Source organism: Nipponia nippon, unplaced genomic scaffold, assembly GCF_047370975.1.
Source record: "Nipponia nippon isolate SJK-2023a ecotype South Korea unplaced genomic scaffold, ASM4737097v1 scaffold_10, whole genome shotgun sequence".
Lineage (NCBI taxonomy): Eukaryota > Metazoa > Chordata > Aves > Pelecaniformes > Threskiornithidae > Nipponia > Nipponia nippon.
The window spans coordinates 31945365-32522080 of record NW_028262291.1 but is presented as its reverse complement, the minus strand read 5'-3'; the positions used below and the strand labels follow the sequence as shown (position 1 = coordinate 32522080).

General features: G+C 41.0%; 4 protein-coding genes and 2 long non-coding RNA genes across 41 annotated transcripts in view; 5 read left to right on the top strand and 1 right to left on the bottom strand.

Moving 5' to 3' along the window:
- Positions 1-23209: 23209 nt before the first annotated feature.
- On the bottom strand, positions 23210-85648 carry MAP3K9 (mitogen-activated protein kinase kinase kinase 9). 3 transcript variants are annotated; one of them, XM_087746445.1, is made up of 11 exons: positions 85283-85648; positions 79204-79617; positions 57993-58173; positions 50371-50519; positions 46646-46821; positions 43928-44168; positions 42631-42753; positions 41729-41882; positions 36779-36891; positions 35298-36113; positions 23210-34013 (listed from the first exon to the last, which is right to left on the bottom strand). In XM_087746445.1, the coding sequence occupies exons 1-11, from the start codon at positions 85527-85529 to the stop codon at positions 33532-33534; spliced, it is 3096 nt and encodes a 1031-aa protein (XP_087602571.1). In that variant the 5' UTR covers positions 85530-85648; the 3' UTR covers positions 23210-33531. The 3 variants fall into 3 exon arrangements, with proteins under 3 accessions (XP_087602571.1, XP_087602570.1, XP_087602572.1); XM_087746444.1 differs by having other exon boundaries at positions 85213-85571; XM_087746446.1 differs by lacking the exons at positions 57993-58173; positions 79204-79617 and having other exon boundaries at positions 85213-85648.
- Positions 85649-86256: 608 nt separating this feature from the next.
- Positions 86257-92752, top strand: LOC148057145 (uncharacterized). The gene is made up of 2 exons (XR_015701986.1): positions 86257-87043; positions 88623-92752. It is a non-coding gene; the product is annotated as an uncharacterized LOC148057145 (long non-coding RNA).
- A 12872-nt stretch (positions 92753-105624) lies between these two features.
- On the top strand, positions 105625-198676 carry PCNX1 (pecanex 1). 19 transcript variants are annotated; one of them, XR_015701981.1, is made up of 39 exons: positions 105626-106017; positions 114637-114845; positions 120921-121026; positions 124081-124126; positions 125027-125116; positions 126761-128461; positions 140278-140410; positions 145090-145274; positions 152478-152568; positions 154284-154341; positions 156588-156805; positions 157924-158077; positions 158831-158863; positions 159951-160122; positions 163790-163900; positions 164387-164478; positions 165761-165870; positions 167580-167685; positions 169415-169507; positions 171092-171242; positions 172762-172903; positions 174336-174513; positions 174924-175032; positions 175640-175769; positions 176400-176458; positions 177192-177407; positions 177831-178084; positions 179123-179353; positions 180775-180875; positions 182152-182302; positions 184101-184331; positions 184746-185020; positions 186745-186986; positions 188083-188519; positions 189409-189474; positions 189963-190103; positions 193655-193948; positions 196391-196442; positions 196715-198676. XR_015701981.1 is itself a non-coding variant. In XM_087746439.1 (38 exons), exons 3-38 carry the CDS (start codon positions 114652-114654, stop codon positions 193793-193795), a joined length of 6948 nt encoding a protein of 2315 aa, XP_087602565.1. In that variant the 5' UTR covers positions 105902-106017; positions 112416-112592; positions 114637-114651; the 3' UTR covers positions 193796-198676. The 19 variants fall into 19 exon arrangements, 9 of the variants coding, with proteins under 9 accessions (XP_087602562.1, XP_087602563.1, XP_087602561.1 ...); XR_015701977.1 differs by having other exon boundaries at positions 193655-195558; XR_015701982.1 differs by lacking the exon at positions 196391-196442.
- Positions 198677-201196: 2520 nt separating this feature from the next.
- LOC148057144 (uncharacterized) lies at positions 201197-210719 on the top strand. The gene is made up of 4 exons (XR_015702071.1): positions 201197-202932; positions 203184-203305; positions 204284-204445; positions 210431-210719. It is a non-coding gene; the product is annotated as an uncharacterized LOC148057144 (long non-coding RNA).
- Positions 210720-279799: 69080 nt separating this feature from the next.
- SIPA1L1 (signal induced proliferation associated 1 like 1) lies at positions 279800-511985 on the top strand. Of its 11 annotated transcripts, XM_087746429.1 has the most exons (26): positions 279800-279945; positions 280387-280461; positions 302421-302523; positions 357242-357338; positions 376515-376591; positions 431243-431344; positions 433642-435462; positions 445612-445742; positions 446390-446578; positions 453123-453297; positions 460730-460833; positions 462062-462219; positions 465858-466434; positions 467556-467830; positions 471243-471521; positions 480880-481029; positions 486035-486159; positions 488944-489062; positions 491544-491983; positions 498019-498258; positions 499335-499500; positions 502866-503109; positions 505800-505946; positions 508415-508529; positions 509025-509106; positions 509877-511985. In XM_087746429.1, exons 7-26 carry the CDS (start codon positions 433965-433967, stop codon positions 510018-510020), a joined length of 5358 nt encoding a protein of 1785 aa, XP_087602555.1. In that variant the 5' UTR covers positions 279800-279945; positions 280387-280461; positions 302421-302523; positions 357242-357338; positions 376515-376591; positions 431243-431344; positions 433642-433964; the 3' UTR covers positions 510021-511985. The 11 variants fall into 11 exon arrangements, with proteins under 11 accessions (XP_087602555.1, XP_087602560.1, XP_087602550.1 ...); XM_087746434.1 differs by lacking the exon at positions 431243-431344 and having other exon boundaries at positions 502887-503109; XM_087746424.1 differs by lacking the exon at positions 431243-431344.
- Positions 511986-563735: 51750 nt separating this feature from the next.
- RGS6 (regulator of G protein signaling 6) overlaps positions 563736-576716 on the top strand; it is a 288240-nt gene continuing 275259 nt past the window's right edge. For 3 of the 6 annotated variants that reach the window (XM_087746412.1, XM_087746408.1, XM_087746418.1), the window contains exon 1: positions 566856-567123. The gene's annotated coding sequence lies outside the window, so the exon portion shown is untranslated. Of the gene's footprint in view, positions 563941-563965; positions 564132-566855; positions 567124-568059; positions 568172-576716 lie in introns of those variants that run through there. The other 3 variants (XM_087746410.1, XM_087746409.1, XM_087746411.1) reach the window with 3 other exon arrangements.

The following is a 576716-nucleotide window of genomic DNA, read 5'->3' as shown; positions in this document are numbered from 1 at the left end:
GAGGATGAGTGAGACTGATATCTTCCTGAGGACACAAGGAGGGGGCCTCAGGCAGCGGCTGTCTGATGGACCTTTAAATGCTGATCCCTTTCTTTTGCCTTTATATTGCTTTCCATATGGTGAACCAAGAGACAGACCAACTGCCTTGCCTTAATGCATTTTTCAACACAGGACAGCAGCATCAGATCGGGGGGGGACGCAGATGACATGCATAAGCTCATCATTTTAAGACCTGTATTAGCTGGAATTGGTAACCCACCTTCATTATGTGTTTTGGGGACAGAGTTATTTTGAGACCTGAAACAAAGCAAATGAGAGATTTTTTCCAAGGCTGATAAAGGAGTTTCATTTTCTTGATGACTTCAGATTCCAGCCCTTCTGTCAAAGTTGTCCATAAAGCAGGCTGCTCTTCCAGTTTGGTGGGGGGAGATTTTTGCTGTCAATGCCTCTGCTTCAGCAACAATCCAAACTCAGATGCAGTCACACCATGTTTCTCCTACAGCAGCATCTTAAACTCTTGTTCTAGACAGAAACTGTTGCTGAGCATGCGACACTACAATTAAAATGTGTTTTAATGGCCGCTAGGGAAAAAAGTACAGTATTCAGATTACCCAGAATGAAACAGATGGACTAACTGTTTCTCTGATTTTGCTTAGCAAAGACAGCTGGGGGATTTACAGTTGGGAACACAAGGATTTTCACTTTCTTAACCAACAATGGATGCTTTTCAGCCAGTCTGACTGTCAGTGTTATTCTCATTTCGTGATGGCAGCCCAAAGAAAGCAGCTTAGTATGGCCTGGAACAGCCTCAGGGGAAAGTCACGTGCTGGATGGACTGTGGTATCAGCTCCCTGAAACGGGCTGGTGGCAGAGCTGCAGACTTCCTCCACTTCACACAGCAGCAATACTGGGTTACAGCAAAGCTTTTGGCATCAGATAAAATCCAGCTGTTTCATTATTGCCTCCTACAAACTTCTGGTTAGGAAAATGGCCACACGCAAATGGCATATTCCTTCACTCAGAGCTGGTCTCCTGCATCTCTCTGGGGCTGAATTAGATCCAACCAACAGCTTGCTGAGTGCAGTAGGTTATCTCTGAGGCTTGGCTGCCTGTTGGCAAGCTCTGAGCTTTGACTCGGGGAGAGCACATAAGCCCATTCCCTGAAATAAGCTTAGCAAGCCAAGACGCAAGCCCTGTCATGGGGTCCTTTAGATGGCCTCTGGCTGAGCGAGATATGGGGGCTGAGCCAGGATGCTCACAAAAAGCCAGGCCTTGGCATCAGCCGGGCAGAACAGATGTGTGACCCATTTGTGGTCCAGGGGCCAACCTCTGATATCAGCTCTGAAAGCTGCGGGGGTGGCTCATGAAGCCAGGGCTGACCTCTGACTGGCATATCCCCATTGCTAACAACTCTCACGGTTTTTGACTCTCCCAGTCTTTGGCGCTGGGACTGCACTGTCATCCTGAGGTAGAGGTAGGTCCCTGTTTCTAAAAGCCCTTTAAAACCTGCATAGTAAGGACTCCAAACATGAACAGGCAAACTGTAAAAATCCCTGAGTTTTTTTAAGCTCTCATGATTCAGAGGGGCTCAGCTCATCACTTCTTAATGTTTGTGGCAGGCAATGCTGCCTGCTGATGTATCACACAGGCCTGGGCTTTTGTATAAGCACAGAAAAATAGTTACCGAGTCAGTGGCCCAGCAAAATGGAAGGGCTGAGCAAGAGAAAAGCCTGCTTTGAACATCACCAAACCAACATGTCACAGCAGCATCCCAAACTTAATTTTTCACCTCAACCTGGCAAGCTCAAGTTACTCTTCAGCAGACTTAAGGCTGTCAGTCTGCGAGATTTGATTGACTTCTGGAAAATTATTTCCATATGAGAGAAGAAGATGAAAAGCTGTACACAGGAATAGGGTCTGAATCTACAGATTACAGGTAACTGCACAGCTTGACTCTCAGATCAGTGGTTGGGAATACAATACTGTCAGTTAGGAAAACCCTATAATTTATAGCATACACAGTCAGAATTCAAATCAACAGAAAAATGAGGAACCCCACAGCATCATTAGTACATGTTCCCATTATAAAATGAGCTCCATTTTTCTTCTCAAGCAATGTATCTTCTTCTAAGACACATGCTGTTGTTGAGAGACATCTCTCATTTTCAGTGTTGTGGGACAGCCATTTCCCACTCCACCTGTTATTAGTCTAGAGACTGATGTGGAGTTCTAGAGATCCCAAATGTTTACATCTCTGTGATGCAATGTCAGCTAGACTCAATTAACTAATGAAAGATGGCTGTCTAATGAAAGATGAGATCTCTCCTTTTCACTCATTACCAGGATAAATACAGATTCCCTGCAGGGACTTCACAGCTCTGTTCATGATGAGCAAGCCAAGCCACGTCATCTCACACCATAAATCTAAGGAAGTACCAAGTCTGAAAATAGGACTGGAAAAGATCCTCAAGAGAGCATCTACATCACCCCATTGCCTTAAGGCAATTAGGTCAGATAAAGTTAAACTGCTCCTGAGAGATGTTTATCTAACCTGTTTTTAAAAGCCTCCCATGACAGAATACCACTGCCTTCATAGATGGAAAGTTAAGAGACTTTTTACTGAAGCTTAAACTAAGTCTCCTTTGCAGTGATTTAAGGCAATTACTTCTTATTTCAGCTACAGTAGATAGGACCAAAAAATTATTCTCTTGCTTTGCAGCAATTCCTGATCTTTGTGAAAGGCTCTTCTCTAGGACTATGCTCTTTCAGCTTCCATCAACGTTTCTGCAACTCAGCAAGTTTTCTGGCTCCTTACTTGTTCTCCTCACTCTCCTCTGGATTTCTTCCAGGTGGTTTACATCATTATTGCAGTGCAGTGCTGAAAGCAGGACAGTTCTCCAGGTGTGGCCTTCCAGTGCAAGATAGAGCAGAAGCATTATTTCAGAAGTTCTATATGCGATAGGCCTACTTATATATTCTTTGCACTAGCAAGACATCGTTGACTCATGTTCAAGTCTCGCCCCAGACTGTTTTGACTCATCCTAGTTTTTCTTCTGCTGTGTCGTCATCAGATGCTTTTGTATCTGTGCAGCCAAGACTCCTTACTGGGTTGCATCGTATTTGATTGAGAAACGATTAAATTCCAGGAAATCAGAAATCACAATTCTTTTTCCACAGAAAGAACAGATCTGCATCTCTCTGCTTTTTAAAGGGTACATGTGGTCAAATTTTAAGACAAAGCAAAAATAAGACTTGGTATAAAGTACCAACTTGGGGGGATGGGGGGCAGCGGAAATCAATATACCTGTTCCACTTTTATAGTATTGCTAACAAGTTCTACAGCTGCCCAAGCTCTGCAGTGCTTTAGCAGCTAAGAAAAACACTACTTGACAGTTGAGAGTCACAATCTGATGGGAACATCACTCATGCTTTTATTTCACCAGGCAAAGAAACTCCTTCTGCTCTTTTAGGTTACCTTGCAGAGTCAGGCACATTCCAGTCATCCAAAACAAGTAGGATTAATAATGCCTGAGCAAGATGGGAGCGTTCAAGAACAATGGCACAAATATCAAGAGCTAGTGTGTTGTTCACCACACCCTGCAAGTTTTTTCCCCAGCATCCCCCACTCAGACAGAAGATGGATGTTTCTTTCAAAACCTTCTAGGCAGAGGTCACAGGCAATGCAACCCATAGATCTGAATCCCCAGCTCTTCTGGGTGTCTTGTTTTTTTAGCAGCTCACACACCTGACCTTGAAGAGAAAACCAGAAGATGCTCAACAAATTAAAAAAAAGGAAACTGTTAATCTATGTCCGGATTCCAGTGAAGATTATGCTTTGGATACTCTTCTTTTCTTCATAGATTTTTATCTTGTACTCACAGGTAGTGAGTAGCTCAGTATCACCCAGAAAGATATTTTCTTGCTGTTTGCTCTTTCCCAACAGTAGAAAGCATGCGCAACAGAGGACTTGGTTCAGTAGGTCATGGAGTTTGAATGCATTCATTCCAGTGTTTTCTTCTTTAATGAACACTGAAGAAACATGTCCTACACAAGTCACAAGTAGTACGAAGTTTCTGAAGGCATTGAAGTGATGTTAGTGATCTCCTGTCACTGAACGTCTAATTCCAGGCCAAAGCCAGCTTTGAATTGGATCTGATACTCTATGGGAGAGCTGTGGCAAGAGCAGAGTCAAATCTGTAGCTGCTTGGTTACGTTGAACCAGGCTGTAGATGCTGCTAGAACTCCCTACCCATTGCGGGCTCCATGCCCAAGTTCATGTTAAAAGGTGTTAATTGCTGAGACCAGATCATTGCTTGCAGAGTAGGTCGGTCCCTCACTCTCCAAGACTACCAGTGGCTGCATAAAGCCTGTTACATATGCTGCTATGTGAGACCTTCAGGCAAGCATGGGCTCCAAGTGTACCTTTGAAGTGCAGGTGAAGTGGCCAGGCACAAACATGCGGCATCCACCTTCATTGAATAGTGTGTTGCACATACAAACTCAGCCTGTCCTCGTAACCCAACTTGGTGGGGTTCAGCTTCTGCCCAGAGAGGAAATAATCCAAATACTCACCACTCTTGATGGCAGCAGTGAGCTAAAGACATTTAAAAAAATATTAAGTATCCATGGGAAATCCATGAGAATTTAGCCTGAAGATGTGGGCTGGATCCAGACAAATGTTGGCATCTCCCCAAGGCATTGAAGGAAATAATGCTGATTAAAGTAGCTGAGGATCTGACACATGGCTACATTGCTGAAAAGTAGCTCAGAGGGGAAGAAAAGTTGCGTAGAGCCGTAGAAGCTGGACTTCTCTCCTAGTTCTACAGCTCCCTCTTTTACTTGGCCCATGTCAGAGAGCTGTGCTGAGCCTCATTTCTCACTGCATTGAACTAGCCCCATCTTCTATTGCTGGGTATGGAAGAACTCAGCAAATAATGTTTCCAGCACACTTTTGAAGGGACTCTATGAGCATGAAGTATTGTTGCTGCTGTTGTTAGAAACAAGAACACAGTCTGCTGCTGAATAATTAATTTGATGTGAAAAACAGCCAGCAAGTTGTTGAACAAAAATGCTGTACAATGAGACATAATTACAGAGCGGTTACAGGGAGCAGGATACAGATGGAGCTCTCAGGTTGGCTGGCGGTGACGTCAGGCCACAGACAAGCACGGATGTGTGTCGGGTTGCATACTTCATTTTCTGAATTATTATAACACTTTGCCTTTAACCTTTGAGATATCAAAGGACTATCTGATTTGCAGGCACCACCTCTGGTGGAGAAAGGGGATTCAATATCCCCAGCTTTTTTGGTACGTGACCTTTCTGGTAAGAGTGTAGAAGCAGTAACTAGTGCTGACTGGGAGGTAATGAGCTGTCACAGCAATACTGTTCTTCTTGACAGGAGGAATGGGGAGAGCTGCTCATTCCCAACAAACGTGCCATGTTGTGGACACCAAAGCTTTCTGTGGCAGTTTTTTAAAATGCCAAGGAGATCCCCTACCTCAGAGAGCCGTTTGAAAAAAGAGACCAGGAAGCGCAGAGCCCAGCCTGCGGTGTGGGAGCTCTAGAGCCAAGTCTCCGTTCCTCATCAAATCACACAGAAAACCTCCCTCTGCTCTGGCTTGGGAAGAAAACCCATTCCTTTCCCTAAGGTTATAGCTTTTCCTCACACATGGTCAATCATTGGCTTGAAAATGGATATGAGACCTCAAAAACTTCTGCAAAACTGTATTGTCACTTCTGTGCACAGAACTGCGGTGCCCTGATTCTCGTCCAGGGACTGTGAAAGCTTTCAGTGTACCAGCAAAGAACAGACACTAAACCAAAAACTAAACAGAAACTGAGACCTACTTCAGCTTACTTGTCATCAGAGCAAACAAAACCCAGAACTTCCAGATACTACTGACAGATTGAAGCCTGGCTTAAGACACTGAAAGACAAAAGTCCTGCCTGCATCCCAGGTCTCTGGCAAATTCTGGCCTGTAAGCCAGATTTGAGAGATCGGGATTCTGGAAGATATGGGTGGCTTGGAGCCAGGGAGAGAAAGTGGAACATGAGAAGAGGCTTTATCGTGCATTTTCTTTATAATAGCCAAAATACCCTTCTGTTCTTTCTCGTATATCCTACAGAGAGCACAACTGAAGTGTGAAGAACCGTTTAATGGATTTAGTAATAGTATTGATCTTCTGTCATTTAAAAAGGGACTCGGAGCTTAATCAGATCTGTAGAAGTGTCTCATTATTTACTTTGCCAAAGGAAAGGATTAGATATCAGAGAAAGAAAAGGCCCTTCAGCAGGCATGGGTTTGCTCTGCAGGATGGAAATCCATCCATTTACTCTTACCCATATATGTATTTAAATGGGAAAGAATCCAAACAACTCGCTATGAGATTCTGCCTGGAGGAGTTAATACAGCAGCAATAAACAGAGGTAGACGCAGCAATGCAGTAAACCAGCTCTTAGCTTTTCAACGCCCTGATTTAGCTCCGTAATCTGGTCACCTAAGCATTAACAGTAGAAATCGTATTGCTGGTAACAGTCAGAGTCAGACTGAACAAGCTTTCACCTTCTGAGGTGCCTTCCTGCTATTGAGATACAAAGCAATGTTTACTTGCAAGCTGAACACATCTGACCGGGAAGCGACACTGAGAAAGAATGAACCAGAAACCCTCTGATGCCATTTTTACAGTCACCTTTGAGACAACAGAAAATTGGCTCATCACACCGTTGCCTGCAATGCCCCCTCAGGAAACACTGAGAGAGTTTTGTTTCCCTGACTCTTGAAGCCATAACTCCCCGATCTGTCTTTCAGGGTGGCTGCAGATGAGACGGCCGGTTTGTGTATCTGTGTTGTGGCACTACTGAAGCCGTGCTGAGATGGTGTAGAGGCCAGAGCATTGGCTAGTCAACATGAGCTGGTTCTACCAGAAGTGAGCAAAATATTTCAGGTTGATCATAAACAGTGACTTTGCAGTGAGAATTTTTTTATTAACGTCTCAGAAATTCTCAGTATATTCTGGGATAGGCACACACACATATACACTTGCAGGATAGCTACAGTGAATAATCTGCTTTGATTTGGCTTGCAGGAGATACCTTAAACAGCTAATCCAATTCCATGCAAACTCTACACCAGTTTCTACCGCTGAATCCCACAAACAATAGAGGGAATTCAAGAACCTCTGTATTTCCCATCACTAGAAACATTTCTCCTTAGCTTTCTTTCATGTACTGCTTTTTGGAGACTTTTACTTAAAACACCTCACTATTTAATACAGGAAGCTTGCAGGTGGCTTGGTTTCTTGGAGCAGTATTGATCGACCTTGATCAGCACTGCCATTGTACTTGTTCATCCTGATCCACGCTTGCACTTAGTCGTGGGTTTGCCATTGCCCTGACAGGTTTGCAGAGAAGATAATGGAACGTTATTTGGGACCTGGAGGTTTTGAACATCTCCTGTCTCCCAAACACATGTGAGGAAAGCAAGGTGCAGAAAACCAAATGACCAAGAAGGGGTTAATCCTTTCATTTTCTAACAGTAAGGAACCTTCTTCCAGGGGAGAGGTGGGTTAGCAGGTGAGCAGGGTATCTGCTTGGAACAGCGCAGACAGGCAATGCCAATGTGGCCTTCAAAGCACGGGAACATCTCTGTCTGAATCAGAGGCAACTTCAGTGTGGCAGAAAGCGCCACTGCCAAATTTTAAGAGAAGCCTGAAAGCGGCTATCATCAAGCCCGCAGCCTGTGCCAAAGCGGCGGCGAGCAGCGTTGGGTGCACCGCTCTGCCACGGGGAGCTCTGGCGTTTGAGAGGTGTCCCCCCGGGCTGGCTCCCAGGGCCAACGGGCAAGCTGGCAGTGGCTGCCGAGGAGGCGGAGGGCGAGGAGGAAGGGATGGTGGGAGTGTAAATTCTCACTCCTTGTACAACCAGTGGATTTCACCCAGCAGTCACTGACGGATGATAAATTTAGCAGAAAAGGAACACCATTTTTTTTTACTGTTCCTATTAAGAAGGTGACAGCGTTGGAAAGGTGCTATTTATTATTTACCTATACTGCAGCATGTTACATACATTAGTCTGACATTGGAGTCCAGTACCTCAGAGACATTTTAAGAAGCCTGTACCTTTGAAATTCTGATGTAGATCCAAAAATCTCGCAGAGGCAGGAGTATCCGGCAGCTACAAATACATTTTCTGATTACAGGAGTCCCAAGTGAAGAGCAGCTTTATCTAAAAAGAGAACCTTCCCCTTATGCTCAACCATCTATTTCATACAATAATTGAATGTCTGCTCAAAAACTGTCTTGTCGTCTGTTGCAATAAAAAGAATATGTTTGATCATAGCTCGGCTGTGCTAACTGAAGTGCTGCAGCCCTCAGCCTCGAGGGCAGAAAGCATGACAACTTCCTTCTCAGAGCACCCCCTGTTCATACAGAAATGTTTTGGTCCCCTTGCAGGTTTTTCCCACAGTGCCAGAGCCCTTCCCTTCCTAAGGCAAAAAGTCTTCAAGCTCTGCTTGAAGCTCTGCTTCCACTTGTCAGAGTATTTATTACAGGGGTACCTTGGGCTTTCTATCAGGTTTGAAACCTCCCCCCCAGATTTCATGCTCTGTATTATATCCACAATCGATTACAGAAATAGATGGCATTTTTTACTTCCAGAGTTCAGTCTGAACCCTACTGACTTAGCAGGAGTGGGGGAGATGTGAATTCATCTTAGCTTGTATCGTCTCTGCACTGCACATTTTCAGCTGTAGGAGGACCCGCCATTTTATGAAAGCAAACCACTGCAGCATGATCCAGAAAACAGCTAAATGCTTTATTTCTGATTTTTCATTTGTCATCGCATTTAATCTAAATGAAGTCTTACAGCCTGAAAACAGATATTCCCTAGAAGTGTAGAAGAATCAGCAGAAGTAAACTGCCTTTTTTAGAACTGTATTCTGTAATGAGCAAGTGTTACTAGGAGTGTTAATATCATTAGGAGTGAGGAGAGAATTTTGTTTTGGTTTTAATTCACAATTCCGTGATGCTGAGAAGCGTACCACCGTCGCTCTGGGTTGTTCTCTAGTGGCTGCTGAGACACCAGCTGTGTCTCCCTCTTGGAAACTGTAAAGAATGGATGTGCTGTTCTGAGCTGGGTGCGGATGCCTCCCCAACACACACGTGCTTGGGTGCACGTGTGGGAAAGAACGTGAATGCTGAGGCACACGCACACACTTTAGAGGTATTTTATATTTCCCTCAACCTTACCCCATCTGCAAAAGGAGACTGTTGAATCTTGGCCTCTGAAGCTCAGTGTATAGCTATTCCAGACTTTCCTTGGCTATTTTCTCCCTCACTTAAACTTATTTTAGTTCTACATCAGCCTTCCCCTCACATAGATTAAGTTAATCAATTTTTGCCTTGACCTGGGGGACTCAACAACACCAACAGATCCCTGGTCTTTTGCACAGCCCCTGCTCTCCACCTCAGAGAAGCATGTCTCTCCTCAGCCATTTCTCATCAGCTCAGCTATTCCACTCTGCCCTCAGCCTTACCCCTAGGCAATGTGACTGGATGCCAAACCTTTTACATTTTGTTGTTCTTTGGTATGAGCCCGAGGTTGTTTATTGGAGTGATGCCCAGAATATCATCTGTCTTTGTTGAACGCACATAGGTAAGAGAGGGAAAGGGCATAGGGAGAGAAGGACGTGCCCAGGAAAATATGGGATCTCTTCCTGCCCTTGCCATTCAAGGCCAGATGCTTCTCTCCTCTCCTTTAGTTTAAAGTTGTGCCAAGGTCTTGACTTGCCTCTCTCTTTCCTGTCTACAGGTGCAGTTAGAAGAGAGGATGTTATCTAGCACGCCAACAATCTATCCGTTAGGGGAGGTCAGAAATTATTTTCCTCTCCTTGTCCCCAGCTAGAGCTAGAACAGAAAAAAGACTGGGTACAAGAAGGATGTATTCACCCCATAATGCCAATCAGAGGGGCGTTAAATGGAAGCAAGACTTAGAAATCAGCACCAAGTAGCAGTTACAAAACGCCTGGTACTTCACAAAGTGAAGCCCATCTCCAAGATGAAGAGCGTCAAAGACCAGCTTCCAGGGTAAGGGCCGTTGCAGGATATACTATGCACAAAGGCAAAAGCACCTTTAGTTCCCTGCGCTCCTGTCCCCTCACTCATTTCCCCTTCAGTGGAGGACACTAACTTACAATGACAGCTCGTGACTTAAGTGCATCTCTCCTGTACCATTCACCTCCTTTAGCTGCTATGCTGGGCCCTAAGTGGTGTTGAGCAGCAGAGCAGGACTTTTCCTCCCCAGGTTATAAAGAAGAGCCCTGCCCCTTTCTCCACCAAAAGGTATTTTCCCATTTTCCCTTTTATGTTAGCATTCGTTGTTAATCCACGGGCAACTCTATTTCCTTTTCTGAGGTTCTGCTTCTCAACCAGCATTTCCCTGCTCCTTTCATGTCTGTAAAGCTTATTCCTTTCCTTTGAATCAATACAGCTCTATTTAGGATGGCATCTTTCATAGAAACTGCATCCTCAAGTGCCTGTGAGTAACTCCAGATCATGGCCTGTATCTGGGGCAAATTACTGCGAGCAGTAAATATTGTATGGAGTGAAAACATTAAATCACACTATATTTGTTTCACTAAACCTCATGTTATTGATTCCTTACCTTTTCTGCAGCTCATAGATTTCATATCTGCATACTTCTCCTCTCCCCTCACACACTGATATTACCCAGCTTTGTCCTTTATGCAGGTCTGATTACAGCCACATGAAGTCCTGAGGAAGGAAGATGCTCTCAGTTAAAATATTCACAACGGGCATTTGAGATGTCCAGCTAGATAGCTCTCTACTTCCCAGTATATCCAATCTCATTAGTTCCACCTAATTTATCTAAAATATTGCTTATTCAGAAGAGGGTCTGAGCATTGACCGCAGGATATCAGCACTGGTGTGTAACATGCTGCTGAAAGAAGTACCAGTATCAGACACTGAAGGACTAGTACCTGCCCCGAAAAGGACACTTGTCTAGTCTTCCCAGGTCAGTAACATCAGGCAAATGGCCAAAGTGTAGTAGGAAGAGGATGAAAGGCATATAGGTGGCCTCCTGGAGAGCACTAAAAGGAAAAATGATGGTTCTTCCCCAGCAAAGCTTCAGACCTATCTATATCCTCTCCCTATACATCCTATGGGAACCTCCCAGCCACCGCCTCCCTGTCTCCACACACACTGATGCAGAGGTATCAATACCGACTTTTCCAGCGGCACCTCCTGTATGCTGAGGATTGTCCCCTGGAAATGTGAGCAAAATAGAGGGCAAAATGGGAAGAAGAGCCTCTGGCATTAAGATTTGGTTGGTTTTATATGACCAGAGTGTGTGAGAACAAGGATTAAAAAGTATTAGCACGTGCAGTGAAAACTAGGAGAAGCAAAGACCCCACGTACTCTGATCCCACAATAATTTGGGTCCCCTTGGGGCTCACCGGTGTTAAGGAGAGGTCGCTCACCCTGCCCACCAGATTGCGTGGCAGATAACCACCATCTGCCACAGATTACCAGCACTCGGCTGAATCCCCGGGTCTGGTGGGCTCAGGAGGCCCAATGCACTTCTCCGAAGGGCCGGGATACCCTGCCACCCCTAACACAGGGGGGACAGTAAACACGGCACAGAGATCATCTCTGGTGGTGTGCATAAGGGAACCCGTGGCTCGGATTATGTGGGCTCAGCACTCTGGTTCAGAGATGCTACGTGTAACATACAGCACTGCTGAGGGATGCTGACACTCGCTGGATATTTTAAGCTTTGACCAAGAGAAATGCTTTATCATTCTGTACTCACACACCTGTCAGTAGCTTCCCTTTTATTAGCTAAAGCCCACAAAACTCGCAACAAAACGTTTGACTGATGCTCTGGGTAGAATGCAACATTTGCTTAGGAAACAATTATCGAAAACCAAAAATAGCCTCAACTTCTATATGTTATTTTTCTTCTTAATGAGCCATTAAAAGGCTGGTTCTTGTGCTACATTACTCAGTACGTAGCTATAGCGTTCATCACTTTCCTGGTAGAGCTGCTCTTACCAAAGCATCCTGTGCTTCCCTGCAGACCTCTAGAGATACCCAGCCATTTTGTTTTAATGTCATTATCTTTGCTAACAACTGAATGTAATTGTCCAAGAGAGCAAGCTAATGTATACCTCAAGCGAAAAACGCTTGTAGAAAATTGAAGAAGAGAGCTGTGGCCAGAAAAGGGAATCAAGAAGCAGGACTCCCAGGCTCTGCTTTCAGTCTTGCTTAGAGCTTGCACCTTGGGAAAGATTTTTTAACCTCCTTTTTCCTCAGTTTCTGAACTGTAGAATGACCCATGGCAGAGGCTTGTTTGGAATACTAAACATTGTTTGCAAAGATTCTGGAGTTAAGGTGCTAAGCAAACAGACAAAAAAGTCAGTCTGCACTTCCTATGCCCCTTAATCGCAACACTTTCATCCCAAAATGGCAATTCTACCCATTTTCTCCACCCCACCCCCCCCATTTTTCATCTTGTGAGTTTTTCCTTCTTTTTGGTTCTTATGTGCACTCATTTAAATTGCAGCCAGAGGCATGTGTAGTGGATGTTAGGAAAGCAATTCTAATAGGAAATATAGCGAGGTGATGATCATTTTCCCCAGGAAACAAGCACGTAGAAATGCCTGCTCCACAATGACTCTGTGTAGTTGCCAAATATTCCTGATCCTCAGGCCACACGGCTGGAAAGGAGGTCACAGCAGTGCACTGCCATGGTTTCATGTCCTTACTGTCAGAGTTGCTTCACTGCCGTCTCTCAGCCTTCCTGCCTGCAGCATATGCCAGTTATCTCTCGTCCTTCAGCACGTGGCTTTGCTTTGCCTCCACCAGCTCAAGCACCCGAGGCCAGGAACGACGACGTGCTGCATGGCCTTGCTGAGTCAGAGACACCACCCTCATATAGATGTGAGCGTGCAGTTCCCTTCCTTGGAGGAACGCAACTTGCTTCAGCAATCTGCACTTTTCTGGCGCTCTCCTTGAGTCTAGAGAGAACAAAAGTTCCTGGTTTTGAGATGTTATGGCTTTAACCACCTCAAAGATGTGTAAGGGTAGCCAAAACACAATTCACAGCTCACCAAGGTAATTTAGCCAGTGAACAACTTACAGAAACCAGAAGGGCCAGGAAGACATTTTGAGGAGCTGGAAGCACACAATCTGCACATAATTTTGTATTTATTTGAATCCTGATGCTCACTGCCAGAGGAGACAGCACAAGCCTTAGCCTGTGCCTGGGACAAAACTGACAAAAGGCTGAGCCTTGATAGAGAGAAACAGAAGAAAAAAAATCAGACAGGAAAAGCCATTACAGAATCAAACGTAAGCAGCTGCAAGAACAAAGCCCGGTTCTGCGACGGTCATATGCTTACCTTGGTTATTATTTTGTACCTAGTTACCAGTCTGTGATTGGTGCCTATAAATACAGAAAGTCAGCTCAGCTGGAAATAGATGTGATCTACACCGATTAGTATTTCATCCACTAGAAAATACAGAAAAAGGCACAGCCACATAAGCTGCACAACTGAGCGCTGGCAGATGAGGTTCTGGAAACGCATCCGAGAAGTTTGGGTGGGAATCAGGAAACTGAATAGATACATATGGAAGCAAGAGGAGGACAGGAAGGGTATATAGTGAACAGGGAACACCAAAAGCCTGGTGGCACCTGAGAAAGCTGGCATTTTGCAGCTTTTGAAGGCAGTAGGTGCATGCTGGCGAGTCACCGAATGACTCCTGTAAAATTCAAGCCCTGGGTGAAATGCAATTTCTGCGCAAGCTGCATGCCGGGTGACAAGAGGGCAGCAAGGTGCAGGCACTGAGCGCACACCCGCTCCCTGCCGACCCTCAGCTCCCCACGCTGCCCGGGTGACACAGGCCAGAGCCCAGCCGATTCCTCCCCAGGATCCTTTGTAGCATCGTCTCTTCTCTGTGGAGCCCCGCTCCAGTGCGGTTCAGAGTGCAGAACCTAGATGGTGCTCTGGATGTTTTCCTTTCCATCCACAGAAGCCCTTTTATCTTTCAGCTGCCAAAGAGGCATGTGGAGCCTGACAGGCAAACAATCAGCAAGTCTCTCTATCAGCCAGAGACATCAGGGACGCAGGCATGTTTAAGCCTCACTCCTGTTCCCAGCCCTTATCTGCCCATATGCAGCTGTGTGACCCCCAGAAGAGCCCGAGCTGCTCCCTCACCCCGTGCTACGCCCAAGGTTGGGATCGGCAAACTGCCCAGATGGGCTGCGGGACTGCTGTCTGGCATAACACCCTGGGAACAGTCCTGCCCTTTCGCCAACCGTCTCAGACAAGTGACAAGGGGTGTTAAACAGAAAGGGAGTTGTGACACCCATGGGGCCCCTCGTGACGTGTCACCTGCTCTTCCCACTTCCCCTCCATCTGCACTGAACTGGCACCAAGTGAGCCGCATCAGAGACTGCTTCTTGGCTAATAATCATGGAAGAAACCCTTCATCTATTTTTAAATAAAGACTGAGTACTCTGAAAGGGACTGGGGCAAGGAATATAACTGAAAACATGAAACGGGAAAGAAAATACACACGTTCCCAGGGTCTTCCAATACAAGCCCCAGAAAGGTTATGCAAGATGGGCACATCCACTTTCTGGTGATGTTCAGAGCTGCTGCACAGTCCTGAAGATAAGGAGCTTTCAGCCCTGGGATAGTTGCATCAAAAGAAGTGTGGCCAGCAGGTCGAGGGAGGTGATTCTGCTCCTCTACTCCACTCTGGTGAGACCCCACCTGGAGCACTGCGTCCAGCTCTGGAGTCCTCAGCACAGGAAAGACATGGACCTGTTGGAGAGGGTCCAGAGGAGGGCCACAAAGGAAAGGGAAAGGCTGAGAGAGTTGGGGTTATTCAGCCTGGAGAAGAGAAGGCTTTGGGGAGACCTTATAGCAGCGTTTCAGTACTTAAAGGGGGCTTATAAGAAAGATGGGGACAGACTTTTTAGCAGGGCCTGTTGCGACAGGACAAGGGGTAATGGTTTTAAACTAGAAGAGGGTAGATTTAGGTAGATATAAGGAAGAAATTTTTTACGATGGGGGTGGTGAAACACTGGAACAGGTTGCCCAGAGAGGTGGTAGATACCCCATCCCTGGAAACGTCCAAGGTCAGGCTGGATGGGGCTCTGAGCAACCTGATCTAGTTGAAGATGTCCCTGCTCATTGCAGGGAGGTTGGACTAGATGACCTTTAATGGTCCCTTCCAACCCAAACTATTCTATGATTCTATAGATGCCTTCAGCCTGTCTGGGCAGTGTCCTTCAGTTCTGCCCAGGAGCGAGGCAACTAGCAGTAAAAAGAGCATGTAATCAGCTGTAATTACAACGCACCGCCGCCATCACACCTACCAGCAAAGGGAAAGGCTTCAGAGACAAGATGTCCCCTGCTCCCACAGACAAGTCTTTATCCTCACAAGCCTGCTGAGAGGGGCCAGGAGCCCTTTGCTTGCAGGGAGGAAAACGGAGGGTCATGCGCATTAACAAAAGGTTACCAAGCAATTGCGAGGCTGGGCTGGGAGCAGGGCTGTGCAATGCCCCCTTTGTAATGCCCAGACAAAACATCCTTCAGGTGTACAACAGGTCATGAATGGGGGGTGGCTTCTGCCTTGTGACTGACTAGGGGAACCAAAATCTCTATAGCACAGAGCCACCCAGTGCTTGGTGACCAAGAGCGGCTGCTGGTTGCCACACGACCCGAAGCGAATTAAACCCAATAGCCTGTCTCAGCAAGGCTTCTTTTCCATGTTGTCTAATGCCCGTGCAGTAAAGGAAGAGTTTTATTTTCAGTCTACCACTGACACAGCATAGCACTGAGATGTAGATGTGGTAAATTTTCTTGGGCATTAAAGTGACGAAATGAAACAGTCATTGCAGCAAATTTTGTCCTTCAGGTTCTTAAGCAGGACACACAGCATCACAGCCTGAGTCATCCAGCCTCACAGCAGCACAAACTTGCTGTCTATACCCTGGGTTGCCTTTTTACAGAAAATCCACCTCCTTACCAGCCTGTCATGGCACAAAACTTAGCAATTAATAGTATTTCTGCACCGGTAGGAACATCCCCTACAGTTTGAGGATGTAAACACTTTCTTCCTGGCAATCCACAGTGCAGCTGCCAGAGGCTACCAATCTGAGCCGGAGCCTTGGTGTTATTTTAAGCCCTGTTCGCAGCTGCAGCAGCACTGTGTTCGCCAAAACCCTTCCTTCTAGAAAGGAAGGGTGACTTTCAGGGAGATCAAGTATTGACTCTTTCCCAGCGTGTCATGAGGATAAAATTAATCCACACTTTAGCACAACTGGTGAAGAATCCTATACACCGTGCACGTTCAAATCCACGTATTTTGCCTGTCCCTTTAACTCTAAATTCAAGACACATCCCTCAAACTCCAGCCTGATGCCAGGACCTATCACAGAACAAATACGTAGCACAGTCACTGAGCTGTATTAAAAGCCAAAGGTAGGGACATACCTGTGAGGATGAATGAGGTCTCCGAGGGATAGGAGGTCGGTGTCAGACACAAGAGCAGAATGCCAAGAAGAATTTGTGCATTTCTGATTCACCTGTGGCTAGGTAGCCAGCCCCACTGCACACCTGCACAGGCCCAGGTGTGGGCCACAGAGTGATTTCCCAGTTTATTGTTTTCCTGATTAGAATTGAGGTTGGGGTGGAGAGCTCCAGACACACAAAGGGAGCATTGATGCTATGGGGTCAAGCTGTGGCTAACAGTGACACCCCGGGAGTACAGCCCACGCAGCAAGAGCGCCATATGCACACGTGTGTTATCCCACACATAGGCAAGAGCAAGCAAAGGAAACACACAGGTGTGCTGCACTTACTGAGGCTCGGTGCTGCTTGCAAGCTGGGTGATGTGCACACATACCTGAGAAGAGTGATTAAGTCAAGGGCTCTGCTTCAGGGTCACCAAGTGCCTCTGGCCAGGTCCTGCTGCTTTTCTGCTCCCCTGCCTGTGTTGAAAAGCTTAGACACGTCCACCAGGGACCTCAGTATAATGGTGACAGGTACCAGGCAAATGCCCTTGAACGACAAGAGAAGCAGTGCCCTCCGCACTCCCACCCATGGCTCTGCCTGGCGGCACGGCACGGCCTGCCCGGGGGACACCCGCGGCTCTCGGGGGGAGCTGCAGGGCCCGAGCAGCTTAACCCACTGGCCCGTCAAAGCCTTGGGCGGGATGCGAACAGACCCACCCGCGGGTGGCAGACAGCACCTGCAAAACCTGTCGGGATGCCAGCAGAGAGGCTTGCCTCCCCATAGGCACAGTCATCAAGGACACAAACCCAAACAGCTTCTGTTTTAACCACCCATCAAGAGAAACACTCAACTATCGTCTCAGTCAATTTAGCAAAGGGTCACTTTAGATAAAACAAAACTGAATAAAGGTAAGCGTCTTGTATAATCTAAATCACATTTACTCCCCCGCACAGAGTAAATAAAAAATATCTGGTATACTGTGCACCACGGTCTACTGAGAAGTATGTGTATAATAAACATCCCTGTCCTAAAAGCAGTTAAAGGAGGGGTGTAATGAGCCATGTAGGAAAAACATCAGGAAGATGCACCCAAGCGCTTGGCCAGTTCTAAGGTCTCCCAGCTTCATCCTGCTCTGCTATGGTGGATCTTGGCAGTCAATACTAGCAAACTGAAGCAGAGCTGTTGGCAAAGAAAATGGCTGTATGAGCTACAGGACTAGGTGATGGCACTTAAAGTGACGGTTTGCTTAGTGCGTCAGTCACAGAAGAGAGGCTGATGGGGATGCTGCTGACCAGCATGCCTTGCTCTCAGCTGGTTTTGTTTAGAATATATACAGGCAACGTCCTGATGCGCACCAAAACCTTTGGAGAAGAATAAGTTTACAAAGGGTCTGCCACAAGGTTAAGACTGCCAGTCTGAGATGGAGCCGAAAGTGGTAAGAACTGTGTCAAAATGAGGCGGTTTGGATGTGTCATGAAGCCCTGAGAGGAATTTTCTACTGGATGAAAAAAAGCAGGAGTTGCACAGAGCTGGTCAAGTCCTCAGCTTTCCTTAGCCACGTGGTCTCAAAGCTCTGCCCTTGTTCCAGAAAGCTTGTGTGGAAGCTTGCCAACTGTTACCCAACCACTGCACGGTTTAGATAAGGAAAGGAAAACCTTTTCCAATGCCCTTACTGGTTACTTACACAATACTTAACATTATTGATGCTCAAAGGCTCTCATAGCAGATTCTGCCTTGGCCTTTCCTAGTCCTGAAAGCCCTGTTGCTCTGGAGATATATTAGATAGCACTTACCTCCTGAAGACTGTGTAGATACAAGTCCAGAAAGGACTTGCAAAGTAGCAGGTTGTTACAGCAAATTCCTAGGCTCTCCAGACACTTTCAGTTTTGCACTGTCCAACAACATTTTTTAAAAAAATCTATTCCATGTTTAGTTGGATGGGAAAGAATTTGTGACAAAGAAGTAGGCAACAGTTTTTATGGCAGCTGTTTAAGCTGAAGACTAAGTTACTGTGATGCCATTTCAGAATTAAGAATGGACAATGTTGATACCTCATCCATGTCTGTAGGCAGGAGGGGAATGATGGACATCGCTTGAAATAGCACCGCTTGAAGGTATGTGTATAATCAGGGAGAAAAAAAAGTGGCTGCCCTACCTTGCATGTAATTTATGAAGGGAAAAATACTTCAGGCTAACCCAGAAGAGCTGACACATGGCTGCAAGAACAGCATGGTCCTAATGTCAGAATTGCACACAGGTGAGAAATCAGTTGGCAAACACAGTTATAACAGACTGCTCCAGAGAAAGCCTTCTGATTCCAGAAAAGGAGCTTGGATTATAAAGATGGAAAATTGCACAGAGGAGGAGAAAGAGAGCAGAGAAGGGTTTTTAATCTCAGCTGTTTGTATGGGAGACACTAAGCACTGGGGGTGCAGGAGCTGCTTCTTCCACCAGTCTCGACAAAAGCTGAGGTTCTGAAACCCCCAGCAGTAGTGAAAGCTCCCGGGTCCTGGCCCTCCTCTCTCCCTCTAACTGCATGTGATTACAATGATGAACTACAGAACTAGACAAACACAAACCAAGATAATTATGAACTATAATGGATTTGCCATTGGACAGGTGTCTGCCCCTCTGAGTACCCAACGGCCTCTGTAACTTCTTTTCCCCCTTCAACACGTTTGGCTGCTTGGGCTCAAGGACAGCCCAGAGAGATGCAACTTAATTAAGGAAACCAACATGTTACAGATATAACCTTGATACCACCTTGATTGCACCAGCAGCAATAGCATAGACAGGCTCTTCAGAAAACCTTCACGTGCTGTGTGGCTACATGGATGGTTTTACTAGATGAGTAGAATAAAGTTTTTAAATTAATAAAGCTATGTATGTATACCTGGAAGTTTTGCTCATGAGTTAGCAACATTACTGGTGCACTATCTCCTTAGGAGGGAATTTGTTTTTGCCTTGAGTGGATCTGAACTTAAAATCCTTTCAGTGTTGGCTTGAGATAGCCCTGAAACTGCCCCAGAAATAGCAAATGCAAAAGCAGCAGAATTACAGCTGTGCTACAGAGCCTGCCTGAAAGGCTCTTCCTGCCCAGAGACACCACTGACATTTGCTTGTTTGGAAGAAGACGCAGTGAGATAACTGGGCCTATAGAGACACGGGTCTCACTCAGTTTGGCAGGGGCTGAGACCTGAAGCTGATGATGGGGCATTTCTCTCTGCTGCCATACCTGCTTCTTGTCACTTACCCTGCTCTTTTTACCCTGAAATACAGACAGATGCAAATTCTACCTCTCTTTCACACCAGACAGGGCGTGAAAACCTTAGGTTTGGTCTTTCTTGGAAACCTCCTTTCTCTGGCTTCAAAAATCACCCTAAGCAGAGCAGTATTTCAGGGCTGGCTTGCTTTTCTACTCCAGCAGAGCAGGAACTGGACTCTCGTCCACTGATGCTGCAACGCATTAACGTGGGAGTGGTTACCCATGGAGAGAGGATGGCACAGCAGCAGAGGCAAGTACAGAGACTTTAAGGCAATGGACCTCGAAGGCTTGTTTAGGAGGGCTCTGGGAGCAGCAGCTTTGGACAGGGTGGAAGATAGAAAACTGGAAAAGGGCAGAGAAGCACCCCCTGTAAAGAGTGAGGGCTGTCTTAGGATAAAGAGGAAACTTGAGACTGTGCTGAATGTGGAGGTCTTTGGGACAAGAGCAATTGGAAGTTAGGACCCCAAGTTCTGTTTTGCTGGTGGAAACCAGCTGCATGATCAGATATCAGCCAGGGTATTTCCTCTTCTGTAGCAATTATGCTGGTTTCTCCTTAGTTCCTGTAGCATCCCAGCAAAGCTCTGAGTCACATTCTCCTCGGTGTTGATTCCTGTTCCTCCCATCCCTTCTCTTCTGTGGGCAGACAAACATAAAGAAAACATCTCCCACCTTTCCCCTCCTCCACCCCCCCAGCTCAGAACTCTTCCTCTGCCCCAGTTTCTCCAGTCACAAGTCATCACCACAAGCCATATCAAGAACAATTCTCCTTTAGAATGCACACCAGCTTAGAAGACCCTCTTGCCTCTAACTGAGCCCTGCACCATCTGGTCATAGAGATGGGGATATCTGTAGAAAAAACTAGAGCACCAGATACAACTGCAGGGAGATCACCAAATATGCCAGACTACCGCAAAAATAGCAAGCTCTTTGTACAACCATCAGTTCTCCAACTACTGACTCAGGGTTCCGTTGGAGAACACGATGGCATAAGGCACCCACATCCATCAGAGCTGGTTCTTTTAATATTGTCTGCAATCTGTGACAGATAACCCCATTCATGCTTTTTTGAATATTCAAACCCATGTTTTATCATTAAAGTTATGATGCTAGAGCATGATTTCGGTAGAAAGGAATAAACTTCAGAGCAAATTTTGCAGGCATGAAGTCTACGGGCTTTGGTTATATTTAGTAACATAATTATGGTTTTGTTCTACTTTGGGTTGGAGTGCTATCAGTTGATCCTGCCTCTTTTCATTCCACTTGGATTTGTTCTTTGTTAAATTAAGGAGGACTTAACAGAAAGTAAATCACATGCCATTTAATGAGGTTTCAGATTAAGTAGTAAAAGAGCCAAAAATCATTTTGAAGTCCACTTGAAAGCCCCACAGCTTTGCTCATCCTTAGTCACAATTGTTTCCCAAGCAAACTGTACTGTCAGTTGTGTCCAAGCATGAAGACAAAGCTTGTTAACCCTTGTTAAGATATTCCAATGTTTGCTGTTGCCATGTTGACTCCAGCATTTTTTCCAAGGCCTAGTCTCCTGGAGCCTCATATCAATTTGCCTGCAAATCTCTTGTTACAATTAATTACATTCTTACAAAGCCTAGCTTTAGAGGGACAGCCTCTCCCTTTTCTTCCATGTAAGAAGGGCCTAGCATGTCTAAATTTCACTAGGAACAACCAATTAATTTATCATCATGTGAGCTGCAACTGCATCATATAGGAAAGCCTGGGCTCTTTCCCCTTAACGTGCTTACCTTGGAAGGCTATCAGAAGTTTTATCAAGGTATGCAGTGGGCTTTCAGAGCACCTCTTACATGTACTATTCCAGCACGTGCCATCTGAGGAACGTGATAATGTAACACACGACGATTTCCTCACTTGAGTGTATCTACAGCTGAAGCCCTATGCAAGATTTGTGCTGTAGAATTTGTATACCCAACCCTTGCCTACACATCAACAACTGAAAAACTACTCAGCTTAAAACATCTGCTGGTGTGTTTTTTCTGTTTTTTTCTGCTGACCCTGGCAGCTTTCATTCAGGATCCTCCCCCTCTGCTAGAAGTGGTTAGATTCCCCTGCTTAGAAAACTTCTAGTTTTATTTATTTTTATGTCCAGCCCCGGTGCCTTGTGTTCGTGCCATTTTCTACACAGACTGCATTCGCCAGCAGAAATTTATCTGCCATGATGCATCTAGATTTTTGCTCCTGATGAAGCCAGCTTGAACATTATCGTAACCTTATGGTTGTGACAGGTGAGTAATTGACCTGGAAAGTCTGATTCTTTTAGAACAGAATCCTACTCTGCAAAACATTACAGAAGGTAGAAATAAAATATTTGCTTTAGTTTGAGGCATTCAGGATTTGGGGGGAGGTAGGAGAAAGAGTTTGAAAGACAATCCATTGCAAGACACCTTTTGTTAAAACAAGTGAAAAGGTGATTCATTTTGCATGCCATTATTTCTAACTAAACTTAATTGACTGCCTGTCCACTCTCCTTCCAGCCTCTCACAAAAAACCCATCACTACAGCAGTTTGAATGGAATATATGACTAATGATACTCTACCTATGCATCGTTCAGTCTCCATATCTGCTGGAAGGGCGTAGGATTTCTTGCGCGTAACCACATTAGAGAAAAATTTATTTTCAATGGCAATTATGAAACTTTTAGTTTCTAGTTCTTTTAGTGCATAGTCCTTCATCAGTGCAGCTGCATTTCTTAAAGCAGAGAAATGTGAAATGACGGCTTGGTGGCAGAGAAGAGCAGAGAGGCACAACCTAGGAATCAAACACACAGCCACACAGCCTAGGAATCAAAACCATGTTGTTCTGGCTTTCACACCGACAGCAGATGAAAGACAGCTTGGAAATATCCTTGTTCAAGCAACTGTGTCTCACTGAATGATGTGGCAGGGACAAAGGCACAGCATCAGAAGTGAATCTAAACCATCTGTTAAATGTCATCATGCACAAAACGTGTTACTGCATTAGCTCCAGACCCAGGCATTCAGATTCACATTCTGGTTGGGATACTAAATAAAGAGTAGAAAAATCTTAAGCTAACAGAACAGAAATATTAACCTTAATAAAAATGGTATGCAATTAATTACTCTGTTCAGAGAAAAGCCAGAAGGGAGTTAGCAGACAGGTACTGTGTGCCAAGACTGATACTAAGCTGTCTGGGGTTTTGCAAAAACAGACTTCAAAAACCCTATGGAGCGCCCAGAGCTGGAATAGCTGACCAGGACCGAGTTGCCTAGCAATGAAAAACATTCTTCTTGTGGCACTGGGAAAACTTCTGAATTCCTCAGACCAAGGTAATGCCACTGCTATTCTAAATACCAGCTCAAAATTATTTGAAGCACAAAACCAAGAACTCAAGGCCTAAAGACAATCACTTTTGTAACAGTTTTATTCAAGTCTGTGTGCTCTAGTGTTGAGACAAGGCCTAGATCAGCATTACACTGTAATACAATAATTTTAGCCATTGAACCAAGCCTGCTTGGCATCCTTGGTTTACAATTTACAGTACATCCAAAAAAAGAGCAAAGAGAAAAGAAATCCCAAAACGCCAACAACTTTCATTAGCTCTTTGCTTCGCTTAAATATTGTTCTATAACATAAAATAATTTAATACAAAAAAGAACTGTAATCCAAATACACATAATACATTGACACAGAACAGAGGAAAGATACAGTAGATTATGCACAAGAGTATTCAATTGATGTGTTACCTACAGTGAAACAAACTGGACATTAATATAATTTAGCTATTTAAGCCCAAGAGGGTCAGAGGCAACAAGTCCGGGGCACAAATAAAGCTTTTTAAAAAATAATGCAATCTTCTTTTCCTCTAAACTTACTGCTGTACAGAAGTTAAAGGAAGGCTCCAACAAATCACTTAATTTGACAACATTTCATCACACAAACAAGAAAAACTTGGTGGCCTCCGTTATTTTACTCAACTCTGGGGTACATTACCATTTGCTAATGTAACTGCTTCATTGCAGGTTCTTCGGGCAAAACATACCTTCAGGTGCTACTTCCATAGCAACAGACTTTTGAACACCATGAACAGAAGAGAAGACATACAGAGGTCTCCAAAACCAGACTGAAATACTTAAGTTGTAAGATGAATCCCAGTCCTGCAGAGCTATCAACACCTTCCACACAGTGATTTCAACACAAGCAGGAACTATCCCATATCTCAAAAGAGCAGACATGGGGACATGATCTTACACTAGAGTAATCTACTCACCTGGTTCTTCAGATTTACAACATTGTACCTAGGAAAGTCAGGTCACTGATTTTTGCATCTGGCTTTAAATAGAAGCAGGAGCAGATCCACAATTAATAAGGCAAAAGAAAGAAGTAGCTTATAAAAAGAGGGAGGAAATACATTCTCTGGCTGAGAAATTTTTGGACTTTCAAAGCCACAGAAGAGACATTGTTAAAAGCACAGGTATTTTCCCTGATTTCTCCACCACTGTTGCCCTGCCCACTCCATGTAAGCCTCTCAACTTAAGTCAGGCAAAATATCTCAGATATTTCCAGCTTGTCCTGAATTTATGACAAAGAAATCATATATACCAGCACAAAGTGCTGCAGCAACAGCTGACAAACAAGAACCAAAGAACTCTAGTAACAGTAGTGGATGTTGATCACTGCTAAACCTGTCACGTCTGTCCACCAGCCTGGAGGGATGCATTTTTGAAATGAGAAAAAACACCTGAGAAAAGGCCTCAGGTTAAACTGACGTTTGCACATACAACTTCCACGCACCACTTACTGCCCCTTTACAGCCAGCAATCTGCTAATGCAGAAGTCGTTGCTCTTTCCTCCTGTGTCAGAAAACATTCTCAAAGCTTACCCTGTTTATGGTAAGAATTAGCAGTCAAATAGGCATGGCATGTGCAGTCATGGAAAGGCCACAAGAGTCTGCAGTCAAATCAGCATTTACCCAGAGGCTTGTGAAGGAACGCTTTCCTCAGGTAAACTGACTCTTTCCTCTGACAGAGTACGGACCCTGGTCCTTCACCATTAATCTCTACAGGACAATCCCCCAATTTAGATTAAAAGAGCTTTGCTGAATTGGGAGTCTTGTGCATTTTGACTCACAGATACATTCCACTGACTTCAGTGATGTTTAAGGATGTGAAGAAGAGCATTCTTGAATTGAGGCCTCTTCTCTTTGAAGTTAAAAGTTAATTACCCTAAATATGAACTTTTACTACTAGATGTTCTTGGCTTCACATGGTTTCTTATTATAACTGCCAAATATGAGGCGCACTCGTGCCCACTGACTAAGTGGATCTAGGCATATTCTCCACTTCGAATTTAGCCATCCTTCAAAGAGACCTATGTTGCACAAGAATGGATTTTACTCTCTGCAACAAGCACCGGCCAAACTCAACCGTTCAACTGGCAAACGCTCATATGCTTTCTTTTTCTTCCTTTTTTTTTTTTTTTTTCGCTTTGGCTTTATTCTTTACAGTCTAGGATTTCTGGATGTTATGGTTGTCAAGAAAACCTTGAAAACAGAGCAATGGCAGAAGTGATGCAGTAACATCTGCTTGAGATGCACTGTGAAAAGTCAGCTCAAAGGTATTAGCTGCCCTATTCAGATACAAATGCTAACCCTGTTGACATTGTAAGAGCTACTCACTAAAGCATGCAAGACAGAAGAACAAGCCTACTATGAATATCTGGACAACCAGTCTAGGGTGACAACTCATTTTATGGCACAGACTGGGCCTGGGAAAAAAACATATTACCCAAGTTGAGAAGTGGTCACATCCACAAATTCCAGAAGATCCCAAGGAAGAAGCTCGGTTCTCCTTCAGCTGTAGTTAAACTCAAGAAACTCAGTGTGCAACTGAGCTATGCCAAACAGTAATCAGAGGCCAGGTTTGTTCTGAAACTCAATGAGGAGAAACCAAGTACAAGGGTTCCCAAAGAACTTGTTCATTTATATACTGAAATCTGCTGTTAGCAGAATTCTTACCAATGAAGCCTGGAAAAGCACCAGCATGTCTTCCAGCTCCATTATAACCTCTACTGCTAAGACAGCAAGAGACAAAAGCATCAAGACATGGCTAGAACAATGTTTCTTCTTTCTCAGACCCACATGTCCCTCTTCAAGACAAGGAGGTTAGCTTGATCCAACCTCAACATCTGTTCTCGAGAAAATGTTAAATTGGAACATTCAAGGTAGAACAGGGAGACAGTGTCAATCACTCTGAAATAGCATAGATACAATGCATTATTCTGGTCTTGTGTTGGGGTTTCAGCCAACAACTTTTGAACAGACGTAGGTTCTCACTAGTTATCCTGGAAGCTAAAATTTGAGCATGGACAAGATCCTAGAAAAGTATTTCTGAATAATGAAGGGCCTTTTTTCCCCCCAACATGATTATTTTTCAAATAATATATTTTAAGCAAATAAAACTTTGGCATTCCTCCTGCAGATTTGTTCTAAGCCCCCTTTTGCTAGCTGTACATCCATTTGACCCATCAGCTACAGGCCTAACAGTAGCCCACTTGAAGCTGAGCTTATAAATCCACTACACTGCACACTAAAAATGCATCATGGTTTCTTAATATTAGCTATATTGGGCTGTCTGCACATTATTAGCATTCAAACACAATAAGGATTGTATTAGGATCTGATACGTTAGGAAGGGAATACTGCAAATACAGAGAAACAATCAGGATTGCGTGTAGGTCCACTTTAAGAGCACACGAGATTATTTTAAAAAAAAATCTGTTTTCAAAAAACAGACCTTCACTTTTAAAAGCAGTAGTGACCAACATGGAATCACTACCTTTTGGTCTGTGGACAATCAGCTCTTCCACAGGTCGGAAACCATCAAGAAAAATGCCCTGCCTTATCATTTATTGTTTATTTTGGAGACATACATAGTAAAAGCAAGTATAATCTTAACTTATAAAACTGAATTGCTGGTTTTATTTTTCCATCAGGAATTTGCATGTCAAAGAGCCAAATACAAGTGTTTGCCTCTGTCCTCCCATCATTCCAGCCTCAACAGCCTACCTAGAGCAATTCTTACCAAAACTTATGCTTTCTTCCCACTCCATCTCCACAAATGAGGTAGCTCAGGGTGAAATAAAACAAACCAACCAGAAATTAACTAACTACACATTCCTCAAATTCTTCTTTAGGACCCAATTTACCTATGATTCCAAGAGATTACCAAGCAGCTAGTATCCCTTTGTCCTCTGACTGCTTATTACATTAAGAAGGATAATTTCACTCTTTTATTTGCTATTTCCTGCCAACCTCTGCTTTCACTTCTCCCAGTGGAGTCTTATCCTTCTAGCTTAGAAACATTTTAGGTCAAAGCACACCTAAAACATGTACTGGTTTCTGTCTTAGGCCCCCAAGTACTATGGTAACAAGAATTAACCAATACAGATGGGATAGGGGCCGAATTCTAATAAAGAGATAAGGACAGCCAGTGATAGCACACTTCCTTCCACAAGGGTGTACACACATCAGTAAATGAGAGGACATGAAATGTTTGCTGGTATTTGGCGTGATGCGTGATGAAGAACACTACAGTACTGAAAGCTACAACCAGGAGTTCCCTCCAAAAAACAACCTCAGGTCCTAGCAAGGAGGCATGTGAGACAGAAGGCACCTAGGAATACAGGATGCACCTAACACATATGTATTTCACAGGCTTATAAAAATCCACCCCAAACAGTCCAAGAAGCCATTCTCAGTAGGAAAATTATGCTCCTGGTCATTTAAAACTGAAGAAAAAAAAAAAAAAAAGATTTTTTCACTCATGTACAGAAGGAGGTGAAATGTGTTTCTATACAAACATTGATGAAATGCTGAAGACTTTCCAGTTGGAAAAAAGGGAGATTCTTGTTAGAGAGGAACAATAATAATTCTGGCAGCTACATCGGACCCACCACCCAGTCACCAGTGGGAGATTACCTTTTAAGCAAGCACACACCTCTCAGCCTGGGAATGACTATTTTTAACATACAAAAATAAAGCTGATGTAGGTCATTTCAGAAGCTGTATTCATCTCTGACCAATGGCAAAGCTGCTTAAAAAAGCTGAGCATGAGAAAAAACAAAAGCAAATGCACATTTTAACTGCAGCGTGTGACTTTCTACTAGCACATTCAATAGAGGGAGCAGCAGAATAAGCCATAAATGCATTTCTATACCGCCTCGCGAAACTGTGAAAGTAGGGCTGAGGAAACAAACAGAAGTTCTTCTTAAGACTCCCTTGTTTGTTAAACACACAAAAAAAGGAAAATCTAAACCACAAACTGGATTGGAAAGAGAAAAAAAGATACAAATTTGGTTAAAGATCCTTTCTGTCCAGCTAGATACAATACAACTGGCTGTGCAAACCACCATATTCTAATCTTACAATAGGAAACTTAACAGAAAAACATAGGAAGGCATTCTTTCCTAAAGACACCTTAAATATATGATCAACGAAAGGTTTATGACGTCTGAAAGTTATCCTCCGTGACAGCATAAGTATGTTTTGGCTCTCTTAGCACATACGTGCTGTATTTATTGCTTGTTTGCAAATATGTTTTAACACATGCATATCTCCTCACTCTTAATGTCCAGTTTTACCCAGATTATAGCCTTAAGTGAGTTATAAATATGGAAGCTAAGAAACTGTTCTGCAGCAACAGGATAAGGATCAGAAATCTTCATTTCCAAATCTAGCCATCCTTGTTTCATACTGAAAAAACTGAAGCCAAAAGGAGGACCTGTATCACTGTGGAAGATATAAGCCTCCTTATTTGCCACAGAGTTGTTAAGAGTTCTTGAGAATATTTCCAACACGCATGGAAAAGGTTAGAAAGCAATAAGCACTTTTTCCAAGAAGAAAGGTTTCAAAAAACCCAAAGAAACAAACCCATTAATATTAGCTTAAAATTACTTACAAAAGTAACAGGCTACCATTGAATTTTGGGATACAGTATTAGGTTTGGTTCCATACATCTAATGGGACTCCAGCTCCCATATTGATCCCACAGAGGTGAATTAAGTTTCAAATAAAAGTTAAGCTCAAGATAGAAAGGTGACTCAAGATGGGAGGTTTCCTGTCATTTTCTATTTAAGAGAACGCTCCAGATGGCAAAGACCTTTCTTTCCTTAACCATGACTGCCTCACCTTCAACAGAATGAGAGGTATCCGGTTTCATGACAAATCGAAGTAACACCTCTACGCAGTATTGTCCATAAAGTCTTAAGATAACAGCATGCTATGAAGAGGAAGGCAACTACTCCCATTCCTAGAGGTACAGAAAAATACTTCATCATAAAAGCATGCTAAATCAGAACAGGTCTTTCCACATGAATAACGAAAAATTCACTTTGAAAATACTCATTTTGTTAGAAAACCATTACAAAAAGAATATTTTCACTGAGGTTCCCTGCCCTGTACTGAATATCAACCCATTGCAATAATAATCTAAAGGAAAATAATACCTATAAAAAGTTACATTTGCACCTCTGAAAAGGACTGAAAGGATGTAAGACCTACTTGCTGGCAAAACAGAGCATTGTGCAGTCCATAGGAAGCAACAGTATTAGAAAAAAATCCATAACTATTATCACATTAGTTTTGACACAAAAGCTTTCTTCTCTCTACCTGTCCCACACTCAATTTCTGTGAAACCAGTAGAAATTTAACAAAAAAATTTTCACTTTTTGCACTGGTTGCTATGTCTGTGCTTTCCCCCCAGTTTTACAGGAAAAACAAACAGGCTACAAGGATAGCATATTTTGAAGAGCTGGCAAACTTTTTTCTATTTCCTAAATCAGCACATCAGTTACATAAATTAGTGATACATACTGCCAGCTGACTATTTAAAAGAAAATACATATATATTTCCAGACCAGAAAAATTTCTCTCAGCAACAACTCACTACTATTACTATCAGTTAAAAAATTTGTCACTTCCTCTTGTGAACCCTGTAATTACTTCAACACATTTTACCCCATTCTTTTGTCATTATGTTTTAGACTGCTCAGTGATTTTGTGCTCTCATGTTATCTTTTTCTCATTTTCTCAGGAAAAAAAAAAAAAGTGCAACTCATTCAGATATTTAGGAAACAATACATTTATTAGAAGTTTTTATAGCAAGATTTTCACCATCTTCCTCAAGAACACTGCTAGAAAGGTATGTCAATCAACAATATTCTGAAACTTTTGTCTCCCTGACAAATAGGAATACTAGTAACCAGTAGAAAAAAAGATTTGTGAGCTGACGGGCTCATATCTTCTCAGTATCTAGTGGACTACAGTGAAGCACTCCTTTGGCGATTTGGAGCACCTCAGCTCCCACAAGCGGGAAGGAAAAAACCCAACAGATTAAGAAAGGAGAGAAATCAAGCCAGGATGGGATAGATGGACATAGGGAGAGGTTACAAGCTAGCTTAAACATGCACATAGCCTCTGGGCCTCAGGACACCAGCTGTAACAGCTTTTCGGATGCATAAGGTAAAACGCCTGACAACTCCTTGCCTTGAAAGCCCCCTCTGCCTGTCAGAGAATACCCCACCACCTGCTAAAGCCAACAGCTTTGTTTCTAGAACAGACTCCTCTTGCCTGATTTCCTCAGACTAGTCACAGGGCTCCCAACTGGAAGAAAGTTATGGTTTGATGCTCAAAGTCTACCTCATTTTATTTCATATACTAGATTCAATGAAGATAAATGCATCCAAGGAGTGTTTAAAAAAAAAACAACAAAAAAACCACCAAACATAATGCTTCTACCTAGTCTTTCTGGCAGCTTTGTAATAGAGAATATCTAGGTTGGAAACCCTGATCTGGATATCCTTGACTCCTAGTCATCTGTCCTACGCAGTTCCTTTGATGTGACAATGTCCATTTGGTGTTAGGGAAGATGCTTTTCGGAGCAAAATAAATACTTCTAATAGGTCAACTACACGCCACTTCCACCAAGTGATTATCTAAAAGGAAGAGAGGGGCAAGGCGTTTTGATACTTCATCCTTAACTTTCCTAAGCCAGAGGTGACAGAATGACTTGGCCTTACAGCTGTCTTGCCTGCTGGGAACTTGACAGAACCCTTACGGTTCACTTGGCGAAAGGAACTAGCCAACTATCAGAAAGTTTAGTGGGCTGTGACCTAGAAAGGTAACCTCCCATTCCACGCAAGTAAATGGATTTTAAAGATTTCTGTTCAAATGGAGCTATTCCAGGCGATGTCTTTGCAGAGCAGATGATGCTTCCATTGTAATGGAATTCCATTACATTTGTAATGATACTTTTTGGATAGAAAACATTACATTTCAGAACAGCTGACCCAGTTTTGTTTCAGACTTTTTAAAATGGCAAGGGAGACTATGGAAAATAGACAGTTTTAATCTCCTGCTTTTAAGTCCCTCTGACACAGCCTCTGACTGGGCCTTCCTTGAGTTTCTTTCTATAGCACAATTGAAATTAACCATCTGTTTGGGTGCGGTTTGCCTTTTTTTTTTTTCAGTCTCTGGATCACAAACTGAGTTTTCAGAAATGGAAAGCAAAAGGATGAATGCTTAAGAAATCAATAATGCTAAAGGTCTACATTTAACAAAAGTGTCAGAAATGTAAGTTTTCTTTTTAAAGTATCTTAGCCTCACATCAGAATACAGTCAACAGTCCATCCAGCTTCAGCAGCTAGTGTAGCATCATTAAGGCTAGCTCTGGAGCATTCAATGGGGAAGGCAGCATAAAGTAATTCTGCCATTAAACACATTTCATGGAATGTGATAAACAAGAAATGTGTGACCTTTCTACACGAAAACATACTGTAATTGCTTGAAAAAAGGGTGCATGTGACTAATGGGAACATGTTGGTTTTAGCCCTCAAACAGAATTAAAAAACCTTAAGTACAGTACTTCCCCGCACATGCTGGTTTTTAACATCAGATTACAAACATCTAAACACACAGGTTCTCTGTGCTGACAGCTGCCAAGAAAGTATTCGGCTACACTGCCTTCACAACAGGACTGGACTGCCCTAACAGGTTGAGCACTGCATTGGCAGCACTATCAAATCAGTTATTTGCACACAAACGGTCAGTAGATTAGCAAAATGAGCACAGATCTCTACAAAAGGAGTGAACGGATATGCTGTACCCTGCAATAAAGCAGACTACCCTACCACACTCATATAAAGGCCACATCCCTTATTTATAATGCCAAAACTGGGGAAGAGTGAAGCTCTCATTAAAGCCAATAAGATATACGTGCAGAGGCACAGACACACTTGCAGTCTCTGTACAGAAAACTGTGAGCATAGGCACCCCCTCTTTGTTGACTTCCCCCCCTTTTTTGACTTTCTCCTTCAAGACAGGACTCTGTTCTTGCTCCAGGGTTAGGAGTTTTTACATATTTGAACAAGAATAAAGTTTTACATGTCTATAGTGCCTTTCACTCAAAGATCTCAAAGGACTTTATACCTATTACATATGTCCCAACCCCTCCCCCTGTGAGGTAGGTATTATTCCTATTATTTACAGATGGGGAAATTCAGGCACAGAGGTTACATTATTTGCCCAAGGTCACACAGTGAGTCAGTGACAAAATAAAACAGAATCCAGATGTTCTGATTCCTGTTTGCACAATCCAGCTACTAACAAGCCTCAATTTTAAAAGAGCCTTACACAAGTACTAGTGCGCATAAGAACAATCTTAGGTTTCAAGGGCCAGTCCTAAAAAGTGTAAGAAGGGAAGAAAAGAAAAAAACAAAACAAAACAGAGTGAGGGGACACGTAACTTACTTCGGCAAGCCAACACAGCTTTACAGAAAGAGTTCCTGCTAATCCCCTTCCCAAAGCTGAGGCAGCTTGACTATGAGCCTGGGATACAGGGGGTGGGAAAAGGAGGCTGATGGAACCAAAGTTTGAAACAAAAAAGCAAGCTAGAGTAAACAGCCGTACCATAAGCCTTCATCTTTTTGAAAGCACAGGGACATAGAAAAATAGGGCTGAGAGGGACCTCAAGAGATCATTGAAGTCCATCCAACCTGCCTTGAAGCCAGAATCAACTACACCTACTCGTTCCCAACAGTCTAGTTAGTCTGTTCTCAAAGACCTCCATCAGTGGAGATGCCATGCCCTTCCTCTGCAATCTGTTCCACCTTGCACTATTCACATGAGCAAAAGAGGACAAGCGAGTCTAAGATAGCTACTTCTGCTCCTTCAGTGGGGGTACCATTATTCCCAGGGCTACCTAATGATCTGAATACCTTTCAGAGAAGGTAGTCTCCAGATATTTACTTGTTTCTGTCCTGGATTCCTTGGGAAAACATCAAACACTGGTGTCTGCTGTAGTGTAATATTTGAGTTTTGAAAATACTGATTAATACCAGGATAGATATCAATATACTTACTGCAAGTGCCAAATCCTACAAGGTCAGTAACAGACTTTGATATGATAATTTTAGCTCATTGCAGATTCAAACTGCAATATGAGGGCAGGGAAGACTACAGAAAAACCCCACAGCAAAAGTCAGCAGCTCAGAGTTGCCAAGTTTCATCCAACTGCAGACAAAAATCAGGCAGTTGAACAACACATCTTCAGCAGAGGCAGCACCATATGATCTCTGTAGCATCCCTCCATCTCATCTGTCTTCAAAGTGCATTCTCAGTGCAAAAAGTAGGATTGAATTTAGAGGGGCTCACTGTCCCCAGCGGATTTCATACTAAGACCAGAATTCTTGCTTGAGTTCATATGCTGCAGCTTTGTGTGTGTTAAGTTCACTTCTGCATAGCGGAATGGTGCTGTCCTGGCTCTGCCCCTCAGCGTCTATGTCCAACAGTGTCCGCTCCTCTACCGGAAGACCCACCTGGAAAGGAAGCAGTGCAGGCAGTCCAGGTCTCTCTTCTACAGTGCTGCTGCTACTAGCAAAACAAGAGTCCAGATTGCTTGGAGTATCAGTACTTGAACTGTTGGCAGAAGATTCACCCTTGGCATTACTGGGTGACACAAACCACCAGGGATCAAGCCGCTGCCGACTGGCTGCAGGACGTGGCCGGGGCAGGAACTCCAATGTCTTGGGTCTTTCCAGTGTGGGGTCCTGCTGTGCATTCCATCGTCTCGGGGTTGGAGGAAAAACAAGGTTGGGGTCTGGCAGGCGAGGGACCTCATTGGGATCTCTACTTGGACTAGGTGTTTTTAATACACCTATCCAAAACAGAGAATGTAAGAGAAGAGGGAAACATGTTAGATGTCACTGCTAAATGGTTCCAACAGATCTTAGTTTATTGTATGTACACTGTGAAAACATTTTCAAGCAGAAAGCCTCCATTCAGAATCTACAAACTCCGTATCTTCAAGATTACACCAATCTGAAGTGAATAACTGGCTTCTTTATCCCTACGCTGTTCTCAGCACATTGCAAGACACCTGTTTCACTGACCTAGCACAAGCAGCAAGTTTCGTTCATTCTCTCATCTGCTTTCTTCAGTTTTCAGACTGGAGAGCACGGATTTGACCTCCTACCAGAGGTGAGGACTCTCCAAATCCTTCAGAGGGCACCTTACCCATTAAGAGCTTGAATGGATCAGGGAGACACTTGCACAGCAGAGTATGTGACAGCTGTTTGCAGCGAGCAGGACCAGCTTCCTGGAAGAGCCATTTACCACTGCCTACTGTGGATGCTTCCTGGTTTGTTTTCCTTTAGGGGTGGGGGGTGGTGTTTGGCTTTTTGTTTTGTTTGGGGTTTTTTTGGGTTTTATAAACACAACGTAACTTCTCAATTTTCATGAATACCATTTTAATGAGTATTCTCAGCTGCATTAACCCACATTTTACTGCAGACTGCCATTCAACAGACAACTTCACATTTTGTTTTACCATTGGGAAAAGTCTAATTAAACCAGATTTTAATTTATTACTCTAGACTTTTTTTGTTCTCTCTGAATTACTAGGGCAAGAAAGCAGGAAAGCATTTTTTAAGTTATCAAGTCACAGCCGCTCCTAAAGACTGCAACAGTGAGAACACTACCTACCCAGGAAGATCCCTCTTGCTTGCAAAGGAGTAAGAGCAACAGTGGCACAGCCCCAAACTGCTTTAGAGATCCAGTTTTCACTGCCTTAAAGATCAGAATTTACTTTGAAATTGTAACAGCAATACAAACAAGTGTATAAAGGAAATGCAATCCTGAGGAACCACTAAAAATGCGCAATATTTGTACTTTGGTACCATCTTTGTCTAAGAAACAATACTACGCTCTGCCTCACAGCACAGGGGAGCAGAGAGGGTTCCTTAGCGCAGAGATGCTGGAACAGAAGCCATTACTGCATTATTCTGTTCATTATTTGTGTAAAGATAGCATCCATAAGCTCTTCTTGTGGGCTGGCCATCACAATGGATGCTGTATAAGCAACATGTTTACTTCCTAACAAGTAATTATACTGTTTGGGTCTTTATTCTGAAGAGGAAAAGGAAGATGGCTGAAAACCTACCTGCTCCCAGTGCTCCAGTTAAACAGCTACTGGAAGGGCATCCACTGGTTGGGCACCCATTGACAACTAGTCCACTCCCTTTGATGGCCCCATCAGAAGGTGTGCGCCTGTGCCCGCTCTGATGGGTGTGGGAAGAGACCGTCACATGTGTGGGAGTCAGGGACTGGTTGGGGTCTTGTTTGAACCTCTCGATCTGGACATTGACTAGTGGGTTGGTAATGGCTGGCAAGGGAGCCTTGACTGTCACTGGGCTGACAGGCATTTCATACACCACAATCTCATCGCTGTCTGAGCGCAGCAGGGACCGGGTGGAATTACATTCGGAAATGGAAGACAGGGAAAGAAGGGTGAGGGATGTGGATGGCTCGCCTAGCAACAACATGGGATCCTCTTTCTTGAAGATCTTTCGGGAAGGTGGACTAGTGCTCCTGCGTGGGCGTCCAGCTCGCTGGAAAATGCTGTCACGCTTCTTCTTCTCTTCCTTGGGTGCCTCTGGCTCCTCCTCAATCAGCAGCTGACACTTCCCTGCTTCTAACAGATCAAAACCCAGGCCTGCAGCAGCGAGCACTGCTCCACAGCCAAGCAACGCAACCTCACATCGCTTGTGGTGGGAGCCACTACGTTTGAGGCTGTTGGTGGGCGTCAGCTGTGGGGTGCTAGTAGCAGAGTTCACCGGGGTGGACTCCTCGTTGGCATCACTAGAAGGGCCATCCCAGTCTTCATTCTTCTGAAATGGGATGCAGAGGTATGACTGATTGTGCCCAGGTGAAGGGTGCACTTTGCCCTCCCCATTAAGACATTCGCTGTCTTCATCATCTGGAAAGCAAATTAAAACAGACTTTGCATGGATATAACATTTTCACTGGCAAATTTCACTGTCTTACAAATATACATGAAAATAAGCTTCTCCTCAGACGATGCAACTCTCCTTATCGCAAGCTTTATTCACCAACTGCCAAATACTCACAGGCTGTTGTCTCCAAAGCAGATAGGCTGAGACAAGTTAACTGGAAACACCATCAAAGTGGAAGAAATTAGTGACATGTTAATCTATTTGGGAACAACTGCAGAACAGCATTTCAGAAGCAATCTACACCTCAGTTACTTCTAGAGTAAATTTATATGTTTGGGAGTGAGGAGCAAAAGGTAGGAAAATTATAAGGATCTCTTCTTGCAAGTGAAGATGTAACCATGCTGTACATCTAAATATCGTTAACAGGAAAGGAGCTGAGAGATAGCATTGAGCTAGACGGGAATTAAGAGAAGCTTGTTAGCTTGACAGATAAGAAGCACAGAGAGGTGAACAAAAAGAAAATCCAGAGGGAGAAAGTAGTTACTTCAACAAAGAATAAAAGAAAAACGGGTACCACCAAAATGAAAACATTGCTGTAAGCTACCAGGTGAAGGTCAGGAAAGAAGACGTTCATTCAAACGTGAATGGAAGTGGGGATGAGAATATAAAGTCCAGGGAATTCCTTTACCCATCTCTGCTAAGCTGGTGAATCCTGGAAAAGCAGGTGCAGTTCTCTGGATCTTCCCAAGGTTCGGTGCACTGGATGACCACTGTTTGTATCCTTCTACCAGAGCTTTCAGACTGAAACAGTAGAAAGATGAGAGAAAATGTACCATGGTCACAACCGATTTTCATTCTCCCCTTCTATATTCTCTATTGCTCTACTTAGAGCATGCACGTATTCTTAATTACATAGATTTGAAGTTGTCCCATAGCAAGACATTTTGCAACATCTTTACAGCACCTTCAAATACAAGAAAAGTCAAAAAGTCCCTCCCTCATTTGTTATACCGCGCCAGTCAAAAGACCTCTGCTGATAACCAACAGCTATGAATGCAGAATACCAGAAAGCACCACTGCAAAAATCAGACGAAACATTTTCTTTTTAAACCAAAGCAAGCCTACCATGGCAGGTAAAAAAATAAAGTGCTCAGCAGGAGGAGGGAAAAAATATCCCCAAAAACTTTTCCATGCGAAATAAAAATGAACAGTGAAAGTCAAAGATCACTCACTGGGACAATAATATGCTAAAGTCATTGTAACAGCAAAGTCATGCCTCTACATTATAAACCCCAATATTTCTCCTCTAAAGAAAACACTGCATTCAAGTACAGACAATTAAAAGCGTAAGTTCTAGATTACGGAAAAACAGGTAACTAAAATCATAAATCATGTCACTGTTTCTTTTACTTACAGACAAAAAACCCCAAAACCCACAAAAACAAACTAGTGAAAAACCCAAAGCCAAATCCCCTACTTCGACATCACCTGCATTTAAAGGTATGTCACCAGCTGCCTGAGCTTATTAGTAGTCCCCATTCGTAGGTATTCATCACCATCATCCTATTTGTTCCCTGCAGTACTTTCATGACATCAGAAACAACTTTAGTAAGCAGCACAACTTTCTGGCATATGAACACTCAGCAAAGTTTTATTGTACAGTTATCAATATAGTCTGAACTGGGAGATTTCCGGTGCCTTTCTCCAAACTCCAACATGAAACACGTCGCAGTGTTGGTGAAAAGTTAACATATACTTAGGATAGACAGGAATTGAATGAAAGGAGCAAAAAGATCTGTGGATAGTTTGAATGATCTCAGCTGGACACACAAGAGCATCGACCTGTTATTGAAAGAACAGAAAACTTAGGAGATGAGACCTCTTCCAGCTCCATTACTAACTCGCATTGTTCTTTGATAAGACACATAATTCATTACAATCCTTCCCATACAGAAAAAGGATATAAGCATATAAAAATTATCTCTCATATGCTTATATCCTTTCTCTGTATGGGAAGGATTGTGTTTCTTATTTTCCACCAGAATCATTCTGCATTTCTGAGATGGCTTCCACTGCAGGATTTCCAAGTTTTATTATATCAGGTTTTTTGCCTTGGTATATATTTTTCCTCTATTCTCTACCTAACTGGGATGCCCTACTTGTCACCAAACTATATTGCTATAGCAAGGTCACAAGGACTAAACTTGATTCAGCACATGTTCAGTTGGTTGATGACTGTGCTATAGGCATTATGTTAAAAGTATCCTGTGCAGTTCTCAACTGTCTTGAAAGTCCATCGTTTTCCCCCCATTAACCATTCTGGCACATGCCATGAACTTCAGTCACAGCACAGCGACAGCACAGTGCTGAACCCTGTTTGTCAAGACAGACAACCACATGGTTTTACAACAGAGATGCAATTCCGTGTGTGGGTCTGTTCTGATTTACTCCCTCCATACTACACTCAGCTATGTAACACAACCCACCAAATAATGTATGTTGTATCTAAATTATCCATGTGTACAACATGCATAGTTAAGATAAATACTATAAATAGAGCAGCATATTAAGGGAAAGCTGGTGAGTGAAAAGGAACCATGTTAGCAGTGTGATCACCTCCAACAGTAAATGTCAAAGCTTTTACAATATGGGTAGGCAACTATTGAGGAAGGGGAGATTTCCATGGAGCTGGGAAAACACACACTCTGTTCTCTATACGCAGAGATAGCAAAGTTGTAAGTGATAGGCATCAGTAATCTTCAGTTTAGCCTTCCCTTTAGAGTCATAGTTATCTAAAGGGTCTTGGGAATTGCCCTTTATTGTACAGCAGGACCCATCAACTTAGTTTGCTTCCTCATGACTTCTCAGAGCCATCTTCTCTTGCAAACAACAGACTGAAGATTTGTTGTAACTGACAAAGCACAGCTCAATCTGAACAGAAAGATAAATAGCTACCAGAATAATTTCAAGGCCTGCTACGTTTGCCTCAAGGTTATAAAATCTTCATCCTTCCCTTTTATTTTTCACTCCTCTCTTCCTCTCCCCCAAATTACAAGCAGACCCTGAAGACCTGTGCAGAGGATAGCTGCACATCCTCTTAATTAGACGGTAGCATGCATTTGAAAACAATTTAAAACATGCTGACTTAAGAGTACATTCCTGCTACAGCAGTATTATCTGTTACTGCTCCAAGAAAAGAGCAACCGGAATGATTTGAAAGCACTAGCAGCAAAACTATCTATTTCAGTCACCAGCATGACAATTCAGAAACCTAAAGACTTCTTACCTGTGATCTATTTAGATTAAACAACAGGAACGTTATTACTCTGTTGTATTATGGTTGAGTTACTTCTCTGTTGCTTTTTTCTATTGGGAAGTCAAAAGCACCTCTCTTTAGGAGTGATAAGGTGACAAGGCTTATTTGCTCAGCAAATTGCACAAAACTTCCCTACAACTGTAAGACGGCATCTCCAGTGTCTTAATACCATTCTGTAACAACATGTTGAGGCATTAATACAATACTGGCATGAATAAAAAGTGTCTGTTCCCAGGCTTACCCCTATTTAGTTTGCAAGATATTTATGAGATAACTGCTAAAGGACTATGACTACCCGACATTCAGTGCCACCTTCTATGGAATCAGTAACCCCACCAGCATGAAAACTTAAACAGGGTAAAGTAACAATCTGAGACTGATCAATGCCAAGTTTAAAGACAATTAAGACTTCACCATATATCCTTCAGAATATACCATAAGATCACAACTGAACTGTCACAACACTAGTCCAACATAAAGCTTCATCCAGTCTCTGCAATTCAGCACAGCAAGCTTCTGCTGCTGTGCATATTCCTTATGCTCAAAGATAAATGCAGGAGGGTGAATTATCACTGTATAATCTTTTCATGACTGCCTTTACTTGATGTTAATTATAGGTCAGTTTACTCATGCTAGAGAATTTCACTGCAATTCCCACAATGTAATTCTTGCATAAATTTGGAATTACCTCCTGTGAAGAACACATGGAAAGTGACAAAAAAGATGAAGATTCAAGTTCCCTTGATCACAGAGTCATGTAAGCAGCTGGAATAGCAGCACTGCTGCTACCAGAACATTGTCATGGAGAAGACTTGAACTGGACTTTTCTATCCTAAGGTTAGCTCTTCACTTTACCCCAATTTTTATCCTCCTACCCTCTAAAATTAGAATTAAAAAATACTAAAAATAGCAAGCACTCTATCTTTACAGTCACTAACGTTTACTGCAACTCTGCTCCCTTTAAATTAAAGTCTGCAGTCTGGCATGATCTCAGCAAGAAGCAGTAGTTCACTGTATGTTAACTGTACTGCCCTCTCAGCAACACTATCATGTTTCAGATACTCTGCAAAATGCCACAGCTGTATTGAGTCTCCCTGGAAAAGGTGATGAATACTATAGAAAATCTCAGTTGTAGAGAGAACAGGATAGTTTTAGACGGTTAGCATGCAACTCCTTTCCATCTGTCTGTGCCCAAAAGCAATTCAGTGCTTCAGACTGTACAGTAATGAACAGAAACCTGAAGAGCTTTACTCCCAGAATTCTAAGAACATGATTTCAAGGTAGAAGTGTTTTTCTACCAGCTTCAGTGATCTCCTGCCCTTTTATATAATTAATGATTGTAAAGTGTGACATCTCTTAATTCTGTAGAATGCTATGCTTCATCTACAGAATAGGTAAGGCATAGGCAGCAGTCAAAGAAGCTTCCTCCACATTGCCCTGTTAACATGTCAAGAGTACCTTTGAGGGAGAACATATTTTAATGTCATTAGAACACTTAGATCCAGGCCCTCTTACAGAGGACCGCAATAGTGACGCATTATGTAAACATCTATTTTCCACGAATTTCACACTTGAGCACATAATATTAAAGATAAATTATAACCAGTTATTTTATTTTCCCTGCTAAAAAATATGGCAATCAATTTAGCAGGGGAAAAAGCTTCAAACTCCACTAAAAAAAAAATCACAAGACATTCAAACCTCTTAGAAGATCAAAATACTCCTATGTTTAAAGCAGCATTTCAGCAATCATCCATTGGTGTCTTGGTATAAATAATTCACACACACACACACAAAAAAGCCACAGAAGAAGAATCTGTAGAAATAGACATACAACCTATTTCTGCAAAAATCACTTTAGGATGTATTCACTCAAGGTAAGTGTCCTTTTCAAAAGCATGAAGAGAAGATATTTGCCTGGCCCTACCAGATACTTTTTAAATAATAGCATTTAAGACAAGAAAAAGCATAGCTGAGAATTGTAAAAGAGAAGTAGTTTCAGATATGATAAGAAAGTTGAGCCCCAAAATAAAGAAAAGCTACTAGAGAAACAGTTTTGCACAGCTAAGAAGTTCTACTGCTTACAAATACACATAACAAGGTAATAGCAGACAGTGAAAGCATCAGTCAGTGCTGAAACTCTAGCAAGGGATTGAATGCAATGCAATTTCGTAATCTGCTTTGAATCTCTAACATCCCTGGTACAGCAAATAAGTTTGAAAGCAGAAAAGTGTTTGCAAAAGGATAGGCAAACCTCCTGCGAGCCAGCTCATAACCAGTTTTAGAACCTGGAAACCAGTCTGGTTCCAGGCCCTCTCTTACCCATCTTCTCCTGCACCCAGCTCCTTGTGACAAAGTGAGCTTGGTCCCCAAGTGCGTCCCTTTTTCTTCTGGCCTCTCTTCTCTTCTTCCTCTCCTTCCTCCTTTGGAAGGACTGAGCTTCGTCCCCACGTTTTACTGCTTTCAGCAGGAGTCACTTCAGAAGTGGGAAGAACAGTGGAAAATGGGAAAGGAAAAGAGATACACAAATTAAAAAACTGGTTCCACAGCAACATAAAGAATAAAACATAGGCCGGAACAGGAATAGTAATGAAAACATCCATTCAGCCTTCTTTCCCATAATTCTGACCAATTATCAACACAGATCTAACAACCACATTCCCTCAAAAATAGTACAGATAGGCTTTACAGCTTTATTCCATCACTGGTTTCTCTTTTAGAACCACCAGTTTGATACCAGACACAAAAGTGTCATGATATCCAATACAAACACTACACATGTGTAGTACTACTACATTCATACTTCTAATACACGCTTGTCTGCCTAGTTCTGTTTTATTATGGGGACACTATTTTCATGACAGGTGCCCTTGTTCTTCTTCCAACAGTAACTTAATCCACTTCAATAATGTTTCAGTGATCTATTCTGCAAATTAGTATTTTTAAAAACTAACCTGTACACCTAAGGAATGTATTTCCTATACAATCAAAGAGCAATATTTCAAGAACTTGGGTAATTAAGGTTTGGACTCCAAAGAAGGCGATACTCCTCCCCATCATCAACACACTCAATTTTTTTCTCCAAATGCATACATGCAGGGCACAAGGCAAACATTTTAGAAACATCTTTTTCTACAGTCCTGTCCTAGATATGGAATCTTGGCATCTTACCACGGTGACAGACTGCACATTTCCCAAATTCAATACTACATTGAGCTCCTTACACTGTATGGCCCTGAGTCTGGGAATAATGGTAGGACTTGCAGGAGGGCTGGAGCAGCTACTGATCAAGCTTTTCCTTTTATCCATCGTTGGAGAAGCCTGCACAGTGAATTTATGCTGGAAATCTGTTTACCAAAAGAAAAAGAAAAAAATCAAAACAAAAGCAGAAAGACACAGTTAAAATTCATTTTTAATATAAGAAAAAAGAAATAATATTTTATGGTAACTTTCAAAGAGCACAATTTACCGGATCTCTGTAGAAATGAAGTTTTACAGCTAATTGCTATCCCCCCATCCTACATGCAGTTACTTCAGGACAAACGTGCGCTCACACTCATGAAGATGTATCTTCTTAGTGTAAGTGTGAGATACATACACACGCACACATAGATCCCCATGTGTTGACTGTCATTTACGCCAAAGTATGTCGCTGTATAAATTCTTTTCACCTTATCTCTCAGTTTCTTAAGCTAAGCAAAACCACCAGCATTAGGTGTTTACAGACCTAAAGAAAGGCATAGTTAACATGCACATTTTATCATCATTGCTCTTCTGAACAGCCAGTCTCTCTCAGAAAACAAAGAATTTAGTGTAAGCCGTCATCCTTGAGGTAATGATGAGCCTTAGGTGATTTACGAAACCCACACTTTGTTGTTTTACAAATTTGAATCTCCATACAGAATCCGCAGCAGAAATGCTAAGGATTCGATATTTCTGAAAATCGCCATCTTCATTCTTAAGTGACTTCCCTGACACCTCACCAATATTTAACATTTCTTCCAGAAGGGTAATATTAGAGGTCACTTGTCTGTTAATATGAGTTTACATATGAACTAGCAATGTAGGGCTGTAGTCTCACAGCTATCAACGTATTTTTGATAATTTTTAGATTCCCACACCAAAAAATCCAGTAGATTATGGTTTCTGCTGCAGCATTATGTAAAATATTCCCAGAGCAAGAACCTCCACCATTTTTAATGTACATCCTTTATTAAACTGATCATTTTGAGTATTAACATGTTAAACTGCAACGCCAACATTTTTACCATGAACCATATACAGCCATTGACTAACAAAAATGTAACATCTCAAATTTACTTCTGACCTTCATACTTGGAACTTTGGGGAATGCTAGCCACAAGAGCATCAAATTTAGTTTCTTGATCCCAAAGAGGCATGTTTTTCCCAAAGTACATCAAACACTTTCTAATGTGTAAGTATCAGTACAAAGGAGCTACCGAAGCTACAGGTTCACCTGTTCCTCCCAATTCACCTGACACAGCCTAACATGTCACCAACCTGAAGGCAGGCTGATATGATTGCCATCTTTTAACTTGAGCCGGTTCCTCTTGAACTTCCCCATGCGTTTCTTCACCCGAGGCTTCTCCTGACAGAGCTGGTGGATGATGATGTTGAGCTCCCTTTCCAGGATGTCAATCTCGCGTTCTGCCAGCTCCTGTTCCCGCCTTCGCAGCAACTCCTCATGGTTCTTCTGTTCAACAGCTGCACGAGTCAGCTCTTCTTCCCATGTGCGCAGCTCCTGGGGGGAGATAAGAAAGGAGAAATTAAAAGCTCCCTTGTGTCCTGCGGGTTAAGACTAATGTTACCTATTCCGAAGGTACAGCAGCAATGACTTGTGCTCACAGCACTGCTAGCGCCACTGTTTAAAGGCTCAGCTGAAAGCCAAAAACCCCAAACAATCCTCAAGAACTTCTGTGCTTGCCAATTAAGGGCCTTCATATCAGTACTAAAATTTGGACGTCGGCACTTGTGAGGCCACACCTGGAATCCTGTGTGCAGTTCTGGACTCTCCAGTACAAGAAAGACATGGACGTACTCGAGGGAGTCCAACGAAGGGCCATGAAGCTGATTAAGAGACTGGAGCATTTCTCCTATGAGGAAGGGTTGAGAGAGATGGGACTGTTTATCCTAGCAAAGAGAAGGCTTGGGTGGGGGGAAGGAGGATCTTATCAGTGTATATTAAAAACCTGAAGGAAGGGTGCAAAGAAGAGAGCCAGGCTCTTTTCAGCAGTGTCCAGGGACAGGACGAGGCAATGGGCACACACTGAAACACAGGAGATTCCGTCTGAACACTTTTTTCCTGTGAGCGTTACTGAGCACTGGCACAGGTTGCCCAGAAAGGCTGTGGAATCTCCCTCCTTGGAGATATTCAAAAGCCATCTGGATATGGTCCTGGGCAACTGGCTCTAGGTGGCCCTGACTGAGTAGGGGAGTTGGACCACATGACCTCCAGAGGTCCCTCCAACTTCAACCATTCTGATTCTGTGAAAAGGCACTGAATCCTAAATTCAGTGTCATGAGAAAATACGCTGCATATCTAACATGAGCATGTTTACAAGAGCCATTGGAGAGTACCGTGCATACAGGAACCCATTTTGGAAGATTTATTCATAACATTGAAAAGAATCCTTGCTTTCCTGTTCAGTAAGCACCTATGCTAACTTCAGTATTGACTTAAAACTGTTTAAAAATAACCTTGTCATCTCATGCATCATAAGATAGCAAAAACCACAGCTCTAACATAAAAATGAATGAAGAAATCATCAGGAGGTCATTCCCATCATTTGCCACCAAGCATGGCTGCTCGTTAGGCATAAAGATGCATAAGGCAAACTTTTCAATCTTTTCCTTGTTGACAAAATGAATCAACTGAAATTGTCCTTGAGATCTCAAAAAGTCTTCTCACTGCACTCCTCTTGCCACAAGGACAAAAGAATTCAGCGCTCAGAATAATTATCTCCAGCTGGCTAATTCCACTGCAGAAGGTAAAAACTGAAGAATTCAAGTTAAACTTCAGATAGATTATCAGATAGATTTTAGTTTAGATTATTAATTTTTTTTTCAATAACGTCATCATTACCTGTCCCATCACCACGGCGGTTTGGTACATTTTACTCATGAGGTGAATAGGATATAAAATCCTCTTTCCTCATTGCTACGAACTAATACAGTACTCAAAACCTGAGGCCAGTCTAGCTACTACTGTTTGGTCTTCTGTTTGTCTGTTGAAGTTTCTGGTTTTCAAAACATGTTCCAACACAGTTACGCCATGGGACAACAGCAGCAGGGAAATGACTATTAGCTATTTTATTTTTCCCAAAAGCTACTATAATATGTGAATAGAAATGTTTTAAGTATTGTTGCAGGACTTCTCTCCCCTGCACCAAGGTCTCCTTTTCTTTCTCTCTGCTTCCTAAACCCAACTTCTGAGCCCAAATCAAGTTGGCTGCTTATTACAAATTTATTTTTAGGCAAGAGACGGTGAACTTAGAAAATATTATTACTTTAGTGATTCCACTGCAGTATTTCACACCAACAACTGTAAAGACAGTCTCTGTGAGGACCTTAACATAGATGTAAGCAAGCTGTGCTTTCTGCAAGTATGCTCGAAGAAAACTTCAGCTTTTTTACCTCTACTCTTTGAGGCTAATGATCACAATTTCTTTTATTCCTGCTAGCACTTTGTTTCCTGCTATTTACCCAGATGGACTTCAATTATAACAGTTATTGGACCATTCCCTTGGTAGCACTCATGTTTATTATAGTCTATCCACTTTGGCTGTGCTCAAAGCCTGGAAAACTGACAGAACCAAAGCTGCAATGTTTGTCAGAGTATATATGATGAAACTACCCCTCCTACTTTTACTGTTAACAGTTATCATTGGGCTTCTCAATTAAGATGCTAACAGTGAAATAATTATCAGATGCATTAAACAATGAAGCCAACTCATCATAGCAGTTTGCACAGTGTATAATGGAAGCTCACTACAATATTAGAAAGAGTAGCAGCTCAGGATGCAGGTATTTATTTTACTCATGATTCTGCCCTTGTGTGCTTTATAACCTGCCATTGATTCAGGAACTTATTACAAGCTCCAGTAAAGCACATACAAAATTAACTCTGGAATGCACTAAACAATGATCCCTGTTTGAATTATGAAATGGGGAAAATTATAATCCAGAGAGCACAAGCACGGAGTGTTTTTCTCTACTTACCTTTTCTTTGGCTCTGAGCTGATCAAACATCTCTTGGATCTCTTGTTTCCAGTCTTCCTGCAGGGAGTGGAAGGAATCTTTGGGCATTTCAAAGAAACCAGACTCTTCTATGGCGGTGAGATGGTCTAAGATAGTGGCAAAGGAAGGTCGTGAGTGTGGGTCAGGGTTCCAACAATCTAGAATAGGACAAAGACAAGCAGCTGTTAAGCATCTCTTAGTATGGAGGTTTGAGAGGATGAATAGTACTTTACTGATCCCCAGTGGCTAAGAGTGGCATGCACACTGTCTCTGTTACCCCATCTTTCCCATTTCCCACTTGCATTGACTACTGTCCAATCATAACACAAATATGGAATTCATGCTTTCATGCTTATACAATATCCCACATCACTTAAGATCTTGAACTACCTGGTCTCTAGATTCTATTGCAATACTGTGCCAAGTAAAAGAGAGGTTGACTAACTTTACAGAAAGTTACATTCTCAATCATATACTAAAAAATCATAAATAATTTCCTTAAATATTTTGCTTTAAGTTGCATGTGCTCACAGAGATGAGATACTATGCAAGACTCTTGCCAACAGTTCTTTTATCACACTTACACTGTAGAGTTAACAGCCCTACTGCAGAAGGATATCTATCAGAGTTCTTTCTAATGCCAAACTCTAATACTAAGCTGAGTCATTATGAATCTCTTCCACAGAACTGAGAATCAATCCTGCAAAGCAGACTGGGCATAGCTTGAGTGAAAATAGGAAATTCAAGTAAATAATTACATCAAATAGTGCATTTGGAGTTTTCTTATTTTTAAGGGTTCCTTTTTATTATTTGAGAGAAAATCACTGATCAGGCTTTTTTCTTTTGCTTTTAAGAGAAACCACAGATAAACAAGCTTTTTCATTTACAGTCTAACGCAATGACTTACCCAATTACAATTCTGCTCTAAAAACGCAGAATTTAAGGTATGTATCTTAGACATGAGACAACTCAACTAGCAATAATATAAAAAGGTATTCGTTTTACAATGATGGGAATTGAACATTGAAAACAGAAGTGGAAATAGAAAATGGTATGAAGCGACATATCAAGCTATGAAATCATTAAGAACTTGTTTTTAAAAAGCCATTAAGTCAAAATGTTTGACTTTTAACAACACTTTTGAATAGGAAATTCTTACTCATTCAGTCCCCCCCTCTTACTTCACCCTTATTTCTACTTCTGCAGAAAACATCACTTTCTCATTCTATACTGTCCTGTACTGGCACTTACACAGGTTCTTGTTCAACAAGTATCCTTATTGTCTTTAGTACTGCTAGACGCCTGCATGCCATAATTTGAGAAGAACCAAACAGAAAAACTTAGCATTCAAGTATATTTCTAGGGAATACAGCTTTTGTGCATGAATGGAAGAAACTAACACGTGGGTCTCTCTCAATATATTCATATTATCATTGCTCTAAATAGTCACTGGATTTAAAGACACATTACTGCAGCACAAGGCGAGTGTTATAAAAATGTTCTAAAGTTTCCTAGACCTCACAGTTGGAAAAAAGGAAACATTCTTAAAAAAAATTTTGGTGATGTCCTAAAAGACATTTATTCATCAGTTTTGTGGATTGAAATACATCAAGGACCAGCTGTAATTAAAAATAAACAACACCTCACAAAATCTGTGCAACTGCTGAGGCTTGGTTTTACAGGTCTTTTTGTTGATTTTAGCGTTACTAAGATTTTGCATTTGGGAGCTTTGGTTTCAAAACTGCTGGTATCAAGATGCTGGTATTTAAGCATCTGATCAGGTTCCAGGAGGCATAAGCTGCAACACATTTGTGTTTATGGATTTCAAATTGCTTCTCTTATCAAAACAGAGAACTGAGGATGTTAAAGAGTGCTATGAAGGTCCCCTGCTGCTGACCAATTAGTAGCAATGGGCGATACAGCTGGACTGTCAGTACCATAATCTCTGCCTCTTTACCCCAGTTTTAAGCATGGCAAAGCAAACATGACCCAAAGTAAAACAAAATGCTGCAGCCAGCCAAAGGCATGAATGAGTGAACAGGATAACTACGCAGGTGGCCCGTGGCTTTTATTTCCCCAGGCCTAGATCTGCCATTATTTGCACTAATGAGGACAGTTGTAACATACAAGTCTTTTCTGTGAAGAGGGAAAGTTCAGCTTTGTTGTCTCAGTGAAGACCACCAGGGCAGTAATTCAAAAGTAAAAGCAGCATTAGGGGAACAAGAGTTCACCCGAGCCGAGACGGGAAACAGCCTGTTTGAAAAACAGTTTTGGTGAAGAGGCAGAAAGTAATTTTTTTCTTGTTCTCTTCTTCCCCTTGCACACGGAGAAGCCAAGCGTTGCAAAGCCGTGTGGGTACTGACCCCTGTGCTGCTGGGTTCAAGCGCAGGCCAGATGCCTCTACCTGACTTTCCCAATAGAGGGCATTATTTTTAACCCCAGCAGCAGATACCTCACTTATATTTAAGAAATCCAGGGTCCCTGTTTTAGGGAACCATATCAAAATAAACTGTCCTGGCACAATACTGAGCTGGTAGTTCCATTAGCTCTTTCAGATGCAGCTTCTTGCTTTACATCGCTTCCACGCTACTGTACCTGCAACTCTGCTGCTGTTTGCTATCCAGTAGAATATTTCTTTTCTAAAACAACAGTACGTGAAATTTTCTATTTTAACTTAATTGAAGCCTGTAACCTACAGAAAAGACCAGGGAAATGCAAAAGTATTCTAAAAGCAGAGAAATCAATCAGAAACATTTTCTTGCATAAATCAAATTCCTTTCTTGGGGCTAAAAACACCACCAGAGGCCACAGAATATCAGTTCTATGTTCAGACTCATTCTTTGCTCACTAAGACTATAAAACATGTTTGATTTCTCTTTACCTCCGTTTTAATTTCTGCCAGATAGGTATAAAAATGTTTATTAGGTATAAACACCTGGAAATCCTTGGGAAGAGGGGCACTGAAAAAAACACTAAAGGTACTGCTGTGAGAGAGGGAGGGAAGGAAGAAGGGACGGAAGAACAACCAAAGCTCGGGAGATATGTAAGTAGTTGCAATAGCCAGTAGGGCAGGTCACAGAGGTACACCCCAAAAACTACCTCACAGAATCCTTTTTAAATAACTACAGCAGCTCTGATGACAAACTCCTGTATTTCTTTCATTCATATGTAGCCCACCTTGGGCACGAACTATCTCCACACGCAAAGCAGAAAAATCACATCATTCTGATTGAAAATTTGGGTTGTTTTCAAATGTCAAAGCCACATTTAAACCCTCTCCCTGAAATGTCAGTAGGATAAAGTTTCATTCCAAATCAATCTGACACTGCCCAGCAAGATGTTCAAGCTATGAATTTCAAAACAAGTTGAAGACTTCAAACTAGACCAAAATATGTGAAATTTTGGTCTTGGTGAGTCTTCACTACTAGAAAACAACAAGCTAGATGATGACAGCAATAGCCCCCCATTTTCCTATAAAGCCAGTTGATAAAAAAATGGCAGGGAAATGTCTTTCACATACTACTCTTGTACTAGAGTAACTGTCAAAGCACACTAACAGCCAAGCCTAGCTCCCATAAGAACTTGCACCATTGAATAAAGCCATTCAAGAAATCTGTGCTCTTAAGTATCAAAACCAACACAAGGAGGCAATGCTCAACAGCACTCTAGAAACGGCACAAACCATACTCACACAACAGCTAGCTTACCTTCCATGAGTTTGGCAAAAGGCTCTGGACACGTGGAAGGGATTGGAAGGGCAAGTTTATTCATGGCAACACCGTATGCTACTGCAAGACCATCAATTCCTCGGAATGGTACTTCTCCTGTTAGCAGTTCCCAAAGCAGCACACCGTAACTACGAGGAAGAAAACAGAAAAGAGAATAGGTGTTTGACTAACACATTCTTTGTTGAGCAACAAGAAAGTACCTGAACCTATCAGGGTAAGTCTGGCACGCTGAAGAAATTGCTGGTTTCTGGACAAGCTTATCATGGCTGCCAAGCTGGTCAAGTGCCTTATCTTACCTGCTTTTTTAATAAGACTGAATAAGATGCCATTTTCGCCTTTTAGGCAAAAATAATTTTCTCTGGAAACTGGGAACAATCTGAAAAACATTAACATAAATCTTCTAACTAATTTAGCAAATTTCAAACCAGACCCAGTGAAACTCTCAAAAACGTGAAGGAGGGTTGTTTGGTGGGTTGCGATTTTTAAATATAAGTGAAAAGTACTTCTTCAGAATTAAGTTGTTCTTAAGATGTTCTATGAAATATTAATTATGAAGTTATGGAAATAGTTCCAGGACTGTTCCCCCCCGCCCCCAGGTACACGACAAACAACACATCCCCAGAATATTCTCTCTGCTTCTAGGAAACCTGAGCCAGAGACGGCTTCTTCATACTTAGTGACCTGACCGTTTTTTCTTCTCTCTTCTGAACGCCATTTACTGTTCACTATGTTCTGTGGTAGTGAGTTCCACAAATTTAACGATGCATTGCCAAAAAAATACTTCCGTGTGTTTGTTTTGAGCTTGTCATTTGGTAATTTCATTTGTTTCTCTGTAGTTCTTTCAATACAAAGAAGAATGAACATATGTTCCCTATTAGCTCCTTCCATGCCATCCATGATTTCACAGGCTTCCACTACATCCTGCCTAAATCATCTTTTTTCCAGCCCCCCAAAATCCTAATCCAGCTAAATTCTAATCTAGTTACTCTCCTGAACAGAAGCCATTTAATATCTTTCATTGACCTTGACATCTTCTGTACCATCTCATTCCATTTAAGCCTTTTATGTTGGAATGACCAAAATCACAAAGTTTTAAAGATATGGGGAGAGGCACAGTATTTCCTGTTTTCTTCTTTATTTCTCTCCTACTAAATTTTAATTTGCCACTTGCCTTTCTGACTCCTTACGAAATGAGATCGGTTACCCACAGTAACTCCAATATCTTTTTACTGAATCATAATAGTAAAATTTAGAGCCCATCATTGTACATGTGAAATTCTCCCATGGGTACTACTTTGTATTCATTACTGTTTCATCTATTTTATCATTCAGTATAGTGAAACTTTTCCTCAGCTCTCTGCTGTAGATTAATTTTTCTTATCCTGAATAACTTGGTATCATCAACAATTATTACCTAACCATTTATTGCTTTTTCAAATCACTTATGATTATGTTGAACACAGAATTCCCCACCAAGAAAACTGACTTATTCCTTTAGTAATTAAGAATTGACTAAATGATGGGAAACAGACTTCCCCTCTTTTCCCACATCAATTTACTTTCTTTAAAACCTTTTGATGAAAGATTTTGTTGAAAGTTTTTATAAATCCAAATATGGACAAGCAATCTTACCACTTGGCCACATACTCAGTAAGTCCTTCAAGAATTTTCATTTTACACAAGATATTATTCCCTTCTACAAAAGCTGACTCTTCCCCAGAGATGCTCATATGTCCACCAGCTTCCTGCTCTTTAGTGTTGTTTCCACCATTTAGTAGAACTAAAAATCAGGTTTGCTCCTCCTTAGGAAGCTCTTTTAAGACCTGTCATCATGTTTGCTGCCTTCCATTTCTCTGGTATTAAGGCAGCTTTAAGCAACAGATTACACAGCACAGCTATTAACTCAGCTGGCTCTCTCATGTTCCTGCAGAAATCTTGGGTGTTACTGTAAATCCCAGCAACTTGTTACTGTTCATTTTATCAGTCAGTTTTAACACCTCAGTGGACTGTATTTCAATATGAGATGTCCTGCAGCTCAGTTCCCTTAAAGAGAAATTTTCAGCTTAAAAAGCCTCTCATTGCTCCATTCTAGCAGACACAAGTCACTTACGAAGTTTTTTCTGCTATAGTCTTATCTTCTTTGCATTCTTACATCTTGGTCACCTCTGGGCTGTATGTTCTCCTGCAGGGTCCTCACCTGTGCTGCATTTGAAAGCAATTTATTTGTTTTTATGCTTTTTGCAAGACTCTCCTCAAAACCTTTTTAATCTTCTTGAGTGTTTTACATTCAACTTGCTAGCACTTACATCCATGCCTAATTTTCCTCATTTGGATACAGGTTCAACTTTTTGAAGGATGCCTTCCAGTAGTCTCTTCTACATCATCATCTTCATTCATTTAAGGACTTTCCTATGCATTTGCTCTGAGCTTTAACTTCGTGTCCTTAAGAGATATCCATGTTGCGCATTCCCATTTTGCTGTTTTTACACAAAATTCTCAATGTTGTCATTAATCTCCTTGAGAGTAAACACTACTGTAATGGACTAATTTTTCTTAATTGTTCTTGCAAAGATATTGAATCTAAGTATACATATATTTTGATCATGATCATATTGTACAATTTTGAAGGCTTCCTAAGCACGCCTGAAGACCAAATGAAGAACTGCTTCTCCTCCTAAAAGCTTCCTGAATAGCTGCTCCATGAAACAGTCATTTCTGAAGCTAAAAGATTAATCTCTTCTAGTTTCAAAGCAACAATTGCCCTGTCCATTTGGGACTAATCAAAATTTTCATTATCACAGCCTGTACTCTTGCAACCTCCCCTCCACTCCACCAAGTCTTTAACATTCATTGTAACTGCTGTCACCTTAGTTGGACAGCCTTAATACTACTTTTACTATTTAGATATGGAATTTCAGTCACTAGATATTCCACCTTTGCTGCTAACACAGTTTACTTTATTAAGCAAAATATTGGGGTTTTTTTCACCTATACAATCTTTTGCATTTTTCCTATGTAATTCATATTCCTGATATTATAATGATAATTATAACTGATTATTGCTTTCCATCAAGGTTCTCAATTTCTTATTGTCTCAAGAGCCTCACTTGAAAAAAATAAAGAGGACTTTAAGGATTTCCCATTTTCTTTTTGGCCTTCTAGGATTCATAAGACACTCAAAGAAAATGAATACTGGACTGAATATATATTTGGCCTGTCTAAATCTGATTGATCGTTCATGTTACTCTTCAGTTTGGATGCAAGTGTTGATATCAAAAGGTAGGAAAGACTCCTGAAGAGTTGTGTTATTACTTTACCACTAGTGCTGGATAAAACACGTATTACATATTTCTCTTAATGGAATAGTTAGGAAAGCACTGTTTATGTGCTCAAAGCATTTCTTCTGCAGGGTAATTTTGAAAAGACAAAGGAATGGGACAGACTGATGTTTCTTCTAGCGTGACACTAGACGTATATATTGCAGGAAAGGTCACTTTGTTTCTGACAAAACTGAATGCCACCTCTTCCTCACGTACTGAGAGCTCATTGCTGAGAATACTGCTTCCACCGAACTAGGGAAACACTGTTTTGTGGCATTTGAACAACAATCATCCCAAGTGATTAAACAGCAAGAGAGGTGCTGAACAGAGTGTTTTCCATTAACTCTCAAGCAGGTGATTGGGAATTACAAAGGAAAAAGCCAGAGACAGAAGAGATTTATACAAAAAAGGCATAGGAAGAAAGAATCAAGGGCCTCTCCTCATTCGCAACAGGGAGGAAGAAAAACTGATCAAGCTCACTTACTTTTCCAGCATCCAGCAGTAATTTTTGGACTTTAATTACGAAATGAACCATGTGATGCAGACCATGCGTCCAAGTCAACTGACACTTGTATGAATAATTAACCATCTCCCAGTGATCCAGTAATCCCTTAAGCCATTTAACATCACGTTCAATCCTACACACTGGATTTTCAGGGAGAGGGAGGCTTGAGGTCTGCGGGATTTCACATGTGATTTTGCCACCTCCCTTGTAAGTCTGAACTGAGAAAAAAAACAGTAATTTCTTCTCACTGTTATTGTTCAACGGCATTTGTACCACAGGTTCCTCTTCTCCACCACCCAAGGTTCAGCACTTTCTATGAGAAAGGAACTATCAGCCCAACAAGAAGATTCCAGCAACAACAGAAACTAGAACATTACTTTTGTTAAGAAAAAACTTCATTACATTTTAACGGCTATTAACAGTTAGTATTTTGCACGTTATCAGACTGGCAGTTCAAGAGATGATATTTCCTGCTTATTTCACAACAGTCAGTTGCATACACTTCTCCCACGTGAGCTTCTACCAATATTGCTAGTCGACACTTATCAGCCAGGTACTGAAGTCTTGCCAGTGCTTCATTACACACAGAAGACTACAGAAGCCTGCAAGCAGTCAGTTGTGGATGGAAGTGCTTGCCAACACTTGATTCAAATGAAATATTCTAATGACTGGAGTTCTATACCCACCACTGAATGCCTGAAACATCCTGATCTGCTAATCAGATGGTTTTAGGTAGTTCTGGTATTCCATTCCTAAATGAAAATTAAATTCCTAATTATTTCACTGGTCTCAGAGTAGATACATCTTAAAGCATCTAAATTGAGGAACATAGGGAACTCAGATGAAGGTTGCATGGTGGCTTTATATTCTGCATACCAATCATATTGACAACATGATTGTCTTTTAAGCAGCACAAGTCAAAAACGAAGTGTGCAGCAAACAAGAAATACATTTAAGCAGTTAAAATGACAGGGAAATTTGAATTATATGCCTACTAACATTAGCATGCCACACAGTACTTGATAAGCTGCAATATCTGTGCTTCAACTTTACCCCTGTAAATCCAAAGCAAATATGTAACTCTCCTCTCAAACATATAAATAGATTTACAGGAACTGACATATTTAAATAAAACCATAGCTTCTTTGTCCTCTGTGCAATATAAGCACAAGGTTTCTGCTGCGTATCTAAAGTTGTGAGGATGCAGCACAGCAAAATTCACAGCAACAAATTTTCACTAGCAAGATGTACTACGTACTCTTATTATCAACAAGCTTCACAGTGGCCCGGACCCTGGTGATAGACACCAGTGTGTGGGAGCATTCCTCAGCCTTGTAAGTTCTTTGCCAACCCTCCCTTAGAGTGGGACAAAATAAAAAACCAAAAACCAAAACAGATGATTGAGTTTAAGTGGAGCTTGATACATGTTTTGAAAGTAATTGCATGAAGCAGTTATTTATGATGAGATAAGACTGACTCAGGAAATTTCAGTCCTGGCAAGCATCTTCTTCAGCATCTTCTTCACCTGTTCATGCAGCGAGAACACAAGCAGAACACGATTCTTGTTAAAAGGCTGGGCAATAATTCAGCCAGCAGTATTATTCTAATAAGCTTTAAAGAAAAGGCATTGAAATAAAAGGGTTTGTGACTGTTAGAGACAGAGACACCCAATTTTGTTGATGCCGCACAGATTAACTGGAAGGTTGTCAGGCAAAAAACTCCCTCGACTCCAGTGATTAATCAAGAGGTTGAAGTGGACAAGTGGAGGGGCGAGTCTAATACGATAAAAAAGTTCATCCTGTTAAGAATTTCAAGTTCCATCCTTTGGTGGGGACAGGATTTATTACACATGTCCATGACTGCTTTTGTAAAATCCAGTGCTTACCATCGTTGACACACTAGTAGTGACCGCACTGGCAAGTATTTGTCTTCTGCGTACATGCCTCAAACACCATGTTCTTTTCAGCTTATTTAACTATGACTCAAGGTTTTGGCCACCAGTGAGAGAAGGCTTATTCAGAGACAGTATAACAGCTCTCTTAATGGTGATGACCCTCTGTTTAAGGAAGAGCACTGAGAGGAACTCAACCTGTTTTCAAGGGAAGACTGGTAACTATAAAAAGAGAAAGTAATGAAGGAATCTTAAAAATAGAAATACAGTATTCTGAAAAACTAACAAATAATTTAAGTTATTTACAATCTTTAAGTCCTGAAGTGATTCACAGTCCTTAAGTCAATGACCAAACCCATATTTTTGCACAGGTAGTTGAGCTACCTTCACAAAAATCACCAACTGACCTATTAAGTCTTATCTTTTTTAAAATGAGGTCATACCGGTACAGAACATCTACTGATCTGTTCACAGCATGCCTGGATTAGTAAAGTTACAATCACAGGGAAATGGTTTCTCTCTTCCCTTCTCCCTCTCCCCCAGGTTACCCTTAAAGGCCATTCCTGGCACTGTTTCAGAGAAGAGCAAATTGAGGTTTGAGCTTGACAAGCTGTGCACAAACCAGTACTGTCATCATGTGCACAGAAAAGGTGCGCAGCCTTGAGGTTTTAACTTCTGCCAGACTTCACTCAGAATACAAGCCTGGTTCTTGCTCAATTCGTCTCAGATTAACTACAAAGGCTACCACATTTAATTAGAGTCAGAATTTTATCCACACCATTAGTGTGCAAATACAAGTTCACAGACTTATCACAAGGCAATGCATTATCTATTCAGCAAAACTGCATAAGGAAAATGAAAATCCCCACACCAAATCTCTGCCATAACAGAGAGACAATCCTGTCAGCTGGGATATTTTTTTATCCTGACAGATTTCACAGCATGCACACAGTTGTGTGGGAGCATTACCGGCCAGCGACAGAATCTTATTGCTCTAAAGATGAAGTCACCCTGACATTTCAAAACCTCTCTCCCCACAGGAAAAACTAAATTCCATCTACTTCACCTGTTTCAGATGCTCAGTACTAATTCTGTGTCACACAGCATCCAGAAAAGTCACTGCCCTAGAGCTATTTACTGAATATTTACTCAATTTCTGGAAGCCTACGGGCTGACCCTTACACTCCTTCCCACCAAAGTAGCTCCTATTCTCAAAGATCCGGGTGCATAAATGGAAAAGACAACATATACGTGCAAATCACTACTTACGGATTACATACTCAGATGGACATAGAGAAGAGATTTATTATTTTATGTGAAAGACTAGAAGGGTGGAAGTAATTCATAAAATTATTACGAAAGTGAAAAACATTGTATTCAGGCTGAAACTGCACAGGGAATTCAATTAGATACAGCATGTTTGTGTACATATACATCAGTAACAGATTACTACCAAAACATAAAATGATCTCACTGTTGGTAAAACAGTAAAGAATTAGTGATTTTAAGTACTTCACAGATGGGTTTATGGCCTTTTATTATGTCAGCCAATATCCAAATAAGCACAAAAAGTTTGTTTTAGATATAGGAAAGGGAATTGGGATTATGAATCCTAGGATAATCTGAATGTAACTTTATAGAACAACAAAAATTTAGAGGCATGCAGGAGCTGATTCACCACTTTCTACAGTAAAAAAAAAAAAAATGTTTACAATTAATACAAAGTAGTCTGAGAGTCTGATAGATGGAAAGCTGATGGATAAAGTTTTCTTAAGACCTGAATTTTAATATTTGATTCACCATTACTCATTCTTAAACATAAAAGAGGTTTCCTGGCAGGTCTAGTTACTCTTTAGTATCCGATCACTTAATGCCAAATCAATACCTCCACACATCGCTGCCTTTGGAGAACATGGAGGAGCGGATGACCTCAGGAGCCATCCAGGCATATGTCCCAGCTGCGCTCATTTTGGTAGTTTTATGCCATTCCCTGGCCAAGCCGAAATCCGTGATCTTCAATATCTTGTTGCTCAGATCTCCATTTTCCACCTTTTCGAGTATCAGTACTGGAGAAAAGGGAGGGGGGGGAAATAAAAGGTATGCAGAGTAAAGCTAGTATTTAGCAAAAGCAAAAAAGATCCTCCTGGACATCTCCCAGATTTCAAGATTCCCCCTGACTTTTAGTTATTCAAACGTACCACACTCCATTACAAGTTACTTCAAGCTGATCTCTTCATCTGACAAGTGAACAGCTGTCAAGCAAGTAACTTCAAATTTAACTGAAATATGAAGCCCCAGAGAACAAATAGATAATAACATAATTATTTAATATAGTGCCTAGTGTCATTCTGTATAATAATTCTCTGCTAAGAGGAAGTGAACCACTGTAACTTCTAGAAATCCAGATAAGGGAAGACATTTCCTAATTAATCCTCTCTCAGCAAGCCAGTAATAGCATCTTTTTCTTGAACTGCTTAGACGACTTTTTTTTTAAATCCAGATACACACGCAGGCTGGATATACCCTTCATGTAAATGTATTAGGAGTGGAAGCTCTACACACACAGATTTTTTTTTTTTAAATCACAATTAAAGACAAAGACTCATGATCAGTAATAACATGCCCAATTCAAGACTTCATATATGCCACCATGTTATAGATTCCTTCCCCCATCATTATGAAACTATTTTTTTAGTTAAGCTGCCGAAGTTTCTACCATGTTTCAGTAGCAAAGCAGTCTATACCCAAGAACTTTAACAAAACCTTGAGGCAGAACTCAAGAATGTTTTGGTATAAAGCACATATTCCGCTTTACCCAGAAAGCTGTACTGTCACACCACTGTGAAATGAGTGTAAACCAGAGGCCAGAAGTACCCACTCTGCTTTAGCAGCACCTCATTATCCTCTTTCTTTATCTTAACATAAAGTGACCACACAAGTTGCGCCAGCAATGTAACGTCAAGCAAGAGACTATAACAGGCCACTGAACTTCCATAACTAATGTAGCCATAAGCCCATGAAATGATTTTCAGCCACTTCGTAAAGCGCCACAAAGAAAAAATACTTCTATTACCATTAGTCCAATGACTTCACAGCAGAAGACGTCAAGCCACTAATATACCATCATTATGCAGCTACTCTGTTTTTAATGTCATTACAGACACAGGTTCTTAGAAAACAAGAGGGTTTTTTTCCCTTTTATATATGTGTGTGTGAATTGCAAAAGAAGAAAAAAAAAACAAAAAAAAAACCCCACACACACGCCACACAGTCAAACAATCGTGGATTGAAACCTATAAAAGGCAAAAGCATTGCAGAAATTACAGTACATATAAAAATCACCTTCAGGACCATTTTTAGCAGTCCATGAAAAGACTCAAATATCAGTCTCAAGCTAATACAGCTTTTTGCAGGGAGGGCCGGAAATCTTAATTCATTCTCATACTTCCCTCCAATAATCAAAATGGGATTTCCCATGAAATAAAAGCCAAAAGTGTTATTTGAACCCTTCCGCATAATAACACACATCTAAATGTTAAAATACTGCATTTACTTTTATTATAGTTAAACAAACTGTCTGTTCTCTGAAAATTAAAGAAAATCAGCTACCCTTTCTACAAGTCTTCAGAATTCACAAAATACTACTTCATTAAAGATTTTTGTGGGCCAACTCAAGTTGTGAATGAGCTACTTATGGTTAAGCTCTTGCTTCTTGCTTCTTTTGCAAAATTCCTTTCTAATATTCCTGAATGCTCCATTTTCTTAATTGCAGAGGAAGGAGGAGTTTGAGGCCTAGAGTTACTATTCTCCTCATTTGGGCAAAAGCATATGTATTTTTAGAGCCACACTTCAGTGTAGAACAGAACCACCACAAGAAACAAAGCAGGCTTCCTTTGTGCCTCTTCTAGTAAGCCTAACTTTTTTCCTTCTTTCTAGCAGATGAAGAACTGCTAAGAGAAATTGCTAACAAGTTGCTCATTGATTGCAAGAGTGAAAAGCTTCCTAGAATATACGTACTAAGTTTCTTCTTCCAGCATGTACCCACTCTGCCTAAAGAGCCGGCACAATAATAAAATCTAATTTTAAATTTAAATGCAGTAATATATAGATATACAGTGAAGCTGTAAAGGTAAAACTTTGAAACAAAAAAACATGGCTTTGGGATTTTTTTGCTTCCCTCCATAAGCACAACGAGCAACAAGCAAAATTGTTGTTCACAAGGTAGATCATATTCTGTCTGAATGAGCTCAGTAGCAGGACAGAGAGCCAGATAGCACAGTTGGGTTGTACATACCTTCCTGGCAAGAGGTTATTTAAATCTAATTAACTTGATTTGTATTAAGTTCTAACAAAATAATTAGTACTTACACAGATCTTTTGTATCCATGAACTTGTTCTTTTGTCAGATGCAGGCAAAGTAAGACAAATTACCATGACAAAAGACCACAGAGAAGGACAATGAAAGAGCTGGATTTATTGCAAGTCCTTGATTCCTTAGTTACATCCTTGGCTCCCCTCCTATTTCCTTGTAAAAACTGCTTGAGATAATAAGCCTGCAACCCAAAATTGTAGAAATTAATTTTAAGAATCGTATCTCTCTCCAGCATCTGTTTCAGTTCTCCTTATCTTGGTCCGTATCAACAGGTTCACTTGTAACTGCTAGGAGTCTCCCTAGCCCATCTGTCAGATTTTCAAACCGAAAACCTTGACTCCCCCTCTTGCATTTGCTTGGATTTCAATCAAGAATCTTGTAAATAGGTGAAATATGAATTCCTTTCAGTTTCCTCCTCAAAAGTCTCTTTTATGGAGAACACAAGCCAGGTTGCTAGGACACTGCAAATGCCTTTTACTCATGCTAATCAACATGGTCTCATTTGCTTGTGAGCTTTATCTACAACCAGTTATTGTCTCTTGTTTAATACTTTGAGCACAAGTTCTCTTCTGCAAGTGCTCTCTCTTCTGCACTCAGTCTACCACAATAGGAACACAAATAAGCAATATACTTCCTACACTTACAGAGTTAACATACCTTTCCATCTTTGAATAGATTTGATCACTCAGGACAGAGCTAACAGTGGCCAGATGATCAGCCTAACAAAAAAAAAAAAAAAAAAATCCAGACACAAATATAGACCAGCTACACCAAAAATGCAGCTAATCTACCAAGGCAGTAAATCTTCTCATTCTGGTCTGTTGATTTAAAAGATCTGCATGAGATAAATAGGTTTTAAAAAAAGGTAGAAAATTGAATTTGAAATTTTCCACATTCCCAGCCTTAAAAACAGAAATTGTTTGGCAGCAAAGATACTGGGCCTAGTTTTCAGGCAACCAGGGAAGAACGAGAGCCGAATCAGCAGGAACATGCAGAATGTGTGTCAGCTTGTTAGTGGTGGATCACCGTTTCCCCATTCCAGCAGGGCCCATGCAAGAAATCTCCTCCTGTGTGCATGCACAGAGCCAGCCAAGTTGTAGATCAAGGTGTGCTATGTACTACTGCTCCTAACAACTCAAAACCATCTTTTTCCTCTGTAGCACAGGCTAAAAGCTGATCTTAAGTTGCATGGGTAGGAGCCAACTGGCAGCGTGCAAAAGGGACCGGTGAAGCAAACTGGGTGTTACAAGCACATTCAGACAGCTTTGAGGATCCAACTGCTACAGCAAAACAACTTAATATAGCAAATCACCAATACCGTGTTCTTTGCATACTGCAAGTGCAAAGCAAAGCATGGTGGCTTAAACTAGCATTAAAAATTGTTAGCAACTTTAGGTGAAGGGTATCATGAACATGTGTGCTTACAGGAGTAATAATCCAGAAGTGCTCACATACATTTTCATATATTCCTGAAAGACTTGGAACTGTCCTCCAGAAAATAAGCATTTGACAATGAGAAAATAGTTACAGCTCAGATGAATTCTGTCCAGCAAGACAGCTCTTCCATACCTCAAGGTGTCCCAGCTGAGACAACAAGAAAGGAATATGATCCAAATAGGCCTTGGTATCTCCTAGCAAGACCTTCCCTGGATCAGGCGGTCATCCAGATACAGGTACATATGATTTAGATGTGTAATTTCAACTACTAAGAATTTATTAAGAACTTTATTACCACAAGTACTCTCAAGATGATTACTGGTAATGATTTGACCCGACTGTTTAATTTCCTGAGAGCCAGGCAGACTGCAAGTACTGAAAGACAACAGCCAATCAAGACACGTTAGGTCCAAGCTTAGAGAGATACAAAGGCAGAAATTAAACACTGGGCCTCCTCTTATCTAGGTTATGATGAAAACGAGTCTTTTTTCTTTGAAATGAAAATGTCTGTTGAGGTTCCTTCATATTCTTTGAGAACATCTTTAGTGCCTTACAAGCAGCATCAAGGATATTTTCCAATCAGACTCCTGCGAGAAAGCTTCCTGAAGTACAGAGAAAGAAGTAGGCACCATATAAGCAAAGCAGTGGGTTAGGTAACCAAAGGCAATAAGCCAGCCCTTACTGGTTTGATGATGAGACAGACTAACTAGCAGAGTAGTATAAGGCAGAATTCAAAGATCATTTGACAAGACTCAGTCTGGTGCAGTCCTTAGTCATACCGTCTGACATTACAGCAAGTCAATGAACAACTGTGTGTTGCTAGAGATGAGAAAACTTCTCATCATCACATTTTCAGTACTTTTGAACACAGGTTTCCATGTATGTCACGCTTTGGCTTCTGCTCAGGATAAAACAAGTTGCAGTAACAAAGAGGAAAGGCAGCACTGTGTGGCTTGCTTTCATCACTAACTTTACAGCATTTTCAGTTGTCTCTGAGTAGTTCAAAGCTATAGGTGGCAGTTGGTAGCCTACTCTGAAGATTTAGGATACTCTATGCTTGGGACTTGAATACTTCATGGACAATTACTATCATGCTCACACAGTACTAACTGCAACACCCAGTCCTGTAAGACCATCCCAGCTATTAAACAGCCTTTCTTAATTGTGTTCTTTAATTTGTCTTTGCTACCATGAGTGAAGTCAGCAATTAAGATCCGTATTATCAGAGAATCATCCTTAGTCAACAAGTCTTGGCATTTACCCCTTCCGAATCACAGTCATGTGGAAGAGTATAATTTTCATAAGACAAGTCCAGTTGCTTAAGACATGGTTCAATTTAGTTGTTTTGACTATTGAAGCAGTAGTGAAGAGACCAGAGTCAAAGCAGACTGATGAAGTTTACAAAGAGCATCTTCAATACATGCTGCAGATCATTGAATGCTGGCCATTAACCAGACCTTTCACTAGATCTAATACTCTTTAGTTTGTAGGCAACACCAGGTGCTGAAACAGAAGTGTCATTAGAGACTTTCCTGATACAACTGGATTTTCTCATTCCAGTCTCAATGTACACAAAGAGTGATGGGGAGTTAACTCATCCGATGCTGGTACTATTTAAAGATGATGTCTTAGTTAGCAAGGGGGGGAAAGAACTGATGATGTATCTAAGATCCTCTTATCCTTATCCTTTTTTGTGATTTGAGCTAGCAGCTTTTCTAGCAGAGTTGGAAGTGATGGAAATCAACTTCTTGAGGTCAGGTGAAGCCAGTTTACCTTCTCCAGTTTAAGTATCATTCTGTATGTGTAAAAATAGCTAGCAGGCTTTTGACAGAATCCAATGTCAGTCTTACTGAAAGTAATCAAGTCTTTAGAAGTACACAGATCCCAGTGATAACAGATCCCAAAGGGGATGATTCTCAGTTTCATGAGTTGCAGTTGTGTATCAGTGACATCAAGAAGAATGAAGTTTTTTTTCTAGAGCCAGGGCCAACTCAGATGCTTTTGTTGTTTAAACAAAGATTTGTACTGAAAACAGACCTCACAGAAACAGACCCACTGAAGTATGACAGACATAATGGTATCTGACACTGAGTCAGCTCTTCCTCCTGCTCCACCCCATTCCACATTATTATGCTTTACTATAAAGACAAAAACATCTGCCTTAGTATTCAAAGCAATACAAAAAGCAACTTGATTAAGACTTCTAAGATAGCACTATAGCATTATATCCTTCAGCCTTCACATAGTTGCTACTACTGGATCTTCAGTTCTGTCTTGCCATCACAAGTCATTATGGAGATGCCTGCTCTGTGGGGCACTAGACAGTGCAGGATTATTTAATAGAAGGATAGAGTTAAGGCTGCTGTTGGTCTAATGAGACATTTAAGGATGGTTCCAAAGGTGGAGCTTCGTGTTAGAACATTGAACTTTCACTAGCAACTCGTGAACTTGCACTAGCACGTTTAGGATTGGGACTGCATATATCTAGCACTATTCTATGTCCTTTCAGAAGGAGAAATCACTGCAGTGAAAACACTGAAACCTGCAGCTTTAAAATTTTGTTACTGAAGACATCCTGTACTAGTACCCAAAACCACTGGTTAGTTCTAAGTAGGCAAAACAGAGATCAAATTAATTCTGAAGGAATACAGACTGGAGTTAAAAAAAATTAACAGATTAAATGCTAGCCAAGTTTCAACTCCGCCATAAACAATAAGATAAAACTACAAAAGGGCTGCCCTGGAGGCAAGTGATAAACATTTTTATAGAGATGAAATTATGTCTTGCATGCATGAAATAGATGCACACCTACCACAGCCTCACATATTCAAAAAGGTGAATTTCCTCCCCTTCCTCCATCCTCATGGATCATTACAGTGAAAGCTGGCTTGGATGAAACAAACAGCATCTCAGAAGGCAGTCTTACTGGGCTCCAAACATAGAAAAGACAAAGCCTCTCCAGAAGGGGATTCCAAGCATGTCTAATATACATGCTCTGAATTACTCTCTACAGGAGCCTCTCTTGACTAGAGGCACATCTGTGCTAAGCGCCCACACTCAAACCACATGAATCTCTGTGGTCTGGTATAAGTAAGCAATTTCAATTAGAGAAGCTCCCCAACACACCAGATGTTAGAGAGCCATCTGGGGAAAACCAATTTACTCATAGTTGCAAGATTATCTCAGCGTTCTGAACTTTTTTTTAAATTAAATTTTCAGAAATATATTGTTCTATTAGTAGGACAGCTAATGTAAGTCTAACTGGTACTACTGTTAAATCAGTCTTAAATAAAACTGTCCCTTGGCCTGCAAAGGCAGTTGGAGATCATAATTCATTGCATCTTGCACCACTCACCTTAACGATCACTGAATCAATTGAAAAGTCAATGGTGAACATCTTTGTCGAACACACAAAGCCTTACTGCAAGGAGGACCTCGTTTCCAGGTATTAAACAGCTGTACTTTCACTTCTCATGCATCTACCAGAAACACATGAGAGCAGATATACAAATACACCATGACAAGGTAAAGATAGGGATATAAAGCTGTATATCCTTTGATCTACTTGTACCTACATTTTAATAAACCCTAAGATGGCTGAGTAAACCACATCTAGTATGTCAGTATCGCTCCTGCTTCTTAGCCATTGCAGTAAGAAGTTTAAAACTGCTGAGCAAACTTTGTTTTGGGAATATTCTCAACTTTATTATAGTGTTCCAATGCAAATAACTGCATTGTTGATATATTTTTCATTCTGCTTAACCCAACTTATTTCTATTACAACATGGTTTTTCCTCTTTCCAATTATGCTAGAAGCACGAATTGGTCTGGATCTCTTTCCTTCTGCCAGAATATATGCATTTCTATCCCTTTCCTTTAATTTTCTTCTTCTCAAACCCATCTACTCTTCTTCCAAGCACACTCCTCTACCCTACATAAACAGATAAACTATCTGCACTGAATCTTTCAATCTGATCACTAAAACAAACATGATAAACCTTTACTTAGGTTCTAAGTTGGTCACTTTATAAAACCTCAGTAATACACCTCTTATTTTTCATCCAGCACCATACTACCCCCAGTATGCATGAAAAGATAGTTCAAAGTAGTAGATTACTTTCATGGGAGGAAAGTTTTCACAAGGGAAATTAAGAAAATTTTTGTTGGCAGCAAAATTAACAGCTGCTGTTTTAATCCTCTCTTCTGCTCATATTACACCAGCAGAGCCAGAAAACATGTTATAACCTCCTCTCACAAACACAAACTTCCCCTGGAAGGCAGTAACACTGTCAGATTTTTTGCTTGTATCTTTTGGGAAGGTTATTTTAATTTTCAGCTACACTTCTGGATAGCATTCTTACTCTTCAGTAGGCCAAAGTAGTCGGAAAGAGTAAATAGGGAAAAATAAACACTTTTACCCATGTTGATCCAGTTGCTGGTAACATCAAAGAACTGGTAGGAAGTGGCTCCTTATTTCATCTTATTGTCAAAATTAAGTGACAAGGCAGCAAAATATGGTCATATAACTGCCTTTTCCTGGTTTCTCAGCCTAGAGAAAGGATTAGGTTTACCTGTGTAGTGTAATGCTGAACAGAATGGTGCTTTGCTTTGCTTGTGCTAAAAGCTGACTCATCACTTCAGAGGCAGAACAACATTCAGGAAGGAACTACTACAGCGTGATCACCCACAGCAAAAATAGCCCTTTTTTATACATGAAGGTAGAGGAAAGGGCCTGCTGTCTACTGCACAAAATAGGATGAACAGCCAGGCATACCAAAGTTTTCCGGTTGTACTGGCTTCAGCTTCTTCAACTACTCTGCTGTTGTATTCCCAATTTGTTTAGCACACAGCACACCAAGAAAATAAAGAACTTCCTGACTTAAGAGGCAAAAATTGATAACAACAGAATACCAAGGAAAGCAAGATTACCTTGCAATACCACCACAACGGTTAACCACCAAACTACCCATTGCCCCCATATTTCATGACAACTGCTGTATCAGCAACTTCATGCTCCCTTTCCCAGTCCAGAGTGTGTGTGTGTGTGTGTGTGTGTGTGTATTAAGAAACACGAAAGAAATTGCAAAAAAATCCAAGACAGTCTCTTGTACAGTCCAGCTTACAGTTCATGCCAAGTCATTTACCTGTGCATGATGTTATTTGGTAAGCCTGGCACACAAGAACAGAAATTTATTAGCTAATGAACATCAAGCCTGATGGAAATGGTTACAGCCATTAAGTGAAGGGAGAAATAAAAAAGAAATAAGAGAGGGACTAAGTACAATGAGAACTGAAAGCATACAGGAAGAAATATGGAAGGGAGCATGCTAGGAGTCAAGGATCCCTACTGCAGGGGAAAAAAGCCGGATTTGTCATCTGTGGTACACCAGGATATATCTCTGACTTGATGGATGATTGCTGGCTTCACATTTAACTTCCATATAACTCATCCCCAACTGAGACAATACAGTCAGTGTTTTAGTGCCAGAATACCTGCCATTCTTTTATTTAAATACCACAGTTCTAGGCAGACCATGAAACAACAGGGCTACTACCTAGCGATAAAGCAACACTAACTCACGTATTCTATTGTTATATTTTGAAGCTTTATCAATTCTTCATAGAGACACCTACCATTAACAGTGTTTCTAGCATGCTAGGGTGGATAGTGGTGCTCTGAAACAGGTTGGAAGCAATCTGAAGAAAGTGTCAGAAGCTCGTTTGCCAGAAACATATGAAAATCTGATTACGAAGGTACTTCAAGTTAGCCCGAGCTTAAAGGGAGCTCCTGCACCTAGAGACAGAGGGGATGGTGGAGGTCCCAGGTGAGGCCCTGACTGTGAACTACCAAACAGACACAGCAACTTGATGATGTGGAGTTGAGAAGGCATGAAAAACCCAAAGGTGGTGGAAATCTCTGAATACCTGTTAAGCGTCAGTGCACTTCAGTAGTTCTGTTTCAGTCTTCAATGTTAGCACAGCTGTGTCGAATGCTTTGCCATCCAAGATTCCAGGAATGAGGAAAGCAGCCATATCAAGGCATGAGGATAACCTCCAGCAAAAGGATTTAGCCTGCAAGCACATCCCACTCGCACCCATTCCCAAGAGCCCCTACTCATTATTTTGTGCTACACTCTGCCTCCTTAGAGCCACATCAGCTGGTTACACAGTCCAAGAGCTAGATGGCAGCAACAGAGATGGGTGGGTGAGAGTGACAAGAGGAAGGACTATAAATATGATAAATATGTCATCTTTGTTATTTTGTTTGGCGTAGAAACATTTAATTCTGGTATTTAAATCATCCAACTACCTGCACAGACTTAGTGAAGTTTCTTCCCCATAGTCTTATCTGGACTCTCAGCTAGATTTCTCCTTTAGTTCCAGTGCTTCACCATATCTATTCTTATTTTGTTAGATTGAAGAGAAGGGAGAAGACCACTACTCAAGACCTCAAAGGCTGAAAAACGGCAAAGGAACTCAAACTCACACAGAATGACACTACCTAACTTTTCTTTCCCAGAATAATACCATGCATTTTTGCTGCAGTTGGGTGTTTTTGCAGATCACTCCAGAGCAACTCAACCACCTATAGATACAACAGTCTAGTACCAGCTTTGTTTTCCCATAGGCCTTTGCTCATCTGTTACTGTACAATCACTGTTTTCAACAGCAGAAAGGTCAACAGGCAGCTACAAAAAGGGGTACTAATGCTTACCCTGACACAGCCAGAGTATGAAAGACAACTGCTGCAGTTGAGTACTCACTGTGGGTGGGAATATTGGATACATTTTATTTCTTCCTCCACCCTGCAAGCAGAACAGCTTACTGTGGCTTCACTTACCAAAATGCAAAATGGCAAAAGTTTTACCAGATAGTGGATAAGCATCAGCCCATCCACTTCCTCCATTTAGATAATTCAAGTACTGTAAGGACATGTATCAGATACCTAGTCCATCAAATCCCAGGTGCAAGAGCTTTACAGAAAGAAAAGAACAGAGTGAAACCTTTATGGAAACCAGTGCTTTTTCACTCTGAGATCCTTAAATGCAAAACACGAGCAGGGTTTCAGTTCTAAAAGCTGCAAGTCTTTTCTATGGTAGGATTTAAGAGCAATCCAGACCTGTATGAGGAGGTACTACCATTAAACTTCTCCCTGCCAGCAATACAGCAGAAGTCTCAAGTGCAAGAGTTGAAGGAAACAGAATACTCCCATTTCCAAAAAATTCCAAATTTATCAAAAATTGCTTTACACAAGTTTCAGAAGTTAGTTAAAGGCTTACTGAAGCTGAAGGTATGCCAGAGAGGAAAGAAGTCTGATTAATATCACAGGATCCAGCCTCTCCCACCCACCCATGGCAGAATGTGTCCAAAACCGAGCCAATCTGTTACAGGAAACCATGTCTTGAACAAAGAATCTCCTCACTCAACCCTGTATATTTTCTAAGGGTTTGTTTTTCAGACCACAGAATAAAGTTATCCAAGCTAGAACAGCTCTGAAGGCACCTTCTGAGAACTTCTACTCCTAGACACTAAATTGAACACTACAATATTAATATTGTACTTAAATTTGAATTTCTTCCCTGACACACAAATCTTGGAATTTCACAATTGGGACAGCCAATTTCAGTTTACAGTATTTTTTTGTACTCATCTCCCCACAATCTAGGTATAATCTTTGCTTTGTCCAAATCCCTTTGACTGCCTTCTAGATCTATTTCCAGTCCAAACACTTTCAACTTCGGGGAGGCTTTGAAATTCATGCAAATGTGGATTTATTTTAAGTGGAGACTAATTCAGAAAAATGAGATAAGCATCTTTCGCCTCTTGCATGGGCCAATTTCTACTTTTTATACTTGCTTTTATCTGAAAAGTGAATAAAAACTTGCACTGTACTCTGAAGAAACACAATGCCTTCTGAAATCTTCAGGATTCTTATTTAAAAGGTACTATAGTAATAGCAAATATTAACCACAGTCCTATAGTTTTTGAACAGTCCTTATTTGAAGAAGAGTATCCATAGATCAAACAAAAATGCTCTTGCATAGAAGATGGCTTCACTGAACTTACTGTGATTGTTCCGGTCCCATCTTCCCCTCCCATGAATAAGCAAAACTCCCCAAGATGCACTTCACCTCAGGTGGTGGGAAATACTGGATGTTACATAAAAAGATAGCCTTAATATATTGCTTCATGCTGCTGCATTGTCCAAGAGTCATGGTCTCAGAAGCTAGCTAGTAAGTCTGCAGTTTGCCTAACAAGTCAAAAAAAGCAGCGTTATTGCAAAGGGGACAAGGGACTGAGCTTGCCAGGTGTTCCTTTTTTTAATTATTAAGTCCTACTGGCAGTACACTGGCATACTGCCTTGAGGACAGAACTAAGCTTTTGGGAAAGGATTTCAAAAACTCACTCCAAAATGAGACCTCATATTGTAGCGGTTTGCCAAAACCTAATTTGCAATTTTAGCTCTACCTTCCAGAGTCAGCCTGCATAGCTTTGCTTCACAAGTATCCAGATAATGAGCAATCTGCTCTTGATCCTGCATTCAAAGTACTTAAAGTGATTAACAGATCTTGCACGTGGACTGAGTCCGGGCTTTCCGCATGCAGCCTTTAACTACCTTCTGTTGGGTACTCTGCCATTCATTTCAGTAGGACTGCATCTTTATTCTAATATTTGTTTCTGGTGCAGAAGGCTAAGTGTTGCGCAAGATCCTGTAAAGTACAGAATTTAAGACTCACTCAAAATTTCACATCTTGGAAAGAAAAACAAAGAATACAAATACTGTCTCTAGTAATAAGCAAATGTTTTCTCTCTTTTATTACTAACCATGCAGCAACAACACATTTAAAACAATATATACCTTGGAAGCAAAAGCTTTTTAATTATTGGGTACACGTGAGGGTTCAGCAAATCCATAAAGCTGGCCAACTGTCCTCTTCTATCAACCTAGAGGAGGTGATGGATGTGACAGCACAGCAGTTCTTGGATTTTAAGCCGTGCAGTACAGTAACTCTAAAGAGCTAATGCACAATGGGGGAGGGGATAGGAAAGGCCTCCAGAGCCACGATATATTTAGAATCGATTCTTTCACCTAGCCAAGCTTGAAAAAAGTCTTATCACTTTAGTGATCTGGTACAAAACACTTTGAATGCTCCTGGAGAACACTCAGGTGAGTTTCCTGGAAAAATGGAACTGTTCGGCTCCGGTTTCAGACTAAATCCTACCATACTGCTTACATTGGAACAACCTCCTAGCTCAGGCATGGATTATTGTACTCTTCATAATTAGTTAAATGCTCCAAGGAAAAAATATAATTACATCTGTACCCAACACAGTGCTTCACCAAATCCTATCAGTTTGAAAGCTTGCAACAAATCAAGAACTGTATTAGGCAACAACAAAAAAGGGGAAGAGTAGAATCACGTGCATGACATTCATTAATTGTTGCTCAAGAGACTGTCTGAAAAGAGATTTAATAATAATGCTGGTTCAGTGGGAGCCATTTCCAGGCAAATAGAAACATGAAATTCATGATGAAAAAAGTAGCGCAGAATTGTTTGCTTCAATTAAGACGTCTCTATGAAACAGTCAACAACAGCAAGCACTATTCATTCCTGGAATAGGCTGGTACTCCATGATTTAGAAGGTAAGGAAGACACAAAAACTTCACAGGCAGCAGCACAAACAACACCAGAAGCTGTTGGTTTTGGTGGTTGGTTTGTGTTTTGGTTTTTTTTTTTATTAGATTTAATTAAAAAACCTAAGAAAAGGTGTATTCCCATTCATCAGAACAAACGCTAAAAGGCTCCAAGATGCGCCATCAACACCAAGCTACAGCTGACAACAGTGAAATTCAGACTTTCTTGAACGCTGCAGAGTTTTACCTTAAGCTGAGCAGAACAAGTTGCCAGCTGCTGAGAAAGGGCAGTCCTGCAGTGTTGCACATGAAAGTCCATGCAAGATAACAGCTCATGCAGTAAAGCTATCAGAAAGCTGTTCATTTTTTGATGTGTTAGATTTCTGTTAGTTTTCTGACCCAGCTTACTCTGTGATCAAAGATTATGTGAGTGAGTCCTCTTCTCCCTGGTCTTAAGAAACACTGATGAAACCAAACAACATAATTATAAATCCTTACACATTGCAATAGTTTCTCTTCTCTTCATGCATGATGTTCTGTTACTATCTTTTTTTTCATATCTGGAAAAAGTTCAGGTCTGAAGAAGGCTGAATTTACCTTTCCATTAACAGTCAGACAATTAAGAAGCGATTACCAGACATGCCAGTCAACTTTGGCAACCTTTTGGAAATCAAAGTCACACCAATCTAACCGAAGCTATCCTAGAATCAGAAAGTAAACATGTACCAAAAAGCGGCTTCTTAAAATCAAGTGCTATATCCTGTGTTCTTTCCAACAGCTTAAGGCTTTTCTTGTCTTGTCATAAGGGAGTATGATCCATCTTCAAAATGGGATATTACTTAAAATTAAGGAATCATCTTGAGTGATGAATCATCACTTCAAAGAGCAAGACTGTGCTTAATTTCTAACGCTCCAAGAGTGAGTTTGTTTGCTTGGGATATGTTGAAATTCTGAAAGGAATTGTTTGATGAGAAAAGCAAAAGTGAACCTGCTGACAGAAATCTCTCAAAATTCAGATTAAGTTTACTGACATGGGAGCAACACCAAAAAAAAAAAAAAACCAAAAACCAAAAAGTGGAGCTGAAAGTTATTCTAACTTCCTGGAAATGCCATAACAAGGCTGTTCTCACGCTTGACTTGCTACTTCAAAATTTCAGAAAAAAATACAGATTTATACAGATTTATCCCAGCTCTGTCACAGATGGTCAGACAGTGAATTCATGGGAGCGGCACACAGATGCCTAAGTACATCTCCTGCATGATGGTGCTCAGGTCTGCTTATATCTGTTCTATGGTTCCATATGCACAATTTGGAGAAAGTGCTTAGTGTTGTAACTCTTGGTTATTTTTTTTCTTAGAAGCAGAAAGAATCCTGCAGAAAAATATATGCAGTAGCACAAAGACATGAAAAGGATATTAGCTAGGTTTTTAAAAGTAAATAGGCCCAATTTCACTTCTTAGAAATGGAAGGAACTCTTTCCATTCTTGTCTACAAAGATAAGGGATTCCATTTGTGAAATTGCCTTTTTGCTACTTGGTGTGGGCAGGAGAATACCTAAGTGTTCTTGTGGACATCAAACTTATTCCATAAAGTCTTTCTATTTTTGACTTGTAATTAACAGTGAAGACATCAATTCATATTCAACTAAACCAAACTATTTACAGGAGATGTATTTTCGTTTTGGAACTCTCAGAAATCTACTAAAACGTACTGAAAATAAGACTGCAACATGAAAGCATCTGTCAAACCTCTCAGAGAGGAAAGCAGTTGCACTAATTTAGACAAGCTAAGAAAAGAAAAAGCACTCCAAGGTAAACTGTCACCCTACTTCTGTGAATTCCCGGTCTCTCGACAGCTTAAAAATTTACATCACTTTCAGGTATGATTTACATCTTCTGAACCAATAACACATGAAATTAATTTTTTTCATTCTGTTGAACAAAAAATTGTAGTATTACCGGCATGAATTTCATCATATTACCACATACAAAATTTATAGTTGTTTGGAATTTTTTTTAACCACAATACAAGTACCAGGATATCAGCACAAAGGCTAATACTCTGGGGAGACAGAGAAACAAGCAGAGTAACCCGTACTAGCAGTTCTGCACCATTAGCAATATCATATAGCATGTCCATAGAATTAGATAATTGCTTAAGGGCAGAACCTGAAAAGTCACATTTAATCACCTTTAGGAGCATATTCAGGCTATGTGAAAGGCTTGATTTCTACTGTACACACTTTTTAAATTAAAAAAAAAAACCAAAACAACAACAAAAACATTTACTGATTTTTGCTCCCTGAACTGAACCAGAAAACATCTACATAAAATTAATCTCCCAGCTGTTGTCATCCCCCCCTGCCCCCAATCTCACATTTTTATCACTTTCCTCTTACAGGGCAAAGGACCACCCAACTAAGGGCAGATCAATTATTCACCCAGTGTAAAGCATTCAGATGCCATTGAAATAGTTTCACTATACTTTACGTGAAGCATTACTCACACTCATTTAATTGCACTGACAAAGGAAATCCATTCTGATAGAAGGTACAACATTGGAGAGTTAGTCAGCAAATTACACTGAAGTACCAGAAGCAGCAATAATAATACAGACTTCCAAACTGCTCTGCCAACATACTTTAAGCAGACCCTGGAAGAGCTCTCCCCTACAGCACTGCCAGGCAGAGGGAGAGGTTTACATTAAGTACTTTTCCTTCTCTGAAAAGACCAACAGAAGAGGGTCAATTATGAATGCACCGGGATATGAATACTGCAGCAAGGAATGAGATAACTAAACACATGTTATCAAGACTGATAGGTAACATTCAAGTCCTGTTGTCCTTGGGTTGGATTTGAAGTAGTCACAAGGAATCTCTGCTTCCAAATTCTGCCCGTACTTTAAAAAAAAAATAAAGGACAAGGAATATTCTGAAGTCCTAGGAACAACTATCCAGAGACCATGTGAAAGTCAGCTCTATTAGCATCTTTATGAACAGAAAAAGGCTTAACAATTGCGTAAAATAGTCAAAGCTAAGGCAGAGTTTGGAATTCTTTAGAAAGCTAGAGCTTTGAATCTCAGGATACCACAAGCTTACCTTGGTGATCCAAAAAGTAGGAGAGGTGAACACCTTCAAAGAACTAGAAGGGAAGAACTACTGACTTGACTGAATCAGAACTGTTGGGGTTTATTTTGAGCTCTGTCCTTACCTCTTTCTTTGACCTTGGCCATGTCACTGTGCTGCTAATCTTCTGTGCCACTTTGTGGAATACAAACATGGTGACTTTTATAAAGCACTTTGCTAACTGGCATGAACACCCTCAGCAAAATCTTTCAACGTAGTGCAAATAACAAATGTATTTTGCTGAGCCAGTCAAAAAAAAGAGCAAATATGCTTTTTCTAGTTCTCTGCAGCATTAGTTAACTGGCATTATTCCTATAGCAATGCTGGCATATCTAACATTGACAGACAAATAGAAACAAACAGGACCAGCTTCATTATTTACAATACTTCACTAAAACCAGTGGGATTGCCCTTTTTGATCATAAGCATTACATGCCATGCACCTTTCTCTGGCCAGAAATGAGACTCAAATCACAGATAAGAGAAAGGGAAACTCTATGAGCTGTGCTGAACACAGTGATAGTGATGACATTCAGTGGGCATTCCTAGTTGCTTTTTTTCTGTAGCTCAGCATTTAGATTATTTAGGAGCCTTCACATTGGGAGAGGCCTACTACCAATTCTGTAACATACGTTCAGTGGAGCACCAACATGCACCTGAAGAGGGAAAGGTTAGCAATATCACCAGATGAAGAGAAGAAAAAGAAGCCGGAGAGGATTCTCACGGATTAATAAGATTAATTTTCCTATGGAATAAATTAAATCTCTTGAATCAAATGCCAAAAAAGAGAAATACTTATCTCCCCACACAGCAGAACAAAATCACTTTCCTGGGTTATCTTCTTTCTCTTGTGGTTATACAACTCCTATGCGAGTTGGTAATGCCACTGGAACACTCACCTACCAGACTCACTGACTGAACTGACTGACTGACTCTGACACTCATCAGAAGAATTTCAGGGTGTCTAAAAATAGATCACAGGTGTGTGATTTGCTCTGTAAAGATCTTGATGTACTCATTTCCTGATAGCATCCCCAAAGCAATGAAACATGGAGCCCTCAGAACCTCCAAGATTTACAAAAAAAATCTGCCTTTTAAGTACCAACACGGTACTTAAAATGTACAAGGCACTTTTCCTACACTCTAAATCTATTAGCATTAAATGTAAAGTTATGATAATGAAAAGGAGAAAAAATGAAGAAAAATGATGGAACAGAAAAACTGTACACATTTTTCGTTAAAAGAAGGCAAACAGAAAATTGGTTTGAGAGCGCTTTTTCACAAGGAGAATCTCAAGAAACAGACACCTCCGGGAATCTTCAAATAATCCCCTGAAGTTCAGTCCCTATACAAGGTGAAGTTACCTCCCAAAGCAATCAAAACCTTATGTTCTTTACTGTGCCATCAGAAATGTTGAGAACTATTCTGAGCATTATTTTGGTATCTACTACTTGAGTCCACAAAGCTGCAATAGTTTAGATTAAAAAGGATTTTTTTTTCAAATCCTTATGCATATATAATGGGGTAATTTCTCAGACTTGTATTAAGGTGCTCACTTGACTTATTTTACTGTTCAAAACGTAACGTGACCTTCTTAAAAGGTCCATCATGAAGTACTGTCCTTATGCATTCTGTATCTGCCTAAATATAGGCAGACATCTGAAAGCAAGGCACTCTCTGATTTTCTTCTATTCTAGTAGAAAATTTGATTTTAAATAAGGTAACTCTGTTCTTTCCCACTCCCCCATCTTGTTCCCTAACTCCCAAACTAACTCATCCTGCAGCTTCAGATGGATAGAGCAGGTCCCAGCTGGTGCTTGAAGGCAAGATGAGATGTATGAGAATCACTACCTATTACTAAACGTAGGCAGTACCGATCAGTAGATCAATACAGCTGATGCTCCCCTGACTGCTCTACAGTACTTGTAGATGTTTAGTACCTGAAAGAAATGTGTCTGCAAGAATCTTTTCCAAGTTCTTGCAAGCAGAAGCTGTTCCTTCTCCAGAGACACATTACTGTCTCTCAGTTGGTGGGCGGTAACTTGTGCAAAGAAAATGCTACAAGCTTGTAATTCTACAGGCACAAAACTAACAACATAACCTGTTCTCGATTATCCACAGTAACTGAAACAACCAAGTACATCAGAAAAACACAGAAAACACAAACCATATATAAATCAGGATGCAATAACATACTTTGTCCACTAATCTTTACAAAACTCGTAAAAAGCTTTCCATAGAAAACAGAGCAGAGGAATTTTCAGGATGCTTATTACATATAATGGACAAGGGATTTCAGCAGTGCAGTGACAGAGTATTCAGGAAAGACATGACTTGGGCAGTCCGGAGTTGTCTACCCTACAGGTAACCATGAGTTAAGTCTACCTGCATAGGTAATATACAGTAGCAGCTCCTACATTTATTTAACTTCCCAAATGTAATACTGCTTTCTGCAGACTTAGCTGGGCTAGAATTTTCCTATACCCATTGTTTCTGTACTAGATCTGACGGTATCTTTGGTCAAGACCACCATGTAAATTCTCTACCTCTCCCCTCCAAACATAGGACGTCTTTGCATCCTTCCACTGGCATTCCCACTCATTCTTCCTCTTCCTTTACTCTTGCTTCCTCCCAAATGAGGAAAATTCTGGTACTATATGTAGCAAAACCCTCCACTTCTCACTGACAATTTACAGTGCAGCACAATTATGTACTGCTGATTCACTCTGACAAGAGACATTTACTCTTGCTGCTGACAGCACAGATGTTTTCTACCATCCATATCTGTGTTTGGTTGGTGACACTGGGCACTAGTGTCCCTCCAGTTGGGCTGGTTCTCTGGTTGGTACACTTCCCTTTTACAACTAGCAGTCTCTAAACCGATATATTATTTCACTGATAAAACAGTGAAATACCAGGAGATAACAGCTTTTTATCTTAGAAATTATTTTCATTCTAAACCTCAAAAATGTTCAGATAGCATTAAGCAATAAAGTCTTAATGGCCTGTTAGCAAAATAAGCAAGTAAATATTCTCTTCAGCAAGGAGGAAAGGCCCAAGACAAGGCAACTATTTCTTATTCACAGATGCAGCCAGTCATCCATTAACCAAGCCAATCAATCTTTCATTTTACAGCATTTATCAATATGCCCACATATACTGCTATCTGTAAGGGAAGGGTTTAGGTATTAGGAAATCTTTATAGACATTAAAATTGCCTTACTAACAAAAAGGAAAACTTTAATAGTATAAGAATAATTTTATAGAAACTAATTTGAAAGCTCTCATAGTTCCTATTTTCAAACTCACTAACAATTCACTACCACGAGATTTGAGGACAAAAAACCACAGGAAGATTCTGCAAGGCCTGGAAATTTACAGCATTGTAATGGTTAATGCTAGCTCTAGTGAATCTATTTAAGATATTAAAATTCCCATCTGTCAGACCTCTTTGCTAGATGTTACTGCCCTCAAAACAAAAGAGAAGATGTGCCTGCATCCCAGCCACCCAGTTCATAGCGCTTCTTATTAACTCAAGCCATAAAGGAAAATGCGTTCATACTAACACACCTATCTAAACCACTGCAGCCAACATGCAGGTACGTGTTTGCTCTTGCCATCTGGATGCAGACAAGCAGAGAGAAAGGCTGAACAGCTGCATGCAGGCATCAGGAAAGGAGATTATGATCTCTAAACCACTGCAGCAGTTTGCTCCCACACTCATAAATAATGTCCTATGCATGCGTTTGACTTCAAGGCAATTTTAAGTTGGGGAAAACAGAAACGCTACAAAAACAATACCCAAGTGGCAGACAATAATGCTATTACACAGTAGCTATTCACCATGATTTCCAGAATTGTAACTACCAAAGTTCAGTCCCCATGCTCCAACGGGTCAGCTGCATCTCATGTAAAGCACCACAAACATCAACTGAAGTCCTGGGTGTACAAGGGAACCCACTGGGACATTTCATTTACCTGAGTTAATGTTTCTGTCAACACCAGCTCTATGGGGGATAGAGAGACGATCCAATTCAGCAGGGATGGGTTAAATCTCCCATAAGAAAAACAGGCTTGCATCTCATCTATAGAGCAAAATCTAGCAAGCAAAATGAAAGCTTGGGAGCATTTATCTTTCCAAAAGAGCATTTATCCTTCCAAAAAGTGGAAGGAGAATACACATTTTAAGTTCAACCAGACCTTCCAACATACAGGAGCCTGCTGAAATGGCAATAAAACTGAGACACTGTATATATGTACATGAACTACTGGAGAAGCATGCTCCATTTACAGTTGCTTTTGCATCCAATCATTTAAGTTACTTCTACAAAGTGAAAGCATTTACATGTTTCCTGTGGTCTGTAGCACCATACTGTAAATAATAAACCCCTCTGGGATTGAATTAGAGGATACAGTGGTTCACAAGAAAGGATTGCTAAGTTAACATTACGCCCCTCTTTTCTTTGTACAATTTCTTTCCAAAACCCTGTCCCAGCACCCTGGCTGTTCACTGTGTAGCACTTACTGTTGCTGGACTTCAGGTCACGGTGAATTATGGGAACAATTGCTTCCTCGTGCAGGTAGTTCATTCCCCTCGCAATCTGTACTGCCCAGTTCACTAGTATGTCAGGAGGTATCCTTTTACCAGACAACACTCTATTCAGCGATCCTCCACGGGCAAACTCCATGATCAAGCAAAGATTAGGTTCCTTCAAACACACGCCCCTGAGGGCAATGATGTTGGGATGCTTTAACATTGCAAAGAGCTTGGCCTCTTGGCGGACATTCTCAATGGTCTGGCTGATGTCCTCATCAGGGTCATAGCGAGCTGCCTTGACAGCAACCTCGTCTCCTATCCATACAGCTCGATACACTTTTCCGAAGCCCCCTATGCCAATTATTTCCTCCAGAACAAGCTCTGAAAAGTCGATCTCCAGGACTAGGGAAAGAGGAAAAAAAAAAAAAAAAAAGATGTAAACATTTAGCACTACGCAGCCTGTACATCAGCTGAAGGTCCATGTTGCCCAACCTCACCCATGCCCTTGGAGAAATGACCAATTTTCACTCCAAAACAATGCAAATGAAAGCAATAGTCCCTTCTGACTATCTTTCATGGCCAAATGAAAGTAGTAAAACAGATCTTGCGGTACCATAAAACCTGTACGAAGTACTTACTGTGAACGATGATGAATTTGACTTAATGGTGGTGAATGACACACTTAGTAAAATAGCCTCCTCTTAACACACTTAAACCCTTATAACACTGACACCCCCTTAAGGATAAACCCTTATTTCCTGCCCTCAATCACAGTACCAGATTCCAAAAAAGAAAAACACACCCACAGGCTAATCTTCCCTGACTTCACTACACTGCTTATTGTGACATAGCTAAAATTCGACAAAAAATGCATCTGTTCCTGCATTTGTCCCTTATTTGAATGTCTCATTCAACTGCCACTAACAATCTCTTAGTCCTTCCCAAATCATGCTTTTTCTTCCACATCTCTACAAGCTTTGCAGATTCGTTCCCCATGAGATCTGCTAACCAATTCTGACACTACTGACGACAGTGTGACAAACAGATGGATCAGACCACATACTGAGTATGCAGAGCTACCAATAGGAAAAACATTTTTTGATTAATACATACTGCATTTTTATTACAGAAATTATATGAAATAACAGAATCATCATTTTCCATTCCCATGCACTCACAGCTATACTTCACAGGCTGCCACAGTAACTGGTGGCTACTTGGCATTATATAATAAAAATCTGCAGATGCAGATGTCTTAATTCAGCATATAAATTGCATCTGGAGCAAAAGATGTGAGAAAATGTATCCTGTACAACTGTACACTAAACATAGTTTATGCTCACAGATGGCCAAAAGAAGCCATCCAATACTGACTAATGTAGAATGGAAAACCCACAGACTGACATGGCTGAATTTCCAGCAGTCGTAGGCCACTGGTGAAATACCATTGATGCTAGTCTGTCTGATATTTTGGTTGTTACCAATTACAGACAAAGAAATTTTTAAAAGTTTTAAAGGAAAAGATACCATAATGCAAGGATTTAAGCAGAAAGTCACCAAGACTTATAATATTTTCCTGTATTTGAAATGCCAAATCTGACACAGTTCCCCTGCTTTGTCTGGGAGAAAGAAAGTTAAGCCTGTAACGGACTTACTTGATGTAGGTATTAATTAAGAGTACTGTACTATATTACTGAGTATTGTAGATATCAATTGTATATATAAACCTCTGTGCTGTTTTTAAAAGAAATTACCTTGTCATATAAGGCAAGGGAGCAGGTTAGATTCTGCTTAAGTAAAATATTTTAGTTATTCCAATCAAATGTCTTTCCCAAGTATAAGCCTATAGTACAAGAGGTTGTCACAAAACTGTATGGAGTTAATACAAACTCTGCTGTCCACAATTGCAGACTTTTTTTTTTTTTTTTTTTTTGACTGAGCTGTGTCTTCCATGAACATGATTTTAAAAAGTCTGGCTTACTCTTGTAAGTCAGCCAAACCTATGAGCTAGGAGTGGACTACCTATAGGGATTATATCATCAACCTTCCTACGCAGTACAGCCAATACATCTGAATCCTTAGCTAGTGTAATAAGGATGCCCGTGTTCTTTTTTTCTAGTGTTCCATGAACAAAAGATTAATGGGAAACAAGATAGAAAACTGACCAGGATAAAGTCTTCCAAAAGGAGGAAAGGCCCGTTCTGGTCCAGAATACAAGAAGAATTTATTTGTCTGTGAACGTGAGTACATCTTCTGGGTAACGCTCTGAACTTCAAGGATTTACACAACAAAGAAGGTTTCACTCCTACAGCAGCAGCCTTGGTGTTCAAATGCTCATGAGCTACAGATTACTAGAAAAGATGAAGGAGTAGATTCTGACCAGCAACACTGAAATTTTAGAACGCGACTGTAATGACAATAACTCCAGATACGAGACTACCTCGTCACTGAGAACATGCAAAAGGAGCTGCTCTGGTATTTCTCAGTGATCAAATAGCTGAAGAAATCGGATGCCGAGTCCTATCACCTTCAGTCAGTAGAATTTCAGCACCAGTAGAACGCTCACTTAACTCGCTCCCAGGGACAGGGTCAATTAAAAGCCGGAAAACAAAGGAGCGCCTAAGCCACAAAGCAAGCTCGACGGACCGTCCCCCGAGCTCCCGACCCCCAGCCTTCCGGCGGGGTTCACAGCCAGCCTTTTTCCTCGGGCGTTTCACGCACGCAGCAGGCGTTACGGACAGGCCGAGCCAGCGCTCCCCGCCGCTGGGCCGGCGGCTCCGGCGGTGCTGAAGGGACAGCTCCGGCGGCCCCGGCTCCCGCGGCCCCGGCGGCCCCGGGCAGCGCCCCCCCGGGCAGCGCCCCCCCGGGCAGCGCCCCCCGCCCGTCCAAGCTTCCCCCGGCCGCTGGTGCAGAAAAGAAGTGCGAGAGGAAGGCGGCAGGCAGGAGGAGGGGACGGGCAAAGGAAAACCGAAGACGCGGAAGGCAAAACTCGTTCTGCACGCCGTCACCCGTGTTACTGCGGCAAACAAAAAAAAAAAACCCACAGCTTTGCCGGATGCACAAATGAACTGGAACAACTCTGGGACGTAAAACGGTGAGATTTATGCTTCCAGCTGAAATTTAATGTGTTACACTGCAAGTTACGTTGCAAAGAAACTTTTCTCTTATTTGCAAGTACGACCTTAGCTTTACTTTGAAAATGCACGTTTCTTTAAGGCAGACTGGCCAGCTCACCCTCATGGGTAGCTTAATCAGAAAAAAAAAAAAAAACAAAACCCTCATCTTTAGAGAAGTTCTGTTTGTTTTTAAAGGTATTTTGTGTTGAATTAGTTTCTTTGTTTTCACAGACTTAGTTATACAGCTACATTAGTGCACAAAATACTTGTTTTTCTTCACCTTTCTAAACACACTAGCTCCTTTTCTAAACTCCAGTTTAATTTGGCAGGCATGCTGTACTGGACTGTAAGGGCAACGGGAATGTTTAACACGCATTTTTTGCCTTAGAATTTAAGACCTGAAGTGCTATCATTCCCCCGGGGGCCGATAAGGAATTACAGAGCCTCTACAGCATGAACCAGTGGCCACGTTGACAACTGCAAAGTAGCTGCTGTTTAATCAGCATTTATTATGCCGTATGATTGAGCTACTTAATTCAGTGTGTAAGAAAGACCCCACAGCGCAGATGAGGGTCCTTCAAGCTGGCCCGCTGCTGACAGCCTCAACAGGCTACTTTTATCACTCATGGTACCCCCACAGAGGTGAGATTCGAGCACACTATGTGGATGGCATGCAATTACTAGCTATACTACCACAGCTCTCGGTGTTGAAGGCCTTGAGATTCTGCTTCCACTTTCATCAAATATGAAGATAAACTTCAGGAAAGCAACTAAAAGTAGCTTCTGCACTGAGGGGCACACGTCTGGAATGACACCTTGCATTACTCCTGCAAAACTTTAATACTTGGCAGTCCAATAAACAAGGTAACAGTAGACTGTTATTCCAAACAGCTATGAAGCCAACATCACCAGCTCTAAAAGTGGGTATCTCTCCTTGCAAAGGGATTTCTAACATTAAACTTGAAAATCCAATTCAACAGCAACCAACTTTACCTCCCTGTCCAAACTGCACTGTTTCTTTAAAAAAGGAAACATACTCCTTTAGCATATTAAAAAACTTATTGGAGGGCAATAAATTCTACCCTGTCATGAACATACGGTTGATGACTTGAGAGAACAGAAGTAGTGTAGTCCTGTTGTGGCACTAGAAGGGTAAGACAAGGATAAAGGGGGAAGGTGCAACTCCACAACTGTTCCTGCACTATCAAACCACAGAAAGTGCAATGAGGCAGGAGAAGCCATAGTTACAAAGCCTGTACTTGAACAGTCAAAACAGGAGGGGAGCTGCGGCTTCAAGAAGTTCTGTAGAAATGGTTCTCTTAACTATCTCAAAGGCAAAACCTAATCAGCATTCAGTGTTTTCTGCATGTGAGGAAAAAAAGAAATAATTTATCTATACTGTTCCAGCATGAAAGAAAGCACCACCATTGCCCAACCTAGTCCCTTCACAATCCCAAGGGCAATATTACGAATTACTGAGTTTTTACCTAAATGCTTTCAAGCAGAACATAGAATAAGAAAAAAGCTAGTAGTCGTATTCCTTGGAGATACGTCCTAGATAGGATAAAGCATCTTTTTACTCCTTTTACTTTCTAGAAGAGCCTACTAGTCTGAAGACTTTTCTCTGCCCCTCCAAAAAAAGCTTTATCCTTGCCTGAATTGTCACTAGTGATAGACAAGCAGGATCTAGAAACAGTCGTTCCACACTGTTTCTCTCTCCACAATTGTACAGAGTGGCTAAAAAAAAAAAAGATGTGGAGATGAAATGGCCCTATTCTCTGGCTCCAACAAAGGCTTCAAAACTGCACCGAAGTTCACAGAAACAAACCGATCCCTTCGTGCCTTCAGCATCACGACTTAGTCACGCAACCCTCAGCTGGGCCCAGATAGCCAAACTTGGATAAAACTCATTCACAGGTATTTTAGAACAGAATTTGTAAGAAAGCAAAGGGCTAAGGAGGAACCTGGTAACACAAGTCAACTTGTTTAAGTCAGAAGTAATAAGCTTTTGGTTAGGAGAAAGGAAGATACCGAACATGTATTAGCAGTGAATCGACACTGCAGAAAGCAACTGCTTCCTATCCAGCAACCTCTCCTTAAGGATATTCTTAAAGGGAGAGCCCCCAGTGACCCCACCACTGCCCAGCCACCAAACTTCAGCCGTTTGCCGAAAACTGATCAGCCCCTGGAAACACCGGACTTCAGAATGGGGAACAGCCCCCGGCGCCGAGGAAGCGCTAGCACACCGGAGCGCTAGCACACCGAGCCGGGCTGGGCCTCCCCGGAGAGGAGCGCTGGCCCGGAAGGCAGAAGGGCACTGGAGCAGCAGGAATGCGGCTGCGGGTGGGGAAGCCACCCGGACCGGAGAGCAGGGCCGGGGCGGCCCTGGCCCAGCCGAGCGGGGCCGCCGGCCCGGGGCAGACCCAGGGCGTGAGGGGCCGGGCCGCCGCAGCCCCCTCCGCTCCCCCGCCGAGGGCCGTCGCGGGGCCCGCTCGCCCCTGCCCCCTCCGCCGCCGGTCCGGCCCCGCGGCCTCCCACAGCCGCTGCCCACCGGGCTGGGCCTCGCCCCGCCGCGGCGGTCCCGGCTCCCGCCAGGGCCGGACCAGGCCTCCCTCCGCGCCGGCGGCGGTCCCGCCTCCCCTCGGGAGGGCCGGGCCGGGGCTCCCCCCAACACCATCCCGGCAGTGCCGGCTCCCGCCGGTCCGGTTCTCCCCGCCACCGCCGGCGGCCCCAGCCCCGCCCCCGGGCCCAGAGGAGGGCCAGGGCCAGGGCCGGGGCCGGGCCCGGGCCCGGGCCTTCCCCCCCCCTCCCCGCCTCCCTCCCGCCGGGGGGCGGCGAGAGGCCGCGCCGAGTCCCCCGCCCCGGGCCCGGGCCGCCTTACGCTGTATGGCGGGGGGCGGCGGGTAGCGGGCCCGCAGCTCCGGGCCGCCCCCCTGCACGCCGCTGCTCACGTAGTTGCTGGGGAAGATGCCGACGCGCTGGTCGATCTTGCCCGTCCACCAGCCCTCGTCGCCGGACACGTGCGAGTCCCGGGACAGCACCTGCACCACGTCCCCCGGCCGCAGGCTCAGCTCGTCCTCGCCGCACGCCTCGTACTCGAAGACGGCAGTCCAGAGCGGCCCGCCGCCCGGCGGCTCCCCGCCGCCCGCGCCCTCCTGGCTGAGCTCTGTGAGGGGCTCCATGGCGAGGCTGCTCCATAGGGGGAGGCGCCCGCGGCAACCGGGCGCTGCGGGGGGCGGCGGGGCCGGTACCGCCGCCTATTGTTCATGCGGCCCGGCGCCCGCCGGCAGCAGGTGCCGCCGCCGCCGGGGGGGGGCCCGGCGCGCGGCCGCCTCAGCCCAGCGCGGGAAGAGGCGAGGGCAGGCAGCGCGGGCCGCCGAGCCGCCGCCGCATCCCCCCCCTCCTCCTCCTCGCCCGCCTCCGCCTGCCGCCGCCGCCGCCGCGCATCCCGGAGCCACCTGACTCTCTGGCAGCTTCGGCGGCGGGAGGGGAGGGGAGGCTCCGCCTCCTCGCCGCCATTGGCCGCCGCTACCGCCCGTCAACACCGCCCTCACCTGATTGAGGGCCCTCGCCCGCTTGGCCGCGCCTCCTCCCCGCCCAGTCCCTCGCCCCGGAGGCTCGCACTCACCGGTGTCCCCCCCGATTGGCCCCCGTCTCGCCAGCTTTCGCTTCCCATTGGACCTCGCGGCGCCTGTCAGTTAAGCGCTCCAAGCTCCGCTTTCCCCGCCGCTTCTCATTGGCTGGGGAAAGGGGCATGACACGGGACAGGGCCGAGGGCGGGGCGACCGGGTGGGCGGGGCGACCTTCGCCCGCCCGTGGCCGGAGGGCTGGGCCGTGCGGGGCGCCGCTGCGCTGGGGCGGCGCACCTGGGGGCGGGCCGGGCCGGGGCGGGCCTGCCCTGCCCTGCCCTGCCACCGCGGAGCGGCTCAGCGCTCCCAGGGGGCCGCCGCTCCGCCGCCTCTCGGTGTCCTCCCCCCGCTCCCGGGCGCCGGCGTCCCGCCCGGGCCTCCCGAGGGGCGCTGAGCCAGGCCGGGTCTCCCGTGGGCGCAGGCGGGTGGGATTTAGGGTGATGGCCGTGCGTCGGCAGCGCTGCCTGTCCTGGCGCGCTTTCCGCTCTTCCTGGGCCACCGGCGCGGCCCGCGGCCCCGCTGTCCCCCCTGCACCCTGAGGGACGCTCAGAGCTCCGCTGTGGTCGCCTGGAACAGGGGCTGAGGCCGGCAAGCAAACCGCAGCGGGAGCCAGGGAAGCCGTTGTTCTCAGTTACTGCGTCCCGTCGGCCTGCGCTTCAGCACAGGCGTTGCCTGGATTTTGTACGAGGTCAACGTGGATGCATCCCTGCTGAAGGCCTGCGTTAAAAATTAAACAACAGAATTTATTTCTCGCTGTTGTAATCGGTGTACGCCTTCTTGGTTCTGAAAATACAGATTCCTTCTTCCTGCAACCAACGTTTTCACAGCTTGAGAAGACACCAGGCCTTGTCAACAGAATCTGTTTGTACTTACTGATATAAAAGGGAGATTTTCTTTCACTCCAGTTTTATTTAAGACGCTAATTTGATTTTCAGTGGTAAAACTGGAAATGAAAATTCTCTGCTCAAGCTTCATCATAACAAGGCCGGCTGATGCCGAACGAGAGTCCCAGGTACCCTGACCACGCATGACGTCTTCCCGCTTACATAAGATCTTCGGCTTAGTCTTTTTCTTTAGTGCTTTGTAAGTGGAGTTACACAATTCTTCTCTGCAAGACGAAATTTTTAAAAATTCGCCATTCCCTAGTGAGGCATTTGTTTTGGTTTATGTACAAAGTAACTGCTAACAGTTCTTAAATTTTGTGCAGTGGGGTTTTGTCTATCTATTTATCTATCCCTCTGTTAGCACTATGCTGCTGCCCTTAGGAAGCACCAGGGTTTCGGCTTTAAAAAGAATGATGAAGATCTTAAGAATAGTGTGCTCTGAGTTAAAGAGGTCATTCAAAATCCTTATTGTTGTTTGTGAAATACTTGAATTTGCCTGTCTACTTTCTGGGAAAACACCACCACCCAACTGAAACTTAGTAACAAGTATTGCGGAGAACCCTGCAGGGAACTAAAATTGTTCTAGTTCCTTTCTTTTTTCACAAACTTCACAGCCTTTATTTCTGACAGAAACCAAAAACATCTTGCCTAGAAAGAACTGTCATATTAATATCATTATTTTACAAATAAATTAAAGAGCAAAATATATATAGTTGAGGTCAGAACTAACATTTCAATGTGACATATGCAAGATTTGGGCACGGTGCAGAGCTAGTTTTCAGATTGAACTTGTCTAGCAAATGAGCTTGATTTTCTCCTGTGTCTCCATCTCCTCCTGCCAGTGAGGATGGAGCTGAGGATGCATCCTCTCCACTATTCTTTTGTTACTTAAGGGTGTGTTTTCACAATTAGCGTAAGCTTATCCAAAATTACTCTGTTGCTGAAAGGGACTTTCCTGCCCCTTGCCACATGCTTGACCCGCTTGCCTAATTGCAGCAGTGGTGACTGCATGGCTGTAGAGTCATTTCAGCTCATTTATCTAATTGAAAGCTAAGCTGCCAAGTAAAAGCGGCTAGTTTTCAATCAGCTTTTTAGATTGATCCGACTTGCATTAGGACTGCACGCACAGTCATTAAAGCCACCACAACGTACGGAAGCAGGACAGGGCGGGTGAAAGGGACAGCAGACCTGGCCCTTTCAGCAACAGCCCAGAGTTAGGTTACCTTGTCTTGATCATGAAGCTGAGGGGGAACAAATAGCAGCATTCATAATTTTTGGAGTTCACATAATAGATGATTGAGATGGAATCTGAATGACTGATGTTAATGCCCCTAGTTAAAACAGCCTCAGTTGCATGCAATACTTTTCTGGCCCATTTTATTTAGGGAAAAAATGATTTCTTTAATTCACACAGTGAGGAATTATTATGCTTTATGTGAATATAATGCTTTAAAAATAGTAATATGAAAATTTTAGTGAGATAAAAAAAGAGGTCTCCTATCTTTCAGCTGTTTGACACTTACTTTGACCACTGCTATGGAACTCTGAAATATTTAAAGTGCAGAGTTATATTATCGATAGTGAAAACTATGATGGGAGAAAAATGTCTTGTGCAGAGGCTCAAGTCGCCTGCTGTAGTGACCTGCCAAGACAGAACCCTGCCATCTTGTGGAACGCCTTGATATTGAAGCACAGAGTCAGCTTTGCTTCTCAAAGACATCTTGTTCTTTTTTTTTTTCTCCCCTTTTTTTTCACCAATGATGTGTTTGTTTCTACAGAGACGGTGTGACTGGCTCAGGAAGCTCAGAGCAGCCAGTGCCTGGAGCTGGGAGAGCATCCAGGGAAATGAAGAGCCATGATAGGATTTTCCCATTCTCACAGACTTCTCTTGGCATCTTTTACCAGCCATGTCAGAGACCGGTTTCTGAATGAAAAGATTTGGCCAGATGGGAAGGCTGTTGTTAAGATCAAGGTAAACAGAAGAATCACTAAATGTTAAGTTCATATTTCAGTAACTGGCAAAAAGCATAAGAAAAGAACATTAAAGACTGTCTGCACGCAGTCTGTGAAAAATGACATTTTAGCATTTGCAAGATACAGGAAGATTTTTGAAACGGTGCATGCCTTTCTGGTGAACGTATAGCCTAAATGCTACACCAGGGGTTTTTTCTTATGCATTTTCTAATAAGACTGTATATGCTCCCATTATTATTCAGCAGATCTGAATAATGGGAGTTAGATTCTAGATATAACAGATCCAGTTCTCAAAGTCTGTGTCTGAATACACACTCAGTGCTTCCCAAAGTTTGGATATAGATTTTGTTATAATGTGTTTAAAAAGGGGAGTCTAATCTGCAGAATGCATATGATACCCTGAATGTAGTTCAAACTTCCTCCAAACTGGGAAATTTGGAGCACGGATTTAAATTCAGGCTCATTTTTGCACCTACATTTAAAAAACCCAACAAATTATTAGAGGATAAACAAGAAGTCCAGCCTATCCCCAGCCCTTGTTTTAAGAAGCTATGGAAAGTACTCTGCTTATTCGATTCCATTATTCATATAAATTTAGGATGATCCTCTTTGCTTTTGCCCTGTCTTTTCTAGATGTTTGTGCAGATTACTAAACTAGTACTCTCTCTTTCAATGGATGCCTTTCCTCTCTCTTCACTGGACTTAGCAGCTCTATAACAACATGTTACCACTATGCCAGTCCATAGTTATAAATCTGCACTGGATATCAAAATGTTGGCACTCTAGGCTCCTAGTCGCTGTGCTCTGTGAGGCGAAAAAACTGAAATGCTACAAAAAAAAAAAAGGAAGAGGAACGTCCAGAAAGAAGAAAAGTACCGGCACAGTCCAACTACACCGCAGTACTAGAAAACCACTGTACTTCAACTATAGCTACAATGAAAGCACATCTCTATCAGCACAGTAAGAAAGTATAAAAGATTAAGGAGATGCTCCTTGGCACATCTGCTTAGTGCAGCTCACTTCTTTTACATCCCGTGGTAATTTATGTTGCATCTTAAATTAACCCAGCACTAATGCTCTCCTTTGGCTTTTATGCATTTCAGAAGATATATCTCAGCTGTGTTCCATGGTTATATCCACAGATATAACCATATACACCACTCTGGAGATGTATCTCATGCCAGTAGACAGATTTGTTTGACCAATTGCTGATAATCTGTCCTCAAACAATGTAAGCTTTACTGACAAATGGGTTCTTCTGTCATTATAAATTGCCTCTCTGCATGGCTGTAAAGCCGGACTGTGTTTTTTTCCCCACTTTAGAACAGTGCTGCCTTGCCACCATCACTTTAGTGTAGGTTTGTTCTTCATGCAGGGGAGAGAGGTAAGCCATTGGCAACAGAAGCTTTATGAACTGTGCTGTGCTTGCTAGGAGGCAGGCTGTGAATCTGGGTCTTTAGCATCTGAGTCAGTAAAAGAGGGAGCTCTACTCTGCTTCATAAAATATATATGCTAATCTCCCAGATGGCTGTATCTTCTTTCTCCATAGAACAGATGACCTGGAAAATAAAAGAAGACTAAAAACACTGGAGAGTGGAAATTCTGGGCCAAAATCTGGGAGCTTCCAGTAGATTTCACAGACAGACTTGGTTTTTAAATTTAGCTTGAATTTGTTTTGATAATAAAAAATAGCAATGATTACATGGCTATTATTACAGGTCACAGCATAATTTCACATGTCACATGAAGCATTCGTACATTTCTCAGCATGTCTATAAGAAAAATAAACCCAAGGAAGACTCTCAAATGACATTTCTGCCTGCACTAAAAGATATACAGCTAACAGGAATAATGTTTAACTTTGGCTTAGTAACAACTACCATTTGCATACTATGTATTATCTCAATCCAAGCCACATTTATAGCTCTTGTTTAATTTGTCATTGGTTGAGTTGCTGCTCCTGTAGAGGAACACCAGAACCACACTGCCAGACCAGCAACATTGTGCCACAGTTTTGCAAGTGTGTGGAACAAGAATTTAACTTATTTGAATAGAGGAACTGAGATTAGTGCAATGCAAATGCTCCCACCGGAGTGCAGCAGAGATACTACAGCAAACCTTTCGGGTTCCTGAAATCTTTATAGGTGCTGGTGGCCTCTATCTTCCTTTTTATGTTTTGTGTGAAAAAAGAAGCAGCAGCACAGTACCCTTCGGTGCCACAGCCAGCATATGGTGCAGCGCTCGCTCAGTGTGTTCTGCGCTGCCTGCGCCACCTCCGCTCCCATTCGAGGCCTGCTGCTCAAGGAATGACCAAGTCTCCCTTGTTTGTGAGGGCAACAAGGTTTTGTTTGGAAATAACAAAAACAAGATGGAAAACAAGATACTAGCTAGTCCGTGGTTTTCTTTAGGCTTTAAGATTGTCAAACAAAGCATTTGGGCCAGTGTTCACGTTGCTGAGGCCACCCTTGAATACCTTTAGAAACACAACACAAAAATGAAGAATCTTGTATCTGAACTCCAACCATAGGAGATGCATGCAAACTTTACTCCGAATTCTAAAGGCGCATTAGAATTACAGCATGCAGAGACATACAACATCCATTAGATACCAGCATTCATATCCAAATCATAGCTTTATACCCAAATCATAACTCTACTAAATCTCCTGTCATTACAAAGTTATGGACATAAAATAGATAGCCTTTTCATTTGGAGTAAAATAATCCTTTTGCTGATTGAGGCTGATGTCTTCTTTCTCTAATTTGTATTCAGTAAGTTAACTTCCTATTCAGAGTAATAAACCTCAATCTAAAATAAGACCAACTAGGTCAGTGCAGCAGTAATTGTTTTCCATGTTGTCTTGAGGGAATAGGCAACATTTGCCTGCTGTCTCATTTTATTTGCAATCACAGTTTAAATCCTTAGCAGAATTAGTTAGAGGAGCCTCTTTCAAAAAATGTGTGACTCTTCACTGGGAAATTTTCTGTCTTGATTTTCCTGTATAGCATCTACTCTTTGCCTGGTGACTAAGCTCAAATATGACACTGTATTCATTTGATATTTCGTAAGGCAACTGGAAGGGGATATCCTTGTACTTACATGGAAATGGACCTAGTTCTGTTTTGATATTTCAGTTAAGTGTGGGCAGAGAGACACATCATGTTTTTATTGTAATGCCATCTCTCGGTGCTGGCAGCACCAGATCCATAGACAGCCAGAGTCATCAACCCATTGAGCAGGGATTTCATGTTACACTGTTGCAGCCATCTCAAGGAGTGTGCCGTTACACTCCAGGATTAATTTGCATTATCTATTTACTTTTTTTTTTTCCTCCCCTAATTGGCAGTCTTAATTGGTGGGCTCTGGTTATGCACACCATCGAGGCACTGTACAGTTCACTGTGCAGCTGAAGCTTTTGTAGAATGAGAGAAGCATGATTCATGGAGTTAGCCTACACAGATCAGTCCCAGACTGCAGACTGTTGAGTGTCTTTGACTCTAATTGGTACCTGAGTAATTTTCAAAAGATAACATTAAACATAATTAACTTCTGAAGGATATATGCCTCCTTCTTTCTCATAGTGTGGTATTTTCCCTCCAAATTATGTCGCTGAAAGGGCCTGTAAGAGTAAGAATCGTTAATGGATGAATGACTGGCTTTCTGCACATATATATTGGTTAAGCATAAGTCTTCCTGCTCCACTGCTGGTAGAATCTGAAGTTTCGTATCACTGGGAAGCAGAGAGGCTCAGCTTTGATCCCAAAAGATCTCAGGTAAGACCCTACCTACAATGTTTATGGACAGACAAGTAATAATCAATCAGACCTTTCTTGAAGTCAGCTTTGACCCTTGTATTCAAAACAAGTAAGACACTTGGCTTTATAGGAAGAGGGGATTTGAAAAAGTGACAATAAAAGGTTTTGCAATTCTCAGATTTTTTTATATCTCTTTTTCTGTAACTTGTGTCAAGCTAACAGGGAACAGGGTAACGATGAACCAGCACTCAATAGAATGAGCTACATAATTCACTCACAGCTTTAATGCTCCTTAAGCGTTCACCTCAAATTCATGCCAGCAGAGCCCTTCCATTGCTCCACAACAGTATCTACTCTTCTTAGACTCCACGGTGCTCCTATGGGAGTCTAAAAGACCTGAAGCCTAGAACACAAGCAAGCACCTCCCTGGGACTGCAGAGGGGTACCTGGTGGGATTGAAACACTGAAGGGAACCCACCATTTTCTAATAAGCTTTAGGAAAACCTAGCATGCTATTTGCCTATATTATTTTGAATGCATATGTAAAATATGTTACAGTGAAACTATTTTGATGGCTACAAAAAGTTCATTTCCCCATTTTCACACAGTTATCTCATCCTTTCTAGTATAACAGCTGCTTTGCTACCAGCAAAGAAAAATGCTTCCTTTCTCTCCATTTTTAGTGTATGAATTGTTTTGCCTGCTTAACCCTAGTAGAAGGTATCCGTCTTTAAATTGTCAATACTATGCCAGAATTTCTTTACATGGATAATAAAAAGGAAAGGTTAACAACTCCAGAGCTGCCTGGGGAGGAGGATCTCTAATGAGGCTGGTCTCCTTACAAGTGTGCCAGGGGAATGCCACCCATGCTGAGGAGCTGCAGTGCCAGCCCTTGGGCAGTCTTTCTTCTCCTCAGACCCTCTCCAGAGGTACAAGACATAACACGACATTTACAGTGCCCTTCCAGCACTTATTTTTGGTCATTCTTACTGGTGAAGGGGAATCGAGATCACCTCACCAGCAGGAGCCGTAACTAATTGGCACTGATACTCTCACCGGTCTCAATTAACACAGCAGAAGGATGAAACCTCTGACTTCAGGAGCGTAAAGATCCCTGCCTGGCCTGCCCGCCTACTGGCACTACCTAGCCTCCACACGCTGCTGGCTCTCTCTCCACAGCACTGCAGACGCCCGTCCAGCCCCTCACCGCCAGCGCTGCCTTGTAGAGACAGCTTATTTTTCCATTCTGCGGTTAACAATGAAGAAATTCTCGCCCAGGCTATTTTTGGTCCTGCTGGAGCCGCACTCTCTTTCCTCAGGGCTCAAAGCTCATTGTTTTTATTCACTTAGATGGAACAATTGTAGTCTACATAGGACATATTTGTTTTCCAGTTCCTCAAACCATTATTACCTTTTCCTGTTCCCCTTGAGAAAATGGACCTTTGATACCCTGCCAGGTTGCATTATTGAATTCCCTGCTCATTTCAGGGTGAAATCATGACAAAGGCAGGCGCTTCTACTGAAAGGAAAAAAAAAATCACAGAAAGAATGTGGAAGAAAACCTTACTCTGGAAAAAAAGCAAGTTGCGTAATAGTGAAGGAATGAGGTAGTGTGAGTCATCTCCCTCATGAGCACTTCATCTGGTCGAGTTCTCACCCATCCAGGAGGGAGTTTGCCAGGCCTCGTTTACACCCCACAGCCAGTAAGCCCAGCCAGGGGTATAGCACCGAAAATAAAACTGTATAGTCATCTCCTAGCATATACAAGAAACGATCTCATGGTTGCCCTCGGTAGAAGCATAAACTCTCTTTACTTGCATTTTAGTATGAATGACACCACTGAACCCAGCCTCATCTAGGTCCGCAAGGAAGTTTAGGGTCCACAGGCTCCCCTAAACACCCAGTGCCTCCTTGGAAGACCCCTTCTCGTGGTCCATGCTTCCTACTGCTCTTACCACACTTTTCGTCTAGCTTCCCCCTCAGAACAACTCCTTTTATCCTCTGAAACTGGGGTTGATTTCAGTTCTTTCCTGTTTGCCCTCCAGTTTGCCCTTTTTAATCTTCTTTGGGACTTATGTGTGCCATTACAAATCCTGAGGGTGCTGTAAGAGTGAGAATAAAGAAACACATGCTTTTGGGATGTAATCTTGTTTCTTTTTCTTAACAACTGTGCAGTAGGTGGAGGCAGGTTAATTAATTTTCACTTAAATTAATCTTAATTCAAATGTAACTGTACATGCACATCTAGGACTCCTGGCTTCTTCCTCAGCTCTGCTACCGACCGATCCGAGAACATGACAGTTTCCAGGTTTGTATCCACTGAGACTGACTAACTCTCACCACACTTCTACCCTTATTTTGGGTAGAGGGTGTGAGAAAGACAGACGGATCACAAAGACAATGGGTGTTGCTATCTATCTTATTGGTGGGAAGAAGATGAGGTGTTACTGTAAAGGATAAGCTTTCAATAATGCAATCTCTCTTTTTTCTGTAGACGACACAAGGCCACACACACTGCCTGTGCAGCCACCTCCTACTGAATTTGCTTGAAGGTCACTCTAGCTAACTGAATTTGATGGATTTTCTGGAGACATCAGTCCCACTCCTACTAAACGCTTCAAGCCTGGAGCTGATGTTCTTCCATTACTCCATTAAATTCAGTCCCTTGTAATTTCTCTGTTGTATTTATGAGCAAATCTGACAATTTCTTAAAGTTTATGAGATGATGAGGTTCATAGAACCGGGAGATGCAATTAGCTAGTGAGAATAGCATCTGACAGAAGTTCCTACCAGGCGTACCAATCACATAGAAGTGTTTTTGAGAAAGCATGTGTTGTTTAGATCTGTTGTAAGGAGTAAGGCAGAAGGGAGGCTAGTGAAAAATTGGATTATTATAAGCTCTGAACTGTCTACTTGTAAGACCCAGGTCCTACAGACTTTCTGCATTAAGAGAGTCAAGTCGTGTGCAGTTTTCCTGATGTCAGTAGAAGTAATAGTTGTGAATAAAGATGCTTTTCAATATATAGCTTGCAAAATTATGCCTGAAGCTTTGACTTATACTTCTTTTTTAAATTTTAAAATGTTTTGCTTGTTTTCCATCATATGCCATTTGAAGATTTACAAGAAAACATTTAGTTGCATTGCTACCAACATAACTGCAAAGCAGCAGTGTGTACCAGAAATTCAAAATTCATTCCAAGAGTCAAAATACTTTAGCCACCTGTGCTTAATTCTGCTGTTACCACAGTGAGACTGTTTTTCATAAGATTTGTGTAACACTCAGTATTGAATTAAATCTTGGAAGTACATTTTCTACTGCAAAATAGCTTTTTGTGGTTAAAATACTGTTTGCAACAAAACCTCCTCTTTTCATGTCATGTCACATGCTGAAACAATGGCAAAAAGATAAATCACTCCAAATCTAATTTTAACTGCTGCAGATTTTGTAATAGGTTCACTAATTTCTATGACACTGTATAGAAACTGTAGAACACTGTGTATAACAGCTATAGGCTATAGCTGTATATAACAGCTATAGGCATATAGCTTACAGATTTCTGATCCAGGCTTCACTGGCATTTCTGGGTTCTATAAGCAACACGAAGCAGAGTATAAATCTCTCCAAAAGGGTTGCTTACTCCACCCTTCCTTTGTTTCGAAGTCGTTTCTGATTTTTTTGCCCTTAGGGTTATTTTTAATGTCAGATGATTTCCATTGTTTATCTCCAGAAAAGTGTTTCCAGGCCATTTTGCAGTCATCACTGTTCTGGGAAGGCCTATGAAAAGGTGAAGGTTAAATGTTTCTCCGGCAGATGTGGTCAGAAATATATGACTGTCATCAGCATCATACACCTACATCTAATTCCTTTGCTCTCTAACAGTTTTCTCCCTGTTCATTTTCATTGCTTAATCCATCAAAGATTTCCCAAGCGGCTGAATATGTCTTTCCATGCTGCAGACCGATAAAGAATGCACCAATGAAATAAATAGACTAATGCTATTAATATGGACAGTGCTCTGGAGCCAAACCTGGAGCCAAGAACCTAGCAGCTGCACAAGGCATCTGTGCAAGTGGCCTTGGGAAACACAGATGCCTCTGGATGCCTGAAGATCCCCAAGAATCTGCCATGAGGGATTTACAGGCTGCTCCACGATGGGCAAAATCCCTCACTCCTGAGCAAAAGATCAGGGGGAAACTCTGCAAAGGGTTGCTCATGGTTGCACCCTCTCAGAGCATCTCCTGTGGGTTTTTCCACAGAAGTGATGGATCAACAAGCAGTGTTTATAGGAAAACCTTCAGGCTGGCTGAGAGTTGGAATGAATCTGCCTGCAGTTCTCTGATCTGTGAACTCCACTGCTACTGTGCTGTTCAGTATCTGCTCTTGATATGAAGTGGGGAACAATCATCTCATGTGATAGATAAATATAGAGGAACGAATAGCCTTTGTTTCATCCCACTGCCTTGTCTCTGAACCAAGAAAAAGCTCACTTGTCTAGTACTGACTCTGCAGAAGCTGTGAGAGTTTGTATGGATGCTCTTTATGTTAAACATCACTCTGATTAATGGATCAGGACCTGGGAGATCTGGGTGCTGGCTTTGTCAATGGTTTACATCATGAACCAGAGTAAATCACTCGATTTGCAACAGTTTTAACACCTGTACAAAGGAATTAAGGATACCTCCTTTGCAAGTTGCTTTCATCCACAGATAAAAAAACTATATCCAACACATGCATTGGTATCAGTGCCACTTAACAGATAACACGGAGTTGCAAAAAGTGAATCTATTTTTAAGTCCACTTTTCTTGGCTGCGCATGGTTCCCTACTCAATATGGTGCCACTGTGCTTCTGCTGTTGATGAGGATCATCAGGCCTTACCTGTACAGATGAGGGCAAAGAATTCTGATGACAAACCTCATGGATACAAGGATAAATGTAAAAAATGAAACACAATCTGGTGTAAAAACAGACTGAAGACTATCAGCTAATGCAGCTGAAAGAATATTTCAATGAAAAATTATGCTATTTCAGAACCTGTGGTATATCTATATATGTACATGAACGCATGGGTCTATATACATGCATATGCGTGCTCTGTGTTCACAGGGACTGTCTTACCGGGTTATAGCAAAGAGGTAGCTGAAAGTAGGGGCTTCAAGGAGAGGCCGAGTTGAGTGTATGTGTGTTTCTGTATAGCTGTGGATTTCTTTTACAGTAAGAGCTTCCTCCTAACTCAGCTTAACATGAAATACTGTTTATGGAGGGTAGGTTAAAACCAGTTGCTCATTGAATGGCTGCAACAAATCTATTCAGCCAGCAGGGGAGGAAGAAGATCTTTGTAGCTGCTGTTGTTTTCCTGATGAATAATATGCCACCTCCAGCTGGCTGCCAAAGACCCTTTCTTTAAAAGCCATATGTCCTCTCTAATAAAGCTCTCATCACACCTCCTTCAGGCTTCCCTCATTCTGCTGTACTTATGCCTGATTTCATTTGGTTCATGCAGTGGTACGGCTGTAGGATGACGGCTTCTTTAAGCTAGCGCTTAGAGAAAACATGGCCTAGAGAAAAAGGAAAGATTGTCTGGGACAGCCTGGGTCTGTGCCTCTGTGATTCCTGGAATGTTACTCACTGGGTAGCTCATACGGGTTTTCTTTTTGAATAACTCTTTAAAAGGTTGCTGGAATTCAAGTTACTTTAGATCTGCCATAGAGTGGCAGTGTTTCAGGGCACTCCCCCCAGATTAATCATTTTCACATTCTGAAATCTGTCAACTGTACCTTCAGGCACTGCCAAATCAAGCAAATACAGAAATAGTAGTCACAACACCTCAGGGCATGATTTCATCAGATCTTCTACACTAAGCAGGTCTGACCTGCTGAATATTTATCTGGGAGACCTCCAGAGAACAGAAAGAAGAATACAGGAAGGGGCAGATCTTCTGAGGCAGCCGAGGTTTCTTGCCAGTGTAAATCATACAACATCTCTGGGAATTTAAACCTTGGTTGTTTAAAAAATAGCACTGCTTCTGCTGCGACTGACCTATATTGGTGCTGAAGCAGCGTGTGACTAGAGATGCTACCTTCCAAAAGGGATTTAAAACTGAGATTCTGCAGTTCTTTTCTCAAATTCAGGTTGTTAACTATGGCCACATTCCATCTCAAGGCAATGAATTACATACTGTTTCCAATAGTCTTGAATGTCAAAATTATTCTTCACACCTCCTACTAAAGCACACAGTCACTGCCATATTCCACTTCAGACAAGGCTGTATTCAGCGAGGAGTCTTACATACACAGTTAGCAAAGGAGTTGAAATCAGACAGAAATATAAAGTTAGTCTTCTGTTTATTCAGAATGAAGCTGAAATCCAGAAAAGATCTCGGGAAACCGCCAAGGCCTGCAGGGCCTCTCAGCTAATCTGCCCGAGTGGACCCGTGTACTCATATGAAATCCAATCGCATGAAATTGTGACTTATGTCCCCTAAAACATTGTTGCCTTGCAATGCCACTAGTTATTCCACGGATTTCCACAGTCCCTGCGTAGGCACGTTACTCTCAGCTTCTTCCCAGGCCCTCACCACAATATCATAACTTCCTCAGTTCCCCACAATAATTGCCCTATGTTCCCTCTCTACACATTTTTGGCCTGCTAACTGTGCAAGACATGGTCCATACCGTGAATAATACGAAATTACATGCCTGTTGATAAGCCAGCCAGTTTAAGACTATTCTCCAGATTCTGCTGACATTTCCTCTTTGGGGATCCTAATGTTGGCCTCTTCTCACTGCCCTGAAATTGAGAGGCATTTAATATTTTTTTTAATTCTGCCTCTGACAATGTACTTGAAACTGAAACCTTCTCCTAGACAAGGACTGACCAATTCAAAAGGCTTAACTTTCTTAGAAAAATGGCTAAAGAGAGCCATAAGAGAGAGGAAATCCTTTAAAATGGAGAAGATGGTCTTGAAGACTCATTCGCATGCTATGGGAGCTTTGTGCTTCAGACAGAGAGTTTTAACTGTGAACAAAGATCTTAAATAGGAATTTATCCCAGTAGCATCATGAATCATTGTTTGGTAGAAATTTCTTACAATGAGGCACCACTGTGCTGTACTTTAAAGAATGTGGTATAAATGCTGCTAAAATACCGTCAGCTCCGTGTTTGGATATTCTAATTTTAGCCTTGTTTATTATGTTTCATCTCCATGGTGTTTTTAGGCAATTCTTGTACCAGCAATGCTAGCAAATTCCTCTTTTTCAGAGAGACCTTGTGGTCACTGGGACACTGATGATGCTTCTCTGTGTGATTTCTGTATGGACACGTTCACACAATTAGGTCCTGTAATGTGAAAGTGGATAATGCCATTGCAATTTTCTTGCAAGAAACGCTACCAGAACCATCTCTAGGAGGAAAGCTCGTCTTAAAACTGCACTCTGTCTCTAGCAATGGGAGCATTAAGCCATTCCAATTGATTTTTCAGCCATGCTGAAGCAGCTGCAAGAGGTTAGGATAGTGAGACTGGGGCCCACGTAGCTGATAAAAATGTACGGCAGAAAGCTGTATAGAGACAATTTCTAGACAACAAAGAAAAGGAGTGGAGTTGAAGATGCTGTTGTTCTAGTGGCAACTTACAGAAGGTTGCTCTCACCAAGTTGGTAAGAATTCTTTTTTCTTAGCTGTCATGGGACTTCCTTGTCTGTGTGAATCTATTTTAAACGGTTTTCCCCTTTCAGCACTCCCTGATAATAAGAAACTTATGTAAGTGCTCTTCTTTGGGGAGAATCTCGCTTTGGTCTACTTATTTTGTCTTGAGAAAACCACAGGGCTCAGAGAGTATATGAAAAGAGCTTACATACTCAAAACGTGCAGCAGGCAGCTGAGACAAACTGCAAGGGCAGGATTAATGGGACTGTGAGCTTCATGGTTCAGCTGTTTGCAGATCAGTAATTAGCATCCTCCACCCAGTGCATTGATCTCTGCCTAAGTAGCACTGTGAAGTACTATGGAGAGGTATATTAGTCATACGGATCGTTGAAAAAAAGAAAAAAAAAAAACACAACCCCCAAACATTTCTTCCCCTTTCTTGGTTTGTGAGGGCAAGAACTATATTCTCCCATGCTTGAGAGAGAGGGAATGTTTGGGGATGCTGGGCAGGGTGTATCCTGAAAGGGCAGGTGGATCTGGGAGTGTGTTTAGTGCTGTGGCAGTGATAAAGGTGAGTGTGGGTTGTATCCTGATACACAGCTGGGTCTGCATCATGTGCTGTAAGCAGTGAGCCTGCCAGCACAGCAGGGAGAGGAGATCCCCTGCCAGGTAACCTTCCTGCTGGTAAATCTGTGCCTGGTCTGTACTGAAACACTAGAGAATAGGCTTGTTTTTCTCACTGTCTCTAAAGGCTGTATTCCAGTTGGGAGCAGGGGTAATATACAGGACTAAGTTTCAAAGAGTAATTTCATGGTACTCTTAGTGTGCGAGGCTGAATGTGGTGTGACTTTTCTCTCCTAGAAAGGGAGTGCGGTCTGTGAAAGGGTTTGGCTCTTGTTTAGAAGTTTGTTTAAAAGCTGTGCAAATAGCAGATAAGCTACCATCAGATGCTAACGTGATGGCAACATCACATTCAGTAGAGTCCTGCAGTTGTCAAAAACCACTGTACTGTAATTAAAAGCAAATCTAGAACAACCTCCTGAAAGGTTTTATAAGAAAATTAACTATCTTTTACAGTGAAACCAGGCTAGCAAATATTATTGTAGAATGACTTTTTGCTTTCTATTGCCCTTGTAAATAAGCATACTTCTTAATTCTGAGATAATGAGAGAATAAAACACACTTATCACCATTTATGACAATGTTCTGAATTCAGATAAACCCTTTTTTAACCAGGTTGCAATTGTAGGGAAATGGTGGTGGTGGTGGGGAAAAGTCAAGACTTAAAATTATGCAAAGACTCTTAATGCCCAAGTAGCAAGTATATATTTTAACTATTGCTTCTTCAGAAAATCAAAAGGTAGGTGCGCTTCTCTCCTAGGCTGATCAATTATAAAGAAAATGGACTTCTGTCTTTTTCTTTCTTTCTTTTTGGAGTCAAAGTTGCTGCTTTGGATACTGTATCCAATCCACAGTAAGCAGTATATGTCAGCAGGATCCAAAAATTGGGGTTGAAATGCTGCTGTCTAAATGTAGAACCTGAGAAGGAATCAATAGGAAGAAGTAAATAAAAGTTGGTAGTGAGCCACCAAGGCCTAGTTTGTCAATCTTCATCTGAAAAAAAAAAAAAAAGCTGTATCCAGCATGGAGAGAGAAGTGCTAACCCTCATAATTGTAAAGTGAGTAAATCAGTGTTGTTGTTACTTTCTGCTGATTGTTTTATTAGCTACTTACAGCCTGGTATCACACTGTGATAGCTACTGTAATGAAAAATTACAAGGAAGTGACAATCATAAGCTTGTTTCTGGACATAATAAGTTTTACCCAATTTAGGCAAAATATTCTTTTTGGCTTTCTGTTTCACCTCTTGTCCTAATTATCTAAGTTATGTTCTCATAAAACTTAGGAATTCTCTTGATAACTAATTTAAAAATTATAATTTTGGGTATCCCACAAAAGATGTCTGGGGGGCAAGTGTAGAACTTCATTCCCTTGAATGAGAAGGTAAGAAAGGCCAAAGGACTGCTAATGGTGCAAAGCATGCTGCAATGTTACTCTTAGAAATGGCAACATGTTGAAACATTTTTGTGGCAGGTTTCAGTGTTTTGCTACTATTTTGATTAACTTCCTGTTCTTGTAATATCATGTATTAGAAAAAGTGTGCTCATAAGGCTAGTCAAGAAACTGTGATTAGTTTATCCATCTGAGTATTTAGTATAACCTACATTCTGCTGTGTACCACATACAGCATTGCCCTGATTTTCCAAATGCTCTTTCAACCCCGTGTAGTGTGGCATGAAGTAAAGAAAAAAGCTGCTGTATATGATTACAAGACCATTATTCCTTGGCCAAGTCCAAGTCAAAACTGCCTTATCTTTAATATGATGGCATACCTAAGAGAGCCCATAATATTAATTTGCTACAGAAGTTTCCTCAATAGCCTTCAGTTATAAGGAGAGCGCTTGACTGTGTACATATATAAAGAATGTGAGGAAAAATGGAATTGAAGTATTGTCTGGCCAAAATAACAGTTACAGTTTCAAGTTGTTCTCCTCATGTGTAATGCTGACTTATGTGGCAAATTACTTCTTTGCCTTAGTCTTGGCATACTGAATTACAAGAGAAATGCTGGAGAAAAATAGGTTGATCTCCAATAACTTTATTTAATGTCCCCTCTCTTAAATATTTTATCTAATACGTTGTTTACTCATCACTGATGTCATGCTCTATTTTTCCTAGAGCACACTTTTTTCATGTACAGAGAGTAATACTCATCCTTAAGAAGTACTGTAAGGCTAAAGTATAGTGCAGAAGATAAGCTAGTTATTTGTTGGATTGCAGAGATTCAACGCATAGATTCAGTCTGCTGCTGTTACTTTCTATCCAGATGTGGATTGTTTGTTTGTTTCTCTTTAACAATGAGGGTTTTTTTTTCTTGCTTTGTTAATGATGCCTACAACTGGGCTTGTTATCAATTTTACCTTCCCATCTTGTGTCTTAATGTCTTCAGCCTGTTTGCATTTAAATAGCTAAACAAGGAAATTTAATTGTCCTCTCAAGTACATGATATTCTCTTGTTTATTTTACTGGACGCAGACTAGATCATCCTATGATGAAGTGCTCTTGAACAGGGCTGTCTGTGCTAAACTAGGTTATGGTGTTTGGGATCAGGGTTAAGGCTGTAATATCCATGCTTTTCCTCTGTTTGGTGTGGTGGTTTGTTTTGTTTTGTTGTTTGGTTTTGGCTGGTTGGTTTGTTTGTTTTTTAACACTACCCACCCCACCCCCCAAGCCTCTACAAGCCTCTAGCACTCCACGGCTGGCCCAACTAATTCTGGGAGCAGGGCTGGGGAAGCAGCCATAAACTTCCACAGCATCCAGTCTCTTACACAGGGGCACTGTTTAACATGAATCATTACTATGAGGCTGAGGCTAATCTGTCCAGATTTAATCAATGGCTCCTAAACAGAAGCATAAAGGTCATTAAAGCATTTACTATGGCCTTCAGACATGTTATTAATGAATGTTATCCCTCTCTCCTCCTTTTTGTGGAGAAGGTGAACAGCTTTTATGTAACATTCATAAAACTGCTGCTGGAAGAACTAATGCTTCATAATCCTAAGTGTCACAGTATCATAGTACATCTATGGATAACACATTCTAAAAACTTCAACTTCTAACAGCTGTATTTGTAATTTTAGTTTGTAATGGTATTTTGGCAAATGATGTAGTTGAAACAGGCTTCATAGTTTTTGTTTTTTCTGGGCCTACTGTAACTGGTGAGGCTTGTCATGCTTGGCTTTATCCCAAAAGGATAAAGGGAATTTCCCCCCTCCCCATCCATGATAATCCTCTCCAGGCTTTCTCTGTTGGTTTCCTCCCTCCCCTCCCCCTTCTCCTCCTCCCCTGCATCCTTTTTTCCTTTCATATCTCAATCCTGTTTGACAGAGTGAAAAAAATGCTCCTTTGCAAAATACTGCTAGCGGTCTTACATTTGAAAATGCACCATCTGAGACAATAAAGTTAAAAATGGTTTATTTGTTTATACTGGGGGGAGAGAGCCATCATGGTTGGGGTTTTGTGTCCATCCCTTCTCCCCACTTTCCCACTGGGGAAACAAAAAAAGATCATCTACATCTGCTTTGAGTCAGTCACTTCTGTCTTTTGGTTTTCCAAGAATAGCCAAATGCTGCCATTGGTTCACTGTCAGGGAGAAAAACGCTGTGGAGACTGTGGCATTCACGCGGCCTCTTGAAAACGCCAGCCCAAATGCGTGCTCATCATGAGTCATGACTGAGTGCTCAGGTTATTTCATTCCTGCAACTCCTCTGCAGCAGAGACCCCAGAAGGTGCTGTTCCCCTGTCTTGTATACGCTGGAGTGGGACAGTAATTTGGTTTCAGGACAGAACCTATGTGGGATACTTCTGCCACCACAGCGACAGTATCATACATGCCCTCAAAGCTATGTTTTCCTAAATATGACTGGAGAGTCAGGTAATTTAAGGATGGATCCTAAGCATTATTCATTCATAGGGTTTGGAGGAAGAGACCTCTTTCCCCTGCTCGACAGCACTCACAACTCCTTCCCTAATCTGCTCCTTTTGTATCTGACGCGTGACTTTTGGGGTGTGCTTGTCTAAGGGGAAAGCTTGAAAAGCCGGGACTTGATGAGAACGAGTGACCTTCTGTAAAAATCTGTGAATGGGGAAGTTGAGTCTTTAATCTGTGAGAGACTTGTGGTGTACCCATGGCCTGCTGTGTTGTGCTCTCCTTGCTAATAAATCCAAGTGATTCTGGCTTTGTATGTGTTGAGAGCAACAACAAAGCAAACCCTGTGGCGGGGATGGGTATGCAAGGGTTTTGGTAAAATCATGTCTTGACAGTAAATAAAGGGCTCCAAAATCACCGAGGTAATTATCTTGCTTTAATTTTAAAGAATTAGAGTGTACGATGGGACAGTGTCCCCCTGCCCTGCCACAAGAAGAGGACAGCGTGCCCCGCCAGGAGCAAGGCCCTGAGAGAGAGGAAGGAAGAGCCCTTTGCGACGGTTGTGTCTCCCTCCATTTTCTAGGAGCATCCCGACACGGCATGGGCCACCCTGGCCAGGCCGCAGGCGTGAGCGCGCCTCGGTGACCGGGAGACAGGTCTCCCCCCGGTGCTCCGGGCAGGCCCCGGCTGCCGCCGCCTGCCAGGTGGGGCTGGGGCCCCGGAGGGGGATGAGGGCCGCCGGCGGCCGCTCGCCCGCCCATCGCCGAGCGGCCCTCAGCCGGCCCGTGCCGCCCCGCCCTCCTCCGCGCCGCCAGGGGGCGCTGGCGGCGGCTCTGCCCGCCTCGGCGGAGGGGGGCGGCGGTGGCGAGGCGGAGGCGCGCAGGCGCAGTAGCGGGCGCCCCCGCCCCCGCGGCGTTGTCCCTCCCCGGCGACAGAGCGCGGGGCGGGCGTCCCCTGCCGCAAGGGCTGCCGGTCTGTCGGCGGCGCGGGGGCGGGCGGCCGGCCCGGGGCCCGGACATAAGATGGCGGCGGCGTTGCTGGGGAGGCGGCGGCGGCGGTTGCGGCCGTGCGGGCTGTCGCGGAGCGCGGGCGGCGCGCGGCTCTGCCCGGGCTCGCAGGGCGGATAGAGCGGGGCCGGCTCGGCGGAGCGGGGCCGCCATGGGCTCCCAGGTGCTGCAGATCCTGCGCCAGGGCGTGTGGGCGGCGCTGAGCGGCGGCTGGTACCAGGACCCGCACCAGGGCGCTGGGGTCAACGCGCTGCACCTCTACCTGTGGCTCTTCTTGCTCGGCTTCCCCTTCACCCTCTACATGGTGAGCGCAGGCCGCCGCCGCCGCGCCCGGGGGAAGGGTGCCGGCCTGGGCCTCGGGGCGGGCGGGCCTTGCGGGGGGCCGCCCGCCTCAGCGGCGGCGGGGAGGCCCCGCGGGGGGGGGCGGGGGCGGGAAGGGCCGCGGGGCCGGGGCCGTCGCACGCGCGCCCCCTGCCCGCGGCGCTGCCGGGCCGCCCCCGGGCCCGCCTGCCCGCGGCTCGTCCCGCTCGGCGCCCGCCGCTGTGAGCGGCGGCCCGCGGCGGGCCCGGCAGCCGCGATCGAGGCGGGCCGGAACACGCCTGCGGCTGCGGCCTTTCGGAAGCAGGGACCTGTTACCGGGAGGATGTGGGTGGGCGCTGGCGGGGCGCGTCGGGCGCGGCAGGGCTTCGGCCGCTGGCGCTTCGCCTTCGTTTCTCTGCTTGCTTTCCTTCAAAATTGGGCATAACTCCGCTAGCTTCCACTGCGGTTCTACTGGTAGTCCAGGAAAAAGCAGGGTTTCCGTAGAAGCTGTCAGATCTCGCCGGTATTTCTTGCTGGGAGCTCTATCGCTTTCTCTTCTGACTTTTGAGACTGGGGGAAGGACGTGCTTCAGGGTCCATAACCTAGAAGTTTATTTGGCTCTGGTGTAGTGTACTGTGTGCTGGCTGGCAGTGTCTCTGGACCGTGTGTTACTGACAAGAAGTTACTTTGGCTTTTTTTGCTTGTGTGCAGACTTTAGTATACTTGGTTTGGGAGAGTTCCCGTTGAGTATATCTTTGTATCTGATGCTTCAATCAAAGCTGTTAAAATACTAACCTTTAAACCTAGAAACTTTCTCGACATTTGGACTTGGAAACAAACATAGGAGAGGTATGATCAGTTATGAGATAAGGGGGTAGTTTTCTGCTGGCCAGTGCTTTTGTCTGTGATTTATGAAATGCTAATATTTCACTTCAGATTTCTTAGTAGAAAGGTGTGATCATACTAGGTGTGCCGTGACCAGTTTTTAGCATATGAGGTAGAATGTAATTTGCAAGTCTGATGGGTCCAGATGCTGTGACAACTTAGAGTAGGAAAATGCCTTGTGAAAAAAATGAGAGTTAGTAAATGAAACCTTGGAGGAAAAACTCTATGTGAGTGCAGGTGCAGAGATTGAGAGTTGTGGGTCAGGCATTTGCTTTGTTAAAAAGCAATTTGTAAGATTGTAGTATGAGACACTTCATACTAAGAAATAGCTAATGTGGAAGAGGAGGTTACAGCCTTGTACGGTTAGTTTTTAATTCATATTACCATGTCTTGGAAAAGGTAGCTCCAAGGCTTTTTGTTTGAAAACTCTAGACTGCTGGCAAGGAAACCACAGGCTGAGACAAACTGCTTTTAAAACCAAAGTTAATGTGACAACAGCTAGCTAAAGCTTTCAACCAAGTAGATCCTCTCTGTAAAACCTGTGAATCTGTATCTGTTCAAATGTAGCTTGTTTTTCGTTGTTGTTGTTTATAAGTACTGCTCTTCTGCTTTGACAGTCTGTTTAATTAGTACTGCCTTGCTGAGAAAGCTGTTCATAAAGGTGTGGTGAGGTATATCCTGCATCTGCAGGATAGACTTTTCAAGGGGGTCTGATCTATATTGTACATAGGTCTTCTGACAACTGATAAATCTGGACCAGCATTTGAGTCTCCTGCTGCTCTTAAAGCAGCAGTTAAGCTTCGGTTGCCCATACTATGGGGTAAACTTCAGTGTTCCTTAAAGTTTTTCTGTTTTCCTGTGCAAAGGGAAAAGACAGGCAAAAGCAAGCTGCTTTGGCTTTTGTTGAGGTCAGAGAAATTCTTTTGCTTCATAGCTCTGAACAAGTTAAAGATGCAACAACAAGTGCCAACTTCCCTGAGAATAAGTAGGGAGATTAGTCACAAGTTAAAGCAGATTGAATCATATTTGGCTGTTTTCCCTCTTTCCACCCTCTGCAGTTTGTGTTGTCTAGACATAAACTAAACAGGCAGAACCGTGATGGTCATCTTAGCTTTTTAGCATCTCTTAAGCTCTTTTTCAGAATAAAAAGCGGTAAATGTTGCATTGCATGTACGACATACATAAATATGCAGAACTTGCTTAAAAAGTCTTAGGTAATCGTAATCTGAATTCTGAGCATGGCTCACTGGTGTGTAGGAGGGAGTTTCTAAGCTAGCTTCAAATGACTTGTTGCTGGCAGACAACCCTGTGTGTTTAAAAAACAAGGTATATAGAAAGACTTGGAATGCTGGCAGGTTTTATATTACTTGTAAAACTTCCACACATAAGGAATTCCAAGATCATAGTGTTGCTTTGATGCACTGGGGCAGCAATAACTGTAGCTATTCCCAAGTTGTTTCATAGCAACAAAGGCAAAGGGATCCCCTAAGAGCTTTGCTTGTAGCTGGCTCTCAAGGCTGAATGCATTTTACAGTAAGTTAATCACTTCTTTCAAATGTTATTTAACCCCCAACAGGAATGGAACACTTAATCTCTTTTGGATATGGTAATTTAGATGCACTTATTGCTTAAAGATTTGGTTTATTGCACCCAATGTTGCTAATCTTTTGTCTGCGCATTCCTTCTATTGATCCTGTATTTTCAGAATGGGATCTGGTAATGGTTGTGGTCAGTAAGTAATACCACAAATCTGCGCGTTTCTTTGCACGTGTATGCCAGTGCTGTTAGGGTTGATGAGTTTAATGTATGGTGCAAACCAACTGAAGAAATTAGCAGTAGAATTCACGTAGCCTTTCTTCCTTAGTCCCTCATCTGCCTTCTGAGCTAAAGCACATGAAAGTGAGGTCTGTACCCTGTGTGAAGGAGAAGAGACAGATGTATACATAAATGTATTTATATTACAGATCTGTATACTTTTCTTTCTCTCATGTGTATTTATACACTTAACCTGTCCTTGTTGGTAGTGTGGCAAAAAGAAAATTGTAGATAATGAAGGAATTGGGGTGTAAAGGAAGAGAAATGTCTGCTTGAGTAAAGCTGCTTGAGTCTGTACTCTTGGATCTGTGGCTTGGCAGCATGCATACAAAAATAACTGCTTTCTAGACTAGTTAAATCTATCCTGTTTGGATATTTGTATTCAGTAACAGACTCAACTGTGCTCGTTGATCTGCATATCTGTCGCACGAGCTGATCCCTGTTTTTACTCTAATCCAAAACTCAAGTTGGGAGAAGAAAATATGCTACAATATGGGGGAACTGTGCAACTAGGTTGTAAAATACAGTGGTAGAGTTGGAAAAAATACCCTAAATGCAGAGGCCAATGTTATGCCTCAGTGTTGCAAGGGGGAGGGGAAGAGAGGAGGCTGCCAAAGCGCTTCCCCGGGTCGGAATGCTGTTTCAGCCCCACCACGTGCGCAGGAGGGGGTGAAGCCTTGGCTCCGGCACTCGGGGAGCTTTGCCAGTGACTGAAGAGGAGCCAGGACTGTACCTTGCTTGGGGTGATAGGCTCCTGTGCACCTACAGAACTTGTCTGTCAAAGTCAAGCTCATTTAGACAACAGTTCACTTAATAGGCACTTGATTTCCTGACTTGTGTACATAGTTACAGAAGTAGGTCATACAAACGTAGCTTCATGTGAAAGTCTTCCTTCAAGTGAAGTTTCTGAAAGTTTCTGTTTCTCAAACTAAGAGTTTAAGTACTTGAAGTTGGTTGTATGATGAGGATCCCTGGTGTCCCATGTTGTTGTAAGCCACATTTAGTTTCTTGGCTACTCAAGTTTCATTTGTACACATTAAGGTTTCAGTCAAACACTAGATAACTTGTAACTGAACATGCTTCCTGATAACAGCAGTTCTTAAGGGCTCTGGCTGTTCATAAACAAAGAATGGTGACAAAACTACATCTGCTGTTTTGGGATCTTTCCTGTTCTCCAGTATGAATCTTTCTCTAAAATACTGGCCTCAAAATGCTTGAACTTGAAAGCATTTTACAAGACAACTGTTACTGCTTAGTGAACGTTTGATTGATATCACTTTTACATAAGGACTTGCAATCTGATTAGGGTCGGGAGACTTTCCTATGAATGTTCTCAACAGGTAACACCTACACATCTCTTTGAAAAGAATCTGGAAACTTCATTGCGTCTGTAGTGTCTAGCTAAAGCTAGATGCGATTAGGTAAGATCCATATAGTCTTTGTTTCTTCATAAGTATGCAGCACAGCCTGTGATCAATGAAATTCCCTGTGGTTCCTGGCACTTATGTATTTGAAATGTTGAATCAAGATGCAGTGACCTTTTGTAATTCAAATGGGAGTATTTTAGTCCTGTAACTAGTGGTCTGAGGTTTCTTTACTGTTCTAGGTTGAACACTAGAATCTAGGAGTGCTTAAAGCTTTTTCTACCCACACTTTCACAAAAGGTGTGCTGTGATACAACTGAGCTGACCTAACAGCCAGCAGCTTCCAGAACAGACAGTCCCACTCCTCACCTGTGCATTCTTGCATCTTGTATCTGTGCACGTGTATAGTGTGGATTTCATAAGTTGCCGTGAAAGGTTTAAATTTGGAAAGTAACTCCTGAGGGAAAGATGGTAGGAAATCAGTGTCCTTCCCCCGCCCCCCCTTTGAGAGTACTGCTTAACTTCCCTTTAAGATTTAGGGAAATACTTTCAGCTGGGAGTTTATCTAATGATTGGGTTTGTTCAGCCATTAGATGACTGAGGTTTTCAACAGAATGTAATTAAAGCAGGCAGTTTTTGTATGGTCATGTCTAGCTCTTCTGTCTCCTACAGTGTGTTTTCTTTTGGTGCTAATGGAAGTGACTGGAGATGTGCAGTAAAATGGGATGTTCTCTGAAATGCTCTTGCAGCTACAGGCTTGTAGCCAGCTGGTGTCTGCTAACAAGCTCTAACCTGAGGTTTTTAGTGTGTTGTGCCCAATAAAAATGCTTTAATACTTGTGAAAACAACTGAAATGAGATCTAGCTGCAAATTTGCAGGATTTATATTTGTATTCCCGTCTTGAAGATGGTATGGTATCCTGGGCTGCATCAAAACAAGTGTGGCCAGCAGATCGAGGGAGGTGATTCTGCCCCTCTACTCTGCTCTGGTGAGACCCCACCTGCAGTACTGTGTCCAGCTCTGGAGCCCTCAGCACAGGAAGGACATGGACCTGTTGGAGCAGGACCAGAGGAGGGCCACAAAAATGATCAGAGGGATGGAACACCTCTGCTATGAGGAAAGGCTGAAAGAGCTGGGGTTGTTCAGCCTGGAGAAGGCTGCAGGGAGATCTTTTCAATACTTAAAGCGGGCCTACAAGAAAGGTGGGGATAGTCTTTTTTAGCAAGGCCTGCTGCGACAGGACGAGGGGCAATGGTTTTAAACTGAAGGAGGGTAGATTTAGACTAAACACAAGGAAAAAATTTTTTACAGTGAGGGTGGTGAAACACTGGAATGGGTTGCCCAGAGAGGTGGTAGATGCCCCATCCCTGGAAACATCCAAGGTCAGGCTGGATGGGGCTCTGAGCAACCTGATGTAGTTCAAGATGTCCCTGCTCATTGCAGGGGGGTTGGACTAGATGACCTTTAAAGGTCCCTTCCATCCCAAAGCATTCTATGATTGTATAGGATGCTCAGTTATGCTGGTGAGAGAACTGTCTCTCGTCAAATGTGGTGAAATGTCAAGCACTGTTTAAAACACGAATCTCACTTTAACTCGCCTTGGCTTGTGGAGAGAAGACCCCAAATGGAAGTTGAATGCTTCTAAGTTTGGCAAAGAAAAGTAGAGAAGGCACCAGTGATTTAGGTTATGTTGCAGTAACTCTTCCTCTTGAGACTGGAATGCAGGCGAGTTACTGGTACCGTGGGTAGCACTGCTGTACCGCAGCGTGAGACTTAATATGAAGTATGATCAGACAGCAGAGTATGCCAGACATGCTAAAATTTCTTCTCTTTCCAGAGCATATACTCTATCCAGAGAGGAGTAACTACTAATGAATACGAAGAATGAGAAGTAGTGAGTTAACTTATTTTAGCTTTCTGCAATCTTGTGGAAATAGAGTGCGAAGAAAAAGCACCCTTTAATTCTTTTTGCTGCAAGTTACATGAGGGGTTTTGCCGCCTTCCCCACTTGTTCTCAAAGCTTTCCTTTGCAGAACAGGATGTGTAGATTTTTGCATTCCACAGGGTGAACTGGATACGCTGTGTGACCTCGCCGCTCACTGAGCGGAGGGGAGAAATTGAAGAGCTCTCCAGATAGAAAAGTATAGGCATGTCTTTTACAGACTAACTCTAGCTGTTGTCCTCTAGCGTTAAACTGATTCTTCTGGCTTCTGAACACTAGGTACTTGTAACGGAGAGGATAGTTGAAGTTGTGCTTGTGATTGGGTAGCAGGCTGCTTAGCAAGTACAGGAAGCTCATGTGTTTTGCCAAAGTTAATGGGCTTGCCCTTGCCTGCAGGGAGCTAGCAGCCTCTGAAGTTCTTGGAAGCGGAAGCACGCATTTCTTGAGGAAACCCTTGTAGCATTGCTTCAGGGGTTGTATGGATGCCATTAGCATCGTTGTGTCTCCTGGATGCTTACTGATGCTGTTTTCAAATAGCTTTGTTTCCTCTTTCTCCTCCTGAGGTGGTGCTTGGTAAGTGAATCTCCCTATCCATCAGGGTCTTGCCCAGCTCAGCATGCGAAGTCTAAGTTAGCGTACCTCAGCTTAGTTTGCCTGTCCTACTTCGAATGTTGTATTAGGTTTTAACTTGTTTTGGAGGAAAAGGTAGGTTAAACTTGATCTCTTTAAGAAAAGAATCCTAATAAGTAACCTGCCTCTTGATTGATTCCAGACTCAATTATTTATACTTGTTTGGCTTGAGAAATGTTATATTGATTATTTGTTTTTGCTTACTGCCAGGACGTGAGCAACCAGATTAAGGATTGGTTTTCTTCTGAAGTCAACAGTCAATACAATATTTAGAAATGTTTGTTCTTTTATCCCCTATATTAGTACAATATTTTGTATTTGGAGATCTCTTCAAACAGTGTTTTTGCTAAACTCATGATGAGCACTGCTAGTTCTTCTAGGACTAATAGTCTTGAATATGTAGAAATATTAATGTTGTAATCAGATCTCTTTTAAATGACTGAAAACTAGCTTTGTGTGCAGAATAGAGAGGGCGCTCTCTCTTATTCTCCAGCCATGTTTCTTTCTGATTCTGCAAGGTGTGCATGGGGCTTTGATCACCCTAAAGACTCTTCTCTTGCAATGGGCTGTATAGGGAGGGAGACTAGGTGTATGAAACAAGCTGGAATTCTCCTTAGGCTAGGAGGTCTAAAAAGACAATTCATTTGTTCTTCTCATCTACTAAATTAATGTTTGTGCTGAGTAACAAATGCTGTTTAATTCTGATTGTCGTATGTCTGTGTGTGTGTGTATATATATATATATATATTTATGGCTGTTAGAATTTTATATCAAACTACACCATCAGTGGGGTAAAGGGTAGTGATGCAGCAAAATATTTGAGAACACAGACTCTTGTTGCTTTTGTAAGGAAAGTGGTCTGTTTATGGATGAAGACTAAGAGTTAATATCTCATTTTGTTTAGTGACTGTCTAGGGAAATAGCAAAATTATAAATATGAATAAAAGGTGAATTAGAAGGGTGGAATCCTTGAAGCGAAATCTGAAGTTTAACTAGTACTCTGAATGCTTCTTTTAAACAGCTATTAGGTCACACTGAATCAATATCTGTTGCTGAAGTGATTGATCTATGAAACCCTTATGGGCCTCAGCAAAAGTTGCATGAGAAGTCTTAACTGAGTGGAATTTCAAAAGTTGAATTCAGGACTGAGGTTTTTCATGTGGCTTCTGGCCACCTTTGACACAGCTGAAAAATTCTCTTCAAAACGTCTACGTTGGCTGCCTCTCCGTAGGCATGTAGTGGTCTAGCACAAATGATCTTTGCAGCGTTTGATCTTACGCAGTAGTCCACAATAATGTGCAAATGTGTGAGCCGCAAATGTAAACAGCCTTTTTTTTGTATGCAGGTACGGAATAGTTTGGCTTTTGTGACTTATCAGTGTCTTGTCATGCAAGAGTAGCTCTTGGAAGCTGACAAGCTAAGTCAAAACATCTATGTTGGGTAGTTGAGCAGGTTTTCTCCCATCCACCATGCTGTCAAACTCGCATCAGTTTTTCCAAAGTGGACTTGGTGCTGTGTACTAGCCCTGAAATAAGGTCATACCCTTTGCTTGGTTTAGTTTTCAAGTTGCTTAAAATCTTCCCATCTTTTTTTTAACTAATGATAACTAATCAAGAATAGTGGGTATGACACAAAAATCATGCTAGCTCTCTAGGTTTCCTAGTCTAGGTCTTACATTCCAATAGCCTGGAAAAAGAGAACAAGAGTTGAATTTGATTCTCAGGATCCAGTGATAGGTCTACTTAGCATGCTGCTGTGGTGCTTTGGTACCCTTGTAGTCCAACTGTTCCTTTTGTCTATGCTGTTAGACTTCTAACAGTCTCCACATAAAGTTTGACTGTAGGGGTATGTGTTTTAAACCTTCCTTTTCAGTATGATCAATATTTTTCTCCATATGAAAGGAACTGTTAAACTCTACATAGCTTTATGTATTCTTATGGACATTTGACCTTGTGTTCATTAACCCTTTCTTACTCTCTTTTGAAAGGCCCTTCCTTCTTCCATGATGATAGTAGCTGTCTACTGCCCGGTGATAGCAGCTCTCTTTATCGTTTTGAAGATGGTGAATTACCGTTTGCACAGGGCACTGGATGAGGGAGAAATTGTGGAGAGGAACGCCAGTGAGCATATGGACAGAGGTGCAAAAACAGAACAAAGCAATGTTTCAGCCAAGAGGAAAGACAGCAATGGGCCCAGGTAAGGTGTCTGCTGATGTTTGTGTACTGCTTCAAATGATAAACCATCCTGTCTTTGTCAGATGTGTAACTGGAATGGTGGTTGAAATAAACACTGAGGATTATAGATGAAGAGCTCCGTAGTTCTGAAAGACTGTTTAAGTCTGGTCTTTAAAAGCAGACTTATTTATGTATTAGGTTTGAAATGATGGATTCATGTTAATTTCCTGGTTCCTCCCCCAAAGGAGTTCCAGAACAATATTGAAAATGCTGGAAGCACAGAAACAATAGCATGGAAAATGTGTGCTGATTAGGTCACTAAATACTTAATGAACGCAACCAGTACAAGTAATCTTATTTCAGCAGTAGACTTAATTTTAAAAATCTGTCAGAGACCACATACTATATGCTGTCTTTTATCACCAAGAGGAATGTCTGATCGGGTTTCAGTTTGCTTAGTTTTGCAAAAGCAGGAGTCAGATACAATGCTTGACTTGACTCATAATCTTACTTCAGGAGAATACGGTCTTGTGAATTTGGAAATTCTGGAATTGCTCAGCTCAGTAATGAAAATGATGACTCTGAAGTACTGTCAATAGGAGGTGGTTCCTTTCCACAGATCTTTGCTGTTGCCAGCATCAAAAAACCCAGAGGTTTTCCTCCTCTGACCAGACTATTTGGAGAAAGAAGAGCAAAAGATGACTCATCAACAAGGCCAGCCTAACCAGTCTGATCAGACTGTGGAAGTGTTACGAGCTCTATTATCAAAGCCTCTGCCTAGCTCCAGATAATTGAGGCCATCTTAAGAGTTACCCTGCATGAAATAAATCAGCCTTGAATTGTTAGCTTTTAAAGAAGACCTTTCTCTTGTCTGTGAGTTTCTGGTACTAGTAGCCATGAATAGTTTTCAAAGTGAGGCAATTAGTGTGCTATCCTGACTCTTAAAAGGTTGTGTGTGTTTTACTAAAAACAAATAAACAAAAAAACCCCCTGAAACTTTTACATGGAGACAAGTGCTATAAGGAAATGTAGTTGAAAGAAGCCTCTTAAGTCTGTTTATCAGGATGCTTAAAAAAAGGAAGTGTTAAAGTGATGCTCTTTAAAATGCTCAGCCTAGAATTAAAAGGACTTCATTGTGCATATGGGGTAGCTTCTCATGAGATGGGTCTTAATTTCTTCTGCATCTGCTCTCAGCTTAGGGAGTGTATTGTTAGCAAAAATTGTTAGTGTCTTGGATTCCTTTAAAGTTGATATACAGTAACTTCTTGTATCAATCTTTTATAACCTGACCCTTTTTCCATGTTGTGTTTGGTAACTAAATCTGCTGATTTTAATTGTGACTCCATTTAGATCACCATATACCTTACTAAAACTGTATTGAGCTATTTTGGCAGAATGCTTGCCTAAATGTATATTAATGCTTATTCTGCTTAATAAAATTCATGAAAGTAAACTAATGGTCTGTTCTGTTTCAATGCAACCTTGCTAATGCATGTTTTAGTTGTGATGCTTAGATGTTTCTTCTTTTTTAAGCCGTATAGCTTTTGCTTCCAAAACAGTAGCCAAGACTTGGCAAGGGACTTCTTTCTGCTAGTATTCTGAGTTACTTCTGGGTATTTCAGAAGTTCTGTTTTGTCTAAGGAGCAGTTGACATGGGACAAGTAACTACATTATAAGCATTTGTGAGCTCAGAAGTAGAGGTTAGTTTGATGCTGTGTGTCCTGCTTGCCAACTGAAGTTTCATTAACTTTTATATGATCCTTGTTCCCACTTTCAGGTCTCTTAACTAGAACTGGGAACAAGGTCAATGCAGAAATTACGGAGTTACTTTTTGGTAAGTGGGATGTACAGTATATACTAATCTGTGCCTGGTAGCTTACAAGAACTCTGGGATAACATTCGAACCAGTACAGGGGATGTAGTGTGAGTGTTTAATATTGAGCTGTCATCTTCTTAGTAAGTTAAATCAGAACACTAATAAAAAAAACTGTATCGGAAGAAAGTGTGTATGTAGGGTTTTCTTTTTTTTAAACTCTGATCCCCTGGCATAAGGTGGATATAGGGGAGATCTAAGCCAACATACTACCTTAAATATTTGCATAATCAGAATATTAGTGTTGATAGCTTAGGCTACAGCATGTGATACCAAATATATATAGAGAGAATATAGTGTGCAAAGCTGTCCTAGAGTTTTCATCCCCCCCCCTTTAGATATGAATATTAGTATTTTTGAAGGATTAAGCAATAGTTTGGTTTCCATTCAAAAGTTATGTTCAGGATTCCATTTAGCTTCTAAGAACTGTTCTTTCTTTCTGAAGATGTTTATTTGCAAAGTGGTGCTTTCGGGTATCTGACAAAAACTATGTGCTGTCATTTGTAGGTTTACTTGAACTGCTCATTTATCTTCAGTTCACATCGGTTTGTGAACAGGATCAAACTCTGAGGGTGTTTGATCTTTTCATAAAACTTTGGCATGCTTAAGCAAAGAACAACTTACTGTTCCCTAAGAAATGCCTTCTTTATTTTTTTTCCTCATCCTCTTTATGAAAGTGAAATTCTCTAGTTAATATTTTTGAAAGAAATTAGTCTTCATTAGAGATAGGAATGTGAGTTGTGTTCTGTAGCTTCTAGTGCAGTTGTTGCTTTCGTACTTAAGGGAGTGGTGTTAGTAATGCTTCTGTGAGGTATCATGGAAACAGGTAATGGGGAAACAGGCTCCTAATCTCACATAAAAGGTAGAAGGAACAGTGCAAGCATAATCTTTGAGTATCAGTGGACCCACATATATACCTTAGAACCCTTAAGTCAGTCTTGCTTCTGGGGATATGAATATGGCTTCTTTCTTGTGTCAATGACTGCTATGGTTCAAAGTATCATAAAGCATTAACCTGGTGACACTGCTACTGCCAATCTGCATCAGCATGGGGGAGCTGTAATCATGATACTACATGAATTTCACATGTACTTCCACAGGTGGAGAATAGTTTCCTAATTTGTTGCGTCTTTGAGTTATGTACAATCTACTTAAAGAAGTATGAGCAAGAGAAATCGGGGGGGGGAGGGGGATAATCTGTACAACTCTTGCCCTGCCTTTGCTCTTTCTTCTCCTTGCAGTTTTCTGTGGCCGGCAGACCTTTTCTTGAGCTTGGAGTTGTTTTGCATTTTTCACTGTATCAGTGATTCAAGCTTTTAAAAAAACTTCTCTTAATACTTGTAACTGTTGTGGTCTAGCATTTGCAGTACATGCCCTGGTCTTTCTGTGTTTTGAGAGCAGCCTCCTGACTAGTTATCCTGCTGTTTTAGTTGGAAATTAAGGACAGAAGGTGATGTTCAAAAGTAAAGTAAAGAATAAACTCTTCCTCTGCTTTGTCCTGAAATCAAAATTGCTCATTCCAAATCCTCTCTGGAAGAATATCAGATTTCTTTAGTCAATCAGCCTAAGTCAGATTGTAAACTTCTGAATTCATGTAGACTTACAGCCTCTTCAGACTTCTGGTTAGTCTCTGACACACAAATGTAATATAGCTGCAGATAGTAATTTTAGGTAGGACAGTTACTAATAATTAGAAACACTAGTTTTAATTTGTTTTGCACAATCTCTTGATGCCTCTTCCACAGCAATTTCCATTGCAGGCAGCTGGACATAATTTATTCAGACTTCTCAATTTGTGTAGTAATGTTACTTCAGGGTTTTTTTGCTTGCAAACAGAAAAGCGTAGCACTTGCTCTAAGGTATGAAGTCAGCAACCCGTAAGAAACTGATTGTAGAACTTAATAGCAGAAAGGAATGGCCACAACACTAGCAGAAAATAGCTCAAAAAGGATTCTACATGCTGTTGTAGTCCAGATCCTTATGCATGCAATGATTAATCCTAGACATCTGTACTTCCTGCTTGTTCCTGCAGACTATATTTGTTGTTGTTTGTTACTAGCTTTTGTTCATCCATTAATTTGTGTGTGCTGTCACAGAATATAGCAGCTGTGAGTAGAGTGGTAGCGTTGGGTTTTATTGTTGCTTATGCTGATATCTGTTGGTTCACATTTAAACAAAATCACCTCCTTCTCCCACCCTGGCTAACTACCCAGTTCTATGCATGGAGCTTATTCACATTGACTTATTTTTCTACTTCATTAGGACATACTTTAATCGTATGCAGTGTTTCTGAATGAATTATTCAAACAGGAAAGGAATTTCATCTTTTTGTGAAAGGCGTTCTTTGTTAGATCTTCAGTTGTCATCATAATGTATGCTGAACTTAAACATGAAATGAGAATTTTTTCAGTTTAGTCTTTAACTTCATGTTTTGTCCTTATGTGTTCTTAATATCTTATGTAAGGAAGGCTTCGTTTGGCTAAAGCTGGTTGAAGTTATTGAAGCTGAACTCTGTATTATTTTTTTTTCTTGCCTGGTTCTGCCTTAGCATAATTGATAATATCAGGTCAGAAAGGGCTCTGTAAACAGCCATCCGTAAGAGCATACTTGTGTCTCACTGCTGAGCTGTACCAAAATGGTGGTTTTTCACATCTGTCTTCAATTTTCTGGAGTCCGACCGTAATTGTTCTGCTGACTCATGGCTGGTTGTCTTTTAAGTTAGCGTATTTTTACTGAAATAATATATTCTTAACTTCAAACTGTCTTTTTTGTCATCTCTTTGATGTAGGAAGGTTCAGGGGCCTCTTATATGATCTAGAATGGTTCCCAAGGTTGTACCTTTATGCCTCTCTGAGATGACAACAGCTTGAAATGTCGTGCTGCAGAATGAATGATGTTTCAGGTCCTTTAGTCTACAGACAGTTTGTTTATAATATCCTAGATTGATGTCCATATATTATAAAAATTATTAGGTGTTGGTCTTATTTCCTGAGACTTTTCTATGAGACTAGCTGTCTATTAAGTAAGCCCTGCAGTGCTTCTGTCCACTTTTGTCCCCTTCTCCAGAGCGGCTTCATCTTTAGTTTCTTTACTCCAGCTGGAGGGTTGTGGATATGTTCCTTCTCCAGCAAAATGTTGGAGTGGACTTGCCAAGGGTTTGAATCATTGATTGTTGGGAGGCCGTTGTTGATCTTTGGGGAGGAGCAGAGAGTGTCACTGTCAAATTACACTGCAGTTACTTCTGCTCGGAAGTCTCCTGGATCAAGATGGTTGAGGAGAACTGTATTGGGAGAGGAAAAGGGATGCCTTAACTTCTCCCTCTTTGCAATTAACAAACAGTGCTAGGTTGGATCCCCAACTCATTTAACACCCCATTGTCCTAATGAACAGGCCCAACTTGCTTTTGTTTCGTAAATATCTGCCTTTGACAAGCTGAATTATGTTGATTTACAGTTTGGTGATGTTGATCTAGAAAATATTTTCAAACCAATACTTATTAATCCTGAAAGGGTGAAATCACCAGGATGTAAGAATATATATTTTGTATCTGAAACTATTTCTTGGTAGGGCCTATAAATTATCTGAAGGGAAGTTATTGTCTGGTAGAAAGAAGTGGTTTGCATCCCTGGGAGAGATACCATGTCCCTGTATGTCTCTGTCTTTCTAGTAACTTTTACTGACAGTGTGTGGCTTTCTTGGTTAACCCATCCTTACTTTTGCTCCTAGATCCACTCTAAGGAAAAGATCTGGATAATGACAAGTGCCTTCAACCTGAGTCCTTTCCCTGCTCTTTGAAAGAGTTCTATTTAGTACTTTTTCTATTGATTGATTTCTGGGTATTGTAGTTGAACAGATGATACGGAAGTTACATGTGTGTATGTATAGACAGAATTTCAGATGTCAGCATTTCAAAATGCCTTGTAGTTCCTAAGTCTTAACGGTTTGTGTTGGCTGGTGACCATGGACTTTACAAGGCAGCAGCTTCTGTGACAGTATATGGGGTGCTCCAGCTCTGACTGAGCTTCCTGTGTCAAATGGGCAGTATTCATCTGAGATGCTGGGATATATTTGAGCCCCTGATATTTGAAAAGGGGAAAAATCGTTTTGAATCTGCACTCAGCATAGACAGACAAACTTCTGTTTGACTGGTAGGTTAATGTTTGTTTGTTTGTTTTTTTCTTTTTCTTTTTTCTTTTCTCCTCTCTTCTTTTATGTTTCTCTCAGTGACCCTGGTGGAGGGATTGAGATGTCAGAGTTCATACGAGAAGCAACTCCCCCTGTTGGCTGTAGTTCACGCAATTCTTATGCTGGGGTAGATCCAAACAGCCAGGTAAGGATTAAAGCTACTGCAGTTGTTGCTTTAGTACTGCTGGCTTTGTAATCTGTAGAGTAATCTTTGCTGATTTTTTTCCTATTATTTTACTTTTTTATGTAATTGTATTAGGATAAACAGCTTAACTTTCTGTATTTCTTAACTGCTTTATTAGGGTGGCATTGCACTCTCCCAGCTGCATAGCTCTTGCTCATCCCATCTTGTGTTCATTTGGGGAATGGCTGGATTTTATAAGGCAACCTACTGTCCCATCAGAAAGTATTCCCTTTTGCTTAGGTAGCTTTCTTCTGAATTAATAAATGAAAATGTCTCAGAGCATCATCAGATAAGTACCAAGACCCACCGTGATGGGCTTCCCTCTTCCTTTTGGTATCAGTGAGCCGTTAGATAGCTCAAGCTGTAACTTCATCCTTATGTTCTAACTTTGTTTTCCTCCCTTACTTTTGTTTGATCTGTCATTTAGATGCTTAATTGGCAAACTACAGTTGTGCTGAATTTGAGGAGGCTTCTGTTAAGTCTTCTTAGAACATACCACTGCTGATTATCTCTTGCAATGCTAAATGGCTTTCTGAAAGTTATTATTCCTGACAGTTCAGACTCTGGAGTCAAAAATGTTAATTTGCTAAAGTACAAAGCAAGATAAACTGGTACAAATGGAAAGACTAAAACTTTTATTTTTGGATGACCTCTGCAAAGTCTTCACTATTTTGACACTTCAACAGGGGTGGGAAGAAAGCAATAAATAGGGGCTGCTGCGCACCAGGTGGAAGTGCTGAAGAACTTGGCTTTATTAGATTTTAATGCAACTTCATTATGCTCTAATTGCACTGGGGAAGTTGTTCTGTTTCCTTATTATGTCTGCTAGATTTAGGCATTCAACTTCCATAGCGCTGCATGTGCTGTTCCTTCTGTTTGGCTCGTGACGTTTAGCCAGCTGTGGCATCTTTTCTTTTACCAACTCTTCATGACAAATAGATTGACTGGCCAGACTGTAAGGTTATGTTGGCAGTGAGCAATGCAGCATCAAATTAAAGATACAGAAGCTATTTTTGAATGAAGTGGAAATCCTTGGTGTGGTATTACAATATCAAGTCCTTCTAATTAGCTTTCTGAGCAAGCAGTATATAATGTAGTGCAGTGTTATGCTAATGTTGGTATTTTATCTGAATAATGCTCAATTATGCAGCATAGATACTCTTAGAGATTTTCTCCTTTGAAGAGAGCAGGTATTCTGTAGTGTTCAAAGGAACAGGAAGCAATGGTCCATGTAGGAAGACAGGATCATGTTTCTTTGATTGGTCTTTCGAAAAAAAACTATTCCAAACATACTCCTAACAGTTGTAATGTTAAAGCATGTGAAGAAGCTCTGTGTTCTTTCCTGTGTGCTTTAATGCTGACAATATAACACAGTTAAAGGAAGTATAGTGTTTAAAATGTGTTTATGCTGACAAAATTAGTGCTCAGTAGTCCCCTGTGATTGAATTTGCAGCTTTAAAAGGGTATGTGAACAGTAAGCACCTGAGTTCTGTTCAGTTTTTTGTGTGAAATAGCTTTCCCATGCTGATGCATTTGCATTCAGCTACAGCATTCAGCAAGGCATGTTACCGAAGGGGAAAAAAGTTGAAACATGGCAAAATGACTAACTAAAAGTATGCATGAGAGTGTAGTAAAGAAAATCCATTAAACAAGCTCTTTCTGCTTTTTTGCATTACACATAGCAAAGCCATTGTTCTTCTGTAGTATGGCTGAATAAAATCTGCATACACCTTCAGATTACCTTAACTTTGTTGTGCTTACAGAGAAGAACTAGTAGAATTATGCTCTCTTTTCCCCAGAGTCATTTGAACTAGGGATTTCTTAAAAACAGCATCGCAATAAGTATACAGTAAAGTCAAACTGCTATAATTTTTATGTATCTTGGGTTCAGATTTTGCCTTTGAGATTTTGCCTTTTGCCTATCTTATTTCTGAGTGGTTTAATTATTTGACACATACATTTTTGTGTGCTATTCGGAGTTCTTTTAGAGAGGTAGTATTGGAAATATTATTGAAGGAAAGACTTAAGTTCTCTTTAGCACCTCTGCAAAATAATCCACTACAGACTACAGGATGTATGTGGAAAGGCAGACTGCAAAACTAAATGGCTAGCTAGTTCTCATATGAAGAGGTATATGCCTGCTGGTTGGCCATTGAACATGGCTGAAAAGCAGATACTATAACTTTGAAGTGTGATAGTAACTAATATCCAAGAATAGATCGAGGAATACTGTCTTTCAGTAACCAGTTTGCTTGCTTTGAGGTAACTGTAATCTGTGTGCTTGGAAACTGTCTTCAAAAGAAAAATTGCATTTGCAGGAATGAGGGGGAGGAAAAAGATACAGTAAAATGGCTAGGTTAAATTGATTTCAGTTTATTCAGCTGCTAGCAAGAATCATCCTGCGATATCCCCTGTTCATGCTGCTGCTACTTTCCACGTACCAACACATAGGTTCTTGTTGTTTACGTGGTCATTAGATCAACTGCCAGACCTGAAAACTAACCCTGGTAAAAATATGTATCTTTTCCAACGGGAGCAGTTTCTGAGTTTAGCTTGTTGTTTACTACGTTGAACAGATAAGTTTTATATTAACATAGCATTTTCTTTAAGCATTTTAGGCAACCGTGATGACTGCATTAAACATTCAGCTTTACAACAGCAGTTATTAGTGCACCACCACACTAGCAGTTTGTTTCTACATTAAGTATTTTCAAAGAATTCCTAGATTAGAAACTGTTTTTAAAATCAGCACAGTAAAATCTCCAAGTACATTGGCTATAAAGCAGAATAATGCAGTGATATAGTTGGATGCATAATTAAATGCCTTGTCATCTCTGTTTGCAGTGGAAACATTCTGAGTCAGAAAGGGTTTTACAGCACTGTGCTGTTGGAGGCTTTTGTGCCTTTGAAAATCTCTCCTAGGTGTACAGGCAAATGCATGCATTGCAATAGTAGGAAACAGCAGTTGGGTGATTCCTGAAAGTTTACAGCTTTTTACATAATCCCTGTTTCTAGGTTGGATCTGGGTTATCTCGTCTGGGAACAGCAGCAACCATCAAAGGTGAGATTTTTGGCTACTTCTTAAAATTACCTTGCAGTAGCACTTCAAATGACTATTGTTTACTATGTTGTTTCCAAATACTGTCTATCTTGTTCATCTTCAAAACTTTTATGTGAGCTAAGTACAGCATTTACTAATGGGAAGAAATCTTCCTTGGAGTTGCAAATTATGTGCCTAAAACACGGAGAGAAAATCCTGGAATCCATGCTCTGTTTTCCATGTAACAACAGGTTTTTCTTTTGCTTGTAAATGCAGAGCCAAGGGTTTGGTTTGAGTGGACTTTTCTCTACTGTTTTGAGTTCTGTGCAACCAGTCTCCCTTCTGGTATTGTATTTCAATGACTTGATGATTTCTGGTTGCTTGGCAACTAGCAAAAGTATTGTCCAGGACAACCCTTCTGAACTGCTCTGAGACAAAAAGATAAATTATTTGTAATATGCAAAGTTGCTATCTTGTAAATTTAAGCCAGTAATAAAACAAAAGAAAATGAGATGTGAATTTTTGCCACCTTCCTGATTTTTTCCTTACCTTTTTATCTTTACAAGTATTTTGTTACAGTCTACCCCTCATTTTTATTGTCAACCATGCAAAAAGGAATATTCAAATAGGTATAATCTTTATTTCCCTTGAGTTCTGTGTAAGATACTTTTCCAGTTCTTCATGGAAGATTTGTGTAGTTGAATGAAAACTTTTATATACAAAATAAAAGAAATAGAATAGACAATACTTATCTCTAAAAGACAAGAGAAATCTTGTGTTACTTGTAGTTATTGTTATTTACCTGCAAATGAAGAAATAAAAGCAAGAGTCTTTTTATGACAGGTGAGAAATCTGCAGTGTATGTAGATGTATGTGTTAATACTTTGAGCACTAGTACTGTCTTCTTCTTAAAATTCACAGGAGATACTGACACTGCCAAGACCTCTGATGATATCAGTTTAAGTCTTGGCCAGAGTTCTAGCCTATGTAAAGAAGGGAGTGAAGAACAAGGTAAAATTTCTTCTTCTTGCATATTAAACATGGTATTTTGTTACCAAAGACCCTTTGCTTAACATGCTAAATAAATGCATGCAATTTGTTGATAAGACTCTAAGAAAGGGTATCTTAAAGTAATTAAGAAAGGAAACAGAGAGCTTCAAGTTCCTGGGATGCACAGCTCGAATACTTTTAACTTTGGCTACATGTTTCTTGTTCTGGCATCTTCCAGCAGGTAATAAATATTTACTGTGTTCTCTGTCTCCTCGCTGCTGAAAGATGGCTAGCTTACGTGTCTCTAGACAATCTCTCTCATACAGCAAGTGGCCTGGGATTCATGGACTTAATTGTAGAATAACTTGCTTTGCTTTCCAGTACAGCCAAATTAATGTTTTTTAAATTGGGCTTGCTTTTCTGTAAAGTAAATAATCCTGCACAGAGTTCTGTGTTTCTGAAGCTATAGATTGCTTCCAATATGCAAGCTATCCGAGTTTTGTAATTGTTTTTTCCCAGTATGGAAGGAAACTGCTAGCTTGTATTCTTCAGTTGTCCAGTTTTGTTTCAGATCTCATTTTTCATTTAGCTTTATTGCCAGGAAAAAATCTGCTCAGACTAAAACAGAGCATAAAACTGTAGGGAAATCTTTTGTTTGCCGATTTTAAAATACCTGGCGATTAGCACGAAGTTAACTCTCGGAATGCTATAGTTCATTTCGGCCAATCTAACCAGACTGATGGGTTCCTTTTGGTCGTTACTGTGTGATTCAGTGTAGAAAGTATGTTTAAAAGAGAGGATTGCAGGTGGTTTTGCAGTTGTAGTAGGCAGCAGGGTTCTACTACTTTCAGCTGAGTAACAGAACTGTTTGTGAAGTTACACATGTGCAAATACGCTCTACAAAAATGTAGCAATTGTAGTAACTTAACTTGGCTTCCCGATCTTCTACTTTTAGTAGCTTTCCAAAATGGAAAGTAGCCTGACGTGCAGTACTACCTGCAGGTGGACACTTTTACAGGAGATGGCTTGTGACGGATGACAGAAACAATTGTTCTGAGCAAGAGCTGACAGCAAATCCTCATGATTTGCTTTAATAGCACCAGTTTTAGAGGTAGTAAAACTCAATAACTTTGTAGGGAGCTTCATTATAGTACTAATGGACCTGTGCCAGTGCCTGCATCCTTGCTAACTGTGAGCTTACTTGGTATCTGGTAGGAAAGGTGATTTTTGTTGGGTTTTTTGTGACTTCAAAGTTAATGGGGTTTACTCTGTTTTCTTTAATAATTTTAAAGTTTATGTGAAACAAACAGTGTACTGCATGTAGGAAATAAAACAAAAGGCAGGGTACCCTTTTATGATTAAGAAACTTTGGGATACATAAAAACATTGTCTGAGACACACGAGCAATAGAGGAGTGTGGGGAGTTGTCAGAATTGTGTTGTCTTTTACTAGCTGCTAAGAATAAGCTGGTGTTGATGGTTTCGTTTTTATTTTAAAAAAAAAAGTCTGTCAGGTTTGCCCAGATGCTTACCTTTTAAATGGTAATGTGATGCATAGTACTTGCAAATGGATTTGTCAGTTTATTTACTTTATCTAATACAAACAAGCAGTTGTAAAGCAGATTGTATAACTTACACGAATATTTTTAAATATGTACTTAAACAGATTTGGCAACTGATCGGAAGCTTTTTCGTCTGGTGTCAAATGACTCGTTTGTCTCCATCCAACCTTCGTTATCCTCTGGACAGGATTTGCCAAGAGACAACAGTGACAAAGTGTGCCTCTCGAACAACCAGCTTGCGGACCAGTCTAAAACCAGTGCATGTGACACAGAAGTAGCTTCGCTTGTAACTCTGCATTCTCACTCCTATAGGAAGGATCATAGACCACGAGGTGTACCAAGGACTTCTAGCTCTGCTGTTGCTTTTCCAGATGCTTCACTAAATGACTTCCCTCTCTATCAACAAAGACGAGGACTAGATCCTGTCAGTGAGTTAGAAGCTTCCAAGCCCCCTTCTGGATCCAGAGAGTCCTTGGCTGAGAACTCTTGCATTTCAGGAGTTTTTCAATTAGATGACATTCTGAAAAGTAGCAGCCCTCAACCATTGGCTAAGAGTGGGAAGAGCAAATCCTTGAAAGCAGACAAAAGTGTGGACAGTCTGAGAAGCCTGAGTACTAGAAGCAGTGGTTCAACAGAAAGCTACTGCAGTGGGACTGACCGTGACACTAACAGTACCATCAGTAGCTATAAAAGTGAACACACTAGCTCAACACATATAGAAAGTGTGTTGTCAGAGCACGAGGAGGAGTCTCCTAAAGAAGAGAAACAGGATGGTAAGAAAAAGGACTGTGGTGTTGACTCGGAGGATGACAGTAGTTCTACTACTGACAAAAGGACTAGTAGCGAAAGGACTGCTGTGGAAGTGAGCAGTAACAGTGGTGTTCAAGAGGTAAAGGGTTCTAATGCCTCTGATGAGATGCACAGTCAGAAAGGTCTTGGTGCCTCTGCTTCGGAAGAGGCCAATAAGAACCCACATGCCAATGAATTGACCACACAAGCTGACAGGCCGCCTGGGAAGGCTGCTGAACAAAGAGATGAGCAGAGTGAGAAACTAGCTGTGTTAGTAGATTCAAGAGCTTCTAAAGAAACGAGTGGAAAACAAAAAGAAGGAGATGTTCGACCAAAATCTTCTAGTTTAATACATCGAACAGCCTCTACCCACAAGTCCAGCCGGAGAAGGACAGGAAAAAAGCGGGCTAGTAGTTTTGATTCAAGTCGGCACAGGGAATATGTTTCCTTCCGAGGTGTATCTGGTACTAAACCTCACAGTGCTGTGTTTTGTCACGATGAGGACTCCAGTGATCAAAGTGACTTGAGCAGGACATCAAGTATGCAGTCAGCTCACCAGTTCAGCAGCGATAGCTCTTCCAGCACCACCTCCCATTCATGCCAGTCTCCTGAGGGAAAGTACAGTGCTCTAAAGACCAAATACGTTTCTAAAGAACGTGGGGGCACAGACCCTGAAAATGCTCACAAAACCCATGTAAGCTCTGAAGGAATTAGCAAAAAACGATCTACACGCCGGACTTCTAGCACAAACAGTGCCAAGAATCGTGCCAGAGTATTAAGCCTGGACAGTGGTACTGTAGCTTGTTTAAATGACCCAAATAGTTTAATGGCACCAGGTAATATAAAACAGTTAACCACTTCAAAATCTGATTTGGAAGCCAAAGAAGGAGAGGTGCTAGATGAGCTATCTCTGTTGGGAAGGGCTTCGCACTTAGAGTCAGTCACTCGATCTAGGAATAGCTTACCAAGCCAGGCTACGTTTCCTGAAGGGGAAGAGCAAGAATCAGCAAGTGGAGGTAAGTAAATGACCTGTCAGAAGTATCTTGCCATATTTTGTTAACGAGTCTGGTATCTATGAGTGAAGTTACAACTATACTTAAGCATCTTCCTGTTTCTTTGTTCTGAGTAGTAAAACTGACAAAGCATTTCCTTCATAATCTCTTGGAAGATCTACAGAAATGGGAGTTGAATTCAAACAAATGTTATGAAATCTATAGGTGGAGGTATTACGGGTTTGTAACTGACAGTCTTTGCTAACCAGATCTATATCTTAAAAGTATTATTTGATTGAATCAGACCTGCTCCATTGTATTACTCAAACTTCAAATTATGTGTGCTATTTTAAAAGTTAACAATAAAAGTTAACAATATTTTTGATTGAAAGATTGTGCAGTTTAGAAAATTGAGAACATGGAAGTGATTGTTTGAAGTTACTGCTGCCTCTTAGATGAACTCTTTGGCATGGCTTGAGGTGGTATTAAAAAAAACAAAAAACAAAAAAAAAAAAACCACAAACCCAAAACCCCACAACCCTTACCATGCTGCCTTGAATTGTGCATTCTTATGATGGTCTAGTTACTAAGCTGAATTCTCCTAGGCATTTGATTTTGCTTAGCCTTGCCATTGTTGGCTAGACAGTGGTGTTTACTTTGGGTTTTTTTTGTGTTTTTCTTTTTTTTTTTTTTTTTTTTTTTTTTTTTTGTCCCCATTATGAGAACACAATAACCTTACTGTGCTGGAGAGAAGAATGTAGTTTCCTCTTGCTTTCTATAACTATTGCTCTGCCTGGTGTAATGTGAGTACTAAGCTAAGCTTACCTGTAGTAGCTGGTATTAATATAGATTAATAGGGGCATTTAAAAAAATTTTTTGGACCTCTTAATAGTTTTTTTGTTTATCACTTGTTATGTCATTTCAGTCTCTCTTCTTGGTTAGCCATATTGACTGCCTTAACTGGAAGGCTTTTTGTGTCATGGAAGATAAGTGGGTTTGAAATACGTTTTCAGAGCAGTATGGGATTGCTAATTACTTCAGTCTGACTTTTGGGATTGTTTGAGGGGAATATCTACCAGATAATCTGGATCTTGTTAGCTAAGCATGCAAATGCTTCATAAAATTGTATTTCAGACCAAGACATAGATATTTTTAAGAAATTGTAGCAGATTTACTGTCCTGGTTACTTAGACTGCCTAAGCAAAGTATAGTGACTCTTCCATCTTAAAAGGAGAAACTTCCAGCTCACAGTGAGATGAGATATAACCAAATGTTTTGGTTTTGTTTGGTTGGTTTTTTGGGTTTTTTGTTTGTTTTCCCCCTGACACTGACATAAGAGCAAACTCTAAAAATCAGTACAATTAATTTCTGGTGAAAAAGTGTGATACACTGAAGTTCAGCTGTGTATTGATTACTGATCAAATTTGACCGGTTTACAATTAGCTCAAACCCATTTAGATGTCTTCACTTGAAAAAAAAAAAAAAAAAAAAATTGGCATGTATTGGTACTTTCTGTCTTTCTGGTATTCCTAGTAACAGAGTTCTGCAGCAGCTTTAATGAGAGAGTCCAGGTTGCTCTTTTAGTACTAACTCTGCAAGCTAAACACTTAATGCACATTCTTATTGTGCTTGTTAAAGAGACAGCTCTTCTTTAGGTCTACTGAGAGTAATTTGACTAATAAAAGGTCTGCTTTATGTATTTACAGTTTTGACTGTATGTTCTCCTTAGCACAAGATTTAATTTCATTTTGGTTTGTGTTACTACAGCTTAAAACTGTTAAAGTTCTCTCCTTATATGCGAAGGATTAATATACCTTACCTTACCTTACAGAACATGTTAGACTTTATATGCACTCACCAGTCATCAGTTGTCTGAAGTAATCAGTGCATGACTGATCGCCGTATATTGCCAAATATTTTGATTGCTCTTTTAAAGAGTGAAATGGTGGGGAAGACCAACCCTAACACATTTAGAAGCAGTCTTCAAGTTACAAATCTGTAGCGGGTTAAGCAGGGAAGTCTTGCTGTCATTCTCACCGGACTATTCTCTTCAGTTTCCTCTTTTTGAATTTTGTTTAGATAATGGTAATTTTGAAGTTGTTAGTATTTTTAATAAATGGCAAGTGCTTGCTATGGGTTTCAGGCTGACTTTAAGAAGCAATGTGGATTCAGGTTCTCCAGATTTGATGACGACATATGATTAATAACACTTGCTGTATCTTATGTTTCTTATTACCAATAGAACAGGAAATATTTCCTTTATGATTGTGAGAAATGAATGTCATTTTGCTTTTTTTTTTGAAAACAGAACAAAAATATCACTTTTTCTTTAGCGTTACTTAAATATTTATGCAGTCATGTCTAGCATCAAGCCAGCAATTGTTTTTAATTTATCTGTTCATGATCAATCCGAGTAATTCATTCGTGTTGTCCTTTGTTTCTACTAGTTTTTCTTTTGTGGGTTTTTTGGTTTTGTTTTCCAAATTTATAGCTTATATTACAAGTTTTGTAACAGCTGTGCATTTGATTGTGGCTTTCTTCTTTGGGCTTACCTGTGACTAATAGTAATCAGAGAAAATGTTTTAACTCTTTGTTGCTTTGTATTCAGTATTTTCCACTAATGAGTTGTCTTCAGCTTTTGGGAATGTTTTTAAAGACATGCACGTGTAATACACATACACACATCTGATGTGTAGTTACATAGAAACTATTTGAGAAAATTAAGAAGTTATTTTATTTACATGTAGTAGATGAATTACAGAATAAACTTGGTTTGGGTTGCATAAAATCAGAGGATATTGGTTGGATGGGACTTTTAGAGGTTGTCTGGTCCAGCCTCCTGCTGAAAGAGTTATTTTATGATTTTATATAAATATCTCTTAATTTCTGTGATTGCTTATGATCACTTTCTGAAACAAATAATGCATGCTGGGTAACCAGAAGACTGATGTTAATACTGACTCCTCTTTTTCAGTCAGCAGCTTTCAGTTCCTGTTTTTCAAATATGACTTAAATCAGTAGTTATAACTTAATTTTATCTTTAAGTCTTTAGGGAGTAAACCAAAAAGTACATTCTTACTTGTTTGTACAACTGCTAAAATGTGTTTCGTAATGTATATGGCCTTTAATAATCTTTTACTAAGCAGGATGCTATACGAACTTGTACATATTTTACTTCAGCAGATACAACTTAGCAGTTTCATTTCTATCTTGTTATGCCAGGAAATGGTGAATGACTCACTTTTTACAAGATAATGTGTTCATTTGACTAGAAATCACAGTTCATTAAAATGCAGACAAACAACATGTGGAAATTCTGTAATTAAATACACTTGGTGGACGCATAACAAAAAAATGGAAGATGTCTTGCTACTCAGCATCAAAAAGTAGCTAGTGAATTGATGGGTTATGGGTTAGATGAAGTTGTTTAGATGTCTAAAAGTTTCCCTAGATGTCTAGTGATATTTTGGAAATACCACTTTGATACTCTCCTATGCGTGGTTACTGTCAGATGTTTGCTGTTTCTGGGTTGCTGTTTGTGAAGATTTAAAGAACCAACACAATGCTGTATGCGATACAGTGATGTTTTGTAAAACTTGAGCTGACCCGAAAAGTCAAGTGTTCTCCCCCAGCTTTATATTAACTGTAAAAGATGCACCCTTTAAGTTGCTACTGTCTTTTACAGCTTGCTGTAATTTAAGATTGATTGATTTATTTATTTACGTTAAGTTCTTGAGTTACATACCCTTTTGTAAATGAAACTGCATGTAATGTAATGCATTTTTCCTTCTGTGCATTGCATAACGATATCAAAGCAACAGCTCATACTGTTCTTTTGCGTTTTGTGGTCTTCACTACATCTCTACAGGCAGGCAAAATAGGATTTTGTGAGCTTGGATTAGGATCTTGCATTTCATATGGTGTATGGAAACCTCTTCATTTTTTCAGTCTGTGTGTATTTGTACATATACGCTTAATGTATCTGCCTGTAATCATTAGTATACTCTCCAAAGTTAAAAGTACAATTCAGTTCTCTGCTATGTAGCCAATGTTCACGTCAGCTGTTATCAATATATCACTTTTTTCCTGCTGTGCTTGTGTTGCATGTGGTTGATGGTCATTACTTATTTTGCCTGTGTTGTAGAGCTGTTCCGTGCTTCTGATGGCTTTAGTTTGATATGTTTGCTGCAGGTGGAATTAATACAGTTACAGGAGATGGGGCTTCTGGTCTGTTTTCTGGGAGTCTATCAGTTCACATTCAGACTGCTAAACCAGACAGTTTTGTATGAGAAATCAAACTCTGGAAGAGTTTAGACATGGTAGAAACTGAAAAACGTGTGAAGTTACTGTAATCTGGTTGTGTGTATGTTAACTCTCTCTATTCATGTGTTCAGCAGGACCCCTCCTGTGACTGGATCAGATTAAGCAGATTAGCCTGTAGAAAGGGCTCTCTTCCATATGACATTCTTTATTGGAACCAAAAGACTGTATTCCATTACTTGATTTTTAGATGTCAACTAGCAGTGTCATAATGTACGCAGCATTTGGTTCAAGCATGACATAGAAATTTTTAATGTTAGCCCTTCCTAATATCTGACTTTGAAAGTATAATGTTGTTCTGTCACAGCTTTTGTGTGTAAAGGTTGAGTTTTACAGAATTACCTCTGATTTTGGATATCTTGTCATATAGGTAGAGGTGAGATATTGCCTTTCAACGCTTAAAGATGTAGACAGCATTAGGAGTGATGTGCAAGGCTGAAATGGAATTCTGCAGTTCTGGAATTTAACAATGAAGTAATACTTGGAATGAATCTTGAATCTACTAATTGCTAATCACTACCTACTAAAGCAAAATGCAGGTTTAGTACATTGTGTGGGGACTCAGTCCTGCCTGTTTTGTCCCCTTTCTAGTATTTATGAATAATATAGGGGCTTTCATTAGACGACTTACGACCGAAATAACTGCCATCTTTCTGATACTCTGTGGTTCCATAAAGGTGGTGATGGGGAACAAACAAACAAACAAAAACCTCAGGTTTTGTCCATCTCGCAGCAGTGGCTCTTGAGAGCTGGGAATGTGTGTAATTGCTTGGCAGAAGCCCTGAGTACTGCTGGAAGAGGCTTCCTGTTACTTCGTAGAAACACGCTCCCTTAGTGTGTCATTTACAGAGTAGTAGATATTCTACCTAAAGTTCTGCAGGGCTGCATAAGAGAAATGCGGGATACTTGATGAGAAATGCGGGATACTTGATGAGAAATGCATGCCACAGCATTACAGCATATACCAAAAGTTAAAAATTAAGCAAAATGCATTTCATATAATTTTTTTGTTTGTTTTTCCCTGGGAATACTATTTATAAAATTTGACCCTGGTTAAATTCTATCAAGCCTCCCAAAGAAACCAGAAGTAGTAGTTCTTCTAAAATACTTTGCATTGCTGCAGGAGTGAGTTATTTAAATGTCTTAGATGGGTAGTGTTTGTGCAACTACTTCTCGCAATAATTTTTTTGATTGGGAAAGAATGGTTCAGTTTTGTTGACAAGTAGCATGTGTTGTTCGTAAATTTGCCAAGTATTAAACAGGAGTTGAATAAGAATTTTGGATACTTGGTATATACGAAGGTGCATCTACTAACTTAAGTTTATAAGCCCCTTTTTTCATGCTCCTTTGTAAATGTACCTGGATTTATTGTTATGCATACAGCCGAGAAAGTTCTGAGCACTCTCCGAACTGTAATGCAAGTGCTCACATTGCTGCCAGATGTAGCTATGAAAGATAATTCCAGGATATATCAGAGTTGGCTACTAATTAACGTTTGGTGTTAGAGTCAATAGAAGGCCATTCAAAGCAAGCATGGCTTTCTGTGTATGATGTACTAATATAGAATACCCCTTATGCTGGAAAGGCTCTGTGTTCTAAAGACTTAAAACATCTTTTCGTTAAGGTGAATAAATCCAAATACAAAGTCAGAATTAAGTTTCATAAAGATTAATGTAGGTTATGAACATTTGTCTGCTGCGTGAACATACTACTAGCTATTGATATACAAATCCCTGGATGTAGGGACTATATTGGGCAGGGGATCAGATTACGTCATAGCTTTAGCTCTTCGACCCCAAGTCCATCAATATTATATTCAAGAAGTCTGTGTGAGTAACGCCTGATGTTTTTAGAGGTGGAATAATTCAAGTGGGAAGTACAGTGAGGTAGAATAACTGAGACTCCTAGTTTTATCTTTGGCATCAGTATAGAAATTTGTCTGTCAAGCTGGTCTGTAAAAATGTTTGCTTCAGAACTCAAAACAGATGGTTTCATTGTCCTGGTTATTCCCTGCTTGACTGTGTTCCGCTTTTCAGATTGTTGTAGTGACTGGTTTGACGTAATTGTAAATATTCCTCCGGCCTAGTCTCAAACTTGTTTTTTTCGTACATTCAACCACAACACTGAAGTCTTGGGCTTTACTTCCTTTGTTTCTCTTTCCATTTTTTTTTTCTTTTTGTGACAAGCTTTCCTTCTTAAATTGTGTGTTGTTTTCCTCTGCCCTATTTTCTACCAAAAGTTTATAGCTTAGAGATGTCCCTCTGTTCTTCATTGTTTCTCTTTTGCTGCCCACATCTCCATTCTTCAGAAATTGGCATTAGTGATATTTTTCATTAGATGTCCACAGTAAGTTATAATACTATAAGCCAATACTTTGCTTTTTCATCAAAGAAGTATAAGAAATCCCTGCAATTGTAGGTCTTCTAATGGTGCATAATCCATGGTGATTAATAACTGTATACTGAAGATAGGGACTGAACGGACTCCTTTCTACTTGGATATCATACAAGTATGGTTTTTAAAAGAGCATTAGGGCACATGACAATAGACTACAAATGCCTCAACCATGAGGAGAGTAGTGGTGTTAACCCATAAATGCATGTGAGAAGTGTGGCTTTTCTCAGGTTTTGAACGCAAATGAGATATAGATGCTCAATACAGAAGAGCAAAATTTCAGCTATTTGGTTTGGCAAAGTATGTTCAGTGTTACAAGACAGAGTTCATTGCTTATGTGAATGCATGAGCCATAAAGTATTCATTTCAGCTCTCACTGAGAATTTCTAGGCTTGGTCATTACAAGTGGTTGAAAATAGACCACAATTTCCCATTTGCTAGGGAGAAAAATGGCATGTCCAAGCATCTCTTAGGTTCCGTGCACATGTTTAACCACACTTAACCTGACTCACGTTCAAAACCATCTAAACTTCAAGTGATGTTTGTTTTGTTGTTTTTTTTTTTTCTTTCCTGAGAAGAGTGAGGGACACTGTTTCCATTGTGCGTAGGTTTTTTGGTTTTTTTGTTGTCTTTCCAGTCAGACTGAAGTTTGCAATTTTTATCCTGAGAACTCTGTGGTTTTCCACATGGATGCTTTACCTCTGTATTACCTTCATACCATATCTTTCCAGGAATCTTCTTGGGAAGAATTTATCTGTGTTTCAGAATTTATCTGAGGCACTGGGGTTTAGCATTTCTGCCTAGCAAAAATGAAATGGGACTTGTTGATGCAATAAAACTTGGAAATTCTGCTTTTTCATCTCATGCTTCTTCAGTTTCCATTTTCTAAGTTTGGGTTAGAAGCAGTGGTACATACCTGCAGGGTGATGTTGTAAATGTTTTGGCTTGTATGTGTAAATGTTCCTGTTTAAAGAAAATATTTGCATTTTGTATTTCTTAAAGCTGTTTGTATTGTACAACAATTGTATAATTGTAGTGTAAAACTTTGAGTCTTCAGTTCTGTTCAAAATTTTGATGAACTACAGAGGTTTAAATCAAAAACACTTGTGTAGTATAGAAAGAGAAGTTTTGGAAAGGCATAACCTGCAGGCAGGGTAGTTCAACCTGTGTTCAGATACTCCCAGCTGTTTGGCAAAGGGAAATTCTAGTTGTTCTAGAATTTTCTCTACAATAAATTTTAGTCCTTTTATTGGGAAAGTATCATTCCAAATGTATGATGACAAAATTATATCCGTGTGACTTTCTAAGTGTGTAACTGCTAATTTGGCTTTTTTCCCCAATCAGAAGTGTAATGAAAGAAAAAAAAAAAGGATGACTTTTAATAAATATGTGTTCATATGCACAGTTGCATTAACAAATACAAAAGTAAAATTACTTCCTCTTTGAAATTAGATGTATTATAGTTGGGAATAGGTGTGGGAGGGTTAAGTTTGCTACAGAGTTGTCATTAGGTGTCCACCTCTTATTTTATTGATCTGGGCTGTAGGTTTGTATTTCTAACTTGTGTACTTTGAACCTCAAACCTAAGTTTTCTGTCCTTGGGAACAGATAATGTTGGGGGCTCAAATTCATATGATAACATGCAGAAGAAATTTATACTTAAACTTCTTGACATTAATGAAGTGTAATGTTTCAACATAAAAGTTTAGAATAAAACAGGAAAATAGAACAGACTTCAGCAACAAACACTATAAGCTGAAAGGCTTGTTGTCTTTTACTGATTTACTTAAAGTAAGCAGGAACTGTAAAAATATAACCTGTGTTATCTCTCCCTATTAGATCTAGATTTTGTACATGAGTGTAGATGTTGGATCTTACATTTCTGGAGTCTAGAGTAAGTGGTTGCAAGTAGCAGCATTGGAGAAGCGAGAGTCATGGTCTAAAGATCTATTTAAAAAAATAAAAGCTGTCCTACAGAGAGACTTTTATTTGTTTAGTTTATTTTTTAAACATTAAAACACTGTGTTGTTTTGTAAATATTAAAGGAAGCTTATTTATGTTAAAACAAAGCTATTTCCCTCATGATTAAACTGCTGTCAGAGCATGATAGAGGATAATTTAGGAGTTTTATCTTACATCCTACTGGTAAACTCATGAGCAGCTGTACTGCTCTTTCTCATTAAAGACAAGTAGAAATGCAAATAATACATATTAAGATAAGTAGCTTTCCATATTGGAATGTTTTTTTTTTAATCCTGTGTGTTTTTTAAATTAGGGTTAAAAAAAAAAAACACACCACTAAAAAAAAACAACCAAAAACAAAACCAAACTTTGCTCTGTTTGGCTTTCCACACTTCAAACACACTGTAATCCTTTCTGCTCAACTAGCGCCTTTTTTTTTTTTCTTTCTTAGTCATGGTTTCAACATGTAGCTTCTTGAGGTGTTGGGCTAAAAAACTGCAGTTTTTTTAGAAGAACTTACAGACTTGCTTAGTGATCCTGAATGTCGCCACCTACATTCAGGAAGAGCGTATATAGAAGATGTGCATTGAACAAAAGTTTCAAGATAAATCAAAAATCCCATGGTATATTAGGTAGAAAGCTACACCAAATCTACTTTGATTTTTTTAAAGGTTAAAGTGAAATAATAAAAAGTTAGCAAATGCCAGATCTATCTGCCTGTGCAGCTTTGAATTTAATCCCCCAGTACATTTGCATTTTGATTTTTAATTTTTTTTGTCTTCAAACATGTTTGTATCTCTGTTTTCCTCACAGGACACTGCCTCAGTCAGTGCTTGAGGTAGACTTGCTTTAGTGATAAATTGGAGCTGTGTAGGAAGGACCTCTAGTGTTTCCATAATCTGGGCTTCAGTTATTGCAGAAGGTGATGTTTACTGAATAAAGGATATGAAAAGAAAACCAGATGTTGTCAGTGTTAAGTATGCTGCCTTGAAGAATTGCACTTGAATGCTGCTTTTGCTAAGTAGTTGCAAATGGTAATTAAGATGCAATGCTGATGTTTACCATCTTAATGGTAATTAAGATGTTTACATTTCATTTAAGACTAGTCACTGTTCTTTATTTCATGGTGCTTAACTATGTCCTGATTAGCAGAAGCGTGTGGAATTGCTTTTGCATCTGAAGTCAGTGGAAGCTGTGCTGTGAATAAGTTTTTATATGCTGATGTGTACACTGGAAAAATGGAGCTTTACAAATTGGCACCCAAAATTAGTGGGCAGTTTTGACCTCTTGTGTGTTAACTTAATCCAGCAGAAAAAAGTCAGAATTCAAACTATCTTGTTTAGTGTGTTTCACTTTCCCAGTACTTCAAGTATGAGAGCTCTGAAGAAATCCTTGAAGAAATTAGGCTGTGTATTAAAACAGAGCATAAAGCTGTATATTAAAACACAGGAGAAATGTATTGAATTCTTGCTGAAATACAGTGAAAAGGAAGCATCATCTATTCATGCTTAGAATAATAAAAACAGTTGTGGAGGAGTGAGGAGAAAGTGAGCAATCCCACAGTTTTCCTGAAAAACATGGGAAAGGACTGAGTTAAGGATGTCCTTAACTTTTGACGTTTTGGTAATGAAATGCTTGTAACTTTAATGTTGGCCTTAAAGCATATCGCTTCATGTAGCTTCTTAGCTTTTAAAGCAAACTACAGATTGAAGTTTCACGTACAGTGTTCACTTGATAACCTGTGGCTCATGGGTGGAATTAGACTCTTGTTCCATGCAGTCTTTGTGGCTTGAGCTATGGCAGTAATACACAGCAGTAGTGGGTTGCTATGCCCTGCAGACCAGCGTTAGATTCTTTGCTGGTAAGTTTTGAAAGCTTAATGACAGGAATGTTGTAACTTGAAATGTGCTTAAGTGAACATGGATTATTCTGCCTGTGATCTTTCTGGCATAAAAAAAGCATTGCTCCCTTAGTGTTTTTTCTTTTTTTTTTTTTTTCTGTTGGCTTGACACAATCCTTGGTTTTCTCACTCTAGTAACAGGCTTCTTGGCTACCAAGTTGTGACTTCCCCTTCAAGATTGTGATTCTCCTCTTGCACTGACTTCATGTGAAGTTGTTGTTGGTTTTTTTTTGTTGTTGTTGTTGGGTTTTTTTTCCCCTCCTCCTTCACTTGCCTGTCAAAACCTATTTTCTCTGTGACCCATTCATTTGAGCTCTCTAGTGCTCTGCATTCAAATTGGTTAGTAGCTTCCCTGGTTCAGGAGGAAGGCTCTGAGATCATAGACATGCCATGAAGCAGTCCAAATCCGAAGTTGTTCAGACTGTGAAGCTTAGGCAGCACAGGTGGATTTTGGGGGGTAATCTGTGGAAAAATCTTAGGCTCCCTTGAGTACATACAAACTGTTTTTTACAGTGTTTCTTTATGAGTGGATGAAACCTTTTGTTTGTTTTTGTTTGGGGAGTTGAAATAGCAAAACCACCAATCCTTACAAAGAAGTTATTCTCTCACTTAATCTCAATGCCCTACTCCTCCAAATCATAGTGTAACTAGTCTAAAATGAGCAACATGTATCCCTTGGTGCTTATGAGGAAAAGAGAAAAGCAGCTCTGTTTTGTCCCCTGAGGAGGTGTGATGAGGTTAACCTCAACCCTACCTGTTTGGCAGAAATTATAAAATTGGGAAGAGAATATTATGGTGAGGAGTTGCAGACAACCCTTCTAGGTTGTCCTTTAGGCTTCTCCTTTAATTATCTATTAAATGAGATAAAGGGTGTTAAATGAGATAAAAGGTATTAACTGAGATAAAGGGCAAGATCAGTCTTGTCTCTTCCTGCCCTGTGTAAATGGAAGAGATCTGGGATATCCAACTTTTTTTGCAACCTTGCTATTTGGATCTGGGGGGGTAAAAAAAAAAAAAATTTGCGTATTCAGGAACACGCACACCCCACTCCCCAAACACCCAGCCACCCAAATTTTTACTAATAATTTGTGTCGTGATCCTGTCTTGAGGCAGGTTATTTGAACAGTCAGTGCATAAGCTACTTTTGTTGTTGCAAGTCAAGTTCATTAACTTGGGGAGGGTCAGGGGGAAGAAAGGAGTCTTAAGTTACTGTGTACGTAACTAGGATGGGTTCTTATTTGACCTAAAGTCTATCTTGATGCAGCAGCACAAGCCAGCGAGGAGACTGTCACATTTCGTCGTGAACGCAGCACATTTAGGCGTCAGGCAGTACGACGCCGGCACAATGCAGGGAGTAACCCTACCCCTCCTACATTGCTCATCGGATCACCCCTCAGGTAGGGTATCTAAATGTTCCACCATATTTAGCATGCATGCAGCAGACCACTTTTCCCCACACCCACCAGTGTTGCCAGAAAAGCTCTTTTTACTTCCTTCCCCACCATAACCTCCTTGAGCTGTCACTGCATGTCACTGTGGGCTTGTTGAATTGTGCATGTATATGTGGCACTATTTTCAAAATTATCAGGATAGCCAGTCTCTAACGTGTTATAGCTGATTTCAGACTGATAACAAAATGAACTAATGCTAACAAAATTAGACTCTGTTTTTTATCAAAAACTTTAGCAACTTTTACTTTCAAGCAAGGAGAAAAACCCAATAAAATATTATTCACCACTCCTCACTTTGCTTTTCTTTAAGAAAGTAAGCATTAGGGACTAGTACTGTAATCACTTTTCACATCTGTAGATAACAAAATGGCAGAACATTATAAAGAGCTAAATCGTACGTGCAGAGGTTCCAAATCTAAAATACAGGTAAACCATTGTATGAACATCCTGCAGCTTTTTACAGCAAAAGAGAAATAATGAAGTAATAGTGATGCCTTTGTTAGAGAATGCACGGTATTGCTCAGTACTAAATCTAATTGTGTGGCACTTTGCATGCCTTGGAGATGTTTAAAATGTACCCTATACATGTATCCCAGGAGTTCAGTCTTCACTGGCCCATTTGTTAACAACACTGAGCCTAGTGATATGTTACATACACCAACTCTGTTTGGTCTGTCAGCTTGAACCGTAGAAGTAGCAACCACAGTAAGTTTTCAAACTTGCTTTTTAAATCTTTAAATCCTGTGGTTGCCTACGGTGCCGGAGAATCTGGTGAGCAGAACATTGTCTGTAGAGGAAGGAGCACTCCCCCATGCATATCAAAGTAATTCTTCCTCCAGTTATATGATGAATATGCAGGAATAATTGTATATGTTGTGTATTCTTAATGATCTTCCTTCATATGCTAAGTTATCTTTTAATAATAGGAGCAGTCTGCTTTTGTGTTTCAGGAATACTTGTGTAATTTTTTTAGCTGGAAAAAGCTATAGAAACTGAGCAAATAAAAAGAAAATACTTTACGATAGAGGATGGGGAAGGAATTGTGCCATCTTGGTGGCACCACTGAAATAATCAAGGACTAAGTTTGTAAATTTTCCTCAGGCAGGAGGATTGCAAGAATGGTACCTAAAATCTAACAAATGAAGGATTGACTTCTGTCACATCAAGGTCTGAAACTAGTTAGATATGTTTTTATTGGCTAGTGCAGTATGTAGCAGTAGTCACATCATTTTGGATATTTTTTTGTTAAGCTTCTGGTCTTGCTGAATGTAGTTTGTCTGACTTTAAGTTAGTGATTTACCTCATAGCGAGGGCTGCTAAAACTTTGCGTTCTCTTAGATCGCTTTTGCTCTACTCTCCGTTGCATTCACTTGCTTATGGGTTTGGGTTTTTTTGTTCTCCTTTCTTTTTTTTAAGAGGAGGGTAGTATAGTTTTGTGTATTCATTCATAAGAGGCTGTGCAGGCTAATCAGAGCTCCTTAAACGTGCATTAGCCAGAAAGCAGTGAGTTTTCTTTCTCTTGGACAGGTAGAAAGTAGGGCAAATAAAGGAGTCTGTTTTAAATGAGGCTGACAGCTGCCTCATTTTTACATTCTAGTGCAGCCATTAAGGTTCCCATGGGTTAGACTGGACTTCAGTGAGAGGTCATGAGAAAACTGAAGTTGGTGGAAGTAACTTTTTAATCAGACAAGATGTTCAAGGGTGAAAATGCAGAACAAATATTCTAGCCTTGTATTTCCTCTATGCATCTTCCAGTTATCTAAATTTATTCCTTTTTAAATAAAAAAAAAAGAAACAAAACCAAATCTCTGTACTTTCTCTGACATAACGACACACATTATCAAAAATACTTGTATTATAAACATACGTTCGGAATTGAATACTTAGTGGGGCTACTTTGCTCAAAGCATTGCTTGTGATGCTAAATGACTGTCCCTGGGAGTGGAGTTAAATTGCCTTAGTCCAACCAAACACCAAAGTGCTTTCAGATTGGTTTGACATAAATTCCATTTGAACTACTAACTGTGGAGTGTACCTGAAAAACTGTGTTTATTACTGTTCTGATTTCTAGATTAATAGTTTGAAAAAACTTTCCTTTTATTTGTGTAGCTTAATTTAAGTGTAAATTCTATGTGTTGCTGGAAGAAGGAACCCTTAAGAAAGATTAAAAAAAAAATCGTGCATAAGGAAGAAATATGAAGAAAAACAGATTTTTTTTTTTTTAATTATTTTTTATTTTTAGCCAGTTACCACCAAGATCCTTTCAAAATATCACTGCAGCTGTCCTGGCATTACTTGTATATGCTAGTGGTGAGCTGCCTTGGTCTAGTTCCTGATATTGCTAATCCATATGACTTCAGATGTTAAACTTCTAACAGTATTAGGTTTACTAATCTTTCGTTGCCCTGATGTTACTTCTTTCTTATTCTTGCCAGCAAAACTTTAATCTCCTAATCTTCTAACTCTGGCATAAAATTGAATGTCGTGAGGATGTTCCCTTAGAACAATTAGTTTTCACTTCCTCTGTGGAACGTTTAGTAGAGAGACAATGGCATTATATATGTGTGTGTTTGGCAATGGTAGACTCTTAAGTAAAACCTGGTCTAGTAAATTCTGCTGGTTTGATGCTAAATCAGACACAAGAGTGCTTTGCCTGGTAACTTAAAAACAAAACAAACCCCCAAAACCACCACAAAACAACCAACTACCCCTGCTTTTGTCCTGCCTAAATGTCAACAGTGTTTTGGGCACTTTAAAAATAAGTATGCATTGGCATTCTATGTAGTCAACGATGTAGTCAATGGTGTATGCATGTGTGTCTGATATGAGAACATAAGTGACTGAAGCAGATTTTATTTTTATAATTATTAATTAGAGAATAAATGTATCTTTTGCATATCTGTGCAATCTGTTAAGGTCAATGTTTTGGGTTTTTCTTTATTGTGACAGATACGGATAACCACTGAAAGGGCAACTTGTATATACCTTTTGATACGTAGCTACTGTTTAAGGAAAAGCAGTATTGTTTAGCATTGTTTTGGTGTTGCTGATAACACTTAAGGGAGACAATGACGGCTGGCAGATCTGTGAGCTTCCGTAGGGCTTTTGTTGCCATGTAGCTCACAGGAAGCCTTGTGTGCAGCAGCAAAACACCGAATTTAAAGTTCAGATTGAAATATGTTAGAATATGATAAATAATGAGTTGCAATTTTTTACCTCATGAACTGTGTGCATGTCTGCTTTATTTTGCATGAGCTTTTCTTAACACCCATTCTTATACTTATATCCGTATTTTGTTTTCCAGTGGTGCTCTAACAAAAGAACTGAAAACTAGATGTTCTAGAAAATATTGTTAAAAGCAAGTACATCAGATATAACCCCTCAACTCTTAGTAAGATCTTGCTTTTTCAGTTGCCAATTGTAGTTGCCAATTGTAGTGTCACACTGTAAACAGTGAAATGTTAAAAGCAACAGGTGATACAGATTGTTTTTCAAAAGGGAGTTTAAGATATTTTCTGTAGTCTTTAAAATATAAAGTCTTTGTCTAAAAAAAATTTCTTAATTTCATCACGCCCCACAGCTAATAACTGTGACATGTACCTTCTTTAAATGTACAAAATGAAGGATAATAAAAACACTAATCTTGCAAAGCAGATGTGATATACAAGTGTAAACGTTATGTATTCTGACACTTTGCCATGTTTAATATTAAACAAGCTATTAAAAAAAAATCTAACTTTGTTAAATAGCTTTATAAAATAGTTTTGCAATGAGAAGGCTGTGAAGAGGAGAACTAAGATTTTCAAGCATTGTCTACTTATATGGCTATAAACTTAAAAAGTTCTCTGAAGCCCAAGCTGACTTTTAAAACCTGTTTTTTGGTGCAGGTATGTGTCTGGGTATAGAAGAATTTCGTTGCAGTAGTAATACTGAGTAATAAAGTTTTTGCTGTACTGTCAAAATAATTTCAAAATAGACTTAAAACTTTTGCCAATTAATAATTTGTTATAAGCATTCCTAATATGTTAAAAAAAAAATTCTGAATCAAAATGTTTAACTACAGTTATCTACAAGGTCTGTGGTAGCGTATGGCTACTAACAAAGCTTAAAGACGTTTTCTAGTTAGAGAGCAGATTATTAGCAAGAGAGGTGATGTTATTGTGACCAAAAAAAACCTGAATGGCCAACTAAACAGTTGATCAAGTTGTACCTCAGTGAGCAAAAAGGACCCTATAACTATTGTGAGAAGCCTGGCATAGTCACTATTGTAGGTAGGTGATACCTCGGGTTAGTCTACAATTAGACTAACCACCAGTAAATTGCTTTTGCACCCACAAATTAAGACTTACAAGAATATACTTGAGGGTGACTTGGGGAGATGGGAGAAAGCAATACTGCTTCTAAGAAGTAGGACAGGAACCTGTATCTCTAGATTACTGACGTAACCGGTGTCCAAATAGTCTGTTATACAGAACTGATGGGTTATCTTAACCCGAATAAGTGGCTTCTTAATGGTATACTCTTTTAAGTTTGCCTCTTTAAACTAAAGAATCTTGTTTTGCTTCACTTCTGGCTATTTTTCTCTTCTCCCTGGTAATGTGTCCCCAATCCGTGTTTTCTCGTAGCCTTCAAGATGGTCAGCAAGGCCAGCAGCCCTCCTCCCAGGTCAGAGTGCAGTCCCGCCCCCCTTCCCAGGCAGCTGTGCTCGGCGCTAGCGCCTCCTTGCTGGTGAGAAATGGGAGTGTCCACTTAGAAGCATCACATGCCACTGCATCTGCTGTAGGCGGTAGCAGTTTGCACGATGAACTTGGTATGCAGGCCTTATGTAACCTTGGTGACATGGAAGTTTTAATACGGCAGATGTATCGGTAATAATGCGGTGAAAATCAGCTAACCTTAGCTTTGTTTCTGAATCTTGTAGGCGCATTTCTTAGACGGCCATATTGCTCATAAATTCCTTGCCTTTCACAGTTGGCTTTTCAGGCACTTTCTCTAACAAATGCGCAATGGGAAATGCTCTAAGGATGCATAGATGCAAATAGTGATGGTGTGAGAGCTTTTCGTGACTTGAACAATGTAACATGTAATGCGTAAGTTTTCTTGCATTGCCACAGGTAGTTGGGCAGAGATTGATACCAACTTCGAGGAACTTCTGGTTCCTGAAAAAAATATTTGTTATGGTCCCTAGGAATTCTTGATTTTACTTTTTTTAGATGAATCTTGCTTGCCTGCTGTTTAAAAAAGAAATCCTCATGTAAATGAGTGCTTTACTTTTCATGTACACACGAATTTAGGAGTTTGAGATTGGAAGAAAATCTGAACTCTTTCTTATATCAAATGCCATCATTTCACAGAGCCTTAGTGTCCCTTAGTTCTTCATGGTGCATTTTACGTAGTATTCTTAACTATTTATTAACTTCTGTGCAGCTAATAAAATTGCTAGGGAGAAGGAAGTTAAGGTGGTCATAGTAAGTGACTGATCTCCTGCGACACAGTAACGCAGGGGCAGATGTGGAAAAATTCCTGGCAGGGATCTTTGCAGCTATCTATACGTGGCCTGAATTACTTATGACTTCAGCGTTAATATGGGATTCTTCCTCGAATTATTGAAATGGGCATCTTTAGAACTGGCAATTATTAGTGACGGTATTTTGAGCAGCTGTCAGCTGTAGTAGCTTAAAGTACAGGTTAGCTCAGAACACTGACAAAACACTTGTTTCAGACCTCGCTGTAATCTAGTCCTAAAAGCTAAGTGAATTGTCATCTTATTCCACTAGTGGGGAAGACTTCAAGAGTTGCTAGGCTGTGGTACCCCTTTAAATTAGAGTTTGGCTAACAAGTTGCCATTCTTCTACACCATCTAGCTATGCAATATAAGGAAAAAATGAATATAAGCAAAACACAATCTAGTTTAAAGTCTGAGTTATTTAAGAACTTGCATTACTATGTTGTAGTAGAACTCAAAGTGGATCACTTAAGAAATTCCACATTGCATTCAGGCTCTCTAAAAAGGGGTATTCATTGCCGTTGGTGTGTTTTGGAGTCTTCAGAAATTTATATAGCTAAATTCTTCTGAAATTTTGTGTGTACTGTGCTTATAGTTATATGGGGCAGCATGTTGTCTTTGGGAGGCACAAAACTTCCAGGATCTGCTCAGTTAAAAATCTGATGTATAATAAGGATTTATTCCTGATCTGAAGCTCTTGAGCATCTGTTTAGAAACCTTCCATGTGTGAAAGCAGCTATTATAGGCAAGATCTGGTTTTATTATTTTTAGAAAAATCAAATTTTCTAGTTTGTGTAGCAGGCTTTGTGTGACAGGTACTATCTTTTGTTAGAGTAAAATAGTTGGCAGAATGGTGGAAGCTTTCACATGAATGATTCCTTTATCAGGCCTGACAAGAAGAAAGAGTATCTTTCCTTATAACTGGTACATGGTTTGTTGTTTTTTTGTGTTTTGTTGTTGTTTTGGGGTGTGTGTTTGGTTTGTGTGTGGGTTTGTTGTTGTTGTTGTTTGTTTGTTTGTTTGTTTGTTTGTTTGTTTTTAACCTCGGTCAGGAATGAAGTAACACTACTGCTCTGTTTCCCTTAGTCGAAGGCAGTTGGTTTTGCTGTTGTCCCAAGATACCTTACAGTGAAAGATGACCCTGTTACTTTAGTTTACATGGTGTATGGTTTGGGGGTGGGGGAGGGTAGTAGTTTGTTTTTTCTTTGACTTTTATTCTGGTGCTGATCAAAGCAATGCAGGTGTTATGACCAATTCTTTGTCACTGTGGAAATTGCTCTGACTGCCCAGGGCAGAAAAAATATTGAAAATAGAAGCTGGGGAGACGATATGGAAACAAAACCTGATTTACAGCAACTGGAAATAAGTGATAAATACAGTAGATGGGGTTATATATATCTCTGTACAATGCACGTAAGAATTTCTTTTCTTACTGAAATTCTAATAGCATGTTCCAGCTCTTTTGGAAGACAAACAGGGCATGTGTTAATTTACGTTAAAAGCCCCCACATTTAAGACTTTTTTTGTGCACCAGTGCAGTATCTGCTTCTACATTCTTTCCATTTATGTGTTGATGTCAAGCTGCAGCTCTTTACAAGTCACACATTTTTTTTATTTTTTTGTTTGCTTTAAAGATTTGTGTTTGTTAACTTGATTCTGGTGGCTTATTTTATGAAGAATGAAAGTTACTGTGTTATACCTAGCCTACATCCAGTCTGGTGACTATACAGTCATCTTTTACTGGGCATTGTCCTGAGAGTAAGGCAAGAGATGCTTTGAGACATTATCTTTAGTCTTCCAGGTTCAAAGTAGAAAGATTATTATCAATTACGTTGTTGTTTTGTGAGGGGAAGGAACTTGAAATGATGAAAAAGGAGCTTAATGTGGAACAGTAAACATGAAGCAAATCATAGGAGGAATGCAGGACAGAAAGGAAAGGTGGCAGACCAAATGCCATTATTATAGGCAGGATTAATATAACATGAATCCAGAAAGCAGCAAAAGACATACCATGACTTAAGTGAATGAAGTCTTCAGAGCACAGTGTGGCAGTACTGATGCCTTTTATTCTCACTAATATCTGATTTCTTTTGAGACATGTAGGCGATGGGTGGGATTTTTCAGTCTTTGCAGCGAAGGCTGTAGGTGTTGCAATTTTTGAGGTAGTTAGGAAACGAAGTACTGCATTAATAGAACAGATGCCCAGTTTCTGGAACTGGAGTGAAATAACAGCCTTTTGTGATCAGCTAGATGATGGTGTGTGTTGTTTTGGGTTTTTTTTTGAGGAATATTGCTTTTGTGATTAAAGAGAACTAGTCATCTGGAGCTTTACAATCCAGCTACACTGCTTTGTTGGACTTCTGATTGTATCACTTATATGCAAGTGATAATATTTCAGATTTACTGAAGTATTTTAATTTATGAAGGCAGTTGGATGGTCTCGGAGATCAAAACTTTTTTCTAAATATAGATGTATACATTGGTCACTTATCTGATTAAAACCAATTTAGAATCAATTTCTCAATACCTTTTTATAACTAAGTAGACTTAATTTATTTGGGATGGATGGGAGAGTATTTTCAAAAGTACAAGTAGAAAATAAATACTCACTTCCCATTGTTCCTATTGATAAATATCCCTATTGTAGTCTGTGGAGTTCTGCATAATAGGTGAGTTACTCTTTTGACAAACTTTGTATAGAAATAAAAAATGAACCACTTTGAAGTGTCCTAACTGAAAACTTTTACATCTTCATACTGCAGCTGAAGGTAAAATTTTGACCTTTGGAAATGATAGCTCCTTACATGCTACAGAGTATTCAAATTCTTATGGCTTTGTTGGTTTTGCTGACTAGGATTTTAAAAATATTGCCATTAGTAGATGAATATATCATAATGATCTAATGATGACGTAGGCTTCAACATGTCAAAAAGTGTTAGTGTTTTTCAGAACTAGTTTGTGAGAGGTTTAAAACAAAGTAATATTTATTAGATGGAAGACTGGGCAATGTGCTGAAAATAACTTGGCTGAGAAAACCATGAGAGCACCATTTTAGTTGGATTGTGAGCCACTGAAGTCTTCCAGGTTTCATCGGTGTAAGCCCATCATTGAAAGCTGTGGCTTTCATTGATTCCCCCAACTGTGGGAAGGCTAGTTCGTACCGTGTGAGCTGTTACGTGGTTGCCTCTGGACTTGGTGATGAGATATTTTTGTCTTTTGAAACAAGGAAACTTGTTTTGAAGGAAGGGCATTCATCTTTTCCTCTCTTCATGTCAGAACAAAGATGTGTTTTGGATTTGTGTGCCTGAGTATCGATGACTTGGTTTTGTTATTTTTATAACCTGGTCCAAATAGAATATTGTTTGGGTGACTTTAATTTGCTAAGAACTCACAGCTCTCCTTTTGAGCAGGGCAGGGGAGAGAAGTTACAAGCACTTCTGTTTAGTGGGCAAACATGCTATTGGCTGTATTTCTTGATTTGAAAAATAAACTTTTGAGTCTGCCATTTGTTCACGACTTGATAAAACTACAGTCCTTAGAGAAAGAAAAAACTTTCTTAAGCTGCTTCAGTGTGATGCTGTTAAAAATATTTCAGAGAATGCTGTGGGAGAGCTAGGAATGGGAGGAAGAGAAAATTGCTAGGGTAACTAAAAGCGCTAGGTATATCCATACGTATTGAATCTTGTAAGCGTTGGGATCCTTCATTAGAGCTTGAGAGTGCTGTGAGGAAGCTGCTGTTACCTCACGCAGTTTAAAAGTGTTTAATTGATGGGACTTTGGAGCTCAGCTGTAGAATCTCCAGTCAGACCTTAGGGTTTGTGTCCTCAGCAGCACTGAATAGTCCTGTCATCTTTTTCTACTTCAGATGAGTTGAGGCTTTTCTGGAGAGCCTTTTGATCTTAAAAAAAAAAAAAAAAGGTGGGGGGGGGGCGGAGAGGCAGGCACCTTTGTTTTATTGAGAAGCCATGCTTTGCTCGACAGAGAGCTAACTTTCAATTGGAAGTCTGTATAAGTAGGGGGGGGTGAATCGCAAGTATGGCAGAACCTGAGTCTTTTGTAGTTTGTGTGTAAACAATTGGAATTCAGTGTTTTGTCTGTTTGCTGTGTCTCTATTAACCAGGTTTATTTTATCCCACCACAGCCATGCAGTACTTATAGCAGCAACACAAATGCAGTAAATTGACAGATTCAAAGATGAGTTGGATGTGAGGGAACTGTAGATATTTTCTAACATGAAGTGTTTTATGCTAAATTTTTTTCATAGTTTCAGGCCCTTTTCAGATGCTTGACATGAGTGCAACAGTTCAGTGAACTTCTTTTGAAACAAATACATCTAATGTATTATCTCAGCCCAAGAGGATGAGAAGTTATATCTTGCAAGTAGTATATTCTGATTTCTGTGACTAGAATTCCATTAATTTAAAAATCAGAAAGTTTAATTTCCAGACTCTTAATTTGGCAGTCCAAAACCATGAGGAATTTAACCCAAACTTGCTTGTTTCTTTTAAGGACTGGTTGCACGGAAGATTTTTCGGTAATAAGTTATGCGTAATCTTGTCCTGAATAGAACCTCAAGTGTATTATCTAATACCTTCATGTTTGCTGTTGAAAATTTTTTTTAGTGATGCAGTTGAGAAATAGTCCTGTGTAACTGAAGTTAGTTATTAGTTGTGGGGAGGAAGACTCCTAACGTCTTGTACTAGTTTAAAATTTGAACTTAAGTAACAACTGTTTACTACACTATGCATTAAAAAACAAAGGATATTTAACTAAAGGGCTTCATTAAAATCTTAACTATTGAGGGAAAAACCCTAAGAAGTGAATTTTCTACTTTTATTTCCTTTCACATGCCTATAGCAGATGTAATTAAATATTGAGAGAGAGCTGTTGCGTTACTGAGCTCTGACGCACGCTATACGTGACTCCTGAACTATGTGGCTGACTGTCTTGTCAGAATGGTTGGTCTTAGCACAGCTGTGGTATGTCTCTTGTTGGTCTGAAGTGCCCCCTCTGAGGGTAGAAAGCGTTATGAAGATATTTTCAATATACCAGTATTTTTTCCCTAGTTTCACTGGTTTTAATCATGCAGTTTGAGGTTTTTAACCTTCTTGCTTTCAAACACTTCTAAATTGAACTTAATTGTTTGTGGGTCTGAAGAGAATTTGGAGCAGGATCATAGTGTGGGTTTTTTGTTTTGTTTTTTGGTGTGTGTGTGTGTGGTTTGGTTTTTGTTTTTGTTTTTTTTTTTTAAATCAAAAACACTGTCAGAAGTAGGTTATGTTCTCACAGAAAGGGGGAAGATTGGAAGCTCTGATCTTGTTAGGTATTTCTCCTGGGACTGCTTATTATCATATATCAACAGAAGAAAGAGCTGCAAGACATGCAGCTGAGAGGTGTACACAATTTTAGCTTCAGATGTTCCAAAGTGGTTTTTTTTTTGTTGTTGGGGTTTTTTTTTGTTTGGTTGGGTTTTTTTTCTGTATAAGCAGATCTTAAAATACTGCATGCTTTGCATCATGGCTTAAGAAGGGCTTTGAGCTAGAAGAGATGGAGAGGTTGGCAGAACGCTTAATATGAGATCACGATTTCAAAATCAGCTTCCTGCATTTGGAGCTGAAATATATTGAACCTGACATTTAGGGGAAATTACAGTGCTTATCTTTCTGACCAGACTATTGTGGGAGAAGGGCACTGTAAAAACATCATATTGTGAGTAAGGTAATTTATCCTTTGAGTTATAATCTCTGGCTACTTTTTTGTTAATAATATATTTAGGAATAGCTTGATATTGTTCATTCAAAAAGTTTTTAATAACAACTTTAGGAAATTATGGTTAATGGAGTTCCAGTAACTCCAAATGGATTATCTGAGAGTTAGTTTGCAGTCTTCGTTTCTTACACTGAAGAGTTTCCTTCTGGCTTGTAGAATAAATCTGTCTGCCATTCCTTTTTTAGTTTTTCTAGAGGTATAACTTATGAACCATCTCTAGCCACTTCTTTCCCTCTTTGTGTTTATTTTCAAATAGACATGTGCCTCTCAAAAGAATTTTATTCAGGATACTTGAGGGATCTCTGCCTTAGCTAAATGCCGTGGTTCTTAAATGCTGATAGTGAATGATTTTACTGATTGTTCTACTGGGGCAGGGGGGGACAAGGAAGAACTGAAGCAGCTGGTCACTGCAAGTTGTTCGCCTGGTTATTCTCGAAGGGAGAAAAGGCTTACTTCTGTTACGTTAATGGTGACATCTTGTAAATACAAACTTAAATTTAATTCAGTATTGCAGTTTACTGTATATATGTCATGTAAAATGGCATGAAAGAGGACTGAGTAGCTAATGTCTTGTCTGCACTGGTGACACGTTAATGTGTACTCACTTTTTATATTCTGACATTGATGTAAATTTAGATGTCTAAATTGATCTCAGTAGTAAGTTAATAAATAGAAACTAGTGCCAGTAGGATGAAACATTATGAAATTTTGACCTGCTTTTGACCTTTTCTTTAATAGGTAAGTTCAGTTCTACGCTCTACGAGACAGGGGGCTGCGACATGTCACTTGTGAACTTTGAGCCAGCTGCAAGAAGAGCATCCAACATCTGGTGTGTGTGAAGGCCAGTCAAGAGTGATGATTCTTGTCTTACCGCAACAAAATCTTTAATTTTAATTTTAAAAGGTTATTTAGTATGGACTACAAAAAATATTATCCTTTTACTTTTGAAACCTAAGTGATTTTTACTAGAAGATGACATTAACTGCATAAATAATCTTCTCCTCTTAAATAAATCTCAGAAAATGAAGACTACTATTAGCTTAAGCAGTAAATGTCCAAACTGAGAACTTGACAAATGCAGTTTTGATTGGCTTATAGAAAGCCTTTCTTAAAGGGTTTAACCCAGGTTTTGGGAAAGTAGGTGGCTGTTGACCATAATGGCTATTAACGTATTTACAAATGAACTTCCAATTGTGAAGCAAACGTAAACTGATAAATTTGTTCTGAAGTTCATAGATGGCGTGAAACAATACATGGAAGTGTTAACATGCCTGAGGTTAAAATTTGACTTACAGTTGAAATAGCCAGCTACATACTGGAAAGTTCATCTGCTGTTGGAAAGATGCCCTTTCTTTCTCTGAAGGGACAGGAGGCAGAAGAAAGAAAAAGAACCCAAAACCTCCCATGCCCACCCCCCAATCCACTTCACTACATAGAACTGCTCTGAAGCTACTGCGTCATGCTGAATGCTAGAAATTCCCACTCTGTGTAGATGGAATAGCTATTGGAATTATGGAGTAATGAATATAAAAGCTCCCATCTTCAAATCTTTCTTGTGAAAGTGTGCAAGTGCCTTTTGTAGAGATGAACTTTGACAAAAAGTTCTGTATTCCTTGCACAAAGCTGCCAATGCCTGCCTCTACTGCTTGCATGTTCCAGATGCAATGGCTTTGCTGACGGCTGCTGTTATGAAGTTATATGTGCTAATAGAAGGAACAAACTGGCCACGTCCAAATAATCAGATCTCAGCTTTAGAGAATACTTGAGTTTCAGTGAAGTAAAATTGATAACAAAGAATGTTTTTATCTTAAGGCAAGGAACTGAAGGGAAGTTGCATAAATTTGATACAAGTCTTACAGCCATGTGATTTACATGGAAAACAAACATCCAAAAGCTATCCAAAATTGGGGAAAAAAGCAATGGTTGGATATGGACTCTCATACAGTAAGAGAAATTTCTCCTCATCTCTAATGAATGGAAATTACAAAGTAATTTTGCTCTTCTTACCAGAGGTTTAAGTTTATTTGAAGTTAAGTTTCTCAAAAGCCATTTAAGATTAAGTAACTCAGTATACTCGTGTTAAATATGTACTATTTTTGGCAGTTTGGGGGCCTTGATAAAAACAGTATAGAATTAACAAAAACTCTATGTGAACACATAGTGGGCTCTGCACTCCTTTAGAGATGTGATACGTGTTTACACATCAGTAGCTAACAGATTATAAAGCATCTTTTGGTTTTTTTCAAGTGGAATAATTACTATCATGATAATCCTTGTTAGACAACTTAGGGACTAGGTGTTGAGAAAATTATACCAAAAGTAAGGGTAAAGAGTCTCCTGATTTACAGTAGCTACAGAATTTACCACAATACACAAGACTAAGTGGATACTTGTATTTAAAATATGTGATCGAAAGAAAAACTTAAAGATTTTTAGGTAAAATTTGCAAGGAGTCAAAATTAATTTGAGACACTAGAAAATTAGAATGGCCTGTTGAAATAAAATGTAGTTTTATAATCTGAAGTCTTTCCCCTGTTCTTATAGTGACACGGACTCTCACGTATCGAGTTCTACCTCAGTTCGCTTTTATCCACATGATCTAGTAAGTTTTTCTTATTTATTTTTAAAGCATGCAAAAAATCAGAAGACTTTCCAATTTCATAGCACTGATTAATCATCCTATATGGTAGTTCTTTGTTCTTAAGAAGGATTTTTGCCTGGGTTTAAATGAAGAGAAAGTATTTCTTTATTGTTGCAGCGTCTTCATATATACATACAAATTCATCTTTCTGCATAGCGCTTTAAAACTTAAAGAGAAATGGTTTCCTCTATCTAAAGCATAGTGATTTTTTTAAATCACATGGAAATTGGATGTTCTGAGGTACCTTGTAAAGGTTTCCAGAGATGACTAGACAGCTTGGACAGAATTTTCCTTCTGTACATTACTAAGGTTAGCAGGCAGCAGAAAGAATAAATTTCATGTTCTGACCAAGAGAAACTTCAGTAATTTCCCTGAAGGGAATTTAAAAATCTGTCCTTGGAATCTGCTGTACAAAATTCTAATTCATACGCAAGGAGTGACTGGGGAAAAAAAGGCAGAGGTTTACGCTGTTTCATACTGCAAATAGCTTTAGAATTCCTTAGTTTTGTGATCTCAAACCTTATTGTTGTCAAGTCCAGACATATCTGTACTCTTAATTCTGAAGTCTGATATTGCTGTGTCATGAAAACAGTGCAAATGGTGATGATTCTTCAGGTCATGATTCTTAAGCTAGGAAACCAAAGTACAGTACAATGAAGTACCTAATGACCTAATCAAGAGGAAAAATGAAACACGGATTCAATATTTGGCAGAGGGAGAAAGAGACCTCCAAAAGCCTGACCATGCTTTTGATCAAAAATCAATTGCTTTTGATCACCAGTCGAACCTGGTGTTTGCTAGAGGAACTTTCTTAGCTTTCTGCCATCCCCCTGGAAAACGTAGCCTTCAAAAAGGAAACTGCGTTACCTGTTATGTGCTGTTGGTTTGCCAGTGTGGTCCCACTGGAGGGGATGATTCTGTTTAAGGCAAACCCGTATTGATAAAAGCTTAGCTCATGTGCCTAAATGGAAATTTCCACTGAAATTTATTATTAGTGTAACAAATGTTACGTTATGGTGGTTCTACCTTTTAAGAAACCAAATTTTTAAAATGTTGTCAAAAAAGCACCTGTTTTCTGATACAGCTTATCTTAGATAGTATGTTTTGTACTTCTGAAATGCCTTTAGAAAGGGAGCATTCCTGCTTGTTGTTTTTATTAGTATTTTTCTAGGAAGGAAAAGCTGGCTGAGCATAGTTACAGTACACTGATGCTTTAAGGAGTCATGAAAAAAACTTTCAAAACCAACAAATCAAATGTTAAACTTTTAAACTTTAAGGTAATGGGGGGGGGGGGGGGAGAAAAAAAAACAACACAAAACCCCCAAACAAACTATAATTTTGACACCTAAAGGTGACATGAGTATTTGAATTTTACTCTTTGCTTTAAAAGATTATGAAGATTTTTCATTAAATGACATTTTAATGGTGATATTGTTTACGAATAAAGGACAGTGCATTAAGATGTTTCTTGGCTTGTCGATGGAAGTTTATAAAGTGGGTTAGCTGACACATACATACTCTAGTAACTTTAATTTTTAACCTTCTGAGTACTCTCCTTAAATGTCCTTTATGGTTATTAGTATTACTGTGTTTTCAAGATAACTCTGGAGTGACAGACTACAAAATAAGTGAGAAATATAGTCAGTCATAAATAGTACTTGACTAGTTAGGGCAAAGGGTTTTTTTAGTTTGTCTCTGAGTATATTCTGAATGTAATGAGTTTGAATTTGACCACTAATGCATGCATGTGTTGCTTTGTCATGCAAAAACAACCATTCAGCATGGGTGTGCATGCAGATTAGCTGACTGTGAAAAATGTCTTGTACTTTGTTTAAATTCAAAATTGGATTATTCTTGTAGTAATACATTATTCCTGTTCACGTATCAGTTTACTTGTCTTCAAATTTGAAGTTTTCAGGGTAAATGGGGTAATGTGCTTTGAAGATGTGTTCATACTTCATTTGAAATGAGGCATATGCTAAAATGCCAAACAGTTGTGTTCTATGCAAGCTATTATTGCTGCTGGTGCTATTCATTTGCCGTGATAAGGACAGGAAAAGTAAGTAGAAGCCTCAGAACTGAATGTTTAACATATAATTTCTTAAAAGTGAAACTAAATAGTTCTAGCATTTTTTTCCAAAGCAGTTTTCAGTAGAATATAGTGATATAATAAAAATGAGCTTTTGCTAATACTGACTTTCTTTTAGCTTTCTCTTCCTCAGATCAGGTTGAACAGGCTGCTAACCATGGATACAGATCTGCTGGAGCAGCAAGATATTGACCTGAGCCCTGACCTTCAGGACCACATGCAACCTCAAGAGGAAGCAGCTCAAAAAGTCAAGCAGTACTATCGCTTTTGGATCCTGCCTAAGCTTTGGATTAGCATCAATTTTGATAGATTAACTCTTCTGGCTTTATTCGATAGGTGAGATTCTTGTATGTTACTAGATCTCAGAAAGTAAAGATTAAAAAATGGCAACTAAACTGTAAGACAGATAAAGCTTTCCTTGGAGAGTTGTATTTATTTACTGTACTCTGAACGATGAAAGAATAATACAAAATGCAGTTCTTATAAACTAATGAAGGCTACTTTCCCTTTTTTTCTGGCAATGCTAAAAAGGAAAAAAACCAAAACCTCTCACTTTGCGTGAGTGGGGCAATAACATATTTGAATGGTCAAAAAGAGAGATTTGTTGCTAATCTTTAAAGCTAGAAAATAACCTTCTCCAAAAAAAAAAAAACAACAAAAAAACAACCAATTGAAAGGGTCTAGAACTTGGCATACACTTACATTATTTCAGCAAGTAGAGAGAATTTTCCTGCTGTTTCAAAGCATTTTTCCAAAGGGTCATCTAATACTGTAACCTGTTGTCCCTGCTGCATTTACCTAGTGGAATAAAATGAAGGTGACCCCCCAGTTACCAGCTTTTGGAATATATAGAGTATTTAAATTTTGGTAATGAAATTTTGGTAATGAACTTCTTTGGGATAAACAATATAGTAGTGATTGTGTCCAGGCAGAAATACTGTTAATTCTATTCCTAAGCGCTACCAATATCATATGGAATTATCTTTATTCCACTTGGCATATCTTAGCCAAGTGAAAGTATTTTTAGTTTCTTCATTGCAAAATCATGAATGACAGATTATATACAGATAAGCTATCGTGCATATATTCTTCACAGGCTTGTAATCATCCCATGTGGGCCTTGAATATAGATTTGTGTTACAGACCATGCTTCTGGTTGAGCATTTGAATTATTTCTGAAGTTATCTTCTGAAGTTATCTTCTGCTGTTTAAAGGTCAATTCCATAAGATACTAATTGCTTTCAGCTATCATTGAAACCCTGGTAGCTCCTAGCTTTGCTAAAAGACAGTGTGCTAGTATGTCTATGCAAGTTCAAATCTACTCTTAACTACTTTGCTACCAGCAGCATAACTCTTGTTAACTTCTGACCCTAACTGTTCCCTTGCAGCTTTTTCTAGACATAGTTAGCTTTTAATTATCTCTTCTTTTTTCTTTTTCTCTCCCTCTAATACAGGAATCGTGAGATCCTTGAAAACGTGTTAGCTGTCATCCTAGCTATTCTAGTTGCATTTCTGGGCTCTGTACTTCTTATAGAGGGCTTTTTCAAGGATATTTGGGTCTTCCAGTTCTGCCTGGTAATAGCCAGTTGTCAGTACTCGCTATTGAAGGTATTTTAATTTCTATCTTCACTTTCTATAAACAATAGAAATAACTTCAATTGGGTGTTGCAGGTTAGTTAGAGCTTTAAAGAAAAAACTGCATGTTTATAATTTAAAAAGAAATGAGTAAACTTCAGCTTCATGGAAAGTTTGATAGATGGTCATACAAGGTCACTTCACTAGAATGGTACTGCATGTTTGTTAAACAAACCTTTATTTGTTGTTCTCATGCACTTTTTGTTTTCCCAAAGAGAAGCATATTCTTACTGGTTGAAAACAGCCTACAAACTAAACTTGAAGTGTTATTGTTTCGATTTGGTTTTTGTTATCTTTTTTTTTTTTTTTTTAAAGTGGATGCACCTTAATGCATTCATATTAAGCAATTATATCTAAGCATGTTTTTAATTAGAATCTTAGTTATTAAAGAATGATTATTTATTTCCTTATGATTAGACTATTAGGGTGGAAATTAGATTTAAACTTAAAGTGCATAACATATTTTGTGTTTAAAAAAAGGTAAAAGTTCTAAAAATGAATTGTGGGTTTGTTTTTTTTTTAAACTTTGGCTATAGACATGTACTCTTTGAACAGAGTTTATGGTTTAATACATTGTACTATTTAAAGGGTGTAGAGTAGCTTGACAATTTTAAAATTAATTGTAGATATTATTAAAAGAACTTTAATCAAGAAAGTGTGTGTGAGGGGAGATAAACGCACTTATCTGTAGATCAGGTAACTTTTGTCTTTCCATTTTGGTTTCAGAGCGTTCAGCCAGATTCTTCTTCCCCTCGACATGTAAGTCATGGTCATGTGCCACTGTGCTAACCTTGCAGATTCAGAACTTCCAGAGAATTGATCTTTTTGGTTTGATCTTTTTGGCATTTCTTTAATGTGCCTTCTCATAAGACACAAGAGGCTTATGTTGTCTTAGTGTTTGAGAAGGGAACTGATGCTATTTTTCCGCCCCATACACTTTGTTTGTATTTAGCAAATCATGCCCTCCCTGTTTTAAGCCTAGCTTTTGCTATAGAGCCATATCATGATAGGTTTTTTGATGACTCTTTAGTATTCAAGCAAGTGTACTGAGAAGTATTCTTAATGTTGTAATTTGCTATGCTGGTATGAACTGACGCAGCTTTGATGTTCTATTCTGGTCTTGTAGACCATTCAGTTTGTCCTAGTGTGCACACAGCCTTATTTTTTCACTCTGTTAAGCTGAGTATGTAATGCTCCAGTGAGCATTAACACTTGAGCATGGAAATGCTAATGTGCTAGTGTGGCACAATGTGTTTATGTTCTATTGTGCATCTGCTAGATTGCCAAGACAAAATATTTCTGTTATGTCCTACCTAAGAACTGAAAAAAGTATTGTTTTTCTGCAGCAAGTCATTCATATTATTTTAGGTAATAAGTTGTATATTTTAATGAACACACAAATACAGATGGTTTGTTTGTTTTGTTTTTGGTTTTTTTTTCAGCTGTAGCAGTATCTGAGTAATAAACTTTAATTGCTTTTTCTTCAAAATTAATATATTCCTGCTTGCTTATGAAGCCTAGTCAGAGTTTCTCTGGCATTTAGTATTGCAGGAAACATACTTTAAAACTTAGCAGAGAAGAAGGGTAAACATAGCTTAGTCTAACTTAATCTAACTGTTGTGTCCTCATTATATCAAAGCCACAAAGAAAGACATTACTGCAAGGCAATGCATTAAGGATTTTAGGAACAAAACTTAAGGATGTGTTGAGGTGACAGCACATTAATTGATGAACAGTGATTAATTTCGGTTCTGCAGTTACCTGTAACGGAAGAATAGCAATTACTTTTTCTGCTAATAATGAAACAAATGTTCTTCTTTTTTTTTTTTTTTTTTTTTTAAAACAGGGTCATAATCGTATCATAGCCTATAGTAGGCCTGTATATTTCTGTTTATGTTGTGGTCTTATTTGGCTGTTGGATTATGGCAGCAGAAACATATCTACAACAAGATTCAGGTTGTATGGAATGGCTTTCACCAACCCATTGCTGCTGCTGTCAGCCAGGGACTTAGTTATAGGTGAGTGGCTTTTTCATGGATTTGAATTGTTCGCTTCACCACAGCAGAAATCTCGCCCCCCCCCCCCTCCCCCCCCCGCCCCCTGCATCTTGTTATGGTACTGTTGCATCATCACCTTCTAAATGCAGTTTCCTTTGGAAAGAGTAGTTTTAGCTTTGCTGAAGTTTATGGGAAAATTCCCTCCCCTTCTATAGCTTTGCTGTAACAAACTTGCAGAGATGTCAACTAATATGGTGTCATAGGAAAAAAAAAATTGGTTTTTTAATTATCTAGTACCATAGTCCTCATCTCCAAACCTTCTGTTTTTCTTAACTTGGACCTGGATATGCTAACCTGTGCTTGGACCTAGCTGTTCAGTAGTTAAATAAAAGTTTTGATTTGGACTCTTTTGTACTGTCTAGAGGGGCTTGTGGTAAATGAGTAGGAGATCTCTTAAATCGGGTTGTGTTTAGCAATCAGGTAGAACAGTATGGATGCAATTTTTAAAAACATTATAGACAGATTAAACCTTATTTAATATGTCTCTTCTCAGAAGAGGCCTATCAGCAATACAAAAAATATAATTTTGAGCTGTATGAGGTACTTTCATTGTATTCTGAGCAGCACAGTGCGTTCACAATACTGCTGGCATTTAACATGCACACCCCCCAAAAAAACCTCAACCTGAAAACCAAACAACAACAACAAAAAACCTCCAACAAAACCCAACAAACCTTTCCCCTGTTTACTTACAAAATTTATTGAAAGTAGTAACAGCTACATAATCTTAGGCAGAGCCTGTAGAAAAGAGAGAGACAATATAAGCATTTGAAGACCATCTTATCATGGGAACTTTGTGCATATTTTTTAATGGAGCAGAGTTATTTGGGTGATCCTCTCTGGATCACCTCTTTGGAGGGGAAGTAAAATCTGTAAGAATTCATGTAAATTGAACACACTTGCTCTTCAGTTGTACCAAAATATCTGTGCATGAAAGACTACAGCAGCTAAATGTTAGTACTGCATGCCCTCCAGTTCTTGGACAGTCTTCTGTCCAAGAAAAATTAAAACTTGGTCTTGGCTTTGATTCTTCTTCTTCTTCTCACTCTGTATGTAAAATTTTATTTTTTACTTTTAATTGATGAATAAGAATTACTGACTCGGGCATTTTGGGAATTAGTTTTTATTACTTGATTTTAGGAGCGTCCTGAATTTCATACCTCATACTGTGTCCCCCTTTGACTTTCTGCTAGTTAATCTGTATTTAAATCTAAATGTCCGGACAGAAAAAGTCCAAGACACTTATTTATGGACAGTGTATTGTCCAGGCATTTCCAAAGGTGCTTTTCTACAGATTCTATGGATCTATTAATGCACTGGCATACGTAATTCTGTATCTGTGATAGAAAAAGAAGTTAAGACAGCAGATACTTTTGACTTATTCAAGATATTAAACTAGCTTCATTTCCCCTTGTTTATGCTCTGACAATTACAGAAGTCTTTTCTTCCCTTTTCTATCACCTTGAGTCGTTGCCATTATGTATTCCCTTATGAGGATATGGGTATACATTAATGTATATGTAGGTGGTGTGTTGTATTGTGAAAGTGACCTACTTTTAAAAAGTACTTAAGAGTCTTTTTTCTTTTTAAAATGACGTGCTGGCATCTTCACCAGGCTGTGTCCATTTTGGGATTAGCTTTTAAAACTTCTTAGTTCAAGAGTTCTGAATGCTTTTTGATCTTTGTTTTACTGTTCTTCTCAGGTATCTTGCACCAGCTTACGTGATTTATATTTCTTAGCCGTTCTAACAATAAAAAAATCAGATTTCCAGAACAGCTCTCACTTCTTAAAAAACCAAACCAAAATAAAAACCTATCCCCACATGCACACCTTTGCCTTGGAGCAACTCTTAATGTTGCTGAAGCACTGTTTCAAAAAGCTTTGTGTGTATTGCAAAGCAAGGTGGCTGCTAGCAAACATAATTTGTTAGCACAAAGTAGAAATCTCAGCTGCCTTTTTTCCCATTCCCAGGCATAGCTACTAGAACAACACAGGTGCAGGACAAGGCAAACTTTGTGTTTAGATAACATAATTGCTGTGTCCTTGCCAACAGACAAGTGAGGACTGGTATAAATTTTTTTTATTTAGTTATTTTGTGCCCCACATATTGGGCTTGATCAATTGGTCTAAATCTGCTCCACATTTATAACCATTGTTTTCTGTTTTCACCTAGGTGGTCCCCATTAGGGAGCAATTCTGTTACAGACTTTAAAAGCCATCAGGAATGTTGGCTTTTTGCTGGACTACTCTTTATAAATTGTGTATTCGCAGATCTATTTTGTAATTTTTGTTTTCAGTGGCCCCAAGATAGTTCAATTTACGGGCCTTCACAAAACAACTTTTTAACCTGTCATTGAGAGAACACTTTATTGCTTGCCTCCTATGTAGGCTTCCTTGAGTAATGATTTGAGATAACGGTTTGACTTGAGAATTCTGAAAAATATTTTCTTCAGGTCCTGAGTAGCTGGTCCTTAGTCTTACATTTCCTAATTTGTATCAGTAAAAAGATGCAGAACTCAGTGTTTTTCCCAAGCCCTGAACCTACATGTTTTTAAACAACATTTAGTTATTTAACTTTACCAGGGAGTAGGGGGGGAAAAAACTAAACAACTCAAACAGATTCTCAGTACCTATCTTACTGTAGATGTATCTAATGGGATATCCTTTAGTATCCAACCAGTCTCTGGATATAAAGTTAGAAACTTAAAATTGAGACTTGTGATTCTTTACAGGATACTTTAAAATTGGTTTCTTCTTTTGGTCAATGAACCTACAAGTCAATAAGGTTATAGGAAATCTTCCCTAAACTGTCAGATTGTCTGCTAGGGTTATTTTCATGGTTTGATCCATCTGTTCCTCAGAACTTAGAACTTATGCTATGCTGCTGCTTGTGAATTATACGTGAACTACTTAACAGTCGTGTAAAAGATTATTTCTTCATCTTTTATTCCTGAAGATGGAAAGTAAATTATATATATAGCTTGGGACATACCATTCTCTGTATTAAAATTAAGTGGCATTCGTTTATCTTTGCATTCTTAAGTCCTGTAATTTGCTTCATACAGTTACTCATTTTCAGTAAGTCATTTAGGACTAAAAAGTCATTTAGGATCAGAACTTTTCAGAAGTGGTGTGGGAAAAATGAGTAAAATTGTCAGATGTTATTAGTGGCAGAAAACCCAGAGGTGAAATGCTTGGCCTCTCTTACGTCAGTGTGGCTGGTGTTAGCTTGCTCCTGTAACTCCAGACAGGCAGTTAGGCTCAGATAAGCCTCATTTACAACGAGTGAAACTTACGAATCTTCTAGTCTGTAAACACTCTTGGCTCATCTTTGCTAAATAAAAATGGAAAGCCTGAATTGGCCTGTATCCTTCTCTACAGCGATCAAACGGAAGTACAAGAAATCTTCTGACTTTTGGTCTATATAACCCCTAGGTTTAGTCAGTTCTGAGTCATCGAAGTAGAGATTTACATAATGGATGTTTTCATTAGAAATAATAGGAGAAATACTTCAGTGATGTTGAGTTAAATGGTGTGTGTGATACCCTAGAACTTAAACTGAAGAGTACATTGCCATGCTATGTCTTTCATATTCACCACTTTTTCAACTATTTTTTTTCTCCGTAGTGTTTACACTATGTTTCCCTATAGTATTCTTCATTGGTCTCCTGCCTCAGGTGAATACATTTGTGATGTATCTCTGTGAACAGCTGGATATTCATGTCTTCGGTGGCAATGGTGAGTGGTTTTTTTTATGTTAGTGGCAAAAGCATTACATTAGGAGCAGCCATCAGATTAGTAGGCTAGTTAAAAAATGTAGTGAGTAGACTATTCCTACCTTCTAAACATAGACCACTAATTGTATTTTTAAAAAGGCTGAAGGTCTTCTGGTTGATTATTGAGAAATAGAATTACTGTGCTAGTAAGTCTGTCAAAAAGTATACTTTCTTCCTCAACTGGTTTCTCTTGCCATTGTTAACCATTCCCATGGTAATGCTGTTGAATACATGAGGAGGTGAATAAAGCCACATAAGTTGCACTTTAAAAAAAATCATTTGTAGTGGAAAATCAAGTAGTTCCTGTAGGTTGGATTATTTTTTTTTTCTATCAGAGGGGTGTTGCAACTAGGGGGCTGATATCTTTCTTAAACAATCTGAAGTATTTTGTATTCTAACCTCATTACATAATGCTGTTTAATTTTTCTTTCTTTTCTATGATATTCAGCTACCACAAGCCTGCTTGCAGCACTTTACAGTTTTATCTGTAGTATTGTGGCAGTAGCATTGTTGTATGGACTCTGCTATGGTGCCCTGAAGGTGAGCAAAATTTTAGACACAGCATACATTAATGTTTTGGTTTTGTTCTCTGCTTCCTTGTATCTTAGATACTTAAATATGCAGAAAGTGAATTAGGAATATTAGTCTGATTTGGTAGGGTTTTATACTTGCTCAGCTGTGATGTCAATAAAGGAGATGCAATGCAGGAACAAAGCAGATTTTTTGCTTTTAAAAGGTGTATGATTTGTGCCTGCACTAACAGGCTATTTTTTGTGGCGGAAAACACATGACATTCACCATCAGTTCCATTCTGCATTGGTTCTTGAAAAATATCTGTAGTGGCTTGTTTCTAGTGCAGTCTTCATGTGTTGGTTTGTTAACCTGTCAAAATGGCTCATGTGAGTTATTTTTTCCAGTGCTGCAAACTAGAAATACCCTTTTCAAATTAATCTTGACTTGAAAAGAAACCAAGAAATAGTTTGTAGGGCCAAAGTGAAGATGTGTGCCTATCTAAAAGGTAGAGTTAGCTGGCAAGGGGTGGGAGGAATGGCACACCAAAACCAATAGTTTTTCCTTGCTTGAAATGCCATTCTGTTTGAAAACAGTGTGGTGTTGGTTCTGTCTGTTAGTTTCAGGTGTGTGTCAATAATCAAATGCTCTCAGTTCACAATTAATTGTAGCATGTGTGCCTTCCAACTCAGAGTTGACTGGCTTTTTTCCACTTTGTCACGCAGAGTAAGAAGTTGCTAGAGGAAGTACTCCCATGATGCTATCACCTGCAAAACATCATTAGCTTTCTGTGAATTTGTACGTTTGTCTCATTAGCCTTTTGTAAACACATCTGTTGAAGATAAACAAGCTTTAGCACAGAATCACTGTTCCATCTTTGCCAGTCCAGTACAGATCATGAAAACAAAAATAAAACCACTGGTCTAATCTGAATTCAGCACATTAGAAAAACATAAATCTCGGTAAAAACATACGTAACTTTCAAAATTAAGAAGTGACTAAATGCATCTCTAAGAACCTGTGGTCTCAAGGAATGCAGGAAATTCTTCATAAGGGTTATGAAAACTGATGACTGTTCAATGATTAAGATGGTGTAGGCTTAAGGGATGTACACTGTATTAGAGTTTCTGATCGGTAGTTAGACATACAAAAATATTGTTCAATATTTACCTACTAGAAGTCCTGTTTCATTTTTGTGGAATTGTAGTTAATTTTTCCATTCTATTACTATAATATATACATAATTCTTGTGTGTCAGATAAGTGTTACATACTTTGTCTCCTTTTTATTAACATTTCATTTCTATCTCCAGGATTCTTGGGATGGGCAGCATATTCCAGTTCTCTTCTCCATATTTTGTGGTTTGTTAGTGGCAATATCATATCATCTCAGCAGACAAAGTAGTGACCCTTCTGTACTTTTGTAAGTGACTCAGTTTGTGTCCCTTCCCCAAGGAAGAAGCAAGTAGCAAGGGAACATTATAAATAAATGTTAGATACTAGTACCGTTAGAACTGGTCACCAGCATTATCAAAAATAGTATGATATTGGTTCAGTAGTTAGAGATAAATTCTCAAATTTTGCATTTAGTTCCCCCTCTAACAACCACCTTTCTTTGTGACTTCTGGCAAATCACTTATATGCCAAAATCTAATTTAACTGCCTGCTGATGTTCTCCAAAATGCGAGTCAGGTGCATTTGTTCTGAACAACCTGTACCCTTTCTGTATTTAAAGAGGTGCTCAAAGCACTAGTTTAAGCTGAAGTCCACATGTGGATTTTTTGAACTGTTTCTCTCACTTAATTCATTACTGTGTTCTTATCTTGAATGTATGCTCAAAGCACTTGTTCAAATAGCTTTATCTCAGATGCAAAACAATAAGTATCTGTTTTGGTGATGAGCATTCCCGTCTAGCATGGGGAAACATGTATTCCTGTTGCTATTCTGAGTTGGAGTATTGATCTGATGATGAGCGTATTTCTGATTCAGTTAATAATTACGTGTGTAAAACAAAATAGTTCCAGTAGGAGAAACACCTCCCACTGAATAGCCAATAGAGGCTCAGTCACATACCAGGGTTAGGCAGAGCTTGAACTTGGATTTAAATTTAGCCATAAGGTTGGATGAACTTGTTAAGCAGTAGTCTGGGGTAGACAGTGAGGGGCCTCTTCTGTGGCCAGGGAGATTAATGATTCGTGAGTGTTCACACAGAAGGAAAATTCTTATCTTTGGGTTGACAACTAAACCTTGTCCTGTTACTCTTAGTTCAGGTGACTTTACTCAGTTGATATGAGGTCCTTGTCCCTAGATACCTGTTCTTTTGTTCTTTCCAAGTACTATAGTCTGGATGCTTATGTTTGACTTGCAGGTTCACCTATTTAGCTGGATGTGGCACAGTTAAGCATTGCAATACATTATTGCAATATGTAATTTCCTTTCAAGATCTAGGGCTCATTCTGTCATGAGCTTCCTGTCCATAAAATGAAATAATACATATTTCTGTACCACATAGGGTATTGTAAGAAATATCACACCGAGGGATTGCCAGACACTTGCGTGTATGGCTAGCAGTGCTGCATATGGTCTTCTAAAAGCTTAGGTATAAGGTTTTTTTGGGGCTTCAGTACCAGCAAGGTCTGCTGAGAATTTACTATTTTGGTTAGCATGGCTAATTCATTAATTAATCATTGCTGTTGAAGTTTGAATTAAACCAAGGAATTCTTGGTTTTCTAATTGGTGTTGACAAATAGACCAGTTCGAAACTTTGCACCAAGTTACATTTCTGTTTAGTTATTTATGAACTAAAGTTTTGTTTCATGAGTGCCAAGAACTCCACTTAAAATTCAGTATTTGTTCAGTTACTCCTGTTGGTACTGGAGAAACTGCTGTTTGATCAACATCTGGCTGCTCGTCTTTAATGGTGGCCATTGTGTGCAACCAGAGAACTAATTCTTTTATAAAGTTGAGATCTCATCTTTGTAAATTTGCTCAGCCATGTGATAGCGCTAATTTGCCAGGATTATTTTTTCTTGTAATCAACTTGTGATAAACTTTTGACTTTGTTGTTATTCTTTTAAAACCACATGGAACAATACATGCTTTTCAGTGGGTCCTTCTTTGTCTTTCTTTAAGCTCTTTAGTGCAATCAAAATTTTTTCCTAATTCTGAAGACAAAAACCCTGAGGATCCTCTGTCTGAAGTAAAAGATCCTTTACCTGAAAAGCTTAGAAATTCTGTGGTAAGTAGGCTTTTTTTTTAATTCAATCTAAGCATTTACTTTATGTTGGTTTGTATAGCATCTATCTGGATCTTACCTAGCTCACAACCGTTGTTAATTACTGTGGTGTTGGTTAGAATGGATATCAGAGCATTTCCTCTAAATCTGTGGATGAACCAATGTACTACACTAAGAGTATAATGCAATACAAATTGCAATTTAAGTTATTTAAAAGGAGGCATGTGAGAGAATTGGAATTCTCTAGTGTGAATTCAGTGAAGTATCATTGAGGATTTTCTTCTAGCTCATACTGATAATAATAAATGATACTTGCTTTTGTGTAGAAGTTAGTGGGAAAGAGTTAATGGTAGCAAAACTATATTAACTGAGTATTTCTAGTAATTGTGAGCAAGAGCTTTGTGCATGCTGTTCCAGAAGCAGAAAATAAAAACAATAGAAAGTGTTGTGGGTTTTTTGTGGTGTGCTTTTTTTTTTTATTTTAAAGAGCAGATGTAACCTGTTCCATTTAGTTTAGCACATACTTTGAATTTTTAGTACAAATTCACTGTAAATATTTATGAAGGTGGTAATATTTAAACATTATTCTTTTTTGCACAGTGGAGCAGTAAGTGAAAGACTTAAGAAGCTTAGTATGTTTAACTTGTACAAAGGAAGGTTGAACATTCATTTAACCTTGTGTAGGGCTTGGCTGTAGGGGAATAACAGTATAGATGGGTTTCTCCTAGTACAGCAGGCACCAGCACGACAAGGTGCAGTGTGTGGAAACGGCAAGTAAATATTTAGAGCACTACAATTGTTTTAATGCTTAATAGGTGAGGATGACCATAGGAGCTGCAAAGTCCTCTTTAGCTCTCAAACTGTGGTGTTAGTCACCAAAGTGAGCTGCGGATTATGATATATTCTTCGTTTCAGTGTTTTTTAAATCAAGACTTACTGATTTAAAAAAAAAAAAAAAAGTTGTATTCCTAAGACCTTGCAGCAATAATTGCTGTGTGTAATTATTTGGCCGATTTTGGAGTAGTTAATCCTTTAATGATTTTCTGAGCTGGAAATATTAATAATGCATTTACAGAGTGGGAACAGATCTAAACTCGGAGTTGTAGTGGCCCTAAGTACGTATTGCCCCCTTGTGACTGAGTCTGGCATTACTCGTTTTGTTTCTTTTTTTTGCCCATTATCAACAGCTTGTCTTCATTTTTTAGGGGTAACAGAAAATTCAAACTCATTCCTCAGGGTCGTTCTAAAGCTGTCCTTTACCCTTCTGCAAAGGAGGGGGTAAAAGGGTTAAAGAGCCTAGTTGGCTCTTTACTCTGGTCGTTAGCTCTGTCTAGGCAGCTGTCTTCCAGAGCTCTAAATTGCCTCATAGTCTTAAGCAATTCTTAGATCATAAATGACAAATTTGGTTAGCCCTTCCAGCTCTTTCATCAGTGCTGTAGGGGGGTCCTTATACCCCCTCACCGTCCAGAATGAGAGAGAGAATATATTGGGTATATTAATTTCTCCTGCCCCACCTTGGGTATGCATCTTTCCACTTCACTCGTTTGGACTAATGCTCTTAGCCATAAGATTTATCTTGTGAAATTTCTGATAACCTCAATGGAAGTAATTAACACTGGCATAATTTGAAAATCTTTAATCAGTTTCAGTGTTACTGCTGATAGGCATTAAGAATCTGAAGAGGACAACCAAAGCTGGCATTTTCTAAAATTATTTTGTTTTGACTCCCCAGAGTGAACGATTGCAGTCTGACCTGATTGTGTGTATAGTCATTGGTGTACTCTATTTTGCAATTCATGTCAGTACAGTATTTACAGTTTTACAGGTAAGACATCATGTCTGCTATTTGTATTCTATGTACAAATACTCTAATGTGATAATAATGCTTACTCTGGTAGTGCACTGGTTTCCTCGCTAGTTTCAGATGGTCTTTAAACATATAGTGTGACAAGTACATGACTAAAGATCTTCATGTTCCGGTTTTATGTGCTCAAAAACTCTTCTTCCCCCTATTCTTTCCTAGTTTCTTCTTACGTTCTGAGTTTTTATTTTAGTCTCTGACACAAAATGCCCTCTGTTGCTTCTTCTATCTTAGTTAAACAGTGTCAGGATCATTTTGGAGTAAGGAAAAATGAAACTTTAAAAAAAAAAAAAGTTTAAAAGGTTTGACCCTTAAAGATCGAGTGGCTGAACCTTGACTCAGTAATTGCATGCTAGCGTGGCTGTTTGTAGACTATAGTATAGGAGAGTACACCTTTACTGGAATGGTTATTTACAGGAATTCAAAGAGCCTTTGAGTTTCAAGTTTACTTGTCACTCTAGCTAATATTACTGTTTTGGATACTTTTAATGTGTATATATGACTCCTGCTTGATGATGACGACGTGGGACCAGATCCTGTGCTTGAATTTAAGTAAAGGCATTTGCCTAAAGAGGTGCAGTTACTGCATTTCTTATTCTGGTATTCCTGTAATGGAACCATTGGTTAGCTTATGAACAGCCTTATGTCTGGCAAATTAAAGTTTCCTGCATGTATTTTAGAAGGATTTTTACCTTCCTGCTGCTGCCTACAGTTAAAGTAAGAAACTAATTTTAACAAGCACGTGTGTTTAGGTAGCTTCAGGTTTTCAGATGAAGTGTCCTACTTAAGCAGGTGTACCAGTTTTTTCTAAGAAAAATATCTCTTCTATTGTATGACTGGACTTCAGCACTCCTCCTGAATGTTGCTTTCTCTCCCACGTTTGAGAAACTTGGCTGTATGCTCTTCACTAGTTGTGTAGTTCAATAGGATTAGGCTTCACAGAATTTCTGAATCAAGAGCTTATAACAAGATAATGCAATCCTAATTTTGCTATGACATATCTAGAAATTCAGAGAAAAGTTTAATGTATAGAAAGTGTTACTGCAAAATCCAATCTTCGTACCATGTTAATATAGTAGTATTTTGTGACTTCTGTGGAAGAGTTTGGTCTTGGTGGGAGGCTTTTTATTCACCTTCTTCTCAAGAGAATACAAGATTAATGATTTGTTTTTACTTATGCTTATACCTCCTTTTATCCAGCAGATGAAAATGTAAATTGGGTTCAGCCTTTAGAGGATAATAGCTTATCATTTCTAAAATGAAATGCAGATGGGTCAGAAGTAACGGACTATGAAGGAAGATCGGTGTACTATTTTTACTTTAAAATACTTATCAACTTAGTGAAAATGTGTTAGAAATAAATGGTTTATTCTCTCAGCCATTTCTTGTTTGATCTTAAAGTTGGTAGTACAGCTTCTCATGAAGAAATACGTTCCCAACTTACTATTACAGGAGCACCTGCCTAGATGCTGGAAAAGGTATTACATTATTAGTGTGTGATTTTGTTTATAAAACACAAACATTAATTTCTTCAATTCTTCTTTTTAGCCTATTTTAAGTTATGTTCTCTATGCATTGGTGGGTACGGTAGGCTTTGTGACCCATTATGTTCTGCCTCAACTCCGAAAGCAACTTCCTTGGCATTGCTTTTCTCACCCGCTGCTGAAAACCAAGGAATACTATCAGTTTGAAGTCCGAAGTAAGTATCATTCATGACACTTTTTTGAACTTGCTGTATTTGCTGACCAACTTGTGTTACCTATTGATACCCTTAAATCTCTTTTCTTTACTATTCTCACCACTGGAGTAATGACATCTGATCTAGAAGCATCTTAGTTTCTCAGTTCCTCGTGCTTTGATTCCATGACATTTTATGTATCTCTTAACTGATGATGATAATATATTACATGTGCTAACATTATCTCATAGCAGTTCCATTAAAGCACAGTCTTCAAAATCTTAAGTTGCAAAGTTTGTGCTAATGATTGCCTTAATAATTTTTTAAAAAGGTAGAGTGTGTTTCACTAGGATAGTAAGTTTTCAAATGTTTTAAAGGATTAGGTATGGTTAATGCTGTTGGAGATTTCATCTTGGCATGGATTTGATTCTTAATGGTATTGTTGACATGTTGAACAACACAAGGTAGTGCAAGTGGCCTGCTAATGGAAAAACACACTAAGGGACCAGTCTTGCTAGTTGATCTGCATAGACACACACTTGCACCTTGTGTTAAAGTCTACGTTTCCATGAAATCTTTCCCTGGAGGCTGCAGAAAAGAAGAAGTTAGGTATACTGCTGATCAGTTTTCCAGTATGGGTAAATGTAGTGGTAGATTGTGGGGTCTCCACTGTTGGACCATTTTTATTGTTAACAGCAGACTTAAGAAATTTCTATCAAAAATGGCTTATTTTGTTTTTTCTCTTCAGTTACTTTTCAAGGTAAGACAGTAATGAAAAGAAAGTGAGCATTCTGCTGCTTTCAGGAGGAGAGAATTACCAGAATTGATTCACAGACTTCCTACCTTTGTAGCAGCTATGCAGTGTGGTCTTTTCACTGATGTCTAAATTGTGGGCTCTTTTTCAGTGATTGGGTGTAAAGATGGATAAATATGAATAGTGATTGTAATTTGATGCCAAACTCTATTTGGAGGAAGAAGTGAAAAGTGCAATTGTATGCCTTAGATTTTTAATCTACAAAACTAGAGATGCTACAGTTGGTGCTCTTCTGCTGATACCCGACTTCAGTATTTCCATATGTAGTAGTGTTTTCAGGAAAGATGAAAGTCATATCCAGTAATGTTAAATATAAGTTTGTAGCATCTCCCAGTTTGGTCCCTGTAACTTTAAGAGAATTCATGGCTTCTGTTGTAGCAAAGGAACTTCAGTTTTTGCTGGGGCTCATCTAGGCATGCACAGTCCTTCATAGCAATGAAGAAGGGTGGGCCTTTTTCTAGCCTCTTTCAAGTATACCTTTAACCCTTTATGTATGCAGCAATGTTTAACATAACTTCTGACGTGGGCTCTTCCAGCCTATATTTCTACTGCCTTGTAAAATAAACTTTCTCATTATCTTCATTTGCATAAAACTGTGAAAGTCCAGTATGAGAATACAGTTAGTGTTTGACTCCCTAAATTACTTGGATCAAGAATCTTTATTCTGTTAGCTGAGTTTGATTTGACAGTGCAATCTGATTTCTGCTTTTTAATATATCTTGATAGATGCTGCACATGTTATGTGGTTTGAGAAACTTCACATTTGGCTCCTTTTTGTAGAGAAGAATGTTATCTATCCACTGATAGTCCTCAATGAACTTAGTAGCAGCGCTAAGAATATTGCTAGTCCAAAGAAACTGGATACCGAGTAAGTAGAAAAGGCTTATCAAGTAATCTGAGTATGTCTACTGTGGTGGGAAATTAAATAGTGAGTTCTGGCCTCAATGGAAAGACAGTTAATGCTATTGCCTTAAAACTAAGGCAAGGAATAAATAAAGTTTTTCTTTATTTCAAAGCTCTTATAGAACCAAGGCACCTTGCTGACTTAAACTGAATGGAGTATTAAAGTGTTGAACTAGGAACCCACACAAAGATAAATCATTCAATTCATAGCATATACTATAAAGACTGCAGGTTGCAGAATTATCTAGGAGTGTGATATCAGAATTTCCTTGTTGATCTTCAGAGTCTATAATATGATTATCTGGACTACAAGTTCAAGATAGTGACAATACATTCTGGTATTTTGTCAGGTGTAAACTTTGACTTGTGTAATGTTCCCTGAGTTGGTATGCCAGCTTGCAGCCCCTCTACAGCTTTCTGCTCTCATCAAGGAATTCCCCAGGCCTTCCAGCCCCTAAGTATCCAGATGGAATTGCACACTGCCTCTTAAATTGAGCCTTAGTTATAATCCCTTGAGCAGTGTATCTGACTGTCTCAGCAAATGAGAGTTCAATTAATAGGCCCTGCATTTTTTGCCTCCAAGAACAGTGCCCAGGTGGCTTTTTTGGATTTGAAGTTCTATTAATTTAGAACAGAAGTGTTGTAGATAAAATAAATCTTGAAACAAAATGGGGGGGTGGGGGTGGCAGGTGTGGGATTTTTTGGGTGTGGATTTGATTTTTAAGTTTAATGATCTCTGGATTCTAGTCAGTTCTTGCCTTGGGTTCATTACTCTTGTCCCTACAAGACCTTTGGGAGGGATATTGCCATTACATTACTTGAATGTTATTTTTATAACCCTTTGATCTGTCAGTTACTCTGGAAAAGAATATCACTAAGTTTATCATTAAGTTGCAGTTGCCCCAGTATAAGCTAGAGCAGTATAGTCATACAGGAAATAACGATAATCCAGTGTTCATTAGCATCCTCTTGCTGATTAATCTAGAGCAATTCTAGCATTTTTGCATGTCAATATTCATAACCTAAATTAAAGACCAGGTTTCTGTTCAGAGTACAAGGATATTTCACCTCTGTTGTGTGGGGGGTTGTTTTTGTTTTTTTTTTAGTGAGACTCTTACAAGTAATGCTAATCCTTGAACATTGATTGGCTTGAGAATACAGATAGAAAGACTTGGATAGTAGCCTTTAAAAAAAAAAAAAAAATCTGAAGTTGTCTTTTAAAAAACCAAAAAACCAAACCACAACCACCCTCCCCCAAAACTCCAAAAGCAAACCCAAATGGAAAACTTGAGTTTGAAGAGATTGGCATTGCATGACAGGAATAATTTAGTGGTCTTTAAACCCGTTTCAGACAGCAGATAAGTAAGTAATTGTTTTTGTGTGAATTTCTTATACAGGTTGGGTGCTTTAATGATCACAATAGCTGGCTTGAAGTTACTGCGTTCATCATTCAGTAGCCCAACGTGCCAGTATGTCACTGTTATTTTCACAGTGCTCTTCTTTACTTTTGATTACAAAAGTTTTACTGAGACCATGCTGCTAGATCTCTTCTTCATGTCCATACTGTTCAGCAAGGTAACTTTAACTCTATTTCTAGGTTTTTCAGGTAATCCAAAAGGGAAAACAAGTAGTCCTAACCAATAGGTAATCTTCCAGGTTATCAGTCCTATTGGTACTGTAATCAATATGCTATAAGGTAGCTAAGACTTTTCCTTCCAAAAGCACTTATGTTTGCTTGAGAAGGCATATGTAACTTTCTAAACATGTCATGAGTTTCTGTTAGTAGAACAATGAAGTGCATATTATGTTACTTGCTTTGTTATTATGTCTTTTTTGTAAGTCTCAAGGCTTCTGGTAGATCAGTAAGAACTCTAGGGTGATCAGTAAATTCCTCAGGATATATGTGTACTGCAAAGCATGTTGATTCTTAGCCAAATCACTAAATTTTTCTTCTCTTTTTTTTTTTTCTTTTTTTTTTCCTGTAGCTTTGGGAACTCTTTTATAAATTGAGATTTGTATATACCTACATTGCTCCCTGGCAGATCACATGGGGATCTGCCTTCCATGCTTTTGCCCAGCCCTTTGCTGTGCCACGTATCCTTTGAAAATGCAGACTTTTTCCTGAAGTCGTGTATTTATAACTTCTGAATGTTGTGTTATAATGGATTATGTATTATGGGCTAAATCTACTGAATGAACAGGTTTGTCTAGTGAGTATTTATGAAAAACTGTGCACACTTTCTGCCTTGCTACAATGCTACAAATTACAGTAGCAGATAGAGTAGGAATAGAATTCTGACATAAGAGCAGGAGTTATTTCATTCTGAAAATGACACAGCTTTTCTTCTGACAGTCATTCACTTTCTCAAGAGTCCCCAACTATGGTTTTAGTTCTTGAGTTTAGCATTTTAAGCTTGTGTAGACTGGTTTGAATGGAGTGTAGAGTTAGTATTGTCTGCAGAATTTTGCGAAAGAGAGTGACCATCATGTCTAGTGCCAAATTTTCACCTATTTCTCTGTTTTTAAAAACAAAAATAATCCCCTTATTGCTGGAGGTACTGTAAAGATACTTTGCTGCATAAAAATTCTTAGAGATCTTGTTTTGCTCTTAATTGGTGTTGCTGTTTATTTCAGGTACTATCACAGAAGCTTGAAAAAAAGTAGTTGTTGCTTGGCTTTCCTTAATTCTGTTACCCTACAGATTCTGCAATGTTGTTTGTCCAAGCAGCTGTGTCAGCTTTCTTCTCTACTCCACTGAATCCTTTTCTGGGAAGTGCAATATTCATCACTTCATATGCCAGGCCTGTCAAATTCTGGGAAAGAGACTACAAGTAGGTGAAATAAGACCTTTAAAGTTTGTGTCCTTTTGTTTTTCATAATGTAACTATAGCTAAATGTGTTGGATAAACACCACAGGGTAAAATGAGTGGATAGTTCTGGTATTTATGGAGAATTAATTTTTCATTTCACTGCCCTATTGCTTTTTTCCCTTCTAACACAAGAACAGTTTAAATAAAATGTTCCAAATCTTATGTTAAAGAGTTAAGGTTGTAACTTCAGCCAATGAAACAATACCTTTCTGAAAATTTTCCTTTCAGTAAAGTCTACTGGAATGTTAGCTGTGCTGATTTAATTGTTTTTACGTTTGTCACATCTAAAGTTTTACGATATCTGTCTAAGAAAATAGATACACTTATATCTAAAGCTAAAGAGTATCCTATGGCTACCTACTGTGGACAAACTTTATTAGGTATTGGATCATAATGCTATTGTAAACAGAAAATACTTTTACACATGAGAAGAGCAGCAAATTTGCATGTAAAATTATTTTAAAGTAATTTTTTGAAACTATTTCAGTGGGAATATTTTTAACTATTTTTATTCTGTTAGTAGTTTCTTCCCTTAGATTTTCTTACACTAATAAATTTTGTGTTAAGTATTCTTTGTTTTATTATTTTCAGCACAAAGCGTGTGGATCATTCAAATACAAGACTGGCTTCGCAGCTTGATCGAAATCCAGGTAGCTTTCCTAGTCTGATTTTGGTGGCTTTTTTCTTCTGGTGGCTTTGGGGGGGCGGGGGGGAATAGTGGTGTTTTTTTCAAATGTAAATGACTTTCATAGGACTTTTATAGGATTCATGATCAGTTTGCCCTCTGATCTTCTCCAATCCTGCCCAACCTTTGTGTTGTTCTGTCTACTGTTATCTTCTCCTCCATAATCTTTCTCTTGCTTTACTCTTTAGACTCTCCTGTAAGTTTTTCTTGTTTCCCCCTTACCTTTAGGTGTGTCTGCTTTACTTCTTTATTTATAATTGTAGTATGCAGTAAGCTATTTTGCTTTTTATTCTTCTTAAGTAATTCAAAAAAACCAAACATTATTTGAGGGTGTCTCAATGTCATGGTGATGAGACCAGTACAACAGTCACTACTGAGATACTTCTATGCTCATTTGCTTTTGAACTTTATTATGTGGAATAGATTGATGAGAGATGCATGAGTGGAACTGAAGGAATAATTTCGAAAATGGAGGAGTAACTAAGAAGGGAAAAAATTTGGTGAAAAATACTAAATGTCACTTCTCATTCATTTGGAGTAGTTGTCCCTTAAAAAAAAGGGAGGGTGGGGTGTGGAGAACGACCTTGAAGCAAAGTTGCTGTGAAGAAAAGTGTAGGATTCAATGTGAAGTGATAATTGACATTCAAGCTTGATGTTTTTCTGCAGACTCAGATAACCCAAATCCAATCTTCCTGCAGGTTCAGATGATAACAACCTGAATTCAATCTTCTATGAACATTTAACCCGTTCCCTTCAGCACAGCCTATGTGGAGACTTGTTGTTGGGTCGGTGGGGAAACTATAGTACTGGGGACTGCTTCATCCTAGCCTCTGACTACCTCAATGCACTAGTACACCTTATAGAGATAGGAAATGGCTTGGTCACCTTCCAGCTGAGGGGGCTTGAATTCAGAGGTGAGTGTGTTACACTTCCTTAACTGTCTGTATTAAAAAGTGGACTTCTGCTTTGGAAACTTTTATTTTCAGTTCCATCCTGTGAATTAAATGCTTTGAAAATGGGCTGCAGGACCTCTTCATGCCCTCTTTACTTGTGAGGAAAACTAGCTTGCTCTAGCAGAGTTGATGCTAAGTCTCTTTCAATTTTAGTGCAACATGGCTACCATAATTGATTCTTAGAGACACCTAACTAAAATGTGGTCCTAAAGTGATAAATTAAGCTATGCAAATCTTTTGTGTTCATTGGCAGATAGTTCACTTGGTGTTACAGAAACGTAATTGGAGATTGGTTGGATTCTAAAAACTTTTAAACACAAGTCAAAATTAAAGCAATCATATAAAGTGTTCAACCCTTTCTTCTTTTGTATATTTTCTCCTAAGGAACTTATTGCCAGCAACGAGAAGTAGAGGCCATCACTGAAGGTGTAGAGGAAGATGAAGGTTTTTGTTGCTGTGAACCAGGCCACCTTCCTCACATGCTTTCCTTTAATGCTGCCTTTGGGCAGCGTTGGCTGGCTTGGGAAGTGCTTGTGACGAAGTATGTTCTGGAGGGTTATAGCATCACTGACAACAGTGCAGCTTCCATGCTTCAAGTCTTTGATCTCCGGAAAATTCTCACCACTTACTATGTGAAGGTATGATTCAGATGAGTGCAACCCTTGGGGGGTGGTAGGCTAGATTACATCTGGGAGCTGCTTAATGTCTTGAACGTTTAATAGACGTCTTTCATATGAGGATCATAAAATGTGATACAAATTATAGATGTATGAACACCTCCATCAAAGGAGGACAGAGTTTGCTGTACTGATGATTACTTGATACTCTGGTGCATGAGCAGAACAATGACCCTGTAGTCTGGAACAGAGAGAGGACACTTTTTAGCTGAAGCTGGAGTAGAAACTTGAAAGCTGTTACCCAAATGTAATAGATGTGTTGTAAACAAAAAGTTAAATAAATAGCGTGTCTGTCTTGGAGAAAGCTGAGCTGCTTCAATGTTTAAAAGCTGTCTGTCCAAACCTGGTTTTCTGGCTTGGTTGGGGTTTTTTAGTTTGTTTTTTTTTGTGTGGGTTTTTTTTATTGGGTTTTTTTTTTAAAGGGAAAAAAAAAAAAGGCCCTGCAGTTGTAAGAGGACTCTAAGCCTCAGATGTCTTCGGATAATCAGTTTACTAATTGAGATCTTTCATAAGCAACCCTCTCTCAGAGAGATGAAAAACTTCAGGTTGAAATATTTCCAAGATACTTACGCGCGCACACACACACACACACACACAAGTTGTTGGTTCCCCCCCCGGGTGTTAAACTGTCCTGCCTTTTGTTTAGCGTTTGAATTCTTTAGAAATTCAATATATAAGCCTCCATGTTAACTAGATAAAAAAATCCTATGTATTTGTTTTTCTGCAAAATTACAGTGAGTCTGGTCCCATCCTTCTTTCCTTTCCTTATTCCTTCAGTGCATGCTTCAGAAATCTTGACTGTCTTTGAAAAATACGCCTGTATACAAACCTCTATAGTGTTCTCTTGTGCACAGTTGTTGCACCTGTGAGCTAAATAAATGCTACTGTGTGTCAGTTTTGTTCATTACCAGGAAAATAATGCAAATGAGTTGGAACAATTGAGATTGACTTTTTTTTTATTGCAATACTGACTTGTATTTTTAACTACTACTGTTTCAGGGAATCATCTATTATGTCACAACATCCCCCAAGCTAGAGGAATGGCTAGCTAATGAGACAATGCAGGAAGGACTGCGGTTGTGCACAGACCGCAATTATGTTGATGTAGACCCAACATTTAACCCCAATATTGATGAGGATTATGACCACCGTCTAGCAGGGATCTCGAGAGAGAGTTTCTGTATGATATATTTGAACTGGATAGAATATTGCTGCTCTCGAAGAGAAAAGGTAAGTATGAACATGTGAGGAAACCCATTCGCTATTCTAGGATGGTCTCATTTTTTTCCCTGTTGGTTTGACTTACAGGCTGGTTTAACACTGATTTTTTAAAATAACGATTTAGAATTGAAATATTAATGTATAGTTTACTGGTTTTGATCTTCTGCTCTTGAGATGTGAATTTAAATAAATTCTCTAAGTAGTCTATGATTTAACCTGTTCATTAATGAATTTTCATTTACCATCTCAAATGAATCAGTTGAATCTTAGGCATTTACCTGCATACAAAAGGGTATGTTTATAGAATTGATGTTTTGTGCTTAGATGCCACTGTTTACAAATCAGCCCTAACTTAAGCAAAAAACCCCAAAACAAAACAAAACCACCCCAAAACCAAATAACCGTTGCCAGCTTATAAGACCGACTACTGCTTTCGTAGTGGTCATACTATACCATTCCTTTGGACCAGTGGCGTTATTGGCTTGTGAAAATGATCATCCCATATTCAACCCTTTTCCTCTCTCCAAATCCTTCCACCTTTTAAATAGAAACATTAGTATGTTTGTAGAGGAATGCCTTGACTTCTTACTGTTTGACTAGACCACATACAGTTGTTTGCTTTTTTTTTTTTTTGTAAAGTAGTGTTGCCTTTGAGAATAAGCAGAAATTGATTGAGATTAAAAGGACAGGAATATAATTGGAATTTATGTGTGTAATGAAGGATCTGAGACTTCAGAGTTCAGCTTTGCTTTGGAGGTAAAAGATGAATTAGAAGCCCATTTTAGCAGATGTAAGATTTAGTGTTCTGCAGTCAAATGACAAACAACAGCCAAAGAAAATTGTTTCCCTCCAAGTCACGATCTTGTGAAATATTTTGTGTAGGTACTGAAAATCAGGTTTAATGACTTAAATGAATGATACTATTATCTAGGGCATAATATACCCTATACAGCTACTACTGGTTTTGAGCTGAGGGTGAACTTCCCCTGAATAAAGCTGTAGTCCAGGGAAGTTTTCAGTTAACTCAGAATTATATACTCATAACCAGTAAGTGAGAATCCACTTTATTCAGTGAAAATATTTTTGTCTTAACTCCATAATTTTGCTAATTGACAGTTTGCATACAAGATACACAGTATCCATGAGGAATGTTGCATGCGTCTGTTCAGCTTACAATTTGTCTTATTTCAAATACAGTGTGTGTGTGTCTGCCTTTGCAAGTACTCTACGTACTTGCAAAACTTTTAAAAAAGAATTCCTATTGAAAGTCTGAGCAAGAGTAACTGGTGTGGTAGGTACATATGCACACTTGAATTTGTGTACCTTTGAACGTGTTTGGGTCTTTTTGCTCCTTCTGGCAGAACATTTTTCCATGACAGTTTCTTTACTCCATTCACCTGACTACTCCTTTTTTCTTTTGTTACTACAAGCCACTGGATTCAAGTAAAGACTCACCCCTGGTGACGCTGTGTTATGGACTGTGTGTTCTAGGGCGGAGAGCATTGGGAACAGCTTCACATCATATGTCTAGGTAATAAAATATTGTTGTAAGCTTCCCTTCCTCAAAATCCCCCAGGGTTCCTAGGTTAGGTATTAGTAGCTCTTCATAAAAGGAAAAGATGTTTAATGTCATCTTTCCTTGACTGGACAGATATGCTATGTAACCTGTCTTCGTTATAACAGCCAGTGAAACATAACGAAAGAACAGCAAATGAGGGAGAACTTGAATTTAAGCATTTTGTTTTATTGAACTAATGCAAGCTGAGAATTCTTGTGTGGGTAAGCACCAGTGATAACTGATGAAAAAAAAGAACTGGTTGAGTTCTAAAAGTAAGCTCCGTTTCCTGCTCCAAGTACCAAGTATGTGCCCTGTATGCAAGTAGGGGGAAGAAGAGGACAGCTTCTTAAAATGAAGAACACCCATGTCTCGATGGAAGTTAGATCAGACCGTTGTGATGTTTCACAGTTTAGCTGGCTCTGTGGCAAGCAGTTGTGTGTTGTACAAACCTCCTTCAGCTCAACTCTGTCATCATATGGCAACCTCTTTCTTGCAGACTGACAGCCTCAACTTACTTTAGAAAGCCAATGTAAAATCTAGTTGTATGTTTCAGGAAATCACAAGGTGGTGGTTTCAAAAGAAAATAAAAAGAGGCATAATCAGATGTGGAAGCTGTTGGTCAGCTGGATGCTGACTGCAAAATCTGTTTTACTTCACTTTCATGGAAACTGTTGACTGATTCTTCTAAGTACCAGCCAATTGCCCCCGAAGGTCTTGCAGATATGCGGTTGCAAGAGTGATCAGAGCATATTTGATTTTTCACTCTTAAGTTAGCTTAGTAAAAGGAAATTATGCCTTTAAGCATGAGAAAGTTGTCAAGATTTTTATTCTGTACTAAAGCATGCACAACTGAAACTACATATTCTCCTTAACTGGTCCATTGTGGTGTTATATTCCCTGAAAAGTTTTCTCTTTAAAAATCTTCAGAATAAAGTCAGGCATACCTCACAGTGTTCCTGTTTACTTTAGTCCGTGTAAACAGTCTGTTGCATGTATGGTTTATTCATTACCTGTTCAGTGCACGTAGACATTTGGTGTCCAGGCTTTGCTTACACACACATCCTTACTCATATGTTCTCCTCTCCCTGTCTTATCTTGTAAGTTATCTTTATAGAGAAGAATTGTGTGTCTTTCTGTACGGTTCAATATTTTCTGATCTTGTCAGTGATGATAATTGTGGATATGTTTGTATTTCTGTTAATATTTGGGCTGGTTTCTTCATTTATTTTTTTTTTTTTCCCCTCAACAGTAATCTGGAATCCTTCTTGTATGGCCTGCATGCCCTATTTAAGGGTGACTTCCGTATATCTTCAATTAGAGATGAATGGATCTTTGCTGACATGGAATTGCTGAGGAAAGTAGTGGTTCCTGGAATACGGATGTCCCTTAAGCTACATCAGGTGAGAGATTACACAGGAAGATGTGTCCAGTTCTTTTTATTTCTGTGCATTCGATCTTTTAAAAATAAGCGGCTGGGAGAAAGAAAAAAAAAAAGGAAGCAAATAAAAGGGCATGTGATAGAGATGGACAACTGAAAATGAGGAAGTATAATGTCTTGTCCTGTGTTTTATTATAGCTCATCTGGAAGGTGATTATAGAGGAAAAGGGAATGCAGTTTATGCGCAGAGCTTGAAAATTGCATCAAATGTAGATCAGAGAACATGTCAAGCCCTGTTTTCATATCCATCTAGACATAACTCCCTTATGAACAGCCTCTCTGATATTTTCCCTCCCTCTTCCCCTCCCCACATATGTGTAGTTGGCTTAAAAGTTTATCATGCCATTCGAAGCTGCACAGCCCTCTCCAGCTGACCAATGGGAGTTGTTGTTCTTGTTCTTTTTTTTTTTTTTTTTTTTTTTTTCTCCTTTGAAGTGTTGTAATAACAGACACTTTGGCATTACTCATTGATCCCATCAGTAAGGTTTCAGGTGAGAATGAGAAGGTTGCTTTTCAATAAGCTGAAACTGGGGTCAGTCTTTGTAGTGAAGTGAGGGTGAAGATGAGCAATCTCAACTTCTGTCCAGTGTGTCTATTAACTAAGCTCGGCAAGTATAAGAAAGCATGTACTGAGTGATGAGCACTCTGTGAAGGGCGGAAAAGTTGGTACTGTAGAAGAACAGATTGCTTGAAAATCACAGTAAGTAGGCAAATCTTAGTTGCACTTTTTTAAATAGTAAATAAAGTTACAGTTTTTGCCTTCATTGCAGAGTCTAGAAGTCCCCCAAAGCTCACAGTGATTGAATCAACTTCATGTAACACAGGCTCCCTGAATTTAGCACAGTGCATATAAGTGTTAGGAGTACATGTAGCAAAGTAGAATAATTACAAAATCATTGTTGAAACCAGCAGAAGTACCACTTCAACAGTTCTGAAGTGTTCTCAGTATATTTGGGTTACTGTGCAGAATGGGCTTGAACTAAGTGGATATGAATGAGAACATTCCTCAAGGAAAAGTGAGAAAAATACAAATATCTCTAACAATAGAAGAAGTTTTTTCTGAACGTTATTGTGTTAATCTATAAAGTGTGATTTTATTCACTTGCAGTGCAATAGCATATCGAGGCTTCAGCCAGTGTTGAGAATTTAGCTATTAACCACTATACATTTAACCAGAAAGTAACATGACCTAATACTGAATTGAACTTGCAAATTTTGTGGTTTTATTTGACTGGCAGTAATGTAAGTTGTGTGATAGTATCTGATGCTGAAATAGTCTGTCATCAAGTATTAATGTGAACTTTTTAATAGAAAATATAGATAAACCTCGTTGGTTTTCTTCCTATTGCTATTTTCATATAATACAGTCTCAGTGAATAATCAGTGCTTTACTTAAGTGAGTTTTACGGTTGGAGACTTGTGAATAAGCAAAAAAGCTAAAACGCTTCTGCAGGCACTATAAATAGATATAAATCTAGTGTAAAATTCAACTAGAAATTTACTTGAATCAATAACAGACAGGTCCTTCCAGTCATTTTGTTTCTAAGTTAAAGGGAGCAAACACAAGCAAACGGAACTAATCTGTTGGAAAAGAGGTTATCTTTAATGATGTTCTCTAGTAGGTATCTGATATGTTTGAAGTCTAACTTTGTGCAATGCACTGAGCCTTTCAAGAATGAGGTGTAAAATGTTTGATTTTTATACATAGTTACATCTGAAACATTAATCGTATCTTATTGAACATGTTTTCTTGGAAACAGGATCACTTCACTTCTCCAGATGAGTATGATGATCCTTCTGTCCTTTATGAAGCCATAACAACCCACGAAGAAAATCTGGTTATAGCACATGAAGGGGACCCTGCTTGGCGGAGTGCAGTTCTTTCCAATTCTCCCTCCCTCCTTGCTCTGCGTCACGTGATGGACGATGGCACCAATGAATATAAAATCATTATGCTGAATAAGCGCTATCTCAGTTTCAGGGTCATTAAGGTAAGCTTTGTGCACGTTCTGCAATGTGACAGTATGTTGTGGTGTATTTTAATAACTATATCAAACTGCTACTTCAGCCCAAATCATTACTTTTTTGTTACTGATCTGCCGTCGCTAGGGCTGCTTCTTCTGGAAGTCTAGTGGAAGTATTTCATCAGAAAATCAGTTACTGACTTAAAATACCTTATTTCTCATCCTATTCTTAGTTTTGCTTTATTCTCACTGTTGCAGCCTGTGTCCTGTTCAGCCTTTTAAAAGCCCGTTCAGCCTTTTCAAGAAGTGAATATGAATGCTTGCAGTTCTGTGGTGCAATATTACATACACTCGTGAAGGCCTGGGCATTGCAAAGCAGTCTTCACACACTCTCATTGTTTCACTTTCTGACACAGCCTTTCTACTTGTCTTCTTTTGCAGGTGAATAAGGAGTGTGTGCGTGGCCTATGGGCAGGACAACAACAGGAGCTTGTCTTCCTGCGTAATCGTAATCCAGAAAGAGGAAGTATCCAAAATGCAAAACAAGCTCTGAGGAACATGATCAACTCCTCTTGTGATCAGCCAATTGGATACCCAATCTATGTCTCACCTTTAACTACTTCCTATTCGGATAGTCATGAACAGCTTAAGGAGATTCTCGGGGGAGCTATCAGCTTAGGAAACATCAGAAACTTCATAGTGTCTACATGGCACAGGTGAGCTGAGGAAATGAGTTCTCATTAGTATGTGTTCACATTCTCATATTCCATTAAGTAGTCTCATCGATGCCCAACACGGCATAATTTATAACATTCAGTCGCACAAAAATAAATAAGCCTTGACTTTTATTTCAGGCCCATCTGTACCATACCGCAACTGCTTTGGTACAGCATTAATCTTCAAGGCATGTAAGTCATATGCCACAAACTATGTAAATGACGGCTCAGAAAAAACAGGACAGAAAGTCTAGATGCAAGAACTACAACTTCGGTTCTGATAATGAGAGACAATGCAACTTCTGTATTGTTTTTTTCAGTACCATCACTTTTTGCGGTCTATAATATCATCCTTCCAGAATCAGGACTATTTAGTAGGGTTCCTGTCTGGCAAACATTTAGCATGCAAGTGCCACTATTAATGTTGTTAGGGTATGCTTGTACATAGTAACTCAAGCTTTGAGCTGTTGTTCAGAATTTCATGAGTGCTTATAAATACACGGTATGTCAGAGCCAGAACAAGTAACTTGAGTGATAATATAATCCTCCCTCCACACGACCCCTCAGTAACCCAGTACAAACTCTTGCTGTGCTGTGTTTTATAGGCCATGAGAACCTTTACTGCACTTCTGGCCTCTTACGACTGTGGCTCCAAAAGCAACAGCAGCAGCTGTGTGTGGCATTCAGAAATGTGTGTCCTGGTTCTTACCAGTTTCGGGAGCAGGTGCCATGGTTGGAACAGTCCTGTAGCTGTTCTGATGGTCATATTTACACTTAGACATCTACAGCATGTAAAACGGGACGTGCTGCTTCACCCCAGAATATGCCACACTTACTACAGTCTGTGGTGTTTGTCTTCTGTTGCCATCTGCTTGTCCAACACGTGGATAGAATAACAGGTGAAAATATGAGACAGAACAGGATTTGGATCCAAGCTACGCATGCTTTGGAATTGGGGATCCCAGGGGCAAATAAAATTGGAAAGGAGTGCTCAGTGTATTTGAGTGCGACAAAGAAAAGAATAATAAAAGCAGGAATTGAAGGGAGGGGGAATGTGCTGCGTTTTTATGTCCATCTCAAGTTTATTAATGCAAACAGTGTGGTGAAGAGCCTGTGTGTACACTGGAAAATGTTGGCTAGCCTACTGTCTGAATGTTCAAAATTCACATGAGAATTTGTGATTCAAATAATTGGAATATGTGCTTAAAACAACTGTGCATACATTAGTGAAGGTAACAAGAAACCAAATACATGAGAAAGAAGAAAACCAAAACCAGAAACCAACATTCTTTTCCTGCTCATCTCAATAGACAAAGATTTTTGTAGTATAAGAATACATGATTGGTGTGTTAAGGAGCATAAATTTTACTTAAACTGTTACAAAATAACCAGGATGTTCTACCAGCATTTTGTATTTAGAATTTTATCGCTTTATTGTACTTCAGAGGTGGCTTGATTTTTCAGAAGCTATTTTATATGAGCATTTGACTTAGCATAATAACTGTTACTTGAATAGCTGTCATGAAGAAAATTGCAATCTGTTAGAAAGCAGTATTCATACTTGCAAAGCATATTCTGAGAAAATAAAGTCAAGTTTTATCTGATTTTAGGGAATGCTGTGGATTGTGTGGAGTAAAGCCTTTCGCTTGTCATCATAAGGCATTTCTTAGAATCCTGATGATTAGGAGGCCTGACTTAATGTGTCAATTGCATTATGTTTTCAGACTAAGGAAAGGTTGTGGAGCTGGCTGCAATAGCGGTGGAAATATTGAAGATTCAGATGCTGGAGGTGGAGCTTCTTGCACAAGTAACAATGCAACTATCAATGAGTCGCAGAGCAGCATGTCGCAAGGAGGAGGGAATGCAACTACAGGGCAGGGACCTGGAGCAGTACAGCACCCTCCTGTTGCAGCTCATCCCCCAGCTCTTCCTGCAGCTCATCCACCAACTCATCCCTCTACTCTGGGTAAAGTTAAAATGAAACAAAGCAACAATTTTGTACAAGTACGATCCTATAGCCAGAGCTGGCCTTTCAGCTCTTTCAATCAGGCCTAAGTTAAAAGAAAAAGCAAACAAAAGTGACTTGATTATGTAGTGTTAACACCTGCTGGATTCATATCAATGTACAGTGCTGTTCTAGGCAATGCAAGGTTCCCAAACAGAGATTTGAGCGATAGGGGTTGTGCTGGCAAAATAGATTAAATAACTTTTTATAATGCATCTCTATAGATTGGATCTTTTCTGTCATATTGTCCGTAAATGCTAAACTTGTCATTTTTTGTGAATGTCTTTATATTTCTTATTTATACAGTGGAATGGATTCTCTATTTCCATAGTATTTTAGCTGAATTCTATCCAAGAGTCCGTAGTGATCTGTAGTGAGTGAGGTGATAAACAATAAAGCTGAGAAAAAGCTTTCCAAACACTGCCTTTACTCAAAAAGAATATGAAAGTGTAGGTAGTTGAATGAACTTTTTTTTTTTTTACACGACTTAAGTAGGTCTATCAGCTGTGGAGAGGTATCTGCAAGTACTTAGTATAGGAAAAGCAATGACAGTAATGCTCATAAACTGCAATTCCTGTTTTTCACTTTAAGTGCATTAAATTTTGCTGGATTTGTTTAAAAACAGTTTTTGCTCTAACAAATTTTCTGACTCAATCTTTGAACATCCAGTCAAGCATATTAAGAAAAAATATTTATTATCTGGAAACATGGACATCTCTACCTACCTTAATGCCTTAAGTATGGGAAACTTAAGTGTTTTAAGAAACAAATTGTTAATGTGGGAAGAGCAAGGCTGAAGCATTTTTTTCAAGCTACTTGTCTTGCAGGGGTTGTGAATTGAACAGAATATGTAATTCCAAGATAAGGTGAATGAAATGTATTCAAATGCTCTGCTATATGAAATGCAACAGAGATCTTCCGCAATACAGCTGTTTTAGAAGTTGTTGATTAGACGCATCAGTTCTGTATCTAAGCGCTAAAACATTTGTGTGTCGGAAATCTAATGTGTGTAGGAGGCTATATCAAACGCTCCTGATTCTGTATCTTTTACTTTTAGGCACCAGTCAGAGCTCTCACTCTGTGCAGTCAAGCCTTGTCAGACATTCCCCTGCCCGTGCCTCAGTAGCTAGCCATTCATCTTATTGCTACGGCAGTCGTCATTCATCTCTTCGCACATCCACAGCAGGCTTTGTGCCTTGTCGGCGCTCTTCCACCAGTCAGATATCCCTTCGTAACCTCCCATCATCCATCCAGTCCCGCCTATCTATGGTGAACCAAATGGAACCTACTGGCCAGACTGGGGTCAGCGCGCAGCATGGACTGCCCTCTTCTAGCAGCTCCAGCCAAAGCATCCCAGCCTGTAAACAGCATGCCCTTGTGGGCTTTCTAGGGACAGAAGGAGGGAGTAATGCAACTGAAACTCAGTCAGGTGGTAACCCAAGCCCTGCAAATCAAATGCAAGCCAAAAAGGATGACGTTATTTACAGAATCCAGGTGAATAGTCCAGAAGAACAAGTTAACCTGTGCTTCCACGTACTTTTGTTAGCGTTACCTTGTATGTTGTTGAAATCACTGCTTTTAAATACACACACAATCTGGAATGTCTCAATATACAACTATTGTGCAGTTATATTGGGAGAACTAATGTGAGGAAAAGGTTTTCTGGACAACTAGCCTTCCTGCATGCTTAGACATCCCTGTCTACATTACTTGTATGTTTTGCTGTAGTGCAGCTTTAAGAATGTCAGCTGGACTCAGTTCCATTTCATACTTAGTTTGCCTTATTCATTACAACATGTGAAGCTAAACAGCTCATTTGCAGGGCAGAAAGCAACTAGCTTTTTTTCTTTTAAACCAAGTAGATTTTCCACAACAGTAAGTGTAAAAATACTTGCTTTTACTTTCATATGTATTTATTCGTTTTCATATGTATGTATTCTTTGGGTATGGCCACAAGTATGGGTTTACTGAGCAGAAAACAGGACACCATTGACTAAGTTAATTATGGCAGCCTTACTTATTTTGTGAAAATCCAGAAATTTGTATTCTTGCTCTTCGAGCTTTTATTAGCCCCACATACATGCCCTTGGCAGTGTATTAGTGGGAAACATCAAGACATGTATTTAATAGGATAGATCATAACAAACGTGATTTCATGGCTGATATCACCTCATTTTAGAGTAATCCTTAGTAAACTTAGTAAACTGCATCATAGTGGGCAAAGTTAACAAATTAATTTTGCAGGTCTGTGCTTAGTAGCTTTTGTTTGCAGGCAGGGGCCCTTTTATGAAACTGCTTAATTCCTCTGGATGAGGAGGATACAGGCAAAGTTGACACGTGCCCTTGGATATTGGATATTATGCAGTTCTCTGTCCTTAAATAGGAAGAAGTTTCCAGGAGTTTTCTCCTGCTTCCCCTGTGGAAAGGCCAGTTTACTTCAAAATACAGGGTGGGTCTCAACTAACCATGCTGGTAGATAAATAGTTCTTCAGCCTAACAGTAAATTCTCCAAGACCATATTTCTTAAGATACTCTGTAAGAAGTGATGAGCCAATTTTAACAACTCATCATCACTTAACTCTTCCCTGCTACTGGACCACGTGCTGCCAATGTTTATGTTGTGCCAGATCCTCATGACTGGCTCATGTCAGGGTCTAACTGAAAGAAGGGGTGGGAAAGGGAACCAGAGCTGCTGTTCCAGACAGCAGTGAACTGGTATATTGTCAGCTGTGTCTGAAACCACAGCCTAATTTCCAAATTCTGTGCTGCTCAGGCTTTTTTCTAGCCTGGAGCTTGAGTTTCCAACATTGAGATGGTACAGAAATTGATTTCTGTGGGTTAAAGTCAGTTCTCTGGAAGTATGCAAAAGGTTACAGTTTATCTGTTTCTTTTAAATTTTGGCTGAACTAACAGTCAAAACTCAATTCCTGCTTATAGTTAATGGATCCCAGTCAAGTACTGGAAGGGATCAACGTGTCAAAAAGGAAAGAGCTGCAGTGGCCAGATGAGGTGATACGGCTAAAAGCTGGAAGAAACAGCTGGAAAGACTGGAGTCCTCAGGAAGGCATGGAAGGCCATGTAAGTTTTGCTTAGAAGTTGACAAGCTAATTTTAAAAAAGGCAGTGTCTTGATTCTGTGGCAGCTTGCCTAGATGTCAAGGCCAAAGATACATATAGTAGTAAGCTGGATCAGCAGCTGTCCTCCAAGTCGCTGTTGCTGGAAGAGCATGTCTAGAATCCTAATTTGAAACAGAGGGATATTCCTGCAACTGTATCCAAAACACGCAGGATGATGATTCAGATGTTGTCAACCACTTCTCCTTCCTTGCCTTCTTCCAGCTCTTGTCATGAACAGGCATTGCGCTCATTCATCCAGCCTTCATTTTCCTTTCCTTAAACTGTCAATCCTTGAGCAAATATGGGAGGTCAATTTACTGAGTCCTTAATTGAATGGTTAACAATATTTGTTTTTAAATTACTCTGATGAAAATAGAGCTAAGTAAGATTGTCTTTAGATGTCTCTTTATTATACAATAGGTACGTGATACGTGTTTACTCTCTAAGAAGGAAATCTGCTGTAACTAAAACTTGCGAAAGCCTATGACTTGAAACTCCATCTCCCTTTTCCCTAGGGGTTTTATATCTGCATTTTATAAAAATTCACTGCATTAGTCAGAAAATTTATCTCCTAATTTAGGCTCTCTTTAGGAGGAAAAATCCCCAGCTCTATCTTTGAGGATTTTTGATTTTTACTGAGGCATACATTTTTTAGACCTTTGTGTCTATAAAGATGCTCCAGTGAGTATTCTTTCAGTGATAAATAGTAAAAGGGAAGAGTCACTGACATTGTGTCTGCATTCGTTCATCAATACAACTGTATTTTCATTTGGAATATGTCAGTTCTGACAGTTTATAAGAATTTGCTTTGATTGACTACTTAACCTCAATTGGAGGTGTTATTTGTAAATTGGATTCAGGGGCTGGATTTTTGCTGTCTGGAAGTCCACATCCACATCACTATAGATGTATGTGAAAACTTCAGGTAAGAAATGGCAATATGCTGATAACACAGCGTATGCCAAATCTACCTTGATGTTATATATGTGACGGAAGGGCCCTGGAAATAAATTCCTTCCATGAATAATTGTATCATAGTTGACGGTCCACTCTTAAGATAGTAGGGTTACCTTGTAGGTAACACCTAGGCGTAGAATGCCATTGTAAACATTCATAGTTATGTTGGGTTTAGAAGTTATACTTCTGGAATTTACTTGTTAGCTATTGCAGATCAATGATGTCGTACAGATGGTGAATGTAAAGGGTTATATTGAAACATGTCCTGTTGCCTGGTATCATTGGACAATTTTTTTCAGGAGTTCGTGTGTTTTGCAAATTGCAGCATGCTGACACGTACAGTAATTGATGTTACATAAAGATTAAAACGAGGATTTGAAGGTCAGAGTAAGCTACTGTTCTGAATGCTTCTCATCTATTTTTGGTGCAGCATACTGGCAGGTTTTTTAGAAGAGCATCTTTTAACCTAAGAAGAAAGGGGGGAAGCACTGGATTATCCTATGTGCGATTAGGAAGAGAGGATTTAACTTTATGACATAGTTTCCACTGCCTGCTTCAGCTGCCTGTGTTTAAACATACTAGTATCAGTAAAGCTATTAGCTCTTAGGACAGTCTTCCCTTTCTGATCCCGTGGCTGCGGTCCTTTCTGCAAACAGGCAGAAATGATTCTTACTGTTGAGATGCTGCTCATAAAGCAGTTTACCAGCCAAAGCCTTATGTCAGTGCTCTCGGTATGAAGTTCAGCGCTCAGTTGTTTAAAACTTTTCTACTACATAGAAAAAAACATTTTTCCTAACTCTGGTTTTTATTTTGCTGAGTATACAGTACAGTATATATAATACACAAAGATGTTATAGGGTTTCTTCAAGGAAATGAAATTTAGCAATCCTCTTTGTATTGTAGGTACTTTTTCCAGGACTTTCAGATTAAGGTATACTCTGCCTTATCCTTCTATGATACCTGACACTGGCATGCAGAAGAACCCTTTCCCCCCCCCAGGATATTCTTATCACCTCTTGACTATCTAGTGACATCATTTTGCATGTCATTAGTTATGGGCATCAAATAAATGCTAATCATGATAGAAGAGATGGTAAAACTGAGTGTGGGGGGATGGCTGCTGTGAGTTATAATCTGTGTACAACTTTCACATATACATAGCTTTTAAGGAGCCACGATATTGATGCCTTTGGAGTCAGCCCGTAGCTATCTCAAAGGACCTGTTTTAAGTTGGACAACAAGGCTGTAGTACTTGGACTTCATTGGGAAATGTTTTATGTGTCTGGGGATAGAATATTCCTGGCCTCACTTCATACAGCAGCATAAAAAGTTTATTTGGACAGACTTCGATGAAATGAGACTTGAACAGACAGCTTAAATATCATGATGTTGCATCAAACAAAGGGGAACTAAAGATGCCATGCTTCCCTGGCTGAAATGCTCTCTTCGTAGGTGCAGTGTAGATCTCATGCAGCGGACAAAGCTGAATCTCCTTCACCCAGTGGTAGAGAAATTGGCAGCTGTCAGCTCTGTATAGTGAGGATTAAGGGGGTCTCTTGGATTTGATCTTGGAAGATGTAGATTACTTGTGGTTTTCTGTCCTTTTTTCCCCACCTGTATCATTAGAACTCTTGAAAGCTGTACTGTCCTGGATTTGGTAAAACTTAATTGTATTTGCTTTTTACCTTATGTTGTCCTGAATTTAGGGTTCTTTTCCCACAACTGGCAAATTTGAGATAATTCTATTTCTATGGAGCTGGCAATACTTAAAACCATGTTACTGGAGCATCCTTGTGGTTCCTTTGGGGCACCCAGAAGTTAAGGGTTGTATTTTTATGGAGGCAGCTGAGCAGAGACATACAAGGTCATACAAGGGCCTATATGGAAAAGGGACCTTCTGATGGTCAATATCAGGTGGGATCCTTGGGAGCAGCAGATCAAAGTACCTGAATTCTGTAGCTCCAAGGGAGTATGGGGCAGTAGTTTGTGGCACTGTTTCTGAAACCCTTCCTCTTTGTAATAATTTTCATTTTAAATTATCTTTGAATAACTTAACTTAAAAGACTGACCTTGAATTCACAGTGAGTAGGGAACAAAATTAGGGAAAGGGATTTGACTTGGAGACAGCAGTTTACACCTAACTCCTGATAAACTGCAGTTCTGTGCTATTATGTGCTGCACAACACTGAGGTGTTTTAAGACTATTACAGCTAGAGCATCAAAATATCCCAAATCCGTACGTATACACTTTTTTTCAATTGTTACTAACTTTGCAAGGACTGTTTGGTTCTGATTTGGGTCAAGTTGTTTGTTCCTGCTGAAATTCAAATCAAAGGCTGGCTGTTCTCAGGTAAGCTGCAGGTCTCCAGCAAGACTTCAATGAGTAGCTTATCTGTAGGTATGCTGTGACTGAAAAATGAGAAACTAAGTCAGTATAGCACTTTATATTATTGCTCCTTTTGCTCTGTAAGGGTCTTGAATTATCAGCCCCAACTTTGATATAGCAGCTCTCCCTGTGGAACTTAAGTTTTATTATACTGGTTTTTTTCCCTCCAGGTGATTCACCGCTGGGTGCCTTGCAGCAGAGATCCAAGTAGTCGGTCCCATATAGATAAAACCATCCTGCTGGTTCAAATCGAAGATAAATATGTTGCTGTTGTTGAAACTGGAGTCCTTGAACTTGGGGCTGAAGTGTAAATCTCTTTGAGACTGAAACTTCCCTTTCTCCAACGGTTCAGAAGAGAGAAGGGTCCAGAAGAAGCAGCTCCCAGGACATGAAACTTTGGTCCAGTTGTAGGAAAGGACTTGAAATACAGATTTGTCTAAGTCACTTTCCCCAAATAAACAAGTGTAAGAATTTTTTTTTAAGTTGTTAGCTGCTGAAGAAACATTTGCATGAAGGATAGATTGTTGAGACATATCTTTTTGTTTATAAATTTTGTTTATGCATTGCGTAATGCTTTAAATCAACAAACTTTTCAGTTCTAAGATCGGAGCACCTCATATTTTTCTAATTGTTTTGCCAAAAATTGCCATGTCTTGTCACAGAGTGCGTGGAATTCGTCCACCTTATTTTAAAGAAATTGACTACAAACCTTCAGTTTGGTGGAACAGTGTAAGGGTTTCAGGTGTGGCAAGAAGAGACTGAACAGATGTATAGATTCTTATTCCTTATGAGCTAAACATTAATGAGAACTGCACTAATTTTTTTACAGCAATGCACTAAAAACAACCCTGAGATTGCTGAGAACATTTATTTATATATATAAATATAAGTATATAAAATACCATTATTTAAATTGCCTTTGGGATTAATCCCCTCCCTCTCCATATACATGTTGATGGTAAGGGCTGTGCCATGGGTTTGGTTCTATGTTCTGTATTTCGTACAAGTGCATTTGCTGCATCCTCTTCACAATAAATGGTAAAATAACAAATATCTAGAAAAGCACCTGAGTATCCCTGTACTACATCAGACTCTATTGTGGTGGCAGCGGTACCTCAAATCTATACAACACGTCTAGCTTTAAAGTGGACCCCGATATACTACCTTTCATCTGTCCTCCCTTCACTAGCCATGACTACTTTGCTTCTTTACACCCAGAGCTGGCTATGTTGTTTCAATGGCTCTTCTCTGGCAGAGACAGTTGTTTGAGTTTTGTAGGGGGAGGTGCAGGTCCATGATTATTTCATGGATGCTTGAAGGGTTTTTTTGATTCCATCCAATTTAAAAAGAAAAAAAACCAGCAACAGCAATACCCCAGAAAAACAAACAAACAAAAAAAACAACAAAAACTTGACTTCAGCTTTTAAAGAGCTTTTATAGAAGGCACAGCCCTAAACTTGTATCACTTTTACCACCTTGCCTTTTCTTTCCCTTTAGTCTTCATTCTTTTCTATAACTTGAATTTTATTTTCTGTGATTATATATTCTATGTAAGTGTAATTTGAGTATTTATAACTGTGAAGTTGAATTATTCATGTGTTACATATCCTAGGTTTTATTGTATTTTTTTAAAAGTGTGTATTCAGGGAAACAAGTAACTCAGAACTATCATTGGAGTGTGAGAGGGAAACTGGTTTGTTCTTGACTTGCAGTTCCTATGACTCACTTCTCTTAATCCATAAGAAAAAATGTACCCATTGTGATTGTTTCCTGTTTCTGACCTGTAATTATGTAGGACTCTGTGGGGAAACTGCACACAGTCCTAGCTTTTGGGAGCAGCCATCTTCTTCCCAGTCACCTCCACTTCTTTATATGTAATGTAACCAGAAGAGACTTCTGACATACCACAGAGGTTATTGTAATTATTTCTCTGACATCAGAGAAACCTTGTCCATTATGTACCTAATGTAAGAGTGAAATTATATGGGTTGAGAAAAAACAAAGGAAGAAGCAGCTACCTAAGAAATACTGGTATTCTGACTCAAGTCACTGTATGCCATCTAGCCATGAAAGGGTAAGTCTGTGTGCCTGGTAGCTCGTCAATTCTAGATACTGTTCCTAGTGAATTATACTGGGACCTTGCTTACATCATACACTATGCAAACTTGTATTCGAAATACTGTGCATCCTACACTTGCATATTACTATTTGGTTTATGCATATGCAGTCCCATTTAATCTTGGTATAAATGCACAGTTCTGGATCTGCCACCATTGAAATAATTTTGCTGTTCCATGTAGTTTATCTTATGTGCATGTTATAACGTAGTTGAATTCATCTCCTGCACATCTGAAAACATAGTACAGTAGATGAACCTTCTTCAGCAGTCTGGTAATGTTGCTGTCAGGAACAAAGAAAATGTAAGTTTTGAATTGAAGGTGTGTTAGTTAAGTTTTTATTCTGTGTCCTTCCCTTCAGGTAATTACGGGGCTTCCTGTATCACTAGGAATATTGCTTCATTTTAGAAAGTTTGAAAATAGGCACCCATTTGGTATTAGTTGCACAAGGTTTTTTTCCTATACTGAAGCCTTGAGGTAGACAAATGACTGAAAAACAAAAGACAGTTGGTTTGTGTTTTTCTTTTAAAACTCGACTGAAACAACTTTCAGTCTGTTAACCCAGGCTCTTGGCAATCTCTTTCACTCCCTGCAGGGTGAGATAACAACAATGTCCATTGCTGGTAATAGACATGACAGGAATTAATGGCTTGTTAACATAAAAATTGTAGAGAATATGTAACTGCCTGGAATTAGATCAGCAAAGAGCAGATGGGGGAAAAGAAAGCCTTTTTTAAGGGGCAAAGAGAATTGATGGATCTTTGTATTTATTTTTTTTTTAATCTTAAGGCTTTTGGTGTGTTGCCTTCAGGAGATGGATTTTAATGTGGCCAGTTAGCAGGTTAGTACCTTCTTTCAGATATTCAGCAGACACCTGTTGTGAAGCCATTCACATAGTGCTTGTACCTATTCCAGATCCGCTCAACAGAAGCCACCTAGTTGAAATTTCACTCTTCCATAAGGCTTTGGAAAATTAACTTTTTTGTTTAAAGTTTTCCTGCATTTGGAACTCTTAAGATTCATAAATGATTTTATATTGGTTTGTGCAAAGTTTGTCTCGGTTTCCACTGTGCAAGTGACAAAACTTGTTTGTTTTATTCTGATTCCCCACAGGATAGATCTGTCCATGGAGACCTCTGTTCCAGATGGAGATAACTTCATCTTTTGTTTTCTTTTCTTTGGCCTTTGTCTTGATGCGTAATGTTTTTCTCCTGTTGTGAGTATGGAAGAGATGGGTATTTTCAAACTAGTCCTGTCAGTCTGGATTGAGCTTAGCATAGAGCAATTTGTTTGTTTGTTTTTTAGATCTTTCTAAGCTTTCCTGAAAACCCATTATAGATGAGTGCTTTAACTCTGTCCACTTGCACTGTGTGATAGTCCTTTGCCATAAGAACATTCCAGTTGAGTCATCTTGTCTTAGCTTCCAGGTAGATGCCAATCTATTTTGTTTCTCTCAGATTTCTTTAAAGGTGGTATCTATGTGTACATACGTGAGGACTTAACTGCTCCCTAAAACAAATAGTTACAGAAAAGTGCTTGAAAACCCCCCTAATCAGATTATGTTCATTGGTAAAAATGGCTGCTACTTAATTTTTAAAAACCTCTTCCCATTTCACCTCCCTGTGAAATCTTTTAGAATATGCTGATTAAAACCCTAAAATGTGTATGTGACACCACCGATGACACCTGGACTTCTGTGCCACTTGCGCTGTGTGGTACTTGTGATGAATTCTGGGAATCTCTGTCATCATTCAGCATTTATGAAATGATTTCAGAGTTGGGGGGAGAGCAAGGGGGAAGATGATGGTGATTCTTTTTAAGGTAATTCCATGTAGGTTGAATGCTCCTACAGCCACTTTGCCTGGGACGTTTGGCACGTTTCTGAGTGGTGATCTCAATTTTCCTGTCAGCTGTGTAGTTCATCACCAGGCATTCCTTACCCCCGTGTTCACAACCCCTTTGGGAACTGGAGAACTCTTACGAGAAGCCTAGATGACTGCCGAGGTGAGAGATGAAGACTTGTGGCACAGGTCCATGCCCTTGGGTCTTTGGCAAGTGGCCATAAAGCTTGGTCTGGACTCTAGGGTGTGAGGGGCGAGGGGGGAGAAGAGATGCCTTACAATTGGATTAACCTTCAGATCGTTTCTCTGATAATGCACACACCACCATACGACCTAGGAGTGTAGATACAAAGACATTGCTTTAAAAATCTTCCTCAATTACAGGACTCTCCATTCACAAGATGGAGCAGGATAGATCACATTTCTTACCATTAACAATATTATTCAAATATTATATTGGATTTGGGGTTATACCACCACAGGTTTTATGTACTTAATTTTATTAAGGAGTTCTATACCTATTATATAGGCATCTATTCTTTTCTTGTCTGGCTTGCTATTTGATAATCTAATGCAGTACATTCAGTGGCGCTGGACTCTTCCAGAAATTATACTGGTAATTACTGGTGCCTTAGTAAAAAAGTGGGTACATAACACCTTGGTGGAAAGTAAAGCATGTGGCTTGTTTCACCCCAGCATGATACGCATATTTCTAAAAAGGTGATTAAGATGGCTGCCCCAAAAGATTTGGGGAGTATACATACATCACTTGGTCACAAACATCTGAATATGAGCAATTTTTATGACTTCTGGTATGTACAGTTTGAATAGATAATCCCAGTACACCTAGTCCACAATGCTGAAAGATGGCGATCAAATAGCTGGATGCATTAACTTGTTACACAGACGCCCCCAAAAGCTTGACAATAAGCTGCTGGTTAGGAAATGGAGGGAGAGGGGAGTAGAGCGTAAATGAGAGGATGGCTTTGGTTTTTAATGGACAATGAAAATACATATTGCCTCTACCAGCAAACGGGATACCTTGCCAGGGATAGGGATATATGTACCTGCGTGTCTGTGAGTGTGTATGTGTCTGCGTGTGTTACTGGAAACAGCCTGTAAATATTGTAGCTGTTTAAAATGGAAAAGGCAGAGAGTTTTTTGCAACATGTTGCAGCAAAAGGACAGTATTGACAGTGGAGAAACACTGAGAAATAAAAAAAAACTTTTTTCACTTGTTGTCATTTATTGCACTATTACATTCTCTCACAAATTCCCTGTAATGACTATTTTAAGTTTACTCAGATCACCCTTTAATGAAGGATTCTCTTATTTTAAAATTATTTCTTTTATGTAGCTGTAGTAGTAGAAAGGAGAAGCCGAGCTATTCCTGTTTTACTGCCAGCATCACCTGTTTTCATGCTTTTACCTAAGTATGAGTGCCATGTGCTCTCTTCTGCAGTTAAAATGTTTTTCTCTTGAAGCATTTTCTGTATTTATCAGAGATTTCCTTTCTCTCTGAATCTTCTTCAAGGCCCAGAACACTATTGTACTGTCTTTATGCTCAGTAATTTTCTGTTCTTCATACTTCCCAGGGAAATATTTTACCTAGTGCGGTTTAATCAGTGATTTCTAACTTTCTGCCGTCCTTGATCTGATAGCCAAGTGCAGCATTGTGTGAAGTCCTGATGAACGCTACTCTTGCGTGAAGCACTTGTTGCTACAGTGATAATAATTTAGAAATACTCAGCTGCTGTCTGTACACTGTCTCAAATTTCGTCGCGCTAGCACAGAGAATTACAACATCATCTTGTCCCTCTGAGTTAGAAGTGAATTTTTCAAATGTAAAAATGACAGTGATTTACTCATTGGAGACAGCTCTGGGTGTTTCAGACTAAAGAGTGCCTGTGTCCTCTTTTTAAAATCAAAACAAAACATTATTCTGTTTGCCTGGTGTCACTAGACAAGGTGACTTGACCAACAGCTGCTTCAGGCCTTAATTTATCAATGAAAGAGGAAAGTACAAACATAACAAGTGTTCTTAAGGAAAAACAAGTCCCTTTTAGTAAAAACTAGTGAGTCTCATTGGGTTCATCATCTGTAACTTCTGTGCTTAAAAAAAGCAGCTGAGGTTCCAGCGGTATTTTTAACAGCGACAATATCAAAAGAAGACATGAGCAGCACTCCCAGCGTGATTTAGGGGTGGCAAAGGAGAAGACGGACTTACGCTGTAGTCCACTGTTTCTTGCTGTTGGTGTTAGCCTAAGGACTGCAGCTGGTAAAAACTGGGGGGGGGGACTAGAGCCCCAGTTAGCGGTTGGAGTCTACCTCCCAGTTTAGTTTTGCCTGAGAGGGATCCAAGTGACGTGCTCCCAGAGTGCCTGTCCACGTCAGCCCGCGTCTGGGAACCGGGAACAGGACTTCAAAACCGTACGCCTAGTCTGCGCGAGTGGAATGCCTATCCCGTGCCTTCCTCGTAATGCCAAAGCTGCTCCTCTCTCGTGTTTTAATCGGCCTTCCTCTGAAAAATAATTCTTGTGTGGACGGAAGGAGCCAGTGACTACGCAGGCGCTACTTGGGTTCCAGCAGACCATTGCCACGCTTACCTTTGAGCATCTCTGAAGACTGAGTTTTCACTTTTGGTTGGATCAGCTTAAATGGATTTTGCTCTGCGTCATCAGAAAGGGGGTTGGATTTTTTTTCCTAGATACTGGTGCAGCACACCTTGTCGTATCGCAGCACTGACGGCATATAGCACTGATGATGCAGGGTACCGGCGGGCTTTTGGTGGAAACTCAAGTTCCTCAAGAAACTGAGCGCACGCCATTGAAGTGTTTGTGCAAGAGGTCTGGTTTAACTTTTTCCTGGCGGTTCAGGAAAGCCGCCTGGGCTTTGCTACATGAACAGAAAGAGCACCAAGTTATGCTGTGACTGTGAACAAGAGAAAACTTTGGATGGATGGATGGATGGATGGATGGATGGATGTTTTGGCTGAGCATTTTGGTTCCTTTTTAGCTCCCTCTTCTGCCTTTATACTTTTGTAACTGAACAGTCAGGTTATTTTAGGCCTTCTTCAGTCTATCAGAAAAGTGTTAAGAGAGTAGCTGTGTCAGACACAAGACTGAAAGGGGAGAGCTGCAGAGCAGCAGGTCTCTGTTAGTGCTAGGTTTTAGGTTTATTGAGTAAATAAGCATGCCCCACGCGGTAGGACTGTGGAGCTCTAAAGCTATTTAGGAGGAAAAAAAAGAAAAAAGCAATCTTTGACTCCTAGAGCGTGAAAGAGAGAAACGGCTCGCAGGCCCTCACCTCTCCGTGGGGGCGGCTCCAGGGCGGCTGGAGGCCGGCTCGGCCCAACCGCGGGCGGGGCGGACGGGCGGGGAGGGGGCGCGGTGCCCCGGGCCCCGCCGCCGCTGCCCGCCGGGCGCACGGGGGCTGCGCCCTCGCCCCCGCCGCGCTGCCGGGGCCCGGTGCCGGTGGGAGGCCGGGGCCCGCGGCCGGCAGGTGGCGGCAGGAGCCCGCCGAGCGCCCGGGGCCCCCGGCCGGTCACCCGCTGCCCCGGCCCCGGCGCTCAGAGCGGGTCGGGGCTCCGCTGTGGCCCGGCAGAGCCCCGCTCCCGGCCTGGCCCCCGTGCTTTTAACCGGGGCGAAGGGTGGGCTTCGCGGAGGAAGCGGACGAGCAGGGGGCTCGGGGCCGCCTTCTGATGCCCGCCAGCCCCGGCGCTTGCAAACCTCTGCCGGAGAGGAGGCGGCGAAAGACAATGCCTGTGATTGCGGAGAGCTGGTTTTTAAATCCCCACCTGGCTTTCTGCTTGCTCATCTGTTCCAGCCGGCCTTTGGGGTTGTTTTTTTCAATGATGCCGTTTTAATCTCCACCCCCTACTAAAGCATCCAGATGTTTCTGCTCATCTAAGCAGCAAAGCCGATAGCAGCGTTCGCACGCAATAGGTTAGCGCTGAGCTGCCCCGTTAATCCTGCGCGGAGAGGACGCTGCAGTCCTTCCCTGCTGGGCTGGGGTGCTCTGGCTGGAGCGCCTGTGGCTGAAAGCCCCTGCGAGTTCATGCCCTTGTGCTGGCGCTGCTGCCTCTCCCTTACCTTGCCGGGGAACCGACCCTGCTTTAAAGATAGAAGCCTTTCCTCCATGTCTCCGGGTGGGAATGCAACCCCAACCCCAGCAGCCCTGCAATGGGAACGTGCCAAGGGGCAGGGCAGGAATCCCTCCAGCGAGGGCAGAGGCTGAACGCTTGATTTAGGGATCCCACAGCCTGAAATAAGGTACCTGGGACCTTACTGGGCCACCACGTATTAATATTGATGAGCCTCCCACACCCATCAATGAAAACTGCTGAGCAAGTCTTCACGCGGCGTGGGAGCAGAGTAGCCCGTGTCCCCCACGGCGGCGCAGGCGGCGTTGCCCGCCGGTCAGGGCACGGTGCATCGCTGCGCTCCATCCCGCGCCCTCGAGACGCTGGTGTGCCGAGGTGGCTGGGGCTGGCGCCAGACCTGCGCTGACCGGGCACGCCGAGAGCGACAGCAGCGTGTGCCCCACCGGTGATTTTCTAGGAGCCCTTCGCCCCCATCGGCTCTGCTGCCGGCTGGCTTTGCTCAGATCTGTGTCCTTCCCTCTGTGGACCAGGGCAGGGATGAATGAGTTTGATTTGGAATTTTTTGGTATTGTTTTATAACGTCCTTTCAGATGTCAAAAAGAAAGGAAGACACCCAACCAACCAATAATTTTCTTTGACCGTCAGTGATCCTATGGCCAGGGAAATAACAAGGAGAAAGGAACAAACAGCAAGAAAAAGGAAGGCAAACATATTGGGGAAAGGACACGTGAGGAAAGAGAAAGACCGCCTTCGTCTTTCTAGAAGCGATGAAGTGGGCAGCTCCAATAAAATTTCTCAGCCTCTTACCAGTAATTCCCTTGTGTTTAAGTGAACCAGAGGTGAATTCTTCAAAAGTGCAAATTAACTTTGAATACAATTCAAATTTAGCAAACGCCAGTCTCGGAAACTACTGAAGAGGTCATAATAGGCAGCTTTCTTCACTGCAATGTTTTGTATATATTATGGTGCATTATCGTTCTCATGCAAAATTGCAGATTAAACCTTGGTTTAAGGGCACAGTGTACCTGCTCCTCTGTGATGCTGGGAATGAAATGGCTGCTGTTTCCACGTGCAGTTCTTGGAAATGCACAGCTAACTCCTGCAACCCAAACACGTATCCGTACCACAGCTGCTCGAAATGTAGGCTGATGAGGATCTGGGTGGCCCCTGCTGCTTGTGCGGACCCCGCATACCTTCCACTGCCGTGGCAGATTTCACACGATGGCTCGGAGAGGTGTACCATGAACCTGCATAGAGTTCAATTACTCTTTTTCACTCCTGCTGTGGAAAGAAATCCTTGGTACCTGCGCCCTTGTGAATCTCTCCGGCAAGCCTACCTGCTCCACCTGATGCGGGTGCCAGAAAACGCAGGCAGGAGGTTGTCACCGGTAAGTCAGCGCTGTCTTTGTAGAAAACAATTTCCTCCTTTGTCGGCGGAGCGTGTTTTACACGTCCCGGCAGCGGCTGCCGGGGACGCAGAGGCCGCAGCGATGTTCCCCAGCAACAGGAACCGTTCCAGCCCTCCTCCTTTTTCACTGTGGGAACATCAGGGGTTTGGAGCAAACCGGCTCCCGCCCCCCGCGCTGTAACTGCCACGGTACATTAACTTTTTCTCTCTTGTGAACTTCATGTTTCCCAGCGCTTTGAGCAATCAGCCCTCGGTGTTCCCTGACACCCGCTGAGAGAGGAAGCCAACTCAACGTCTCTCCTTGCCGGTGCAATCGCAAGCCCTGTCATTCAGATGTGCGGAAAGCAAAATCGGTAGGAGCTCGTCCCTCTGGGGGTGTCAAGATGGCAGCTCTTTCTGGAAGAAGCAGCGCTCTGATATTAGGAGCAATTACAAACTACAGCTTCCCCTCTTCTTGTCATTCTTGTTGTTTGCTATTAATGGAGCATTTTGTTCCATCAATGTATATTGTGTGCATCTACAGCGAGGCTGGGGCTGTTTCCTCCCCTGGAGCTGCAAAGAAGTTACCCCGTGGGGCTGGTGATAACCGATCACCCGGCCCGGGCAGAGCCCAGCAGCTTGTTATTTCTTGCCTTCTCAGGATCTTTTCTATGAATAGCAAGGTAACCTGCTTGCTGCACCCTGGTTTTAGTGCTCTTTGTTCACTTTCGCCTAAGGCTTGGAAACCTCTGGGCTGTAGCTTCTTGCAGCAGTCTTGTCTTTTGTCACTGAATCTGAGAATGATCCCTGAAAATTACTCCTGGTTGTGGCCTAGGTGATCTGCTTTATGGGTGCCTTACCTGATTTTAAAAAAACCCCTGCATTTGAAAAATGCCTCGTACTTCAAGGTAGGTTAGCTGCTGTCGGGGAAGTACCCAGGTAAGGGTCCCCTGGCCGGCCAGGGCTGCTCGCTGCCATCCAGAGAGCCTGGATGTGCCCCTGGAGCTGCAGCCGTGCTCCCCCCAGCTCTGCCAACGCATCCTGCTGGCACTGATCACTTCCAGGACAAACAGTGCCAGCCTGTCACTGCCGCAGGGCCAGCTTGGCGGAGGGAGGGTCACCCAACCCACAATAAGGGCAGCAGCACCGACGCATTCACCGGCAGTGTCTGCACTGAGCCTTCCCCCATCCTACCCCGCAGCTGCTCGTGCTGCACCCACCTCCCCTGCTGACCCCGCTGCTTGTGCTGCCCACCAGCAGACCCCACCACTGTGCCTGCTGCCAGCTCACAGGGAGCCACGGCTGAGGTCTGAGAGCTGATTTGTCTTCTCCACCTCTTTTTTTTTTTTCAGTTTGGCATGATGCCGAGTGCATTAGGACCAACGAAACCAGCACCTGTGAGAAGAGACAGTCCTGACATCACATGGAAGTGTTACTGCTTGGGATCTCCGAGTCAAGTGGGCACCCTGCGTATGGGGAGGTCTTTCGTCTGCTGTGCAACTCCTCCAGCCTAGGTAAGGATTAGCTGCTGCCTGGGAGCTTGTGCCTGGATAACAAGCGTGCTGGATGGGTACCTGTGTGCGGTAGCGTCACAGGATGGTTTGGGCCGGAAGGGACCTTCAAAGATCATCTAGTTCCAACCCCCCTGCAATGAACAGGGACATCTTTCACTAGGCCAGGTTGCTCAAAGCCCCGTCTGACCTGACTTTGAATACTTCCAGCGATGGGGCATCCACAAGTTCTCTGGGCAACCTGTTCCAGTGCTTCACCACCCTCATCACAAAAAATGTCTTCCTTATGTCCAATCTAAACCCACCCTCTCTCAGTTTAAAACTGTTGCCCCTCCTTCCATCACAACAGGCACTGGTAAAATGTCTCTCCCTTTCTTACAAGCCCCTTTATATACTGAAAGGCGAGGTACCTGCTGGGCATGAGAAGTCAGGAGCTCCAGACAGCAGAAACAGTGTTACCTGTTGCGAAGCTGATAAACAGCTAAGACTGATGTTCAACAACCAAGCGGGAGGAACCCGAGGGGTGATGAGATGAAAGCCCTATACGTTTCTGCCTGGGCCTCGCCACTGCTCCAGCTTCGCTGTTGCAGCAGAGGTTGGAGGCCTTTGGAGCCCTGCACGTGTGCCGGGGATGGCTGCGAGCAACCAGCCGCTCCCCTCCCTCGCCTTGCGCTGTAACCCCCCCCTCGTGGAAAATAATGAATGGAAGTGACCTGGGTAATGAATAATTGGCTCGGAGCGCAGCACTGGCTGTGATTACGAGTTCATCTGTATGTGATGTTACGCTGCACGGCTCCCTAACTATTTTCAAGACAATTGGTTTTCATTATGGAAAACGCGTTCCCTGAAAGAGACAGCAGCGGTGCTGGCGGTGCTACGCAGCGGCACGGCGGAGCTGGGCTTTGTCTCGGGCACAAAATGTACCACATAAACATGAATAAATATCAAGTCTGGGTGAAGCAATGCTTTTCCACTCCCGTGCCAAGCCTGAAAATGCGTGCTCACCCTTCCCCATGGCCAAGGAGCTGTCAGTGCCGGGGGGATGGAGGGAGGGGAGCACCCCCTCGCCTGTCTCACCCCTGGCCACCGCAGGTCCTCTGGGGAGGGAGCAGATGGGCCCCCCCCCAAACTCCCCGTCACCCCTCACCACCCCTGGTCCCCCTGCCACGGGGAGGGGGTGAACGCTGGGGCGCTGTCCCTGGGAGGCTTTGGCACGGGCATGGCTGGAAAACTGTACGGGGGCCATCCTCTGGCTGCCAGCTTGGGGTTTAGAGGCATGCCATGACTTACTGCTAAGTTATTCTCTGTTTTATTAAATATTTAGCAGCAACTGTTCTAGAGATTAGTGGTGAATGATAGAAAAAAAACCCAAACCACACAGATGACTTTTACAGTCAGGTTTGGTGTACCAGTACTCCTACGCCTGCGTTTCTCTCCCAACAGGAGCCAAATTGCACAGCTTTATGTAACCGGCTATATAAAGAGCGCCTTGAAGGAAGGTGAAAACGCCGCCCACCCCCTGCCCTCGCCCCCAGCACCCCCTGCCCTCCGCTGGGTGTGCGGGCTGCTCACGGCCCCGACGGCCCCACGACGGCTCTGGCAGCCCAACTCTGGCCCCTCAAAAATGTCCCAGTGCCAACCACCTGCCCCATGTGCACCCAAATGCCCGAGGCGCATCGGTCCCTGTCTGCGCCCCGGGAAGCTGCTTCCAGCTCTGGCGTGTCACTGCCCAAGGTGTTTTCGTGGTCAGGGGTGGGGTGACGGAGAAAGAGGAGGGGGAATTTACAGGCACCATGCAAAGCATAAACCGGGCAGCGTGTTCAGGCTGAGAGCCTTTGCTCACCTGGCTGCAGAAGGCGTTGGGGCAGGGTGAGCAATGGTTCAGCCCTGTGGCTGGTCTCTGGGCCTTTCAGAGTAGCACAGGGGCAGGCCTTGGTTTGCTGGAGAGATCCCAGGACACATTATTCTATGTGTATACATATCTATCTGTGTGTGTATATATATATATATATGCTAGTTTCTGAAATGAAGGCTGCCTTAGAGCCGTGTCCTGGGATGTCTGCAGCAAAGCAGGCATTGCACAAAGGTTTAGGCAGAAAGTGCGTGGGCCGCGTGAGCTGGAATCTCAGAAAAGATTGTAGCTGTAGCTCAGCATTCCTGCCTGAGCCCAGCTTGGGGATTTGCTATGGGGTGCTTGCATCTCGCTGCTGCAACTGCATTTTCATTTTCATCCTGCAGACAATTTATAAACAACGCCTGGGGACAAGCATGGCTCTACCGGCTGTCTCTCTCATTCATAAGCATGCAGATGCTCACCTTTCCTAACTCTTCTCTAAATGTTTTCCTTGCCAGTTTTAAATGATGCCTGGGAGGATGCGAAGGGGGGCAGTGAAGGGAACTATGCCCCCGTTGTGCACGTAATTACAAAACAGTCATGTAAAATACATAATTGCTTGAGTGAGAACTGCTTAAAACATGAATTCTGACTCAGCTGGCAGCTGCTGTACCAGGGGCCAAGGGTGCCGTGGGAGAAGGTGTCTGTGCAGAGGTTAAAGCTGAGCAGCAAGGCACGGGCGCCTGGACTGCAGTCAGAGCTCTGCTGCTATGGTGACTTTTGGATCATTTTAATTCTTTCCACCTCCCTTTTCATACCTTCTCATAGGTGAAAACAGTTTTATGCACCTCATGGGAGAGTAGTGGTGTGGGAAGCAATTTCTATATATATATGTCATGCTATAAAGGTTTTCGTAATACTGATGTCGATGTGAGCTTCAGATTTTCTCATTTTTGGGGGGAGGCAGGGTTTCTGAATCAACTCACTTGACACAGAGCTAGAAGCCAGCCGATGAAAGCAGCCCAGCTCCACAAGCACTGCCGTGCTTGGGGGTGTTGGAAATCTGAACTCACAGCCTTGAATTTTGCAGTTGTAGCCCCTTCCCCTGCAACAGCCGGAGGCACAGCTCTGCGGGGGGGGGGTTCTCTGCAGCCAACGCACTTCACAGGGGTCAGGAGAAAAGCCTTCGGAGTGATATAAACACACCGTGCACCAGCGTAAGTCCAGTTGCTCATGACAGGACTGGAGGCTAGAAAAAGGTTTTCTGGGAGAAATACCTGCCCAGGGGAAGGGGATCTGCTTAGCCTCGTTTCACCATGGGAGTGGTGTGTCTGAGGAACTCTTTGCTCTGGACCCCCTTCCCCGTGTTGCTGCTTCTCATTTTTCCCTTCATCTCCCTTACTGTACCTTGCCATAAGCTAGATTCACTGCACAGATCTGGTCTTTTATGTTTGTACACTTCCTTAGACAATATGGCTTTTGAGTGCTTATCATAACCCAATTATTTTAGGGCATTGACAGCTGTTCAGCTTTCCTGGGCATGGTTATGATATTGTGAAAGTATCGGTAATGCAGGCTGTGCTGGTAATGCAGGCTAAAGCCAGTTTATTTCAATATATATGAGATTTCTTCCTATGCAATACGGGAACCCTCCCAAAGTTGAACGCGAAATGAGTCATTACTCCCTTACAAACCTGCGGCAGACAGCCCCCTCCACCGGCATTAGCTCAGTGTCATCTCCTCTTTACGCCACTTGCAGAGAAATGGCTCCGTGCGTTTGGCTGTGTCTTTCTCCCTCTCCCTCCTGCCCCTGCCTTTCCACGGTAATTGCCATTCTCCTCTGTTCCCACAAGTACAGGGAGGTCTACAGGAAATTATATTGCTAATTAAGCTATGGAAGAGAATACAAAAGCCCTAAACTATAAATACTCCATCTGCGTTAAAAACCAGTGACATGTATTGTCATTGGTGGTTGGAAGCCAGTGCAGCCAAGGAGCTAGACAGAAACTTTGGGGAGCAGGCAGCGCAGGCAGCGCAGGCAGCGCAGGCAGAGCGCTCCCAGAGGGTCTGTGACCACTGCCCCCAGACTCAAGTCACAGCATCGCTGCAGCAAGAAATCAGGATCGCAAGCAAAACCAAGACTCCTCAGTTATCTGGCTTTTCTAAATACAAATTGTGATGTCCGTAAGATTTCTATATGGTGTCACGCTTAAAGTAGCTTTCTAGCAGCAGCGATGCTGCTAGTGTGGTGATGGGACGAAGCCGAAATGCTGCTCACAGGCTGCCGCAGCAGCATCCCCGGCGAAGGCGTGCTCTGCTGCGTTAGCTCATCCTGGACCCCCCGCCGTACCCCAGTTACAGACCCGCTGCAGCTGCATGGAGCACTGACCTGGGGCAAAGCCTGCAGCCAGCGAGTGCCCGTAGCAGCTGTTTGGTGCCCAGCTCATCCGCACCCGAGAGCCGCAGGTCCTGCCCGGCTGGCGGGGCTGCGGGGGCCTTTCGGAAGGACGGGTCTCAGGGTGCGGCTGTGGGACAGGGGCCTTGCTGGGTCCCATTCGCGTCACTGGACCGCTCGCCGGCTGACCGTTCCCCCTGAACACCCACCTCCTGGCTGACGCTGTCATGCCACAACGTGCCTGCACAAATCTGTACTTCATGTCGGCATTCGAGTTCCTGTCTGTAACATCCAGAATTGCGTGCAGAGGCGTGAAAACCACTTTTGGTTATTTTGTACTGAGGCAAGTGGCTGAAGAGGGAGAACGGGCGCTGGGAATGACGCCTGCAGCTGAGCAGCTCTGGCGAGGTTTGCCTTCTGCTGCATCTACAGACTGTACTCGGGCTATGAGTTTTTCTTTCCAACCAGAATAATCGGAACTTTTTCCTTTTTGATGGAATTTAAGATTTTCACACTCTTCACAGGCAAGAGATTTAAGAAAAATACCAAATATTCAGAGAGACAAAATAAACCTTGAGACTCAGCAATGCTGTGTATGCAGAAAAAATATCATTTCTAGGTCATGGAAAGAGGTTCATTCAGCACTTACAGGAGCTGAAATCTGGTCCACAAAAGTACTGAGAAAATGCTACTGGTCACTACAGGTGCTTCAGTTCAAAGTTTCGATCCTCAAGGCCTGTACTGAGATGCTGAGATGACGAACATGAAGAAGTTCTGGCCCATTAACCAGAGCTACACGAAATGCCGGCAGCACTCCTTCCCCCTAAAATGGTCCGAGCAGCACGAGATCAATTAGCTAAAAGACCTGACTGTTTCTTACGGCAGAGGGGGCCACGGCGACGCACTCTCAAATCAGCTCACGCACAACTGGGCATTACTTTGGTTTGGTACATCATTCTGTTGGATACGATTTCTTTATCATTAAAAAAATAGGAAGTCTTATGCTAAAAGCTACATGGAAAAGGACACATTTCCTGATGGAAGCACTCAGAATTAAGGCATTTACAGAAATAAAGTTGTGCTTCCCTCCTTAACTTTGTCATTCAGTGCCTTTTGGTTACAATGCTGCTTCATTACTTAATTATATGTCTCTTTGGCATATGTTTCTTGCCTAACGTGCCGGATGTTGTGCAGTGAATGAATCAGAGTATTGGACAGCCCATCCTGCCTAGTGAATGAGGCAGGTGTCCTGCAGGAAAATAATGCTATAATCAGCTTCTACTGTTATTTCTGTACGCCAAGAAGCCAGATCAAGGCGTTTCAAGCAGATTTCATCTCACCTCTGTTTAGCACCAAAGGGGAATTTGCACCTTGCAGCCGATCTGATCTAACAGCTCCCAGGCCAGGGGTGCTCCCGCCTCCGGTTTCTGCTCCCCTGGGACTTAGGGAGGTTGCCTCTGCCAGCTGAGGGAGCAGAGCCAGCTCAGAGGGCTGCCAGGGCTGGTGTCAACGCAGGGAGGGAGAAGTGGGACTTTTCCTTTCCTTGGCAGCAAGCTGTTAGATCAGCTCAAGCCATAAATAATAGCAACCGCCCTCTCTGAGGAAGGTCTTTATCCAACAAGCACATTGCCCCGGGAAAAGTGCTCTCAGTTCTTAATTAACTGCCCAAGCTACAACACACAAACTCACTTCTGTACAAAATAAAGTCCCTGCAAAATGAACTGCCCAGCTTACCGCATCCTATCCTGTCTGCCCACAGGGTTTCCGTGCGCAGCCCCGGTGCGGCAGGATAAACACGCGCCAGACACTGATGAAGAGCAGACAAACCTGCTCACCGGGGGGTTGTTTCCCACTGGACACCCCCTCCTTCCCCCGTGAAGGGACAGCTACAGAAGACTTTCAAAACCCAAACCTTTGGAGGAAAGCCTGTGGCTGTGCTGGATACCGCAGGCTCTGCCTCTTTCCCCTGGTGGCATGAGAGGGACACGTCACCCCATCTCCTCCCGCACACCACAGGTACCAAACACCTTTTTTCTGGTGTTTGGCTATCTGGCTACCCAGCGAGGCTCAGAGCTGAGCAGGAGCCACTAGATTGCTGCAGCGAGCAGTGATCCGTAGTCCTGCAGGATCCCTCTACAGTCAGCGGAGGGAGATAAGCAGAGCGGAGTCATCCTCTTCACCTTCCCACAAGTGCAGGTCAGACGGATCTGCGCCTGCAGAACCCCGCGTGCTTCCCTGCTACGACCCTTCAGCACTTCTGGAATATGCCCGATATTGCCTCAGGGTAGTGCTGTAACATACTTCCACCTTTGTACTTCATGGCTTGTAAAGAAGCTTGAACAAAGCTGAATGGAAGAGGTTGGGTGTCCGGTCTCACCGCAGGCTCTATGCTCAGGGTGCCTTCAGTTTCGCTACAAACGTTTCTTGTGATTTTTCTCTTTGCGAAGCTCCCAGCTGTGCTGTGGAGGGATGAACAAGCCCTCACCTGCCCCACGCAATTCCACTTCGGTAGACTGAGCTTGTAAACTACTTCCCCTCTTTTCTTTGCATATATTAGAAAAATGATGGTGTCCTATAAAACCAATAAGCAAATGTGCTTCCTGAGGGTAGGGAAACATCCTCCCCGAAGCAAATGCTGCACATGCTGGCAGGGAAAACCAGGGGCTTCCTAATGCAATTGTTAAAGCTTTCTCCTCTCTCTGGACTAGCAAAGCACCAGTAGCTCAAATATCAACCCACGATGAGCTCAATGCTGAACAGAAAGTGTGTCAAGATAAGCAACTTGATCGGTCAGAGCCCTGCTTAGCACTCCCCTGCAAGCCAATTCGAGGGACCCACCTGCATCCCGGCAGCCATCAGCATCGGCAGGCGGGGGTGAGGCTGCTTCCCACGACCGTCTTCCAACAGCTCCTTCTCTCGGAGAGAACCCCTTTCAGTTGTTGGGTAACACAGTCTCACAGGGCACATGGTGTTAGTCCAGGCTGAATAGCCGATAGGACTGGATTTGACATGTTGTGCGTGCACCAAGACATCACCTTTTTAATGACACAGTTAGAGATTCTTTTTTTTTCCCATTAGATCTCTGCTTCGTTAAGAGTCCACGAGATACACACTAGGAGAAAGAATTATGGCAACACAGAAGACTGTCAGTCCCTGCACAATTTTCAGATGCATGCACCCCCTGCTAACTAACCTGTATCAGCTATGCCATAACAGGGTGCCTGTGCATATACATATGCATCTGCATATATATTGCATAAGGTGCTTATATTGCAAGGCAGAGATTGGAAAAAGTGTTCTTCTTGTGTTTGAGAATACTCGTATCATTCTGCTAATGGAGAAAGTAACTTTGCATGAGTTTGGACATGCAGTTGTATCAGGATTTGTAAATAATTTATGTGCATTTTGTGAAGAATTTAAATGAAATACTATATATAATACCTTATAGTTGAAGGCATTAGGATTTATAAAGCTAACTCAAATATGATGTAAGCATAATGCAAACTGTACAACAAAAGAACAAGGACTCCTGCTCCTTCAAATTGGGCTGTAAATGGGATTTGTGTGAGCCTGCGTTTGTTTCACCTGATGGAAAGATTTAAGCCTATTCAAATGGCTTTGGTCCAGGTACAAGGGGAAAAAAAGGTCTTTATCCTTGTTGTCGTGCCTTGTAATAAAACAAAATATCAATGAATAAGAAAAACAGAGGCCATTTCACCATGTCAGGTATTGATACCTTTAATGAGTAAGTCTGTATGTCTGTTAATCTGGTCATGAGAGCTTTTCCTTTCCCTTGCTCCAAGGTGACAGCTAGTTCAGAAAGCTGGGCTAATGTCTTCCATGAGGATAAATGCTGAAGGTGGCATTTCACAGCTGTTCTCTCCTGAGAGCTGAGGTCAGAAAGGGATGATTTATTTCCACCTGTGAAGTTCCTGGGTTTGCTACCTGAGATTGTGCTTTTTCTCACTGATGCCTGAAGTAGTTATGCCACTTGTGGGTGAGATACTGATGAAGCCCCACGGACCTGTGGGTTTTATATCTAGAATCATACAAAAATCCTTTCATATCCCTGAAAGAATAATTTGTCAGGCTAAATATTCAGTCTGGGTCTCTTAGAGAGGCACTGCCATGAAGGGCAGGATGGTAACAGTGCACTCGAGGTTGGATCGAATGCCATTGCCACTTTCTGAGAAATGGGTGTTTATAACATGTTAATACTAAGAGAAAAGGAAAGCCTTTGGCAATAAATCTTTTTAGAAAGGACATGGCCTGGCTAGATAGGGAGGGGTGGTAACGTGCTGGCATAATTTATGCCACAAAGTGCAGGGAGAAGTGCAAGACCAAAACCTATATATTCATTGCCCCACAAGGCAAACCTGCCAGAGCTGCAGAGATGAGCTGCAGCTGCGCTAGCACAGCCTGGGATGAGGCACCCCAAGAGCTGCGGGGCACCAGGTGAGAGCAGCAGCGTACGGCTGCCCTGCTGCAGGGCCAGCGTCACCCCATGCGTTATTTTGTACAGAAATGGCAGAAACTGCTCTGTTCTCCTTGCAAAGAGCAATGCTTTTCTTGTTGAGGGTAGGGTCTAATGAATTTTTCTCATAAGTTTATCATCTAGCCTCCTACCCAATTTAAATTCTGTGGGTCCTCCCACAGAATGACAAATTTGTGAATGGATGGGGATGCTAGCCTGATTTTTTCCAAAGTAATTGCTCAAATTTGGAAACTGTTTGTTCTCTGGCCAGGATGACATTATTAAAATGTGTTGACCTTCATGAAAATCTTGCTGATGAACTGAAATGGGCAGAAAGCAGGCAGAAGTGCAGCATTCCTAGCTTTGCGGGCCAGTTTTTGTGTCAGATATACTTCCTTTATTGCTCTCAAGTGGTGCAAAGAAATTGATTTTTTTAACACTTTACATATCCATCCATCACCTGAATTTTTCTTGATATCATTGCACTGCTCTGGGGAGCATCTGGCATCCGTTTACTCGTGCGCTGAGAGCTTGCCTAAATGAACTGCTGATGGAAGCATTCGGCATTTCCCTGCTCATCAGAGCTGTTTTACTTGTTTAATCAGCAACTCTCTGCTCTTGGTTGTCTGTGCCCTGTTAGGCAGAGACTGTGCCTCCATGTCAGTATTAGATGAGGATTACATTGCAATTCAGCTTGATCTTTCCATTCAACACACAGCTATGCTTACTTTTTTATTTGTGTTAGGCCAGACCATCACGTTGCATCTGAGCTACACCAGTTTATGCCCGGTGAAGGGCCCTGCAAATGCAGCGTTCTTCAAAGTGCTCCAAAAAGCAGACACTGATAGATTAATTGCCCACAGCACTTGCAATGATCAAAGCAATCACTTGCAGGTGAGGCTGTGAAGAGACATGGGGGGGGAGCCATGATGATCACACCATTGCTTGAAGGACTAATGCCTGTATGCCTCTCCCTTTGCCTCACTGAACTCTCTGGGGTAAGCACTCATCCCTGGAGGCTTATTTTTGTAATGGCAGAAAGTTGGATAAGAGGTGTGAGAAGATTTGCTGTCTGCCTTCGCTTGCCTGCTTGTTCTATTTTTCAGAAGTCATAGCAGGAGATGATGATGAAGAGGAGCATTAAGATAGGATGAAGAAAGAGAATCTGTTACTGTCAGTGAGGGTATGGTTTTTAATGGGTCTTGTAACAGGCATATTAAAATACATATATAAAAAAAAAACCCAGTACCTGCTGTTTTCTCATTGCAGAAGGGACAGGATGAAAATTATTTTCAAGAGGTATTTAAATGCAGAGTTTGTAAATGTCCAGAGAGGGCATTTCAGACAGGACTGGTAATGCCATGTAACCATAACAGATACACCCTTCTAGACAAAAATATATTCTCTGTGCTTCATTATCAAGTCTCACATAGATATCTGATGTCTAATAATTTGTGCTGATATTTTACTAATTCTTTTTGCACCTAATTGAGGGTTGCTATTATCCTAAAGGAAGGCTAGGGGACATGGCATGACTAACAGCCTGATCCACTGGGTTTTCTGTATTCATGAGGCTCCACTCCCATAAAGAGGAACTGGAAATCCTTTTCACAGGGGAATAATGTACGAGGCTCAGAGTGGATGAAGTTTGTGTGCTCTTTTTAATAAGCACTGCTTTTCTTTCTACACACTCAAGCTCCCTGAATTAGAGCGCTGCCTGAAGGGACAGGTATTATGAAAAGAGCTGCCAAAGCCTTTGTGTGTCAGTGGGAAGCCCCTGCTTATCACAAGAGAATCTAAATGGAAAGGTGACATTCAAAAGACCATTAAGATAAAAGCCAGGATGAATTTCTTTCCAACCTCACTTAATAGAAACTTTTGTTTAAAATCACCTTTCCTGAGAGAAGGAAGGAAAGTCCGACCTATGTGATTCAATATACACAGCTTGCTCCTTAATTGGGTACAGTCAGCTGCTTAAGAAAGCAATAGCTTAGCCAGGAGAGGTAATGAGATTAATGGCAGAGGTAATAAGAATGTCAATATATGTGACAAATATGTATTTCTAATCTTTCAGCCATGAAAGCCCAATGGAGAATGTAGTACTAGCTACTTCCAGATGGCCTTCCAGCACAGATATGGTATAGGCAAAATTGCCTCTACCAGGAAAGCCAGCTTTCCTTGTGCATGGTTTTGTGGAGCTTTAGGAAATTGTAATTATTGGTTGGGGTTTTTTTTTTTTGGCTAATTTTTGAGTTGCTGTTAGCTTGTCCTCTGGACTCCCTACAGCGTACTCTCCAATGCTCTTGGTAGCCTAGTTTTGAATGAAGTATGAGACTGGGCTGTGTCCTTTTTGCCTGAAAACTGTCCCACAGTTTAACAGTTCTCCATGCTTGGACAGGGCTTGTAGCCAAGAAATGTTTCAGTTTTGTCCCATTTTTCCTGTTATAACCTTGTGACTTTTCCCAGAAAAATACATAGCGGGGCAGGGGTGCGCGTTATTGGTTCTCCCTTCTGAGCATTAACCAGATTGCAATGTGAGCCTGCGACTTGAAAGTGTGGATTGAGGAGAAAGTGGTCACAGTCACTGTGAATAGTGACATTTGCCAAGCATAAAATATATTAGGCCTGATTTCCATCTGGCCAGTCCTTCCCCTGTTCAGCCGGTGGTGCCGTCAGCCTAGCTGGTCCCTGGGAGCTGCTGCTGATTGAAATTATCCTGTAGTTTTGAGATGACTCTGGCCAAGATCTCAAGACCCAGACTACTGTCTAAACAATGCTCCTCTCTGCTGTGATAACAGACATTGGCAGCAGCACAAATCTAACTCCTTGTGTCTTTGCTCTCCCCTCATATACTACTCGTGTGCAAGTCTCAGTAGTAGCAGAAATGGATTGCTTAATTTGCTAAAGTCAGATCTATAGGTATCCACTTGGCTGTACGATGATGTGTTGTGCTGCACAGCTGGGCCCTATAGTTCCCAGCTATTGTTGAAGGAAATGCATTAAATGAGCAGGTTGCTTTTACTATGTAGGATTCGTACCACTTCAAAGCTGCCTGCTGCCTTCCTCAGTTATAGCAGGCTTTTTCCACAATTCCCTTTTTTCCTAAGGGCTGTCTCTCTCTCTCTCTCTCTCTCTCTCTTGCAATGCTGGATCAGAGGTCCTAGAGCCCCTCCACCAAACCTGCAAACAGGTAGAGAGCCAGATCCGTGGTGTATTACAGTGTGTCTTAAATCAAGTGCTGCAGAGGGTGGTTGCAGAGAGCTGCCCTCAACCCCTGCCTCCCACCCAACTTTTTGGCTCACCACCATGTTAAGGCTGCCTGCAACTCAGCACCTGGCTCCGCTGCTTTGCAAGGGAGCTGTTTTAACTTTGGGGAGTCTCAATACTCGTATTACATTCTCACCATGGTAGGCCATGATTTTTGCTCTCCGCACTTCACTGAAGTCCCTGTTTCTGTGCATGACTCTAATATTTAGTTACAGCTGGGGGAGTTTTGTTTTCAGAAGGATTTGAGCACGAGACATAAGATGAAGCACGCTTGGCAAACAGTCCCATCTACCGTCATGTTATCGGGGTTACCCCCGGGGAAGGTGGAGGAAGCGACTTCTGGTCGTGCAGGAAATCAGTGGCAGAACCCACCACAGCCCAGCCCCGATGCCCCCGTTGCCACAAAAGAGAGACTTTTCTGCAACATCTCCTGTGCAAAATGCCTAATTTACTCTGGGACCAGAGAATATTGATGACATATCTCTCTTACATGGCATGCTAGGGGAGTATCATCAAGAGTCCAGAGGCGTAAATTCTAGTTAGGATGCTATAACGACTGTCTTTTATGTAGTAAACTGATTAGATCACAATATGTGTATATATATCCTATTGTTTTCTTTTCCATCTACTTCTCAATTTCTCTCTCACCCTATTTATTTTAGAATTTTGTTTTGTGTTGGATTTTTCTTGATTTAGCAGAATTGAAAAGCAGTCTCAGCCCTCGTGGTTTTTCCTATTCTTCATAGATCTGTCTGGCAAAATGTCTTCAAATTGCCAGAGCTGGTAGTAGGTACAGGCATAGCTCTCTGTTACCTGCTGTTGGGCGAACGCTTTCAGTTTCCTGCCTAGAAACGATTGTGCTAACAGCCAGCTCCAAGGAGTTGAAGATGAAAATAACTTGAGCCCATCTTCCTGCTGAAGCAGAATTGTTATCTTGCATTTACTCGCTATCGCTTGTCCAACTTAATTTTAAATGTACCAAGCAGTGGAGCTTCTGCCACTTTACTCTTGGGAGATAATTTCGCATATCTCGCTGCCACGAAGTCCTTCCTGATACTCCACATTTTCCTTTCCTATCTTTACCCTTGAAAGCTAATTCTGTCCTGGTCCATTCTGCTAATTGGCTCCTTGCTCTTCATAGTATTTAAACCCTCTCAGGTCTTCCCTGTCATCACTTGACTGTGCTACAAGCATTACCTCTTTGAGCCTTAGTCTTTTGCCGCTTGCAGGTGATTAAAGTTTTGCCATTGACTTAGGAGGCAATGCTGCAAATCTTCAAACCTGCCTCATAGGCAGAGTGGTGGAAATTATTCTTTGATTCTCTGTCTGGTTAAAAAAAAAAAGAAAAAAAGGAGAAAAATAACGTCAGCATGAATAGAGCAATTTGCTTCCTCTTGAGGAATAATATATTTAATCAACGCATACATAAATTTCTAATCAAAATGTTGGTTTTAATTGAAAAATAAAACTACTTTGCTTTTAGCAGTCCACTTAGATCTCCTTTGCAGTCATTCATTGCATTCTGTTTCATTGGTTCCTATCTCTCCACTAACTTCCAGCTACATGAGCTAATGAAAGGGTGCTTAGCCAGGCAGATCTTTAAATGTTTGCAGTATCCACGAGAAAGAAGGTTAATAGCCCAAATGATCTAGCATTAGCCGTTGCCTACAGCATGAAAGCTTTCTTTTGCATTTTTATTGTTGGAAAAGCCACAATAGATCATTGTAAATACTGCGAGGAGATGCATTTGGCATGTGTTGAAGGACACGTCCCTGCAGCGCTGACCGTGGCTTGTTTCTTGGGGCAGGTATGAAGCGCACCAGGGGTGTAGAGACCGGAGCTGTCCTATTAACCGCTCACTGAAGCAGCTGGCTGCGAGAGTCGGTCTTTACCTACAAAGTTGCTTATTCAAACAGAAGCCCCCAGACTGCTATAGGGGAAGAACAGACAGAGGACTTGGGGTATTTAAAAGGTAATCTTCCAAGATTGATTGTGGTACATCAAAATCGCTGCCTGCGTGGTGGCGGATTCCTTTTGCCACTAATTGCTCACCCTTACTGCGTTCAGGATCCGAGTATTTTGTGATCTGCTCTTCTCTACCGACAAAATGCCTTCCCTTCTGCAATCCTCTGGATCTTTCTATCACTTCCCAGCTAGGATATCTGCATGCCCGACAAGCCGTGATCTTGCTTGGTACAAAGATACCTGTTTCAAGAAAATCTGTAAACGTGGATACTGGCACATGGAGTTACAAGGGTCAGGGATCAAACGCAACAGTGTCACTTGGGAAGTGCAAGGCAAACACATCCCTCTCTCCTCACAGGGTGCGCAGCTGCCACTTCAACACGCACGTACCCACGGCCAGCGGGCCAGCAAACCCAGGGCTAGGACCTGTCACGTGTTGCAGTAACATGGCTCTTTATAGCCTAAGCCACACATTATTCCTCTCTATTCTGGTATTTCTTTCATAGTTCTTTACACCTGGAGAGCTTTTTGAATTGGGTTTCTCCCTGAATAACAGAGCTATCTTCAACAATGCTGAATAATTCATATTTTGTACATATTTACAGACAGTCCAAAGCTTTTTCCTAATGTCCCAAGTGCTTAAAGAAAAGGATGCGTGACCTCTCTGGCTTCAGATAAATATGTTAGTAAACCATCCATGTAAAGCTGTAGCCTAGTCTTTATCCCCCAAGGCAAGTCCTCTGGACGCTGCCCATCTGCCTGACTTGAACTGCCGTGAGCTCCACAGCAATCACTAGGGCCAGGGAGAAATCAGATATTCCTGCAGGACTCCGGCAAGGGAAGGATCAGAGTTTGGAGCTTGCAATCACAATCGCTTATGTAAAATGAGCAGAAGACAAGAGTCTCTAACAAGCCTGTGACCCATCAGAAGGCAGTGTGAAGTTTGCAGATGGAAATGAAATCTCTTTTAATGAGTGAACAACCTCAGGAGCTGGACGTGAACTAAACCCTTTTGGACTTTGGTCTTTAGACTTCCCAGCAATAGAAGCTTGCCTACAAGGCAGTTTCCTCAGAATATGGGATAAGCAGTCTAACAAATGTACGTATGCCCCAGCAAAATGAATTTTAAATTAATCTACCAGCTAGAATTGCAAGCTTAGTAGATTCAGGGGGCATGTGATAAGGTGGAATATATTTGGGTGTCAGTAAAACATTTAAAAAGAGTTCCTCAAAAATCATTCAAATTGCCTTGGCTCTGACAAAGACTTAGCAATTTTAAAAACCGCCCACAGCACTGCTAATAAAGGATAGCCAGCAGCAAGGTATCAGTGGAGAGCACAAGAGAATCATGGGGTGGTACTGAGATGTGCAATGTTAAATAGTCTGCAATCTATATTCAGAAATATCCCCATGCAGAAGCCAGGTGGAGGAGTAAGCATTATCTGGCTGTGGTTCCTGGAGACTACTGGACAGGGAGGACCTGAGGGCTCAAAGAAAGGAAAAATGGCTAGAAATAATATGGTAAAATTTGTGGAAAATGCAATGCGATCCCAAAATATAGCTACTCACTGGGACAAGCCTGGGTGCAGAAACCCTGAAAGAGGTTTAAGCTTGGTAACAAACAGTGAATGATACATAAAGCTGCAATGCAACAGGCTCGCCAAGATATTATTCTGTACCGATTTCCATGGTATCTGAGCGCTGCAGAGATTATATAACTAGACGCTTTCTGGAGAATCTCTTCTCCCTACTAGGATATGTTAGGAATTTTATTTACCAACTTTTGTATTTTGCAGTGAAGGGGTGGGCTAAATTGAGAAGACAGGGGCTTGTATTCAGGCTTGGTTACAGTAAGATCATCCCATTCCTGCAAAAGAAAAATGAAGGCTGTCCCGATAATATTGCTGGTAGTGGTCCTCTGTCCTGAACTCAGGCAAGATTCACCCTGGCGCAGAGAGGACCACCGCACCTGGTAAATGCTGCTGGTGTGAGCGCTTGTCTCCAAAGCATGCTGCTGCTCAGGAGTCGGAGCTGGAATCTAATCTGCTACTGACGGACAAGCCAGAGGACTGCCCAAAGCATCAGCGTGGTACCTTCGCAGCAGCGTGTGTGGGAGAACACGTGGGCTGCTGAATCTTCAGGCAGATGACATGATATTTTATTTCACTCTATTTCTAGAAACCCCGAACCTTCGTTCCTAAGTAGCGTACAGTGCATTAGTGACGGTGGGAGGTGGCAAACGCATGCTTCAGCGTCGCCTAGGTCTTTACCCTTCAGTACAGGTCCATCATATATGGAGGAAAGAACTTTTAACTGAGGGTGGGAATGAGCTATTTGGCTGTGAGGGCAGTCCAGAAGGATGCTCCTGGGAGAGGGGCATGTACCTCTGCACCTGCTCTGGCTCTGTCCTGTAAATCTGCCCCTCTTCCTAACTAATTGCAATCCTTTACCTAGTTTTAGGTATGTTTTAGACCTGTTTCCTATGGAAGGAAGTTTCATGTGATCTCATGGACTACTTGTTTTGTCACCCTTATGTTCGAGCCCGTTAGCCAATTTCAACCAAATTTGAATAAGGGGACCTCAAAAATAGCAAGGGTCCTGTAAGTTTCACCAAAAATAGTTGCATGGCATCACTCCCAGGTTTGCCTCCAAGAGTCACCAGTGCTGCAGTACATGCCAGCCTGCGTGTTGTCACCAACGTACTCCTCCAGGGGAGAGCTGTAAAGCAAAAAGAAGCTGTATTTTATAGGACTAGGAGGAGATAAGACCGAATTGTACTACAATTCAGTTAAAAGCCAGTCAACCCCAAGGCACAAACCCCAAGAGAGCATGCCTGGTCATTTCTGTTGCTCACCAGGCAGCTCTATCCCGCTCTGGACTCGGCCCAGCTGCCGGCAGCTGGACAGTGCTGGCTGCGCAGGGTCAGGGACTGAGGTCAGGAACAGCTGAACAAACCCTGTGTCTCTGCACAAAGAGATCTTAATGGGAGGAGGAGGTGGCAATGTCCAGGACGTCCCCAGATAATACACTGATGTCCATGAATCCTAAGTTGCTCTGCAGCCACAAGGCTGAGTCCTGTCCTTTTCCCCCAGTATAATCCTATTAAAGATCACAGGGTTGCAGCTCGTTATGCGAGAAGAATTTGACCTACGCTTCCCCCCGAGCTGCCGTAATGAGGGCTAGTCTGCGGCGGGGGCTGTTGCTATGCTGAGAGGAAGGCAAATGAGGCAGATGTTTGCAGAAGACATTGTGTTTTCTTAGTTTTTAACTGCTAATAAGGCAGCAGAGGAGAACAGTACATTGACTGATTCCGTGTGTCTTGGGGCTGGAAACACCCTCCGTTTGCACCTGCAGGAGCTCCTCAGCTCTGTTAGCTGTCCACCCTGGAAAAAACAGGACATCGGCTGGAGAAGTGCAGCTTCTGCATGTTTCCTGTCACATAAAATTACAGTGGTGGGCTTATTCCATGCTGCCTTGGTCTAGCTACAGCTTAAGTGCATTAGGCCCCCCACCCTGGAAGAGGTGGAACTGGAGCTGAAGCATGAACATTAAGTAGTACAGCAATAAAACTACAGTCTTATGTGTGCTGGCCCATCACCGGCACGGGCTGCTCTCGGAAGCAGCACAGTCTTCAAGCAGAGATCCAGGCAGAGAGAGTTTGTATCGGGGAGAACTGCGCAAATCGCAGTGCATCAGTCCATGAACGTTAGAGGTCAATTAATACTGAGGGTCGTTTTATCCCCAAAGGTCCTCGAGCTTCCTGCTTGGCAGTAAGGCAGATGCCTGCAAGGGTGTCATGCTTCACGGACACTGCCATCTGCGAAACAGAAATAAAGAGAAATCAGCCAAATGATTTGCAACCACAATAATCCAGAATTGATAAATGATGAACAACAGCAAAGTCGTCAGCAATATCCAAACCGAGCATTAACTGTTCCTGCGAGTGCCAATGAAGGAAAAAAGGTAATACTTTATGCTGCCCTGGGACATTCTGCTTGTACTTTATAAACATTGAATTTCACCTGACTTCTCTGTGTGATGCAGCATGTGCTATTGCTAATACGCTGCCCGAGAGCCTGGCAGGCAGCATCAAAGTGCTTTGGCTAAGGCTGTGCAGCAAACCTGTGAAAGACAGGCCCCCGGCACGGGCGCTGTGCCCTGGCCCTGCAGCAGCCACCGGTCCCCTCCCGGCTGCTTGGAAAGGTCACCAGCACACGGCATTTTCACGGAATTTTGAACAGGTATGCAGCACTTTAAAACATACTTTAATCTGCTAGAGCAGTATGACTCGCAGCTCCTGGGGAAACGACGCTGTGCCCGTAGAAAGCTGTGGCTGCACCTAGTCCTGGTAACTTTGTTTTAGGTGCATTACAAAAGGCCATTAAAAATATTTTAATCTTACCCCTTTCCGTACACCTCCCACACCCCTCAAGAAGTGCTAGCGTTTCAGCTGGATTGAGAAGACACCCCCCCCAGCCTGGCTGTGCAGGGGGCATCAAACGTGGCAGGGAACACGCATGTGCAAAGGGCTGCTGGAAACTTGGGGTTTACTGTTTGTACGAAGCCCTCGTTCTTGGTTTTGTTCCAACGCTTAAATGAAAATACTCTTTTCAGAATTGCCCAGGAAACAGAAATCACAGGAAATTCATACTGCAGACGTAGCTACTTTTTTTCCCCTTTGATGAAACATGCTTCACAGACCTGGGGTAGCCGCTGCTTTGAAGTGACACGATCTCTGCCGTTACAGTAGAGAGGTTTGAGTGCAGATATTCAGCTGTAAGGAGTGGTGGACATGACAAGAACCATGTCAGTTTTAGTCAGTAGTTGTCAAAGGCTTCCCGAGTCCATATCTCCCAGGAAGTACTTTATCAGGGAATGTAAAAGCCGTGCGTTCCCAGCTGTTGCATCTCTTTCAGGGAAGGGCTGGGGAAGCATGGCAAATGTTGGTGGGTTCCTGAAGAGCAAGGAAACTTGCAGGAAAATCCATGCATAGTACAATGCAATGCTGCTTGCCAAGCAACTTTGGAAACCTTCCTTCATGTTGTTTGAAAATTCATGGAAAATAAATTGTTTCTGAGAGATATTAGCAACTTAGTATTTTCCCACTGGAAAACATTTTCTTGCAAAATTTACTACTGTTTCTCCTCATGTCTGTAGGGCCTTTATTTGGTGGAAAATGCATCTTGGCCAGTATTATCATAGAATCATAGAATGCTTTGGGATGGAAGAGACCTTTAAAGGTCATCTAGTCCACCCCCCCTGCAATTGGCAGGGACATCTTCAACTAGATCAGGTTGCTCAGAGCTCCATGCAACCTGTCCTTGAATGTTTCCAGGGATGGGGCATCTACCACTTCTCTGGGCAACCCATTCCAGTGTTTCACCACCCTCATCATAAAAAATTTCTTCCTTATATCTAGTCTGGATCTACCCTCTTTTAGTTTAAAACCATTACCCCTTGTCCTATCACAACAGGCCCTGCTAAAAAGTCTGTCCCCATCTTTCTTGTAGGCCCGCTTTCAGTATTGAAAGGCTGCAATAAGGTCTCCCCGCAGCCTTCTCTTCTCCAGGCTGAACAACCCCAGCTCTCTCAGCCCTTCCTCATAGCAGAGGTGCTCCATCCCTCTGATCATTTTTGTGGCCCTCCTCTGGACCCTCTCCAACAGGTCCACGTCCTTCCTGTGCTGAGGGCTCCAGAGCTGGACACAGGGCTCCAGGTGGGGTCTCACCAGAGCAGAGTAGAGGGGCATCCCCCATTATTTTCAAGTGGAGACAAATAAGGCACACAGGTGTCTTCTTCACATGAGCTAAGGTTGAAACCCTGGGTCGCTGTGGGTGCAGATAATTCCTGTTCAGGACGGACCCTTGCACATGGCAGCATTTGCAGACGGACCAGATGCAGGCTTTCCAGCCAGACGTCACCACAGAGGTGAGAGTTACCCTTCTGCTTTGCTACCCAACTTGCTGTCTTACTGAATAACTTGGCTGCAGCTAAACTTGGCTCTGCTATCCAGACTTCTTTTAATAAACTTAAGTCTCCGTCAGAGTGCTCCAGAAAGTTTGATAAGACATCACTGCTGAATAAACAGAAACCAATATTGAGTGGATTTGCTGGAGAGTGCATTCAAGACCTCAGCTATAATGCCAAAGTTCAGAGTGATTCAAAATACCATAGTTCCCTTGTGATTTATAACCATCTAATCAGTGCTTTCAAGCAGTTTTGGGCAGGCAGAGAAAGCAAGGGTGACCTACTACGAGTAATACTTGCCCATGAGAAAAGAAACACAACAAAATGAGGTAGCACCATTCTGGAACCAGTTTGAAGCCCTGATGTGCCTCTAGATACCTATCTGAAAAGAGACGCCCCATAGCCCCAGACACATGAGGCTGGTGGGGATATTTGTATTCATTTCAATGGGGCAGGCTCCAAAGCAAACGCTCTCCTGTGCAGCCCTTCCTGTGGCACAGAGCAAAGGCGGCACTAAGCCTCAGCCAGAACTAGGACAAGACATTTGTAGTTAACTGCGTCACTGTTTCTCCTCTTCGCCCTTCCACCACCACCATGTGCCAGTAAACTCTTACCGACCTCTGCTGTTCCTCCAGCTCCGGATGATGCGGTCAATCTGCATTTGCGTAGTTACACCCGTTACTTGCACCTAGAAAACCTGGGTCAATCCAAGGGGGAGGCAAAGCTGGAAGGGGCTGCACTCAGCAGGGGAGGTTTGGAGGAGACAAGTGTCCGGGGAAAGCCACCAGGGAAAAAATCTGAGCAACCACGCGGTCATGTTGGAGATGCTTACACAAACAGGCCAAGACCAGTCATTGTTTAAATGTTTCTAGGCTGTCCACAGGCACCGGGGAAAAGCTAATTGTCATCTGAAAGAGGAAGCTGCATTTTGTGGTTGAAAGAGTATTTCCCAACCTTGTGGTTACCAGAGTAGTCCCAAAGGGGCCACAGACCAGAGGAAAAGTGCATGGCAAGTGCAAACGGATAGGGGAAGCTGCGTCTGATGAGCATATGCTTCTGCTGCTTGGGTGATAAAAGGATCTTTCTTCTCCCTCTGCTTTCTGGCTGCCTCTAACATACAGGTTTATCACAGCAGGCTGCTGCCAAGGAGCTCCCTGGAACAGCACCGTAGATGGCTGTTTTTCAAGCTGCCTTCAGATGGGAAGTATAGGAGAAGGTGCCCCTGGAGGAAATGTCAGAGATGGAGAAGCAAAAAGGAGCAAGCCAGGGACGGAGGACCAAAAAAGAAAGGAAAACAGTGCTGGGAGGTCAAAACAAAACAGGAGGAGAGGTTAACAAGCAACCAAACAGCTGAGGAAGGAGACACCAATGAACGCAAGGCACAGACCAAGCAGCCAGCGATGAGGTGCTCCAACAAGGGTTAAAAATGGGATGGTACTGTAGGACTGATGTGGATGTCTGGTAGATGTAGTTCCCAGCTTAGGTTTAGACTCTAGGGTTAGTATGTGTTGGAGCAGTTCACAGAGAGGAGCTCTAACGTGATCAGCATCAGCTGGCCCTATGGGCGCTGGCTGGCAAGCCCTCTGAGCAGGCTGTAAAAGCAGCAGAGAGGCAGGTCAGCATTCGGATGCCCAGTTCTGCTGTGTCTGGACTGGCATGGCTGCCATGCATGCCGGGACTGCTGGTGGCTCCCGCAACGGCAAGGGCCTTGCTTAGCTCAGGCTCTGACCAGGCACCCTTGTCGCGTTGCCTCTGTCGGCACCAGTAGCTGGTTCCAGCCCTAGAGCACCTGAACGCTGTACGACTTCTTGCTCCAGCGAAGCAGAAAAGAGTTAACTCCCCCTCAGTTCTCCTCCAGAAGAGAGAAGATGGAAATGTTTCATACTGTGCTATTTTTAAATCGTTCAAGAAACATCTTACTAACAGGAGAACAGCAAAAACTGTTATTTCCCAGAATCAGCTGATGAAAGTGCACAACACAGCTCCTCTTGGGCAGTCCAGGAAAGGTAGAACGACTTAAAATAGCTTGCAAATAGAAAGAAAAAGCAGGAAACCATTACAGAGCTCTGTAGGCAACACCCCAAAGTCCATTTTAGCTGTTAGCCATTGTACTTAAGGCAATAGAGAGCAATTAAGCAACAAGACCACTGGAAGGTTTGTTTCCCCATTGAATCCTAAAAATAGCTCCAGCTCCTTGCCAGTGAAAGGTATCACACTGACAGGGCCAGAGACCAGAGACATCTATCCAAATGATACATAAACCTCTGTAACAAGGGTCGTCTTTAAAGCGGGGGGCCCCAGCCATTTAGGCTGCAGGATGGACACTTGGGAGCACCCTGTGATGTTGACATCTCCCCACTGTGGCCTGGGCTGAGACACACCAACTGGCTGCACATGATCTGCCAAATGACTCACATGTTCCTTACGGAGGCAGCGTGCAGCATCAATTAATGTACTTAAAACTCACGCAGAAACAGGCACAGGTAGGACAACTCATAATAGCTGCATACGAAAGGGTCTGAAATGTCCCATATAATCAAATAATTACTGCTACACTCAGACAGCAGGACATTGTCTTTCTGAGGGCTTATTATTTCTGAGGGCTGTTAAAGATACATTTTGCAGTGGTTATTCCAGACTAAATTTCATGCAGAATAAACTCAGATATTAATGAACTCGGGCTCTTCTGTGGCCTGCATGAGGTGAAAAGATTACCCTAGCCTCTTCCGAGTCTATAATGTCAGAAGGAATGCAGCTCCTTGTCAAAACACACCAGCGAGTGGTAGAGCCGGCACTGCTGGGAGGCGCGCTGCAGCGAAAAATGGGTGTTCTGAAGAGCTGGCAGAAAACATCCTTCCTCTTGGAGTGGATAGTAAAATTTCTACCCAGATCATAAATGTGGCTTCCCCGCTTCCTCTTTGTTTTCATTACAGGCCAAAAAAAAAAAAAATCTCTCTCTTCCTTGGTTTTGAGGAAGCAGTTCGAAACGCGGTTTCTGTGTTGCAGCTGGCAGCTCTCTCGTTGCGAGGAGTGAGCAAGCTCTGAGGCAAGCATCTCCTGCCAGCTGAGAAACACCATCCTTTGACAGCTTGGGATGCCCCAAAGTGCTTTTGGTGCTACCTTCAAACCTGGCGTGCGCAGCAGCCCCCGGAGCAGCGCTTGATGTCCTGAGCCCAAGCTGGGCTCCCATCACCAGCCGCCTGCACTTCTGCGATGGGGACGCTGGAGAAAGCATCTCCCAGCCTTTGAACGGTTTGCAGGAGAGAGCAAGTTAACAAGCCTGCGAGCAGTACAAGCAAATCTAATGTGTGTCTTGCTGTGCCTGCCTCACTTACAAGCCATCATTTGTAAATATTTGTGGTGGTACCTAGGAGGAGGCAGGCGAAATACACAGAGATGGGGAAATTTTTTCAGTCGCAAAGCAGAAACATTAGCAGATACCAGTAGACATGCCCTTGGACAAAATACGGCTGTGAGGAACTTGTTGGGGACCTGGTACGGGTTATACACTGAACAGCCCCCGTGCACAAAGATGTAGGTATGTTTTGATTCAATCTTTTCGCTGCAGGGCACCTTTTAGATATAAGGAGCTTATCTACCACAGGGCAAGTACTGCAAGTTAGTTAGAGGTGGTTGTTAAAAGATCGCTAACATGCTTTTTTCTCCTGTAGAAACTTTGTGTTCATCTCATAAAAAGGATCTAGAAGCCCAGTGGTGACATTTTCAGTCCGGCTGTGATGGTACTGCATCTGGAGAATAAAAGTACTCCTGCAAAAGAGTTTAAGATTTGATGCTCTCCTTTCAGGAGGCTTGTCTCTGTACAAACCCCAAGTTTTCTTTCATGATGAGATTCTCTCAGGTGTCAGGCAGATTTGTATGAAATGACTGGGTACTTCTGGCCTCCTACCCGGACTCCGCTAATGCAGGCCACCAGTGGCTCCCTGGTATGCTCATGCACCTTCGATTAGGTCGTGGGGTCATGCTGCTTGCAGTTCCCCAAAGGCAGGGGTTTGTCTGTTGTGCCTAGAGCTGAACGATATCCTATCCAAGGAACAGACTGGCCGGGCTCTGGCCTGAACAAACTCTTAATACTCTTCCGTCCATGTCCTACCAAAGGAGGTCTAAGCTGCTCTGTGGACACTTAATCGATGAGCAGAGTGATGGAGTGGAAGGACACTGCTCATCTCCAGGCCATGTAGATGAAGAAGTTGTTGCAAAGAGGGGTTGAGAAGTTTGTCCGGGACTGCAAAACAAGTGGGCAGCAGAGCCAGAAGCTCACCCTCCCACTTCTCAGACCCAATCATGAGAGTAATCTTCTCTCCTGTGGAAGCAGCCCTAGGAAGGACAGCTGAGAAGGAACGGGTGTGGGAAACGCTGTGTGCAGGAAAAAAATTAACATATCCATTTTTATTCTACATTTTGTGTGTGCAAAGGGGGAAGAGGTGGTGCAATTTGCCTAGAGGGTGGTTTCCACAACTGGAAATATTTAATTAAGTAAATTATTTTCCTAGTAGTACTTTAAAAGGTTATATCCCCAATTAACAGTGCATTAGACCTAGCCTGAGCCCCATTTTGATATGCTCAGTGGACTGTGAGGAATTTACTGTCAGCTTAAGAGAGACAAAAAAGGTAGAAGTCAAATTGGTGGCAAAATGCAGTTTCTGGCTCCTTGTCAAAGCACCCGCATGCCTCATTACCTTGGTTTAAAGCCAACAGACTCGCTTAACAGGACTGTTTATTACTCCCTCCCCTTCCATCTATACCAAAAAGGAGGTTTCAGCTACAAATCCTCTCTTTGCTAAGTTGTACTTCTCTTCTATTTTTTTTGATATATACCCGTCTTAGAGTGCCTTACTCAAGCACGGCGTTTGCATGCGGCTGATAAATGCCACCTGGTGATGAGGGCCATTTCAAACAATATCCCGTCTCCGTACCAGCTGTTTCTGCTGGGAACATTATTGTACCCTGCTGCCAGACTTGGAGCCAAATGATCCTGGGGAGGTGGAGAGAGGGTGTTAATGAGATAATAAAAGTGTATGCTCACTATTTTCTACTGCAGCGTAAATGTGGGTTTTTCTTGACTATAAAGCCTGTTTAGCCATTGGAACGTGGCTCCGTCAAAGAGAAACGTCGACTCCTTTTTTATTGCAGCCCTCACAGCATCACACCACATGAATTGTCAGCCTTTTCTTCCTCTCTTTACCAGAAAGCATCTGTCCTGTTTTCCTTCAGGTCCCATGTAGCACAGACACCCAGCATGGTGTTCAATTCCTTTGCACCAAACAACCTGCCGTAAAGACACCTCCAGGAGATGGATATAAATGAGGGACATAAGTGCCCTGCTACAGCAATATCCCTTACTGCTTAGGGGATGGGACCAGCTGAGCGTCTTCACAGAAAAATGTAGTTTCAGAAAAGGAATTAACTGTAACATCCTAAAATTGTCTACCCATCTTAGGTAGAGCAAATTTTCAAGGGGGGAAAACAAAGTCCCGAAGCACAAGTGCTGCGGCTGGTGCCCGAGCGGCTCAGCCACGGCCCCGCTCCCATCCCCTTCAGCACCGCCAGGGTGGTTCCACAGGCAGGACGGGGGCAGAAAATGAGAGCAGAGAAACAAGTGGCCTTCCTTTCCTGCTCATCACTCATTGCGAGCTTGACTCTCGCCTCTGAACCGCCACAGTGCCGTGGGCCATTGCCCTCTAGGTTTATTTTCAGCCAAGCGCTTTCTCCTATAAGGATGTGCCGGGTCCCCATGGCCCTCTCTCTTCTCTTTCTGCAGGCTCTGCTGAAGAAGGCACTGCTTAGCCTCTATCTACACCCTACTACACAGTGTTCTGCAGTGATTCAGCTCCTGGCGTGCTGAGACCACCGCCTGCTGTACTGATAGATACAGTCTCAGCAGTTCATTGTGGTCTCTCTCTTTCTTATCTGTATCTTTCTTTTCTTCCTATCTTATCCTCAGTGTGTCAGCTGTTTGCAGCAGGAACCTTCCTTGTATGTGGCAACCACCTCCGTGATGGTTGGTGGTTGCATGCACGGCTCCACTCCATACTAAAAGTTAGCAGTAACGGGAATAGTCATCTTAGGGCAGCAATGTTTAAAAAAGCCAGAACTAGGGGTGAATACACACACGATTTTGTATTCAGGTACCCTAAACTTCAGCAAAGCTTTGGTCTAAACAGTCCTACTATTCCTACAGTCTCTCCTTTCCTGAACAGTCATATTCCTCCTTCATAGAAATGCAATCAGAGCTCCCAGAGAACCAGCCTGCGAACTTAGTTAATTAGCCAGCGTGCTTGGGGGAAACACAGATTAACACCTGGCTTCATCCCTGCTGACGAGCTGTCTTCAAAAACCTGTTTAGGAGGCCGGGGAGCCCTTCAGCCAAGAGGAGGTTTTAATGAGGTCTCTGCGTGCTAACCCGGAGTGGAGTGGCGAGGACTTTGCTCAGCACCCGTGCTGCAGCCTGCACGTAAGTGGGGCTGTGTGGAGCGGGATGGGGAGAGGGGCTCCAGCACCCTGGTCCAGTGTTGGCTGGCAGAGCGAGCAGGACACAGAGCTGCTTCTCTGTCCTCACCTACTTCCCTTTGGTTTTAATAAGGATTCGTCGCAGCCGTAAGCGCCACTCCAGTTCTTCTGAAGCATTGTGAAAGAATGTGATGATGCAGCTTTATTATTTTTAGCCTATTTTCCTAAGTGAATTATGCTTACACAACTACGTCTCAGCAGCCCTACCCTCCCTGCCCCTCACACACAGGCACTCATAGCTTTTACATCCATATGCTAATTTTAAACAAATTTGAGAGGGAGCAGAGGTCTCAGAGCTGTGAAGTATAACCCATGACACTGGCATGTGGGTAGATGAGAGACACACGCACACCTGCTCGCGAGCCTGCTGCTGGCAGGTAGGCAGCAATAACTCACCGCGGTGCATGCCAAAGGCAGTTCCCGGTCAGCCTGTCGGCACAGCCGTCCTCTCCAGCCTGCCCTTGCTGGGACTTGCCCTCACAGGCGTGAAGGGGAGGGCGTGGAAAAGACCGGGAAGGGTCAGGGATGGGACACAGGGGAAATTGCAGGGAAGGCTAAAGAATATAGGGTACGAATCTGTGGCAGATTGGACTTCAGCAGTGCTGGCACTGAGGAGCTTCCTGCTCTGTCTGGGAGCGATTGGTGCCTTTGGCACCAGTTTGGCCAGAGTAATTCTCAGTAGGACTAAACTCTGCTTGATTGGATTAAGGAAATGGTGGTGGAACTTGCTCTGGTATGTTTGCTGGTTCTGTTTCTAGCTTAGACATGACAACGGACAACCTGAGCTGAGGGAAAAACAAGGGGAAAATGAGTGTGGGGATCATTCACTCTTCCTCTGAAAAATGAGCCTGAAAATGTAAAAAAAATCCAAAAGCTTAGAGTCCCAGGCTTCATCCTTCCAGGTGAAGATAGTTCTCTCTTAATGTGCAAAGACTACTAAAGCTGTGAGACATTTGTTAAAACACACACAAAGCCCCGGTGAGGTGAGGAATGATTTGCACAGCAATTGCAAAAGGGGTCGAGCGAGCGAGCGAGCGAGCGTGCGTGCGAGCTGCTGCCCAGCTGGGTAGGGCATCCCAAGCCCTCCATAGTACTTGGCCAGCCGGGGAAAGCAGGGATGCCGCTGTATGTGAGGTACCTCCCAGGGATGTCAACAACCTGCCTTTGGGCTCTGAGGCTTGACAGTCCAGGGTGTGTGGGTGGTGGGAGTTGCTGGGTATAAATGCAGGGTATGTGGGTGCCTGTGTCACCATTCATCATGGCCTAGGCGTTTGATACTTAACATCTGCCTGAAGAGTGATGGTTATTAGACATAAGATTTATTGTGTACAAAGGATGAGTAAATAAGTAGGTTCAAAGGTCTTATGATGAGTTCATGAGAGAAATCATTCAGTATGCATACACGTGGTATACATTTATTTATTAAACCAATTAACCAATAAATGTCATTATTTTCTAAAAAATGAACCAAATTAGGCATTTATCGTGATGGAAAAACAGAATACAGCATGAATGGGTCTTCGGTAATGTGATCACCACTGTCATCTATTACACTGGGTAGCTGATAGCGGAATTACACCTTGTCTTTGCCTCCTGCTATCGGTACAATATCAGCTGTCTAAGCAGTCCAAGGCAGCCCTTGTTCTTTCAGCATGGGCTTCTATTTTTCAAGTGATGCAGCTGCAGCTTTTTGGCCTTTTATTTCTGCCTGAGCATTGTTCTTCAACATCTTCCCCAGCAGAGTGGTTCTGCTGGAGAATTGGGCTCTCTGAGGGGGATATTTCTTTGACGGTGCTGGATGCAAGCTGATATTTAAAGGCAAAGCCACAGCTAACACTAAGTCTGTTTAGTGGCATTGAAGCCAGCCTGAGTGTAAGCTTTTTAGTCTATTTTAGAATTCAGACTCTTTTTTTTTCTTTTTTTTCTTTTTTTTTTTTTAAGTTACTATGGCCAATAGCCAATCTTTCAACAATTAGAACATTATTTCGCTCCATCAAGCATAAGGCTTAGAGGAAACTCAATTCCGTTTGAAGTACCATAGTGTAAGAGAAAGAGACTCTTACCTTGAAACTGGAGCGCTGCTGACTGTCAGGAGACCCGAGCTACCCGTGGGGTCAGCCTGCATGTGCCCTGGAGAAAAGCACTGGGATCAAGCTCTTTTCCGAGCAACCTCGCATTTTGGAAGTCTCAGTATCTGCGTGCCTCTCCTGAAGGCTTTGATTTCTGTTGTCGAAGTTGCTGACAATTTTCAGCTTCTATTATTCTTGGTATGCGTATAATCTTTTTTTCTTTTTTTTTTTTAATTTTTTGGCTACACCACCTTTGTATAATTGTGCTCCCATGACTAGATTACAGTTGACTTTTAGGATCACGAGAAGTTCATAATCAAAGAGAAATGTAAAATTAATGAAATATCAAGTTAGCTATTATTTTTAAACTAAGGCAAGCACTTACGTGAAAAATGTACTTGAAAACAGTCAACTTATTCTGACATTGTGATTTCACAGTAGGTCAGATCCAAACCTTATTAGAAATCTATAAAAGATGATGCCTCGGTGACATAAAGCAGAAATGCCATTTCTCAGTAGCTAAGTGGAGTTCAAAGGCAGCCCTTTCTGCGTTCAAAATGCCAAAATCTGATACGAAAATATTTAGACTACTGATCAAAATAAAACAAATCCTCTTTCCCTGCCATGACTGCAAGATATAACAACTCTTTTATACTTAGCCCAGTTAGATGGCAGACTGCCTACCACTGGGCAATGCCATTCCAAGGAAGACAAAGTAAAAGCCACTAAAATGAAAACAATCAGGTCATCAATGACTCAGGCAGATAAAAACAAGGAATTAACTGAAAACACAATAGCTTTTAAAGCCATAAACCACTACAAAGATCAGTCTCTACCCATTGTAGAGGACAGTAAAGGGTGATAATAGATGTATGTGCCTCCTGCTATCATTCCCTTGCAAAAGGGGAAGTTCCCAAAGCAGCCCGGGAAAGGCTGACCCGTGTAAATGAGACCTGCAGGGATCTCTTCAGGCAGCAAGGGGAACAGTGGGAGGCGAGGGGAGCTGCGGAGGAGCAGGCGCTTGGCCAGAGCTTGATCCTATTGTATCCCGTCCATGCTGGCTGGACCTTAAGAAGCCACCTGTGCCAGCTGAGTGGTTTCCAGGCATGAATAAAAGGCAAGCTGTGACTGCTGGAGTTGGAGCATTTCTGAGCTCTGTATCTAAAATCTCTGTCTTTTAATGTGCAGGGAAAACATAATAGAAAAAGTATGTTCCCCTCGCCCCGATTGGTCTGGCTGTTCCCATGCTCTGTTGAGGCGGCATGGCCAGATCCAGAGACACCACTTCATGTCAGTGAAACATCACCTCTGAGAGCCCCTGTGGCAAGTCCTTTGAACCAGAGTTCAGCTTCCCCATGGCGAGGAAAAGGGACATATTTCTTACTAACGGGGATAAGTTCCCTGGAACGATATGTACTCTAACCGTGTTTGAATGAAAAATGAGAAAATCCCCCTACGGTCCTTCCCCCCTTGAGTCCCACATAACAAGTTTGTCTCCCTGTCCTCTCACAATTATAATCCCACCAGTAAAGGAGCTGTAGGCTCATTACCTAGCTGCGTAATGAAGTACATTAGCAGGACAGATGGATAGCTGGCAGTAGAGGCTGAAACAGGCTAAAATCCAAAGTGCTCTGAAATACGCTCTTGGGCTTTCTCCGAAGCCTATTTATTTTTATAAGAGGATTTTAACATTCAGAAGTTCATAGGAAGCTTGCCTGCTTCCAGAAGGTGTTATTGTCCACGACACAGAAGCCCCAACTGCTGTTTGGATTCAGCATTTGTGAGCTAACACTGCTAGTCGTTACGCTGCCGCTAAGATTTCGAAGCTGAGTGGCCCGGGGAGCAGCACCGTTAGTGCAGCGGGCTGCACCCTGCGCTACGGGCGGCCCTGGGGAGGGCTGGCAGGAAACCCCACGGCGACCAGTCACCCTTTGAGGAGAATCTTCTCAAAATGATCCTGCGGTCCTTAGACCTCAAAGTAATATTTAAAAAAATATTTCTCTTTTTCCTCAACTGTTTTGGCAGTCGTGCCTGTTTCTTTGTCAGGAGGAGAGGAATGTCTGCACTGACAGGTGGCACAGGGCTATGTACAGACCAGCCAGGGGAGTTGAATCCTGTCATCCTACACATCTGACAGTCTCTTTCTTGCATTGATTTTGCTTAACATTTTCCTATCGCACGCAATGATTTCCTTGTACCCTTCAAGGCACAGGAATCGTCCTCACCAATTCCTTTACTCACTATATAGTGATGTTTCTCGTCACTGGCAAAAACTACACTGCTGTTGGACTATGCAGAAGGTGCCTTGTACAGAGATGTATGAGGCATCCTTCCACTGCCTACAGGGGCAAGATGTGCTCCCTCAGCAGAGCCAGCTTTCTGCACTGGATGTGGCAGGCTGGTGCCTTCTGCCAGAAAGGGGTCCAGCTTGCTGCACCGTTTCTCTATCCTGAGTAGTAACACAGAACTGCTCTGCTAAAATACATGAAGCTCAGAGGCTACAGACCATCTCCCCAGGAGGTGGCTACAAACCATTGTGAAACTAAAAAGTCAGGCAAGTAGCAAAGACAAGCTGGTAGCAAAATGAGTGTTATTCAATTGCATAAGAGAGTAGGATAGGGATAAGCGCTACCCCAGCTCCTGAGGTTGTCTGTACAACAAGACCCCAGCTTCTTCTTCCAATCTCATGTGCTACGGAAGAGAGGCATCCTGGGGTGTGGTTCCATCTTTCAGACTCCCACAGCTTAGGCAATTGACTCTCTGGCTGTGCTGGTGCAAGGTACCAGAGGCAAAGGGTTGTTTTGCCTCCCATGTTGAAGCCTGCCCCACCACGCTGAGGTGCATGGGCTAGGAAGAGGATTTGTGTTACAGACAGTGCCAGCATCCTGTACTGATGAAGCAGAACTGACATTTGTCACTGCAGAGAAAGCAGAAAGTACCATCAACCGAGGCTACCCATGCGTACCTGCTGGCAATATGGCGAACAGGAAACAAGCGTTGCACGTGTGACAGTGCGCCTTGCACTCAAAGGTTTCAAAAAGGTTTGCAAATCCTGCATGGCAGAATTAGCCTTCCCTAATTCCTCTGCAAGACAAGCAAACGTGGTAGCATCATTCTGCAGATCACTAAAGTAAGCCACATGGATGCTCACTTGTAACTCACTGAAGCACATCCCATTCGGGGCTGATGGTAGATAATCCCAATGCCACCACCCAGTTCCTTTGTCATCATTTCACCATGTGGCTTCTCAAACTTCCTTTATTAGTTACTTCAAAAGTGTTCCTTGTTAACTTGAGCTAGAGCACAGGTGTTGCCCTACTTTAGCTGCCATCTGCACACAAAACCCTTCTGTAGCTTGGATCAGTTGGCTTATATGGTCAAGTGGGCATACTACACTGCTTTGTAGAGTGACTGCAGGCTACTGCCATAGTAGGTGGTCCTCCACGGCCTTCCCAGAATTCCTTGCCAAGCGTCCAGAAAGGATAAGCAACTTCTCTCACAACGCTATGAAAAGCCCTCATTGCGCATTTCAGCCTACTACATGGCTACGATTCACGCTAGTTCCAGTATTGCATGAAAGTAAGTGCAAGGCTGGTATGGACCATGCAGTGTTTCTGCTGTCACGGGTGCCAGGCTCACTCAAGGTCAGTGATATGACCATAAGTAACTCCAGCTGTCTCCGCTGGGAGGACTTTGCGAAAATACAGAGCCAAGAACAGGAATATCTTCATGAAAGGTTTGCGTTACATAACTATTTAAAAAATAAAAAAGGAGGAAATTAAGCAAATTCATTTAAAAAAATAAATAATCAGAGAGTGTTCCTTGAAACCACAGCTCTGTAAAGCACTTTATTTATTAACCCAGCCCTACAAAAATACTAAATAAAATGAGGAGCTTGGTCGTGGAGTTTTAAGGAGTGCCTAGGGCACTTGCCCCTCTGCCAAGTGTTTGGATGAAGTACTGAAATAACAAATCCAGAAAAATATGAGATTTTACTTAGGGAGGAGGGGAGTCAGAGCAATTAATCTGCCAGAGGCAATCCTCTGCATTACGTGAGTAAGTGTTTACTGTTCCTGAGTGGGGTACAGGTGACGTGCACTTTACAGCAGACAGAGATGAATTATCTGGAACAGACAGCAGACATTTGAGCTTATTAGGGAGGTGAGGGGTCTATTAATTTTATCTGCAACTGATTCTTTTCTGGGCTGTGAATAGACTGGCCAGCAATTCAATGTCATACTACCTAGTCCAAAGACAGATTAACTACTTTTACCCCTTACTAAGGCAGTAGTGCGTGACATTGGATTCAGTGTTGTCAGGAGGACAAGGGTATGACTCAGGGTTTGGTTTTTTCCCCCTTTCGTTGTTTTGATTTGTTTATGAAGTAGGTGGCCATGTTCCAATCTGCTTGTAATGAACATGCTGATAGCAAGCTAAAAATAATTTTGGGGGAGTATTTTACAGAAGTCTCTATAACAACAAAACTTATAGATATGTCACAGTAAACCCTTGCTAAATCTAGGAAGGGACAGGCAGCTATAAAGAACTGAATGCAGCCCATATTTTGGAAAGCATTGCTTGTTTGTAAGATAGAGGATATATTGATGCTTCTTCCTGATTTTGACCCAAAAGTTTACATTTTCCTCTGTTTCCATTAAACCTGTCCCAGAATATCACTTGATAACAATATATTTCGTAAGTGACCTTTTTTTGTCCAAGATCTACAACATCATCAAAGGTTTGATGTGACTTGCAACATAAAACTCGCATCGGGAATGAATTGAAATCATCTTGCTTTTACTTAGGAAAAAAATAAGTTTAGTCTTTAGAAATATTGCAAACAAGTTATATTTTCAGAAGCTCTCAGGTGGTTTGGATGCCAAAGTTATGTTGAAAGTCAGTGAGGTTCAGGCTTCTAAATCACACTGTAAGCTTAAAGGCTTCAAGGGTGAAATCTGTGTCCCTGCAGAGGATCTGGACAAGACTCTTTATACCCTTTAAGATCTGGGCTGACTCTTAGGACTGAGGAGTGGGAGAGAAGTCACAGAGGGATGAAGGGAGGCTCCTGTCAGCTACAAATAGGCTGACCATAAGCAAGTTTTGGAGGAGATGGCTGAATCCATGCTTATAATGATGGTTTCTCTTGATAAGATATGTATCAAGATGCATAGTGTTTGGTGGTTTTCCTTAAAGCTGCAGTTCTGCAGAGAGCTGATGTGGTGAGCCCTTCATCTCGATTGCTTGTTTCTAAGTTTGTTTGAATGTGGACAAGAGTGAAGGCGGAACACAATGGCTCAGACAGCAAAGAACACAATGCTTCTTGTATGAAGACTCTGATAATTAAGCCATTAAAGATTGCTGGGGTTGGCAATACCATGTCTACAGGGAGCTAATTACTCGTACAACTGGTAAAATACCATGACAACAACAACGAGTGACATTTTATAGACAAGTAACAATGACAAACTCCTGCCCTGCAGCATGCAGTTGGAAGGGCCAGCCTGTACCCTCCCAAGTCAGTGGGATGTCTCAAGTGAATAAGAGCAACTTGGAACCCACGTTTCTGCTGTGAAGGTGATTAGAAAGGATGCAGTAAACACTGATAAAATATACAGACTAGAGATGTGTCAGTCAGTGAGGATACACTGCAGCTATACAGTCTGTGTGGTTAGATACTACTTCAACAGCAGAGCAATGGGCCCAGGGGCTTGCTGATTCACTCTTTCCTGTTTTTCATTTTGCTCCTTCATAGAGAATGTGGTTTTGGTCTGCAGGTCTCTCCAAGGGCATCTGCCTTGGTGTTCTTTTTTTTTTTTTTTTCTTTTCTCACCAATACCCCCAAAGGACTTCTACTTATTTCCCTTTCTGTGCAGCAACAGCAACACGGAGGCTCTAATTTGTTTGCTGGAAGCAAATTTTCGTGGTGAGAATGGCATGTCTTCCTCTGAGACCTTTCAAAAGAGCCCCACCTTGCATAATTGCAGGATTTCAGCCGAGGTCTGCCTGCTGAAGGATCCCTTTTTACTCAGTAACCTAGTATCATTTACGTCTTTCCCTATCTATAAAAGCCTTGATTTTTAATTCACGTAACTTTCCCATTGAGAACAGAGACTAGTTAAGGCATCTGCTAAAATCTATTAATGTAGTTATTTGTTGGAAAAGAATTCAAAGCAAATTTCCGTGAGGCAGAAGCTTAAAAGCCTTAAGGGGACTGGCAATAAAACATCCAATTTCATTTATAGGACATCTGTCAAAACTCAGGTAGCCTTGGTTGTGGCAATTATTTATTTGTTATTAAATTGTCTTATTCCTATTCCAGAAGGACAGAAATCAACACTACCTTTGTCCTTTCTGGTGACAATCTCAATGGGCAGGCCACTGGCCGGATATACATAGTATATAAATATATGGGTTGGTTTTGGGCTTTGTTTTGTTGTGATTTTTTGGTTTTTTTGTCCAGGGAAACACAGAACATGAGAAATGACCTACTGGGTCAGATCAGTGATCCACCTAGCCCACTGCCTGGTCTCTGGCAATGGCAGGAGACCCTGTTTAGGGAGAATGTGTGAACCTGGCCGCCTTCTGTAGTTCACTCCCCTTTGAACTTTCCCAGCAACCACAATATTTGGGGTGCTAGAGGGTATATACCTATGTATACCTTTTGGTATCCATGTATGAACCCATTGTCCATGAATTTGTCTCATGCCTTTTTGAACCTGCTGACACTCTCTGACTCCACACCCTCCTGTGGCAAGAAGATCCATAAGTTCACCACCCTCTGTGTAAAGGACTTCTACAAATCTGTTTTAAATGTATCTCCTACTAGATTAATTGAGTCCTCTCACTCTCAACTTCTTGCATTGTGGGGTTTCATTAACATCTCCATATTCATGTTCTATCTACTGTCTCCATAGTTTTATAAACCTTGATCATATTCAGCCTCGGTCTTCTCTCCAAACAGGGGAGTACTAGCCTTTTTAGTCTCTTTTTATAAGGCAGCTTCTCCATCTTCTCAGCTGTTTTAATTGCCCTTCTCTAACCTGCTACATCCTTCCTGAGAAGTCGAGATCTGAGCTGCACCTGGCTGCTGTGGGTGCACCAGGATACTATATAGCAGCAAACCAGCACCTTAGGACTTGATCTCAGTCCTCTTCCTGGTAAGACAGAAGCATCTTCATGGTGTATGCTGGGTGTCTGTATTGCTATATATATATCAGGACTAATAGCACAAAACTGCAGCTGTTTGCCTACCAAAACAGCACAAAATTCCCTGAAAAATCTATTAGGGGATATATGGATGCTCCTGAAGACTGAATTAGCCATTTATTCTGGTGGCTGCTGTTTTTCAAATGGGGTAAAGAGATGTCGTGGTTTAACCCCAGCCAGCAACTAAGCACCACAGAGCCACTCACTCACTCTACCCCAGTGGGATGGGGAGAGAATCAGAAGAGTAAAAGTGAGAAAACTCATGGGTTGAGATAAAGACAGTTTAATAGGGAAAGCAAAAGCCGCATGTGCAAGCAAAGGAAAACAAGGAATTCATTCACTGCTTCCCATCGGCAGGCAGGTGTTCAGCCATCTCCAGGAAAGCAGGGCTCCATCATGCACAACGGTTACTTGGGAAGAAAAAATGCCATCACTCCAAACATCCCCCCCCTTCCTTCTTCTTCTCCCACCTTTATACGCCGAGCATGACGTCATATGGTGTGGGATACCCCTTTGGTCAGTCGGGGTCAGCTGTCCCAGCTGTGTCCCCTTCCAGCTTCTTGTGCACCCCCAGCCTGCTCGCTGGTGGGGTGGGGTGAGAAGCAGAAAAGGCCTTGACTCTGTGTAAGCACTGCTCAGCAGTGATGAAAACATCCCTGTATTATCAATGCTGTTTCAGCACAAATCCAAAACATAACTCCATACTTCAAAAACTTGAAAACCTGCCTGAAGCTCTTTCATAAAGTCACGCTTTTTTTTTCAGCATTGTGGAAAAACAACACTCACCAAGAAAGGCCCAAACTCTGAATGGATGCAAAATTGCTAGGCGCAATTTGAGATGAGGAATTTTGAAGTCTGAGACCTGGACTGCAGCCACCTTCCTGCAGCTCTCCCTCCTTTCATTTGCCCCCCTGGGCAGCATAAGGGATCCAGAGAAAGAAGAGACTGGTGACTGGGGCCCTAACTATGGGCTCCTGTTTGTAGATACCAGCTGGGAATTTGCCTCAAATTAATACCACCATATTTTCCTTCTTAAAATGATCCTCCAAAAAGGTAGCAGCCAGAAGCAGAACTCGTGACAATCCCGCTCTGCTGAAAACCTGGCTTGTGAGCCTCAGGAGAGGGAGAATGGTTCGAAACTGCGAGACAGAAAGCTATTGCAGAAACCACACACACAGAGTTTTCCTGGCCCTCTCTGATGGATTTTTCCATTTAAAAAAATTATGTTTTGGCCTAGCAGCAGGAACTTGAGGTTCTGCATGCCCGGCAAAGAGCTCTCTGCACCAGGCTTCCTGTGAAACCCACAGGAGGAGAAGCTGATCTGTTCCACACGGGTACATGGAGGGAAGGCTTGATAGGACAGAAACATGGCCAACTGCTACAAGAAGCACCCAGGTCAGAGGTGTACGCAGTGCCAATTCAGCATTGAATTTCAACCATGTTGCTAACTAAACTTCCTGTAACTTCAGCAGCTGCATGGCTGAACCTGCATGAACATATTTTTCTCTGGTGTCTCCTTGATGCAGACCCCGCTCCCTCTCCTCTGTCCTCGAGCAGCGATGAGCTCCCAAGGACTCCCCAGCTCAGGCTCAGCGGGCACAGCTGGTTGAGAGCGTGAGGTGCTGTTTGTGCTTTTGAAGTTGTGTGGAGGAGGATGTTTGGCTGAGCTGTTTCCAAGGGTGCCATGTGTTCGCTGCTCCACTGTCTCACAGTGGTGATGAGCAGGGCTGGCTCAGACAGCCTGTGAAGGCACCTGAAGGCGAGCACAGTGCCTGCTCCTCACTCCTCCACACTTCTTACAAGGACAGAGTGGGAGTAAGTTACAGCAAGACGAGCCTCTTGCCTCACAGGCCCACAGTCTGTAAGACTGGAAGGGTGTTAGCATTTTGCACCCATGTACAAAGCTCCCTTGCAGAGGACACATCCGTGGGAAGAGCTACCTACAGGGTCAGAATCCTTGCCTTCTGCAGTTACCCCCTGCAAAGCCTTGCTTTCCCCTGCCTGAGCCTTTTTACCCTACTCCTTCTCAGTAATGCTCCCAGCCCTCCTCCCTCTGCTCAATCCTGTCTCCATCCTGTGGGAACGCTTTAATTCTCAAGGCCTGGGGCCACAGTTTCAAGGTTATCAGCTGCTTCATGTATTATGTGTCAAACACCCTGACTGAATTGTTCTTTCCTGATGATGACAGCTCCAACCAAATAAATATTTAATAGTTTATGGTGGTGGGAACTCTTAAAAAATTCTTGTCCTTGGTAATATCCCCCAGAGAAAATGAAAAATCTGCTACTCCAAGGACACTAGCAAATGCTGCAAGCCTCAGGCTTGCATCTCAGGGCTTGCATCCCAGTGCCTGGGTGCGGTGCATGTAAGCATGCAGGTTCTGCTTTTTGCCTAGCTATGGGGCTAATCTGAGTGCTCCTTGCTTTGCAACCTCCTTACATATATATGGACTAGTTCTTACAGTCCAGGTTTTACATCCCAGGTGTGTATAATGCCTCTGTCTTGTTTACTGCAGGTATGGAATTTGCAAGTGTTGAAATGGCCTTTCTCCACACAAAGGATGGATGGACGGATGGATGGATGGACGGATGGATGGATGGACGGACGGATGGATGGAGTGAGTTCCTACTGGATTGGGCTCTGCATGGCAATCTGCTAGAGACCGGTGAACGTGATGCTCCATACATTAGTCATTCACAGTGAGAGCGTGCACTAACATCATGAAACCCCTCTGGCTTTGGAGGTTGACCTGCATGCTACACAAGGAAAATAGGAACAGTTTGGGCTTTTTTAATTCTGCAGAGTGTCTCAAATGTGTCTCAAAGCTTCTCCTATTTCACTTTCCTGATAGGTCCCCATTGCTAATAAAGGACTGGATTCAGTTATTAGAGCAAAGGTATTTTTTGTTGAGCTCTGTTTTTCTGTTGGCCAGGGAGGATCAGCACTGGCTATTTAACCTTTGTGTTCAATGACTGTTTCCATACGCAGACCTGTCTCTTGGTGCTTTTCTGCCTCTTGATGGTTGGCTGGCCAAAGGCATTCCCACGTTTCCCTTAGACACTTATAAACATGTGTAAATATACTTTAGACCAATCCGGTCCATCATCCTCTCCTCCTGTCTTCTTTCTATAATTGCCCAAAGTGAATGATGCAAGCTTGCAATATCACTTTATGAGATGCATATGAGCCTTGCACTGTGCATGGGAATGTGAGAACCAGGGTCAGCAGCTTTGAAGCTTGCAGACAGCTGAAGGAAGACAGCCATATGAAAAAGAAATCATATGAAAGAGCATATAATGCAGGAAAAGGCAGCCAGTAATCTTGGAGCTAAAGACTGGAAATTAGCTTTCCAGAAAAAACAGTGAAGAGAATCAAACAGAAATTGAACTAAACTCTCAGTTTTTCATATTTAAAATCAACTCTCCATTAGTTCCAAGCTTTTTAACCCAGCACTTAATCAAAGGAAGAGCCTTTTTGCATCCTCTCTTTTCTTATTCAAGTTGAGCGCTGCATCTTGACCACAAACTATTACTGTCACAGTGATTTACCTTTCTGGCATTAGTTATGGCCTTTGCATCCATTTCCAGCTCACTGGGTGGTTAGTTTAGCCTTCTAGCATTTAGGGGAAAAGTCCAGTGAACAAAAGTTTCAGCAGTGGCAAATCCAAACATTTAAAAAAAGAAGGGGAAAAAAAAAAAGAGACTTTGAAAAGGGAGGGGAATTATCTGCATTTAATTTCTGCATATGTGCTTTTAGAATTCCTGTTCCCTAGTCTGTCCTCGCAAAGAATACAGATTTTAAAACACCAGTGGTTGTTTTCTCTCTGATCCTCAGCTTCCTTCCCAAGGTCTGTAACACCTTTACCCGTTGCTTGTAGATGCTGATAACTACTTCATCACTCAGTTAACTACAAAGAGCAGAGCATAGTGTCTTGTGGGAGCACTAGTGAGGCACTGCAAAGAGCACATAATCCTTTTTTTGGTGACAAGCTCTAGCACTGAAGTCCCAAGAGGAGATGAACAACTGGTAAGCAACCTTCCCACAGCTGAGCAACAGTGAGGTGAAAATGGTCCAGCCATCTCAATGCCTGATTTTGCAGGTGACTAAGCAAAAAGGAGAAGCTAAGCCTGCCCCAAAAGCCCTGGATGGTTGGAGATCTGGCGAGAGATGCTCTCCCAGCTGCTTGCTGCCGGCTCCCCATAGTGAGAGCAGCAGTAACTGCTGAGGCTGGGAGCTGGGATAGCTCGCCCCGGAGCCCCTGGGAGCCTGCGTTGCACAGGCACGCAGCTGGTTGGCCCTGAGGCCAACAAGGCTGTAAAAATATTGGACTTCTGGGCCTACTCTTAGAGAGCGAGCATATCGATTGCTGTAGCGTGCAAATGTGTAATTGCACTCTAGGGGCCTGTGGACAGCGGTAGAGCCAGGAGTGTGCAGATGTGACTACAAATATTGTCTACATGGGCAGTTTCATTTACTCACAAACTCTACCATGCCTGTATATTGAATCCTTACTTTAAGGTCACCAGAGCACATTAAACTTGAGCTCTGTCCCACTGGAGTGTGGGGGCAGTGGTCCTGGTTCCTCATATTCTCCATGGGTCCTGTGTGCCATAAAGACAGAAAAAATGAGCCAAGTACTGAGCTGGTGTATTCTTATTAATGCCAATCCAAGAGCCAAAAAACCCCCAACCTATTCCACCAACATCCCTTTCCTCAGTCTGACAAATGATCAGAAACTCCCAATTTGCTTCCAGAGGCTTCCCAGAGCTCTGCTGGAGTTTGCAGTCCATCTTCCTCTAGCTTTTTACATTTCACTACAGCCTTGCTTTATCCTTCCCTAGCTTTACCTTTGTCATCAGCTGTTTCCACCTTATCTACATTTTGAAAAAGTGAATCTTATCTGCTTTCAAAACCTTCTTCTCATGGACAGACTGCGATGACAAACAGAAACGTCCTACTCATTCTCATAATCATGAAATGCCACAGAGGGGACTAAGAAAAGCCAGGAGTTTGCTTGCTGAGGGTGTCGTGTGCTGCAGCATTTGTGTGTTGTCTGTGATTTTGAAAGTTGCAATATACACAATAAGCAAAGAACAAGCAATAGGGAGGAACGATGTAGTTTTTGTAGACTTAGTAAAAAATAGTCTGCTGAATTAATTACCTCAAATGGTTAGGCAAGCTGACACAATTTAACATCTGTGGATTTTTTTTTTTTTTGCCTGTGTCTTAGCAGAGATAGCAGTGATTGGCCAGGCTTAGCACGGCCATGTGCACGTCAACTAAATGCAGAACTGTTGTTAGCTCTAGATATTTGCTGAGGATAGGCTTTCTGAGCCATAGCAAAATGATGCTGACACAAATGTAGTATGCATGAGAGGCAAATGTGCATTCAAAGGATAGGACATCATGCCCATGTGTACATATCCAGGGACTTGCTGTTGGCTTGTTTTTTTAACTTGGCAACTTGAGTCACTGTCTTTTGCTCCTTTTGGTAAAGAGCTTTGGGATCTCTGCTATCTACCCACAAAGTGCATTATTATGAAACAGTTCCCTTGACTGCCCTTTCCACAGGCAGACATTGGCCTTTTTCCAAAGGCATATTGTATTTGCATTGATCATGCTGCTGACTGTATGACCTTGTCATTAGGAAAACATGAAACATAAAATATGAGTTACTTGGAGTCCTTCTTCTAGTATTATTCATTGTTTTATTTTCTGATCTCTGAAAGAGATTGCAGAGCCAGCAGGAGGTCTGTTTGAGACCCGCTGACACCATGGTATTCATCGTACTTTAATTATCCAAATGATCTAAACAAAAGAAGCTAACAACTGAGTAGTGTATGATTGATTGTTAGCTGTAAACTGCAAAAATGAATTTGGCAACTGGAACGGTTACATGAAACTCTGGAGGTTGCTCCTCCAACACCCTGACTAGGGCATCAGATGGGATGTGCTGCATGTAAATAAAGCTGGAAGCATTCACAGAAGATTGTTTCTGTACTCACAAGAACCTTTTTTTCTCTGCTCTTTTGCTGCAATGAACTACTCAATCATTACAGTGGGCATCCTCATCGTTCTTCAGGTCAGTGTCCAGCCAGTAACCATAACGCTTCTGGGACTGGGAAAGAAAGATCAATATAAGATCATGTGGGAATCAGGATGGAGGGAGACCTGGAGACTGCACAAAGCCACGAATCACAGACTAGAAACAACACCCTGAGAATTTTTAATTCCCAGCAAAATGGTGATAGACCTGGGCTAGAAGACCCAGGACTTTGTTGCCTATCTGTTGGTAGCAGAAAATCAGTGACAATACAGGAGAGCCGGGTGAGATCATGGTCCCTGCATCCCTCTTCCCCGATCCTCTCGAGTGTTTACAATTTTCTATTCACTTAACAAGCACACTGATGCATCAAGCCCAGCCAGTCTGCACACTCAAAAAGCACAGAGGGCAGTGCTTTCTCCCACAGCACACTGGTTTGTGGCTGTGAGTTCTGGTTTGCCCTGGATGCTAGAAGAATATGCATATTAAAAAAAAAAACCAAAACAAAAAACCTACCCAAACCCCCAAAACAAACAAAAAACAACTTCTTGGCTATATTTGTGGTAGAAAGCTCTGTCAAGGGCAGTTCAGTGGATGCAGGTACAGCAAAGTTCAATAAGTCCTTAAGCTGCAGCTTGCTAGAGAGTATCCTGGGGACAGAATAACCCTGTGCTTGCCCTTCCCTAAACACCCCTTACTGGCCGTGAGAGACTGGCCTTTTCTGGCACCCTGTCTGGCTACCCTCACCTTCTCAGGTCTTTATCCTGAAGGTGGAAGGAAGGCTTGGGTCACAAGGACACTTTTTCCCCTTTCACCTCACTACCAGACTGCTCTTAGGAGCCAAGTCAGGGAGTGTTAGGAAACACTCTTTGTCAGGAAACATAAAAACAAATGTAGCTATGTTGTTTGCAGTTTTTAGTAAAGCGCTCTTCTTTTCTTCCTTGAAACTGTCTAAGGAAAGCCACATAGAGCTAACTACTTGAGTGCCTGCAGTGATTTTCCTCACGCTCGGAATATGCAAAAACCACAGAAAACTGCCATAATGCAGCACTTGCAACAACACCCTGTGACAGGAGTTGATCTCAGGACTTATTTGTGTATTTTTAGCATGTAAAAATATGTTTGTCAAAGTTTGCAGTGCTGCCAGTACATGTGACTTTTAATTCATCTCGCAATACTGAGTGTTTTCGTTAGCCAGAATTGCTACAATTGGCTTCTTAGGAGAATCTCCATTTTCGGAAAATAGAAACTAACGGGTGGTCATGAAAACTGAATCAGAGGAGGAGATGGGGAAGAGGAATCTGAAGCTGACTTGGCAAAGATAGTAAGTATTAGGAGCTAGGAAGACAGAGCTTACAAGAAGCCAAGACTCAGAGGCAGAGTTCACATTGTTTAGTAGAGGCAACTAAGAAACCGGCTGGGATGACTAACAAAATGGTACAAGGTACCCTAGATGGGAAACTGGGTGTTAGCCAGAACACGGGGGTGAAGCTGACAACAGTAACACACATAAAGTCAGAGGGAAATCTGGGCAAGGAGATGCAGAGGAGGAAGAGCACGGACCGTTTTGAAAGAAGGGGCAGAGGTAAAAAAAATGGGTGGAGAATCTTTTTCTGTAAGTTATCAACTTCCCCCAAGAAAGCCAAGATTTCTGTGCCTTCCCATTGCTCCACATTGCAAGGGTGAGGGATTGTTATTGCAGTCAGTTATTTCCTTGGTCCAAGTGACAGAGGTCTGTGTAGGGAACCTGAGTGTCCCAGCTGGTGTGTATTAGCTTGATGCTACAACATGGAATTTCTGCTTTTATAATCTGGATGACTATATACTGCACCCTCTCTGTCCTCACCAAAAAGATTTCAAAGTCAGGCCTTCAACAGTTGGAAATGCCAGGGTTAAGATTGCCTGTATGCATGTGTTAAAAGACCACTGTTAATTTTATGATGCCATACCACTCCACAGGACCCTTGCCTCACCCAACACACAAGATGGATGGTGCTCACTTAATGAGCAGCTGCTCAGTATTTTTTCCCTTCACTGTTCGGAGTGTGTCTCCATGCCTTATTGACTGCATACTATCCGCGTTGAAGGCAATTCCTTTCCTCATGAGTTTTTCTGTGCTGCTCATTGCTATAGTAACTGTGTGCCTCACAAATACTAACTCATCTGTTTTCTCTCTTCCCGCTGAGATGGCAGGGCACTACCTGTGTTTCATGAACGCGGAGCTGTATTTCATGAATGCAGAGTTGAGGAATGGAGAGCAGAAGCTGAAGTCACTGATTTCAAGTGTCCATATTAGAGTGGGACTTCATGTTTCACAGCACTCGGTGACTCACAGCATTTTGCGTGCTCCACCTTGCTTTGCCTTTAGTTCTTCAGTACCTCCTGCAATTTCAAAGCCTCAAGTCAGGCACCTGGAAAATAATGAACACATAACTACTGACCATCTCTGAAAAGTCTGCATGACTTAACTAACGACACATACAAAATCTGTGTCACAGTTTGGGATAGTATTCTATTCATTCAGCTGGATCTTCATCTGCCTCTAACCATGACACCAGCCAGTCCTTCATCTCATTTGTTATGTACCATATGTTCTACGTGCATTGCCATGGATTACAGGGGCAAGGAAAGCATCAGCTAATACAGTAGTACAGTGAACTAAAAAAAAGTATTGCCAAATAAATGTTGCAAACATTACAGACAAGCCAATTAGGTATGCATTAGCAGTGTGATTACTCTGCTTGCTTGCACATTTGTCCTTTTTCTCTTCTCCATTATGTGTTTTAATTCTTTCTGTATTACACCCCCCGGGTTGGGGCTGTCATTTTCTGTATTTGCAAGGCACCCTGCATATGCTCAAAATGATTCGAACAGCCTGTGAGATAGGTAAATACCACCATTTTAGATGAGGGGAAAATTAAAGTATGGGGCCTAATTTAAAAAAAAAAGGGTTATAATAATTGCACATTTCTTATCTGTACAAGAAAAGAGGGCATCTGTGAGTGCACAGTCCTGCTCCTGTGGCAGGCTGGACACATAGCTAAACACAGGAATGGGCTTTTTGGGCACTGATGTGCAGAAGGTGTAAATAATTTAGCGCATACCTGTTTTGGAGGGTATAGATAGATGTGAGTCACTCAAAGTAACATAGGAAGTCAATCAATCTTGTCATCTAATCAGTATAACAAAGGAAAAATACATTTCCCTAAAATAGCAAGCAAATAAGTCATGTGAGCGATAATACTTTAAATTTTGCTGAGAGTCTGTAAGTTCCAATAAGCACCAATCTTTCTCACTTAATTAGCCTCCTTAGGGAGCTACATTGCAGGTGTTTTTCATTATTTTCAGCAGAAGTTTAGCAATTTCTCTTCATGTTGCCTTTTCTCAGGACAAACCTCGGCTTTCCAGCTGGGGATAGTTTTGTTTCTAAATTGTTTCTCTCTTTATGCCCCCCAGATCACTGGAATGAACAGCCCTTTCTCCTCCCTTATCCTCCTTATGTATCTTCCTGGAGAAGAAAAAGCAAATGTAGGCTGAGGAAACAGTACTGCTGCCTGAAATCTCCTCTATCTGGATGCTTACAAGGACAAATCAATGAAGGAAGGGATCTTTTTTTTATCATTAGTAATAGCACAGTCCTGGCCAGATGTGAGAGAAAAATGAGAGTCTCTCGTTAGAAGGCTCGACCGACCCCCTGAAAGATTATATTAAGCTGTTTTCAAGGGCTTATGTCTTATTTTAGCAAGTCACACACTCATGTGCCCGGCTGCCCCCCGCCCCCCCCCCAACTCGGGGTGGGTCAGATTACTTCGCATGCCAAAATGGGAGTGACCTGTTGGCTACAGAAAATATTTGGGAATGTAGTTATGCAGAGCAGTCAGTCCCAGGCTTTCTATGGGCGCGGTTCTTCAGTTCATGGAGCATTCAAACTCTACGGTTGGTTTTTGCTATTACATCCTTGCCTTTAGGGTGGGTCTCAGACACCTGTTTTGTGCATCCATTCCTCTCCTCCCAGGATGTCTGGGATTCAAAAACTTACAGCAAGATTTGTTGTAAGGAAGAGTTAAAGAAATGAGTGCTTTCCATTGACTTAGCTGGAGATTGGGTGCTTCTGAAAATGCTACTCCATACCCTGTGTTTCTAGGTATGCTGCATAAGTGACCTCTAGAAACTACGGGGCCAGAAACTGCAAAAATATTCATGGTAAATGCAAAATACAAATATAATCCCAGCTCTGTTGCTCAGGAGAATCTCCGAGATCCTTCCCAAGGCAGGTGAAACTGATGGGAAGCATGAAGGACTATGGAAGTGGGTGAGTGTGAAACAGATAAAGTAACTGTAGACTTACAGTTAACTATTAATTTTCCTTCCTGGCAAGGACAACGGCAGAAGGTCTGTTTAGTGCACTCCCCTGGGATCTGTGGCAGGAGGTAGCTTGGAGCGGGGTTTAGCAGCTTTATCTGCAGGCACGCCTCAGTATTTTAACCCACTGACACTCTGTAAGGGAAGATTTGTGAATGTTATCAGCTGCCTAACTCTGGCCTCAGAGCAGCGCTTTGCAGTTACAGTCCTTTCCTAGCTGGAAAGCTCTCCTGGCCCATTGACTAATTAGGTCATTTTAATTTACAGAAACATTAGGCCCTGATTTTTAAATCTGGCATTGAAATGCTGCCACTGAAATGTTCGTGCCTCCACCTCCAAGTTTGCTTCTGCCAACGTTAAGCGTGACATAAATCAGTGCATCTCTGACTAGCTGCCTCTTAGCAGTTGCTTTAATATCTGCGTACTGGCGTGTGGGAGAAGGCAAGAGACGATGTGTACCTGGGATGTGAACAGAAACCGAGCAGGCCGACATGCCCTTTTCTGTTTGTTCCCTGCGGCGGGCAGGTGCACACCTCGCTCCTCTTGGCTGCAGGCGGCTGCCCTCGCCTTGCCTGGCCGGAGGGGCCAGTGGTGCCCTGACCCTGCCGGGATGCCCGTGCCCCCGGCCCAGGCAGGGGCATGCAGGCAGATCGCACCCTGCCGCCGCGCTTGGGTATCTCCCGGGCACCCCAGGGCTGGGAACCTGGGTGGAGCCCAGTGGAGTAGCCCATAGAAGAGCCTCCTGTTTACTGTGTACTGCTATATGTTGTATCTCTCCTATGGTGCTGTGCTGGCCGAGAGCTGTCAAGGCCAGGAAGAAATGTTGCGAGTGGCTTACATCCGCTTTTTTGAAATTGTGATGCACATCCCTATTTCAGCAGAAAGAAATGGTGACTACGACTTAGTACTGACCCTTCTTTGCCTGCCTACTTTGCAGCCTCTACCCTAAAGATACACCCCACTCTGAAGAGAAAGACGCAGATCTAAAGATACAAATTAAACTGTTAAGTACTTGATAGCTACTTTGCACAAGGTACGCGTGAACACTGTGCGGAGGTAAGGAAGCGGAGATGCCCTGAGGAGCAGCTGGCAAGAGCTTTTTGTTGGGTACAGCCATTCACAGGAGCTCATCGCAGCTGGGACCTGGCCCAGCAGTGGTTTGTACCTCTTCTGTCTTCCTCAGGAAGCCAGAGAATCCCTGATGGAACTGGGAATTAAACTCTGATCTTAATTCCTTAGCTTTTCTGGTCTTAGTCTAAGCCTTAGTTTTGTTGCTTATGTTTTTGTCCACACTGTTACAATACATTTGTTGCTAAAACTCCTTGATGATATAACAGATCTCTTTAAAAGTGTGTAGGCAATGTTCAGGAAATTTCTGTATGGTATTTTCTACGTCATCTTATGATACTGGTAAGTACAGTGGGAAAAAACATTGGGTTCCTCTTTGGCATTAGTTGTTCATTTTACAAGTAATTTAAAGACTGAATACACTATCGGGAGCGTATGTATGTTCACATGTGTATAAATTAAGACATGTGCTCATATGAACACATGTTAAATATATTAAGTTAATTAGTGCCAGAGCAGCAAGATTCACTTTATTTTTCAAGACCTGTTTTATGGGATTTATTTAGGAGCGTAGCAGCAGCCAGTCTACAGCAGCTAGCTTCCAGTGCAGCCAAATGAGTCATTGCCACCTACACTAACACATGTCAAAATGGTTCCTACTGTGTGTCTACTTATTAGCAATAAACAGAAAATAACTGTATTAGTTTCAACTTCTGCAGCTTCTTTTACCTGAGGGTCTTAAAGCAGTGTAGAAACATAGACCTCCCAGCCCTCCTATGGTGGTAAGATGTATTATATACACTAAGGCATACCATATACATGTCTAGATTGGGAAACTGAGGCACAAAGGAATTCATTTGCCTAATGTCACATAGCAACTCTGCAAAAAGAGGAAAACTAGGCACGGCCTGCTTCCATAGCTATGCTGCCTACCCACTGGACAAGACTGCCCTTAAATCCCAGAAATGTTATTTTTTTGCTTTATTTTCAGCTGGAAGTGATGGAGGATTTTTCCTTTCTGTTGCTTAGCTACCCCCTGACCTTTGGATAGTCTTTCTCATTGGCTGGATGAATGCATTTCCCTCCAGCTGCCTGGATGCGGACGTGTCTCAGACCTCCCCCTCTGGCAAGGATTTCATCAGCTGCCCTGCCTCGACCGTGTGTTTCTCTTCCCATCTTGCTGAAAGAAATTTTGTTATTTTTCCTCTAGCATATATCAAACGGTGCTAGAAAAAATGCAGAAAAAGCTTTCAAGACTGATGTATATTTTACTGATTCATTGTATTACTTAACAACTCAGTGTTAATTAAAGCTAACCCACTAATTACTGTAATTCTGCTTCTCTGGACTTTTCCAAAACCTGCAGATCAGTTAGATTTTCTGTTCAAAACAGCTAAAACTAGAATAGTTAAAACTCTGATCAAGCAGGGATCTGAATTTGGCAACATGAACTTGCATCGACTTGATACATGACCTCACTGCTACTAAAAACATCTTACTAACAAAAACTTGCATGAGAAGTCTACTTGACATAGGGGGCTTTAAATCTTTAATTAAGACATTTGGCAGTGAAACTTTCAGTCTAATGGTATAGTGTCATTTCCTACTACTGCTGCAGGGATTTGCGTTCTACATCTATTCTCGGTTTTGACTCCTGAAACAAAGGCAGCTAGAATAATCAGAGATGATGTGGGTGTTTTTTAACCTATCAACTTTTACTGGTCACATTAAATAGAATAAAAGGGTATTCATTCTTGTCTGGAAATATTTTGCTGATAATCACCTTTGCTGGAGCATTGACAGGAACAGAAGACACAAAAGAAAGAGAAGAAACGTGCCTTGTCAGGCCATTCTGTAACTTTTCTTGAATTACTTCATCATGGAGGATGAGATCAAATGGACTGCATGAAATCTAGAGCCCTGTGTTAGGCATCAGGGTCCCACATATAGTGCAAGGACAGAGTTAAATTTCCTTTTTAATGGGACCTGAACAAACCATAGGATGGAGCTTCCTATGTTGAACCAGCTGGGAAGCACTGAGGATAGGTGAGCCTTAAATCCAGCTCCTTGGTAGCTTACCAGGAGGCATACTGATCTCTTTGGGATCCACTATCCACAGCCTTCTCTGAAAGGGCTGAGAAGAGGTCACCCTTTTCCAAACTGCCAGAAGGCGAGGTGGGATATCTCCTTTCCCCCATCAGTGCACACTGCTGCGGAGAGGACCTGCCCAGAATACTGGGTGCCTGGGTTCAATTCTGACCCCAGTCAGAAGTGCTCAAAACTCTGTCTCTGACCTCTTGGGAACGTGTCCTTGCTACCAGGGTATTCGGTATTTATCAGAAATAGCTCACTTGTGAGAGACTGAGCTTAATTCACAGGAATCTGTACAAACAGATGAGATCTTTAGATGGAAGGTACTGCAGAACTGCAAATTATTATATTTAATCATAGAGCTCTTGAGACTCTGCCCTTTGAAGCCTAGAGGCATTCATTAGCAACATCCTTGTGTAATGCTGAGCTCTTAGTAGAACACAATGAAGATATCCTCAGGATAAGGGGAAAAAAGAAACACCGCATTTCCTCCCATGGGAGAGAGTGTAAGAACTACATGTGCAGTCCTAACAGATACTTTCCTTCAGGAGAGATGAGTTTGTGTATTTCTTCCAGTACCAAAATGAATTTCCCAGAAACTTTAAGACAACCTTGCGCTCCTGCTGATTAGGCTTTCGGGATGTTTTCCTCTTTGTAAGAAAGTGCATCCTGTCTCCCTAATGGACTATGCCAAAATCCCATCTACAGGCATCCCTAAACACCAAGAAAGTTTAGGTCAGATTTAAATTCAGGCTCCTGTACAAGCATCCATTCCACGGCAGGAATGTGATGCTGGAAAGCTCTCTTCATGAGGATGTGCTTCCCAGCTTTGAACTTGGGGTCCCCTAGGACCCTGTGGGCTTGCAAACCTGTCTGGTGACAAAAAGGAGCTCATTGCCACAGCGGAATCTTATAGCTGTGGTGCACCCGGGGATGAAGAAGGGACACGCAGGCACAGGCTGTGCTCTAACCTACCCGGGCCAGAAGCCAAGCAGATGGGTAGGGAGCTGGAAGCAATCAGTAGTGCAGGAATGAGAACTAGTCCCACTTTTCTGCATGTGCAATTGAAAAACATGGATTTGAAACCATTTTTCTGCATAGAGCAAAGTGATTAAAGAGAGGGTATACCTAGAGTGCAGTTAGAAGTGAGGGCACAGCATAGGCAAACACAGCAAGTGCTGGTAGCAGAGTAGCTGTAACAGCATGGGCTTCAGCTGCTGACATAAACCTGCAAGTTATTTTCTTTTTCCTTAATATTCATCACCCGCCCACTCATCCAAACAAAAGAAAAAGGCCGGAAAAGACTGTCAATTGCAGCATGTTTGCAAATTCTCTTCTTATCACCCATCTTCACTTCTGTAAACAATTTACGTGTACTATTAACATTTAAAATACTGTACACATGGAAAAATCATAACTAAAATGTACTAGTCAGGGAACTGGTCCCAAGCACCCGTGAATATCAATAACTCCTTTGAAGTTTTAGGATCAGCTGGATAAAAAATTATTGGAATGGATACGAGCTTTCTCCTGGAAGGAAATCAGCTAGCAGTAGGCCAACGAGGGAGGCTTTGTGAAATTTTTGACCTTGAGGGGGTTCTGGAAAGCAGTGTATTTACTTAGGATTATTTGAGGGGCTTGGCAAATTGAACAGTCAGGGTCTTAGTCATCTTTGCATGGGAATGGTATCGCTCTCTGTGTAGCAGCCTTGAAATGAAAAGCCTGCCTGCACGTCTGCAGAGCAATGGGGCTGAGAGCTGATTCAAGATGGAGGCGCTGCTCATTCTGGTCTAGATTCGTATTTTACTTCTCTTTCCATTCTTTCATTTTTTGTTAACCTGCAATAAATCATCCGGTCTGGAAGTACATGTTTTTCCTTTTGCATTTGGAAACTATTGCTCTAGAGAGCCCTACTTTCAGCACTGAGCTACATAAGCTGATGTATGTGTGAATGTTACAGATTATTAAAAGTTCAGGAGATTATTAATAGAGTTCAGAGATACATTGTAGATACAATGTAGGTGCATGGTCTAAATAGATAGATGAACTGGCAGTATCTTTACTTGATCTACTACCAGCGATGACTGGTACCCATGGAGCAGCAGGCAGCATGCTGATGGTAGGTCTGCCAGCTCCCCCAACGCTGCTCTCCACAGCTCTTCCTCCACTGCAATGCTTCTGACACCCTGCTTTAAATCTCAGGGATATATTGGTTTGCCAACTGCAGGAAAATTATTTCAATGGCATTACAGTGCACACGCAACTGTTATGTCCAACTTACTTAAACTCTAGTTTGCCTGGCATTTTCTTTCACACGTCTCTGCAAGGATTTTTTTTCTGAGTTGACAGCACAAAAGACATCCCTTTATTATTTTTTATTCCTTAAATCGGAATGCCTTGGCTATGTAATTAGTAATATGGAGAGGGTGTGTGTTTATTAATCCAACACATCCTGCTTTATACATCTCCTGCACCTGCTGGAATATGCTTTTCCAGAATGCAAAGAAGGGAAGGGGTCTCTGCCTCTCTTCAATGGCTGTTTTTCCTTCTTTCCTTTTTTTTTCCCCCAATTTGGTAAAAGTAATGGCTTCTGTGATGCCTCTGACACAGGATGATTTCTCACAGTTATATAAGGATTGGCTGAATGGGTGGGTTTGGGCGTTATAAATGGGATGTGAAAGTCTGGATTCCCGGCTGTAAGCTTGGCAGGGTTAACTAGCTCGGCCCTTTGTTCTTGTTAGGCAAATAAAATGAGTTTGCTCCGAGTGGGTGGTAGAAGGGTGTATTTTGGATGAAATCTCAAACATGAGGTTCTGTGTGGATGTTTAAATACTCTCTGGCATGTTGTGTGAGAGGAGGGATGGGCGAGGGGAGGAGCAGAGCTCTGCAGCTGCAGGAAGCAGTCTAGCCTGGCTGCTGGAAACAGCTTTGGGGACAGCCCACCAGGCAAATATTTGACTGCTGAGAAACCCAGGCCAGTGTTATGTCCTCGTACAGTGAAAACAGAGTTGATTCTTTCTGTGGGTTTCATCCTGCCTTTCTGTAAGTGAGCAGAGAGGTTAGGGACAAGAAATCTTCTGTGCTCTACAGCCCACCCACAGCAAGGCCAGCTGGGGCTGTGATTAAACCTCCCGCTGTTGGAGAGGTGGGAGCTGAGCCCTCTCCCTGGCTCGGGAGGGGTTGTTCAGCTCCCTGCTCATCCTGCTTTCCTGTTGGCGTGCAGCAACAGGGACTGGGGATCCTGCGTACTGCTTCTTCCTGGACCAGACCCAAGGAAGGTGGCTGTGCATACTGCCCTCAGGGCCTCTAAACCATCCTGCACCGCTAGGAACCTCTGCTTGACCACCACAGCTCTACCCTTCTCATTGCTCTAGGTGATGGGAACGGGATTAGGGTAATGGGAACAATGGTCTGGGAACAAGGACTACAGCTTAATCTGGTCACCTTGTAAGATAGATTCTGTGTAGCAAAATTTTTTTCTAAAATGGGAACAAGGAAAAATGTGATAAAAATAATATTAACAATGTGCAAATCCTCCTGCAATGTAAGAAGAAGGGGTGGGGGAGGGGGAACACACCCACAGAAGGAAGAAAATACAACTCGGAGAACTGAAGAGGATAGACTATAAAAACAATGCAATCAATATCTAATAATCAAGAACAAAGAGAAATAGAGTAATGATTAACTTTTTAGCAGTATGTAATCGAAAGCTGATCCTTCAAGTGAAAGGAAGGCTGAGCAGAATTCAACTTTCTAACCTTCCTATGTGGGAACTGGAGCCAGAGCTAAACCAGTGATTTCTGATTTTTTTTCCTAAGGGTGCATAAATTTAAAAAAAAAAAAAAGCCCTCTGAAATCATCTTAAATGTTTTGTAAAGGCTACGAGGCTTTTACAGCTGTTGTAAAGCTTCCTCTGGCTCCCCGTTCCCAGGTGGTGCTTTATTTAAAGGAACAGGCGACCTCTGCAATCCCGCCAAGGTCACGGAAACCTCCACAGCCTGCTCGTGAGGAGCCATACTGAAAAGGCATCACGGCAGAGTTTCGGCAGGTGGTTGCTCTGTGCTCAGAGGATATGAGTGTTGTTTCCACACTCTGCTCTCTCCTCTGAAGAAAGGGGCTTGAGCTGGCTTGTCTTACTCAGAGTTGGTGGCTGAGTCAAACTCAACAGAATGATCCGTGTGAGTCACTGCATCTCCAAGTGAGTTACAGTCAGAAGTGGTTTATCCCAATTACAAATGAAAGAGCAAGAATTGATTCCATTGCTTTTCATCCTTAACAGCCTGCTACATTTTTTTACAGAGCGTGTATGGGAAGAAGAGATACGCAGGTAAAAGAGCAGCTTAATGATCACAGCAACTAAGGGAGGGTCTGATCTTCCAAACTCGTTACCAGATGCAGTGCTTCTCTGCTTTGTACTGTTGAGGCGTCCTCTCGCAATGGCAACAAGCACATGAAGAGTCAGGCATTTCCCGTGGCTTTTCTAAAAAGTGCATCTGTATCTATTGAATCTTTGGAGTGTTAAAAAATCGATGCTAAGCCAACTGCCACAGCCTTTCCCAGCAACATCAAATTAAAGGAAGGCATGGTGCCATAATTTCCCATAGCTGTGTATACTGTGTTACAAATAGAAAGCCTACTCATTATTCATAAGCGACCAAATTATGAAATATCTGAATCTCTCACACATTTTTTTAACATGTAGGTTACTTTTTTGGCTAGTCCTTTTAAAAGCCAGGCTTTTAAAGCACGGCTGTAGTGTAAGATGAATGATGATCACTCCTTGCTGTACTAGCAATTACTTCACCAATTCCTCTCCAAATGTGTAATATACTAATATGTGAAGATTATATTCAACAGCGAGACAGACTGAATGCTGCAAGGGAAGTAATTACTTTTGAATATCATTTTGCAGACATTATGAAGTCTCTGTTAAATGAATTTATGAATGTTATCAGAGCTGACGTAAGCACATCTGTTAGCAACTTTGTCTAACTACATGCAAACTGCTTAGTGACACCACTTATACTGACAAATATGTAAAATCTCTGCAATTTTACAAGATAAGTTTGGTCTTGAAGAGGTATCAGTATAGTAATAAACTTTTTCAATAAAAGGCAAAACTTAAAGCTACCTATTTTTTTATTGTCTCAATAATTATTGCCTTGCGTGGAAGACAGCAGAATAAAGGGAGTCATGCCTTAATAGAAAATGTCTGGGTAGAAGAGACATAATTATAATTCTCTTGACTGGAAATCTAATTTTAATAAGGGACTTGGGTTTGGCTAAGTTTCTTAGAAAAGATGGTATGCTAAGTTAATTGTTTCCCCAAATTAAAAACCAACTGAGAGACTGTTGTTCTGTGGGAATAGAAGCACTTACACAAGAAAGTCACGGAAACATGTATTAAGTTAAGGTAAGCAATCTTTTTTTTGTCTATACTTAGTCATAGTCATATAAAAACACTGGTATTTACAGTCCAATTATTATGCTATAGAAATAATGAAAAATATATGGTAACAATAAAATGAATTTTTCAGCCATAGCAATATGGGTTGTCATCACCCCAAGCTTTACTGAACTAGGTAGGCTCTGGCATGGCTAGTGCTCTGCCTAAAACAGAGATCCTTCAAAGGGTTTGAAATTCATGGATGAGTTGCTCAGATGAGGCTCTGAGGGAGCTCCCAGTATGAGCAACGGGTGTAACCACTCCTCAGCTGATCACTCCAGGAAGGGGATTAAATAATGAGGTGTCTGTGAAACCTGAATGTTGGGCTCTTCCAGTAGCCCCTTCCAGCCTGACATTCCTGGTTCATTTTTGCCTGCAATGCCCTGCTTAACAGGGAAGGAGGTTTGTGGGGAGTCTGCCTTCCCTTTGCCTTTGTGAAGGAAGGAAGGAGGCAACTACAGTCCTTATGTTCTCCTGAGCACTTCTGTCTTGGTCTCCTGAGAACAAGTTATGGCTTGCATTGGTGGAGAAGGCTGCAAACCAAAGGAGAGGTTGCAACTGGTAAGCTTTTTCTATGCTAGCCTGTAAAGATCAATATTTATTGCAACTAACATCTACAGCACCTTGACCAAACTGTAGCAACTCATGCTTTTATTTCTGGAGGTGTGTGGATCAGCTGTTCTCTGTGTTGGCCAAATGTCCTTATGTGTCTCCACTGTTTTATACAGGACAGACTTATTTTGCTTTCTTAAAGATGTTACCTGAGCACTCTAGATTTCTGCCAAGACCATATTTGCAGTATTAAATTTTGTTTTAGATTACTTGCTGAGTAATCCATACTTGCTGTGTTTCCTCTGTTTAAACAAAATATATTGAAAATAATAGGACTGAATTTTCTGAGGCTCATGATATTCTTAAGCGCCCTGCTTTTTAAACAAACATAGAAGAAAGGAAATCTTCAGCCAGGCAGCTGCTTAGGTGGTAGCTTTTTGTGCTGGAGTCCAAAAGACTTGAACTCAGATTTCATGAGTAATCTGTAATTTGTTGCATGTTGAGGTATATCTTGCTTTCAAGCTTTGGGTTGAAATGTGAGCTTTCTAATATAAATAAGCATGCAGGGATTGGTTTTATAACTCACAGGTCTTAGACTGTCACTGACTTTGGATTATGTCCAAGTGTGACATACTGTCAGAACTGAATGCTTTTGATAGTGGATGGTATACCAGCACCATAATACTAACAGGCTTCTAAATGCCCACAGTAGTAAATTTGTTACCAAAACTAAGAGGATATTCTGTCAAAATATCGATAACAGCATTAGCTCCTCACTGCACTGCCTGCAGTGACATTATTGAGCTTCATTTTGCTCTTGCCTTTACTCCTCTTCCTCCTTCACTCTGCTCTATAGTACTGGTGTGCTATTATATCCACGATGTCCTCACTCTAGTGATGGAGAGAGAAGCAGGCAGACCAGAGCTGCTGCACCTATCAGGTCAACAAGGGTCTGTAGGTCCTTGGGGAGGGCCGTGTTGGGGAGGTAAGGTGAGATGGTCTAGGAGGAGAGCCCCATCCTGCTGCAGCCTTCTCCAAGGGATGACATTCTCCCAAGCTTCAGATCAGCTGGAGAGGAAAGGGAGAAATTCCCTACCCACATGTACCACTCGTGGAAAGTTCACTGATTCTATCTGAAAGAGTTAACAGCATTGAGACATTTAGTGGTATCGTGATACTGTGTTTTGGCATTGTTACTGGGAAAGAATCAGATGTTACTGCCTGTGATTACTTCTCGGTCCCTGGCAGGCAACACTCGGCGCATGACAGGAAGAAGACCAGTGATTCCAGCATGGAAAATCTCCAGGACCAATCTTTCCCATACAAGAAACAGAAATCCTAGCTTGAATGCCTGAGAGTACAGCTCCAGAAAAACATCTCTAGACATTACAAAAGTCAAGAGACTGACAGAAAACATTCTTCTGCGTGAGACATGCTGTTTTCCATGTGGCGATGAACAGCATCTCTTTCCTCACCAAACACTGGGACGTTTTGAGGCATACCATTGATGCTGTTCACGGCAAATAAAGTAATGCTAAAGTAACAGACTTGTGCATACATTCAGCACTGGAATTTTTTTTTTTGGTTATTGCAGCTGCTATGGTTACCAGTCACGCGGTTGGCCACCTTCTGTAGTGGAAGTACAGAGTGATTATACTGTACATTGTGTGAAGAAGTCAGATAGACCTTGGGGGTGTGTGGTGGGTGTGAGTTTCCTACCCGCTGCAGAAGGAGCTGGAATGAAAGTTCTCTGAAAGAAATACATTTCAATCCTAATACTGCCTAAGCGTTTGTAAAGCAACTGTCTTTGACTTTTCTATTACTTCTAAGGGAAAAAAAAGTAGCAAAGCAGATATGCACAAATAACTGATTTCCCTTGTGACTAACGCAAATTAATGTTGACCTTTTTATGCATTTGGTGGTACAGTGACCTCACTGGAGCTGATACTACAGACGTTTGCCCTTCCATTCAGGCTAAATAGGTAGTTCCCCTAACTGGCAGTATCCTCCTATGTTAACTAAACACTGGGGGGAAATAATAGACATTACAGGAGGCTCTCTGTGGACTGAAGTAATCTTATTTTCTCGTATGTTCCTTCCCTCACTAAAACATACTTTTTGGTTTGGTCAGCTGTATCTCTCCAAAAGACCCAATTAAAAAGCTTTTGTCATATAGAGAAGGTACTAAGAAATGTGTCCAATGGAATTGCTTATCTACTAATGTATGCAGTTGACCTCCAGCAATGAGGTGTATAAAATCTATGCTGTAACAGCCATCCATGAGTTAACACATAGTTACAGCTAGTAACTGTTTAGCAATAATCAGATATTCCTTCACTAGTGCAGAAGACGGAATTTTTCTGAAGTCATCACTATAAGACCTTTGGGTACTCTGGTGCATGCTGCAGGATGAGGAGACCACAATGGCTGTGCCTTTGTATGGAAATTGTCCCTTAGAGAGAGGATAGAGCGAATTTCCTCACAACTCTGTTGGATTTCCTAATATTGCTGTAAGTGCGTCTGCACTCCTGGAGGCTCTGGCGTTACTGCAAAGAGCTCAGGATCTCAGTCCCCAGACAGCCTTAGCTGTGATGTGACACTGCGCCATCATCAGAGATAAGCTGGAATAGGTGTCTTTCTACCAGTCATGCTACAACTGCCCTTCTTTCCTTCACTTTTTCTCAGCCTAATTGGTCCAAGGCCGCTGGAATATGTACATTCCTGTTTATTGGTTCTTCTTGTCATAAATAAACAGCTGACGCTCTGCTTTGCTGACAAAGATCCGCCCCTTCTCTGGGCAAGGGTACTGTTGCCATCCGTCTGAGGGTACAGACACAGAAGGCGGTTCAGGGCTGTGTGGCCCTGCAGAGGCAGGAGGTGCTGTCTTGCCAGCAGTTCTGCAAAAAGGCTGGGACAAATTCCACAGTGGCTTCTGGATTGACGTGGTCTCTGTGTCTCTGTACTGCCATGCCCCCTCCCAGTTAACCCATCTGTCTCCCCACCTACTTCTGTTGAAGTAGCCAGTCTTAATTTTATTTATACACTCATGGGAACTTGGGGGTTGGGCATTGACTAGATCTACAAGGGACACATAATGAGTTTGACTTACCATTGAGTATGTTATCATGCCTTCCCTTAAAAATTAGATTGCCTCTGAAGGTGTTTTCTTTACCTCTACAAAGATCAGCTGCAGGTTGGCTTTCAGGAGGGAGACAAGCACTTTTTGCTCAGACGTCATAGTTTAAATAACTGTGTTAATGAAAGAGCTGTTCTCTTTGCCTGCCCAGGGATATTCTTCCTGACTTTAAGCTGGCAGTATGCAGTTGCTGATAGAAACTTGAATTTCTTCTTGATGACATTGCAGCTGTTTACAAGATAGGCTATTTCCAGGTAGCTCAACATCCTGTCTTTTGTTGCCATGAACAAATGGTGCTGACACTTGTGCAGCTCTGAACTTCCACAAAAGCTGTCGCTGTGGATGAGACCGCCTTTGACTTTTTTCTTTGTCAGTGATGCATGCTTGTGGTTTTGCCTCTAGCTTATAGTATTTCCTTGGGTTTCAGTGGCCTCCACCTGAGTCTTACACCTGCCGTGACCAAAGTTCAACTGCTGGTGATGGCTTCTGTGAGCCCATTGCTGCCAGCAAACCCTCCAAGTCCTCCCATGTTCTTTCCAATTCACTCTTTTATTTCCCATTCCTTTACTGGTACATTAACTGGGTTAAAATGGCCATATCTATTAGACTGCATGCCCTGTAAGATGGCTAGCAGTAGTGGCTTGAAATCTTACACTTTCCTGCTTTCTTACCCTACACAGGATTTTTTCTATGCATGCACATCCACAAAGGCATGATTTTATTTGTACTTCTATAGCTGCCTGATAATCGAGTCAGTCCATGGAAACTTAAGGTGTCCCTCTTGCTAGTAAGCATGTTACAGAGGCAGTAGGGGCCCTATATTCTAAAGGGGATAAAGGCAAAGATGTAAAGTTATGTCAATAACAATTTGCCAAGCAATGAAATACCGCATAAAATGTTGAGAGGGAAATGGTAATAAATCCAGAAGAAATTTTTTTTTTCATTTGTGAAATATTCTCACGTATTCATCTTGTCAGTTTTTCCTTCTCCATGAGGGTGAGAAAAATCCTTCTTTTTAAAAAATTCATTCTGCAAGTTTATTTTCAAAAAGGCTGCTGGCAGGTTGTCACAGGAGGGGAAGATTATGATTAACTGAAATGTCATCAGCCTGTTATTCTCCACAGAGGCGATATGAATGGGAATTAAGTAATGAACTTCTGCGAACGGATGATAGGAGAAGAAGTAACAGGCTGATTTCTCAGTTAATGCAGGGCTTTGCTGAAGGAATGGAAACGGTGAGATTTTCCTTTTAACTTCTTATACCTCATCAACTCCTATTACCAAAAAAAGACAAAACTCTCTCTTGTCAAAAAGAAATCTTCAAGCTCACACAGGAAGGGAAAGGTGAATTCCTCTTTATTTAACCAAAAGTCTTGTATTTCTAAGCTTTGGGTTTTCTGTTAATATTGCTGTGGCATACATGCTGCTGATCCTTTTTCCAGCGTTGCGTGATTAAATCATTGCAATGGTAACTGATGCATTTTCCTTCACAGCACTAGCGGAATGCTGTTTAATTTTATCCCGTGGGTAGCTCATTCCTGATTCAATCAGGCATTCTTTAACTTTTTTGTTGTTGTTTTATCGAAGGAAAGACAGAGCAGTGCATGTTAGTCTATTATGTTACATGTTATAACTCGAGATGAGTTCAAGCCACAGAATCTGGATATGAATTTCAAATGCCCAATGCAACGAGAAAGGCCATTTTCATTATGCTGATCTGGGTGTATGGCTGGTGTTTGAAGTGCGGGGGATTTTAGAAGTGAAGTCTCCAGAACTGCCCGTCTTTATTGGAGAAGATACCAAACTTTGCAGACGCCGCAACAGAGGCAGTAGCCAGCCATGTAACACACAACGGGGGGAAAAAAGTCTCATCTCAAATGGCAATAAAATTGCCTTCTGGCCAGAGGTTAGCATGTCTTTGCAACTCGTTGTTGACAAGTTAGTTCCTCTGTATGTGAGGGAGCAAACTGCACTTCAATACCCTTTGAAGTCTCTGTCCTGTCATCTGAGGGCTGAGGAGCCCTTTGGTGTGCAACAGCCGTGGGCCTGGATCCCAACAGCCATCTGCCACGCAGAGCAGCTTCGCCGCACAGAAGGAGCGTTTACTCTGGCTGCGCGTTATGGGCGAAAACCACCTCAATGTGGCAACAAAGTGCTGGGCTGATGAAAAGGCTGCAAGGTCAATACTGTGGGTCAGATTCCTTCTCTCATTCCTATCCTTTTAGGGGTGCTTGTTTGAACACACAGGCAGGAGAAACCATCTGCAAGACCACTGATAGCATTCTCAGGGTGCAGTGGAGAACTCATACAGCCGATTCTTGTGACTGCCTCCATTCTCCTGCGCCTCCTGGGCAGGTGGTGAAGAAGACGACTGGCTCGCACATGCTGTGCTCCTGACAGCACGCTTGCTGTGTTTTGCACCCGCCCCAGTTAGTGCACAGCCCTTTGGGAACCAGAGTGGATGAGTTCAGCGCGGATCAGCCACATTGGGCCAGGTCTGCAGTGGGGAATCAGCTTCTCTCTGCCTTTCCCTGCTCCTTTTCTTGGTGGTTCTGTGGGAAAAGCATTTCCCTTGCTGCCAGCTGAACCAATTGTGTTTCCGTGTTGCTTTTTGTAAGACCTTCTTACATAGTACGGGAAGCAACCAGCTGAGTGATCCATTGCTGCCATCTCCACGTCCCTGGGGACGCACAGAGCAGCCTGCAGGGACACGAGGAACCAGCTATAGCACAAAACAGCCTGCAGCACCGCTGGGTTACATCTGAGCTGCTCCGGGTAAGCTGGTGGTGGTAGACCTTTGTGAGGGGTTCCACATCTTCAGCATGTTGATGAAGTGACAGGGCTGGTTAAATCACGCATTTCAATCTTCAGCACAATGTCCAAGGACACGTTGTGGTTTTGTAATAAGAATGTAATATTCCTTCTCTCCAGTTGAAAGCACGCGTTTTTTCCAAGATCACAAGAAGCCTTGTAGGTCAGAGGTAGGTCAGTGGTGACATCCATTGACACAGTTAAGAGAATTTTGTCCTAATTACTGAATATAAAATGCTACTAATATTTTATATAATAAACTTACAATAATGCTCTCAAACCTTACTGGATTTAAGTGCCAAGATTCCATAAAAGGTCATTTTTTTCTGTGTTAGTTGCTTTCTTCTAAGCTGTGGTAATTAGAATCTAAAGAAACTCTAAGCTGAATAGGGGAATTGAAATCTTACAATTTCTCACAATCACATATCTTAGTGCTTTGAATAAGCCAAATCAATTTTTGACAATGTTGTCTTTGTGATCTCTCCAAAATGCCTTCCCATCCTTCCCCCAGTCCTAGTGTATCTCTCTGCAAATATTTTCTTTTTTTTTTTTTTTTTTTTTTGTCTGGTAAGTAATTTTACATTCATTGGCATTGCTTGCTTGTAATCAGAGAGCCATTCCAGCAGCCAGCAGATGTTTAGAGACAGCGTCTGCCGTTCTTATTTTAACCAGGGAGGGTTTGATCCCAGGAGATGTCCTAGCAAAATCAATGGGACTGTCTGCTGTAAAAGAAATGCTCAGTGGTAAGATAAGATAGGTAGAACTGAACTGCAGAGGTTTCAAAGGAATTAAGCAGGTATGCAGAAAGAATTGGCACAAGCTGATTTCACAACAGTAATTCACTCGGTGGTATTGATGCAGGAGAGCATTTCAGATGTATCATGGAATAAACTGAGCTACTGGCAACATTCATTCCTGCCTCCTTCCTGTATGCTGCAATGAGAGCAGGACTTTTTCTGGACAAAGATCTCCAGTTTCCTATTTCTCTTGCAGTTCCTGTAATATGACAAAGGACAGTATACTGTAAAGTAGTCTACAGCAAGGCCAGGTGTGGAGATTGCAGTAAACAGGGCTGCATCTGTGTAGAAGAATGAGGAGCTCAGACGCTACTTTTACATCTTTATGTGACAGTGAGTTCTGTAACAGGGCTCCCAGCTAGCCGACAGCCACGTAACTTCGTACCTGTGGCTAAAGTTCGTCATATGCAGCACATTGCAAAGAGATGCTTGTGTACTTTGCTTGCTGCTGAAATACACGATAAGGTGGAAGACTTTAAAGGTGCCCTGCATAAACATCTAATGAGGGATTTTCACTCGCACTAGTTGTGAAGATTCAAAAACCAGAGGAAATGAAACACTATCTCCTCCAGAGAATCTGCTGAGATGTATTTAAAGCCTCCACTAATACATTACACAGATGCCTGTTCCAACAGTTCATAACAATCCTCTGTGGCCGATGGCACCACTCTTCAGGAATGTGATGCCCACAAGAGGTTTTCTTCAAGATAAACGGGATTTATGTTAATCCAACTTGATATTGCAGAATATCTCATTTGCTGGTGGCATAGTACATGACAAAGATGCCAAATGAACAATCACTGGGTAAATTTTACTACCACCAGCTTGTAATATACAGTTTCAAAACCCTGTTTATTCAGGTTTATTGCTTTGATATTTGCTTGTTGACATCTTTTAGTGTGATAACCGGCCATCTGCTAGTCTTGCTTTTACCTTTGAAGCTTTTTTTTCCCAATTAGGTCTTACAAAATTTTCAGGTCCCACTTCTCCCTTTCCTGCTTTCCGATATTGTTTTAAGCCATGGCATCAGATGCACGTTATGGACATGACTCCTTGTAAACACTGAACTACCCTTTTACAGCACTCTGGTAATGTCATTTATTCCCACTTTTCAGGCTCTCAGAGCCACAGAGGCATCTTTGTGTGAGCGACAATCAGGCCCCATGAATCCAAGCGTGAGATCCTCTTGGCTATGGCTGTGTTTTTAGGAGTATGATAACAGAAATAACATTAAATAAAATGAGCAAATATTGGCTCATCTAGTGTCACATCAGCAGTACTTTGGGTTGCCACGCAGGAAAGCAGCGTGTCGGGGAGACTGAGTTTCAGAGTGGTGGGAAGCTAGGCTCATCAGCAAAGCCAAGTGATTTAACGTGGCCCTTCATGGTAAGTGCCTGCAGCTAGCTGATTGCTAAAGCAGCATTGAGAGGATCTGTAGAGGAGATTACACAATCAACCAGGCCAGCTAGCAAAAAGTATGCTGTGATGGCAACAGTTGCAGCAGTTTCCATTGGAAAAGAGGCTGATTCCTGCTAGGAGTGCTCTTAGACCTCTAAAGATCACCTAGAGTAAGCATTACTTGGTTTACCTTGTTTGTAAGCTTTTTTAGTTTGCTTTTTTTGACAATCCAAAGAAAGAGGATTATATGAATTGTTGCTCCTTCACATGTCTCTATCAGCAGTCCTTAAGATGAGCCTTCCCATTTCAGCTGCATACAGTGACTTGAACCCTGAGCACATGAGTTGTAGGAAGAATATTAAATTCTGTGGGACGGCTCATGATTAAAGTTAAGCATGTGTCTGTTCTCGGGGGAAAGAGATGGGAGAGGAGGGGATATTCTATCACGAGAACCCGTATTTGATCAGCCAACAGAGGTAGCTACAGAGTAGCTGCTCTTCAGGTAGCAGTCTTAAAATCAAATAACCGAAACCAAATTTTGCGGTAGTTGCACAGAATGCTATCTGCAGACCATGAGGCCAATCCATAAAAGCACAGTTAATATCAATATTTTATTTTTTTCAAATGTAATTTTTCAAACCACCATAAAAGATAATAATAGCCTCAAAAAATAGCAGATAGAGAGTGTCTTGTCCTTGCCTGGTCCTGGGATTTGGTGTTGCAGTGACTGGCAAGCAATAAACCCGAAAGGGTTACATATAGTTTATATGAAATACCCTGACAGAGTCAAGATTGGTTTCTGGGTAGGTTCAACAGCAAGGTTACTTCGGTTGTATAACTTTACCATGTTACCTAGAAATCCTTCTACTGCCAATAAGAAATTACTGTAAATGGTAAAGGTGTGCCAAGAGCCACAAAGCACTGTACAAACCTGATCCCGTTCCTGCCAGGGCTCAGATAAGTAGTGATTCCTGCTCAACTGAGCTGTCATGTGCATTAAGCTGTGACAGTATGTGCATATTGACACAAAAAGGGCCTAGATCAATATAGCCATTTGCAAAATGAAGGGTATAGACTGATACGGAACTAATATTATACAATGTAAGAGAGGAAATTTGAGCCAAAGACATTAGTGCAAATACTGAAGACGGAAGCGTTATGGGAAGTTTAATATCCACACAGAACACAGCACTACAGCGCTAAAGCTCTCACCTGGAAGGTAACGTCAGGAATATTTCACTCTATGTGCTTGCATTAATTGCATGTTTACATTTTTAAAAGGGCAGCGGGGACCTATCTAAAAGCAGACAGAAAAGAATCCTCCACCATCAACCGTATCTTACTTCTAACCAAATGTATTTCTCTGATGTTAGAGCAGGAATCTGATTTCTATTAAACCAGCATACAGCTCACAAACCCCCATCAGTCAAATTTTATGTTGGTGATGGATTTCACTGAACAACTTTCGTCCCCCGATTTCTTAGAAGCAATAAAGATAGATGAAAAAAAAAAAATGCTGGAGGATTTGCAGCAGGAAAAACCTGCGAAATTATTGCATGTGCGATTTCAGTTACGATGGTCATGTACAATCATAAACTATTTGATCGCTTGCAAAAATATGTGTAGTGCTATTTGTTCCTTACATAGTTGTTAATTTGTTTCATCAAGGCTTAAAATCATTAATATAAGTGAATTTTCAAGCAGTGACCCAGTAGAAAAATAATGAATTTTTATGCTATTTGTCAATAAATTATAATGAAGACGTCATAAACACATGAAATAGAGCGGAAAGCAAATTAGAAAAGGGGACAAAAAGTATTTGTACACAAAACTCATTTCTTGTAACTTTGAAAGTCCAATGTCAGTAAAGGCCATTTAAGCATTTAGGCAAGAAATACAAGCTAGGAAAAATGCACTGCTGCGTTTACAACTATCGCCTTCGATTTGGAGGGCATTGCCAACAACGCCACTCACAAGGAACTTTAATCTGCTTAAGTACAGATTTTCTAATGACTACCCCAGGGCAACTACCACAGAGAATGGCCACATATAGGATGTCTAGACAACTAACGCTTACCTCATTTTTACAATATGCTTACATTTCTATTGAGTCTACAGATCACAGGAGGCCAGAACATAAAAGTTACTAATCCATTAATGCTCCCCGTTTGTTTTGTGCGAGGGTTATGAATTGTTGCAGTGTTGAAATACAGTGACTTCAGGGGTTATCAACAGATGTCTCAGATTAATGAGTCATAGTTACTGTGATTCAACTAGGTTACGTTTTTTTACAGAAAAGAAATTATCTCCACCACACAATATCATAGAAGAACAACTGCTGCAAATTTAACTATCTAATTTAAATATCTGCCTAGCAGGGCAAGAATGGAAGCTCTAGATGTATTCCCGGTACAGAAATGAACCATATAAAATTGAAATTGGGGGGGGGGGGAGGCAAAAATTGTAAAACTTGTAAGGAAGATGTCAAGACAGGAAGTCCTGCAATCCATGTGCCTCATAAAGAGATCAGCAGACCCATCTGTGTCATTAGGTGACTTAAGGGAGGCTGAACTGAAAGAACATATATTATTCTGCTAAATGGCATGTGAAATCCTGGGTGTTTTTTGTTTTTTTTTTTAAACACAAAAGCTTGAAATTTGGAAAAGAAGGATAATATTTTGTGGAAACTCAAAGTACCTATAAAGCCAGTGCTGAAAATATTAGGTGTTTCAGGCCATTCGAAGTGAGGGGAAATGTAAAGTAAGTTTGGAGACGGGGGGTGCGATGATGTCACTAGGATATCTCATTAAGACACACAGGCTTAGATTTTAATCCCAGGAGGGCTTTCAGAAAACTGAGAAAGAAACATAAGGATTTATTCACCAGAAACTGGGACAGGGAATTCTACAGTTATGACAACAGCCTGGAGTACAAGCGTGGCAGCTGCTCTAGCCCAGAACTGCTAAGAATATTATGAATTCTTCCTCTGAGTTTTAATTGAGGGGAATATATACATACAGGTAAAATAGCCCCATTAATTTCTGAATAGGTTTCGTACAGCATTATGTAGGGCTCTCACCTCTTCTTGAACGAAAATTGAAGATAACCTTTTCTTCAGTTTAAAAAACTTTTGACTCCACTGTTTTCCAGTTCTGAAAATGGAAAAGATTGAAATACGTTTCTTCCCTGCTTTCACCAAAATGAAATGCACATTTTGGCAGCAGGGCTTTGGCTGGCATTCTGAGATATAGTTCATTAGTCCCTTGGCAATTGCAGAAGATTTTTTTTCTTAAAACAGGGTCTCCAGGCAATTTTTTTCCTCAGCTCCCTCCCTCAGATAATTGCTGGAGGCCCCATTTTACAAGCTCCTGTGTATTTTTTTTCTAAGGTTCTAATACCACCGGGATTTGATAGTCTTAAAATGCTGTCAGTACCTCAGGCTCTCAAAACCCCAGTCTGGTATTCATGCTCAACAAGCTCTGTAGCCACATCTATCTAAGGTTTACGCAAATACACTTGGGCTTCCTCCTGTAAATAATTTTTGTAGGATTGTATAAGCTAATTTAAAAACCATTCAGCATTGAATGAACATTTGTATCAACAAACCAGATTTCTGTACTCTGAAACCAAAATTTACAATAAAAAAAATTATTTTATTGATTCTGCTTGTGAAACCTCTGTGGAACTTGAACAAGGATGGATAGGCAAGACTGCATATTCGACCCTTAGGCAGAAAAGGTTTATTAAGTAGCAGGAGGATCTCCCCAGAGAATATTGTTTTCAGGCCACAGGACGCTTTCAAAGCTTCCATGATTCAGCAGACCTGGAGGAGCTCTGGGCTAGGCCAGACCCTTCTGTTTTCTTCCTTAAGAGCAAAAATGAATCTATATTGGTGCACTTGTATTACTGAAAAGTAATACATCATACTTACACGCTCATTGATTTACTTTAAATAACTCCCTAGTTTCTGCAATTAGGCTGGCTATAGTATAGTTTAATATAGGTGTTATTACAACATAACTAGTTAATAAAAAGCTTGCATCACATATTTGTAACCTTACAGCATGTTGAAGAGTCTTATGGTGAAGAAGTTCTATGGCACAAAACAAAACTGCAATTCTCCCTCTCTCATGTATTTCATATGAAATATAAACTGCAGAAAAGAAAAAAAGGACTGTGTATATACCTGGTACTTTTACTTTACAGATCCCTGCACTTGTCCTTTAAAGATTACTTCAGTTTCCCACTTGTTCTTAAGTTGAATTGCAATTGCAGTTGTAAGTTGAATTGCAATTGCAGTCCTAACATGCTCCTTTTTCAGTGGAGGCTTCTCTGGCAAAATATCTGTAAGATGACTTCAAAGCAGCTGAAGCCTGGTGCACACACAGCAAGAGAAGAGGAGAGTGGATACTGAGTTTTGGACTGCACGAAGTGATCTTACGAGATCTTAACTTATTAATCTCTTCCAGGTAACCTTCTAAATCCTGCAATAAGATTTTCAGACCTGTGGAGGCAGAAAGGCCAACTGGAACCTAAGGATGCAAGGGTGGCAGCTGAAGCAAAGTCACGGGTTTTTTTACGGAAACCCTATGGAATGGATACCAGGGGAGAGGAAATTCTGATTATTCCCCCCCCATCTTTGTGTTGACAGAGTGGACACAAGATGGGAAGGTCTTTTCCATGCAGAAAAGGTGGGATTCAAACCTGAGATCTACAGAAAAATCTGGTGATCTAGGATGAGCCATGTGCAGCTGAATAACCAAAATAGCAGTATAGCTACTCAGTATAACTTGCTTAGTTGACTTAATGTACTCTGTGAGTATAAATACACTTTTATAATATGCACGGTAACTATAGGTGGCTTAACTCTTTCAAAAAAGTGTGGAAAATAATTTCACGTTTTAGCCATGCTCCAGAATCTTTTTGTCAGTTTTTGGATTTCAGGAATCACAAAGTTTTTTTCCCTCTTCCTCCTGCTATATGAAATCCTCAGACAAACAGCAGAATGACTAACACCCTTTGCTATGGAAAGAATGAAACTGAGTATTCAGAGAGTTGCCAAATGCAGAATAAACAAACTGATATAACAATTTCCCCCTCTCTATCTATTATGGTGATCTCAGTTTGAGTTTCAACATCAGTACAGAAATCCTCAGACAGAACAAATTTCCAAACCGATAACATATCTTTAAATGTCATATTAGAAGAAGCAACTTACGCTGCTGAAAAGTCAAAGCCACTGATACCACAACATTACCCTCTCTTGGTAACAGTACCATCTCCTTCTCTGCAAAGTAATTGTTTCTTCCATAACAATTTAAGCCACGGAAGCCTGTGACTGCAATTTGTAATTCTAAGAGAGTTCTCGGAATATATCCCAGAACTCCTGGTGATTGGCAGCTCTGTAAAAAGCGATAGCTAGCTCAACTATCCATCAAACAAATGAGTGGTAAGTCATTTGGAACTTCTCCCGATGCTATTCAGTTTTCTGTAGAATTTAATTCTGTTGTGTGTAGGAGAGGTTTCCCAAAGGTTAATAACTGTGTCATTTTATATTTTGCTCAGAAAACTGAGAGCTAGAAAACCATATTTCAGGCTAATTGCGTATAAAATAGTTTAGAAAATAGTCACCTTGAATTATGGACATACAAAAATGAAATGTATCTGAAGGCTTTTTATTTTATGTTTTCTTCAGAATGAATCATTCAAGTTTGTTTAAGAATTCTGCTCAAACTCACTAGACATTGCTAAGGATGCTGGGTTTTGTTTTCCTCTCTTTTTAAATGAGTCTACTATTAAAGTCCAAGATAAACCTAGGAGATACCTCCGTTCCTTAGTATTCAGAGCCTGGAATTCTTTGCTGAAGATAAATGCTTATTACAAGTAGAAAGGAGAGGTTTCTCTTTCATTTTGAGATGTTGCCAGCAGAAGGGGTACTGCTCTTTTCTGCCTGGACAAAACTTGCCCTGAATATGGGCCACTTGTGTTACATTTCTCTCTGGACCAGATGAATCTCCAGCTCCATTGCCCACTTCCCAGGCACATGCCGTAAACATGCCGTTGTGAGCTGTTCTTGGTGGGAATGTCCTCCATGACTTCTGCTGAAATTTTGCTATTTCCTAGAAAGGAAGACAGGATTTCTGGTGCCAGAGAAAGAGCATAAAAGTCAGTCCTGAGACACTGTCTGTGGACTGTTTCTGAATATCATCCAGAATATGTTCTTCATAAAAGATAGAAACAACCCTTGGACCAAGAACCAAAACACATTTCCTCCTTCCAGCTGACTTGTCTTAAATAGTACACTCATTTGCAGGATAAAATGGACGTCCTTCTCTAGATATAAGCTGCTCAGGAAAGCTATGAAGACAAATGCCAATTTAGGTACTACATTTGCACTCAGTGTGCGAGTCCCATCAGTGAAAAACAGTCCCAGAGAAGCACAGAGAAGGAAGACTCAAGGGAAACAGCAGATTAAGAAAGGAAGAGTTGGGCAGAATTCAGTAGTGCCAAGGTAAAAGGGCGGCTGACCTGGAATTGTGTCCTTTCCACCCCTACCACGCTCTATTCCAGTTCCTGTGTCTTTTCTCCTTAAGTCTAGTCCTTGAACAAACCTAATGTGTTTGTGCCCCTCATGCTAAAGTTCTAAAAACACTTCCATCCATCCAGAGTAATCATTGAGCAAAGGACTCCTACCTACCTGCCCTCTTGGCTGTCTGCTTCTGTTCCTGTATCATGTCCTCTCTTGTACAAAGAGAAGCATTTATGAGGCCACACTCGAAACTGGATCAGGAAACTCAACTGGCTGAAAGCAAGCGGTATTTTTCCTGCTGGGTTAGTTTCCAGCTGGAGCAGTCCTCTGAGTCAGTTGGCCGTCGAGTCACATGAACGTCTGTGCAGCACAAAGGTTGGGGCAGCACAGGGGCAGGAAGGAGAAGGAGGGGTGTGGAATAGACAGATCTACTTCTTCCATTAGCAGTGCCTGTGTATGCTGTCCTGAAGTGTCGCTTAAGCCACAGCCTTACTCCGCGGTGCCTGGATTTGCCTGATTTGCAGAAGCATTCACAATTACATGTGAATGCCTGGGGAGATTGTGCTCCTTTGAAAAGAAGAGCTATCCCATGCTAACCATATGGGAAAACCAGGTGCTAGCTATTTGATCTGTAAAATGGGGATAATAATAATACCTTACAGGAAAGGGGTAAAAATGCATTTGTTGCTGTTCGTGAAATGTTCTGTTCTGATGAACACTCTAGATCAACCTAGTGGGCAACGCATCCGACTGTCTTCAGAGCTAGTGGACAACAGCGTGCAGAAAGGAAGGTGTTGCACTGTGCTCTGACTCCCCAGGCTTCAGAGAAACTGTGGAGAAAGTTGTATAATCGTGTAATTGCAATTTATATTATAGAGTGTGTGTGCCCAAGAAATCTGAAATAAAGGTAAAAGCAGATGGCATTTGGCATTTATTACTTTTGAGTGTTTGACTTTTCACCCCTAATCTTTTAATGCGTGGGAGGCGAGTTTTGTGTTAAATACAGTCTACAAAAGCACTTTGGAATTCTGCTTATGTTGTTTTTAAATACTTGAAAAGTATGATTTGATGACTAACATATCACATCACTTGACAATTCGAAACAAAAGAACCCTCTCTCCACAGACATCCCTTTTGCATTACTTTCTTGTCAGACAAGGAAAATTTCTTATTTTCATTCTCTTTTCTTGCACTTTCTCCTAAGCCTATAGTACTATGACTACTTGACGCACTATGCTGAATTAGTGGGCATTGGTCTAACCAGATATGTCTTTGTTCCAGTTACTGAATTAAAAACAAAAGGTAACACCAAAATAATATTCTTAAGTATTCTGATGTGCATCCAAATAAAATGTTGTTTTTTTTTTTAACATTAGTCAAGGTTATTAACTGTGCTTTTACTAGTGAAAAGCTGTCTTGATTAATACAGTTAATGTCTATGTGGATTGGTGCCTCTATAAATGCAGGCTTGAGACATGTTCTGAGTGTGTGTTTCGCAATTTCTTTTCTGAGGATTATATAGCCATCTAGGTACTAAGTGGCTCCCATTAGTACAGTTTCTGGGCCTCTTCTCTATTCCAGTGGTTTGGCAGTCCACTGAAATGCAAAAGAATCATGCAGATCCTTGCAAATTATGAGAAAGAGCCTACTGACTGCAAAGCAGGACAGACAGGCTTGGTAGGAGGAAACTGCAATGTGCATGGGTGCCTCTGTGAGCCCATGTACAGCTGAGAGGTCACAATTCTGGCCTGTCAGACTTGACACTGATCATTTCATTTTGTACTTCCTACCTGACAATCCCTTTGCACCAGCCTTCAGGCTCACCTGCACACTTTCTTCCATGCTGCTGCTTTGTTGCAAATTTCTTTCCTTTCAAATCCTTTTTGAGAGAAATTCTTCAATATTTCTGCTAAGTTAAATATACCAAAGTCAGAAACATTTATTTGCATTTATTAAAAAATACGTTTTCCCCACTTCTAACTAATGTGTATTTCTCATCTTGAGTTTTAATGACTTCACATACTTTATGCCCAATTAGTAATTACCCAAGCCAATTAAAAGGAACAGATTTACTTCAGGGTGAATGCTTGTAAGCTGCAGAGAGGGTTGCTTTAAAATGCCTGTGAAGTCCCTTAGAGAGTTCAAAGATGACCGTACGAGTTGCACAGAGTTATAACTGGTAAAGTCAGAGAGTGTTTATATCTACTTCATGTCAGAAAAGGTCTGTTGGTGAGTGAAAAAAAGAACACAAAAGTTGTAGTTCACAAGGCACTGCCTATCCTGCCAAAGCTGGCTAAAGAAGTTGCCTCTTATTCCTGCCCCCAGTGCCCCAAAGCAAAACTGGCCTTTCTTATGGCAGTGTAACTGTTTATGTGCTATAAACTGAATCACAGGAATGATCCATATTAAAGACAATCCTCTAAAACCCCCACGCCAATAACACTAGAAAATACTTTAAGACCCTAAAACCTTCCCCACATATACTGACTTCCTGGGACCACGAATGAGAATACAGACCTTTTCCATATCCTGAAACTCACTGATCTTGGGCTTTAGCAAATCATCTCTACCAGAATGACTTTATCTGTTTTTCTGGGGTGTTGTATATTCAAATTGTAATGCTTCTTGGAAGGGTGTGCTCTATACAAACTTTCACACGTTCATTGTTCATCAATGAATAAATTATGCACTCTGATTCAGGGTGTTTCAGATTCTTAGTCAAATTTTCCCTGTGCTTCCAGTAGCTCCGGCCAGCCCTAATCAGAAACAGTCTTACTACTTACCCTTTCATAAAGCCAAACCTTCAGAGAGCAACATAAATGTTAATTAATTTACTCTCACCTCACTCCTCTGAGGTAAATAACTGTATCATTTTCCCTTTCTGTTTAAAGGAGAATATTAAAACAGAAATGAAGTTACTTGCCTACGGTAACACAGCAAATTAGTGGCAGAAGAAGGGCTGGCATTCAGAAATTCTTGGGGTTCTTGGGGCTTGTCTACACAGGGAAACCAACTGGAACGCTGACTGTGCATCCTTCATTCTGTGACAGCTAGTCAAGCAGAGGACAATGTGTGAGTGCTCTGTCAAAGGGAAGAGAGTCCTTTTGTTCTGGAATTGATTGTGCATTGTTGAGGCAAGGTAATTATTTTGGAACAAACCCCCTCTTATTCCTCTTATTCTAGATCAGCTGTTTTGATGACTTCCTTATATAGGCAGGAGGTAAACTCTCAATTCTCCTCCTCTCCCCCCCCCAAAATCTAGTTAATTATTGCTTAATTATAAAGGCACAAAAATATTTATACTTCCACATAATAAACAAGTTCTGGATATCCTGAGACCTGTGCGAACATGCATTGCTCCTGAGTGCTGCTGCCCCCCTAACCGCAGCTCTAGATGCCATGCACAGGGAGAATGTGGTGAGAACAGTGGCTCGGCCGTGCCTTGCGCCAGCAGCCACCAGGCCAGGACCCCTGCGCTGCCAGATGTCGACCTCTTAGACGTGGGATTCAGGGAGAGACTGCAGGGGCCCGCGAGCAGGAGCCAGCTCCAGCTCTGGACTGCAGCCAAGGGTGTGTGTCTCCACTGCGGCCTCATCTCAGATAGCATGTAGGCTGGGCTGGTGCTTGGTGCTCCCTCCCTACTCTCCGTCATCTTATGATCTGACACATCAGCAGTGTGTGAAGGAAGATCATAGAAACGGTTTGGGAATGCACTAGCCTCATTAACCTCATTAAAGAGCTTGCAAGCCATGGCCTCACTATCTAAATTCCTCTGATGAAGACAAGTTCCGTAATCGCACACCACGGTTCCTGATGCTGCAGTCACATCCAGGACTGCTGTGTGTATATATTTGAGGACTGTGAGCGTCTTTGGACTTCCCTTTGTAAGAGTGGTGCTAGAGCTGCCAATAAAAAAACGTTTCATTTACGGAAAATACACTGAGCTTTTCAGGTGCATGGTATAAGATAAATGTATTTAAATACTGAAAATGTTCCTGTTTGTTTTTCTGGATTGCCAGTTCTCTTTTTTTTTCATGCCAGAGCAGCATGGGGATCAGTCCTTCATCCATCCAGAACGTTCCTTCTACTCAGCAAGACGAGATAGGGAGTGTTTTTGTGACTCCGTAACACCTGCAGGAGCCATGAGCTCAAGCTGGGGAACCCGTAAGAGAGTGATTGCTCTCTGGAAATCCACCCAGGTATTTTTACAGTAGCGAACACCGTGGTATTTAAATGTCAGTACTAAAGATCCACGAGGAACATCTTCAGAAGCTTGCAAGCCATTTGGATCCGTATGTAAGTCTTGTTGGTCTTTGCTGTCCAGGCATTCCTGGAAAGTGACTGGGGGTGAAGCTAACATCTCGGCAGTGGAACAGCTGCTCACCACAGCTCGGTTGCTCTAGCTATCACCATGCTGCACACTGCTGGAACGTCGCCAGCCCAAATCGGAGATGTTTTCTGGAGTGTCCTAATTTCAGAGACAGCTCAGGGAAAGCTTCACTTACACTGGTTTAACTGAGATTGTTAATGTTCTGTCAAGCCAAGGACGATGACAACCAGCAGAGTGTCCAGAATGGGTTACCTATGGCTGATTTTGTTCAAAATTTTGGCCATTTGAAAACAGAGCAGTGTTCCTGCAGAACAAGGGGTGATGTTGATCTATGCTCATCTTTTTCATGTGCCTACCCGTGTCGTTAATTTGCTGCCTGTGGTGGATCTCTAGAGAGAGAATTCAATTTCATGTGACTGGCAGTGGAAGAGCTCGATATGTACCATCTGTATAGCACCGGTAGGTTTTGCCTGTGTGCCAGCAACTACAGTGACCTTCTCCCTACAGGTCTCCAGGAGGCTGGAATGTGATGTAATGATCAAAATAAAAAAAAAATAAAAAGATAAAAGAGCATTTTAATGCAAAAAGTTCTGAGAGGTGCAACACTGGAGTGTATTGGGCATGCCCCAAGGAGTCCAGTTACCAACGCTACACACACAGGTCGCTGTCATGAGTGACCTTGGCCCCGTACCGTACATGAGTGATCGTCGGCCCCGGGCCACGAGGCGGGCGGCACCGGGTCGCCTTGAGCCAACGGGAGGTTCCCCGAGCGCAGCTCCGTCGCCCCCCGGGGCAGCCGCCCACCACAGCGCAGCCGCCCGCCCACCTCAGCCCCGGGGCTCCCGCCTCGAAAGCCGCGCCCCGCGGGTGAGGCGGGCAGGGGAAGGGAGGGCCGGGCCGGGCCGGGCCGGGCGCGGTTGGAACGGAACGAGCTCGGCGCAGGCCTCGGCCGCCCGCTAGGCCCGGCGCTTGGCCGTTGCTATAGGAACGCGCGCGGGGCCGCTCGCCCCCGCCCCTCGCCGCCGGAGCGCGGGCGGGCGGCAGGGCAGCCCCTCTCGCGAGAGCTGCGGCGGCGGGCGGAGCGGCGCGGCGCGGCGCGGCGGGGAGCGGGCGGCGGGGTGAGCTCATCCCGGGCGCGGGCGGGGAGCGCCGCGCACAGCCCAGCCCAGCCCAGATCAGCTCAGCTCAGCCCAGCCCAGCCGCGCCGCCGGCAGCCGCCGCCGCAACTTTGTTGGGTGAGTTGCGAGCGGGAGCACCGAGCCGGGGCAGGCTGCGCGCCGTCCCCCTCTTCCTGCCGCGGAGCCGGGCGCGGGGAGCCGCCGTGCCGCTGACCGAGGGGGTGCGCGGGTGGCCGGGTGTGCGTGGGGGGAGCGGCCCCCAGCCCCGGAGCTGCGCGGCCCCCTGCCCGACAACCGGCGCCGTCGCCCCGGAGTTGGCGGGGGTGAGGGCTGGGGGCCGGGCGAAAGTGGCCGGCAGAGCCCCCCGCCGCCGCAGCGCCCGGAGCCCCGCTCCTCCTTCGCCGGGCGGGGGGCGTGCGCCCCCGGGACGGCGGGAGCCCGTCGAGCCGCTGCCCGGGGCGGCCCCCGCCTTGCCGGCTGCCCCCGGTCGGGCGCGGGTCCCCCCGGAGCGAGCCGAGCCGGGTGCTATTTTCCGGATTTGTGTCCTTTTCTCCTCAGGAAAGGCAGCGCCGAGCGGGAGCAGCGCGGCCGGCGCCCCGGCGAGAGGACGGACGGACGGAGGCGGCGGCTGTGGTGAGTGGCGGCGGCCCGCTCCGCGCCGTGCCGCTCCGCGCCGCGCCGGTCCCCTGCGGAGGCGGCGGCCGCCGAGGGCGCCCTGCGGCGGGGGCCGCGCTCCCCGCGGGCCCGGGAGCGGCACGCTGCTCGCCTTCGAGGCTCAGTAAATAACTTTTCTCGCGTTCGGCGCTGTAAGTTGTACTTCAGTCTTTTTTCCTTTCTTTACTTTTTATAGCCAGCGAGGGTGTAGTCGTGCTGGTTTTGTTCTGAGCCGGTGCTGAGACCACAGTAATGATAACAATTAGGTGATTTGGAGGCAGGGCCGGTGGGGATGTTCTGAATGCTCAGCTCGTGAGAGAGGGGGTGGAGGAACGAAATATTGGCGGAGGGTTGATTTCTTCCCTGGGAGCCTGGAGAAGTGGAAAAACAGGGAATGCCTTAAATTGGATCTTACGGGGAGGGAGGGGGAGATGGTGGTGGGGAAGCAAAGAAAGGTAGATGAGAAGGGGATAGCCTTCCTAAGCTGAGTTTGTTTGCTCTTGCCCCGTTTTATATGGTATGAAGTCTTGATGTTAATGTTCTCATGCGATATTTAAAAATAACTGTATTATTTGCACTGGGTAACTGGGATGCAGCTTCAGCTCGTTTAATGAGGAATTCACCCATTCGTGTCTGGTAAAGCAGTGATACAAAATGGGAATTGCTCAACTTAATGAAGATCTCCTTGTGTAACCTTGGCCACAATATCTGTATGTTTTAGATGGAGGAGGCACGTTTTTTATCCAAAGAAGACTACAAAGGCATTTTTTGGATAATTTTGCTTACGAAATCCTTTTAAAAATTTTGCCTGCAAAACAGCTTTTAAAAATTTTAGTGATGCTGCTTTAATGAACCCTTTACTGCACGCTGCATGAAGTGCATCTGTGAGCACGGAGCCTTAGTTGATAATACAATGCAAATTTGTTTTCAGAGTAAAGGTGTCAGATTTCATTAGGTTCCAGATCTGTATGGATGAACCAGGATTGGCATTTTCTTTAGAAAGCAGTCCTTTCATGATGGAATTTTGATTGAGGGTTTTTTTTTTTTTTTTTGCTTGTTAACTATGGGAATTAAGTATTTGTTTCCTTTAATTTAAAGCATAAACCAGTTTTGTAAAAGGGAAAACGGTCCAGCCCCCGTTTTTGCCTGTTGTCACTGCCAGTACTAACTGGATAATAAGCATCTGTGTTTTCTCTGGTGGAGAGTTTGGTCGTTATTTATTTGGAAGGTATTGCTGGGCTAGCCTCTGTTTCCCTTCAGCTGGAGTGGTGGGAGAGACAGGTGAAAGTACTAAGGTAGAAGTTTGTGGCAGCTGTAATCACAGAGAGTGATCTGTAAGTTGTGTTTCACTGTCAAGGCTTTTATGCCTTAGGCCATCAGACGCCATACGAGTTATTAATCCAGAAACAGTGTGGGAACTTCAGGTTTATTTTTTTCTTAGTTATAAAGACAACTGTGTTCTATTTGGGTAAAGCTAAAAAGAAAAGTTTCATGATTGCATGTTTTATGTAAATACTATGTCTCCTCTTTATTGATAGGTAACTAGGGACAGAAGATTTTTTTTTTTTTTTCTTCCCCATTTTAACAGTGTTTATTTATGGCCAGTTGATTAAAGGATGTGTGCTTAGTTGCTCAACAGTATATTAAGAAGGTATTACTGATGCTAATAAAATGCTTGGTTTTAACATCGCTACTTGGGATAGGCATACTTAGCTTTCAGTTGTGGTTCGTAGAACCTCTTAGATCATGAAGTCAGAAGCAAAATGGGGTGTCAACTCTGACTACTGTAGGGCTGCAAAAAGTTGCTTGACTAAAAAGGCTAGCAGGTGTAGAGGTAGGCACTGACACAACTGTGAAAGGGTGGAGCTGCAATAAGGAATAGAAACTCAGTATGGGGATGTGTAATTTATAATCTATTTTTTTCTTTAATAAAATGTATGGATGTCATTTCACTCATGCATAATTGGTTCTAGGTTTGAAGAGCTTCCCCCCCCCCCCCCCCCCCCAATATTTTCCTGAAATGTTATTTTAAGGTTTGGGATTAACTTCTGGATAGCTGTTGTTTTAAAAACCATGTCCAAATGTGGCCCTCCCCCCCCCTCCCCAGGTTTTCAAGGAGATTTTTTATCATGATTATAAGCATTCTGCTGCTGCTTCGAGAGCGTTTTGTTCTTATGTAGCTCTTTTTGTCCTCTCAGTTTTGTAAATGTGTTTCAAATGTATTCTTTAAAATGTCTTATTTCAGAATTATTAATTCTGCTACTATGAACACATTTTTTTATTTCTAAGATAGGAGAACGAAACTTAATTTTTAAATTCAGAACATAAAATATTCATACTAGTTATTTTGAATTTCAGTAGGGTCATGTCCTTCCAGTTAAGGAGGATAATATTGGAAATACATTGGGAAGATGAGAGGTAGGGTAGTAAGAGAAAGGGTTGAGGCCCAGTTGAATTTCTTTTCTATTCCTGTATCTGTTTCGTCCTATAGCATGTCTGTTGTAGAGAAGAAAAAGGAACAGTTTTCTCCATATCAGTGGTTTAATCCCTTCAGCAAGGGGGTTGCTGCAAGCTGTTGAGTTCTTACTGCTACTGGTTAGAAATCCTGGATACCCTACTGGGGTAAAGAAGCAGAGCTTTCGCCTCATCAAAATTTCAGTCACACAAGTTGGTTTCCCTAATGCTGACATTTTCAGGGTCAATGAGAATAAATTTAAACCTCTACGTGTTGGCTAGTTGGCAAACAGTTTTGATCTGTTGCTTCCTTGGGTTTCTTAGCTTTAGGCAGATTACTTTTATTCCTCAGCAGCTCCTTAATTTAAATATTCAAAAAGTCAATAAGGCATGATTTAATTATCTGTTATTATATTTTTTATATCTTTGCTTTGTTTACTTCATTATCCATCTTTTAGATTTTTATTTTATTCATTTATTCTGAAACCCATTCGTTTAACTTCTTGTTAATAAGTTATGACAGAAATACAGCAACAGTAAGTGCAGTTACTTCTTTTATCAGGTAAATATGTATATTCTAAAATGTGCTAGATGAAGCTTTTATTAATTTGGCATGTAAAATTAAAAATGTTAAGTACCTTTCTGTGAGCGAGGGGAAAAAATGTTATATTCTGTGTTTTATGTTTCCAGGGAGATAATGACTTCAGTGACTTGATTGCAAGTATATCCCTCTAAATAGCAACTTTTAAATAGTCTAAGCTTTATATTTCATTGAGTTCAGTTTAATGTTGAAATGAGGACTCTCAAGCTGGAGGTTTTTAAAGTGGGATTTTATGCGTCTTTGAAAGTTGAGTTATTCTCTATTTAATGGAAGGCAATCAGTGTTTTCTGGGAGTGGAACCCTACCAGCAATGGTTAACTTGAACGCATAGTTGTAAATCTGCAGAATATGGCCATTGGTGAGGCTCAGTGACAATAATTTTGTGGTTTTGACTAATTCTGATTTTTAATCCGTACGCAGCTGGCAGTGCAAGACTAACACAGTCTGTAGCAGTTTCAGTGTTAGCTTTGATAGTAGTTTTGCACTCTGAACTTTGGGAATCCCTTTAGGAAGTGCAGTGACACTAGAATTGCTTGGTTATTCAACTGTGTTTTTGAACATGAATCAGCAGATAAAATGGTTTTAGATGTCTGTCTTTGCATATGTAAAGCTGAATTATGTCATTGTCTCAGTCTTTTTCATTTTGAATTCTGTGGCACCAGTTTGCTGGGTGGGTTGTTTGATTTAGATTCTGCCACATGTCTTTTATGTTAAGTGTTAAGTGAGACTAAGCATTTACAAGTCTCTGTTTTCTTTATGGAAGCATGTTTTAAAGAGCACTTCATTTAAATGTGGCGACATAACACTTTTCATAATCTTGATAGCTGGTGAATTGTATGATCGTTAACCGAGCATTTGTCAGTGCTGTTTCAGAGGTCTGAGTCTGTAAGTGGATCCTCTCTTGCAAACCTGTGTTTGATTAGTAGGATCAAAATCAACCGTGGCTTCATCTCTTCGTACTACTTAGTCTGGTGTTGCATGCTGCAGTGCAGTAGTAGTAGCTCTTGTTCCCTGCACAGTGGATGGATGCCTGAGAGGGGTCAAGTTCCTGACAAATGCATGACTGTATACAGCAACTTTTCTGAATGCGGGTTATTTAAAACCATAATACAGAAGGAAGAGTTGTTACTGGGAATAGTGGCTCATGCTTAGGCCTGAGAGGCACTTTGAATTTTTTGTTCATGTTTTAATACTCTTTTGCCTTTGGTCTCAGGCTCTGTAGAAAGGGAAGAATGCTTTCTTCAGATGGATGTTATTAAAGATTAGTGAAGTGCTTTTTGAAGACCAAGTTTTATTTCATAAGTTGTCAAAATTTAAATAAACTACTGGCATGTAGCATATAGTTGTTTTAAAGTTGGATTGTTCTTCATGATTCCTTCAGTGCTCAAAAAGCTTTTGGTGGTGTTTATTTCAATTTTTCTGTTTGTTTACCTCTTGAGGTAACAATTTTTTTACCTCAAAATACTCATTTAGACATTGGAGAGACTGGTTTTTACTGCAGCTGTGAGAGAAACATGCTGACCTTGAGTTTGTACATTAGTGTGGACTTTTATCTAAGTGAAAGCATTTCAAGTTAACCCTGAAATACATCTTATTTTTCCTAATTGATGATGATATAGTGGATTAAAAACTTCAAGTAGCTAAAATCAGTAGAAGACAAGCTCTTATTCCAGGCTGCTAGAAAGCACAGGTCAGAAGTTGAGCATGACTTGGAGAAAAGTTGCCTGTTGAGTCTGTTTGGGAGACTTGGTTATGTTTAATATACTTGGCTGGTAGTATTTTGTGAATTTTCATGCTTGCTTTTCTGGGTGGGGGAAAGTGCCAAGCATCTTCCTTTGCTCTGTAGCCTGCTTTGCTGCCTGTCTCTGTGCAGCCCATGGTGGGGTTTCAGGAGGTGCCAAGGGCTGCTTTTGTAGCATGGCTCTGCTCTCTGAATTTCTCGAGTCACGATGCATTTTTACAGTGCCATCAGCTAAATCAATTGTCTTTTGACCTTTGAATTCAAATGACAGGCTTATTGTATGCTGATGTGATGTGAAATAGGATTAATACAGAACTTTTTTTTAATAGTGGCAGATAATATCTGTAAAACAACTGCTGTGGTAGTAGAACTTTCTGTAGGCCCATTGTTCATGTCAGCAGCTCTGATAGATATCTTGGGTTTTCTTGTTGGTGGTAATACAGACAGCTCTATCTAAAGAGTTAACAAATATTTAAAAACACCTATATTTGTTGATTTGACCAAAAGTTGCATAGCCCCAAGAACATTTTTACATTGCTCTTGGGACTTTTTGAAATGATTGAAACTGTATTTTCGTATTGCCTGCTTTTTTTGGTGCTATAATAAGCTACTGGTCTTAACTTCACACTCACTCAAAATCACACTGTCACATGAAGCGTTCATTGCAGATCCTTGATGACTGGTGTTTTACAAGAGAGATTATAATTTTCTGATTTATAACTTTTTTTTTCCCCTCCTTTCTTTCTGGTTCAAAGAATGCTTCTTTCCTTCATCTAATTTCATTATTGCTATCTGTGCGTTTGGCTTTGTCACTGGATCTTAACACTAACAAATAATTTGGCAGAGTGGATCTCTGGCTGAAGGCAGGGGCGGTGAGTCTCCCAGATCGACACTGTTAGTATTTCAGTAATTTTACTTCAGACAGAATGTAGTCTGGTCTCCTAAATTGGATGTCCCCAATACAGATGTGGTTTGTTGGTTTGGACTGTTATGACCATTAAGGGTTGGGCCATGTTTGGTGAACTTCTGGGGAGGGATTTCTAGCTTAGTTTCCTCTAGGAGAAATCCTGTTTACGCACACCAAAGCAACTATAAAAATGAAAATAAATCATTTTGAGGGTGGTTAAGCATTGAACTGACCACCCCAGAGTGCCTGGTGAATCTCCATTCTTGGAGGCTTTTAAAGCTTGACAGGACAAAGCCATGAGCAACTTGATGCAATGTGGAAGTCAGCTCTGCTTGGAGCAGGAGGTTGGACTCCTGGGTTAAACCGCTTTGTGCTCTGCAGGCTGCTAGCTGGTGATAGCTGGAGGACCTTCTCAAAGGGCACTACTGTTAGAAATGCTGATGTAGGTACAGTTTAAACAACTTTTAAAAATCAAGACCATCCTTGTAGAGAAATTTTTTTTATGCTAATGTGAAACAGCTTTACTTTGGTATCCAGCCCATTTTATGTCTTTTGGTTGAGTAGCAGCACTACTGCTGGTGTCAGTTTATCACAGCCTGCTAGTGCTGGCGCTCAGGTTGCAAACCTGCAACAGGAGACCCGATTTCCTTTATCTGTGGGCATGCAAGAAAGGAGGGGGATTTATTTTCCCCGCAAGAGGCCAGTGTAAGAGGAGACGTACACATCTTGAATGTTTGTATTTTGGCAGGGCCAGAGCACAAATTTTCTCTTGCTGAAGAAACTGTGGCAAAAATCAGACTTTATTTTTTTTTTTACATGTCTGAAGTGCAACATGACTTTGTCTACATGTTCAAAAAAAAAAAAAAAAGATAATGGGTGATAAAACTCAAACTGCAGGCTTAAACATGTTACTGTTACACAAAAGTCATTATGGTTCTTATATCTGAACTATTTAAAGATCTCTGTTTTTTGGACAAGGCTTCTCTCTTAACTTTCTGAATTACTAATCGAATTTTTTGTTAATGTTTTAAAAACTAAAATGTTTGATACTATTTTGGGAGTATTATTGCATGTGTCAAATGGAAGACAATACTAGACCCCATTTGGTGGGGACCAAATGAATCTTAAGGAGCCTTCCCTGCTTCTGCTGGATGCATTTGAGGTTTCTACCACTGTATTTTTTTTATTTTTTTTTTCAAATTGGAAGGGCTGAAATTGGATTTTATGCTTTCAGTCCATGCAGAAGGACCGCATAATTGTGCAGAAGAAAGTTATGGTTTAATGTTCTCATGCCTTGAAAATAAACATATCTTTATGAATGACATGATACTGGCAGTGATCTTTTACTTTGCAAGTGTATTTAACAGCTTGTTGCATGAATCGTAATAAAGTAGTTCAATAGACTGCACTCCATTGATTATACAGCAGCCGGAATAAAGAGTGAAACCGGATGCTTTCCCCCAGCTTTTGCTAAAGCAAACATTTAGAAGTGAGAAAAGAAAGGAGATACTTATGTAAAAGCTATTTATGTAGTTTGTCCTTTCCTTGGATGTTGTTTTCTTCACTCCTTCCCTTCTTCTGCAGTCTTTGAAGAAGGCAGTGTTGACAGAAAGTCAGTTTGTTTTAACCTTCCCCCCCATTGACTTCTGCAGCATCTCGCAGGGTAGTCATTGACTCGTACTTGACATAACTCTGGAAATTCCCATGATGTCCCAAATTTATTATTGCTTATTGCATTGTCATACAGAGAGACTGTAGGAGAATCTTTGCTAGGATGCCTTTGTTTATATTAGCATTATCCTTTTGTTTATATTATCTTAAAACATGCCATTCATTGGAAATTGAAAAGGCCTTTTTGGGATTTTGAGTTCTGTGGGTTTTTAGGGCATGTCTGTGCAGTGAAATGAGTGGCCATTGGTACTCTGGAGTACTGCCTGACACAGACACTTCCACTTTGCAGTTTGAACTGGGGGGGAGCTCCATGGAATAATTTGAGACCCATAAGTTAATTCTTGCATTATTATACAATTGCCTCCCTATCTAGGCAAAGCCAGGCGATCTGCAGAGCTATGTAGGTTTTTTTTTTTATCGTGTATTAAAATTGTCAGGACTTTTTTTATTTTAGTCCCGTACTATTGTACTTTTATTTCCAGCCAGACAATTTTTAAGGTTAATTAATGTGCTAGATAACATTTGAGAACAGAAGACGTTATCCTATCTCCAAACAACAGGATTACAGTTGGGTGTGAACATGCAACAGTGTGCTGTATATTCCAGATTTAATCACTTGTATATGTAGTGTTGATGCAGTAAAGACTTTCAAATTCGTTGGTAATTTAAAGCACATCTCCAGTAAAACAAAGGTATGATAATATGCAGTAATTAAATGTTGGGAAGGGTGTTCATCACTGTTATTTTAACAAAAGTTAAGTCATTATCTGCTGATTGCTGGCATCATTAAATCTCAATTTTTTTAGTATGTAAGTCAGTGCTTACATACCTGAGCAGCTGAACTGAGATTTTTCCATTCTTGCATTGCTGAATTATCTTTTTGTTCTTGGATCTTAAGTGTAATGACTTACTTCAAACTGCCAACAACTTTATGCCTGCCAAGGGCAAGAGTGCAAATGTGAATGTGCTCTTTAACTAAGAGATATAATGCATCTCTTCTGAAAATTGGGGTGAGGGGAACAGTCAATTTAATTCGTAACAACTTAGCAGTTTTGCAGAGCTGGCCACATGAAAAATAATCGTATGCAAGATAAACATTGCCTCTTGTAAAAGTACAAAATACCAAGAAACAGAAAACATCTGAAGTGCTGGGGGAGGCGGGAGACTTTTGCTGTTCCTTTTTTTTGTAAATTTGCACTTTGCTTAAAAATAAAAAACACAAACCAATTTGTAGTAGTTGCCAAATATTCCCAAGTATGATGCAGTCTAACTTTAGGTGACAGGTTTCTTCAGGTTCTTGAGGCATGGGGTTAAGTGACTTGGGGCTAAATAAAACAGGCCTCACAAACTGATACAAGGAGAGAAATTAAGGAGCAGTTGAAGAAGGAATTTGTAGATAAAATCCTTATTTCATCTTTCAGTTATGTGTAATAGGAAGAGGTAATTAACAAGGGTCATACTCGAAGAAATAATTGGTGAACTGGAGAGCTAGTGGACAGATTTAAAATAAAGTAGCACTTTGATCAGTTATTTGTTTGGAACAGTTTGGAAGGTAGTGTTGTGAACATTAGGGAAGCTGGAGAAGGCAATAGCAATAAGAATTGTTAGATCATTGACTATTTAGACAGGAAAAAGTTGGGCTCAGATGAGGAGGAGTAGTAAACGATTGTAGTGTTGTTTGCCTTATAGTTGTCAGTTTTTCTAACGTGGAGGACTAAAAGATTTTTGGCAGAACAATGAGCTTCCATTTGATGTGGCATTAAAGCATCCAGAATAAGCACAACTGATACTTAATTTTTGGTAGATAACAGTACTGAGAAAGCGATTTTTTTTTTTTTTTTGAATTGTGTTTAAATATTGTAGCTGAAACTGTATGAACAAGTGAACCATATCTTCTGTTTCTCCCTCTCCCTCCCTCTTTTTCCTGAGTGTTACAGTTTAGAAGAGAAGGGTCCAAACATGTCTGTGATTTTCTAGCTTTAAAAGTGAGAGAAGAATAGATCTATTTGAAGGGAGGCGAGAGAAGAATCGGCACAACTCTATATAGATGAAGCTAAATGCTTAAAATTGTGAGTAGTTTCTTAAATGTGAATCCTGCTTTCCTCCAGAATGACTAGCGTTTTTCCCAGGCATTGTCAGGCAGTGTGGCTAGAATTAATTCTTACTTGAAACTTGAGCTACGAGTTAGAACTTTATTGCTTGTAACAGGTAAGTGCATGAGGATAGCATAGATGGTGTACCTGATTGTGTGGTCTTTCGTATTCACTTCTTTACATGGGGAAAGAAAAGGGCTCGTGGAACAGTGCTGCTCTATTTCAGTAGCATTTTACAGGTGGCAATAAAAACTCTTGGCTCTGCGACAGTATGTGGGTGTTATGTGCTTGCAGGTAAAGTCGTTTAATGTTAGTGTTTAATAGTACTTTTGAAAATGAAGTAATTGTATGCATAGTGTAATGAAAAATACCCTTAAATAGTGGTTGGTTTGTGCATTACACTATTTTCTTGTTGCTGATAAAGGAGGTACAAAAACATTTTCGTGTTAAGAGGTTCAAAGCAATTTTGCCAGGTAGAAAAACCGTCTTTCTAAAGGTGGTGGGTTTTTTTCTTTTTGAATCTTGTATTGCTGCTGTGTGACTGTTCTGTTTGCACTGAGTTTCTGCCTTAAAAAATGTTAATAGCAGTAGCTATCTTGTTTGCTGTAACTCTTCTTTGTTATCACCTCAGTACTTAGCTGAGATGCCAAAAGCTCTTGAAATGTATGGAAACTTCAGTTAGGTTAGTCACTTGAATACTGGCACCCTGGGTCGCAAGGCAATGTGTTGTTATCCCTGTGCTCAAAATTTGGAATCGAAGACTTAGGATAGTATTGAAGTGCCACTGCTGTTCAGTTTATAACCATGTTAATTAGTGCTGAATGTCACTAAGGTAAATATGTGCAATATTAATAAAACTCTCTTTGTCTTGTGAATAAAAACCAGTTGTCGCAATATCATGATTACATGTGAGGAGCAGGCTGTTGCTTCTGGTAAAGTTAATATGATCTGATGGGCTCCTTTTCTGCATCTGAAAGGCTGCTGGGAAGGAAGGGGTGTGTGTGGGGAAGGTTCTGTAAATTGTTTCTGCTGGTGGCAGAAACAGTTACTTTTGGGATGGAGTTTGATTTCCTTGCACCCTCCAGCTTAGATTTAGACAATACTACCTGACTTGATTTAAAAATTAAAAAAAAGGAAGTGATCAAGCATGATAATTACAATACTGACAATAGGTAAATATTTTATACTTGTGTCTGTACTTTCATGGACTGGAAAGGGCCAGAGCCTTAATCTGACATCTTAGGCAACACATGGAATCATCTACATAGCTAACGTGGTGCAGCATAGTTGCATGATAATTGCGCTGCTCTGCATTGAGTGCACTCAACTTCGCTCATTTATGGGTACTAATGAGATAGTATTTTGATGTGACATTACTGTAGTATCAGTGCCTCGCATTCATTCATTAGTTTACCTCATTGACTTTGTGAAATAAGGAAATGCAGATGCCCTTGAGCAAGTCATTTTAACACGCACATGGGAAATCTGTAATAGTTTTCAGAGCAGAAGCTGCCTTGGGCTTTAGATTTCATCTTAGTGTGGATGAGTATATTCATAACTAGCTGTAGAGCTGTGCTGGAGACTCTTGAGCCAGCTCTGAGGAAGCTAGTGGCTATGTCTGCACTTGTCTGCAGCCCATTTTCTGCTCCGAAGAGAGGCTCTGCATGGCTCAAACCCCTGCTGTTTGCTGGGAACAGTCCCTAGCCCTGTGGGTTCTCTGGTAGGTCAATATCTGTTAGTAAACTTGATCAAAACCATGCCACAGAATGTGATAACAGTTTACTGGCGTGGACAGTTATGGATTAGTGCTCAAACCTGTGCCCTGGCCTTATTTTATTTATTACTCTAGCTTGAACTCACAGTGCCTACATGGCATAATGCAACACTCTGCTGAGTTTGTAGCTCGCATCCGGATAGCATTTAGTAGCAGTAGCATAGCATTGCGTATGAGCTAACTAGCCTTCCTCTTCAGCGGGGCTTACTGAGCTCAGGGGCAGCACTGTGCTAATGTGGCTGTCGCGTTTCTGGTTCTGGTGTTAGTCCAGCGGTTTTAGCTTAAAGGTCAGAAGATCAGTGGTGCCGGCATAATAGCTGGCATGCTACAATTAAAGTAATACTGGAACAGATTGCTTTGGATTTTAATTGCCTGCTAGACATCCCTATTTTAGTGAAGTCTTACACATCTTGACCTTGTAGCAACAGAGAATGAGACGGTCTATAAAACTGCGAAAAGAATAAAAGACTGCACACAAAACAAGTAAATGAAATGTGCAGAAATTGTCAAATCTAAGGCCATTAAAATATATTTTAAAGTATTCCTTTAAATCTGGATTAATATCTGGTGTGGGCTCTCAAGTCGTGTTCAGGAATAATTGTGTTCAAAAGTTACATGTGAAGTACTGCCTGGCTGTACTTCAGAGAATGTCTCTGCTGGCAGTGTGCCCTGTGAGAGGGCCAGTGTGCCTCATGTCGTCACTCTTGCAGTTTTTTCGTTTTCGTCTAGTTATAGCAAATGCATAGATTCTTGAGCTCGGAGCTACCTCGAATATCTATGCTGTGTGGTAGTCACTGCTGAGATTGCACAGTTGCTGTATCCTAGATTTCTGATAACAGGTCGGAGGCAAGGTTGCCCTCAAAGTTTTTGGTTTCCTATGGAAACCAGCTTGTGTGTTTATGCTCTGTGTGTGCCCGCCTGTTTGCTTTTTGCCTCTCTAACACTTCCTTCTCCCCAACCTCCTAAATATTTTGAATTCAGTAGATGTTATTCTAGCTCCTTATGCACACCTGGAGTCCAACAGGCTTTGTAAAAACAGACTACTGGGTGGGTGAGATTGAGTCCCAGCAGTGGCAAGCGCTGTAGCATGCACAAGGGGGTCACCAGAGAAGCTGATTAACACAATTGCATGGGAGAAACTTCAGCTGGAGCGTATGTATTCTTGGATATCAAATCTGGTCAAGTATGAGAGAGAGATTTGAAGGTACCAGGCTTTGTTAGTTCATGTAACTACTTGTTCTGTATAGATTTCTGTCAAGTCTTCCTTCCAAAAAAAGTGCAGAAGACAAAATATAATGGGAGCATGTAGTGATACCTGTATTTAGGTTGCTTAACAGCAGAAACTATTAAGTGTCCTTTAGCTTTTTTCTTTTTTTTGTCTCCCCTCCTCTCCAGAATTGTTCACACTACCATTGTGTGAGCAGCTTTTGTGTTCGGTGGTTTTTTTTTTTTTTTTTTGGTAGAGGAAATCACTTTGTATCAGGGAAATGTCTTTCTCTTCCTCCTTTCTTCCTTCGCCCCAAAGTATAACGGTGTTATTGTTGAAAAATGAAATATTGGTTACCAGGGGATTTCTCATACTAGCTTTTCTCAAGAAGAATCTTTTCCAAGTGCTACTGAGATGTATGAATGTTTTAAAGCGAGGTTCGTCCTGCAGACTGTGAACACCTGGGATCCATCAGAGGAGCCCAAACACAAACAGGATCCTACCAATTCCCTGTCCTACCAATTCCCTGTCCTACCAATTCCCTGTCCTACCAATTCCCTGTCCTACCAATTCCCTGTCCTACCAATTCCCTGTCCTACCAATTCCCTGTCCTACCAATTCCCTGTCCTACCAATTCCCTGTCCTACCAATTCCCTGTCACCAGACGCTCCTGGCTTCCTCTCGGCTGCCTGGTGCTTACTGGCAAGTGTGTCGTTCTAAGGCTTCGGTGAAAGGTGGCGATGCGAGGAGTGTGAAAGATTGTTTTGTTCTTGCTTTTGCTTGTCTGACCAGTTAAAACTTCAGCATTTTTCTTGTTCGAATTCTTCCTGTTCTGTTTGAGAAGCCAAGCAGGTTCATTTGGTACCGAGTCGAGGCATGCAGAAGCTAATTGTTCTGAGTCTCACTGGACAGGTGGTGGGGAGACCATCCAAAGAAGGTATGCTGGCTTTGAGAAATGGTTGTATCTTCTGCACTTGTAATGCTTTTGAATGTTGGACAATAAGGCTGCAGGTAAAGCAGGATTTGTAATGATTTATTTTTAAACCTGGGACTGATTACCAGGTAGGTTTGCAATGTGAGATCTGTCCCTTTTTAAAGAGGCAAAACAAAGTGTTTGTATCCATCTGAGAGGGGAAAGTCTTTTGAATAAGCTGCATATTGACCTTGGTTCCCTGTGACAGTGGCACCATGTGCAGCAGTAAGTGGGCCAGGCTCCTCTTCCTGCCTCTCAACCCTCCATTTCATCCTCTTGATCTCCGCGACTGCCACGTGATGTGCGGTCTGGGCTCGGTAAGCTGTTGCCTCCCTTCTCATTGCCCCTGAGAGTGGACATCTTTAATCCCTCTTCCCTTCAAGAGCTGAGGCGGATGCTGGTCTCTTCACCTGCACTGACTATTTGCAAGGCCTAATGCTAGACCATAATGATTCATGAAACCTCTAGGATAATAACTTTTTTTTTTTGGCTGCCATGATAATACAGTTTTGCAGTTCAGGTGACAGTAGTCTGTCAAAAAGTCTGTATGTTTTTCAGCCATTTGGCGTCAATCAGCGCTGGAATGTTGGGATGTAGAGCTGCTGCAACACATAATGCTTTTAACTTTCCTCTTGGTAAAAAGAGGAGAGAAAATTAGCACAGGAAGCTATGTTAGTTGGTGGGAAGAGTATGTTATATCTTATATGTTATATAAGATATATATATGTAATATATGTTATAACATATCCAAACTTATCTTAAGGTTAGAAAGTTAGAACACTGGTTCAACAATGCTACAAGCAGGGCTTTAGGACTCCCAATACTGGGTCAAAAGTATTCTGTTTGCTTTAATTAAAGCAAAAATAAAATACATACCAGGTAGCAGCATGACTTACTTGCATTAAGCATTATTTATTTAGACCACTATGATTTTATACTGGATTAGATAGTATGCACTTTCCTGACACTGATACCAATTTGGTATCATGTTCTGGCACACTTGATTAAATTTGATCACGTGCTCAAGTCTCATTTGCATCAAACTTATCATGGTTGGTGATGTGGTAATGCAGAGATTTGCTGTTAAGGGTTGTGAAACCAGCGTTTCATCTTCCGTAACTTCCTGACAACTTTATTTCTACAAATGTTTGAGAAAGTTTACTTTCCAGTTTTATTTGTAACTAGTAAATAATGTAAAATACTATTTTTTTAATTCAGTGTTTGCATGCATTGTACAACCACTGTTGTCTAAAGTTAGAGGGATGCTTTTAGATGTGCTAAACGCTAATCTTTGTTACATTTATCTTTATTTTGTTCATCATGTATTCTTAATGTTATGCCAAAAACAAAGCATATTTCCAGTTTTGTAAAAGGAAAAAAAAATAATTCAGTCCTAGTGAAGCAGATTCTTTCTTGAATTCTCTTTAAGCTTTTTGATAGATACAAAACCACAAATGATTTTATCTGGAGAATGTTTAAAAAAAAAAAAAAAAGAGGGCCATTAGAGGAAGAGATTTTAATGGGATTATTATTGTTCTATTTGGATCTGTCTTACTAGGCATGGCTTGGAAATTGAATCTCCTTCTGAAGGCGTTTACATATTCAAAGTTCTCAGTAGTTGACCTGATTCTACTATGAGCTGTTATCTGTGTTTCAAGACATGAAATGGTCTTATCTTTTAGTCTTTTGACCTCTCTTTGGGAAAGGGGAAAACATACTCTTCTAGGGTTGTGACTAAGTGTGTTTTTGTTTTTTTTTTTTTTTTAATACTCAAAAAATTCACATAGGATCTGGGGACAGTTTCCAACAGAATAGGAGATGCCGAGGTTCATAAGTAGCGTCATGGGTGCTGCAGACTGTGTTTGAATCTACAGTGTCAAAAAGTGAGGAGATTCAACTGCTGTTGTAATGGTGGGAAACTTTTGACAAAAAGTTTAAGGACATGGCTTCAGATGACTTTTTTTTTTTTTAAAATTTATTTTGATCTATGGCAGGTAATGCCAATTATTTTCATAGATGTTCCTTTTTTTTTTTAGTCCCAATAGCAGCATTTGTCAGTAATGTTCAGAACGACGGAGAGATACTTGTTTCTTTTAGTTTTTTTCCATGTGCAATGAAACAGGAGTGTCTTCTGTTTATATCTTCTACAAGCTGAGGAGTCTTTCCTTGGCTTGGTTATTGGATTTCAGTAACTTGTATTTATGGTATGATCGTGTCTAGAGGCATGAAAGAAAATACACAAAATACTATGCAAATATAGCTCAGATTCTGCAGATGGATGTGAGTATACAGAGTCTCATGGTTTTATGGCGGCTAACCTTCACTGACTCTGCAGATGCAGTTACCTCAGTGACTCTTTGTTCTGAGTTGGCAGGGACCTCTGGAGATCCTCTAGTCCAACCCTGCCGCTCAAAGCAGGGTCAGCTGGAGCAGGAGGCTTGGGCCATTGTCCAGTTGGGTTTGGAACATCTCCGAGTATGGAAACTCCACAGTATCTCTGCGTGACCTGTTTCAGTGTTCAGCCACCTTTTAAACTAAAATTTTTTTGATGTTTACAGGATGTTTCTGATGTTTAACGTGTTATAGTTGTAAGTATTTCTGAACACTGCTTCAGCACAGTGCCTGTCAGGAGTCAAGGGAAAAGATTCTTCAGGATACTATGCAGAAATTGTGTTTCATTGATTTCTATTCTCTTTCTGTTTGTGAGCTACAGAGCAACTGCAAGCTAGAGCCACTCATTGGATCTCTCCATTAGATAAGGAACAGAATGGCAAATTCACTTTTTGATCTACTAGTCCGATACAGCACTTATCTAATGCATTATACTTCCTGAAAAGCTGTTAAGGAACATCATCCATATCTATGGTGTGTTGCTGGCCTGTAAAAGCAGGTGACACAGTCATCCTGCAAGTATGCGCAGAAGTGTCCTGTCTTTCTATGGGAGGTTGACACATACATGCTGTAGATCTGAAACTTGCATTTAAAGAGTTAGTTTTGATGCATACATGTGAGTCAGAGTCTGCTAGAGGTCTGTTTTTCTCTTTTCTGGAAATGCAGCATCTTTTTTTCGTGCGAAAACGGGGGGGGGGGGCGGATATGCATAGAAGACAGTTTACTGCTTCATCACTGTACCTCCAGAAAAACTTGGTACCATAGTCTGAACTGTCCTTCTTCAGGGAAACTGGTATTTTGTGTGCCTTGCTCTTCATTCTTGTATTTACCACATTTCTAGTAGTAGCTAAAGCACAGCTCGGATTTACAGCAAAATTTACTACTTCTTCTAAGGTGACAGTTGTTTAGTATCAAATATGATGCTGCACAGGTGGTTTTGGAAACCTCACTCATTTCGCACAAAGGCAGTATTTTGTACATATCTCTCTGTTGCTCTGTAGTAATTAAATAACTTGAGTAATCAGAAAGCAGCATCAAAAATAGGGATGAAAACTTTGATGGGTAGTCTCAGAGTTGTAGACTGATTTTAGGCTGAAAGGGACCTCTGGAGGTCATCTGGTCCAACCTGCCCCAGTGAAAGCATGGCCAGTGTAAGTCAGAGGTGTACAATGGTAGTGAGTTTAGCTTAGCCTTTGCTGTAATCTCCTGTTAGGCAAATGTCAAAAGCAAGATGGTCCCCCAAGTGTTCTCCAGAGTAACAAACCCAGGTGTCTCAGCCCATCCTTGTTCCTCATGTCCCTCAGCCCTCTAACCGCTCAATGGTCTCTTTGCTGAACTTGCTTCAGTCTGTCTTTCTTAAACTGGACAGTCTAAAACTGGACACGCTGGTTCAGCTGAGGTCTCGCTAGTGCTGAGTAGAAGTGAACGTCTCTTACTAGGTTTAGGCACTGCACTGACAAGCACTGCAAGGCAAATACTGTTAACTTAATCCTTCCTACAGCTTGAGATGATGCATTTTCAGAAATGTCTAATTTTTATTCCTAGATGCATGAGGAACCTCTGATGGAATAATTTTTTACCATGTCACTGTTTCCAGAAAGGATTATTTACATTGTCTAGTGTGAAGTAGACTTTCCGATTTGTAGCCAAACTCGTTTCACACAACTGCAGATTTAATCAATATATTTCTCTGCTCTTTGAAGTTTTTTTTCTATCTAAATTGAACCGGGTAGTTGCACATCATTTTTGTTGTCCTACTGATGTATTTTGCCTTGTGTGGCATGTTTTATATTGGTTTATATTGTATTTCTTCAAGCCAGCCATCAAACAAACCATTGTGGTTGTCTGACTTCAAGTGGAAAAAGTTGTTTTCTGCCCGCTTTATTCTTGGTGTCAGCTTTCAGTTTAGAAATTACTGTTTGTTTGTTCTGCGTGCAAGGATGTTCTTTGCACTTTATTTTAATGTGTGGTCGTTAAAATCAATAAAAGTCACGCCAGAATAAATGCTTATGGGAGAAATGTGAAAGTGGGCATTCTCAGAAACAGTGAGTAGGGGAACGAAGTGGTGGTGGGGATCAGAGAAGAGACAGTGAATATATTTTTGCTGAGGGTGGATCAATCTTCCACACGAACCAGTGAGAAAAGACACTTTGTCCTTGCTACTCTTATCTTTTACCATATTGCTTGTGGCATCCAGCAGGCTGCACGGTGCTGCCAGAGCAGGAGCTAGCTGCGATAGAAGCTGTCTTGGCGCGGGGTCCAGGTGATCCAGAATTCAGACCCTTGGCTTAGGTTCAGACCTCTCCTATGGTAACGTTTTCAGTCATGTGACTTTGATTTTTTTTTTTTGCCAACGATTAACTTTAGCTAAAACTTGCTGGGACCTGCACAACATTATTGTTTGGCAACTTTAGCGCTTGTGCCATGGGCTGTTGGCAGGTTGGATCACTAGCTTTGTTTATAAGATACCATGTGGTGTTTCAGGACATAAGGACAAATTAGCTTGCAGCCTGTGCTTCTCACAGCTGTCTTGCCTTTCACCTCATGGGAGAAGATTTATCAGGCATAATTATGTCTAATTAAGCCACTCTTGCTATCTTGCCAATGTTACTTTTTCCTGTTAATTTGATCAGTGGACACAGGTGAGATAAAAATGTAAACAGTGCCTATTTGAATGGCTTCATGCTTCTTGGATTATTTAAATGATTTTTGTAATCTGACATGACATTATGTGGGTTGTCACACGCAGCTTTGACTAACTCCAGTTTTCTACCTCTTGGAGTTTATTTTATTCCCCTGAGGAAGGTTTAATTTTTTTTTATCACCTGTACAGGACAAACTTATTTTTGTAATGCACCTGCAACTTGCTTTCTGTAGTTACAGGTGTGAGCTTTCTAAACTATGGTTTGTTCTTTGAAAACAACTTGTAAAAGTGTGAACTGTTCATGAGAGACTGATCTGTGTTAAAACCACAGTCAAAGCCTTGTCCAGACCATTTTTTGTTAAACTGTTGGAGTAGTGAATGTCTACCTTTTTTTTTTTTTTCCTTAGTTCCCTTTCATATCAGCTTCAGGTGAACATTGACTTCCCCCCCCCCCCTCCCTCCCTTTGCTCTTTCCATGTCACCTGAAGAAAAAGAACATCCACAGTGTTCATGGTTAGAAGCTTTTAAAAGTTTGAAACTATTAAATGCATTTGTTACAGAAACTTCACTGTTTGGGAGCTTCTAAAATAACACTGCAAGTAAAACGGCTTATCAGCTAAGATACCAGTATAGCTAATGGTGGTACTTTCTTCTTCTTTTTAATGGATATTTTTTTTTTCTTTTTTTTTGCACAGAATCCTAACCTATACTGTTGGTATAATATTTATTGTAGATGTGGGTCAACTAAAATTTACCAAACTTGTAGCAACCTACTTTTTGGTTAAACATGTAATTCATGAACACTTCAGGAGAAAGCAATGCTGCGTTTTAGGGTGGGAAGTCTCTGCCTTAATTTACATAAAATAGGGGTGGCTTTTATATGGGAAGTTGTAAAAGTGTTTTTGTTTCTGGGTGAAGGTCTGTCTGGTGTCCTGGATCTTGAAATACAAATGGTATTTGTATTTTGAGGACTGAAGGATTGGAAGATGAAAATAAGAGGAAGGGAAGTAAAAATATTGTTACTTCAGACTTGTCTTTCCTTTATCTGTGAACTGTTTTATATGTGGAATTGCTTGTAGGACGGATAAGCCGAATAAAATTGCAGTATAGTAAACTTCAGTTGTTTTTTCTTTCCTCACCACTAGCTGCATTATTAAACATTTTTTGTTTTGTTAAAAACTGGATATTCTTAGTGGCAAAATATTAGAATGGCTAGAAATACTTATGATTTGTATCCTAAGCCAATCTCTAGTTGGAGAGGGAGGTTTGCACATGTGCAGAAATTATTCTAAAACTGCTTTCTGTCATTGTTTTCTTTTAGGACAGTGGTCTACACCAGATAAACATTTAGTATGCATCTTGATTGGAATATGTGAATTAAGTTGGCTCATTTTTGCTTTTGCTAAGAAGATTGAATCTGAAGATCTTGCTGGCTGTATTTGCATTTCGCTATATACCAAATGCAGGTTTAATTATGGAAACTAAACCTGCCTTAAAGCAATTGCAGCCAAGGTGAATGTAGTCCTGTTTCTCGTTAGTCCCTAGCTTACCAACTGGCAAATTGAAAGAAATAATCTAGCAAGTGTAAATTTGTTTTAGTTTTTGATTTCCACACCCTCAAAAAAAAAAAAAAGCCTCAAAACCCCTGAACCACCACCCTCCCTGCCAAACAGCTGACAGGAAAAAAGAGGAATTTCTGGTAAAATGCCTTCTCTATCTGGGCAGTCATACAAAGTGGTAGTGCTGCTTGTCCCATGCCCTTATGCTTGTAGAAGGTCGACTGTGTCTCAGTCTGACAGCATGTGCAATGCTCTTATCGGGGAGTCCCTGGAGAACAGAGGCTCCCAGGCTGTGATACGCCCTTCACAAAAAGTAAGGCATCAGCCTGGATTGAACTGAATGCCTTCCCTGTACATCATGCATTAAACTCTAAGGGATGCCTGTTTTTAAAGTTTCTCGCAGTTGATAATAAATTTGTGTTCTCTAGTTGCTGGTGACTTCATCATACTGATCTAAAATTGCTTGAGCAAATAGGAGAATTGGTTTAGTGCTGAGGAGCAGAAGGTACTAGTGGGGCACTAGTATTTTTTTGCAAAAGCAACATAAGGTTCTGTGGGCAGGTAGTCAGCGTTGCTGATGCTTTTTTTTTTTTTAAGCTCATGCTTTTGAAAAATTGTGTAAGAATTGCTTCCATTAATGGGTTTCATCCTTTTTTGACAATTCTTTCTTTCCATTTTCACTGGTGGGAGAATACATGATGTAGAGTACTAGCTTGATTAGTTTTTATTTTCGTGTGTTTTAGTAGATAAAACACAGACTGTTCTTAAAAGCTAAATTCCACTTTGCAGAAGTGCATCCACACTAAGCGAGTAGATCAAACAGTAATCAGCTGAACTATTGGCTAAGGAGCACTGGAAGAGTGGCAGGGGGGATTAATGGCCAGGGGGGATGTGCTGCTGTTGAATTCTAGACCTGTACCAGGTTGTCCTTTGGTTGAGAGCCTTTACTAAGAAAAAATGCTACTGATTGTCATACTGCTTTCTAGTGTGACTGTGATGATCGTTGCATCTCCTGAAAGATAAACCTTAACTCCAGCCTGCAAAAAGGAGAAGTAAAAACTGGTATTAGACCATGTGTTCCAGGTATAATCACACTTTGAGGCTAATAACGAATATTATTAATGCTTGTATTTTTTTGTATGTTATTGTGATAGTGACTTTCAGTTAAGTTGTGTGTAAGAAGCTTCTTGGCTGTATACATTTTCTGAGACATAAACATTTCATTTCTAGAATTTATTGATTCGCATTTCTGGTCACGCGTAAAATAAGAGGGAAACTGAATTACAAAACTTGAAGTAGCTCTGTACATCTAAGGCTACTGCTGTACCACTGCTGAGGGGCTTTGGTAAAGGTGACCTTAACTATCAGAGGAAGGTTAATTAGGAAAAAAAAAATCCACCAAGCACAAAACCACTGGTTATTTCTGCTAATAAACATGGATCTGACAAGTTCTCTTGCCATCTTAAGGTATCTATTCCTTTAGCAGAACCAGGTGGTTCAGAGCTCTGTTACTCCTGTGCTTGTTTAAGTTATTGTTATTACTGTGGGATGCGAACGCGTGATGTTTTCAGCAGGCAAATATTCAAACTGATTGTTCAGCTAAAGGATGATCTTGCCAAAAGGGCTTTGTGTGTTTTGAACAAATTGCACAAATTGATTCCTTTTGTATACCTAAAGCAATATTGAAGCATATGGTACATCCATAATTGAACTTGCCATGTAGTCTTACTCAGTTGATCAGGTCACTCTGTGAATTGCTTATATGGTCACAACTGTGACTAAAATTTTTCTCAGTAATGTTCTTACAAAAGAAGAGAACAAGTTTAGAATACTTTGGAGAAAAAAGGGATTTTTTTTTGTTTTGTTTTGTTTTAATGATGCTGTTGCCATAAAATCAAATCTCCAACTTTTGATATATTTCAGGTGAAAACCATTCTTTGGACTTGACCAGATATTAACTCTGACAGGAATGAAAATCTGAAGATTTATGTGAACCTACAGCTATCTAAAGGAATTGATGAGCAGGGTAAGAATTCACTTATCTTGCACAAACCTTACTTCTGTGGATACTTGGCTATACTGTAATACAGAATGTGCCACTTCCTGCTACGTAAGTGGAAAGAACAAAGGAAATCATGAAGGGTAAAGACAGCAGTCACATTCAGTCTTTCTCCGTTCCAGTGTAAGGCGAAATACCAGCATTCTGAATACTTAAACCTGGGAAATGGTAGTGGTAGACATGAAGTGCTTTCCACAGTACAGATATATGGTGGCAGAACAGTAAGTTTGTTGAGGAAAATGAAGCGAATTTTTTGGCATCTGTTTATTTTGAAATCTAAGAATAAAGCAAAGTGCCATGTTGGCTATGAAACCTGGGGGAAGCAGAGCATTTTTTTAAACCAGTTTTAGTATATGGAGATCATAAGTATTACTGAGGCATAACTTCAGGGAGTTGCTTTGGGTTTGAAATATCCTAAAATGCATTTAATTTGAATTGGAAAAGCTTTTTTTTCTTGTCAGATACTAAAGTTTTGCCTGATAGTTTTTTGGCATGCAGTAAAAAGCTCACATTGAGAAGAAGCTTGAACAGAAGTGGGCTGAGAACGGAAGCTCCCGTTTCTTTTGAAGATCTATTCCACAGTGTATAGTTAAACAATATCTGGATTTTTCTGTGTTATTCTCAGGACTACTTTAGCTTCGTAGCTGTAGGTGATTCATTGTAACAGTTTCTGACCTTTTGTTCTTGCGGGCTCTATGTTGTTAATAGACTCAAAAGTAGAATGACTTTTTAAAAAATACATTGTAGGAATTTAGAAGAGTCCTGATGGACAGGAAGGATCATCCTGTGGCAAAATTGACTTAGTACAGTGACTTTACACTTTAAAGCTCTTTTATTTCTACTGAAGAAAATGTAATTCCTGCAATGCAATGCTAACATGGATTTGGCTTAATTTTTCTTTTCAAACATGAAGAGTCTCTTTGCTTGACATGATGGAGCAGGAGAAAGTAATTTTCCTGTGTGCAGGTGGATTTTTTTCATGGTTCCTAAAACAAGGACGGCTGAGGGAAGAGTAAAGGTGGTTTTAACATATGCTGTGGTGTTACAGATAAGGTAACAATAGTTTACGTCCCCTTTGTGCCTTGCAGATTAGAAAATTATTGAAAATGATAGTAACTTCTTTTGAAGAGTACTTAGAATAGGCTTTTCAGTGTAATGAGTTCAGGTATTCTTCCGTAAAATGGTTTATACTTTGTCTTTAATTGCAGTTTGGGCTGGTTTTGATAGACGGGCATTTTGTGAATTTTCAGAACTTCTTAGGTAGTTGCTACCTAATCTAAACTATACAGAGATATCCCTCGTTAATCTATTGTGTGCCAAATGGCCCTCTTTTCTGAATGGTAGTGAGCCAGTCTTATGTGCCCAAAGGAACAATGTGCGGTTAAGACAGAATATAGTTTTGGGTTTTGTATTTGAAAGCTCTAAGCTCATATAAGCACCTAAGATTGAAATTTGCATTTCTCTCGCTCTCCTTTGCAGTTTTGATTTTGAGATGTGTCTCCCAAATCTGTTTGTTTGACAGCCTAGGAAAGGGACTCACAATGTAATATGCTTAATGATGAGTTAGGGTGCCTTATGTGTCAGGTCCACACCTGAAACTGCATTATGACTGGCCTGTTTTACTGCCGGTGGCAGCTTATGGAGCCCTGGCTTTCTGCTCTCTGCTAGATTTTGCTTCTGGGCCTCTCTCCCAGGTACGTCACTGCTGCACAAGTCATTGAGTCATTTTGCTGTCTGTCTACCCTCCTCCACCTCGTACATGCTTGCACAATTGAGAAGGCAGTAGTGAGGCAAGAAGCTGCACCGAAAGATGTGCTCATCAAACCACATCCTAAAAATAGTGTGGTAACTTCAGGTGTTTCTGGGTCTTTATATGTTGCCTTCTCTGAAAGACCAGCAAAGCTAGTAGATGTATTTTTAAAGAGCAGTGAATCAAACTGGAAAGGGAAATCACTTATCTGAAAGTCTCAAAGCTGGTGTAACTTTTATTTGTGAAACAAAAAAATGTAGGTTGTAATATGCAACTTTGTGAGTGTAGTGCAGCTGCAGACTCATTCTGAGAGAATTCACAGCCACAACAATTCTTCCGTAATTCTTTTGGTTTTATATCCTTCTGCAGGGAGGATGTTAATTGATGCTGCTGTGGGTCATTTTTGGACACTAGAAACTGTGATGAGACAAAGTCTCTTTCTTTACACAATATGCAGCTACTGGATGAGAATAATCTTATGTTTTAAGCCGTACTTGAACTCTATAGGTGAGATTCCTGGGTTCTCCCCCCTGACCCCCACTGGGGGTACATCACTCCTTTTGTTTCCGAGTGCAATTCTGAGAGAAGGAAAAACCCACCTAAACAATATCAGTGGTCTGAGGTATTTATGGATTTTCTGTGTGTTCCTGTAATGAAACTTACTGTTCTGCCTTTTTTTCTCTCCTCTTTCAAATCTGTATTACAATGGCATGGTTATCTTTGCCAGCTCTGTGCATGGCAGATTGCTTCTGTGAATGCATTCCAACAGGTGTGTTGTTTTTGTTTTCTTGACATTTATTTTGCAATTTAGTATGAACATAATACTTTACATCTGTATTTCAGTCTAGTTCAAACAAGTTTAGCTCAAGTAGTGGTTGAGTTGTGGTTTTGTTGGAATGATTGTTTGGCAAGCTTCATCCGTAAACACTTTGGGGCTTTCAGCACATAATATTTTGGGGCAGCCATAGTGCAATTGCATAATCTTAAATTATGTACTTTACAAATAAGAGATGTTTTTAAGGATTGAATGCAAGCTGTAAGCAGTTGAAAATTTGGTGCATGAAAAAGAATCTTAACTTCTCAGTATCCCAGGCTTTATTTTAAAAACTTTTTTTTTTTTTTTCATTACATGCATAGTTCAACCTAATACAAATCTGATGATACAGGAATGCGTGGGATTTGTTTCAGGTTTTGTAGGGGCTCCTTAATGAAGTATGTTGTTCAACTTTGGTTGCTAGTCTGTAGTTTCAGGTGACTCATTTGTGACCCTTGTGACATTCCACACCCCTCCCCTGCCCCAAATGGCGCCTAGAAAACTTTGATTTAATAAGAGAAAGTTCTGGTAGCATTCAGGAAATGCTGAATAGAGAGAACAGCACTTCCTTTGATAATCTGAGAGTGACTTAGATGCTTGTTAATCAAAACTATTTTACATGTACCAGTTTTGGGACTGCTAAATCTAAGCCTTAAATACTGCTAAAACAGTAGCAGTAACCTGCAGTAAACTTAACAGTTCCCCCACCCTTTTTTTTAATATGAGGGGAAAAATGTAAGAAACAGTATATTACAAGCAGTTATTTTTCCAGTGTTCTATTAGCTTCAGGACTGCCAGCGCTGGAGGTGACACATTATATTAAAAAGTGCCTGATCTTCAATGGATTCACTTCTTGAATCAAACTATAATTCTAACCTTGATGTTAGCCTGTGGTCACAATTATATATTACAGAGAAAATTGCTCTTAAATTTCTTGTTAAACTCTGGTTATCTTACTGAGATTTCACCAATCCTTGTATACCATGGATAACTACTTCATAGAATTATAGAATTGTTTAGGTTGGAAAAGACCTTTAAGATCATCAAGTCCAACCATTAACCTAGCACTGCCAAGTCCACCACAAAGCCATGTCCCTAAGCACTACGTCTACCCGTCTTTTAAATACCTCCAGGGATGGGGACTCAACCACTTCCCTGGGCAGCCTGTTCCAGTGCCTGACTGCCCTTTCGGTGAAGAAGTTTTTCCTAATATCCAACCTAAATCTTCCCTGGTGCAACTTGAAACCATTTCCTCTTGTCCTATCACTTGTTACTAGGGAGAAGAGACCGACCCCCACCTCGCTACAACCTCCTTTCAGGTAGTTGTAGAGAGCAATAAGGTCTCCCCTCAGCCTCCTTGTCTTCAAACTAAACAACCCCAGTTCCCTCAGCCGCTCTCATAGGACTTGTGCTCCAGACCCTTCACCAGGTTTGTTGCCCTTCTTTGGACACGTTCCAGCACCTCAATGTCCTTCTTGTAGTGAGGGGCCCAAAACTGAACAGAGTACTCGAGGTGCAGCCTCACCAGTGCCAAGTACAGGGGAACGATCACCTCCCTGGTCCTGCTGGCCACACTATTCCTGATACAAGCCAGGATGCTGTTGGCCACCTGGGCACACTGCTGGCTCATGTTCAGCCAGCTGTCAACCAACACCCCCAGGTCCTTTTGCGCTGGGCAGCTCTCCAGCCTCTCTTCCCCAAGCCTGTAGCATTGCATGGGGTTGTTGTGACCCAAGTGCAGGACCCGGGACTTGGCCTTGCTGAATCTCATACAGTTGGCCCTGGCCCATCGATCCAGCCTGTCCAGGTCCCTCTGTGGAGCCTTCCTACCCTCCAGCAGATCAATACTCCCACCCAACTTGGTGTCATCTGCAAACTTACTGAGGGTGCACTCAATCCCCTCATCCAGATCATCAACGAAGATGTTGAACAGGACCAGCCCCAACACTGAGCCCTGGGGAACACCCCTTGTGACCGGCTGCCAACTGGATTTAACTCCATTCACCAGAACTTTTTGCGCCCAGCCATCCATCCAGTTTTTTTACCTAGCAAAGATTATGCCTGTCCAAGCCATGAGCAGCCAGTTTCTCCTGAAGAATGCTGTGGGGAAGCAGTGTCAAAGGCCTTACTGAAGTCCAAGTAGACAATATCCACAGCCTTTGCCTCGTCCACTAAGTGGGTCACCTTGTCATAGAAGGAGATCAGGTTAGTCAAGCAGGACCTGCCTTACATAAACCCATGCTGACTGGGCCTGATCCACTGTTTGTCCTCTACGTGCTGTACATTTCCTGCTTGTGTTCATGATTTTAGCTGTTTGTTTTGGTTTTTTGTTTTTTTGTTTTTTTAAATCCCTCTAAGGCCATAATTGTCCATAATTTTTGTTTGTATGGAAGCTGTGCTGTATCTTTGATTGTTTGTCACTTTTTCTTTAGTCCCTCTGTTGTCGTTTTGAACAATGTGAGTGACAAACAGTAGTCAAAAAGAACCATGTTAAATTGTATGTGGTGATCATTCTTTTTTTGTTTTCCTTTCCTTTCTAAAATATCCCGATTCTTTTCACTTGCTTTTTGATGGTGTAAAGCTGGTATTTTCAGTGAGTTATCCGTAGTGACTTCAGGCCTTTTTCTGAAGGGTAACAACAGATGTGAAGCCTGTTAATATGTAGACTCGGCGTTATTTTTCCCTTCCTATTGCATCTATTGGCAATGGATTTCATCTAACACTTTTATTTCACAATCAGCCTGTCCCTGTGTAAACCTTTTGTAGCTATCCAGAGTGACTTTCAGACAAGATTATTCTGACTAATTCTGAATCTAAATCTCAGTCTTTTTAGGTTTGCAAAGTTTACAAAAGTTTCTCTGTCTTGTCAGTTTACTCCATGTTGATGCATATGTTCATGAGCATAGGTCCGAGTGTAGATCCATGGGAAAGGGAAGAGGATGATGCACTGATAACCTTCTTTTTCTCTCCTGTGGTCACCATTTAAAATAGCTTATTGCTTCTGCTTATCTTCCACTTCATATTTGTTGATCAGTTATAATTCCCAGGTAATTTGTCGTGCTCTCATCCTATGGGAATTTAGTTTCTTTAAGACCCTTCAATAAGAGATCTTGCTATTCTCCTAAACTTCCATGATGCTTATCCTTGAACTGTTCAGATGTATTGCATTGAATAGTTTTTGTATGCTTATTGTCTCCTTTTAGCAAATCCTAAATGGTTGGATTTCTCTTTATAGTGCTTCACTATATACCTTACTGTAAAGAAATGACGATGTTTTCCTTTGAACAGGCAACTAAAGTATGATGAATAATGAAGAGTATCTCTAGCAGAGCCAAAAGGCACACCTTGGAGTTGTGGCAATGGCGTGAGATAACTCTTGAATGCGTTTTAACCTGTTGCATTATGCTGCCTTAAACCCAAGCTGCTGCACAGTAGAACTGGAAATATTTGAAAGACACACGTTCCCTGCCAACTGTGAGGCAACCACACCCTGACTTGTTTGCTACACTTATGAAGGTGCATTTTTAATATATCGTAAACAGTTCCTCATGGTTGCTGTGTAATAAGAAGCTGATTTAATGAAGTTTTTGAAAGGAACAAGCACTGTAAATCTCAGCTTTGCTTAACAGGTTCTTTTGTTTGAACACTTTAAACTGTTGAATAAAATGTGCGACTGCAGTTACGTTTAACTGTGTATGTAGTACTGTGATACAGCTGAGGCAGCTCTTTGTGCCTGTTGCCTCCCCTCAGGTAGGGGGAGGTCTCCCAGGGTGCCATCTTCCCTGAACCTTCCTCCTCACCCCCTTGCTGTTTGGGTACTGGGTGAATCAATGTGCTGCAAATACACAGGTGTATTTTAGCCTTGTCAGTATCCCAGTAGCTGGCTGATGGTCAGAGCTGTATTATGTAGAGAGGTGGCTAGTATGCATATTTTGAGAGCCAGTGTGGTCATATGAAATAATCATTTGCACTAGATTTTGGGGATATCTGAGAGGCATCATGTTACATTTCAGATAGCAAGAGGAAGATGCTCAGAATAATTCTAGTCCGTTTGCCTTTAGAAGTATTTCTCTGAGACTTCTAGATAATATATAAAAAAGGAAGTCTCTGTTGGCTGGGCTCTGGGGTTGCGAAATGCCAAATATAACACTTGTGAATTAGTACATGAATGAAGTTGTTTCTGATAGTGTCTCAAGTGATATATGTTAATTCTAGAGTGATATTCTGAAAAATGAGATAATAATCCTAATGTAATTAGTGTTTTGTGGATGATAATGTTCTAAGTTCATTTTGCTTTTGAAAATTAATTGCAAGTACAGTATGATGCTGTGTGATACTTCTGAGATAAATCTGTTCTTTTATATTGCAGAAAAAAAATTACATGACTACAAGATAAACCAAACATCCTCCAAAGTTTCATGTTGGTATTCACAAAGAGAAAATCCTCTTTTCTGACCTGTTCTTGGGCTGAAATCAAGGGAATAATAAGGACACTTATTCTTTGCATACAACTAGAAGCAGTGACTTTTTTTTTGTGGTCAGTGGCTACATCGCTTTCTACCAAAGCGTCTAGTCTCTTATTTCTAGGTGCTTTTATAGTTAGAAAATAGCGCCTGATGGAGAAAATATGTGTGTTGTTCTCTCAAGATGTTATCCCAAACATAATTATTGCTCAGTAATAGAATAAGGAGATCTTTGTAATATAATAATGCTTCTTCCGTTGTTCTATAGGTTTCTGTGATATTTCTTTTTACCGGTCCTGTTACCTTGAAATGAATTCTTATATCCCAAATCATTGCTGCAGATAGTCAGCAAGCATACGTTTTTATTTTTGAAGTTCTTCGCTGCTTTAAGGGATCAGTCAAACTATTTTTGATGGCAGCTCAGGTGCTAGAACACAAAATGGCAATTTCCATGAAAACGTGCCAGCTCATAGAACTGCTGTGAAATGACCAAATGCGATTCCTTCTGAAGCCTGAAGAAGATAGGAAGCTGTCTTAACTGGACATGTCGTTCTTCTGGGCTCTTGAATGCCTTCAGTTTACCTGCTTTATGTGTTGATTACTGCTTGTCCTTTACTAGTTTTGGTATTCCATACCCAGGTAGGTCCTGGGACTCTGCTGTAGGTCAACAGGTAGTAGTTTAGAAGAGTCGGTGGTTTCAGCATCTAAGGATCTGCCTCAGCTTTCATAGATGAGGTGGTCTGCAGGTAAATGATAAATCTACCTACAATACTTGAGTATTTTAGTGTTATGAAGGGGTGGGGGAAGAAACCCAAAAAAACTTTTACAGGTGAATTTTCATGATCAAATACTGACTCTCTTGTATTTGCCTCTTATTTTAAAATTGATTCTTACGAGGTTCTCATAAAATATTTATTGCCGCTGACTTGCTCTGATGATGCTAATTGTTAGTCATGACAACTTGTGAATGGGGAGGTGCCACGTAAACCGAAGGCTGCGCATAAACTGTAAGCTGACTGTAAGGAACTGAAAATAATCTGTGAACTAACTACTTGTTCCAGGAAGTTACCAGGAGGGAAAGTGGTCCATCCAAATTACCTGGCCGCAGTTATTTCTTGAAACAGAGCAGCTTTGGGTAATCTGGGAGAATACAAAACTTAGGAAATTATGTGCTATTTCTGGATTTTGAGTAAAGCCCTACTATCATTGATGAATATTTACTGTATTTTCGTAGCACACCCCCCCCCCCCCCTTCTCCCCTGTTATAAAGAGCAGTACTACTTTCTGCTATTTATTTCTTGTTAAATTTTGGGGGAGGAAGTAGAGACTGTGATATGACTAACCTACGTTAAAAATAATTAAAACCATAGTTGTTTAGTGGTTCTTCACTGATAAAAGAACAACTTAAATGTATTTCCCTTTGTTGTAATTAGCTTAATGTAAGTAATTACATTTCCATTACACTTCTACAATAATCTGAGTTTTAAAAACAGAAGCAGTATTACCTCAGTATGCTATGTTACTGTGTGTAATGGGCTATAATAATAAAACAAAATTCTAATTTTGAAACTATATTCAAGAAGACTCTTCTTAGCATTTGGAGCTTTGTGTGTCAGTAAAGAAGTTTTAGCAAGCATTTGTAGATGAGGAAGACATTAGTTAATGGATTTGGCAATAAAAGCCTTTTGAAATGAATTCTGGTAGTCAGGCATCCCTGACACATTCAGGAAAACAAATAAATATAATGCATGTATATTTTAATTGTGGATGAGGTCAAGCCCCACTAGGTACGTGATCATGGCAGTTGAAACTACATGGGGTTTAGCACTGGAGTTGAATCTTTGTGGGCTGCCTGGTGCAGAACAGTGTATTTATTTAATGAATGGTTCTATTTGTGAACTTCCCTTGGCAAGTTGCAGTTGGCTAGTGAGGTTGGAAGATTTAGTATAAGGATTTTTATCTTCTAAAAGTACATATTAAATGTTAGGGATAGCTCATAAGATTCTGAAATTCGGAAGTTGATAAAACAGAAAATAGTGTTTCTTCCTAAAACATTTTCAAAGTAGTCCACTTAGGGGAAAAAAAATACAAACACATAAAAATCATGAAACTTGAAGCCTGCTAAGCATACATGATTCTTAATCTCCACTGATAATCAGGAACAACTCTCTCTGATATTTCCAGGTCTCATCTGTATACTGTACTAAGGCCTCCTGACTTCTTAAGAAAAGTAGCATTGTATTCTCAGATTTCTGGAAAGGTTTCATTATCAGATGGATTTAAAAGCAGAACATTGTTGCCATGACCAATTAATGTAGAACTGTTCTATACTGCCAAAGATTATTTCTGTTATTTTTGTTATACTCCATAACATATTATGTGTGTCCAAAGAAGGGCAACAAAGCTGGTGAAGGGTCTAGAGCACAAGTCCTATGAGGAGTGGCTGAGGGAGCTGGGCTTGTTCAGTCTGGAGAAGAGGAGGCTGAGGGGAGACCTTATCGCTCTCTACAGCTACCTGAAAGGAGGTTGTAGCAAGGTGGGGGTCGGTCTCTTCTCCCTAGTAACAAGTGACAGGACAAGAGGAAATGGCCTCAAGCTGCGCCAGGGGAGGTTTAGGTTGGATATTGGGAAAAACTTCTTCACCGAAAGGGTGGTCAGGCACTGGAACAGTCTGCCCAGGGAAGTGGTTGAGTCTCCATCTCTGGAGGTATTTAAAAGACGGGTAGACGTGGTGCTTGAGGACATGGTTTAGTGGTGGACTTGGCAGTGATAGGTTAATGGTTGGACTTGATGATCTTAAGGGTCTTTTCCAACCTTAATGATTCTGTGATACATTGAGATCAGTACTGGTAATAAGAATTCCGATTTTAGACTTTTTTTTCTTTTTCAGACTTCGCATTTCTAGGGTAGGTGAGTTTTTTATTTGAAACGGTTGTAACTAACAGCCTCGCAAAACTTTTTTCTCATTTCTGAGGGAGAATTTTCAAACACATCTTTTAATCTTGAGTATGCAAATAGTTGAATGATTTGTTATAGTGATTTTTATTTGCAATTGTACATTTGCTCTGATTAATGACTTAACTTATATTGCCGAATAAGTTATTTTGTCTTTTGTTAAAAATGGCTTTTCACTACTTATTTTAAAAATATAACCCATAAGCAGAAATCTGATCTCACAAAAAAGTGTTACAACCGTTTAAGTCCACTTGTTGCCACAGCATAATTGCATGCAAATATACAGATATTTACACAAGGAAGTTTTGAGTTGATGAGAGTTCTACATGGATAACGAGCAGAAGACTATTTTAATGTGTCATACAACTGTGGTGGCTGTGAACATATACTTTGAGCTTTCATTTATTGCCCTAGTTTATAACTGCCTGCCTTCTCTTTGTGGGGAGCGCAGTCCTATATTTTGCGTGGTGTTTTTTTTTTACTTTGCAGTGTAGAGTAGGGGTAGAAGATCTTTTGGAGCCAAATAGTTTGATCCAGATTCAATTAGCTTATAGGTGCATAAAAAACAGGTATGAATTTAAAATGGCAAAGTTCAATTAACAAAGAGAATGTGGTTTTTTTCTTACCAGTTTCTAGAAGAATGATAGGAACAAGAAGTAATGCAAAACAACATGAGAACTTGGTTCACGTGCTAAACATTATTTCACCAAAACCAGCTTCTACATTATTATAACCATGTATATTATTATAAGCATACATAACCATGTATTTTATATATGTGTGTATGCATATTTCAGAGAGCTTCCAGTCTTCATACTCTAGAAAAGAGTCGCTGCATGCTGTACCTATAAAGGTTATTTACTCTCGTGTCTGGTTAATGAGTCTGTTTCATCAAATAAGTCTGTTAGTTCCTGAAAATAGTATCTGCTCATAGAAATCTGAGTAGCAAAGGCTATCTGATAGTTTGAGCTAGAAGTTAAGTTTGCAGCTGTGTGGAAGTACTGGATTTCAGGGAATCAACTTTTGAGGAATCAGGGAATAGAAGATGGTGTGTCTCTTACTGTGTTTCGTTTGATGTTTCTGTACACTGCTACTAATGGTCCTATCAGAAGTATGTTACTCTGCAAAAGATGAGCTGAGCTGAAAAACTTTTATCACTTACTGTGCATTTATAAGGGAAAAAAAAATAATGCACAGACCTCTGGTGCTGTTCTTTTTATCCTTTTTATGAACCAATCTTTCTCCTCAAGATACAATTCCTCATCTGTTTCCAATGTCAAAGGATAGACAGAGAGCTTTGAAAGCAATAATTACTTAAAGGCATGTGAGAGAAATATCTTGCACTGGAATCTTCAGTCTGTTTTTGCTCATCCTGTCCATGAGTGGTTTTTGTATTTTCTTCATTCTTCAGTGTTTTTTTCCAGTTAAAATTGAAGTGTGGAGTGATACAAACTGTAAATTCTTTCTTTTGAGTTACAAGGCCTTTGAAGACTTCGGTTGCTCATCAAGAGAAATGAATTTTTTAGAAGATGAATTCTGATGCTTGCATACATTTTATATACTAGGCTTAACTCTGGGGCAATATTTTACTGGCATCAGTCACCGCGTAGCACAGAGCTGCCTTGTGAGGAGCACTGACTTCTTTGTAGCCTGCCAAGAAGTGTATGTGGGTTGGCGGCATGAATGCCATCCTTTGGAGGGAATTTTTTGATGCCAGGATTAAGCCACAAAAAGTGGAAGGAAAAAACAACAGTACTGAGTCTGTTATTTTAAAGAAATATTTAAATAAGTTAGTCTTTCAGCATAGAAATGCTGAAAAATAAAAGCCAACAGTTGCTTGATGCTTCTTCACATTTAGGCACTTTAACCTTTTCTGAAACATTTTGAAATTTGTGGGTGATTTCTTTCAAAAAAAAAAAAAAATTAAGCATTTCAGTAGTGTGCTTGGCAAGCAGGAAGTTGAAAGTGAATGTTATCTAGGTCTACTAAGTTCTTTGGCTACTGTCTTTAAGTAGAAATTAGATGCTTTGCAATTCAGCATTTGGTTTCCTATCTCAAGAGGGAATAATACTAAAGCCCTTGCGTTCCTTGACCCGAAGTTTTGTGGTAGTTGTATAATGCACTTACCATTTATGAGCCCAAAAGATGGGGTGAAGGGCAAATCATGTAAGTTATTTCATGAATGCAATGGGATTTGAAATATATGAGAATATAATGTTTTCATTAAATATCCCATTTCCTACTACATAGTTTTCCACTACAGATTCTCATTTCCCTAGTGGAAACGCATTGTTCTGAAACCATAAGCAAAAAAGTAATTTAGCTAAAATTTGGCAGAGTCCTAAAATTAAGTTTAAAAGCTGTATTGAAAATGAGATCTGATCCTTGTGGTGGGTTACAGAACTGACTGATTCCAGAGCTGCTTTAAACGTGCATCGTCTTAAAAAGGCAACTCCCACAGCACGTGCAGTTGGAGAATGTCCTGTGTAGTTTTGGTTTCAGCAAAGATCAGGAAGGATCCCACGCGTAAGGTGAAGCTTCATGGTGGAGGCAACCTAAAATTGCAGTGCTTTTACATAATGTCTTTCTGCTGAAGTATTCTACGTACTTTTCTTGCAATGGGACTAATATATTGGCATATAGGCAGTGAATCAGCTCAGCTCATGGATCTGCACAGACCTTTTTTTTTTATTTTTTTTTTTTTTTTGCTTCTCAGCCAGAGCAGCAAAATGATCCAGCTTGCTGCTTGCTACATACTAGTGTGGACACAAGGGAGGATTGAGATTGCGTGGCTGAGACACAGCGTCTTCTGCCAACCAACGGAGTGTCGGATGGTCCTAATGCAGTTGTGAAGTTTCAGTGTTTTACTGCTTATGGTGTCAGAATTTTGCTTTTACATATCTTAATATAGTAAAATAATCTAGCTATGTAAAAATTAAGCCTAATCAGTTAACTGTATTCTGAAATCTTTTTAGCAAAGCTTCCAAATTCTGAATAGCTCTTTTCCTTCCTTCCTTTTTCTCCTTTATAAAAACAATCTGAACTATTTTCTGCAGTTTTTTTGCATAAACTTCCTTTCTGTGTCTGATCATTATTTCCAGAAAGCAGAACACCATGACAGGTTAGTGTATTTTTTGATTTAAAAAAAAAAATAAAAAAAAATCACAGGACAAAACGTTGTATCGCTGTTAGGGCCTATGCAATTAAAGTAAAAAAGGAAAAAGTGTGTTTTTTCATTTTAAACTAGTCATAAGCACAGCATACCATCATGAAAGAGATCTGTTATTTTGTGCTGATGATGGTGTATTTTTGAGGGAATGCATTCAAGTAAAAGTTATGTAAAAGAATTGTATTAAAATCATAATCACTTTTGAAAGGCACACAGTGTTTTCTGCATATTTAATTCTTTTTCTTCATGTTCCTGTTTGGTATTTTGTTTTGCTTGCTATACCTCCGTAAAAGATTACTGTATTATGCCTTCACTAAACACTAAACGTTGCTTTTTATAAAATGCATTGTGTAACTTGTTTGTTCCTTGGCTTCCTTATGGAAAGGATGTCCTGTGTTTGTTTATTTGTGGATTGCCATACTTTCTTGGCAATTTTGTGAATGCCACTGCATTTAATGTTCTCGTGCTTTTTATCTCATGATAAAAAGATTTGATGATAGTGAGTTATTGGACTGTTTCTTACTACAGATGGTTTGAAATGAGAGCTAGACTAAAACTAGAAGTAAACGTGAAGTTAGCAAATATTTCTGAAATGAGTGATGTGTTAGACTGGGGGGGTGTTTAGAATGGGCACGCGTCGGCTGCGGAAAGAAAGGTGTAAAGCAGACAAGAAGTTACAACATGGAAGTGTTGTTAAGGGAAGGAGGCTCTTGTGTAGGGGCCCTGTGTGACCGGGACAAGGAGGTGCAGCAGCGTTGTGGTAATATTGGATTTGCATTCTCCTGCTTTCCCGTTTGTATTTAAAAAAAAAAAAAGGCCATCGGGCTGTTCAGTAGAGCTTCTTTTAGGCACCAAGTGTGATCATTTGGAAAGTAAGAATGGCAGAATGTCTCCGGGGTTGCGTCGGTTTCTCTATCCCTTGCTGCAAAGTGGGTGGTTATCAGGAAATCTTGCAGTCCTGTGTCTGGTAGAGATAAGAGTAAAGCATGAGTGCTGGGGAACAGTTTAAGTCACTTACGTGAAATTTAACTTGAGATTCTGCTTTAGAAGAAATGGCCATATGCTGAAAAATGTCAACACATGTTCATAGAAATGAGTAATTATGAAGTGGAACTTGACTTAGTCTCCCTTAATGTTCATATTCATTTAAAAACCCATGAAATTACTTTAGAAAAAGTAAATTGCTAAAGTTTGTTTGTCCAGCCCTTTAGATAACCAAATCTTGCGGTTGATACAGAATAGTGCATATTGGGCTGTGAAATAGAAAAGATAGGGATGATTTCTAAATGAATATGCTAAAAATAATTTTCCAGAGTGTAGACACGAGTGCTACTGTGAAGATGGTGCAGATGCTCATAATTGGATTATTGAACATGATGTATTCTTATCCTATCTAAAAAAAGCAATGAAATGTGCTCAGTCACTGGAGTTGAACGCACTGTTGCATTAGGAATTCACGGTTTTGTCTCTCAGTTTAGGAGGATCTAGGGCTTTAGTTCGTCACGGAGCTAAAAAGACTAAAGTGACTTTTGGATGGTGTGGGACAGACAGGGCTATATCCAGGGTTATCTGGCCTCTGTGTTGGCCTGAAAGGGCACCAGCCACCACCTCTTCTTTTTTTCCCCCAAAGTATTCATAACAGACAGTTTTCTGTCAAAGCTACTGCCTGTTTTGGAACTGGAGGCAAGAGGTTTGCCTTTGCATAGTAGCTCGCTCATGGAATGTTTGTATTTTCTACAAGTATTGTGAGACTCTACCTGCGAGTAGATAGGGAGCAGTGAGGAGTGAAATAAGGACTGGATGCTTAGGCTTGTTCTGAAACGCTCGTGGTCAGAAACATCTCTTGTTTCCTTGAATTTGTCATGTCTTATCATGTTTTAACTGCATTTCGATTTATTGTAAAAAGTATTTCTAAACTCTCGGTTGGCATATTGCGCTTTCAGCTGCAATGCTAGCTATTTAATAATAGCTTGGACTATAGTGTGACGAATGTTGTAAATTTTATTATGCGTTTTTTGAAGTTTTATTAATTTGTTCACCTTCTTTGTAAGGCACCATAAAGAAAAGGGTGTTGCCTTTTTAATTTTAAGTCTAATATCTGGTAAATTACTTGTAGGCATATACTTCTTTTTAAAGTATAAAACATTATAGAACGGTGAAAAGGAGAGTTTGTCTATACAAAGCTTTATTAGGGACTACTTTCTGCCTGTCTTGAGAAAATTTTATGAAGGTGGGAGGGATGATGTGAAGTGGTTTAAAGTGTTGGATACTTTCATTAGCTTAACCCTACGATTCTTCATCTTATACCTTTGTGCAGGTGAGAAAGATGTCTACACCTGTTGGTGCATGCCATCGCAGTATGACTTCTCAGAGAAAAACACCGTATCGAGACAGACCAAAGGTGGCTTTGAAACAAGTGTGCTTATCCCACCACCAAGTAGTTCCGTCTCCCCATCTTCCTAGTTTCAGCCGCAGGGCTTGTGCGAGTGCTGTCTATCTAAGATAGGTTGGCTTGGCTCTTTGCCTAACCTGCCTGGCTGATTTTGCCCTTAGTAAGTTAGGTCTCTCTCGGGTCATCCTTGGCTGTAAGCAAGTGGTTTGGGATATTAGTATCTCCAGCTAAACTGGCCCTGTACAAAACAAGTTTTGCCTGTGACCTGGATTTGCGCAGTGAGGTTTGGTTACGTTTTTCTTCTCCTCTTCTGCCTTGAGTAGGTTCTCCTTCGAATGTCTGCTCTGTAGGGCACAATGTGACAACCTGTGTTGCTTTTATTATATGCAGAGCTGACAACAGCATGTCCAAAGAAGACAGCGAAGCACCTTGTTTTCAAAATACCACCTTTGTCTTCTACTGTTTTCAAATGCAGAGGATGGATTTGGTGTTCCCAATTATTCATTTTATGTAGTGTTAATTGATTAATATTAGAATGGTTCATAGAATGGTTTGGGTTGGAAGGGATCTTTAAAGGTCCCAAATACTCATCAGAATAAGGCTGAAATGGAGCCTGAGTTTTTGTTGTACAGACGTGCTTTCATTGTGGGATGCTTTCAAGGAAAGGAAGGGGCTGAAATCTTAACCTTCTTTTCAAATGAAGCTAACGTTCTTTGTGGCATGTTCAGTTCCTACAAATCTTAATGTGCATTGCTGGGCTCAAGAGCTTGGTTTAGCCAGACTGGTTTTTAGCAGCACTGTTGTTCAGATGTAATTAAATGCTTTGTGTAATATGCTTTGGTCCTAACACAAAGAAAACCCTGCAGCTTATTCGAAGAACAGTTTCTTTGCAGTTAGACTGGTCTGGTAGATAGTTTTAAAGTGTATGTTTAAATGTATATAGTAAATGTTTTTAGAGCTGTCTGAGGGAGACCAGAAAGAACACCCAGGTGAGTGCTGGGCAGCACGGCAGTGAGGAATAGATACGCAGGTTCTGGTTGAGACATGGCATTGTCTTGGATCAGGTCCCTGTCTGTGAGTCGTCGTTGTTTGGAAAGATGGAAAACTACCATTTCTTTTATAAGGCCTAACTAGATGTTTGTGAAAAGCTTTGAGAAGCTTTTGATTAACGACTGTATGTAATATGTGATTATATCACAGAATAATAGAGGGTGGGAGGAGAAAAATTGGCAATGTAATTCTCACAGCATTGTGAAAACTTAAGGCTTTGTTCTTTTTCAAATGCTGTCTTTACATTTAAACATCACTTCTTCTGCTGCTTCCCCCTAATCTTTAGCTCCTCCAAAACAATAACAAAACAAGAAAGAAGCCTATCTACCTTTTAAAAAAAGGAGGAAGAAAAAAGGTAGGGCATCTGTGTGCAGTTTTGGCTAGGTTTTTTTTATATTTTAGCTGGTTTTGCCATATTCTGCTTTTACTAGCATTTGCAGCTGGTATATAGCAACTCAATCCATGAAGACTTACTGCTTTGGGGTTTTTTCCTTTTTTTTTTTTTCCCTTTTTCTTTTTTTTCTCTTTTTCCCTTTTGTGCCGCCTTTTGTGCCCCTTTTTCCAGGCACCAGTAACTGGTGAAATTGTTTGCAGGCATTTCAGTACTAGTTGCTTAACTTCACAGAACTGTAGAGCAACACTTTGCCCCTCTAAGTTTAAAATCGAGTGGCTATTGGTTTTGAACCTCAGACACTGATTTCCCCCCCGCCCTGTTTTTTCTGATCTTCATTTACCATGGTAACCTCTTGGTTGGAGTTTTTTAGTTGCTTTTGCCTTTAACATGCACCCAGCTTTTTTAGCAACAGAAAAGGAGTTCCGAAGCAGGCTCATCTGAGGAGCTGGCAGCTGTGGATGACAGAACCTGGGCTGGGATTTGGTAGGAAACTTCTCGGGGGTGTGGTGGAAAGAATTGCTTGGGAGGGCCAAGGACACTGCACTGCAGAAGCTTGTCAGCAGAAAAGCAGCAGACGAATGGAGATGGCTGCTCTGCCATCCATCGTGTGCCACAGGGCAGTGAAGTGGATTTGTTAAATGTGCCATCTGAAATAACAGCACTAGGTAGAATGCTTCTTGAAGAACTTTTGTTTCTAATTTTTTGGTATTTAAAAAAAAAAAAAGGAAACCCAGTAGGTGCAAATAATATGCTGGAGGTAGAAGCCAGTGGGAGAAATTAGAAACTTGCCTACCAAGGTGCTGACCATGGGGTACTTCCCTTGGCAAGAGTTCTGCCAGAGAAATAACACGTGGTTTGTCAGCTGAATGTAGGTGGCTAGCAAGCATTTAATGTGCATGATAGCATTTTTTTGTCAGTAATAATGCTGGAATATAATGAAAACCAGTAATAACAGAGAACCATCGCTTTTATGGGAGCTTACCTGTGGGAGGCTTGTGACGAACAGGAGACTTTCCTCTTCAGAAGTTTTGTCATCAGTGTAGTTCGAGAGAAGGAACAGGTTGCTTTGGTAGCAGTATTAACTTATTCCCAAAAGGTCTTATTTTTAATCTTTTTAAATCCTAAGTTGGTGCCATTGAAGAATAAGTTCTTGTTTCCTCCAATAAATCTGAAGTGAAACACATTTTGCTTTAGTTGCTAAACATTCAGCTCTGTTACATTGGTACAGTTTCTCAGAGGGCACTTGGGTAAGGGTAGAAATCCTGTAATCTAAATATGTATTGTGGTTGAAGTGGAGGCCAGTAGGCAGTTGTAGATTATATTTTGGCCGTGTGATTTAGTTCACAAAAATCTAAATTATAGGATTAGACTTATGTATGTGTATGAAAATGTTTCATTGGCATTTTAGGTTTGTCTGCATTCTTTTTTCAGAGTGTTAATAGCACTTAAAATTGTTAAAAAAAAATTTAGCATGCAAGAGAGACCATTTAGCTGGAAGGGATACCACTACACTTTTTTTGAGATGATAAAACTCCGTTACGTATCTGGCAATACTTCTGCAGGCCTTTATGGTATGAAAAAGATGTAAGACACCTTTCCGCTTGTTCGGAATATATAAATTCCAATACATAAAATGTGGAATAAATGTTTCTCTTAACAAGGAAAATGAGAGTGATGAAACAAGAATTTTCAAGTAACTGCAAAAAATTAAATGGAAAATGCAGCAAATAGGAAGAGAGTATGAGGGAAGTGGAGGTAAACTAGACTGTAAATTTATGGCTTCAACTGTTGTAAAGAAGGCTTTATCTTCAGAATCTCTTTCTTTCAGGTTGTGACAACAGGGCAACAGCAACAACAGGGTTTTCTGTCTTGAATGAACTCCAGACCTTCCTTAAAACCTGCCCATTATATTGGAAGCAGAGCACCAAGACCTGCTGTTTCTGCTACGCTATCATTCTTATTGCCTGCATGGTTAACAGGTTAAAAGAGGGTTGCAGATTTCTTTCAAGTGGAGGTGAAAAAGGATTCTAGGGTAGATTCACATTTTAATCCATTTAAAATTTTTTCTCTGTTGCAGTAGGACATGGACTGCTTTTTCTTAATGATCAATACATTCAGCTGTGACGGACTCAGTTTACTGCTGGTGGAATTGAAAAGCAGAGTGCTCTGTTGTGAAAACATATAGGTTTTCTATAGTAAGGAAATCTTGGTCACTGGCAGGACAGTGTTTACAGTAATTACAGAAAACAAAAGGCATATTCATTCTTGATGAAAGATTTGGCTGATATTTTGGAATTGTTGTATACAGAGACCAACAGTAATTACCAACTCATATTTCAAGTCATTGTACAATTGTCCATGGTGCCAAAGTTCAGAGGCTGGTGGCCAAGAGGCAATTAGAAGTTTATCACTTACCATTTCATTGGGTTAGCTTTCTACCTCCTTCCTGACTCTTGCTGTTTTTTAAACTATAACAGTAATAAATTATGTGAAATTAAAATACTTTATCAACCTGTTCATTGACATTGTAATTCTTGGCTTCCTTGCTCCATGCTTTTTCCTTTTCTGGGAAACAAAACTGAAAAAGTTTTCATGTAAGCTTTATTTAGTTAACTAACAGATACAGTGCTGTAATTGAAGTGTTGTGTTTCATCAATTAACAGTCAATATTGCTTAAGTCTAGCTGATGTTAGCATAACAAAATGATTGTGTATCACACTAAAAACAAACGAGTTGCAATTATTTTCAGATAAGTCCAGGTTAAGCAGAAGTAAGACAATGGACAGAAAATACAGTATCAGATGAAAATTATTCACAGTCTTAGCAAGTTTAAGGTAAAATTTGCTTTGAATATTTGTACTTTTTTCCCTTCATGAAGTTCAACATAAGCAACATAATTGATAAAATGGTAGCAGAAAATGAACTCTGTGTGGATCAACTGCTTGATAAAAGGCCACAAGCTTCAATTTGGGCAGTAGTGGTGTCTTGGGGCAATGCCAGGGAACAAAACTAGTAAGATGCAACAGAAGGTTTAACACCTCTTGTGTAATGATGAAAAGTCATAAGGTTTTAAAACGGAATTGTTTATACTGAAAGGCATGCTTCCTTGTAAACCTGAGCAGTTTCGTAGGCCAAAATTCATGTGTACCAAATAACACCAAGCAGGCTTTTTAAAAATGACATTTGTTACATGTTAACAGGGAAAGATTAGCTTTTCCTCATGTGCAGCATGAGTAGTATTGATACAATTTTAATGTGCCACTTTTCCTCCTCACTGTTAGAAACTTTTTTGGGCCCACTCGGAGATTTCGTTACTTCTTTTTATTTCGTCTTGCAGTCTTTTGCCATTTTTTTTAAATTGAAGGGTAATATTGTTATCTTTTAAAAAATGAATCTCTTTTTATTAAACTCCAAGCCCTAAGTGCTAGTTGGTTGCAGCTACTATCAGAACAAAAGCCTGAGACGCAGTGGAGTCTGGGAAACATAGCGTTTGTGCCCTCTGAAAGTAACTCAGAAACTGATTTTAAATATGACCTATCAAAAAAAAAAAAACCAACCCAAAACCAATGGAAGTTGGGCTTGTGCAGTTTTAACTTTCTGCTTTGAAAACCATTGCTGCTTGCTTTTTTGTAAAGCCTTTTTTAAACCCTGTGTAAAGGTTGTATGCGTTAGTTCCCTTTTTCTTTACAGTTTGTGCTTCATGGAGTCCATCAGGTTTTACTTCTAAGCCGTATCAGAGAAGCCACTATATATCTACTGTCTGTAAATAACAAACCCCATTATGAGAGAATTAGAAAACCACTCCGTAAGTACTTCTCCAGTACCTCATCATTCCCCATTCCTCCCTTCTCACGGTGTTAGCCTGTGTCTGACTTGACACTAAGGCAGTAGAGAGGTAACCCAGAAGGATGGGGTGTGGAGGGGGAAATAAGTTGTCTGTCAGGTTACAGCTTGTGGTGATAGCGAAGTGTTAGGTAATGTGGCTTGAATTAATCTGACTTCATTCCTTTGGTGGGGTGTGTGTGTGGATTTAAGAGATGATATTTCATTCAGATGGGTTTTTGAATGTCTTCTCCAAGAGAGGGTGGTAGAAGTGAGCATTGAAGACACTGCGAGAGGAGGGAATCACACTTGTTTGTCATGACGGGAGCTTGAAAACTCAAGGATCTGGTGTTATCTTTATTTGCTTCAGTTGTTACGGTTCACAAATATCTGAATATTGCTAAATCTTGCTAGTTTTTAAATATATATAAAAGAATATATATAAAAATATATATAAAAATATATATATTAAAAATATGCCATAACTTCAAGGAAATGCCACTTGCCTTCATGGCACCAGGGCCAGCAGAGTATTTTCCATCACTCAGGTGAAAACTGCACTGCAGCAATAGAACCATTAAACTATTTCACTAGTACTTCGATTGCCTGCTGTTTCATGCAGTATTGCTTGGCCAAATGACTGTCAGCTGGGCATTATTTTTGTGTCTTATTTGCCAGGCAATAGAGCCTTATAGAGGGGGGGCTGTGTGGGAGATGGTGGCAGGGAGGGGAAGTCTTTGTGGAGGTGAAATATATATATATTTAAAAGTTCAAAGAATCACTTTTTGTTAGTGTAGGCTAATCTCTTATTTCCCCCAAGGGTAACCTGGCTTTCTCTAGTTAAATGGAATTAGCCAACAGTGTTTATGGGGATAAGGTCAAAACAATATGAAAGTTATATAGCTCTTTTTAAAGGTTATTTTCTGATGCTTATCTTAAACTGTTGAAGCATGTAGTCTTTTCTCTTTTTTTTTTTTTTTTTTTGAGCCTCTTTAAAAATACATTCTCCCACTTCTGTCAAAGTTTGTGTGTGAACAGTCCCAGTGTGGAGTAAAAAGCCTGAAAGATAAATAGGACAGCTGCTACTTATAGCAGAAGGGAAAAAATGTGCTTTATAATTCTTGCATACATTTAAAAATTGGTTCACTGGGATTTTTCACTAATAAATTTTATAAAGTAATTTGCCCCTTGGGATAATTTTAGGGGGCTGTAAATACTCAGAGTGTTGGAGTTGGAAGAGCATTTTTCATGTGTTTGCAGAACTAATTCATTAAATGTTCTCCTGACAGTTAATTTTTCACATTGTGAATGGTGGTCATAATCAATATCTTGCCTTTCATAGCTACTCTGCTGCACCCTTTTTGGGGGAAAAAAAAAAACAACCCACGCCTGAGTTGGAATAATAGAGATGAATTGAGGAAGCCTTGCTGAGAAATTGTGTACCAGTTGTTGGGGGGAAAAAAAAATATTTTGGCCTTTCTAAGAAAAAATACAGTTAATTGGCTGGATGATGAAAGAACAGCTTTCTTGTTTCTTGGGAAAAAAGAGCTCAAATTTTGAGTAGTAGAACAGAGTTTGATTAGAAGATCTGTTGTAACTGATTAAAGGTGAGATATTTGCATATAAAAAAACCCACCTTAGCAACATCTGTTTTGCTAGGGTGTTTAGGAGTCTGTGGTGCTCAAGTGTCGTGCTTCCCAACAACAAAGCAGAGTCATCTGAACTTCTGTATTTCTTGTTCCTCTTCTTCTTCAAACTACATATGTAAAAATAGGTGCTATCACTTCAGAGGGCTGTGGGGTGTATTGTATGTATTGCAGTCCTGGTGCATCTTTTCTTTTCTGGGCAAATGTTAGCTTTGAAGAAGTTCACCTTAGGGCAGCATGAGGAGTTGTGTGGCATTTGATCTCATGGTGGCCCTGAACTGATTTTCCTCTGTGTGTGTGTCCCCAATTAACTTTAGATGTAGTCAGGAGACATTAGGGACTCGAATGTTCTGCCTGAATGTTAGCAGTGATATTTGTTGGTATTTATCCAGGGGTCATCCTCAAAGGGAAAATGATGTTAACGAGTGCTGCTGGTATGGGAATTGGGCTGTGGGCTGGAGCTGTAGTGATGCTTAACAGGCGGGACAGAGGATGGCACTGTCCTGCAACGTGGTCTGTTCAGGCAGTGGTGCTTGAGGAGCACCAGGTCACAGTGTGGTGAGGTAGCTCTCAGAGATGCCTTGAGTTAGCCCAGGTAAATTCCCGTGTAACACTGCTCCTGATGTGGTTACAATGCCGGTTTGGTTTGGTTTTTACCATCATCAAGCAAGGATGGGTGCAGTAGTTTGGCTTAGGTTGGTGGAAGACACTTCTGAACACTGCTGGAGTAGAGGGGGCTTAAAAACCTGAGGCTCTGAATTTAGTCACTTGGAGCAGATTTCCTTCACTGGTGGGTAAGGTCTTTTTAAAGTCACTTCCAGAAATTGCTTTCGCCTGCCTGCATTGCTGTGCCTCAGTCTGAGTCTTTTCTGGATCAGGTGTGTGTTACTAGGGAGATGATGAATTCCTGCGCTCTGACTGCAACGGCTTAAACCAACTGAAATGTAGGGATTTGCGTACTGCATAATTAAATGATAACTTTACAGAATTTATGCAGATCAGATAGAAACAGGCAAGCCAAACAAGGTGTTGCACAATAGAAAATGAACTTGTACGTCCTTAACTATATGGCATCTTTCCCTCTGGCAGAGACAACGCAGTTTCAATATTAATTGCCTAATGCTCGCAGTATGACAAGTAGTTTAGGTAATTATCTCAGGAACTGGCTTTGTTTTTGCTGCACCTAATACGAAGTAGGTCCTATTTTGATTTAATTCGTGATGCACTCTGGTATTAGAAGTATTTAATAGTTCTTAATTCTTACCATGCGTGCTTTAAAAATCACAATCACAGGGAATTTTTATGTCCCTTGAGGAACATTTTGATACTCTTATTCCTGAAATCTAAGTACTGTGTTTCACAATGAAATCAAACACTTAATGCTACACCCTGTATTTCATGTAGCTGCTGTTCCTGAGCATGGTGTTCACATTCCTTCATTGCTCTGTGACTATTCAGATATAACTCTTGTACCCTTTGCTGTCTAGATTATCTTGGGGGTGCTGGCTTTTTTTGTGGAAATCTGTATCGTATGGCATGTCACAACATTAATTTACCATCTGACTGGCTGAAGACAGACTGCCTTTAGACAGTCAGGTGGCATAACTTGTTAGATGAGATTTTGTAGCTCACCAGAAGAGAGAATCGTGATGTGTTCATTTAGGCATGCACACATCCTTTTTCTGGTGTTTGCCATCATGATTATGTAATGCATTTCTTGGGTTTCATCGGCACATCGAGGGGAGCTGGGCACTTCATTGTGGCTGGATGGATTTGAGTAACAGCCAAGCCCCTCTCAGGGAGGGACCTGCAAGCTTAGCTGCTCAAAGCTGAAAGCAAATCTTTCCTCTTTTTTCTGAACTGACATCTGAAAGAAATAAGATTAGCTGGCGCTTCAGCCCTGTTTCATGGATTTTTTAAAAATAGAATGAATGAAGGAAATCCCTCCTTGAACCAAAAGCTCCATGAGAAGATTCTTCTGAAATAACATGTTATCCTTGCTCTTTCTCTTCTGTGCTTTAATGGTCAAGGTGAAGGTAGAAAAGCTGAATGAAATGGGCATTTAATATATTTTTCTCTCATATCCCTGGGAACAAGAGTTTATACAGTAAAATTAATTTCACTGTTTTTCAAATAAGAGATTCATTGGTTTCACTAATTCATTTGAAATTGGAAAATAACAGTATATATTTTTAAAAGGGGAATTTGCTGCTTGAAGAAGTGATATCATACTTAAAGGCATAATGTAAACATTTTTCCCATGAGCCTTCAGCACAAGTGCCTTTTAAATATTTGCGTGCCCACCATTCAGGCCACAAATGGTTATGCCGTGGAAAGGGGGAGAGGTAATAATTAGGCACAGGAAACCAGGATACATGAAATAGAAGGTGAAATTCCATGCTGCTCCTGATGGCTGGAAGCATAAATTATATTATGGATTTTGTGCTTTAGGATGGCTGCGCCATTCTTTGGGTATATAGGAGGAGCGCTAGTAGAGTGCTTTTTATTTCTGTTTTCCAGAGCCTGGAGAGCCTAGTTTTCTGGGCTATCTGTTGTGAAGAGACATGAGAAATAAAAAAGCATGCCATGAGCTAATGTGCTGGGAATCACAGATGGGAGACTGTTTTCTCTTCATACTATCTCCAAAACCCCCCATGTACCTTCCTGCTTCCAAAACTGTTGTTATTCCTAAATATTTATTATGTTGGTCTCTCCTCTGGTCTTCCCTTCCTACTTAGAGAAAAAAACACCTTAGTTGTGCTCTTAGGATCTCAGAGCGGATACTCTTCAAAATCTCACGTGGCTTCACTTTCTGTTGTTTTCTTTTTAGAGGTCAAGATACTTCTACCTAGCTTAAAAGCCTTGCCTAGTTCTAGTGCGTAAAGCTTTGATCCTGGGGGTAGGAGGCTATATATTTTTTTCTTTCTTCTGCGAGAGAGGTTATATATATGCACACACACTTGATTATTCTGGCATATATTATAAAATAGATAGGAAATTATGCATCTTTCCATAAAGCATGCAAGTACTTACATAGAGGTGAGTTACAGTAGCACACGTTTCATTAATGCACTGGTTGTTTAAAAGGCTAGGTCTTTGTTGGTTTATAAACAGCTATGCTTGATTTTAAGTGTAAAACTCAAGGTAATGATACAGTTTTTGTGCAACAGTGTATGGACCTTCTCAGTAGTACTAAAGTTAAATTAAAAATTTAATTGCTTGGAGGAAATTTACACAAGCTGGAATATGGGCAGTGTTTCTTCCTGTTGCTAGGAGTAGGGAAACAAACTGGTCAGCTCTCTCCTGCTACAAGACTGTTTCAGGTTTGACAGCAACTAAACTGATCTGATCTAAGAGGAAGAACAAGTACTGACAAAACACCTTTTCCTTCTGGGATGGGCAATTCCCATGAATTTGTAGTTTGAATGTAATTTCGTATGGCTTAAAGCTGAAGTGTATGGTCATAGTAAATGTGACACCTCAAGGCAAAGAGAGAGTTTTATTCATAGTTGCATCTTGAAATAGTATTGTGATTTGGCACTGAAGTACGCATTTGGCATAAACTTAAGTGCGTAAGTCATATTTCCAGAATTGCTTTGGTCTTTTTCTTTTTTGGATGTTACAAAATGCATGCTTCATTGGTAACAAAAAATTACAATACAGCGAATGTGGAGAAAATTAATTAGGAATGACTGCTTTTCTAATTTCTAAATAGAAATCAGAAGTGTGAAAATGAGAAGTCTTGGATCTAGATTTTCTTCTTGTCTGTTCATGTCCTGTCCAACATTTTGTATCAATTAAATCAGATCTAATGTTGCTCTTGCCTTTCTGATGTATACTGGTGCTGTCTAACAAAGAAAGTATCTGTTAGTAATGCACTAAGTTTAAGGTAGGAAAATCCACTGATATGGTAAGTATAACTAACGATTGTAGTGATAAACTGAGGACTGTTCTGGTTGTTGTAGTCTACCTTGCATTTTTTTAAAGTGTTGACAGAAGAAAATCTATTGGATTATTAAGTGTAGTTACTTAGGAGTTTACTAATAGTCTGGCTAGTATAAAGAAAGATTTGGGTGGTTGGAAATTTATTTCTATCAAGTGGACATTCAAAATTGAGTATGTTTAAGATGTTAAAAGAATAATGGTTTGAAGAGACCACTAGAAGTCATGTAGTCCAGTGCCAGGCTGAAGTTAATCCAGGTTGCTCAGGACTTTTCCCAGATAAGTACTGACTATTTCCTAGGGTGGAGTTTCTACAAACTCTCTAGGCAGCCTGTAGCAGTGTGTTCGGTGTTCCTGTCCTGTCCAGTAAACAAGTTGCTCTGTATTCATTTTGGCATTTTGTTTCTGTGTGAGTAATGAAGTCTTCTGGATTCTTGGTGTCTATAAGCAGTGTCTAGCACTGGACCTCCGTGGTATCTCTTGTTAGGACAGAGGTTTGGAAGACCTTTGGATCCACTGTAGTTGTGGAGAACGTAGCCAGGACTGAACTTCAGAGTTCATTGGTTTGCTCAGTGCTAGGAATGAAAGTCACCACAGATACTATATCTACAAAGCAATGCACAGATGGAAGGACCCAGTGGAGAACTGAAATAAGTAATTGACTTTTGATTACCTGTGGAATGACTTATCAAAGTTAAGGATTACTTGTGCTTTAGTGCTCTTTCCACTTCACGTGAACTGTTCATTTCATTCTTTATGACCTCATATTGTCCTTACTTTTGGTAAGGTAAGACATAGGTAATATTTATTATATGAAAATGTAGGCTACATTTTTTTTTTTAGAATTCATGGTTACCTAATTTACTACTCCTCTTTCCCCTTTTCCTTTGATACTTAGCACCTGACTGTATGCAGGAACTTTCCTGGATGCTTGGCTCTCTTATTAAAAGAGATGGAGCAGCTAGTCAAAATTTAAGACTGCTTATGTCAAAAATCATATGCTTAATTATTCACTAAATGTTTCCTCAACTTTGGCCTAAACATGCTTATCTGGAAAGCGTCGTTGTCCTAATATAATCATCCTTGGATGATTGCTCCCAGCATTTGGTAACTTAGTAGTTGCAGGAGGGCAGGAATACTTGCTATTCAAAGTAATAGAAAAAAGAAAATCTATTTCTGTCTTGATTTAGTAGTAGTATGCTTCCTTTTACATAAAAATAAAAGTAGCTCTTGAGCAATAGGAAGTTGCTAAGTTTGTGTTCTGGGTTGGTGGTCTGGGCTTGCTTGTTCATTGCCTGAGACCATGAACGTGGAAAACCATAGCACTTTAGCTGTGAACTCCCAGTAACTGGCTTTCTTCTTGTGTCCCAGCGAAGTGCTCCGTTGAGACCAATTTCAGTAGGATGTGCTTCTTTCTTTGGGTTGTACTTTGTTGTCAAATGACTAGACTGGGTGTTCCTGCCCATCTTGGATTGTCTGTTGGTTAGAAAAAGGACTTGTAATAAATTGTAGAATCCTTCTGTTATTTGACATGCATCCAATTGTGTGATTTTTTTTACAGTAATCAAGTTGAGAATATCCCATCAAAAAGCCATTCTTAACCTTAGCCTAATGCCAAAACTCCCATCTGAATCTTCAATTTATGTTGTCATGTCTAGTATGTAAACTGTAGCCCTTGCTCTTGTTACCCTTTGCAACAGAGGGGAGTAGTGAAGACCGTCTAGCTTCCAGAGGTGTGTAAATGTGACCGTGTCAACCATAACTGCCAAGAGATATTCCAAGAGAAAGGAAGCTGTTAAGCTGGAGAATAATATTTAATTTGGCAGTAAATTTTATGTTGATATTTCTAGGGAGCTATTAGTTAATACTATGGGGGGAAAAAATGTGGTCCAGGAAACATATGGGGCTCTGAAACTTTGAAACTTAAGTAATAAGAAAGAGCACGTTCCCTGTGTGACCAGATGTGGGTGTCCAAGCCCAGATTGAAACCTCGGTTACAAGATGAAAGAACCTGTCTGTTTATAACCGAGAAGGTTTAATTGTGCTTCTGCATCATTTCTGGAGCCTGTCTTTTACAGGTGACTGAGGGAAAGCTCTAAAGTGTTCTGTTTAACTTGGGTATTGCAAAAGTTTACTTAATCCAGATTTTACAGATTTGTGGATACATGTTAAGCTTGCAATACTGGGCGTTGTGTTCCCATCTATACATATAACTTTGGAAGCCAGAGATGCAGACAATAATTTTAAAGAGGTTTTGCTTGTAATGAAATCTTGAATTGTTAATTCATCATGTAGTAGGTAAAACTATCTGTTTGATACAATACATTTTTTCATAAAAATGGGATGCCTGATATTTAAAATAGGTCCTCAGTTTGCTTTTTCTTCCCCCACCCCTTCCATAAGAGGTGTTTTCTCTCATTTTCCAAATGTGGCAGTTCTCAGACTGTTGATTCTTCCCTCTTTTCAGTGAGTTTCTTACTGTCAAGGCTTCTTGTAATCCTTCGTGTTAGTGTCAGACATGCTACTGAAAAAGAAACGTGCAATTTTCTTCTTTTTTTTTTTTTTTTCTTCCCTTAAGAAAATGTGTGTTAGTTCCAGGGTGTTCTAGTCAGTTTTTTGATTAAGATGCGCCTTAAAATAAAGCTACTGCATTGGATTTCCCATTTTGGCAAAACTTCTTTCTAGGAAATATTCAGAAATCTTCAGGTTCTGAAGTGCAAATGAAAGCAATTGCAAATCAAAATTTTAGGTCTATTGTGAGGGGCTGTCCTGTGGTATCCTTGTTACAGAACGCCCCTGTCTCTCATGGAAACATATGTTTGTACACTTGCATTTCAAAATTTTTTTGCTTGTTTTCATTATGGATGGGCTGTATGTTTGGTCTGCAGATTATTTATTTGTGGGCTAAAGTTTGGTAATACCATTGAAACACTCAAACACTTAGACATGTGATGGGGTTGGGGGCTAGACTGACCTGTTGGTTCACTGGTAGTTTTGCAAAGTATCTGATTCAAACAACTAAAGCCAACAACTCAACCTCTTCAAGACCAAAACACAAAAACTCCCCCCCCCCCCCCCCCCCCCCCTTTTCTTTAGTACTTCCAAACCCAGTTTGTCTATATGCCTTAGAAATTGGCCTTATTGTAGCTCCTTTTCTAAATGAGTTCTGTCACTTCTAAACATTTTGTCATTCTTTTTGGTGAAAGGCATGTCTTGTTGCTGTTTCCTCTGCAGTCTACATGTGCTTTTTTCTCCAGATGTGTGTACTTACTTAGCATTTGTTATAAGGGACAACAATGCAATAGCATAGGCGGGAATAGAGACTGATCTGTAAGGTTTCTTCAGAGGGATGCAGAAATGCATGCAGAGGAAGGAAATCTGCAATAGTACAGCAGAATGGTCTTAGTAATGTGGGTATGAACAAAATAAGGTCACATTTTAGGTTGCTCCTAAATGGATAAGAGCAGGATTTCTCACAATTAGGGACGAAATCCCAAGTGATACAGGAGTTAAAATCATCCATAGTATGATGATGCATGGAAAGAATCTGAAGTTGGTGGAGGCTTCAAGCTAGTTTTCTGCACTAACTAGCCTGCTTCTTGGGTTATCGCAATCCAAATCTATTGGCTTATTTCCATTACCTGTGTTTTTGTAGTTTGATCACTCAAATTCTTATGCAGATACTGATTTAAGTATTTTGATGTCAAGGATTTTAGAAGAACCACAGCAGTCATCTTTTAACACGTATTTAAATCTCCATTCTGAGTGAGATCTGTTTCCTTTTTAAAAGGAGAACCTCTCTAGCCTGTTTGCTTTTTCTCATGAACAGGAAGAGAATTTGAAATGCATGACAATCTCAAGGAACATGATGATTTCAGTGACTCATCTGTTTACTCTAAAACATAATGTGAATAGGTTCCATGCTCACTGACAGGGTATGACTTCAGTGAAATCCTGTCTGTTTCAAAATTAAGGCCTGAATATACAAAAACAATTAATGAGAGATCTGTCTGAGTGTGCCTTCCATGTTCTGCTTCTGGAAGGCACCAGAGGGAACTTCCCCTGGTGCAGTTAGGAGCACTCATGCACCACTTCCTATGGCTTCGTCATTGCTCCAAAATCTTTTAAGGGTGAGGCGAGAAAAATGAATACGGCAGTCTCTGTTGCCTCATTTCTGTCCAACCACAACAATTTTGCTCTTGAATTTCAGATCAGAACTGCAACCATAGGGAGTGCCAGGTCTGATTGATGTGATGGACACACCCAGGGTGTATGCTGAGGGAGTATCAGGGGTTTATAACTCCTACTCATGATGTTTCATTAATTTATCTTAGAATAGAAGAATATCTCCTAGCTCATCTGTTTTTACCCTTAGCTGCTTGGACTGTAGAACTGAAAAGGAAACTTCGGATATCTTCTACAAATGCAAAATCTGGAATCAATTAACAAGGGGGGGGGGGGGGAGCCCAAAACAAAAAACCAAACCCAAACTGAAAATATTAACTACAGTGGCATTCAGCTGAATCTTATTTATACAGGGCTGGGTGTAGCTGCCAGCTAGGAGAGAAGAGGGAGAGGTGCAGCTGTGCATACATGAGCCGGAGCCAATAGCTGCCCTGGTGATCCTAGCGGGGCTGCATTAGCCCTTCTTATGCCATGCTAGTGGACCTGTACTTATCTCGGAGCATACACCTGGGACCAATAGCAACATGACATCACTGAAAGTGAGGTTTTTATTGATAAATTTAATTTTACTTGAGAGGCATGTGAAAGTTGTTTTCAAGCAATAAAGAGCCCTGTTCATTTGGTCTGGTATAGCTAGCTAGTGGATTTCTCAGTTCAACCAGGAGAGATATGGATGGGGAAGCGAAGAGATATTCCTTGCTTCATCTGTTCGTTAACAATTATAAAAGAGCTCTTTTAGATTGGCAAAACAAGTTAGAAGGTTACAGCCTCCTGTGAAAGACCCTGTTTTTAGACAGGGTGATATTTTCCTTGGAATGCACTGTAAATTTTTCATTTTCAATTTGTGTACTTACTTTTTTTTTTTCCCCCAAACCTGATGCTCATAATGGAAAAACTAGGCAATATACCTGAGATGGTTTTTTGTTTGGTGTTTTTTTTTTAATTAAAAAATAGGATTGGGACAGGATTTTTCACTGATGCTTTAATTGAAGTAGCTAAAATCAATGTTTTGCATTTCTTCTTTAGTATTTCAAATTTGGAGGCAGATTATCTTGAAAAGGCACCTTAAAGTAAAAACAGACTTTGCATTCGTGGAGGCAAAGAAGGTTATCGGGAGTAGTCCACATGGATTCTCAAAGGGGAAATCATGCTTGACCAATCTGATAGCTTTCTATGATGGCATGACTGGCTGAGTAGATGGATGTTGTCTACCTTGACTTCAGTAAGGCTTTTGACGCTGTTTCCCATAGCATCCTCATATGTAAGCTCAGGAGATGTGGGTTAGATGAAGGGACAGTGAGATGGATTGAGAACTGGCTGAATGGCAGAGCTCAGAGGGTTGTGATCAGCAGCGTAGTGTCTAGTTGGAGGCCTGTAGCTAGTGGTGTTCCCTGGGGGTCAGTACTGGGTCCAGTCTTGTTCAACTTATTCGTCAGTGACCTGGATGAAGGGACAGTGTACCCTCAGCAAGTTTGCTGATGATGCAAAACTGGGAGGAGTGGCTGAAACACCAGAAGGCCGTGGTGCCATTCAGCGAAAGATGGACAGGCTACAGTGTTAGGCGGAGAGGAACTGAATGAAGTTCAACAAAGGCAAGTGTAGGGTCCTGCACCTAGGGAGAAATAACCCTAGGCACCAGTACAGGCTAGGGGTTGACCTGCTGGAGAGCATCTCTGCGGAGAAGGACCTGCGAGTCCTGGTGGACAACAGGTTAACCATGAGCCAGCAGTGTGCCCTTGTGGCCAGGAAGGCCAATGGTATCCTGGGGTGCATTAGGAAGAGTGTGGCCAGCAGGTCGAGGGAGGTTATCTTCCCCCTCTACTCTGCCCTGGTGAGGCCACATCTGAAGTACTGTGTCCGGTTCCGGGCTTCCCAGTTCAAGATGGACAAGGAACTACTGGAGAGAGTCCAGTGGAGGGCTACGAAGATGATTAGGGGGCTCGAGCATCTCTCTTATGAGGAAAGGCAGAGAGAGCTGGGTCTGTTTAGTCTGGAGAAGAGGAGACTGAGAGGAGATCTTATTAATGCTTACAAATATCTTAGGGGTGGGTGTCAGGAGGATGGGGCCAGATTCTTTTCAGTGGTGCCCAGTGACAGGATAGGGGCAAAGGGCACAAACTGAAACATAGGAAGTTCCATCTGAATATAAGGAAAAAACTTTCCTTTGTGGGTGACAGAGCACTGGAACAGGCTGCCCAGAGAGGTTGTAGAGTCTCCTTCTCTGGAGATACGCAAAACCTGCTTGGATGTGGTCCTGTGCAACCTGCTCTAGGTGAACCTGCTTTAGCAGGGGGGTTGGACTAGATGATCTCCAGAGGTCCCTTCCAACTTCAACGATGCTGTGATTCTGTGATTCCTGCTCTAGGTGTAAAGAAACAGAGCGTAAGAAAATCCACCCGAGGATACTGAGGGAGCTGGCAGAGGAGCTTGCCAAGCCATGCTCCATCATTTATCAGCAGTCCTGGTCAACTGGGGCGGTCCCAGATGACTGGAAGTTAGCAAATGTGATGCCCCTCTACAGGGAGGGTTGGAAGGAGGATCTGGGGAACTACAGGCCTGTCAGCCTGACCTCGGTGCCGGGAAAGGTCATGGAACAGATCACCTTGAGTGCCATTACACGACATGTGCGAGAAAACCAGGGGATCAGGCTCAGCCAGCACGGGTTTATGAAAGGGAGGTTGTGCTTCACTAACCTGGTCTCCTATGATAAAGTGACCCGCTTAGTGGATGAGGGGAATGCTGTGGATGTTGTCTACTTGGACTTTAGTAAGGCCTTTGACGCTGTCTCCCACAGCATTCTCCCGGAGAAGATGGCTGCTTATGGCTTGCGTTAAAAACTGGCTGGAGGGCTGAGCCCAGAGAGTGGTGGTGAATGGAGTTAAATCCAGTTGGTGGCCAGTCACTAGTGGTGTTCCCCAGGGCTCAGTGTTGGGGCTGGTCCTGTTCAACATCTTCATTGATGATCTGGATGAGGGGATTGAGTGCACCCTCAGTAAGTTTGCAGATGACACCAAGTTGGGTGGGAGTATTGATCTGCTGGAGGGTAGGAAGGCCCTACAGAGGAACCTGGACAGGCTGGATCGATGGGCCAGGGCCAACTGTATGAGATTCAGCAAGGCCAAGTGCCGGGTCCTGCACTTGGGTCACAACAACCCCATGCAACGCTACAGGCTGGGGGAGGAGTGGCTGGAGAGCTGCCTGGCGGAAAAGGACCTGGGGGTGTTGGTCGACAGACGCCTGAACATGAGCCAGCAGTGTGCTCAGGTGGCCAAGAAGGCCAATGGCACCCTGGCTTGTATCAGGAATAGTGTGGCCAGCAGGACCAGGGAGGTGATAGTGCCCCTGTACTCAGCACTGGTGAGGCCACACCTTGAGTACTGTGTTCAGTTTTGGGCCCCTCACTACAAGAAGGACATTGAGGTGCTGGAGCGTGTCCAAAGAAGGGCAACGAAGTTGGTGAAGGGTCTGGAGCACAAGTCTTATGAGGAGCAGCTCAGGGAGCTGGGATTGTTCAGTCTGGAGAAGAAGAGGCTGAGGGGAGACCTTATTGCTCTCTACAGCTACCTGAAAGGAGGCTGTAGCGAGGTGGGGGTTGGTCTCTTCTCCGTAGTAACAAGCAAAAGAATGAGAGGAAATGGCCACAAGTTGTGGCCAGGGGAAGTTTAGACTGGATATTAGGAAAAACTTCTTCACTGAAAGGGTGGTCAGGCACTGGAACAGGCTGCCCAGGGAAGTGGTTGAGTCTCCATCCCTGGAGGTATTTAAAAGACAGGTGGATGTGGTGCTTGAGGACATGGTTTAGTGGTGGCCTTGGCAGTGCTAGGTTAATGGTTGGACTTGATGATCTTAAGGGTCTTTTCCAACCCTAATGATTCTATGATTCTAAAATGGAAAGGTAGGTTTTATGCTCAATCTTCTTACAGATGATGTCTTCCGGTAGATTCACTGGTGTGAATCCTACTACAGAACATTCAAATTTTGATAGACACCTTGTGCCGTCTCTTCCTGTGTACGGAATTGGAACATTCTGGGATTTTTTTTTTATGTATTATATAGAGTTCATTAGTACTGAGGAATGAGTGATTGTGTATTCCACGATAGTGGTAATGCAGAAACAACATTGCGGTGTAGTTGTTAACTTTCTTTCTTTTATTCATTGCACGCCCGTGCTAATGCATTACTGTTTACCTGAAATAGCTAATTTTGTGAATGTGATTTTCTCCGTCCTGCAAATACGCTTTGGCTGCATCTCTGATGATACTTCTTGTCAGGTGTGACTAAATTCTGTTGTCTTAGTACAATGTAAGCAATGCTGGAAAAAAGAGGAAAACTCACCATGAAAGTATCTGATTTTTAGCTGTAAAACTGCAATCTTTTTTTTTTTCTTTGAGAATAAGCAGAATTTCCTGAGCAGAGTACCCTAAAATTATTCTGAATTCCTAATATTCTGTAATATTCTAATTATCTAGGGCTGACCCAAAGCAAAGATGCTTTCCTTTGACTGAACAGGGAAAAAAAAATTGTTCTGTTTTAAAATATTTTCCATTTTATACAGTTTAGCAGAAATTTTATTTTACCTTAACAGTCAGCAGCAAAGCTTAACTGGAATTCAAAACAGGGAATAGCTAGTACAATATATTAGGAATGAACTAATATGTTAAAGGTAGTCCAGACAATGTCTGTGAACAGGTTTGCAAAAAAAAAAAAAAACCCACAACTTCATATGAGTTTTCTTAAGTCAGGTATACATATTTTTGCTTATTGTCAATTTACAGGTATTTTTGGGAGGGGTTTGGGATGTTTTATAGTTAGTGCATACTTTTGTGTTCAAACTCCAATATGATAATTTTATAGTCACATTTATTTGCTTAGAATGAATGAGTCAACTTGTGTAATGCAAGGTTTCGTATGTAGAAAATAACCTGAATTTGTCTTGTTTCTGGAGGCCAGTTTGAGAACTGTTGACACTTTGTGTTCCGTTCTGGTTTTGAGACATTAGTGGAACCGTGAAGAGTAACTGGCAAGCCTCTTGAGGCACTGGCTTCCCTCATTGCCAAGCAGGGAAGTTACCTGTACCTGAAGCTTTTATTTATTTTTAATCTGGCATAAGCTGAGTGACCAGTTCTACCAGCCACAAAAGCCAAAAACCTGCAACAGCCTTTAATTTATATTCACACATGAATGCTGTGTGATTCTTGTTCTTGTTTGCCTGTTTCAGAAGGTCAGTGCAAAGCCTTCCACCCGTATCCCTTTCTCACGAGACCTGGAAATCGAACCTTTTATAAAGGTCACATGTTAAAAAAGTGATGGCTGTTTCTTGGGACATAGCTTTTATGAGTGCTTTCTTAAAAGCAGGTAGGACTTATCTATGATTTAGCAACTTGCTACGTAAGTGTGAAGACTGTCTCCATGTACTGTTTCACAACTTGCTCCAATTTAACCTGCTTTTTTCAGGCTTGTCCTCTTTTCTCAGAGCTCAGAGTACTTCTTAAGGTGACAGCATTTATCATGTTGTAAGTTGGAGGGAAAGAAAGATCAGGCACTTTGTTCAAAAGAACATATTTATAGAAACACTGCAATGTACAAATACTTCATCTCTAAACTCTAGCATTCCCCTTGAGACTGGGTAAGTTTGTGTTTTGTTTTTTTTTTCCCCCCCCCCTTGAGCTTGATTTGCAGAATTGTTTCTTTGCACTTCTTGTCTCATTCCTCTGTTGCATGTGTAAGTTTAAGCGTTTCCAAATTCCTGCTTGCCTTACAATGCATTATTCCCACCAGTGGCTTGGTTGGTAATGGCAAGATCATCATGTGGTAGGCATAAAGCTTCAGAAGCACCAATATCTCTGTCATACAACTAGAAATAATTTTGGTAAACGCAACCTTTGCCTTGCTGCAGATGTGTAAAGCCAGGCAGGGTGGCATGCCTGGTAATACGGATTCTAGTTATGTTGAGTAAAGTGTATGTAAAGCTGCCTGTAACTTTACCTTTTAACTACCATTGTCTGCCGGAGTTCCCCAATTATCTCTGCATTATTAGAAACAATACTTGTCCAACTCTACAGGCTTTAATGTATTCATACTTTATACATTTAGTTCCTGTAGTCTCTCTAGATGTGACATCAAGCTGTGGTGCTTGCAAAGTCCACCAAATCCAGTATTTGCTGCTATGATTTTAGTATTTTTAGGTCTAGGTTTTTTCTGTTTAGCTTGTGGGAGAAAAGACCATGATCACTGGCTTTTGTAATGCCTTTTTGTTTGGATTTTGGGGTTAGGAATATTACCTCTGTTCTATCTGCATGGCAAAAGGATGCGTTTTGAATTGATTTTTTTTTTTTTTTTTTTAGATTTCTGATTAAAAGTTAGAATGACACAATCAGCCTGATGCTAAAATAATCTTGTGTGATTTAACTTTTTGTTGATATTTAGCCTTTTTCCCTACTGTGACAGTAATGCCTGTATTAACACACATATTTGAGTAAAACTAATTGGATTGCATGAGAATTGACATAATTATTTCCCTTCTTTCACTTCCCCAAAAGGAAAAAGAGTCAATAGAAATGAGCTGCAGCAGTGTCCTGAAACGCCCTCCAAAAATCAGTCATTTATTGAATGTTTCTATTTTATTCTGTAGGTAAAAAGGAAGATGGAAGTGTGTGTTTTATTTACATTTTAGGAAACCTGGTAAAACTAGGAATGAGTATGGATTTAAGTCAATGTAACGTACATTCAGTTATATGAAAAAAAAAAAAGCCCCTTTATTTCTAAATAATTTCTTTGGATGTGAGAAATAGAATAATGTAGAAAGAAACTCGATTTTGTCAGTGGTGAACTGATAGTTGACCAACCTGCAATCTGAAAGATGGTGAGAATAGCTTGGTTACTATAAATAACTTGGGCACCAATGGCCTTGTGGAATGCAGTCGAGTGCAAATGAGAGCTGTGAATGAAATGTCTAGGGCACCTGAAATGCACATATCCGCAACTTCTGGACTGACTTGTCAGTGTTCTTGTGCATGAATAGATTTATATGTGGGTTTACAAATGTAAGCAAAAGGTATCTGAAAGAAACATCGTGTTCCAGAACAGTGAAATTGGGTAGTGCTCTTCATACAGGATGTATTGAGTGCATCACCTCCAGCAAGAAACTGAGACCACAGCTGAGCTGCAGCTTCTCTCTAGCCATGAAGGCCAAGCATTCTTCTTCCCAAAAGCATGTAATCAGATGATCATATGTGGATCTCTTTGGCAAAGTTTGCATTTGAGTTTAAGTAGTTCATCAAGGTATCTTCTTGTGGTTTGTACAGGTCCTTAATGCTAACTGCCTGCATTTGTTGCCCTTAAAACAGAACAAAGCAAGCGCTGTTTCATCATCAAGCACTGGATATGAAACATTTGGAAAAAGGTGTTAAAAGTATAAGCAACGAAATAGGAAAGACTTAGATTTGAGGGTCAATTTGTTTTATATATTTTATAGCCTTTGCACCTAAAAGAAACCTATTTTTTTTCCTTGAGCACTCTGGATTTGTAACTTCTATCACAATGGTGAGATTTTTTTAGTGTCTTCAATGCCTTGTTTCTACATAGATTACTTCTTTAAAGTAGCTCTCATGTTAATATGCCCCAAAGCCCCCCTTCTGCCTGAATGATGTACAATCCCTGCCTATTTCCTGGAATCCAATCCTCTGTTCTGGCCAGATCTGCTGGAATAAGATGCTGTGAGCATCTAACACTGGAATAAGGTAATGCAGGAGTCTGAAGGTTTTTCTCTGAGACCTGTTAGCTTACGTGATAACTTATTCTTTGGGATGCTTTTTTCCATGTAAGCTACACTTCCAGGTCTTTCCCTTTGACTGCATCTAATTAAGAAACACAGTATTTTCTTCACTTGCAAAGTGTTCATGGTGTCTTGGTATCTTTTGTTCTTCTGAAGAACCTTAACTAAACCTATCATATTCTCTTTTGGTACACATGACAGTTGAGTTTCTTCAAATACATGTCACTTCTTGAGTATAAGTAACGGTTCTTGCTGATGTGAGCCTTCTGTTGACTGTACTTACAAAATATTTTTAAATGTTTGTTAAACTGAATCTTGTATTGCTATAACTTTTAAATACAAAAACGTTGCTTTTTTTGCTAACTTTTTTGTTTAGTTTTCTGCATATCTGATTTTGTCTTCCTCTATCTACCGTTATCTTTCGGAGCACAGATGAGTATAGAACTGTACAGGTGTCTGCACGTGTATGTATCTCAGATTTCTGGTTCCCTGATGAAGTGCATCTGCTGCTTAGGTGGCCTTCTGCATCTTCATTGCTGCAGCAGCTGTGCGCTCAATTCTTCATATTAGAAGGCTTAAAATTTACAGATTAGTTTACTTTCCCTTGTAAAGCCAAGTCACTCTGTTTTAAAGATGTAACTTGCCGTCGCTAACTTCAGAGCTGATGATGACTTCTAGATACTAGGGCGTTGACATGATGTGGCTTGCATGGAAGCTTTGAGCTATATATCTTCACACAGGAGCCTGCAAGTCATTTACCTGTTTCTTCTGTCTACTGCTGGTGAAATTTGTGATGGCATATTAAACTGTTCAGAAGCAATTTCCAATTCACTGGCATCATGTATATTCCAATTCACTAGCATCATGTGTATTCCTTTTCCACCTTCCCCCTCCCCTCATACAGTATCAAGTCACTGCATAGCATTATTAATTTATGGCCTCTTCAGGGCATAGTAGTCATTTGATAAGATCTGCTTTGGTCTACAGGGAAATTACTGGTATTTCAATCAGTAAGAATGATACCCGGTGAGAAGTATACTAGTTATCCTTGCTAGGTCACGGACAATTAAAAATCCTTAATACTATTTTGATTTCCCTTGTTTTAAAAACATGAATTTGTTCCCTAGAGCAAAATATATTAGACATAGTTAGTATGCCATTAACATGTGGCAATTATGCTTATAATCCAATTTGAAAGTTGCTGAACATGTCACCTGTATCATTACTTCATGGCTGTCTAGATATGGTATTTTTCTTTTGGAAGGATATTAAGTTTCAAAGTTATTTAGAAGTTTCTGTTTAGAAGCATATTAATATAGTTCATACAAAAATGTACAAAAATATTTTATAAATTAATACTGGGGGTGCTTTTAGGAGCTAAAATATAGTTTAACATCTTTTAAAGGTGAAAGTCTTCAGTAGACGGTTTTGTGAGCAGTCACTTTGTGGATGGTCAGCTCAATGCATAGTAAGGCTTAGTTCATATATTACATGACTTGAATCTACTGATGTAAAGAAAAAAGCATGCAGGGGGAAAAAAAAAATTAATTGCACTGTCTCAAATCTGAAAAATGCTTACTTACCCTTTACAACCAGTACTACCACCCCCCTCCTGAAGTTTTGACTGTCAGTGTCTGTATTGTTTCATGTGGCTCATAGCCCTCTTGATCTGTGTGAGATGCACCTTCATTAGGCTCTGGTTTAATGGCTGTGTGTTGGATGTGCTGAATTAGGCCCTGGCGTACCTGGTGGTGTGATGGAAGAGGATCTTGTTTGAAAATCCAGATCTGATTTCTGGGTTTAAGTGGTGTTGGGCATAAGATAATAAAAATTCTCAACAGGAACAGAAGCTTGGGAAAATGACTTGTGGAAATGTAGATGATTAATATTGTAGCTCCCTGGGCAATTTTAATCCGGCCTGAACTGACTCAATTACTGCTGAAAACTGTGGTCTTGTACTCCCCTGCACTTTCCCATGTAGCCTCTTGCTAGCACAGGCATTCAGGTAGCCATTCAGCAAACTTGACTGAAAACTGCTTTTTGTTAAAGCTAACCTGCCAAAGAAGACATTTCAGCTTCCAGGTGAGTTGGGTCTGTTGATCTGGTTCACCACATCACCAGCTGGCTGTTGGTGACAGCACGTGAAAGGTTTGAAAGAATGGGAAAAGCCAAGACTCCTGTCCTCTCCAGCTCCTGCTCGCTCCAGGCTAACGTAAGCATGCATTACCCTCTAACAGTTTAACCCTGAAGGGCAAGACTAGGATTTTGTGTGCCACTTGGATGTACGTGTCCAAGTGCTTTTTTTAGGCATATATATCCTTCTGGCGAGTTAGGCCTTGGTGTGCAGTGGGGATTTTTTTTTTTTTTTTTAAGATGGTCCTTTCCAGCAGTGAGTAACGGGAGGACTGCCTGAAATCTTGTTAAAATGCAATTTTAACCCTGAGGGGCCCGAGTTTGCCCAACGAGACCCTCTGACACTCAGCTTGCCTACTTCGGTTATGTCTTTCTGAAATGGCATAATTCTTGTTTCACAAAAGTGTGATAAGGAAGAACACTTGAAGACTCCATTAAGGAAGTTATACGTAGAATATGGATTAGTCCTGGCCTGTAACATTGAACAGTGTCTTCTGTAACCCATGCAAATCCAGTATGCTAGTATAGCTTTTATTTTTCTGTGATTAGCAGAGTAAAGTTTATGCAAGTCTGCCTGTGACCTGATTAATAAGTTTGCTAAACTTTCATTTTCTGTCTTCAAAAGAAAAAGGATGTTTAATCACAATTGCACTATGAAGGCAACCTGGAATTCTTACGTATTTCATTTTCAAACCCATAGAGTCATTGCGGACTGTTAACTCCAAGAGCATTGTTGAGACTTACTCTGAATTAAAGTAATGCTTAGCTATGACAGAGGTTGAGTGAAGGTGGTATTTTGAGGATTTAGACATAGATAGGTATAAGAAGGCAGCTTTGCAGATGTAAGCGCAGGAGCAGTATTCTCCAAATATTTTTTTGAATAGAATTACTTGAATGCATTACACATTCAGTACTTTGATTGCTAAAAGGCATTGTCAAATGTTTTTATTAAGGCACCAGCCTCTTTAACCTATGAAGGTTGGTTGATAAACATCCTCTATTACTATAAACATCCTCTTGACCATCTGCCAAATGAGGCCTGAAAGGAAGGTGGAGGAAGGTAGGAGCTTTTACTTGAGAGCTTGTTTTAAGTCAGATATCCCATTATGTATGTATTTTACTGAGAAACAGATGGTTTATGAAATCAACTTAACAAAAACACAGCAGGGGGAAAAAAAAAAAATCCCTTTGAGTCCAGCAATGTGATATTTGTGCTGTGAATATAAGCATGTTTAAGAAAATATTAACAACTGTAGTTTAAAGGTAAATTCTTTGAAAGCCTTAGGTTGTATTTCTCAAGTATAACGGCATATTTATAAACTTTCTGAGGTCCACAAAAAATTCTGAAAAAAGAGAGTAGGCTTTAGCCAGTAATTTCTTCAAGTACGGGGTTTGGTATCTTGCTGTTCCCCATTTCTTCCCCTTTCCTTCCAGATCCAGGCACAATTGTTGGCAAATTAGTGAATGTGAATCAGAATTTGAATTGGTGGAAAAGTAAGTGTAAACATAACACACGCGTGCTGGTGGACAATTTCTAAGAGGAGAGTTCCTATAATATTCTCTCAATAGCTAGGTTTATTTTGTGTTCATTACCATGCAGCCAAACTGATCTTCCATTACACTAAGCATTTTTTTTTTTTTTTTTTTTTTTTTCTCCCCCTTGGGGTGAACTGACTTGGAATAGCATTTACCTTGGTTTTGCTTAGAGGGTAAGGTCACCCCAGGGCCTCACAGGTGTCTCTGGTGCTTCCTCTCCCTGCCCGCTGCAGGGAGGAAGGGTTTCAGGACCTGTGTTAAGTGGTGACATCACTCATCTGAAGGGGTTTTTTGTTGTTGTTGTTTGTTTTTTTTTTTTTTTAAGTTACCTTTATTTTGAAGGGTTATTTTGTTTTAGGAACGCTGATATTCTTCACTTACCTCTGATGTTTGCAGTTATGGCTGCTTCTTTTTCCTGAAACGGTCCTTTCGTATGGGCTCTAATAGTTTTCCTCTAATTACCATGCACAGGTAGTTAAGATTTGATTGGCAACATATTAAGATTTGTTTTCTGTAACTTGTATAACATAAAACTAAGCGACATGCTTGAGTAAGAGCAGCAGCAAAGCACCGAATCTGTGAGCACGCGCTATCCTGGTGGCATGGTTTGGTGAAGGTAGTTTTCCTTTGGAGCCTTGTGCTGTGGTGATATTCCTGTCCTCTCCTCAGCGAAACCGTGTTTGCAGCCTGCTGCCCGGCGCAGGGATCACAAGGAGCATTCTTCTGGGTGAAAGCAAACGCTTCCCTCTGGAGAAGTGTACTCAAGTAACAGTTGCGTTTTTGGGTGAGGTTTGTGATAGGAGAGGTTTTCAGGTGTTGAGTCTAGGTATGAGGAAAGGAACCCGTCCCTGTGCTTTGCTGATACCAAAATATTTCAGAAAGCCAGGGAGATGTGAGGAATGCTTATGATCAAGGTATTTTTGTTTTTGAAAACAACCTGAGACTGTAAATTGAGACCCTGTTGCAATGTAAGGAAAGAACCGAGTGAGCAGCGTGATAGGAGTTCCTTCTCCTCTGGAATAAACTTTCTGTCCTTATTGACAGCTTTTCTAGGGTATCTTACCAGCTATTTTGGGGAAGCAGTGTGCAACCAATCTGTCTGGAGATAACGTTTGTAAAATTCTTAGAAATGTGTTAAAAATCCGTGCATCTCTAAAGCGCGGTGTGAACACGATGATTGCAATCCTGTGCCGAGTATGGGTTTGCTGTATGGCTTCTTCCCTGTGCAGCGCAGTGCTGTTTTCTTAACACAGCTTTATGAGGCTGTGGTGGTTGAGACACTGGTGATGGGGAAGTCCTTTTAGGTCATCATCTTACAAAGTATGTGGTGCCCTCTGAAATATCATAAAAATATGTATCTTTAGATTTGCAAAGGTTCCCTTGTCAAGAAAAGACCTTTCTGTTTACTGAATCAAAGCTACAACTGCTACTTATTTCTGTACCCAAATACTGAAGTGATAGATGGGGCGGATGATGGATCTCTTTATTCTGAATTTCAAATGCCTTTTCATGTAACATGCCAATAATACTATATTTTCCAAATATTTGAAACTGGGCAGCAAATTGTTCTTGTATGTAATTGCTAGATAACCATTTATGACCTTTCTAAAAACTAGTTCACCAGAGCAGTTTTACATATGAATTACGAGATTACTTGCCACAGGTCAGGAGAAGATCCATTAACAGAGTGCACCAGTCTGGGCTGATTTGATTTGTCTCCCATCTATGGGACATCAGGACTGCAGAAGCTCGTCTTCAGTTCCCCTTATATCAGTCATGCTAAAAAAAGGAAACTCTGCCATGTGTGGTAACTCGATCTGCTGTGTTTTTTTCAAATGCTTCTGCTGCATCTCTTGGAGTAAGAGTCAGACTATATCCAAATCTAACTTTGGAGTGTATTGACAGATTTTAAGCTTGCTTGCTTGTACTTGGTAAAATTAGTATTTTAGATAAAGTTCAGGTGTGTTTTTCCTCAAAATGAATGAATAGTTGTGTGGGGTAACTAATAAAGCCAGTGGGATGAGAGCTTTCACTCAGGTGTCTCAGAGCTCAGCCCTCTCCCTTGGCAATCGCTGTTCTAGCGGTATTGGACAGGATCTGTATTTTCCTAGCAAATTGGGAATTGTCCTCCTTGGAAGCTCAGGGTGTGGAGATGCGGCCATGCCAGCCTGGCGTGAGCCCATGCAGCCCCTGGAAGGGGGAGTGCATCTTGCTTTTCTCCTCCCTCTGCTCTGACTCAGCTGCTCCTTCCTACCTCCTCCACTTACAGATGTGTGCAGCTGCAGGGTGGGCTGGAGCAAGGGATCGATCCAGCTGAAAGCCAATGCTTCCAAAGAAGGGGGCAATAGAGCTCTCCCCCACCAGCAGCATATAGATGCTTTATAATGGGTTCAGCTGGCCCTGTACGGCCTTAATAGGATGTTTCTGAAATCAGCTGTCACTTATGGTATGTCTGCTTTTTTTTTATAAGCAGGATTTGTTAAAGTTGTGCTTGTGCCCCATGCCCCTGCTCTAGATTGTTTGAATTTCATGTGATGCGTTACTAATGTTTTCTTTCCTATGCTTTTCCTAACCCCATCATGCACTTATAGTAATGATGCTGTCATGTTGTTAGGATTGGATAAAAATAATTTAAGACCTGCCGTAGGCTCTTTGTAGACACCGTCAGTGGTGGTTAAGCATTATATAATAGCCGTATAGATTTTCAAAATGGGTCCCCAAATGTGGTGGGGGGGGAAAAGCTGCTGTTAGTTCAAATGGCCACGACACAGCTGAGACGGTCTTTTCTGTGAAGTATTTTCCTATTTGTGAAACAGTTTGAAGCTTTGTGTGTGTGTTCTCAAGACAGAGCATTTTAAAGCTACTCTTGAAATTGAAAAATTTTAAATCTTGCTGGGTTTCGCTGCAGGCATGTAGGTGAGCTTTTCTAGATAGGAATAATGTGGACAGTATCTCAGAATGATTACTTGTCACTGTTTTTTTTTTTTGTTATTTAATGTAAGAGAACAACCATTTTCTTTTTTAATTAAAGACATGTTCTGTATCTATGTATTCAAAGGAATGACATGTCGTGGTGGGGTCCATAACTTCTACTTAATAGTGTTGATTTCTAGCTCTTCTGTTAGTATAGTTCATTGAGCTGTGCAACATTTTGGTTGTCTGATACAAATGGACAAATATTTTTATGAAAAACTAAAGAACAACATGATAATTTTTTCCCTCAAGATCTATAGTCACTTTTTATTTTTACATTGAACTGGTAGAATGTAAACCTTTGCTGGCATGTTTATTTGAGTAAATCACTGGAACAGGCTTTTCTCAAAGCTTTTATTTAAAAGAGTAGTCATGTTCTGCCCTAAAGGATATAGGGAAGCAGATGAAGAATTGATTTGTTCCTGCGTATTCTTTACTGTGACGGACAATGACTCAAGTGGACTAGAGCACAAGATGCTATTTGGATTGTGAAATTGCTTAAAACGTTCATTAGTAATGGGTACAGGTTTTGTGCTTCTGTTACTATTTCTCCCTTTATATTGGAATTTTTTAGCGTGGCATAAGATCAGAGATTTTTCTCCTCTTTAATGGAAATCTCTGGTGTACAGAGTGTATTTGGTTCAGAAACGGATATGGACAGTGGGTGCTTCTGGGTGGTGGCTGAGTCGGGTGCTTCTGCTGTGGCTGGGATGAGCTGCCGGGAACACGGTGGCTGTGTTCTGGAGGAGTGCTGCTGCTGCTGGCAGAGGTGTCGCGCCTCCTCCGCGGGGTTTCTGTGGCTTTGGAAAAAACCGCGAACATTATTTACTAGCCTCTCGAATTGCCAGTGTTATGGCCCTCACACACCCTTTTTAGTTTTATGTTCTTTAGCATCTGTAGCTTCTGCAACTTCTGTAATTGCTGTTAGATTATATTGGCGTGGTGCTGCAGGTTTGCAGTTGCTAACATTTGCAAACCTTTCCTTAGAAGAGTATCTTTTTGTGAAGTAAAAATAAACTCAGTTTTCTGCATCTAAACAAACAACCCCCCCCAACAAAACCTATGTTATCACCTTTTATGCTACAGCATTATATTAAGTCATTTTTTTCTGCTTTTGTACTTCTAGATTTTTTCCCCAGCACTAACGAATACTTGCTGAAGTGTAGAATCTCAATTTGTGGCAACATGGAATTATTTCATGTACTTCATTAAGCATGTATAACATTTCCGTTTTGTTTCTTCACAATCTAATTTCCCATATTAACAATTTTCTTATTTTAGTTTCTTCCCTAGAATTGCAGTTTCTTTAGAAACAAGGGTGTCTAGTTTTTTGCTATTCTTACTAAAATAATGACATGTTCAACGGTGTATTTTTCTCTGTATCCAAGGGTGTTAGTTATGGTGTTTTAGCTGTGGTGTTTGTAGATAAACCAATATGCTATTTCAGCCCCCTCCTCCTGCCAAAAATAATAGCGCACACCCCCACACACACCCCCCAACCTCCTTACATCTCCATCTCCTAACTTGGGTTCAATCTTACATCTTCAGTTAATTACTCATTTACCTTCAGACCATGGTACTTTTTAAAGATGATGTATCTAGTGTCAGTCTGTGTCAGCGTGGTATGTATTCTACAGTATGCGGTCCATCAATGCATCACATGCTTGCTTTGACAAAGCCCATTTTTCTTTACTCTAGAAAAACAGAGACTCTCTACTCTCTATCAGACATACTCCAGAAATGAATTCAAAATACCCAGAGTAATTTGTCTGAAGTAACCTAATTTCTCAGTGCTTCTTGTACTTAAAAAGCAGGAAAAGGATGTATTTGTGAATTCACGCTTCTGTGTATTTACTGATAAAAAAGAGAATCCTATGTTGAGAGCCAGACTTTCAAAATCACTTTATTTTTAACAAAAGAAGAAAAGGTGTGGACCAGATTCTCAGCTATACCTGGTCAGCCTGGGTGCAAATGGTTCTGTAGTAGTGAGAACACCTTAAGAATAGTGTTTGAATAATTAGTAGTACATTGACATGAACTGGGTAATTTTTCTGGCTTTGAATTGGAACAGTTGAAACTGGGAATAGACTTCCATGAATCCTTAATAGTTAGCTATATTATAGTCTCTGGATTCACAAGGTACTTTCTTACATTTCTTTTTTGGTTTGGGTTTATTAAAAGTAATATGTTCGGAGTGTTCTGTAACTCTCTTCCCTTTTTTCCCACGGATAAATGAGCACCGTGTTCTCAAAATGTTACATCTCAATTTATTAGTGTGAAACTGCAGCAACTTTGGAATGGATAAGAATCAAGGCAGATTCCAAAACTTGTCTGTTCGGGTAAAAATGTGGTGTTGAAGAGTCTGCTGCTGTTCATGGCTGGGCATGTAGTTCGAGAGAAATTATATTAGCATTGAATTTTCTTTATTGTGTGTAATTTTGCTAATATTCTTGGACATGCAAAAGTAGCTGGTTCTGCTGCAACTCTAATATCTTCTCATTTGAAAATGAACATAAAATCTAATTTGTTTTTCCTTCACCCTCACTCCTCAGAGATCTATCAAATTACCCTCTGTTTTAGATTCAAGCTCTTCATGGAAATTAATCATTCTGACCCCTGTGAAGTAAATATTATTTTCATTAATGGGAAAATTGCAGAACAGACAAGTAAAATTGCTTGTTTGAATTATGCAGAGCTCTTAGACATGTGGTCAATTTGCTAGACTGTGCCTGTTTTCAATAAATTCTTTACAAAGCTTTCTTTCTGTAAGCTGTAATAATATTGATGCCGTCTAAGCAGACAGAAAAATGCTTTTTTTGTTTCCTGAAGAGTTGCGTGACCAAGAGGATAACTGTGAACTATTGTTTATAGAACAGTATATCTTGAAATGTGGAAAAATGAGCTGTCTACTGAGAAGAGTACAAAATCATTTGTAATTTTCCTGGGAAAACAGGCAAAGAACCCTTTTAAATTTTATCTTAACCTGGCAAAGAGCATGAAGGTCCTTGAATGGGCAGAGAAACCCCCACTGTAATGCAAATTACCAGGTCTGCCAAGTGAGTCAAATGGGGATGGAGATTTAAGATGCTTGTGTGTTATGGAATAACAGATTATCGGTTCCCATGAAATGCAAGTGTAAAAGGGGCTTCTCCACTGAAAATGGAAACCTTGGGTGTGGCAGGAGAGAATATCTTGAATTATTTTTGCCTCTTTCAGTAGCATGGAAATAATGAGTTCTGCTTTATCTGAAGGGCGGTGTGGATGAATGTTTTCTTTTCCTTGAAGGAAGGCTTGTAACATAAAAAGCAGAAGTTTGGTTACGTATGCAAAAGAACTTTCTAGCTAAAGAATTGTCTTTTTATTATAGTTGAATTTTGAATTAGGGGTAGAAGAAGATACGATTTATGGAGTGTGAAACTTCTTAGAGATTACTAGGATTTTCGGTTCTACATAGTTTCAAAGCTTTTGAAGACTGAATAAATTCTGCTCAATGGAGTGGAATTTTTCATATTCTCTTGGATATTTTGAAACCATAGTGATGTAGTTAATGCCTCTTTTAATGAATTTTACAGGCAGTATACATCTATACAACTTTTATTGTGAAGCTTCCTTCTGTAGCAGATGTACGGTGTACATTTTTGTTGTGCTGTGAAGGGGACTGGAGGCTTGTAGAAGTGGTGCTCACAGCATATATGCAGTTAACCGAAATTTGCATTTGGATATTCCTGGCTTAAACACTTTTTGTGGTAAAGGGTAAAGTAGTGGAGTTTATGCAATATGCCAGTGTATTGTGAAAGATTGGGGAAATGTGATTTCATGTTTTGTTTGTTGACAGATGTTAGTACCTGCCAATGGAAGCCCACTGGTTGATGGCTGTGCAGGGATGTCATTCAGTAACAGTGCTTCATGGCTTTTAGTTTGTTCACTGTTAGGCAGTTCTTTGCCTTCTTGTATAGGGCATCTAATTTGTCTAGCTAATGTATTGTTGCTTACATTATGTGTATTATCAGTTCATCAAAGTGCTGATGAAAGCCTTCATATAAAGAGAAGTCGTTATGGTCCTTTGCCACAGGTGCTATAAGTTAGAAGACTAGTATTTCTGAATGCCAGTTGGCTGCTGGATGACCTTCAGCAACTCCTTTTCTTTCTCTTGCCTTGATTTCCCTTTCTTTGTATTTAGTTTAATGATATTTACCTTATCTGCAAGGCACTCTGATCCCTTATCAGTGGAAAGCTTCCTAACAGCTGCATATTCTCTATGGTCTTTCCTTTGTTTTCATGGACAAACAGCTTTAAAATTCCAAATACAGAAGTCAGTCAAGATGCCAGCACAGTTTCTCATTTCTTTTAACAGCAGTCGAATGGATTGAAATCATATATGAAAGAAAGGGGTGAGAAGAGCAAAATGGAAAAGGAGTGAGCTTTGAAGTTGTGAATTTGCAAATTCTTTGCTCAATTTGCCCTTTATCCTTTCTCCTCCAGTATTTTCTGCCATAGACAGATTACTAGTTCTGTGCTTGGCAGCAGTAACTCCTTTTAGGGTGGAAAATCCTGTCCTTCTCTTATAGCTTAGCTGTGACAGAAAGCTAGCCTGAAAAACGAGCAATAGAACAAGTTTCCAAAGAGAAAAAACTAACTTTTAAAGAAGGAATATTGGACAGCAAAAAGGATGGGTCACTACTTCATGTAAGGGGAGCAGGGGGAAAGTGGACTCTGTTTGCATTTGTTGTTGATTTTCTTCATTTCAGACTAAAGTATTTGCATTCCTAACTTTAAAGTGCTTACTTATTGTTGGGAATAACTCGAAAGTTTTCATGGTTGTGCTCTATAAATTCCTTCATGTTTCACTTAGGTTAGTTCAGCACTGGACAAAAGCATTAGCTCATAGATGAGAAGCTCTTTCCAGTCAGCAGTATCTTCTTGGTACAGGTATTTTACTTGTAGGATGTGCAGTTATGTTAAAGGTAAACATAAAGCCATTTATATGCTATTACAGTCATACACTCTGTGGCTAGAAAAACTGGCCTCGGTGTGAAAGCGTGTAAGCCATGGTGGTTGTGGATAATCAGGAAAGGTTATGGCTTACTGCACTAAGATGATGTTGTGAACATCAGAAGAAGCCTTTTCAGGTGAAATGAGATTTTGTTCCATTACCCCTCTTGAGAAAAATGTTAAGAATTACACTAATTGACACCTCTTGACAGGGCAGCAAAGGAGTTAATGAATTAAATGCAATGTTATTAATTTTGATTGATACTGTATAATTATGATGTCAAAGGTATTCGAATTTGTCTCAGGCTGTAAATCTGCATCAGACTTCTAGTTTACCATTGATGAGAGGAAAAAACCAACACACAAAATGAGAAAACCCAGACACCCCCCCAACCTGAGCTGAATTTCCCTTCATTCAAAAATTGAATCCATTTCAAATCTCTCTCTTTTTAATACTTCTATTTTACAAATAGGTATGAGAATGTAAAAACGTTTCAGTAGTTCAGTTTTCTTCCTTGTAGCACATCTGTGAGAAATTCCTGAAGGTTTTAGTGTCTGAAAAGCAAAAGGTAAATATTCTCTCTGAATTTTGATGTCAGCAGCAGCAGAGAATCTCCTGACAGCCCTCCGGGCTCTTCTAGGGTTTTTTCTTTCCTAATAGCCTTAGTCTGACTGGAGATCTTAGAGCCTGACAGTAAAAGGCAGCCTTCCAAACTACTCTGAGCTGTTTTCTCACTAAGAAGAAATAAAACTTCATTTTACCTAAAAGTGAAATTTATGGAAGAACACAAGAGAGCAGGTTATTCTGGCAGCGACTCTTGAAGCAAATGTTCTTTAGCTTGACGAGCTGAGCATGAAAGGATACGCTTTATTAGGATGCAGATTCTATATATGTGATTCATTTGTTGTGTAATATTTTCATGCACTTTTGGTTTATTAGAATTATATGTGTATTGGTATGTAGAGAGGCTTTATTAATGTGTCAGAAACAGCATTTCACTGTTCACCAGGGTGAAAGTCAAGATGGCTGTAATTTCAAAGTTTAGTAGGAGTCTACATATCTTCATTTATAGTAAATGACTCCAATTTTCCTAGAATAAGGGATTTCAAGTCTTACTACTTCTTATACACCTTTTTTTGTACTTGTTTCTGTGTTGCCTTACTTCTTTTCTTGCTTCTGTGTTTTTCACCATTTCATATTCATTGTTTCAGATCCTCCTTTTTTCTGGAGGTTTTACTACTGCTGAGTTTTATACCTCCCTTTGATACTTCATCTTTTCCTGCCTTTCTGACCCAGAAGAATTTGTGCCTCAGTGAGCTTCAGGAGCAACTGTCCTGTGTTTTAAGAGTAATTTTAGGAGCTTAGCTGTCACTTCTAAGTGTGCTGCTTTCGCTTGCTATATAGGTTTGTGCGAGTCAGCTGGCTTGGTGCTTTGTAAAACCCTGTCTTACCTGTGTTTGTGATGTGTATGAGTAATAGCCATTAGTGCTTAGCAATCATATAGTTGAAAAGATGTATAAAAACGGAGCTTACTTTGTAGTGATATAATTTATCAGTTTCTGGCATTCAGCATCTTCAGTGACAGCATACGTTTGGAAATGAAACTTAGAGTGAAACTAGTGAAAGCTTTCGTTGGAGGTGGCCTTCCAGCAGTACTGCTCTGTAAGCTGTTCTCAGATGTGGCAGTGTACTGTGGGTGCAGGAATTCAGTCATCTGCTAGGCACAGGGTTTTGAAAATACCAGCCTGAACACTCAAGGGGGTTAGGTGCTGAAGTCTGATCTCCCTGTGGCTGGGGTTTGCAAAATAGGTTGCAGGCTGGTGTCCAACGCCATGGGAGCAGCAGCATCTTCTTTTCCCTGCAGTGCATCATCTCATGTTTGTTGAAGTTCATGGTGAAACTTGTCCTGGCTGTCTTCATTCTTCTGGTAGTAATTACAGTAATAATCAGCCAATGCACGTACATCAAAAGCCTTTTGTTTTTATTACGAAGGGAAAGACAGACCTATTAAAAATATTTTCATAGCTTTATGATGGCACGAGAACACTTTATGTAGACTTCTTTATTTAGAAATTGTAATGTGTATAAGTGGTGCCTTCCTAAAGAAAACTGAGAAGCATATTTTCCACTGATGCTCATTTCTTCTTTCTTTTGAAAATCTGGATTAGTTAATAGGACATCACGAAAGGCCTGCTTACTTTCCTTGGGAGATGAATGGACTGAAGGCTGTGTAGGCTAGGGAGGAAAATGTTTGTTTTGTTCTGTTTTGTTTTTTTTTTTTTAAAGTGTCTACGAGAAAGAAACATCTGAACTTCTTGTAGCTATTTTTTCAGCAGTTTTGAATACTGTTAGATTCTACTGAGAATAAATGCTAATTGTTCTCAGTGTTTCTAGAGAGCATTTGCTTTCCCCTTCTTTTTTTGAAAAGGTTTTGGCTTCAATTTCAGTACTTCCTAATGTTATTAATTATAGAAGTCTTCTAAAGCTTTGAACTGCTGTTCTGCAGGTGACGTGCTGCTCTGTGAGAACAGCTTCTTCAGGATGCGGCAGAGAAGTGGGGGAAGTGAAGCATTCCTTGGGTAGGTGGCAGATTCTGAAATCAGGGGGATGAATCTGCAAGGATTCCTCATCTTGCTTGTAGTACTGCACATTGACATCTGGAACATAGCAAACAATCCTTTGAATTCTCTTCAAGTAACACATTTTAATTCTTCCAAGGGTGATGTAAGAAAATAGCCTTTTTCAGTAGAACCAAGTTCGTTCTTCCCTTCCCCCTTAACGTACGCCTACACCAATGTGTTTTCAGCTCTGCAAGTGTGTTTTTTCTCACTCTCTCTGCTGTGTAGGCGGCCTTCCCAATCACAATTGAGCTTCACAGGCAATCTTTTAAAAAAAAAAAAAAAGTTATCTTTACACAGCAGGTCTATAATTTAACACCAAAGAAAATGGAGAGTTATGGGTTAGAATTATGATGCATCTTAGTAATGCTGGAATAGGTGAAGAATTTTGCCCTAAAGAAAACAAGGAAAATTTTCTTGACCAGAAGGCCACTGCCTGCAGAAATTATTTATTTACCTGCTGCCCAAATGACTTGCCAAAATGTCAGTAGCAATCACAGGCAAATAGGTTTTAAACCTTTTACTTGCTTCATTAGACTGAGTTATAACTAAACGTTTCTACCCCAAAATTAGAATGTGATTCTGCTTGAGAGAGACAGGCTCAGTTTGTTGGTGAGATGAAAGTTAAAATGCAGTTCCTCCTGGAATGTTATGTTATTTTAAACAGGAATTTAGTTCTCTCTACCTTTTGGAAACTGCTTTTGTTGGACTTGCTCTTTTTTTTTTTTTTTTTTTATTGCAGCTCTTTTGATGATGCTTCTTGTTTTTCCAAAGTCTTAATGTCACACACTATTTTGTAAATAAGCCTAAACTGAACTTGCAGGAAAAAACCCAACTGTGAAAGCTATATTATTAATTGCTTAAAGGAAGATGGCAATAATTACTTTCTTGAGCTCTGTTGCTAATTCTGTCTGGCACTCTTTAAAGAATTTTGGTTGATGCTAATGTTCTTGCCACCATGTGTTCAAACTTTATTCAATTCTGTCTAGAAAGAACTGTTGGGAGAATAGCAAGAGGTGACTGAAAATTATTTGCTTATCAACCTATCAAGTTTCAAAGATCACTATAATGAAATAAATAGCGCTTGTACCATGGTTTTATGTGCAGCTTATGCTGGCATTGCAGCTGAAAGCAGCCGTCCTTGTCTGTTTATCCTGTCCTGTGCCTTTTCTGCCTCATGTCAGCACAAGTGCTTATGTAGCCGTGCAGTGAACTAGATTGGGGAAAATGAGGTTGGAGAAATTATCTAGGTCTTCTCCTCCAGTCTCCTTATTTAGAGCTGGATTTTAATCTCTCTCTTTGATATGATTCACTGCACATCTCCTGTAACACGTGAGCTTGGTGGGAGTAGAGGAGGACAAAAATTCGTTGGCGGTATGCGCTCTACCTCCAGCTTGTGCCTCTGCAGCGTTCTTGGGACTGCAGCATAAATCTCCATGGTTACATCTGTTTGCCCAGTCTAATTTTAGAGGGATCCTATCATCTACAGATGCAAGCCTTTTGTAGCAATAGACAGAGGTCAGATGTTAAGGCTAATGCTGAAACAATAATGATTTTATTACAGGGCCTGGTAAATAGGAAGAACCAACTTTGAAACTTTTTTTTTTACTTGCTACTCTTGGTGACTTCTTAGAGGACTGCATTTGGTGACTTAGATAAACTCACTCTTGCTCTACCTTGTGTTTGACATGTGTGATAGGCTTTATGATGAGTAGTGAGGAAAAAAAGTGGGCCACAACACTGCTAAATGTTCCCTTTCTTTCAGGTGTAACCTGTGTTTGTTTAATCTCCAAATGCCTCACAGAATGTGTTCTGGAAGAAAAAAACTTGATTCAGAGAAAGGGTGATAAAAGAAAGGCTGGGATTGTTATAGTGAGAAACTTCTCATGCAGACTCTCTGAGATGAGTAAGTTTAGCTACAAAAGCTTCATAGGTTCACGGTTTTATAAGCCTCGCATTGTTGCTTCTGGCTTCTTACAAACACAGTTTCCACAGTACCATTTGCCTTTTGAAAAGATTTCACCCGCTCATCTCCCATTCAAAGTTTGTTCATACCCATGGTCTTTCTGCTTCTAGGTTTCACCATGCTATGATTCATGTGAAGCTGGTTGTGACAGCCACTGGGAATTTTTGCTAAAGCTGCATGCGCTGGCCTTCTCGGGAATTTGGATAGGTAAGAATGCATGTTCCAGTTTCCATACTGCCTGACAGTCACCCTTTGGAGTAGTGCTAGATGCTACAAAATCAGTGTTGGCTTTGACTGCTGATAGCACAGTGTTTCATACAATGCAGAAGGGATGGTCTCCAGCAGGATGGTTTACCCGGGTAGGCTGGCTGCCGCCGAGTGCCAGACTGTATCCCACTCTGTTGCTGAATACATCCTCTATACGTGAGAGTTTTTTTCAGGAGGGAGATGCAAGGGGACTAGATGGCTACTCCCTCCCCCCTTTCTACTAGGTATTTGTAGAAGTGTTCCTAAAAAGCAGGTTGGACTCTGTTCAGGCTGTGACAGAATGCCTGGTTTTGTCACATGTTCTCAAACACGGTAGTTCTTGTAGGTGGTTTCTTTAAATCTACTTGCAAAACTAAACTCATGTGGTAAGGAAGAAAGGGATGATTATTCTGAATGTGCCCAGTTCTTGAAAAGGTCTGACTTTTAGTACATGATGTATCCTTTCACAGAGAAATATAATATACTTTTAGGGAGTTTGTGAAAAGATAAAAAGGATGCTGCAAACATCAGATGCTGCAGTTCTGCCCATGCAGCTGTGCCCTCTGCCTTGTATCAAATGCAAGTCCTTTGTGGGTTTGTAATGACCTGCTTCAAGAAGGCTGGAAAATTGCAGCATGTGGTTTTGGGGGGTGAGGGCAGGAGGGATGGGGAGCAGTGGTGTTGGTTTTGCAAAGGTGGCCAGGGGTGGATTAGCTTTCAGGTGGACTGGCTTCCTGAATTAAGTCAACATGTTGCACAAGCCGTAGTGCAGCCTGAAGGGAGGTGACCAGAATACTTGCTAGGGACCGCAGGGAGAACAGCACTGAGATCTGAACTTCGATCAGTTTAAGCTGATTTGCAACCAGACGGTAAAAACACAGCCCCCTCCCCCAAACAGATTTTAATGATCTGTTTATTAATGAATGTTGAAAGCTATAGATGTAGGATATGCAAAGGAAGTCCAGCCTGGAAGTGACGAGCAATTTAATAAACATTGCTACTGAAGAAAAACCCCTCCCTTGTAACATCAGTTCATCAGTCTGTGGGATGCCTAAAGAAACGTTTAATACGTTCCTTATTTGAGAGAATCTGCCGTGTAGTTGTTGTTGCAGTTGTTTTGGACAATGTTGTTGTATTGAAAGTGTCAATTTAAATCTGTTCTTCTGAAATACTGTCAGCAAAGCTGCGTCGTGTCAACAGAGGACTGCTTAGCCTCTGAGGTTTGATTTATTGTAGCAACAAACCCTTTCCTTCAGAGGACATAGATACTGGAAACAAACGTGTTTGTTCCCAGATTTAGAGGAGCCCTTGGAAAAGGCTGTTTAATTATTTTGTCTTTCCCCTTGAATCATCATACCTTTTCACTTGGCGGTATCTGTAGTGTTGATTTTCACATGCAATCATTATTGTGGTTTTCTTTGATATGTAGCTCTCAAAAGTTACAGACAGAGGAGAAAACGTTGTGTCCATCTCTTTCCCACCACACCATACAAAACTTTTTGTTTTGTTTTTGAAGTTTGTGGTCCCAAGACACATTTTGATCCTAAACATTGTGTAGTGGGGCATGGACAGTAAAAAAGGGCTGTCTTGAGTGATGAAGTAAAAGCAGTCTCTTAGCCATTAATTTAACTTACTAGTGGAAAGTAATGAACAGTTTTCCCCCCCGCTATATTTGGATTCCACTGTTTGTTTGGTTTTTTTTATCATATACTTTCCATAAAGAATACCAAAGTAATTAATTTTGCCAGTGACAGTGTCACCATGTTATACCACTGAAATACTCACTGTAGGTGGTAAATTCCTTTTTATTATACACATGCAATTTTTGTTCACTAATGGAAATTGTTTCCCAGTGGAATTTTTTAAATTGCTAAATTCCAGCTCGTAACAAATCTATTTATACAAAGTTATATTTAAAACTTAATTTGTTTCACTAGAAGCAGTTCTGGTTAGGGCCATGAGCTTATGAGCTCATAAACATAGACCCAGTCTTGTGTACTGAAATTCATGAACAAGTTTTATGGTTGGGAGTTAAATGTTTTAGTGAAGCATATCCATGTTAATAGGTAGGTTTTTTTAGAAATAGTAACATGCTCCAATAAAGCTGATTTTTTTCTTATTTTTCAAATATGGAATCTAGTTAGATTTGTAAAGATACTTAGGTGCAAGACATTCAGCAGCATAAAATTAGTTTTGTTAGATTCCCCACATTCTTCTGTTAATAATGACAGAATAAAACTTGTAGAATTCTGCACACAAGTTAACCTAAGACTGCTTATTTCTCCTTGACCTGCACTTAAAATGAAGAGGAGGACTGGGGGAAAGGAAGAGGAAGGGATGGTCACTGTGCCTAAGTGGCTGATGTTGACCTTAAGTTATATTTTGTAGGATAGTGTTTAAAGCTGCTGTTTTTATCTGTACTATTATTTTCCTGTTGACAGGTTGAAGCCACGCAGCTTCATTTATCATTGGTAACAAGGCCTGGTTGCGTGAGGTGGGAAAGGTTTTGCCTCAGTGATCCTTGCTCTTTCCTAGGAATGTGTTTAAGAGTACATAGTGCTGTGTTCCCTGTAATGGGAGATGGCACCTGTATAGGCACTGTTTCTCTGAATGGCCAGGAGATGTAAGAAAGGAATACAACTCTGTACATTTAGCAGGTTTTCGTATTTTGTCGTATTCCCCCCCCCCCTCCCCCCCGAAATTTCCCCAAGGTTTAGTTGGTGGTTGTACAAAGGGTTTCCCTTATTAGGATTGTGTAGGTCTGTATTTCAAGCTGTTTCCATGAGGAGTCTGAAGAAAGCTAGGAAAACTCCGTGCAAATAGTGCTTACAGTCTTGGTCTCCTTGTAAAGAAAGGAAGGGTGTTACTTGAGGAGTGCATGTATGTATTTTGTATGCATGCATGTACCTGTGCACGCATGCACCTGAGAGAAAGGGAGTATGGGTATTAGATACTCTCATTGATGCATTTATGTTCCCAAGTTAGCAATTGCCTTCCATAATGTCTTTGTACTGTGGTATTGCAATGACAACTACAGTTATTATCTTTAAATGGAAAAGAAATAGAAAGTGCTTAGTGTATTTTTACCTTCTTTTATGTTTAAAAACAGTGTGATGAATTACCAGAAGTTGGCATGTGGTAGTTGGGAGATTGTTTAATGTACTCTAGAAGTGGAGAATTGCAATTGAACCATTCAACAAAACTGGATAATATTCTTAATAGCTAAATATGTCCATTATAATAGGAAATGGTTGTTCATGAGAGAAGTTTACCTTCATTTCATTGTGTATGAGACTGAAAGAGTTGCATATTCAGAAACTAAGTGTATATGAGTGAATGCAAAGAGAAAAGCCTGGATCCCATTAATTTTTGACTATCCATAAGCTGGCAAGGGTTTTATGCTTTGATCGCTGTTTTCTTAGTCCGGAACGACTGAAGATTTAGTGGTACGGATTGTAATGATCCATGCTCTTTCCTGTGGTGGGTGCCTGTTGACTAGGCAGGCCAAGAACGAGGGTGCCTATGCTACGTCTGCAAACTTCCTGATTTCAGAGTGGTTAGACACACCCAAGTTAGCTTTAATCTAGCTAGCCTGGATTAAAAAAGATTGCAAGGATTTAACAACACGGATTTTAGCATAGCCTGTTTGAGGCTGTCAAGGAGTCTGGGTGCTTAATCACCGAAATCCTATGCCCTGGAAATTGAGTGGGTTTTGTAAAACTCATTATTGAGTTCTGTAGCTTGTATAAATGTGGAGAGCTGTTGGTAGATTAAATACATGTATTCTGTGTATGAATTTTTCCTAGTTTTACCTTTAAAATGTGGAATGTACTAAACTTAGAGCTAGTAACTATGTACTTATACCGTCTATGATACAAACGTACACTGATTAACAAACAAGATCTTTTCTGTCGTTGATCCTGCTATATTAATGTTTTGTGGGACTGGCTGGTGAAGCATGAGCAACCCTGGTATTTTGAGTTTCTGCATGAGTCAGCTTGCGTATTACTAAAGTACAACGTGCTGTGCTTCTTAAACTTCATGGCAACAGATTTCCCCAGTTAAAATATTTTTAATTTTTGCAGGTTAGTAATAAGAATTGGCATTTAAATCCGAGACACTGAACAGAATTGGAATCTGTGAAGCAGGAAAAATAGTAAGTTCGTGGACTGAATTTAAAAACAAAACAACAAAAGGACCCTCCCCTCAGGACCCCCAAAACCAAACCAAACCAACAACAACAAAACCCCCCAAAACAAAAAACCAACTCAAAAACCCAACAGAAGGGATCATAGAGTAGCATAATTGGAATCGGGAGCTGTGAACTTCTTTCCTGTGCTGCCCTTGACTGGTAGTGTTATTTCTCTGCTTTGTTTTCTTCCTGTAGAGGGAAAATGCTTGGTTCTTTTGTAAAGTGTTTTGAGAACATATGCAACTGCTACTGCTACAACTGCATTGACTTTTAGATTTCCTAAATTCATGCTTCAGAACACCAAGGTGAAATACGCATTTATTTGGAAAGCATAGTTTCAATGAAAACTTTTTTCTCAGAATTTGGAAATGAGCAATTCTTAAATGATTCCATCCACCTGAAAACAAAAGAAACCTCATTTCTAGCCTGAATTTGTTTAGGTGGTGTTTCCAGTCACTGGTGGTTCTTTTATAACTCTGCTTGACAAGAGATCAGATTCCTTCTTTCTCCTGCTCTCTGTGTTCTTGCTATAGACATTTTAATTTTTTCCTCCAGTTTTCAGCATCCTTCTTGAACTGTAAAACCAAGAACTAATTGCAGTTTCTCTGTGCCAGACAAAGTAACATACCTGCTTTGCTCTCTCATTTGATGTTCATGTTTGTTTAAACATTAGTGGATTGCATAAGATTAGCCACAACTATGTGTTGTGAGTTTTCTATTGCGTACACAGATTCAAGGAAGCTAACTAGTAAACTGAAGTAATGCACAAAGCTGTCACCTGTGAAGATCAGAGTTCACGCTTTGTGCTCGAGATCAGAGAAGATCAGCTTGCTCTTCAGTCTAATTGTATTCACTGCTAATGCATAATGCAGGACCACAACTTAACTCTGCTCCATTTGATGAAAGATAAAGATCAGTGTCTACTAGACAGTGTGATGCTAGCTTTACAGATCCCATCAGCATGAGGCATTAGTCATGTCTTTTTATGTATATAACATAGCGTACATGTATATACACGTCATAATGTGAATGATGCTGTGTAGCTTTTGCATTAGTAGTAATGCAATTAATAAATAGTGCTTCCTGTTACTCTTAATTTGTATAGGTTTTTTTAGCATGTTGGTCTTTTTAGTTTTATGCCTTGTATATGTTTAGATGAATTTATGTAATCAGTCACTAGTTCATCCCATTATTTCCATATTTGAAGGTTTGGTATGGTTCTTTGGTACCTCGAAGCTGTGCTATTGATTACATTGACCTTTAATACCACTAATATTTCATTTTACTGAGTCTTTTTAAATGTATATAAATAATCATTTTTTTTTAAGCAAAGGAAGCTTATAATTTGCAGAAGTTGAAAACAGTTTTCTAACTCAGGGTAGCTGAAAACTCAGCTTTGGCTTTATATATGGTATTTTTACAGGAGTAAGCTGAATGTCTTAACATGTGCTTGAGCTGCAACCTCTCCCATGCCTGTATACCTCCAATAGGAATAGGAAGGGGGAGGAGCAAGATTTCCTATTAAATCTCATTACATTTTTGCACCTATATATATTACAAAATATACAAGAGGAGAAGTTTCTCTGAACTGTGAAACCCAGGGTGGCAAACTCTTTTAAAGTTCAGAAATCGATTGGATAGAATTAAATTAGGATGTGGTGTGGTGGATTTTTTTGGTTTTATTGCTGTTGGGTGTTTTGTGTGTGTGCAGACCTTCCCAGATCGTGTGAGGATGGTCCTCTCCCTCATCCACATCAGTGTCCTGTCGTTTGTGAAGCTGAGTGTCTGGACGTGTCAACTTCTTTAGGCTGCGCCTAGAGCAGCGCTGGCCTGGCCAGCCTTTAGTGCCTTTAGTTCCTCTGCTCTGTATGCACCAAAATAACAGCAGGAAAGCTGCTTCCTCATCCGTTTGTTGGATTGGCCTCTTTACTTGGTCCTGCACGCTTGGAATTGTTTGGAAGCTTCTAGTTGTGCAGCTGCAACACAAGAAACAGTGGAGAAGACAGCATCTTTTTCTTTTTTTGCCTTTTTTTTTTTTTTTTTTTTTAACCAGCCTTGTCAGTGTTGGTGTAGCGTGGCTCCTAAAGACCTTGATTTCTTTGTGTGCCAGTCATACCTTAGGGGAACAGCCACTGCTGTTCTCCCTTCCTCATGCTGCTGTGCTCTTGGTAACGTGTTTGTAAAGCCCATAGCCCAGAGGTGCAGTGTGTGTGTATGTGTAGTAGTATAGATATGATCTTTCAGGATATGAGGAAGCACTGAATAATCATTGTTTAAACTCCAAGTTAAGTTTAATATTTTTTCTTTGTGCTCGCTCTTCTTTTATTTTCTTACTCTGTTCTTTTCCCTTTATTTTCTCTACTGCTTTTAGGCATTCATTTTCTTCAGCATAATTTCCCCTTTTTATTCCTCTTTTCCTCCCTTCTAGCACCCACGCTAGAGCTCTTTGCAGAAGCTGGCTGAGGAGAAAGGCTGAAGTTGAGAACCAGTGCACCCTTCCTTCCTTGAGAAGGGGTAACTGCTGCTTTAGCCTCTCTGAAAACAAGTGGCTGTTGGGAGGAGGTTGTTTGGAAAGAGGCTGAGCTGCAAAATGACTGGGGCCTGAGCGCCTTCCCAGCCGGGATTAATTTAGAATCAGAAGTTTATGGCATTCTTTAAACATTTACATGCTCGGCTGTGAGGGAGGGAAGGAGGACAGACGTGTGTTCCTTGCAAATCTTTGCTCCTTGCATCTGTCCTTGACTATAAAAGGGAAGCAGGGGTCAATTTAGTAAGACTGGAAATTTGAGAGAAAAGAGCAGGTAAAGGCAGTGGCTATTTAATATTTTTGCTGGGAAATTAAGTTGCGGGCCAAGTGCTCCTTCTTGGATTATTCTGCAAAGCATTTGTCATTTCTTCATTAGTTAAGGCTAATCTGGGTTTTTTTAGCTTTGTTTTTATTAAAATGGCTTGGATGTAGAAAGGAATGTTGAGGCTCACGGCTGTCTTTGTAGATACTTAAAAGATATTCAAAAGAGCACTTTAAATATTTGGACAAGTTGGATGCATTTTTTCATACATTAAAATATTAACTGTTGTCTTTCATCCAGAAATCCAGTGTTACAGTTAGATTACAGTATTTGGTGAAATCAAAGTACCCTCTAGACTAGTGGTGCTGCCTCTGACAGAGCATAGCAACAGATGCAAATGGAGGAATATAAGACAGCTTTGTAGCTTTAGGCTTAATGTCTGGTGACTTCTGGCTCAGGACTTTCTAGATCGGGAAGCCCAGTACCTTTTGCTCTCTGTTGCCTTCCTCTTGCTCTTTCTAATTCTGCTATAGCTTGTTTTTTTTTTTTTTTTAACTTGGGAAGAGCAGAATTGCATTTGGTACTGAATGTAGAAATTTTATATATTGGTATGACAAAGGACTGGTGTTCTTTTTCGAAAAATTCCTAATGCAGTCTATGGCGTAGTTGTTGGGTTTTTTGTCCCATGGCGAGTGTTGAGAGTATAAACTAATGGATACAGATAGCTTCGTAGTCTTCAGTGTAATGAATTCTGCAAGGAATTGAGAAATGCCAGGTAGTACTGGTAATGGGTCTGCTTGTCATATATGATTATCTGCTTGGTAAAATTACCTAACAGTGGGTGCTTCAGATCTGTGAATCGTTGCAGCATGTAAAATTTTCCAGGTTCTGGGCCCCTATATTCATGGTTAGGGCTTAAACTTTCCTATGCTTACCACTGATATGCTCAAAGGCATGCCTTCTGCATTTTCATTGCCTATTTTTACTGTTCCTCCATGTTCACCAAATAATACGGCTCTGCATTTTTCCAGGATAGCTGTGCAGTTACATACCTTCAGTCCATAGGAGACCCCAGACAATGAACAAAATGGTCTCGGTGCTCTGAGGTAACTTCTGGAATTGTTCATCTACAGAGCAAAGAGGGTTGTGGCTGACCTTCTTCTAACGTTTTTATATAATCAGGATTTAAGCTGTTTTCTAATTTTGCCTATTAAATGAAAACAGAGATTTAGCCTTTCCCTTAGGTGAGTGAATTCTGAAGCAAATCAATGTAAGAAACCTTTTCAGACTCGCAGAGCTTTACCGTGCATGTGGGAAATTGCCAGAGTGTATTAATACATACTTTGAAATTCTGGTACGGAAGGTGTCAACAAACATCAACATTAGACAAAATTTCAAGGTCCTACAAAAGCGGCTGAGTCTTTTATACCCAAAGAACTACAGTTACTGGTTTTGCTGTTTCCTGTCAGACACTTTTTCAGCATAATTCCATTATAGCAAAAACATGAGAAATTTTCTTCCTTTTCCTTTGGTAAGCCATAGAGTACTGACACCTTTCTCTTTCCTTTCTCAAATAGAACGAACCCTTAAGGCTGGGGATTGGGTTTGGTAGTCCAGCTATGAGCCTTATAGAGACGGCTGACTGTTCTGTCGTCTCAACTGCAAAAACAGTTTACCTATAATACTTTTATTTTGTGTTAATACCTATGCAGTGATTATGCTCCAATTCCAAATTGATCGGTGAGGCATTGAAATAGTACCTCTTGCTTGGCTTTCGGATTGTCAGTGCAGCTCAGGATCATCCTAATCATGGCCAATATGAATTTAAAAATACCTTTCTTTCATGCTTTTTATTTCAGCTGATCTGTCTAGGCATAAAACGTAGTTTTCATCTTATTTAATTTGTATTTGCTTGCTTTTTTACAGTTTAGCTTTGTGGCTTACAGTATTAGTTTATTTTTAGCACAAATGCACCAGACCTGCAATTTCAGATTTCGTGTTTGAAAAACAGTGTTTGTACAGTAAGTACTTCTGACAAGGAATTGCAGAACTATATTGAAATGTTTTTAGTAGTAAGTATTATCAGAAATCAGAAACAACTATGTCAAAATGTTATAGCACTTTGTGATAGAGGAGCATACATGAGTACATTTGATTTCTTTTCAGTTTTATAGGACCAAAATGGAAAGTATATTAAAGCATAGAGGGTACAGAGATGTTACCTTGTAGCTTGTGTTCCTAAAATACTATCCTTCGTATTACACAAGAAGGTGGTGTTTGGAAAAGTCTTGTTCCTGGTTTGAGCAGCTGATAAGCTCATTTGTATCTCCAATCCCTCCCTGCCCCCACCCCCCCCACCCCCCCCCCGCCTTTTTTTCCTTCACTGCTCAGAAGTAGGGGAATCTTCTAGCACTTTAAAATAATGATGAAAACATTGGAGGTAATGTACTGTTAGGTAAGTTTAAGCTTGTTTATTTAAAGTATTTATTGTAGATTTTGAGCCTGGAGCTTTTATTCCTGTGGGGTGGGTTTTTTTTTCTTCTGAATCAACTATTTTATTTTTTATTTAAAATAACAAAGAATTCCTTTCAACAAAGCAGTGTTTGTGAAAGCGGGGGTGGGGAAAAAAGGGCATCTATTAACTGGAAAAAAAACCAAAACATTGCAGAGATCTGTTTTACGAGGTGCTGCTTAGAAAGCAACGTGGCAGGTGTCATGTTTTGTGGCGGTGGTGTCTTTTCAGTGTTGGTTACAGTGGCATAGTGCAGAGGTGCTTGTGTTTGTGAAAATTCATACTGCTGTTAGTACTTTTTTGCTGATGCAGTTCAGTTACTGCCAGGCACAGCTTGCCGTTTCAGTCTTTGCTTTGCAAAATGAGAAATGTTGCACACCGTCTCATAGTTTTACAGTAGCTCTTCATTTGTATGGTCAGGGAAACAATAAACTCACATTTCTGCATTTTTCCATGTGGCTCTTTTATCATGAAAGTATCCTGCTTGCCATGCTACTGACTTCTGTGCATCTCTAATTCAACGCTTACCGCCACTTAAGAATTTATGAGAAAGTAATTCTGTAAAATGTTTTTTTCCTGCAGAGCAGTTGATTGTACATGTAAAAATGTGTCTGTGTTCTAGTGTATATTCAGGATGAATGTCCAGTATGTGTTGTTTGACTTTGTAGATATAGAGAGTTCAAATCAGAAGTAGTAGTACTTGGAAGATGCTTCCCTATGTAGCTTCAGGGTTCAGGAGTACATTGTCACAAAGGTGAACAAATAAAACATGCTTTGATTTGTTCTCTTATTTGGTTGAGATATTTTTGATAGAGGAAGTTTAAAATAAAAACCCTAATTTCTGTACTGGACAGAAATATTCTTACTTTGTATGTATGTGATGTTTTTCAAACCTGCTTTCATGTTGTCTAGGCTTTCCTAACAGCTTTCGAACCTGCCGATCTCTGTCAGTTTGATGGATAGATACAAGTCTCAATGATGTTAAGTTCCAAATGGTTTGTGCAGAGTGGTAGCTTGATAGGAGAGAAATCCAGTGTATTGCCCTGGTGGGGTGTGCAGCGTGAGCAGTTCTCAGGGAATGGAGGTAAAAGTATTAAGTTGTGGAGATGGAAGACGCTGTGGAGCATGGCACAAATCAGTAAGAAACTGAGCTTTGCTAGTCTTTGTTAATCGTGATAGACTCACTTTTATTAACTTGTTTTTACTTTTATCCCATATTCACCAAATAATTTGGCTCTGCTTGTAATCTAGCATTGCTCTAGGATAGCTGTGTAATTAGTATTTTTATTAGTCGTAAATGTACACCTGGATGATCTTGGAGGTAATATAGGATACTCTTTACCAATAGATAAAGTTCCCTCAAGTTTTGGGGACAAGAGTTGGATTGGATGTTGATTTGAAGAAAAAATACATACAAAGAAACTGCAAATCGTGTTGAAGCTGCAGAGGCTATAGATTTGTCAGGTAGTAGAGAAGTATAGAGACTATTTAGAAAGATACTTATATGCCTTCTGCACGTTATGCAGAGCTGATGCTTTTTAAACAAAAGCAATGGTTTTACTTTTCGTCTTTAACGTAACACTCTATGTTGTGAGTTTACATGAATCAAAGATGACCCTGAGTGCAAGATAGCGCTGTAAATTCCTTTGTTAGTCAGGGAAAATATTTTGTATTATCAACTAGATTTCCTAAGTATTTTTTAAGTCCCTTTTACTAGTCTGAGAGTTTTTACAGTGTGTGTTTTAGTGCATGAATTATACTGATGAGTATATAGGGTAATGATAGATCTGTTGCAGGCAAGAACAGAAGAAACCTCAGCCTTGTTTACCTTTATTATAACAGTACAAATGATACAGAATGTAACACAGGCCAATAGTTCGTGGCTTTCATATAAACCAGATGGTGCTTTCTTGTATTTGGACAGGTACAGAATTCTAAATCCAGTAATAAACTAACTTTCATTTGTTGGAATGGGGTCTAATATAAAATCATCTTTATCCTGACAAAATACTTTGAAAAAGAAGCTTAACTACCCCTTCCCCCACCCACAAAACAAAAAGCAAACTCCAATCCTAGGGAGTTCTATTGACGATACTGTGAGGCCTCTGGCTAATCTTTTCAAGACTGAAATCCCTCACAATGATGAAGGATTTCTTTTCTGGACTTCAGTGGATGTTTAGACAGCTGTTTATTCTCTAATGTGATTTTTTTTCTTTTTCTTTTTTTCTTTGTGTTTTGGGTGGATTCTTAAAGATTTACCTGGTATGTAGAAAAACTGTTGTCTAAAAATGGAAATATTGGACCAGGAGCCATGAGCTTTGAATTGTACTGCTGATTTGCCACAGGTTAATACTACTACTGTCTCTCTTAATCATCAGTCTCCTCATGTAAAGTGGGTTTCTGCCTTTTAGAGGCATTGAGGCTTCACAAATTTCTTTCTTATACTTGGCAGTTGGTGGTGAAGACTTGTTGGTGAGTGAGATTGGTGTTGCAATATTTAAGAGCTCACCACTGTTTGCTCAGACTCACAAGTTCCCAAACAATAACAAAATGCAGGAGACAAATAGGTTGAGAATTGTTCCCTAATGAAAAATCCTATGTTAGGAGAAGGATCAGCCTTCTGTAGGGCAACGATATCATCACTATTCCCTATTTCCCATAGCTTTTATCTCCCTTCAGGTATAATGGTGCCGCCCTGTTCAGGTGGATGTGGTAACTTGTGGTGGTAAGTTGTTTTCTTTTACCATGTTGTTTTATGTTTTTCTCCAACTTGTTTGCCAGATTCCTGATGTTTTTTCTGTCAGTGCAGATGTAAGGCAAACGAGAGATGTTAAGAAGGTTTGTTTTTAAAACTTTACAAAATCTGTTGCACACACCAAATAGATAAATGGAGTGTTGAGTTCTGTTTCTGAAAATGGGTGCTAGTGTATCTGAAAACGCTGTATTCTGTCCATAGTATCAGAGAAATAGCACTTTTTGTACATATGCCAGTGGTTACCTTCTTTCCCCTTGCAGTACTGCAGGTACTCTTTCTGTAAGTGGAGGAGTTTTGCATTCCTTCCCGTTGCGTGTCTGTTGGACCCAGACTTCATGGTCTAGTTTCACAGATGATTTAGAATAGTCCTGGAGATGTAATCAAAGTCTTGTTCTGGCCTTCAGCAAATATTTTCACATGATATATAAGAGGCCTTGGGTTTTCAAACTGCTTTTTTTATGTTATTCTGGCTTTTAGATCTCTGAACTAGCAAATATGCACACATATTTTTAAAGGAAAAGGGGAATGCTCTCCGTTTCTAGTTTTATGGCCGTTGCAATTGTGTGTTTGACACTTTGTTTCGATCTGACGGTTCATAGAAACTAACTTGTGTATGTGAATAACTTACTATTATTAAATTGCTGGCAGCAAGGAATGTTGATGAAGGAATTGGGGTGGTGGTGGTGTAAAATCTAAACAAGAGTTGCTGAAAGTCTGAATTCTTTAGAAGGCTGAAAGGTGGTGTCATGCTTTGGTATGTGCTGTTGACACTTCGGCTGTGATAGGTGCTCTGAGTCTGTCTGTACCGATGTAAATACATGTCGGGCTTTGGTGAAGTATGAGTTGGAATATTATTGGTGTTTCACAGCAAAGCTAAAAAATAAAATCAGAGCTAAAACACATGTGTAATCAGAGCTAAAATAAATGTGTGCGTACACAACCAGAAAGTCTGAATCGTTTTATGTTAAAGGTGTAAACATAGTGTATGACATCAGCTAGAGTCAGAATGTAACCACTTTCTAAAAGGAAAAACCCTCTCATTGAAACTTGGGTTAAAATTGTGACTGCTTGGAGATGAATTGCCAAATGTGAAAAAGCAATAGAATTGGTATGGATATCAGCATTAGTGCTGAGTGTGTAACTTTTTTGGTAACAGCACTGATTAATTCTATTTAAAGGATTTCATTTTAGTTTTACAAGAAGACCAAGAAAAGAGGAGACTGAAGCTGGAAGGAATTTTTCTGTTTGCAGAGGGGAGGTGAAGGGGAAGAGAAATCCGTTCATGTGTGTTGTCACTTAAAATAAGTGACGAAAATGAATTTATACATAAAGACCACTCATATTTTTTTCATTTACTGTAAACACCTCTCGGAAAACCAAATATATATAACTGTATTAAGATGAGGTTTTGTTCTCAGTTGCTGTCCAACTGTTTTTAGTAACCTTGGAACCAGATTTTATGATCTATTCCTTAGAATACATAAGAATGATCTACGTGGTATTTCAAAGCTCAGACAGTGGTGTTGAGTAGACTTGAAATGCTTTTAACTTCTTGTGCTCAGTTGTCTTAATACCTTCCAGAATAATATTTGCCTTTCTGCAACAACATCAGGTTTATGACTCTTAATTAGTGTGTGATCCAATACAGCTCCCCAGGTTCTTTTCTGCTTTATTACTGTTCAGATGGCTAATTCTGCGCGCGCGCGTGTGTGTGGTTTGGGTTTTTTTTTTATTATTACTTTAATTCTTTCTTTCAGACATACAGTATTTTGTTTTGCTTTTACCTGCATGTACTTTTATCTGGTCAGCTTTAGAATCCCTGAGTTCTCAAGCTCACCTGGAACTGGGATGGTCTCCTCCATACTCCTTGCAACTCCTGCCCCCCAGTTTGGTGGCATTTGCAGATTCTTCAAGGGGGCTTCTGTTTGGTCACCCACATTAATAATGAAAATTATAAGCAAAACCTCCTGCAGGTCAAGTTCTAGCTGGACCGACCTGAAATGCCTTCCGTTTTTTATACTGAGCCACTGCTTTAGTTCTCTGAAAGCAAATTTTCCAGTAGTTATGCTTATCTACACTGATTATTTTGGATCTACGGTCTCCAGGTCATGTTGAACAGTGTCAGAAGCATCATTTACATAAACTACACCTGCTGCTTCACTAAGACATTTACCCAAGGGAGAATATTATATTGGTTTGATGTGGCTTCCTGACTAATTTATCTTTCTCCTCTAACTTAAACTGATTTTTACCCCTCTTCTTTTTCCCCAGCAATATATCCAAATCTTTCTAAGCATTAGAATTATGTTATTTGTCTTACTGCTTCTTAAGTCTTTTCTTACTACTTCACTATTGTTAAAGGACACGCACCCTGTTTCATATTGTTCTGGGATCTCTCCTATGCTTTACTAGTTCTCAAAGCAAATCAGTAATAGCTTAGGAATTATTGAGACTCGTTCTTTATGTACTCTACTACACATTATTGTAAGTAGGTGGATTATATGGTGTGTTAATTTTTCCAATTCAAAGATCAGTTGGTGGTGTTTTGGTTTGGTTTTTTTTTTTGTTTGGTTGTGTGGTTTGGTTTTTTTTGTTTTTTGTTTGGTTTTTTTTTTTTGAGAATGTATTTTGAGTGCTACTTTTGCTAATGTTCTTGGCCACTTCCTTGTGGAGCCCTAGAGTATTGGGGTCCCTCATTATCTAGATCAGATTCTAAACTTGGCTGCTGATGCTATGTGCCACCGCAGGTTTAGCCTTCTCTGTAGGCTTTGATGGCCTGGGTGAGATCCAGAATCAATGTGGACTGTCCAAGCCAGCATGCTATTGAAAAGCCACTATTAAGTAACTGATTCTTAATGAATTTGAGAGCAGTATTGGTATTTGTCAAAATTAAAAATGTCAAGTGTCCGCCAAAGCTGCACTATCACTCCCTGTCGTCAGCTGGACAGGGGAGAGAAAATATAATGAAAGGCTTGTGGGTCGAGATAAGGGCAGGGAGAGATCACTCACCAATTACTGTCATGGGCAAAACAGACTTGACTTGGGGAAATCAGCTTAATTTATTAGCAATCAAATCAGAGTAGGGTAATGAGAAAATAGAAACTGAATCTTAAAACACCTTCCCCCCACCCCTCCCTTCTTCTCAGGCTCAACTTCACTCCTGATTTTCTTTACCTCCTCCCCCTGAGTGGTGCAGGGGGACGGGGAATGGGTGTTGTGGTCCGTTCATCACATGTTGTCTCTGCCGCTCCTTCCTCCTTGGGGAGGACTCCTCACACTCTTCCCCTGCTCCAGCATGGGGTCCCTCCCACAGGAGACAGTCCTCCACGAACTTCTCCAACGGGAGTCCTCATGGGCTGCAGTTCTTCACAAACTGCTCCAGCGTGGGTCCCTTCCATGGGGTGCAGCCCTTCAGGAACAGACTGCTCCAGCGTGGGTCCCTCGTGGGGTCACAAGTCCTGCCAGTAAACCTGCTCCAGCGTGGGCTCCTCTCACCCCGGGTCCACAGGTCCTGCCAGGAGCCTGCTCCAGCACAGGCTTCCCATGGGGTCACAGCCTCCTTTGGGCATCCCCCTGCTCTGGTATGGGGTCTTCCACAGGCTGGAGGTGGAGATCTGCTCTACCATTAACATCCATGGGCTGCAGGGGCACAGCCTGCCTCACCATGGTGTTCACCATGGGCTGCAGGGGAATCTCTGCTCTGGTGCCTGGAGCACCTCCTCCCCTCCTTCTTCACTGACCTTGGTGTCTGCAGAGTTGTTCCTCTCGCATATTCTCACTCCTCTTTCTGGCTGCAATTGCCCAGGTTTTTTCCCCCTTCTTAAATATGTTATCCCAGAGGTGTTACCACCATCGCTGATGGGCTCAGCCTTGGCCAGTGGTGGGTCCATCTTGGAGCTGGCTGGCACTGGCTCTGTCAGACATAGGGGATGCTTCTAGCAGCTTCTCACAGAAGCCTCCCCTGCAGTCCCCCCTGCTACCAAAACCTTGCCACGCAAACCCAATATATTTTTTTGTTGTATGTGAGTGAGATTTGTAGCCCACCACCCCCAAAACTGTCTTGCAGAGTTTTACTGGACTGGTATTTCACTCAGGAAGATTTGGAAGGAATAACTAATTCTGTTGGTATTGCTAACCACCTACTGGCATGTATGATGTTTTTCTGCAGTTCCTATCTGGGCAAGACTAGGACCGACTTAAAGGTCTTCTTGCCTGAGTCAGAACGGTATAAAAGAGCTCAGAGAAGGAGGTTCTTGGCTTGCAAAGATATAAAAAGCCAGACAAGTGAGTGGCCTGTGTGACTATTTTTGTTGTACTGTATCTGTCATTTGAGCAGACTTGCTGTAACTTCAGCAACATACACTATTGCTAGGTATCTTATAAATGTACACTGTACTATACATCTCAGGACTGCCTGGCTGATAGGTCTCTCCCTGTGATGACTGGAAACACTTAGTAAAGGACCACAGTTCAAAAAGTCTGTTCAAATAGCTGTAGCACAGCTACATGTGCTGAAAGCTGAAGCCATGGCAACTGGAGACTATCCAGAAATCTCTAATGGCTCTTTTCCTAAACGGTTGCTGTTTGACAAATTTCTTCTGTGGATTACTGAACCGATATTGAACATTCTTTGCTGGTCCTACCAATTTACACTGCTCAAACAGCACACCAAAACCCCTACACCAAGAAAATACTGTCTCTCTTCCTCTATTTAATTCTATGAAATAGGCTATACTGGTAAAATCAAGACATTAAAGTGCAATGGAAGACAAAACAGATGCAAATTCAATCTGGTTTAGTATTTTTTTCCATGTAGGTTTTCTGATAACTTCTACTTGACGCATGGGCTTCTGTTTAATCTGTCATGTCTGGGAAGGCATTTCAAGTGCACAACAAGTAGAAAATAATTCCAAATGGCTGGAGGACTGAAAATGCAGCAGAGTTTTACATTAGTTTGCCTTTTTTAACCGGAAAGAAAATTTAAGGATATTTGCTAAAAATAAAAGTTGTAAGACCTAAAACAACAGAATTACATTACTGACCTTAGGAAAATGTTACACTTCTGAGTGAAGGTTGATTTTTTTTTTTTCTATTTATCTTCTTTTCTGCATCGTTAGTGGAATTAATCTCACTTGTGAACAGCTGTTGAAATAATAAAGCCTGCTACTCAAATTGTAGTTATAGTTGTTCTGTTTTCTTAAAAGTCCCAAGCAGATTTAAAAAGGAAAACCAAAAACCTCAGCTGGTAAAGCCATCAGAGGATAAAGTAGGCAGCTTACACAATAGAAGTTGCAAATAGAAAAAAATTACTAAGTTAAATAGAATACCCTTGAGTTTGGTCTACCTGTTAATTCACTGAATGCTTTTACGCTGGTGCCCCCTTTGGAAGGGGTGCTCCTGGCTTCCCCCATCTGATCATTTGATGGTTGGTTGAGGGTGTTTCACCCAGGAATAGTGAGAGAGGATGGGTGTGGAAGTCTGAACTCCAGTGCACAGCACATGTGCTTGTATTGCCTTGTTAAGCACAGGGGGCATCTCTTAGATTCCTTGCTTAGTTCAGCTAATCAAATACTTCATGGTGGGTTGTGTTTCAGCACAGGTTCTGATGCATTTGGATAAAACTGTCCTGCACAGTATGAAGCTGTACAGTTTAGTTCTTGAAACTGTTATGTCAGGGTTTGCTTGCGGTTTTTTACTACTTAAAGTGATCCTTTCTGAGTGACTCTAATGAGTGAGGGTAGTGTATCTTGAGTTGGCTGCCTACAGCTGCGTGCCTTCTCCTGCCCTGCTGAACAGAATGCAGACCTTAATCTGCTGAGTTTCACAGCCTGGTGTTGTAAGGCAAGTCTGCATTGCTGATCGTTTGCCTTAAATGCCATTCTGGAGGAGATAGTGCTGACCTGTCTTGACTCATTGGTCAGAGCTCTGGGACCTGTAGAGCAGGGGAAAAAAAACATTATTTTGTTTAGCTTAACCTGCAGTTATTTAAATGAGTAGCTCTAGCAGTCCCATTGTTTGGAACTTAAAGGGAGGTTGTTGTACTGTTAAAAAAAAAAAAAAAACAAACCAAAAAAAACCCAACAAAACAAAACCTGCCCCAATTTAAGCCCTTTTTGTCAAAGACTTTTAGCTTGGACGGATTTCACACGCTAAGTTTACATTTACTGTGCTGGCAGCTAAGTTTGCTGAAGGACCCCCATTTTTGCTTCACTCACTGTTTGTAATGCTGTCCGGGCAGGGTCTGGCGGGGCACCTGAGCTTACCCTGGTGCATGGCCGCAGTGCCTGAGCGTGTCTTCTCCTCGCATCGCTTTCCTCTGAAATATCAGCCTCCATGAGCAGTGGGTCTCCAAAATGAGAGTGCAGGGACAATCTGTTCGGTACTGGTAGTGCTGTCAGTGTTGGCATCCAGTGCAGAGCGGAGGGAGGAAAAGATTGTGATTCAAATACCAGAGGGCTGAAGAACACAAAGAAAGGAGAAGATGCTAGGCTGGGAGACAGGGCTGGAGGAAGGAAAGACCGTAAGAGCTGGAGACTGTTTAAAAAAAATAAAAGGGAAAGAAGAGAGAGGGAACAGGACAAGGAAGGGTGGGAGGAGTTGACTTATAAGCAGTGAGCAGGGATGAGTAACAAGAGGAGGTTCTGACGATAGGGAAAATGCAGATAATTACTTGTTTGGTTCTAAAAAGTCCTGGATGGTTTGGACCATTCTGTGAAAGTACTGCTGTTTGATACTGCTGAGATTTTGTGGCAGATGCTCTCAGTAGAAGGTTCTTTTTTTCAGGAATATCGTTCTCCAACTCATTGGCTATCTAGATCTTGAATTAGTTAACTCTGAACAAGAATATTCTATCTGTATATTTGGTTTAGTTTTGTCTTTATTTTACCAGGTGCTGCATCTTTGAAGAGAGATTTCCTGTGCCCTTCTTCAAATGCCTGTGATATTTCCAAGAGCAACCGTTTTTCTGTAAGTGGAGGTCTTTTCTATGAAAATAAAATTCATAATATGAATTAGTTGAATGTGTTAATAGGAATGTGGGTGTGCAGGGAAGTCTGAACAGTTTAAAAACTGGATAGTTTTAGTACATAACATGGTTTTTGTGATTCATAATTGAGAATAATGATCGATGCTCAAGGGAAGCTCCTTTTCTTTGGCTTTGGTCATTTGAAATGAATAGTATACTCCTATTATAAGCTTAGACAGTGATAGTAAAAGCAGAACTTGTCTCTGTCAACATTTGTGAAAAACAAGTCTCTGGAGATTTCTGAATGTTTTATTTAATGATGAGAATAGTAAATCTGTCCTGCGTAGTGTCTGGGTGAGCTGTCTTATATCCAAACATTATTAATTGATTTTTATACTTTACAGCTGTGTTTTGGGAATAAGTGCTGGAATGAAAGCCAAAAGCTCCACTCTGGATTGTAAGAACCATATTGCAGAAGAACTAAGGGATTGATTTATTTTTCTGGTTTAGAAATTTTGAGCAGGAGGAAAAGGGAGGGACTTGAGCTGCCTACTTAACTTGGTTTGCCAGCAGTCTCAGAACTAGTTAGATCGTCACAGGAATATGGCTAACCAGATCTGTGCAAATATCTAGGTGTATGAAGATAAGCACCCAGCGAGATCTTCATTTGCACTTAGATCCATTATTAACATGGAATTGTGGAAGTAGGGGTTTACTGGGATTGCTGAAGAACTGCGTATGTGCTTCTTTAGATATGAATACTGTGAAGGCCAGCCTTCAAAGCTTCTTTCTTCTAGAAATACTGATTTTTACGCTCTGAATGCATTGTATATGTTAATGAGTTCCTTAAACATTGTATTTTGTCTTAACTTTGTTCTGAAGCTCATAGTGTAAGGTCAGCAGTTGTCAGTGGCTACTGAGATGGTGTTTGCAGTATGTGGTACAGTATGGATAAAGGACTATGCATGCTTGTAACAAAGCTTGTTTCAGCTTGAGTAAAAGGAATTGTGAGAGTTTTCTCCCCAATTTAGAAACGTACATTTTCAGGGAAATAAACAGCTTCACAAGTAGCTATGCAATAGGAATTTGTGGGGTAAGTTGACCCTTAGGTGTATTTTGCCCTCACAAAGAGACATTCCTTTGAGTGCTATAATGCGGGTTAATTTCAATTTAGTTGAGCCATGAGTTTTCCATATACATGTGCTATATTTTGCTTTTTCTCCTCTAACTTGGAAGGCATACACAAGTTCTTAAAGTCTTTCAGATATACTAAAGTTTATTGAAAATGTCTGTAGACTTAAATTAGGGTTGGTGGTTTTGCATTACAGGTAAGCAGTACCCTGAAAGTTTGAAGTCTAGTTTCTGCTTCTCCCCTCTCTTCTGTTCCTCTCCCTAGTTCTCACGCTTACCATAAGTTGATCTGCTGCATCGTCTCAGGAAAAAGAGACTGATTTAGTTTTTGTTACTGGATTAGTTTTCTATTGGTTTGGAAGCTGAATGTGTCTGTAATGCGAGGAGATGACTGTAGGCCAGAAATAGAGAAGGGAGGAATGGAAGAGACGGGAGGATTCAGCCTTCCTGTTCCTGGCAGTGGTAGGCCGTGAACTGAGCTGGAGCCGTGGTGTTAAACTGCAGCCCCAGGCTCGGCGTGGGGCCCCAGCTCAGCCCCTGCGGCCCTCATAGATATCAATATCTGTTTTGTCCCTAATGCAGATTGGATAGATCAATGGGGTGGCGTTTAGGCAGCTCGAGACTACAGACACATACAATTGACATTGTTTTGCAGTGCAGAAAAATATGAAAGTCTAGGAGAATACAGCTGAGTGTTTTCCCACTCTAATTCTCAGAAATCCTGTGCTGCAGCACATTTAGGAGACTGTTCAGATGACACATTGAATTCTCTGGAATCATGGCTATTAAAAGTTAAGATTGTGTGCAGTACCATAATTATTTCCTCTTGCGTGCGTGTGTTGTGATGTAGGTATCTCGTGTTTCTCCAGCTGCATAAGCTCATGGAAGAGTCTTCCCGTTAGGACCCCATTGTTGTCTCTTGAAAATAATACAGTGTTTATCTGATAAAACAGCAATTCCTTTATGATAGGACAGGCTTACTGAGGACATGCAACATGCACTGGAGAAGGATTTTCCCTTCTCTCCTCTTCAGCTCTTGGTTTTCTCCTTTCGGGAAGCCAGAAAAATGATGCTGAGGGGAGCAGGAGACAAGTAGGGGCAAAGTTTGGAAGGGGGGAGTTGGGTTAGACAGAACGGGAGCTGCTTCAGCTGGAGTTACAGGAATTGGGGTGGGAGAGAGAAAAGGGGTGTAGAAGGCTGTTTGGCTTGTTAAACTGGGGGGGGGGGGGGGGGGGGGGAGGAATTGGGTGGCTGGGGGTTGCAAAGGTTTGGGGCAAGCCAGAAACAGCCCTGCTTCCCCATCTGCTACGGTGTGAGAGGGAAGACAGGTCTCAATGTGAAGGTCTTGGGAACTGAGTTGGTAATGGACTGATGTTGTGCTGCTTCTTACTTGGATTGAAACATCTGTGGTTGTGTACTATGTTTTTGTTCCTACCTTTCACTGACAACTTCTACCCAATTGTGTGTTTGTATATGTGCTACAGTTTGGAAAGAATTGTGTGAATGAGTTTTTCCTTAACTAAATGAATAGTGGCTGTTCTTTATTTGAAGTTTCATGTAGGAAAAGAACGGAAGAGTGTTTGTTTGTCTCGTGCTAAAAACAGGCCCTTGTATTCATCTGCTAATAGGAAGGATTTTCATCTACTATAATGTAAATAAGAAAAATAATTAAACTGAACAGTTTGTGCAGCATCTGTAGCTGAAAACTGCATCCAGGTGGCCTAGAGAATAGTTAAGTAATAGGACTCGCCTCTCTAAAAATCAGAATCAGTTTGCGGACTACTCAAAACAGGAAAAAAAAAATGGACTACCTCTACTAGCGATCCTTTGAGAGGGAGCTGGCCCATAGTTATGAAAGCATGTGTATTAATTCAGTAGTCGTAGTAGTGGTACCATAAAAATGCCAGTTGTGACCTCTATTGCTTTCTACAGAATTCAAATTTTAAAATTTTCATCAAATTTTTGGTATATGGAATGAATGACAAATATAGATGGCTTACTGCATAAACCTCTCAATGGTAAAAACAGCAAATAATAGCGAGATTACTGAAGCCTCCAACACAGAAGCCTTTGACCTTTTGTCTCATCTTAAAAAAACCCACCCTATGCCAGAGTGACAAAAAGTTGAAGCCTTAGTTATTGACTTAATTGCTCATATTTTATAAAAAAGGATTTCATAGTATTTCAGATGATCTGGTTTTCAAATGTAAAAGTATAGGGAATAATTTCTATGAAGGACCTTGATCTAGGAGAGGATTTGACAAAAGGTTTGATTTCAGTGCATCCAACAAAAACTGCAGAGTGTCCTTTTTCTTCCACCTGCTTTATGTAAACACTATGTACTGGTACCAAATCTATTTTGGTTTCATGAGTATAATTGTCTTGCCTGCAATTTCATCTAATCACCCAGTGTTATTTTTAGTTTTTAAAAAATACACTAAATTTATTTTTTAAAGTTCAGACTTACGAACTTGAAGACATCAAAGGAGTAGGCCAGTGATTGGGCAAACGGCCATAAACAGTGCAAAGTATGGAGCAACGGAAGAATGGCTAAGAGCTTGTGCTGTCGCATTTCAGTTTAAAAAAACTGGAGACATAAGGAAATAAGCAAATTATTTGATGGGTTAGCAATGAGCTTAGCTGGAGCAACTTGAAGAGAAGTGAGGGCAGCCAACAGCTTATCAATTTGATGGATTACACCCCAAAGTTTACTTGAAAAGAATCATTAAAGAAAATCTATTGCTTTAATATGGTTTACCAATGGTTGTTCGCAGGTTGTGGTGTTTGAACCAGCAGCGGAATTTAGAGCCTATCCATCATCTGTAGACCAAAATATTTTTGATAACCATGCAATTGAACAATAGGATAGGAATAATTCAATATGTCTTACAAAATGGTGAACAAAATAATTAGAAAATAAAAACCTCAGGGTCAACTTGGAAGCATCTGATAGTCGTCTTGGTGGTTCCCAGACTAGGCAGGATGATAGTTGATCTCTCTGACTTCTCATCAGTGGGGCTGCCCCCATTTAACTGTAGTCATCAGCCTCCTTCCTTGTTTGTATTTTTGCATCGTATTGTGTAGAGCTCCTGGTGCTCTGGTCGCAGAAGGTGCGGAGGGTTGCGAATGTTCCCCTCCCACCCCAACTGCATGTGTCTCCATGATGCTTTTCAGGGCTCTGCCCTTAGACTTGTGTGTCTGATTAATGAGGCCAAGGGTGTTGCATTGGGGCTTCATGGAAAAATTGTCTTGAAGGAAGGCAGGTGGTTTTTTGTGAGCTGCTGCTAACTGCCTGTTTCCTCCAAGAATTTTCCTGGGGGAGAGAGTCCCCACCTTCTGAAGTTTCTGACAGTAAAACGGTTTTGCAGAAATTGAGTAGCTGAGTGAAGAGCACTTTAGGAGCTCTTATGAGTCCTGAGAAGACTTTTCCTTTTGCTAAGCTCATGTACACGCTAGTGGAAACTGCCTTGTGTGTGAAGATACAGAAGAGGTTTTTTTAAAGATTAGTATGAATCATGGATATTGGTAATTCTGCTTTCCAGGTAGTGTTAGCTGAGACATCGAATATATGTTAAGGATACTTAAAATTGCTGTGTGTTCAAGAATATAGAAACAAACGTATTCCAGTGGGGATGTATTCGTAAGTGTAGGAATTTGAAGGTTTTTCTGTAACAAATAATATACAAACACCCATCTGAAACAACAGCCAGTGAAAAATCACTGCTGTAAAGTTTATTTTGATAAGATTTTTTTTTTCCCCAGTCAGCATCCTATTAAGTTTTGAAACTCTTCAGAAACTATGGAGTGGATCTGATTTACCTGTCAATAAAGTTGTAGTGCTTACAGCCATGTTTAATATTTACAGAAGTTGGGTATGATAGCTTTATATCAAACTTTCAAAGCAGGGTTCAATAAGAACATTTGCACCTCAGGTGCCTCCTTGATGCTTAGTAGCAGCACTTTAAATTGTTACGGAAAATGAAAACAGCTTCAGCATTGTATTATACCAGTCAAGTTTACAGTGATTCCAAGTTGTAATTGTAAAATATTTTCTTCTTTATAAAGGTCTGCTGGCTGTCAGTGTCTTTCAGATGCCTGTCAAGGTGTCACCATAGCTCTTTTCATGTGCGCACATTCAAAGTTACTCTATCCACAGGGAAAATATTTTAATTGGGGAACTTGCTTTTAAATTTTTATGTGTAAAAATGCACCCATAAATTGTTCCCTCCTTAAAAACAGCAAATGCAATAACATGTAGGCTAAATCAGAAATGTGGGTGTAGTTCACCTGGGCATCCAGTCACAATGTTTAGATCTTACTGTGCTGTAAAATGTATATAGAATTTACCTTCTGTGGCAAACAGAAATCTGAGCAAAACCAAGACCTTTCAAATGCAAGTTTTATAGCACAATTTCTGCATCAGCATAACAGTGCATTTTAAATGACATAGTATGTATTCAGTGGGTACAAGAGAAGGACCTCAGAAAGCTTTAAAAAAGAAGAGTTGGGCCACAGTGACTTGTACATTAAATGGAAGATTTATAAATGAGGCTGGTGTTGCATTTTATTATTAGTTTGTTATTGCCTTATGGATTCATATTTAATTTTATTGTTAAACACTTAAGCATTGCCTTAGAGAGCATGCTGCAGACTTTTCTCCCCTTTGCAGATGTTTTATTTTCCTTGATTCTAAAGGGCTTTCTTGTGTCCTGAATAACTTAAGAACTGTTAAACCTCATCTTTTCCTAACTGTGTTTTCTAACTCTTTTGAGTTGTCTGTTGCCCTGTTTCTCTTTAATATTGACGCCCTCAAAGGAGAGAGCAGGGGGTGAAGATGTTGCGAGTGGCATAATGTCCTCAGAACTTAACCACAGTAGAGTACGGCGTTATTGGCATGTGCAGTGTCAGTTTGGAAAACCTCATTACGGGGTGAGAGCGTAGTCTGCTCTCCAAAAGGTGCTTGGGTTCAAGGCGAGTCTGTGATGGTTGCAGGTCTTCTCCCCCCGCCCCCCCCCCCCCCCCCCCTTTCTTACAACTGTCTGCACCAGACTGCGTGAAACGTGCCATCACAGCTTTTGCTTTTTCACTCTAGTCCCCTTTTTAGCAGTTTCAGTAACATTTTCTGTTATGGATGCATTAAGCTTGCTTACTTTCTATTTTTAAACTCACTGGGAACAAGTGGAAAATTTCAGAAAAGTGGCATTATTAGATCAGACTTGTTTTTCTAATATAATCCAATAATTCAATACTTAATGTAGGTATATTTAGATTGATACAGAAATTTGTAGACAACCAATTGATTTCTGCGTACTATTTTCTTCAGCTCGTATATGTGCATGTTTAATTTGGTGTCCGTGCTGTGGAATGTCAAATCATAAATCTACTCAAAAAAATACATAGGAATGTCTAGTGTCTTTTTTCCCACAGTCTAGTAAAAGGTGAGATGAGTCCTGAAGTAGAAATATTGCTGGTAAATAACAAGGTAGATTGGTGAAAAATGGGCTTAACCTTATATAAGAGCATTCATGCGCAGGGATGACATTGGTTTAACTAAGTCAGTACAGCATGACTTCATATATTCAATCGCTGTCATTTGTATGTATTGAACTCACTTTCCCCAAGGTACTTTTGGACAACCATTCGATCTGTTTTTTCTATGTCAATTTTTCCATGTTTAAGAATATCTTTGAATATTTTTCAGTTAATGGAATTAAATAATGGATTCAAGCCAAACGTAGTTATTTCTGTTCTGTTCCTCCCCCTGTGTGTGCCCCTCATCACACGCACACAAAAGTGATGCTTGGCTTCGTACAGTGGAATGAATTTTTTGTTAGGATCAGGGGGGTTTAACTTCTATATACAATAGAAAAGTTACTCTTCAGTGGTAAATGATTGCGTGAAATGTGCTTTTTAACTGAGACCCTGGCGAGTTACTATCCCCGACACGGAATTTGTAGCTCTAGTTAAGTGTCAGACAACCAAATGATGGGGAGTTTGACTTGAACCAGTCACATCTAATGGTGAGTGAGAGTACACTTTAAGTGGCAGCCATACAAAAGTTGAGCACGTCACAGCTTACTAGTTATGTTAGAAGTAGGTTTTAAATATTAGGAGAATAATGCTTGACAAAGTAAATGACTGGTACAATGGTCTGAGAAGAAAAACCTTTCAGTAGTGTCTTTTAAGGCTTTGTTAATATACAGCCTTAAAACTGTGTATCTATAAATCACTTCCAAGATTGTGGTGAAAATTACTTTAAAAAAAAAAAAAAAAAGGGCAGATAAATTGAATTAAACACTGAGTGGCTTGACTCCACCTCCCGCTCCCAAGTGCTGAAATTTTTATGATTTAACAAATGCAGAAAGTTGTGGCCAGTTTTTCTGTGAAGCAGGTTAATGATGTCTATGTTTCTAGTAGGGAAGGGGTGATGAGCATGAGAGTAGCCTTCCTCTCTGCATCTTGGAGATCTGCAACATAGGACTGTCTTGGAGACTTAAGCTTTCCTTTTGAGGAATTATCTGGAGATTTTTCATTAAATTCTCCACGTGCAAGAAATCAGCTCATCTGTCTGGTTTACTTAGAGAAAATTAATAAGGTTTGTATAGAATGCTTGAAGTACTTTACTCTCCTTGGTAATGGTATCATAAAATTGTATTAGCCATAGGAGAGGTGCTTTGTTGGCATGTACTGCAAGGAGGCTCTCTTGTTTTGGCTAGTTTTCTGCTTTTGCTGGTACCAATTGAATGCTGCTTCCAAGTTAGGCTGAAGAGCATCTTTCACACAGAATGCCCTGGTACCCAGCCTCCTTGTTGCTTTGGTCTCCTTCAGGTGATTCTTAATTTAAGAACGTGTATTAACTCATTCCCTGTGACTGTTTCAAAGTGGAAAGGGCAATTTTTATTTATTTTGTTACAATAATACTATTTCCTGGCAACTTAATTAATGAGGTTGGTATGCACATTTTCAGAACATAGGCTCATCAGAAGCTCCTGTGACTCATGAACATACAACTTTTCATCCATTTTAATTTTTTTTTTTCCCAACAGAGTACTAAAAAAATATCCATACAGGTGCATGCTACCAGAAGTGCCCTTTTTACCAGTAAAGCTTGAAAGACTTCTTGAAGGAGGAGGGAGGGACATGACTCACTTAAAGAAGTGTACTTGCTTTCCTATGCTACTGCTGCCTTATTGGTTAATACCTGTCTCACGTTCTCTTCTTGTGCGGATTAATTAACTTCAAGCTGTCATCTCCATCTATTATCAGATTTGGGAATGCAGGTTTCCACAGTGCACCTGCACGTTTTCAACCTGCACTTAGAACATACAGGCAAAAGTATACCTTCTTATGCTTTTTATTCCCTTTGCCTATGTTGTTTTCTTTGTTTCTTTTACTGGTGTGTGATGACCTTATCAGAAGTTTTTACTGAAAACGGCCTCTAGCTTTTATCTGAACATGCTGACTTCTTCCACTTCTACAAATTTCACTGTACAGCTGGAATAGCTGTGCTTCACTAGTTTAACATGAAAAAGAATTCATTTATTAGCTTGATAATCTCTGTGTTTCTGGAGTTAAGACATATTTGCATCTGGTGGAGTTTGTGGAAGGCTGTTTTCTCAGTACAGAGACCGTGGAAAATACACTGTACATAATCTTCAAGAATATCATTTGCAGTAAGTGTCATACACCAGATGGCTTTGAGACCTATTTAGCTATCTGTTTTTGTTAATCTTCCTTTGCTTGCTTGAGACCTCAAAACTTAATTTCCCCACCTGCTGATAAATATAGGGTCATAGGAATTGCCATATTGGGTCAGACCATCTGTTCTTTAATTAGGAGTAGTAACAGATGCTTGGGATGATGATGATGCAAAAAAAAAAAAATCTACAATAGGCAGTTATGACAATAATATACTCCAGGGTATATCTCTCTGAGATCTTGTTAGTTCGGCTTGTGTCTTAAAACTCAGACATTTGTATCTTTTCCAGCTCTTTGTTTTTAAATATTTTCTATTACAATGTAATTTTATCTTTTGTTCTCCCCTTTTAATACTGCTAAGCTTTTGGCTTTGCAATCCTGTATCCCTCAGCAGTGCATTCCTTAGGTAGAGGTATGAAGTATCCCTTTTTGTTGATGGTGAACTTGTCAGCTTTCAATTTAGTTGAACACATTTTCTTGCTCTTGTAGTCTTCTGGGAAGCAAATTCTTGCTCTGCCTTTCATTTGCCGTTTTCTATCCTTTTCAGAGCGGTGGTGGTGGTGATCTTATTCTTCCTGATTTTCCCCTTCATATTGATATTTCCATGCTGCTTGTTACTCTTGGTTCCTGTCTCTGCAAGGCTTTCAGCCTTGCGCTACCTGGAGGATTCAAATTTCCCACCGTGCTTCAGTTGAGAAAACGCCGTTGATTCCTGTGAGAGGGAATTTTTTCTCATCTTGTGCCACTGAAGATGTATAATTCATAGGAAATACCTTCAGAATTTTAGCTTTTAATTGAGGAATGTATGCTTTATTGTAATGATGAAGGTGGCTTTGCAAGAGGACTGAACCTGCAGCAGCCCTGCAGCAAAGTGCTGCTCTGAGCAGAACGTGGCACAGGACTACAATGCTGGGGAACAGCCCTTTTTTGGGGATAGAGGGGTGTCTGTGCTTCCCTTGGCAGTCCTACATCCAAAATGAAGCAGCACTTTTTTTTTCTTACTGCAACTAGAGTGGTATTTAAAGGATTGATCAAGTGGGGGGCAGATGTTGTTTGCTGGTACTAGCAGCAACATTAATATCTAAACAGCAATTCCCAAACTAGGGGTTATGGCAGCTACGGATGGGCACGGAACCCAAAAGAAATTAGTTTGCTGGTTTTTGGTATCCTGTGCTGATCAAGAGTAATTGGTATAGAAACCAGTTGATGTAGATGAAGATTATTAATCTATCTGCAAAAGGTGTCTTAGTTCTCTTCATTCTTGCCAGTTTTGCAGGGGCAGGCTTACTTCTTAGTGGAGTATTGCTTGGGTATTTCCAGCCTCCTTAAATTGCTTACATTTTTCTACAGAGATGCTGAGAAAACTCATTAAGCCTCAAGGTGAGTGCAAGTTAGTAGTGAAGGAGTCAACAGGATTTGAGTGAACAGCTGTGAAGGCAAGTAAGAAAATTAATGGGGGGGAGAGAGATTCTTATTAGGTATATTAGTAAAGAGAAATGAAGTGTTGAACCCCATTCTAACTAGCAAGGGAATGCAGTTCTTTTTCTAACCTGCTTCTAAGCATTAGAGCCAGCAGTCTTTGTTGTGTTGTGTTCAGGTTTCCAAGGAGATGCGAGATATTTTTGTGAAACTGAGAAATTGAGAAATCATGGGAAGAGGAATTTTAAAATGCATGTCAAACCACAAAATACAGTGCCAGGGAGGACCTGTAATACACAGTATTTTAAGGGTAGAACTTAAATGCCGTACGACTGAAATCGTCTTTTTCACCAATGGTAATGATTAGTGTTTAACTGAGAGCTATTTTAGGATGATAAACAACATTCTTTTCATTTTTAACTGCTTGGAGGGGACACTAAGTGCCCAGTAATAGATGCTGTTTATTCCAAAGTCTGCAGGAATTCTTTACTTGGGATCAAAACCCCTAAAATGTTACTAAGAAATTAAGTTTGTTTAAAAATGCTGGAGATGGAATTCTTGAGCTAGCTGTTTGGGTTGAGAGTGTTTAATGAATAGATCTTACAGATTAAGCAACCCAGGAATGTTCTGTGTCTAGGACGTTAAGAGCTACATAAGACTATAGGAAGTGCTTAAGTCAACTTCTTGAGGAAACTGGAAATTTTCAGGTGACAGCAGCATGTGTGTTGCATGCTATTATATTTTGCATGCAAAAAGTACTCGGGTGCAGGCTTATGCTTAGGAGTTCTGGGTAGTTGCAGTGAGTCCTGTGAAGCTGCTAGGATAGTGGGCTAATTTTGCTAATTGTGAACACAGGCCATGTTTTGTGAAAGACCTCATGAATTAATAATCAAGAGATGGACTTCTGTATTGGTGGTGGCATGACAATTTTTATGTTATAGAATATTGTAGTGCAGCATTGTTAAGATTAGATAAATGAGTCTATGGCAGTCTTATCAACAAAAGGAGAGACTCAGTAGCATCTGTGCTTACATAATGCAAATTACGGACTTGCTGTATGGCCTGTTTGGTCATAAGATTTTTTTTTTTTCTAGTCATACATTGCTGTAGATTTGTTGTGGTTCTCCTCACTTTATTTCTATTTCATCTTTTTATTTTGATTCTCTTGTGGTTTCACTTCTGCACCTGAGCACTGTCACTAAATGGGCCGATCAGCATCTTTATCACTCCAGTTACAATACTATTCATGCACCTCTTGTATGCCCGACAGGTTGAGCAGACAGGGCATGTAGCAAGAAATCATCAGGAGATTCAGTATGAATCTCTGAAAATTCAGTAGGAGAAGGGTAAGTGGAAACTAAAAATACATTTGGGTTAGAATTTGAGCTGGAAGCCTGGGGGGACTGCAGTAGGGACTCTTAAGTAGTATTGGTGGGGAAAAAAAGAGGAGTTCTAATGGACATGAGAAGAACTTTGGCTCCAGTTCAAATATAATTAACGTAGAAAATCAATCAACAACATGCTCTATGTCTATTGGAAATTAGTCTTCCTTAGTATTAGTTGTTTAGAGGAGCCAGCAACCATGGTGGTGTTGGATCCTCAACTGTCACAGTTCTGCTTCTTGTTTATTCCATAGGCTAGTAAGTTTTCTTTTCAAGCAGACAATAATGTGACTTTTAAAGATATATGGAATAACTGATTTATTTAAAAAAAAAAAAAAATTTAGAACATTACTATGTAAGAAAAACCAAAATGCAAACCACTGTCTTAAACTTTTTGGTAGAAGTAGAGTCCTATTCTCCATTTTTGTATGTTTAAAATCTCCATTCTGTGAAATGCTTTTAGTTGGCATATCTATGGTGGTTTCATGCTGATTTTACTTAAGTTTTGTTTAACTGAATGTAGTAGGAAGAAGAGTTCACCTACATTTACTTTGTAATATGTCAAACCTTAATTTCATCCTGTCACCCACTAAGATATTTGAATGTTTACGTAAACAAACAAGTGAGCTGAAAACTTTTGTTTGCATTAATGAAAATATTTGTAATAATCATATTTGAAAATACTGTTGTTCTTGGAAAATCATCAAACACAATGAATTGTGGAAGTTTTGAAGATTATGAAAAAGTTAAAGGATATTTTATTGATGCAGAAAAGACATCTTTACCAGCTTTCTATGATTGCAGTTTTCATGTGCACATACTGATTTTTTTGAAGTAGCATGCCTCTGAGCTACAAAAATGGTGGTGTGAGTTTTGTGAGATTATAGGAAAAAAGCTTGAATAACTTCAAAAAAGAATTGAAAATGCAAAAGCTTTGGGAAGTACTAACAAATATTACTGAAGGTTACATTACCTCGTGTATAGGGGTGTTGTGGTTTAACCACAGCTGGCAACTAAGCACCACACAGCTGCTCGCTCACTCCCCCCCCGGTGGGATGGAGAAGAGAATCGGAAGAGTAGAAGTGAGAAAACTCATGGGTTCAGATAAAGGCAGTTTAATAGGTAAAGCAAAAGCCACGCACGCAAGCAAAGCAAAACAAGGAATTAATTCCCTGCTTCCCCTCGGCAGGCAGGTGTTCAGCCATCTCCAGGAAAGCAGGGCTCCATCACACGTAACAGTTACTTGGGAAGGCAAACGCCATCACTCCGAACGTGCGCCCCTTCCTCCTTCCCCCAGCTTTATATGCCGAGCATGATGTCATATGGTGTGGGATATCCCTTTGGTCAGTTGGCGTCAGCTGTCCCAGGTGCGTCCCCTCCCAGCTTCTTGTGCACCCCCAGCCTGCTGGCTGGTGGGGTGGGGTGAGAAGCAGAAAAGGCCTTGACTCTGTGTAAGCACTGCTCAGCAGTAATGACAACATCCCTGTATTATCAATGCTGTTTTCGGCACAAATCCAAAACATAGCCCCATACTAGCTACTATGAAGAAAATTAACTCAGCCAAAACCAGCACAAGGGGCAATTACTCAGTTGTTTCTCATGAGTTTGGCTTTATATGTGGAGAAATGGTGAAGCAGGGGGGGATATGATTATATAGGGACCAACTGGTGAGAAGTGTCTTTTATTCTATTGGTTTTGGCACCTGAGTTTTACCTAGTGCAGAGTGAACTTCAGTCAGCACTTCAATTTGTGCAGGCCTGCTTTCCTAACTTCACCGTAGATACCAAAGTGAAGATTTTTTAAGTAAATGAAGCTCCAGTGAAACCTCAAAGCTGAGAGGAATTTCAGAATGAAAATAAAATGATCATCTGTCAGGAGAGATTCATTGGCTGCTATTCAGAACAAAACTGTACAAAATGCTTGTGGCCAGCTAAATGAATATGAATATGTTGGGTTTTTTTCCTTGCATGCATAACAGGGCATGCCTAAATCATTTTGATTTAGGCATGATTGTAGTTGGTTAACGCCCACTTTACATTTAAAACTTTTCTGAAAGAAAACATATGCTTTTTCTGAAAATCAGTTTTATGCTAAAGAAGCTATAAACGCAATTACTTTGTGTAGGTGATAAGTTCTTGTCTCTTCAGTTATGTCCCATATAAAACCGACATCAAGTTTCATTAGAAGTATGGTTTGCTGCTGTGAACATCTCGCTTGTTAAAGTACGTGAGGATAGCCCTTCCTAAATGTAGTTCTTCAATAATTTTATCCTTGAGGATCAGTGCATGGGGCATCTCAAATTGCACACGCCTTGTCCAAGCAAAGGTCTTGATTATGGCATGTATTTTGATATAAAGTCGGAAGAACTATTGTCTACATCAGATTTAGTAATGAAAATATTAAATGTAATTCTGCCAAATGCTTTTATTCACTATCGAAGTTGATGTGGTGAACAAAGCAGAGATTTTGCAGCAAAAAGTGGCTATTTGAAGAATTAATTGAGCATTTGTATAGTAACAATCTATATATATATGAAAGAAGTTGTCTAACAATATAATGGCTTTTCCAGGTTAGTCTTTTGATCGTGATGTTTTAGAATTTTTTACTTGATCGTTTGTTTTAGAGAAGACTGAAGGTGGATTGCAGTACTAATTGCTAGGCTAGAGCAAATTCCTGCGTTCCCCACAAAGGGCGTGTGTCAAGTAGATCTTCTGACATGCTTCTCCTTCGATGGGAGAGAAAACTCAGCACGTGCCATAGGTGAATGAAAACTGGTGTGCAGAATAATGAATGCTACTTGTGTCGTAATATATCAGCTGCCCCCAAATCTGCCGGTACCGACCCATGGTAGGTGCTGCCTCCCGTCTGGATGCAGGTAGGCATGCACACCTGCCCTCTGGTGACAGAGCTGTGTCCAGGGAAGTTCAGGGAATGCAGTACAATTCTCAAGTAAATTATTTTGCCTTCCTTGAGGAAGGTAAATGTTACCCCTATCTACAAGAAGGGCTCAAGGGAGGATCTGGGAAATTATAGGCCCATCAGTCTTACTTCAGTCCCTGGGAAAGTCATGGAACGGATCCTCCTGGGGGCCATCATGAGTCAAGTGAAGCACGTGATTGGGAAAAGCCAACACTGCTTCACAAAAGGCAGATCGTGCCTGACAAATCTGGTGGCCTTCTATGATAAAGTGACCTGCTCGGTTGACATGGGGTGAGCAGTCGACATTGTCTACTTCTCCAAGGCCTTCGGTACGGTACCCCACGGCCTCCTCCTGGAGAAACTGATGTGTTATGGCCTGGACAAGAGGTCTGTGCAAGTGGGTGAGGAATTGGCGGACGAGCCGCACCCAAAGGGTGGTGGTAAATGGCTCTTTTTCAAACAGGCAACCCGTCACAAGTGGGGTCCCCCAGGGATCGATATTGGGCCCGACGCTGTTCAATATCTTCATAAGTGATCTGGATAACGGGATCAAGTGTAGCCTGATAAAGTTCGCAGATGACACCAAATCAAGTGGGGAAGTAGACACTCTGGAAGGGAGAGCCACCCTGCAGGAAGATCTGGATAGGCTGGTAGACTGGGCTAACAAGAACCTTATGAAGTTTAACAAAGACAAGTGTAAGGTCTTGCACCTGGGAAAACATAATCCAGGAGTGCAGCTCAGACTAGGATCCACCTGGCTGGAGAGCAGCTCTGTGGAAAGGGACCTGGAGGTCCTGGTGGACAGGAAGCTCAACATGAGGGAACAGTGTGCTGCTGTGGCCAAGGCGGCCAATAGGATGCGGGGTTGCATCAAAAAGGGCATCACCAGCAGAGATGAAGTCGTCATGGGGGAGGAGTGGCTGGAGAGCTGTCCGGCGGAAAAGGACCTGGGGGTGTTGGTTGACAGCCACCTGAACATGAGCCAGCAGCATGCTCAGGTGGCCAAGAGGGCCAATGGCATCCTGGCATGTATCAGAAATAGTGTGGCCAGCAGGACCAGGGAGGTGATAGTGCCCCTGTACTCGGCACTGGTGAGGCCACACCTCGAGTACTGTGTTCAGTTTTGGGCCCCTCACTACAAGAAGGACATCGAGGTGCTTTGGAGCGTGTCCAAAGAAGGGCAATGAAGCCTGCCGTATGTCAATAGGCTGAGAGAGCTGGGTTTGTTCAGCCTAGAGAAAAAGAAGGCGTAGAGGTGATCTCATCACCATGTACCCGTACTTAAAGGGGAACTACAAAGAAGATGGAGAGTCCCTTTTTACAAGGAGTCACATGGTGAGGACAAGGGGTAACGGGTACAAGTTACTCGCAGGGAGATTCCGATTGGACACGAGAGGTAAATTTTTCACAGTGAGAACAGTGAGTCATTGGAATAATCTCCCCAGGGAAGTGGTTAACTCTGCTACGCTGAACACGTGTAAGACTCAGCTGGACAGGGTGCTGGGCCATCTCATCTAGATTGTGCTAGAAAGGTTGGACCAGATGATCCCTGAGGTGCCTTCCAACCTGGTATTCTATGATTCTATGATTTAACCCCTGAGCTTAGGAAGGTCATTATGCACTCCCCCTATAAAACAGAGCAGAAAGGAGGCCTCTCTATAAGTGGTATTTTTAACATGCACAGTAGCTGTAAGAGTATAGGCTTAATGCTTTTCCCATCTGTCTTTTGCAGAAGGTACTGTGTACCTTTGCGCAAGCTTTCATCTTTGTTTTCAGTTGAGAGAAGAGGGAAGGCAGCACGCTTTCCAGCTAGTTACATTTTATACTTTACCACAGGGACTTTCGTTTCATGCTGTACCTCCAGGAGCATTTCAGAGCTGCACTGCAGCTGTCGCTCTTGTACGGTCACTTCTCATCTCCAGCTCTGTCTTCTCCCCTGAAATGTGGTCAGTGGTTAGTTGAGTTGGATAAGAAATGAGCTCAAATATGCCTTCATAAAGCCATTAATTAGGTGCATACTTTAAATCCGGAGCAGTTCTTCAATCCGGCTGCCCGTATGGCTGACAGTAGGGGAGAGGGAGCATATTATCTGGCTGTTGCTTTTGGTGGTAACGCTGGCCTGTGCTGGTTTGAAGGGCTTGTGGGGCGGCAGCATGCAGGTGCCGTATTGCCTCCTTGATAGTGGCTGATGAAATGCGGTGCTGTCATATCTCGGGAAGGTAGAATAGCGATGTCCACTGATCACTGTGTCCTGTGGAGCTGTTAAGTGGCAGCTGTTAAGCAGGTATAGCATATACTCCTTGGTACTTTGGTTCTGGTGAACGAAGTTTTGCTGGGCCAAGCAGGATTGTTAGCAATGAAGTCCAGCCAAGATACTGGAAAACTTAAAGCAGCTTGGAGTTTGTCAATGTTTGGTCAGTTTCGGAGCCTTTGTAGATATAACTGTAAAAAAAAAAAAAAATGGAGAATTTGGAGAAAACCGTACTCTTTTGCGTCACCTCCATTTACTGGAATTTGGGGATTACGGTTGTGCAAGTGGTGATCATTCTCTTACTGTCTTTCTGTCAGTGAAATCCTCTTTTTTCCTTCCTAGTTGTTGTAAACTTACTGCAGCAATGTCCAGCTCTTTACTTGGGACTGGTGTTTTGTTCTAAACACTCATCAGCTGTAGAAACATGATAGAATAATGCTCTTTTTATGAAAAATGCTATATTGAATGCGTAGTTGGTTTTGTCTTCCCTTCTCCCACTTCTTTTCCTTTGCTGCTGTCCTTCTAGTGTGAACCTTTGTGTATTGTGCTTAGCCCAGACAAAACAGTAATTGTTTACAAAAATTACTCACTTATTTATACTTACTTTTTTTTACTTGAAGGAGCAAGAACTATGAGAAAGGGCCAAAGGCAGGCTAAGAACAAAATATCAATCTTTTTTTGCTTTCCTGATGTCTGATGTGATTTTTCGTGTGTTTACAAGCAAAGATGTAACCCCAGTCTGTCTGATGGCCCTGAGTCCTGTGCATCTCTGGCCCTGATAGACGTGGCACCGAGGAAATTGTTTTCCCTCTTGGAAAGCTCCCGTTTTGAAAGGACTGTGAATCTGGCTATTTGATATGTGTTATCGTGCATAAGCTTGTCACTGGGAAAGAAATATTTAGTTGGGGCACCTTATAAACTTTCCCATTTCCAGTAAGATCTTTAAGGCTGGACTTTACTAGCTACTGGCTTAAAAAGAAAAGGCCAATGGATTAAGAGGAAGGAAGAGGGAAACGTACCTGCCATGACAAAAATATGTCATGTGAAGTAGTATGATATAATAATACAGAATGAATGGAAAATGCAGTGGTGTGAATTAATGCATATAAAAATACTGGTAAAGCAATATTGCTTTAAGTAAAAGGACATTGTCCCCTGGAGATCTTGAATTTGGACCTACCTGTGGTGGCACAGCATCTACATCTGCATTTTTTCCTTGCCATTCTCCTTGAGCCTTTTCATTACTGTGCAGTGAAGAAGTCACCTTTATGGTGCTCTATGTATAGCGTTACCTGCCTTGTTTGCATTATGATTCAGTTTGTAAAACGAGTACCTCGTGGATGTCTTCGGAGCTAATTAAACGTCGTCCTCCCAGGGACCAATTCTCGGTAAGCCGAAACAGCAGAAGCATGATACTGTGCTGCATCCCGGAGAGGATGAAGCATTTCCCTAACTGCTGCTTCTGCTTTGGCTAACAAGTCATATCCATTTTATCATTCGCATTTACATGTGAGAGCTCTAAGCAGAAACCTTGGGGCATAGTAGTGCTTAATGTGTAATAAATACTATTTGCTTTGTTAATGGCTAAATGAAATGTGCATTTTAAGCTTTTAACAAGAATCTTTGTAAACATTTTATACAGCTCTAAAACTAATCTTTAATGTGTTTTAAGAGGTCTTGTTAATAAAATGTATTTTGTTACTGATGCTGTCACCCATAGATTTAAAGAAAAAAAATGACTGCAGCAGAAAGCTGTTTAACAATTTCCTCATGGAGTGGTGTTAAGAAGAAAACGAGTATTCTAGCAGTACAAACCTTCGGCAGTTTTGGGAGGCTAAAGTAAGTTAATGATTGATGCCAAATCCAGAAGGTGACTGTATGCAGGACAGAACTGAGGCATATTGATGGGGCTCTGAGAGCCTTGTAATATTTGTGCACTGGTTCCAGTAGTCCCTTTCCTGTTAAGTTAATCAGATGCTTACAGCTTTTCATGGCTGTTTAACCTGCAAAGGGCTAATTTTAGCTGCTTTATGATGTACAAGAGGCATGCCACATATTACTCTCGTTCTTTTTTCTCATCTTTACAGCAAAATTAGGGAAGTATTTGACTGAGTCTTATCTAATTCGTCAAAACAAATCTTTCAACAAAATGTTACTGAAAAAGACCCAAGATTTTTTTTCCCCCTAACACTTCTCCCTTGGCTATTTAGTGTTCACCCTTGTCTTGTTTGTCATCAGTTCTCCATTTGCTATGGTCTTTCAGCTGCTAATATGAACAGACAATGAAGAAAACATCTCCCCTGTTGTACATCTATTCTTTTCTTTACCTGTAGAGAAGTGTTAAGATCTATCTTTGTATTTCACAAAGTTTTGAAAAAATTTCTCCGTAGGGAAATGGCATTTTCATTTTCTGCTTTTAGCTCAGTGTCATGCTGCTGTAATGATTACTCACTGTTAGCCCCGTAGGCTGCTCTGGTGAAAGTGTGTTTGCAGTACTGCATCTTAAAGAAGCTGCTTGAGAGCATGTTTCAGGTTTGGGTTTTTGTTTTGTTTTGTTTTGTTTTTTTCTTCCCAAAGATACCATGTGCTTCATCCACGAGAGTTTTCAGCATTTGAAACTGTACATTCTAGCAAACAAAACGCACTACTTCTGTAAAGTGAATAGTCTCTGTAATGGGTGGCACGTGTTATGTCATGGCGTTAAGGAAATCGATTCCACCAGATGCTCAGCTGTCTCCTAGCCTCCAGCTGCTGCTTCCCTTATGCTTCACGCCCAAATTGCTTGGAAAGTATTTGTGGTAATAGGGAAGGTGGACTTCGGTGTATTTTAGGCATCTTGGACTAAAAAAAGAATTTGATACTTCTTGCTGGGCTGTATTGCTTTAGAATTGTTTGGTCTGAGTCCTTTTTTAAAATAGATGGTAAAGTTAAAAGAAAAAACAGTAGTAACAATCAAAAAGTCCACCCGTTTCTTTTTGATCTACTACAGAACTTCTTCTGACACATCTTCCTATGGGATAATCCTTTTTCTAACGTAGTTCCTCTGTATCCGAAAAACAAACCACAAAAGCGGTTACTGTCTTCAGGGTTGTGTATGTGCAGTTTCCTTGTGGAGCTTAGGGCATTCAAAAAAGTTTTCTGCAAAATAAAATAGCTCCTTTTTTGGGTTTTTTTTTGCTTTTATCTTAAACACTATTCTGTAGTAAAGCTTGTTACTTACATTGAAGTTCTCTTGTGATGTGTTTGACTCCAATTTTTTTTGAGATCCAATGAGCTATTAATTTAACACAAAGGTATCTTTAAAAAAAAAAAATCGATGTCCTGATTCTCTGTTGCTGTCTTTCTCATTGGCAGTCATGAGGAGTCTTGGAGTAAGTAGTTGAATCTCTGAAGATATGCGGTTTAGTAATAAATTCAGTGATGGCTTTAATGATGATACTGCATAGGCAGTCTTTTTGCGAGGAAATTTAGTTCAGTAGTACCAGTGTTATAACACTGTTCCAGCAGTCATTATGCACAGTAAAATTCATAGCACAGTGGAAAAATGAAAAGTGACAGTTGCTTGTTCCAGGGTAAATGGCATAATAAAAAATTATGATCCGTGCCAGAACTTTTAATTGATATTTTTATACATAAGTGTTAATAATTATCCTGAAATACTACCAAAATGAAGGTTAATATGAATGAAATTACTAAGATTGTTAGTTAAATGTATGGATTTATTTCTCATATCCTTCTCCCTAAAACAACGCTTCTGTAGAAGGCTGAATTTAAAGATGCTTACCAGATTTTTGGGATTCTCCTTTTATTTAAATATCTAAATATATGTTAATATATTTACAAAGCTATGGTTTTACATATATGTATTTATCGATTTATTAGAGTGGTTCTTAAATTGGCTTTGTGCATATGGTTTTATATTTGGTAAAATCTTCCACATTTTTCCCCTTTGGCAATATATTATTCATTACTTTTCGTGGAGTTTTTGCCAGTACTATACTGTACTGAAATTGTTATAGAACTGTTGCTGCACAGTGATGTTTGTCTAAGTCATTCTTCCTGGCCAAAATTTTCTTTCAGGTGTCCAGTGAGCTATGTAGGATTTCTACCTGCATGTAAATAGTTGATCTGTCTTTTTATCTGTATCTATATATCTTATCTACGTTGATATATCTGTGCAGAAATATAGTTGTACATATTATAGATTTCCTAGGTCTAATATAAATATCTTAAAATTTTTTCTGAAGCTTCTCTAATTGACATCTTCAATTATTAGGTTTGTTTCTTACCTGCCCAATCTTTTCCCAGGAGTTGCAATAAATGTCAGTATCTGGTGTGCAGGAAGATGGGAAATGACAAGAATAATGTATAGAGAAGGATATTTTTAACTGCTATTACTGTGCCATGTTCCTTTAACGAACCAGAATTTACAAGTACATCTGCTCAGACTGGAAGTTGAAGTCAACTAAAATGAGGTTCTGTAATAGAAGTTTTTGACGGTCTTCATGATAGATGGTGTTGATGGTCCCAGCTTTTAGTGCTGCAGATGTATTTTTCAGAATACCTTTCATGATGAGTTATCCTTAAAATGGTTTATCCTTGTTTAAGATATTGATATGTTTGGCAGTTCACAACAGTGGATGGGCATGCCAATGTTTCACATTCCTGGATTTTAAAACTAAGATTCCTCCAGTTCAAAAAGTAGAGCATATTAGAAGTTTTGGTTACTTCAAAGAGTTAACTTCCTTGATTAAATTAATTTTATGGGTTTGAGATTCAGAGGCTGAAAATAACTATAACACATCTACCTAATTTTCTCTTCTGCTGTACTAATCACTTGTGGAGCTTCACAATTAAACTGAACGTGTCTCACTTTCAGGTTCCCGTTGCCACTCTTGTTGTGATGCATATGGATTTTTTCAGAGTAGCTCATATTGCATGGAAAAGCCTTGGAAGGCAGCTACAGACAGGGTGGAGTATTTTATGTTGCCATGAAAGTAATGCTGTATCTGCTAAATAAATACGCACCCAGGTCATTTATCATTTTCTCCCGTGTGGTAGCTACGCTGGCTAGAACAGAGTGAGTATCCCTGGTGAAGTTTGCTGCTTTGGATGCAGTTCTACCCTGTTCTCTGTGTTACCATGTTGATCTCGTCTTGCCTTTACCATGGCTTTCTGCATTTCTTTTTGAAACACCCTGCTTGTTTCTCTGCTTTTTGTACTTCATCTCTTGCTGCTGGTCAGTACTTCTGCAGGGTGTAGAGTTACTCACCCCGATACTTACTCACTGTTTGAATGGATTCAGCTGCTCACTTGGAACATCAGCTGTCTGTGATCTGTGATGGCTTTCCTGAAAGGATTGGTCTGTGCTGTGCTTGTGTCTGCACGTTTTGAAAATCAGTAAACTAGTGAATGGTATGCTCTGTTATATTTCAAGTGTAGGTTGTATAGTTTTTGTTTTGTGCTCAGCTTTTTTTTTTATGAAGTTACTTCTTCTGTTGATGTAAACTGTTGGTAATTTTGTCATCAGTTAAAACAAACATTTGTGCTGCTGGAGTTAAAAGCAATTTCTATTCCTGCCTTGCTGTGCTCAACTTGAGCATTGTTCTAAAAATATGGATTGTCTTTTTTGAACGTTAAAAATCCTTTAGTTGTCTGTATATAATTGCTTGTTGAAAAAGAGGATGCTGTCGATTTCTGAATCCTTAATTTGGTCTTCAAACTGTGATATGTACTTGGTGTCTGAAAATGACCTTTTGGGGTCCCATCTGGAACCTGGAGTTCTGCATCCAGCTAGAAAGCAGTGGCCTGACATGAGTAAATGGACCTGCACTTGGAGCTTAGATACCTAAGGCACATAAGCATGTACTGTCAGGAAAGAGGAGGGGAAGGAGCCACCTGCGGTTCTTCCTCGGCTAGAGTACGGTTACCCTCAGCATCACCACTTCGTGCTGCTGCTGTGATAAACAGAACTATGGCCTGCACAAACATACACCTGTACGCACCCAGTCTACAGTGGTGTGGTCTTAGCCAGGATGGTAGTAAATCTAGCAAACCGTTAAAAGCTTGAAAATGCATCTCAAGTATGCACCATTTTTAGTGTTTTTCTTCCCTGGGTTTCCTTGCGTATCATTTAACGTCAGGAAAAAAAGACCAGACTTGAGTAGAAATGTCTGCACCAAATGTCTGAAGTGCTCAGGAGGAGAAAGAGCCTGTGAAATGTTCTCTGAGCTAATGTCATTGCTCAGGCCTTTTTTTTTTTTTTTTTTTTTTTTGGTGGGTATTTCTATATTTTTAGGGTTTTCTTAACAATTCACTTGGCTGCGATCTGTTACAATTTTTCTTTCGCTTTCAGTGAATCTGCTCATTCCTGTCCAGGACTGTATCGGCTAAAAATATTCCCAAATATACCAATTTGATGCAGGAATTCTGCGTGATCTGGGTTGTCGAGTCTTTGACATGTCCAAAAGGATGTAGAGCAGAGTCAGGACTGAGTTTTCTATGCAGGGCTGTTACTGCTCTTAATGTCCCAGGAAGAGACCCATTATGAATATTTTTACATGCCTCAAGTCAGCCCATTTTTGTGTGTCTCAAGTTTCAGGGTCCTTAGGGTTGGTGGTTTGCTGAAGTTTCTGGCTTTGAACTGGTATTCCAGTAGATGAGCGTCTCAGAAATTTCCTGGGAACCCTATGGAGCCATCTGTCTCTGTTCCAGATCACGGCCTGATGGGAAGAGTTTGCCCTGTCTCCTCAGGACTTTATTTTTGCAGGGTAGGAGCTGTCATAACTTCTCCAGTACCTCACAGGATGATAGTGTAGTTGCACAATGCTGGCTGAAACATCCATTTAACTCTTTCCTTTCTAGCTGGTCTGAAATTTTTGCTTCAGGATTGCTGGATTAGTGAGGCTGGTCTTAATTCAGAAGAATGACTTGGAGTTTACAGAGGCTTATTGACTCTTCTTTTGTAGTTCAAAGAAATTTCCTTTCCCTCAAGTGAATCATAGGAAATTTTACCTTCTTTCTGTCTCCCAAGGATTTCTCTCTCATCTTTTTGATGTGCTCTAAGCCTACCTGAATCCTACATTTCTGCCCTGGTATAGCCAAGTCAGTTATGCAACTATTGCTTTCTTAATACAGCACCAGAAAATCTGTTGTTTATCTCCTTAAAGCATGTGAGACATTAATGTTCTTGGAAGCATATCTTTATTTGATCATCATAGATAACCCTTTCAATATCTCATGAAGAGAAATTAAATGGCATGCCTAGATGAGATTTGTCTGCCACAGGAAATCAGTTTGTTTTGTCATTCAGCAATGACTTCACTCTCCATTTCTAAGGTGTGACTTTTCTTGGAGAAGATCCTCCTTATCTATTCTGCTAGCAAAGTAAATCAGCCAGGCTGTTTCATATTGTGCGAATTAAAATAAACCACTGTTTTTTCTGATCACTGGGGAAATTACTAGAGTCAATAAAAATTGATGAGTTGTTCTAGCTTTTACGTTTTTGACAGAAGAGCAAAAATTGTTGCAGATTTTTGTATAGCAAATTCAATGCTAATATTTGACTAACAAGTGTGGCTGAACTTCATGGCTTTTTCCAGCTTTCATTGCATTAGGCAATGGACAGCACTCTTCAAATTTCTATGAAAGGTATTCCAGCAAATTAAGAAAACTCAGGACTCACCTGGGAGTTGTGGCTGAAATGACTCTCCTAATCTGATACATGAGTCCTTTGGGGTTTTACTAAATACTTTTTTCCTGGACAAAAATCTATTTATACCCTTGAGTTGTATGCTCTGTTAATCATTTCATGATCTCTTTAGAGTTGTCTTGGTTTTTTGATCACTTAATGGGATAAAGTAAGATTCACTGAGGTTAGCACTGTTTCAATTTTCAATCCAGCTCCAGTGATTTGGGGAAAGCTGTATGGTGCTGTTCAGAGTTTAAATGGGTTAACCCTTTTTTGCTGATTGTTGTTGTATTGAGAAGTAGGTAATAGTGATGAAACTGTTATGTCACTACTTTTTGAAAATAGTCTTTGTCATAATGTTTTGCTGAAGAAAAAAAATTAAATGGTCAGAGTGAAGAGCTCATGTTTGAAATGTGATTAAATGAAAAATCCTATCCCTTTCCAAGTGATAGGGGAGGTAGTAAAGTGTTTACGTGTAATGTGGAACTGCACTGACGGTAAGCAGACAGGCAGGATGGTATCTTCCATGATTCAGTGATGGGCAGAAACCATTTCATTGCTTGGTGTCATTTTCTTGGTATACTGATTTCACAGAGCTTTGAGAACCCCCTTAGTTCTTCGAAAATAATTGCTTTGTAAGATTGTGCCTTTGGGGAGCTTGGGTCAGTAGTAGTAATTTGAAAGAATATTAAGGTTACCAAGTAACAGTTTAATAGATTTGAGTTAAAACTTTAATAGTCAGTGAGCTTTGCTTAATTTACCCTGTGTGATTTCATATGCGTATAATTGCCTGGACCACCAAACTGGTGTCAGGTTAAACACTAGCTTCCCTCCATCCTTCACTTAATAGGCCTTTTGAAATCTGGCTGTGCTACCGAAAAAAAAAAATTGAAATAGTAGTTTTTACAAGGTGTAGAAGGCCCTATCTAGCAGATCTAAAAGGGTTTCCAGAACTCTGCCTAATTTGTAGTTTTTTAACAAAATTTGAGAGGAATGCTGACAATACATAGGTACGTATATGTTGATGGTCAAAAAGCGTGTCTGGCTTTACAGCTGAGGCAGTGTTTGTAATCTGGTGAGCCCCAGAGATGGAGAATATCTGATGCTTTCTGTCCCTCAGTTCTGGGTCCAATAACTCAACATCTTGGCCAAAAGATTGACCTCGCAGTTGAAAGATATTTATAAATGTATTCATAAACCTTGCTCTCTGCACCTCTGCTATTACTCACACCTGAGTCACTATCCTTTTCCTCAAGCATCCCCTTGAAAAATAATTTGCATCATAGTGAATGTAAAGTGTGAGTGTATTTGTAATCTCGGTGAGTTTAGCAAAATGGCTGTACCCCAGAATTTGTACATTTTGATCGGGATTTGGGTCAGATGTTCTGCCATGAAGACACAAGGTTTATGTTTTCACTGTGGTCCTCAGGAAGAGGAGGAAAAAGGCAAACCATAGCAGTTTCATGAGTGGTCAGGAGAAACTTCCCTTTGATAATGTCAAATTGTCATTAAATGTTGCTTTCAAGGGCCTGAAGAATAAACTCTTCTAGATATGAAATGCTTTACAAATTCTGAGAATTTTTTTATGCTTGTCATCATCAGCCTAGATGGAGCTCTGAAGTACATTGTTGATGTTAGTGAACTTTGACTTTACTGCAATTTTGTGTATTATGTAAAGTGAGACTTTAGCCTTCTATTAATAGTTGTCTCTTATTCTCATGTTTCAAGGTTATATTTGTCATTAGCATTTTTCTGTCTGAGCTCCAGTTGCTAAAGTATCTTAAGGGTCACAATTACGGATGCTGTCTTACCTTTTTCATTGTTTTAAATATACTTTCTATGGTATAATTTATCTACAGCGTGTGACATTATACTAAGCGTTTTGGAAAAAGTTGGCTGAAGCTGTACCTAAAGTGATGGCTCTATAGTCAGGTCACTGAGTGACAGCACAAAATGTGTAAGTTGCAAATATGTTGTAACTTTACTAAAATCCTGACTAGGCTGGATGATGACACAGGCTGAGAATGTTAAAGATGATAGCTCCCCCCGCCCAATGAATTACATTGCCGGTTTGTAAAGCACATGCTAGGTACCAGGTTAAGTAACTGAAACAGCACTTGGTAGACAGTACAAATGATTTACCATTGCATTTTTGACAAGGTTAGTAACGTTGCGTTTTGCAATGAAGTTTATTTGAGAGTCCCCACTGTGCCTGACTGCAGTCCCTTAAGTGTTTCAACTGACTCCAGATATGATCCAGCAAGTGCCAAGAATGAACCTCAGGGGTTTGGGGTTTTTTTTGGTGTAAGTTTAAAAAAAATGTATGTGCTGTTCTTTGAACCTAGACTATATAGTTGTTTATAATCTGAAGTAGGAACTTAAAATTTGCTTGCATTTACCCAGAGAGACTCTCTGAGAGTTGAAACAGTATATCTGCAGATACAGTCTCCACAGATTCTCTCTTTGATTCCTACTATTGACTGTACTATTAACCTGATTTCCCCTCTGCAGGAAAATTGAGCAACTTTCTGTAACTTGCTTTAGAGATAGTAAACTTAAAACTGAAGACTTCTGATTCCAAAAAAGGATACCCTCCTCAACCCTCTTAAACTCTCAAAATTATTCTGGATTGGGTAAAGTGAATATTTGAGGCTACGGTTGTTGCTTAAAACCATAAATTCCTATCCCCATCCATAAACTGTTCATAAACACATACATTCAAATAAATCTCCTTGATACTTCATCTCAGTTCTTGCGAAACAGACTCTTGCTTTGCTTTGTGTTTTGTTCATTAGGTTTTCTGTTTTCTTGGATATCAGTTATGAGGATAATGTCACTAAAACTTTGGGAAGTGGGGACACAGAGGGTGGGAAGAGAGGTCTTGGCTTGTCCCTCTTTCTTCTGTGTAGTATCCTGTAACAGAATAGTTTTGCCCCCTTTTAGCTGTGCTAAGGTTTTCTGGCATTTTCCAGCTGTAGGCTCCAGAGATATTGCACAAAGATTCCTTGGGACCCCCTTATAGGACACCTGGATTTGGGAATTTAATTGTTTCATGGAACAGCCGATTTGAGCAGCCGTCCTTGTAGAGGAATCAAATTTTGCTTCAGCTTCCTGCTTCAGCATCTCCATCAGCATTTTGAAATATTTACCTACACCTCAGGGTGGGATGTGATGCTTGGAGCAATACTGCACTGCATTCATTTGAATCTACAATGGAGAAAATATATATATCTACAGAACTTATAGGAGGATTTGCAGTGGGATATTTTCCCCTTTTGTTCTTGCTTCTTCAGAGATACTTAGTTACCATAACAACACAAGGTAATTGTTGAATGCATGCTGAGGGCTTTTTTTTTTTAAGTTTCTTTTGCTGCTTATGTTTGAAAATGTATTATATGTAGAATAAAACCTCCTCAGTCACTCAGGAGCAATATGATAATTCTGTTAATGGCTTTTATTCTGAAACTAAAATATTGACTTGATAAACATGGTGAAATATTTAGGAATGGCACCTTGTTTTTTATACTTTGAAGCTAACTTGTGATGTAGTGCTTATTAATGTGTAAATCTGGATTGAGGCTAAAAAAGGATGTACAAAATACCATGTCTGTTGTTAGTCTTTCAAAAAAGTAAAGTCTTAAACCATCTGAGATGTTACTAGGGCTTACACAAGTGTGGCATTGTGATATATTGCAACTTGAATACTTATCTCCCTGACTGCTTTTCAGCCGGTAGTGAAAACTGCCGGTCAGAAATACCTACCCCCCAAAAAAGTGATGAAATGGACTTCTACATTTGTTCTGGTTTCCGGTGCACGCTGCCTTTTAGTGTGTTAGGGTAGAAACTGCAAATAGTTGTCTTTAACAACAGTAAGCATATTGTTGCTGATGAGGAAACGCTTGTATTTACATGCTGAGCTCCTTTGGCACTGGCTTGTGAAGGTGAGGGGAGCACAACTGGTTACCAGACTTACCAGTAGTTAGAGCAATCCACCACGTAGCTGAATGGAGCAGAATGTGACGGTAGGAAATACATCTGTTCTTCTTTGTGTGACTCGGTAGTGGGTAGAGTGCTGCATTGGCTTAACTTCAAACTTCCAGAAAGAACATAGCTATTGAGAATTCAAGCCAAAATGCTAAGTTTTGAAAGAAAGCAAACGTTGCCCTTCCATTTCTGCTGGGTGCTGAAGCTGAGGAGCTGACATTTCAGCAGCAGAGTGATGTCTTCATAGAGATGATGAGTACAGGCTGAGTCATGTAATCTTCAGCTTCAAAACTTAAAATTAATCTGCTGTACATAAAATTTTTCATTGCTGCCAGCCCACTCTGAAAACTTAGTTATACCATATTTGCCAGTGTAATTGCAACAGTTTTGGCTGGCTTTTCTGGTTTTGTTTGGGTTTTGTTTTTCTTTTTGTAAAAGAGGAAAGTGTACATAGTTTTTCTAGCAACTTGCCAACAACTTGCATCTAAACATCCACAATGCCACTTTTTCTCTCTGTTACTATTCCAGTTCCTTATGAACTTCATGCTTTTCCTCTTAGCAAGCTTGATTGGTAGCTAATTCCAGCTCATCAAAGTCCAAATGAACATTTTCTCTTTGTGGATCAGTTACAGTCACTTTGAGGTTAAACAGTAATGTCGATTTTTGATTTTTTTTTTTTTTTCATTCTGTGATTTTTTTTTTTTTTTTTTTTTTAGTATTTTAAGCAAATACATATTTTATTCAACATTCGTATTTTGCTGCAGGGCAGTAATATAAGGTGGAGCCAAGTTTCAGGGTGTTTGATTTTTGCCTGAAACAAGGTACACCCATGTCTCTAAATGACTGGATAATCAATTTGGGAGGAGGAAGACCTGTTTCTGAGCCTTATTCTTTGAGATACAATACCTGTTAGTCAGCTGTTTCTGAAGTGGATTATGTAGTATCGTTGTACATCAGGATCTGTTAGAGGAACAGTTAGGGCATGATGTTGGATGTATGGAATACTCTTGAAATCTGGGTGGCTGAGGGAAACGAGGGAGGGTGATTCAGTGGTTTGAGATTTGGAATCTCCCGTGTAGGAATTTGCTTGTTGTGTTTCCATCACGTTTTTAAAAACAAAACAAATATGGGGGAAAAAAAAAAACAATTTGGAGGAAATGCTAGCAATAAGGCTCAAGATACAAGCTTGCTTTTAAGTTCTTTTAGCCCTGATGGCATTTTGGTTTATTTCTTATTTCACTTACTACAGTGATTCTGTTTTCATCTCAATTTATTTAGATGTCTTAAATTACTGATGGTTGCATGTGGTGGTGGTACCATATATGAATTTCCTGACACTACCTCTGTGCCTGGGCAGTGCTTCCAAATTGCTAGCTAGCATCTGCCTGCTTCTGCCTCCTCTACACTGTTTTGTTTTGCCTTGGAGCTCAGTCAGGACTTTTCTATTTAGAATCACAGAATCATTTAGGGTGGAAAAGACCTTTATGATCAAGTCCAACCGTAAACCTAACACTGCCAAGTCCCACTAAACCATGCCCCTAAGTGCCACATCTACACATCTTAAATACCTCCAGAGGTGGTCTTTCTGTTTTCTATGGGGTCCCACCTACTAGTTCCCTGAGTAAGCTGAAGTCACCTCTTCCGAAGTCCAGGATCCTGTGCTCTACTGCTCCTCTTCCTCACTCCCCTCAAGCTCTTAACCACCTCTGTTTGTGGTCATGGCAGCCAAGGCTGCCATTGGGGTTCACATCCCCAGCCAGGTCGTACTGGTTTGTGAACAGCAGATCCAGCTGTCCAGCAACCCTGGTTGGCCCATCCAGTACCTACATCAAAAGCTTATCCCTGTTGCTCTGTAATTTTGCAATCAAGTTTGAAATAAAAACGTTCTTCCACTGTGTTAGATACTGAAATGAATCCCAGTTGATTAAAAGAAAATGTGATATTGTATACAAAAGTGAATATAAATTGGTATATTCTGTAGCCATTTGCTTTTCTGTGTAAAATAGAAATTGGGGACACCTCTTAGATGGTGGTAAAATACAATAAAGGGAATTTCTTTGCACATATCATCGCTATTTTATGAGGCAGAAGCAGAGGCAGATTATCTGGAATCAATACAAGCTTTAGAATCAACAAATTATTTTTCATGTGTGCTAAATAATCATGTGGGAGACATTCATTGTGAACAAGCTGGTAATATTTTTCTCCACACAATTCTCAAAAGAAATTTCTGCAGTAACAGTAACATTTGCCAATTTGGTCTTAAATTACCTCTTCCGCTCTGCTAAAATGTGGTTTGTCCCAATAGGGATTACACAGTGATTCTATAGATAATCTTTTTATAGAGAGATGAATGTTAGCCTGGAAGGCCATTTAAGTCGTGTTTTTCTGTTGTTCTGGTGGGCTTCCTATTTTTTTTAATCTCTGCCCTTTCAATGGAAAGGGTTTGAAGAGGAAAATCATGAAACAAAATTTAGCTTTAAAACTTGATTATTTTACCTCTTCAGCTTACTGCAGAGTTTACATGAGAATTGTGTGATCTGTGGTTCACATTTTCAACTCAATGATGTTTTAATGGAGGCTGGAGAGATCAATAAAGGGCTCACTGCCAAGAGGTGTTACCATCATACTAATGAAGTTTATTTGGTGGTTCTTGCCTAAGTGTAAATGCTGAGGTATAAATAAATAACCTAATAGTTTCTGTGGGATTGAAACCTACATAGGTTAAATATCCTTATCGTGTGATACCTTGGTCTTTCAATTGAAGCTTGCCCATGATGAAAGATCCTCTCTCTATGATGCATTAATGTTGAATATTAATTATCTTGTTTCTGATAATTTTTGAAAAGTTTTCTGTTTAATAAATATTTATATTGGAGATACAGTTAAAAATATTTGCTAGTTCTGAGACTAAATAAAAGGCATTAGAGAAAATGTGACTTGAAAGTGATGGATATTTTTCCCAAGCAATGATTATTAAATCAAGATGTTGGGCATGACATCTCAAGGCTGGCAGGGGAAGAACTGTGAAATGCTGTAGTATCACTCATTTAACCTATACATCACCTGTTGGAGGTGAATGTGTGGCAGAAGTGAGCCTGAGTTAAGAGGCAGCTTTTGGGCTGCAGTTCCCTTGCCTCTTAGCTACTGTCAGACCTCCATTCTCTTCTTACGGAGTTGCCTGTATTTTCTTCAGGTCTTCTATCTGATTTCACCTTCTGACACCACCACCTATGATCTGGTGGTATTCTAGTTGTATAGGAAGATGTATTTGTTGCCAGTGGTCTGATCTATGGTGTCTCTTTTTCTGTTGAAAATGTAAGTTTTTCATACAGCTGAGTAAAAAATGGAGTTTTGGCTGGTTTTGTCTTCCTAGGCAGACAGAAATTTCCTTGTTATTTTTGAGGGGGAAATCCAGACCTGTAGTTATTTGTGTTTTTTCTTAATCCTAACCCACTTGACCAGGTAGGCCAGTAATCATTTTGTATGATGGCCACTCTCTTTTAAGAGAAACTGTAATTAATGTAAAGTGTTTCTTCTGTGTGACATAGGTTAGCTATCTTGTAGATCTGAAGTATGGAGCTCGTTTGGCTTTCCTCCATAAAACAAGCACAACGTTGGTTGTGGGGTTTGGGTGGGTTGGTCTTTTTTGTATACAGTATCTGACTCATCACATGGAGCCCATTTTTTTTTTTCTGTATTTGAGAAAAGATGAGAGTTTTCCCACTGTAAATTTAGACCCTTTTCTTAGTATTTAACATAAGGCAAACCTTAAAATCTGTATAATTTTTTTTATCTTAAAGTTAGACTTTTTCTTACAGAACTAATTCAGTACATTTTTTTTTTAAAATACTTTCTCTCATATATCGGCTGCTTTTATGGTCTGTTAGTTACTTAAAGGTTATTCAGCTTTAAAATGGGCAAGAACAATTCTCTTGGAAGGCTGATACTATCTTAGTTACTTGCATCCTACATACAAGCTACTGAGTGATGTTTTCAACAACTGTATTATATATCACATTCAGAAAAAAATAAAAAGGTATTTTCTGCTCTTTTCCCCATCCTGACTTGGTAAGTCTTGGTCTGCTTGGTAAAGGCAAGATTCACATAGTAGGGAAAATGTCATGAATTGCTGGTACGTTTGGGGGGTTTTGTGTTATGCTTTGTCATCTCGTGTTTCTCGACAACTTCAGCTTTTAGCAGCTGCTGTACACAAAGATTTGATGTTGGTACTGAATTGTTCCCCACTACGTAAGTATGAACGTTATTACTGCATGCTAAGATGCAGGCTGTAGAAAATAATAAAATGAACAAAAAGTAACATTGCATGCTGCCATTTTAACCAGACACCCAAGTCTCTGGATATGAGATGAAATCCTTTGAAGTGAAGTCCGGATACCAGCACACCACAAGGTTGATTAATATCAACTTCTGTCAAATAGCGTATCTCTCAGGCAGCTCGCTGTAGATGCTAATCTCTGTTTTATTTTTAGCAAACCATTAGTCTCTCACAGGGGAGTGTGGGAGTAATTGTCAAAGCTGGTGAAGGACTGCTATTAAACCGAATTGCTGTAGCAGGTGTTGGGTGGGATCTCCTTCGCTCTTATCAATTAGCAACTAGTGGCTTCACATTTCACAAGACGTGAAAAGCAGCCCTGTCATGCAAAGATTTCCTGGCCTTCCTTTCGGCATTGTGAGATTGGGTCTTTTGATAAGTATTCCTTTCGAAGTTTTTGTTCTTTGCCAACATACAAGAATATGTGCTATGTAAATCCTTTCCCTAGTCTTTTAGTTCATTTTTTTGAGGGCATCTTTTGTAAGGGATTGCGTTTAGCCTGGGTTTGCTAAGGAAGTGAGGCTTTTGTGACTAGCCTTGCCCATCCATCAATCCCTTTCTTTTACCCCTCCTCCCTCACTCCAAAAGGAAAAAAAAAATCCAGGAACATTTTGAATGTTAACTGGCTGCTGATTTCTGTCAGTGATAGAGGTGTAAATTGTTGTGAAAACTGGCGGTTAAGTAGAGGAGACAAGTCCAGACTTGTTCACTGAGAAACAGCTAGCTAAAATCTAGACCTTACCTATCCTGGGTGGCCACAGAAGCTGCGGCTGCTGCCCCTCGCTTTGCCAAGCAATGTGCATCTGCAGGCTTGGTTGTAATTGTAGTGTCTCATGGTATGGAAAGGATGTACGGATGTATGAACTGGGGAGAGGAGGATGCTAGGACTGTGCAAATAAATGGGGCCTGTTGGTCTCAGCAGCCATTGGTGACGTGAGTCAGGCCTGCAGGGAGGGAGGCGCGCGTTCTCTTCATACCAACGCTTGCTTTGTCCGTCTCTTTCAGTCTGCCTTGCTCTTCTGAAGCCAGTGGTGTTTGAGGAGTTTGTTCCTTCAATTATCTTGAAAGTTGTAGCCTAAAGCTTTGTTAAAACAAAAAAAAGCTGTGGTTGCGTAGAAACTCCTCAGTAATCTTTGGTTTATCATCATTGGAGTCCAATTAAAAAAAAAAAAACAAAAACAAAAACATAAAACCCACAGTGTTTAAGAAAGGCAAGATAAGAGAGGAAAATATCGTACAAAGCAGAATGCAGGCTCCTTGCTTTGCGTATAGCTGCTCCCAGTCCTGCTGTTTGCCCAGACCGCTCCTCCTTTTGTGAGTACTGCAATCATGACCAATTAATATTTGACAGGAGACTTCTGTAACTTTATTGATTCCTTTATTCCTTCCTCTCTGAGAAGCTTGTTACACACACCTGGATATTCAGGAAGCTTATGGCAGCACAAGACAACAACTCCAAATAAACACAGTTCCCAGCAGGAGAACTCTTAATCAAACACTAAGTTGAGAAATCTTCTGCAGAGTGATGATCCAGCTCTTTTTGGTGATGGGATCAGAGCTAATTAGGATTAATGCTCTCCTCCAGATCATAACTGCCTCAACTTCTGTAAATGAAAAGCAGCTGTTAAAGCACTGTAAACATTTGTTAAATAATTGGCCTGTGGAGCCAGATCCAGGACCTTGTGAATTATGAAATTCTGTAAGGTTTCAGTGTAAATTCTGTTTCTACAATTCTTTACAGTTTGGAGAAATCTGGAAGTGTAGGTAATGTTAGTACTTGCCCCCACCGTCTGGTTGGCAGAGCTATGGGTATCAGGTAAAAATGGGGTTGATAAAGCTGTTATTGTGTTGTAAACTTAGATATTAAATTGGACGGCCAGCACAAGTTCTGTGCATTACTGGGATTTTACATGTGAATGTTCTGAGTAGGATTTTAACGGTGCACAGGACTTGTGCTTCAGTCTCCTGAATCTCTGTAGCAAATTCTCTTGGTTACTAAACCAGGGCAAATAATATATTTCTGCAAAAGGCAGAGAAAAATTTTAGTTCCATGATGTTCTTCTCCAGTTTCAGATGGGTTTTTTCCTCTTACTTTAAGTTCTTCATGCACGTAGCCATAAATGTTTGAAATACCACTGCCTTTTAAGAACTTTCTTGTCTCCTGCCACTGAAATAGTGGATACACAGTGATGAAAACACAGTACATGGGTACTAAAAATTGAACCGAAAAATGAAGGTGGCATGATACGCAGGATGATTAATGCCCCTATTGCTGTAATAGGATTTTTATATTGTTTTTATTTAGTTCTAATGACACATTAAGGATGAAAATACACATTTCATTGGGATTTTTTTTTTTTCTGAAACAGGTTACAAGTTGGTTTTGAACCTTGTCAGGTTTGTCAAATAATGTGAGTAATCAGGCAGAGATATTAATATTGACAATGTTTATCTATTGCAATATATCAAAATACCCAGTTTCACAGTTGAGACATACCCTATTCTTGAGGTTTCTTTAGATGGTTTAGTAGGAGGTTACTGGACAACCAGTGTTTTCTGTTTTCATTTCTAGTCCATTGCAGTGCCTTACTTAGTAGAATTAATCTCATAATTTGGAAATCTTAGAGGAGGAGGGTAGATTTGCACCTCATTACTCCATCTTTCAAATACATGGTTGTCATGTTTCTATTTTGGTTTTTTACTTGATAAGTGAATCAGAGTCATTCTCTTGTCTATTGTGAAAAGCTGTGATACTTTCCAGGGTGCATCCTGAGGAAGGAGCATGGAAAGAAAACCAGTTGCTGTGCAGGTCGTCAGAGCCACTGACTAAAGTTTCTGTCTGTACTTCACAAGAAACCCCATAGTATTCTCGGTTTATTAATGCTGCCTGAACACTTGTATATGCAAATTGCATTTCTAGGACTTGATTGTTTTGCTTCTTCTACTGAGGATTACAACTAATATAGAAGTCCACTTTGGCCCTTGATTTTGGAGAAAAAGGAAATAACACTGTGGGTTTGAGGTAATGGGGAGATTATTGAAAATAAATGTATGTACTTACATTGAATATACCTGCACGCTTTTTTCTTAAATGGAAGATGAACTTGTGAATTGTTTCATGCTAGATTTTTCTCAATCTTGTATGAATGGTTGACTGTGCTTTACTTTCTTCCTATTTATAAAGTAAAAAGATACAGAAGGGATCCCTATCTTGAAGAGAAACCCATACTGCTAAGGCGGCTATTTTTATTTTTGCTAATGACTTCATCAGAGAGAGAAGCAATGCATAGCATGCTGCATACCACAGTAGTGCGTTCTCTGGCCAGAAACATAGCCTGTTGATGATGGGAGCTCCTTAGTGATGAACATTTTTTTTTTTTTTCCATTTGCTTAAAGAATTTAATACCTATCTATTGCACTTCTTCTGTGGCACAGCCCGGCGTACTGCTTGGTTTGGTTGTGTACAAAGTGGTTATTTCAAGTAATTATTTGACTTAAAAGTCATCTTTGTTATACTAAAAAAACAAACAAACAAACAAAGATTTTTTTTTTTAACAGTAGAAGACCTGTAATCTTCATCCTATCCCCACATTTATATTTTAAAGGTTTAATAAGTTAGGGGATGAATTATATTAATTCAGGTTCTACCAATAAGGCTTTTTTATGCAGAAGAGTAGAGTGAGTATGAGTTGAAATCAAATCAATCCACTTTTTTAAAGCCAAGTGCTTACGAGCCTGAAATTTGATTTGAACTTCTTAACCTACTAGTTCCTAGACTGCTCTCAAAAAAAGACATTCCCAGTTGTTGGCAGTGTGTGATAAATGAGGTTGCTTAAAAGGATCACCAAGTCATAATGCAATTACGAGTACAAGGAGAAGAAAAAAAGAGTCTTTTGTATCTTTTTCTCACCCAAATCAAGGCTTTTAAAGCCACTTGTAGGAACTCAGCGTTTTTGTAGTGTCCCTCAGTTTTGCAGTCATAACCCTTTTACCTGACAGCATGGGAGCGTTTGAAAAAGACTTAATCTCGCAGAGGAGTCTTTTCAGGAGTTTCCACTGTATGTGAACTGATTTTAACCGCAAAATATTGTAGTACTCTACTGTCTGCTTACTTATGTTCTGGTTTGAATGGGGTATGGGTAATAATAAATTATTTACATTGCCAGGTTATGTGTTTTTTACTAAAGTGCTCTTTTCTCCCCCACTCTTGTTGCCAACATGTTTAATTTCGCACAAGTATTTCAAGAGACCTGATATTCTCTGTATGTACCAAAGGCTTCTCTCTGCTCATTTTCTCCTCTGCTGATTAACTATTGATCATTAGCTGCAGGAATTATGTGCTAGTACAGCCTCTCTGCTGGAAGTTAGGCTGTTGACCTAAAATAATATTTGTTAGGATCAATACCCTAGAAATACAGCACTTCACTGCTGCCATTTCTTCTCATTATCAGTCAGCATCTGTTCAGACTACTCACCGGATTGTTACACCATTATATATTACTAGCAACTCAAAAAACAATATAGTAATTCGTTATCCACTGATTCTGTTTCTCACAAATGCAGGTGTAATTTTTTGGCCTGGTTGTATAGGAATTCCTGTATAGGAATGATGATAAAGGTGTATTTTTATGGTATTTTAAGTACATACTTTTTAGCTGCTGTGCCGATATATAACTATTTCAGTTAAGAAATATTTTTCTTATTTATTAATACTTTAGTTTTCTATTTAGGAACTTAACTTTTCATGCTAGGTTTGAAAACTGGAGGCTAATCTTTCTGCATGTGCTCACACTCCTTCACAATTAATTCTCATCATTGTTTCTGTTTCTTGAACATTTACTTAATCTCTGCACTCTGGGTTGCCTTCCATCTTTGTAAAGTTCAATTTTAGGTCTCTGGTCTGTGTTCTTGATGCTTTTGTTTTCTTCTGTGGAAAAATCTTAAGGGACCTCTGACCTCTTGTTTGAGGACACGTGAGGTAGGTGTGGATGTGTTACTGCGGATGTGAGTTGGGTTCTGCAAGGATCACTAGCGGTGCGGTTAATGGACTGCAGCAGAAAGTGTATCAAAATGAAAATAGTGTCCGAACAATGGAAATAAATGAAACTTTTGAATTATTGTACTTTAAAATAAGCATTCTTTTTCAAAGTCAATTTGATCCCTTCTACAAATTCTTTAGTCGGATAGGATTGCCTTAATTTACTTTGAATATGTAATTTAGATGAAAACACAGTGCTAAGAGCTGAAGAAATAAAATATTCTTCTATACCTCATTTTTTTTTTTTAATCTGTACTAGCAACATGAATAGTTTTCACAAAGATTTCAGATGTAACCAAGCTCAATGAAACTTAATTCTCACAGGAGCAATAATCATCATGTTCAGTCTATGAAATGTAATGAACTAGAAAATTTTAGCATCGTGTAACTGAGATTATTACATATATTCAAGAGGATGTTCTTCCATGATTCCCAGATGCTGTAATCTCTCAGTGATCATTTGCAGGATCAGTGGAAGATCCATTGACTTTATTTTCACATGTATTAGCACTAATGCAGCATCCCAGTTTTTTTTCCATGTGACTTGTATTCAGCTTATCTTCTACTTTTTTTTCTCTCACTGCACTGTCTTCCTTTGTTCACATTCCACATATACTTATGACTAAAATATTTTCTCATTCTGTACTTAGAACTGAGGACTTTTCTCCTTGAAGTTAAGTAAAATAGAGTTAGTGGGGGTTGATGCAATGACTTTATAAGAGTGGGAAGTTATGATATCAATTCTAAAACAATGTGGTCTGAAAAATGGCAATATCAGTCTGTTCTCAGTGAACTGTTTGCACAGTTCGTTTATAATATGTCAGCATCACAAACTGATTTTTAAAAAACTTAATCAGCTTTACAGTACTGTGGCATAGTAACAGTGCATAGCTCTAACATCTTGTGTATGCAAATTTTTCAAGACAGGTACTGTTGATGATGTAGCTTGGTCTATAATGTACTTTTGCCCTGAAATCAAAGCTTTCCTTTCTGCTTTAGAAAGGAAGCTTTTAGTAGCTTCGCTACTAGCTGTGATAAATGAATGGATGGGATAAATAACATTAAGAAAAAAAAGCTATTGTGTTTGTCTTCCCCAGGCACATCCTTTTTGTTCTCTGGTTATTTTCTTTTTATCCAGATCCTCTCAGACTGTTAAAATAATCTTGTACCTTTCCACTCCTCTGTTTTTGATTTACATCTTCCCATTATCTCACATGGCTTTGCAAAAAGGTCATCTGTTTGGGAGCCGTGGGTGGAGAGGGCCACTTACACTAGCTAATGTTAGCCTAGTGCGTGTGGTTTTGTAGACTTTGTCTGTAATCAGTGAGGAGAGCGACAAAGCCAAAGTCTCCTCTAGGGGGGCAATTCAGAGAAGACCTGATTTAGTTGCTCGTGTTTTAGATTCAATAGGGTAAAGACAGACAAGGTTTTCAGGGAAAGAGCTTTTTGTCAGAGCAGTTGCTGTGATAGGAAAAGTCCTTAAACTAGCTTTTAAAATACCGTTAGATGTGGTCCTCTTACTGTGATTACATACATTTGCAAATTGCCAAAACATGAAAAATGCTTATTTTTTGTGATTTGACAGTCAGTCTTGTGAATAGGTGACATCTGAGTAATAGGTCTTAAATGAGTAATTTGAAGTCAACTTAGTTCTGAAAGTAATTTAGTTTCCAGAAGCTGCATTAGTCTGTACCTCCCCAAACCTGCTGTTGGCACACTTTCCTAATATGCTCCTTACCTTGGGGTATTTTTTTTTCCTTCCTCAGTTCATTGGCTGCTCTGACCTAATGACCCTTTTTTTTTTTTTGTTCAAGCCATTTCAATAGAGTAGTGCGTTGATTTTGGGAGATAAATTTGCAAGACAGAAGTAGTAACCAATTTTTTAATTCAAACTTACAACCAATGCAAGTGTAACAGTCTTTAAGGGCTTTACTACTGCTTTTCATCTGAGGTGGTAATATAAATAGCATCTATTCCTTTAAGCTAGTTTCTCATATTACTAAAACTTGATAGTTTGATAAATCTTAGGTAAGAACGTAAAAATAGCTGTTCTGAGGCAACTGCAGTATTTCTTTGTATGGAAGAGAAAGGTGGGAGCAAGCAAATAGTTCTACCTCTCATGGTATGTCTTCCTAGTTTCTAGGAGTCTGAAGAACTTCCTCAACTGCACGTTGAACTATTTGCACTTGAAGCCCTTGATGAGATTTTTCTTATATGAATCTATCTGACTGCTTTTTCAGTTCTCTTAAGTTTTGGCATCCATAGTCATGGTTATGAGATTCATAGTTGAATTATGCATACTTGTTCGTTGCTTTGTAGAAATTTTCTGTTTCTAGGGTAACAGAACTGCTTGTAGTATTTCAGTAGACACACCATGACTTCGTGGCATAGAACTCCCCTCCCCCCTTTCCTTTCAGAATTTCTAAGGTTCTTTTTGCTTTTCGGTGCCCAGGAACATTGAACTAAGGTTTTCAGGGATCTGTCTGCAATATCTGCAAATGTTTTCTTAAGTCACAAAAAGCTGATTAGGACTTGCCATTCCATGTGTTTAGTTAGGGAATGTCTCTTTCTCCTCTTTGTATTTATCAACATTGAAGCAGCAATAGTGATATATGCAATTCAGTTGTTATCAAGAGATATCTCTGCAACTCTTTGCATTCTGGCTGGTGTTGAATCTCTTTGCTGTTGAATCTTTTGTTAGCAGCTCATATAACCGTATATCATCAGCAGACTTTGGTGTCTTCCTGTCTTTTCCAGATCATACACAACAGTGTTGAACTGCACATTCCCCACTGTTGGTAACCACTCTCCTCTGTGGAAGTGATCGTGTGAAAGTCCTTTCCCTAATATCTTGTCCTTATTCATTTAGTCATTCATGAGGACTTCCCCTTTCATCTTCTAATGGTCCTTTTTTTCTTTCACAGTTTTAGCAAGTTATCTTATTAGAGGATTTAGGAAATCAGTCACATATGAAACAGATGTGTCTCATACTGGATGATTCCTTGAAAGAATTGTAATAGATCTGCAAGGCAGGACTTCTCTCCCCATTGCATCATTCTGTTTTGATCTACTAATTTTGGTGAAATAAATTATTGTATTTATTTTACTTATGTTTAGTTTAATGATGTGGTGGGTTGAACCTGGCTGGATGCCAGGTGCCTGCCAAAGTCTCTCTACCACTCCCCCTCCTCAGCTGGACAGGAGAGAAAATACAATTAAAGGCTCTTGGGTCGGGATAAGAAGAGGGAGACATCATTCACCAATTACTGTCACAGGCAAAACAGACTTGACTTGGGAAAATTAGTTTAATTTATTAGCAATCAAATCAGAGTAGGATAATGAGAAAATAAAAACTGAATCTTAAAACACTTTCTCCCCACCCCTCCCTTTTTCCCGGGCTCAACTTTACCCTGATTTTCTCTGCCTTCTCCCCCCGAGCGGCGCAGGGGGACAGGAATGGGGGTTGCAGTCAGTTCATCGCATGTTGTCTCTGCCGCTCCTTCCTCCTTGGGGAGGACTCCTCACGCTCTTCCCCTGCTCCAGCATGGGGTCCCTCCCACAGGAGACAGTCCTCCATGAACTTCTCCAACGGGAGTCCTTCCCACAGGCTGCAGTTCTTCACAAACTGCTCCAGCATGGGTCCCTTCCACGGGGTGCAACCCTTCAGGAGCAGACTGCTCCAGCGTGGGTCCCCCGTGGGGTCACAAGTCCTGCCAGGAAACCTGCTCCAGTGTGGGCTTCCCATGGGGTCACAGCCTCCTTTCGGCATCCACCTGCTCCGGTGTGGAGTCCTCCACGGGCTGCAGGTTGATATCTGCTCTACCATGGACCTCCATGGGCTGCAGGGGGACAGCCTGCCTCACCATGGTCTTCACCACGGGCTGCAGGGGAATCTGTGCTCTGGCACCTGGAGCACCTCCTCCCCTCCTCCTTCACTGACCTTGGTGTCTGCAGAGTTGTTCCTCTCGCATATTCTCACTCCTCTCTCTGGCTGCAATTGCCCAGGTTTTTTCCCCCTTCTTAAATATGTTATCCCAGAGGCGCTACCACTGTCGCTGATGGGCTCAGCCTTGGCCAGTGGCGGGTCCGTCTTGGAGCCAGCTAGCATGGGCTTTGTCAGACATCAGGAAAGCTTCTAGCAGCTTCTCACAGAAGCCACCCCTGTAGCCCCCCCTGCTACGAAAACCTTGCCATGCAAACCCAGTACAAATGATCACATAGGAGACTTGCAAGAATTTTTGACCAGTCAAGAACCTCCTGGGCAGTACGAGTGTCTTGTGAGAAATCTTACCCTATGTTACGTTACATTCTGAAGCGGTAATATTTTCAGTCGCTTTCTTGATGAATCTTATCTTTGCTGTTTAAAGGAGTATGAACTATATGTAAACAGTCGAATTGTCTCAGGACTATGAATTCTTCTTGTCATTCTTGTTAGACTGTAAGAAAGGATGACTTTCAACTGTTGGCCTATGAACCAAATACAATAGGGTGATTTGCTCTGAGCAGTTGTTGCATCTTTCATAAAGATTAAAATGAATTGGAAACATCTTGCCTGGCTGTAAAAATTCTCTGGTGATATTTTTACAGCAACAGTTTACAAAGAATGGGCACTTCATTATGTATGTGAAGAAGTCTAAAGACGCCAAAATCTGTTTTGCTCCACTGCAGAATTTCTGCCTTCCAGTAATTGTCTTTTTTTCGTTGCATTGGGGGGGGGGGGGATAAAAATTCAACTTTACTCCCTCTTCTGAGGTAATGAACTACTCGAGTATCAGAAATTTAATGCGTTTAATTTCGGAGAGAGATTATTTATTCATTCCTCACAGTTTATATGTTTGAAATTGGCAACTAGAATGATCGGTCATCCTCAGTGGAACTTCTGGCAAGTCTGTGTTAAAGTACAGGTGAGCAGAAATTTGTCTAAAAGCTTTACTTTGAAGAAACCCAAATATTTTCATTATAAAAGTTAGTATTTTGAAGCACTCCTGTGATCTTAGGAATCCATGCTCACCGAGCCGTTTTAAAACTGTGTTTTTATTTTGAGCTCTCTCTCACTACTCAGAAACCAATTTTTTGGCTCAGTGAATTTGGTAAATGATGACTGGATGGTTAAGATGATGGACAAAGTAGAAAAAAGTATCTGTAGAACTAGCCATACAATGATTGTAGGTGTAACAGCTTCTTGCTGCGTGTGACCTACTCCAAATAGATTTGTCTGCTGTAATCTCATTGCTGTGCTCGTGGTAGGCTTGAGGATTAGAGGAGGTTTAGTGAGGGTTGCAACCCAAATTGAGCTGACGGGGTCTGATTTCCAGCCCCCCCTGCCCCAGCCTCCCCCAAACACATCCGTGCACATAAGTCAGCTTAGTTACACTGGCATCTTTGTGTAAAATCCTAGAGACTTAAACTTACTTAGATATTGAAGAGGATTTCCTTCAGTGAGAGGATAAATTATGTTTTGGGAGCTCTGGTTTCCCTATCTGCTTGGGTTCGTTGTCTGTTGGAAATCTCCCTTCTCAACAGGCCTGTGGAAATTCAGAAATTGCCCCCGCTGGCAGCAAAGGGCTTTTGTTTGGTCTCACCTTGTGAGAGGCACCTCTCATGTTTCTGCTTAGATTCAAAGGCTGTGGCTTGACACCCTGTGGCTTAGTAGTGAAATAACGGTAACACAACAGTGTTCTTAAAAGTATGTAGAATCTGAATTTTAGAGGTCTGCTGGTGGTATCGCTGTGCACTTGCAAAGCACCGATTTAAGTGTGACATTACTCTTTCTTTCTTTCTTTCTTTCTTTTCTTTTTTTAAGCTGACATCTGTCTGTGTTCAAACCTCCTGTTTTGGGAGTAGGTTTTGCCGAAGGATGCTTGTCAGAACAGACCCTAAACTGCTGCTGTCATAACCAAGGGAAAATTTTGCTTTATGACGAAGACTTAGCAGTGTCAACATCACACTGGTTACTGAATCAGCTACTGAAATTGTCATAAAAGACAGGCATTTTTCTTAAAGCTTGTCCCCAGAAAAAACTCTGTGGTCCAGTACAGAAAGATGAGTTGCTTTCAACAGCGATGGTATCACTGATGAGCAAAGTTTCCTTAATGGTAGAAGGTATAAAATCATTTAGTCTTTACAGGGTGAAATAAAGACCTAATTTATCTTGAGATATAACAAGCAGATTGCGGAGCACAGATACAATCCCTTTCTGATCAGAAATCCTACCAAGAAATTATTTGCAACGCTTCACAATTGCTGACGTTCTCAAGTAGTTTTCAGATATTGATCTACTTAACAGATAATACATGATATTGCTAAAATTTCCGTTTCAAAGTAATAGAAGAATATATAAAAACCAAAGAAGAAAGTGTGCATGCTTAAGAAAATGCAGCCCTGTGAATTGAAGGAGGCACGTTTGGCTTCAAAGTACTGTTTGTGTTACTAAAAACTCCTGAGAAATCCTAGCAGGGCCTTCAGCTTGTGAACAGGAGATGTGGCTCCAGCTGGTGCAGTGGGAACCATTTCAACTCTGTGTGAGCAGGGAGGTGCATTAGCCTTCACAGTCTGCTTTCTGTAGAGGCTCTGCAAGGACCTGCGAGTTGCGGTGGCAAGCGGAGCTGAGGAGGATTCTGCAGGTGTCACCATACTCGGCGCAGGGACAAGCTGCAGCCTTTATACCGATGGATCGTTCAAGCCAATTCCTGTGCTTTAAAGTTGGCTTTTAAGGCTTTTACAAAGTAGTGCACGGCTGGGGAAAGTCGTCGTCCACCCCCCCACCCCCCCCATGCACACCTCAAGGGTGAAAACTGGTGCAAGAATGGTATTTCTCTTCTTCAGAAAGGGTTAAGAAACATTCTTGCTGAACTGTTATCAATGTGATTTTATATAATGAACCATAATCAGAAATAGTATGCAAGGCTGATTAAGGCTGTTGATGCAGTGAAACAGGAATACACCCACACATGTACTTTCTGTAGGTAATTTGCTTTTGAAGGCTTAGTATTGGAATCTAAATGATGTCAAATCTGTTTTCATTTTATAAAATGTTTTGCATGCATGTAAACCAGGAACAGATGTAGATATTTACTTTTACTGACCATAGCCAGGGGGGAAAAAAAAAAATCACAGAAGGCAAAAAGGCTTTTGCATCGTACTTCCTTAGGTTTTAATGCAAAAACCTCAAGTAGACACACTAGACTATGTTTGGGATTCAGTTAGAAAGAGGTGGGTTTCTTTTTCTTGTTTCTGCCAGATATTGTAGCGCAACTTACAGAAAAGACAGTAAATCTTCTAAAGAATAAATTCGCTGGTTTGGGCTGGAAGGGCAGTTGATAAGAGACATCTATAGTGTTGTGAAACCTGAGGTGTACCTGCATGGACACGTGGGCAGGTCAGACACACAAGTTTACTTATGCTTTGAGATAACTAGCAACATCCAACCATCCATCTAAATTTGCCTCTTATGTTTAAAGATGTCTGGATGAAGTGCCAGTACTGCTGGCATATGCGTGCTTGTAATAGGCTGATTCTTATTTAAATTGCAAAATGTGTTTTTTAGGTGTCAGTGCCACCTTGTTTGCTCTTTTCAGTTTGTATCCTGCTTTGCCAGCTTGACTGTCTGGATTCGTGACCAGAATCGCTTATGTTGCATCTCCTTGGTATTACAGTTTGGTGTAGGTCGCTTTACATAATGGGTTGTGCATAAATTTTCACAGTCACTCCTGAAGAGTTGATGTATATGGCCAGCTAGGTATGATTTTCCCTTTGTAGTTACTGGAGATAACTCTGTGCCTTCAGCAGGTGACTCGTATTGCTATCTTTAAAATTTAAGTACTGCCTATTTAGATTATTTTAATTGCTTTATTATATAACGTACGTCAGAACTATAGAACGTAACGTACCTACGTCATCAAACTAAAGAGTGTCACCTACCTGTTGGTTGCTACCGAGATAACTATACGAGAGAGAATTTCTAAATATTGAAAAACCCTTTCTTGGTTTTCCACATGTAAAGAGTCTCAGAGACTCTATTTAAGTCTTAAGAAACCCAACCTGAACACCCACTCATAGCACAGTGCTCACAAGAAACGAATCAACCAAAATATTTATATCTTGCTTTATTATGTTCTAAACCATAAATGTTGCAATCATGCAGTATGCAGATTTCCGCTGAGTAACTGCATTTTTTGGCAGGTAACTTTTTTCTCTTTCCACATTGTTTTATTCACCTTTATTAGGACTTGAAGCATTTTAAATGTAGAATAATAACTTATGTGCAAGTCTGGCTTCTGTCTTGTGTTCTTGTGTGCATTCCCATATGCAAAAGGAGAGCGCCATTGGAATATTCATTCATTTAGTAAAGTACAAGGCTTGTGTAGTTGTACTCTGTTCCCTGCTAGGTTTTTAGAGCTGTTTTCTGGTTTATCCATCAGTCTTTTGCATTTCACAATGAAAGCTTCAGACATCTCTTTCAGTTTTTAAGGTGACACCGTTAACGGATGCAACACATTCATCTTTATCACCAGATGCCTCGGGCTCAGAAACTCATTGCAGTTGTTTACAGATCCCATCCATATCTTGCTGATAGATTTTCATACCCAAAAAATTGGTGAGCGCTTGCTTAAAAGAGTGTTTCTTTTAGTGTTAGTTTTAAAGGACATTGGAAGTATCTACAGGAAAATTAACAAGAAAAGCTATATAGAGTCCTGTGTGGAGGTTGAGCTGTTTATTTCTTTATAGCCGTGAAGATGGTAGTTTGGAAAATGTGTAATACATGTGGTTGTCAAAGGACAAAAAGCTCTTTATATGTGTGTTCTCAAAAATAGCAAACTGAATTATCCCCAGGGATCTCTTATAAAACATAAGCAGGCATGACATCAGAGTTAGAAGCCTAAAACCTTTTTTTTTCTGGTGGATTTATGGTGCCTCATAAGTTTAGATATACACAGCATGTGTGTCAAATGGTATCCTGAGATGGTTTTCCTTTTTGGTCTGTGGGATGATCCCATGCTTAGGTCTGAATGAAACTAAACATAGTAAATAAAGGTATTCCTTGGACAAAGATCACAACCTTTTTAGTTTAGGAATATCTGTTATATTGGAGGACTGAGAGAGGTTGCCATAAGCACTGTGCAAAGAATATGTAGTGACTTACTGAATCACTTGCCATGCCTTCTACGTGAACAGTTTAATTGTCTGAAGAAAAACGTTATTTCATCTGGTTATAGTTTCTAATTGCATGTATGCATATGTGGTGGTGTGACCTTGGCTGGATGCCAGGTGCCCACCAAAGCTGCTCTATCACTCCTCAGTTGGACAGGGGAGAGGAAATACAACAAAAGGCTTGTGCGTCAAGATAAGGGCAGTTTAATGAAAGCAGAAGCAAAGGCTGTGTGCGGAAAAGCAAAAGGAAAACAAAAAGATTTCATTCTCTACTTCCCATCAGCAGCGATGCCCAGGGAAGCAGGGCCCCAGCATGCGCAGTGGTTGCTCTGGAGGACGAATGCCTCCTCCTTTCTCCTAGCTGTTATTACTGAGCGGACCTCACATGGTAAGGTATATCCCTTTGGTCAGTCTGGGTCAGCTGTCCTGGCTCTGTCCCCTCCCAAGAGATGGCCTTGATGCTGCACGAGCACCACTCAGCAGCGGCCAAAATACTGGTGTGTTATCAACACCCTTCCAGCTATCAATACGAAGCCCAGCACTATGCGGGCTGCTATGGGCAAAATTAACTTCGTCTCAGCCAGACCCAATACAGCATAAAGCAGGCTTCAGAAAACGCGAAACATGGTTCCAGAAAGAAGATTGCGCCCAGTGTTCAGTTCCCCCTTTGAGGTGGAGTATATTGGAGAAATTCAGCATACAGTAATCCATCCGCATCAGTAAAATACTGGTCTAGACGGTTGCTAGTGGTAGTGATTTAGAATCCTTTGCAAATTAAATACATAACTAATTTTGAAGCCTGTTTCAGTGAAAGGACACTGGAGTCTGGCTTGTAAATGGGATTGCATGTTTGAGTTAAACGATTGCAGGCAAGGTATGAAGCTGGTGGTCTAAGAGAAAAATGAAAAGAATGGAAAACATGAGAAAGTGAAGAGTTGCAGGAAATTATTCTTGCTTTCATATATAATCTGTTGCTTACTAATTTTTGGTTTTATTTTCGAAGATCAGTGTCTAAGTAAGAACAGAGTTGTAACTTCTGTCTTTAAACCCTTTCTTTTAACCTACTTTATTATTAAGGGGGTTTTATTTCTTTTGATTTTTTTATTCTACACTTTTAAATAATGTTCTTTACGCTGATAGACCAGTATTCTTTTGAAGGCTTGAAAGTATAGTAGTACAAAACTTGTTATTTTTGGCATATTGTTGGAAAGAATATTACTTAGTTTTTAGGGTTTTTTTCCCAAAAGGATTTATAGTGGAAGGCTGTGGAAGGTTCAACTGAGTGCATTTCAATTTGAATGTTCCAGTTGTCCACAATCATTTAAAAAAAAAAAAAATCCAAAATATTGTCCAAGTTTTGCTTACAAGTCTGTATCTTCCTTTAAGGTTTTTAATTTACTTCCTTTTTGGGTGTTGCACACTTGACTGCATGTGGCAGTCTCTTGAAGCAGAAGCCGCTGCACTTCTTGCAAGAATTATTTGAGGATTACATGCTTCCCTATCTGTTCGGACATGTGGAGTGCTAAAAAGATCTCTCTTACTCTCTGTGGCCCTTGTATGACTTTATAGCCTGGACTACGATTTTCAGTACCTTTATTTTTATGCTGTCTTTACTTGACCAAAGTTTCAATAATCTGAATACCTAACACATTTCTACTGTGGAGCCTATCCTAGGTTGTTAGGTTCTGTAATTCAAAATTGCTTGTAGAAACATATGATGAAAATTCAGTGGCATTAAGTTTAAATCTGTTTGCTTTTCTTCATATAAAAGTAGTGAATGCAGATTATTAATTGTGTAAACCATTAGTAGTTGCGGGAACAATTGTTTAAATGACATCAGGATTAATGACAACATTTGCTTATGTTATTTATGTACTTTTGTCTATAGTATACTCAAACTTGCTTTTGAGAGATAGCATTAACATCTTTTGTGTAAATGGATGTAGATACATGCATACAAAAATATACATGGTATATATACCTACACACAAAAGCAGAACACCTTTTTTAGGGGAAATCAACTTTGTGTATGCTATTGCAAAAGGGTACCATTTAGATAGACCAATGGACATTTTCAGTAGGTTATGTGGGGCAGGGGGAGCCCCCTTTTTTAGCTGTCTGCTTTCAAAATATTGTGTTTCAATAGTAGTTTGAACTTGGTTTTCACTTTACAAACACAGTGCTTGATTTTTATCTGTGTAACTTCCAATTGCTTTCTGTTGTTTTTTCTAATATGCAGGAACTGTAATAGACTTCAGTAATAATCTGCTTTGTGTTTTCTGGCCAGTAGATAAGGAAGCAAATTCATTGAACAGCTATTAGTTATTTGGAAGCTTGTAAAAATGATCATTTGCTTGATGAGATGCTCAGCTGTCTTTTGAGTGGATTTTGTTGAGGGAGGAAAGTGAGGTCTGAGATTCAAATCGATGGCGTCTGTTCTACTCTGGGGTCCACTGCGTGGCAGAAGAGTCCCTGGGTTGAGAAGGAAGGCTTGTAGAGGGCAATAGCTGAGAGTGCCAGCAGCTGGGCTTAGGGTGAAAAGGTAGTATGTGAGGAGGCCTGGGGCACAGGTGAGGGAGTGATGGGGATGCAGGAATTGGGGACACCTCACGTGGGCATCTAGTAATAGTCTCTGTGCTCCTAATTCTCCTCTCCAGCACTGCAGCAGTACCTTTAAAGCAGGAGAAATAGTTGGAGGAGCATGTTCAGGAATGTGTGTGAATATGAAACGCTTTCTAGGTGATTAATACGGAGTTTGCTGGGAATAAAGCCTGTTAATTTTAGGTAAAATTTAACTTTCACTTCTGAAAAGCTGCTTTTGTTTCTCCCTTAAACGCATGACTGTGTGATCAATCAACCTATGGAGGAACGGTACTCTGTGGAGGTTTGGGAGCTGCATGACTTTCACGAAGACAGCAGAACAGCTCCTTGCAATTCTTTTGCCAAATCATGAGTTTAGGGAGAAGCAACTACAGCAAGAGAGCAAAGGAATAAAATGGTGTTGGGAAAAATATTTTAAACGCTATCAAAATGATGGGTTTATTTTTTTTAATAATCCTATTATCAAATGAGTGACACAGTCTAACACCTGTCATAAAAAAATTAGCTTTGAGTTGCACTCTAAACTGCTTAGAAGCAACTGGAAGTTTAGAGGTGGTAGATTAAACGCCCTCTTCCCCCTCTTCCAAACTGAGGCCTCTCACTGGACTCTGATGTTTGTGGGATGTCAAGAGACACGCGGTGATGATCGCCGGCAGGAGCGCGCCAAGTGTGGCCGGCAGGAGCGTAGCTGGCGGTGCAGCCCGGCGACCACAGGCTGAGCAACGTCTTTCTACTGGTACCAAAGTTATGCTGGCAACAGACCTGCGGCCGGGTTGGAGGAGGAGGGCAGCGTACGAGCCTTTCTGCTGTGGAAGTACAAGCAAGGATGCAAACCTCAGGAAAGTGCGGCCATGGTGTTTACTGTAATGTACAGCAGTTATGCTGAACTGTACCCATACCAGCAAGTATCGGCCCATTTCCTTTGGAGTTTCGGGGTTTTTTCTGGGTTTTTTTTGTGTTTGGTTTTGCTTTGTGACTATTCATAGGTCAGAGTCTCATGGTATCGGAAGTGAGTTGTTGATTAACTTGGGCACTTTGCAGATAAGTAACTTTTACAAGCGTCCACACACCTCAGAGAGCAGTCTGTCTGTTTCTGGAACCATTACTTAGGGATGCAATATATCAACAGCTAGAAACTGAAAAAGAAACACAGAAGAGAAACATCTCTTTTAAAAAAAGAAAGGGGGGGGGGTAAGTGGAACTCTCTTTTGTAGTTGCTAAAAATTTACGTTCTTGAGAGATGGTATCTAGGAGCTAGAATATTTTGCTCTCATGTTTTGGCACTGGTTTAGAGATATGCTTCCTAGAGAGCAAGCACTGCTATCAAAAATAAACTATTGCTGTTAACAAATCTCATTCCAGGAATAGAATACAGTATAGTATACAGTAAGACTTGTCAGCGTCTTTTTTCAGATCTTGCAAGTTAGCTTCCAGGACAGCAATTCTGTGTTTAATTAACTGAGTGAGTGATGCTGGTATCAAAATGGAACATGAATGTTGAAGTAGGAATGACCACGTGCAGTGCCTTTTCTCTGTCTCAGTTAAAAGGAGTTTTAAAGGGTTTGCTTCAGCAACAGTTACTTGTACACTTGAGTATTGTGATATCCTTGTCCTGATTAATGGTTACAAAATCAATGTGAAAACAGAGGACACAATTCTGGCTTGAGATATTGTAGTGTTTATGTGGAGAATAATGAGTGGGAGATCATAATGGAGCAAAATGTGCTGAAATGCACAGGTAGGGGATTACTGTCCCCTGTTTTCCTATACCCATCTCAATTCAATAGCTTTTATTATGTTTCATTTACCATCCTGTTACATCATGAACATTTTACCACTGACTGCAAGTGAGTATGATTATTGAGTGTGACTTCATGGTCTTCTGCACAGGGAGGTCAGCTGGTTCGGTGTGCTCTGAGCCGACCGATGGTTTATGACCGTGGTTAGCAGGGCTGGAAACCTGAGGGAGCAAATTCTGCCGAGTGCCACAGCACGTGAGCTCAACCTTGGCACCTTTCTCTAGTGACCGCACACCCTCCAGTTGTTTCACCATGTGGCAGAGCAGGCTCATGTTTGCCTGTAGAAAGGCATACTGCAAGAGTGCAGAAACTGATGGTCGTAATTCACAGTAATTACTATTACATCTTAAAATCAACGTAACCTTGCCTAAGTTCATACATTTTAGCATGAGCTACTTGAGCAGAGAATGACGTTAAGAATAAAGCACTATTAAATCTCAGCAGATCAGTACAGGTGATCGTTGTGTATATGGCAACAGATGGCACTCAGTTTCCTTAGAGCAAAGGTTTTCTTCTGAGGGTTAGGGAGCAAGGAAACATTCAGAGAAGAGGGCAGAAACGCAGACTTGCTGAAATGTAGATCAGTGGCAAATTTTGTAGATAAATATAAATTGGGGAGGTGAGGGGAGAAGAAAGAAAAGTTAGGGGAATCTGTCTTTCATCCTATGCAGAGCTGACAATTGTCACGAATTCAGTTAACGCAAAACCAGCAATTCCTCTAAGTGTAACAAAAATATGTTCTTGAAATAGCCTTTCAGTTGATAACAGGTTCATCTTTCAGGGGAAGTTTTTAACTTTCCTTCAATTATAATGATAAAAGTAATCCTGGGAAGAAAAAAATAAAGTTAATAATAGGTAACCACATAAAGCCAAGTATTTCTAAAGATTAAATTGAATTTTTCTCCTCTGAGGAATTCATTTTATGAAATTAGACATTATTTTATACATATGATAACTTAATTGGCTGATAAATGAATATATCCCCCCCCCCCAGATTTGATCTGTGTTATAATTGATGTAAGAATTTGTGACACAAATAGATAATCTTTCACATATAAAATATTTTTTGCTGTTCTCATTTATTGCTCTGGTTTCAAGAAGCTGCTAGTTTTCAGGTTTTATGGCGATGCCCGTTCTTTTCCCAGTAAAAGTTAACAAGGGTTACTGCCAGTAACGTGTGTTGCACTGTATTTCCTAAGTTGGCTAAATTTCATTAAACCCTGTGGAACAGAGATGATTTCACTTATGTTTTTAAAAACTACTTGCTGTAAAATGTTATTCTGAGCTCCTTATCCTACAGCTTTCAGTATTTCAAAATATCTCTGGTAATATGTTGCATTTACCATCCTCTATTACATTTTATTGTTTGGGGTGGGGCGTGGGAGTGGTATGGAGGCTTGGCAAAAGTAAGAGTTTTCTAGAATTTGAAATTGATTCCCTCATTCCCTAATTTTTAATTATAAAATGCCACTTTTTAATGAGGGCTGATGGTGAAGTATGAAGTCTTTCCTCTGGAACATTATGAATCATAAATAATTTGGTGCCCCCAAATCTATCTCTGTCAACATCAGAGTATTAGGATCATTAGCATCTGTGATCCTACAATTTGAAGTCTCAGCATGTTCCCAGCAGATAACAGAGTAATTATTAAGACTCTTCAAGTAAGACTCTGTTGTGGGTAAAGTCACTCCTTTGTAAGGAAAAAGAGTAAGATCCCGCATAAACTAAAGCTAGGAAAAACTGTAATAGAAGGTCTCTGAATTGATGCGTCAGGCTTGATCTCCTTTTTTCCGTTCATCTGAACAAGTAGAATTATGTTGAATTATCTTATTTGGCTACCTGAATCCAAGATAGAAACTGCATAGTGTGTTGTAGTTGAGGTTTTTTTTGCTATCCTGAACTGATTTGAGCAAGACATTTCTTCTTAATCAACTGCTGCTCTTTGCTGCTTTGTAATCCAAAGGCCCCTGGATGAAATCTTGACTGGTAGGTCTTTATTTTCCGGGTAGCTAACTTCAGTCATGAGGAATAAGAAATCAGGATACCTTGGCTTACCTGCCTTGTAAGAATGACGTAGGACTGCAAAACTATCTTGGGATTCATCTACAAGGACCTTTTAAGTTTGATCAGAATGGTCCTTTGTCCTACATCTGGAACCCCAGTTTTGGAGGAGGGAGCAAAGTGATGAAAAAGGTATAAATAGAAAGGGAAAGAATGAAAACAGGTTTGTTTGTAGCTCATTTTGAGTTGAGAATAGACACAACGTCTTCTGGTGCTGGTAAAAAGAAATGAATAAACTTTGTGCTAAGGATTGAGACCCATTTTGAACAGATCCTTGGACTTCCTTACTAGTTATTGCATGCAATCTGATAAGCAGATCACTGGTTTTCCAAGCTTGTTCTCTTAACTGTTTTTTAATGGATATAATCAGTACTAAATTTTCATGTACGTCTTTTTGTAGTTTTTGCATATGGTTTTCATTTACAGCTTTTTATATGTAGCTGTTCATCTGAGTGTTTTGTTGACCTCCTCAATAAGTTCAGATGAATTGGAGAAGCATGTTTTCTTGGTTATGCTAGTGTGTCCTCACCATATTCTGTTGACATAGATATTCATAGCTCTACCTTGAATTATATTTTTTCTGTATTGAAATGGGAACGAAATGGAATCACTCTTCACAATTACTGCTCTTGTCTTTAGAAGTAGGTACAACACTGCCTATCTTGCAGTTGTAACTAATTTTAGTAATTACATGTTTTGTGTTAGCAATTCTGCTACTTAATATTTAACTTTCTGCAGGTTTTCCAGTTCATAATATCATCTGGTTATTGGTAACTGATGGTCATTTAAGTCAAGTATGGTTCACCTTGTCTTTGAAGTCATCATGTTTTGCAAGTAATGAATGTGGGAAAATGTTAAAGTACAGATTGCCGTTGCTGTTCCTTTTGCATTAGGTCTGGTGACCAGTGTACCCAGGAGCTATGCTTTCGGAGTTTTTGATGTTATTAAATGTAATGTTTTCACTTTATTTTGATTGGAGCTAATTGAACCTTTTAGATCAGGCTGTTAGGTCTCAAATTAGACACCGGGACAGGAAGGTCAAGGGAAACAACCACAGACAGGTAGTTACAGTCTCCAAAAAATTTGACTCAAGTGATTTAATTCATAGAAAGATAGAAACAGGCAAGGGTGGAGTTCAGTTCTTCAGAATGTGATATTAACCGTTACCTTAATCATTTATTGCCTATATTCCAGCTGCTACAGCAGATGAAGTAGGACAGTTGCAAAAGCCTGCAGACTATGAAACAGCTGTCCCCAGAGTGAGACGTCCTTAATGCTGAGTCAGGAACAGAGAAGGTATTGCCTTTGGAAAATGTAATGTGTGGTCATGTAACTAATGACTGTACCATACATACAACAGGGCAAGAATAAGATCCACAGACCACTTAGTTATATTTTTTCATACAGGATTTTATATATATGGATTTTTTATTTATGTATCCTTAATTATTTAGGATTGTTGTCCTTGAAATTTTTAAAGGGAAAAAAAATAATCTGGGGGGTGGGGGGAACTTGGTAGCATTTGGATGCTAATATGGTTAACACCAAGCTTGGGAATTTTTAGAGCTGCTGCGTGAACTTCTGCCCTTAAGTTAATGAGAAACTTGTACTAATAGGTTATCTGTTTCTATGAAGACCAGCACTTGAGGGGGAGGAGATGTATACTTTGCTTTCAGAGAGATTGATGGTGGAAGGGGAATGGTGAGGGACAAAAGTCTTGGGTTTCATTGCAGGCTATGAAGAGGAGCATGTGGTAGTGGACACTTGGACTTCTGCCTGGTTTATGTTCGACCCTCAGCTTGACTCTTCCTTCACTGTCCCTTTTAGCCTGTCTGCCCTAAATCATTAGCAGTTTTCATTCTGTTTTCCTTCCATTCTGCCTATAAAAGCAAGCCTGTATAGCTCTTTAGAAACGGCTTTGCAGTGTTCCCATTTCATAGAGCTTATTACATAAACTATATTTGCTATGGCACCGTTGAAAAGCATAGACAGAACATTAGGTTATGTGATGGCGCACAGTGTTTGCATTTTTCCTTCCTTGATCTGAGTTGCGCACAAAGTTGTTTCACCAGCTTGGTCAGTTCTTAGACTGGAGAGCGTTTGAAAAATGTAGAAAGTTACAGCTGAAAATTCAGTAGTTTTGCAACAGCTGCATGGATAGACTGCCTTTCTAAAGTTATTCTAATGTAACTGCGCTTATGTAAATGGCTGTGCAAATACAATAATAAGTTAGATCACTTGCACCGTTCTTGTTATGTATGATGCAGTCAGCTTGCATTTTAAGCATTCCTTATGTGTTCGGCTCTATATAAATAGCAGCTGTTTCAAAGAGGTGCTGTCTATGGCAAGTGAAGTTAAAACATGCTGCCTTTGGAGGCAGAAAGTGCCCTGGCTTGATATTTAATTAGTGTGGAGCAAAGTACTCCATAGTTTTGAGAAGAGACTGCAGAAAGTCCTAGTTTCCCTGGAAGCATCAGAGAGGCTTGATTCGCAGACAATGCTGTATTGTCAACGCAGTGCTGGTTCAGCAGCATCTCTCTGCACACATTTGGCAAATATTTAAAGGCCACATTTTGTGCAATTGGTTCAGCCTTTGAAAATTATTAACTACTTTGTGTTAAAGGATATACCCAGCAATGCAAGCTTTTATCTTGACAGTCTCACGCTTTTGTCTTTTACCAGCAAGGATACACTTGTGGATTATTTCTTTTTTTTAGCTCCTCAAAGGGTAGTATACTAAATGCTTTGTAATCACTTCGGTACTGATGAGGTATGGGAAAGCATTTAATTTCCATGCTTTGTAAAGCTGGATTATACAGGAGCTGTGGCAGACAATATGTTGTTAGCCAGGGAAATAAATGGAACTTTCCATATCAAGTTATTTAAAAGTATGTTTATCTGTTTAGCTTTAGTCTTTTTATATGTTGTGAAATCTAGGCAGAGGTAATACATGCTTTTTGGACTATCCAGCTAATCTGCAAATAAGGCTGTGCAAAACACAATAAATGTTACTGACAGCCATTCTCTCTATTATCATTTTGTAATCTTTTTGCTAATTAGCTTCCTTCCTTTTTTTTGTTAGCATATCATAGTTATTTACACTAATGGAAAAGCTGAATAGGCATTGTTAATACCTAATTGCAACCAAGGATGTATGACTTGTAAATGGTAAATTCTTTAAAGTGTTTATAAACAAAATTTGGAGTCCTGATCTGGCTCCTCTATAGTTTCTACAGGAAATGTATGCTATATGTGTCCTTCAGCTGAGGAGATTAGCTCCCTATTTGTACTTTATAACTGTCCAGTAACCCAACTGAAAAGTATCACTAATCAGTTCATAAGGAAAAAATTGTATTTAGATGTGGAATCCAAATGTAAAAGTATTTTTTCAGAAGGCAAACCAACAATATCTAGAAAAGTCCTCACCGCCAGATAACACAACTCTGCATTTTTGAGATGATGATCAACGAGATTTAAAAGCATATTTGTTAGAAATACTAATTCTGTGTAATAATGACTTTGATAGTTTCAGTTATGAAAAAAGTTATATATGAAATGATTAATGCTTTTATCTCCCTTTTTCTTTCTTCTAGCCTTAAGAGAAGCATAAGCAATTGGATTACAGCTCTGACATTTTGGAGTGCAAGTGATGTTAAAACAATTTGAATGTATTGGAGCATGGCGGCTACTTAAAATGCGAAAGTTAAAGGAAATTATTACGTATCAAAACCTACTGAATATCTGAATTTTCTAGACATCCTGCATTTAACTGTGTCCTTAAATGTCCGTGATTAAGATCTCATGCAACCATTGTATATTTTGGAGACTATTCTCCAGAAGAGAACTGTGCATTTAAAAAGCAGAAATGACTGTATTTTCTCTTGGAACTTACTAAGGTTGAACATACTGAAAGACCATGACCAGCTTGAAGCGGTCCCAGACCGAAAGGGCTGTTGCCACTGGGGTATCAGTTGGAACGGATGGCACCTCAAAAGTCCACTCGGATGACTTTTACATGAGGCGCTTTAGGTCACAGAATGGGAGCTTAGGATCTGCAGTCATGGCGCCAGTTGGACCTCCTCGCAATGAAAGTTCCCATCACGTTACCTCTACCCCTGGAGTCCCTAAAATGGGGGTCAGGGCAAGGATTGCTGATTGGCCCCCAAGGAAGGAGAACATCAAGGAAACAAGCAGATCTAGTCAAGATATTGAAACATCAAGTTGCCTTGACAGCATGTCTTCTAAAAGCAGTCCTGGGAGTCAGGGAAGCTCTGTTAACCTGAATGCTAGTGATTCTGTCATGTTAAAGAGCATCCAGAGCACACTTAAAAACAAGACCAGACAATCTGAGAATCTAGACTCGAGGTTTCTTACACCTGATGGCTATCCCAGTTCCCCAAGGAAAGCTCTTCGCAGAATAAGACAGCGCAGCAACAGCGACATTACCATAAGCGAGCTTGACGTGGATAGTTTTGATGAATGTATTTCACCCACTTTTAAATCTGGACCATCTCTGCACAGGGAGTATGGCAGCACATCTTCCATAGATAAGCAGGGAACTTCAGGGGAAAGTTTTTTTGACTTATTGAAGGGCTATAAAGATGAAAAGTCTGATCAGAGAAGCCCAGCCACAACTAAGCTCAGTGAACTCTTGATTGCCAGTGGAAGCAAGGGTTCAGGATTCTCTCTGGATGTGATAGATGGACCTATTACTCAAAGGGAAAACCTGAGACTCTTTAAGGAAAGGGAGAAGCCACTCAAGAGACGCTCAAAATCAGAGACAGGAGATTCATCCATTTTTCGTAAGCTGCGCAATGCCAAAGGTGAAGGGGAGCTTGGGAAGTCTTCAGATCTTGAAGATAACAGGTCAGAAGACAGCATCAAGCCTTGGACTTGTCCAAAGTGTTTTGCTCACTATGATGTACAGAGTATTTTATTCGATTTAAATGAAGCAGCAATCAACAGGCATAATGTTATTAAGAGAAGGAACACAACCACAGGTGCATCTGCTGCTGCTGTAGCATCACTTGTTTCTGGACCCTTGTCCCATTCTGCAAGTTTCAATTCTCCAATGGGCAGCACTGAAGACCTGAATTCAAAAGGAAGTCTCAATATGGACCAGGGGGATGATAAAAGCAATGAACTTGTGATGAGTTGTCCTTATTTTCGTAATGAAATTGGTGGGGAAGGGGAGAGGAAGATCAGCCTTTCCAAATCTAATTCAGGTTCCTTCAGTGGATGTGAAAGTGCCTCGTTTGAGTCGACTCTGAGTTCTCATTGCACGAATGCTGGAGTAGCAGTTCTGGAAGTTCCCAAGGAGAATCTGATCTTACATCTAGACAGAGTGAAAAGATACATCGTTGAACACGTAGACCTTGGTGCATATTATTATCGAAAATTCTTCTATCAGAAAGGTAGGTAAATTTTATTTCTCCTTGTGTCTTATTAATGATTTTTTTACCAACATACAAAATTCAGCTGATGTATAATGGTATTTGCAATAATTATGTATTTTTTTAATTATCAGTGCTAAACATGGTATATCTTACTGATCAGTACATGCTATGTCTGATAGTCTTTCACAGTGTTGGAGTAAGAAAGTGCTGATGATTTTAGTACTGATACACATAACAGTTAGCAGTGGCTACAAATTATAAATGTCTTGAAACACAGCTTTGGTATCCATGGGGGTGGGCAGGGGTTGGCACTTCAAAGATTAAGAAAGAAAATAAAATCCTAAAATATGAGAACTTTCTTCCCTCCATGTCAAGACTTGATGTACTGAAGATTTAATGGAATGTGCATCTTGGAAAGTTAGCATTTACAATAATCTTTGGACATTTTAATATCTTAAATACCCCCCCCGTCATTTTGAAATGGATAATTATTTTAAGTCAATAATATCATACAAATACAGATAAAAATCTGTCTTCCTCACTCACTATTTTCATTATAGCTATCATTCTAGAAAGAAAATTCAGATTTGTCAGATTCTGCAGAAAGAAACTATCACTATATATACATAACTATATATACACACACACATATATGTTGCAATGACAACGATGTATCTGAAAAAAAAGAGTACAATTCTCTTATCACACGGTTCTACTGAAACCAAGGATTATAATTTCCATCAGAGGTATGCAGGAAAAAAAAAATCAGATCAAAGCTTTTTGACCTATAGAAACAAGCAAAACCGAAACATTACCCCGATGCCCCCCCCTGGCACCGTGAGATGCAGATCTCGCTGTCTGTCTTCCTGATTCTGAAAATGATCAAAAAGAAGTGCAGAAAAAAGTCCTTTAAGAGAGTTCTGTCTGCAGGATTGTGTGCCTTACTGTGGTATCTCCTGATGGATAGAATTGGTCTAATGATTGACATGAAGAGTGCTTGTTCCTTAGCTACCAATGATGACGATTGGGTTTCATCTCTTTAGTGAAAGCAGCTCAAAGGAGCCTGTTTCCTGCAGATTAAAGCAATAAAAATAAGGTTAAAATAAGTGGATGATCAGTTCAAAAAAACTTCAACTTGTTAACTGTGTGTTACAGCTAATAATCTCATCTCCCGTTTTTCCCTTGTGTTGAAATATGTCCATCTCTCGCCTCTTCTTCCTTGCATTGTCCCCTTGGTTGGGTGGCTCTTGTCACGCTTTCCGTAGTGTCCTCTTTCTGCAGTCTTTCTAGGGCTGACAGGTAGCCTTTGCTGCATGGTTTTTGAGAGTGCTGATCCACATCCTTTGGAGAGAAAGGAGTGAGGAAAGAGATTGGTTTCCTGAGAACAGTTAAGCCAGATGCGCAGTGTAGGATGAGGTACGTTTGGAGGGGAGAGCCTGAGATTAGAGACCTTTGCCTGCGATTACCTTCCTATCTGTCTCCCTCTGGAACAATTTGATTCCTTATCACTCTGGTGAGTTTTGTAATCAGCAACTAAAGGTGCAGTTTCATGTTACAGCTGACCTGATTTAACAGCATTTCAGCACTGAAAGGGGAAGACTTTATTCCTCCCCCTTCCTTGTAACAGTTCTCTTGTTTTCTGAAAACTTGATAAGCCACTTCAGTTTAGTAACCAAGCAGAATCTTGCCATCACAATAAACTTGCTTTTTATTGCTTTGTTATTTTTTTCCAGTTTTAGTGAGTCTAAACAGCTTTCCTTGCAGGCAGAGAAGTGCCAAAGCCTAGTGCCAGGTAAGCAATGAGAGTGAACAGCAGAAGAGGAGAGAGGTGTGAGTGGGATTTCAGCCCTTAAGCAACAATTTATTAGCTTGGCTTATCCTTAAGGGAAACCACACCCTCATGCTACTACAGTGCCAGTCACCTTTATATCTCCATTTCTTTCTAGTCATAATTAAGATTAATTAGATAAAATTGACATAACTTAGTCCTAAGGGTATTGGTGAGGGGTAACCAGATATAAAAGTGTCAGTATGTGTGTGGAGTAGGTTTGGAGGGAGAGAAGAAGCTGTGATTTTTCCATTAAGCCCTAAAACTGGATTTTAAATTCACTGTGCTCATGTTCACTCCAGCAGGCACGAGCCAGGGATGTTGTTCCTACCAGAGGCTTTTGTCTGAAAAGAGGTGTACTTCAGAAGCCTCATCAGATATGCCCAAACCCCACAGTTCTACAAGTACCAAACATTTTGTTGACCACCCAGTGTATTGTCTGTCCCCAAGCAAACTTTAGACTAATCTGAAAGAGACAGGATAGTGCTAAAACTTAAAGCAGCATAATAGGAAAAAAAAAAATCAACAAAGTCAGTTGTAACGGAAGGTTTTTATAACAAGAAGCAAGTAATGATGCAGAAACTTCCTTGTTTGAAGAGGAGGCTGGATGTTATAAATGGAATAGACAGTGATGAAATACAGTTTCAGTGGGATCAGCTAGTCAGGTCAGCAGGCCTTGGGTAATTTTATAGTCTTAAAAGTATGAAGCAAAGAATTCTGATTCAGCAATGATAACTTTTAAAAATCTCAAACCAGGAGAATTTCACAGAATTAGAGAACTACTGAAGTAATCCTAGAGCTTCTAAAGAATAAAAAGTGACGATACAGAGAATTGTAATCCTTTAGTTTGTTTTCATTCCAACTTGAAATAACAAAGCAGGTAATTCGGGACTATATCAACAAAGAACTCATCAGTAATGATGCCAGTCAGTATGATTTAATGAAAAGTAGGTCTTGTCACAAAAAAAACCCACACTGTTAATCTTTTGCATCGTAAGGAAAAAAAGAGAAAGAATGAGAACTATTGCATTGATAGAGTCCATTTTAATTTCTCCAAGGTAGTTTGGTGAGATGCTGATGGTGACTTGACTGAAGTCTTTAATTATATGGAAGTAATAGCTCATTCTTTACAGGTATCGTTACTTGGATGATAGATGCATCTCAAATTTTAGCAGTGTACAGGGGAGGTGTCAGTGAGCCAGGCTATTACTAACATGGTTCAAATTAATTAAAATATCTTAGTCTAGTTAGCGTAAAATATTTGCATGTGACATTTATGGACACGTCTCGTGTAAGGTCATCGATGAACACAAATGGATAAGCATTTGTATGTAAAGGAAATACTAAGGTGAATTCAGCATATTATTTGACCACTTACAGAGCAGTGGTAAACTATTGATAAATAATATTCTGGCCTGGTGTCCAGACTTCTAAATGTGAAAATACCGGTGGAGACAGTTTAGTGGGGGTTAGAAAAATGGTACAGGTATTGGGAAAAGAACTTTATAACGGTAGTTCCCATGGCTGGATTTAGCTCCTCTACTTTATATCTGAGCTAATTGTGTAGACTCCTTTTGTACTCAGTGGAGAGAAATGAACCTTGCAGGATATACAAATTGCAGTATTATTTCCCTCAATTCACTATGGAAGGCTCATCCACAACTAACTCCCATGGAGATGTTTATACTTACAGGAGATTAATGCTACTCTTATATTGCAAGAGATGTGTTTGCAAGGTGACTACTTAAAGGTGTATTCAAAAGGTGTATTTGATAGGGGGACTTGTAATTAGAAGTCTTAAGTCTAGACATTTATAAGCACTGAGATACATGGTAGTGCTAGTGCTAAAAAAAGAGGCGGGGGAAGCCAGCACAAGAACAAATTTGTGGAAGTTCCATGAATTTGACCTTGAAATAAGATTAAGCTTTGAACAAAAAGGATAACTAACTATACATGGGAAAAACTTATTAAAGGCAGTTGTTCATTCTTTGAATTTTACGTGGCAGTCATGTTTTTTTTGTGTGACGTTTTCCCTTCTTTTAACTTCAGTGCCTGAAGAGACAATTTCTGACCTGTTTGAGTTAAGATAACAGGGTCTCTTCTGGCGTCTGTGTTTCTTAATCTGATAGAGGCCCTTCTTTTAAGGTGGCTCTTTATTGGAGAGGTTTGCAGTTCGTATGGATGTATTAGGTAGCTGGACAGAGTAAGGCTGGCTTCTGTTCAGTATCGGCATGCTTTCTCACTTGTGCCATGATGTATACGTGCTTTCAGCTCTTGCTGCTTCATTGTGTCTGAGGGCAACTGTGTAATCTGGACCCTCTGGAGTGAAATCAGAATGCTGGCTGAAATACACAAATGGGATCGTTAGTAGCAATAAAAATGTTTCAAAGTGTGTTGGTACTGGGCAAAATTAAAAAAAAATCTGTGATTATTGAAATTAAAGATTTTTCTCTTTAAACATGGTGCTTTTAGAAGGAATCAGAAGGAAAACAGGTTGGACTTGTTTGGGTTTTTTTCTTTTCTACACAGTGGCACCAAAGGTAAGGGCAGGGGAAGGCAAGGCAAGATTTCAAGAAGCTACCTGGCAATTGTTTTGGGGCTACTTCCTGGACTATTTTTTCCTTCTAGAGCATTCTAACATTTTTGTTTGTCCTATGATTATGATGGGTATAAAACCTTGCAACTAATCTTCTAAGAAAATACATGTTAAGACAGCTGATGAACTTCAGTTTTGATATAAAGTATATTTTTTGACAGAAAGGAGGAACAAATTGTTCAGGCCTTCTTACTGAAATGTAAAAAAAGATGTCTTTTTGTGTGAGAAAGTGAGATTGTTACTTAAATACATAACTTTCTACCCCTTACAATTCGTTTCGTACTATTGACCACAATGCTTCAGGTTTTTTTTAAAAAAAAAAAGAAAAAAAAAAAAAAAGAGAGAGAGAGAAGCAAAACCATTGAACTCGCTGCTTCTGAACATAAAATTACAGTTCCCAGAGAAGGGAAGAGTCATCTTAGGTCAACCCAAAACTTCTAGTTCTGTCTTCTGGCAAAGACCAGCAACAGATACCGAATGAAGAGTATGAATAGGGCAAAGGCATAGGGATACTTTCTGGGTGTACTTTGGCAGCCTCTGGAGATGCATAATGGACTTCTTAACCTGGTATTGTTTGTATTGAGTAGTCTTTGGACTTACCTTCCAGGCAATTATGCAGTTGTCTGGTACCCTGAATAAACTTCTAGCATTCACAGTACTCCTGCAGCAGCAAGGAGTTCTGCAGCTTGACTACATTGGGCATAAATAGCCAGTTTTTACTGGTTTTGTTTACTGGCTTCCAGAATGAAAGTGAGGGTCATCAGATTAAGCAGTCTCACTGCTAGGTGAATAAGTTTGGTTTTCTCACCTTTCCGTGCTATGTGTTATTTTATAAACCTCAACCATGTTATTCCCCCCAATCATGTTTTGTTGCCCTTCTCTGAACCTTTTCCAGTTGAGATCAGGGCACAGTATTTAAGACAAGCAAACCACAGACTTAATGTAGTATCGTAATGTTTTCTGTTTTCTACTTAGAAATTCCGAATGCCTGGCTATAACTTATCATTGAGACCTGAATTTCTTTCCCATACATGGGTAAAAGCTTTGTGTGTGTATTCTGGATGAAGTCTTTATAAATGTCTGTACATTTAAGTAACGGGTTAATTATTAGCAATAAAGTATTTTTCAAGGACAGCCATGCTTATTAGCCTATCTATAGCTTGATATTAAAGACTTATTTATTATCAATAATAAAACCGTAGGGATGGAAAAATTTGTTTACATCAGCTTGTCTAAGTGCTGCTTAGAAAAGAGGGCGTATCGCTCCGGAGGAGCAGTCTATTCTCTCTGTCTCCCAGGTTGTGTCTGGGAATTACAGTTCGCACGGAAAGAACCAAGAGCATCCGTTTAGCTTCGGTCGTCATCAGGCAGTAGTCGCTAATGTCGTTACCGTTTAGGACAAATTTGAGTTACTGGCTTAGAATGAAAGATTTGACTGAGAAGTAAATAGTTTCCTGAGATGGTTTTATAACGAATGAGCTGTTGGTCAGCTTCCCTTTAACTGTTGGCAGCCAGCAAAAAAACCCTTTGCTCTAATGCTTTAAATTGCTGCATATTCTATCCCTAAATCAGTACCTTTCAAGTATATGGCTAGACTTACAGAAAATTCACAGTTGACAGTCTGATCACAAGCAACAGTCTGAAGACTTTCTTTGTGCATCCAAAGAAGGGCAACGAAGCTGGTGAAGGGTCTAGAGCACAAGTCTTATGAGGAGCAGCTGAGGGAGCTGGGGTTGTTCAGTCTGGAGAAGAGGAGGCTGAGGGGAGACCTTATTGCTCTCTACAGCTACCTGAAAGGAGGTTGTAGCGAGGTGGGGGTTGGTCTCTTCTCCCAAGTAACAAGCGATAGGACGAGAGGAAACGGCCTCAAGCTGCGCCAGGGGAGGTTTAGGTTGGATATTAGGAAAAACTTCTTCAATGAAAGGGTGGTCAGGCACTGGAACAGTCTGCCCAGGGAAGTGGTTGAGTCTCCATCTCTGGAGGTATTTAAAAGACAGGTGGATGTGGTGCTTAGGGACATGGTTTAGTGGTGGACTTGGCAGTGCTAGGTTAACGGTCAGAGTTGATGATCTTAAAGGTCTTTTCCAACCTTAACGATTCTATGATCCTATGACATTATAGGATCGAGCTTTAAAAATGCTGCCCTCTTGATTCCAGAGAACTGCTGGGCAGAGGTTTCCAGTGCTGTAAATACTGCAGTAGGATTAGAGGAAAACGCTTGATGCAGAGTTTTATTCTGAAGAGAAATGTTTGGGATTTTTACTTCTAGTCTGATTACACAAAATACATCAATTGAACATGATATCCAAAGGTAAATTGGATAAAAAAGCACAAAAAAACCCTCTTCGTTCAAAATCAAGTGCATTTACTTGGATTTCCCTTGCAAGGGAAACTCGTAAATATCTGCCAGGAAAATAAGTGTTTTCACTTAGTTTTTTCACTGGAAGCATCTTTTGAATTCTATGATAAATATTTAACTATTTTTAAAAGTATATATAATCTGTTTTAATGACCAAGTACAAGTAATTAATTATTTCTTTTTGGCATGGATTTATAAATTAATTTATGGCTGTTACTGGTTGTCTCCTGAATGTCTTTTAATTAAATAATTTTTAAACAGTAGTTTAAATAGTGTCAAGCTTGAGAAGTGCTGCTTTCAATGAGGTTCTGTGTGGGGTGGAGGAAAAAGCTGTCTTCTATGCTATTCATGTTTGGCATAAAATTCCTGAAGTATAGTTGTGAATTAGCCCTTGTTTTTACAATAAAACTCCTAATCAGCTACCTTTAGATTAGGCATTAAGCTTCGTGCACTTAAATTCTGCTACTGCTTTTCCTGCTACAGGAAAGAGAAAATGGTTGGATGAAGTAAATTCAGGATGTAGTGGAAAATCAGGTGGAGATGCAAGAAGGTCTCTACCACAGGGAAAAGTAGTCAAGATACAGGGGTATATACTGTAGCCTACAGAATGAATAACAGAGGCAGGGTAGAGGAGGAGAAAGAGAATAAAGGTGAAGATAAAGAATGAAAGACCCTGTCCCCTCTCGTAAATGGGAATAGAGGAGAGGACAGTGTGAACAGAAGAGCAGACTGAGGAGATGCATTGGAGAGCAAAAGACAACTGCCCAGTGTAGAGTGAAGGGAAAGAGGATAAAAGACATTTCCTATTAGCACAGAAGTGTAAAATTCCACACGTCTTTGTGCATTTTTCTGTATAAATAGGAGCTAGATAAAAAGCTTAATCAAATGATACAGAATTGTATGTGTATTTTCATGCAGCTTCAAATGTTCCTCTTACCAGCCTTTCTAAATGTGTTTTCAAAATGTAGAATAATTTCTCCTGAGAAAACTCTCTATCTGAATTGCAGGCTAGACTGGTTACACGATACAGAAATTTTATCATCTGTGCAGTTGTCAGCACAGAAAACTAATGTAATTTTTGGACTGTTCTAGCATGTATTACCAACGTATCTTTTTTTTCTTTAAAATTTTCTATTATATAAGCAAAGGTACATCAATGTTTTTAAGTCACTAAGCAGTTTAGTGTGGAGATGGCCAAGCTATTTCAGATTTTGGAAGCTTCATAGTATGCTGATAGAAAATTGAGCTCATGTTCTCAATGACCGTGCTGGTTCTGCATTGACCGTCTCTGCCATAAACTGTTTGGTGAGCTATAAACATCCTGAAAAAAACAAGTTAATGGAGGAAGAAGAAAAGCTAGGGTGCTAATGAGGTGGTTTGGGTTTTTAAACGACAGAAGATCTCTGTGGCATTTACAGGGCTCATATCAGTGGAATAGTCTAAAGATTTAATTAGGCTTATGTGGATGGTCTAATTTATTCATAATTTCCCCACTCATGACTAATTCAGTCACCCCAAACTTACGCCAATATTTACAGGATATTCCACAAGATACTAAAAGAATTTTGAATCCTAATTACCTCTGTGCAGCGTATTAGCTTTTGATGACTTGCAGAGGAATTTGGTAGAAAGCAAGCTTTATAGTGCTGCAAGCATGTTTCTTTTATGTCTTGCATGCTCTGAAATCTTAAATGGAAAATATTGAGGAAAGGGTAATAAAATACCAGATACTGGTGAACAGAATAGAGCCTCCAGGGGCTTAAAGGGGTGGACAGTTGTGTCAAGACAAAGGTGTGTAGGGCACAAGTAAGTTCATACAGAAAGAGCACCTACTTGAAAAGCATTGTTGGAGGAAAGTATAGCAAAAACCAGTAAGTATAATTTTAAAAAGAAATAGAATAAAAAATGAGGCACTCAAATTTTTAACACCACAAGTGATTATTCATTGGAAACATGAGTGCCATTCACTTGGGATGGAGTATTTCAATATCTCTTTCTAGTATCTTTAAAGATGCAGTTCTTGATGATGACATTAAAATATTTTACATATTATATCTATAGCAGAATAGCTCGTATTAGACTGCTCTTGAAGTTCTTGTTTTAAAGTTCTGGCTGTTTTAAGAATAACAAGTAATCTGTATATAATAGTTCAGGCATTATGGTTATGTTTCCTTTCAGGGCAGTTACATCTTTTTTTCATTTTGCTGGTTTTCACATTTCTTCTTTGAGTAGTTGAATTTTCAGATAGCTCTAACTTTCTGTTTTTGTGCATGTATAAATTCATTCATATATGCAGATATGCAGCATATGGAAAGTGATGACGTAGGACTTATTTTTCTTGTACAATGCTTGACTTCTGTTTTTTGGCAGTTTCTCTAAAATTTTTCTTTCAGGTGTTGTATGTTTAAATTCAGTTGTTGTCACTTGAGATATATGCAACTTCGTTTATATGTTGCTGCATTCATGGTGGTGTACCTCTGTCATCAGTCAAGATAGTTCATAATGCTCAGAAGGCTCCATAGAGGAGCCTTCAACACCAATCTCTTAAATTGTTGAGCTTTAATTTTGTAAATGCTCTTTTCTAATATTTTTACATGTAAAACTCGGCTTTACATGTGTATAGTTAAACGAATACAAAAATGTATCTCAAATAATCTACTGTTCAGCTAGTGAGCAATTTCTCCAGCCCTCTCTGCCACCTTCTCGACTAGGCTAGTTTTAGACTCAACTCTTAGCACTTTAAATTTACTCTTAGGGTTGTTCGACACTTCACTGTTAAATATTTATGCTAGTCACTTTGTTTCTTGCTCTTTATTCTGTTTTTCTATTGTACTATGCTTTGATTTTTTTTTTTTTTTTACTATGAACAAGTCTTTAACTTCTTTTTCAGCTTCATCAGTTTTTCCCCTTCTATAATTGAGTTACTTGTTTGACTGTTTTTTGCTTTTTTCCATACAAAAATAAGCAAGCTACAGCCTTTGCTAAGTACAATTCTTTGCCACTCCCATTTTAACGTAGAGTGGTGAGTTTCCCGCTTCAGTGCATTTGACTTCATTACTTTTATTTTTAAGGGGGGGAAATTAGTTGTACTTCTTTAGCTCAATGTGAATGGAACAGATTTCGATGTAAGAGGTGTATCCTGTTTTAGGCATGTTTAAGCAGAGACGCAATCTTGAATTTCAGCCTTCTTGTATAAATGGAGCTCATTAAAGAACTGAGGCACAAGAATGAAATCCTGGTACCACTGAAGACATGCTCTTAGTGACTCTAGTGGAGCTGGCAATTTATTTCCAATATAACAACTAAGCATGAAAAGTGTAAGTAGTAAGACGGACTTTGATTTGTGGTGTTTTTTTTGTTTTTGTTTTTGTTTTTTTATGTAAGAACACTGGAACTATTTTGGGGCAGATGAGAACCTGGGTCCAGTAGCTGTGAGTATAAGAAGAGAGAAGCCAGAGGAAATCAAAGAAAACGGACCTCAATACAACTACCGGATCATATTCAGAACCAGTGAGGTAAGCAGTTCAGGAATGATAGTAAAAGAAGCTAGAAGTGAGCAGGAAAAACCAGGTGGTACCTGTGGGGTTTGTGTGCTTTTCAACATCGATAATAGATTTCTGTCTCCTCTACATATGTCTAATCCAGGAATCTCCTAACAAAGTTATGCTGCATGTTTATATTACACAGAATACAAGTAAGTGTATCAGTGAGTGAGTTACTCCATAACATCCAATACAGAGGAAACTGCGAAGGCTGTTTTGGTTAAAGCTTGAGAAACTTACAGGATCTATGTTAGCTAGAAGCAAGCAAAGAGGGGGAAAATGACTTCCTCAACTTTTATATGTGACGGGGTAGACCTGAGAAGCGTACTTTTTACACTTTGAAATGCTTTGCTAGAAATACTACTACTAATCTTTTCCAAGTATTAGTTTCCTGTAAAACTTAAATCTGTTGAATCATTTGAAATACTCTGACTACTGTTAGCTATCAGAGTGCGTGACATTTTGCATCAGTGTCTGTTTCACGCAACATGAGTTACTTAATGTCCTCAATCTCTATTGAGAATTGGAAAAATAGTATGTTTTGCTCCACTGCTATTGCTAATCAACCTTTTCTCAGTGAATAATTCAATATATAAACTATTTTTGTTTCATATGCTTAGCTTATGACATTAAGAGGCTCTGTGCTGGAAGATGCTATCCCTTCCACTGCAAAGCATTGCACAGCCAGGGGACTTCCCCTAAAAGAAGTGCTGGAGTATGTGGTTCCTGAGCTGAATATCCATTGCCTAAGGCTGGCCTTCAACACTCCGAAAGTCACAGAACAGCTTATGAAGCTGGATGAACAAGGGGTAAGTGCAGAGTTACAGAATGAGACAAATTGTCTTAAACTGTCAGATTACTGCCATGAACTGCAAAATTACCTTAAATGATTAGAGTCAGTCTATTAAAATGCCTCATTTAAACTTAAGCTTGTCATCTGTAGGGAGAGTTATCTTGCATGTCTTTCCCCCCAGGTTTTGCAGAATATTTGGTATGTATGAAATGAAGTTCATTTCTCTAGGTAGTCTAAAGTTTTAGATTAATGTTATGACAATTGTCTGTTTTAATTTATTTTAAAAGAGACTAAGTGATTGTTTTTCAAAGACTGTGGGGAGGAGGGAGTTCTATTCTTGTTTTCTTATTGCTATTATAATGAGAATAGAAATCTCCCATGTTTCTAAAGGTTTTGTTGTAATATTGTGTTGGCACAACAATTGCCAGGGTGCTGCCTGTCTCTTTTTTTTTTCTCTCTTTTTCTTTTTTTTTTTTTTCCCCCCCTCTCCTTCCCCTGAAACAAACTGCATGGCAAAATATTCTAAGCCTCTTCTTCATACAAGTGGTTTTCAATTAGGTGATAGTCCCCTGGTCTCTTAAAGATGGAACCGAGGCTCGTTAGCTATATAGCTTAGACTTAGCAAAATGAAAGTCCATGAGTAAAATGAATTTTATGATTAAAAACTTCGACAGTGCCATTTAACAGCTCTGAGTACTGAGACACTCTTTCTCCTGGTCCTTCTTGCTTCTCATGATCAGCCTTTCTGGCACAGAATTGACATCTGTGTTATTATTCCTTCTTGCTGTCAGTCTAACATTGTCATCATAAAATTGAAAAAGGTCTAATCGTTACCTGCTCCACAAGGGAGAGAATATAGCTATTCTAATCATGTTTACAAGTGACTGTCATGAAGATTTTGTCAGCCTCCTTGTGGTTTAGTTATTAAAATGGACAAGATAGAGAATCCCTGAATACCTACCGGAAGCAAAACTTGAGCAGAACACTTTGTCCTCTAGTTAGTTTCAGAATCTCATCTATTTCACTAAGAACATGATACAAGAGGATGGAGGAATGGATAGCTGTGGCTATCAGTGCATCCAGACTAACAGGGGAGTGGTTATGTGTGGTCAGCCCAGGGTAGGTGCAGCCCAGTGTTGTCACTGACCGTGACAAGCAGTGGGTGCCTGGCCAAGAATACAAGAACAGGACGAGCATGGAGTGATACTTTCCTAGCTCCTGATAGCTTGTAGGCTTTGATAGGGCTCTCTATCCTACCCCTCTGCTGCACCAGTTTGATAAGTCCTAGTTTAGTTAGTCATTTCTCATGTAGAAGTTGTTCTGTACTTCTGATCATGCTTTTGCCTCTCTGGAGTTTTTCCAGTTCCCCCCCTCCTCTCCCACATCTCTCTTAAAACAGTGCAGTTTTGAAAATGGGGGAAAATTTTGGTTTAGTATGCTTTCTTATCTCTTCCCTCTCTAATAATTACTGATATTTTATTGGCTTTATGGCTACTACTGAACACTGAAAGTATGTTTTCCTGAACGCCTAAGATCCTGTTCCTTAGGGGAATAAGTCAAAGCTCATTGCTGTAGATATAAAGTTGGGTATCTGTACCACATGGATCGCTTCAAGCTTTACTTGCACTGAGGTTCATCTGCTATTCTTTTGCCCAGTTATGCACTATCATAAGCTCTCATAGCCAGTCTTCAACTCCAATACTGTAGAGTAATAACTCAGTAATGTTAGCAAACGTAGTTACCTTACTGTTCATCACCTCTATCAGATTGCTAAAGTGTGTGTTGAATACTGTATGCCCACATTCTGATCCCTGCCTTACTCTACTGATAATTTTCTTCAGCTCCTTTTTGTCTTTTAGCCAGTTACATGTCTAAGTGAGTTCCTTTTTCTGTACCCTGGCTAATTAGGGTTTTTAAGACTTTTTGAAGAAAAAGCTTTGTTAAATGTCTCTTGGAAATTCAAGTATACTCTGTATCAGCTCTATCTCCTGCATGTGCTTGTTGGCTCCTGCAGAGAACAATGCTGCGATGAGCCAGCGAACACGTAAGGTTGAGGGGAGATGGGTTTACCGCATAGCCTGCTAAAAGAAGGATGAAATCTTTAGATGCTTACACTGCTCAGTATAACTGTTCCCTTTCACATGATGAGATCCTAATAAGTTGGAGGCCTGAGTGTCTTCCTTAGATGATTAGAGCAGCGATTCCAAATATGCACATATTCAGTGTTTATGATTTGTTATCTGAGCCTAAACCTAATCTGCCCTTCATCCAGACTCAAATTTATCAGGGACTTGAAGTCTCAAGGATATCTTTCAGTCTCTTTCCAAAGTTTTCTGTTTCAGCAGTGGAGAAAATGGAATTGAATTCAACATGGCTCCATAAGTGAGCCTTTGGATTCAAGGATCAGTACCTTCCAGACAGGCCCATCAAGAGCCTGCAATCTCAACAGTGTGGATGGGAAAATGTTCACAAAGAAGAAAAATAAATGTAGCGAAAAGTTCTATTTTAAGAAAATAAATTCCAAAATTATTTATAGTAAACACCTAATTTGAAAAGTAATTTAGCATAATTTGCCTCAGAAGTCAGTTATGTCTAAAAAAGTGTAAGATTAAATTATCCTTATTTCATATCCTATACGTCATTAAGCTTCCCCAATATGGTGTATAGTATGGTTTTCTGTTACTACTTAAACTTTTGAAAATCATTAAGGACAAGTGATAGTTATAATTGTATTATCTACATCAAAGTATTTTCTGTTTTTGTGGTAATGAAACAGTTTGACACTTCTAACAGAAAAAGATAAGCACACTCTGTACTAATTAGAAGCTGCATTTTTTTATCAATTCCAAGCTAACAGAAAAATTTGGGTAACAGCTGCTCTACTAATTAGGTACACAGACTGTTTGTCACTACTTCTTGCTGAGTGTCACACTTTCATTACAGCACGAACAGGTGCCTGTTTGATATAGCAAGTAAGACGTTTTGTAAATTTAAGAGTTAAGACTATAAAGTGACCTTAGCCTAACTCAGCCATTAAATTTCACCCAGTAACCCCTTCATTCAGCCAAATTCGCATGCACCGGTTTTGATTAAGATAGGCTGTCTTTTTTTATGAGTGAGGTTTTAAAGCAGTTGGTTGTTTTCATATTTAAGAATTCGCAGTTCTTTATTTGAATTTATCTGCTTTCGGCTTCCAGACTTCTGATATCTTTCTCTGCTACATCTTAAGAGTCATTTTGGTGTGAGATTTTTTTCCAGCAAAGTTTTTTGTATGCAGGGATTAAATCATCTGTTGGTCTTGTTTATGATAAACTAAACAGATTGCACTTTTCAAGTCTTTCACTGCAACATATTTTCCCTGAATTTCCTATCACTTTTATGGCTGAGCTCTTGTCTCTTCTGCTCTTTCAATATCTGCATATGACATCCAGTGTCAGAATGGGAATATTCTTCTTGGCTCAATTTTGTACTGGTGGTGTATGTCAAGCTGCATGTTCCTTACTTCCCCTTAGATTGCTAGAGTCATGTTAACATCTGCTGTTCTGTACATATGGCCCACATTGCTTGTCACCTAGCTGTTCTTTTATTGGCTTTATTAAAATGCATTCATTTGAATGGTTCTGTGTTAAAAAGCAATCTAATCGTTCCATAGGGCTGCACTAGCTTCCTGGCTAATTACCATCTACTAATCTTTGCCTTGAATGCAGCATTCATGGTAACTTATTTTAGGTTTACTTCCAAATATGATTTAAAAATTTTAATATCATCAGGGCAATTACTGATTTGTTCCAGTAGAACTTTATCTTTATGGCAATTCCTCATTCACAGAAATACTGAGAAATGTCAGTCGGTTTTTAATATAATTCCATATTTATAATATAAACTTGCTGACTGGTTAAATCCAAGATATGCTTTCTGCTGTCTTTCACTCGGTGCTAGACAAATGCTCAAAGTGCACTTTCCCCACATATATAAATATGTAAATACTTCTAGATTATTAAAATGAAGCTGCTACTTCAGGAGTTTTACCACAGCAGAATTCATCCTTCAGCTCCTTTTTTAGCTTTTGCTTGGAGTTAATACACTTCTAAGGACTCTAGATTTATCAGAAGGAGATGTAGTAATGGGGACTGCATGCCTTTCTTTCCCCAGATCTGCTTTTTTTGATTCAGAAATACCAGATTGTGTTGTCCTTATGAAACTTTTTTTAAGATCAGCAAATCTAAGAACACAGCTAGAAGGCATATCCTGCTCTTTGCATAGTCCGTATTTAGTTTCTTAGGCTGACATTTTCAAAGCAATAAAGGACAGTTGTTTGGTTGCCTGTGGATGCTGCGGATCCCATTTATGTTTATGCTCTTGAAAATACTTCCTTCACTGAAAACTGAAGCTTAAATAGTGTAGGTGTGCTTGGTGAGAATGGTTTTCTTTGTCCTAACTTGTTTAAGTAAAATTACTAGAAACTATTGTAATTAGCAGTGCAGCTAAGGCATTGTGGTCCCTTGAAGCACTTTTATCCCTCATGTTTCCCTGGGAGTGGACAGAGAGCGTATCTGAGCAGCAAACGTTGCCTGAATGGTCCAAGACAGGACCAGCTACTGATGATACGGCAAGCGATGGCAGTTGTTTTGGCAGGAGTGGCTGCAACGCGGCCTCTCACCACCCTTCCTCTCTCCTCCCTTCCCACGTGTCAGCAGTAGCTGGTCCAGGTTCTCTGGGAGAGCACATAGCCCTGTCGGTGGAAGGCACCAAGTTTGGCTGCTGTGAGACAATAAGCTTGCAGGGAGTGGGATCCTGTAGCTTTGAGCAACCTGGTCTAGTGGAAGGTGTCCCTGCCCATGGCAGGGGGGCTGGAACTAGGTAGTCGTTAAGGTCCCTTCCGACCCAAACCATTCTATGATTCTATGCTGTACTCATATTTTATCATAAGAAATTTGGACATATTTAGAAGATGCAAGTCAGGTAGACATTGTGTCAGGTGATAAAATTCTGGAGGGGAGAAAAGAAACAGCCCAGAACTGTTGGGCTCATTACATACTCTTAACTTCAATGGGAGTAATCAAGCCAGGTTGATCTTTACCCTTCTTTTTTTCCCCTCCTTATTTTCCTACTGCTAATGCTTTATCCCTGTCACCATTGGTGAGTAAAAGAAGAATACAGTAAAGTTGCAATTTTCAGAGGTTTTTTTAATTTTAAAATTTACTTTAATTAGAGACAGAGTAGAACCGCTTCTGAGGGCTTTAAAATTATCCCACCATAACTATAAGTTAAAATTAATGAATTTCAGTTTAATTATCTGTGTCCACGTCATCCCAGCAGGTTCCAAAGCACGTTTGCTTTGAGAGCAAATCACAGTATATTCAGAGGACTTTGCTTCCAGTGCCCTTGCAAATAACTGTTTTCACTTCCCACTAACCTGTAGCCCAAACTTGTAAATCTCACACCAGTTTCAGTAGACTTTCCTGTGATTTTGCTCTGGCAGATCTGCTTGGTATTTATTTAAAATGGAGCCTCTGCAAAAATTTGTGTGTGGGAGGAAAGGTTATTTACGCTGCAATAAGTATGCGTTTTTACTGGATAAATGACATGCGTAAACTCCAAGGCTCTCCTTTGCGCTCTGCCAGTCAGTTCCTGCCTGTGAAATCGGTTTTGGAGACGGCAGTAAATGGCTGTGGGTGCTGCCTTCTTCCCTTCTGTAACCTTCTGTTCCTGTAGTCCAGACATGAAGGGCACAGATGTGGTCCTTTTTGTGTGTGCGTCAGTTTGGAATTGGTAGGAACGGTTCGCTTTGAAGAATCACAGTTATGGCTGGGTAAAAAATTACTTCATTCGCATCTTCAGTTTCTGCTGTATTAGGAATATCAAACACCAAATTAGAGGAAAAGTGGAACTAAAAAGCAAAATATATTTCTGAAGGTCTATGCTAGTAAGTAGTATCTTTAAAGTATTACCAGCATTTCTATATTTAGCCATTTCCTTTGTTACTGCATTTTTAAGTCAGAGAAGGCCAACTGAATGCCATGGACTCTTTCAACATTGCTAACAGATGAATGCACTAACAGGTGAATAATTTTTATCTTCTCTTGGAAGTGAAGGAATGTTAATTTTGTCACTTATTATAGAAGTGAGCGCATGCTGTGCCCTACCGTTCTGCGTGCAAGGTTTAGCATAGGATAGTAACCATGGTACCAGCCTAAGAGTGAGAATCGAGTTCCTGACATTTCTCAGCCAACACTCGCCACGTGGCTTAATGTAAGACCTTCACTATGTGCAAGCTGTAGTGTTCTCCCCCTGAAAATAAGGAACGTTAATGTTTGTTTCACTTGGGAGAGCATTTTGACATCTTCAGATGAAATATGCCATCATCGAGGCAATTACGGTGGAAAACAATGAGAGTATTTGGAACTAGACTAACATTTGAAATTAGACTGATTACTAGGTATTTTTTTTTTAGGTATTGTGAATTATGGTTTTAATAAAAAATTTGAAGTGAATTCAATAAATAAGTTGCTGCATCACTTGGTATACATGTAAGATTTTCATCTTTTTCCCCGTTGCAGTTAAGTTACCAACTTAAGGTGGGTATCATGTACTGCAAAGCTGGGCAAAGCACAGAAGAGGAGATGTATAATAACGAATCAGCAGGTCCAGCCTTTGAAGAGTTTCTTCAGCTCTTGGGAGAACGCGTTCGACTCAAGGGATTTGAAAAGTATCGTGCTCAGCTGGATACAAAGAGTAAGGCTTTTTCATTTTTTTTTTCCTTCAAGTGAACAAAATACATCATATAGTTGCTAACTGACTTTTTGGTAGAGAGTTCTTAAAAATAACCTCTTTGCTATAGGAAGACAGTTGCTCGATATTAGAAGTTAAAGCAGAGCAAATATGTAATTTGCCCCATACCCATATGGTCTTTCAACTCTAATAATTATTGGATTTTTATGCTAATTTGATATGAAATTATCACTAAAGCTGCAACAAGAAACCAGTAACTATGGAACCATTATCGGCATTGTGAATCCGTCATCGGTGTGTTGTCTAAAGAGTAATCAATACAGTTGGTATGTCATAATTTTTTTTAATGATATGCTAATAGACTGTTACAAAAAAGATTTTGAGAACCCATCTATGTAACCCACCTTGACAAGCTGATCTGTTGCTTTTCTGCTGTGTCTGTTGCATGTAGTTTTTCTTCCAGGCAGTTTTGTCTTACTCCTGCTATCAAATGTATTCCTCCCTCTGTGATTTTTCTTTAGAGTTATGGAAATTAAACTGGATTTGGCGGTTACATTATCAGCTTTAACTGTAAAACATATTGCAACAAAAATGCAGTGGAAGGATGATCTTGGGTGACAGTATCTATAAATGAAACTCCCTACTTTGGAATGAAGCTTGTGAAATACCTGTTTATCAGCTAGCGCATGTTATATTCAATTTGTAAATCTCTTTTAAAAATACTCACGGGGAAATTCTGGCCTGTCTTCCTTTTCTTTGAGTATTGGAACTAACTAGTTCCTATGGAAATCTTCTGTTTTGCTCACTTGCAGCAAAGGAAATCAAATGAGGAGTTGATTCATGAAAGCTGAAAAGCATTCATCAACTTCAGTGCAGCAAAAACTGTGCTTGTCACGGGTCTCCTGTCACAAATACAGTAACTTGCTGTGCTTTAGTGCTCCACCGTTCTGCTTTGTGTCCTTGGTTCTTACAGGGATCACCTTGCCATCCCCTCAGGCTGTTCTTGATCAGCCCAATCATCACTCCTCAGAGGGTAATAAAACTTCCTGTGGTTTTAAACCTAAATTAATACCTATTTTGCACACATTTACCATTGAGCCAGCTTTCTTTTAGTTGCAATACTTTATATTCCCTCTGTTGTATTTACTCCCTTGAGTGCATTTTCACATTGCAGTTGTCTCCTCTATGCCTTCATGATGTTACCCTTAACAAGCCAGGTCTCTCTTACTGGTATGGGAGGTGTGGATTTCTCCACTCCCCCCGCCCCATGCAGTATTACCTGGTAAGCTTCCTATGCACTCGTCCAAGTTTGAGTTCAGTCTCTGTAATTCTAGTGGCTAGGATTATATACACAATTCTAGAGGAGATCCAGGCGGTTTCTTGCTGTAACATTTCCTTGCCTTTACTGGAAATCTATTATACAGTAATTCTCAGGCTGGGTTTTCCTTTTCTGCAGCTCCAAAGTGTTATTTTATCAGTTACAAAAATAAGCTAGGTCAAAAATCAAATTTGTATGGAAAACAGAGGAAATATTTGTTATTTCATAGCTTCTGTGACCTCGTTACTTTCAGTAGTTAAAGTAAAATCCTCACTTTCTTCTGGTTTAGCTATTCAAGACATCTGAAAAAAACCTCTTTTTTGGTGTCAGTCCACACACACTGGGTTCTAGTACATGTAAACGCTGTATGATTAAGAGTTGAGTCATCTGCTCAGATATACCCCTGAAAGCTGTAACTGTGTCTTAAGTACTTCTTTGAAATGTTCTTCTAAACAGCAGAATTTTCCAGTAGTGTTTGAGTTCCTTCTTGTTGCTTCTGACTCGAGGGAAGAATTTTGTCAGATTTTGATTTTTATGTGCTACCATCTAGCACCTGTTGAATGGACACGTATGTAAACTTTTAATTGACCGAATCTCTCCTGGCTTTGAGAGTTGTCTTCTTCTAATGAAGGCTTTCTACTCAGTGTTGAGAGCCGACATGTCTTTTTCACATTGCCCAGTAGACCTACCAGCTCCATTCTGTATCTAAAAATACAAAAATCGAGAGGCTGTTCATGAACCCTTCACTATGATCAGAGAGGAAGGGGGATGCTCTGAGTAGGAACTTGCTGCTTTCATGAAGGGTTTCCTACATTTTCTTTCAGTCGAGGTCTACAAGCTCACATGCCTGGGACCTTATCAGCTAGAACTGCTTAGGAACTCTTAAGTTGTCCAAAATATTTTAGGTTATGTTGTCTGCAGGCTCCCTGAGGAAGCACCCGACTACACATATCATATACATGAGTTCTTAACGAGCTGGTTTAGACAGTAGCATATGTGAAAAATGGCAACAAACTTTTGTAATTTATCTTGATGGTGCTGTGTTTTCCTTTCTGCCAGTATGCAAAGCACAGACTGGAAGTGGTGGAAGAGAACATGGTGTTTTGGGGGCACAACACTAAGCTCTTTGGATAGCTACATTCGAAAACCCTTATTGTATATTCTGCGTAGGAGATGGCAAAAAAAAAAAAAAGCCACCTTGTGGTAGGCAAAATGCTGGAGACCAGAGATGGTCACAAGAGCTATCTCGGGTGTGGGGAAGATGTGAACAGCAGAATACAGACAGGCAATACGTCTTCGATAGGTACCCAGAGTAATCATTCTGTCTTTTCTGCCTTGAGCCTAACACAGAAAGGCCTGCAAAGGAGGAGGTTGTGTTTTTTACCATGGCTTAGGTTTACAGGGTTTTCTTAAAACAGCTAGGTCTACGGCTAGGAAGCGAGCTTCTCCCTTTTCCAGCTCTGAGCTCTTCTGTTGCTAGAGGTCACTGTCATGAAATAGTTCTTCTGGTCTCATTACTCAGGAAATTTTCCTGCATAAAAAATTCTGTTTAATGTCAGCACAGTTGATTGCAAAGATGCTCTTAAAAACAAATGTCTGTTCATTAACTTGCAGGAAAGGTCAGAGCTATGCAGGCTACTTTGCTAGTTCCTATACCTTTGACAATACTTTGCAACCTATGAAAAGCAGGTGCATGATTTAAGATATGATGAAAGATCTTCTCAGCATGGAGGGAAGTTGATTTGTATATGTACTCTGGAAATTTTCACAAGATGTTTTTAATTTATGCAAAATTTATTTAGAAAAGTAAAGTTGTTCTAGCAAAAGGCGGTTTCAGAACAGTTGTTGTTGTTAGAAATTTTTAGAATCAGGGGCCTAATCGGTAAGTATCCGTAACAGAGCTAATTTTTAAAAGGAGGAATCTCATGCATCCTATTAACTGAAAGCCTATTTAAGTATATTGGATCCTTCAAGGGCTATAGCTTTGGATCTCTGCCAGCGCCACTGTGGAAGAGAGCTGCTACTTTTAAAGTTTTGTTTGTGTATTTCTAGAATTACCAGAGGGGAAGCAGTCTATCTCCTGGCGGCCTGCAGACTTTGGATAGGAAATAAAGCTTGAAAATGTCATCTAGCCCACGGTTGCTAGGGAGTTTATGGGCATCACTTTAAAGTAATGAACATCACAGTAATCTTTCAAATTATATCTTCAGTCATTTTACTTTATTTTGTAGTTGTAATGCATGCTTTATTCCCTTCCTTCCTTCCCTCCCCCCAGTCTTATTTCCCAATATTTTAAATTGGTAAGTGAGATCAGCTATTTTAAATTGGTAAGTGAGATCAGCTGGATAATGCTAGGCCTGGTAACCTGGCGTGTGACCGGCAGGGTGGCAGTGCGGAGTGAATGAAGGACATTGATTAATGTGAGTTGTAGGAGTTTGAGTTATCTATGTGATGTGATTATGAACTTAGCTAATAATGGTAGGTTTCTCTATTAGATGTTTATACTGCATGACTTTTTGGTTAAAACACGAGAAGAATATAAAAACAGCACAGAAGATATTTAATAGATTAAAAATTTAGGGAATGAATGGACTTCAAATTGACGTTTCATTTAGGGGTTGTCAGTAAACCCCGATGTTTCTAATGAAATAGTACAGATAGATTACGTCCTTAACTTTTAATATTTAACATTTTTTCAACCACGTGGAGGTAAGACCAGACTTACTCTTGAGTCTGAGACATTCGCTGGGAGACCAATAGCCAAAGGAGCTCAGAGGTTCCTTGATTTCTTAAGGAGCAGAAATTGGGGATGGGGGGGAAGTTCATCTGCATTTCTCTGTGTTTGTGTTACACATATACTTTTGTATGTTACAAAATAAAGGATTCTGTCCTCGGGAATAGTGTCTGAAAATGACTTGGATATTAGAGAGGTTGAACATGAGTGCTTGGTGTAGTCCTTGTGTATAACAGAAAGGAGAGCAGGTTTGACAGGTGCTGAATTTGGGCCAATAAGTAGGAGAAACTAGTAATAAGGCAGGGCTTTTTAAGAGCAAAGGTAGATGTGAACAGCATTAAGCTCTGAAACTTCTTGTTCTTGTGCCTCGAATTGTGAGCACTGCTGCAGTTTGTAGCAATGGCTGTTCCTTCTCCTGCCTCATCAGGATTGGTTATTTTTTGTTTTCCTACAATTCCTTGCAACGTGTTTTCCTTTGAAACACCGAGTTAGATTTTTCTACGCATGCTGGCTTTTATACAGTTTCCTAGTGCAGAGGTTGTAGAAGTTCCTGTGGAAGCAGGCTGACAAAGTCGTGTGGCTTCATTGAGGTGAATTTATCAGCAGTATGCTGGTGCTGTCAGTCACAGTTCTGAGCACTGTTGGTGTTGGGAAAAAAACACTGAAATGGGAGTCTGTTAAGACAGTCCTTGTGAAGATAGCTGAGAAGCATTGGAAGGACAGAAGAATAAGGTGGATTTTTAAAGGTGAATAACGACAGAAGGAGAAGAAGATCAGATAAGCCCTCAGCTAAGTAATGAAATCCAGTAATGGGACAAGATTGAGAAGGCAGCATCAATAGGTATGCTGTAAACGGATGGCAGGAGGGGATGTCTTCAGTGTAAAAAGGTGCTAATGAATTTGTAGATCCCTCGGGCCTCTGTTAAATACAAGGAAATCGAAGTAAATTGCAGTGCTGGCTTACAGTTCTGACCTTGAAATGATGGATACTATTCCAGTGCACAGTCTTGGATTTTATTGCAATGGCAGTGATTTGATTTAGAGAAAACACCTGTAATTATTGTGTTGTACTTCAGAAAAAGTATTCTGGACTTGTAAGAAAGAAGAAATCTGAACGGTGAGAAAGATGCACAGTATGTAGTGGATATGGGCTTCTGTTTGTAGCTGGATTTGAATAACAGCGATTTAAGCTGTGAAGTACTTGAAAATAATTGGACTCGTTAAATGTGTCATTTGGATTGTAGCCTTATTACTGAGTTTGCAGAACCAGTGCTGTTCTGAGAAAGAGCCCTTTTCTGCCTGAAATGAAGTCTGCCCGGGAAAGTTGAAAGTTTGGCTTCAATGCATAGGTGGTGTTCTAGCATATTATTTGTCAGAATTGCTTTATTCTTTTCCTCTTCTCCCCAGCCCCTTTTGGGCCCCTTGCCCTCTTTTGGGACCTTCCTTCCCTTGTCTGTCTTCTTACCCACTTCCCTTTCCTTTTGCACCTGCTCCCCCTTTCCAGTTCTTTGTAATATTTTTGTATGCTCTATTTATGAAAGAAGATGTGCAAATCAGCGTATCGACAGTTAGACAAAAAAAAAGTCAGCAAGGGGTTATGTTGACGTATAGGTGACTTTCAGGTGCATCTGCCTGCTTCAGCGTGCATTGTAATGATCAGGCAGAGGATAGAGGCTGCTGTGAACTGAGTGCAAGATGAAAGTATTCCCTTTCAGCTGTTGTGCTGTTGTAATTAGGATTAAAAAGAAAATTTTCAGCAGTTAGCTAGTTTTTTGTAATGGCAATGTTGAGTGCTGGAAAAGAGAGCCCAATTTCTTGAAACAGTAACTGAGATTTTTTTTTTTTATAAGATTCTAGGATTTTTTTTTTCTTATTCCCATTTTATTCTATATACGTGATTTGGAAATGCAAAATCTCTATGCAGCTATAACATAGAAAATTTTCTATTTCATTTTATGGATGATGTTGCAGTTTTTCATTTACAGCAAAGCTACCTCTATTTTATTATTCTGAATTTGACAGAAAATGAAAACTTCTTGTCAAAGTTTACACCCAAAATCCGAGTAAATAAACTGTATATTTATGTTATTGTAAATGCCTCCCAAATCTCAGAGCTATTATCTCCTTAGTAACGTGATATCTCTGCTAATAAAAAAAGCCAAGGTGTGGTATTTAACAGCTTTTTAAAATACATTGCTATAAATAGCTGGGATTATATAATATAGTAGCATGTTTATATAACTTCAAATAACCAGGATGCTTTTTTCCATAATAACCAGGATGCTTTTTTCCATATATAAATCTAGTTATTATTAAAATTCTGTTTGAAAACAGGCTTTTTGTACTGTGGACAGCAGTTATATTTAATAGAATATATTCACTATTTCAGCTTTAAATGTGTTACTACTTAAATTAATGGAACATTTTTCAAGGTCTCTTTTTTTGAGAGAGAGAAAGAAAAAGTAAAAACAGAAGTTCCCAATTTGTCTGTAATCAAGTGTTGTCTTCAACCAACACTTTGTAAACTTTAATAATATCCCCTCTTCTTTTTTTCTTTCTAAACTTCACAATCCTAGTTTTTATCATTTTCTCTCCACATGGAAGTCTCTCCATCCACGTATAATTATTTTTGTGGCCTGTTTCTGGATCCCTTCTCTTTCTTCTATAACTTTTAAAATAGGGTGGCCAGAACCCAAAACAGGTGAGAGTACCTTTGATTAATATACCAGCATCATAATGTCATTGTCGTGGGCTTTTTCCATCAGCAGCTGTAAGCATGCTAGCATCCTATTTGAGTTTTTGACTGCTCCTATCCATACAGCACCTGGCTTAATGAAGGTTTTATCGGACTTCATTACAGTTAATTTAGAGTCCTGATATTTATGTTTAAAAGAACCCATTCTGTTCTTTCGTATATTGTGGGTTATATGTCCATTGATATTTAATTATGCATGAGATCATAGTATTCGTTTGCAGTATCTGTCTGCCTTCCTTTCTGAAGTCCTTACATTCCTTACAGTTCAGTTTCATTCCGATTAGCCTGAGATACTGGGTGGTGTCTGAAAATTATTTCAGACTTTGTTATCACTTTTCATGCTTAAATAGGCTTTCTTCAGGGTTTTCTGGTATAAATTCCCTATTCCTAACAAGTTCTTCACTGGGAAAAGTACACAAAAGTATGTGTGCCATTTATATGTGTCATTTGCTTTGGCAGGTGAATAAACTCTGGGTAAGTTTTTACTTGCTGACATTTCAGCTAGGATCAAGGATGAATAGGAATTCTTGTCTTGCCTGATGATTTTTCTTTGATAATAATGAAACTTCGGTTTGAAACTTTTTTTTTTAAATAATGCTTTTATTTTCTCTTTTTTCTTTAACTGAAGCTGATTCAACGGGTACTCACTCTCTATACACAACATACAAGGACTATGAAATCATGTTCCACGTTTCTACTATGTTGCCATATACTCCAAACAACAAGCAACAGGTAAGATAGACCATGCCTATTTAGAATTAATTTTTCCTCCATCTCAAAAGTAGCTGAACTATTGAATATTTATGACAACTTTCATATATTACTAGCAAAGAAAACACTTAGAGAGTCAGAAGTATCAAAAGTAAAACTGGCCATCTCTGTGTCAGGAAGATGAGAAAAGCAGATCATTGTAGGTACATCATAGGTAGATTTTTCTCCATAGGACTGTTTTCTATTCAATTATACATTATTTACTGAAACATTGATGTAAATATTATACAATAATGTCAGTAGCACGTCTGTGTTACATAAATAAGAGTTCATATCTTATGTCAAAAGGACCATAGTGTACTTGGCATGATTTTCAACCTTCTGCAGCAAAGTCCATTGCACTTCAAGGATTGCATTCAGCAAATTGTAATATGCACAGAATCAGAGGTGACACATGGGTGGTCCAGCACACTACACAGCACACTACACAAGAAGACATGAGACAAAATCTTTTTTTTTTTTTTTTTTTTTTTTGTTATTCTACTGAAGAGCTGTGTAGGCTGATCTGCTTTGTTACTCTGAAGTACCTGGTCTCGTTAAATGCTAGACCATCGTGTTGTGTGTGACATGTATGCATTTTACTCTAGAAATGATGTTATTTTGCATTTCTGCAAATAAAATGGAAATTTCCTTTAACAATAAAAGATAACACAGCATTCTTTTTAGTTTGTTTTTGTACACTAAATGTTATACTATGTAGTTTATCTTTCTCTTTTACTGTAGTCTTGGATTTACTGAAAGAAGCCTATGAGAAAATTATTATAGTGTGTCTTAAGGACAATAACAACTATTTTCAACTTGAAACAGAACCTACTTCTGGCTTGTAAAAATGCGTGAAGTAGGGAATGTTTTCCAGCTTCCATGCATCACTGATTACTCTGATACTAGCAGATTTTGTTGTTGGTTTTTCTCTTTGTTTAGCTTAAAATTTTCCCTAGCAAGATCTTCTTGTATGTTACAATTAGAAATGAAATTGTTACGAAAACGGAAATGCCCATGCCTGAAATTTATTAGATGAATAACATTCTGGTGCTTGTCATCTAAATCCTCAACTGTTTGTTTTCAGCTTGAAGTATCATTTGGAATATAAAAAACTTGAACAATAGTAACTTATAATAATGAGAAACAAATAATTGAAAATTATGAAAAGACTGTGTTTTAACCTGTGCATCTTTTTTTTTTGTTAAAGCTTCTGAGAAAACGACATATTGGAAATGATATTGTGACAATAGTTTTCCAGGAGCCTGGAGCACAACCATTCAGCCCAAAGAACATACGATCCCATTTCCAGCACGTCTTTGTCATTGTAAGAGTGCACGGTCCCTGTACTGACAGCGTTTGTTACAGGTAAGTATCGCTAGTTTCACTGAAAACATGGAATTTGAGTGGAAACGGAGGTGTCATTCCTCTTTTAAATTCTCAGTAGGGAAACATAATGAAAGGTAGGGGTCAAGGAGATTTTGGGTCCTGTGAATATAGAATGCTTTTTAAAAAGTAAACAGACACACGTAAGTCTGTAAAGGAAACACACCCAATGAGTAAATTAATGCTGTCAGTGTGTGTGTACACACACATATGCACGCACAGGCACATGCATATACGTATATACAAAAAAATCAAGCATTTGGGAATGATTTTAAAATTCCACTGTCACTTCCGTTTTGTTGTTTTCATTAAGAGTATGCTAGAAGAGTATTTCTGTTTTAATTCATATGAATTCACTTTTTGTTCAGATAATTTGGGCATCTGAGCTTATGTTCCATTTTTGAAATTAAGACAATGAAAAAGTACGACTAATCTTTCAGAAAGAAGCTAAGCTCTCTGAAATATTTTGTCTGAAATATCTTAGTTTCTTATCTCATTTCAATCCAACAAAGAAATTCCAGAGCATTATGCAGCAAAAAAAAAAAAATCTTGGTGTGACCTTAAAGTCAATATGATTAAAATAGAAAATGGTAATTGATAGTAACATATAAAAAAAAAAAGAATTGCAAGATGAGATTCCTATTTACCGTATTTTTTTTTTTTTAACCAAATTGAAAGCATATAGAAATAATGGTTTTGAGTTACATTTCTTTTTACGGTCAGTGAAACTTTTTACCTTTGATATATCCTGAACTCTTAATGTATTTTTATTTTTAAATGTTCACTGATCTCAGCAAACTTTTCTAAAGCTTCTTTATTTAAAATACGAAGTGTCAGAGTAATGGATTTAGAGTAGTTATCTTGAAATGAGGTAGCCTTAGAATTAACTTGTCTTTACTGAAATACCTAATGTTCACCTAAGTGTTTCATTCAGTCAAGTGCTTATTTAGAGGAAGAGCTAAGAGATGGTGTATTCATGTTTTTCAAGTAACTATAGTAATGTTTAAGGGCTTTTCCCTCCCCGTAAGTTTTTGGTAAAGCTCACGCAGCACTTCTGGAACTGACGATGAACTTTGTACATGTATTAAACTCTCCTGGAGTAGGCATGTTCATGTTGATACTCATTTTAAGGCAGCTTATTGACAAATTCCACTGCTACATAATTTATGTGGACATAGCTTGTTCTTAAAATTTTAGGCATATGTTTCAGCTCTTACTCTGTACAGAAACTGATTTTGAAGTAAAGGGAAAGTAGGAGATATATCCGCAAGGGTTACAGATGCATTTTCCATCTGAATTGGGTATTACAAACACAGAGAAAGATCTGCTTTTGGTTATTATTTTAAATAATATGACTTCATATTTTCAGTTTCTTCCTTTTAAAAGGCATGGGAAAGATTTATACTTGGTATACTGTAATAAATTTAAATATCTCAGGGTTCTATTTCTGACCTTCAGACTTCTGAGTCGCTTTCATTTCTCCCGTGTTCACAGCTACAAGGGCTGGAACCTTACTGGTTACTGTTAGTGAACAAAATTTGAGAATTTCAGCTTCAGTGATGCTACAGGCTTAAATTTTAAGGGGAGTGGGACAGGTAGGAAAAAAAATTGAGAGTGTCAGTGTTCATTTTGATACAGGAGACTGCCAGAGCATTTTATGTTCCAAGTACTGTCTTAAAGATTAAAATCCTTTCTTTTTTTTGTTCTCTCAGTGCAAACACTTGATTTAATTTTATAAAATTCCATTACGAAAAGTTTTTCTAGGAAACTTTTCAAAGTTGGTTTGACCTCTTTTTCACTGAATTATTTGGAACAGTTTCATAGATTCATAATTCTAGACAAAACAGGAAGCCATATAGCATAAAAATGTACTGGAATTTATATTAAAAACTACATAAAGGGAATAAAATCAAGCACTGTCTTGGCCAGTGATTCTCCCTCCCAACTAAGATAAACAATATTTCAAAAGTCTGGCTTCTCTGTCGGCATCGTTCGCTTCTTAAAACTTCTCTAGCATATGTTAAAGATTAAATACTTATCCCTGTGATTGAAAACCTCATCAGACAAAATGTCACTGGTAGCTTTTCATTACATCCAGTAACTGTGTTTAACGCTTAGGCTTCTTTCTCTTAATAACAGACCCTTTAGGACTGAAGATGATCAAGAGTCAGATGGTTGCATCACGAGCACCCCCTGTTGCATACTTTTAGATAGATTGGCATACATTTGAAGGAAATATGACAGGCAATGACATCTTTCAATATCAGTTGCCAGAAAATACCATTAAAAAAACCAAACCCAACAAAAACAAAACAAACAAACAAACAAAACACCCCACCACCCAAAACCAGAAGATATGGTTAAAGATTGGGTGCCTTAATTTTTATTTTTTATGTTCCTGTGTGCCCCCCCCCCCCAAGCTTTACTAGTATTTCTGCAATCTCAGTTATTGATTGGGGGGGATTTCTCTGATTATGTTTAAGGATTTAGATACGTTAGCGCAAAGTGTGAAAATAATACCACCCGGTCTTCCAAATGAAACACCACATACATTTCTAGTGTGTTCAGGTTCCATCCTGTTTTTCTTTATAAAACTCCCTTACCATGATATTTTGGGCAAAAGTAGTTAATGCTTTTTCAGGTCTAGTTATAGATATGTGGTAAATCATATTCAAACTGTCAGAGCATTTCTTGTCACAAAACTGTTGAAGTACAGCTGTCAGTCTCTTCTTAGGACAGGCTGCCAAGTGAATGATACTGGACTGGAATGGCAAATCTTCAGTGATGCTAAACAACTCTCATCTGCTCTGTATCAGAAGAGAATTGACCAGGGAGAATAGCTAAGCTTGTCGGCATTGCCTATGGCAATCTTATCGTCAGTCCATCACTTGGTACAGAAACTAAAAGGAAGAGTTGAAAAAGAAAGCATCTACTTCTAATATATGTCTCCAAATTTCTAATAAATTTCGTATTTCTAGTGGTTTTGGAGTCTGCTTCTATTACTAGTGTGCAATATCAGCTAGTGCAGTTTTCGATCCAGAAATTTAAAACATAATCAGTAGCGTGATGTATATATGCATTCAGTCACCAGAAGGTGATTCTTACAGTGAAACTGGCCTTGTGAGATGACTTTATTGTCTTTATCTTTTTTACTGTGTCCATTTTATCTATATTTCCAGTATTGATTATACATTTTGCATTGCTTTCAGATGAGCTTTTCAGCTTTAGGTAGCTAAATTATAAGCTAGCCTTTGTAATAGCATGTGTTAGAAATTTTCTGTTTATAGTAAAAACAAACAGAATTCAGAACTACCATACATGAGTGATTACTTTATCAAAAAAGCACAATTTTGCATTTGAAGCTCTCTTTAAACTGTGGCACTGAGGATGACTCAAAAAAGCATAGATGCAAAAATAAGTGGCTTTCTGTTTATACAGTAAGGGGGGCATAATCTCCACACTGGCAAGATTAAAATGTAAATATAGGCATATTGCGGAGAAAAGGAGAGAAAATTGGAGGGCTTCAGGAAAAAAGGAAATGTATTTTCTGTGGTCAAAACCTGCTGAATTTGCATACAGTGAAACACTCTGCTTCTTCCTTATTCTTTTCTTTCTTTTAGCGTTGCTGTGACAAGATCCAGAGATGTACCATCCTTTGGACCACCTATTCCAAAAGGTGTCACGTTTCCTAAATCAAATGTGTTCAGGGACTTCTTACTAGCCAAAGTCATTAATGCAGAGAATGCTGCTCATAAATCAGAAAAGTTCCGTGCGATGGCCACCAGGACCCGTCAAGAGTACTTGAAAGACTTGGCAGAGAAGAATGTCACCAACACACCTATTGACCCTTCTGGCAAGTTCCCCTTCATCTCGCTTGCTTCAAAAAAGAAAGAGAAGTCCAAGCCTTATCCAGGAGCAGAGATCTATAGTTCTGGTGCTATTGTATGGAGCGTCCATGCAAAAGACTACAGCAAGGGCATGGAAATAGACTGTCTCCTAGGTATCTCTAATGAGTTTGTAGTCCTCATTGAACAGGACACGAAAAGCGTGGTGTTCAATTGCTCCTGTCGAGATGTGATAGGGTGGACTTCAACAGACACAAATATCAAAATATTCTATGAGAGAGGTGAATGTGTTTCTTTGGAGAGCTTCATCAGCAACATTGATGATATCAAAGAGATCGTCAAAAGGCTGGAGGTTAGAATGTGTTCTCTTGTTTGGTTCCCCTTCTTTGCTTTCTCCTCTCGCCCTGCCGCCAAGTGAGACTTCAGTTTAAGTAATGCTTGGGATCCGTAAAACTGTTCTAATTGTTTATCATGAAATCTGTAAGGACTTTCCTGCTTTTATTTCTCAAAATCCAATATCGCTTTCACTTTTATCAGATATCAGCCAACCTCAGCTGGTTGTGTGTGTGTCAAAAATGTCTCAATATATTTAAAAAAAAAGGCAAGCAGGGCCTTCAGATGTATAAATTGCTCCCACACAATAAATATAAAAGCGTCGTCTTATTTCATTTCCTTGTTTTCCTTCCCTTTCTCTGTTTTATAGGCTTGTTGTATCTCGTTTCAAATGAAGCTGTAATATCTCTGAGACTGACTTATTATGTTGCCAGCAGGGTGCAGCCCCAATCCTAGTTGAAATCTTCAGATATTCTCTGAATGCATGTGATAAACTAAAAATGCAGTGAATCATGGTATCTGGCTATGAAACATCTGTCTGTGCTCATTTTTTATCCAAATAAGTTATGAAAGAATGTGTTATGTTTCACTGTCTTTCCTGTAATTTCACAACAGTAGTTGTATAATAACCAGGAAAGAAGGAAGACCAGGCCCTATTAAATTGCTCTTGATGGTACGCATGCTCATGCTACATAGAAGAGTTGGCATAGACCCCAGTTTACCGTGCTTAGTAGCTGCATGCCACCACATTCTGACTGAAAGTAATCTTGCAGTTTACTGAAACAGCTAGAAATGTAGAATGGTTGTTTGGTTACTAAAGCATAAAAGATAAAGTAGAGATGCTTGCGTAACTCCATGTGTTTTTCTGTTGCGTGCTGCCACTTATCTTCTAAAATTCCTGTAGTTTCAGTAAAAATTTCAAGGCAGAATTTGGGTAACTAGACTCTACTGAAAATACTAGTTTGAGTGACAAGACCCATTTCAGCTGATTACGTACCCAGGACTGTGATATATATTCCTTGATTGTGTCGCACCGTTGTCGTGCGAGTTGGTTGATTGTACAAAGGTGGAGCCCTTAAACCTCTATTAGCACTGAAGGTCTCTCCGTGCATTAAATTGTGTCTTCATTTCACTTCACAGCTTGTGACTAAGGGCTGTGAAACAGTGGAGATGACTCTGCGTAGGAATGGTCTGGGTCAGCTTGGTTTCCACGTCAACTACGAAGGCATTGTGGCAGACGTTGAGCCCTACGGCTACGCGTGGCAGGCAGGACTGCGACAAGGCAGCCGGCTGGTGGAAATCTGCAAAGTGGCTGTAGCCACTCTGAGCCACGAGCAAATGATTGATCTTCTCAGAACGTCAGTAACAGTGAAGGTCGTCATCGTCCCTCCGTATGAGGACTGCACGCCACGCAGGTATTGTATAACAGCTACATTTGGTCTGAAATTGTGTCGTGATTTGTGGGGTCGGGGCAAAGAAACACCGCAGAGTAAGTGTTAAACCTCCAAAACCCATGGTATAATTATAATATAGTGTCCACTATTGCAAGGTGAAAGAGGAGGGTGGGAAAAACGGCCCATATTCAGACTCCGGGCCCCACAAAATATTCGTTGAATACCACAGTTTAATAAAATGTGTGAAGAACCTCATGTATCCTGTAAATTCCATGGAATTTAACATGGAAATCAAACAACTTTTCACAGTTGTGCATTTATGATACATCAAAATTAATTGTACGTTTTCCTCCCTGCTTTCCCATTTGTTCATAGTTTGCAATGTCTGTGGATGTAATTCTTGAAAGCTATGAACAGACTTACGTTCTTCTACTTTCACAAATAAGTAAGCCTGTAAATGATGAGAGTTTATCAAAGATATGGATCTGGCCAGAGAAATTGCAGCAAAGTGTAATTCTTCTTTACTCAGCAGTAGATCTTGCTGCATCCCTCTCACTTCCCATCCGTGTTAAGCCTGAGGCTTGTGTCAACTGTATTACTGCTTTTATAGCTTTAAAATGTTGCTTGATCAGAAATAAGCAATAATACGTGCTTCTTTTTCTGAATTGGACATTAAGTCCCTCTATTTTTCCTGAACTCATACTAAGGCTTTTTATAATTTTTACTGCTCCCATCTGAACTCTCTGCAGTTGTCTGTAGCATTCAGCCACATCACTAAATCTGATTCCCATATTCCTGACATCCTGTATTAATATCTCACAAATGCTATATGATTAAAATGGAATGATCTTTAATAGACTAAATTTGCCTGCAGGCTAGCTCAAGGTTTATGCTAGATTTGCCAAGAAGCAGCAAGTAGAGTTATCAAAGTTCAGTGTGTTCCTTGCAGTTAGAGACTGAGAACATGTTTTGCACTGCTGTTTTCTAATCGGGCAATACCTTTGTAGGGGTAGATGCTAAATCTTTGTATACTTAAGTTTGGAGCTGAACTTCAATGCATATTTATTACATTGATATGAAATTGTGTCTCCGAGCAAAGACCTCGTACTTGCATAAAAGAAGAATCCATGTTTGGTGTTACTGTGAGCCATATTAACTCCTTTTGTAAGTGGTAGCAAAACAGGAGCAGAGAGAAAAGGGGTTTTATTTGTCCTTTAGTTGTCAGTGGAAAATTGAATACATGTCAGGGATTAAAATGAGCAGTGGCATAAGGTCACCCATGAGGCATTTGGAAAGCCTTCGTACAGTATTTAGCAGCCCGAGCAAATGGAAAGTTCAGCTGCAATCATAGCAAAAGGATTAGAGCAGAAAAAAATCTGTGTGGAAAGCACAGATCCTGTTATTCCTGAGCTAAATTAAGTACAGCCAAAAGCAGGCTTAGCTTTAGTGTATCCAAACCCATAGCAGGAAGAGAAATTGCTGCACTTTTTGAAATACTGTACTCAGCATCAGTGAGTTTTGTTGCTGTCTTGTAGTGAGCAAATGTTCATGGTGGGTTATTGCCTAGTTACGAAGTTTCATAAAGCAACTCTTTATCCTGCTTGCTCTATCCAAAAATTATTAAGGTTTAGCAACTGTGTCTTGAGTTTGTAGCTATCCTACATACATTACTAGAGACTTGACTTAAATCTTTGCACAAAGCAATTTCTCTTTTGGCAATCAGTTTTCCAAAATTGGAGTCCTTTTGTTGTGTCCTCTGGAGGTCATTTAGTATTTCTCCTACAGTAACTTCTACAGACCATAGGTAAAATGAAGATCAGTTCTGCTTGGTATAGTACATTCATATGAGAAGCAGTCCCTATCCTAATAAATTGATTGGCATCAACTTGGAGGAAGAGCAGGGGTGCAGTTAGATAAGATGACTTGCCAACAGGCACATGTACAAGGTCAGCAGCAGATACAAAAATATATCCAGATACCCTGATACACAGTCTAATGCGCTACACACAGGCAGGCCTTGTTACGGTTATATCTCTACTAAAAGATGGTCATTAAAACATTGCCACTGAAGTCATTTAGTGGACTGATTGCTGACCTTGAAGTTAAGGACACAGCAGCAGGAGGAAATTGTGTCTTCTTGCTTCTTAAATTGTAACTATGTCTGCAAAAAAAAGGAGAGAAACGAACTAAAACAGTATATAATCACTAGGGAAAGAATAGCAGAGACACAAAGTATGGAGAGGAAAGAAAAAACAAGGGTATCAAGATTTTAGCTAGCTTGTGAGTGGACTTTGAAAACAAATCTCCTGATTATCCCCATGGACCGTGCAGTGGTTCACATCACAGAGTGGCCTGGGAGAGCACAAACATTTCCTTTCAGGTGAAGCTGAACTATGTGTGCTTCAGAAGCACGCCTCGTGCCTTCCAACTGCTAATTTAATTTGCAGGTCAAGGCTAGAGGGTCAAAGGCCAAAGTAAAACCACAAAATGTGTATATTGTGGACAGCAAGACCTCAGCACTGACTGTTTCTACTTTGCCTACTCCTATTAGACTGCACAACTTGGTAATGTCAGCATAGCCTGATAACACGTTATCTGTTTTGTGTTTTAGCTGGGAAGAGATATTGACATTTCTCAGCACTAATGGTATAATCACTTAGATGAAGAGCTAGAAGTAGAAAATTTTGCACCGATTGTTTATTTTTCCTTCCCATTAGATAATGATGTCTGTAGATAAAGAAAGTAATCACAATAAAAAATTCACTTAGATAGAGGTATATACATTTGTCAAGAGAAATACCAAAATTATCCTCACTGAAGCTGAAGGTCACATCTACTTTCCAAATCTCTCATTTTAAATGTGTGCAGAAGTTTGCCCTGCATCTTAACATGGGCTGCATTAGCTTATGTCCTCCAGTTTACTCCAGTTTTTATGCTGTCCTCTTGCTATACATCGAAGCAAAGGGCATCTTTTGGGCTTCGCATCTACAATTTTTCGCAAGTGTTTTGTTTTCATAATGTGCAGATTTATCAGCTGAGGTACTCCAAAGCCAAAGATGTTTGAAAATGAAGTGTAATGCATTATTTCATGAGAATTTTGTCTTTTCATGGATGTCTGTGCATCAGAAAGATTTATCTCAAAAAGAACAAACATTTCAGGTCTTACTTGTCTGGGTGCAGGTAAGTTCTAAAACCCATGACTTTTTTAAATTAGGAAGAGGAGCTACCCTTCTAGCAGATTTTTTAGCTTTTGTAACGCAGTAATCAGATGAAGAGTATCAAAACTTGTTAAATATATGTTTCTAAAAAGCAAATTCTTACATTTACTGTTTCATAGAATTGGTTCAGCTTCTGTCTTCAGATTTCTGTCCTTGCAAAGGGGATATGTTTATTTTATTTTTTATAGCAGCACGTTAAATTTCTTTATTTCCAGGAGTTCTTCAGAAAACTACCGTATGCCAGTGATGGAATACAAAGTGAATGAAGGAATGTCATATGAATTCAAATTTCCCTTCAGAAATAATAACAAATGGCAGCGAAACGCAAGCAAAGGACAGGGACCTCATGTGGCTCAGGTACCGTCCCAAATACAAAGTCCAGTAACATCTAGGATTGGCTCTGGGAAAGGAGAAGGGAAAATGCCACCCCCGGAACGAGCAGCCAACATCCCCCGAAGCATCTCTAGTGATGGGCGCCCATTGGAGAGCCGGAGGTATGTGTCCTCTTTACAAATGGCTTTTTGCTACTGCTCAGAATCTTGTCTGGAAAAAAGCACAATAGATTTATCTAAGTATCTGAAGACTGCTTTTAATCTTGGTTTTAATTAGTCAAAAGGCAACATGAATATGAGCAAAACATTAGCCAAAAGGAAATACCTTTCCTGGCATGATGAACCACAAAATGAAGTGTTACAGGATTGTTAGGCTGTGTTTCCCCATGCTGGATGGTATTCTAAAACTGATGTATTGTTATTTAAGTTTTAAATATACAACCAAAGTTTCAGATCGAAGTGTTCCTGAACTTCTGCATTTTGAAGAAGTAAATAAAAAATCTAGCTTGTTTATAGGCTCGGTGGAATTGCCCAAAGCTCCCAAGGCAGAAATAGCATCTAACAGGGTGTTTAGCAAGAGAATTCTGACCAGCACAAAAAGCAAATTTATCCGATTGTGGAGTTTTCAAACTTTTTAGGCTAGAGAATAGATTGTTTTAAGTTGGCATTTCTCCAGGGTGGTTTGGTGTGTTTTGTTGTTTTTTTGGGTTTGGTTTGGTTTTGTTTTGTTTTGTTAAACAAGAAAGCGATTATTATTAAGATGAAGGTATCAGGCACATCCTGTCACAGTATTTTCATTCTTTGACAGAAAAAGATGTATTTGATAGTATTCAAATGAACTGTCGTCGTTTTGATTATCTATACAAATCTGTCCCTGTGTCTGCATTTACAAAGAGATCTGTTGAGGGAAACAAGCTCATAGCTTGTATTTCTTATTTTGGACAGTTCCTTAAAAAAGAAAAAGCTTTAGACAGATTCCGATCGTGCTTTATGTTGCTGAAAAATATAAAACAGTGGAAATAAGGTGTATATTGTAGAAAGTTTAAAGAACATTCTAATTAATTAACTTAAAGCATTTTTCACATCCTGAAGAACTGGGGATAAAAAGAAAAATCTTCAAAGATGGTACAGCCAAGACCAAGACACTACCAAGGTGAAATTGAAACTTCTGTGTAGGACACTTTGTTAAGAAATTATAATAGTTGGTAAGGACTTCATTTTCGTTCTTACTTTTTCATTAGAGACTATCGTACTTCTGCACTCAAACTCAGAGTGCCCCCCCCCAGTTGTAGCTTTATGTAAGTTCAATAGATGTGTACTTAAAGCTCCCATCAGCGTGAGCTGCAAAAGAAAATTTGTGAAAACACTAATAATTTCACAGACAACCTGATAAGATTTTCTGTGAAAAAGGTTGCAGAAGCCAGTGAGACACTGGACTTAGCTCTCTAATGGTATATTTGGACCAACATAAAAATGGCATGGCTTCAGGCCATATCGTCCTGTTACAGCTAAAGACAGGCAGATGCTGAATTTGAAGGAATAGGAGTTGTGGCGTTGGGGTTTTTTGCTCTCTCCAGTGCTGTAGAATCTCACTCTGTAATTACAGAAGGCACAGTAATACCTGGGCAAAGTTTAAGGCAGTGGCAGAAGATCAGATTCAGTTGAGTTGCTGGGGTTTTTTCAGATGCTTTCATCTCTTCATGGTATTAACCAAAGAGTTTTGTCTAGAGTCTCAAGTTGGCTGTTCCACAGCTCGTGTCGAGGAGAAGGGAGCCTTTGGCTGCACTGAGAGACAGGGTATTATTAACTGTGTTTTTCTTCTACATAAAATCCGGTGTGGGCAACGTCGCACTCCTAAAGCATCCAAGATTTATCCCATCACTGGGTGGTTCTAGAGGGGGTTATGGCCTGACAAACGTTTGCAAAGTGAAAATTACATTTCCATGTACTCAGTATTTGTTTTCAAAAAGTGAAGCTTTGACTTTCCATTTCCTTCATTCTCAAGGCATGTAGCTGGGGTTTTTCTCCTTTAGACATTCTTTTAAGTATTTTTTTATTATTATTCATAAAGGGTTCTATTGAATCTTTTCATCCTTAAAAGTGTATTATCAAAGTAGCTTTTAAGTTTGTCTGGGAATTTTTTTGGATGCCTGAAAAAATGTCTTCTCTCTTATCTTTCTGGTCTGCTAAACATGTTAGTCTTGGCTGGATCAAGTTTAAATATAACAGCAGCTGCATAAGGTTAACGTGTTTCCAGTTAAAGTGAAGAAAAATACATTTTTGTCATTTTAAAGGAATACTGGAGAAAAAAAAAAAAAGCAATAAGCTCACTCCAAGACTCATTTGTCTTTTCTCTGCATGATAAACGAAAGCTTTGCTTTTGGGGAAGCTCAGATACTTCTATTCTTACAGCGTAAAATCTCTAAAATCAACAAAGGTGAGATTTTTCATAGCCCTTTTAACTAGTCTCATTTAATTTTTGACCGCTAACTTTCATACTTCCCATATCGTAAAGATCACCTGTCAGGAGGTGCTGGAATCTGCGCGTGTTTCTGGTGCGGGTAGCAGCGATGGTGCTCCGCTGCGCTTTGCTCCCTACGATTTGTTCTGTGCTCAGCTCTCGGTTGGAGAAATGGAGGACCAAGGGTAACCTGGTAATACGGGTACCGGGATCTGTACTGGTGGTCCCTGTGAACCAAAAAGGGCCCTCTAATTAACATGACGATAAACATGACCCCACCGTATACAAGATGGATACTTCAGTCTCTCTCTCTCTCTGCAGTATTTTGCAATTTTAGGGGGTTTTAGAAAAAAGCACCTGTCATTATGGCACATTAGCAAAGCAGTACAGATTTCCTTACTACCATTAGAGCTTCACTTTCGGAATGAAGGTACTGCCTAAGTGTCAGTGGGGCTGGAAACTTACCTATGAAGATCAGCATCAATAAGTAATGTCAGGACTAAGTTATAGCTGTAACTTCAATTTTAATCTTTGGTTGTGGTCTAGATATCACTAGCTATCACTTGTGTTTCTGCGGTGCTGAGCCACAGTTCAGACTTGCTGATGTTTGAGTGATCTTAATACTTAGTTGTTTTGAGACTGGAGCTGGCATTTATGCCTTCGTACTCCTGCCTTTTGACTGCACGTTCTTCGTTTATTGAGCCAGGTGCAGTGACAGTGATGGCAGACCTCATCTGCCACTAACAAACAGTGGTCTGTAGTTTGTGACCTATGTTTTAAGGGACGTGGCAGCTGAGAAACCCATAGTAAATTGATCCATGTGACTCTCTGAGCTCTGAATCTGAGATGATTTTTGGAGCTAGCGCTAGTAGCAGTGGCCCAGGACCACAAAAGGTCGGTACCATCATTAGCCGTAGCCCCAGCAGGTGGGATTTCAAAGAATGAAATAGAGGCATTATAATATTTCTGATGTATCAGACCTGACATGTTACTCATTTTAATGGTAACATATCAGCAATAAATCCATGACTTATATTAAGTATTCGGGGAAAAAACCTGAAGATTTGAGGGATTTAATTTAAACAAAAACAGCTTAACAGACAAGTGTTTCCCTCTTTGGGTACGAAGTGCTCTCGGAGTACAGGGAGTAAGGTGTAACTCTTTGAATTACCTACTAGCGATATTTGACTGATGATCACTTCAGATAGCTAGACTCTCAATATGCATACTGAGTGAAATAAATTTATTTTTTTACCCTTGTTGATATTTTCCCTTTAGTCCATTTAACTATGTTAAAAATAAATAATAGCTGCATTACCGGTCCTGAGAACAGGAAGATTTCACTTCATATACATAAAAACATCTCGCCTCCCTACGGAGACTGCTGTTGTAGGTGGGAGAGTAGCTTGCTTGACAGTCCCTGATTCTCAGAAGGCAGACAAGTGCCCAGTCCTGTGCCTGACCAGCGGAGTACTTAAATTTGCCTTTATTGGATTGTCTTTGTGTATCCCACTCACTTGCTTATACTTAAGTTCTCCCTGTTCCTCATAGTATCCTGGGTCCTTGAATGTATTCATGATTGATGTGCATATTTGTAGGCAGGAAAAATAACCTAAAACTTTATAAATCTTAAAATAAATCTCTAATGTTACTGCAACTTTTAGACTGAAAAATCTAATAATATAAATGCAATAAATTCCAAGTCATGGCTTCTTTCGCAACATTAATTAGTCCACACAGGACACTATATAGCCTATAACCCAGAATAAATATCAGAGTGATACGTTAAGGAAAACAACAATAAACCACATATATGTGAAGTATGCCAGAGCTAATGTTATTGGAGAAGATGTAATTTTAGAACTTGATATTTTTTTCCCCTCCCAATTTTCAGTTTTTTATTTTGTACACTTAGTTTCCAGACTTTATTAAGAAAAAAATGTGCAGGGAAAGGAGGTAAGATAGTGTTAGATGATAATCTCTTCTCAATTAACTTATCATAAACTGGAACTAGTCTTAACTAAAACTTGATTCAACAAACATTTGAAAAGTGTGAAAACCCGTGAGCAAAGCTGGCTGCTGCTGGGCTTGTGCCCTTCAGTGGGCAGTTCAGTACTGTACTGGATGAAAACTCAAGGCTCTAACTAGAAAATTTCTGAGCACAGTCAGTATTTTAAACCAAATGGAAAACTGAACTACGGCATGACTACAGTCAAGCACTGGCTGTAAAATTCCACAGTATGGAAATATTAGAACAATACTCATTAAGACTGTGTTTAAGTCTTATTGCGGACTTTGGAGCACAGCCTTGCCCTAAAATTTCATACTGCTTTGAACGATGCCTGTGTGTAGTCAGTAACTGTGCCAGTAGTAGTTTATAGGTTAGTTCCTGCAGATAAGAGTCTAGTTGAAACTGTTCCCATATTATATAAAAATCCTAGTCTGCTGCTGCTTAGTTGGGATGGGTGATGTTTTTCCTAATATAAACAAGCAGGTGTCTGTGTTCATCTTGCCACCTGTCAAGTGAGCGCTGTAGCACAGGCATTGCCGGCCTCACAGGGTTTGGGGATTTGTTGTTTTAAAGTTTTCATAACATTCTTCAAGTTAAAACATGTACTACCATGAGATTATATATTATGTGTTTCTGACTGGCCTCAGGATGTGGAGCTGGATGTGGCAGTGGAAAACGAAAGGTTTGTTGGTACACCTGGCGGTATGGCAAACTCTCGTGTTCCAAAAACATCGGAGAAGAGCCGTGCTGTGCCATGTCAAGAGTTGGTCTCTCTTGTTTGACAGTGGCCATCAGCAGGGACCAGGGAAGAGCATAAGAAATCCTTACAAGTGTAAAGGAAGACTCTGTACTGGCTCCGACAGTCTCCTGGCTGGCTGCTGTTTAAGATCGCCTGGAGCCGGCTGCACCTGTACTGCTGTGTTTAGCAGCTATGGATGGTATCTCTTCATCCAGGTGCCTGCTAATTGGTCTCTTGATAGTTCCAGGTCTCCTACTCGCTCTTTTGTCATGAGGGATAATGAATAATCATTTTGTTTGCTTGATCCAATATAATTCATGTTTGGACGGATTGAAGCAGATACGATAAAATTCTCTATAATCAGTGGAGCCCTATAGCATAGTCAGTCTTTCTTCATACGGAAGCCCTTCTGTCCCTGTGGTTGTCCCACTGCCTGCCTCTGTATTTTTTCTTGTTATAATGATTGTTTTCTGAAATGCGATGATCAAATTGAGGAAAAATATTCGAGAAGGTATACAGTGTGGTGTGAGAAGGTACAATATGACAGTGTAATTGTATTTTCTGTTTCATTTGCTATCCCCTTCCCCAAAATTGCTGATGTTCTTTTTTTCCCTTTTGAATGGTTTGGTTTCCTTTTTAACATAAGAACATTGAGTCAGTGTTTTCAGAGAACTGCCACATCTTGCAGTATTATTAGGATTGCAAAAATCAAACACGTGGAAGGTAAGCATGCTAGAATTAAGATTTGCTGTGCAGTTTTATTCAGAACTCTTGTGTAACTGTGTTTTCTGATACTTCCTTGGATTAAATTACGAGAATTTCTTTTAACAGAGGACATCTGCCTCATTCAGTTCACACAGTGGATGCAGCTCATTAAAGAAGAGCTATTTAATATTTTATTTTCCTCCTCATTACTCCATCGCTTATTTGCTGGATGGCATTCAAATCCTGCTGTAAAGATGCAATTATTAATTCCCCTCTAAGTTTTACAGTGGCGCCCATTACTATAGTTTCTGAATGCTTCATGGGTATTAATTAAACTTAATTTTCGAAACTCTTGTGTGAGAGGAGATGTCTTTGGCCCTCTTCAGATTAAGAACAAAGGTAGAGAGAGAAATTATGTTCTAATCATTTGCTGTGTCTTATTTTGGGCATCTCATATTTGGAAGTGTGCCCAGCATTGTTAATATTTTATATATTCAAATTACAGCTTCACTTGACTTCAGCTGCTTTGGTAAATTTTCAGCTCAGAAGTAAATCAGGCCATGGCATCAAATAAGGCCTTTGAGAAACTTGCAATTAGTGACAATGAATGAAAAATTTTCTTTAACAAATATGCCAGTGGTCATATTGGAGTGCTGCAGCAAGCGCAAGATAAGAATTCAGTTTGCTAAGTCAGCACTGAAATGCCTTGACTATAAGGCCGTCCTTTCTCTTCTGCCAGGCCGTGCCTCCTTCGCTTCCGAGCTGTGCAGCTCTTGCAGAAGTTGTAGCACATAATAAAACTGCATGGGGCAGAGGTCCCGAGGGAAGGAGGCACCTGTGTGTGATCATATAGCTAAAGACTGCCTTAGGCCATAGGCACAAAGCGTGCTAGACTGACGTTTTTCTTATGATGTGTGTATTACATACCTATGCGTACTGAAGATGTGGAGAAAATTACAGCTAATGACGTGGAAATTAATTTAAGAGCAAGATGGATGCTTTCGATGTCTGTGTTGTCATACTAAACAAAATAAACGTACACCCGTCCCACTCACTGCCTTCACAAAAGATGATTTTCTTCCCATACTTGGCAAGACTCAACCAGTCCTTTCAGGATGAACTCGATCTGTTAGAACTAAATCATGCATGGTATAATCCCAGTTCAATTGACAGCAATGTAATTGTATCTGTTTAATGCAATGGACGCTTGGCCTATTTTTAAAATCAATTATGGGACTCATGCACTTAACCATTTTGGAATTTCTTCTTAAAGCTGTCTTTTGAAATAGATAATAGCTTGTTTTAGTTAGTTTTTTAATTATAAATAAAAGACAAGCACAGAATACCTTAACTATAGGGGCATACTGCTAACACAATACTCCTTTTGTCTTGGGAAGTGCCTTTCATCAGTAGATTTCAAAGCAGCTCAAAAAGTCAATTCAAACTAATTTACTCTGAAGTTCTCTTCTCTTATTTATGTTTCACATAAAATGTCTTTCACTATTCATGTTTTTAGTGCTATTGTGAACTGTACCAACAAAATGTATTGCTGCTTTAAATAGGATGACCTACATGACTATTTGTTGCTGTTGTTCAGACCACGTTTATAAATACAATTTTGTTTGCCCTTGAGGTCTTTCGTCTTTGTAAATGAGTTATAACTCCATGACATCGTTCTGAAATTTTGACGTTCCTCCTGAACAGTGCTGTCACTTTTTGGTAAGGCATAGGAAGTAAAGAAAAGGCATTGCTGGATCTGAAATGAAAATGTAAGCGTTTTCCAACAGGAGATAATTTTACAGAAATTATTCAAGAAGTAATTGGTTTCCTTGCCATAAATCCTAATTTAGTATTGGGAAAAAAGGTCATACTTTAAAACTGTGTATTGCTCTGCAAGCATAACTGCATTTAAATTTGTGTGCCTATGTAGGTGGGTGAATGCTATTGAAAGCACATACTTTTGTTTGTGGAACTATTTCTTTTTCTCTTTATAAAATTGCCACTGGAAAAATGAACTGCTTGGTTCACGGCTCCCCAAGTTTCCAACTCTTGCACTGTGTTCTTTGCAATCAAATATTTCAGAATTGTTGCTTGATAAATGTGAGATAATGTTAAATTCAATTTGGTAGACTAGAAAGGAATTACTGGACTTGGTGTGGTACTTGTGATGGTCAGGTGTTGGATCATTCCTTTCTTGTCTGGGAAAAAGAGTTACTATTAGTCATATGCACTTCATGAAATTCCAGATGATCCAGATGTTTGGTCCAGCCATACTGCTCCTTCCATTTTAAGATTTTGTTAGTTTACTGCTTTTTTGCAAAGTACTGAGGGGAACAAATACACATTTGATATATATACATACACATGCACACTGGATATATACACATACATAAGTAACATTAATCAGTGCAATGCTTTTTTCATTTTCAGAAGAGTTTTTGAACTTTAAAAGTTCTTACAGTATTGTGGTGAGAGCTGATTAAAATCTGCCAGTCCTTTACAGGTATAGGTTAAGTGGCTAGGCTAAGACCTTGTCAGTCCCCAGGCCCAAGTTGTGTACTGAGGCAACTAGCTGTGTGTTTCACTGAAGTCAATATGCATTTTTTAAATGTTAAAAGTTTAAGTTGCTATTTTACTTGCATAAGTTACAGTATTTTTCCTAGTTAAAATGCGTAAAGGTTTGCATTCACAGCAGGATTTTGATGTTCATGGATGGCGTAATTCAAACTCCACTTAAATCACTGCAGAAGTTCTGAATGGCTTCAGTCACCACGCAGTAGAACAAAAAACTAGCTAGCAGCAGTGAATTCGGTTGGGGTTTGGGAAACAAAATGCACAAAGCAGAAAATGATCTAAAAAAAGCCTTCAACGACAGAACAGGATATACGAGTTGAGCAGTATAAGCCTGCTGCTTCCAGCCATTCTGCCCAGGTGTGTGTGTTGCAATTCTAGCCCATTTATTTGCTGTATGGTTCTTCCGACAGGAGAAGGCTTCACATGACTCAGGTCTGTATTTTCAAACAGAGTTCTGATATGTTGAGAGAGTTTTATATTAGAATGTTAAGGTTTTAGGGGGGATTTTAAGGTATTTATAAATACCTACATTTTTTTAGTCCTCATGATTTATGTTGGACAAGTTTGGTGGCATAGAGATAAGCTTGATACCCTTGGAAGAGTTTGCATAGAGTGCTCGCTACAGTTAGTTTAAATTCCAGGCAAGACTTTGTTTTGAGAATTAGAAATATTTTGTTCTGTTTGGTATTTGGGTGAGGAATGTCATGCTTCATTATTCCTTACAAGCAATCTGTAAAAACAAATCACGACTTTAGAAACTGGGTTGTAGTGTGTGCTGGGATTTTTCTCCCGCATTTGCCTCTCTTCATTTACTCCCCTGCATCCGGCTCTTTACAGCTGATTTTCCATGGTTTCCAATAGATTAATAAGAGGAAAACGTCTGATCCTTCAACTGACTTCACCTCTACTGTCTCCGTGATGCCATGTTCTTTACTGATGTGACAATTTGCATGATGTCATCTGTCATGCTTTGCACTATGATATTGCTGTTCGATATTGCTGATTTGACTGGTTTGTTTGCTCCGAACAGGTTGTCTCCCGGTTCTGATGTCTACGTCACGGTTTCATCCATTGCCTTAGCAAGATCGCAACAGTGCCGTAATTCTCCAAGCAACTTATCATCGTCAAGTGAGACTGGCTCTGGTGGGGGCACATACAGACAAAAATCTATGCCAGAAGGGTAGGCACCAGACTTTTTTCATATTCTTTTTAGGCAGGTTTTTTGTTCTCTGTTCCATTTGTTGTAATGTATATTAAACTAAAGGAGTGCTTACACAGCCTCCTGTCAGCTGTTGTTCACGTGCATTAAAACATTTGTTTTCAAATACCACTGTCATGCTTCTTGAAAAAGTCAGTTTTAAAAATCCCTTGCTTCCACCTTTTCCCTTTGCGACCTAACCTCTTTCTCTGATCCTAGTCTACAACTGCTCAGGTTACTATACAAAGGGAACCTTATGTATTTAAAAATCTTCATTAAAGGTACTGGTTTCATGTTGCAAATCACTTCATTTCACAGGTTTAGATTCTAAAATAAAAGAAGTAATAGGCTTGGGACTCTGCAGTCTGTGCTGATAGTTGAAGCAAAGTAGTGTTGAGTGCAACTGAGACTTCAGATGTGCAGGCATGAAAGCGCTAAGTAATCCACAGCAAGCATCTTTTTCACATATTCACAGTCATCCTGTTTTAAGGTGCTCTCTTCCAACTTTCCAGAAATCTTCAAACTCTCTGAAGGGATCCAATGTCAACATAAGGGGCAACTTGCAGAGGAAGAAATTAAATCTGTATCGTTTTCAGAGAGCACTGAAAGGAGCAATAAATCAAGCATCTCCAAGTAGGGAAAAAAATAATTGGCAGCAGGAGAGCTGTCTACCACATTCCAAATTACTTCCTATACAGAAGATAAAGGGGCAAAACTGCTGACAGTTCACACTGCAAAGCTTTCCTCTGAAGTCCTCTTGAGTACGTTGCAGGTCATTGTGTATAATTCACTCTGGTTTGGGTCTTTTATAAAGTAGAGGTATCTTTTGCTATATTTCAAAAAATATATTATTAGTAAGATTAAACACCATTGTCAGGAACTGCCTAGCACAAGGCACTGTCTTTTGCCTGTTCAGGTGCCGGGAAGGGGACCCTGCTCTGTCAGTCCAGAGAAGGCTGTTCTGGGTATGTGTTTGGACAAATGCTGCTTCTCGCGCCAGAGCACTGAAGATTTGTCCTCCCTGTCCTTCTCCTTGCAGCTCAGTTTGAGGTTTTCTGAAGAGGCCATCTCTTCTCTGCTGCACACCTTCCTGAGGGCTTTGATTCATGAGACTGTCAGGCCTGTTCAGGGCATTATTTAAGTTTGTGCTTAAGTCCTACTGACATTAGGAAATTTGCTCTAAACCTATGACACTTTGCTGTAAGGAAACTATATAGAATCGTGTCCGGAGCTCTGCAGCTGGAAAAAGCACTTAACCTCTTTATACACCACATACTTCCTGGCTCATTCATGCCGGCAGCACTTATGTGTTGCCTTGGATTCTGAAGAGCAGCTTGTGCTCCCAGTATCTTATCTGCTCTTTTCCAACTGCGTCATTTGGTCTACAAAAAAGGTATTGCTGCCATATGTCCTTAGACCATCACAACCATAACGGCTTGAGTAGGAAGGGATTTTTAAGACACGCTAGGGTTTTTGTTTTGAATTGGCCTCAGAGCACACCAGCACCCATCCCAACCCTATTCCATCTTTCAAGTTAATTATACACATATGTTCACTACAGCATTCTTTGAGAATTTTGCAAGTTCAGCAAAGGGATGTGTCCTAGAAACCTTGCCTATACAGTCTTTTTGGTTTTGAAGCTTTAATTCAGTGCAGGGAAACTCTGTTTAAATGCAGTAGTGAAAGAAGTAATTAATACAAGAACTTTGCATGTTCCTTACTGGATTTTTTTTAAATCACTTACTAAACTCCAATTATTTGACTATTATGTTCTGTTCTTATAGGAAAAGCACTTTGCCTCCCATACTGTCCTTGTACACGTGAATCATATTTACTTAGGACTTGCCGAATATTTTCTACCAGGCTAAATGGAAAGCATGAAAAATGTAATTATGGAGGAAATTTTCCCTTGCCTCAATAAGCCAAGTAATGTCTGTCACAGTACTAAAAATCATTGCAGTTCCATGTGCATCTTCTGTTGAGATGCATCTGAAAGACCAGATTCAGGGCAGCTCTGTAGTGATGTTCAATGCACCAAGTAGAGTTGATCGGTGATTAACCTGTATATGTTGTTAAAATAGGGGGGAGATGTTGTAGCATTCAATTGCTAAGATGTTGGAGAGAAGGATGGGCTGAAGTAGGTACCTAGCCGAGGGAGCACCATGTCCTGAAGGTAATCTTCCTGAGATGAGGCTCCAGTTTGCTCTAGGTATGCCAGTCCCTGAGATTTCCCAGTGCAGGAAATCTCAACTGCATAATTTGTGTATACGTTTCTTTCTTGTTGCATGATATGACAGATTTGGAAAGTTTGTGAAACTTAAATGACTGGAAGCATGGGTGTGAGTCCAGCCTCTGTCAGACATCGGTAAGAGCAGTAACTGCTGCCTCTTCTAGATGATTGGTCCGTATCCTAAGCTGGGTATAGGCAAAAACTTCACTGCCTTCAAGAATGTCCCGATTGGTCTTGCTGTATATATGTGTGTTTCGTATACTTATTTTGTGTTTACCTGAAGGTATGTATATGTAATAAATGATTATAGAATGTAAAAATGAAATTTGAAAATACCAAAATAATGAGTTTCTTCTTATGACATAGATATAAAATGTATATTTAAACAATTTCCCTGTTCTTTTAATACAGATTGATTTCTCCTTCGAGTTCTTTGGGTTCGTTCCTACATACCCTAGTGAGCTATATATTTAAGCAGCATAAAATATAGCACCACCTGCATTTATTATTCCTGCTTTTAAATAGCCCGCTTCATGTAAAAAAGGAAATCTAAAGACATTTCTTGCTGCTCAATTAGCAGAGCAGTGATTTTAATGAGATAAAATTAGCAACATGGTGTTTTTGTATATTTCTAATCTTGAAGAAAAGATCCCACATCATAAAATATGCCAAATGCAAAATTGACTGCTTTCATACATACGAACATTATGGGATTTAGGTAAGGTGATGACGCATAGGAAGTATAATATTGATACAACACAACTTCATCACACCAAGGTTTCTTGGGGTTTGGGCTTTTTCTTCTAGATAGCAACTTCTAATTATTTTGTAATGAAAAGATATTCTTCCCAAAATACTTTACAAGTCTTAAAAGTTTCAAAATAACCTCAGATCAGTGTGTAAAGAATCAATCAGCTTTTGAAATGTTGTGTGTAGACTTGTTATGCATCTATTGAATTGGTATTGAATTCATCATGTTTAATTTAGGTGTTTGATGAAGTGACATTCTAGCTAGTCTGTGTGGATAGAAAAGGAAAAGCATTACGCACATAATGCAATTTCAATTTAAATTGTTTGCATTCAGAAGGCAGATATATCCAGGTGTTCTTCACTTCATGAAACCATGTGTTTGCTGTACCGGGGAGTGGTGAACACAAGGGAAGTAGGGTCGTGTTTGGGTAAAATTCAGAAGGCCCAAGTTTCAAACTGTGACGTTTTGGAGCTGTGCTGCATGTACACACGTGTTCCAGCTGCTTGTCTAAGGACAGGAGTGGGATTTAGTTGTTCTGAGTCATGTGATGTTTCTTTGGTGGGTGCATCTGAGTTAATAAGTGCATGAACTTTGAAATGGGGTAACCACATTGAGCTTGTTCTTATGGTGGCAGATGTCTGTTTTACATTGGAGATTGTGTGGGGCAGTCTGTTGCTAGCAGAGTGAGCAGAAAGCACAGTTTGGGGTATTTTGTTTTCTGTTATTATGTTAGACGCTTCGAGAAACTCCTTGATATACAGAGAATATATCATCTTGTAATTCTTTTGGCTGTTACTCTGTGCACGTAGAGTTTTGGTAAATTTTTTTTCCTTCCAGGGTATGACTGATTAAAAAAAAAAAAAAAAGGACCAAAAACCCCAATCAAAACTCAGAAATGCATTATTCTTGACGAACTCTTAATGATTGATCTGCTAATTCTGAACCCAAATATAGTTCTTACAGACTTATGAATGATTTGTAAGTAATACAGAATTATAGATTTAATTCTCACAGACTTCTAGGCCTATAATGCATGTCGACTTCAGTGTGGCACAGAGGCACTGTGTGTCTCCTTTGCCCTTAGATTGTTCTCCTTGAGTTTACTTTATCTCTGTTGAACTTTCCAAAATCCATCTGACTAATCTAGCAGGATGTACAAAAAGTCCATTGAACTCTGTATACTTTCTTCTACAGTAATAGGTATACTGCTTTCCTGTGCCTGTATTTAGTTTACACTAGTAAACTCAAACTATATTATGATCCAATAACTTCATAAGTTACAGAATTTATACCTCCCAGGTTTTGGGAGTCCGTAACCAATACAGTCACCTTTGTAAACTCTTTAATTAAAATGTTTGGCAGTGTAATATTGCCCCAAATGAATCTATGTTGTTTGCATGTGTGTCTGCGTCACCTAGGTGTGACCTTAATAGTCTTTTGCTTGGAACCCAGGAAAGTGGGCTGAGATCTGTGGGATTGTTCCTATAAACTTTCTGATGCTCACTTTGACTAGATTGGGGTAGTGCTTTCCCAGTTAAAAGGATCCATCCTTGAAATCTTTTCCCAATAAATGCATCTCATTTCCCTATGTGGCTTCATTCCAAACTTTCTAAGTTTTACTCGCTGTGGTCAATTTTCTGTAACCATGTAATGGTCTGGTCACCTTTCTCTGTAAACATCTATGTAAATGAAAACTATTATTTTTATTTATGGATGTTTTGGGTCTGTTTTTTTAATTGTATGCACTGTAACTAGATGTTCTTTATCAAAGATGCTCAATAAATTAATGTGTACTGTAAACTTACGCATTAAAGATGCTAAATGGGTCTTGAAACTGCCACGAAAATTAAATGGAAAATCATTATAAATCCCTCAAACAGTTGTGCTATGCATTGCTCTGCCCTGTTGTTTGACACTAGCTTCTTAAAAGTGCTCTTTTCCCCTTATGTGAGATTTATGCATATTTAAAATCATTATCTGCTTTGTTTTTTGGGGTGTTACAACAGGTTTGGAATTAGCCGTAGATCCCCTGCTTCCATTGACAGGCAGAACACGCAATCAGATACGGGTGGTAGCGGCAAATCCACACCCAGCTGGCAAAGAAGTGAGGATAGTATCGCTGACCAGATGGGTAGGTAATTAATTCTTTACAGTGAGCAAGTGGTGCTAACTGCAAGGTGACTTTGGCAATACCTCTCCGTGCAGAGGGAGAACCCTCTTAAGCACTGCATTTTCAGTGTCTTTTGAAAGTTAACCTTGTTCATCAGGATGAATAATTAGGTCTGGAGCATATACTAGCTTCTACAGTCTGTTTCCTTGAGACCTATGAGTATCACCTGAGGAAGAACTGATTTCAGTTCTTCATTTGATTGTGGGATTAAATCTACCTTAATGCTCTTACCCTGAAACACTTTGTCCTTTTAGAAGCGGTTGGGTAGACACACATACTAATTTGTCTTGCTGTTGAGGACTTGTTTGACCTCACCTACTCTCCCGAGTGGCTTGGCTTCGTTTAATTTTTGCTTAGTTTGTCTAAAGTGCTTGTGATGCTCCCTTTCAAACAGTGCTATATAAATGCAAATTGATTGTTTGATCATTGAAGCTATAAAAATACCACGTACAAAACGGAAAAAATGCAATTGAAGTTTAAATAGTGAAGTAAATCTATAGCTTGGTAATCGCCTTCCACCAGTGTATACATTTTCTTTGCACTTGGCAATTAAGCTGTCAGCTGAGGGAACGTATTAACTACATAAACCAGCTGGGTACTGAGAATTTGGATTGTTAAGCCTTCATTTGAAGTTTTTGCACATAGACCTTTTGCTACAGCTATGGCTTGTCTTGAGTGGATACCAATGAGATTGACACCAATGGAAATGTCCTGTCTACAGACAGCATTGATCCAACCTGATGACCATGGTCAAGATTGCCAGATTGGTTTTTTCTAACTTTGTTACCATTGATTAAACAAGTCCATACCTTTTCTATTGCACATATAGATCATCATTTTACTGCGTCACAGCTTTTGTTCTATATAAATGGACTAGTGGTGAACACAGAATAAGGTTCAGTGAGATCAGCAGGAGTTTAAGGCAAATGCCAACCTCAAGTTCTGGAGATGTACTTTGTTCACATACCTTCACAACCTCAGTGAGCTGTGCCTTGTTATTGAAGCCATCTGTCAGTCCCTCCCTCACAACTACCCCCATACTTCTCACTAAGAAGCTGTGATTATACTGATCTGCAGTTCTCATTTTGACAGAACGATTTTTAATCGCATATGTTTTGATACTGTTGTGATGGTAACGACACATGTAAAACTGATCTTTCGCTCAGCATTACTTTTGCAGACCAACAGTTGGGTGTTGATGCTGGCACTGAGCGGAGCTGCCAGTAAGTTCTGTTGTACAATGTCAGGTGTCACCGTATTAGCAAAATAAATAAATAAGACCAAAAAACAAGAAAAACGGTGTGGCAGAAGAGATGGGTTTGGCATTTGGCAAAGGCTGAAAATGCACACTGATAATCTCTGTATTTTCTCTCTTGCGTATTGTCCTGCATTCATAGAGTCGCAGCTGGAAGCTGCATCTCTGACTGGAAACTTTATTGCTAGTCTGGGGGATCTAAGTGAAATTTTGGTTCTATGCCAAATAAGCACATTTGCACTTGGGATAATCTGTCTCAAGGTAGATAAGGCATTAGGTGCAGTGAATCCACACGCTCGCTCCTTCCTGGCCTGTTCTTAGCTACAGAAGACCTTTGTTCTTTGTGCACCAACACCGCTTGTTACCACTTGGCGGGGGGGATAAATTTTGATGATGATGATTATTTATATTTTTAAAACTTTTAAATTTGTTTTTTTTTAAAAAGCAAGTAATGCTGCAGATCAAGATGAACAAACCATAGTTGTTTTGGGGAAAGCTTTAAAGCACTGCTAATTACCATGGGTATTGTTAAGTAGTTGATATTCATAAGCACATATTGTATCTAAAAGCAGCATTTTTAGAAGTGCAGAATATTGCATAACCACAGGAGAGAAGATACAGATAAAAAGGTGCAACTAAGAAAGATTCTTTTAAAAATACTGACCTTGTGCTCTGAGAAGGCAGTTACCTACCTGAAGGGCTGTGTCTGAACACCCTCTAGACCCCCACAGTTACCTCCTAGGAAAAAATAAGCTTAATTGGCAAAGAGCAGTACTACAAATGTCCGCGTAAGATGAATGATTTTAATTCTGTTCACTTTTGTCTGTTTAGTTTAATAAGTATTACTTTCTTGTGTACCTCTATGCAGTTTCCACATTCACAGCCATCATTTTTTAAGGGAATATTGTGATTTCAACAGCTTTTTACTATCTCTTCAATTGGAAAATGTTTATTTAACTCACCTTAACTTTGACAAGAAATACGTGTAGTAGTTGTATGGGAGAAAATGCGTTCATTTAAGTGATCACTGTAGACTTTTGCTATTGTCCTGCCTTGCACAGAATACAATTTAAGGAAATGTGGATCTTCAGGTTTTTTAATCTCTTGTCCACAGGCAATGTCCATATAGAGATACGATGTCAGTACACTGTGAAAATGAATATTTCACCGTTTTAATGCTCTGATACAGTGCTGTTGGACAATAGGGGCATGATACCATTCAGGCTGTTCTAACAAAAGCCAGGATAGTGGCTGCTGGTTTTTAATGAAGTCTTACTGATTTATGCCAGGCAGGAATGGGCCCTCACTTACTCACCTGTGTTTTGTCACAATATGTATTTTTTTATTTGGAATGAATTTCATATTAGGTATCCAAAGTTTTTGGCTAGTGGTAGTATTGGGAAAATTGCAGTGTAAAATTAGATTACACATTTTCTTAGTTTGTTGCACTGCTTACGCTCTTCAGTACATCGTTGTGTGCTGTATTGCAGAACCAACATGCCATCTCCCAGCAGTATCAAAAGTACTGCCATCCTTCAGAGAAAGCCCCAGTGGAAGACTGATGAGACAGGATCCTGTGGTTCACTTGTCTCCAAATAAGCAGGGTCATGTAAGTTATCCTAAAAAAGGAATTATTTAATGTTTCGTTCTTGCTCCACAAGCTCTTGATACCAAAAGTGTTGTTCAAAGTCATATTTAGAGTGTCAGTTAAAAAAAGAAAGAAAAAAATCCTCAAGCCCTGTTCCCTACTAGAACATGAAGGAAGCAGTGAGCAGACCTGTTGTTTCCCAAATTCTACAGATACTAAGCACAGCCTACTGAAATTATTTACTAGTTAATAATGTTTTGTTGCCAGTTGAACAGCAACTTCTTGTCTGTTATCTTGTGATAAGTAGAGGATTTGTGGAAGTTTACAAAGCTATTCCTAGGCTCACATGTGAGACTTAAAGTTTACTAATATATTTTATAATGCAATACTCAGATGCTTCTTTGAAACAGAATAGTGATCTTGCTTTTGGTTTTGTATTTTCTCCACTTTCCTCATCTAGTGTAACTATTACTTCCTTTCCATAACCTACTTTGCCCACTGTTGGAAGACTTTGTCTGAAAGGTCTGAAAAAATCTTTTTTGTTTCACTTGTGTTTAGTGTCTAAATAGTAAATTCTGCCTTTCTGTCTCTGCAGAGTTAGATATTGGCGCCTTTGTGGTGTCACTTCCTGATTGACATACAGAGAGAGAGAGAAATGCAGTAATGTTCATAAACTCAAAACGTCTTGAAAATTATTTACGTCACTAGACTCAAAAAGCTCACCCTTTAAATTTTAAGTTACCCAATAAGCTGTATCACTTGGGTTTTTAATTTATTTGTACAATCAGCTAAAATACGGAATTGCGTTGCATGATTATACTGGGAAAGGATTAATTACATTTATTTAGATGTGAGAACGTATTTAATTGGTTCCTGTTATTTGCTCCTGCTTACCAGCACTCTCAATACAGTTGGCAGTGTTGCTTTTAGGTTATTAATTCATAACAACATATCTTTATTATTAAAAAAAAATATGAAACACCAAAAAAGCCAACAACAACAACACACCTGTCTTCATATTCTTAGGAGCACAGACTAGTTTTTATATTTAGATTGACCTGTTTTCCATGAGATGTATTTGACCGTATAATGATGTGATACATAACTCATTAGCTTGCGTGCAAAGTTGTAGCTCTGGAATTATTAATGCTTGCATTCTTCTCATTTAGTCATTGTTAAAGTAAATCTTTATTGTGTAGACAGATGGATGGGGGGATTGATGCAGTTCCTAATGAAGAGCAGTAACTTCAATTGGAGATAACTAGGAGTCCAGATCAACTTAATATTCCTCCTGTTTTTCTGTCAATTCTTGCTTTAGTATAATAAGAAATGTGGATGCTGAAATTTCTTGCTCTCGGTATACACCCATTCTCTATTTTCCCTCTTCCAGTGAAAACAGAAACAGTATCTAATCTTTTATATTTGGCTGGGATCTCTGCCCATGGCTGTTTTGTAAAACTCCAGGGGCAGACAAATAGGAAAGGTGGTTCTAAGGCTCCTTTCCATCCCTTCCCTTATTCCTGGGCCGTGTGGTCACCAAACAAGTCCATTGCCTGCTGGAAAAACTGCTTCAGTTCTTGATTATATAGATGATCAGAACGTAGATAAATTCTGTAGATGGAAACTAAAATTAAGGAATTCAGATGAATATAAATACCCCAAAGGTAGGTGAGCTGCTAAGCAATGATGAACGTACGGCAAGAAATTCTTCCTGTGATGGGATATTCCACCAATGCCCGCTATGGAATGGAGGGCATTCGGTTTCTTCGTAACAGCTGGCTGTAACCAAGGACAGAACACACAAACCAGCCAGGCACTGGCATGCCCTGGTGGGACAATTTCAAAGCATTGCATTAAAGCTTCCTTTCTTGCAATTTTGCCTTTCGGAAAACAATTTCAGTTTAGTTAAATGGTGTTTCAGTGGTCATTTGCAAAGGATGCTCCTGCTGAGGAGGAAATATACCCCTACGACAAAGAGGTAGGAAGGGCAGTGGTTATTTTGCCCTACTTTAATCTCTTGCTAGGCAATTGGATTATTAAAATAACGTGCACTTTCTGTGGGTTAGTTACGTTTCATGTTGTAAAACACTGGAGTCTTAAAATTAGAATATTTTGAACTGTGGTAGTTATAAACCAAGTCAAAGTCTACACAGCTCAACCAGTTTCATTGGACTGGGCTGAGCAGAACTGTGCTTGAAAGGAAATAGTGTCAAGTATTTTAGGACAAAATACAAACAACTCTGGCTTTCCCTGAATAGTTAAGACATGGCTTCCACATCCATATGGAAGCTTTGTATGTGCACCCAGAATAGAGCACGTGCATTTTGTTGGAATGAAATTTTTAGATTTTATTAGTCTCCTCAATGTTTCTATCCAGTACTTCAGGTAGAAGAGCTCCTTTTGTGCAGTGATGACTTTTGTAATTTCCTCCTCCTTTTTATTGCCATAATTCTGAAATAAACCTACAAGTGTGGTTTTTTTGGATTGTTGTTTCTTCTGTAGTCTGACAGCCACTACTCCAGCCATTCCAGCAGCAATACTCTCTCCAGCAATGCCTCCAGTGCTCACAGTGATGAGAAATGGTATGACAGCGGGGAGCGCACTGAATCAGAGCTGAACAGCTACAACTACCTTCAAGGGACTTCAGCTGATAGTGGCATAGATACCACTTCCTACGGACCTAGCCATGGCAGCACTGCCTCCCTGGGAGCAGCAACGTCTCCCCGTACAGGGCTAACAAAGGAGAAAGTGGCACCGCTGTGGCATAGCTCCAGCGAAGTGGTGTCCATTGCAGACAGGACATTGGAAAAAGAGAGCCACATAGACCGAAAGACCGAGTCTTCACTGAGCCTGGATATTCACAGCAAGAGTCAACCAGCCTCCAATCCTCTCACGAGGGAGAACAGTGCTTATAGTCTTAGTGATGCTGTCTCGCATACAAGGTAATTTTCACCTCTTATGAGATTGACCCCTCCATGCTCATTTTCCCATTCTCACTCTCTAGCCTATCGAAAGTGAGAAGTGGATGTTGAAGAGAGGTATCTACTTATGTTAACCAGTGTTTTGAAAGATCTCACTGTCCAGAATGCTTGAAAATTAAGACCACCTTTAGTCTTCGCATCTGCTGCTGCTTACATTCTTTAGAATGTCTTTGAGAGCATATTCCATACTGCTCCTACTAAACTAACCTAAGACAGACATGCCTGGTGTGTTTATAAGGAATATCTTGCAAGAACTACAGTTCATATATGGATCAGAATGGAGATCAGTCCATTTTATTAATGCACATAATATTTAATATGTGTTTAATATGAGGTTCTTTTTTAGTCTTGCAAGTATGCGTTTCAGATGTTTTGCATTTTTTTCCCCAGTCCTTTTGTTTAAAAATCTGCTTTCAGTCAGTATGATCGAGACTGAGAGCAAGTTGCTTGTGAGTGCTAGCACGCAGATTTTAATTTCATTCTGCTGGAAGCTTGTGGGTATGACACGTTACAGTCACCTTCCCTCTCTCCCTCAGTTTTGCTGCTTGTAAAATTGGCAATATCAAGTACGTGTATAATGTGCTTGAACACCTCAGATGGAAGATACCCACTTTACAAGTTAATCAGAGCTGCTAGAGGCAGAAAATATTTCAGACCCTTTTCCTAACCCATTTCCCGAAAAGTATTCAGTGCGCTTTTTGAAAAATATTCATACTGTGACATACTAGCAGCAAGAACAAAACACAGCTCTTTCAAGGAAGATGTGTGATCATCATAATTCGTTGGACTTGCAGAGAGCCTGACTGTTGCATTTTTATTCTTAAGGCCCATCTGTTTTGAGTGTGCAGCTAAAATACCTATAGGCTGGAAGTCTGAAGCCATTTTTGCTAATTCTTTTGAGCAAAGCTACATTTACACAAGGCTAGATGTTTATCAGGCAGTTTAACACCTCCTCATACAGTAGCTGCAAATAGGGGTTGTCATAGAGACTGTAATGTAGTGAATGGTCTCCATGTACTTTGTCATGGTAATTTTGACTAAATAATCTATTAATGGTGGTCCTGCTCTGGTTTTCTGCCTCTCTTGGTTGGCCATTTTTGGCACTAAAGCTTGTATTCAGTTGGTATAAATCCCACCCAGGTCTTTGAGACTGGTGTTTGTAGTAGCTGTGCATGCATGAAGGACTTGAGCAAGTTTGTGGAAAACACTATGCAGAGGGGTTTACTTAGATTTTTGGGCAATGTTAGCATGTGCTCCTTTCTTGACAGTAAAAATCTATATGGTGGTTATCTACAGTTTTATGCCTTTTATTTTAAGACAAGCATGTTTATATGCATTTTTTTAACATTCATTAGAATTTGCCACGTGCCCCGTGGTACTTGTCTGAATGTAGCTGGCAGTAGCATTAAATGTGAGATTCTTATACAAAATGCTGATTGTAATAAAGTTGTCCATCGCATTTTCATTTGGAAGGATTTTTTTCAGAAGTGACTAAAAGAAGCCTGGAACATTTATATGTAACTCTTGGAAGTTTTATTGTAAAGATGTGCCTAATGGGAGTGGCATCCTTGTGCACCTGAGGTTCTGGTTTCCTCTTCTCTGAGCACCAAATAGGGTTAGTTCAGTAGAAAAGCTGAGAAAATTTGATAGAAATATATCTTCACAGGACAAGCATACCCTGATAGCTCTTATCTTTGTCTTCCATGGATATACTTTGCAACTTGATTGCAAACTGAAGTCTAGGATGTTGTCTCATTATTTATTATATGGTAGCATTGTGTCTCCAAACACGGTATTTTCTCTGGTTGATTTGGATTGGTTTACGTGATGTTTCTCTGATGATATTAAAATGATTCTCTACGTGTTTTTGGGGGGCTGTTACTGAAATTTCCAGATAAAGGTTCCCTAGGCTTTATGCTAAAGAAAACAGTTGTTCGTTTTGGTTTTTTTTTTTTTTCCAGTTTCATTTAAAAATCAGATGTTAAAAATGCAGCTCTTTGCAAAGAGGAGTAGTAGCAATTTGTAGAGCACATGGGGCATGATACTTAACAAATACTGCAGTCCTTGCACCCACATCATTTATTTTGGCGGAGAAAAAAAGAGAGACCGACTTGTGTTCCTTCCTTATTATTTCTTATTTTTGAAGACTAGAACATGTGTTTGATGCCTCATAATAAAGCAAAGGCACAGTCTGAGCTAAAAAGCTTTTGTTTTGTTTCTCATGGCGTCCTCAGTTGGTGGTTGCACACTGCAGAGCAGTGCTGACCTGAGGAGACCCCGGGTCCAGCTGCTTGCTGCCAGCCTTCCCGTAGCTCTTTCTATGGAGGCACAGCAGCTTGGAGCTGGAGGCTTGTAAAACTGGCACTTCCAACATGCAACCGCAGCTGCCTGCTTCAAGGAGGTGAAGGAGGGGAGACTGAAGGATGATTCTGAACAGGCTACTTTTCATGAGAAATGAGCAGCTTAATTGGTGTATTTATCAGTTTCTAAATTGTTATCCTTTGTTGCTTCTCACTTTTTTACCTTTTGGCTGTGGATGCCAGAATGTCTGTAATGTCTTTTAGAGTCGGGTTTCTAGGCAAGAAGAAAAGGAATTTGGCCCTAAAAAGAACTCGGTGACAAAAGAAAAGAAAATAACCACAAATTAGAGTGTTTGTGTCTGTAGAAGACAGGAGCGATAATTAGCGTTCAGATCATTTGATGGTGCATAAAAGAACTTGTACCTGAGAATTGGTGGCAAAATGTAAATTATAGTGATTAACTTTTACAGCAGAGCTTCTGGCTGGGTTTTATTTTTCTTCTCCACCCCCATTCCCAAAGTCCTTCCTGATGATTGTGCAGATTTCTCATAGCATCCCAGGAGAATTGCATTATGTAGGCCAGTAATTATACAGAATCATTATAGCTGAAAGTCATTAAATGAAGCCATATGTGCTAATGGCATGAATTCCCTAGGAAAAAAATAAAATCAAACTTTCATTTCCACCTAAACTATGGTTTCTTATGGTCCTCTTACCAAAACTGAAAAGAAAATCGTGGCTATTTCTAATCAAGTATCATCTTCATTACTTCTAATAATTTTAAGCTACTTAAAATATTATTTAATGATTGTAGAATACTGTCACGAATGGGTCATCTGCGATTCTTTCAGGTTGCCGTGTAGTATTTGAATTTTTCCTTAATTTAATCCTTGATGTCTCAATAATTGAGGTGGGAGGTGGGGGACCAACAGTGGCTGTCTCTGTGTCCTGAGAATGAGGACTGAATTTCTTCCAGATATAATCAAGCTGGTCCAGGTCTCTGTTACAGTATGAGGAATTCTCTGCGTGCTTCTTAGTGTCGAATGCTCTAATAACTTCCCATCACTGCCATAGTGTTCCTACTCCAATGTAGTTTTTCTAGAGTTTATCCAAAGCCTTTTGCTCTCCACATATGCTAACAAGTGTGTCTCTTTATCTGTCAGTATCTTATTGACCTGCTTGTGTTTACTTGTAGGGTGAAAAGTTTCGGTCATATCCACAGTTCTGTACATAGTTCCTGAAGCAGAATATCCTCCCAGAATACTATATTGTAAAACCACAGCTTAAAATATGCACTACACTTTTGAAGAAAAGTGTATTGTAAACTGTATGCTGATTTTCCTGCTTATTTGCCAGGCTGCTCTTGGCATCTATTATATGATACATATTATAATAAATATTGAAGTAAAAATACTTAGAATAAACAATGTGTATGTACAATATGATATATAATAAAATATTATAATAATTTTAATATATATGCATATGCATTTTATATATAAATTTTATGTAGAGCATACTGAACATCATTTTTTGCCCTCTTTGCCTAGTAATATTCTGGATAAGCTGGTAGTGTTGATCCTTGAGTTGTTATTTTTTTTTAATCAAGAAACGTTTTCTCACAACTAGCACTTCCTTGAGAACTACCTGATGGATGAAAGAATTCCGAAATGTGATCAGAGCTTCCCTTTTCCTACACTGAAGCAAAAGACTTCTCCACTTCTTGAGTGTATTTAGAAGGGGGTAAAAATGGGGGCGGGGGGGGGAAGCCCCATAAGTTTTCTTTAAAGACCTGCATCTTCCCCAAATCTTGCTAGTTAAATTTGCGGTGGTGATGCCTCACAGATGGGGTGGTTTACTCGGCATGTGTAGGAGTTTTCTTTCAGTATTGAAAAAGAAGAGAGAAGGGGGAATGAAGAGAAATTTACTGCCTTTCCTCCTAGCTCTTATTTTTCTCTGCTTTCTTGCTGTAAATTATGTTTACTTATATCTGGTACAAATACGAAGGTTGCGATATGCAGCGCCAAATATATGGGCTTGATGGACAGGAAAAATCTCTTCCTATATTTTCCCAATCTGCCATCTTTTGTAAAGGCCTTTCAACTGTACAGGTGGAGGGAAGAAAAAAAAAAAACAACTCTATAATACAAAATCTGTATTATTGTCATTTGATTTGCATGCATATGGGGAGATGTTTCTTGCCTCTGATGTGAGGGAGTGCACAGCCGTCCCCGTGTACGTTAGGTGGACGCATGGGCTGCAGCAGCCAGTGCTGTTTGAGGTGGGAAGACTACAGTCCACGCAGACTCCTCATTAAATCCACAGCACTTAGCTGTTGGGACTCTTGTGCTTAACTTGAGCCATATGAAAATGAAACATAGTTGAAGGTGATTTTTTTTCGATGCCATCTGTTGCCAATGGAGAGAGAGGAGAAACTCCAAAGCATTAATTCTCCCTGTCTGTCTGAGACACCTAATTTAGGATGAGGAGAATTGCCTCCTAAGGGTATTTCTCCATTGACTACAGCAGGAGCCAGACAAGTGGCGTAGATTAGATAACTGACTTCTATAAGGCTAAATGTAGGTGAGATTATTTTCCAAGGTGGCAACATAAATTTAACCTTAAGTTCTTTTTTATGTCTCAGTAAGAGAGAGAGATGTGAAAATGCATTGTTTTATCAAGATATGAAGAGAGTGGTGAAGAATTTTCTATTAAGCTAAGAACAAAGAGATTATTCAGAGACTTTATTCAGCCTTCCAGCTAATTTTTATTTCTCAGTCAGAAACTGTTCTTTACCACGGGGCCATCTGTTTCAAATTCCTTCCTTACAGTGTTGGATACAGGGATGAAAATGTGGCTAAGTTGTGTAGAGAGCGGATAGAAAACTGGTCTCCAAATATATAATGCTATTTCAGTACTAAGGCTGTACACAAAGTTTTCCTGTAACTGTACTTAGAAATGTCTGACCTTTTAAGGTTGTTATAGTAAATATTGTCTTAAGCCCTAGTGCTCCTGATATGATGCAAATTGCATCATATTTGAATATCAGCATAACTAAAGAGTAGCTCCTGTCTAAAGCCCCCCTCCTTCTTCCAATACTAATCTGCAGTTGGTCATCCCAACTCTTTTTTTCTGTCGAGACAAATTGTGATATGTGTTGGAGACCTGCTCAGACTTCTCAATTTAAGAGTCTTTTTTTGCAGTTGGTTTTCAGGCAAAATCCAGGAAGCCCTCTTTTGAAAGATGTATAGGTTTCTTCTTTGGTTTGTTGTGGGGTCTTAAAGAGATGTTTCCTCTTGCTTAAGTTCCTTCAAAGTATGTTTTCTTCCACAGCCAGGAATTCCAGCAAGAAATTGGACTTGGGTTCTTTTTTGCTAATTCAGCTACACTCTCTTATATTACTTCTAAGCTGCCTAATGACCGTTAACCCTAGATTTCCCATTTGTGAAGGGGAACGAGGGGAGGGTGGTATATTGCATCCTTAGAGGTTGCTTACAAAGTTTTTCATTACTGTGTGAGATGTTTTTAATGAAACATTGGTGGAAGACTTGAGAAGAGCAAACTGGTTTTGCTAGTCTACCCACTGTTGATAAGAGTAACATCTTGTGCCCAGACTTCTGCTTTAAAAATAGTTAAAACAAGGTGCACATATACACATCTGAGGCAAATTTTGTCTTTATTATGTTTTTCTCCTAGTACCATGAGCTCACGACACTCTGCCAGCCCGGTTGTTTTTACCAGTGCCAGAAGCTCACCTAAAGAAGAGCTTCATTCTGCTGCTTCTCCCCAGCTCGCACCTTCTTTCTCCTCCTCCTCTTCCTCCTCATCTGGTCCTAGGACTTTCTACCCTCGCCAGGGTGCTACTAGCAAGTATCTGATCGGATGGAAAAAGCCAGAAGGGACAATAAACTCAGTGGGGTTTATGGATTCAAGAAAGTAAGACTGTTTTTTGGTTCTCGTTCGGTTATTTACTTTAATTGTAAAGAAGCATTGAGATCTGTGACACCTCTCTGTGTGGAAGAGCTCAAGACTATTTAATAGAATGCTTAATCTTTTGTAGAAACTAATCTCTAATCTAGACTTCTGCAGTTTGGCTTAAATATTTGATAGTTGGCTAATCTAATTCACTGTTAAGTTGTAAAAGATTTTTTTAAATAATTTCTAGAGAGCTGTATGGATTTCAGTCCTATTAAAGCTTATCTTTCCTTGGGACTTCTTAAAGGTGACTCAAAAATGCTATTTGAGCAAATATTAAAAATCCTCTTAACGTAGAATCTGAGTTCTTCCTTAAGCCTCTCATCCGTGTAGTAGTACCGTGCATGCTCTGCATTAGCTCTGTGGCACTGCATGTTGCCTTAAGATTGCTGCCAGTATCCAGTCTAACTGGCTTAAAGCAAGCCAAGATCTCTCTTGAGTTACAATATGCAACCGTGTCTTTTGGAAGAGAAATTGAGAAACAACTTACTAGTGAAAATATTGTTCCTTTAAGTCTAGCATGACTTGGAAAGCAAGCGATTCTGAAAGCCTATTTCAAAGTAATTTATTCAACCCTTCTTGACTTTTATTGGGTCAAGCACAGTATCCCTAGATGATACTGATAACTGGCTGCCAAAAGGAGATGGTGAAACTTTGTGAAAACTGCATTATAAAAAGCCATTTAAAAGATTAAAGAAACTTAGTGATTTGCTGCTTTTGGGCTCATTTAAGACATTTATATTTTTTAGTTTTGTACGGAATATACATTATTTTAATAGATTCAGTCCCTATTGGGAAAATGTATTACGATAACCTTTGAGTGTACTGCTAGTTGGGTTTTTTTTAACAAGTTCATTGCTTCAGCAGGTATTCATTAAGATGAGGCTCTGCTGTATTAGCAAAACTCCTTCCCTTGTCCATGCCCCTTACCTAGGTTTTTTCTTTGAAAATCTTGAGGGTGCTATAATTCTTGTTTCATTCATGCCTCCTGCCCCAGGGCTTTGAGACCTGAATCTATCTGTTCCATTTCATTTAAGACGTCACCAGAGTGATGGCAATGAAATGGCCCACCCTCGGCTGCGTGCTTCAGCGAGAGATCTACGAGCATCACCGAAACGAGCATCCAAGTCCACTGTTGAAGAAGAGCTGAAGAAATTGATAGATCTCGATAGCCCAACACCTGAATCCCAGAAGAATTTTAAGGTATGTTAAAAGAGAGAGTCTGTCATCTGACTATCTCTTGTCACAGTTCAGTGAAATCTGAGAATACCTGAAGAGCAACACACAGATCCTCTTCTGATCCAAGTCATAGTTCAGTTGTTACAAAATAGAAATGTGTAAAGTTACACTTTGTAAGAATTTGATGATTGAGTTCATTGCTGCCTAAGCATATCAACTAGTACAGCAAACGCATCACAACTTGGAAAAGGATGAAGGCTGTGAAGCTTTAAGATTTCTGTGTAGAAAATGCTGAGTGCTTTCAAAACAGTCAAAGCTGAAGCGTTCGTTCATACAGAGCTTACTCGGTTGGACTTGGCATTAGACTCAGAGTTTCTCTCATAGGATCTTTTCTGTTCTCACCTATAACAGGAAAATAAAATACAAGGCATGCCCTGAATTCTAATCTGATTCTGAGAAAAAGTCATCTGTTTGTCACAGACTTATCTACTAGAGAAACACATTTGGGGAACAGTTTCATTATTACAGTCACTGCAATATTATTACAGTTTTGTGTGCAAATTTAAAGAGACTAGTATACCAAAGTGCAAAGAACGTTTACGACTGCTGGCTCATGGACAATCCTGTAGTGTTTTATGCATTCGAATTATTCTTCTCTCATTGCATGACTAGACAGTGACTTGTTGACAGTATTGGAACTCCTTGCAAAAAGCACGCTTTTATGCCTCTCTAATCCTGTTACCTGCACAAGGACCAAAAATGCTCCCTAAACTTGAGCAAATATTTGTACAGAATAAATAGTTAGAAATGTTTCCTGATATGTTTCAAAATGTGTATAATAATACAAAAGTGTATATATTAATTTTTAAAATCCGCTATTTTGAAGAGAATGTCTTGATTTCTGCAGTCTCCATGTACAGTCAGTGCTTAACAGCTCAGGCTCATCACCTAGAGCCCAAATGGTTTCCACAGCAACCATGCAGAAGAGAGAGCTGCAACTTCTTGCTTTGCTTGTAAAAAGCCAAAGTGGCTTATTAAAACTTGTAAGTGCTAGGTTCCGTACACAGATTATTTCACATGTTACCTTTGAGGCTGGAGGAAAAAAAAGCCTTGCCAGTGGCAGGATATCTTTTTCTTAGGTTTGTGGTAGTTCTGAGGGGAGTGGGACACGGGCAATGCGAGCATCTCCTGTTCTGAGCAAAGGGATTGTTCTCATTCCAAGAAATTCCATTCTGTTTAAAGAGGTGCCCTGAAGACCATGAAAAGTGTGTATGTTCCCAAGTTTGTTGTTTTTCTGCTTTGGGGTTAGTGAATCAGTTCTTACCCTGATCTTTATTTCCTGGTGACTGTAACAAGTATGGTAACTCAGGTTACACTTTTGATAAATTTCAGCAAGTTACTAACATTCTATCACTCCAGCAAATTGAATCTTTTCCATTTTAAAAGTAAATGTCATTTCTTCCCACTGCATGATTTAGATTTCATCTTACAAAAAAGTTGGTCTTAGGGCATAAAAATTCTTTGACAGTTTAAAAAAAAATAAATAAAAAGAATGATAATGCCCTTCATCAGTTCACTGCACAAAAATCCTCCTCCTTCCTGTCTGTTGGCTGCCAAAGGCTTTGTTTGCTAGTAGAATTTGTTCTAGGCTGTGATTTTGTCTCGCGTGTCTCTTTATCTTCCCAGCCTTCCTTATCTCCTTACCTACTACTTGTGCATTATATCTTCTCAGACAAGTCACCCTTCTTTTTCTCTTCCCTCTGCTCTGTTACTGGAAGACAATTCCTACTGGTATTGCCTCTGTTTTGACTCCATCAGATGTTCATATCTGTGCAACCTTACAGTCTCAAGGTCTGATATTAACTGGTGGTTCCAGCTCCTAATTCTTTAATGCTAAGTGAACTATAGGACCCTCAAGTAAACACTGCTTGACTTAGCAGCATTTTCTTTTCCTTTGCCACTTCAGGAGAAGTGCTGGGAGATTTCAGTGGATCATAACATGAACCTGCTGATTGAGCTTCTAAATTTCAGAATAAAAAAGCAGCTTGATCCTCAATGTAACATAGTGACAACTGTACCAGAAGTTGTAATTTCTGCAGTGTTAACTGTATATGCAAGGTTCATACTGTTATGGGCATGTCTTGAGGGAGGCAATGCAGAAGGGAGAACGTGACGTAATAGAAAGTTGGTGTGGGACATGGCTTCTCATTCGTTCCTTGTCTTTTGATGATAGCAGGTTTTTGAAAGTAATCTTAATTGTTTCTGATCCTTAATCCATAAAAGCAAAACCTGCAGCAGTCTCTTAATATTAAAATTTGTAATGTTTGGGGGGGGACGGGGACACCAAATCTGGCAGATTGTCTTCCACTGTACAGTACCAATAGTCCCTCCTCCACACTCTTCTCCCACCTTGTAGTGCGGGACTTTGATCACAGGAATAGAGTACCGTCTGTTTAAACATTTTTTCCTTTTTCTGAGAAGAGAGAACTATTTTTCTGTGCAAATGAGCAACTCTTTATAAAGTTTAATCACTCTTTCCGGAAATCATATTCTCTCTTTTTTTGTTTAAACTTGCTTACAGAGCAAATGAGGGCGGTGAGGTCTTCCTTTCTGTTTGCCATTTCTCCAGGAAAGCCTTTGGACCAAATTTCAACCAACCCGTAAAGAAACTTCATGCCTTAGAGATAGTTATATTACTACAGGTTTCATGAAAATCGGTGTCTCTGCTGATGGGAATAGTTATGAGTTTTTTGATAGCAGCTTGCTGGCACTGGCCGGAGAGTACATAACTCCAGGCTAACCACAGCATTGCTTTCTCCTGTGTGGAGCATTAAGGAAGCTGGGATGATGGTGGGGGTAAGACACAAGTTCTCTTACTCATGGGACTACTTATTTAATTTTGATTCAAATCCTTCTGAAGAATCGAAGCGGTGGTGGGTGTTCCTAGTTGTTCAGCAATATGAGACTTCTAATTAGCTGGCATTTGCTGGTGGTCTGCCTGCAGGAAGGCAGCCTCCCCAGGCAGGAGGGAGAGCTCTGGCTTATGCAGCATTCAGTCTGTTTCTGTAAACATTATCTCTGCTACACATCAGCTCTAGAATCCATGAGGGCTGCCTGAGATTGCCACTTCAGGAGAAGTTTGAAAGGTATTTAAAAGGTAGAATGTGAGATTGGCTGAAAAAGATCTGTATATATTATCTAGTTATAATCTCCTTCAAAGCAGATTCCTTTAGGTCTTTTCCCTATCCAGTCTGAAAAAATACTATGTTAACACTTGCTTTCTTATTTGAAAAAATAGTTTTATAAAACTATTTCAACATAGACTTCAAAAGCTTCTTTATTGATTTTTTTTTTCTCATTTCTTTTTATTTGTTTTTATGAATGTATAGTCACACACTCTGTCCTGTCAGTCTCCCTTTCCCAGCACTCCTACCACAAGGCGTGCCTTGCAAAGGACTTTGTCAGATGAGAGTATTTACAGTGGTCAAAGGGACCACTTCTTCACCTCGCGGGCCTCGCTCTTGGACCAAGCCATGCCAAATGATGTCCTGTTCACCAGCACGTACCCTTCTCTCCCAAAGTCGCTCCCATTACGGAGACCATCATATACTTTGGGAATGAAATCACTACATGGTAAGCGTATTTCCCACTTTTCTACTTTCGAAAGAATCCTTTGTGAATCATGTTAAGGGAAAACGTTTGTTACGGCAATTAGTACATCCATCTTGATTTAGCTAAAATGAGGAGAGTCAAGTCCTATGCCTGAAAATATAAAATAGGCCGGGGAATTTTTTTTTTCCTCACTTCAGTGGGTATAAGACTGCATGACTGGTCAGGCAAGTTACCTTGTGGAAGGAGCACAAAAATTTGCCTCATCAGCTGTAAGTTTTCACCAGGAGTCATCTGGACCAGTTGGACCAATGGGCAAATAATGTCTGGTTATCCACCAGTGACAACTTCAGGTGTCGCTTCCTTTAGTGTGGGATTATGGGAACAAAATACTACTAGGAAAATAATGATAAAAAAGTGGAGAAATACTGATGGACATTTGGATGTACAACTACACCAGATACAGCTTTTATTGTGCCAACTGTTTTTAAATTCACTCCTGTACCCTAGTCATTTTACAGGACTTGAGTTACTTAATTTTAGTCACACATCAACAGCTAACAAGAAGTTGTTACTTGGTAATCTGCTGTCAAGAAGGCACTCAGCTTTCCCCCATTAGTTTACTGAAAAGTCTCAGTAGGATTATCTGATAGGTTGTGTGTTGCTGCATGTGAATGTCTCAGTTGGTGAGAAAGGGAATTTTCACAGGTTCCCACTGTACCTCATAACTAAATGTGTACTAAATGTGTTTTCCAGAAATAGAGCTAGATCTCACAGTGTAGGATTCTGCAATGTTTTCTGAAGAAGTACGTATCTGCTCTAATTTATTCATGTTTTAGTATGTTTCAGGAGGAAAACGCAAGGCTATCAATAGATTCAACTCAGTATAGTGGGCCCTAAGCACGGCCTGTATTTAGATGCTTAAGATACATTTGACAGTGAAGGCTGCTGAAGAAATCTATTTTAAATTCTTTTCATCTGTCTGTGATCACCAGGCATCAGTTTTCAGTGTTGAACCTGACATTTTCATGAGCTGTTGTTTCTGTATAACGTTTCTTGCGTAAGAGTTAGGAAACTGAGCTCTCTTCACTTCTGCTTTTTATATGCACAAAAATAACTTTGCAGACTTGGTTACCCTTGTAACTGGTTGGTGGATTTGGTTTCTGAGGGCTTGGGGTCAGAAGATTAATGATGCCATCTGAGTAGAAGTGGAAAGCAGCACTTGGTTTCTTTTCATTTAGATGCCTGTATTTTCCGAAAAGAAAACCACAAAACCTTCTTTCACTGTCATGTTCACTTCCACACCAAACCAATTGCTCCTCCTAGCACATAAGCTTTCTACATTTGTCAACAAAACAAGATTTTCCATTTTTCTATAAAATGTAGGCCCGCATGATAAAAGAACCAGCTATTTGAGTGATGTGTGAGTTGTCGTGTGTCCCCCCCCGCTTGCCTTTGCTGATGGAAGGATTAAGTAGAGCTGGATATTGAATAGCACAAGTATTGGTTGGCTTCCAGCTATTCAAAATTCTTTTAATTCAAAGATCATAATAACAAAGAACAGACATTCCAGAGCACCTTCGTTTGTTTTGAAGAGGGAAACCAGTGAGCTAAAAATACTCTTATTTACTCATCTGTCTTAATTAACAATCCAAATCACGCTTTTAAAACAGGTTAATTTTTCAGATGGTTAGTTTTTTCTTCTAATTCTGCGTATCTTCTCACTAATTGTAAATATTTTCATGTTAAGAACTACCCAAATAACTGCCCTCTTTTGGAGAGATAATACAAGAATCCTCAGTGTTAAAATTGAGCTGAACTTATGTTAATAAAAAGTAAACATGCAGAGACAAAAAAAAAAAATTCAAGATTTTTGAGCAAAGAAGTGAATGCAGTGTAGCGTTTCTGGGCATTGTTTCCCAGGCAGCAATATTATTTAGCTGAAGTTATTAGATATTTTAGTTATTGAAATAGTTATTAGACGGGGGGGTGACAAAAATAAGCAACACAGCTAGTGGCATTTGTCTTCCAGTGGGCTTCTGTCCTGCCCGCTACGCTGTCTTTCTGTTCACTCCAGTCCAGATGGATTCTTCACTACACCCTTCTTCTCTGCAGCTTCCTCCCAGGTGCCCCGTCCATCTTCTGGCCCCTACATCTCTGGTGCTTATAATACCACCTACAAATTTTTCAAAACTTTCTTTACACCCTGACAAAGGGCACAAGGAAGCAGGTTGTTGCTCCTCTTGAGCTTACACATATGCTGACTGACCAGGCAGTGCAACGTTTTTGATTGTCTAGCCAGTGAACTGAAATCAAATAGGTAACTGTTGGATCACAGTTCAGTCTTTCCCTAATTAGTGGCAATAATTCAAGTGTTTCACTTCGCTAAGCACCAGTTTGCACAAAAATTACAGGGATTTTATATCCTTCTTTCAAACTTGCCAATGTTTTTTCCATAGTGGGCCATGTACCAACTTATTGGTACATGGATGTGGGTATTTTTCAGTAAAGATCAAGAGGTTTCACTAAACTGTGGAGAGCTGTAACATGCTGGATCTGGTCAACTACAGTTGATCAAACATTCTGCTGAGTTCTGGTTCCAAACATGCTATTAAAAATTACAAATAGGAATGCATTAGTATTAAGAAAAGGAATTTTGTTGTTTGGTTGGGTTTTTTTTAATGGAGTTTCTAATTTGTTCTGCATTACTCCAGGAGAGTTTTCTGCCTCAGACAGCTCCCTCACAGATATCCAGGAGCAAAGACGGCAGCCCATGCCAGACCCTGGTCTTATGCCATTGCCTGATTCTGCCTCTGATCTGGACTGGTCAAACTTGGTAGATGCTGCCAAAGCCTTTGAAGGTAAATTTTCAGAATGTAATACTTAGAAAGCTGGTCTTTGTGCATGCTTCATTAAGGAGTGTTTGGTTTTTTTAAATTTTGACTCTTGCTTTTGTTGTTGTGACTGTTTCTACTTAGCCTAGCTTAAGGTCACTTAAAATAGCAACTCAAGTCTTAACAGCCTAAAACTTTGTATGTAATACTCAGATACCATTTCTTCATACTAGAATCCCTCTGTGCTACAGTTTGGCCAAATGTCTGTGAAACTGGCTACTTTTCATTTCAGGTAGAGCAGTTGCAGACATCACAGCTAGGGTGGAAAAGACATCTGGCACAAAAGTGCAAAAGTAAAGTCAAATACCAGCGGAAAAGCACATGAGCACGTTAATGATTGCTTGCTTACCGCACTAGCAAGAAGTTTCTGTAGCACAGCTGAAGTGTGCTGCCAAGGTCATTTGGGAAATACGCCTTGTTGGTATATACTTTTCCATTGCCATTCTTCCCTTTGCATACTCTGCATACATAGACGTGCACATAAGTGTCGTTTCATCCTATGGCACTTTCCATCTCCTTGACACTTGGTAAACTGAAGAGAACTGTAAGCTGCCTAGATGTATTTGAATTTAAAATTAAATACACTTCAGCCCAAAGGGAGTTTACCTTACAGTTACTGTAATCCGATGGAAAAGTCTTCTAGGTGCATTAAGCAGAAGTGCCTTTTCCTAGTCGCTGCATAAATGCTGTCCCACCTTCATGAAAGTGTTTTCACTGATCTTGAATCTTTTAGACATTATTCTGCATGGTTGGAGGAGGCTGTGAAGCAACTTGCTTTCTTGGCTGTTCTCCAGTAGTAGCCATAAACATCATTAAGACAGTGCATGTCTAAGCTGGTGTTCAAGACGTACATGTGTGCTCTGCTCCATTGCCGTAGGATTTGTAGGATCAGCATGTCTCATTTCTGCCGTGCAGTCTTGGGAAAGAGTATTCAAAGTAAGCCTTAGTCCTCAAGAGGAGATGAATTTGTAGTGATGTTTTTTTCACCACCACATAGGGACGAAACCCAGGTTTTAATGCATTTCACTGTGGTCAGCAATTTCTGTTTAAAAGATGCCCTTTTTTTGGTTAGATTTATTTGACTGTCCTCGTTAACCTGAATCCCTCTTTCTGTAGGCCCCAAACTCACTCATGTTTCTCTTTAGAAGTGCGATCAAAGTCAGTGTGGTGAAGGTAACGAACGGACAGCTCAGATGAAGAAAAGCTGGGGTAATGTGTTGGCTGGCACCTTCATCTCACCGCTGTAAAGATAAATTCAGATCTGACTTGGAGAGGGAACAGCTGTCTGATGTCAATATAATTCCAGTCTCTAGTCTCTGCCAGGTGCCAGTAGGGATTGACAAGTACCAAGCAACCTAAATTCTGTGATCCTGGACACCTCTCTTCTACATTGTTGGTTGGTGTCTTCAGCACAAGCCCCCGAAGTTACAAATCGTGATATCTGCCACCAGCTGAAACAAAATCTGCCTGGATCCCTGAGCTACACCAACCTTCAGTATTTTCATTCAAGGGAAAAAAGAGAGGAGCAGGAAAAATTCCATCAAATACCAAGGCACGTTAATTTTGGCCTTGTTGAAAGCACAGAATAAAAATTTGCCAAGCAGAAAAAGACGATACTGTTCTGTTTCCAGTGAGAGACCAGCAGCTGCTGAGGGAGAGAGATGTTGATTTATTAAACTAAAAAGTGTTTATGTTACTGCTTGTGCTAGGAAACTCCAGAGCTAGGTGTAGTTGGTAGTCACACCACATGTGACAGTGATTTAGAGATGCGTTAAAACATCCGAGCTGTTACAGGACAAAAAAGTATAGACACAAGACAAGAAAGAGGTTTCACGTTTCAATCTGAAAACGTTTTCTAAGGCATAAGGAAAAAATTTTGGGTCCTGAAAAATTACATTGGTCATTTTACTTTCCACATGTCAGTTGTGCACAGTGAGCTTTTCTTTCCTCAAGAAAAAGGGATCCTTTATGGAGTGAAGGAAGCTAAATATAATTACTGAGTTACTGGGCGGTGTCATGCAGTTGTACCCAGGAAATTCTGCACAGCTCTTTGTTGTTCCAGCTTGGCTTCTTGCCTCTGCCTTGGGTGGACTCTGCGAGCGCCGCCCAGGTGTCTCTGCTTTGCGCTCTCTAGCATCTTCCTCCTGGAGAGCTTCTTAGCCTGAGGGTGATGCATGGTCTGTGTGAGCACGCAGTGCTGCGCCAGAGCTAGTACTTGCTTGTTGAATCCAATACAGTGGAGAACCTGGTGCAAACACTTGCAATGCCAGTTTGCTTTTGTCAAGTGGATATTGGTATGTCATATCATCACCTTATCTTTCTTGAGACACATTTCTTACATCGGTTTCAGATCCTGCAGTGTAGCTGTTGCGCTGTGCATGAACAAATAATGCTTACTGCTGCCATTGTTTTTCTCTGTATGTTTGCCTTCTCAGTTCAGCGAGCTTCATTCTTTGCTGCTGCTGATGAAAATCACAGACCTGTGAGCGCTGCCTCCAGTAGTGATCAGGCTGAGGACCAGCTTACTGCACAGATAAAGCCTTATACAGGGTAAGTAGATACACCAGATATGCAGGCTTCCTCAGCTGCAAACCAAGGAAAAGAGTAGCAATGTCTTTACTTGGAAGCCATCTCCAGGCTTCACAGAAGAACTCTTCACAAGGTCTCATGAAGATGGTGGTGGGAAGTGAAAACAGAAGAATTGTAAGTACAGTTTAACCTTTTTGCACATTCTTTCTTGTCTGAGATGTCCACGAGTGTGTCCAAAGCAATGGTAACTCAAGGCACATATAATAAGTAGAAGTAGAAAGAAGTCAAGTGGTGGGATGGTCCCAATTAATCATGAGTTAAATTTGTCCTGTTGATTAACGTGCTGCATGTGCTCCATGTACTCTTTGTGAAGTACTTTTTGTTCATTTTGTGAATTCTTAGCGTACCTGAGTGCATACCTACATAAAGCCTCTTGGTATAGACAAGGCTGTTAGCTACCCTATGTGAAGAGAGTAAATCATACCAATACCTATTCTTGTTTCCTGCTTTCAACAGTAAAGAATCTCCTCCAACTCTCGCCTCTAAAGTGGACCAACTGGAAGGTTTGCTGAAGATGCTGCAAGAGGATTTAAGGAAGGTAAACATTTCATCTACGGAAAATCTGTAAGACATATATTTAGTGCTATTAGGTGATGCTAACAACTGTGTAATCCTGCTTTGCCATGCCTGAGCCTGTGACACTCTCATCCTTCTATGAGAAAAAGACATTTCTTTACTACTTTTCTCAGGCCATACTTCTAATTATGCAAGGCTAGGGTGGAGTGTCTAAATTTGTAGCCATCTGATTCCTCTGCTTAAATTAGGAGGGTGATTCAGAGTACCTCCACTCCTAATTCAGGTGACGCTGCGAAAGGCTTGAAGTTAGTCCGTGTAAATATATCCTGTTGATGTTGAAAAGTGAGAGTATTATCTAAACATATAATTTCTACTGTGAAAACTTCCTGTATTGTGTTACTGCCTGCTTGGTCCAAGAAGGATCTGCTGTGGTCAGACGAAAAGTCTCTTAGCTGGGGAAGTATTTGCAGGAGTATTTCCTATCCCTTATTTAGTTCACCATCAGCAGTTGTACATACATGTTGTACGTAGAGAACAGGGCATGCCCAATTTTATTTCACCACTTGGGGAGCCAGTTACTCTATTAGAATTCAATATAGAGAAATCCTCATTCAAGCAAAAAGTGAGGAATGAAATGTCACAAATGTCCCTTAGATATAAAACCATGTGTTACTGCACATAAAATCCCTACAATGAATGAGACTCATGCTCTCTTAAGAGAGATTCTTGACGCTAGGTAGGAAGCATGACCTGAAATTTCCATTAAGATGTGTATTTCTCCTCATGCCTAAGGAAAAAGAGGACAAGGCCAGTCTTCAGGCTGAAGTGCAACATTTGCGGGAAGACAACTTGAGGTTACAGGAGGAATCCCAAAATGCAACCGAGAAACTGAAGAAATTCACCGAATGGGTTTTCAACACAATTGATATGAACTGAGAACAGTGTACGGGGAAGGAAACTATCTGTTATGAATATTATTACTGGGACTTAAGCTTTAATGCCACCTTAATCATGACATGTGAAAGTATAGTCAGAGCACTTCCCTGTCCTTCATCCTCCAGTAACCCTTTTTTGCATCTCTGCGCGCACTCAGAACAATTGCAGATCAACAATCAATGTCTGCCTTTTGTAGAAAAAACAAAGTAAATAATTTTAAAAAGGTAAAATAAAAGTTTAACTGCTAAAATGTGAATGTCTATTTTTTGCACATTGTCTCTTTATCTGTTATGTACAAAATTATTTGGAGGCTGGATCAGGCTTGCTGTTCCATCTGCCTCTGTTTCCATTAACTCCTTTCTCTCTGTTTCAGGTAATCTGCTTTTCCTTGCAGCTTTGGCAAATATTATGACATCTAGAAAATTAGAAAGAAATGTTTATTTTACTGCTCTTCTTACATTGTTTTCTGAAGTATGCCACAGACAAGGGGATGTGATGCAATGTTTTAGGTGTCTCCTTAGCAATTTGCGCTTGACTGCTAGTGCTACCTTCCCATACATGACAGAGAACACGTGTCCATAGTGTATGGTACAGTACAACCAGCATCATAACACTTGGAGAGAGGCTATAGAGACGTGAGCCATGGGTGAGGCATATTATCACACATCTATTGCATTAGCATTTCTGGTAGCCTTTGCTTCCTGTGGAAGCAATGGCTGCAAGTAACTTTACAAACAGCAAAACTAGGCATGCTGCGGTTCATACCGTATCAGGCAGGCTGAGAGATACTGAGTAGTGTTGCTGTACTGCTTAGGTATAGTCCCCTTCCCTTCCAGGGGAATCTGTTGCTTGCATATGTGCAGAAGACTTAGGCTGAAGTTGTAAAGAGATTAAGATTTCTTTCCCCTGAACTGTTTCCATGAAAATCCACATACCTAAACCATCTCCGTGCACCTGCCCTCCCATTCCATTTCTCTGGACTTCTCAAATCACAACAGATTTGAGAAATGTTTATTCAACTTGTGTTTTATTACGTGAGAGGTCTTACAAATCTTTTACTATGGTAGACAGAGGAATATGCAAAGGTGAATTAGAGAAGCGTATTTTTCAAAGTACTGGGATAGGATTGGAGCTCTCAAATCCCCAGTCCCCAGTGAACCTGTCTAGCATGAGATTTCCCAAACTGCCTCATGCCAGGAAAGTTAATTTCTTGTTCTTTGAAGGAACAGCTAACTTGCCACAACATGTTACCTCTCTAGAAAATACCTTTTAGGTGTCAAATACGACTTTTAAGCGCCACGGTCTGCACAGTCATTGAACTGTGCAGCGTGCTGAGAAACCTTTTCTGCTCCCTTCTGAGGATACAGTCACTACCTGAATAAATACTGCCTTGCGTAAAGTGCAGTATATTTGGGGGTTAATTTCAAGAGCATCCACTCCCTCCCCTTTACCACGTTCTCAAACAAACAGATTAAAATCATCGGGCATAGTCTTGTCACAGAAACTTCCACGCTTTTTTCAAATCCCTTTTTCATGCTCTTTAATCTTGCTCCACACAAGTACACGCTACACTTCAACCTCAAACTTCGTTTGTGATGCTAATCCCCGTGGAGTTCTTCTCTAATGTTTTGTCATGGAAATGGATCTCTTTGGAACTATTTCTGGAGTGCTTTTGTAAAGGTTTAGAATGTCTTGGGTTTTTTAATGACTTGTATGAAGGAGATTTATATAATGCCTGATATTATTTGTAAATGGGAAATATTGCTAACATCTCTGAGCATCCAGAAGTCTTGCTTTTATTCTCTTTTATTTTTAAGTTTGGTTTTTATTTTATTTCAAAAAATATTTTGGGACTTGGGGCAGACTATTTATTAGAGTTTTGCAACAGAGTTCTTCTTGTATGATGCCACTGAAGGCTACTTGTAAAATTCTGACAATAAAACTCATTTTAAAGGCTCTTCTAAACCATTTTCTTCTGATTTTGTTGGGTTTGTTGTTTAAGACTTTCCAGAGTGTCCATTTCTTCCTGCTTTCTTCTTGTGCCACTTTTCTCAGTGCTGGGCAATAGAAGAATTTCATTCTCTGTCAGATTTCTACTTTTTATCCATGTGAAGGCCATTACTTGGTATGTATACACGCGCTTCATCCCCTTATTTACTTGTATTACTGAACAAATGTATTTTCTTTCCCTGTTTACAAGGTTTTGCTGCCTTTAACAGTGACTCTGAGCTTCACCAGGCTGATAAGGTAAAGGAGGGGCAGTGGTTTTTTTATCATTTATCAGGATTTTGGAACTTACTTGGAAAAAATGAAGCCAATTTTAGGTCAAAACCAAACTTGCCTGGCACATCTGCCCAAGGGCACGCACAGCTTTCAGCATCCCAGAGCCAAACCTGGTGTTAGGGTGGGTTGGCGGGGGGGGGCAGATACTCCATTTGTTTTGTTTTCCAGATCTCCTCCTTTGACTTGGGAGATGACCTTGGACATGTTTTGAACAGACCTTTTTTTGCCCCAGTGGATCAGTGTTCTGCACAGCTCAAAAAATGTGGAACTAGGTCAGTCTGCAAGAAAGAGTCACTGAATGGACCCTTAAAAGGCACGTGGGGAAAGAAAATCCATCTCTTTTTAGCAGTTAAGTACGGACCAAGAGAGCTCTGAAGCAGCAAGAGCAGATAGAAGCATCTGATTGAAAACCAGGGGTTGGATCTTGGAAAGAAAACTAGATGCTGTCTTACCATTTGTAACTGGATACTGGTAATTGAGCTGAAGCAGAAAGTTTCCTGCAGGTCAAGGAGTTGCCCTGCCCACATTCATAATGAATTCACGCCAGAGGTTCCCACGCTCCACCAGGCACACTGCTAGGTCAGCCTAGATCAGGGCAAGATCGGACTTGCAGGCACCTCCTCACAGCCTGAGTAGTTATTGGCCTAAGCAGAAGGCAGGTGGCTGTGGGAGGAGTGTGGTTAAACAGGGGCTGCCTTCCTATTTCACCCGTTTCTCCCAAGAAAGTAATGTTTTATAGTCCTGGAAAGAGTTTTGTATTCCTTGTCTACGTTCCAGTGCGAAGGTCCTGTTCTGCCTGCGACAGTGTTTTGGATAGCTAGATGTGGCTGGTACAGCAGCAGAAGGCTGCCTTCTCTCAAAATCCCCAAATCAGGAGGGGTCACCATGGGGCATCCCGCAGCCTGCAGGATCGATATACTCCATCAGAAGCAAAGCAGGGTGTAGGTAGCAGGTCAGAGGGTATCGGGCTGTGGGAAGCTGTAAGGCACGCAGGAGGTAGGATTGTGAGGGGAGAGGCTGGTGGGAAGGGGACGGGGGAACCAGTTATGGGGTTAGGGGAGAGATGTAGGGATGAACTGCAATGCATGCAGGTTTTACTCCTCTAAAAGCATGGCTACTGTATGATAGCCTGTTGTTTCTGTAGGAAGCCAAAATGTCTTCCAGACCCAATGAACAGGTATTGTGAGGAAGCCTTTTCCCCAGCTTTTCCTTTTGTGGGAAAGGTCCCCATGAACCAGGCACAACTTGGGAGGGTTGTCTGTCTGTTTTTAAAGCCTTTTGTAATCCTTCTCTCATCTCCTAGTGCCTTCTTTCAGGTAGACGGTTAACAAATCCTCATTTAAAGCAGTCTGCTGTCTCTTAGCAGACACTTCAGTATGGTGTTAGTCCTGTATGTGAGCAACTTGCTTTGCTGCAAGACAGCAGGGGAACAGAGGCGGTTGCTGTTTACCAGCTGGTGTGGCATCCAAAATTGGATTCCCTGGAGGAGAGATGACACTCTCCCTCCTCCACTGCTGCAGTTGGAGCAGAGACATGGGCTTTGCTGAGGCGTTTTCTAATGGACAGGAGCCAGGTAATGAGATGGTAAGGCTTGTACAGATGCCTTCACCTCTTCCTGATATTAGCGGTGGTGAGGAAATCCTTGCTGTGCTGTTTGAGGCAATGCTGGAGGGGAAAAAAACTGAGATCTGCAGTAAGAGCCCCTTCCCCTAGCAGAGGTTTCAGCGTCGGCTGGGCATGAGGGGAGCGAGGCTGAGCAGTTTGTGTGAGTTGGACTTGCTGGAGGCCAAGGACTGGATTTGGAGCCCCATTTCCTCAAGGCAGGTGGTGGCTGATGGCAGCTACCTACACCCCCTTTCTGCAATGAAGACCGGCCGCCACTGTCTGGGAAAGGCAGATGCTCTCCCACTTTCCACTGCAGCAGCCGGGGGGAGTCACGCTCAGCTTTGGGGAGATGCAGCTGGCTGCCGGGGGGCCTTGCGGGGTTTTGCCCCACTTGGTATGCAAGGTTACAGCAACAAGTCCCTCTCTCTGTCTTCTCCTGCACTTGCATGGACCTATCTTCCTCCAGAAGGGGATTTCAGTGTGTCACAACCAGCTTGCGTTTCTCCCAGAAGCTTGGTGTCTGAATGATTTAATGTAGGCTGGGCTGTTTGTGGCACAGCAAAGTGTGGCCAACTCCAGTGGCAGCTCCTACAGGGAGTAAAACTGGGGTGCTGCAGCAAGCTGCACGGCCTTCCGAAACCGCAGGGGCTGCAGAATCTGTGGTCTGTCACAAGGTAACTCAGGTTGTAAGCATCTTCAGGAAGTCTCTTGTCCAACCTCCAACCAAACCAGGGTCAGCTCTGAGGTCAGACCAGGTTGCTCAGGGCTTTATCCCGTCGAGTCTTGAAAAAAAACCTCCAAGGATGGAGACTGTGCAGTCTCTGGGCAATGCATGGCTGTCTTCATCATGGAAAAGTTTTTCTTTTTATCGGAGTAATTAGTAGAAATGTGTAACCTCAGCAGCAGTTGCAGACTTCGTTTTGCCTGCGTTCCTCCAGGAGCTCATGACACAGGACTCTATACCCTCCTTGAAAGCCTGCGAGCTGTCCCCTGCCTGGGGCCGGCAGGAGAGCACCCACATTTGCTTTCCCTCTGTTGAGCCTAGCAGGAAGGAAGCCCTGCAGCTCGGTGTGTGCTGAGCTTTGTGTGCTCCGCTAATCAACTCCCTACAGTACAGTTCTAATTTTTTTTCTAGAGATTTCTCATTTCTGTACTCCGTATTGCCTATTCATGCTTTAACCAAGGCCCGGATTGAGCCCTCTGGTTCTGCTTCACTCTGCACTGCCTGCAAGAGGGACGCACGTGCTGCCAGGCGGGGAGGCACAACTGCTGGGCAGACAGTGCTCCCGGCAGCCGAAGGAGGCCTGCCAGCTTTTGGCACACAAAGTCAGAGACTGAAACTAGGATGTGTTCAAGGACTAGGACTGAATGGGATTTCCTAACCTTATGTTGTGATAGTGGCAAATACCACCAGCTAGTAACTAAAAAGAGGTTTCACGCCACGGGCAAAAAAAACAGGGACTCGTCCTGGTGCTGGTTTAAACTTCATTCCTGTTCTTTCCTCTTGCTTGCTCCCCACCTGCTCCTGCATTTCTCTTCCAGCAGAGTTTGTTCGTTGCGGCTGGTGGCTGCTGTTCTGCCACCCGGGATCTGGGGCAGCGAGAGTGGCTGCTGCGCTGATCCTGGCAGTGACGCTGTGGCTGCCTGTGGCTGAGCTGAAAGGCAAGACTGAGTCGAGCAATTGAAGCACTTGGCTGAACAAAAGAGCTTGACTGCTCGCTTGATTTTGTGAAAGGGGTCGAGGCACATTTGCATCTTCTTTGCATCTCACACCCAAAATTGAGTTTGCTTAGCCGGAGCTGAGAGGCTCAGCCAGTAACTTATCTGTATGGAAGGAACAAGCCATGTCATGCCCAAGGAGCCATGTGCCAGAGATAACGCCTGGGATGTGTCTACCCACACGCAGCAGAAACAACTGGTATGTGCTTGCCTGGCACTTCATCGCTTGGGGGTTTCAGCTCAGTCCAACTCTGCACAGAGGAGCGTCCAGAGCTCTGCTGTGCCAGCTCCTGCTCCAGGCATAGCATCGGTGGCAGTTTGGGAAGATTTCAGTCTCTTGTTTCCTCCCTGACCCATCACATTCGATGCAAATAGTGGGATAATATAAATACACATCTATTTGTTTTTAACAGTCTTTGCAGCTCTTTTTTTTTTTTCTTTTTCTTTTTTTTGAGAGGTTTGGTTTTTTCAAGCTGTGCACAAGCATTTGACAAATGCCATTCTTCCTTGTGACTGCTTCACGTTGGTAGGCCGGTCAGCCACCACAACCTGTGAGTCCTAGTAGTATTATTGACTGGCAAATTGTTTTGTGACCTTCCTTGCTATGTATTCTTCCTCTGCTCATGCTCAACATGCAGCCTGGACTGGGGAAAAAGAAGGGGCAGAGAGAGGTACGTAGAACCAGCTTCTTGCCTACTGAGTCTTTGCCTCTTAACGTTGATGCTTGCCTGTGTTTCGCCATACTTAAGACTGTTGCAACTGAAGAATTTTCATGCATGCAGTTTTCAAGCTGACCAGGAAATCCCTTATGGAGGGCAAACATCTGCGAGCTGCGCCGTATTCTGCTAATTGTTCAAGCACCGAGCAAGAAATAGCCTCCTCTTCTTGATGAGGTTACAGCTATAGCATGGAAAACATGAGTCCCCTTGTCTGTGATTTTCAAGGCTTCCATGGCCTAAAAGAAGCCCCGAAACTAGCATTAGTTCAAGCTTGGATTTGTTTGCCCTGATTTCCCAGTTAGATGTCAACTGATGTTCTCCAGTTAAAACCTGCAGGTTTTAGCCAGATTTGTCTTCTAAATGAGCCATCATCATTAGACGGTCAAAATATGGGACGTAGCCTGCGTAGAGGAGGCTCATCAGAATCGGAGCACATGGCGTGGGTCTCTGGACTGCTGTAAGATGTCCTCCCCCAAGTCCTGCCACTCCTGCGGGTCTCGGGCGTGCTACCTGCGTAATGTCATCTTTGTGGCTGGAATGGGCAGCAATGATGGGAAGTGCCTCACAGGAAGGTGCTGGCAGGCAAAAACATCCCCGTCTGAGGTCAAGAAAAGGCAGACAAGTTCTTCACACAACAGCCAATAGAGGAGCCACAGCCAGCCTGGACAAGAGCCCTTGAGGTGTTTTCCCAGCAACCTAGTGACCAGCAGAACAGGAAAAACCAGGGCTGCTCTCCGTGAGACACCGACCATTGCAGGACAAGAGAAAAGGGAGAGGCAGACTGAAACTCTGCGTGTAAGCACACACCAGTCTCTCTTACTGAAGTTCCCTGAGTGAGAAGCAACGGAGTAGACTTGGAGCACGCCTTTGGGAACACAGAAAATTCAGCTTCATTAGGTTTTTGGGAGAGGAGGGGGAGTTGTTTTGGGTTTTTAAGGCATACTATCCGCTTGCAGTCTAGTCTGTTTTAAAATGGACCTTTTTCTAGCAGTTTTATGCAGGGCAGATTTGAAAAGATCACTTGGCAGTATCTAAATACACAGATAAAGGCAGCATTAGTTTCAAAAGTGCTGAAGTAGATGAAATACTGAATTTCTGCTGACTCCTGAACTTCACCTCTGTCCCCATGTGATGGGAAAAACCAACAAGGTTTCCTCTTACACCGCTTTGTACTTGTGGGCTTTGTTGCTATGATCAGCTCAAAACATGAGGCTTGAAGGGAAGGGCCATGCTTTCAGAAGAGCATCTCTTTGGGTTGGTAAAGAAAGCAGAAGAAATTGAGTCCTTTGGGGAGACTACAGAGAGACCTGAAAAAAAGGCTGGAAAGCAAGAAACTAGGGCCAGATTTCTCAAAGGCACAACAGGGCTGATGGAGTCCGAGTGCGATCTCCCAAAGGGCCTGAGCAGGTGAGGTGCCCAGCCGGCAGCAAGCCCAGGTATGCCTGCCATGAGCATGGGGCAGCTCTGGCAGTCCTCAGCCTGCCGCCGGGTCCCTGGGCCAAGGCTGCAGGCTGAGCTCGGAAAAGGCTGGCTGACCCGCTTTTTAGACTATTGCATTTGGAGTTGTGGTTGTTAGGCCAAGTGTAATTGATCTTCAGGCTTGGGGGAGTAAGCTGATCCCCTCTGTAGCCACTAACAAGCTTTCCCTGCGTACTGGATGCGGTGAGAGCTTTTGCAGACTTTGCCGAAGACGGGATACGGGTCCCCGTGCCACGGCCTGAGCCAGCGTGACGGATCCTGTGCGCCAGAGCCAGCGTGCTGGGCTACCGCTCGCACGGCTGCGCTGGGGGAAGCCAGACGCCGCTCTCCTTTGTAAGCAGCGGTTTGGCTCCGGCTTGTATTTCAGCGGCACCCTGTGCCGAGAGATTTGGATGAACATTTCTGGGTTGGTTATGTTGCAGTAAGAAATAAACCAGGAGGGTGATTTAAATGAAGCTTCTTTATACAGTTGAACAGAATTGCTGTTTGATGCACACAAATCCATTATAGAAGGGGTTTTTTTTTATTATTCTGTCCTGTGTTTATACTTTTTAGATATTTTGCTGGAGAGATGTATTCATAGCACTGAAGCATGCTGGTTTGCAACTAAACGTGACCATTTGTATTGTAATTACAGTATATTTTCTTAATCAGGCGATACACTAATTACTGAAATACAGATTGCTATATGTATTTTAACAAGTCACATTTCTGATGTCCACCTTCTCATGTCAGAAAATGACGGATGATGCATTCATTTTTTTAATGTGATTAATTTACATGCCTGACTTTTGTCTGTTTGGATGGAAACTGAAACTTGGTACAACAAAACAGCAAATTTTATCGGTTAAAAAGAATAACGTTAAGTAGCAAATAAGTTTATTAGACCTTACTTTCTGTTTGAAACAAAAAGGCATTATTTTTGATTAGTTAGTTGAAATTATTGATCTAGGTCCCCCTGTCCCATAACTTTTGGAATTGCTAAATCTCTTTTTTTAACCTAGATTAGCAAAAGTGGGGGGAAGCCTTCTTTCTTCAGTTTCCCATTGATTTCTCAGCTTTAAACGAGCTGATCACTGCATTGCACTAATTGGAAAACTGAAATGAGGAATACATTGCTTGCACCCACATGAGGGGTGCCTGTTGGTGAGAGAGACAGCTGTAGAGCTTTAGTAAATGTTGATTCCAGGTTCTTAGTCAGTGGTTTCCGTCAATTCATTGGATTACCCATTTTTTTCAAGTGTCAGTAAAAAATGTCCTGTTGGAGTTATTTTAATGTAATTTCAATACTATTAGCAGAGTGTAGCATATTTCATATGTACTGGTCTATGCTGGAATTATTTTAAAATTGTAGGATCAGGAAGCTGAATTTACACACATGAGCAGTGCCGGGAGCAGGGTCTGGAGAGCCATGGTTGAAAGACTCCCTTCCCAGACCTACCATGCCCTGACATGCGACCGGAGGGGACATCGCAAAGCTCCCCTAGCGAAGTACTCGGTAGTTCTGCACACCCGATCTTCATGGCACCAGCACTCATCACTTAACTGCTACTGTGTACTCACAAGGTTGAAGCCTTCTATGTAAGGCATGACCAAAAATTACAAATCAAGGCATTAAAAATTAGTAGCAACCTTTGAGGACATCTTAATCTTAGTGCCATCCACTTTTCTCCAAGTTCTCTGCGGTCCTGGTCTGATAACACATACCAGGAGCTACCTGACAGGCAAATTGTGGGATGTACAGTAATCCATTAATTATTTGTTCATACAAGGCTTTTCTAATCAAACTACTCAGCGCTTGTAATGCTATTTATCAGCCAGTCTTGCAGAGACTTCTTAAATCATGATAACATGTCTGCGTTTGCCTGCCATGGAAAAACGCATTAATGCCAAATCCATTTGTTTTCACATTTTCAGGGAAGGATGTAGCATCACAGACAGAACCAGACTGATTCTCAAATTAAAAAAAAAAAAAAAAAATCTAAATGTAGAGACATAGGATGGTATGCTTCTGGCCTGTCTGTAGCCATCTATGTATTTAATGCCTTGCTGATGGCAGCTGAAAGTTTCTTCTGCCGCCATGTCTATGCTGTTAGCTAGTTTTGGTTTAATTTCTGAGACCAGATATATTAAGAAATTAGTTTATATTAAACTGAAATATGTTTTAGTTATCCTCATCTGGACATAGATAAATAGCAATAAAATATTGTTTTATTTATTTGACATAAATCAAGTGTTCTACTTTATCTGAAGCAGTACTCCCCATCTGGGGCACATGCGATCTCAGCGGGTCGGTGGTATTGGATGAGATGGAAGCCAGCCTGGCTCAGTGTTCAGCACTGGGTGCCTAGCTACAGATACCAGAACAGGGCAGATGTACAGGGTTATTCCCCTGAATATACCTACAGCAATTTGGTTTAGCAACTTCCTGACCAGAGAGGTCATGATTGTATGCAAAAGCCCTCAGTGGATTTACTTCCATGAACTTCTGGTTTACGTCTTTCAGAAGCTGTGTAAGCTTCCCACGTCTGTCCCACAGTAACCCTGCAGCTAACCCCCCGTTAGCTTATTCTGAGTTTCCACCCACTAATTCACCTGACTTTCTTCAGTTTATGCAAGGCAGGGACAGCAAATGATCACGCACTATTTACTGTCCCCAAACCATTCATGATTTAAAATACCTTTATTCTATTGTCCTTCAGTTGTCTCTTTTCCAATCTTAATCTGGCCTTAGTCTTACTTTTTGTATGGAAGCACTTTCAAATCTTTCCCATTGCTCTTCTCCGAGTCCTTTACATTCTGCTAAGTTCTTTTGCAGATGGCAGGACCAGAAGTGCATGCAGTCTTTGGGATGCACATGCACCACCGTGTTATCCTGACATTCTCCATTCTGTTCTCTACCCCTTCCCAAAGTATTCCTAACACTTCATTTTCTAACTGCTACTGAACATAAACTCAGCTGACGTTATTTCTAAGAATCAGCTCAAGAGCCCATTTTGACGTAATGAGGTCAGCACTGCTGTTCCCATGTCCATTATTTTGAATTTCTAGGTTGCAGTTTTTCTGCTGTTTTCTCACCTTGTCACTTGGTAGCATATGGTTGTTTTGCAGCTCTTCGCAGATAACCCTTCTGTTTTTACTCAGCATATCCTCATGCCGCCAGGAGGTTTGTCACATTTCTTACCCACTCATTTGCCAGGTAATTTACCAAGTCCACCAAACATCACAGCCTTCAGCACTCATCCCTCTGATACTGCCCTGGTGAACTCCCTCCGTTGTGAAAGATTGCTGCTTATTTCCACCTTTTATTTCCCATCCTTTAATCATTCATCCAGTCCTTTTCCCATGAGAGTTTATATTCCTAGAGAACCTTTGGGGAAGAAGCTTGGTTCAAGGCCCTTCAGTAGGATAAGCAGGCGCTTGTATGCACTGAGTCTTTCTTGTCTACATACTTAATGGCTGCTTCAAAGACGTCTAATAGAGTTTCCAGCAAGAAGGGGAGGAGGAAAGGGAGAGAGAAGGTGAAAGTGCCAGTATTACCTCCCTTCTACCAAACAGCCCAGTGGGTATAGAGTTTGTCCAGGATACTGAAAGACTTCGCTTCATTGCCTCCTTTCTCTAAAGGGATTTGATATTGCATCTCCCAGGGAAGCATCCTAACTACCAGACTATTAGCTTAACTTGTATTTTCTCCCAGCTTTTCTTGTTAGATACCTTTCATTTGACTTAAAATATGCATTGACTGAGGGACAGGAATTTCTAGTCTGGAGACTGTCGTTTACATTCCTTTTTACCCATCTCTGTTTCAGTGAATATTTGGTTCCTCCAGTTGCTAGTGGAACCAATGGCAATGAAAATGACTGACAGCAGAACTGCGTACAGCCCACACGTGAGGATGCTTGATTAAGAGAGACTGGGAGATGTAGATCTGAAAAGGCTAGTGCTGGCTTTTGCAGCACTGCCAAATACAGACCTCAAGCACCTTCTTCACAGTGAAGTCCAGCCTCCATCATCCACTGGCTCCTATTCCTCCCAGAGAACACCCTAATCTATTGAATAGTCTTGAGGGATGATGCGTATGGGGAAAAGGTTGGGTACAGAACCACTGGAAGGGGGAGGAATGCAGGGTTGTGTGTGCCGAGAGCTCTGATGATGAGGAAAGGAATGAGGACCCTAGCATCTAGCAGGCAAGTTGGAAGGCGAGACCCCAGAAACAGGAAGGATTACCAAATCCTGCACTCCACTTGGAGGAGAGGTTGGAAAACCCAATAAAAGGAAACAGGATGGAGAGAAGGCAGGTTTAGGGCACACACAGCTGTCATGGGGGAAGGACCTGCAAGTAATCTCTGGAAAGAAGGACAGACAGCGGGCAGAAAAATAGGTAAGGGAATGTGTTGAGGGACACAAAGAGGCCCTAGTTGGTGCGATGTCCTGGGAGGCCACTGTTAATATGTCACCATGTTTGAGGCCTCCGAGTGTTCTGACAAGCTGCAAGGTAGTTTTCAGCCCCAGTTCTGGCTGGAAAGAGAGGTCAGTGCCTGGGTTAGCTCTTCAGAGCATTTCCCTTTCTTGTGGATGTCACTGCTCTGAGCAAGCACGTTGTGGATATCCACAACCCCTTGACCTAGCCAGGTGCCAGCATGTGTTATGGACAGCTTCTCTGGCAGAGGTAGGGAAAGCAGGGAATGAACTTTGCCAGGTGATGGGGGAAAAAAGGATGTGACTGAAACCAGGTAGGCATAGGAGGATTATAATTAAGTCAAATGACAGTTGATCAGCAAGGAACTGTTATCCCTTTGGGCTTGCGGTAATGGTGTAAAGCTTTGGACAGGAGTAGAGGAGCACTTGCCCAGCTCAGCTCTTCAGCACTCCTCTCCTTAGGACCTTGAAGATGGGAAATCAATCACAAATCTCTCTTGCCTAGGTAAAACAAAGCACTTGCACTTATCCTACAAAAACTAATCCTGCCACGTTCCCCAAGGATGAGCTGGGCCTAGTAAGATCTTTTCTGTATCTGTGATAAAGCCAGAAACCCTTAGCAGGGTATTAGCTGACACAGTGATACTCTAATGCACTTTGTAATTCACTTTTTATTCATGAGGCCTGACAGCTGTTTCCAAAATGTGCTTCAGGACTGCATGGTCTCCATGGAGAGGTTTCTTCTTGCTTTGTCAGGTACTTTGGGTATTGAGAGACAGTGATAAAAATATTTGTGCATGGCAGCTTTCCTCCGTGTTTTTAAGAAGGCAGAAGAGAGCAGTAAGCTATTGCCCAGACAGAGCCAGGAACTTGGCTTCAGGACTGTTTTACTAAACCCTTTGGCCTCAGATAATAATTTGGACCTAACTGCTTCTCCTGTCAGTGCTATGATTTCTTCAGATGTACTCAATGCTCTTGGAAATTGCCTGGTCCAAGCAGCTTTCTGAGTGCCACAAGGCTGCTTCTGTTTAACTCTCCAGTCACTGCACTTACCACATGGCCAATTCTGGGAACAGCCGTGCAATGGCTGGGAGCTGCTCGGATGGGGGCAAAAGCCCCTTGACTTGCAAAGGACTTTCAGCAGCAGAGAGGGTTTCTGACCCATGCCAGTTGAAGCTAATAGGAAGATCTGCACTGAATTCAGGATGTGCTGGCTCACATCGAGTAGGATTTTGGCAGCTTGCATAGCTGTCAGATTGCGATGTTGTGTGCCTTCAGTGGCAGACAGGAACTAGGAGAAGAGGAGCAGATTGTGGCCTGCCAGGCAGCTGGGCGGTAGCCTGATGCCGTAGGAGGGATCAGACATAGTTGAGAACACCAACTATTGTAATGATGAAGGGGGAGGTGGGTAGGAGCCACAAAATACTAGCCTTGTTTTAGCACGTTTTTCTGACTGTGATCTGAAAAAATATCCATTGGAAAGATGAAGAATGTAACACCTGAGAAATGCCTGACCCTTTACCCAGAAATTTTTGCATATCTAGGGTTTAGGAGGAGGTAGAAACTTTGTTAGAAATGCTAGCTTTTCTGCAAGTGCTTGTCCTGAGTTGGAGAGGTGGCAACAGGCGCTCTGGACCAACACACAGGGTTGTGCTCTCCATTCCCGTGGCAGCTCAGTTAGGGCTTCTTCTAGCCAAAGTCCACTGGTCCACTGAACACAGGATGATCTTTGACCTTGACCACAAGAGATCAGTCCAGGTCTATCTATAAGTCTTCTGTATGAGTGCACTTCCCATGCTTTGACCAGAACACGTCTACTGTAGCTCACAGGTGTTGATTTAAGTGGGCCCGCTGCTCTAAAGCAAGCTACTTTCAGTTGCTGCCGATTCAGCCTCCCTAAGGTTTCAGGCACCTGCGAAGGCTTTTCTAGCCATCCTCTTACCTGTCACAAGTAATCGAAAGACTGGGTCTGCATCCACATGTAAACTTACCCGTGAGAGAGACCCGTGAGAGGCTTTCCTGGGAAGCCGGCTCCCTGCTGGATCAGGGGGGCAGTCCTTTCCTCCCCGTGTGGGGCAGGCGGAGGGGCTCCTCTCGCTGTGGGGCAGAGTGCGTCTCCAGTGAGCAGCGTGGAGAGGCCCGGTGGGGAAGGTGTGCGGGGCTGGTTAGCTGCAGAGGAGAAACGCCCTGGTAAGCCATGTGGAGGATTTTTTTCCCCTCTCATGAAGTAAAATGAGGGAAAAGGGAGGGAGGCTCCTACACTGACCCTATGATTCTGGGTTGTGGTTGACTGTTGTAGTCAGTTTGGTCACCAGTAACAGGTCTGTAGGACTGAGACACCCTTTAACTGCAGGATGGGCTGCATTCCCTGCAAAGTGCTTTGGCTCAGAGAGAGTAAAGCCATGAGATCCAGGGTTAGGCAGCGCGTAGCCAGGCAGCGCAGGGAGCTGAGCTGCACCAGTCCTGATGGAGCAGCAGCCACAGCCTGGGACCTCCTGTATCCCGTCCCTCCTCCCCCGCCCCAGGTCAGCCCTGCGCACCCTCTCTTCGCAGGCAAGGTTTCCTTCGCCCAGTCCGCAGGCTGGACAAGGAGACACCGGGGCAAGGAGCCGGGTGGCCCCAGCTTGCCGGGGGCGAGCTGACCCGGCTTGCTTGCGCACCCTCAGGAGAGCTCCCTGCCCGCGGGCGGGGCGTGAGCGGCCGGCGGGAAGGGCCGCGGCGCCCCCTGCTGGTCGCTGCCGCCAACCGCAGCCGGCGGCAACGCGGGGAAGGGCGGCCGGAGCCGGCAGCGGCCGGGCCCTGGAGCGGCCCCGTTGTCCGGCCCTGGAGCGGCCCCGTTGCCCGGCCCTGGCCTGCGGAAAAGCCCCCACCTCCCTCCCCGAGTCTGGAAGTCAGCGCTGGGAGCCCAGCTCGCCCCGGCCCTGTCTGCTCTCCCCGCTCCAAGCCGGGCAGAGCCGAGACGTGAGGTGCTGACCGGAGACCCGGGGCAGAGCAGCTCTCCAGAGCCAGGACGTTTCTCTTACCAGCCCGCGGTTCCTTCATCTCCTGTCGCTGCCTTCTCTTTACACACAGCCCTCTCGCTTTGGTTGGCTCCTTTATTTGCTCTCCCCCCTCCGCTGCTGTCACTGCCTCTCTCCTCGGTCCCTGTGTGAAGAACAGCCCCTGGCTGAACACCTCTCCTCTCGTGTGGCGATTGCCGCTAAATGCACGGTGAAGCCGAAGGGCAAAACCCCCAGCTCAGAGCTGTGCTGATGGTGTTGACTGCGATGCTCTTGGGAGCGGTTGCCAATAATCCCCCCTCCCCAAAAGCTGCCGTCTGCTTTTAGCATCTAGAAGGCTGTTTGTTCCTAACGGGTGAGAAAAATGCTGTTATCTCCCCACTCTTCTACCTGCAGAGCTGGACACGGCCCCGCTATATCACAGCTAGGCGAAAAGCTTGGCCCCTTGGATACAAGGACAGGCAGTTGTTCCGGAGGTTTGTGCTTTTTTCCTAGCAGTGTGGCCATTTTGGGGGGAATAATCTTGGGCAAGTCATTCCATGTCCCTGTCTCAGGCTCCCAGTGAGGACAACGGGCACAGGAGCTCCGCTTTCCCTGTGACGTGTTTTGAAATCTGCTTACAAAAAACTTACATAGGAACAGTGGTCTCTGCTAATGAAAAACACTGCGTGGGAACAGTGTCACTGCTAGCCTCATGGAAAGGGATGGGGCAGCCACACACTTGGGGGCTGCGTTGAAGCCCAGGTTATTGTAATAAACCGTTCTCCTTTGCGGGCCTGGATGCTGCCTGCTGGGAAAAAAATCCCATTGCTTACAATTATGCTTTTTAATCTATGTGTCCACGTGTTATTTCAAGCATAAAAGTTGCAATTTGTTTATTTAAGAAATCAGGGCTGATTTATCTTTGGTTTTGCAGCTGTGTTTCTGAGGGGTAACCGTGTGTTTCTCAGCTCGTAAATGCTATTAATATTACATAGCTGTCATGATAACGAAGAAAGCATGCTGGTAGTTTGGCAGAAGTTCCGTGGTAAAAGAAAGCATGTAATGCTCTTATTGCATGATTTCTCTATTCTCTTCTTGCTTCTTGTCTTCCACATATGCAAGCTGGAGATGAAAAGAATTGCACATCCTGGTTTCTTGCAAAACCCACTCTCTTCTCGAGCACGCTCCTTTAACTTTTTATAAGTGGCAGCTCTGCTCAATCCCTGTTTCCCCTCCTACCTTTTTATGGTTGTAAAGTGTTTTAGATGTGTAGTGTGGTTGTCATAGGCCATTTTCCTCCTGCTGTGCTGAATCAAGGCTGTAGACAGCAGAGCTGCTTCTCAGCGGGTGGAATCAGCTGTCAAGTGATAAGAAATGTGCAGTTCCTGCTTTTTACATCCACTGTTGTGGGCTAATGGATGTGGTTGCTAATCTTAAAGCAGCAGCAGATGCAGAACATACCCCGGCTGTGCCTTAGTGTTTCTTGGGATGAAGTTTTCAGTTGTTCAGCTGGGCGTAAGGTGGCGATGGGGTCGGTTTAAACCATAAGCATCATCTGTAAAATTGCTGCTGCAAGTGTTCCTCAGCTAAAAGAAAACTGCTGACTGTTTTTTGATGCTTCCAGTGAAGTTATGTAAGCATGAAAACAATGCTGGAATGTATTGTCCGTATATGAACAGCTGGAAACTTGGTTTGCTCACAGCATTTATAAAACAGAGCTTTTTCCACATGTAGGAGGTTCTTTCCTAGGGGCAGCTGGCAGCTCACTGGACCCAAGGAGCAGCTGGGTGCAGTGTGGGGCTGCTGCCACTGCCTGGGACCACAAATTTGCAGCCACACTGAGCACATCAGTTAAGAAGAAAGGGCAACAGGAGAAGGTGTATCCTCTGTAGGCTTGTGCCCCAACAAAGTCCTGAAGGCCAGCCTGTTCTTCCTCCTGTGTATATCCATTGCCATCGCTATCGAATTCTTTCAGCCCTTTTTCTACAGCAGGCACAGAGCTGAAGTGCTCAGTTGTATTCTGTTGAGCAAGCTGAAAAAGAACAAGCAGTTTGATGAGTGATGAAAAGTCTGTTCTTACAGATTTGGCTGAAGAGCAACCCAGCTCAACGATTTCCCCAGGGCAAGCAGAGTAAAGCCAAGACACAGGATTTGGTAATGGGGTTGTATGTAGTACGCTCTAGTCTTCCCGGCAACAAGCAGCAAGAATCAGAGACAAGACTGCATTTACTGCTGGGAGCTCATCCTTCTCCTGCACCTGTCTCGCTTCTGCCAAAAGGAAATGTGGATCAGCAAAGCTGGAGGTACCACCAACAACTGACTTCACTCCTACCTTCAAAATGAAGGCGAGTGAATGCAACAGGTAGCTTGCCAAGCTAGCATCTTTCTCTGAAGAACTTCGCTTCTTTCATCCTCATTATCTTCTGCTTGTAAGACATGTTTTGAGAATCTAATTCTTGCACTCGATGCCTAGTGAGCAAATGCAGTTCCCTGAAGTCCTGCTAATGCCGTGGTGGGAAAAAGGCAGTATAATAACTTAACGGTAGCAACTCATGCAGAGTCCTGCCTGTCCTCCCAACAGCTGCAGCACTTTGCACCGTCACTACTGCTGTGATGTCATGAGGTTGTTCCTTATCCTATGTAATATTTGCAAATGCTGCAGCCCAGCAAGGAGGATGCAGGGTAATTACACACTGAGGTCCTTCTCTCTGCTCAGGAAGTTAGTTCAGGTTCCCTAGCTGCTCTTCTTGGACAGCCCATCAGCTGCACCAGGAGGAACCAAAAGACCTGTCAGGAGGCCAAAGGTGATGCAGTCAGCAAGGCTGATCTGCAGATTACATTGATGCTCAAGGGGACAGCTTCACACACATCATTTCGTCTTCCTGCTGGGCTCATCCTTCAGATCAAAATGGCCTCTTTGGCCACCTCTGACAGATTGCGTTCCTCTGCCCCACAGAGCGCTCAGCGTTTGAAGCCAGGTTGAAAAGGCTCATCAGTCCCACAAGTACTTTGCAGGCAGTGCGTAGCCAGCACTGTGCGGTATTATGGAGCAGAGAACAAAGGTGTGTGTAACTGCAATTGGAAAGCTTTACACCTTCCTACAATCATTGTATTCACCTGGCCAGTAGCTGTGGAGCAGTTTCATAAAACCTAACATTGTAGGTCTGAAATAGATGTGTTTTGTGTGCATCCATGTTGCCAAGGTGAGTAGATTATTAATTATGCAAAAACAGGAGTTATTTTGAGTGTGTGGTCCACACCAGGCCAGGTAGCCCAGGTTGGAAGCACTGTTAAAACTTGATGTGAACATGGAGGGGAGATGTAGAGACAGGCTGCTCCTGCTTAAAACCTTGTTTTAATGCTGTAGTGAAGGCATACTTGGAATGGGTTCCCCTGACTTCTTACCCTCTTCCTCTGGCCCACGTCCTCTCAGGGGTGAGAAGCCTGATCTCTGTGAAAGCCTAACCCTGAGTGAGCTCAGGCTCCAGCGCTCCCCCAAACCTCTGCAGTGGCGTGTTCAGCATCTTTCCAGCAGCCTGGGGGAGACAAGTGGGAGCAACAGTGTGAGCAGAGAAGTTTGCTGATGTTACCAGGCCCTTCATGCACCCAAACCTGAAGGAGGGAGGCATCAAAGAGCTCCGCTCTCCATTTCTGGTCAGCAGAGAGTAGTGCCTGACGTGCTTTGTTATGCACTGACCGGAGCCACCTGCTGCAAGCGCTTGTTCTGCCGGCCTGCTGTAAGGCGCTGGAGATGCTTCAAAGGGGCACCATCAATTATGAACCTGTACAGCACCTTGCACAATTCAGAGGAACTTTCCTGATGCTCTTGCAGCTGTTGCAGTATGAAGCCACCAAATAATAATAGTAACAGCACTCTGCTGTCTCACAGGAAACAGAGTAATGTTGCAGACTCTTGCCTAGAAGTATGAGGATTAGATCACGAACCAAGCGACGTTTTGGCCTGGGGTGGCCTGGAGTCATTCTAGCCTCCTGCAAAGTACATCTGAGGGTCAAGTCTTAACCGGCCGGTTTATGTGAGTACAGAAGTCTTCTGTTTCCATCCAGGGCTGCTTGTGTCACAACACGCTTTTTAAATCTCCCTTTTGTTTATCCCTTTGCAGAAAGGGATAAGCAGAAATCCAGCTCTACAACTATTTTTCAATAGCTTCTGGCACTCAGTGGTTTATCGTCTGAGCTTACCTCCTTCCAAAATAGTGCTATACTTACAGTTTCAACCTTAAAGTATTTCTTTATATTGGATATGCCCTGGCCTTGTCTCTCCTTTAAGTTATTATCTTCCCCCCCAAGGGACTTGTCTGTTAACATTTCAGAGCTGACATTAATGGGGCTGACCTGGACTGCCTGCCCCGGTGAGTCAGCAGAGCAGGAGCGCTTCTGCCCGGGCTTCACATCATCCGTCTGCAGAGCTGCTTGTATTGACTGACACAAAAGCCTGCCTGACTGTGCCCGGTGCTAAGTGCATAGGAGGGAAAGGCCAGGGCACAGGCAGAAGCGTTTTTTCCTGGCCCCCATCTATCGAGATATTGCAGTTATGCTTTGTGGGGGTGTGCGTTCAACACACAAGCTTTGATATACTGGACTACTAAAAGTAAGGACTGCTTTTATTCACAGCCAGGTTTCATGGGGTCAGACGCACAAATACGTTTGTGCTGTGCTGCTTCTGGTGTAACAAGCCCGGCCTGCCCTCGACTGTGGTGACCCCAACATCCCTTGCCAGGGGGCTATGGGCCCCACCTGCTCCCAGCCGGGCTGGCCGACCGACCGGGGCTGTTGACCCACTGGTGTCAGCCTGAGGACCCTGGCTTTCTTTGGCTGGCCAGAGCAGAGTCCATGCAACTGGCCAGCCTTTGCAGACAGGCTCAAGGCGACAAACCAGCATCCAGCTTCAGCATTACGAGTAACAAACTGTACCGGGTACAGCTCTTCTGTGGGTGCAGACCTGGTTTCTCAACTGCATCATGCCACTTGGAGTTGGAGCAGCTGGAAGATGGAATGTGATGGGATGTGATCTCCCCCTGAGGGACAGGGGTATGCATCCTTCACTCAAACTCCTCCACTCTCTGGGTTTTCTATGCTTTTCTGCTAAGGAAGCCTGCGTGGTGCCTGCTGCTTGCACCCACTGGGTGGAGCAGCTCCCTGCTTATTGCTTGCTGGCTCCGCTTCCCTGTCCAGAAAGGTTAGGGTCCAAAAAACACAAAGAAAGCAGAGATGGGGAAGGGGCAAGGCAACACTGAATGAAGAGCTGCTTCTGGCCAGCTAGGGACAAAGCTGAATTTTACCAGAAAAAAGGCTAGCAAATGTCTCTGTGTAAAAACAAGGTGGGAAAAACAGTCTCCATGACCAGCTATCGCTTAATCAGGAGCGAAAGGGCCACTTCAGGGCCTCAAAGTCGCTTAAACTCTGTCTTTAAAAACAAACAAGCAAACCTAAAAGCCCAAGTCTTCCCAAATGTTACCTTTGCAAGCCCTGTGGCAGCAGTAACTTAGTGCTGTAACACTAAGGCAGAGCATCAGTCAGAAAGGGCTCCATGGCTGTGAAAAGAGCTAGTCGTGGTAGTTTAATCCAAATAATTTTCTGTAAAATTTGGCTATTAAGGTGAATATTTAGGGAGGGTTTAAATTTTGATTTTAGTAACAAATTCAAAAGTAAACAAAGCAAAGAAAATCAAAGCATTTTGACAGGAAATAGTTTAAAAATCTGAATGTAGGGGGTTTGCTTCATTTCTTTGCTTGATAGCCCCCTGATTCCTCCACTTTTAGTCTCCACTTAGGCAAAAGATTGCAGGGAATTCTTTAAAATGTTAGCTACCTAAGAAAAATCAGCTTGAATATGTTTTCTTCATCTTTGTTGTGGTTACTACAAAAGAATTAGCAAATTCAAAACATATTTCTTCTTTCCACAGTAGGGGAAGGAAGACACCCTCACATGCTTTCTGTCACAGACAGCAGCATTTAAAGGATGCTCAGGAGGTTTTTACAATTTCTTTTCTTTCTTTTCCCCTGGAGGTGCACGAAGCATCTAGAGGAGAACCCAACAGGAGCGAATGATGCCGCAGCTGCCACCAGCTCCATCCCATGGGGAAGGTGTCCAGCAGAGAAACACAAAAGCATGACTTAGGATCCCCAGGGCCTGCTGAGCACTGGAGGATTGGTGGTAAGGAAGTTCATCTACATAGTTGTTAAAGGAACGGCACTCCCCTTATCCCTTTCTTTGTCTGGGTAGCAGCTATGCGTCTATTATGTATAGATCTCTTGGACCTGTCCTCTCTTCTTGCAGACCTTTCTGCTGCAGCAGATCTAGCCACAGGAGGGACAACAGCCCCATGGGGGAAAACCTCTTTTACTCTGGTCTCCAGTGGAAGTGAAGGTCCCCCTGAACTCACACCCTTCCTACACATTTACTACTCTGCTTCTCTAGAGATGCCTGTACCTCCTGTAGGGACCTGCAGTAGATGTCTGTGAGACAGACAGGCTGATACAGTGAGTCCGTCCCTGTGACTGTCAACGTGGAAAATTGGTCTCTGCATCAGCCCAGCCCCAATGAGATGGTTGTCTCTTTGAGAACCAGGTCAAATTTCTCTGGTCTTTGGCAAGAAGATGTGGTAAAGCTCTGCTTACAGGAGCCCATCAGTGTGGCTCAGCTAAAAAATATCTTCATGTCTCATTACAAATATATAGGTATAGGTGCTATGAGTCTTCATTAACACCAGTGCACGTTCTGGGTCCAAAGCAGCAACTGTCTCCCCATTATCCCCCCAAACCCCCATGTTTCTGGGATCTGCTGTGGCAGAAGTACCGCAGAAGGACCACAGAAGGTGAGAAGACATCTGGAAGCAGAACATACTTTAACACCAGGAGTGCTGCTGCTGGATTCTTCTGGTCTAGCAATGGAAAAAACAGAGAATCATTTTCTCTTCCTTCACCACTGCATTTTTTTTTTTCAGTGCCCAGTGCAAGCCAGAGAGCGGTCAGTCCCTTTCTTAGTAAAAGTTCCAGCATCCAAAATGGCCTGACCTGTTCCCTATCCCTTTTATGCTGTAGGAAGTTCTAGTAACGTGGGAGGAAATCTAACCCACCCACAACTTTGGTCTAAGCCATATCAGAACACGGAAAAAGCTAAAAGCACTTCCTTTAGCTGGGCTGATCACAGTGGAGACCATGGCAAAGACCCATTTTGAAAAAATATTTGGTGTAACTTAGTTGCACATTTTTGTACTGTGACACATTACGACTTCTGGAGGTAGGTTTTCCTGAGGAGGGAAGCAGGAGGTAGACATAACTCATGAGTGGCCTTTACTGGAGTGAATGAATACATGAATGGAGTTATCCTAGCAGTAGGATCGCAGACCCATGAGTAGACAACAACTTTTAGTAACCCGTAGCTGAAAGAGGCAGAATGTGCTGACACCAAAGGAAATGGCATATCAAGCTGTGTAGGAGCTTGACTGCCCAGGGCAGGGAGGGAGACAGGATTCTGGGTGCCGAGGAGTAGAGAGGCAAACAGGAGATGTAGTTCAGAGGCAAGCTTGCTTTACGGACCCAGGGCAGCCAATATCTCCTGTGCAGAGAGTAAGCAGAGCCCCTCCGCATAATGTTGAATGATGTTCCGACAGTTAAGAAATGCATTGTTATTGTCACAGAACGCCTGTGTATCAACACCTTCCTTTATCGCTTGTTGAAGAAATTTGGTTTCTCATCGAGTCCTTGAAATGTCTGGCGCAGGCGAGGGAGGACAGCTTGTTAAAATTCTTTTGCTGTTTAATTTCTTTCAGTGGATCCTTTGCTGAAGAGCTTCTAATGAGACTGACCTTTATTAGCTAATTAGACTTATTGAAATGGCACAATCACGTTTAGTGTTTTTTCCTTCTGTGCGTATTCCAGATTAAGTTCTCGTCATTAGGCAGGTTGGAAGGGGACTTGTAACCATGTGTGGAGGTCAGCAGTGCAAAGTCCACCCCACCTCCCTACCCCAGCTGCTGAAATTGGCAGTGGAGCTGTGCCACATGCTGCCAAATAACGGTTTTGACTACACTGTGATAGTATTGACTTAATTCTGTTCCTATTTTTAGCGGGTTGCATGCTTATGTATGTGCAAAACAGTTGCTATATACCAGAGACCAACCCAGAGTTTACAAATAAATTCAGCGTTGACAGTGTGGTATAGCAAAACCATCCTGTTACAAAAGCAGTCCAGTCCATCAGCCTGTGCTGTACTGTCCTGCTTGAACGACGCATGGAAAAAGGTCTGAAGGTTTAACAAATATTGGCCCCAGGTTGGTCATGGTGGGCACTGCTGCCAATCTTTGATGGCTCTTCCAGCAGACCCCTTCCTGATTTCATCTGTCTTTACCCATATCTGGAGATGGAAGTGACACACGCAGCAGGGCGGCACATAGCACTAGCAAGCTGGGAGAGTAGTAAAACCATGAGATGACTTCAGCTGTCAGTTCCCAATTTCTGCATCACCCTCTTCCACTTCGGGAGCATCAGTGGGGTAACTGCTGTACCATACGCCTTTACAGGGGGCAAAAAAATTACAGCATCCATCAGACAAAACTGACTCCACATCCACCTGCCAGTTTTAGAAAAGAATTCTTACAGGATCACTCCACGCCGAGAAAAAAAGGAAAACCAAGGTAAAGTTTCCTTTTGATCATCACTGTTAACTGAAGACTTTTGATGATGGTATTGTTGGTTTCTTAAGGACTTCTTGGTTTCCTGAGGACCTAAGCACGAATCAGTTTTATAATCTCAACCTTGGCACCTCTTGCTGTTGAGGTTTGAACTGCATTGCAGACACCGTCACAGAAACTTGTGGCTGAGCTCCCCCTAAGGATGAATGGGAAGTATTCTTGTGCTCAAGGCCCAGTCCCAATAAATTGGTTAACACTTTAGCTATCCACCAAAGCACTTTAAGTATGTGTTTAACTCATGGGCATTGTAATCCTCTCGCCTTGCATACTATCTTTTTTCTACACAAGAAGGATGAGTTATAACAATCAACTTTTTAATAGGAAAGTTTTCCAATAAAGCAAAGCCATTAAGAAGAGGAAATTACAGTAATGTAAAAAAACTTAGTAAATGACTTGTACTTAATAGTAAGTGCCTCTGCTGTAACATACACATTAAGTGAATCTTAAGGGAATTAATGTAATTCTCCAAGGTCTCAGTTTTTTTTTCTTTTGTGCAAAAGCAAGCTGTGTTTCATTAACATTTTATATGTGTAGAATTTCCATACTGCTTCAATCTCTTCTTATTATCTTGTGTGCTGTTGGCTAGACATGGTGTTCCTTCATCAGCCTACCTTCCTCCCCCTCCCCGTGCTGATCTTGAGCTGCAGGACTGGCAGCATCCCCTTTGAAGGGGGATGCCAGAGGAAGCCTCTGCCAGTTTGCAGTGTGTCGCTTCTGCCCGCATGTGGCTCCAGAACCTCTTTGCCAGTCTCTCCTATTTAGGGGGTTTGATGTGTGCTGGCAGACTTGGCATACAGCATTTGCCCACTGACAGCAAGTCAGATTTATATTTATATGTATTACTGTAGCAGAGAAATTAATAAATGTAGATCCCAATCTACTTTCTCTAGGTCTTCTGCATTCTTAATGTCCTCCCCCTCTCTGCTGTGTCTGCTTCTCACCTCCGGAGCAGTGTGGCATCTTATCTTAAGGACAAGAACCTCTGAGCCTCGTATCAGCTAATGACAGGCAGCAGAAAATCCAGGGTATTCTGGTGAGATGGCTTATAGCGTGGTCAAATTACTGTGAGTAACCCTGGTAGCATGCAGTTAGTGCAACAAAGTTACTAGAAAGTTTCTGTGAAATTTCTTTATTAGACTGATTGCTGTGATTTTCCCAGGACTAGAAACACTTATGGAAGCCTTCCCAGTGATCTCCTTGCTTAGCAGCTCTACTTTTTGGAAAGGCAACAAAAAGCCTTGTGTTCACAGAGAGGGCTGAAAGCATCGCAAGTCTGACAATAAATGCAGACCTATTCATGACACGATCCAATAACTGTAGAAACCACAAAGACTTCCAAAAAAACCCTGGCAGAGTTCTCCCCCCTGAGATGAGGGATCTACAGTGTTTGCCAGAGCCAGTGGCTAATGCAGGTTCCTGGCAGGGCTGAGCCATGGTGAGCAGTTTTAGAGCATTTTACTTACTGCTGGCTAAACCAGGGAATTGTTTCACATCTGCATGTCTCCCCCAGGAATGGAGAGGGATGGATCAGGGCACAGACACCGTACCCTTGCAACCACATCCCCATTCTGGGAGTGAGATTATTTGCTCTGAATTACACCAGCTCAGAGGCATCCTGCTGCCTCTCCCTAACGCAGCCAGGAGAGCTGGGCACTGTCACACAGAGATGTCCCCACGTGCACGCCTGGTTCTGCAGGACCAGCAGCTGCCACAGCTCCATCACAGGGACTCCTGGGTGCCGGCACCAGCTCAGTCCTGACTGGTGTGCCATCACTTGAGAGCCCTCAGAAATGTTTAGAACATAGGTTGGTTTTATCCTCTTTTCAGATTTAGTATGAAATTCCTTTATACAAGCATTTGAGCTCTGACATGCACTCGTAATTTACTGACCGCCTTTGTATTCATAAGAGAACTGGAAGACATCCTCTTATTTAATGTGCGACCTGAAAGATTTTCCTGTATGGCCAAAAAGATGATGGAAGTGGTGCTTCCTAAAAATACAGGGACAACAGCATAGACTGTGCTATCATAATTTATACTCTACGCTCGAAATTCAAACTGACCACTGTAGCAAAAGAAGTCAATGCCCTGTGTCATTTTTTTTCATGTTCTCTTGGTAACAAACACTCTACTGTGGCTATAATAGACAGAAGATGATTATGATCTACAGTATAAGTTATTACCCATTCCAAGCTCATCTCGCTGTTGCTTATTTGTGTCACCAAAATCTTAAAGCTCTCCTGAATACGGTCACTCGGCGTAACTTCTTAATGAAGATACCAGAAGGCAGTTAGAGATGCTGTTCACCACAGTTCAGGGGTGCAACACACCTTTTTATTACTAGGAAGTACCTTGTTTACACTGAATTTTCCTGAGCAACATTGGCAATGATGATCACTACTGATTTCTTAAACGTAAGCTAGGTCACCCACAGTGTCGTCCCATTGACTTCATTGCTTCAGTGGAGCTCCCTGTAGGAACAAGGGATGATCCCCTATGAACCTATGCACTATCAGTGGGTGTTTCTCCTGTGTAGAAAATTCTCTGTGAGGATCTTCTGTGATCCACAACCACCAGATTATTGCTAAATATTGCCTGGGTAAGGAGGAGGTGGAGCAGAGAATCAGGATAAGGGACACTTGTAAGAAGAACTGACAGGACTTCTGTTGGGATTTGTATTGCTCGTGTTGTTACTGCAATAACTCCCACTTGAATGTATGTAGATTTTGGAGGTGATAGCCTTTATTCTTGCTCCCTTCCTCATTGCTCCTTCACAAAGTCTGTTTGCACTGAGCCCCAAAATATATATAGCTGCCAACTGCAGGGTGTCAGCAGAGCTTTTGCTGCTCCTTGTAGTCAGAGCAAGATGTGCACGTGGCTCCATCTGAACATAGATCCCGGGACACAGCGCAGACTGAGCTCTGCAGAGATCTTAAACTTCACAGTAGCATTCCTCTTCCCAACCTTTCTGTTTTACTCTCATCTCTTTTGTATAATTATTTCTTTGCTTTTGCATTTAGCTTATTTTATATGAGTGTTACTGATTTTGTTGTGATCTTAAATATCCTTAGGCTTTGGACTTCAGTTAGTACTTCAGCTTGGTACATTTGCTCTCTATCTTTTATAGCTATAAGCTTTCTGGATCCATTCTGAAAATTGTATTTTAAGGGTATGTGTTGAAGGGGTGGTGGAAGGTGAATACCAGAGATTCTACAACAAACAATTGCAGTATTTGCCCACCGTTTGGATGAAAGCTGTAGAAAGCCCCAGGGATTTGTTCTGAGAACTGTGAGCAGCCATTTCCAAAATATATAGTCATATGAGTGTGACCTGCCTGAAATTTTTTTGAAACTCATTTGAAATTTGGACTGGTTTTGAGGTCAAACTATAAATCAGCCACTCAGTATTTCAGTAAAGTATTGAAAGAGCACTTCAACAATCTGAGGCAAAATACGGAGCTTTGAACTAGCTGACAAAACCTATGATGCCATTGGGGTTTTGTCCCTGTAGTAATGATGGAGGCTGTCTATGCAAGGAGGTCTGGGCTCCCTTGGGGGTCAAGATCTAGGTCTTGAATTTTGGTTTCACCTAGAGGAAAACCTGAAATTCTCTGTCCTGAGATGTCACGTTAGCATCAGGCACGTAATTTCCAAGGTCTGATATTGTTTAATTAGGGTGATACAGTATTTGCTACCTACCTGCAGTATTTAGCTACAACTCCAGTTGCACTGTCTGACGCAAAGAAAACGACTTGGCCTCAGAGCAGAGGATGCGAGTGGCAGGACTGGCTGGTGTGCAGCATCACCATGGGGCCACCCTTTCACTGCAGGACAGCTGGGCCACCACAGTCCTTTTTGGCAGCACCTCAGGGAGCGATGCCGGCACCAGGGCTGACCGTGCAGCAACTCAGTGCCGGCAGGCTGGAGCTGCCTGCCATCACGAGGCTGAGAAGGAAGAAGTTCCCTTTGTCCTTCATCATCTTTCCCACTCCACAAAGGAAAACTGGCCCTAAAAGCTGAGGGAGTTTGATGTGCCAGCAGCGGCAGCGGAACTGATAGCTGGACAGGACCCCTGGGATAGGCTAGAGCAGATAAGCTGTCTCTTGTCAGATGTATAAAGGGGCATTAAAATCCCTCCTTCATCCCATTTGCCACCACCAGCTGGGATAACACAGAAACAAAACTAAAAAAGGACCGTGAATCATTTTAATTAGGGCACTAATGCTTAATAAAAGTGTAATGCAGAATAAATTATCTTTAGGTCACCTCGTAGGAGAGCTCACAGTTGTTCTCTAAGCTGGAAAAGGATGGCTGGACCTTTTTTCCCCTCCATAGGCTGCTTAGCCCTACAGGCCCAAAGGGCAGTTATCTTCTCCCAGCTCCCTGGGAGCAGGCTCTGCCCTCTTTCCAGCACTGGCAATAGCAGTAGCAGCTCTTAAATGTCAGGAGCGAGTTCAGCAGGGGGATACAGGGAACCAGTTTGAGGGCAGCCCGTGCCTGCTCTGCCCATCTCTGCCCTGCTATTTCATCCTACGTGTTGCCTTGCTCTCGGACAGTGGCTTCTTATGTCTGCAGTGAACTTGCTTCAGAATGGACCCCACCAGCCTTGTCCCTCTGGCCAGCACTGCCTTCAGCTTTATGGAGCTCTCCCATGGTGGTTTTGCTATTCAGATAGTTCTCTGAAGGGAGAGCCATCACTTTACATGTTCACCTGTCTCCCTCCTCTTCTTTTACTCTGTGTGTGGCATACATATATATGTGTGTGTGTATGCATATATGTATATTTGCCCCCTTCAAGGGCCGCCAAAGGCGGCAGCAGCAGTTGATCACTGTTTCAGCTGTAGCTTCCCGCAGGCTAGTAAGTCCTGGCTGTGTTTGTTCCTTGTGTTGATGATGAACTGCAGGCTTCGCTGGCTATGGATCCTGTTTATGATCACACTGATTTGAGCAAGGGTAAAAAAAAAAAAAACAAACAAAAAACCCACAACATTTTCCTAGTCTTCACCAATGAGGATTAATGTGCTCTGGTAAAATGATGTGGGAAGCTGGAACGCTAAAGAATACTAAAGAACACCAAATTCACCAATATATATTGAGAAGTGGATGGTGAAATAGATGTTGTTTTTCTCAGAAGAAAAACAAATCTTTGCATCAAAGGGTAGAAGGGGGAGAAGGAAGGAGGAGGAAAGAAGACATTTTTGTTCTGTTTAATTTGGGACCTTTGAAAGAAGGACAGTATTTCCTATTGTGGTGGGTGGACACTGGCAGATTACAACCTCAATGCTTTAATCAACTGTGCTAAAAGTCACTTCCATTATTTAGATCTTGGGTTGTGTATGCATTTTTTTGTCTCTGCTTTAATGCCCAAAGAGAAATGCCAGGCTCTGCGTGATCAGTCAATTTGCTGAACGGCGTTATCTCATTCCACACTTATGACTGTAGGAATGTGGTTTAGGTAAATGGAGAACAGGTTTTGTACTCTTCAAAAATCCTCTCTGTTAGTTCCAGTGTCTTGGCCAAAGGTGTTTAAATTGATGATGCAGATAAATCATCTTATGGCTGTCCTGGCTTTACAGGACAGATAGAAAGAAAAAGTGACAGGAGCATGCTTTATACAGTAGCATACCATTTTACTTGAAATGCACAGCTCTAGAAGGTTTGTTGAGTATAAACGTGACATGTTTTTCCCGGTTAGCATGTGTCTATGCAGAGTGGCACTTTGATCTTTTTTGTTCTTGGGTTGGTGTCACTCACTCGAACTCCGTACACAAATGCATTGTCTCTTCTTTGTCATGTAATCTTTATATTTGCTTACACTTATGGAAAATAGGTTTTGAGCACATACATACCTATTCAGAGTTTTCCACTCACTGGAGACGGAGGTCATGTTATGCACTCATTTTGAACTCTCTTTGCCAAGACAAATGTCAGCATAACGTGAAAGATGATGGAGAACCAGCTAGTAAAACCTTTTTGCATTAAACAGCTTCTGTCAAGTCGTTTTATTACCCTGTCACCCGTACACAACACACCCTGCAGCTGAAGCATGTGATCTGCTTGCTATCATGAGAACTGGTACGATTTCCCCCACATGCTTTTAGCTCCATAGATCAGTCAGTCCTTACCATCAGCACCTCACCTCATGAGACCTACCTATGCTTTGTGACAGACACACCATTTTTACCAAAAGGGCTGGTGTTTCTTCCAGATCACCGTACACGCTTATATGTATGCACTCCAAAACCACGCTTCCCTTTTGCCAGCAAATGGCTAACTTTGATCACGTTGGCACAGAAGGTTATGACCTGCCCAGGAGTTTTTCTTCCATGTTGTCAACACTGCACGAAATTCAACTCCTAAAATCTTGCTATCTCACTTATCATTTTAAATAAAACCTCAAGTTGACAGTAGCATTGCCATTTCAGGAGTGTATGGTTTACTTCTTTCATTCCCAAGTGCCATTACACATCCCTCTCTAAATACGATATTTTTGTGTCATCTGAAAACATGTTTCTTCAGTAATTTGTTATGGATCTTTAAACTTGACTGTATCTGATGAAGGCAAAGGACAGGATAACTGTGCCAAATTTCCATTATTTGCTATTATTTTCTGAGTTACTAATTATAAAATCATAGACAGGAGGAGGGTGAGCTTGGAGGACACTGGGAGCATTTGGAGACCTCCAAGGCTACTGCTGGGATCAAGGAACTAAAACCTGGCGTGGCGTCAAAGAAGATGAAAACACCTGCAGGCCTTCAGAAAGGAGAAGGACATGGGAGGTAAGTGACTATTTGGAATAGGGCAGCAGTGCCAACAGTTCTGGGAGAAATCACAGAGGACCAGGAGGGTTTGACACAAAACACGCAAAACTGCATTTGACGGAGAGTGCTCTGCCTTAGCAAGTGTTTGCACCAGGAAGGAAAAAAAGATGTTTCTCCACAAATTTGGACTAAACTGAGCTTCCCTTTCTAAGCCTGTGCTAGTCGCACACACGAACTATATCCAGTACTTCGTTAACACTACACAGTGCCCATGGGGAACACTTCTGGTTTGCCTCGCATGTTCAGTTCAACTTAAATAATTTCTTGAGTGAACAGACAGCTGGGGCCCTCTATTGCTCTGAGTAATATGTTGCTGGGCTTAGTGCAGGATGACGGTTGTGTCCTGGGACTTCTTGGTGGATGAGGAGGAATTTTTCCCTGCATATTTTTTTTTTCTTTTGCACAGCAGCGCGGGACTAACAGGGCAGACGTGAGCCCCAGGTTGTTTCAGCTTAAGACCATGAATACCCAGTGCATGCCCCTATTCTATAGACAGCTCCAGGGAAGCAGTCAGGTAATTTTAGGCTCTTAGTGAATATACAGTAAGCAAATAAACTTCCTCCTGCAGCTCTTTAGCTTTCATACAAGAGGATGTCTTGCAGAGGGATGACACTCTGATAGTAACCCTTCATCAGAAGGGAGTGACAGAGAGAATCGTGACCTGCATGGAGAGACTTGTGGCTGTTAATTACCAGAGCAGGTGAGATGACAATCTTGTAGCCTCATTGCACCTGGTGTCCTCTTATCTGGTCTGTCTCCCTGTAGCTGCCAGTGGTGTTTCTTCAGCTTGGTTTCAAGTAAGTACACTGTGCAATGTGGCTGAGATAGTGCAATTACTCCCATTACTAATGCATATGCAAAATTAAATCCAGAGGGCTAATTTGCTGCTTTGCAAGCTTTTTGTCATCTGAGGGGAAAAATGGGATTCCCAGGCAAAGCTCACTTGCAAAGTAGAGGCCTAGTCGCACAGAGAACTTGATTTTAGTGTTTCAGTGCCTAGTTCTTAGGTGCCCTGATGCCCAGAAAATGAACAGCCTGGCTAAGTGGATATTTAAGTGCCTAATTAGAACTACAAAAACTGCGATGCAGAGTCAGAGGCTCTCTGAGATGGTCAGCAGCAAATGCCAAGAGAGGAGCAGGAGCCACGTGTTTAATTTTGAATGATGGGGGCACATCCCTTCATTCACGCTGCTCATCCAAGGCATCGATTACATAGGTGGCTGGCCCAACTGTTATCCATAACATTCACTGTGTAAGTGAAATCCTCCTTCTGCAAGATTTAGACTAGGGATTTGCTGGTATGTCCAGGAGTGACAGAAACACACCACAACCAGCTCTTTGGAAATACTTTGCCCCTCTTTCTCCCCCCGCCTCTTCCTTATTATAGCAGTGGCAGTTTATACCACCCCACCGTCCCCTTCCTGCAGCTATGGTCTGTGCTAGCTCTGGGTTGTCGAAATTCCTGCAGGATCCCAGTTAGCAGATACAGCTGCTAGAAGAGGAACGCCTTATCTGTGAATCCCTGTAGGACTGAAATATTGAGTTATTCAGTGCTGTCAGGACTTGAGTATATTTGGGCAGGCCCAGAGGCAGAAATTCAAGCAACTGGAGAGCTTTACTGATGGGATCTTAGGTGTCAGGGGGATTCAGCCAGCTCCAAAGTTAGGCAACAGTTGAAAAGGGGGCTCTGAGGATTTGCATTTTGAATGAAGGAAACATCTCTCTGCAGATTTAGCCTGCATAACTACGCAGGATGGGAGGCAACGGGGAGCCGGCATTATATTATATTAATTGTCTGAGCAAAGTGAAGCCTAAAATTCCCCTCAGTGCTCTTCTTCTGTCTGTCAGAGTTCTTGTTCAATAGCTGAAGACTGTTTAATTTAGAAACGCATGTGGCAAAGTCCTCCAAGATGCACTGTGGGTAGCATTCCTCCCCTGGACCTCAGAGAACTGACTGATGGAAATGAACAGGACTTCCCATCATGACCCTCTATGACTCTGGGTCTGGATACAAGGTAAGAACTACAGGTAGTTGAATACATACATAAAATACATTAAATACATAAATCTGCTGCAAATTGATTCCGCTTCACAGAAACTTAGTTGCTTTCCTTTATTCCTATGTCTTTCAATGTAGTTGCGTTATTGAACTGGGAGCATTTCTGGCAGACTTTAAGGGCTAATATAAAGATAGAATATAAAGTCTGGATTCCTGCAGGAGGTAACTGTTGAATATAATGCTATACTGGGAACACAGAGTGGTGGGAAGAGCAACAACAGTCTTTGGAGGATGGCAAAAAACGTGTATGTGAAAGATTCATTTTTATGATGCATTTGGAGGACACACACACCATACCCCCCGGCTGGCTGAGGTCCAAAATTTAGAATTTAGTACATTTTTTATGAAAAAGGGGCTAAAGCAGATAAAATACCTGTTAGTTCCCATTAGAGATACCCGTGATCAGGGCTGGCTCAAGGTCTGTCAGTGTTGGAAGGACATCACAGGTGATGCTCAGTGCTGTGCTCCCTTGCTATCGAGCACCAAGAGTGGCCTCTAATTATCAGAAATGGGAAATAATGGCTGAAGATTATCAGAGCAGGTGGAAGCAACATAAATAGATCAGGAAAAGCCTGGAGGCTGAAGGAAGACTGAAAACAGAACATAGATCCCTTCCTGATAGCTTTTGATTGAAATCTTTCACCTGGAAGATTTCTGGAGTTTAACACTCTTCCATGAAGTAAGCCCAAACTAATGACCAGAAACAGCACGCAATCAAAACCAAATTTTTGGGTTTGCTTTCCAAGGTAAAAATAATAATTATTGTATCTTTCCATCTACATCAATCAGTAGTTAGATTTTTTTTCAGAAGCAGTGTTATTACCCTGCATATTCCAGAAATTTGATTGAGAAACCTTAAGCATAAAGAAATGGAAAATATTATGTGCTGTATACTTGGCTTCAGCAGGTACAGTATCTGCTTTAATTAATAATGATGTATCTCTGCAGATCAAAAATAAAAATACAATCCCTGCTATCAATCCTTACATTAAATTTTCAAATAATCCATTCAATATTAACTAAATATAGCTACAGTCAAATAAAGAAGAAGCATTTGTTTGTTTATACTCCCTCAGCTATGCAGGACATTATTCTGTGTGTTACATCAAAGATTTCCTTTCAAATTCACCTGATTTGAAAGGCTGAGTTTCTCCTGACTATGCAAGTCAGCAGAGAAAGTGGCTGTATTTTATCAAATTCAGCTGCACTTTTGCTGAAGCATGTTCAAAAGCCAACAGATCTATTTTTGTGTTTCATTGTAGTCCATTCTGCTGCTGTTCAGTTGAAGGAAGCTATTTTTGTAATTATTCAGTAGCAAATTTATCTATTTAGTTAGTAGTGAAAAAGTTCCAGACATCTCTCTGATGAAGGTTGATAAATGGATCCAGAAGAAAACTGTTCCTCTACAAAAGAGAGCGAGCTGGCCTGGGAGAGGCTTGCACGCAGCTCTGAACTAACGTCACAAAAAAGAAAAGCTCTGCTTTGAAGCAAGAGAAGGACAAAGACTGTCTTTTGCATATGTTGAGGTTTTTGCATGTAAGTTATTTGGTATTGTATTAATCAACCTGTTGTATTTATTATGAGAGAGGTCTTGAAAAGGGCGTCAAAATATTAGCCTGATGATAGTTTTAGCCAGTTCAAAGAAAAAAATCGGGGCAAGGCTGAAAAATGTCTAAGAATATCCCTTCTGGCTGCTTGAGGGAGATGAAAATTTTCATTTTTTTTAAAACATAGGAAATATGCCTTTTATCAAATTTAACTATGGTGACCATTAAAGCAAAACCTAACCAGCATCCTCATGACTGGTCTGTAACTCCATCTCCCTTGTGGGCTGACCAGCAATGTCTCCCTTCCAGGAAGGAGGACACCAGTTACCACATCAGTTCTCAAGCCCAAGAGCGAGCAACTAGTTGTCATAGTTAGCAAATAAGAAACCTTCCTTCTAGAGCTGTTGAAAAACTGCAGAACAGGGGAGAAAATAAGTGGATGGGTTCACCTTTTGAGATGATGTGGTCTACAATGCTCCAGGCATCCCAGCGACTGAGGACAACTGCGCTCTCCAGTCCTCTCCATGCCCCGTAGGCTAGAGCCCTGCCAGGTCTTCATGGGTAAGGGAATACAGCTCGGGAGATTGCCCTAAGGATGGCGATAACTGGGCCGTGCTGGGACGGTGGCCTTGCTCTGGGAGGGGATAGGGCAGGGCGCAGAGGTGGGGCTGCAGCCTGGGGCACACTGGCAGCACTGGATGGCAGTTACACAAGTTCAACCAGGTTTTTTGTCTTCCAGGTTTGGGAATAAAGAGAAAGCATGCTATGCCTGTGACTGGAAATGTGTGTGTTTTCGGAGGGGGCATCTGTAAGTCCTATTCTGATGTACTTGTTGCTCTTCTGACCAGATCCCCTTCATTTCCTTCTCCCATCCTGTCTTTTTTCTTTGGGGACTACTTTCCCATGCTTTCTTTCCTCCCGGCTCTCTTTTTCTTAGTGCGTACTAGAGTGTTTCCCATGCCTCTTCTGAGCTGACTGGGCACTGGAAAGGTCACAGAGCTAATCAGCAAGCTTTGCCACTGCAAAAGCAATATATAAAAACCCAACAACCATAAACCCAACAAAAACAATCTCCCCTCCTCTTTCCATGTCTTTATCTTTAGGCAGAAAGGACCAGGAGGGGGAGAATGCATTGGCACCAGCCTAGGATATGTGCATTTAATATTAAGCCTGCTAAAACCAAATATACTGCAGGGAAAATACAGAATTTGTGTAGCCAACAGTTTACTCCTGTTATGGAGTTTGCCTGTCACTGGTAATGGCACAGAGTAGCGATTCCAGGGATGATGATAATCCAGACCAAAGTGCGTGTAATCCTGGTACCGATATACGCACCAGCACTGTCACTCCAGCGACATGTGGAACATACCTCCAGCAGGGAGATGGTAAGGCAGTAAAAGCAGCTGAATAGGTATCACTGTGGCTTTGTTCCACCTGCTTGGATCCTGAGCTGGGATTTTTCTTCTGCTTTTCATCTCATTTCTCATTATAATACCAGGGTCACACTTTCATACAGCAAATATAATTACAGTGCAGTTATGCTGTGTGACTCTGTTTCATGATACCTATAATTACCATTCATTTGTGTAGCTAGGAAGTTAGTTAATTCAGTGAACGAATTACTTATCAGTCTACTTTCTGAGTTACTATCTCACATTTTAATTGCCATGGTACTTTTTGCACTTATATCTGAGGGTTCGTCATATGACAGGCATTTGTATTTTGTTAAGCTTATGATTGAGTTCAGCGTGTTTACAAGTATATGGTATTTTTTTTGTGTTGCAGTAGTATGTCAGGTCAATTTAAAAAGTTAAATGAATATCCGGACTGGTAATGCACACCTGTCAGTCCTACCTGAAATCCCTGCCCTGCTGAAACGTGTGTATGCCAAAGAGTTTAAGAAGGGCAGTGGGGCTGACTCTTGTTTTTATGAGTCCCCCTGTTTTATGTGCGCTGCTTTAGAGGTGATCCAGAGCTGCTTACATTTCAAATGATTGGCAAAGTTCGTGGCGCATGGCCAAATCCTCGGGATCAGGAGAAAAGTCATGAAGGGCATCACTGTCCTCCTTCCCGCCCCTTGTGTAGAGCCGTGGGCATCCTTCTGCTGAATTCAGCAGGGCTTGGCTTCCACTCAGGGATTATGGCTTTGCATTCCCAATGGCGACATTAGTTTGATGTAACTTTTTTTGGTTTAAATAAAAAGGTTTTGCCCACTTTAGTAGCTTACGAGGATCAGTCACACTTCAAAGGGTTTCCAAGCTGAAGTCCTGTGGCCATTTGATGTTAGGAGGTGGCAGGAGGCAGCTCCCTGCTTCCTTCCTTCCCCTCCTCTCCCGCCTTTGCTCTTCATCCCCAGATAAAGTTGCTGGCTGGAACCGCCAGCAGCAGCTCGGCCAGCAGTGAAGGTCTGTCATACATTGCTGAAGAGCTTCCTCAGCCAACCTGGAGCCACTGCAGCACGGCCAGGCCAACGAGCCTCTTCCTCTATGCTTTTCATCTGCTTGACTACCTTCCCCCATGCCAGGACCTCCTTCCAAAGCCCTGTGCACCTTGCTCTGCCCTTCCTTTGCTACTCCTTCTTCTCTCCCCTTACCCCCATCCCCCTTTTGCTCCCCCCAGCATCCTGAGTTCGGTGTCCAGCACAGATCAGGAGGGGGTGGCCATGCACAGCTCCTGCACAGCTGGCACAGGACCGCAGAGCCGGCAGAAGTCAGTTGCACCTATTCTGCCTCAGACCTCTCCATTTCTTCTCCCTCAAATGTCTACAAATGCTTTATTCATTTTTCAGGCAAAGAAAAAAAAAAAAAAACAAACACCAAAACAAAAATAAGGAGAAAAAGGTTTAGGAGCCAACTAGAAAGCAACAGAAAGACAGTTGAAAGAGCTCTTTCCAGCTTTTGTTCCTACTCTCCCCTTTTTGATACCTCCCCTTTCTCCTCCTTGTCTCCCTGTTTCTGTTCTTTCCATCCTTCCCTCTTGTAATTTTCTGTTCCTACTTCCCAATCTTCTGTTCATTTATCTATGCTCTTCTTTATAACCTAGTATTTTTCTGCTGGGGAATTAGATTTCAAACCCAGAGACAAACTGTCTCTGCACACTGGAGCAAATTGTCACTTGGTTTCTATTTATTTGTGGGTCTGTGACTGTAGGATTTTCAGAGGATCTTGGAGTACAGAGGCACTCACATCTCTTTAAAAAGCATCGGGAACTCATCCCCTAAATCTCCCAGGACTCCAGGACCCTGTCTGAAGCCTTGGGATGGCAGGTGCTTTGAAAGGACCAGGGGAACACAAACCACTTCAGTTTGTCATGCCAAAGGGCCTGGCCTCAAGCCTTGCCTTTCCGCTTGGTGCATCCCAGCTGCAGGAAGGGCAGGTTGCCCTGGGGTGGAGGGAGGAGGAAGGGGGCAGTGATGGGAGCCGCGCCTCGGCCAGCTTGTAAACTGTCTTTGTACATGTATGAAAATTAAGATAATAATATCTCTTTTAATAAGAGGCTGTTTGTGTGCTTTTGCTGTTTATTTGTATCTAGAAGGAAATCGCAGGCAAGCGCCTGCCAAGTATATCCCTAGAAATATTTTTGAAACTGTCATCCACAGGCATTGAATACCAGAGGCTGTTTAATCTCTCTCCCACTCTCTTTCTCTCTCCAAGCCCCCACCTCCCACTCTCTGGCCTGGTTTTTGTAGGGAAGAGAGTTTGGCTTTTTATCGCAGTGTAAAGAATTAGTGTATCACTATACTAGTCCCATTTGGTGCCACCGCTAGTCCAGCTGACCTTTGGATCTCCAGTGGATATGCTTATTCTATAGCCACCAAATAACTTATTCATGATTTGTATTCAAGTGGCCATTCTGAGTGACTTGGGGAAATGAAATCCAGAAGGAAACCTAAAGAGGAATCTGTAAGGAAACTGAATCAGGTTCATGGTACAAACTTACCTAAAATCTGTTGAAACTGTCCAAACTGATCCCTGTACATCCATGTCCTGCAGCTTCTGGAGGAGCCTCTGTTGATTGTTACCAAGAATAGAAAACTTGAAATCACCCAGACCTCCCGGTGTTCATCACAGTGAAAACAACTGGAAACTACAATACTGAACTGTCAAACTATACTATGGGGAAAAGCAAAGGTGGCACCTTGGGAAGCAAACACAACCGTCTCCAATAAGCACTGACCAGTCAGTTATATATCTTAAAAACACAACTTAGAGCCTATTACCTATATTTGAAGGTAGTGAAAACATGAAGCCAGATCCTAAACTGGAAGCAGGCATAGATCAACTCATTGCAGAGCTAGAATACGGAAACAGAGGATCTGGCCTACAATGTTGGTATCGTTATATGTCACCAGGAAATCTTAACAGACAGACAAATGTTAGCAGAGGTAGAGCATTTTCTGACATCACACGGTGTGCATAGTGACTGCAGGTTAAGAAAAAAAAAACACAGAAGGCAGCTCTATGCACATTCTTCCTTGCACATTTCCATCTCTCATTCAGGACAGACACTCCAAGATCTGTTGATTTTTTTCCTACAGGTTTTTCCGTGATACAGTGCTTGAATAGTTACTATTAGTAATTTGATTCCCGGAGATATCAGGATCCCCAAACACAGAGCCAGAACTGCTGGGCTTTACGCCATCTATGAAGTCTGAAGTGTGCAGCGTACAGTTAAAAGCACAATCCATATGCAGTTTGGAGTCACGGGGATTTTTCCATGGAATAAAGTGGATATACCAAGTCAGACTGAATGGGACGAAAACTAGTTAAAGAAGAAATTGACTCAGGCATCCCTACTTCTGATTGTATTATTTTAAATACTTCAGCAAAGAATTGGATCATTTCTTATTCTATCTGAATTAATTTGTCGATCTTTCATTCTTTCTTTATTAAGTTGCAATTCACTTATTGGCAACTTCTGAATTTCTAGGTGAAATTAATAGCTGCGAATCTTGGGTTCGTAATTGGTTACAATGCACAGAGGCAAAAAAATCAAGGTAATGGTCTTTCTGAGGAGCTGACTAGTTTGCGCTCATAAGTGGATATATAAGCATTAATTATGTTCTGAAGGGCTTCAGCTATTAAAACCAAGTTAGAAGGAAATACAGGACTGTCTAAATTACCAGTTCTGCTTTTAACAGGGATGGCCAAAACCATTGGTGACCCCGGCGCTCCCCCCTCCACACAGTGCCATTTGGCACCAAGCTCACCTTGCTTGAGGTTGACTTTTTAAAAGTTGCGTACCACATTCCTTACAAAGCTCTGTCACCAGGCTCTGGGGACTGTGGTCAGTGACCTACTTTTTTCTCTACAGTTCAAGTTTTGGAGAGAAATTATCTCCGATATTGTGGTTCAATATTTTATCTGATAGAGCAGTTTTATTGCTATTATTAAGTATTTACTGAGCGCTTGCATCATGACTGATGCAGTCCCTGAACAGGACAACACCGTGGACAGGGTGTGTACCTACGTGTATCCGCATTGGCGGTTGCAGAGATTGGGTCTGGCGAGGTGTTGCACTAGGTGTACCTGCTGTGCCTGGGAAGCGCCCCGTGCCACGGGGCTGAGGTGCTGCGAGCAGGATGAGACCCTGCTGCTCTGACCACTAGCAACAGCCGAGGGCAAAGACATTTCCCTGGAGCGCAGATTTTTACGTCTTTGCACAAATCAAAATTAGTAGTTACCAGCCATAACAATTGCCTGTACTTGTATCTTCCTTGACAGCTGAGTGAAAATCGAACAAACCCAGCCCTCGAGTCACTGCTCCGACGCGTACATTTGAGTAAATTAAAAAGCTGCAGTTATTTCCTGTTGAGGTTAATGAGCCTTCATTTGGGCAAGGTGGTGCATATCAGGACAGGCATCAACTTGTCTTTCCTTGCCCAGCTGTCACACGCTGCTTCAGCTGAGTGCCACGGCTGCCTCTCAGCTGCTGCTGCATTTGTTTGGGCTGTGGGGCTGATCTCTGCTTCGACTGAAGCTGTGTTAAGATGCTAATTCTTTTAATCAGGTCATTTTATGGCATTCCTGGTTGATTACGTTTTTTCTCTTGCTCTGTGTTTTAAAGTGCATTCTTGCACTTCAAGACGATGGAAATATATTCAGAACGAATGATGTCTGCAAGCTAAGAATATGGCCATTTCTCATCCTTAGTTTACTATGACAACATACTGTTGATACATCTCCTTTAGCAAGCGAAAAAGCAATTTTAGTTTTTTTCAGCTCCAAGTTTCACAAAATGTCAAAGCGGTGCTGAGTCTAGAGCAAGAGTAAGACCGATGGCAGGTTGCCAGCCTGCCTGCTGGATTGGGAGTATGGTGAGGCAGCTTTTGCAAGCTCCTGTGAGAAACCTGAACCTTGGGAAAAGGTCGTTCAGTCTTTTAGGTCCTACTGCTCTCCCTGAGACCCTGTTTTATGACACGTTGTCGAAGAATGAGCAGAACAATAATACACGTGTATTCCAGTTTTTAGCTCCTCTAGTAACGTGATAAGAAAGATGCTCAAAGATGTAATGTCTAATACATGTTATGTTTAATGAATCGCCAAATAAATCCAAATGAAAGATAACTGGGTCTGTCCCTATAAGTAAAAAAGCATGTTAAAAAATAGATCACTATTTCTAATGGTTTTATATTTGCCCTTTTTGGAGGGGACTGGGGGGTCCTGAGAGGAAAAGACGGATAGGGTTTTCTTCTCCCCAGCTACTTGAAGTACTAAAGAAATATTCCCACCTATTATGGAAGAAAAGTGTGAAAAGTTCTTTTAAAAATGTACTTCCCCACAAGTCTAGCACAGTACTGGATGCTGAAGTTTCATCCTAAGACATGTCTTTCTGAGACATTACAAACCAGAATGCTCACCTAATCATATCAAGGAAAGAAAACTTCTTTTCTATAAAGCAGGGGATTAGTCTCAGAAATAGTTAATTACAGCTTTTCTGGGGGTGGTTGCATTCCACCGTCCCCAAAATAGTTAATGGGGATATTGCCAGTGTATTTCTGCAATTAACAATCATTTAAAACCTTTAGACAGAAAGAGCCCCATGCTGGTTTGCAGTATTCAGGCTACAGAGATTCGGTTTCTGTAGGGGACGCAGGCTCGTACCACCAGCCGCAAGCACGCGCGTTGCATTTTGGCAGGCGGAGCCGCTGATGTTCCCCATTAGGTCAGGAAATGCGTGGGGTTTGCCAGTCTCTGCAAGGTAAGTGCTGTTTTGGCCAATGTCCCAGGGCTGTGGCATCTCTGGAGGAGCTGCAGCGCAGCGAGGAGGTGACGTGGCACTGCCACTCCCAGCTCTGAAGTCCCTTTTCCTTGTGGCCCTATCATCTTAGCTGCTCCCAGGCTTCCCCCCATACCTGCTAGGGAAAACTCCTGCTGGGGCCGGGAAGCCAGGAGTTGTGAACCAGCAAAAAAATAATGTTCTGAAAGAGTTTTGGAACATAAAGTAGCAGAAAATATACAGACACTGCTCCTGGGAGAGTGAAGAATAGCAAACACAGCTGCCTCTGGAAAAATACCTCATCTTCTCCCAGGATGCAGCCCTCCGTTCTGGCCACCCATCTGAAAAAATTCATGAAACATAGAACGGCCTCAAAACAGGTAATAAAATAGTTTGGAGAATGGCAAGATTTCCACATGAGAACAGATGGAGAAGGTGAAGCCTGCACATTTGACTGAGAAGATGAGTTACGGGTATATGGTTTGCACCATGCTAACTAATACACAGAAAGTACATGCGGGTCCTGTGCAAGCTTCCTGAGTGCAGTAACAGGGGAGCGCTGAAAGAAAAAGGAGGACAACAAATGAAAAAAAAGAGAGAAGGGGGTACTTTTATCCATTTCATAACTAAGCTATGGAAATCCTTGCTGTGAGGTGTTCTTCAGGAGGTTTATGGAATTCAAGACCAGTAATCACTTACGCAGTCCCAGTTGCTTTCCTTGGGGCAGTTAAGGAACTGCATGACCACAAATGATGCTGTGACAAGCAAGGTTGTATCAGGATCCATCTTCCCTGAAAGCCTGGGAAAGTGTTATTAAACACCGTGTTGGGTGATATGAAGACTGCTGAAAGATTTTCCCTTCTCTTGTTATTCACAGGATGCCAAGAGTTTGGAAGGCTTCAGATCCTGATTCCAACTTAGCTGTGACAACACACAGGAGGTTTGGGGTTTTTCTAATTATGAATGTCTTGCTTTAGGGTGTGCTTCAGTGAGCAGCTCTTTTCAGACAGAGACAGGAGAGAAGGATCAGCTCAGCAGATGCTGCCTGTGGTTGTATTCATCTTTCCACAGAGGCTGAGAGGCTGCTGCTCTCCAGGAGAGGATCTTCATCTCTAGCATTTTATCAGCCTGAGATGTCCCAGTGACTGGCCCTTCAGAGTCCAAAGCCCATACAGCATTCAAAAATTAGTACATCCTGACAGTCCTCTTTTGGCAACTGATGAGAGCTGAGGTTACATGCTGAGGCTCTCCATCCCTGCCAAAGAAGGGACTTGGACAAGAAGCATCTCTGAACTGAACCAAAACTGAATGCCCAAACTCCATGTCCATATTCTGCAGAATTTCAGGTACTTTTTACAGACTTATACTCTGTGCTACAGAGCATAAAATTCACCACGGTTCACAGAGAGCCCTCCTGCATTGTGGAGCTTGGAGTTCTCTCTCCACTCCCATTTCTGGACAGAAAAATGAATTTTTCCGGTAGGTGGGAGGGGAGAAGATAAGAAAAGGGTCATGTGAGGATTTTGCTACCCCTTCTTTTTCCATTCTTGTTACAGGAAAGTAGTTTTTGAGATTTTCTTTGGCTGAATTCCCTTATAACCCTCATTTGTAACAACATGTCATCTCAGATTACAATCCAGATATTTTTCTGTCAAAAGCAAGAGGAGAGGAAGGGTTGCTGGTAGGAGAGGGTTTATTGATTTCCTTATATCCTGAAAAGGGGTATACACTGTAAGGGTTTAGTTTATACTCTGGAAAGACAAGAGGTTTAGCTTTATCTGTGTATGTTCTGGACATGCCCACGCTGTACTGTTTGTAGCTGGGTAGCCAGACCACCAAAGACATCAGAGACTGAGTTACCACATTTGTCCAAAGAGTTGGATAAGGTATCCATCTATCTCCTCTGCCTGGGGCAGAGAAGGCAGCTGTGCCAGGTACGCTCAGGCTTGTGTGCCTGGGAGAGCAGGAGAGCTTGTCTTCAGACACAGGCTGTAAGCAATGCGGAGCGAGAATCGTTTACCTTTGTTAAAAAATGACTGTCGTAACAGTCCCTAGTCCCAGTCAGTCTATGTCTGATAATATAAATGTTTAATGAGAGCTTCTAACGCTCCATTTTTTCCTCCCTTATGCATCCCAGTATTATTTTATGTTCACTGAGTCCTAAGGAAATGATGGCACCGATGAAAGCAGGAATAACGAGGATTGTTCTGTACAGCTGAGCATTGCAGACAGAAGGTAGTAATTTGGTGGGGGGAATATGAGCTATGAATTCTGTGTTTATGAACTGTATTTATGTACTCTGTATTTATGAGCCATAGTTCATAGATGAACTGTATATTCTGAATTCAGAATATGAATTCTGCAAAGCTAGACCCAAATCTCTGTTTAGGAACGCTGTTTTAACTTCTGGACAGTAAAGAAAACGAATGTGTGAGCGTTTCCTGCACCAGACTTGAGACACATGCTGTTTTGTTGCTCCATCAGCAGCAGAGTTAGCAGCATCCCTGTACGCATGGTGCAAGTCTCCCCGTTTCTTTTCAGAGAAATGCGTAATTCCATGTTGACGTTATCGAAGAAATAACTTGCAGGACACGGGTGCCACAGTTGTGGCAAGTACTAGAATGTGAGAGTTGGTTGAAAAACCAGGCACTGCGTATAGACGGCAAACAACAAAAGTGTTCAGGGATCCGCTTTTACCCGAACTTTCCCACATTCGTTATGGTCTGTGATGGACAGAAAGCGAAAGGCCGGGCTGGGCCACCCTCCTGTGGTCTGTCTGAAGTCCTGACACACCGTGTAGGCAAAGAGAAATGAGAGGCCATGCTTTTATACAGGTATGGAGGGTCAGAGCTGACCCTTGGTGATGGCGAGTAGTGGAGGGGCGGGTGCGTGGACAGGGTAACATCTGAGGAGAGCAGGCGTATCATGGCAGTAGAGAATGATTGAACGGTGCCCTTCAGACTGAGCTTCAATTAAGAGAACGAATTAAGAACAGAAGCACCTGCTTTCCAAAAAGAAAAGGCAGGAAAAAATTATTGCAAACAGCATTGCATTTGCTTCCCAAATAAAAAGAGAATGAGAAATAGGAATCCTGTTGGAACACAAAATTAGTTGTGGTCTTTATTTCTGGAGGCTGTTAATTGCAGTAAACAGCAGCCTACATGCGATGATGTCCCAGGTCTGTGAAAGCAGGGAAGTGCATTTCTTACAAAGGGGACATTGCAGTTTTCTTCTTAATAATGAGGTGGGGCAAAAGGCAAGGTGCCGATAGCCTACATCTATATATTCTTAGAATCTGTAGTACCTGTTAAAATTAAGGCAGAAGCACTGAAGGAAGACGAGACAGAGTAAAACCCGAGATGCGCTAGGGAGTTTTTATAAAAGGGCAGTATTTACATGTATTGTAGCAACCAGATGGCACAACACTTCTGAAGAGAGGATTTTACTCTCCATTCTTTTTCACTGGCTCTGGATATTTTTTAGCAGTTGCTGTAGAAGTGTTCTCTGTGTAAATAAAGTTGTGGGATAGACAACGGGCAGCTTAAGACTACAGGACATTCCCATGGCCTCTATACCCCGCCATGGTATTTTTCCCTGCCTAAGGCTACTTAGAACCTTAATCTGCTTGGATCAGAAATGCTTCAAATGTGGAGATGGGCCTAGCCGCTATATTAAAACCAGATAATTTCCAGCTATTTGAAACTCCCTGATAAGGCAGTCTGTTAAAATTTTGCCAGAGTTTTCTTCTTAAACTGCAATAGCTAAAACTTGAATACCTGCATAGGAAACTTCTTTGAAAATGGTGGTACATATCCAGGGATGTAACACGTCAGTGGGGAAAAAAACAGCTTTAAGACAATCAGGTGAAAACTAGTAAGAGATCTCCCTACAGTGGATTATATTATGACCATGATTGGATGATCTAAGGCAGCAAGTGGAGGGGTCAGGAAGATAAAACCTGGGTTTTTGATTACTCTCTCTCACTTCTGTTTTCATCTCTCATGTTTTCTTTGTGGTTACCAGTTTCCTTTTCAGGAGTTTTTCCTGACAGTCCAGCGGTTGTAGCTAGCAATGCAGTGTACAGACACTGAAAATTTTCATCTGCAGAGTCAGTCACAGAGAAAAATTGTTTGCTATTACTGACAGACTAAGCCTGCTACCCCTGCAGCCAATGCTGTGTGCAAAAGGTATCTTTGAAGCTGGTCTTATTTTTTCCTAGTGCAGTAGTTTGTGTTGCTGTGTATTAAAACTATTATACATTGAACTGCTGGTCTCATGCTCTCATTTTAATGGTGACTGCAAAGCTAGAAACCTTGGATTTCTTGAGATCTCCTACATGATATCTATAAGAATGTTGCAATATTAGGATATTTTTGCATTTTCCTTTTGCATTTTCCTTTGTAATTTTTACCACTTTCCTTTAAAAATATGTAACAGGATAGGTCATTAAATGTCAAAAAAGAATCATTAAGCCCCCAAGAATTAAGTGAGCCATGTTTCAGCCCGCCTTTTTTATGCTTGGTTTCTCCTCAGGTTTAGGAAATAATCCCGAAGGCTAATGGTTTGTCCAAAACTTCCATGAGAGTTCAGAGTGCTTTGCAGAAACAAGTCCCTTCTCTCTAAAACCCATTATCTGAGTTTCTTCTCCCCCAGCTCCCACCTTTAACAGCTGGTCTGAGCTGGTTGTCCAGGCCGTCCCCAAAAGAAGGAAAAGATGATGACAGCTCCAGAGGGCAACACATCCCATCGTCAAATCTGTATCTAAAATAGGTGAATTACTTGCCCCCCGGTGACTACAGAGGAAGTCTGGGACATTGTCTTAGAGGAGGACTTAACTTTTTGCCCGGCAGAGGTCATAAGGTGAATCAGTCACTTTGTGTAGGAGAGCAGCCCTACTACCTGGGTCCATGCCCCATCCCCATCAGATAACGTGGTCCTTCAAGGCTGAGCTGGAGAATGAGCAGAGTATTTTTAGCTTTGTTTGGAATTAATTTCTGGTAATATCTAAATTACTGTGAAATTGCATGGAAGATTAACATACACACTGGTCTAGCAAAGACCAAACAAGTGCGTCTGTTTTCAAAAACATGCACTGCCAGGGAAGTCAGGGAAGAGCTGAGGCTGGGTTTTGTCATGGAGCACAGGATTTTAAACTGTAGACTAGAAATGAAAACTGCTGAAAATAATGAAAAACAGACAACTTTTAAAACATGTGGGCAGAGGCTTATGCATGGAGGCTAGAGGGTAGGAAGGAGATAAATATGCAGAGCGAAGGCAGAGGTAACTGTTTGTGTTGCATCTAAAATGAGCTAAAAACTAGTAGCCTTTCTCAAAGGCAGTCTTGTCCCCCTGTTCCAGCTGCAGAATCATCTTCATTTGTTGCCTTTGTTTTCCATCAGATCTGCCAGCCAAATCGACCTGTCCTGTAGCCATGTGGCCACTAAATCAATCTGATGGAAACACAGGGGATGTGTGGCCAGGACCTGGGTGAGGAGAGAGCGTTTTGGTAGCAGGTACCTGTTAGATCAGTTATATGCTGAACTTGCGCTCCACACCCCAGTGGACTGGTGAGCTGGACTGGTTGTTGGAGGCTACATCCACGGGGGTGGCACTGGGTGCAGCTCCTTGCCGATGTGGACAGGACGGTAAAAGTTTCATCTTCATTGAGAGCTTTCAGAGCTACAAAGCAAAACAAAAGCATGAAATCTAATAAAGAACAGAAGCTTGACTGTCATTTCAAGGTGATGTCTGAGCTCCCAGCTAGGCTAGATCTCCAAAGGTGGTCGCTACGGTTTTGATTCTTAGTATTTTACTTAGAACTAATCAGTTTGGAAAGTCCACATATCAGACATGCAGAAGCAAGGAAGACTGAGCCCGCTCGAGAGGTAGGGACACTGGAAATACTTTTGTGTTTTCCTGATCATTCCAAAAACTGGATAGTTGAGCATCTAGAAAGAGAGACTTTCGTATTCTGAAAGGATGAGGAGGACCAGCTGATTATAAAAGAGCGAAAAGAGCTCTGTTTTTTTAGCATGTGTGGGTAGACTATAGCTCACAGCCACATGAGCTGATCTGTGGGCCTTTTCTAAATATGTTCTAACTGTCATGGAGGGTATTATTCCTTTGCACAATATGGGGTTCAAAGGAGCAAAACTGTAGCATAAGGTCTCTAAGTCACTGCAAAAACAAGGATTTTACTCAAAGTGAGGTGGTCCAATGGAGTATTAAGAACTTTCTTTCTCCATGTTTCAATATTTATGCTTCCCTGTGTGTTATTGCCATCAGCTGCTGAGCTAAAATCTGAGACACCTTTTTGGAAGGGAGGACAATGAGAGACAGGCAGTATCTAACAGAGTGACTGCCTTCTGTGAATGCTAACAAAAATGCACCTCAAGGTATTCCCACAATTAAGTGTTTGAATGAAACATGAAATTTCCTTCACCTCTGCTCCATCTCCTTTGAAGTCTGAGTCCCATTAATATTTTAATAAAAGAATTTCCTGGCAAAAAGAATAAAAAAAGAAAGAATGAGTTTTAAACAACTATTTTGCAGAAGGTAAATTGTGAACTTGTAAATATTTGTACCGAAAATGTGATGCTGAGTTGCATTAGCAGACCATACTCAAACAGCAGTTATAGATATTTCATTGTCAAACCATAAGGATGGGTTGCATGAAGTTCCACAGAGGATTGCTCTAGGTCTGGTAGTATTCATTAAATTCGTTAATGACCTGGATGATGACACAAAGAGAATCATTATTAAATTTGCAGATAATTTCAAGCAGCAAGAGACTGCAAGTACATCAGAAGCCAGGATTAAAATTCAGTGATCTTGATAAATTGCAGGTATGATCTGAAAAATGTGGGTAGCATTCCATAAGAATAAGAGCTACATTTAGACAGGAATGAGGAACTGCAGAATCACAGGACAGCAAGGAACTCTTTTCACAGCAATTCTGTGGGAAAATGTTTAGCAGGCTTCCTAGGCCACAAATTGAACAGGAGGCAATAATGCTGGGCTGGTGCAAAAAAAGGGGAATGCCACCCTGGGCTGTCTGTACAGGTGCAGAGTGCTCTGCTTGGCGCCGGTGAGGCGTCAGCGAGAGCGGTGTGTACACTTGTGGACACAAGCAAAATGTGGAGCAGCCGGAGATGGTCCAGAGAGGGCAATCAGAATGGTGAGACATTGAAAAAACAAGCTGTAAGGAAAGAAAATTGCTGCTGTCTAATCTGATACAGAAAAATGGGTAAAAACATGAAATTCTGCTCCAAAGAGAACAGTCATAATCTGCTTTCTACATCCATGATGGAGGACAAGAAATAATGGGCTCCAATTTTAACAAGAGAGATTCATCTTCAACATTAGGATGAAACTTTGTACAGATAGTGTCTCACTAAACATTAGACTAAATTTCCTGGAGTGTCTATGGCATCTCCAGCACTTGAATGTCTTTAAGGACTTGTCGGGAGTAACTTAGGCATAGTTGAGCCTACCCTGAGCAGTGGGACAGACTCAGTGATTTTCAGTCCCCTTCTGTGCTACAAGTGTATAATAAGAAGCAGAAAAAAAAAAAAAAAAAACAAACCAAACCCACTGAATGTTTAGTTAAAATTAACTATACTATTCTGAATATGCATCACTGCAATCAGCTTCTGGGAAATTTAGCCTTCAGTCTCTAAGAATGTAAGCAGGAACAAGCTGAAAATTTCAGACTTTGTAACTTGACAAAATTTGGGCAGAATTTCACAGAACGGCATATCCTTGTCACCAAGGCCCATCTCCCTGATGCATTTTTAACAATAGCCTCAAAACATGGGCATATTCAATTATAAGAATATATTTAACATGGGCAAAAGCCTTTTTTCAACAAATCTCCTTGGAGCAACTTAAACTGTTTTTGCTGAAACGTGAAAAAAAAAAAGATAGAAAATAAGAAGCCAGCCTTGTGCCAGTCCATAAAATGAAGTGTTTCAGCCCAAGCAGCTGAAGAACGGTAGCATTTCCACCATGCCTGCCATAGTCATTTACCTGCAAGTGGATTTGAGGACTCACTGTTTCATTAGCGTTTACAATGCTCTTTGAGATCCTGACATGAAGTGTATTACATATTCTAAAGATTTGTGGAGTTGTTAGTGGTGATGCAGATCTGAAGCAGTTTCTTGGATAATTAGAAAAAAATATAATTACACCCGTGTTTTTTTAAAATAGGCACTATGCATCATTTTGAATTACACATTGTGCAAGTGTGGTGTTCTCACGCTCTAGTTTAACAGAGCAGAACAGTTTGAAACGTGTTTTAATTGAATCGGGCTGTATTGGTCTCTTTATTGTCATAGCTTAGCAGGCTAAGTATTGAAGTAAGGAGTGTGCTTCAAGGAGAGAGCTGCCGGTGGAGTTCTGGCCGGAGAGGTGGAAGATGAGACCAGAACTGAGCCCTGGGATCCATCTCATATTTCACACTGCTGCGATTTGCAAAACTGGCATCTGGATTCCTGGCTTTGTCAGCAAGGGGGATTCACAAAGCTAGGGAAGGCTGACTGCAGCCCAGTGAGGCAAACCTTCTTATGGTCCTCCTGCGCTCAGCAGACAGAAAGAAAGATTCTTTCTGGCACAGCCCTGAGCATCTGAGGTTACACTCCAGCGTTGAATCTCCAGCTGTCTCTACCCACTGTCTCTAGTGAGAGCCTAGAAAAATCAGGTTTCCTAGGCTAATACCTGTTTTTTGAGTCCTTCTGCCTCCCACCTCCCACTCATTTTAGTGAGTGCTGCACAGCTGACCCCCCCTCAGCCAGATCTCCTCCATGTGCACTGCTTTCTCAGCAGCAGACAAGCTGGAACAATCATTGAAAAGTAATCCATTAATAGTCACTTGAATTTGAAAGTGAGTTTTAGGGAATTTTCTTATTCAAATTGTAGAAATGTTCGACTGCTCAGGCTTTACTGCTGTTAATAGGGGAAAAAAAAAAAAAAGAAACAAAATTAAGTAACGGAATATTCACCAAAAGCAAATGTCAAATGTTAAACTCCCCTGCCAAAACCAGAAAATGCACTGTGATGTTTAGCTACATAAATTAGCCAAAGAGGGAGAAGTGGCACCATGTGATTTAGATAAATCATCGGCAACCTGCAAATGTTTTGTAACTATTAGAGAAAAGATATTATATATAAAAATGTGTGTGTATGCTAAGTGAATATATATATAGACACACAAACACAGAGACATGCGTTTCAATACTTGAACTGTGTTGGTGGGTACTACAAATCATCCAAGTACAGAAAAGAAGCATTTTTTATGGTGATGTTTGCAGTTTCTTCCATATGTTAAATGCTTTTTCAAAAGCAGGAGATGATATAGTTTCTTCTGTGACAAATGCATAGTTTAATAAGACATAGCTAAATAGCAGTGAGAAAGTGATATAGCATACAAACAGCATGATCGGGGCTATGAAAGGCACATACGGTATCTTGCTAGTTTTAAGGGTTTTTTTAAACACATTTCATGCCTTCCTCCACACTTCAGGCTCCTCATTCCCACTGTGGAGCAGCTCCCATCACAGCTTATGTAATTAATCATCATAAAACCTATTTCAAACAGAAAAAAAGTCCACAGGAAACTTTTGCAGTATTGCAGAAGAAAATAGTCAAGGATGTCATGATTTATTCAAAGTAAGTATTCCTTGTGCACCTTTTCCAGTCCAGTAGGTACAGACTACTGAAGAAAGCATCAATTCTATGGAAATTCATCCCTTTCTGCCATTTAGGGCAGTGAGCTTTCATAATACTTGGACAATCAGTGTGGCAGAAGTGAAGGCCCCACCTGCTCTGGGAAAACTTTACAAGTTCTGGTCAGGTTGATGGAGTCTGGGCAGAAGGCTGTTCTTGACTAAAGGACAGAAAAGAAGAAACGTTGTTAGATATTAAGGAACTGATCTCGGGGTGAACTGAAAGAAGTGGTGGAGAGATCTTAACAGATTCCTACCTGTTAAAGACAGAAAAACCTAAAATGCCCTCTAAAGACGCACCTTTAGCACAGGAAAGAATGAGACTGCTAATCTCCTCACTCAGACGGTGCTCTGATTTGTTCAGATCTGTGATTTCCAAGGCAGGAGAGAAAAGGATGCCTCTGCTATGCTTGAGCAAAAACCAGATTATTGAGGAAACAGAGTCTTTCCCCTTCTGATTAGCTGTATTGCTCTTGGTCCATTTTGGGACTCTAGATAAGACAGTATGAGGCAAAGCTTCTTACACAAACCTCTGTTTAATGTTTCCAGCAAACAAGGTCCTCTAGACTGTCCCAGGTGTATTTGCAGAGACTGTGAATTTTGCTTTTCCACAGTGTTCTTTATTGATAAAAATGAACAGAGGGACCATTACTAATGTCGTTCTGATATTTTTAGCTTTATACAAAAAATTATTCTCAATACTTTTGGTTTTGTGTTTTCCCTAGATCCAAGGCACACAAGTTCCTCTATGCCTGAAATTCACCACTGTTTTTGTTTTTTTTTTTCCTGATGGTAACAAGACACTGAGAAGTTTGGCAGAAGTCACGCAAAATTTAAGAAGCATTAGAGCCGACACAAATTTCATGTTTGCAAAGACAGCTGAAATCCCTTTGCACAAGGGGAGGAATTCAGTGAAGCTCAACAAGGCCAGCGCACGCTGGCTCTGAACGGTTCCTATTAAGTTGTCTTTGTTCTTTAGCCTGCATGATCCTTGTAGATGTAGAAGCATACATTTGGCTTGCTGCTGTTTAACTCATAGCTCAGAAACTGCCAGTATACCTTACCTGCGATCTTCATCCTGACAAGTTCAATTTCTGCAAAACACGTTAATGTGGATCAAAGGAAACCTCTTGTGGGCCGAGATCCCCACGGGAGAATTCTCCCTGTAGAGAAAGCACTCACACTTGTATAAAGCTGGCAGATGTGGCAGCATTTCCTACACTGGCTTTCCCTCCTTAGAAGGGTGTGCAGGAAGGACTCGGCACAGCAAGGCCTCCTGTACTCGACTCTCCAATGATAAAATTTCCTGAGAGTCTCTGAGATGGAGGTGGAAGGAAGAGCCATCTTTCTGCAGACCTAATGTGTTTTGGGGCTGCGCGGCCGAAATCAACCATTTTTCTAATTGCTCCCTTTTTCTGCTGAATCCATATGGAACATAGCACACGCAATAGAATATTAGGAGTTTTTAAAGTATACTTCCATAAAGACAAGGTAGGAATCACAAAGGGGTGCGATGAAACAGTAGTTGAGAGTACTGGATGTACTGCACAGCAAAAGAGAGAGCAAACGTCACTTGACCTTCCATTTATCGGTCGCAATGACAAGATGCAGAATAACTTTTTCCTTCTGGTAGGTGAAGTAAGGTAAGCAAAATTAACGGCACCCCACACACAACCTGCTCCCGCTGAATGCTAGCATGACTCTGTACTGCTTGTAAACGTCCAAATTTGCTAGTCAATCTAGCCACCAATTCCATACAGTTAATTGCATGTTTACAACACAAAGGATCCTTCTGTAAAAAGGCTGAGGAGTTCAAGACTGCTGCTGCAGCCTGATACTCAAAAATGTACCATGAAATAAGCAAAGGGCTTTGAGCCGGCATTTGAAAAAAAAATCTACAATATGTGCCATAAAGGATGTGCTAAAACCTCCTTTCAACTACAAAGAAACTGTGCCATAACGACTGCCTGAAACAAAACAGGAGAGAAGAATTAATCCACCAGCTAAGGTCTTATTTAGTTTGCTTTAACAAAGTCTGTAAAGCCTATTGCTCTGTTGTTGTAATGATGTAGGCTAAGACACAGGAGATAAGAAAAGCCAAGACACTGAAAGCTGTTGTAAAACTAGGTCACTGTTAAATTAAACATTTTATGAAAAATAGAACCTACCTTGAACAACTCTGAAAATCTCTTTGCTTTTTTCATGCACTCAGCCAGAGAGAGGCACTTACTCCGCTTTACTGCCTTCGTGGGAAAAAACACCGGTTTAGTGATGTCTCGACACCCACCCCCGAGCCAGCAGCTCCATTTTTTCTTGTAATTAACAACTCTTGAATATTTATGAAGTCAGTGCCACGGGGTAATGCTTCGTCATCGGATCAACAACGCTGTTGGTTTGCAAACTGAAAGGAAAGCGCTGGCCCTACCTCGGAGCACCACAACCACCGCAGCCGTACCGGCTTCAGCTTTTCAGAGTTTTTTTTCAAGCACCAGGAGAGGAGGATGCTACTGGCAGAAAGTTAGCCATATCTACTCCTCCTTTTTTCAAACCATCACAGGGGAACATGCTGTGCTGTGACTCTCTTCACCATGTGAAGAAGCTCTTGAAATACCCTGGAGACTCCCACTGCTGAGCTGTGAGTAAGAGTTAGCAGAGGCCCCATGAGCATGTGTAACTCTAGTGTCATAGCCGCCAAATGCAGTGGCTGAAAGTTGTACCTTTCAAAGCCGTAAAATGGCCCCTTTACAGCAATGAGGATAATACAACTTTAGGGGGGTATTACCAGGCGTGAGGGAAGTTTTCTACTGCTGCGGTCTTCAGTAAAAGGTAGGATAACTTTATAAAAGGTGTGGTTTAGTCATTGAAATCAGTCTATGATAAAGCTGACTATTTTCAGTGTAAATATTAGTGAAAATGAAAATCTAGCTTGGCTTCTTTCGGTTTTAATGATTACTGACAGGTGATGTTCTATACCTAGTGTTGACCATGGTGGTTTCCTGGTGGGACAAAAGAATAGTTGTTACTTGAGAGAACCCACTAGACAAAGATTCATTTAATTATAGTATAAAATGTGGAAATAAGACATGAAATATTATCTAAAACTGAAATACCATTTAAACTATTTGTATTTATCATTTGCCTTTCCTTTTATTTGTACTTTTTGGTTACAATTTCTTTTGTCGAGCACAATTAAAAAAAGCACAGTGGTCACTTTTGCTATAATGTTTGCAGTCAGTTTTCTTTCTCAGCATCATGTGCTACCGTAGTACGGCAATACTCGTCCTAGAAACGCTGCCAGGAAACATATTCATCATTTCTTTGAATTGCAACTTTAAGACACAGGTGAAATGTTTTCTACAAATCTTGTATTTTGAAAATGGCATTTCTATAGAACTTGCATTTTAGTCTGAGTTAACCTGATAAATTTAAGCACTTAGACCTGTTGCATACTCCTTTGAGGCAGCTGGGAGAATAGAGACCATGTACTACAGAGGTGTAACAGCTTTTCCTGAATAGAGCTCATATGAGACACTGAAATGTTTCATCCTTGATGTTACATGAAGTCATACCCCAGCACAACTTGATATAACTAGTGGTTTGAAATGCTTCGCTGAGAAAATATCAGGAAAAAAATATCTGTTTCATAGGTAGCCACTCTCGCCTCCCTTTGCCTGAAAACTTTGTGTGGTGAGTAATGTATAACATGCTTAGGTTTATTTGAAGGGAATGACAAGCAGTTTAAATTCCAGCTTGATATACATGGAAATATTCTTAGACAAACTTTATTTAAAAAAAGTATCGAAAAAATATCCTGTGACATTTCAGAAGTGCAATCTCTTGGAATAAAAAATCAGGAAATAAATGCATAGTCTGTGTAGATGAAGGACCTTTTATAAGACGTGAGCACAGGCAAACTGCACAGGCTGGAACCTGGCATTTGCAAGATTAAGGAAGAAGTAGCCAAGAAAGGTAAAGAAAGATGGAGATATAGAACCAGTAGAAATGGAAGTGATGCAGAGTTGCGCCAGAAATATTTTTTTCTTCAGAGGTTATAATTTGAATTATTGCAGCATCTTCATGCACCAGGCATCACCAGAAAGTCAATGTGCTAGGCAGCCCATAACCGTAACATAACAGGACATCCCTGTTACACAAGATGTTTTTTGGTGTCAGTCAGCAGGCTTATCAAACATAAGCCTGATTTTGATAACATCCAGGTAAATCTCTGGGATGTTAGGAAAGGGGGGAATATGGACACTGCACAGGGACTTTTAAGACAGGGTATATAAGTTGGTGAAGTAGCCTTTCCTCTGTGGAGCTGGCAGCTTTGCTGTGAAGAGTTTCAACTTCAAAAATAAGTCCAACATGTGGAAACCAATCCTTGGAAATGCAGAAAATTTTGGCACAGAGACGGGCGCAGACTCCTGCTGTCAAGGGTCTGGGCCAGCGCTTGGAAAGCGCTCTCAGACCAGGGCGAGGTGGGCTTAACTTGCCTTCTGGAGGAAAAGGAAAGGAACAAAAATCTTATCCCATCCAATAGAGAAATTGGTGGAGAATATCCGTAGGAACTATCCAAGCTACTTTGCACATCTAATTAAGGTATGAAAACTCATCCTAGCCAACAGCAATGGCTTTTGCTCATGTGGCAGGTCTCCTTAAAAGAGCTGGGTCTCTCAGTGATTTTATTTAAGCTGTGGTGCCTGTTATGACTGATAATGGTGTGCTGCGTTCTGGGCTCCTTCTGACCTTATCGCTCTCTACAACTACCTGAAAGGAGGCTGTAGCGAGGTGGGGGTCAGTCTCTTCTCCCAAGTAACAAGCAATAGGACAAGAGGAAATGTCCTCAAGCTGCGCCAGGGGAGGTTTAGATTGGATATTAGGAGGAATTTCTTCACCGAAAGGGCAGTCAGGCACTGGAACAGGCTGCCCAGGGAAGTGGTGGAGTCCCCATCCCTGGAGGTATTTAAAAGACGGGTAGATGTGGTGCTTAGGGACACGGTTTAGTGATGGCCTTGGCAGTGCTAGGTTAACGGTTGGACTGGATGATCTTAAAGGTCTTTTCCAACCTAAACGATTCTATGGTTCTATCCTATGACCCCAGGCTTTAGCTAGGAAATCCTGAATGTCCAAAGAGCATGACCCAGAGATAAGGCTTTCGTGGTTACAGATGGAAGAATTTTACCTAACACTTTAGCCATGCGATACAACACATAAATAAGAGCGCAAGACAGATGTAAGGCCTGTCCTCGGCTCCTTGCCTTCCTTCAGAGCTGCCCCAAGTCGCCCGGGAGCAGCCGCGGTGGCGGGATGGGGCGGGGGGGGCTGAAGTTTCCCGCGTCGCCGGCAAAGGGCGGCGGGCTCAGACACGGCGGGAGAGCAGCTCCCCCGCCGCCGGCCGGGGGCGGTGTGCCCGGGCTGCCCGCAGCGGGCGCTGCTGCGGCGGGGCCGGGGCCGGGGCCGGGGCCGGGGCAGGGCCGGGGCCGGGGCCGTCACCGCCCCCGCGGCCCCGCCCGGGCCGCGCCCCCGCCCGCCCGGCGCGGGCTCGGCGAAGGTCGGGCGGCGGCAGCGAGGGGCCGGCCGCGGCGGGGGGCGCGGCGGGCCCGCGGCAGCGTCGCCTTCTCCGCTGTGCGCCGCCGTCCGCGCCGCAGCCTGCGGGGCGCTGAGGAGAGCGAGAGGTTTTTGGAAGAGGCGCGGAGAAGAGCCCCGGGGAAACCGCCGGCCCCGCCCGCAGGCTCACGCCATGGTGCGGGCCCCCCTCCGTCCCTGAGGAGAGGCGAGGCGGGGGGCGGCAGGGGACGGCGGCGGCGCGGTTGCTAAGGTAATGGGAGTGGGCTGCCGGCAGGGCCGGGGCAGGGGCTGCTCTCGTCGCCGCCGTTTTCCTCTTTATCCGCGTTTGTTTGGCGGAGCGGTTGCTGCCCCGCTTTGCCCCTGCAGCGGGGTCCCCGTCCCGCTCCCTCCGCGGAGAGCGGAGCGCCGAGCCCGGCCCGGCGGGAGGGGGTGCCCGGGCGGCCCCGAGGGGGGCGTTCGCCCCGAGCTGGCGGTAGCGGAGAGGTGCGAGGCGGTGCGGGGCTTACCTGTGCGGCCGCAGATGCTGGACGGGCGGGGGGAGCCGTGCCCCTTCCCGGCCGGGCGCACCGCGGCTGCCGCTCGCCCTCCCGCCGGGGCCTCGGGGAAGGGGGCCCGGCCGCGGGTCAGGGCCCGGGGCGCTGCAGGCGCCTCGGCTCCGTCCAGGCGGTGCGGGGGTGCCCTCTCCCCCCGGGGCTCGGAGGGGGTTCAGCGGGCTCGGTGTCCCAGCGGGAGGGGGCTGTGCCCGGGGAGCCGGGGCTCGGTGGGGACGCCGGGCGAGTTGTGGTCTTCTGAAACCGCAGAGCTTTCCGGGGGGAGGCCTCGGAGGACGAGGGGAGCAAGCGCTGGGGTACGGCTCGAAGGGGGAGCTGGTGGCCCGTGGGAAAACTTGGAAACTGTTTCGCTTTGGTGGTGCATGGCAATAACACACTTTCATCCGCCGACAAAGTGCGTTTGCATGAAGACAGATCGGTGTGTGAGAGTAAAGCTGCCAGGCACTCTCCTCCCAGAGCCTTAATCTCCTGTGACACTAAAAGCATCTCCTTAGTCACTAGCTGCGACGGCATAAATAGAGGAATAGGTTGTGGGGCCAGCAAGGAGCTTCAAGTATTTTTTTTTCTGAGGAAGATGCAGATTTTTGTATAGAAAACAGCACGCTGCCGCTTGTACGGTGCAGACATAATAGCTGTCAGGGCTGCCGCTCCAAGGAGCTGACTACGGCTGTGGCTCTGATCTTGTCGTCCCAGTCTGCACCGGTGCCGCTTTCGCTGCCGGACGCAGCCCTCGCTGGGACAGCCTGGGTAAGTCGGGGCTTGCTTCAGCTGACCTGCAAGGGGCTTGCCAGAACGGCATCCCAGCTGTAGCCTGCCCGCTACAGAGCAGCGTGGCGCTTCCCAGCGCTTCCCTGAAATTAAAGATTATGGATATGTGCAATTGCTCTTGATAGTTTTTGATTTGCTGCCTGACAGTGTGTAGGGACCAGAAAGCAGGAAAATCTGTCTTTGATAAATAAAGCCATACTGTAAAACTCACCTTTGTGTTGGCTTGTTACGCTGTATATTGGTGGCTTCCCACCCCAAGGAAAGCTATGTTTCATTTGAGTTGTGTGTTTCTGTGGGAAGTGCTTTGAGAGCTGCAAGTGTGAAAAGCACTTTGTAAAGGTGTGGTGTTATTTGTAATCGCGTGCTGAAGAACATAGTGAAAGAAGTTAAATGTAGTTCAAAGCTTTGGGGATTTAAGGCATTTGATATCATCGTAAATATTCTCCAAGGTCAATTTGGGTTTATTTTGAAGTGGAAGGCTGTGTATATTTGCTGTCATCCATTTCTTTCTTTTTTTTTTTTTTTTTTTTTCTCCTTGAATGCCAGATTTATCCTAGTGTTGCAGATCGGAAGAACTAGCAATTGTTTGCTGTGTAGTTACGATCCGTAATACTTTCTCACCAGCTGACTGGGAACACTTTTGCTGTACTTCCTTGTAAATCTGCTTTAAAAAAGAGATCAGATGTTGAAGAGCAGTTATTGACTTGGGGGCACATGATTACAATCACAAAATAATAGTGTTCGTTGCTTGAATGTGTTAAATGTTGAAGAAACTGTTTAGACTCAGCCAATATTGGCTTTATTTTTAGATGAGCTGTTCCTTTTTCTAATGACCTGACTAATAGAATAATTAATGGCAAACATTCCAATTTCTTTCCCAACTGGCTACAAGTGTGGTGGAGTTTAGATAGCCCTTATTTTTTCCATTTTGAACTGTAGTAGTGATCGGAAGGCGAAATAGTTACTTGCTACACATCTCGTACTGAGGTTTATAGTAATAGATGTTTTAAGATTGCCGTTCACCTACCTGACTGATTTTTCTGGTTTCTTCTCACTGCCTTTCCCTTCCAAGAAACGGCATAACCAGAAGCTGCGTACGGTCATTGTCGACACTGTGTGCCTTAGCTTCTCTCTGATGGTCCCTGTGGTGCAGGTAGCACAGGTATCTGTTTTCATCAATGACACCTGAGGATAAGAGGAAAAGGTGTGTCCTCTTAAAGCAGCAATTACCTCCTTGCTAACCCCTTACAAGGTGTTTCAGTGTCTAGCATGTAACTCTGGTGGAGCCCGCTGGTACGGCAGAGATGAGCAGAGCACTCTTTGTTCATGGGAGTAACTGTGTTGGTTAATGTTTCTGAGGCAGCTGGAGGAAAGCTGAGTCTATGGAGTGGAAATGCTAGGATCTGTCGTCGTCCCTTCGAGCAGCCAAGAAGGGGAGAAAAGGAGAGGGCAGTCCTGTCCCAGCAGACTGCAGCAAACTAGCAGATGGCAGGGAAAGAAAAGAAGCTGCTGTATGGGGAGTAGCAGGAAGACAAAATAGCTGCAGTGTGTCATCCTAACACGGTACGTTAGGATGCTATCTTCGTCTGTGGTGAAACTTCTGAATCTTGCAGTGCTGTGGCTCAGGCTTCCTAATGGAAATACAAGGGTGTTGCAGGGCAATTATTTTTTTGATGTCTTCAGTAACGATATGAGTCTGCAGCTTTTCAAGAACGTGGGCTAACTAACCTGGTGGCTCTAACCAGGGATACTTTTGATACCTCAATCAAACCCTGCGGTTGTAAAGTGGCAGCAGAATGAGGGTGAGCTGCTCTTCCCATGCCCAATGTTACAAGAGTGCAGCTTTGCCCTTATGATGGGTTATTGCGTTGTATGTACTCATCACCTGGAGCTTCAGTCACGTTTCTGCAAACACACATAAGCTTTCTAGAGGGGAGAACAAATAGGTCCACTTCGCTGAGCAGCTCTGGACTGTTTCAGGGTACAAATATTGCATCTAGCTGTTAGAACTGAAATGCTCCTGATTTCCTCAAGGGACTCTTCTCAGCTTCTTCATGATTGTGTTATCATCTGTGTCAATTCATACCACAGTATGATAATTGCAAAGAAAACCTGGGTACAATAAGAATATTACATTGATGACTTAGAAGGGTGTTTCTTCATGTCAGCCATTGAACTGCTGTCACCAATGTGGCATAAGACAGCACTCTGCCCTCTGAAGTATCAAACGAGATGTAAGTGAGATATCATGGCCCTGTGTTGTTACTGAAGGTGTAGTAGTACTTTTGACCCTGAATGCTTGTGGCTCTGTCTGCCTATCAGAGAAAAGCTGAACAGAGCCATCCGGGCCAAGTACATTTTGGACACGTTTAGGTGCCTGTCGGTGGTGATGGACACCACCTTGGGTTTTCAGAAGTATCTGGATGGGTCTGTCACTTGGTTCCTGTGGAGTAACACATCCGACCTCCTCAGGCTACAAAATTTCCTCTTTCCATCTTTGAGCACTTATGTATAGTTGAACATCTGTCTTCATATTCTGAACTAAATTACGATGTTCCTACATCTCCAACTTTTTTTCCCTGCAAATTTCTGCCTCCACTCTTCATCTCTTAACTTTGTGTAGTGACTGTGAAAGCACTGCTTGCATTATGTCCTCAAGGTGGTGGGTTTATGGGGGTTTAGAGGCAGCTAGAATGCACAGTCTCAAGTACTCTGAAAAATTTGGCATACCTTTATACCCTTGCAAAGGTAATAGTAGACATATCATGGAGAACTGTGTTTGATTACAATTTCTCTTTAACGATGTAGTGACTTTTAAAGTTTTTAAAGGATAATATTAATGCTAGTGAATCCACAGTGTTTTCTTAATCTATATAAATTTTACCATGAAAAGACTTTTTCATGATTTCAGTTACTGTTTCCAGCTGGAGTAATAGGGTATTGTGGTGACTGGGGAATGAGCTAATTTCTGCTGTTGTGCTCCGTCTATGAAGAGGAGCTAATTTGTATTTTCCTCATTGGTTGTCAAGCTCTAGAAAGATTGTGGAGTCAAGAGAGACTGCTGCTACCCACTTGTGTTACATCAGATCTCATACTATTTTTTAACATCTCTGTAGCTGGTGGCAAAGAATGTGGAGAGAAAGAGAGGGGTAGATTAAAATTTCAGCGAGCAATAAGGTTCTGACATTTTGATGTCCCAGGAGCTCTGCGTTGTCATGCTGGAAACAGCTATCTGTTCCTAGACTCAGCAGCAGCAGAGTAAGGCACGGGTACTGCACTTCGCCTACGTGGGGGTGATGGGAACCATGAGGCAGTTAGGCAGCAAAGAGGAATTAGTGCTGTATTTTTGCCAAGAACCTTCAATTGCACGTTACAAACATCATCCCAATGGAAAGGGACAATATTTCATCTTTTTCACTGTGCTTATAGAACCTGGCATCAGTGGTGAAAGGTGCACAGGGTAGTTAAAAGCTCCTCAGATTGATTACTACAGACCTATTGTGCCATGGGGACGCGTGTTGAGCAAATGATAACTCACGGTTTGAAAGTCGGGGCTTATATGTTCAATTTATTGCTCTGCCATCCATTATGGGAATGTTGGAAGTCACTTAATTGTCACTTCATTGTGAGTTAGTTTATCATTTTGTAAAAGAATAGTACTTGCCTCAGTCACAGATGAGCAACTAGTTTTAGATTAAGCCTTCTCTAGTGTGACGGCAGTCTGGCATAGACACGTATTAGCTCAATTAAAGGAACTAAAGGAAGCATTACAGTATAGTATAACAGCAGTAGTAGTAAAGTACATTAGTATTTATAATGTACGTAGCATATATTGGTATTTATAGTAGTCCAGTTACGGTACTGTGGAGTTCAGGGTAGATGAACCGCTGCAGTGGGATTTGTAGACTCTGCTGAACCTTGTGGGTGTGTGAGCTTGAGCTAGCTAATTCAGGAGCGGCTTAGATGCTTTTTACATTGCAATTACTGAAGTGATTTGGACGTAATTTGCATCTGAAAAGGCTGTGTGGTGTTGTGATGAACATCAGGGCAGTGAAATCCTAGTATATTGCATCATGTCCTTGAGGTACATGCGATGCAACCAGTTGTGTTCATTTGCACCAGGGGTATTGCATGGTGCCGCCTCTTCAAAAGCACCTGTGCTTTTGGGAGCAAATTTCACATTTTATTTGATTGCAGGGTACTTGCAATTTCCCATCCTCTTGAGAAGGAACAACCAGCAAGAACTCTCAGCACTCTGGGGTGTTTTAAATGAGATTGTGCAGTCGCTGATCAATGCAGGGGGTGGATTGGTTGTTATATCAACTTGCATTAGACTACTTGGAGGGAGCTTTATTTTAGCAAGCTCTGTTTGGAACAGAGAGTTTAGGTCGAGTAATTCAGAATTTGGAATCTAACAGGTACTGGGGCCTATATTTTTTATTTTAATATTTTTATTTTCTTGTCAGCCTATATTGGAGCATCCATTAGTTTGTGCTTCTTCCCATTCAGTTTTTTCTTTGAATCAATTTTCTTCAGTTGTTTTCAACTTACTGGGTACAGTGTAAAATAGAAAATGCAGTCCACCCCCCAAGAGTAACTTACTATAGTTGCAATTAATACTTTCTGTGGTGCATAAAGTGCAAGGCACTTTCAGAGATGGTGTGTTTGATGGAGCAACTTCATGGACAAGACGCTCTTAGCACACCTTGACTGATCCAAGGAAGATGATTTTTCAAAGAAGGGTTTGTCTTGGAGAAGGGATTAGAAGTCTGCCCTCAAGCTCTGTAGTATCAGTGCAGTTACTCATTTTCCACAGGGAATGATTCTGGCCAGTAAGTTGGCATTGTTGCAAAACAACAAAATACAGCTTCAGCTCTCTCCTTTGCAACTGCTCCTTGCAGACTGATAGCACTTTACAAATACTGCAGTAGTTAGGGGTCACCAATTCAGATGAAGTTCAAAGTTGGTCTATTATCTATCTCTTTGCATTTCTAAATTCATATAGCACTGGCACTTGTTTCAGTTAAATATTCAGCATATATTTGCTGTTACATTCTCTGTAGCTATCCTTGGTAACAGCTTGTTGGCTCAGAGCCTTTCCAAGAGCTCTTGCACTCACAGCAGTGTTTTTTTATTGGAAGGTAGATTGATTACAGGTGGATACTGCATTTTGTTCTGAATTCTTTGGAAGAAGGATGGATGTATTGGAGGCAGTTTCTTCCTGCGTATAACATCATTCTGGTCCATTAAAAGTAAATTAGGTATGCAAGTGCCCATTTTAACAATTGATTTCATAAAGGAAAAAATTTGCCTTCTTCATAAGCAACTTATGTGTCAATATTCACTACCACCCATCCCTATTCCAATTTTCCTTTTGGCTGTCTTGCTCACCTTGTTTATGTATCTGTCAAATAAGAGATTGAAAACACAGAAAGTGGGAAAGATCTTCTTTTAAGTCAGCAATGCTTCCGGCACACCTTGGGTGGACAGAGCAGAAAACAGGTAGTGCGTATTTCTCTATTTTAAAAAACAAAAAACAAAAAACAAAAAAACAAGAGAAGAATGCCTCTAATTAGGCATCAGGAAACTCAGGACCTAGTCAGTGTCAGATGCCAAGAAAGTTACTTTATCTTGGCTTCCACCCCAAGGTTTCCTGGATGTAACATCCAGTTGCAGACAGTACTTTCAGCATTCTAAAATATCTACAAATATCTGCAGATTTAGAAATATATGGAATCAAAATGGGGTGTGGCTCCCTAAGGAAAGTAATCATCTTCCACGGTTTATCAAGAAGCAGCCTGTTCATCTGCCAGGTGACTGAGACAGGTCACCTGTGGCTAACATGACCGGAGCACCTGGAATTGTCTGCCCTTAGTGTCATCTGTTATACAGTTACGTGACGGAGTGAGTACTACCACATGTGTCACAGATGGAGAGAAAACTGCTCAAGACCACAGACAGGGCCCTTTTTTGGAGGTGGTACAAGGCCTTGGTGATCCCTGGTTAGCAATGTTCTGCTTAGACCGCCACACTGTGAATATTTACTTGTTGTATTAAAGGCCATACATAATTGGGAACAGCAAGTGATAGGAGCAGAGTACATGCAGAAACCAGCTGCTCGCATTAGATTACACAGTGGGCTGAGTTTAAGCTTGTAGACTGTGTCTATCTGCAGGAAGCCAAGTGGCTTGGATTGCCTCATGTCTGAGAGCTAGTTTTGTCTAAGAGATGGCTGTGTCCACAGTGCATATCCTTGGCCAGAGGGGTGTCCTCTGGCCACCAGATGGTATCTCTGTGGCCTAAAGATACAATGATCATTATGTGTGTTTTTTCCAAGTACAATGTTTAAAAAATGTGAGATCCATCCCACCAGAAGGATGAGGTTGTGCATCACATGACCTGGGACATGGTGGGAGGCCGTGTGGGGGTTGCAGAACCTATTGGGAGACTGCTGGAGGAATGGATAAGAAGCAGGGAGCCAAACCCTATGTAAGGTCATCCATGCCGACTCTTGGGAGCAAGTGGTGATGGGCGACAACAGTGTTCCCAGACCTATGTCCACATACTGGTTTGGAGCTCTACAAAAGAGAACCTGGGAGCAAGCTAAGCAGTGCTGGTGATTAGGAGCCTGGAGCTTGCTCCCTGCCCTAGTACGGTGTGAAAATGTGGACATACCTGTAGGATGTTTTGAGGCAAGTTTTTCACAGGAAGCACTTAGATATATGTATGGAAGGAGACTGCACCTTTAGGAAATGTCTGTAAGACTACTAGAAATTGGAAATCCCAGTCTTCATCAGGATCCCAGTTTCCTTAAAGAGAAGAAAAAGAGAGTGTCCCAGAATTGGGGCCTTTCTGCCTGCTCTGGCAGGGTGAGGCAAAAGAGTCTCTGCTGTTTCCACGCCTAGGTGAGCACCTGTCTTTCATCCTGCTGGTGGCAGAGCGAGAGAAGCGTTGAGCTCCAGTACTTCAGCACAGGGCTCCCTGTGAGCTGGTACCTCAGAAGGAGAAGGAAAGGGGTCCTTTAGAATCCATGAATTCTCCCAATATAAACAAAACTGCTTTCTCATAGACAAAGAGGAATTAGTTTGGCAAAAATTCGAACATTAAGTGCAGTTTCTGGAAGTGTTTATACTTTGTTCCTTAAAAAAGGCAACAGACTGAATATTGTTGATAGTACTGCAGTATTCAGCGCTTGCAAGGAGGGGCAGAAGGTCTGGGATGATCTTCCACTGGGAAAGTATTTTCAGAGTAACCTCAGTTACAATTTGATGTCCAAAACAGTCATTGGAAGGATTTTTAGATGCTTTGGGAGCTGTACTTCACTGATCAAAAGCAGACTCCCTTTGCTGCTTCTCCATGCAGGGGAGCAGCGCCGTGGTATCCAGAGTGGCATGAGACCCTGCAGTCTGTCACTGCTAACTGTGGTGTGGCTGGCTCCCTGCGTGGGGATGCCCAGCCCATTTCACTAGCCCTTATGTCCTTCTCAACATCTGTTTCAGGAGGGGAACGTGCTTGCGGAGTCTTGTTCCGCTGAGCACAGTGGTCAGCAGTGCTGTGTGTAATACCAGCATTTCCCCCTCCTCACCAGTAAGGATACTGGAGGAGATGGTGGAGTTCTGATCTCAACTCCAGCCTTCCTGGCTTTTCTCTGATGCAGGTGGATGTTGTATCAGTTCCTCTTTGGAAAGTTATTTCACTAGTCGTATGGGTTTACTTCTGAAGGAAGAGCAGAGGTGAAGCGTGCAGTGCTCTGACTGAGCTACACCAGTTGAAAGCAGACTGCATTGCCCAGGTTGGACCTGGCGATCCTCTGGTTGATGTATTCCCCTTGGTAAACAGGATGACTTCTACGATACACTGTATGTTTTCCTCTAGTATACACACCTTGCTTGGCATGCCCAAGTCCTAGTTCAATGAAGTAATAGTTAACCAGGAGAGGAACATGAAGCTACAAGTTTTGTTCTTTCCAGTGCAATTCTAGAGAGACTTCTGTAATCGATGTGAAATATTAACTTTAATATTAATGGGGACTAATTGAATTCAGATTGACTGATTATTTTTTTTCCCTTGTCTCTTCCCTCCTGTCACCTTAATAACATGATCTATTAAATCTTGTAGCAAACCAGGTAGGGGTTTTTGCTATTAGGTAATTATCAGTTCAGCAAGGCGTGTGGTTATGTGATTTCTCAGGCACGTAAAAGTCACGTAGTATAGATTTGTTTCGCTAATTAGAAAAAAATTAACTAGGTATTAATGACACGAAATTATATTTTACTCTGTGGTTGTGTGTTAAAGCTTCAAATATCTCATGATTTGACATTAGCACTACATGTCAATGATAAGCTGCCCTTGAAATATATTAATTACATAGCATAAAGGTAACTTCCACTTATTGTCACCCAAAATTGTATTTCAGCGGAGCGGTGCTGATGGATATTTGCATGGGGATTCATGTAGTAGATTCTGTTTTCCAGGATTAAATTTATGCATATTGTAACAAACTGTCTCATTTTATCTCAGATGT

Coding starts and splice junctions, on each gene's coding strand:
- MAP3K9 (XM_087746444.1), bottom strand. CDS start 85,513: ATGGAGCCCCTCACAGAGCTCAGCCAGGAGGGCGCGGGCGGCGGGGAG. Junction 41,883..42,630: donor CAGACTCAGGGCCATACAGT/GTAAGGAGCTCA, acceptor CCACTTCTGAAG/TGACTCCTGCTGAAAGCAGT. Junction 34,014..35,297: donor AACTGGAGCACTGGGAGCAG/GTAGGTTTTCAG, acceptor TGTTTTGGATAG/GTGTATTAAAAACACCTAGT.
- PCNX1 (XM_087746435.1), top strand. CDS start 105,865: ATGGGCTCCCAGGTGCTGCAGATCCTGCGCCAGGGCGTGTGGGCGGCG. Junction 158,078..158,830: donor GTCAGTACTCGCTATTGAAG/GTATTTTAATTT, acceptor TTTTGGTTTCAG/AGCGTTCAGCCAGATTCTTC. Junction 163,901..164,386: donor TCATGTCTTCGGTGGCAATG/GTGAGTGGTTTT, acceptor TATGATATTCAG/CTACCACAAGCCTGCTTGCA.
- SIPA1L1 (XM_087746430.1), top strand. CDS start 433,965: ATGACCAGCTTGAAGCGGTCCCAGACCGAAAGGGCTGTTGCCACTGGG. Junction 435,463..445,611: donor AAAATTCTTCTATCAGAAAG/GTAGGTAAATTT, acceptor TTTTTATGTAAG/AACACTGGAACTATTTTGGG. Junction 505,947..508,414: donor TGCTGCCAAAGCCTTTGAAG/GTAAATTTTCAG, acceptor TTGCCTTCTCAG/TTCAGCGAGCTTCATTCTTT.